This window comes from Leiobunum rupestre, chromosome 5 (genome assembly GCF_980474605.1).
Source record: "Leiobunum rupestre chromosome 5, qqLeiRupe1.1.hap1, whole genome shotgun sequence".
In the NCBI taxonomy this organism is placed as follows: Eukaryota; Metazoa; Arthropoda; class Arachnida; order Opiliones; family Sclerosomatidae; genus Leiobunum; species Leiobunum rupestre.
Window position 1 is genome coordinate 28,947,860 of NC_143388.1, and position 500,670 is coordinate 29,448,529.

Consider the following 500,670-nt stretch of genomic DNA (forward strand, 5'->3'; position numbering starts at 1 on the left):
AGAGAAAGTAAACCATGTAAACCAAGGAGAGGCGCGACCATTTCTTAGGCGGGCGGTAAACGTTATTCACGCGATTTCATACTTTAATTTAATTTCTAGCTCTGATTTTAATTTGGCAGAGCTTCAGGCGTCTTATTCCGTAACTAAGGTCGGCCTACATATTTAATAACGTTATTCATGGGATTTCATACTTTAATTTCGTTTCTAGCTTTGTTTTTAATTTGGCAGAGCTCGTTACGCAATATGGCAGAGCTCCGCCTATGACGCGCTTTCCCTGCATACCCCTATTATTCGGAAGTCTTATTCCGTAACTAAGTTCGGCCTACATATTTAATAACATAATTCATGGGATTTCATACTTTAATTTAATTTCTAATTCTGATTTTGATTTGGCAGAGCTCGTTACGCAATATGGCAGAGCTCCGCCTATGACGCGCTTTCCCTGCATACCCCTATTATTCGGGCGTCTTATTCCGCAACTAAGTTCGGCCTACATATTTAATAACGTTATTCATGGGATTTCATACTTTAATTTAGTTTCTAGCTTTGTTTTTAATTAGGCAGAGCTCTATTTCGAATATGGCAGATCTCCGCCTAAGTCGCGCTTTCCCTGCATACCCCTATTATTCGGGCGTCTTATTCCGTAACTAAGTTCGGCCTACATATTTAATAACGTTATTCATGGGATTTCATACTTTAATTTCGTTTCTAGCTTTGTTTTTAATTTGGCAGAGCTCGTTACGCAATATGGCAAAGCTCCGCCTAAGTCGCGCTTTCCCTGCATACCCCTATTATTCGGGCGTTTTATTCCGTAACTAAGTTCGGCCTACATATTTAATAACGTTATTCATGGGATTTCATGATTTAATTTCGTTTCTAGCTTTGTTTTTAATTTGGCAGATCTCGTTTCGAATATGGCAGAGCTCCGCCTAAGTCGCGCTTTCCCTGCATACCTCTATTATTCGGGCGTTTTATTCCGTAACTAAGTTCGGCCTACATATTTAATAACGTTATTCATGTGATTTCATACTTTAATTTCGTTTCTAGCTTTGTTTTTAATTGGGCAGAGCTCGTTACGCAATATGGCAAAGCTCCGCCTATGACGCGCTTTCCCTGCATACCCCTATTATTCGGGCGTCTTATTCCGTAATTAAGTTCGGCCTACATATTTAATAACGTTATTCATGGGATTTCATGATTTAATTTCGTTTCTAGCTTTGTTTTTAATTTGGCAGAGCTCGTTTCGAATATGGCAGAGCTCCGCCTAAGTCGCGCTTTCCCTGCATAACCCTATTATTCGGGCGTCTTATTCCGTAACTAAGTTCGGCCTACATATTTAATAAGGTTATTCATGAATTTTAATACTTTAATTTCGTTTCTAGCTTTGTTTTTAATTTGGCAGAGCTCGTTACGCAATATGGCAAAGCTCCGCCTAAGTCGCGCTTTCCCTGCTTACCCCTATTATTCGGGCGTTTTATTCCGTAACTAAGTTCGGCCTACATATTTAATAACGTTATTCATGGGATTTCATGATTTAATTTCGTTTCTAGCTTTGTTTTTAATTTGGCAGAGCTCGTTTAGAATATGGCAGAGCTCCGCCTAAGACGCGCTTTCCCTGCATACCCCTATTATTCGGGCGTTTTATTCCGTAACTAAGTTCGGCCTACATATTTAATAACGTTATTCATGGGATTTCATACTTTAATTTCGTTTCTAGCTTTGTTTTTAATTTGGCAGAGCTCGTTACGCAATATGGCAAAGCTCCGCCTAAGTCGCGCTTTCCCTGCATACCCCTATTATTCGGGCGTTTTATTCCGTAACTAAGTTCGGCCTACATATTTAATAACGTTATTCATGGGATTTCATGATTTAATTTCGTTTCTAGCTTTGTTTTTAATTTGGCAGAGCTCGTTACGCAATATGGCAAAGCTCCGCCTAAGTCGCGCTTTCCCTGCATACCCCTATTATTCGGGCGTTTTATTCCGTAACTAAGTTCGGCCTACATATTTAATAACGTTATTCATGGGATTTCATGATTTAATTTCGTTTCTAGCTTTGTTTTTAATTTGGCAGAGCTCGTTACGCAATATGGCAAAGCTCCGCCTATGACGCGCTTTCCCTGCATACCCCTATTATTCGGGCGTCTTATTCCGTAACTAAGTTCGGCCTACATATTTAATAACGTTATTCATGGGATTTCATGATTTAATTTCGTTTCTAGCTTTGTTTTTAATTTGGCAGAGCTCGTTTCGAATATGGCAGAGCTCCGCCTAAGTCGCGCTTTCCCTGCATAACCCTATTATTCGGGCGTCTTATTCCGTAACTAAGTTCGGCCTACATATTTAATAAGGTTATTCATGAAATTTAATACTTTAATTTCGTTTCTAGCTTTGTTTTTAATTTGGCAGAGCTCGTTACGCAATATGGCAAAGCTCCGCCTAAGTCGCGCTTTCCCTGCATACCCCTATTATTCGGGCGTTTTATTCCGTAACTAAGTTCGGCCTACATATTTAATAACGTTATTCATGGGATTTCATGATTTAATTTCGTTTCTAGCTTTGTTTTTAATTTGGCAGAGCTCGTTTAGAATATGGCAGAGCTCCGCCTAAGTCGCGCTTTCCCTGCATACCCCTATTATTCGGGCGTTTTATTCCGTAACTAAGTTCGGCCTACATATTTAATAACGTTATTCATGGGATTTCATACTTTAATTTCGTTTCTAGCTTTGTTTTTAATTTGGCAGAGCTCGTTACGCAATATGGCAAAGCTCCGCCTAAGTCGCGCTTTCCCTGCATACCCCTATTATTCGGGCGTTTTATTCCGTAACTAAGTTCGGCCTACATATTTAATAACGTTATTCATGGGATTTCATGATTTAATTTCGTTTCTAGCTTTGTTTTTAATTTGGCAGAGCTCGTTTCGAATATGGCAGAGCTCCGCCTAAGTCGCGCTTTCCCTGCATACCCCTATTATTCGGGCGTTTTATTCCGTAACTAAGTTCGGCCTACATATTTAATAACGTTATTCATGGGATTTCATACTTTAATTTCGTTTCTAGCTTTGTTTTTAATTGGGCAGAGCTCGTTTCGAATATGGCAGAGCTCCGCCTAAGTCGCGCTTTCCCTGCATAACCCTATTATTCGGGCGTCTTATTCCGTAACTAAGTTCGGCCTACATATTTAATAACGTTATTCATGGGATTTCATACTTTAATTTCGTTTCTAGCTTTGTTTTTAATTGGGCAGAGCTCGTTTCGAATATGGCAGAGCTCCGCCTAAGTCGCGCTTTCCCTGCATAACCCTATTATTCGGGCGTTTTATTCCGTAACTAAGTTCGGCCTACATATTTAATAACGTTATTCATGGGATTTCATACTTTAATTTCGTTTCTAGCTTTGTTTTTAATTGGGCAGAGCTCGTTACGCAATATGGCAAAGCTCCACCTATGACGCGCTTTCCCTGCATACCCCTATTATTCGGGCGTCTTATTCCGCAACTAAGTTCGGCCTACATATTTAATAACGTTATTCATGGGATTTCATACTTTAATTTAGTTTCTAGCTTTGTTTTTAATTAGGCAGAGCTCTATTTCGAATATGGCAGATCTCCGCCTAAGTCGCGCTTTCCCTGCATACCCCTATTATTCGGGCGTCTTATTCCGTAACTAAGTTCGGCCTACATATTTAATAACGTTATTCATGGGATTTTATGATTTAATTTCGTTTCTAGCTTTGTTTTTAATTTGGCAGAGCTCGTTACGCAATATGGCAAAGCTCCGCCTAAGTCGCACTTTCCCTGCATACCCCTATTATTCGGGCGTTTTATTCCGTAACTAAGTTCGGCCTACATATTTAATAACGTTATTCATGGGATTTTATGATTTAATTTCGTTTCTAGCTTTGTTTTTAATTTGGCAGAGCTCGTTACGCAATATGGCAAAGCTCCGCCTATGACGCGCTTTCCCTGCATACCCCTATTATTCGGGCGTCTTATTCCGTAATTAAGTTCGGCCTACATATTTAATAACGTTATTCATGGGATTTCATGATTTAATTTCGTTTCTAGCTTTGTTTTTAATTTGGCAGAGCTCGTTTCGAATATGGCAGAGCTCCGCCTAAGTCGCGCTTTCCCTGCATAACCCTATTATTCGGGCGTCTTATTCCGTAACTAAGTTCGGCCTACATATTTAATAAGGTTATTCATGAAATTTAATACTTTAATTTCGTTTCTAGCTTTGTTTTTAATTTGGCAGAGCTCGTTACGCAATATGGCAAAGCTCCGCCTAAGTCGCGCTTTCCCTGCATACCCCTATTATTCGGGCGTTTTATTCCGTAACTAAGTTCGGCCTACATATTTAATAACGTTATTCATGGGATTTCATGATTTAATTTCGTTTCTAGCTTTGTTTTTAATTTGGCAGAGCTCGTTTAGAATATGGCAGAGCTCCGCCTAAGTCGCGCTTTCCCTGCATACCCCTATTATTCGGGCGTTTTATTCCGTAACTAAGTTCGGCCTACATATTTAATAACGTTATTCATGGGATTTCATACTTTAATTTCGTTTCTAGCTTTGTTTTTAATTTGGCAGAGCTCGTTACGCAATATGGCAAAGCTCCGCCTAAGTCGCGCTTTCCCTGCATACCCCTATTATTCGGGCGTTTTATTCCGTAACTAAGTTCGGCCTACATATTTAATAACGTTATTCATGGGATTTCATGATTTAATTTCGTTTCTAGCTTTGTTTTTAATTTGGCAGAGCTCGTTTCGAATATGGCAGAGCTCCGCCTAAGTCGCGCTTTCCCTGCATACCCCTATTATTCGGGCGTTTTATTCCGTAACTAAGTTCGGCCTACATATTTAATAACGTTATTCATGGGATTTCATACTTTAATTTCGTTTCTAGCTTTGTTTTTAATCGGGCAGAGCTCGTTACGCAATATGGCAAAGCTCCGCCTATGACGCGCTTTCCCTGCATACCCCTATTATTCGGGCGTTTTATTCCGTAACTAAGTTCGGCCTACATATTTAATAACGTTATTCATGGGATTTCATGATTTAATTTCGTTTCTAGCTTTGTTTTTAATTTGGCAGAGCTCGTTTCGAATATGGCAGAGCTCCGCCTAAGTCGCGCTTTCCCTGCATACCCCTATTATTTGGGCGTTTTATTCCGTAACTAAGTTCGGCCTACATATTTAATAAGGTTATTCATGGGATTTCATACTTTAATTTCGTTTCTAGCTTTGTTTTTAATTTGGCAGAGCTCGTTACGCAATATGGCAAAGCTCCGCCTATGACGCGCTTTCCCTGCATACCCCTATTATCGGGCGTCTTATTCCGTAACTAAGTTCGGCCTACATATTTAATAACGTTATTCATGGGATTTCATGATTTAATTTCGTTTCTAGCTTTGTTTTTAATTTGGCAGAGCTCGTTTCGAATATGGTAGAGATCCGCCTAAGTCGCGCTTTCCCTGCTAACCCTATTATTCGGGCGTCTTATTCCGTAACTAAGTTCAGCCTACATATTTAATAACGTTATTCATGGGATTTCATACTTTAATTTCGTTTCTAGCTTTGTTTTTAATTTGGCAGAGCTCGTTACGCAATATGGCAAAGCTCCGCCTAAGTCGCGCTTTCCCTGCATACCCCTATTATTCGGGCGTTTTATTCCGTAACTAAGTTCGGCCTACATATTTAATAACGTTATTCATGGGATTTCATGATTTAATTTCGTTTCTAGCTTTGTTTTTAATTTGGCAGAGCTCGTTTCGAATATGGCAGAGCTCCGCCTAAGTCGCGCTTTCCCTGCATAACCCTATTATTCGGGCGTCTTATTCCGTAACTAAGTTCGGCCTACATATTTAATAACGTTATTCGTGGGATTTCATGATTTAATTTCGTTTCTAGCTTTGTTTTTAATTTGGCAGAGCTCGTTTCGAATATGGCAGAGCTCCGCCTATGTCGCGCTTTCCCTGCATACCCCTTTTATTCGGGCGTCTTATTCCGTAACTAAGTTCGGCCTACATATTTAATAACGTTATTCATGGGATTTCATACTTTAATTTCGTTTCTAGCTTTGTTTTTAATTTGGCAGAGCTCGGTTTCGAATATGGCAGAGCTCCGCCTAAGTCGCGCTTTCCCTGCATAACCCTATTATTCGGGCGTCTTATTCCGTAACTAAGTTCGGCCTACATATTTAATAACGTTATTCATGGGATTTCATGATTTAATTTCGTTTCTAGCTTTGTTTTTAATTTGGCAGAGCTCGTTACGCAATATGGCAGAGCTCCGCCTATGTCGCGCTTTCCCTGCATACCCCTTTTATTCGGGCGTCTTATTCCGTAACTAAGTTCAGCCTACATAATTAACAACTACATTAGTTAAATTTTATTATTTTTATTTTCAAATTTTACCAGTAACATTATCTGAATATGATTTTCTTTTATTGTTTAAAGGGAGCAATTTTTTTTAAATATCTTTGCGGATAATGATAATTTCAGATATTGATCTGTAATCTCCTTTATCTCTTTCATTGATGTTAATCGGACTGATCTGATTTCTGGTGGCAAACGAGGTAGGTTTATTTCCAGAAGTGCATTTCGTTAATTCTAACTACTTGTAAGCTTTTGTCATCAAAATGATGATGAATCTGGAATAGTCGATAATTTTTATTTTTCGTCCATCCAATGGGTAATTTTCTTAACTTTCGGGTTCATGTATTACAATGAATGTTTTCATCTTTGGGAGTGAAAGGCTCAATATTTTTAATTTTAAATACCCAGAAACAGAAATGATAGTAATGACACTTTTAATTTACGACATTTTTCAATACAGTATAATTATAATCATGTAACATCATTACATATGCGATATTACATATGCTATAATATAAACGTCTTACAAAAATATTCAAGAAACCATACAGGATCGAGCTCTTAACTGTGAAGTTCTAGATTATAAATGAATTGGCATGATTCCCACGTCTATAATAATAATTTTTTTTTCATTTCATTTCATTTTATATTAAATTTCTATTAAATAAAGCCTACCTTAGTCAATTTTGGGGTCATTTCACTAATGCAGTCTTCGCTGGATAAAATGTTAGTATAAGTGAAATGAAATAATCTAATATTAAAATAATAAATATAAATAATATAAATAATCTAAAATTATGGCATGCCTATTAGACTTCTTATAATTTACCTGGTTGAAAGTCCTAACACTCTCCTAACAACTCTCAAATGTAAACTTTCATTTTACATTTTACTTATGGACAGTGTGATGGGGTGACCAAGTTCTTCGGAGTGGGTTCACCTGCGATAGTTTTTCAGTGTCTGTGAGACTGTGGAAGAGGAAGATGGTGATAATTCGCTGTTGGCAAACTGGTAATTGTAATTAGATTGGAGAGAGGTTATTTCCTGTATTTAAGTACGCTTTGCTAATACTACCTACTTGTTAGCTTTTGGCTTCACAATGTTGATCAATCTTGAATAGTGGAACTGATTTCTTTGCGTCCATCAAATAAGTAATTAGAATAAGTAAAAGTAAATCTGCAATAGAATAAATATAATAGACGGTAAAATAAATGGGGGTGAAATTTTAAACCGTCATTGCCACTTAAAAACTGGACACTAGCCAGGGAGAGAACACCGGATTGGTTGGTATTGGAGCATGCGCAGAGACCAATTTTTAACTGTCTCTGAGTAACAAATATCTAAATCGTGATTCTTCGTAGAGCACGTGGCGCCATCTAAGTAAAATGACCGTTATACTTCGGGAATAAAAGCTAGACAAAATGGTTGTTTAACTGTAAATTTACCTATAACTTGAATTCTTTAAATTAAAATACAAATTTTTAATTGAGATCAATCGTAATAGACGTGAAAAACGGTTGAAATGACTTCAGTGACAATTAAAGTCGTGAAGCGGGGAGGCTGGCAGCCATGCTGTCACGTAACGTTTCCCCTTTTTTCGTACCCCCAAATTCAAAAACCCTTCAGAGGCTGGGAAGCCGTTGGAATTTATTTTACCGTCTATTGATATAATAAGATTATCACTAAAATTATGGCCTCCCGATTAGACTCTGAATATTTACCTGGTAGAGAGATCTCATTAGGGCTTCTAACTGTCATCTGTTATCTGTCGCTTTCAGAGATGAACTGGGTTATTTTTACTCCGATACCTTTGGCTTTTACGGATTATCTAATTTATATCTTTAATCCGCGATAACTGAAGATATCCTATTTTAGTGTAGTTTTATATTGACTTGGTTGAACAGAGCCAATTTTTCTTATCGTACTCACATATTTAAAATTATAAAAAACATTTAATTAGGTAATCATAAATATTTAATATTAATTAATATTAATTGTAAACCTGACGCCCGAAGAGGGGTTTCGACCCGAAAGCTAGCGTTTTTAAAATATTTACATAATAAAAATGTTTTAAACCATGAAGTATCCATCGTGTTTATCACTTTTTAATTGTAGCATTTAATTAGGTGTTTGAATTTTGTCAGTATAAAGACTTTCTATATCCGTGGCCACGTCAGTTACCGAAACCAGATAATCAAAACAGATAGCCGTAGGTCAGATAACAAAAGGAGGCAGGTTGCCAGATAAATCAGGTAGTTTATCGGGAATATATCTGATATGAGAAAGGTAACCAGTTTGCCTTATTCAGGTAGTCGTTAGTAGCCGTAGTTCTCATCCTACACTCTTCGGCGTTCAGCCTTCGACTACTGGTTTGATTATGTGCTTTCACCAATAGGCATTATACATTTAGTATTACCACCCTAAATGTTTTTGTACATTTTCTTTCATTTTGGTATTTTCTAAATCATAAGGCATATTTTTGTACACCGCCTTCGAGAGGCTAATTGATTCAACGCCTTCGAGAGGATAATTGATTCAACGCCTTCGAGGAGCTAATTCATTCACCGCCTTCGAGAGGCTAACTGATTCACCGCCTTCGAGAGGCTAATTGATTCACCGCCTTCGAGAGGCTAATTGATTCACCACCTTCGAGAGGCTAATTGATTCACCACCTTCGAGAGGCTAATTGGTTCACCGCCTTCGAGAGGCTAATTGATTCACCACCTTCGAGAGGCTAATTGATTCACCGCCTTCGAGAGGCTAATTGATTCACCGTCTTCGAGAGGCTAATTGATTCACCACCTTCGAGAGGCTAATTGATTCACCACCTTCGAGAGGCTAACTGATTCACCGCCTACGAGGGGCTAATTGGTTCACCGCCTTCGAGAGGCTAATTAATAATAATAATCAGCTAGGCTAATACCCAAGTTCATTGATTTCCATGTTTTAGGATCATTTTCAATAATAATATTATGGAATAACACGTATTGTCTATAACTTTCTGGAAGCTCTAATATTTCGTAAGCTTCTTTGCGTGATAAGTTAGGATTCCACCTCTGTTCTTGTTCAATCAAGTTGTTAACATGTAATTTTAGTCGTTTCTTATCTATTAATATTTCCTTCTCAAATTTATAGCGATTAATACGGCTCGATCTTTCATCATCAGTTTGCACGTTTCTGTAATGACATATTTCATTTCCTGTTGGGTTAGGCACCAAGGGACAGAATTCTCCAGTTGTTAACCAACGGTTGAATTGTTCTTGGGCCCACACGAAATCTACATGATTAGGACGTTCTACGAGATCTATCAATTCCCGTGGCAAATATTTCTTCCCCAGTTTTCTAAAAGCATTCCTAATACTTGATTTAAATTTAACCCAATAACTTCCATCATTTGCGAAACAATTTTTTTCCTCTTCTCGCTCGTGCAGTATAGTTCTATAATTGGTTGTTTCAGACCTTGGTCTTGTTTTTCGTCGGTAATATCTAGATTAGGTTGTTTCAAACCTAGGTCTAGTTTTTCGGTGGTTTCATTTAATTTACGATTTTTGTTGATTTCTTTGACTGAATTGAAGGAAGTTTTTGCGCTCTAAATCTGACAATTATTACAGTTGTAATAACTTTTTAACTTTTGGGCCTTTTTCCCCTCGCAGCTAGTGTGCACCCATTGGTGGCACCAAACACATTTTATTTGAGTTTCTCCTCCATCACATTTTTCACCATACGAGCAAATTGTGAGATTTTGTACGTCATAATTTTCCAGCCAAGTACTCGTTATGTCTTCTGTTGTAGTTTTTTGAACTTGGACGAATTTTAATTGGTCGATAAACTTAAAGAAATCAGCGACATTGCAGGGTGCCGGGAATGTACCTTTAATTGCCGGTTTTTCCTCCGGTTTGTGAGAATAAACAAATAGGCACCACTTTCTCCTAATGTCTTCGTCTGGAATAGATGTTCGCGCGCCATTTAATACTCCATAAAGGTAGTATACAACATAGGGCCCGTAGTCGAACCCGTTCTCTTGTTCGGGACAGTCAGTACTAATTTGAAATTTCCATCCTTCTAAATCGTAGGGTCGTTTCGCCACATCGAATGCCAATTTCACTATGGCCAAAAGGGGTTAGAAAAACTTTGAAAGCCTTTCCGGTACTACATGTAATGCGTCTAATATTAAGATACTCTTGGAAGAAAAATGAATCAATCCCAAAAGCCAATGATAGCCTTCGAATGGTCGCAGTGGTATTAATACCGAAATGACGTCTTTGTTTAGGGCGACCTCCATTTGGAGAAATTTCGATACTTTACTAATCAATAGGCGCTTAAATAAAACATCTTCCCAGAAATTGCCAAGAAGTAATATTTCCGACAGCCAGGACTCATAAGTTATTATTTATATAGTGCTTGTTGAAATATTCGAAAGCTGGAAACTTTCTCGAACGTAACATCGGTTTTTTGCTAAGCCTTAACATACCAAAAAAATTACCTGGTTAAAAGGAAACACTTGTTGCATACCGTACTGCAAAAGAAATACGTTTAGTTCTAAAGGAATTAGTTTTCATCCTTTTCCGAAAGATAATTTCATACGAAATGAATTAACTCTGCCTCCATGAGAAGCCTTAAAATTGCCCGGTAATATAAAAATATTACATATAATTTTAATTATTTATACCATAAGAGGATGATAATAATAATAATATTATCTTCTTATACTTAGTTTTAGTAACATTATATATTTTACCTTAAAATATATTATCGAAAATTAACATTAGTATGTTCCTTATACACGTGAGCCGACGCGTTTCTTATCTGACGTAAAATTCTCATGAGGGCAAAAACGCGTCTCCAATTGGCTTATATACGACTTTTTGGCTAGCCATTCTAAGCGTTTAACCGACCGAGCGGAAATAGCTCCTTCCCAGATGAATTTGGAGAGGGGAGTAGAAACCGAGTATCTTTTATTGAAGCGTCCATTCTTCACGACTAGGAGCATTTGGAAGAATGTTGTTGTGAACAGCGCGGTATATGTTTTCAAACATAGGCAGGTCGATATGAAGAACGTGCTCTGCTCTTAAGTAATGGATAAGTGCTTTGGCGCAACTATCTATTATTGAGCAGTCGACCCATTCCCCAGGTTTTAATGTGCTGGTTACCGCGAACCTTTCAAACTCATCGTTTTCGATATTTTTAACTAAATTATTATCGAAAGAAAAATAAGTCGAAGCTATGGTACCTTTCTTCAACTTACGATAAGGCTTCCACTTAAAAGTGGTTTCTCTGGTCCCTTTTACTTTACCTACAATAGTAACCTCTTCCAAATTGGATTGCGGTTGGAAATTACTAGTTTCTTTAATTACTTTCTGCGTCAAATTTTCTTTTTCAATTAACACTTGCGTGAGTAAACTTTCTGTTTCCGTTCCAGAAACTGATGGAGGATCATCAATATTTTCTTCCTCCTCCAATATGGAAGTAGTATTTAAAGGTAAAACTTCCGGACTGCTTCGGATCGAGATGACCTTAGGTCTTTTCGTTTCGTTATTTGCGCTTGGAATTGAAGTTGGTCGTTTTCTCTTTAAAGCATTGTGGCTTCTCGAAGATGGAGCAGCTGCGAACGTAAACTTTCTTTCGGATTTTTTCCTCATAAACTCTTTGGGAATTTTGGGACGCTTGGTTTGAAGCGTTTTCCCTTTTCTGCCGCTAGGTCACTTTCCTCTACTAGACTTCATTATTTCGGTAAGTCGGAAATGCTGAACCGACGGTACCTTTTGTTCAATCAGCAATCTGACAGCGAGCAAATGGTAGCACGTGCCAGCAGTAGCGGCGCTAAGGTTTTTTCACAGGTGGGCTAATTATTTTGTGGCCCCTAAGCAGAGTTGCCAGAATAATATTTTAGATCTCGCACAAACCAACTTTAAAACAAGCCCAAATTCCCGCACAAGCCAAAATCGGATTAAACCCCAAAAGAGCCCAAATTCCCGCCCAAGAAAAATTACCAATTTCTGCTATAGAACGGGAATTGGCGCGTTATTTGAAAATAATTTTGGAAAATTATTGAAAACATCACACTTTGCAAAGCTGGGTCCAGCTTATATTTTCAAGGAACTTTGATTCCCGTTAGGAAGGATGGGGTTGAAAGGGGGAAAACCGGTACCCCGTTACTTCGCCTCGAATTTTGGGAACCAGCCCAAAAAACCACCTCCCGCCCAAAGGTTTTTTCCCCGCAACAGCCTCCGCAAAGCAGCCCAATTTGGGCGGAAAACCGCCCATCTGGCAACTCTGCCCCTAAGAATTTTGTGGCCCTTAGCGGGAACCTTGGATTGACCATATTTCGCAAAAGTGGTGAAATCGAGAAAACACAAAATTTTCCAGGAAGCGAGAAGAGCAAGGTCGTTTTATTGTTGCGGCTCTCGTCGCGTTTTCTGGACCCCCTACTGACCTTGTATCTGACCTGGAGGGGACACGTGCATGCCTGGGATATTTGCCTAAATTCCCATAAGCCCCTTTCTTTTCAACTTTATCTCAATTTCCGCTACCTTCCTCCCGAATCTATATGTTTATGGTCTAGTACCGTTTTGAGTAAACAAATTGATTTTGAAAGATTTTTTCCAGAAAAACGTTTCTTCGCAATAAAACAAATTTCTAGAGATAATGAAAATTCATAAATTAAAATATGTGGCCTCTTAATTATGAATATGTGGCCCTTTTAATATAAATATGTGGCCCCTCTCAGAAATGCAGGGGGGCTAAAGCCCACTTCAGCCCACCCTTAGCGCCGCTACTGCGTGCCAGTGTTGCAAGAACAAGTTTTTTTCTTGTTTCTCACGTTGACGACGTGGTACTCTTCTTTCGCAAATGGGTTGCCTACGATGTAAACCTGCGCTTCATGTTGAAAGTAAACCATTTTATTCTTAAGGCATATATCAGCGACCGCGCGATTAGATCGCACCGTCACTTTATCTTCAATTTTTTCGGAGTTGGGATCGAAAAAGGCTCTACCCTCTCTAACACCTTTGACAATGTCTTCAATTTTACCAAACTTCATCTCGTTCAACTGTAGTTCTTTGGCAACGGTTCGAAATTGGGGCTTCACCGAGTAATTTCCCACCGTCCCTCTAAAAGCTCTATTGAACTCATTCAAAAAATAGCTTTGAACTAGCGTAAAAACCATTACAATTTCTTCCGCATTCAAGGGTTTTTTGTCGGTTTCATCTTGCAGGCTTCTGTTGAAACGCTCCCCTATATTATTCGTTGGTACTATGTTCTCGAAGGCGGAAAATTCCTTCGTTGTGCAAGCTATCGCGCGGGTCTTCAAATCTCCTTTAGATTTTTATCGAAGTAATCGGCAACACCTAAATCCCATTCATCAGAAAATTGAGAATACAATTCTTCAAATTCCTCTGGACTCTGGCAGTCAAATAATTTGTCTAGGAAAGCGCTGTATGCTTGAACCTGTGACGACCCCGCGTTTTTCTTTTGCAGCCATACCTTAAAATCTGATCTAATATGATTCCGACAAAAGCGTAAATTTTTCTTACAGATTACGGAGGACTTAGAAACGCCGTTGTACAAACCGTTTTCTCTATCCGTCATGATTGGAGAATTGTGACCCCACTGATCGATTTTCAGACAGCTGCGTATGGACTTCTTTTTTGTTGGTGTGCATAAGAATAATTAAGGGAAATGAAGGATCTCCAATAATTTCCGTATTTTTCATCATGATTACTGATATATAGCAATCGCCTAAATTGAAGGTAGGGTCATACGTAATACACTGGAAAAGAAGCTTTCAGAAGGCGATTAGCTAAGGTAAATGCTTCTGGATGAGCCCATACCACGTTCAATTCGGGGCAATAATCTGCCTTCGTTATTATTCCTTTTAAGGAAGTATGCCCTAAAGAAGCTACGTTAAGTACGCTATCGCTGCTTATAACGCTTTTCCGTCTATGAGCGGCTTTAAAATTCTCAACCTGCTTAGTATCGCGAACCCCAGTGTCTTCTAACTCAACAACAGTAGGCACCAGCCCGTTCGGATCGCTGACTCGCTGTTCGTCTACGGATTTCTCCGTTTCAGCTAGAGTATCTTTATAAACTTTCAAGGGCTCTACATTTTTAGTTACTTTATCTTTAATAACGTCCTTGACTGAGTCGCGGGTTCTTACATAAGGATAGCTTGGATTTTTCGCGTTTCCATGAGCCTGTGGAACCCACAATGCCTCGTTACCTAAATACTGAGCAATGATAGCAACTTTGCCGTCCTTGTTTACTTTACTTTCATTTTCAAATTTAAAAATTCGTCTTCTAAATCCATTGCCGCAGGCTCGTTTCCCATTTATAGTACCCTTACTCATACTGAAGTAAAATTTAACTACGCCATTCGAAGTTTCTTTTCGTTGAGCTCGCCAAATAACCCGATCACATTTAAAAAAATTTTCAATTACCTTAGGGACTAAATAAACATAAACATCACCTTCTCTTATATCCTTCGATGGATATTGAAAGGCTGGACCCTGATATCCTTCGGTGATGGCGTCGGTCAAAATATTTTGGGCTTCGATCAATGACAAGGTTTCATGACGGATAAATGAAATCATTCTATCTAAAGAATTGTCAGCATCCATATTTACTAAAACAAAAAATATATATCAAAATTCTATCGGAGTTATTCCAATAATAATCAAAACCATTTTTACAGTACAAAAGAAAGATTTTAAAAATTAAAAATTTAATTACAATGATTAACAAGTTGGCAAGCCAAAATATACCTCTCCTCGGTAGAGTTTTTAATTTTCAGTGAAGCGTAACTGTATCCGTTAAACGCTCACCTGTCGTTCAAGAGGGCTCGGGTTCAAATCCCGGCTGATTAAAAAATTATACTACACCCAATGACAAAAAGAGGGCGCTTTTGGAAAAATCTTTTCCCTGATTCTAAGAAACTGCGTACGCAGTGATTACCCTTTGCCCCGAAAATGCAAAAGCGTTCGCAGGCCTGACAGACAGACACGGTGGTTGTATAACCCCTCCTAGGGTATAAAGTCCCCTCGGAGAGGTAAAAACGACAATAGAACCGATTGTTAACTCGTTTAAATCAGTATAACCAAAAGTTAATTATGGAAAAGTATCTAACTCTCTATTCTGCCTATGTTTAAATCGTGAAACCAGGTTTGCTTCTGGTGGGACAATATTTTTAGCCTATATGTAATTGGACAGTACAATACGGAAGTAGCGAGTCTATAGTCAGTTGCAGGCTAAAATGGTCAAATTCAAATTTCGCACGGTCAACTGACCGGAAAAGATCTGAGGTATTCTTGCACCAACTGTACTATATATTTTGTCTTTCTTAGCCTGCAACTGATTATAATTAACCTTTGTCGGCTATAAAACAATTGGGAGAAAAACTAAACTAACTAAACCTAAATTATTATTTTATATAAATATTCTTTGTGTTTGCCCGTCAGTCGAAGTCACCTATCTTTAACTCTTAATAAATGGCTTCCATGTACAAAGCTACAGCTGGGGTGATAAAGCTTTTTAAATTACGATTATTGTAGTCTTAAATCAACCAATTTTTTCTATTTCATCTAAACGAAATGATGCTGTCAAAATAAGTCTTATTTGCGTCTGAAATTTACTCCCCAAAAAATAAATTTATTAGGTTAATATAAGTCTTGATTAAGTTATATTTAAACGTAACAAATAAATTTGGGTTACGATATTTTTTGCCGACTTATTTATTTGTTAAATGAGACGTAATCCAAATGCATCCTTATTTCATTCTTAAACAAGACTCTTATTTTGGTATGGGTATCAAGAGCTAACGATTACTAGGGCCCTTACCGACATGCCAGCGGGGGTGGGACAAGATATGTCGTTACGCCACTGAAAACAAGTAAGCCGGGCCAAAAATATCCGTAGGTGGTTGCTTTGTCTCTCTAATCTAAGAACGCGTGCTTCATTCAAAAGTATGATAAATTATGCACGTGTTCTGTTATCAAGAGCTAAAAATGTATTTTTAATTTTAAATATTATAAACTTTAAAAATAAAAAAATCTTTTTAACTGTAAGATCAAACAGTGCAAACTGTTATCTCTAATATCTCGGGATTTAAGTGAAATTTTAAAAGTCCGTCTTGATGGTAAGGTAAATTTTATTCAAATTAGCCAGTGTTTACTATGTCTACGGTGTCAGGGTGTGGCTAGAACATGGATTAATGTTTAATCCATAGCTAGAAACACTTCAGGGAAAAATATCTAGACAAGCTCACTTCGCTTCAAAAAAAATTTAAATTATCTAATTAATTTTAAAAAAATGTATAAAAATAAGCTTACCGTGAAGTTGATCATGACGGGTTATGAAATTAGGATACTATTTTCAAACAAATAATTAAATAACTTTGAAAATCTAAAGCTGAGAGCTTTAAAAAAAGACGACTTCGTTACGAAGTATTCAAGGAGAAAGAATGAGAGATAAAAGCATTTCGATATTTTCTAAAAGTTCCAGCGTTGAGCGGTTCACTTTTGCTATAGCCATGCGCGCGCTAAGGCTATTCTAAACCCCCGTGTAGTTCCAATTTCGGCCGCAAGAGGTCACCGTAGTGTCCTCTGAGAAAATATTTAGCATTTTCGCTTTCCCCACGTTCTTTACCACCTTTCAAGTTACAACGCGTTCTTTTGAGTTAGCGTCAATCTGCCAGATCTTCTAGAAACATGATTTCTGCTACACTCACCTTTGGTGAAGCTGCCGATCGTTAAATATTAACGACAATTTTTAGTTATAGAGACTGTTTATTAGAGAATTTTAAATTTAGTTTTTTTTACAAAAAAAAATAGTAATTTTCTTACAAAATAATTTTTCTAAACGTCATATTAATTCTGCCATTTCGCGTTGCTGATTTGAGAATAGATTTGTACCACATTTTATTCGTTGGATTTTTCATAAAAATTAACGACCCATGCTCTAGTCTTATTTTTTTGGCAGGAATATAGGATCTCCGCCCAAATTTTAAATTCCGGTGCCCCATTAAAAATTCCCTTTCTTCGCCTAGAGATCGAAAATCCTCGAAAAATCCTACAAAGATTTTTTACCAAATCCACAAAATACTCGGAAAAAACCACAAATCCGCAAAATCCAGGAGAAAAATCCACAAATCCACAGAAAAATCGAAAATCCACGAAAGATTTCTCTAATGATGTTGGATTTTTTAAAAATCCAGGATTTTTCAAAATTCCAAAAAATCCACAAATCCAAGGAAAAAATCCGCAAATACCAAAAATCCACAGGAAAATCCGGAAATCCACAAAATCCACAAATTCAGCAAAAATACAAATTCGAGAATTTTTCAAAAATTCACAAATCCACTGAAAAATCTAAAACATCCACTGGATTTGCAAATTCCGTACGTTTTTTAATGAATGTCCGACCCTTTGGTTTTATAATTATATTTCTGAAACTTATTTCATGTTTAACAGATTTAAGTTTCAGTTGTTTAAAATTTTATTTAAAAAACTCTATAGTAAACAGCATTCGGTTCGGATAATCTGAATGCCAAAAGCTGGCGCTCTGAAACATTGTCTCTGTGGAAGGCGGGCGTGATCTTCGTCGCTGATTGATTGTCAGTATTTCAAGTATTTCATCCTCAAACCATGTCGAACGGTTGCTGAGTATTGGCAGAAGAAAATAGGGGAAGTACGTATCTGTAGCTTTGAGCCGTAGAAGTCGTCGTGTGACCCACGAAAATGCCTTTTTACGCATAATAAACCAAACTGAAAAAGTAGTTCTAATTTTGTTTTGATTCAACACGGCTATAAACGACGAAAGCAAATACGCCTTAGCTCAATTAGCAGAGAATGAGAAGTACAATATGTCACAATTGTTCAATTTAAGAAAAATTGATTTTTTAAACGATGTAATCATCCGCGATTTCCCGCCAAACCGTTTTAGCGCGAAAATTCGTGAAAAGTGACGCCTTTCCAAAGCTGACTAGAAGCGTACTTCCCCCTATTTTCTTCTGGTATTGGGCATTGAAAATAATGCCAAAAATGGTAAAAATGGCTTTGGCCCCGAAAATAGTTCAGCTAATATCTTTTTAACATATAACGCCATTTATTAAGCTCAATTTAATTTAACGCCATTTGTTAGGTTCATGTTAATTTTAAAATTTAATTCTTCAATATTTACTTAACAATTTGTTAGCTTTATTTTAACTGCATATTTAATTCCTACGCATAGAAATAGTGAGAGTAGTTTAATTCTTTGAGGCCTGTCAAGTAATTTTCTTTCTGGTGATATTTAGGGTACGTTCAGCAGTGCTCATCGGAGTCACATCGGTTTCCTACTGTACGCTTTGTCGCGTTTCCGGTTTTGACGTCACGATAGTCATCGGTTACTCACCGAAGTCATCGGCTGGAAGAGTCGGTTTTTCCGATGACTGACGTCATTTCTGACGTAAAACTACTATAAAAGCTACGGCATTTTAAAAAACACCGATGACTGAATAAGAGCGTTCAGCAACTTACGACGTCATTATGACGAAAAAGCTCATCGGTGGAAAATATCAAATCCATCGGGTTTTTTCCCGTTGACTGTTACTGAACGTACCCATGGGTTTCCACGCACCGTACCGCACTTTTAGAAGTCGCCCTATTGCCGGGAACGAAAGCAATTTACCAGCTGGTCGGGGTTTTCACTCTCTAATACCTAGTTCGCACGGGGAAATCCTTCTCACCTGGGAGGGTCAAATCACCCCGCTGGGTGAGGTCCGTCATCATCCGAAGTGACATGATGCTCCGGCGCGATTTAGGAATGTACTTTCCACCAAAAATATATATAAAAACCATAAAGTGGACCTCTAAGGCCCTTACCGACAACATGAAAAATGATAAACCCCCTCAATCACCCCAGAGCTGCGTCCCCCATTCGGGGAGAAGAGGATGGGATGGTAGTTCGCCGCCGCGGAGGGTTAAATTCGCGCATTTTTACACAAGGTACATGCGTTAGTTGGCAAAATTTAAATAGTTCCAAAAAATCTCAAACGTTTTCGTTGTGAAATTTCCAAAGTGATAGATTCAAATTGATTTTTTAAACATGAGTGAAAATATTAACGGAAAACCATTAGATTTAGTGGCGTTAATAGAAAATTACGAAAATGAAGACTTTTTTATCATTGATAAATCCGGAACCTTAAAAAGACTCTGGAATGTTTTAAAAGGCAACTGCTCTTCTGTTCTTTTCCGTGGCATTTCAAACGCAAAAGAAAAATATCCCTAAATTGAAATGAATTAGATGATTACATTGATGAAATTTGATTTTATAACCTAATTGAAAATTAAATAAATAAAATTCAAAACAAACCTAGAAAACGATGTAGCTTATCGGGCCTTTGCATCAAAGGAAAATAAAGTATTTCCACGGGATCCCATAATCCGTAAACCGTGGTATTTCCAAAGCAGACGGTGCAGACGGTTTTTTTATATTTGTTCCCAGCAGAGCTGCTAGTATCGCGATTCTCGTGAAACTATTTTCCGACATCGCGTGACGTAGAACGATGACGTATGTAGCTCTAAGGCGATTGGTTTTGGAATAAAGAGGGAGAATGACACCCCCAGTCGTTTCTCATTTTACAAGGCTATTGTAGTGGAAGGTAGCGAAGGGCCGTAGAGGTCCACTTTATGGTTTTTATATATATTTTTGTTTCCACCTAGGTCAAAATGTACTTTTGGAGGATTAAATGTACTTTATGTTTATAAGCTGAGTTTTTTTACCAAAAAGCCCGGGAAATTTCAAAACGTTTCTAGTTTTTTAACTTTTTTTATTGCTATAATCATATGTAACATAATTACTTATAAGTATGCCATAAAAGCATTTTCGCTAATGAAACCTTGTTCACGGGATAAGACGTAAATTACCTCACTTACAATTCCGTGACGAAATACGCGTCATCAACTTTACTGATTGGAAACGGAAGTTAGTGAGAATTCCTCGCGCGTTTCTGGCTTTGTCCATGCCAAGTTTAGCTCGTGCCTCGCGATCACATGATTTCATTTCCATGGTAACCTTTTCAATAGCGCAAGGATTATAAGCATTTCTGCATTTTTGAGTCCGCTTAATGTATGTTCCGCGTGAAACAAGGTCTCGTTGAATTTTTTTCATTGGAAATGTTATGCAGAGGCATACTTATCAGTAATTCTGTTACATATGCTATAATAAAAGAACAAACTTTAATAACGCAGATGTTCCCAGGTAGAACTCAGATGTTACATTACACAAAATTAGATGATGCACGCGAAAATTGTAAATACAAGAAATGAGTGGAAACAAAAATGTGCTCAAATTTTAATATTTTGGACTTCAATTTTTTTGTATATTTTCAAAAACTTGTTTACAGTCTCCTTGATTTTGATAAGCCCAACTGTCCAAAGTTTTCTAAAACCCACCCCCTCTATTGTGTGGTGAAAATCCGAAAATAAACCGTAAAAGTAGTAAGTACACAAAATATTCCACAAAACAAATGTACACCTGTTACCCCGCGAGTGATTCAGAGCGGCCAAGTAGATTTCACTATTCGACCCATGTTGAAAGTTGGGGGGCCGAAAATTAACATTTTTACCTGGCAACTCAGCATTTGGACGGAACATCCGTTTCCTTACTTCCGCCTGTATATTTCAATGGCGGTCACGTGGTTCAAAACGTCACAAACAGGACGTTCCGTCCAGAGGTCTCACTTAAGCCTCGTCTGCGGCCCCTCTTTTGTTATGGGTCTCTTCATTTCCTGCATTTAAAGCTGCTCTATGTCTGCAAAAGGGGTTGACCCCCCTATTGATACTGATGAACGGACAAAAGAAGAAGTCCGAAATATTAACTGCCTTTAAAACGCAGCTGCCCTGGAAAACCAGTATTCCAGTAAGTCGGAGCTATGAGCGGAATTTCGCTATCTAAACTGCAAAGACTATCTATTAATAGATAGTCTTTGCTAAACAGGTGGGGAGGGTGGGAGAGCGGGGGTTTACAATGGAAATTCGGAGATAAGCAGAAAATTTGTGATGGTTAAATTTAAAACAATCCCCCAAATTAAAAAATGTACTAAATATATGTCAAAAATATAAAAATGTATTTTCGTTTCATATATTTTCAAAATGTACTAAATACGTATCTAAAAGTTTACTTTGGTATCATAAATTTACAAAATGTACTAAATACGTATTAAAAATCTCAAAATGTATTTTGGTACTTCAAAATCAAAAATGTATTAAAAAAGTACAAATGTACCGCCTGGAACAGCACTACTCCGAACGCTTGGCGAAAAGACGGACCAAAAAAACGGAAACGAACCTCTAATTGAATGATTAAATCGTGATTATTTTTATTAGATCTTGATCTTGATTGAATAATTGAATCGTGATTATCTTGATATTGATTGAATGATTAAATCGTGATTATTTTGATTAGATCTTGAACTTGATTGAATGATTAAATCGCGATTATCTTGATTTAATTAGTTTACTTTGATTATATAACGCATCCAAACAAGTAGTGACCTACCCGTTGTAATTATAATAAAATGGTAATAACTAATTATCTTTCAATGGTATTGATCAAGTAGAAATCAATGTAGACGAAGAAAAAGAACGTGCGAACGGTTTCCGGCAAAGACTATATATACGCTTCGCTTACTAGACAGGCGTGTTCCTAGGAAAAACCTGTTAACACCTCTGTAGCACTGTAAAAGCTGGGGTAATATTTTGACCCGCGGCTAGAGGTGCCACTAGTAACACAGCTCAAGCTAGGGGAAAATTTTGACCAGCGTCGAGATGGAGCCACAATCGGTATGCAAGTTGAGCCATAGAACACGCCTGTCTAGTAAGCGAAGCGTATATATAGTCTTTGGTTTCCGGAGTTACAAAATTCTAAGAAAACGGAGAGGAAAATTCCTCGTCCGAATTTGGTCCGACCAATCGCCACTATTCACCTGGGAGGGTGACCTCCCTAGCTTCTCCGTGCGAACAGTATTAAACCACGGACTGTAAATTTTAGAGGACGAGTAAAGCGTTGCCTTCCCCTGTAGAATTTTGGTTTCCCCGTGCATCAATCACTTCGAACTAGAGAGAGAGAGTCCGTCAAGGTCATTTGTACCAGGCATAGAGCTAGTCCCCCCCCCCCCCCTCACGCGTGTTATCTGGAAATCTGGCCGACCGAAATACAAGCGCTTTAGTTTATGACCTTGAGCGACTTCCGTCAGCCTGATCGGTGAGCGGGGCGTAAAATAACTCGGGAATACCGGTCCTCTAAAATTTACAGTCCGTGATTAAACCATCAGTTCCATTTTCAATATTTAATTTTTCGGACATGGCTCATGAGGTAGAAATTGAAACTATTATGAGTTCGTTTATAGCAATTCAGGCCATTTAAAATTTCTGGATAATTAATCAACGTTTGATAACCCATCTGATAAATGAAAAGAAATCTATAAACCGGAAAAGACAATTTATAATGAGTCAACAAAGACAACTCTATGCTAAACGGAAAATTTAAACTACATATAAATTAATTTCATAGAGGACAGCAGTACTGTGATTTCATTATTTTGTTTTTAATTTTGTTAAGTGGGTGTGGGGGGCTTCCCGTTCTGGTTTTCCCAAAGAAACTACAGAAAGCCGTTCGCACGTGCATATTTTCTCGAAACAGGACTTTCCATAATCCGTCAATTGTTCGCACGAAAGAAAATTTTTCGTATCTCACCCCCCTAGGTAACGAAAACGTCGGAGACGAACATCTTCGAGGTTCGTCTCCGATTTTTGGTTCCGTCTTTTCGAGTAGCGTTCGGACGACAACGGATCTCACCTAGGGGGGTGAATTGACCCTCCCAGGGTAGTCTCCGTGCGAACAAGGTTTTACCCAGTATCTATTTTTACGTCTACTGTCCCTGCAGGGTCACTCCCCCCCCCCCCACCTCATAACCCTACATATATAAACCCATCGTATCTGCAAGCTTCACTTCACAACTGCCGAAGAACTGCAAAAATGTCGAGGTAAATATACTTAATTTTCCTTGGTCGTAAATTTCTACCATATCAACTTTGGAATTTTCCTATATTTCAATGCTTTTCTTTATTTTCCTATAATTTAACTATGTTTTCTATATTTTCCTATAATTTAACTTTCCTATATTTTCCTAAAATTAGATTTTGTATTTCGCGCGATATTTTCGAATTTTCCTCGTACCTAGTTAATTCAATTCAATTACTTGTTTAAAAATAAGTAATTGAAAGTGTCTAACTTGTCCTTGATGCGCGAGTCTGGGATGTTTTTAAAGTATTATTAAAATAAGTTCCTTTTATATTATAACAAATTTAAATTTCATTTCTGCAAATTTTAATATTTGGTCCTATATAGAGTAAAGGCAGAGGGGAAATATGAAACGTCATAGGGGAACTAAAATAACGGGGGGGATAAAAATAGCGATCGTATCGCCATCTATGAAAGAGCTGGATAACTATTATCTATTTTTTCTCTCGTTTGTCAGCCATATTGGGCGCGTTTTCGTGATAGGAATTTTGGATCACCAATTTAGGTTTCCCCCCCCCCAACTGCCTGTACTCTATTATCAAAGAAAATACTCTAATATTTTATTTTCCTATAAATCGACTGTTGAATTTCCTATATTCCTATAAATTTCATGCTTTTTCCAAGAAATATCTCAATCGCCATACTTTTTGTTTAAAAAATCATATTTACTTAAAACTATATTTTGTTATATTTGAAGAAATTTCTTAAAAGTTAGGCGCTTTAGCAAGCAGTCTGAAAATCAAAGCAAGCTCAGGCTAAAACATATATATAAAATACGTAAAAGATAATAATTTGTGTTTAATTCTATGTAGAATCACAGATTTCAGCGTATTCATCAATGGTATGGACTATTATGTCGATTTCCGCGTGGCGAACCGTCTACCTGGAGGAGCTAAGACGCCGGCGAAATATCACGGACAATCAACTAAGCGGACACGTGGATATCACTGGTAAGTTTAAAAAAATATTCTTTATTTAAATCGACCCCGAAAACAGGATAACGGTGCTAAGAACAATTTTGATTTACCTTGTTTAAATCCGTGCCGTACGTTATGGTACCATTTTTTTTATTTATTTAATCTCATTCAGTCTTAAAATGCTTCCATGTTAATGTAATCCTAATAAAAGTTTAATATTATTTTCCATGTAGTCAGCCTAAGATCAAGCGGAAGTCCACGTGTACGATTGGAGGCGCAGGTGAGGGACATAACACCCGGAGAGCCCGAGATGCACTAAGGGATCTCCGGGTTAATTTCAATCGAAGAGGAAGTAGGATGGTCCTGGAGAGTTGGAGGTGTAGAAATTGTGGCCGTTTAGGTCACGGCCAATTCGAGTGTCGTGGGCGGAAGAGTAGACATTCCCCGTACTCCTCCGCTCAAAGAAGCGGCAATCACCTCCAATCGTCAGGAGGAACTCCCCCCGCTGCCACCAATAGCCCTCACCTGCAAACTTCTCCGCCGTCGACAACGTCGACAACACCATTGACGACGAAACTGAAAATGAACTAATAAAATAAATTAAAATTAAAATGTCTAAAATGTAAAATTTAAAATGTCTAAAATTTAAAATGTCTAAAATTTAAAATTTAAAATGTCTAAAATCTAAAATTATAAATGTCTAAAATAAAAAAATTAAAATGTCTAAAATATAAAATTGAAATTTATAATGTTAATAAATATTTAAATAAAAATGTAAAATGAAATTGAATAACATTCTAAATATGAAGGCCGAATAATAGGGGTATGCGGGGAAAGCGCGACTTAGGCGGAGATCTGCCATATTCGAAAACGAGCTCTGCCAAATTAAAAACAAAGCTAGAAACGAAATTAAAGTATGAAATCCCATGAATAACGTTATTAAATATGTAGGCCGAACTTAGTTACGGAATAAAACGCCCGAATAATAGGGGTATGCAGGGAAAGCGCGACTTAGGCGGAGCTCTGCCATATTCGAAACCGAGCTCTGCCAAATTAAAAACAAAGCTGGAAACGAAATTAAAGTATGAAATCCCATGAATAACGTTATTAAATATGTAGGCCGAACTTAGTTACGGAATAAGACGCCCGAATAATAGGGTTATGCAGGGAAAGCGCGACTTAGGCGGAGCTCTGCCATATTCGAAACCGAGCTCTGCCAAATTAAAAACAAAGCTAGAAACGAAATTAAAGTATGAAACCCCATGAATAACGTTATTAAATATGTAGGCCGAACTTAGTTACGGAATAAGACGCCCGAATAATAGGGTTATGCAGGGAAAGCGCGACTTAGGCGGAGCTCTGCCATATTCGAAACCGAGCTCTGCCAAATTAAAAACAAAGCTAGAAACGAAATTAAAGTATGAAACCCCATGAATAACGTTATTAAATATGTAGGCCGAACTTAGTTACGGAATAAGACGCCCGAATAATAGGGTTATGCAGGGAAAGCGCGTCATAGGCGGAGCTCTGCCATATTCGAAAACGAGCTCTGCGAAGCTGGAAATTATTTTAAAAGAGAAGGAAATTCCGTTAACAGTATTATTAAATATAATGGCCAACAGAAAGTATAAAATTTCGTTAATAACCCAACATAAACATTTAATTTTGTTAATAATACGGCCTAAACATTTTGTGAGCAATTATAGCAACGGCCAAAAACTCGGTTTTGAAATGCTCGCGCCTTACCTTGGTTTGCTTTCTCTCGAATATCTATAGTAGCTACTACCGCAGTAGGAAGAGGAGCTCTGCCGGAACTCTGAAACCTCTGCCAACTCTGCTTTTTAGGGACTATCACAAGTTCGCAAAGGCGATGAAATTTATCTGACGCTGTGAAGTGTGAACGTTGGGAACAGCGAAACATAGATATAGGAAATACAGGAAATACACAATTTAATATTCTAGATACCCTGTGCGCGAGTAGACCCTTCGAGAAAACACGCTAGCGATAGCTAGCGGATGACAGATATTTTACTGGGGAGGTCTGCGTAGCGCCATCTATCGATGACCATGAAGTACCGTGAAGAGCGCGCGAAATTGTTTTTTGCGTCCCCAAAATAAAAATAGCTTTGATAAAAATGGTTAAAAATTGCGCTTTTGCACATTGTCGAAATTATTCTGAAAGTAACAAAAATTTTCATTTCATAAGTATGACAATTAAGATAAAGACGAATTTCTGCGTAGTAAAATACAACTGAAAATGGGGAAGCGGAGACTTGTAACCAACGCAATTGCAACTGAGGATTAAAAAAAATAAAACAAACTTATCAATATATTAATTGTTTTATTTTAAATAAAGAAATTACAAGTTGGAACTGAAATAACTAGTGTTTACTTTACCATTTAATTTTGAGTAAGTCGAAGCATTGAGTCTTTGCATGAATATATCGCTAGATATATTCATGGTCTTTGCTATTAAGGAGCGGGATCTCCTCTGGATTTTTATCAGGTTATATATGATATCATATGTAACATTATAACTCATTAGTATGCCATAAAAGCATTTTCGTTAATGAAACCTTGTTCACGGGATATGACGTTAATTACGTCACTTACAATTCCGTGACGAAATAAGCGTCATCAACTTTACTGATTGGAAACGGAAGTTAGTGAGAATTCCTCGCGCTTTTCTGGCTTTGCCCATGTCAAGTTTAGCTCGTACCTCGTGATCACATGATTTTATTTCCATGGTAACCTTTTCAATAGCGCAAGGATTATAAGCATTTTTGCATTTTTGGTTCATCGTGAAACAAGGTCTCATGAATTTTTTTCAATGGAAATGTTATACAGAGGCATACTTATGACTAATTATGTTACATATGATGATATGGCTTGGAAATATTCATAAGGAAATGAAAAGGAATTTCGCTCCCTACAAATAAAAATCCAGTCTATACGTAGAGTGTGGTGGAAAATGCAAGATCTTCAAGCTCACGAAGATGATGAGATAAATGATTTTATATTCAGCCAAAGCATCCCACAATTATCCAAGAAAATTGTGTTTTTCTACATTGCTGGCTTCGTGGTTTCAAAAACTATGCAAAATATAAAAGTGTGAAAATAGTTTGAAAGTACTAGAAGATCAACCAAATGAGCACAATTACTTTTTCAACTGGCATTCAAGATTCACTCAACTCAAGAACAATGGTGGTTCCCTCGGAGAGATAAAAAAGTTTGCCATGGCCACCGAAAATGTTTTTGACAACACGATATGAAAATTTTCCCATTGACAATGACATGGGAATCTGACCGATTATAAGCCCCCCCCCCCCTTTGAAAATTTAGAACAAATTAAAAAAATTTAAAAATATTATAAAAATTGACGAAAAAAATATAATCAAATTTGATCAAAAGTTGATAAAAAATTTATATTTCTAATTAAAAACGAGCATTATAGCTATAGTTGGTAAAATATCTCATATTGGTTTTAAAATTTGATAAAAAAAAACAAATTTGATCAATTTTGATAAAGTTTAATTTTTTTTTACTATTTTGAAACTTGATTAATTAGTGTAAAATAAGGTAAAAATTAGTGAAATTGACGTATTTTATAAATTTTTGGTTAGTTTTGGTCAATTTGATCAAACCAAGTAAAATTTTATCAATGTAAGATAAACAAAAACGTAAACGGAAAAGGGTAAAAATTATTGTAATAGACGCTTAAATAAATCATCCTCCAAGGCAATCACCAAGAAGTAATATTTCCGAGAGCCAGGACTAGCAAGTTATTGTTTATAATATAGTGCTTGTTGAAATAATGCAAACGTTTAAACTGTAGACAGAACGTCGGGTTTTTGCCAAGCCGTAATATGTCAAAAAAGCTACCTGGTTAAAAGGGAACGTTTGTTGCTGCCGTAAAGGTGAAAAATTTACATTATTTTAACAAGCACTATATAAACTTTGACGTGCAGGTCCTGCGTCTCGGAAATATTACTTCTTGGCGATTTCCTTGGTGGATGATTTATTGCAGCGTCTTTTGGAAAAATAAAACAAATTTTAAGAAAACAAATTATTAAACGCTTAAAATTACAAAGATGATCCAAATTGATCAACCTTGAATCAGAATTAGTATATTTGATTTAAGAAATTTAATTAAAAAATGTTTTGACTTTCTTAATTGGTCAAGAATATTTCGTCGATTTTTACCTTCGCTCCCGTTGCAGCTCTAGGATAAGAACCTGACCCCTCCCCTTAAAATCAATCAATTCCAGGCGGCGCGGCGCATTATTGGCTCCCTAAAAATTACGTCCTCTTGACGCGATTGACGTAATATACGTATTTCCATAGTGATAGAAAAGAAATAGAGGCACTATTGTATCTGGCGAAGTTGACCGCGTGTGCCAACCCCCTTTTCGCCGATGTAGGAAGCAGGCTTGGAAATAAGCGGTGGTCACTGGGTCAAAGACCAGTTTATTAATTGCTCGGACCAGTTTTTTTATTCTAAAGCTAGGGGTTCACTGGTCCAGTGTCCAGTTTATTAATTCAAAATTATCTACCGTATTATTAACCAACTGGTCTACGTGACCACTTAAATAAATCAAGAGTTGGGAGTCACTGGCCAAATAGACCAGTTTAGAAATAAACCTTATTTCCAAGCCTGGTAGGAAGCCATGAGATGGGCAGATTACGTGGCGCCATCGACGCGCGGTGAAATGAAATACATTATGCCTTTTTGAAAATCAACTGTCTTTTGTTGTAAATAAAGGAAAGATAGATGGCGTTGCAAATTATGCCTATCTCCGCTTTCATACATGCGCGGGGGAGGGTTCATTTTCCCGGTCAAAAACAGGGGTGCCTTAACGCGGTAATCTTCCCTCTATTTCTTTTCTATCTCTATGCGTATATCCGCCGGTGAAAAATATTGGAAATAGACCCATGTTGAAAGTTGGGGGGCCGAAAATTAACATATTTACCTGGCAACACAGTATTTGGACGGAACATCCGTTTCCCTACTTCCGCCTGTATATTTCAATGGCGGTCACGTGGTTCAAAACGTCACAAATAGGATGTTCCGTCCAAAGGTCTCACTTAAGCCTCGTCTGCGGCCCCTCTTTTGTTATGGGTCTATTCGGAATAATGGCGGCGGAGAGCGAGCGCCGTGAATTGTTTGTTATTGCTATTAAGAAGTTCCTAAACGATTTCGATATAAGTCATGTTTTGGATTTAGATTTCATATCAATACGCGATAATAGTTCAGTCGTAATTTCTAAAAGAAATCATGCGTATTATCCTCCTGAATTTTCAAGCGAATTTCAAAAAATTGACCCAGGATTAATAAATGCTAAGGAATTTTGCGAATTGAATGTTACTTTGAAACCACTTAGAGTAATAATTTCACTCGACGCATTTAAAGCGTCACTTCAGCTTCACCATAAGGAACTAAAAAGTATTTCAAATTCATTCTGGTTCAATGACAATGACAAGCTGTGGCATTTATCTGAAGGTCTTTTGGAAATGCTTGAAAAAGTGAGAGAAGTAGATGATGGAAACTATCAAATTTGTTGTGGTTTAACGAAAGAAGAATTAGGATCACAAAGCCATTCAACCTATTTAAACTGTTTAGAGTATCCATATGTGAAATATGTGTCAAATAACTGTGAGGGAGTTTTCTTAAGGTGTATCAAGCTAAACTATACTAAGAGACCTTCACCCGCTAATCACAACCTTCCTCGCTGTCAAAAATGTAAACAGTGGATCTTCAGTTCCCATAATGCACAAAAACGAACAGCAAAAAACACATTGCAGAAAGGGTCAGCTAAGATTCCAAAAACTGATTGTCGTTCCCATTATGCTATTTCAAAATTAACACCTAAATGCAGAAAAAAGAGAATATCAAATCTTCGCATTAATCGCAATAATTTGTGCCGGAACTTAAAATTGTTGAAAAAAAAATATGCCAAATTAAGTATTAAAATAGATGATAACCAATCCAATGAACTGAAAGAAATGGTTGATTAAGTATCAACTAAATTGCCAGATAAACTTAATGATGTTATAAATAGTGCACCAGATATCACAACAAGAATAGCATTAAGACGAGCTTGGAAGAAAGATCGTAAAGCTCAACATGACTCGGACATGAATCAGTTTTTAAAAGATCAAGCTAAAAATGGTAAGTATTGATACTGATTTGTAACATGGGCCAATAAAAGATCTTTTATTGGCCCATGTTTGTAATAAATAAATAGATTGGGGATTTTTTAACAATAGGGAGTTAACAACTGACATTGGTTTGACGTCAGTTTCAAAAATCGGCGCGATTTACACGCCATCTCTCGAGGCATCCGCGAACTATATTTCATAATAAAGCTGTGAAATTATCTGTTTACAGACATAGAGTCGGAGCTCTAAAGATGGTTAAAAGTTGCGGTGTCAAGCGGTGTAAAAGTGTTTTTGGGGCGATAGATAATGAGAGTAAGATAGGATTTTTCAGGATCCCTCGCGTAGTAAAACACCAAGGTGAAAAAACCGAGGAACTTTCAAAAGAAAGAAATCGTAAATGGCTTAGATTTTTAAGCCTTGCACCTGAAGCCTACAGTGAACATATGAGGATATGCTCAAAACACTTTCTCTCTGGAGGTAAAGGTTAACAAATATTTTGGTTAATTAAATAAGTATTCTAAAATATATCCAACATATTACAGCACCATCGTCATTGTTTGACACTTCTAATCCAGACTGGCTCCCGTCTAGTTTCGTAAATGGCAATGAAAAATATGAAAGCGTCAACAGTTCAAAACTGCAACGTTTTGAAAGAAGACTTAAACGTGCGTGCCCAGAACAACTACCCAACGCTAAAAGGAGAAAAGTCAAAGCTTCACAATTAGATATTTCTAACATAAGCACCAACATCCTCGAAGATAGCGCACTTGGGTTATCATTACAAGAATCGGAGTTAGGAGTTGATACTTCTTTGGTTATGAATAGCACGTTTAATGAAATAAGCTTATCTAAAGTTTCGAAATCTCCTTTAAAAAACATTTACAATGATTTTGGAACGCAAACTTATATGGTACGGAAGGATTTCAGTGCCCAGGTAACGGTTGGAAAAGAAGTGTGAGACTTCAGCGGGCAAACAGATATCGCTCCAAAAGCAAGTTCTGATACTCAAACAATGAAAGTTGAAATTATGGAAAATGAAACCCAAACGCTCTTCAGGGTTATTCAAATGTTTGAATTTGAAGCAAGCAAGCTCAAAGTTGAAGAATCTTTCACCGAAGCTGAAAAATTGAAAGCATCAATTAAAGAGGCAGAAGATAAAATTAAAAATTTGTGTGAAGACAATGTTCAGCTAATTTGTAAATTATAGAAACTTCAAAATGAACTGAACTTAAGAAACTTCGTTCAATCAACATTTGTCAATGATGATTCCCGCACAAGGTTTTTTACCGGACTAGAAACCTACTCAACTCTCTTGACATTGTTTAACGGAATCAAAAGCTACTTGTTTCAAAATTCCAAACTGACCCCTTTCCAGCAGTTAATTTTGACTTTGATGAAACTCCGGCTTGGGTCCAGCAACAGAGACCTAGCGTATAGGTTCAACGTTTCCGAAATGACAATATCAAGATTATTTTATAACTGTTTGAATGCGTTATACAAACGTATGACAAAATTTATTCACTGGCCAGATAGAGACGAGCTACAAAAAACAATGCCTATGTGCTTCAGAGATAAATTTGGTCAAAAGGTTGCAGTTATCATCGACTGTTTTGAAGTTTTTATGGAAAAACCATCAAATATACTAACAAAAGCCGAAACATGGTCTAGTTACAAGCATCAAAACACAGTAAAATTCCTCATTGGAATAACCCCGCAAGGAACAGTTTGTTATCTTTCTAATCTTTGCCAATCAGTTGTGCCATTTGATTAAAATAATTTTCAAAATTAAAATCTTGCTCGTATAACCTGGAAAAATTTGTAAATAAATATCAAGTGATAGTTTTAAACAACTTCATTTTCTTTTATTTTTTACTATGGTTTTTTTACGCTTATTTGATCGATTAACTTTAACACAATCAGGGCAAAATCATTTCCCTTTGGGAACATCATTTATCTTTAAACACTCTAAATGAAACCACCGCAGTACACAATCTGCCTATCTGTTTCGATTGAACTTCATGGACAAACCCATTCTCAAAATTATTATAGGCTTAAAGGCTTTTTCGATTATTTAATTGGTCCTCAGTAAATGGTGAAATACCGTGAATTAAATAATGATAAAGATGCCCATATTCTGTAGGCGGCAAATGTTCAAAACCAAACCCTACACCTCTATGTTATCCATCCCCATGAACTTGTTTCAAATCGTCTGAATTCATTTTATATGGATCAATATTGTTGATTAATTTCATTTTTTCAAGGTACCTCTTTTTAACATGATCAGGGAGTTCATTAACATAATCTGAAGGAACATCTTCCTTTACTTTCTTAGTCCTACCCATGACTAGGTTATTCAACTTATTCTACGTTTCTACCCAATATGGCGGACACTATAGTTAATACAAATTCACGAGAGATGGCGCCAAAATTGCCAGCGAAAAAAAAAACCTCTACGTAATCTTTTTTTTTCCCCTCGGATGTTAACTCCCTATAGGTACTTTTGTTTTTATTGTGTGTTTTTTGTATTTTTTGGTTTGTTATTTGTCAAGGATTACAGTAATGCAAAAAGTTTTAACCGCAATTTATTATTTAAAAAGATATGATCAATGTAAAATTGTTACTTGCCAAGTTGCCAGCAATTTTTACAACGGAAAAATACGACATATTTCGAGATTTTAATACTTTTTGGATAACGTAGGACGTATGACGAAAAAGAAAAAGGCAGAAATGCAAAACAGTACTAACTTTTAAGAGTTGGGCATTTTCCCCGTATTTCAACGCATTTTAGGCTTTTTTTAACCATACTATGTCATATTATATGTCTTCTGTTTGATGTTGACTTATACAACGTCGAATGTATTCTAAGTATTGGCGCCTGACGGCGCCGCGCACTCACTTCGCTCGAGCGTTGGGGGCATAAAAAAAGCTATGGGCCATTTATACCGCAACCTAGTGGACAGCACCAAGCCTGACGCATCAAGTATCGTCAACCCGATTTTTTTTTTTGAAGCTCGTTATGAGCGATTGTAACGGGTGGGACAATTCAGTCCGCTCGTCCATTTGATTAATCAGGTGCGAGATATGTGTTACGGCCACGCCAACGAGGGGGATACTTAGGGATAGGGTTGGGACACCCGTGGCGGAAGTATGACAACCACCCGTTGGGGGATTAGTGGTCGTCCTCACACGGCCATCCACAAACTCTGCCTCCCGGACGCCTGGGATTACAGGAGTGAGCCACTACTCCCGGCAACCCGATATTAATCCAACTAACCTAATAATATAAATAACCTAACATAACCTAACCTATTTTCCCCGCCAAAACCCCTAAAATGCGTTGAAATACGGCGAAAATACCTAAAATAAAAAGTAAGTTAGTAATGTTTTGCATTTCCACATTTTTCTTTTTAGTCATCATACCCACGTTATCCAAAACACATTAAAATCTAGGAATTTAAAGAATCGTCCTAGGGAAAATTCACTGCAAAAGGCCAATGTTTAAAAATTCATACCTTTGTAAATATTCATTTCCGGCCAAAAAATTCTACAATTTACCCAAAATTGCTGTCAAGTAACAATTTTATATTTATCATATCTTTCTAAATAATAAATTGCGTTTAAAACATTTTGCATTATTGTAATCCTTGACAAATAATAAACCAAAAACAATAAACAAAACAAAAACAAAAAGTACCTATTGTTAAAAATAGTCATAGAGGGAGTTATTTTGATTTTGCGAAGAGAAATTTTAAGGCTTATCTGAATTTGAAAATCTACTGGCCGGAACAATAGTCCAATTAATAGCCAGTGTGGTAAATAGTGGATAACTTTTTTTCTGGAAATTAATCATTTAAACATAGCATAATAGCCTTATTGTGCTACTTTGACATAAATACTATCTTGAGTTGCCAGAAATTGGGCTCTTTTGGTGATAAAATAATTTCTAAGCCTTTTGTTTGGGCTATTTCTTTTACACCATTAAACTCTGACTCTACTTTGTTCTTCCTGGGTCTATCACGTTTCTTTTTCTGCGTTTCTATTGACTATTTGATATAAATAAATAAATTTATTTATTTCTCCAAATTGTAAAATTTTTAAACATTTTATCAAACATGATCAGAAATAATACTTTTGATCAAAATTGAGGAATATTATTATCAATTGATAAAACTTATATATATCGGCCTATTTTTCTAATATCGGTATCGGCCAATATCGGCTTAAGCGAAGTCGATATTGGCCGATACCGGTATTCGAAAAATATTTGCGGGAAACACATTTAAAATTAATAAAATACTCAATTAAGTACCTGATGAGAATATTTTATTGCCACAACCTTCCATTTCCCGTTAAAAAAGCAAGTTCTTCAACAAGGCTTGGCTTTAGTTTATTTCTTAATTCTGTAAGTAGCTTTCCGGTTGTACTTAACAGCCTATCACTATCAACACTGGATGCAGGTGCCGATGGATATATTCTAGCAAGGCTGGCAAGAATCGTTCTTTATTGGCGCGCCACCATTCGAAAACATTGATTGTCTTGGGGATTAGAGGTCTGAGAAGTTTTCGCCACTAAGCGCGTAAGACCAAAGAACGTTTTTAAAAGACCCAAAGAGTGATTGGCCGCGCCACGTACGCCAGACTTCAGAAGCTAGACCATTTTTCAGACAGGGGTTACGAGTGTAAACAAATAAAATCAACGATATTCGATTCGTGATAGATAATATATATCAAGTAAAATGAGAAGAAACATATTCGGACATGCTCTTGCAAACTTCTTTTAATGAAAAATTAGAATAAAATGATATGACAGTGCACTGAACCGTCTTTTACAATGATTTTATCATATTCACTACTGTTTTGATAGATGACTTTATTAATATTGGCCATGGATAGCCGATATATCGGCTGAACCGATATCGGTGCATCCATTCTACCCATTCTGATTAATTTTTACTTATTTTGATCAAATTGATCAAATTCATTTAAAATTTAAAAATATATCAAATTCATTCATTTAGGTCTGATTTCTATTAATTAATTAAGTTTTATAAATTAATAATAATATTCCTCAATTTTGATCAAAAGTATTACTTCTGATCATGTTTGATAAAATGTTTCAAAAATGTTCAATTTAGAGAAATCAATAATTTATATCAAATTTTCAATTACAGCCCTTTCTAACCATTTTCTTTTACATTTATGTTTATTTTTTTTTACCTTTTCTACTTGTTACGGAAAAATGCAAAAAAAACTAATTAAAAGTTGATAAAATATATCAAATTCATAAATTTTTATTAAATTTAACCAATTAATAAAGTCTAAACATTTTAAATTAAATTTCTTAAATTTTATCAAAAATATTAATTCTGATCAAGGTTGATAAATTTTGATCATCTTGGTAATTTTAAGCGTTTAATAATTTGTGTCATTTTTTCAATTACAAAACTGTTTACCCATATCAGTTACTTTTGAATTTTTATCTTATAGGGAGCTAACAGTTCTACTTCTCTCGTCACCCATGCTTTTTCCTATTGAAAAAAAAATTCTACCCAACATGGCGGCCAAAGCCAAAGCTACGGAGTGTTAGCTCCCTATTTTGATAAAATTTTACTTGTTTTGATTAAATTGACAAAAACCAACCAAAAATTGTTAAAATATGTCAATTTCACCAATTTTTACCTAATTTTACACTAACAAAGTTTCATAATTCTTTATTAAATTTTGTTCAAATACGGTAAATTTAATCAAAATTGATAAAACGTTTCTTATAAAATTTTAAAACAAATATGAGATTTTACCAACTATAGCACTATTGCTGCGTTTTTCCTTAGAAATATCAAATTTTAACAACTTTTGATCAAATTTTATCAAAATTTGACAAAATTTCGTCAATTTTGATAAACATTTTCTATTTTAATTTTTTTTTAAATTGGTTAAAAATTTTCAAAGGGGCCCTTATAATCGGTCAAACTCCCATGTTATTTTCAATGGGAAAAGTTTCATATCGTGTTGTCAAAAACATTTTCGGAAAGCCCAGCGTAACTTTTCCCTTGCAGGTTTTTCAAGTTTGAGGGGTACATGATACCCGAATTTGAACAAAATTTATTTTTCCTTTATTTGAAGAATTTTAAGTTTTTAACAACTCTCTCTGATGGTTGTATACTATTGGACCGAATCCCGTTTGACCGAATCCCATTGAACCGAAAAGTATTTTCGTTTATAGCCCAACATGGCGGGATTCAGTTGAATGGGAAATTTAAATCTGGTTCGTTTTCACTTCGGGTAGGTTAGTTCAGGTTAGGTTAGCTTAGGTTAGGTTAGGTTGGGTTGGGTTGGGTTAGATTAGTTCAGGTTGGGTTAGGTTAGATATGGTAGGCAACCATTTCACGTCGGGTCTTATCAAGGTTATTTTCCAAAATTAAACCCGGAAAATATCAAATTTCAAGGGAAAAAGGTCTAAAAATACACGTCGGTACGAAATAATAAATATTTAAGACATAGTTTAGTCCAAATTAGATATACTATCGTCACGTAACCTACGATATATAAATATGTATAACTAACGGTATATTGAATGAAAAACGCGGTTTTCGGTCGATTGGAATTCGGTTGAATGGTACATTCGGACGAATGGGATTTCGGTCCAATGGTCTACAATCTCTCAGATGGATAAATTAACCCTGCATGATTCCCTACGATTATTAAGCCTTTCGATGTTAAGCAATAATCATGTTGCCGATATTTATCCCTTCTTCCTGCACCCGCTCGAGCAACATTACCCATGACCAAAATATATCCTTAAATATAAGCTTAATTTATACATTTTCCATTTAATTTTTTTTTAAATTTTTTATAGTAAAAATTACTTCGCAATTTCGGCCATCAACTAGCATATTATGATGTTCCCACAAATTGCGTACAAGATCAACACATGGCAAACATTCAAAATGAAGACAACATTTATATATACAATTTCTTCTCTCAAGTTGTTAATTAGTCCATGGGGTTTGGGTCTAAATCCATAATTGCCTCTGGTAATTGGCGCTATAATCTGTATTTCCTATCTCCCAAAATTACCAATATTTTGAAATTAAAATTTCAAAAAGGGCAAGAATGTTTAAGGTACTAAATAATAATTAAAGAATTTATCAACGAACTCTACAAAAATTACCTTAATAAAATTTCAATATAAATTTTTAGTTCCTTTACTTTTTACAAATTCTTAAAATTCTTCCTCTATTTGACTACTGTTCCTCTATCTGGAGCCTGCGCTTAAAATCTGATAAACTCCAAAAAGCCGAAAATCGGTTCACAAAACTTACCACAGTAGAAGGAAAGTGAGGGCGAGACGCCACTCCCGGGTTCGGGTTTGGGTTCGGGATCGAAATCCGGGATTTAAGGGATGAAATGGGGGTAAAATCGTCAAAAAGTCAATGTATTTAGGGTATTTCTCGCGACGATTTGTTTTCTCATATATCAACATATTATGTCCAGGCCAACTTGTTCATTTATCTACGCTTATCTCGAAAGATACTTGAACGTATATCTTATCAAGTTTTATCGTACGGAATAAGTTGAAATGATGTAAAAATTGATAACCTAGGCGACGCGTGCGCAGATTACCCCGGGGGACGCGGTTAATTTGAATTTAGGAGTGTTTTGACGTCATGGAATATTCGTTGTTAAAGTAGAATGGAAATATTTTTAAACTTCATTTTAATATCATTGTAGTATGCTTGACACTTGAACCAATCTCACGAGTATTTCTTAAAACGAATATCTCGATCGCGTTTTATCGTACGAAATAAGTGGAAATTATGTAAGTTGTATGATTAATAACCTAGGCAGGAAGATAGCGCGCGCGTGCGCGGATTACCTGGGAGGCGCGGATTGCCCGGGTGCGCGGTTAATTGGAATTTAAAACATGGATTCCCTCTCCGAAATAATTCATGTACCCAAAATTGGACCGCAAGTTTTTTTCTTTTAGGGGAATCTCTATGGGAGTTTAACATTACAATAAAGCTAATAGGTCCAGTTTGGGGTACTTTTGGTCCGAAATGGGGTACATAGGGCCGAAAATGGTGACTTTGGTCGTTTTAAGGGTACTTTTGGTCTATTTTGGTCCATTTTTGGGTACATCAGAAAAGCAGTTGGAAAAACGAAGAGCCTTATTTTTTTTCCACCCATCTCCAAACTCCAAAAATTTATTGCTATAATTTATTTATCCCTTCCGTAGGTATAAAATAAGATAAAAACCACTTACCTATATTTTAATAACGGTAAATTAAAAATACTTAATTAGTGTACTAAGTTACGTTTAAAAGAACCTTTTGTAACAATTCCAATATGTAAATATAGGTATAAGGATTGAAAAATACTTAAAGTGGTTTTACTGATAAACTCTAAAGGAATTTAACTTTAAAGGGTATCTTAGATTATTGTTTTTAATTTTATTCAAGTTGAAAACGTATTAAGAGTCCTTCAAAGTACTATAAAAGGATTTTATTTACGAACTTAATTCATATTTTCTTCAAACTTTCAATTCGCTTTTATTACTATTTAAATACGGTAAAATATAATTCTTATACACAAATATAGGCAGAAAGATACTATAAAACACTAAAATTAAAATTAAATTAAATTTGTGTGGATAAGATTTGTAAATATCATTTTGAAACTAATAACTTTCACGCTTTATTTAAGTCAAGCCAATAAAAACAATTACCTATATTTTAAATACGGTAAAATATAAATACATTTCCGATATGTAAATAGGTAGAATAACACTATGAAAAGTTCCTTTTTCTTCTTTTAATACGACAACACACAACTCTGATACGCAAATATATAAAGAAAATATAAAAAAAAATTTACTCTACGTTCGATACGTTAAAATACATTTCCGATACACAAATATAGATAAAGAAATACTATAAAATGTAAAAAGGTAGAAAAATACTACACATTAACCATTATGAATTTAAGCTTACAACATCCTTCACGTATAGAGCATAACATATATGTTCAGAGTTAACTTGTTTCCTCGTTGTCTTTATCGCATGTGTTTTAAATAGCGTATGGAATAAGTTAAGAATGTACTGAAATGGTGTATGTTTAAACCTCGTAGAATAAAGAGTAAAACATATGTTCAGAGTCGGCTTGATTACTAAAGCGAATAACACAGAGACGTTTCCGGTGTAGTCACGTAGGAAGAAAAATACTACAACACTCTCTATACTCTACATTCAACACGTTAAAATATACTTCCGAAATGCCAATATAGGTAGTAAAATACTACAAAATCTCTATACTTTACCTTCAATACGTTAAATTACATTCCAATATGTAAATATAGGAGGAAAAATACTACAAAAGCCTCTTTTCTTGGCGTTCAATATGTTAAAATAGATTTCTGAAATGCAAATATAGGTAGTAAATACTACAAAAGCCTCTTTTCTTGGCGTTCAATATGTTAAAATAGATTTCTGAAATGCAAATGTAGGTAGTAAATACTACAAAATCTCTATACTCTACCTTCAATACGTTAAATTACATTCCAATATGTAAATATAGGTAGTAAATACTACAAAAGCCTCTTTTCTTGGCGTTCAATATATTTAATTTGGCAGAGCTCGGTTTCGAATATGGCAGAGCTCCGCCTAAGTCGCGCTTTCCCTGCATAACCCTATTATTCGGGCGTCTTATTCCGTAACTAAGTTCGGCCTACATATTTAATAACGTTATTCATGGGATTTCATGATTTAATTTCGTTTCTAGCTTTGTTTTTAATTTGGCAGAGCTCGTTACGCAATATGGCAGAGCTCCGCCTATGTCGCGCTTTCCCTGCATACCCCTTTTATTCGGGCGTCTTATTCCGTAACTAAGTTCAGCCTACATAATTAACAACTACATTAGTTAAATTTTATTATTTTTATTTTCAAATTTTACCAGTAACATTATCTGAATATGATTTTCTTTTATTGTTTAAAGGGAGCAATTTTTTTTAAATATCTTTGCGGATAATGATAATTTCAGATATTGATCTGTAATCTCCTTTATCTCTTTCATTGATGTTAATCGGACTGATCTGATTTCTGGTGGCAAACGAGGTAGGTTTATTTCCAGAAGTGCATTTCGTTAATTCTAACTACTTGTAAGCTTTTGTCATCAAAATGATGATGAATCTGGAATAGTCGATAATTTTTATTTTTCGTCCATCCAATGGGTAATTTTCTTAACTTTCGGGTTCATGTATTACAATGAATGTTTTCATCTTTGGGAGTGAAAGGCTCAATATTTTTAATTTTAAATACCCAGAAACAGAAATGATAGTAATGACACTTTTAATTTACGACATTTTTCAATACAGTATAATTATAATCATGTAACATCATTACATATGCGATATTACATATGCTATAATATAAACGTCTTACAAAAATATTCAAGAAACCATACAGGATCGAGCTCTTAACTGTGAAGTTCTAGATTATAAATGAATTGGCATGATTCCCACGTCTATAATAATAATTTTTTTTTCATTTCATTTCATTTTATATTAAATTTCTATTAAATAAAGCCTACCTTAGTCAATTTTGGGGTCATTTCACTAATGCAGTCTTCGCTGGATAAAATGTTAGTATAAGTGAAATGAAATAATCTAATATTAAAATAATAAATATAAATAATATAAATAATCTAAAATTATGGCATGCCTATTAGACTTCTTATAATTTACCTGGTTGAAAGTCCTAACACTCTCCTAACAACTCTCAAATGTAAACTTTCATTTTACATTTTACTTATGGACAGTGTGATGGGGTGACCAAGTTCTTCGGAGTGGGTTCACCTGCGATAGTTTTTCAGTGTCTGTGAGACTGTGGAAGAGGAAGATGGTGATAATTCGCTGTTGGCAAACTGGTAATTGTAATTAGATTGGAGAGAGGTTATTTCCTGTATTTAAGTACGCTTTGCTAATACTACCTACTTGTTAGCTTTTGGCTTCACAATGTTGATCAATCTTGAATAGTGGAACTGATTTCTTTGCGTCCATCAAATAAGTAATTAGAATAAGTAAAAGTAAATCTGCAATAGAATAAATATAATAGACGGTAAAATAAATGGGGGTGAAATTTTAAACCGTCATTGCCACTTAAAAACTGGACACTAGCCAGGGAGAGAACACCGGATTGGTTGGTATTGGAGCATGCGCAGAGACCAATTTTTAACTGTCTCTGAGTAACAAATATCTAAATCGTGATTCTTCGTAGAGCACGTGGCGCCATCTAAGTAAAATGACCGTTATACTTCGGGAATAAAAGCTAGACAAAATGGTTGTTTAACTGTAAATTTACCTATAACTTGAATTCTTTAAATTAAAATACAAATTTTTAATTGAGATCAATCGTAATAGACGTGAAAAACGGTTGAAATGACTTCAGTGACAATTAAAGTCGTGAAGCGGGGAGGCTGGCAGCCATGCTGTCACGTAACGTTTCCCCTTTTTTCGTACCCCCAAATTCAAAAACCCTTCAGAGGCTGGGAAGCCGTTGGAATTTATTTTACCGTCTATTGATATAATAAGATTATCACTAAAATTATGGCCTCCCGATTAGACTCTGAATATTTACCTGGTAGAGAGATCTCATTAGGGCTTCTAACTGTCATCTGTTATCTGTCGCTTTCAGAGATGAACTGGGTTATTTTTACTCCGATACCTTTGGCTTTTACGGATTATCTAATTTATATCTTTAATCCGCGATAACTGAAGATATCCTATTTTAGTGTAGTTTTATATTGACTTGGTTGAACAGAGCCAATTTTTCTTATCGTACTCACATATTTAAAATTATAAAAAACATTTAATTAGGTAATCATAAATATTTAATATTAATTAATATTAATTGTAAACCTGACGCCCGAAGAGGGGTTTCGACCCGAAAGCTAGCGTTTTTAAAATATTTACATAATAAAAATGTTTTAAACCATGAAGTATCCATCGTGTTTATCACTTTTTAATTGTAGCATTTAATTAGGTGTTTGAATTTTGTCAGTATAAAGACTTTCTATATCCGTGGCCACGTCAGTTACCGAAACCAGATAATCAAAACAGATAGCCGTAGGTCAGATAACAAAAGGAGGCAGGTTGCCAGATAAATCAGGTAGTTTATCGGGAATATATCTGATATGAGAAAGGTAACCAGTTTGCCTTATTCAGGTAGTCGTTAGTAGCCGTAGTTCTCATCCTACACTCTTCGGCGTTCAGCCTTCGACTACTGGTTTGATTATGTGCTTTCACCAATAGGCATTATACATTTAGTATTACCACCCTAAATGTTTTTGTACATTTTCTTTCATTTTGGTATTTTCTAAATCATAAGGCATATTTTTGTACACCGCCTTCGAGAGGCTAATTGATTCAACGCCTTCGAGAGGATAATTGATTCAACGCCTTCGAGGAGCTAATTCATTCACCGCCTTCGAGAGGCTAACTGATTCACCGCCTTCGAGAGGCTAATTGATTCACCGCCTTCGAGAGGCTAATTGATTCACCACCTTCGAGAGGCTAATTGATTCACCACCTTCGAGAGGCTAATTGGTTCACCGCCTTCGAGAGGCTAATTGATTCACCACCTTCGAGAGGCTAATTGATTCACCGCCTTCGAGAGGCTAATTGATTCACCGTCTTCGAGAGGCTAATTGATTCACCACCTTCGAGAGGCTAATTGATTCACCACCTTCGAGAGGCTAACTGATTCACCGCCTACGAGGGGCTAATTGGTTCACCGCCTTCGAGAGGCTAATTAATAATAATAATCAGCTAGGCTAATACCCAAGTTCATTGATTTCCATGTTTTAGGATCATTTTCAATAATAATATTATGGAATAACACGTATTGTCTATAACTTTCTGGAAGCTCTAATATTTCGTAAGCTTCTTTGCGTGATAAGTTAGGATTCCACCTCTGTTCTTGTTCAATCAAGTTGTTAACATGTAATTTTAGTCGTTTCTTATCTATTAATATTTCCTTCTCAAATTTATAGCGATTAATACGGCTCGATCTTTCATCATCAGTTTGCACGTTTCTGTAATGACATATTTCATTTCCTGTTGGGTTAGGCACCAAGGGACAGAATTCTCCAGTTGTTAACCAACGGTTGAATTGTTCTTGGGCCCACACGAAATCTACATGATTAGGACGTTCTACGAGATCTATCAATTCCCGTGGCAAATATTTCTTCCCCAGTTTTCTAAAAGCATTCCTAATACTTGATTTAAATTTAACCCAATAACTTCCATCATTTGCGAAACAATTTTTTTCCTCTTCTCGCTCGTGCAGTATAGTTCTATAATTGGTTGTTTCAGACCTTGGTCTTGTTTTTCGTCGGTAATATCTAGATTAGGTTGTTTCAAACCTAGGTCTAGTTTTTCGGTGGTTTCATTTAATTTACGATTTTTGTTGATTTCTTTGACTGAATTGAAGGAAGTTTTTGCGCTCTAAATCTGACAATTATTACAGTTGTAATAACTTTTTAACTTTTGGGCCTTTTTCCCCTCGCAGCTAGTGTGCACCCATTGGTGGCACCAAACACATTTTATTTGAGTTTCTCCTCCATCACATTTTTCACCATACGAGCAAATTGTGAGATTTTGTACGTCATAATTTTCCAGCCAAGTACTCGTTATGTCTTCTGTTGTAGTTTTTTGAACTTGGACGAATTTTAATTGGTCGATAAACTTAAAGAAATCAGCGACATTGCAGGGTGCCGGGAATGTACCTTTAATTGCCGGTTTTTCCTCCGGTTTGTGAGAATAAACAAATAGGCACCACTTTCTCCTAATGTCTTCGTCTGGAATAGATGTTCGCGCGCCATTTAATACTCCATAAAGGTAGTATACAACATAGGGCCCGTAGTCGAACCCGTTCTCTTGTTCGGGACAGTCAGTACTAATTTGAAATTTCCATCCTTCTAAATCGTAGGGTCGTTTCGCCACATCGAATGCCAATTTCACTATGGCCAAAAGGGGTTAGAAAAACTTTGAAAGCCTTTCCGGTACTACATGTAATGCGTCTAATATTAAGATACTCTTGGAAGAAAAATGAATCAATCCCAAAAGCCAATGATAGCCTTCGAATGGTCGCAGTGGTATTAATACCGAAATGACGTCTTTGTTTAGGGCGACCTCCATTTGGAGAAATTTCGATACTTTACTAATCAATAGGCGCTTAAATAAAACATCTTCCCAGAAATTGCCAAGAAGTAATATTTCCGACAGCCAGGACTCATAAGTTATTATTTATATAGTGCTTGTTGAAATATTCGAAAGCTGGAAACTTTCTCGAACGTAACATCGGTTTTTTGCTAAGCCTTAACATACCAAAAAAATTACCTGGTTAAAAGGAAACACTTGTTGCATACCGTACTGCAAAAGAAATACGTTTAGTTCTAAAGGAATTAGTTTTCATCCTTTTCCGAAAGATAATTTCATACGAAATGAATTAACTCTGCCTCCATGAGAAGCCTTAAAATTGCCCGGTAATATAAAAATATTACATATAATTTTAATTATTTATACCATAAGAGGATGATAATAATAATAATATTATCTTCTTATACTTAGTTTTAGTAACATTATATATTTTACCTTAAAATATATTATCGAAAATTAACATTAGTATGTTCCTTATACACGTGAGCCGACGCGTTTCTTATCTGACGTAAAATTCTCATGAGGGCAAAAACGCGTCTCCAATTGGCTTATATACGACTTTTTGGCTAGCCATTCTAAGCGTTTAACCGACCGAGCGGAAATAGCTCCTTCCCAGATGAATTTGGAGAGGGGAGTAGAAACCGAGTATCTTTTATTGAAGCGTCCATTCTTCACGACTAGGAGCATTTGGAAGAATGTTGTTGTGAACAGCGCGGTATATGTTTTCAAACATAGGCAGGTCGATATGAAGAACGTGCTCTGCTCTTAAGTAATGGATAAGTGCTTTGGCGCAACTATCTATTATTGAGCAGTCGACCCATTCCCCAGGTTTTAATGTGCTGGTTACCGCGAACCTTTCAAACTCATCGTTTTCGATATTTTTAACTAAATTATTATCGAAAGAAAAATAAGTCGAAGCTATGGTACCTTTCTTCAACTTACGATAAGGCTTCCACTTAAAAGTGGTTTCTCTGGTCCCTTTTACTTTACCTACAATAGTAACCTCTTCCAAATTGGATTGCGGTTGGAAATTACTAGTTTCTTTAATTACTTTCTGCGTCAAATTTTCTTTTTCAATTAACACTTGCGTGAGTAAACTTTCTGTTTCCGTTCCAGAAACTGATGGAGGATCATCAATATTTTCTTCCTCCTCCAATATGGAAGTAGTATTTAAAGGTAAAACTTCCGGACTGCTTCGGATCGAGATGACCTTAGGTCTTTTCGTTTCGTTATTTGCGCTTGGAATTGAAGTTGGTCGTTTTCTCTTTAAAGCATTGCGCCTTCTCGAAGATGGAGCAGCTGCGAACGTTAACTTTCTTTCGGATTTTTTCCTCATAAACTCTTTGGGAATTTTGGGACGCTTGGTTTGAAGCGTTTTCCCTTTTCTGCCGCTAGGTCACTTTCCTCTACTAGACTTCATTATTTCGGTAAGTCGGAAATGCTGAACCGACGGTACCTTTTGTTCAATCAGCAATCTGACAGCGAGCAAATGGTAGCACGTGCCAGCAGTAGCGGCGCTAAGGTTTTTTCACAGGTGGGCTAATTATTTTGTGGCCCCTAAGCAGAGTTGCCAGAATAATATTTTAGATCTCGCACAAACCAACTTTAAAACAAGCCCAAATTCCCGCACAAGCCAAAATCGGATTAAACCCCAAAAGAGCCCAAATTCCCGCCCAAGAAAAATTACCAATTTCTGCTATAGAACGGGAATTGGCGCGTTATTTGAAAATAATTTTGGAAAATTATTGAAAACATCACACTTTGCAAAGCTGGGTCCAGCTTATATTTTCAAGGAACTTTGATTCCCGTTAGGAAGGATGGGGTTGAAAGGGGGAAAACCGGTACCCCGTTACTTCGCCTCGAATTTTGGGAACCAGCCCAAAAAACCACCTCCCGCCCAAAGGTTTTTTCCCCGCAACAGCCTCCGCAAAGCAGCCCAATTTGGGCGGAAAACCGCCCATCTGGCAACTCTGCCCCTAAGAATTTTGTGGCCCTTAGCGGGAACCTTGGATTGACCATATTTCGCAAAAGTGGTGAAATCGAGAAAACACAAAATTTTCCAGGAAGCGAGAAGAGCAAGGTCGTTTTATTGTTGCGGCTCTCGTCGCGTTTTCTGGACCCCCTACTGACCTTGTATCTGACCTGGAGGGGACACGTGCATGCCTGGGATATTTGCCTAAATTCCCATAAGCCCCTTTCTTTTCAACTTTATCTCAATTTCCGCTACCTTCCTCCCGAATCTATATGTTTATGGTCTAGTACCGTTTTGAGTAAACAAATTGATTTTGAAAGATTTTTTCCAGAAAAACGTTTCTTCGCAATAAAACAAATTTCTAGAGATAATGAAAATTCATAAATTAAAATATGTGGCCTCTTAATTATGAATATGTGGCCCTTTTAATATAAATATGTGGCCCCTCTCAGAAATGCAGGGGGGCTAAAGCCCACTTCAGCCCACCCTTAGCGCCGCTACTGCGTGCCAGTGTTGCAAGAACAAGTTTTTTTCTTGTTTCTCACGTTGACGACGTGGTACTCTTCTTTCGCAAATGGGTTGCCTACGATGTAAACCTGCGCTTCATGTTGAAAGTAAACCATTTTATTCTTAAGGCATATATCAGCGACCGCGCGATTAGATCGCACCGTCACTTTATCTTCAATTTTTTCGGAGTTGGGATCGAAAAAGGCTCTACCCTCTCTAACACCTTTGACAATGTCTTCAATTTTACCAAACTTCATCTCGTTCAACTGTAGTTCTTTGGCAACGGTTCGAAATTGGGGCTTCACCGAGTAATTTCCCACCGTCCCTCTAAAAGCTCTATTGAACTCATTCAAAAAATAGCTTTGAACTAGCGTAAAAACCATTACAATTTCTTCCGCATTCAAGGGTTTTTTGTCGGTTTCATCTTGCAGGCTTCTGTTGAAACGCTCCCCTATATTATTCGTTGGTACTATGTTCTCGAAGGCGGAAAATTCCTTCGTTGTGCAAGCTATCGCGCGGGTCTTCAAATCTCCTTTAGATTTTTATCGAAGTAATCGGCAACACCTAAATCCCATTCATCAGAAAATTGAGAATACAATTCTTCAAATTCCTCTGGACTCTGGCAGTCAAATAATTTGTCTAGGAAAGCGCTGTATGCTTGAACCTGTGACGACCCCGCGTTTTTCTTTTGCAGCCATACCTTAAAATCTGATCTAATATGATTCCGACAAAAGCGTAAATTTTTCTTACAGATTACGGAGGACTTAGAAACGCCGTTGTACAAACCGTTTTCTCTATCCGTCATGATTGGAGAATTGTGACCCCACTGATCGATTTTCAGACAGCTGCGTATGGACTTCTTTTTTGTTGGTGTGCATAAGAATAATTAAGGGAAATGAAGGATCTCCAATAATTTCCGTATTTTTCATCATGATTACTGATATATAGCAATCGCCTAAATTGAAGGTAGGGTCATACGTAATACACTGGAAAAGAAGCTTTCAGAAGGCGATTAGCTAAGGTAAATGCTTCTGGATGAGCCCATACCACGTTCAATTCGGGGCAATAATCTGCCTTCGTTATTATTCCTTTTAAGGAAGTATGCCCTAAAGAAGCTACGTTAAGTACGCTATCGCTGCTTATAACGCTTTTCCGTCTATGAGCGGCTTTAAAATTCTCAACCTGCTTAGTATCGCGAACCCCAGTGTCTTCTAACTCAACAACAGTAGGCACCAGCCCGTTCGGATCGCTGACTCGCTGTTCGTCTACGGATTTCTCCGTTTCAGCTAGAGTATCTTTATAAACTTTCAAGGGCTCTACATTTTTAGTTACTTTATCTTTAATAACGTCCTTGACTGAGTCGCGGGTTCTTACATAAGGATAGCTTGGATTTTTCGCGTTTCCATGAGCCTGTGGAACCCACAATGCCTCGTTACCTAAATACTGAGCAATGATAGCAACTTTGCCGTCCTTGTTTACTTTACTTTCATTTTCAAATTTAAAAATTCGTCTTCTAAATCCATTGCCGCAGGCTCGTTTCCCATTTATAGTACCCTTACTCATACTGAAGTAAAATTTAACTACGCCATTCGAAGTTTCTTTTCGTTGAGCTCGCCAAATAACCCGATCACATTTAAAAAAATTTTCAATTACCTTAGGGACTAAATAAACATAAACATCACCTTCTCTTATATCCTTCGATGGATATTGAAAGGCTGGACCCTGATATCCTTCGGTGATGGCGTCGGTCAAAATATTTTGGGCTTCGATCAATGACAAGGTTTCATGACGGATAAATGAAATCATTCTATCTAAAGAATTGTCAGCATCCATATTTACTAAAACAAAAAATATATATCAAAATTCTATCGGAGTTATTCCAATAATAATCAAAACCATTTTTACAGTACAAAAGAAAGATTTTAAAAATTAAAAATTTAATTACAATGATTAACAAGTTGGCAAGCCAAAATATACCTCTCCTCGGTAGAGTTTTTAATTTTCAGTGAAGCGTAACTGTATCCGTTAAACGCTCACCTGTCGTTCAAGAGGGCTCGGGTTCAAATCCCGGCTGATTAAAAAATTATACTACACCCAATGACAAAAAGAGGGCGCTTTTGGAAAAATCTTTTCCCTGATTCTAAGAAACTGCGTACGCAGTGATTACCCTTTGCCCCGAAAATGCAAAAGCGTTCGCAGGCCTGACAGACAGACACGGTGGTTGTATAACCCCTCCTAGGGTATAAAGTCCCCTCGGAGAGGTAAAAACGACAATAGAACCGATTGTTAACTCGTTTAAATCAGTATAACCAAAAGTTAATTATGGAAAAGTATCTAACTCTCTATTCTGCCTATGTTTAAATCGTGAAACCAGGTTTGCTTCTGGTGGGACAATATTTTTAGCCTATATGTAATTGGACAGTACAATACGGAAGTAGCGAGTCTATAGTCAGTTGCAGGCTAAAATGGTCAAATTCAAATTTCGCACGGTCAACTGACCGGAAAAGATCTGAGGTATTCTTGCACCAACTGTACTATATATTTTGTCTTTCTTAGCCTGCAACTGATTATAATTAACCTTTGTCGGCTATAAAACAATTGGGAGAAAAACTAAACTAACTAAACCTAAATTATTATTTTATATAAATATTCTTTGTGTTTGCCCGTCAGTCGAAGTCACCTATCTTTAACTCTTAATAAATGGCTTCCATGTACAAAGCTACAGCTGGGGTGATAAAGCTTTTTAAATTACGATTATTGTAGTCTTAAATCAACCAATTTTTTCTATTTCATCTAAACGAAATGATGCTGTCAAAATAAGTCTTATTTGCGTCTGAAATTTACTCCCCAAAAAATAAATTTATTAGGTTAATATAAGTCTTGATTAAGTTATATTTAAACGTAACAAATAAATTTGGGTTACGATATTTTTTGCCGACTTATTTATTTGTTAAATGAGACGTAATCCAAATGCATCCTTATTTCATTCTTAAACAAGACTCTTATTTTGGTATGGGTATCAAGAGCTAACGATTACTAGGGCCCTTACCGACATGCCAGCGGGGGTGGGACAAGATATGTCGTTACGCCACTGAAAACAAGTAAGCCGGGCCAAAAATATCCGTAGGTGGTTGCTTTGTCTCTCTAATCTAAGAACGCGTGCTTCATTCAAAAGTATGATAAATTATGCACGTGTTCTGTTATCAAGAGCTAAAAATGTATTTTTAATTTTAAATATTATAAACTTTAAAAATAAAAAAATCTTTTTAACTGTAAGATCAAACAGTGCAAACTGTTATCTCTAATATCTCGGGATTTAAGTGAAATTTTAAAAGTCCGTCTTGATGGTAAGGTAAATTTTATTCAAATTAGCCAGTGTTTACTATGTCTACGGTGTCAGGGTGTGGCTAGAACATGGATTAATGTTTAATCCATAGCTAGAAACACTTCAGGGAAAAATATCTAGACAAGCTCACTTCGCTTCAAAAAAAATTTAAATTATCTAATTAATTTTAAAAAAATGTATAAAAATAAGCTTACCGTGAAGTTGATCATGACGGGTTATGAAATTAGGATACTATTTTCAAACAAATAATTAAATAACTTTGAAAATCTAAAGCTGAGAGCTTTAAAAAAAGACGACTTCGTTACGAAGTATTCAAGGAGAAAGAATGAGAGATAAAAGCATTTCGATATTTTCTAAAAGTTCCAGCGTTGAGCGGTTCACTTTTGCTATAGCCATGCGCGCGCTAAGGCTATTCTAAACCCCCGTGTAGTTCCAATTTCGGCCGCAAGAGGTCACCGTAGTGTCCTCTGAGAAAATATTTAGCATTTTCGCTTTCCCCACGTTCTTTACCACCTTTCAAGTTACAACGCGTTCTTTTGAGTTAGCGTCAATCTGCCAGATCTTCTAGAAACATGATTTCTGCTACACTCACCTTTGGTGAAGCTGCCGATCGTTAAATATTAACGACAATTTTTAGTTATAGAGACTGTTTATTAGAGAATTTTAAATTTAGTTTTTTTTACAAAAAAAAATAGTAATTTTCTTACAAAATAATTTTTCTAAACGTCATATTAATTCTGCCATTTCGCGTTGCTGATTTGAGAATAGATTTGTACCACATTTTATTCGTTGGATTTTTCATAAAAATTAACGACCCATGCTCTAGTCTTATTTTTTTGGCAGGAATATAGGATCTCCGCCCAAATTTTAAATTCCGGTGCCCCATTAAAAATTCCCTTTCTTCGCCTAGAGATCGAAAATCCTCGAAAAATCCTACAAAGATTTTTTACCAAATCCACAAAATACTCGGAAAAAACCACAAATCCGCAAAATCCAGGAGAAAAATCCACAAATCCACAGAAAAATCGAAAATCCACGAAAGATTTCTCTAATGATGTTGGATTTTTTAAAAATCCAGGATTTTTCAAAATTCCAAAAAATCCACAAATCCAAGGAAAAAATCCGCAAATACCAAAAATCCACAGGAAAATCCGGAAATCCACAAAATCCACAAATTCAGCAAAAATACAAATTCGAGAATTTTTCAAAAATTCACAAATCCACTGAAAAATCTAAAACATCCACTGGATTTGCAAATTCCGTACGTTTTTTAATGAATGTCCGACCCTTTGGTTTTATAATTATATTTCTGAAACTTATTTCATGTTTAACAGATTTAAGTTTCAGTTGTTTAAAATTTTATTTAAAAAACTCTATAGTAAACAGCATTCGGTTCGGATAATCTGAATGCCAAAAGCTGGCGCTCTGAAACATTGTCTCTGTGGAAGGCGGGCGTGATCTTCGTCGCTGATTGATTGTCAGTATTTCAAGTATTTCATCCTCAAACCATGTCGAACGGTTGCTGAGTATTGGCAGAAGAAAATAGGGGAAGTACGTATCTGTAGCTTTGAGCCGTAGAAGTCGTCGTGTGACCCACGAAAATGCCTTTTTACGCATAATAAACCAAACTGAAAAAGTAGTTCTAATTTTGTTTTGATTCAACACGGCTATAAACGACGAAAGCAAATACGCCTTAGCTCAATTAGCAGAGAATGAGAAGTACAATATGTCACAATTGTTCAATTTAAGAAAAATTGATTTTTTAAAAGATGTAATCATCCGCGATTTCCCGCCAAACCGTTTTAGCGCGAAAATTCGTGAAAAGTGACGCCTTTCCAAAGCTGACTAGAAGCGTACTTCCCCCTATTTTCTTCTGGTATTGGGCATTGAAAATAATGCCAAAAATGGTAAAAATGGCTTTGGCCCCGAAAATAGTTCAGCTAATATCTTTTTAACATATAACGCCATTTATTAAGCTCAATTTAATTTAACGCCATTTGTTAGGTTCATGTTAATTTTAAAATTTAATTCTTCAATATTTACTTAACAATTTGTTAGCTTTATTTTAACTGCATATTTAATTCCTACGCATAGAAATAGTGAGAGTAGTTTAATTCTTTGAGGCCTGTCAAGTAATTTTCTTTCTGGTGATATTTAGGGTACGTTCAGCAGTGCTCATCGGAGTCACATCGGTTTCCTACTGTACGCTTTGTCGCGTTTCCGGTTTTGACGTCACGATAGTCATCGGTTACTCACCGAAGTCATCGGCTGGAAGAGTCGGTTTTTCCGATGACTGACGTCATTTCTGACGTAAAACTACTATAAAAGCTACGGCATTTTAAAAAACACCGATGACTGAATAAGAGCGTTCAGCAACTTACGACGTCATTATGACGAAAAAGCTCATCGGTGGAAAATATCAAATCCATCGGGTTTTTTCCCGTTGACTGTTACTGAACGTACCCATGGGTTTCCACGCACCGTACCGCACTTTTAGAAGTCGCCCTATTGCCGGGAACGAAAGCAATTTACCAGCTGGTCGGGGTTTTCACTCTCTAATACCTAGTTCGCACGGGGAAATCCTTCTCACCTGGGAGGGTCAAATCACCCCGCTGGGTGAGGTCCGTCATCATCCGAAGTGACATGATGCTCCGGCGCGATTTAGGAATGTACTTTCCACCAAAAATATATATAAAAACCATAAAGTGGACCTCTAAGGCCCTTACCGACAACATGAAAAATGATAAACCCCCTCAATCACCCCAGAGCTGCGTCCCCCATTCGGGGAGAAGAGGATGGGATGGTAGTTCGCCGCCGCGGAGGGTTAAATTCGCGCATTTTTACACAAGGTACATGCGTTAGTTGGCAAAATTTAAATAGTTCCAAAAAATCTCAAACGTTTTCGTTGTGAAATTTCCAAAGTGATAGATTCAAATTGATTTTTTAAACATGAGTGAAAATATTAACGGAAAACCATTAGATTTAGTGGCGTTAATAGAAAATTACGAAAATGAAGACTTTTTTATCATTGATAAATCCGGAACCTTAAAAAGACTCTGGAATGTTTTAAAAGGCAACTGCTCTTCTGTTCTTTTCCGTGGCATTTCAAACGCAAAAGAAAAATATCCCTAAATTGAAATGAATTAGATGATTACATTGATGAAATTTGATTTTATAACCTAATTGAAAATTAAATAAATAAAATTCAAAACAAACCTAGAAAACGATGTAGCTTATCGGGCCTTTGCATCAAAGGAAAATAAAGTATTTCCACGGGATCCCATAATCCGTAAACCGTGGTATTTCCAAAGCAGACGGTGCAGACGGTTTTTTTATATTTGTTCCCAGCAGAGCTGCTAGTATCGCGATTCTCGTGAAACTATTTTCCGACATCGCGTGACGTAGAACGATGACGTATGTAGCTCTAAGGCGATTGGTTTTGGAATAAAGAGGGAGAATGACACCCCCAGTCGTTTCTCATTTTACAAGGCTATTGTAGTGGAAGGTAGCGAAGGGCCGTAGAGGTCCACTTTATGGTTTTTATATATATTTTTGTTTCCACCTAGGTCAAAATGTACTTTTGGAGGATTAAATGTACTTTATGTTTATAAGCTGAGTTTTTTTACCAAAAAGCCCGGGAAATTTCAAAACGTTTCTAGTTTTTTAACTTTTTTTATTGCTATAATCATATGTAACATAATTACTTATAAGTATGCCATAAAAGCATTTTCGCTAATGAAACCTTGTTCACGGGATAAGACGTAAATTACCTCACTTACAATTCCGTGACGAAATACGCGTCATCAACTTTACTGATTGGAAACGGAAGTTAGTGAGAATTCCTCGCGCGTTTCTGGCTTTGTCCATGCCAAGTTTAGCTCGTGCCTCGCGATCACATGATTTCATTTCCATGGTAACCTTTTCAATAGCGCAAGGATTATAAGCATTTCTGCATTTTTGAGTCCGCTTAATGTATGTTCCGCGTGAAACAAGGTCTCGTTGAATTTTTTTCATTGGAAATGTTATGCAGAGGCATACTTATCAGTAATTCTGTTACATATGCTATAATAAAAGAACAAACTTTAATAACGCAGATGTTCCCAGGTAGAACTCAGATGTTACATTACACAAAATTAGATGATGCACGCGAAAATTGTAAATACAAGAAATGAGTGGAAACAAAAATGTGCTCAAATTTTAATATTTTGGACTTCAATTTTTTTGTATATTTTCAAAAACTTGTTTACAGTCTCCTTGATTTTGATAAGCCCAACTGTCCAAAGTTTTCTAAAACCCACCCCCTCTATTGTGTGGTGAAAATCCGAAAATAAACCGTAAAAGTAGTAAGTACACAAAATATTCCACAAAACAAATGTACACCTGTTACCCCGCGAGTGATTCAGAGCGGCCAAGTAGATTTCACTATTCGACCCATGTTGAAAGTTGGGGGGCCGAAAATTAACATTTTTACCTGGCAACTCAGCATTTGGACGGAACATCCGTTTCCTTACTTCCGCCTGTATATTTCAATGGCGGTCACGTGGTTCAAAACGTCACAAACAGGACGTTCCGTCCAGAGGTCTCACTTAAGCCTCGTCTGCGGCCCCTCTTTTGTTATGGGTCTCTTCATTTCCTGCATTTAAAGCTGCTCTATGTCTGCAAAAGGGGTTGACCCCCCTATTGATACTGATGAACGGACAAAAGAAGAAGTCCGAAATATTAACTGCCTTTAAAACGCAGCTGCCCTGGAAAACCAGTATTCCAGTAAGTCGGAGCTATGAGCGGAATTTCGCTATCTAAACTGCAAAGACTATCTATTAATAGATAGTCTTTGCTAAACAGGTGGGGAGGGTGGGAGAGCGGGGGTTTACAATGGAAATTCGGAGATAAGCAGAAAATTTGTGATGGTTAAATTTAAAACAATCCCCCAAATTAAAAAATGTACTAAATATATGTCAAAAATATAAAAATGTATTTTCGTTTCATATATTTTCAAAATGTACTAAATACGTATCTAAAAGTTTACTTTGGTATCATAAATTTACAAAATGTACTAAATACGTATTAAAAATCTCAAAATGTATTTTGGTACTTCAAAATCAAAAATGTATTAAAAAAGTACAAATGTACCGCCTGGAACAGCACTACTCCGAACGCTTGGCGAAAAGACGGACCAAAAAAACGGAAACGAACCTCTAATTGAATGATTAAATCGTGATTATTTTTATTAGATCTTGATCTTGATTGAATAATTGAATCGTGATTATCTTGATATTGATTGAATGATTAAATCGTGATTATTTTGATTAGATCTTGAACTTGATTGAATGATTAAATCGCGATTATCTTGATTTAATTAGTTTACTTTGATTATATAACGCATCCAAACAAGTAGTGACCTACCCGTTGTAATTATAATAAAATGGTAATAACTAATTATCTTTCAATGGTATTGATCAAGTAGAAATCAATGTAGACGAAGAAAAAGAACGTGCGAACGGTTTCCGGCAAAGACTATATATACGCTTCGCTTACTAGACAGGCGTGTTCCTAGGAAAAACCTGTTAACACCTCTGTAGCACTGTAAAAGCTGGGGTAATATTTTGACCCGCGGCTAGAGGTGCCACTAGTAACACAGCTCAAGCTAGGGGAAAATTTTGACCAGCGTCGAGATGGAGCCACAATCGGTATGCAAGTTGAGCCATAGAACACGCCTGTCTAGTAAGCGAAGCGTATATATAGTCTTTGGTTTCCGGAGTTACAAAATTCTAAGAAAACGGAGAGGAAAATTCCTCGTCCGAATTTGGTCCGACCAATCGCCACTATTCACCTGGGAGGGTGACCTCCCTAGCTTCTCCGTGCGAACAGTATTAAACCACGGACTGTAAATTTTAGAGGACGAGTAAAGCGTTGCCTTCCCCTGTAGAATTTTGGTTTCCCCGTGCATCAATCACTTCGAACTAGAGAGAGAGAGTCCGTCAAGGTCATTTGTACCAGGCATAGAGCTAGTCCCCCCCCCCCCCTCACGCGTGTTATCTGGAAATCTGGCCGACCGAAATACAAGCGCTTTAGTTTATGACCTTGAGCGACTTCCGTCAGCCTGATCGGTGAGCGGGGCGTAAAATAACTCGGGAATACCGGTCCTCTAAAATTTACAGTCCGTGATTAAACCATCAGTTCCATTTTCAATATTTAATTTTTCGGACATGGCTCATGAGGTAGAAATTGAAACTATTATGAGTTCGTTTATAGCAATTCAGGCCATTTAAAATTTCTGGATAATTAATCAACGTTTGATAACCCATCTGATAAATGAAAAGAAATCTATAAACCGGAAAAGACAATTTATAATGAGTCAACAAAGACAACTCTATGCTAAACGGAAAATTTAAACTACATATAAATTAATTTCATAGAGGACAGCAGTACTGTGATTTCATTATTTTGTTTTTAATTTTGTTAAGTGGGTGTGGGGGGCTTCCCGTTCTGGTTTTCCCAAAGAAACTACAGAAAGCCGTTCGCACGTGCATATTTTCTCGAAACAGGACTTTCCATAATCCGTCAATTGTTCGCACGAAAGAAAATTTTTCGTATCTCACCCCCCTAGGTAACGAAAACGTCGGAGACGAACATCTTCGAGGTTCGTCTCCGATTTTTGGTTCCGTCTTTTCGAGTAGCGTTCGGACGACAACGGATCTCACCTAGGGGGGTGAATTGACCCTCCCAGGGTAGTCTCCGTGCGAACAAGGTTTTACCCAGTATCTATTTTTACGTCTACTGTCCCTGCAGGGTCACTCCCCCCCCCCCACCTCATAACCCTACATATATAAACCCATCGTATCTGCAAGCTTCACTTCACAACTGCCGAAGAACTGCAAAAATGTCGAGGTAAATATACTTAATTTTCCTTGGTCGTAAATTTCTACCATATCAACTTTGGAATTTTCCTATATTTCAATGCTTTTCTTTATTTTCCTATAATTTAACTATGTTTTCTATATTTTCCTATAATTTAACTTTCCTATATTTTCCTAAAATTAGATTTTGTATTTCGCGCGATATTTTCGAATTTTCCTCGTACCTAGTTAATTCAATTCAATTACTTGTTTAAAAATAAGTAATTGAAAGTGTCTAACTTGTCCTTGATGCGCGAGTCTGGGATGTTTTTAAAGTATTATTAAAATAAGTTCCTTTTATATTATAACAAATTTAAATTTCATTTCTGCAAATTTTAATATTTGGTCCTATATAGAGTAAAGGCAGAGGGGAAATATGAAACGTCATAGGGGAACTAAAATAACGGGGGGGATAAAAATAGCGATCGTATCGCCATCTATGAAAGAGCTGGATAACTATTATCTATTTTTTCTCTCGTTTGTCAGCCATATTGGGCGCGTTTTCGTGATAGGAATTTTGGATCACCAATTTAGGTTTCCCCCCCCCCAACTGCCTGTACTCTATTATCAAAGAAAATACTCTAATATTTTATTTTCCTATAAATCGACTGTTGAATTTCCTATATTCCTATAAATTTCATGCTTTTTCCAAGAAATATCTCAATCGCCATACTTTTTGTTTAAAAAATCATATTTACTTAAAACTATATTTTGTTATATTTGAAGAAATTTCTTAAAAGTTAGGCGCTTTAGCAAGCAGTCTGAAAATCAAAGCAAGCTCAGGCTAAAACATATATATAAAATACGTAAAAGATAATAATTTGTGTTTAATTCTATGTAGAATCACAGATTTCAGCGTATTCATCAATGGTATGGACTATTATGTCGATTTCCGCGTGGCGAACCGTCTACCTGGAGGAGCTAAGACGCCGGCGAAATATCACGGACAATCAACTAAGCGGACACGTGGATATCACTGGTAAGTTTAAAAAAATATTCTTTATTTAAATCGACCCCGAAAACAGGATAACGGTGCTAAGAACAATTTTGATTTACCTTGTTTAAATCCGTGCCGTACGTTATGGTACCATTTTTTTTATTTATTTAATCTCATTCAGTCTTAAAATGCTTCCATGTTAATGTAATCCTAATAAAAGTTTAATATTATTTTCCATGTAGTCAGCCTAAGATCAAGCGGAAGTCCACGTGTACGATTGGAGGCGCAGGTGAGGGACATAACACCCGGAGAGCCCGAGATGCACTAAGGGATCTCCGGGTTAATTTCAATCGAAGAGGAAGTAGGATGGTCCTGGAGAGTTGGAGGTGTAGAAATTGTGGCCGTTTAGGTCACGGCCAATTCGAGTGTCGTGGGCGGAAGAGTAGACATTCCCCGTACTCCTCCGCTCAAAGAAGCGGCAATCACCTCCAATCGTCAGGAGGAACTCCCCCCGCTGCCACCAATAGCCCTCACCTGCAAACTTCTCCGCCGTCGACAACGTCGACAACACCATTGACGACGAAACTGAAAATGAACTAATAAAATAAATTAAAATTAAAATGTCTAAAATGTAAAATTTAAAATGTCTAAAATTTAAAATGTCTAAAATTTAAAATTTAAAATGTCTAAAATCTAAAATTATAAATGTCTAAAATAAAAAAATTAAAATGTCTAAAATATAAAATTGAAATTTATAATGTTAATAAATATTTAAATAAAAATGTAAAATGAAATTGAATAACATTCTAAATATGAAGGCCGAATAATAGGGGTATGCGGGGAAAGCGCGACTTAGGCGGAGATCTGCCATATTCGAAAACGAGCTCTGCCAAATTAAAAACAAAGCTAGAAACGAAATTAAAGTATGAAATCCCATGAATAACGTTATTAAATATGTAGGCCGAACTTAGTTACGGAATAAAACGCCCGAATAATAGGGGTATGCAGGGAAAGCGCGACTTAGGCGGAGCTCTGCCATATTCGAAACCGAGCTCTGCCAAATTAAAAACAAAGCTGGAAACGAAATTAAAGTATGAAATCCCATGAATAACGTTATTAAATATGTAGGCCGAACTTAGTTACGGAATAAGACGCCCGAATAATAGGGTTATGCAGGGAAAGCGCGACTTAGGCGGAGCTCTGCCATATTCGAAACCGAGCTCTGCCAAATTAAAAACAAAGCTAGAAACGAAATTAAAGTATGAAACCCCATGAATAACGTTATTAAATATGTAGGCCGAACTTAGTTACGGAATAAGACGCCCGAATAATAGGGTTATGCAGGGAAAGCGCGACTTAGGCGGAGCTCTGCCATATTCGAAACCGAGCTCTGCCAAATTAAAAACAAAGCTAGAAACGAAATTAAAGTATGAAACCCCATGAATAACGTTATTAAATATGTAGGCCGAACTTAGTTACGGAATAAGACGCCCGAATAATAGGGTTATGCAGGGAAAGCGCGTCATAGGCGGAGCTCTGCCATATTCGAAAACGAGCTCTGCGAAGCTGGAAATTATTTTAAAAGAGAAGGAAATTCCGTTAACAGTATTATTAAATATAATGGCCAACAGAAAGTATAAAATTTCGTTAATAACCCAACATAAACATTTAATTTTGTTAATAATACGGCCTAAACATTTTGTGAGCAATTATAGCAACGGCCAAAAACTCGGTTTTGAAATGCTCGCGCCTTACCTTGGTTTGCTTTCTCTCGAATATCTATAGTAGCTACTACCGCAGTAGGAAGAGGAGCTCTGCCGGAACTCTGAAACCTCTGCCAACTCTGCTTTTTAGGGACTATCACAAGTTCGCAAAGGCGATGAAATTTATCTGACGCTGTGAAGTGTGAACGTTGGGAACAGCGAAACATAGATATAGGAAATACAGGAAATACACAATTTAATATTCTAGATACCCTGTGCGCGAGTAGACCCTTCGAGAAAACACGCTAGCGATAGCTAGCGGATGACAGATATTTTACTGGGGAGGTCTGCGTAGCGCCATCTATCGATGACCATGAAGTACCGTGAAGAGCGCGCGAAATTGTTTTTTGCGTCCCCAAAATAAAAATAGCTTTGATAAAAATGGTTAAAAATTGCGCTTTTGCACATTGTCGAAATTATTCTGAAAGTAACAAAAATTTTCATTTCATAAGTATGACAATTAAGATAAAGACGAATTTCTGCGTAGTAAAATACAACTGAAAATGGGGAAGCGGAGACTTGTAACCAACGCAATTGCAACTGAGGATTAAAAAAAATAAAACAAACTTATCAATATATTAATTGTTTTATTTTAAATAAAGAAATTACAAGTTGGAACTGAAATAACTAGTGTTTACTTTACCATTTAATTTTGAGTAAGTCGAAGCATTGAGTCTTTGCATGAATATATCGCTAGATATATTCATGGTCTTTGCTATTAAGGAGCGGGATCTCCTCTGGATTTTTATCAGGTTATATATGATATCATATGTAACATTATAACTCATTAGTATGCCATAAAAGCATTTTCGTTAATGAAACCTTGTTCACGGGATATGACGTTAATTACGTCACTTACAATTCCGTGACGAAATAAGCGTCATCAACTTTACTGATTGGAAACGGAAGTTAGTGAGAATTCCTCGCGCTTTTCTGGCTTTGCCCATGTCAAGTTTAGCTCGTACCTCGTGATCACATGATTTTATTTCCATGGTAACCTTTTCAATAGCGCAAGGATTATAAGCATTTTTGCATTTTTGGTTCATCGTGAAACAAGGTCTCATGAATTTTTTTCAATGGAAATGTTATACAGAGGCATACTTATGACTAATTATGTTACATATGATGATATGGCTTGGAAATATTCATAAGGAAATGAAAAGGAATTTCGCTCCCTACAAATAAAAATCCAGTCTATACGTAGAGTGTGGTGGAAAATGCAAGATCTTCAAGCTCACGAAGATGATGAGATAAATGATTTTATATTCAGCCAAAGCATCCCACAATTATCCAAGAAAATTGTGTTTTTCTACATTGCTGGCTTCGTGGTTTCAAAAACTATGCAAAATATAAAAGTGTGAAAATAGTTTGAAAGTACTAGAAGATCAACCAAATGAGCACAATTACTTTTTCAACTGGCATTCAAGATTCACTCAACTCAAGAACAATGGTGGTTCCCTCGGAGAGATAAAAAAGTTTGCCATGGCCACCGAAAATGTTTTTGACAACACGATATGAAAATTTTCCCATTGACAATGACATGGGAATCTGACCGATTATAAGCCCCCCCCCCCCCTTTGAAAATTTAGAACAAATTAAAAAAATTTAAAAATATTATAAAAATTGACGAAAAAAATATAATCAAATTTGATCAAAAGTTGATAAAAAATTTATATTTCTAATTAAAAACGAGCATTATAGCTATAGTTGGTAAAATATCTCATATTGGTTTTAAAATTTGATAAAAAAAAACAAATTTGATCAATTTTGATAAAGTTTAATTTTTTTTTACTATTTTGAAACTTGATTAATTAGTGTAAAATAAGGTAAAAATTAGTGAAATTGACGTATTTTATAAATTTTTGGTTAGTTTTGGTCAATTTGATCAAACCAAGTAAAATTTTATCAATGTAAGATAAACAAAAACGTAAACGGAAAAGGGTAAAAATTATTGTAATAGACGCTTAAATAAATCATCCTCCAAGGCAATCACCAAGAAGTAATATTTCCGAGAGCCAGGACTAGCAAGTTATTGTTTATAATATAGTGCTTGTTGAAATAATGCAAACGTTTAAACTGTAGACAGAACGTCGGGTTTTTGCCAAGCCGTAATATGTCAAAAAAGCTACCTGGTTAAAAGGGAACGTTTGTTGCTGCCGTAAAGGTGAAAAATTTACATTATTTTAACAAGCACTATATAAACTTTGACGTGCAGGTCCTGCGTCTCGGAAATATTACTTCTTGGCGATTTCCTTGGTGGATGATTTATTGCAGCGTCTTTTGGAAAAATAAAACAAATTTTAAGAAAACAAATTATTAAACGCTTAAAATTACAAAGATGATCCAAATTGATCAACCTTGAATCAGAATTAGTATATTTGATTTAAGAAATTTAATTAAAAAATGTTTTGACTTTCTTAATTGGTCAAGAATATTTCGTCGATTTTTACCTTCGCTCCCGTTGCAGCTCTAGGATAAGAACCTGACCCCTCCCCTTAAAATCAATCAATTCCAGGCGGCGCGGCGCATTATTGGCTCCCTAAAAATTACGTCCTCTTGACGCGATTGACGTAATATACGTATTTCCATAGTGATAGAAAAGAAATAGAGGCACTATTGTATCTGGCGAAGTTGACCGCGTGTGCCAACCCCCTTTTCGCCGATGTAGGAAGCAGGCTTGGAAATAAGCGGTGGTCACTGGGTCAAAGACCAGTTTATTAATTGCTCGGACCAGTTTTTTTATTCTAAAGCTAGGGGTTCACTGGTCCAGTGTCCAGTTTATTAATTCAAAATTATCTACCGTATTATTAACCAACTGGTCTACGTGACCACTTAAATAAATCAAGAGTTGGGAGTCACTGGCCAAATAGACCAGTTTAGAAATAAACCTTATTTCCAAGCCTGGTAGGAAGCCATGAGATGGGCAGATTACGTGGCGCCATCGACGCGCGGTGAAATGAAATACATTATGCCTTTTTGAAAATCAACTGTCTTTTGTTGTAAATAAAGGAAAGATAGATGGCGTTGCAAATTATGCCTATCTCCGCTTTCATACATGCGCGGGGGAGGGTTCATTTTCCCGGTCAAAAACAGGGGTGCCTTAACGCGGTAATCTTCCCTCTATTTCTTTTCTATCTCTATGCGTATATCCGCCGGTGAAAAATATTGGAAATAGACCCATGTTGAAAGTTGGGGGGCCGAAAATTAACATATTTACCTGGCAACACAGTATTTGGACGGAACATCCGTTTCCCTACTTCCGCCTGTATATTTCAATGGCGGTCACGTGGTTCAAAACGTCACAAATAGGATGTTCCGTCCAAAGGTCTCACTTAAGCCTCGTCTGCGGCCCCTCTTTTGTTATGGGTCTATTCGGAATAATGGCGGCGGAGAGCGAGCGCCGTGAATTGTTTGTTATTGCTATTAAGAAGTTCCTAAACGATTTCGATATAAGTCATGTTTTGGATTTAGATTTCATATCAATACGCGATAATAGTTCAGTCGTAATTTCTAAAAGAAATCATGCGTATTATCCTCCTGAATTTTCAAGCGAATTTCAAAAAATTGACCCAGGATTAATAAATGCTAAGGAATTTTGCGAATTGAATGTTACTTTGAAACCACTTAGAGTAATAATTTCACTCGACGCATTTAAAGCGTCACTTCAGCTTCACCATAAGGAACTAAAAAGTATTTCAAATTCATTCTGGTTCAATGACAATGACAAGCTGTGGCATTTATCTGAAGGTCTTTTGGAAATGCTTGAAAAAGTGAGAGAAGTAGATGATGGAAACTATCAAATTTGTTGTGGTTTAACGAAAGAAGAATTAGGATCACAAAGCCATTCAACCTATTTAAACTGTTTAGAGTATCCATATGTGAAATATGTGTCAAATAACTGTGAGGGAGTTTTCTTAAGGTGTATCAAGCTAAACTATACTAAGAGACCTTCACCCGCTAATCACAACCTTCCTCGCTGTCAAAAATGTAAACAGTGGATCTTCAGTTCCCATAATGCACAAAAACGAACAGCAAAAAACACATTGCAGAAAGGGTCAGCTAAGATTCCAAAAACTGATTGTCGTTCCCATTATGCTATTTCAAAATTAACACCTAAATGCAGAAAAAAGAGAATATCAAATCTTCGCATTAATCGCAATAATTTGTGCCGGAACTTAAAATTGTTGAAAAAAAAATATGCCAAATTAAGTATTAAAATAGATGATAACCAATCCAATGAACTGAAAGAAATGGTTGATTAAGTATCAACTAAATTGCCAGATAAACTTAATGATGTTATAAATAGTGCACCAGATATCACAACAAGAATAGCATTAAGACGAGCTTGGAAGAAAGATCGTAAAGCTCAACATGACTCGGACATGAATCAGTTTTTAAAAGATCAAGCTAAAAATGGTAAGTATTGATACTGATTTGTAACATGGGCCAATAAAAGATCTTTTATTGGCCCATGTTTGTAATAAATAAATAGATTGGGGATTTTTTAACAATAGGGAGTTAACAACTGACATTGGTTTGACGTCAGTTTCAAAAATCGGCGCGATTTACACGCCATCTCTCGAGGCATCCGCGAACTATATTTCATAATAAAGCTGTGAAATTATCTGTTTACAGACATAGAGTCGGAGCTCTAAAGATGGTTAAAAGTTGCGGTGTCAAGCGGTGTAAAAGTGTTTTTGGGGCGATAGATAATGAGAGTAAGATAGGATTTTTCAGGATCCCTCGCGTAGTAAAACACCAAGGTGAAAAAACCGAGGAACTTTCAAAAGAAAGAAATCGTAAATGGCTTAGATTTTTAAGCCTTGCACCTGAAGCCTACAGTGAACATATGAGGATATGCTCAAAACACTTTCTCTCTGGAGGTAAAGGTTAACAAATATTTTGGTTAATTAAATAAGTATTCTAAAATATATCCAACATATTACAGCACCATCGTCATTGTTTGACACTTCTAATCCAGACTGGCTCCCGTCTAGTTTCGTAAATGGCAATGAAAAATATGAAAGCGTCAACAGTTCAAAACTGCAACGTTTTGAAAGAAGACTTAAACGTGCGTGCCCAGAACAACTACCCAACGCTAAAAGGAGAAAAGTCAAAGCTTCACAATTAGATATTTCTAACATAAGCACCAACATCCTCGAAGATAGCGCACTTGGGTTATCATTACAAGAATCGGAGTTAGGAGTTGATACTTCTTTGGTTATGAATAGCACGTTTAATGAAATAAGCTTATCTAAAGTTTCGAAATCTCCTTTAAAAAACATTTACAATGATTTTGGAACGCAAACTTATATGGTACGGAAGGATTTCAGTGCCCAGGTAACGGTTGGAAAAGAAGTGTGAGACTTCAGCGGGCAAACAGATATCGCTCCAAAAGCAAGTTCTGATACTCAAACAATGAAAGTTGAAATTATGGAAAATGAAACCCAAACGCTCTTCAGGGTTATTCAAATGTTTGAATTTGAAGCAAGCAAGCTCAAAGTTGAAGAATCTTTCACCGAAGCTGAAAAATTGAAAGCATCAATTAAAGAGGCAGAAGATAAAATTAAAAATTTGTGTGAAGACAATGTTCAGCTAATTTGTAAATTATAGAAACTTCAAAATGAACTGAACTTAAGAAACTTCGTTCAATCAACATTTGTCAATGATGATTCCCGCACAAGGTTTTTTACCGGACTAGAAACCTACTCAACTCTCTTGACATTGTTTAACGGAATCAAAAGCTACTTGTTTCAAAATTCCAAACTGACCCCTTTCCAGCAGTTAATTTTGACTTTGATGAAACTCCGGCTTGGGTCCAGCAACAGAGACCTAGCGTATAGGTTCAACGTTTCCGAAATGACAATATCAAGATTATTTTATAACTGTTTGAATGCGTTATACAAACGTATGACAAAATTTATTCACTGGCCAGATAGAGACGAGCTACAAAAAACAATGCCTATGTGCTTCAGAGATAAATTTGGTCAAAAGGTTGCAGTTATCATCGACTGTTTTGAAGTTTTTATGGAAAAACCATCAAATATACTAACAAAAGCCGAAACATGGTCTAGTTACAAGCATCAAAACACAGTAAAATTCCTCATTGGAATAACCCCGCAAGGAACAGTTTGTTATCTTTCTAATCTTTGCCAATCAGTTGTGCCATTTGATTAAAATAATTTTCAAAATTAAAATCTTGCTCGTATAACCTGGAAAAATTTGTAAATAAATATCAAGTGATAGTTTTAAACAACTTCATTTTCTTTTATTTTTTACTATGGTTTTTTTACGCTTATTTGATCGATTAACTTTAACACAATCAGGGCAAAATCATTTCCCTTTGGGAACATCATTTATCTTTAAACACTCTAAATGAAACCACCGCAGTACACAATCTGCCTATCTGTTTCGATTGAACTTCATGGACAAACCCATTCTCAAAATTATTATAGGCTTAAAGGCTTTTTCGATTATTTAATTGGTCCTCAGTAAATGGTGAAATACCGTGAATTAAATAATGATAAAGATGCCCATATTCTGTAGGCGGCAAATGTTCAAAACCAAACCCTACACCTCTATGTTCTCCATCCCCATGAACTTGTTTCAAATCGTCTGAATTCATTTTATATGGATCAATATTGTTGATTAATTTCATTTTTTCAAGGTACCTCTTTTTAACATGATCAGGGAGTTCATTAACATAATCTGAAGGAACATCTTCCTTTACTTTCTTAGTCCTACCCATGACTAGGTTATTCAACTTATTCTACGTTTCTACCCAATATGGCGGACACTATAGTTAATACAAATTCACGAGAGATGGCGCCAAAATTGCCAGCGAAAAAAAAAACCTCTACGTAATCTTTTTTTTTCCCCTCGGATGTTAACTCCCTATAGGTACTTTTGTTTTTATTGTGTGTTTTTTGTATTTTTTGGTTTGTTATTTGTCAAGGATTACAGTAATGCAAAAAGTTTTAACCGCAATTTATTATTTAAAAAGATATGATCAATGTAAAATTGTTACTTGCCAAGTTGCCAGCAATTTTTACAACGGAAAAATACGACATATTTCGAGATTTTAATACTTTTTGGATAACGTAGGACGTATGACGAAAAAGAAAAAGGCAGAAATGCAAAACAGTACTAACTTTTAAGAGTTGGGCATTTTCCCCGTATTTCAACGCATTTTAGGCTTTTTTTAACCATACTATGTCATATTATATGTCTTCTGTTTGATGTTGACTTATACAACGTCGAATGTATTCTAAGTATTGGCGCCTGACGGCGCCGCGCACTCACTTCGCTCGAGCGTTGGGGGCATAAAAAAAGCTATGGGCCATTTATACCGCAACCTAGTGGACAGCACCAAGCCTGACGCATCAAGTATCGTCAACCCGATTTTTTTTTTTGAAGCTCGTTATGAGCGATTGTAACGGGTGGGACAATTCAGTCCGCTCGTCCATTTGATTAATCAGGTGCGAGATATGTGTTACGGCCACGCCAACGAGGGGGATACTTAGGGATAGGGTTGGGACACCCGTGGCGGAAGTATGACAACCACCCGTTGGGGGATTAGTGGTCGTCCTCACACGGCCATCCACAAACTCTGCCTCCCGGACGCCTGGGATTACAGGAGTGAGCCACTACTCCCGGCAACCCGATATTAATCCAACTAACCTAATAATATAAATAACCTAACATAACCTAACCTATTTTCCCCGCCAAAACCCCTAAAATGCGTTGAAATACGGCGAAAATACCTAAAATAAAAAGTAAGTTAGTAATGTTTTGCATTTCCACATTTTTCTTTTTAGTCATCATACCCACGTTATCCAAAACACATTAAAATCTAGGAATTTAAAGAATCGTCCTAGGGAAAATTCACTGCAAAAGGCCAATGTTTAAAAATTCATACCTTTGTAAATATTCATTTCCGGCCAAAAAATTCTACAATTTACCCAAAATTGCTGTCAAGTAACAATTTTATATTTATCATATCTTTCTAAATAATAAATTGCGTTTAAAACATTTTGCATTATTGTAATCCTTGACAAATAATAAACCAAAAACAATAAACAAAACAAAAACAAAAAGTACCTATTGTTAAAAATAGTCATAGAGGGAGTTATTTTGATTTTGCGAAGAGAAATTTTAAGGCTTATCTGAATTTGAAAATCTACTGGCCGGAACAATAGTCCAATTAATAGCCAGTGTGGTAAATAGTGGATAACTTTTTTTCTGGAAATTAATCATTTAAACATAGCATAATAGCCTTATTGTGCTACTTTGACATAAATACTATCTTGAGTTGCCAGAAATTGGGCTCTTTTGGTGATAAAATAATTTCTAAGCCTTTTGTTTGGGCTATTTCTTTTACACCATTAAACTCTGACTCTACTTTGTTCTTCCTGGGTCTATCACGTTTCTTTTTCTGCGTTTCTATTGACTATTTGATATAAATAAATAAATTTATTTATTTCTCCAAATTGTAAAATTTTTAAACATTTTATCAAACATGATCAGAAATAATACTTTTGATCAAAATTGAGGAATATTATTATCAATTGATAAAACTTATATATATCGGCCTATTTTTCTAATATCGGTATCGGCCAATATCGGCTTAAGCGAAGTCGATATTGGCCGATACCGGTATTCGAAAAATATTTGCGGGAAACACATTTAAAATTAATAAAATACTCAATTAAGTACCTGATGAGAATATTTTATTGCCACAACCTTCCATTTCCCGTTAAAAAAGCAAGTTCTTCAACAAGGCTTGGCTTTAGTTTATTTCTTAATTCTGTAAGTAGCTTTCCGGTTGTACTTAACAGCCTATCACTATCAACACTGGATGCAGGTGCCGATGGATATATTCTAGCAAGGCTGGCAAGAATCGTTCTTTATTGGCGCGCCACCATTCGAAAACATTGATTGTCTTGGGGATTAGAGGTCTGAGAAGTTTTCGCCACTAAGCGCGTAAGACCAAAGAACGTTTTTAAAAGACCCAAAGAGTGATTGGCCGCGCCACGTACGCCAGACTTCAGAAGCTAGACCATTTTTCAGACAGGGGTTACGAGTGTAAACAAATAAAATCAACGATATTCGATTCGTGATAGATAATATATATCAAGTAAAATGAGAAGAAACATATTCGGACATGCTCTTGCAAACTTCTTTTAATGAAAAATTAGAATAAAATGATATGACAGTGCACTGAACCGTCTTTTACAATGATTTTATCATATTCACTACTGTTTTGATAGATGACTTTATTAATATTGGCCATGGATAGCCGATATATCGGCTGAACCGATATCGGTGCATCCATTCTACCCATTCTGATTAATTTTTACTTATTTTGATCAAATTGATCAAATTCATTTAAAATTTAAAAATATATCAAATTCATTCATTTAGGTCTGATTTCTATTAATTAATTAAGTTTTATAAATTAATAATAATATTCCTCAATTTTGATCAAAAGTATTACTTCTGATCATGTTTGATAAAATGTTTCAAAAATGTTCAATTTAGAGAAATCAATAATTTATATCAAATTTTCAATTACAGCCCTTTCTAACCATTTTCTTTTACATTTATGTTTATTTTTTTTTTACCTTTTCTACTTGTTACGGAAAAATGCAAAAAAAACTAATTAAAAGTTGATAAAATATATCAAATTCATAAATTTTTATTAAATTTAACCAATTAATAAAGTCTAAACATTTTAAATTAAATTTCTTAAATTTTATCAAAAATATTAATTCTGATCAAGGTTGATAAATTTTGATCATCTTGGTAATTTTAAGCGTTTAATAATTTGTGTCATTTTTTCAATTACAAAACTGTTTACCCATATCAGTTACTTTTGAATTTTTATCTTATAGGGAGCTAACAGTTCTACTTCTCTCGTCACCCATGCTTTTTCCTATTGAAAAAAAAATTCTACCCAACATGGCGGCCAAAGCCAAAGCTACGGAGTGTTAGCTCCCTATTTTGATAAAATTTTACTTTTTTTGATTAAATTGACAAAAACCAACCAAAAATTGTTAAAATATGTCAATTTCACCAATTTTTACCTAATTTTACACTAACAAAGTTTCATAATTCTTTATTAAATTTTGTTCAAATACGGTAAATTTAATCAAAATTGATAAAACGTTTCTTATAAAATTTTAAAACAAATATGAGATTTTACCAACTATAGCACTATTGCTGCGTTTTTCCTTAGAAATATCAAATTTTTATCAACTTTTGATCAAATTTTATAAAAATTTGACAAAATTTCGTCAATTTTGATAAACATTTTCTATTTTAATTTTTTTTTAAATTGGTTAAAAATTTTCAAAGGGGCCCTTATAATCGGTCAAACTCCCATGTTATTTTCAATGGGAAAAGTTTCATATCGTGTTGTCAAAAACATTTTCGGAAAGCCCAGCGTAACTTTTCCCTTGCAGGTTTTTCAAGTTTGAGGGGTACATGATACCCGAATTTGAACAAAATTTATTTTTCCTTTATTTGAAGAATTTTAAGTTTTTAACAACTCTCTCTGATGGTTGTATACTATTGGACCGAATCCCGTTTGACCGAATCCCATTGAACCGAAAAGTATTTTCGTTTATAGCCCAACATGGCGGGATTCAGTTGAATGGGAAATTTAAATCTGGTTCGTTTTCACTTCGGGTAGGTTAGTTCAGGTTAGGTTAGCTTAGGTTAGGTTAGGTTGGGTTGGGTTGGGTTAGATTAGTTCAGGTTGGGTTAGGTTAGATATGGTAGGCAACCATTTCACGTCGGGTCTTATCAAGGTTATTTTCCAAAATTAAACCCGGAAAATATCAAATTTCAAGGGAAAAAGGTCTAAAAATACACGTCGGTACGAAATAATAAATATTTAAGACATAGTTTAGTCCAAATTAGATATACTATCGTCACGTAACCTACGATATATAAATATGTATAACTAACGGTATATTGAATGAAAAACGCGGTTTTCGGTCGATTGGAATTCGGTTGAATGGTACATTCGGACGAATGGGATTTCGGTCCAATGGTCTACAATCTCACAGATGGATAAATTAACCCTGCATGATTCCCTACGATTATTAAGCCTTTCGATGTTAAGCAATAATCATGTTGCCGATATTTATCCCTTCTTCCTGCACCCGCTCGAGCAACATTACCCATGACCAAAATATATCCTTAAATATAAGCTTAATTTATAAATTTTCCATTTAATTTTTTTTTAAATTTTTTATAGTAAAAATTACTTCGCAATTTCGGCCATCAACTAGCATATTATGATGTTCCCACAAATTGCGTACAAGATCAACACATGGCAAACATTCAAAATGAAGACAACATTTATATATACAATTTCTTCTCTCAAGTTGTTAATTAGTCCATGGGGTTTGGGTCTAAATCCATAATTGCCTCTGGTAATTGGCGCTATAATCTGTATTTCCTATCTCCCAAAATTACCAATATTTTGAAATTAAAATTTCAAAAAGGGCAAGAATGTTTAAGGTACTAAATAATAATTAAAGAATTTATCAACGAACTCTACAAAAATTACCTTAATAAAATTTCAATATAAATTTTTAGTTCCTTTACTTTTTACAAATTCTTAAAATTCTTCCTCTATTTGACTACTGTTCCTCTATCTGGAGCCTGCGCTTAAAATCTGATAAACTCCAAAAAGCCGAAAATCGGTTCACAAAACTTACCACTAAACTTAATAAACTTCCAGCCCCAGCCCGCCTAAAATTTCTTAATATTCAGTCTACTGGGACAGGTACTTGTTAATTCCCAGGTTTTGTTATTTGGTTTATATTCTAATTCTATTTGCGAATTCCTTTGCCCCGTACTTTACTATTTTTCTAAATCTACTATAAATTTTTTGTTGCAATTTTCACGTATCAACATTATTTTTCGTTCAGTTTGATTTCATTTATGAATGTATTATTATGTTGTATCTTCACTCTTATTTTCGCGTTTTCACGATAAGCAGACTGATCAAAATGAGCCCCGCAAATCGCGTCTTCCTGTTGTGGACTTGCCTTATAGCCCCAAGCCATTACTTTACTAAAGTCGGTCTTTTAACAGTTTTAAATTGTATTATAGTGCCATCTATGGCGGAGAGTGTTAACTACTGTTAAAATTAATTGTTAATTTAAATTACAAAAATTATATATTTTAATAAGAATTTAAAGTACTATAATTTAGTAATTAATTAATAACTTTTTAATAAGTTAATTTTTCATAAACTTTATAGTGTCGCCATCTACCTCAAACATTATTAAATAGGAAGGTACCTCGGGTGCACCTTGCCTCGGGTGGATTTCGCCCAAGGTTCGTAAAAGAAAAGCACTGATTTCGCCCATTTCTGCATATTTCCCTGTGAATGCGTCTATAGCGACCAACCCATTTACCCAAATTCCACGAACAAGGATTTTCCCGCTATAAACTATCAGCGTTCAGAAGCGACGCTCGTTTTTATATTGGCTTCAATGCAAAAACTATTTTAAAAATAATTTTCCGCTGATAGATATTTTTGTTCGTAGGTTAACATAGAAACTTCAACGAATGGGCTGGCCGCTATGGCGTGAGTGTCAAAGTGGGCCGTGGTCCAGCCTAATTCTCCATTTCAAATTTTGCGTCAATTTCGCGCGAAACAACGTCGCCTGAAAGTAAAATCAACGTAACTAAATACACCAAATTAGAATGATATATGTGGATTTGGCTAGAGATAGATGGCGACATCGTCGAGTGGTAACGTTTCAGATTTGAAGCAAATTTTTTCTCCCGCGACCAGCCTTGGAAATAACGGTGGTCAGGTGGTCCAAGACCAGTTTATAAATTGCTCCCTGAAGACCAGTTTATTTATTCAAAAGTTGGGGGGTCACTGGTCACTGTGTCCGGCCCTAAATGGGTTAGAGTGTTCAATAACTGGTGGCTTTACCCGGGAGTCGGGGTCCTGATCTTGTAACCCATAAGGGCGGTAGCGCACTGGGAGATGTTAGCTCTGATCAAATGGTCCTATCTCCACCTCCGACTTCGGTCAGGTTTGGGCTGGAAACTGAGCTTCGGCTCGGGCTAACGGAGAGGGTCCGTGCAAACTGGCCACCTCGTTGGACTGTATAGTCTGCTGTGGGGTGGTGGGTCTCCGTATGAGGCGCAGTGGTCCTGTTTCCCGGCCTTTTGGGTCAAACCGGGTGCCAACTGTACCCCTTTAGGAGCTTTGTCCAAAGGGTATGAATCTTTACCTACGCAGGTAGGGTGTCGGCTGGAGTTGCTACAGTATCCACTCTTAATCCCACTGCTGTGTGCGAAGTGGGGATTGGTCCACCCATTGCTGCACCTTCTGCTGGGTTGAGTGGCTTGCGTCAAAGGTGCGACCATCAGTAGAAGGGTGCTACTACCCATTCTGGATTTGTCACCTCACTCACCTGTCCGGGCTTGGGGACGCTGGCGTAAGGCACTATGATGATAGGCCTCCGGTGGTATGGCCCCAGTTGCTAGGTACACCGGGCTATAAATTCTGACACACTGGTCACCGGGTCCAGTTTATTAATTCGAAATGGCACTTTCGCCTTGCAGCAAGAGTAGCCGGAGTTCGATCCCGACTATACTCCGAAGCATTCCATAAAAACATGTGGTAAAAGTAAGGGTAGGGATATGTTGACTCGCGCGGCATGAAGGCCTTGCCACCACCATCATATGATAATTGATATTCCTACATAAGTGTGACACTTCCTATTCTTCACATGCAAAAGTTTTACTGACGACGTGAGAGCTATTCACAAGACAGACTGCATTGCGGGCTCCGTCACCGTTTTGCGTACATGAAGGTCATATGGACATCATTGCCGCTACCTGTGCTATCCTGCGACGTGCGGTACATTGAATTTCTGCTCCGTTTATTTATTTTTTGTTTTACTTTTTGTAATTCTACCATTTTTGTATTCTACCATTCACATTGCGCGCCTGTTGTGAATTCCCCCGCTATATACACCAAAAACTTGTAACCTTTATTTCGACCCCCTAAGCTTTAGTTATTTTTAAGTGTCGGCTCTATCGTTCCCCTCTGTATTTTTGATTAAGTCTATGTAACGAAGATGGCTATGATTGCTTAGATCGCCAGGAAGGTGCTTCCATCTATTATCGACTTTCAAAAACGTATTGTCATTTATTTGAAAGTCGACGATTACGTGATTGCAGAAAAGCCAATCCAAGTTAAGTTGACTGCGCACGTGATTGCAGAAAAGCCAATCCAAGTTAATTTGACTGCGCACGTGATTACGCAAAGCCAATCAAGGGAAGGGGTACGTCGAGGCACCTACTTTTGAGTGAATAATTTGCTCGCTCAACTTGTTTCAATTTCGACTAAACTCTACGTTAGTGACATCTCTCGCTCGCCAATGATACTCGATGATACTAACCTTAAAATAGGAGTCAACACTTGCTTTAAACTAAGCGACGTAACTAAGAATTGAACCTTTTAAAAAAATAAGAATTGGTACTTGTTGATAGGCTATTATTGACGGGAGTTAGGCTTCCAAAAACCCTCGTGAAAAATTTTGCTTTTATAAAATTATTTCGTATTCCATGTGTTAATTTTTCAATGAAAAAAAAACCGTAGTTTGAAAATAAATTTTAATGATTTTGGTCTACTTTTATAAAAATTCAAAAAAATAAAGCAATATTATTATTGTTCAAAATTGAACACATATGGAAATACCGCTATCGTGTACAAAAAAATTACCATTACTGAACTAGCCCGTGTTAGGCCATTCTGTAGCTCCATCAGTAAAAATAAAATGGCCGCCGACTGCTATGCACAAGCATGGGGCCCAAGCTTGATTTTAACTAAGCCTTAGTCAATCAATGAATAGTTTAAATGGAAATCAGAAAGGCCTCGCATTGTTCGCAAGGCACGCGTGGCCGAGTGGTTAAGCGCGCGTTAAATTGAAAGAAAATAGGAGCTAGGAAGATGAACACTGCGCATCCTGGAATAGAAAATTGTATCCCCCCAATACGGGCTCCCCGATCTCTCTAAGCCACTCAAACCTTAGGACACACGATTTTTAGCGCCATCCCATGACAGCCAGAGCAACTACTTTTTTTGGAATTTCGTCTGCTAGTTGCTTTGGAATTTTGAATTTCTCAGGCAGTATCCGATTTTAGTCGCGAAAGAACCCCGAACGGATTTTAATAGTGGAAACAAATTCAATATGAGTGTTTAAATAGTTTAAGTAGAATGCGTTTTTATAGGAGCTGAAAAACTGCTGCTTTGATAATTGTCGTAGTGATTATAAGAATATAACTTTTTACCCAGTTCCTAAACCTGGTAGGAATAAGAATTATTATCCGTTAAAAACAAATGAACATTCCCGTGTTCCAGAATTAAAAGAACCCATGCAGAAAATTTTTAAAAGTTGCACATTTTCTACGCTAGATGTCAGTTTTTAACTTATGTCCTAGAGTTTGAGGTTGGCATTCATGCTGCACTCAGATTTCCACTCCAGAAGACCACTTTCATCCTCCTAGATAGGAGTGAGTTTGAATCCGTTGTAAGAACCGAGGGGCAGTTCACTCTTTCGCAGAGTGCAGAAGTAATCAAGGTTAAAAATTTAATCGCATTAAATTTAATACAGCCAAAGCTACAGACATCAAATTTAATCAGATTTAATCAACCAAGAGTGAAGATTTAATTATGGGAGTGAACTGCCCCTCGGTAAGAACAAGACTTCATTACACTAACGATGAGACGTCCCGAGTTGGTTTTCACCGATTTTGTTCGAAGTTGGGGGATTGTTATTCCAAGATGTAACATGAAAATAGCTATTAAAGGGAGAAGTTACGCTGGACTTCCGTTTTGCCATGGCAACCAAAAATGTTTCTGACAACTTAAAATGAAAAACGTTTTTTTATAAAAATGAAAAAATTGTAAATTTTACATTTTTGAATTACTTTGCACTAATAATGGGGATATAAACTATTTTGGGTGAACTCTAGCTAAATTAAATAAATACGTCGTAATTTGAAGTACAATACGAAATATTTGTAAAAATTATGCTGTAATAGCTGCCATATATTATCGCCGATAAATCAGGAAATTTCTACATTACATCATTTGAACGACATAAACAGCCTTTTAGATTTCGATAAAAATACGATGCCATTTTGCAAAATGGCGGATATCAATAACACTCATGGTGCGATAAGTTCCGTAATTATTCGTCGATTAATCTGAAGTTTTATACGTTTCATTATCTGCCCGAGTGAATTAGCCCTATAGGTTTTCCGACACCATTTTGAAATATGGCGGATGTGAATATATCTTATGATTCGATAACTGCCGAATTATTCGTCGATTTATCTGAAATTTCCCACGTTATATAATCTGGCCGAGTGAATAAGTCCCTTATATTTTGAAAGAAATCGGACGCCATTTTGAAATATGGCGGATGTGAATATATCTTATGATTCGATAACTGCCGAATTATTCGTCGATTTATCTGAAATTTCCCACGTTATATAATCTGGCCGAGTGAATAAGTCCCTTATATTTTGAAAGAAATCGGACGCCATTTTATATCAATATCTCTTTCGAAATGGCGGATGGATCACTTACACCTCCTTTCAGAGGTGCTTGTAGGCTTCGGTAATGCCGGGTCGGATGTAAATCAGGTCAAATGGATTCTTGGGTTGTGGAAGAAGGCCAAGGACGCTATTTTTTTAATTATATGCTTATTTTGAATTGGGTTTTATTTCTGCTGTAAAATTCTGGATTGGGTTTTTGGTATTTCCTGGATTTTATTCGATGCTGGTTTTGTGTATGTATTTTTATTATTTTTTTCCGACTGCGCTCCTCGTTTGTGAGTGAGTCGCCCTGTTCCAAAAAAGGGTTGTCAATAAATAAGCCTATCAACCCTAAGTTTGAATCGAAAAGCAGTGTTGGTTCAAGCAAACGACTGTCCAAAGTACAGCGCTAAATCCACCCGGTGGCGGAAAAGAGAAACGTAACGCGTCCCGCAATGCATGATGCCAGCTGCTTTGGTAAGAGAGGGGTGCGTAGAGAGAGAAAGGGGGAAGGAAGAAGCTTCAATTTATCTCTACCAGGTGCCGATACTATCGTCTGATTTCTTCTTTTCACCCGTTCAGTGGTGGTACAAAGGGCACTATGCGCGTTTCAAACTTAGAGGTTATAGGCTTATGATAAATCTTAAATCTTAAATCTCATAATGCGATAACTGCCGAAAATATTCGCCGATTAATTTCAACTTTTCTTCTTTACATTATCTATTATTAATACAAATATTACAGGAACGTTCTTTCGGGAATGTTTTTTATATTAATTTGAATTAAAATTAGGCTCTAGAAGATAAATTTAAAAATATATTTTTAGTTACAGGTGACAATACCGCTATCCGGTGAAACTTAGATTACATGCCCACCTATTCCTGAAATTGGCTCAGTCGTAAAACAGTTGCCTACCATGCAATAGAACGGGGCTTGATTCCCGTTTGGTACTAATGAATTATTTTCCACCCAAAATTTATCAACTGAGTAATAAGCTTCAGTGGTTCATGGTTGAACACGCGCCTGCCTTGAAGGTGACCCGTCCTCGAATCCCAACCGATGCTATTGGCCTTGCGAATAAGATGTTTACCGTAAACAATTGGTGGAAGCCCTACTATTAGGATGTTGAGACGTTAATCATAACCCTCAGCACTCGGTCCGTTTTTAACGTTCAAAAACATAAATTATTAACAGCACCAACACCCCCAACACAACACAAACACACACTAATACAGCCCCCCCCAACACAGCACAAACACAAACACACACTAATACAAACATCCCCAACACAGCACAAACACACACTAATACAAACATCCCCAGCACAGCACAAACACACACTAATACAAACACCACCAACACAGCACAAACACAAACACACACTAATACAAACATCCCCAACACAGCACAAATACACACTAATACCAACATCCCCAGCACAGCACAAACACACACTAATACAAACACCACCAACACAACACAACACAACACAAACACACACTAATACAAACACCACCAACACAACACAACACAAACACACACTAATACAAACACCACCAACACAAACACACACTAATACAAACACCACCAACACAACACAACACAAACACACACTAATACAAACACCCCCAACACAACACAAACACACCACAACACAAACACACACTAATACAAACACCCCCAGCACAGCACAAACACACACTAATACAAACGCTACCAACACAACACAAACACACACTAATACAAACACCACCAACACAACACAACACAAACACACACTAATACAAACACCACCAACACAACACAACACAAACACACACTAATACAAACACCCCCAACACAACACAACACAAACACACACTAATACAAACACCCCCAGCACAGCACAAACACACACTAATACAAACACCACCAACACAACACAACACAAACACACACTAATACAGCCCCCCCCCAACACAGCACAAACACAAACACACACTAATACAAACATCCCCAACACAGCACAAATACACACTAATACAAACATCCCCAGCACAGCACAAACACACACTAATACAAACACCACCAACACAACACAACACAACACAAACACACACTAATACAAACACCACCAACACAACACAACACAAACACACACTAATACAAACACCACCAACACAAACACACACTAATACAAACACCACCAACACAACACAACACAAACACACACTAATACAAACACCCCCAACACAACACAAACACACCACAACACAAACACACACTAATACAAACACCCCCAGCACAGCACAAACACACACTAATACAAACGCTACCAACACAACACAAACACACACTAATACAAACACCACCAACACAACACAACACAAACACACACTAATACAAACACCCCCAACACAACACAACACAAACACACACTAATACAAACACCCCCAGCACAGCACAAACACACACTAATACAAACACTACCAACACAACACAAACACACACTAATACAAACACTACCAACACAACACAAACACACACTAATACAAACACCACCAACACAACACACTCACACGCGCAATACAAACACCCTCTTCACAACACAAACACACACACAATACAAATCTTATTATAACTGAAAATATTTGTTTATTTAAGTATTTTGCTTTATCGGAAGCATATTTAATAGAGTACGAAATTTTGGATTAATTGAAATAGAATTGAAATTGAAGTTATTGCATCTAAGAAATACTAATTTAGCGTTTTCTCTATTGATTCAAAACAAACGCGCCACCCAGGCCATTCGACTTGGCAGTCAAGCGCTCTACCACAGAACCACTGATAGCTGCTTAGCTTCTTGAAAATAAGACACTCATCGTAAGCATAATAGGTAATGGATGTGTTTGTGTTATGATGTTGGTGGATGTTGATGCTGTTGAGTTTGTATGGGCGTTTTCTCTCCACCTTCTTCTTAATGACTTTGAGACGGACCGAGTGTTGAGTGTAATGCTACCTCTCAACGTCCAATGGCAGCGTTTCCACCAGTTGTACACGGTATTCGTCTTAGTATCAACTTGTGATTTTTTGGCGCCGGCCGGGAATCGAACCCGGGTCTGCCTCGTGCAAGAGATGTACTCTAACCACTCAGCCACCAACGCTTGTTAAATTACGGTGTTTTTCTAAAAAACAGCTTTGGCGAATGTCCTTTACAAAGTTATAACGTTAGGTACTATAATTTATTCTACATCATTTTAAATATTTATAAATTATATTAATCTTATATTTAATTAAATATTTCTAAATTATATTAATCTTATATTTAATTAAATATTTCTAAATTATATTAATCTTATATTTAATTAAATATTTCTAAATTATATTAATCTTATATTTAATTAAATATTTCTAAATTATATTAATCTTATATTTAATTAAATATTTATAAATTATATTAATCTTATATTTAATTAAATATTTATAAATTATATTAATCTTATATTTAATTAAATATTTATAAATTATATTAATCTTATATTTAATTAAATATTTATAAATTATATTAATCTTATATTTAATTAAATATTTTAGTATTTTAATGTAAAATTTGATCGCGATCAGGAATTGAACTCGGGTCGCATTGTTACAATGCGGATAGTTCACCGCCGAGCCATTGACTTCCTTAGGGAAAATATTCAAGTAAAGGAACAATTATGACTATGAACTAAACGGATTAATACAATATCTGTATATATTGTTTATTGAATGATAATTATTCAAAACTCCCGCGGAAACTATATCAAAGTAATAATATAGCGCCACCGTGTGGAGAACTATCAATCAAACGGGGTAAAAAATATAATCTCTTCAATTTTTCGAACTTTAGTCAAATCTTGACGGGTCTAAAAAACGCCAAATAAACGTATATAAAGCCGTTGCCGTCAATAAAGAAGATTAAGTCTTTCTTAGTTCTTGGCTGTCAGACGAACTGCTACAGGACGGGGTCCTGGTGTCGGTCAAAAGTTATGAGGTAACTCTGCGGTTTTAATTAGTATGTTCGGTCTTCGGTCAAGAAAAGAGTTAAATTGTGTTTCGCGTTTGGAACGTGAGTGAATGGACTTAAGTGTATGAACAGTACGTGTTTAAGACTGAAAGTGTTAAAGTAATTGTGAACTAACTCAAGTCAGCCTTAAGATAAAATTGATGGTTTTTATTTTTTGAATTGGAGTAACCTAATTATACCCTTGAAATTATCAACTCAACCTGTGAGGCTATTTAAGTAGATTGGAAGTAATTAGTAGCGAACAGCTCTCAGCTGTTAATTAAGACAAGAGTTTATAGTAACGTAGTTTGAATTTAGTTAAAATTACTCAGTATAATTTATGATATTTACTTAAGTGTAAGTATGTTTTGGTTTATTTTTCAATCACGATGAACTAAAACAAATCTAGTCTTAGACACTTGAGTACCAGTTCTGTACAATTACGTAGAAGTGATATATATTGTTGGGTTATTGATGAAAGTTAAATCTAGAACGTTCCATAGACTGTTCTGAATAAAAATAAACATTTATAATTTTGCATAATTCTGGTTGCCATTTTATTTTCTAATCACTCGCCCACAACATTAAAGTTCTGGAAATCCCGAATCAACTAAATTTTCGATATAACGGCGACGGGAAATTATTATCGTAAATTTATCGCGCGGCCTTAGGGAATATTCTTTTAACAAAATTTCGATAAACTATAGTTTCATTAAAATCGGCCCGATTCCGTTAAAATTATAAACCAAAAAGCGAACGGTCGTTATAATACCCTCTGTAGATATTTCTTTCATTAAAATTTGCTTTGTATTATATTCAACTGACAAACTTGTACTGTAAAAAGTGTTTAATTCAATTGTGCATTGTTATAGTACGTCTAACTCACTGTTGTAACTACTTAACTTATGACATTCTGAATAAATTAAAATTGGTCGTTTCGTCTCAATTACTTTAATTATAATTAAAATTTTATACCGGGCGGGATAGAACTGGGATAACATTTTTAACAAATAACTCTAAATTGCGGAGATATATCTTTAAGGGTTATCTCGAGAAATTAATACCACTAGGGACAATTCTTCCGAGGAGAGGTATATTTTGGCTTGCCAACTTGTTTATGAATGAATTTATGAAGGCCTAATCTGTTTTTTTTTTACGAATGAAGTTATGTTGATTTAATCTTGTTATTAAATAGAACGAAATTTCGTGTTCCATTTAAATTATTGCATCGAAGTAATTATAATGTAGCGTATTTTCTGTTGATTAAAAATGATAGCGCCGCCCAGGTTTCGAACCCGAGCCCTTCTGCATGACAGGCGAATGTTCTACCACAGAACCACCGATAGATGTTACGTTTCTTTGAAAATTATAAACTCAGCTTAGCGGAAGAGTATATTAATGGTTTTTAAAGTCTAAATTTTTTACGTATGCAATTTTAAAGGTCAAATCTTGTTTTAGCGCAGTCAGCCGAGATAAGAGGGTTAAAGGGTAGACCCTGTGGGTGGTCCACTTTGTTAGTTTTTTGTTATTTATTTACGGGTTTTATTATCGACCTATATATAGTTGTGTTAATGCAAAGCCAATAATTTAACGTTTATTGCTTTAAGAGCTGTCGGTTAGTCAAGTGCCTCTCTGTGCTTTGTTGATGGTAAGGTTTTTGCTTCTTGTAAATATATTTGGTGTGGATATTTGGATATCTACGATTTCTAACGCAGTCAATGATTTCCTGGGTGCGCGAGTCATTATATGATATTGGAAATTGGATGGTATTGGTCTTTTTCATGCGGTATGTGTCACAACGTCAACTGGAAGTCTAAGAGTGTTGAAATAAAATGAGCGTTAAAGATGCGGCAAGTATTTCGTAAGCGAGAAAAATACAAATACCATTTATAGATATTTATTTCATTAAAATTTGCTTCGTATTATATTCAACTGATAAACTTGTACTGTAAAAAGGGGTTAAATTCAATTGTGCATTGTTTTAGTACGTCTAACTCACTGTTGTAACTACTTAATTTATAATATTCTGAATAAATTAAAATCGGTTGTTTCGTCTCAATTATTTTAATCATAATTACAATTTTCTACCAAGAGGGATAGTACCAGGATTACGTTTTTAGTAAATAACTCTGAAATGCGGAAATATATCTTTAATGGTCATCTCGAGAAATTAATACCACTAGGGACAATTCTTCCGAGGAGAGGTATATTTTGGCAAGCTTGCCAACTTGTTTAGTTCCACATCGAGATATATATATCAAAGTGGGACTATTGCTACGGACGGATTGTCGATAAGTGTTGTATGTTTGTTGGTTTGTTTGGCGTGGAAAAGCGACGACACGGTAGATGGAGCTGCGAAAACTAATTCATGAATATAATTTATATTAGTGGCCTCACCGAGACACGAACAAAGAGAGCTGCGAGCCGCGTAATCTCCAAAAACCGACGCCTCTACCTACCGAGCCACACCGTTCTGTACAAATTTTACTCGGAACTTCTAGTCTTTCTTTGCAACGCGGGGGGGGGGGGGGATTTGTCAAGTTTAGTTGTCGCAATTCCCGTTCCTTTTTCCGGGTTATTTTACGTATATTTACGGCGTTTTAGGGTCAAGTTAACTTCAATCTTGGCTTCCCCCCGCCCCAATTTCGACCCCCTTATCGAAACCGTGTGTGGTCAGAAGTAATAAATAAGTGTGGCACTTTCTTATCGAAACCGTGTATGGTCAGAAGTAACAAATAAGTGTGGCACTTTCTTATCGAAACCGTGTATGGTCAGAAGTAATAAATAAGTATGGCACTTTCTTATCGAAACCGTGTATGGTCAGAAGTAACAAATAAGTGTGGCACTTTCTTATCGAAACCGTGTATGGTCAGAAGTAATAAATAAGTGTGGCACTTTCTTATCGAAAACGTGTATGGTCAGAAGTAATAAATAAGTGTGGCACTTTCTTATCGAAACCGTGTATGGTCAGAAGTAATAAATAAGTGTGGCACTTTCTTATCGAAGTCGTTTATATGTGGCACAAAATAATATTATCGCCTTCTTGGAGAACTTGTATAGTTTGTATAGTTGGTCCAGAGATTTGGTCTCATTCGATAGAGCTCTTTGACGCGCACGCAGTGCCGTTAATTTCCGCCCCCTCCGAAGAACCCCCTTAAAGGGAAAGTGATCTAAAAAAACAATTTGGTCTCATAGAACAATAAAAGTAAAAGATTGGATCGTCTACGCTAGCGTCTACTTGAAAGAGTGAGACCAAAAAATCCAAAGCAGTCGAACTTAGGGCATGTTGCAAAAGTCTGCTTTGCTAGAATCAAACATGTTAAGTTCAATGGGCTAGCAATTTGGCTAGGGCTTTGGCAACAGGCCCTTAAGCTGAAAAGTATGCGACCATGGGGACAGAATCTCCGTCTTGCCATATTCTTAGTACATAAATACATTCTTGCAATAATATGATTTATGCAGTTGTTAATAATCCATATTAAATATCTGCTCTAAGAAAATACTAATTTAATCACCGAGATAATATAAAATCACATGGCCTGAACAGCTTTTGTATTGGTTTGCCCACCCGGGTATCCTGAGGATGGGCGGCACCCACTCTTTAACATAGGATGGCAATTTATATATCAAACGATAAGAAATCACGTAGCCTCAACAGTTTTTGTATTAGTTTGCCCACCCGCGTATCTTGAGGGTGGGCGGTGGCCACTCTTTAACATAGGATGGTAAATTATATATCAAACGATAGGAAATCACATGGCTTCAACAGCTTTTAAATTGGTTTGCCCACCCGGGTATCCTGAGGGTGGGCGGCACCCACTCTTTAACTTAGGATGGCAATTTATATATCAAACGATAAGAAATCACGTAGCCTCAACAGTTTTTGTATTAGTTTGCCTACCTGTGTCTACTAAGGGTGTATGGGTTTGCCCACTCAAATACACTGATGTGGAACTATTATTACGGCCTGGGCCGACTTGTTATTATTATTATTGTTCACCTGATCTTGCTTGTAAGGATCGTCACTTGTAATTGTCGTCACTAATGGTAAGGGTCGTCACTGTTAACTTTTTGTCATTTAGCTTATAATTTATATTGTTCTGAAACTAAAGCGCTGAAGAAAAGTGCTCTAGACGTTTTAACGACAACGTCGGGAAGACCTAGACGTTCACGGACATTTCCGATTTAATTTTAACGTCTTCACCTCGTTTTTAAAATTATACTAGACATTGAAATATATAACAATACAGTTATGAAGAATGGCTATATATTAAAAGAAAAAGCTCAGCTTCGCAGAAGAAAAATAGGATATACAGGGTGTCTTTTTTGCTCTGGCTAGGCATTTTTCTCAAAACCTACAATGGTTAGAGTTACGAAATTGTTTAAGGTATTATGCCAAGTATGGGAACGCTTAAAATTAAAATTTTCAGAAAAATTGGATCATTTTCCACTTTTTTGGAACATTTATTATTTAGCGGGAAGGTGCTAGACAGAAAATTGTAATAAGAAAGTTGTAGAACACGGTCCATATGGGGCAATGGCCAATTTTGTTCGCAAATTTAAAAAATGTCTTTTTCTTTGTACATTTTCGACAGTGTTCTACAACTTTCTCATTGGAATTTTTTGTCTAGCACCTTCCCACCAAAAAAAAATAAAAAAAGTTCCAACGTTTCTGAAAGTTTGGATTTTAAGCGTTCCCAACGTATTTTTTGAGAAAAATGCCAAGTCAGAGCAAAACAAACCACCCTGTATAGATAACCTTGCGTCAGTTTAATGTGGCCAAGGCATTTGAGAGGATAGTAAATAGTTTTAATAGGAAACATATTCCGATGTATTGGTTTTTTTTACACTCATATGCAATAGACGCTTCAATAAAACATCTTCAAGGAAATTGCCAAGAAGTAATACATCTGATAGCCAGGACGAAAAAAAGTTACCTGGTTAAAAAGAAACACCAAATTGTTGCATACCGTACGGATGAAAAGTTTCCATTATTCCAACAAGCACAATATAAACAGTATCTTGCAGATCTTGGTTCTTGAAAATATTATTTCTTGGCGTTTTCCTTGAAGATGTTTTATTGAAGCGTCTATTTACGAGGTTAATTTTTTTTTAAATTGTGTCGTTTTTTACTTTCGCCATCTAGTGACCGACGTGGAATGACATTGTATTACTGTCCATCTGTATCCAGGAGCTTTGCGATAAGTACCCGTATCCGGTTTCTCTCATCTGGTGTCCAGCACACGTGGGAGTTCCAGGAAACGAGACGGCCGATCGTGTCGCCTCGGTCACTGACTCAGTGGGCTCCAGCACCCTTCTATAGTGGACTTCCTCCTCTCGTCTACTCTTGTAGAAATAAAGAGTGCGTGTCGTCGGGCTCTCTCAGCTGAGTGGAGTACGGAAAGGCAGACCATTTGGGTAGTGCACTAGTGCGGCCTCTTCGTGAGGCAAAACCTTTTCCTGGCTCTAGTGCTAAACTTCATTTGAAACTCTCGCCCAAAGACTATACTCTTCTCTCGCAATTAGGTTGTGGCGAGGGGCAGGTCACTTCCTTGATTAACGACACACCCCTCGAAAGATTAAATCCGATTTAATCGTGAGTACTTTGATTTAATTCAATTTAATCACGATTATGTTGATTAAATCACGTTTAATCAATAATTATAATGTTTGAATCTGATTTAATCAACAATTATAATGTTTGAATCTGATTTAATCAATAATTATGTTTGAATCCGATTTAATCATGATTAAATGATTAAATCTTATTACAATTATTAAATCCTGATTGAAACATTTAAATCGCGATTAGAAATTAGAACGATAATCAGAATGATTATATTTTTGATTGGAATGATTATAATTGTGCGTGATTAGAACTAGCTGATTAGAATAATTTAATATGTGATTATAATTATTATTTCGTATTTACCGCGCTCGATAAAATATCGATTCCACCGATTTTATTGATTAAATTGTGATTAAAATGATTAAATATATTTAAAATGTTTAAATCTGATTAAAATGATTAAATCCTTATTAAAAAGATTAGATTATGATTAGAATAATTAAATATTATTTTATGTTCATTTTCAAATTGCGCGCCTGTTGTGAAGGCCCCCGCTATACAGGGTGTAGACTAAAAAACGATCCAGGGCGAATATCTCAGAAACCGTTTTCTATAGGAATTTTAAAAAAAATTAATAATGAAGACCATCTCATTTTCGGTGTTAAATTTTTGGCTCCAAATTGATTAAATTAAATCTTTTCAAATTTATTTGAACATAAAATTTGATGACGAGCAGCTTTTTAGTTCGAACCAAGTTTGTATCTCCAGCCGTTCTCGAGATGATTTTTGAATGACCTTGAAGATGTGGTTCAAGGTCAATAATTTTTTAAATTGCCCCAGAAAAATACCCTTAAGTTTCAAATTTCGTGAAAATAACATAAGTTCTGTCCGATTCATAAGAACTTTCCTATAGCCAGTTTAACATGATTACCAACCTGTTTTTAGCGTGAAATTTTAAGTCTCTCAAGGGATAAAATTAAGTTGGTTCAAAGTTATTTTGACATTAAATTTGATGAGGAACAACTTTCTTATTGGAACAAAGTTTCTAAATCTAATGGTTCTCGAGATGATTTTTGAATGACCTTGAAGATATGGTTCAAGGTCATCTAGGTTATCATTCTTCTTGGCCCCCTGCATGAGCTACGTAACATAAAAATTTTAAATTCGTAGATAAAACGGTTTCGGAGATATTCGCCCTCGATCGTTTTTTAGTGGACATCCTGTATGAACCAAAAACTTTTAAATCTTTATTTCGACCCCCCCCCCCCTACAGTTTTCCTTCTCAGCCTATATATATATCGGCCTGTCATACAAAATTAGTAGAAAACTAAAATTTCAAAATTTAGCACTATTACATTTATTTTATTGATTTAAAACTTACAAAAGTATATAATAAATGGTCAAATATGCCGAAATACTACGCGACCTTAGTGCTAACGTTTTTATCATAAATTTTCTATGCCACTGATAATTTTAAATTGGGGCAAGTAAAACCTTTTGTACAAATCAATTTTGGTTACAAAAAACGCTTTGTTTAAAAATGGTTTAATACAAATGATGGAAGAATTGTTCAATTATTCCTCATGCAAAATCCAACAAATAATTTACATTAACATTAAAAAAAAGAAAACAAATTTAAGATGGTTCAATGCAAATTGAAAGTCTAAATTGATAGGCCATTTCATAAACTACCAGTACAACCACGGTACTACATAAAATTAAGGGCCTATCGTATTTACCCGCTAAACAATTATACAACTTATATAGGAATGTGAACAAATGAGGAAATTTTAATAAAATAATAGTTATAATGAAAAAAAAAAACATTTTGATGAAATATCTTTGAAAAAACTCCTTTGTTAATTCAAACAATTAACTTTGTTTCGTATCAAATGTTAAAACTTTGGTATAGTAGGGGGAAAAGCTATTAATTATAACAGGGGATCCTATTATGGAACACTCTCAGAATTTATGTTTCTTATTTTTGAGCTGTGTAATGAGGTCAAATATTTTCAACGATGGCCCTACTTTCATCCCTGTTAAACTCATCACATCTTCTTTGCTCATATTTAGGAACTTCTGACCATCGATTCTCTGGGGATAAGTGAAATATTACGGCGTCAATAAATTTTGGGGAGTTAGAAAATACCAGAAGTAAATAATATATCTCATAGAGAAACATTTCAGGGTTGCCACACGTCAGGGAAAACAAGGAAAAGTTAGGGAATTTTAAAATGGGCCTAAAAAGTCAGGGAAATTTTAGGGAATTTTATACATTTGTAAAAGTCAGGGAATTCCATTTTATCTTGACACTTTTTGAAGGTAATTTTAGTCTAGTTATCTGACAAATTCTATGTTTATTATTTAGTTGTTTTAAAGTTTTGCTAATATTTTTAACCATGCAATAATACTTTTGTACTAAAATGTAGGTTGATTTCAATTTATAAACTTCTGATAAAAGTTAAACAAAAAGCTTAAAATCGTCTAATTTTGGTTTTAAAAAGTCACGGAACAGTCAGGGAATTTGAATCTAAAAATATAGGACTTTATACTTTATAGGACTATATATGCTATTTCATTTACTAACTTTATGCATTTAAAAACAAATTATTTATTTTGTTAAATAAATCTTTGATTTTCAGTCACTTAAAAAATATAAACTATTTAACCATTTTATCACAAAAATATAACAGTAGCTAACCATGTTACCAATAACAGAAGTATAGACTAGAATGACTTTGTATCAAAATTATAGGATTTTATAGGAAAAAATTTAAAAGATCTTACCTGTTGACTAAATACTTGGCAGTAAGCACCACATTCATTAATGCGCAAGAACTGTGCCACATCCAAAATGCTCCATTTTTCAGGGTTAACTTCATTATGAGCGGAACTCAGGGCCACCCCAGATTGGGTCTTTCTCAAGGGAACATTAGAGTCTCTGGACGGAGCTGACACGGGCCTAAAAATCAATTTTATACAAAATTAAAGATAGTGCAAATTATAATGATTAAATACAAACATTTAGGAAGGCAATACAACACGTTTAATTTTAAAATATTTTTTTGCAAAAATATATAGAAAGAAAAATAATAAATAACTGAAAAACTTTTTTTTAAATTTCTTTGAAACATCATGCATGGGGACATTTACTAGTGTAAAATTTAATGACCTTGAACCATGTCTTCAAGGTTATTCAAAAACTATCTCGAGAACCATTGGGTTTACGGATTTGCTTCCAATTAGAAAGTTGTTGCTCGCCATATTATTAGTTCAAATAACTTTAATTTTACCAAACTTGACCATTCAGAAGCTGAGAAATTGAAGGTTAATAAATTCATTGTTTGATAATAAAATAATCTGATTAGTTTTCTTGTGACTAAGTCAAATAAATACTGAATAGTTTCCAACGGTTCAATTATGCCACTGTCATCTACGATACATGCTTGAGCTTGTTGAACGACAGAGTTCATAGTGTTGTTCAACATTTCAATAGAAATGTCACGGAAGGCATTAATTCAGTTCCTCGGCCTCTGATTGGTCAAATCGAAGTTATTTTAACTAACAATATGGCGAGCAACAACTTTCTAATTGGAACCAAATCTGTAAACCCAAGGGCTCACAAGATAGTTTTTGAATGACCTTGAAGAGATGGTTCAAGGTCATTCAATTTGACACTAGTAAATGTACCCCTGTATAAGGAATGTTCCATAGCAATTTGAAATTTAAAAAAAAAAAAGTTTTTCAGTTATTTATAATTTTTAGTTTTTTAGTGGACACCCTGTATATCACCTTGAACTGGAAATTTCATTAACGAACGTAGCATTTTTTTTAGCAGTAATTGGACTCATAGAAAACGCTGAAATAAAAACAAATATTATATTTTCTATTAAAAATACAAGCTCTATGTAAAATACCTGTATTAGGATAACTTTGTTTGAAAAACGCATTATCCGTTGTACTAGGCATTTCTTCTTCAGTTTTAATTTGAATTTTCGGGTCTAATTTTTTTCCTGCACCAAGAAATCTTTTCTCTACAAACGAACGAAATTTTTATTGTATTTTGAGATAGAAAATGATAAAACTAATAAACAAATGTGCAATGACAACAACATGCGTGATGCAGTTATTTCCCCAATAAAAAGAAGGTCACGTTTAAAAGGCAACAACCAGCAAAGCTTTGATGCATTAAAAATTTAATGCATTGTATTCTAAGATCACGAAAAGGGACAACCTACGTTTTCCTCTCCTCCTATGTCCTTTGTACTTTGGTGGTTTATACTTTTTAACTTTCTTGAAATCTTCTAGATAAATAATGTATTAAAATTGTCAACACAATCCCCGTATAATCACTATTCCTTTAGATTTGTGAGCTATAAGTCAAAAGCTAAAAAATAAAGGAATACACCTTTCTGTAAGGTCCTACCTTGCACCCGAGGAGGCTCTAATCGGTAGCCAACCAATTGACACCAGCCAACAGGAAAAAGATCGGGGCTTCCACAATCGCACCATTGATCGTATGACGTGTCCCAGCCTTCAAAATGAACTCTTAACAAGCGACCAACGACACGAGTGACCTTGCCGACGCATATAAGGCGAGGTTCCATCAGATCAACCGCTTCTACATGCATACCTTCTTTAAAACCATGATTTGGAAGCTCCTAAAAATACCATTATTTTAGATTATGAAGTTCAATAAAAAATTATTATACACACTTTTTTGAAAAGGGCTACGGGTGCTGCACTTGATTTTGTTTTATTTAAATACTGAAACCAGTTGAATTCTCCTTCATGGCCTGAAATTAAATTTATACATAAAATAATGCAATTTAAGTATTAAGTTGGTTACCCCTAGTGCTTCTAACCGATTCTCAGATAACAGTTGCGTTACAAGAAAACAGAGTTAATCATTACAATAGATCAGATTATATACATTTATGCTCAGATTTCATCAAATCAGTTGATAGGGGCAAAATGCAAAGACAATAATTTAAACCAAAACCAATCTGAATTCATTTATTGATTTTGCATATTGCGCGATTAAATTTCTTTCAAAATTTTAATCATTTTTTATTATTTGCTTTCCAGGAGATTATATATATTCTAAACAAAGACGTCAGGTCATGGAATCTGATGAGATTAATTATGGCAGATCAGTTAAAATAAGTTACCTGTGATAAGAAATCAGATTGCTGGGTGAGGATATAATAAAAAGTTAACCTAATCTCACTAACTGATTACCTTTAGTTATCTGAAAACTAGAACCTGAATAACCTGATCAGTTGGCTGTTGGAAGCACTAGTTACCATAAATTACCTCTTGGTGGAGTTAAATGTATATTGTTCAATTCACAGAAGCCAACAGGAAAAATATGGGGAGAAGACGCGTGATAACAAAACCAGTCAGATCCGTTAGCTGCCATCATACCGTCAATCCCTATCATCAAATAATTGTTCCTAAGAACGCGAGTAACTGTTGCAACGCAAATTGTTGAAAGATTGAGAGGATCTATCGCTTCAAGTTTCATGCCTTCTTTGAATTTGAGCTCGCTAGATACATTTTTAACCTGATGATACAAAAGTCAATCACTAAAATATTTGGAAATAATGTGACAAAATTTTATCTCACAGGCAGAAACATTTCCCAAGTACAATCATTCAAGTCAAATTTCTTATGTAATGTTTTCTGAAGGGATTTTTTTGCATAATCTGATGCAAAATAAAAGTATTAATTTATTTAGCATTAAAATTGAGTAACTTAAGAAACTTGCGATATTTATTACCTAAACTAGCTCTGAGATCATGTCCTACAATTTGCGCCCATCCGACTGAATGAATTAAAGGTGAGCGTTCGTGACACCAAAACCCTTCATCCAAATCTTCGGCTTGTTCGTACGCAATATGAAGACGACCACCTATAATTTCCTGAACAGTAGCAACTCTAACACAACTGATACAGTTTTTGTCAACCACTTCTAGCTTCATTCCAACTCTAAACCGGCTTCCAAGGCTCTCCTGTACTTTTTGAGCAAAATTCGATGGCAGTGTTCGAGCACCAGTCAGTCTCTTGACTAAAAACCCTTTCCAATCGCTGTATTTATGTTCAATGGCTAAAATTTTCACATAGTAAGTTGAAAATGCTGCCAATTAACAAACTGTTTCTCAAAAAATACTTTTGGGTGGAATTAAAGGTTCTCCTTGGGAAGCACACCAGCCTATTGGATGTACGGTTTCAACGCATAAATTAATCCAAAAATCTTTGCTGTCATCCATGCCAAATCCTTCATAACGCAAACAAACCATGTATCCTACCATAAAAGTAATAATAATAATGAGTTACTTTGCACCAATATAACAAACAAGTTTACTTTCCAACCTGCAATTTTAGTAACTGTAGCAATCCAGTAAGAATTTGGGAATAAATTTCCAAAATTCTCACAATCTTTATTTTCAACCTCCAGTTTTATTCCTACAATTACATTATCCCACATATCTGATAAGGCAGCCTATAAATTAAAATAAACGAAAAATTTATAACAATCCTTTTACAACAGATAATATATATCATATGTACATGTTTAAAGCAAGATACAGGAGCAGCTTCAAAATCTGGCATTTTAAGGTATGGTTTCCACTCAAATGATGGAATAGGCTCATTGACAACTGTTACTGCTAGATATAATGATTCCATTTATTAAACTCAATTGCTTACATTTTCCAAAAAATTCATACCTTGCTTATTTTTCTTTTTAGGTTTTCCAGTTACTTGAGTACTTGAGCGCTTTATAGTTTTCAGTTGCGCTGATGTCTTTCAAATCAAGTATAAATTATAACCAAATATTGCAATAGATTGCATCTTATTTATACAGACCTTTCCCCCTGAAGAAACTGCAGTTTCTGTATTTTCTGCTTGAACAGCGCACGACAAACTACAAAAACGTTTGCTTTTCGAATAGAAGGAACTTTTAGCACCAACTGCTCCACAGCTCTGACACACGGCTAGGTATATAATTGATTAATGAAATTTTCAACGCCACGCATTAATTCATTGTTCTTGAACAAAATCAGACCTTTTTTAATAAATGCCTTGATTTTTACTGATCAGCACAAAATGCAATAATACATAAAGTACCAGTAAAAAGAATAGGCCTAATGTAGGAATTTGTAATAAACAAATTTTTACCTTTCTCCATTCCAACATCAAAACAGTAGTTTGAAGATTTTGATTTACCAGACCCATTGTTAAATGGTGATAAGCTGTGACAGCTTGATTCACTTTCACTTTCAGAAGACGAATCAGAACTTTCACTTGACGAGCTCAGTTCATTTTCAACTTCCCCAGAAGCCATAATTTATACATTAAATTTCTACAATAAATAAATTGGGAAAAATACTTCACTTCTTTCAGATAAAATCTGAGTAGTACTGCTACAGCCTTATTTCTTTTTCTTTAAATATGTTGCACCATTGTTTATATGTATTAATAATAAACCAACTTAATAATTTTAACATTGCAAACCAAAAATGAAAAATCACAAATAGAAAATCACGCTTAACGTTGTTTACATTAGGCCTTTGTTTTAAAGAAGTAAGTACTGTAAGTTCCTATTGGTCGTCAATTAAGCCATATTAAATGAATAAAGAATTTCTCACCTCAAACACTGCCTTATTATTTCCAATTTCCTACTTATTTCATTACGAAACTTATACCGTTACTTTTGAAAAGACCCTACTAAAAGTTTAGTCAAAAAAATATCAACGTCAATATTATTATTCTTTCCGATAATTTCGCGATAAAATTTCATAAAAACTGGATAAATTATTTTGGCCGTCCCTGACCCGCGGCCGACTTTGATATAAAGGAACTTTAATTAAGCTTCCCTTATAAGTTGGCCAAGTCTGCTCGTTAGAAATACCAAAGAGCATTAATATGCCAAAAGTAAAACCTCCACTCCTTAGTTCCCCCTTCTTCTTTTAAAATCCACCAAGGCGGCCATGAATCCACAAATAAATTTCATTAATAAATAATATAATTTATTTAATAACAGAAAAGTCTAAAGTTTATTTATTTTTATTTATGCCTTGTCCAGCCCAGATTGTCATGCGCACTTAAGTAGAAAATACGTGGCGTTGGATGTCGTGGACTTTTAGACGGAAATATTTTTAGGTGATGATGTTTTCTATGTGAATATCATGATTTTATTTTGTAAGTGAAAATATATTTCTTGAAGTATTATGAAATATTCATATAAATATTATAATTTCATAACATTTAGCTTCATAGCTATTATTATATGGTTCGGTTTTAATAGTATGCCATATCACGTAAGGAATTAGAATATCTGTTTTTACCAAGGCTTAATTTCTTCCATCTGATCATTTCTGATGATCTGATTATTATATGCTTAGTGTTAACCATTATATTTTCTGATTCTATTAGTCTTCAAAAAATTTAGTCGCCTTAAATATTAATTTCATAGTATTTTGCTTACCATTTTTGAGGAGACCATAATTGTCTGCTCTCTCCTAATAATATCTGATAGAAATATAATTCTTAATGCTTCTTAAAATTTTAGTAACACAGAGTTCTTAAGAAGTTAAAATGATGAATCCTTCACCATATGGAGCACCACTTCCTGCAATGCAACAACAGCCTTATGGAATGGGTCCTCAAATGAGACCACCTGGCCCCCAGGGGCCACCTATGCCTACTAACTTCGGGCCAAGTGGAGCTCCAAGATATTCAGGACCACCTCCCAATAATCACAATGGTGTAGAGAGTGTTCCTTCTAGTGGTATGAATGATATTTTAAATAACTATTAAATGTTTTTTTTTAGTTCGGTAACTTGACCTATTATCTTATTCTTAGGCTACTCTTTTCCAAAACCAGGTCCATCATTACAAAATGGACCTCCACCATCCATTAACCAAAATGGACCTCCGCCATCCACTAACCAAAATGGACCTCCACCATCCATTAACCAAAATGGATCTTTCATGAGGACTCCCTATCCAAACAATGAAATGAATTCTGGCCCTCCAAAATCTATGGCAGGACCTCCAATGGGCTCCCAAAACATGCCACCCAGAGGTCCTCCTGCACCTGGACTAGGGCCTGATCAAGTATAACACGTGCTTAGAATTAGAGTTGACAGTCAATGTTGAAATTTCTTCTTCATACTTTTAGATAAGCCAGCAAATGAGTGGAATGTCATTATCTCAACCTCGACTTTATGGTCCTCCCCCTCCTGGACAAGGATCAATGCCTCCCAGGCCCGTATGTCCACCTGGACCTGGCGTATATGGTCAACCACCTAGTGGTTCTCAATTTGCCCCTTCTCCCAATTCTGGTAGTGCTCCAAGGCTACCAACTCAACCTGGCCCGGCTAGTCAGTTCAATCAACAACAATATTCACCCATGCCAAATCAACCCCAACCGCCTAATCAAAATTCCATGCCTCCTCAAAATCAGTATGCAGCTTCTGGCTCTCCGATGATGCCTCAGGGTACACCAACTCCGCCGTTATCTAGTGTTAATGTAGGTGGTACACCAACGCAGGGTGGACACCCTTATCCTGGTGCTCCCCATCCTAGTAGCCAAATGTCGGGACCTCCCATGTCTACACCACAAATGAATGGCCCTGTAAGCTCTACTTCCCCATATGGACAATACCCGAGCCACCTTCAAAATCGCTATCCTCCCGGAGCTCCCGCTTCAAACAAATACGAACAATATGGGCAAATGCCACCGCAAGCACCTGGTGCTCAATCTTTTCAAGGAAGTGCACCAAATGCTCCGCAACAACCCAGAATGGGTGGACCAATGCAACAACCCCAACAAGCTAGAAGATTAGACCCAGATCAAATGCCCAGCCCTGTAAGACTTCTTCGCTTGTGAACCCTTGCCAGCAAATTCAAACATCTGTTAAATATATAATTTTTTTTCACTTGACCTTGTAGATACAAGTTATAGAAGATGACAGAAAAAACCGCTCGGGCGATTTTTATACAAATACCAAAGGCCAAGTTCCGCCTCTTGTAACAACAAATTTTAAAGTTCATGATGAAGGCATATGTAGTCCTCGATTTATGAGATCAACCATTTATAATGTCCCATGTGCTCCCGATATGCTGAAACAAACTGCAGTTCCTTTTGCTATAAACGTTTCTCCATTTGCTAAACTTGGTGAAGGAGAGGTTAGTTTTTTAAACTACTTATCAACATGTTTAGTTGAAAATGGAATTTTTTTTAATTATTATAAATTTTATAATTAGATGGCACCCCCTATTTCTAATTTGGGAGAAACGGGACCAGTTAGATGTAACCGTTGTAAAGCTTATATGTGTGCCTTTATGCAATTTATTGATGGTGGCCGAAGATTCCAGTGTGTTTTTTGCAAAGGAACCACAGAGGGTAATTTAAACTTATACCGTTATTAATGTCAGAGTCTAATAGTACAATATAACAGTGCCTCCTGAATACTTTGCTCATCTGGATCACACTGGGGCAAGAGTTGATAAGTTTCAAAGACCAGAACTGTGTTTAGGAGCATTTGATTATCTCGCAACGAAGGAATATTGCAGGGTAAGCCGTAACACTTGTTAAAGGATGAAAGTAATGTAAAATTTTGTAATATTTTTAATTTTTTTTAAGAACGGTGAATTTCCAAAACCTCCTGCTTTTATCTTTATGATTGAAGTTTCATTTTCTACGTTTAAGAATGGTTTAGTTAATTTATTGTGTCAAAATTTAAAAACAATATTAGCAAGTCTACCGAAGTAAGTATTTGCCCATTAGTAATAAGTGTATCTTTATCACAATTTTAATAAAAATGTCTTCTGTAGGGATGTTGGACAAGAAAAATCTGCTGTTAAAGTTGGTTTTGTTACATATAATAGCGTTATACATTTCTATAATGTGAAAGGAACGCTTGGGCAACCTCAAATGATGGTTGTACCAGATGTTATGGAGATGTTCGTACCCTTAGTCGATGGGTTTTTAGTAAATTTAGAAGAAGCAGATGCGGTAGTAGATAGGTAATTTACCACATTTGCTTTGTTTAACTTTTTGCCTAATTAGCTTCTTTTTAGTTTGCTAGAACAAATTCCTCTAATGTTTGCTGATACGAGAGAAACCGAAATTGTTTTAGGTCCGGTCATAACTGCTGGGCTCGAAGCTCTAAAAGTAAGGGTGTGTCTTCTTTGTGTGCTAGCTAATGATTTTAATGAATTGACTCATTTCAGGCTGCAGATTGTTCTGGAAAGCTATTCATTTTTCACTCTTCTTTGCCAAACGCCCAAGCTCCAGGTCAACTTAAAAATAGAGATGATCGCAAGCTTCTAGGAAGTGACAAAGAAAAAACGATTTTAAACCCACAAACGCAGTTCTACAATAATTTAGGTCAAGAATGTGTGACGGCCAGCTGTTGTGTTGATCTCTTTTTGTTTCCGAATGCTTACGTTGATGTAGCTTCACTTAGCCAGGTCTCAAAGCTAACTGGTGGGCAAATCTATAAATATGCCTATTTCCAGGTGATGTATTTTTAATAAAAAAAAATTGCTATGTCTATATTGCTAATCTTCCTTTTTTTGGTTAGGCTGATATTGATGGTGATCGCCTTTTAGAAGATTTGAGAAGAGATATTGATAAGCAAATAGCTTTTGAAGCAGTTTTAAGAGTGCGAACAAGCACTGGCATTCGTCCGACTGACTTTTACGGAAACTACTATATGGCTAACACGACAGATGTTGAATTAGCAGCCATTGATTGTGACAAAGCTTTGTCAGTTGAAATCAAATATGATGATAAATTAACGGAGGAAGATGGTGCTTACATCCAAACTGCGGTTTTGTATACAAGTTGCGGTGGTCAACGAAGACTTAGAATATTAAATTTGGCCCTCAACACGTGTAATCAAATGGCTGATCTATATCGAAATTGCGAATTAGACGTGGTTGTTAATTATTTCGCTAAAATGGGTATGTAATGTCGCTGTAGCCTTTTCACATCTACAATACTTATTACATGCTCTTTTAAAGGGTTGAGGCAATTAATGGAACAAAATCCTCGACACTTGAAAGATATGTATATTTCAAAAGCTGCTCAAATCCTAGCTACGTATCGAAAAAATTGCGCAAGTCCATCTTCAGTCGGACAACTTATTTTACCTGAATGTATGAAGTTGCTTCCACTGTACGTTAACTGCTTGCTGAAAAATGATGCGTTATTTGGAGGTACTTTTACTATAAGTTCATTTTTACCGTAATTATGAAAAGTGTTTGAACTAGTATTCTTTTTTTAGGAAGTGAAATGGCAGTGGATGACAGGAGTTACGCTATTAGTATTTTAAACAGCATGGATATTTATAATACAGTTGGATACTTCTATCCTAGATTAATACCTATAGTGAGTTAGAAATAATAATAATATCAGACATCTCGTACTAATTTCTCTTAATTTACAGCATGATTTAGAACCAGAGACGGACACTATACCTAACGCTCTTCGGTGCTCTGTTGAAAAAGTTAGAGAAAATGGCGCGTATATATTAGGTATGTTTTCTTAATATTTTTAGATTTTGGTTAAGAAGCAGTGGTTTTAACATTTGTTTCTTATGTAGAAAATGGTTTATACATGTTTATTTGGTTGGGTCACGCTCTCAGTTCTGAATGGCTTCAAGATGTATTCGCTGTACAGAACACAGCTGCTGTTAACAGTGAAAAGGTAGCTTTTCATTTATTTTGTTCAATTTTATAATTGTCTAATTCTATATATTTTATTTAAGCCTGTTTTATTGGAACTCAATACACCCATGTCTCAATGTGTCCGAAGCATTGTGAATAAAATTAAAAATGAACGAAATAGGAGTATGAAGGTAAGGAAGTTATATACTTTTTATTTATTATAATTATTCCACAATCGTTAAATTTCAACTAGAGGTGTGTTGGTGCTTACTGCGTAATATTAATGTTAAGCTAAAATGTTTTTTCAAAGTACTATATCGCAGAAAATAAGTAAACGTTTATTTTAGAATCAAATCTACTGTTTTATACAAGACACTGTGCCATTATCAAAGTTTTTATTTTTAAAATAAACGTTTACTTATGGAATAATATTGTGATTTAATTTATTTTAATAATTCGGCGCTGTACCAAACTAATTCTTAATAATTTTTATAACTCTTAACAGATGGTCATCCTGAAGCAAGGTGATAGATTAGAGTTGGTTTTCCGTCAGTTTTTGGTTGAAGATCGCTCCAGTGACAGCAGTGTGTCTTACGTAGACTTTCTGTGTCACCTTCACAAAGAAATTCGTAACATTCTCACTTGATGAAGGAAACTCTCTTTAATGTGAAAAAATATATAAATAACACGCGCCAGACATTAAATTAAAAACCAAATACGCAAAAATATTTTATCAGTCTCACGTAGGCTAAAACCCCTCCCTCATCAACCTCAGAGGTCCGCACCTCTATTCTCTATTCGTAAAACTTCAGAAAAAAGAAACCGCTTCGCAACGTGATGGAGAAACTTTGGTTTTATATGGAATTGTGAATAATGCATGATATTATTATATAGGCAAATATATGTTTAATTCTTTGAAAGATTTGAACCAAAACGCTCTCAAATCTCAAACATTTTTCTATCTATCGTCTAAATACTACAATTGATTAGGCACTGTTAAAAATACTTCATGAAATGTTTGGGGAGGTTGTAAAATTTTTTCCTTAGAATGTTTTTTATTTCAAAGAAAAAAATAAATATTACTATAACGGTATATTAAAAGTTTTGTTTTAGGTTTATGTAATAACAAATAATGGCAAAATATATCATATGTTTATGGTTTATAAACTTTCATTTATTTATTCAAACTGTTAAGCTACTGTTTTTACAATTATATTTTAATTAGCACCATTGAATCCGCTTGATTGAATAATTAGAACATAATGCTAGTACATTATTTATCCATAAGTAAAATCGTCTTAAAGGTCCACAAAATCATGTGAAAATTTTGGGCCAAATTTCAAGCATCTTCTCTCCTCCTGTCACGTGACTCAGGCATACCTTCCAACTTCTCAAATCAGGTAATTATGTTGTTCTACCCTCAAATCAGAAACTAATTTGTTTTAATTTGAGGGCCTTTGTGTTTAGCAATAAATATATATATATATTTATCTGAAGGGAGTGTGAAGTTTCGTATTTATTGCGAATCACCTAAGTTAATATTTCTATCACCTGTAGCTAATTACCTTAAAATCCAATTGCATCCCATGTTAGCAGGACATTTTCAATAATAATATATGGTAAAACACCGCCTTTGAAAAAAAACAGTTTCGACAAATATTCGAATTATTTACGGCTGGCTCATTACACTTCGTCAAAAAAGGGTTTATTTGTTATGGCGTAAGGAAATCGTCCTCTCTACCCACCCCTAAACAAGTATAATTTCCTTATTATGTTTGCCTAAAAAGGGGGGGAACTTATCTTTACTTTTAAAGCCATCATTAAATAAATTAACCATAAAGTGTGCTTTACACAGATTTTGATCCCCCAGAAAAAAGAGCGTGTTGCAGCTTCTTACAATTTTCCACAGCTCACGGCGGCGGCCAGCTGTGAAAGTGAAACGGTAGGGGCGCTGTAGTCGACTGGCTTTTTTTTACGGGACTGAGAGATAAGAGCGATGTGGAAAATAGCGGTACGCAAGAGGGTATTCGTAGTTCGAGTTTAACATCAACTGTCAACTTTTCAGGAAGCGCGACTCGGCGTAATTATTATTTTCATTTGGTTTTTTTCTCACTCATTTAAACTGGGCCTTTATAATTGCGAGTATTATGTATGAGTTTTCGGATTGCACCCTGCCAATAGTACGGATTTTCGCCCAAAAGTTTTACCACTGAGGTAAGAATTTTATATTTTATTTATCCTTCTTATTTTGGTTGGATAACGCTACCGTGTAAACGTGTGCTATTTATAGCTGTAATTTATATTTCAATGTTTTATTTTTATTAGAACTATTAATAAAAAAATTAGGCGTAATAGTAAAGTGGGCCTTTGTAAATCTCAATGTGGTTTCTATAATATTAATAAGGCTATACGAAAATATTGAGAGAATTTCAACCAAATAATCATCGACATCTAAAAATTAAGTAAATTACAAAATAAACAAAAATTTTTAACCAAGAGAGTTCTTTTAAATCCGGTTTTCTACACCTTTCCCGAAATATATATTTTTAAATCGTACAGCTATCCTTTTTCAATATATAATTAAGAATCTTTGTCGACGTTTATTTACTCATTAGATTTTCTCTCACGTCCTGAAAAATGATAAAACAGTTTAATTTCGAACCCCGCAAGTTATTTCGATGTAGGGATTTAAATCTTTTGAAGGACAAATCGTAACTAAACATTCTTTTCCTATCGATGAATTTTACATTTGTAATAGTTGCACGTAAAGATATTTAAGCATTCTGTATATTTAAGAATTGAGGGGGAAAACCCTACTGTTCATCAAAACGCGCGATTTAGAGCGTTGTATTTTATGCTGTTTATTGTTAAAATTCCATTATTTCTTTTATTTGTCATATCTTTTTATAAAGCAGTCATTGAAGCTTAGAAATATTAACAATATAACAAAAGATATAAAAATACACGGAAGAATAAAGCCTTTGATAACTTATGTTTTAGCGTTTCAAGGAGGGAAATTTATGATGCATTATCACGTCAAACGTGACTTTGATATATGCAAATTAATGATATAAGCGACCTTTTAATATGTCGAATGCAATTTATGCAAATTAGCGACTTATTAGAGGTAACCCTGTAAGAATTGTAATGAGCTAGGACTTAAGAACGCTTTGTCAGAATTGCCAAATTAGCTTGACGGAAACTTCGGCGGCGTGGGGTCTCCGTTGGTATTCGAGTAGGTATAACGTAAACAAGTTTTGTAAACAATTTCATGTTACTCGTACGCGGCAGCGTATTGATAAGAGGATTATTCTCGTGGCAAAACACGTGTTTTTATAAGTGGAAGGGCCAGATGTCGGTTGGCCTGTGAGTCACCACGTTTATATTTCATATATGCATTGTAGAGTACGGATTACATTTTGACGCATTACCAATACCTGTCGTTTAAAATTACAATACCACTGCGCGGGACAGTCGGAAACGTACTAATTAGTAGTGTTTCGTATTAATATGAAAGTTCCCAATCTTCCACATGGTAAATATTTTATTACAGACATTTAATATGTGGTCAAAAATCGATGCCGAATAAATCCGGTTGCGATTTTTCTGATAACCATCGTAACGGCAGTGTGCAGTGTGAGAAATAAGGCACTATCACAGGCCAATCGCCAGTTTAAAAATTAAATGCTTAGGGTGTTAGGGGCCCTAGTGACTCATGGTTGTCACGGTACCTGGAATTCCTGGAAAAGTCAGGGAATTTGAATATGGGTATAAAAATCAGGGAAAAGTCAGGAAATTTTAAAAATTAGTCTATAAATCAGGGAATTTTAAAAATTAAGCTAAAAATCAGGGAAATATCAGTGAATTTAATTTCGGTTGCAAATAGGAAACTTTTACTTATATATAGGTTAACGGTAATAGTTAGTGTAGGGAGCTGTTGGCTCGCGTGGCATGAAGGGCTTGCCACCACCCTCCTACGCATTGTAACCCGGCCACCCGAATTAAAGGCTTTAAAAGTCGCTTGATGACTTAGGCCTAAGGTGGTGCCTTGGGTATTAGCCTAGCTGATTATTATTATTATTATTATAAATACAAAATCTTGGCACCAAATAAGTTGGGGAAAATCTCCGGAGATGGTCAGGGAAAACCTGGAAAAGTCAGGGAATTTGATTGTGAAAAAACTGTGGCAACCCTGTGACTACTTAATTAATTCAAAGTTTTTCCCTTCAAGATTTTAGTTCATTAAATTATGAAAGCCTGATTTTGAAGGTTAAAAATGGTAAGTGGCCAGTGGCCAGTTTTTTAATTAAACTATCTAGGCTCTACTGGCCACAGGCCCAGTTTTAAAAAAAAATCCTTATTTATCACCCTGGCAGTGTCTATAGACGCTTCAATAAATCATCCTCCAAGGCAATCGCCAAGAAGTAATATTTCCGAGAGCCAGGACCTGTAAGTCACTGTTTATATAGTGTTTGTTAAAATAATGGAATTTTTTCACTTTTAAGACAGCAACAAGCGTTCCTTTTTTACCGGGTAGCTTTTTTTGACATATTAAGGCTTGGTAAAAAGTTCTGTTTATAGGTGAAACGTTGCCATTATTTCGACAAGCACTATATAAACAATAACTTGCGGGTCCTAGCTCTCGGAAATATTACTTCTTGGTGATTTCCTTGGAGGATGATTTATTTAAGCGCCTATTGTACCGATGAACATCGTGACGTCGGAAACTACTGTGCGTTCCTTTTTAAAATCGATGCCATCAAATCATAGCGACATCTATAAGTGATAGATGGTACTAACAAAATTTTAGTTATTGTACGCGTTTTTTTTTTAAAGGATTCCATCGATGAGCATTACAACAAAAACATCGATGGGCATCGGAAAAATCGACCGAAAACGCGAAAAGTCGTACAGTAGGATTTTTTTTCCGATGTGCATCGATGCCATTTTTTAAGAGCCACTGAACGTACCCAATGACCGCACATTTTGATAAACTTCAGACCACAGACCACCTACCCAAAAAGGACACGCATTAACCTCGAAAAAAAGTGTCTCAAAAGTGATGCGGCTTTTTTACAACAAAACTGTTTTCGTGAACCTTCTTTATTTTACAAAATTAAAATAAAAAAGTCGTGCGCTAGCCAGCTTTTACAAATACATTTTTTATTGACGCGTGTGCTCATCTTTGTACCTTTTAAAGCGCCTCTACTTGCCGTGAGATGGCGCGGTTTTAAGAAAGCCGCATCACATTCGAGACATAAATAGAAATTACTACCAGAGGTGCATGTCCTTCAAATTAAGTCATGATTCCTAGTCGCCATAGCGAACACGTGCCGAGGCGTAGGACCGGCGCCTGAAAAATTATTTGAAAGCTGCCTAATTTTATCGCTAGCGGCGCTCATCTTTTTTGGAATGTCGTCAATTCGACGTCACTCAACACAGGTATCGGTATTTATTTCGACTAATTGTCACACTTAAGGAATATAATTATATGTAATTATGGTAAAGGTTTCTGGATTGTCAGCTGCTAAATGAAGGTTCACCAACCAATCTTGAGATAGCGGTAGTTTAATTATGAAATTTCTAGATGGCGTAACGGCGCTAGCTTCTCCGAGGTAGCGCCTCTGACCTAGCGTCTGCTACAGACAATTTAGATGTCATAAGAACGTTTTTTCTTAAATAAACTTATTAAAATATAAGCAAACGATGCAAAAATTATATTAAAATGCAAGTATCATTATTTATAAAGTCAAATTTACAAACTAATAGCGTTTGCGTTAGCCACTACCTATCGAGCTTTCAATGGGGAACCAAAGGGGGCGTAGCGATAGTTTTCGGTCACGAATAGCATAGCAGCCTAGCAGGAATCTTATATTTTTACTAATTAAGGCTGGTCGCCAGTTTTTGTAACATTTTATTACTTTTATTCTACATAATAACGGTAATAGTTAGTGTAGGGAGCTGTTGGCTCGATCTCGTGGCGTGCAGGGCTTGCCACCACCCTCCTACGCATTGTAACCCGGCCACCTGAATTAAGGGCTTCAAAAGTAGCTTGATGACTTAGGCCTAAGGTGGTGCCTTGGGTATTAGCCAGCTGATTATTATAATATGCCTTATGAAATCTACGCGTAGGTATATAGAAATTTTGCTTATTTTAGTATAGCATCTGATGATTTTAAAAATTTAACTGCTAAATTAGTGACTGAAGTGGGTAGTTTCAATTAAAATATATTAATTTACCATTTAGAATTTCACAAAATTAACTTCCTTTGATAAAAAAAGTACAATATAAAATAAGTACAGACCTCGTTAAACGTTTTCATGGTATTATATTTTATGTATCCCAGCTGTGAACAAACTGAATAGACTACATGTATAATATGGAAACTACAAAAGAATTGTTTTGAGCTTTTATAACATTAATTCTAATTGTGGAAGATGAATATGAACTCTAGTTTTGACAAGGTTAAACAGTTTCATCTTGGACCAAGAATTTAAGGGGACTCATTGTTCGCGATATTTTGACGGTAGGCGCGGCCTAAATCGGAAGGCACCTATATCACTACAAGAGGGCTTAGGCGACAGTGAGAAAATTAGGTTAGGCTTGGTTCATTAAATTTAAGTATAGAAATGAAATTTATTCCAGTTAATTTGATTAGTAAACCTCAGTCAATGGCCTTATGTGGCTTGCTGATTTTGTTTACTTAACACAATGGTTAATTACCATTTAAACTTTTAAAGAACTAATGTCAAAAATGAAACTTTTAAAACTTACTAAACCTCATCATTTAACCGACAACAACTGTACCATTTTGTCAAAATTAAACGTGGGTCGTGAACGCTACGAAACTACGTCGGAAATCAACGTTAGCGACGCCCGTTTGTCCACATGGAACTAAAATTAACCGTGATTTTCCTATTCCCATTATTTACGCGTGCTTTTTAAAAGCCTGAACAGTGGGTCCCTTTCGATTCTTGGTCCATTTTCTAGGTCCTAAAGCTACTGTAGTAACTTAAATTTAGCTAGTGGTTTGCTTTCGGTTAATAAAGGGTTGCCAGAGGTCAGGGAATTTAATATTAGGTCTAAACGCTTTGGGAAAAGTGGGGATATTTTAGAGAAATATAAATTTTTCGTGAAAAGTTTGCGAAGGTGATCTAAAAGAATTGAATTAAATATTTTTGGTTAAAACATAAGAGTTTGCGTTATACCATAAGTCTATAATATTATTCTATAAGTTTGTACCTTTGCGGAATATTTTACCGAGAGCTAGTAACGGAGTGACGTCATCACAAGGAGAAAATCTCTCCCTAGCGAGGCGCTGTCAAAGGCTAGGTGCGACGCGTTAGCAAGCGGACGCAAAACGGCGACGAAGCCCGTAATGCGGTCTGTCTTGTTGTGAATAGCTCTCAGTAAAACTTTTGCATGTGAAGAATAGGAAGTGTCACACTTATGTTACAATATTATACACTTATGGTTATACTAATATGTAGTTGAGTACCGTAATTTAACTTCTGATAAAAGTAAAATATGTTGAAAATAATCTAATTTTGTCCTTAAATAACAGCCAAATATTTTTAAACTGAAACTATTGTGGTTACCCTGGAATCTAAATTTCAATAAACAAGGCTTAGTTAATCATAACATTACCAGAATTTAAATAGGCCTAAACCTAAATTCTGAGTTATTTTATATTGAATTTCGACACAGAATATAGGGGGTAAACTCAATTAAATATACATTAAAATGATCGATCGGTCGATTTTCCATTTTCAAATTCATTTAAGTCATTCGCTGAAAATTATTTGTTAGCTTCACGAAGCGAAAACGTTTATGAATAATACAAAAATAACCGTATAATAAAACGATTTATTATTGGGAACTAATTCGGTAACGATTAAAAGGGGTGGAAAACGTTTCGCGTGAATTGTTTCAATTAATGTTGAAGGCTCAAAGTACTATTTATTTCATTTGATCTTTTAGACCGTGCCACTAGAGCTTTCTCCAAACAGCGCTCTTGTGATGAAATTAAAAGCCCTTGAAAATAAAAATCACTTGAAAATTATAATTATAATTTACGTTACAAAATAATAGCGGCGCCAGGTATTTAAAATTAACGACTATCTAGGTCCAATCCAATTTAAAATATTAGCCGGGTCCGTTTCCGATTCAACCTATTAATTCACCCTTGCGTTATACATAAAGCTTACTCATCGCTACCTGAGACCAAAAGCGCAAGTCAAGCAAGTAGAGTTACGTTACTTTTGAAAGAAATTCGAAATAAGAATACTCCAGAGTATATTTTTACATTAATAATTTTTCTAGGTATTTTTTAACCTTCTTTTCACGTACTTTCATGTTTCGTTTATTGTAGTCATAATTCAGGGTTCGTACACGACCTGTAATACCTGGAAAACCTGGAAACGTCAGGGAATCTGAAAATGATTCCCAATGGTCAGGGAAATTTAAAATGGCCCAAAAAAAGTAAGGGAATTTTAAAATTGTCCAAAAAAGTAAGGGAATTTTAAAATTGTCCAAAAAAGTAAGGGAATTTTAAAATTGTCCAAAAAAAGTAAGGGAATTTTAAAATTGTCCAAAAAAAGTAAGGGAATTTTAAAATGGTCCAAAAAAAGTAAGGGAATTTTAAAATGGTCCAAAAAGAATCCGGCAAATAAATTTTTGAAAAATGTATTAAAAATACATAATTAACATTTTTCAAGATTTTACCTCAAAGCATAAATTTAATCTTCAAAAATGGACCGGGAAATTTGGCAATTTAGTCGAGGAAAACCTGGAAATGTCAGGGAATTTAATTCAGGAAAGTTTGTACGAACCCTGTAATTGCAGTTGTAAAGAAAACCTTATTTTCCTCACATAACTTGGTTTTTAGACTTACTTGACTTTTGCTCTCGGCTAGCGTCATCTTGCCTAACGTCGCCGCTGACTGAAGCGGTTTCGAAATTCGAGCGCTGATAAAGATTTAACGAAGAGCCGTCGGATAAAAATAGCGCTAATGTCGAAATGTCTCAGTGCCGAGAGCTTTGCTCCGGAACAATTATGGCAAGCGACGTCATAACGTACTTTTGGGCCTCCGTTTTAATTTTACTTTTTATTATGCCGATGATTTTGGGCCGTTTGTTGAGGTGCGAAACGGCTTAAATTATCAGAATTATTTAAATGTACAATTTACTATTAAACATCACAAACAGGGTTCTCCGATTTAATTTAATTTGGCTTAAATCTCGATTTAAATTAAATGATTTTTCAGAAATCAATTTATACTTATACAATGTATTCATGAAAATATACAGAAATAATTTCAATGACAATTTCCCATCAAACTAAATTACAAGTACCATAAGTAAGACCGAATTTTTACAAAACTTATTTTTTAATGATTTTCTGTTTCTCTACGCGATTGGTTACTACTGTAATATGGAACACTTTTAATAAATACTTAAATAACTTCCGTTTCAATAAAGCCAGAAATTTTATTATTCTTGCGATATGAAACATGACTCTTAAACCACATTTTCACCCCGGGTTTTAGCTTTTAAGTCCCTTTAGATATTGCACAATCAGTGTTCCGAAGTTATAAATACTGGCTAATATGCCAAATAGTGGAAAATAATAAATTTTAATAAAAATAAAAAACATACCCAATGAAAAATATATTTGTGCTATTTTAGTCAATATACTGGATTAGTTGCCAGGTTTTGGGCTAGAAACTCAATTATAGCCCAATCTAGTTATTTATTTTGGCTATTTTTCAACGATTTTTCCTGAGTTTTTGTGAAAAACTGAAACATTATCTCACATGTAAGTGATGCTACGGATCTGAAAGATATTATTTACATCATTTAAATGCATTTACTGATTATTTTCCACTAACATGGACTTTATTCTAAAAACAAAATGACATTTAGTTAACATTGTGCACAATCTTCATTTTCCCAAAGGCTTGGAACAGAGGATGGTAACTTGGAACGGCCTTACGCCAACTTTTGAACACTCACTGCTAACTTGGAACACCAATGATTATGATTGGCAAATAAGAATTTGGGGTAGGATGTGGCAACTCCGAACATACTTTACAAATCCTTGGGACCTTGGATAATTTAGTTATTTGTGTAGAATTTGGTAAAAAATATATAGTTTTAAAATTTAATAAAAATCTGCGAATAACTAGATAACGTAAAGTAAAAATAATAAAATTTGAACTTTGATAATATCCCGATTGATAAAAAAGTAACTTTGGAAATAACTTCGTGGATTTTAGCGAGTTGACGATTTGCCTCCGTGCGATAAATGTCAGAAAATATTAACTCCATATTCTTTTGTAAATAATTTTAGTTGTATATGTAAAATAAAGTAATAATAAGTTTTAATTCTACGAAGTCCCCGTCATTTGCGTACAACGAGTTTTTATAATTTGTAAGCATAAAGAAAATTAAAGGGGGGATATAAAGAAGTATTCTTAAAACATATTTTCCCAAATGTTCAACTTTCTAAATGAGTCAAATTTTAACTAAACACAATTTTGGCAAAGGTAGTTTTGCTGGCTAACTCCTAACAAAATAAGCTCACTCCGAAACCCACTTATACTTAGGTAGGTATAAAAATATTAGTTTTCGATAATTGTACCTATGACCTATGCCTAGGCATTGTTCCTATTTTTCCAGGGCTAGTACACGACATCGGAAACTTGGAAAAATGTTTTCAAAAGGTTCAGGGAAAAGTCGGGGAATTTGGAAATGATTTCCAAAGGTCAGGGAGAAGTCGGGGAATTTGAAAATATTCCATAAGTTCCGGGAATTTTAAAATGACCCAAAAAATCAGTCCAATACATTTTTTAAAGATTTATTAAAAATACATAATATTTTTCAAGATTTTACCTCAAACCATTTACTTATTCTATGAAGACGGTCAGGGGAAACCTGGAAATATCAGGTCAAAGCTTTAAAAGGCTATTTTAAAGGTTAAAAATTTATAAAACTTGAACTGCCGGTGTCCATCTTCAATCTGTATTTTCCCGCCGACGCAAAAACTCTCCGCTAGGCCTTAGCTATTGTTTTTGCATCCACGCTCGTTGCGTTTTTGCTTAAACGATAAACGGTTATAGGCATACAATCAAGCTACTATTTTGGCGAGGTTTGAAAGTACGTATGGCAAGCAATTTTTTAAAGGTGTCGGTGAAATATGTTAGATATTGTTGTGTTTATTATTATTTAAAATTAAGCGGGAAATATTAACATTACTAGAGTTACGAAATTCACATAATTTAAAAAAAAATATTTTTTGAATAAAATTTTGAAACAATTCGCAGTCTAAAGAGTTGGCTCTTTCTCGTGGTTACACGATTGTACCACGTGTATCTCGTGGTTCTATATCATTTGGGGAACCTTATTTACCAGGCCCTATGAAGTGAACGTGCACCAAAATTTGAATTATCTTAAGTCGATTAGTTGGGGGCTTGCCATATTTAAGCCCGTAACTTTTAAGATATTTATCTAAGACTTAAAGGTATTTTGTGGCAAATTCCTCGATATCTATGCTATTAAATGAGATGTTTCTTGGCGAGTTTGATCTATCCAATATTCGAATGTTTTTTTTAAAGAGAAAAGTGTTCGGAGTTACCCGTACCACGGCCAACTTTGATGACGCGATAGCGCGAACAGCGCGTCATCAAAGTTGGCCGTGCCCGTACTAGCCATAGTCTTTGGAATTGTTAAATAACGACCAGAAATCGCTGATGCCCAAACTCTTTTCACTCGTAAAAATTATCGCCATCAGCGATTGCTCTGTGTAAACTATCAGTCACATAAATCGTTCAGTGCCATACTTATAATATTGTTATTATCTTACTTATGATTTGGTTATTTTTGTAGAGGTGCAAAACAGTTTAAAATATTTGAATTACTAAAACATGGTTACCTAATATTGATCTGACCTTGCAGCTGTTAATAACAATACGAATGAATAATTCAGCAGTGAAATTTACAAATTGATATTCAACACCAGAAATATTATAAGTTGGATTTAGTTAAATATTTTATAAATTGTCTATGAATTAATTCAAATTTACAAAATAGTAATTAAAATAAATTAAAATTAATTTAAATTTTAGTTTACATCACCAATGCATACAAAATATTAATCAATAAAATACAAATAAATTAAAACAGAAAATCGATTTAAATGAAATAAAATCTGTTTTGTTTTTCGGAAATAAAAATAAACTAAAAAACCACTAAGCTCCAGCGAAAACATTTACTTATAAATTTAATTTAGGTCCAGCCCCAAAAATTCCCTTTTCGGTTAAAGTTCCGACTAAAATATTGTAACTCTTTTGAAAGACCTTGTAAAATAGTCCACAAAAATCAGATATTTAGATTTCGCAAAAAAAACCGGTGAAAACAGTTTTTAAAAAGTATATTTATAAAAGAAAGTCAAAGGAGCCAGTGATGCCATCCGTGGTAAATAGTTCAATAGTACGGTCGATAAAATTTGCGACTATTTGTATTACAATCCTCAGGGTGCTACCAATAACATATTTATATATACTTAGAGAGGGGGGGCAAACCTAGACCTTGAGACCATGTTGCCCACGGATTGATAAATAAATTCTTGGTTCTATTGCGCTAACGCAACGGAGAGTGTAAAAATACAGCGCACGTTATCGTATGCGTGGCTGTTTACAAGGACGAGTTGATCGGCGGCTAGGTAACGGGCGATTGGAACCCGTAATTGTATTATAATTACCGGTGTGGCGTACAACTGACGATAAAACTCCAATTAAATTGTTTTATTTTATCTCGGCTATACCGAAGACAAGCTATGTCACAAATCAGGGTCGTAAGTAATTTTTTTCGGCTAATACTCGTTTAGTTGGCTCCCACAGAGGGTCTTGTCTCGATTGAGAGGGTTCGTCCTTTATTAAAAAAACAGAATGAGTTAACAGAAAATATCTGGCGTGAGTTTATTTTGAGCTTAGAACGGGTTAGAGCCTTAGTACGAAGCAAGACGGGAAAAAACAGGAATTCGTTTCACCGTGTTTTTTATTTTTCTAAGGTGGATAACAACGGAATAAATTACGTAATTCGTTTTTACACGCAATCCCTGGGGATTTGTGTGTACTGGTTTTACGTACAGTGTAGCCGATTCCGAGGCCGCCGTGTCGTTTATATCTCTTTGACAGTTAGGTCTAGAAGGGTCAATGATATGTCAATTTATTAGGCAGAACATCTTCTTGATAACCTAATATTGATTTTGGGGACCGGGTGCCCAGAACTTGAATAACGTTTATTTCTGTAATTTTGGCAATCTACTGACGTTATAAATCGATATAAAATGCTCCCACCTTTTGGGAATTTACATAAATTTTTGCGTTTCGAGCCCAAAACTCGAGCAATGCCCATTTTTTAATTTTGTCCATGGCCTATTTTTTGATTTCTCATATTATTAACGTTGCCCGCGTATTGGAGCTTAAGGGGGTATTTTCACGTAGGCAGAACAAGTCTGAAATCAGATAATTTTAATCAGCACCGTTGAGTTACATTTTATGCTTTTATCAATGATCATGTTTATTGAGAAACGGTTGTAACGGATTTTTCACGGGTTGAGTAACACGTTGAATGGGATATTGTTCTTAAAGAAAGGGTAATAAAGATACAGTTCTTAAAGCGCTCTTTTTCGTACATTTTTCCTCTTAGATTGCTAAAAATGCGCTTATTAAGTTAGTGTACAGGGAGATAGTAAATTTGTTTTAAATTTAACTTTAATATACCAGACGTACTTAACGCATCAGGAGGATTGTGTGTACTCAAATGTCCGTGACTCTTGTTTGCCTTGTCAAGATTAAGCCTAAGTTTATATTTATTTACGATTGTAAGTGTTTCCTGTTATTTATTTGTTCTTGGAATTTTCCCGGTTAATTATATTTGTCTGAGAGATTTTTCGGTCATAAATTTAGGTGTACAGCGAGGGGCAGGTCACTTCCATTTTGGGTGCGTTTTAATCATAGTAAAATGATTAAATCAGGGTAATCGTGATTAAATCAGGGTAATCGTGATTAAATCAGGGTAATCGTGATTAAATCAGGGTAATCGTGATTAAATCAGGGTAATCGTGATTAAATCAGGGTAATCGTGATTAAATCAGGGTAATCGTGATTAAATCAGGGTAATCGTGATTAAATCAGGGTAATCGTGATTAAAAAATCTAATCACGATTTAAACGATATTTAATCATTCTAATCATGATCTAATCTTTTTAATCAGGATTTAATCATTTAAACGAGATTTAATCATTTTAATTAGATTTAATCATTTTAATTAGATTTAATCATTTTATTTAGATTTAATCATTTTATTTAGATTTAATCATTTTAATTAGATTTAATCATTTTAATTAGATTTAATCATTTTAATTAGATTTAATCATTTTAATTAGATTTAATCATTTTATTTAGATTTAATCATTTTATTTAGATTTAATCATTTTATTTAGATTTAATCATTTTATTTAGATTTAATCATTTTATTTAGATTTAATCATTTTATTTAGATTTAATCATTTTATTTAGATTTAATCATTTTATTTAGATTTAATCATTTTAATTAGATTTAATCATTTTAATCGGTCGAATAGAGAATTTATCATTAAAATCAAAACTAAAGTACGATTTAATCATACTAATCACAATATAATCATTTTAATCAGGATTTAATCATTTTAAACAGATTTAATCATTTTAATTAAATTTAATCATTTTAATTAAATTTAATCGATTTAATTAAATTTAATCGATTTAATTAAATTTAATCGATTTAATTAAATTTAATCGATTTAATTAAATTTGATCGATTTAATTAAATTTGATCGATTTAATTAAATTTGATCGATTTAATTAAATTTGATCGATTTAATTAAATTTGATCGATTTAATTAAATTTGATCGATTTAATTAAATTTGATCGATTTAATTAAATTTGATCGATTTAATTAAATTTGATCGATTTAATTAAATTTGATCGATTTAATTTAATTTAATCGGATTTAATTTAATTTAATCGGATATAATTTAATTTAATCGGATTTAATTTAATTTAATCGGAAATAATTTAATTTAATCGGAAATAATTTAATTTAATCGGATTTAATTTAATTTAATCGGATTTAATTTAATTTAATCGGATTTAATTAAATTTAATCGGATTTAATTAAATTTAATCGGAGTTAATTAAATTTAATCGGAGTTAATTAAATTTAATCGGAGTTAATTAAATTTAATCGGAGTTAATTAAATTTAATCGGAGTTAATTAAATTTAATCGGAGTTAATTAAATTTAATCGGAGTTAATTAAATTTAATCGGAGTTAATTAAATTTAATCGGAGTTAATTAAATTTAATCGGAGTTAATTAAATTTAATCGGAGTTAATTAAATTTAATCGGAGTTAATTAAATTTAATCGGAGTTAATTAAATTTAATCGGAGTTAATTAAATTTAATCGGAGTTAATTAAATTTAATCGGAGTTAATTAAATTTAATCGGAGTTAATTAAATTTAATCGGAGTTAATTAAATTTAATCGGAGTTAATTAAATTTAATCGGAGTTAATTAAATTTAATCGGAGTTAATTAAATTTAATCGGAGTTAATTAAATTTAATCGGAGTTAATTAAATTTAATCGGAGTTAATTAAATTTAATCGGAGTTAATTAAATTTAATCGGAGTTAATTAAATTTAATCGGAGTTAATTAAATTTAATCGGAGTTAATTAAATTTAATCGGAGTTAATTAAATTTAATCGGAGTTAATTAAATTTAATCGGAGTTAATTAAATTTAATCGGAGTTAATTAAATTTAATCGGAGTTAATTAAATTTAATCGGAGTTAATTAAATTTAATCGGAGTTAATTAAATTTAATCGGAGTTAATTAAATTTAATCGGAGTTAATTAAATTTAATCGGAGTTAATTAAATTTAATCGGAGTTAATTAAATTTAATCGGAGTTAATTAAATTTAATCGGAGTTAATTAAATTTAATCGGAGTTAATTAAATTTAATCGGAGTTAATTAAATTTAATCGGAGTTAATTAAATTTAATCGGAGTTAATTAAATTTAATCGGAGTTAATTAAATTTAATCGGAGTTAATTAAATTTAATCGGAGTTAATTAAATTTAATCGGAGTTAATTAAATTTAATCGGAGTTAATTAAATTTAATCGGAGTTAATTAAATTTAATCGGAGTTAATTAAATTTAATCGGAGTTAATTAAATTTAATCGGAGTTAATTAAATTTAATCGGAGTTAATTAAATTTAATCGGAGTTAATTAAATTTAATCGGAGTTAATTAAATTTAATCGGAGTTAATTAAATTTAATCGGAGTTAATTAAATTTAATCGGAGTTAATTAAATTTAATCGGAGTTAATTAAATTTAATCGGAGTTAATTAAATTTAATCGGAGTTAATTAAATTTAATCGGAGTTAATTAAATTTAATCGGAGTTAATTAAATTTAATCGGAGTTAATTAAATTTAATCGGAGTTAATTAAATTTAATCGGAGTTAATTAAATTTAATCGGAGTTAATTAAATTTAATCGGAGTTAATTAAATTTAATCGGAGTTAATTAAATTTAATCGGAGTTAATTAAATTTAATCGGAGTTAATTAAATTTAATCGGAGTTAATTAAATTTAATCGGAGTTAATTAAATTTAATCGGAGTTAATTAAATTTAATCGGAGTTAATTAAATTTAATCGGAGTTAATTAAATTTAATCGGAGTTAATTAAATTTAATCGGAGTTAATTAAATTTAATCGGAGTTAATTAAATTTAATCGGAGTTAATTAAATTTAATCGGAGTTAATTAAATTTAATCGGAGTTAATTAAATTTAATCGGAGTTAATTAAATTTAATCGGAGTTAATTAAATTTAATCGGAGTTAATTAAATTTAATCGGAGTTAATTAAATTTAATCGGAGTTAATTAAATTTAATCGGAGTTAATTAAATTTAATCGGAGTTAATTAAATTTAATCGGAGTTAATTAAATTTAATCGGAGTTAATTAAATTTAATCGGAGTTAATTAAATTTAATCGGAGTTAATTAAATTTAATCGGAGTTAATTAAATTTAATCGGAGTTAATTAAATTTAATCGGAGTTAATTAAATTTAATCGGAGTTAATTAAATTTAATCGGAGTTAATTAAATTTAATCGGAGTTAATTAAATTTAATCGGAGTTAATTAAATTTAATCGGAGTTAATTAAATTTAATCGGAGTTAATTAAATTTAATCGGAGTTAATTAAATTTAATCGGAGTTAATTAAATTTAATCGGAGTTAATTAAATTTAATCGGAGTTAATTAAATTTAATCGGAGTTAATTAAATTTAATCGGAGTTAATTAAATTTAATCGGAGTTAATTAAATTTAATCGGAGTTAATTAAATTTAATCGGAGTTAATTAAATTTAATCGGAGTTAATTAAATTTAATCGGAGTTAATTAAATTTAATCGGAGTTAATTAAATTTAATCGGAGTTAATTAAATTTAATCGGAGTTAATTAAATTTAATCGGAGTTAATTAAATTTAATCGGAGTTAATTAAATTTAATCGGAGTTAATTAAATTTAATCGGAGTTAATTAAATTTAATCGGAGTTAATTAAATTTAATCGGAGTTAATTAAATTTAATCGGAGTTAATTAAATTTAATCGGAGTTAATTAAATTTAATCGGAGTTAATTAAATTTAATCGGAGTTAATTAAATTTAATCGGAGTTAATTAAATTTAATCGGAGTTAATTAAATTTAATCGGAGTTAATTAAATTTAATCGGAGTTAATTAAATTTAATCGGAGTTAATTAAATTTAATCGGAGTTAATTAAATTTAATCGGAGTTAATTAAATTTAATCGGAGTTAATTAAATTTAATCGGAGTTAATTAAATTTAATCGGAGTTAATTAAATTTAATCGGAGTTAATTAAATTTAATCGGAGTTAATTAAATTTAATCGGAGTTAATTAAATTTAATCGGAGTTAATTAAATTTAATCGGAGTTAATTAAATTTAATCGGAGTTAATTAAATTTAATCGGAGTTAATTAAATTTAATCGGAGTTAATTAAATTTAATCGGAGTTAATTAAATTTAATCGGAGTTAATTAAATTTAATCGGAGTTAATTAAATTTAATCGGAGTTAATTAAATTTAATCGGAGTTAATTAAATTTAATCGGAGTTAATTAAATTTAATCGGAGTTAATTAAATTTAATCGGAGTTAATTAAATTTAATCGGAGTTAATTAAATTTAATCGGAGTTAATTAAATTTAATCGGAGTTAATTAAATTTAATCGGAGTTAATTAAATTTAATCGGAGTTAATTAAATTTAATCGGAGTTAATTAAATTTAATCGGAGTTAATTAAATTTAATCGGAGTTAATTAAATTTAATCGGAGTTAATTAAATTTAATCGGAGTTAATTAAATTTAATCGGAGTTAATTAAATTTAATCGGAGTTAATTAAATTTAATCGGAGTTAATTAAATTTAATCGGAGTTAATTAAATTTAATCGGAGTTAATTAAATTTAATCGGAGTTAATTAAATTTAATCGGAGTTAATTAAATTTAATCGGAGTTAATTAAATTTAATCGGAGTTAATTAAATTTAATCGGAGTTAATTAAATTTAATCGGAGTTAATTAAATTTAATCGGAGTTAATTAAATTTAATCGGAGTTAATTAAATTTAATCGGAGTTAATTAAATTTAATCGGAGTTAATTAAATTTAATCGGAGTTAATTAAATTTAATCGGAGTTAATTAAATTTAATCGGAGTTAATTAAATTTAATCGGAGTTAATTAAATTTAATCGGAGTTAATTAAATTTAATCGGAGTTAATTAAATTTAATCGGAGTTAATTAAATTTAATCGGAGTTAATTAAATTTAATCGGAGTTAATTAAATTTAATCGGAGTTAATTAAATTTAATCGGAGTTAATTAAATTTAATCGGAGTTAATTAAATTTAATCGGAGTTAATTAAATTTAATCGGAGTTAATTAAATTTAATCGGAGTTAATTAAATTTAATCGGAGTTAATTAAATTTAATCGGAGTTAATTAAATTTAATCGGAGTTAATTAAATTTAATCGGAGTTAATTAAATTTAATCGGAGTTAATTAAATTTAATCGGAGTTAATTAAATTTAATCGGAGTTAATTAAATTTAATCGGAGTTAATTAAATTTAATCGGAGTTAATTAAATTTAATCGGAGTTAATTAAATTTAATCGGAGTTAATTAAATTTAATCGGAGTTAATTAAATTTAATCGGAGTTAATTAAATTTAATCGGAGTTAATTAAATTTAATCGGAGTTAATTAAATTTAATCGGAGTTAATTAAATTTAATCGGAGTTAATTAAATTTAATCGGAGTTAATTAAATTTAATCGGAGTTAATTAAATTTAATCGGAGTTAATTAAATTTAATCGGAGTTAATTAAATTTAATCGGAGTTAATTAAATTTAATCGGAGTTAATTAAATTTAATCGGAGTTAATTAAATTTAATCGGAGTTAATTAAATTTAATCGGAGTTAATTAAATTTAATCGGAGTTAATTAAATTTAATCGGAGTTAATTAAATTTAATCGGAGTTAATTAAATTTAATCGGAGTTAATTAAATTTAATCGGAGTTAATTAAATTTAATCGGAGTTAATTAAATTTAATCGGAGTTAATTAAATTTAATCGGAGTTAATTAAATTTAATCGGAGTTAATTAAATTTAATCGGAGTTAATTAAATTTAATCGGAGTTAGTCTCTTGAGGGGTGCGTCGTTAATCAAGGAAGTGACCCGCCCATCGGTGTACAGGGATACAAAAACACGCGTGAAACTATAAAAAATCAATTAAAACCAAAATTTTATCATATAAATTGAAATTTGTGACTAGGGTGTACTTTAAATAAATTGAAATACGTTTTTAACACACGACTGATACTTCATGGTTTATTAATATTAAAAATATATTCGTTAAAATTGTAATTCGCGTTACATATTTTTTCTTTCCCGTTTGAACAGGTTGGGCAAGATCAAAATAACTTTATTCGCGACCGAAACGAGTCTAGGTGGCGTAACGGCGATAGCTTATGAGGTATCGCCTATGATCTAGCGTCTGCTACAGACAAATTCAAAAGTCATTAAAACGTTTTTCTTAAATAAACTTATTAAAATATAAGCAAACGATTCAAAAATTATATTAAAATGCAAGTATCATTATTTATCAAGTCAAATTTACGAATAACGATGAGGAAAAACTAATAGCGTCTGCTTTAGCCGCTACCTAACTAGGTTTCAATGGCGAACCAAAGGGGGCGTAGGGATAGTTTCCGGTCCTGTTAATTAGATTTACAAAATCTCAGCACGGTTACAATTTTTCCAAAGATAAATTCTAAAGTTACTGAACTATATAATATTTTAAGCGGCATTGAAAAGCTAGATTTACTGGCGGCTAACCAGAAATCATCTTCGCCAGCTAGTTTTAGCTTGAGGTCAAGGCTTATTCAAAATAAAGAAGTCATTCAAAAGTTGAAATAGCGCGTGATAATTAAATTAACTCTCGCTTCATTTCTGAAGATAATTATTTTGACATTGAAAAAAATCACCCTCAACGTTACTCTGTCAACAAAGAGAAGTTAAAGAGTAAGTTGCAAATAGATTTTCGGAATAGAAACTGAACTTCTATAAATTTTCTCGTTCATTTGATGATGGCTTTTCCGAAAATGTAACTCACTTGATGAAATACCGTCGTTAAATGTATTTAATATATAAAGGAAATTTATGTGCAGCGCCCCGCTGCGGCTGTTATTCCAGGGACCCCAGAGGTCCTATAATTCCTATAACATCCTATATTTTCAAAAATGTCCTATAACATCCTATATTTTCAAAAATGTCCTATAAAATCCTATATTTTCAAAAATGTCCTATAAAATCCTATATTTTCAAAAATGCCCTATAACATCCTATATTTTCAAAAATGCCCTATAACATCCTATATTTTCAAAAATGTCCTATAAAATCCTATATTTTCAAAAATGTCCTATAAAATCCTATATTTTCAAAAATGCCCTATAACATCCTATATTTTCAAAAATGTCCTATAACATCCTATTTTCAAAAATGTCCTATAACATCCTATTTTCAAAAATGTCCTATAAAATCCTATATTTTCAAAAATGTCCTATAAAATCCTATATTTTCAAAAATGTCCTATAAAATCCTATATTTTCAAAAATGTCCTATAAAATCCTATATTTTCAAAAATGCCCTATAAAATCCTATATTTTCAAAAATGCCCTATAACATCCTATATTTTCAAAAATGCCCTATAAAATCCTATATTTTCAAAAATGTCCTATAAAATCCTATATTTTCAAAAATGTCCTATAAAATCCTATATTTTCAAAAATGTCCTATAAAATCCTATATTTTCAAAAATGTCCTATAAAATCCTATATTTTCAAAAATGTCCTATAACATCCTATATTTTCAAAAATGTCCTATAACATCCTATATTTTCAAAAATGTCCTATAAAATCCTATATTTTCAAAAATGTCCTATAAAATCCTATATTTTCAAAAATGTCCTATAAAATCCTATATTTTCAAAAATGTCCTATAAAATCCTATATTTTCAAAAATGTCCTATAAAATCCTATATTTTCAAAAATGTCCTATAACATCCTATATTTTCAAAAATGTCCTATAACATCCTATATTTTCAAAAATGTCCTATAACATCCTATATTTTCAAAAATGTCCTATAACATCCTATATTTTTAGCAAAATCCCCCAAAAGTCCTATAAAATCCTATAATTTTGATATTTTGCTCATTTCAAATCCAGCCACTCAGTTAAATTGCTAGATTTAGCTATAGGATAAATTCCTATACAAAGTCATTCTAGTCTATTCATTTGTTATTGTTAATATGGTTAGCTACTAGTATATTTTTGTGATAAAATGGTTAAATAGTTTTTATAAGTGAAAATCAAAGATTTATTCCTGTAAATATAGATTTGATTTTTAAATGCATAAAGTTAGTAAATTAAATAGCATATATAGTCCTATGAAATCCTATAATTATGTAAAAATAGTCCTATAAAGTCCTATATTTTTAGAAAAATAATCCTATTTTTCCTATAAAAAAATTGAAGATTTGAGTGGGAGCCCTGTTATTCTGAACGATAATTTTATCGTACCTAGTCTGTGACGTCATGGACTATGGTACTCTCTGATTTTTCCCCCACTGCATCTGGTAGATACTATAGTCCCCACTATCCTACCAAATTGATTCTTTTAATATCATTGCTAGATAATTTGGCGATGCCAATTTAGCGCGCATTCTAAAGGATAAGAGTGAGCGCGTATTTTTAAAACCGTGTAAGTACCCGCGTACAAAATTCAGTAGTAGAATCCCGTGATTACGAGTGTAAACAATTAAAAAACAACGATGTTCGATTTGTGATAGAAAATATGTATCACGTAAAATGAAAATAAATATATTCGGATATGCTCTTGCAAACCTTTTTCGTGAAAAATTAGAATAAAATGGTATGACAGTGTACTGAACCGTCTTTTACAATGATTTTATCATATACACTACTGTTATGATAGATATATGGTCTGATATTACCGCCGATATATTGGGCAATATTATCGGCCACGAATAGCCGATATATCGGCTGTACCCATATCGGTGCATCCCCAGTAAAAACTTGGAATCATCTGGATTACAAATAAAAATCTTGTTCTTAAAAATATCGGCAGATAAAATAATTAATTTTTTTTAAAAATTCTTCGGAGATCCAAAGTTGAGTACAATAGAAGTGGGATACAATAAAACGATTTCTTGATTTGAAAATCGTGTAGTCGTATTGGCTAAAAGTTGTTATTTCGACCTTTTCGACCCTTACTCTACAAAATTGCTCATTTCGTAAATGTTTATATTCTTGAAGGTTATGTAAGAACGACTGTACACCCGTTTGTGAATCTATTTTCTCCCAATACGTCCCGTCATCGTCCGTTAATACAAACGGTAAACAGTACACTGGTACAGGATAATGAATCCATTTAACCGTAACCTATAAACCCATATCCATCTGAGGTCTTCTCAAGGTCGATTCTTCGCAGAAGCACGAAGGACGAGGAAATATTCTCATTTTTAGATTGAACATAAAAATATAATTCAGCTTCATTATATCTCTAATTATTTAGTCTTATGATGAAACTTTTATATACAAGATTAAATCATTAGTAACATAATATTATACATTTTAAATTTAACATAAAAAATATAATTAACTTTCGATTCGTCAATTAAATAACCAGTGCCGCATTATCCATAGCGCCAAGGCTGAGTAGACTGAAGCATAGGGGCACACCAAGAGCAGGGGCCCATGCATCACGGGGGGGGGGGGGGGATGTTGAGGTGCCCAAGAATTTCGAAGCCTTGGGGCACTGCCATGGGTTAATACTGCACTGTTAATAACATTTAAGTTGCGGAAACTACAGTGTTGTAAGTCGGAAAATTTTCCGTATTTTTCCGAAAAAAATAAAATGTTTTAATTCCATGATTAGTCTAATATTATTTGCAAAATTAAATAAAGCGGCATTTTCGCCTAATTTTTCGAATCTAAAAGTAAAACTAAACCTCTAGACTAGTTTAAACTGTTTAACAATGTAACACTATTAATGTTTTGTAGTATGTTTACTGATATTAGACATTTTATATCGATAAAAAGATAAAAACATTAAAAACCCTTAAAAAGTAATTTGTTTCAGTTTTTTATTTTTCCGATTTGCGGAAATTTTTTAGAAATTTTTCCGCATTTTATTTTTCTGGAAAATTAACGACACTAGTATTATAATACTACAATCGAAAGAAATTTTAATAATATCCCAGGTTATATCATAAGTAACATAATATTAACAAGTATTACATTGAGCGTTTTCGGTTAATGATAGTCGGTCGCGGAGTTTTTGCGCAAGGTAACTATTTTCTCTTATTTGGCAAAATAGGACTTTCCATAAAATAAACTATGCTTGCTGAACTTACGTTCAGTAACGCTCAACAAAAACATGGATGAGTAATCGATGCCAGTACAGTTTTTCGTGTTTCCGTTTCACGATGGGTCGGATTGAAATCCGATTATCATCCAAAAAACCCGCTTCCAAGATCTCGGTGAGAAGGTTTTTTTTTGATGTCTTGACGTCAAACGCGTCGGTGTTTACAGTTTAGCTGGCGGAGGAGTTAAAATTATATAACTGTAGTTTTAATCAACAATTCTACTGGTTTGCTTTACGAAACGATAGTTTCAATAAATGATCAAGACTAACTTTTAACTGGTTTGCTTATTTTTTTAAAAGTTGTTACCATTTAATTGAACTTCTCAGTAAAAAATGTTAAGCCTTGGTTAACTGTGGCTTTGGATCAATAATATTTTTCGCTTCCTCTGATTTTCGGGCCCCGTAACATTTATCGCCACCATCTTTAAAAACAGTGCCGACTAGAAATAACCCCGTTCAGTAACTTCCTACGTCACTATGACGACAAGCGCTCATCAAGCAAGCACTTTTTGTTCCTAGATTTGCGTTACTGAACCAAGGATCCTATATGTTAGAAGGATATGAGGCGAGGGACGAAAAATGTCGGTGGTCATGCGCGATAGAGAATCCGTCTTTAGATTCCTTCAAGGACAAAACATGGAGGAAGAACCGGCAAAATTTGTCCTCGAGGGAATAGAAACGAGACGTCCCACGTTTAGAAGCTCTCTTAATATCGACGGCGCTGCTGGCGTTTTGAAAACACGGAGGGCTACCTATCCTTCTAACATATAGGATCCTTGACTGAACGTACCCCTGGTTTTTATGTAGCTCATTCGTCACGAAAACGTAGAAGTTCAGTTCAGTCTGAGTTTATACTTATAAACAGGGTGCGTCGCCAAATTTACTCTTATGTCCAGGGCTTTTCGTAGTAAAACGTCATCGATACGTCACCCGTGACGCAGCAGCAACATCCAAACAATAAGTCCATAGTTACTTTATAACAAGGCCTATTGAGAGAAGCACTCATCGTTTGGTTTTTATCCATAACCGAAAATTATCCGAATGAAAATTTATTTTTGCATAATAAATCGCTTTATAACCGCGAATAATATCCATAAATAAACAGTTAATCGCAATTTTTATGAATAATCGATATTTTGTTGGTTAATTTATCTGTTCCGCCGAGCTCTACTCATCCTGCTGATGTTATTCGCCTGAAATGTGAACCTTCGCGGGCTTCTGTCGAGTTTTCAAAACGTTTTTTGGGAGAAAACATGGACTACGGTTACATGGGGCTCTGAACGTCGACGTAAGGGAACGTCGACGTTCCGAAAAAATATACTTTACTTGCGTTTTATTTGTATATAATTTTAAGTAAAGTTTCGATTTCTATTCAATTATAAAATAATACATTTTTAAATATAAATATATCAAGTATTTCATATAATAATAATATATCAAGAATGTATTTATTTATTATTAGGAAGAATGATTATGTTGCGACAATCGCCGGGCACGTTGAACGCCTTTCCCCCATCTCGCGCGGGGGGGAAGACAAAACGTCACCGGCGTTTGATTTCCATCGCGTTAGGTGACGTAAATTTTAAGCAGCCAATGAAATACCGGGACTATTCGTTTTATTTTAAGCGGAGGAGCGTACTGGGGGGACCAACGGGTGGATTGAGAGAAAGGCTATAAACCGTCTCAACATAGACATTCTCCCTAGGTATAAATAAATACATTCTTGAATATATCAAGTATTTCATATAATAATAATATATAAAATGACATCTTTCATACGTTGATTAATTTATTATATAAATTAATTATAAATTATGTTCATTATATTTTCAGTATAATTTAAAAAGTTTCAAAAATTATAAATTGCGATTTGTAGTTAGTAAATTGTTTCGAAATATTTTAAATTATTTATAAATTAATAGGAAATAAAATAAAGTATATAAAATAATATTTATATAATTATTATATAAATATAAATAGTAAATAATATAAAAAAACTCAAATTAAAACGAATTTATTTCGGAACAGTCGGATATGCGGTAGGAAAAATCCCTACTAGCCAAGGGAACGTCGTCGTTGAGGGGTTACACGCAGCGCCGGACGTCGACGTAAGGCGTTAAGTCGACCGTTCGAGGTATTTTTCGTTAAGTCGACGTATCTCCCCGCGGTTACATGAGAAAAATAAACGTCGACGTTCCCTTACGTTTTTCCCGAACGGGTTTTTTTTGGTAGGATATTAAATGCTATTTATATTTAAATATGCAAAAAAACAATAAATTATAGTTATACGTGTTAACAAAAAATAAGTATTTTAAAGGGGCTCCAAAGTTCGGTGGCCAAAAAAAAAGAAAATTGAGCATGCTTTTCATTCCCCCCCCCCCCCAACCCCCCCAACCCCTCACTCGGCCTTGGCAGAGGCGGGCAGAGTTAACCGTAAATTTCGCACTTTACACACATTTTGCCACCGAACTTTGGAGCCCCTTTAAGTTAAAACCGATATATTGTAAAATAGTAGAAAAGTTAAACTCTAATGCACCGTTATAATTTAAAAAAATTATGTATTACAGGGTTGCCACACGTCAGGGAAATTATGGAAAAATCAGGGAATTTCAAAATGGGCCTAAAATGTCAGGGAATTTTAAGAATTTGTAAAGATTCAGGGAAAAGTCATGGAATTCAATTTTGTCATGGCACTTTTTGAAGGTAATTTTACTATAGATCTATGATCAACTCTATGATTATCATTTATTTCCTTGGAAGTTTGGCAAATTTTTTCAACATTGCAATAACCTTTTTACTGGAATATAAGTCCATTTAAATTTATTAACTTCTGATAAAAGTAAAATATAAAAAAATTAGCCTTATGAAGTCAGGGAAAATCTCTTAACATGGTCAGGGGAAACAGGGAATAGTCAGGGAATTTGAATGTCAAAATTTTGTGGCAACCCTGTATTAGTTAAATAACTGTGAAAACAGTAATAACAGTAATAATAGTAATTAATAGTGACAATAATAATATTAGTAATTATTAGTGAAATTCGTATAATAAATAAAAACTACTTTTTAAATCGAAACTGATAAAAAATAGTCGGATCGTAGTAGAAAACCCTACTGGCCAAGGAAACGTCGTTGTAAAGAGGTTACATGCAGCGCCGAACGTCGACGTAAGGCGTTAAATCGACGGTTCGAGGTTGTTTTCGTTAAGTCGACGTATCTCTCCGAACGTCGACATTCGTGCGGTTACATGAGAAAAATAAACGTCGACGCTCCGAGCTCCATGTAACCGTTTCTAGAACTATTACATCATGAAAAAAATTTACTAATAGACGCTAGCATCTAGGGGCAACAAACACAGCACCCCACACAAGAAGAACGCAACCCGTCAAGTCGTGGATTTTCTTGCGTACATTTTTAATTGGTTAGACGCTTTAGCGCTTGCTGGCGTCGGAAGGGGAAAATTCGGAAATTGTTTTCCCCCTTTCCGTAAAACGTTCGGCGTAAAGGCTCGTCCAATGAAATGGTACACAACGCTGCGTTAGCGTGTTTAAAGGCCAGCTGCGTTCTTCTTGTGTTAGAATCTAAAGCCCAAAAACACCAACTGCGAACGTCGACACAAAATGTATTAGGCCTAACGGGAATTTTTACTTCAACGCTCGTTGTGTAATGTTTTTTCCTTAGTGAAAACCAGGTTTTATTGTAGGACAGTCGTTTCTATTACTCGTTAGCGTCGTAATCAATTCCTGATCGATTCCTAGGGCCCCCCTGTGAAAAAAATTTAACAAATTTCATAAATTCTAAAATGCCAAAAATAGAAAAAATAGATAAAAATTGACAAAGAAAACATCAAAACTGATCAACTTTTGATCAATTTGAGGTCAAAATCCCATGCTATTTTCAATGGGAAAATGTTTTGTGTTGTCAAAAACATTTTTCGTTGCCATGGCAAAACGGTTGCCCATTGAATAAATTCCCTTTAGGATTTTTCAAGTTACACGAAGGTCTACCAATCCCCCGAGTTTGAACAAAATCGGTGGGTTACACTTCGGGATGTCTCTTTGTTAGTGGACCTAAATTATATATCCCATATAAATATATTGTTAAAAATTAATAATAATTAAATTTATAGTCAATTTTCAAACGAGCCAATCAACGCGACATAGGTATCGTTTTCGTCGAAGGTAATGATAATTTCCCAAACTGAACTGTTTTAGATACCTGGTTTTGGAAGTAGGGTAAACAATAATAATAATTAGATAATTTAGATGAATCAATCAAAATTTAAACCGCTATTAGCAAAATAAAATAAATAATAGTTCGTAATTCTTAGGATAGATGGCGTTGCCGTTCTCGACAAAGTCACGTGACTACCATCTTTTCAGCCCCCCTGGACTTTATAGTTTCGCCTATTAACTCGAGTCATCGTCATCGCGGAAGAAGGTACAGTCATTCGTATTTAAAAGCGAAATTTATTTATTATTTGCAACGGTACTGTTTAGAGTTATATGTTCGCAGAATCATGTTGATACGAATCCCTCAAAAAGTTATGAAAGGTGTTGCAAAATTATGACATCTAACACCAACTACTACTACTACTACTATATACTACATTTCATCTACCACCAACTACCACTACTACTTCTACTACATTTCAGTCATATAATAGATGTGAAACTAAAAAGAGCTAATTCACGTCGAGCCGACACTTGCTTTAATACCAAGCTCCAAGATTGTTTTGACTTGATGGAAACCCATTTCAATATTTATAGCGTGAGTCCATAATTATTTTCCATAAGTGTATCTATTAGTAGAAAACAAGCTAACATATTCGTTAGTTTTCCCAGTAATTCTGATTTTGCATTACGAGAATGGTAATAATTTTGATTTTGCATAACGAGAATGGTAATAATTTTGATTTTGCACAACGAGAATGGTAATAATTTTGATTTTGCACAACGAGAATGGTAATAATTTTGATTTTGCACAACGAGAATGGTAATAATTCTGATTTTGCACAACGAGAATGGTAATAATTCTGATTTTGCACAACGAGAATGGTAATAATTCTGATTTTGCACAACGAGAATGGTAATAATTCTGATTTTGCACAACGAGAATGGTAATAATTCTGATTTTGCACAACGAGAATGGTAATAATTTTGATTTTGCACAACGAGAATGGTAATAATTCTGATTTTGCACAACGAGAATGGTAATAATTCTGATTTTGCACAACGAGAATGGTAATAATTCTGATTTTGCACAACGAGAATGGTAATAATTCTGATTTTGCACAACGAGAATGGTAATAATTCTGATTTTGCACAACGAGAATGGTAATAATTCTGATTTTGCACAACGAGAATGGTAATAATTCTGATTTTGCACAACGAGAATGGTAATAATTCTGATTTTGCACAACGAGAATGGTAATAATTCTGATTTTGCACAACGAGAATGGTAATAATTCTGATTTTGCACAACGAGAATGGTAATAATTCTGATTTTGCACAACGAGAATGGTAATAATTCTGATTTTGCACAACGAGAATGGTAATAATTCTGATTTTGCACAACGAGAATGGTAATTATCTCGATTTTACGTCGCGATAACGGTAATTATCTCGATTTTGCGTCGCGATAATGGTACTTACCCTACTACCAAAGTGTGGATCGATGTAGGAAGACGTCATACGTAAAAATATAAGCGCCTCTAGCGATAAAAATAAGCAAACTGAAATTCAAATTATCATGTGTCAGTTCTACGAACACGTTCACTGTGACGACGAGGCAAAGAGCACGTTTTAAGTAATTAACCCCAATGACTTAGTCTGAAGTCCATCTAAATTACGTGGTCATTCCAGAAATGGCACAAGATAAGTAAAAATGTAACTGACACACTTATGCGTAATATAATTATTAACTTAGTTCGTACAAGAATGTATTTATTTATACTCAGGGAGAATGAATATGTCGAGATAATTTTTAGCGTTTCTCCAATTCCACCCGTTGGGGGCCCCGGTATGCTCCTCCGCTCTAATAAAATCAAATAATACTGCAATCTCATTGGTTCTTAAAAATTACGTTTTTCGACGAGATTAACGCTGCTGCGAGGACGCAAAAAATAAGACCGCCTCCTTTTTCCTCCCCTCCCCCCCCCTTTAGCGTGACGGGGTTAGGGCCTCAACGTGTCCGTCGATAGTCTCGACATATTCATTCTCCCTGAGTATAAATAAATACATTCTTGGTTTGTAGTTTTATTTTAAAAATTCTTGATAACAAATTCTAAACGGTCTTTGTCATATTTTATTTCATTCGTTTTTAGTAAACATAATTTTAAATATTCTCGATAATTGGAATAGCGAGATTTTGGGGTAAGTTATTCTCGGTGGGCTATTGTACAAGGTGTTCAAACGAGAAAGGCTATTATTCGCGATTAAACCAAAGAGTGTTTTCCTAAAATACCACTTTCATAATATCACTGGTAAATATGGTAAATAATGCAAGTTCGAAAAATATTACGTTGTACCGAAATTATCCGCATCTCTGATGTGTACACTATTCTTCAACACAATTCTAGGGGATTTGTGTGTGTTAGTTTCACGTATGGTGTCCGCACGATTTCTGGCACATGATGAAATACATGCATCTTGCCCTCGTCGGCATTGTTAACATTTGTTACAGGTAACTCGAAAAATTCACTTCGTCTAAAATTTAATTTAAATTTACGTGTTCACCGAGGTGTTCACGTTGCGCTACTTTATTTCCAAAGCCAGTTAATTCGAAAAATTATTTTTCGATAAAATTGGTCTGGACTTTTTTTTAAGTTAATGTACAAGATGATTGGAAATTTATTTAATTTAAATTTAATATTTGAAATATACAGGGTGCGTATACGACCTGGAAAACTTGGAAAGGTCGGGGAATTTGAAAATGTTTTCAAAAGGTCGGGGAATTTGAAAATGTTTTCAAAAGGTCGGGGAATTTTAAAATGTTTTCAAAAGGTCGGGGAATTTTAAAATGTTTTCAAAAGGTCGGGGAATTTTAAAATGTTTTCAAAAGGTCGGGGAATTTTAAAATGTTTTCAAAAGGTCGGGGAATTTTAAAATGTTTTCAAAAGGTCGGGGAATTTTAAAATGTTTTCAAATGGTCGGGGAATTTTAAAATGTTTTCAAATGGTCGGGGAATTTTAAAATGTTTTCAAATGGTCGGGGAATTTTAAAATGTTTTCAAATGGTCGGGGAATTTTAAAATGTTTTCAAAAGGTCGGGGAATTTTAAAATGTTTTCAAAAGGTCGGGGAATTTTAAAATGTTTTCAAAAGGTCGGGGAATTTTAAAATGTTTTCAAAAGGTCGGGGAATTTTAAAATGTTTTCAAAAGGTCGGGGAATTTTAAAATGTTTTCAAAAGGTCGGGGAATTTTAAAATGTTTTCAAAAGGTCGGGGAATTTTAAAATGTTTTCAAAAGGTCGGGGAATTTTAAAATGTTTTCAAAAGGTCGGGGAATTTTAAAATGTTTTCAAAAGGTCGGGGAATTTTAAAATGTTTTCAAAAGGTCGGGGAATTTTAAAATGTTTTCAAAAGGTCGGGGAATTTTAAAATGTTTTCAAAAGGTCGGGGAATTTTAAAATGTTTTCAAAAGGTCGGGGAATTTGATTCCGGAAATTTTGTACGAACCCTGATATTGTTAATACATCGGGGGTATTGTGTGTACTTAAATGTCCGTAACATCTTGTTTTTTAGTAAAATCCACGAGAACTTGCTTAGGTATATGTTTCAAGCGAATAACCTTAGGAAGACCTGTAAATTAATACTGTATTATGAAATTCTGCTATTATTTACACTAAAAAGTACCATTTTTGGAATAAGGCAAATAGAGTGCTAGCAGTTAATGCGTTTTTAAAAGTTAGTGACGTCACAGCCGTAGCTTCCGTAGTGGTTGTCATGAAAACTCGCGTTTTTTCTCAATAGACGTTTAACATTGGTGACGTCGTAGGGTTTCAAGCTGCTGGCACTCTATTTAATGAACATTATCATCAGTCAGAGATTCAGAAAATAGGCCAGTTTCGCCCTTGTGGTGCTCATCAGAACTCTGAAACACTATTTCCTGAATTAATTTTATCTAAAAATTAAAAATAAATTAATTAATAAAATCGTGTACAAACGTGAACACGTTTTAAATTTAATAAGAAATATAGTTCCTCGGAGGCGACCGTACGCGGAAAAATGTAAATTATTTTATCTATTGCCCTTCATTTTAATCACCATTTGAACAATTGGAACGGTAATTTAATACGATAGATAAAATCGAGGTTGATCTTTTGCTTTGTCTGTATGAAAACCTTTTTAGAAGGTTAAGACAAAAAATACTTTAAATTTTTTTCTAAATTTCCCGAGGCGGTAGTTGCATCGAACGCGTTGAATAATAATCGCACACTTACATTTAACTTACTGTAGTTTTAACCGTACTACCATAAGTAACATAATGACAATAAGTATGATACTTCCTATTGCTTTAATGCTAATTTTCTAACCGAACCTTTTTTCGGCACTGATACTCTCTTAAAGCTGTGACTTGGACTCGCTACTTACCGTTTTGGATGACTACTTTTTGATAAAAATTTAAACCTAATATCGGAGAGCACGTTCTGGAGTCGCGAGGGGCTTTGGCTTTGTTTTGAAGCCCGCGTGCGAATCACGCGTGATAAAAAAACACGAGCTCGTGGCGCCGAGAAAAACTTTTTTTAATTTTTATCATTGTAGCCTAATATTCCGCCTATCTATCGGAAACCAGATATTTCGGCTTAGCGGAAGTCTCGCGTATTTTAGACACTAGAGGGCTCTGTGCTGAGAAAACATCTTGATTACGCAATAACTATGAAAATCAGTTTGGTTGTAAATAACGTTAATTGTCATACTTATTTTGTTACTTATGGTACTACGTATGTTTTTAGACATGAAATGTGTGTGTTTGAGTTTGAACGGGTTTGCGTAAAGGGAATATAACCTGCAAAGCAATCTTTACGGAAGACCCCTTCAATTTTTCAAATATCCCTGTACAGTGGCGCCAAACATTTCTAAAGCCGAAGGCAAGTGCGGCCAGAGCTGCAATCGTTGGTGTTCCACACCAAATACCTGAGGTTATATTCCCTTTAACTGCTGGTCTATATTTTTTTGGTTGTTTAAAATTTTATTTTACGCGTTATTTATGCTACTTTATCGGTTGCTTTGGTCTCGTTATTTACCTTTTTAATAAATTTCGTGTTTTATCATTTCAGTTGTCGGTGTTTGAAGGTTTGACGAAGTAACTGATGGATTTTCTTTCCAAACCGCCGAAATATGAAGACGTACGTAGATTTGTCATAACTAAAATAATATGACATTCCCTATTGTTTGCATGCTAATTTTCATTCCGAATTTGTTCCAACACTGACGCTTTAGTCTTTGGTAGTGGGCCGTTATCTCTCTATGGTTAGTGGGCCGTTATCTCTCTATGGTTAGTGGGCCGTTATCTCTCTATGGTTAGTGGGCCGTTATCTCTCTATGGTTAGTGGGCCGTTATCTCTCTATGATTAGTGGGCCGTTATCTCTCTATGATTAGTGGGCCGTTATCTCTCTATGATTAGTGGGCCGTTATCTCTCTATGATTAGTGGGCCGTTATCTCTCTATGATTAGTGGGCCGTTATCTCTCTATGATTAGTGGGCCGTTATCTATGGTTAGTGGGCCGTTAATCTATTTCTCCTTAGGCATATTTAAACCCTAGGGGCTCTATGTTGAGCTAAACCTTGATTGTGTAATAACTGAAAATCAATTCGATAAAACTTTTTACTAATTGTCATACTTAATTGGGCTATGTTACTTATGGTTTACTTTAAATATCATCCCTGTAATTATTGTGGCGCCATCTACGGCAGTGCTTCGAACGCAGAATACTATTAAGTTTTGCAGAAACTGACGAACGGAAATTCCATGTGTTTATATTTCCGTATACTAGATGGCGCTCCAATTGCTGCCCTTGCGCAGACCGTATCACTGAAGAAGTGTTTTGTTCTCATTTCACGGGGTTCCATATTTAAATTTTCACTTTTATACTGGTAGCACCCAGTCGGGATATTTTTGAGCTATTTATTTAATCTTGAATCAATAAGTTCTGCAAATAATAATTTTATGAAATATTTAAAGTCCGTCTTTACTTTGTGATATATAGAATTCTAATGTACCTAGACAGTTTAATATTAATTAAAGGAAAGTAGGACACAAACTGTATCAATAAATCAGCTAATTTAAAACTTTGATAATCTGCAGTTTCTTAATATCCTTAAATCTTTATTTTAACCAGGGTTGTCGGATTTAAAATGATTTCTTTAAATAGGTTCTCTAGCAATGTCAATTCAGTACAAAGTAAATTAAATTTAGTTCTTAATTAGTAATTGCATTTAATTAAGGTTAATTTAAATTTTAGTTTCCATGGTTATTTCACTCAAATTATTATTCAATTTGTCGAGAAAGGTATAAAATAAAAATATTAAAATCAATAAAATCCGATTTAAATAAAATTGATTTCTAATTTTTAAACAAAACAGCCGTGTTTTAAACTTAAATGTTTAAAGAGAGCGACTGTCTTTAATTCTTGTCGTAATATGAAACAAGATGTCACGGACATTTGAGTACACACAATCCCACTGATGTATTAACTTAATAAACCCAAGAGGAATGTTATCGGAAAAGAATTATTCGAGTTATAATTTGTATAAAAACCAAGCGTTTCGAGTTAACTGGTTTTGGAAATAAGGTGGCGAAACGCGAACACGTTCATTTAAATTAATTTGTATAAAAACCAAGCGTTTCGAGTTAACTGGTTTTGGAAATAAGGTGGCGAAACGCAAACACGTTCATTTAAATTAATTTTTATAAAAACCAAGTTTTCCGAGTTACCTGGTTTTGGAAATAAGGTGGCGAAACGCGAACACGTTCATTTAAATTAATTTGTATAAAAACCAAGCGTTTCGAGTTAACTGGTTTTGGAAATAAGGTGGCGAAACGCGAACACGTTCATTTAAATTAATTTGTATAAAAACCAAGCGTTTCGAGTTAACTGGTTTTGGAAATAAGGTGGCGAAACGCGAACACGTTCATTTAAATTAATTTTTATAAAAACCAAGTTTTCCGAGTTACCTGGTTTTGGAAATAAGGTGGCGAAACGCGAACACGTTCATTTAAATTAATTTGTATAAAAACCAAGCGTTTCGAGTTAACTGGTTTTGGAAATAAGGTGGCGAAACGCGAACACGTTCATTTAAATTAATTTGTATAAAAACCAAGCGTTTCGAGTTAACGTCCAAGTTTTTCGAGTTACCTGGTTTTGGAAATAAGGTGGCGAAACGCGAACACGTTCATTTAAATTAATTTGTATAAAAACCAAGCGTTTCGAGTTAACTGGTTTTGGAAATAAGGTGGCGAAACGCGAACACGTTCATTTAAATTAATTTGTATAAAAACCAAGCGTTTCGAGTTAACTGGTTTTGGAAATAAGGTGGCGAAACGCGAACACGTTCATTTAAATTAATTTTTATAAAAACCAAGTTTTCCGAGTTACCTGGTTTTGGAAATAAGGTGGCGAAACGCGAACACGTTCATTTAAATTAATTTGTATAAAAACCAAGCGTTTCGAGTTAACTAGTTTTGGAAATAAGGTGGCGAAACGCGAACACGTTCATTTAAATTAATTTGTATAAAAACCAAGCGTTTCGAGTTAACGTCCAAGTTTTTCGAGTTACCTGGTTTTGGAAATAAGGTGGCGAAACGCGAACACGTTCATTTAATTAATTTTTATAAAAACCAAGTTTTTCGAGTTATCTGGTTTTGGAAATAAGGTAGCGAAACGCGAACGAGTTAGATGGCACCTGTATCAATTGGCACGAAATTCAAATATGACAATCGACCAAAAACACTAAAAGGGGGCAAATGCCCCACTTCTCGGGCTCCGACCCCAAAAATTACGAAAATCCCGTCGAGGCTATAATAGTGCCTACCGATTGAGATATCAATCGCCTTTGTACCACTAACGTACCGCGAGCAATCGTGTGTACGGCAGCTGGTCAAAAAAATATTTAGTGGCACACTTATGCTTGACTTCTGGGCATAACAAATATTTAGGGTCACACTTATTTTTTACGCGCCTGTTCATACGTTATTGTTATTGCAGGCAGGCTTTCAATGGAATGCGAATATAGCTTCATCGCGTAAAGAATTCAGGTATGACGCGAAATGGCTAATTAACTCACTTAAAATTAACTTTTTCCAACGCGGCTGCAACCTAAGCTGGAATAGGCCTAGAAGTAACAAAACTGGTGATTTTTGATCAAATCTTACTTACCTACTTCCTGTCGTACGACGTGCGTAAAAAGGGCGTTAAACGTGCGTAAAACGTTGGGGGTCACACTTATTGTTACTTCTGGGAACACATTGAAAGCTCGGCGCGAACGGCCTTGAAAAATGCGAGAGGGAAACTGGCGTTTAGAACTCTATAGACACGCGGATTTACCATGTCGGAAGTTGCGGGGGTCCGCATACGCTGTCGAAAAAACCTCACTTAGAATTAAAATTAAGCAACGTAATTGCAAATCTAGGGTTAAGGGAAACCACAGCTATTCAAAAATATAACTCTCATGAAAATCGGACTTAAATTAAAGAACGTTATGTAGACTTTTAGGCGAAAATATAAAACCGCGAAAATTGGGGTCCCGTAAATTAACCAGGAAACTATACTTAAATTTAATATTTACTGATATAACTGAAGTTGTATATCCGCTGAATCCTAACCTTACCAAAAATATTTTTTTTAACGTTATCGGACTTAATTTTAAATAAAATATCAACCACACAAAGCGAAACCGCAAAAAATAGTAAATTGGGCATTTGCCCAACTTCTCGGGCTCCGATCCCAAAATTACGAAAATCCCGCCGAGGCTATAATAGTGCCTATCGATTGAGATATCAATCGCCTTTGTACCACTAACGTACCGCGAGCAATCGTGTGTACGGCAGCGGCGGCGGCGGCTACACAGTACGTGATCGTAATACACACAAATCCCTAAGGATTGTGTGTAAAAACGGTACTCTTTCAAAACTTTCAAAATTCAACATACAAGGGGACTACCCGAGGTGTTACACACCGATTTTGTTCAAACTTGGGGGATTGGTAGACCTTCATGTAACTTGAAAAATCCTAAAGGGATTTTATTCAATGGGCAACGGTTTTAACACAGTAAATTACCCTGGTAATTACCATTTTCGTAATTTACCTTATAAAATTGTAAATTACTGTTACCAGGTAATTTACCGATTCGTATCTCTAGCCAAAACGCTCATAACCCGTTTGAAACGAATCAATAAAAATGGCGGCAAGCAGAAATTTTTATGATACATATCAGCAAAACCTGCTCGTAGAACAGGTTAATTTGATAGGTTTCCGATACCTATCGTGACGTCACAACCGGAAGAAGCAAAAATCGTTGAACTGTTACGGTTTTTCTGTTACATCATCGGGAATGAATCAGAAGTTGTTGAACGCAGCCCAAGTGTTTGTCTATCTTTAAGCAAGATGGCGCCACTTATTCGAAATGAAGTGTAAAATTACATACTAAACAAGTTGGTCCCTCTGATATAACAATTACAATACCATTAAAACAAAGCAAAGAATCGTAAAGCAAGTAGCGGTTGCTGTGTAGTACCTCGATGGCTCAATATATGTCGTGGCTGGCACTTGGCAAGTTGGCAGGTGAGTCTGACCGAGGCTTGGCGACCAATTTTATTATTTTAAATAGTAATTAAAATCTTATCGGTTGAACTAAATATTGAAATGTCAAAGTTAACGCACCTTTATGTTTATAAACATAGATTTTAATAGCTTAACTATTTTTAAAGAATTACAAATTTTCTTTCTCCGATTGAACTGAGAAATCGCGAGAGCTTATCGTCGTTCGATTATTAAAATATTTTGCGATACTGAAACGATAGAGGCCGATACTTCAAGGGGTCTTTTTCGTGTATAAAAGGGGTTTAATTAGTCAGTTGCTTTAAAGGGACTATTAACTAAATCAAAAAATCGTGTGCTAACACGAGCTACGACTTGCTTTTAACGTAACTAGCGCCAATCGTCCCTGACAGAAATTCCACAATAAACATGGATATTCATACCTCTTCAACCAACATGATGTTAAAAAAATGCTACTTTATATGGTTCTATATGTACCCAAAACCCTAACCTAGCCCAAAACCCGCCCTTCTAAAAATAACGTCCGAGAAAATTAACTCCTTATTAGGTCACTTAATACTACTACCATTACCATTACCATTACCATTAATGTTACTACTACTACTACTACTACTACTATTACCATTACTACCACTACTACTATTACCATTACTACTACTACTACTACTACTACTATGACGACGACGACGACGACAACAAAGCAATAACTTAACTCTAAAATATTTCGATGTGAAACTAAAAAATCCATATTGCGGGTAGCTTTTATTCGTAAGGGACAACTTGTTTCTCTCAGCCACTCATCTCTGTAGTCTCCCAGTGATTCACTCCGCACTTAAATCGGGATGAGTGCTTTGGAATATAGCTGTGACTGATCAAAGAAATATTAAAGATAAAGTTACGTATAGATGGGCATTGATAGCGAAACACTCCAAAACTTCCGTGACATATCCCTCGAACCCGGAAAACATTTGATCGACACTCGTAAAAGCGAGTCTCCCTTATCAGAGAGCGAATAGAGTACCCATCGTTGACTCTACAAATCATCGCGTTCTCCTACGAAAACATCTACCCATCTTAAATATTTATCAACCCTTCTAACTCACCTTTGAACTCTGAATTGCCCCAAGGAGTGTATTCAATTGGAAAGCAATTCAAATTTTTAATGATATTAAAGCATGTGTCAGCTCGACCTGAAGTAACTCTTTTGTTTTCAACAGATGTCGCTAGCGTTGAAATCTAAACAAGATAGTTAAGCTACATTTTCACCCGAAAGGCGGGACATAAAAGTACCCCTCGCGTTGATTGGCTCGTTTGTAAATTTGTCAACTTAAATTATAGTAATTTTTTACAATTTATTTTATATGGAGTATATAATTAAGGTTATTACCGATTTTTTTCGAAGTTGGCCGTAATGTAGACCTATATGAGGTATGAAATTTCCCAAAAGGAGACGTTGCACTACTCATTTGAGTTGCCATGGCAACCGATAATGTTTTTGACTACTTAAAACAAAAATTTGAATTTTCCTTATTTTACCCAAAAATTGTTACAATTTTATCCCAAAAATGTTCCAATTTACCCAAACTTGATGAAATTTACTTAGTGGTCCAAATTACCCATTTCGTGAATTTCAAATTTAAAAAAAAATTCGTAGCTAGGACCCTGTGAAACCAAGAAAATCCCATGCTTTTTTAAATTGAGATTTTTTTGTTTTAAGTGGTTAAAAACACTTTCGTTTGCCTTGGCAAATCGAATGGGTAGTGAAACACCTCGGGTACTCTCATTGTAAGTAGAGTCTGTTGCGGCGTCTGCAGCTAGCCTTACTCCGTGCTGCGACGGTAAAACCTGCTCTTACAGCCGATGACTTCGTTGCTCAACGGACGGGCAACGTGACGGCAAAACCGGAAGTCAAAAAACCCATTCTGTAAAAAAACCGCTGACCGTTGAGTAGTATTATTGGGAGTAGTAGGTGACGCGACTTCGCAAGTTTGTTTGGACAATACTACATTGAAATATAAGTTAATATAATAACTCTGAATGTTATTACGAATGTATACCATTTCACTGGGTGCCATCTAGGAGCAACAAACACAAGGAGAACGCAGCTAGCCTTTAAACACGCTAACGAAGGGTTGTGTACGAATTTCATTGGACGATCGTCACGAGCCTTTACGATGAACGTTTTACGGGCGGAGGGAAGACAATTTCAGAATTTTCCCCTTCCGACGGCAGCCGGCGCAAAAGCGTCTAGCCAATGAAAAACGTACACAAGAAAATCCACGACTTTTGACGGGTTGCGTTCTCCTTGTGTGGGGTGCTGTGTTTGTTGCTCCTATCAGAATTTCCATCGTGATTAGCTAGAATCAAAATCCACCATAAATTGTAATGTAGTATTGTCCAGACAAAACTTTCGTCATCGGGTATCCTACTACACCCAATATTATAGAGGCAGAAGTAAAGAGCTTCCGCCTACTCAATACGTAAATATGTTAAAAGTACATAACATAGATAAAACAAAAACGCCGCATGAATATGACAGTTTGGTCAAAACGTCAACAACCGATCGCGTATCATCTACCTGGATAACGTGAATGTGTTTACCAAAATTATTTCCCCGGGGGGGGGTTAAAGGCGGTAGGCTGGCAATTCGCCATTTGTTTAATAAAAATATCGGAACAAACGGACTTGCGAAAAATGGAATAACACTTTAGACTAAACTTAAAATGCTAAATATATTAAATTTACATACGCGGTAATTGTAACGGGTTATAAACACGTTATATATTTGGTTATAAATCTGTTGAACAGCTTTCTAAACTCTACGAGGTTTAATAACAGTTATTGAAGGTAATATTTTTCTGTAAATTTTGCACGAACACTGAGGACTGCACTTTTAAAACGCGAAAACTCAGCACTTAGAAATTAGTATATATATAAATATAAAGCTTGAAAAAACTATTCATATCCACATCTTGAAAGTAATCTGAAATTTTCACATTTTATATTGCATATCAAATAAAGGATCTCAAAATAGGGAAATATTTGTTTTTATCATAATTAAGACCTTGAGCATTTTACCTCGCTCTAAAAGTCTAGACCTAATGCATTTCCTTAAAATATCTCCGGAAGAGCGTTCGTATTTCATTTTAGGTTTATCCCCCGAAGGACTACCGGAGTGGGCTTACGCGCGACGCACCGGTGCACTGCCATCGGAACACTTCTACAGGGGCTAGTAGGTGACAAATAGGTCAAACTTGGAGAAAGAATCGATATTGTTCGTAATTATTTTTCCCTTTAAGTCCTACATCAAACGGAACTAAGTACTTAAATAAAGTATTATCTTTAGATTGAAAACAATATACTTGGTCCTTTGTGTGTGTGAGAGAGAGAGAGAGAGAGCGGAGGGCAGAATCGGGATTGATTTTGAACTGTAGTGAATTTACACCGGGATAAAAGATACGCGTTGTTAAGCTTGGCGAAAGGCGTACTCGTGGAGGGAGGGGGGGTGGCGAGTGAGTAAGGGGGTGGATAGAGGGGAAGCCGCGTTGGGAGGCGCATTCACTCGGCGCGGGCGCTCGCGGGAAGAGCCGATCAATGAAGAGAGGCCTGGCGCAATATGGCCGCCGTTCTCGCCGCAGCTTAGCAAGCCTCGTTCTTTCTTCATGATAGGTGAGTTTACACTCGTTCCGAGTTTTACTAACAACGAACCATACATAACGGCTCTTATTTTGTAAATTAATTCGTATTAACTAAATACTGTATCGTTTAATAAAATGTAGTCTGCCACTTATACCTGATTTTGGCGTTATAAATTTCCTTCTAAAACGATAATTTTTTTACAATTACTTCCGAATATTATCCTTTCTACTTCCGTTTTGGTTGTTAGCTATAGTGGTTATTGTTGTCCGCCCTATATTCTGCATAGACCTTTCTTCAAATTTGGAATTTCTTGAAATATGTAAGTTTGTCTGCACTATATATTTACGCCTTAGTCTGTTATACGTCACGTTTGATATTTATTAATATTATAAAATATTATGGATATTTATTATTATTATAAAATATTATGGATATTTATTATTATTATAAAATATTATGGATATTTATTATTATTATAAAATATTATGGATATTTATTATTATTATAAAATATTATGGGTATTTTTTATTATTATAAAATATTATGGGTATTTTTTATTATTATAAAATATTATTTATACTTTTTATTATTATAAAATATTATTTATACTTTTTATTATTATAAAATATTATTTATACTTTTTATTATAAAATATTATTTATACTTTTTATTATATTGATACTTTTTATTATAAAATATTGTTGATACTTTTTATGGAATATTGTTGATACTTTTTATTATTATGAAATATTGTTGATATTTTTTATTATTATGAAATATTGTTGATATTTTTTATTATTATGAAATATTGTTGATATTTTTTATTATTTTGAAATATTGTTGATATTTTAAATTCATTTTCGTTATATACTCCAGAATCATTGGTGTGACAATTTCCTTAAAAAATTTTATAACATTTTATAATTTTATTTTATATATTTATAATGTATATATTTAAAAAAAATTATTGACATATTACCCAGTGGCGTAGTAGGGGGTACACAATTTTCTTCAACGGTTTATTAATTGTCTTTAAACCGTACATCCCCCTCTTGATTACGCCACTGCTATTAACAATAAATTTTCTGTATACGTATGTAATATTTTCTCTATACTCATAGAGAATCTGTAGAATTGTTTTGATGATTTGTTATGTAATTGTGTTGTTATGAAAAGGCATCTGTTATGAGTTTGTAATACCGCAACTTCGTAACGTTGCACCTTTTCTATTCGCTAGCGAAACGGGTATAGGTGGCGCTGCCGTCGCTACCCCTGCAGCTTGGTTTTCCAGCGTATAGTGGTGATCAAAATCAAAACAAATCCAAGAAATATGGCGGTTCACATTAACGCTAGAGGTGGGAGAAGTTGTGCGGTCCCTTTTTGCAATAATACTGCGCTTAAAAAACGTAAAACTGAAGAAAATAGAGAAGAACCAAAGCCAGGATTATCATTTCATAAATTTCCAAGTTGTAAGAAACTTTTAAATGTATGGTTAACAAAGATAAAGTCGGGGAAAAGGCCTAGTAAGTGGGCTCAGATTTGTAGCGCCCATTTTACAGATGATGACTTCTTGGAAAGAAATGGTGAGATGCAAATAATATTAATTATTTTAAAATAAATTAATCGAAAAACTCATCAATAGATGGTAGATCTGTAAGAAGACGTTTGAAATGTAACGCCATTCCCTCCCAAAAATGGCCATGTAAGCCAATTAAAGAATCAACCGAAGTTACAATAAAAGAACGAGCTCAACGACGTAAAGCGTTCTAAAGGTATTCTTATTTTATGGTAAACTTTTGTGAAATAATAAATAGAATAATAACATAAATTTAATTTGAAATCAAGCAGTTCTATGTTCAACATCACCAATAACAGATTCCATTGCTCCAAAAGTTGTTGAAAGCGCAAGTGAACCAGCTCCGGATGATAATGTTTTGTCATTATCAAACTTAGCTATGCTATCTGAAGTAACAAGTGAAGCTCAAGGAAAGGACCAATCTCACAAACCATCTAGAGTAACGAATGCGTCTATTGGTGTTCAAGTTTATTTGGACCATGGAAAGTATTTTGCTGGGTCAAGAGTTGGAATTTCAAGCAATGGAATGAAAACTGTTGATTTTGTGTCTCTTTCTGGCATTGGGAAAGAACTATTTGAAAGCCTTTGAAGTGAGGTTTTAGGGCTTGAAAACCAGAGCGAGCTCTCTAATTTTCTAATGCCTGTAAAAGATAGGGTGTTGTTAACCGTAATGAAGCTTAAGTCAAATTTGACATTTGACGCTTTGGCTTCATTATTTGTCATTTCAGTTTCAACATATTTCAAAAGAACCCTTTGTGCCCTTGCTGAAGTTTTGAAGAAATTTATCTTTTGGCTGGATATGGAAAATATCAGAAGTAACTGTCCTAAATGTTTTAAAGAGTTTAATAATACTCGCATTGTGTTGGACTGCTCAGAAGTACCTATGATGAAGCCTAACACATTTCACGACAGAGTGGCAACCTACAACCATTATAAAGGAACTCACACAATAAAAATTATCATTGGAATTTCACCTTCTGGCATGATCACGCTCGTTAGCGACCCCTGGGGTGGAAAAGTAAGCGACAAGGAAGTCACCCTTGAGAGTGGGGTCATAAATCTTTGTGAACAATTTATTGATGGAATTATGGTTGACAAAGGTATGCATAAAAGTGTAATATGTTAAAAAAATATTTTAAAACTCATTCAACTTAAATTTAGGCTTCCTTATTGAAGATGAATGTGCGGCCAATGGCATAGCTCTACACATCCCTCCATTTTTGAGAGAAAAAAACAGTTTAGTAAGGAAGAAAGTGTAAAAAATCAAAAAATTGCATCCGCTCGTGTTCACGTGGAGATAACCATTCAAAGAATCAAATTATTTAAAATTTTAAATGATAAATTTGACCTTGATTTAGTTCCCTACTGTGAAGAAATTCTGAAGGTCATATGTGGATTAGTAAATTTACTAAAACCAATTCTAGCAGATGATAAATTTGATGACTAAGTTTAAATCTTATTTAATGACGATGATGATTATTTTATTAATTTTTATCAAATAAGTTTAAAAATCTTTTATTATAAATAAGACTTCAAGTAAAAATTCATTTATAACATTAATTGATCAAATTCATTTTACTTTTTTTATATAATACTAATTGGCACAGTACAAAATAGGAACTTTTTTGTTTTAAAAATCACTTACTCTTGACTAGTAATGGTAAATATAATTTGAAATAAAAATTGCACAATTTGACTATGTTTTGTTTCAAATAATCTTAAGTCTCTTAGAATATCAATTAAAAGATAGCCCTTGGGAGAATACAAGAAAAATTAGCATGTTTATGTTTAACACAAGGCCACGCTGAATTTGTGCATAGTAGCCTCTACAATCGTTAGTTGGTAAATAAATTCCGTCTTTTCCCATTTTCAAGAAGTTTAATTTGTTTTGAGCGACAGCATCTTCAATTGATATTTTCTTTGCTACATAAGGACTCTTAATCTCGAGTAATTTTATCTCTCCATTTTCCATGTATAATCCATCTGGGCTAAAAGCTATAAATGGATTATTTAAGTTAATTAAGAGGCCATATTCCAATACTTGTACTTTTTTAAGCCACGAAAATTTGGCCCGAGCAACTTTCTCCAGTTTGTTCCCATTTTGATCCTTTTGGGCTTTCTCTAAACATCCGTTCTCCTTCTTCTAAGGCTCTTGGCTTTTCCCCAATGTATTTACAAATTTCAACCATGGTGAGATTCACTATTATGGAATAAATAAAGGTTAAAATAGGATAATATAATAGAATACCAATTCAATGTTAGCATACCTTTTTGAGATGTCATCTTTTATTTGAACAATATTGCTCCAAGGCCTACTCTAACAATGTTTTAAGTAAATCCAAAAGGACTTCAAATCTTAATGACAGTATATAATTAGAACCAAACATTGTCTTTAAACTTGACATTCAATCCTACTTACCAAGAAAACACTAATTCGCTGTTTAAACGTATATAATACCATCTCATCAGTAGCACACTACTATTTTCTGAATGCTGATCACCACTATACAGTTACGCGCAATGTGGATAGGGGGCGCTGCCGGAGTTTTCGTTAGCGAATTCTTATGCCGAAGCAGTACCGCTACTAAGTTTCGCTTACCTCGTGTCACTTGGCGAATATTTTGAATATTGAAACTAATGTTATATATACTTATCTTTACATATTTCGAAAAATGTGGATCTTAAGCCTTGGCTGTGTACGAATGTTACCTTATTTTTAACTACTACATTTCCTCGTATTTGGGTTAAAACGGAGTACTTGTAATTCAGACTACGGAATTCGTTTTTGGTCTGGCGTTTTTTGAAGAAAAAAAGAGGACGTGTTTGAGAGTACAGACACTCTTTCCATACTCGTGTTCTAGAACGGGCTTAGCCTCTAATATCCGAATCTCGGGGTTAAGGAGCACAACGCGAAAATCAAACAGCTCCTCCCCTTGAAAATAAAATTACAAATCGGCCATTTTTGATTTTTTTTATCATTTTTTTATCTTTTTTCAATCGATTTATTTTAGATTTTTCTTTCTATCGATTTTTTATTTGGTTTTTTAATTCTATGGATTTTTTATTTTAGTTTTAATATAATATATAAATCTATATTTTAATCAGTTTTATATAAATCTATATTTTAATTGTTTTTATATAAATCTATATTTTAATTGTTTTTTATATAAATCTATATTTTAATTGTTTTTTATATAAATCTATATTTTAATTGTTTTTATATATAAATCTATATTTTAATTGTTTTTATATAAATCTATTTTAGTATTTTTTATACAAATCTACATTTTAATAGTTTTTTATATAAATCTAAATTTTATAGTTTGTTATACAAATCTACATTTTATAGTTTTTTATACAAATCTAAATTTTATAGTTTTTTATACAAATCTACATTTTATAGTTTTTTATATAAATCTAGATTTTATTAGTTTTTTTATAGATCTACATTTTATTGTTTTTTATATAAATCTACATTTTAAGTTTATACAAATTTATATTTTAATAGTTTTTTATATAAATCTATTTAGATTTTTTATATAAATCTATATTTTATAGTTTTTTTTATTTAAATCGACTTTTTATTTTAATAATTTTCTATTTAAATCGACTTCTTATTTTAATAATTCTGTTTAAATCGACTTTTTTTATCGATATTTTATATAAATCTTATTTAAATCGACTTTTTGTATAAATCTTTTTTAAATCGATTTTTTATATAAATTGATTTTTTGATTTAAATATTGTTTCTTTTCCTGTCTAAGCGATTACTTTATTATATCCGTTTGGAAAACTAAAATTTAGTATAATTTTAATTAAGTATTAATTACTATTTAACAGTTTCGTTTATAGATGAGGTTAATGACTATGTTGAGACGAACATCACGGTCAATTTTTCCCCCGGCGCAAGAGGGGGGGGAATGGCACCGGAATGTGCATCAATAGATAAATGCATGTACATTTAGAAAAATGTGTAAATTAGGTAAATGCAAGTAAATTGACAAAATTTTAGTTATGGAAGCACATTAGATTAATGCAAGTAAATTGACAAAATTTTAGTTATGGAAGCACATTAAGTTAATGCAAGTAAATTGACAAAATTTGGGTAAACTCAAGTAAAATGGCTAAATTTAAGTAAATGCCATTAAATTGGGTAAAATTAACTTGAATTTACCAAAATTTTGCCATTTACTTGAGTTTACCCAAAAGTGACATAATTACCAAAAGTGTGTCAAACGGACCTATTTCTGAATGAATGTTACAAGCGAAATACAAGTTGGGAGGGGAGAAGGGAAAGTATGCCTTGGGGAGGGAAGGAAGTTAATACCCACAAATAACGCCTCGTTGTGAGGAACGGAGGAACTAAGTAGCACTGGTCAAAGGTAGTGTACTTTTTGATTTGTCGTCGTTCTGTGGAGATGCTAATACTTACCATAATGCTAATATAATACCATAATGCTAATATAATACCATAATGCTAATATAATACCATAATGCTAATATAATACCATAATGCTAATATAATACCATAATGCTAATATAATACCATAATGCTAATATAATACCATAATGCTAATATAATACCATAATGCTAATATAATACCATAATGCTAATATAATACCATAATGCTAATATAATACCATAATGCTAATATAATACCATAATGCTAATATAATACCATAATGCTAATATAATACCATAATGCTAATATAATACCATAATGCTAATATAATACCATAATGCTAATATAATACCATAATGCTAATATAATACCATAATGCTAATATAATACCATAATGCTAATATAATACCATAATGCTAATATAATACCATAATGCTAATATAATACCATAATGCTAATATAATACCATAATGCTAATATAATACCATAATGCTAATATAATACCATAATGCTAATATAATACCATAATGCTAATATAATACCATAATGCTAATATAATACCATAATGCTAATATAATACCATAATGCTAATATAATACCATAATGCTAATATAATACCATAATGCTAATATAATACCATAATGCTAATATAATACCATAATGCTAATATAATACCATAATGCTAATATAATACCATAATGCTAATATAATACCATAATGCTAATATAATACCATAATGCTAATATAATACCATAATGCTAATATAATACCATAATGCTAATATAATACCATAATGCTAATATAATACCATAATGCTAATATAATACCATAATGCTAATATAATACCATAATGCTAATATAATACCATAATGCTAATATAATACCATAATGCTAATATAATACCATAATGCTAATATAATACCATAATGCTAATATAATACCATAATGCTAATATAATACCATAATGCTAATATAATACCATAATGCTAATATAATACCATAATGCTAATATAATACCATAATGCTAATATAATACCATAATGCTAATATAATACCATAATGCTAATATAATACCATAATGCTAATATAATACCATAATGCTAATATAATACCATAATGCTAATATAATACCATAATGCTAATATAATACCATAATGCTAATATAATACCATAATGCTAATATAATACCATAATGCTAATATAATACCATAATGCTAATATAATACCATAATGCTAATATAATACCATAATGCTAATATAATACCATAATGCTAATATAATACCATAATGCTAATATAATACCATAATGCTAATATAATACCATAATGCTAATATAATACCATAATGCTAATATAATACCATAATGCTAATATAATACCATAATGCTAATATAATACCATAATGCTAATATAATACCATATATACTAATATAATACCATATATACTAATATAATACCATATATACTAATATAATACCATATATACTAATATAATACCATATATACTAATATAATACCATATATACTAATATAATACCATATATACTAATATAATACCATATATACTAATATAATACCATATATACTAATATAATACCATAATGCAAATATAATACCATATATGCAAATATAATACCATATATGCTAATATAATACCATATATGCTAATATAATACCATATATGCTAATATAATACCATAATGCTAATATAATACCATAATGCTAATATAATACCATATATGCTAATATAATACCATATATGCTAATATAATACCATATATGCTAATATAATACCATATATGCTAATATAATACCATATATGCTAATATAATACCATATATGCTAATATAATACCATATATGCTAATATAATACCATATATGCTAATATAATACCATATATGCTAATATAATACCATATATGCTAATATAATACCATATATGCTAATATAATACCATATATGCTAATATAATACCATATATGCTAATATAATACCATATATACTAATATAATACCATATATACTAATATAATACCATATATACTAATATAATACCATAATGCTAATATAATACCATAATGCTAATATAATACCATAATGCTAATATAATACCATATATACTAATATAATACCATATATACTAATATAATACCATATATACTAATATAATACCATATATACTAATATAATACCATATATACTAATATAATACCATATATACTAATATAATACCATAATGCAAATATAATACCATAATGCAAATATAATACCATATATGCAAATATAATACCATAATGCAAATATAATACCATAATGCAAATATAATACCATATATGCAAATATAATACCATATATGCTAATATAATACCATATATGCTAATATAATACCATAATGCTAATATAATACCATAATGCTAATATAATACCATATATGCTAATATAATACCATATATGCTAATATAATACCATATATGCTAATATAATACCATATATGCTAATATAATACCATATATGCTAATATAATACCATATATGCTAATATAATACCATATATGCTAATATAATACCATATATGCTAATATAATACCATATATGCTAATATAATACCATATATGCTAATATAATACCATATATACTAATATAATACCATATATACTAATATAATACCATATATACTAATATAATACCATAATGCTAATATAATACCATAATGCTAATATAATACCATAATGCTAATATAATACCATATATACTAATATAATACCATATATACTAATATAATACCATATATACTAATATAATACCATATATACTAATATAATACCATATATACTAATATAATACCATATATACTAATATAATACCATATATACTAATATAATACCATATATACTAATATAATACCATATATACTAATATAATACCATATATACTAATATAATACCATATATACTAATATAATACCATATATACTAATATAATACCATATATACTAAAAAAAGATCCAGAAAGGCGACAATAAATAGTCTTTTATGTGATCGATCTCGAGTTGAGCATTCATTAAACCTTTAGCATACGAAAGTACAGGGATTGTCACACTTTTGGTAATTATGTCCCTTTTGGTTTACCCAAATTGATCCAATTTAATGGCATTTATAAATTTTACTTCTATAAACAAAATTTAGTAAATTAAACTTGCATTTACCTAAGTTACACATTTTACTAATATTTACCGAAATGTACATTCATTTACCCATTTTTGCCATAAAGCCCGTCGAAACTTTTATCTGTGGGGAATTTCAAGTTACAAGTCTACTTATCCCCGGAATTTAAATAAAATCGACGAAAATCACCCCAGTGTGATCCCCAGCGTTGTTTGATTTAAAGGGAATATAACCTCAGGTATTTGGTGTGGAACACCAACGCTTGCAGCTTTGGCATTAGAAATGTTTGGCGCCACTGTACAGCGAAATTTGAAAAATTGAAGGAGTCTTCCATAAAGATTGCTTTGCAGGTTATATTCCCTTTAAATCAATATTTTTGAAAAAGTCACTTGATTTAAATAAGGATTTAAATCCGCCAACCCTGCATAATTTAAAAATTAGAGTACTGTTCTAAAAGTTCGTTGTTCAACATCAATTCATTCATAGCCTTTAACCGAATAATTAAGAACCAAACAGAAGTTTTGCGGGTCTAGCTGCGTTCCAATTTGAATATTTGAGTCAGTAGGAGGGTGTTTAGCGAAATCGGAAATAATACCTCGCTTCTGTTACGTTTTTACCCTCAAAATTCACCCCTGACATTAGTAAAATTTTCAAGTTGTTAAATTAAGCTTAGTTTCTATAGTAATAAGCTCAGTTCTATTATTATCGAACTTTCGGATTGTCTCTTATCAGAAGTATACAATATCTATCTAGAAATCAGTGGGAGCTGATACTTCAGTTATGTGCTTTGTTTTACTAAAATCAAAAGTGACATAATTACCAAAAGTGTGACAATCCCTGTACTTTCGTATGCTAAAGGTTTAATGAATGCTCGACTCGAGATCGACCACATAAAAGACTATTTATTGTCGCCTTCCTGGATTTTTTTTAGTCTATGGTATTATACCGTAGGTAGATGGTGATAGCAATAGCATCTCCATAGAACGACGAAAAATCAAAAAATACACTAACTTTGACCAGCGCTACTTAGTTCCTCCGTTCCTCACTACGAGGCGTTATTTGTTGGTTTTAACTTCCTTCCCTCCCCAAGACATACTTTCCCTTCTCCCCTCCCAACTTGTATTTCGCTCGTAACATTCATTCAGAAATTGGTCCATTTGACACACTTTTGGTAATTATGTCACTTTTGTTATAATGAAATGTATACGTGCAGGCTTTAGTCATCAGGGGCGCCGGAAAATCGGCGACGGTCGGACCAGCCAAGGCCTATTGAAAATCGAAATGCTTTCAAAAGTATAAATAACGCTTACTATTGGAAGATAATGATAAATTATTGAATCGGAAAATAAGAATTAACTATTATAAACACTGGATCCATTTCAGAAGTTAGTTCTTCTCGAATTTCGAACCTAAACGCGTGTACGCTCGTATTTCTCGCCATCAAACTAACCAACCATTTGGCCAACGGAAAGAGTAGGAAGGGACGAGTGTCCTGTTCGAAGACTTCCTATTTCAAAATCACTCCATGACAGACTATCATTAACCGAATTCGTTCTGGGCCATGCTTATGTTTATTATCCACTTATAGTTAAACCAATGCGGCTCAGCCCATTCCGTCTTCGACCTTCTCAGTACGCCCCTGTTTCCAGAGTTTTCTCATTTTAATCGAAAGTTCGACAACTTTTTTTGGAAGTTCTCAAACGTTCACACCCACACACCCCTCCTATCCTTGGCAAAAAGTTAATTTCATCCCAACCAAAAACTTGCGAAATTAGGTATTTTTATCGTAAGAGTTTATAAGTTTATAAACTCCAGTTACAACTTTTTTATGCCTTTTTTAAATGCCAAATTCGGGGAACCCATCTGATCTCTATTGCCGATTTTGCTCAAAGTCGGGCGTAATGTAGACCTATATGAGATATCAAATTTCCCAAAAGGAGACGTTGCACTACCCATTCGATTTACCATGGCAACCGAAAATGTTTTTGAACACTTAAAACAAAAATTAGATTTTTTCCTTATTTTACCCAAAAATTGTTGCTTTTTTAAATTGAGATTTTTTTTGTTTCCTGTGATCAAAAACATCTTCGGTTGCCATTTGATAAATTTCATATCTCCTTAAGGTCTATATTACGCAATTAAAAAACTGCCATAAACACCTTGGGGGCTCTCCTAGTTAGTGGCGCCATCTAAACTGTGGCTGCCCTTAAAAAAAAGCTAAATTAATAATTTAGTCGAAATAATATCATTTTCTTTAACGCTTCTTATTTTCAAACATTTGATACCACATTTTACCCCCTATTTTTACCGTGAAAGTCTTCAAGGCTTCAAAAGTCGCTTGATGACTTAGGCCTAAGGTGGTGCCTTGGGTATTAGCCTAGCTGATTATTATTTTTTATTTTTATTATGTTTTAAGTAATGAACTTCAGATTTTGATAAAAACTAAGTAAGCTTAATTGAAACTGAATTAATTCGTTTCCCAATTAGAAGCTCCGTAAATTGAAACACTAACTTGGATTAAACCAAGAATTTGCGAACTGTAATATCAGACATTGAAGTTTACCCCTTATTGTTTTCGAAATGTTTAGCTAGACTTTAGATCTGTCACCTTATCGGTCGTCAAGCATTTCTATCTATTTGATACAACAAGGAAGAAGAAAAATATTAAATTGTTGCGTCAAATATCAGTCAATATCAATGCATTTCTTCTATCTTTAGAGAAGTGACCTTCGTTAGCTGCTTAAAAGGATAATATTATAAAACAGAAAAATCGACTGCTATTCAGGGCTAGCACTTTTTTATTTTTAAGAATAATCAAATCAATTTTAAGATTTTTTAATTTACTTTTTATTGGTTCTATAATTTCTAATAAAATTAAACTTAATTAAATTTAATAAGAAAAGATCCATATGAAATGATGTCACGGTAATAGTTCATGTAAAATAAATTAAAATGAAATAAAATAAAACGAAGAACTTGTTTGCGAAGAAAGTCCCGTGAATAAATGCAATAAAAAGCTATTCATATAAATATTTTTATTGCATTTATTCGCAAACAAGTTTATTTTATTTTATTTTATTTTAGTTAATTTAACTTAAATTTAACTATCAAAAGTCAAAATTTCAGCCAGAGATTCAAACAGTAGACCGGTTTCGCCCTTTTGGGGCTCATCAGTACTGTGTAGGAACTCTGGCTATCCTCGGAAATCTGCCGATATCAGTAAAACTAATAAACAATCAGAGTGCCCTATATGTGAGCAGTCCAGTGCAATTTATAATTTTGACTTTTGATATAACTATCTTAACGTTGGATTTCAACGGAAGCCCGAGCGTAATAGATGTCTGCTGAATAGCGACCGCCATGCAATAATTGGTGAAGAATTTCACTATAAATTGCACTGGACTGCTCACATATAGGGCACTCTGATTGTTTATTAAATTTAACTAGTTTAGCAAGGTGGGGTTAGCGCTTTCGCCTCGCAGCAAGAGGAGCCAGGTTCGATCCCAACTTGTGGCACTTGGTTAAAACTCAGAACTACTCCTTCTGCGTTGAGTTTGCAAGTTTTCTCCCCACATGAAAAAAGGGGTTTCCCCCGAGTTCTTCGGTTTCCTCTTTCCATAAAAACGTGTGGAGGCTAACGGTAATAGTAAGTGTAGGGAGCTATTGCCTCGCGTGGCTTGAAGGGCTTTCCACCACCCTCCTACGCATTGTAACCCGGCCACCTGTTTAAAGGCATTATAAGTCGCTAGATGACTTGGGCCTAAGGGGGTGCCTTGGGTTTAGTCAGATTTGTTTGGTATTTTAATTATTTAACAACCTATTTTTTAATATTTTATTCATTCATTGAAAAATATTGATTTAAATCAATGTTTTAAAAAAAAATCAAATGAATGAAATCAGCCAACACTGCTGCTAACACGAACCAGGTATTAGGCCAATTAGGGCGAGGTGTACCACTAATTTTTAAACGGACCCCAAAATCCTACGAAAGGGTCGCCGAAAATTCTAAATTTGCGAGAACTTTCAGGAGATAAGTATTTAATTCCTTAAACATTCTACGGAAATTTATTTTAATTTCGTAAAATAAAGAATTTTCACGCGCTATTTTCTGTTTACTGTTTTTGAGGTTGATGCAAGTCCTTCTTGGGGTAGGTGGTCTGTGGCCCACCTTACCAAAAAAACTTGGCGCCACCACTGACTACAAGTGGTTTTTTACGTAATTAGGGCCAGTTTTGACAAACCTTGTGTCAAAAATGTGACATTTAGATGGTATACCTTAATTACGCAACTGGATCCTGTTTTTGAGAAAGTTACTGATATCAACACGTCTCAATGCTCTTCAAATCTATTTTCAAACGACGAACTTTGGATTTGTAACTACAGTACCTGTTGATACTGACAATGCTATCTCAATTTCATTCTTATAAGAAGAGCGATTACAGTTGACGGAACTTAAGTAGAGAAAGGTTGTTGCTATTGTCGTTGTACAGCTGTCAGATTTAGGGACCTACTCGTGTAAATTGAATTATCGAAAAGTACACCAAGGTAAATGTAAACTTATATTCTTTCATTTTTTAGTTTTGTTCTAGAAATATATATACCTGTAAACCTTATTTTTAACGAAATAACGCGAACCTTCCGTGAAAAATCATTTCGCGGTAATTCTGCTCTCGTAAACTATCTTGCGCGAAAATGACATCGTTTCCAAATTCGTTCTTACTGGTTTAAAAAAGTAAATAACTCGCTCGAAAATAGGCAAGTATACCGTGGCGGGGTAAGTACTTTGGTTCGAATTTCATTCGTCCGAACCGCCGAAATAACAAATGTTTCAATTGTTCGAATTGGACAACTTGTTTGTTTCATTCGTCCGAATCGGTAGCATCACTTGTCCGAATTCTGTCGCTAAATTAGTATTTCTTATTGCTGTTGGTCCGGTTTTTTTTAGTGCAAGAATTAAAAATTGTATAAATCGTTGTTTGTTCTTAATTGCTGCTATAGTAAGTGGGAATTGCGTTGAATGTTGTGGATATTTTAAGTTAGGTTCACGTTAATGTAACTATTTTCTTATATTAACAATATTTAAAAAAAAAACAACCAATTCCTAATGTTCGAAAAAACGGACAAACGATTATTCGAACAAATAGTAATGTTAAAGAGATAGTGTCAGAATTTTCTACGTATATGAAGTTTTTTCATCAATTATTGGAAAATATAGTTATAAAACATTTGGTATAAATATAAATATTCACGATTATTTTCCAATTTTAAAATAAAGATAGCGTAACTTTTTTTTATCACATACTGTCTACGTCATAGATAGGTTGATGTTTATTGGTTGCTACTAGAGCGAGCTGGCGATAGAATTTTTAGGGGATTACAGGAGGAAATTTTACTACCATCGCTTTCGCACGCTTTAAGACCCTCATTCGATTCAGGACTTAAAAATCTATCATAACGTGTAAGCCAAAGAACAAAATTTTAAATTATTCTGAGTTGGCACTATCTCTTTAACATAAATTGAACGACTAAATCACCAACAAAAGTTGTGATAAATTTTTCGGGCAAATGAAATAAGTTTTCGGACATGCGATCCTGTTTTCCGGCATTCGGACAAATGATCATTCGGACATTTGTACCACCGTTCGGACGAATGAAATTCGAACAAATGTACCCAAATCACCGTGGCGAATGATAGTTGAATATTCATGGCTTGTATAGATTAATGGTTATATCTGTTGAGAAAGGTAATTTTAATACCAACTTCCGTTTTCATATAAAAGTCGCGATTCGCTAAGTACCCTTTTAAGTAAATGTTTTGTTGCTTATTTAACAATTTACTGGTTCAGAATTTGCGTCGTCATTGTGATTAGTTTGGATTTTCTTAGAGGTCGGGGATGGTTAACTTTTATTCAATAGATAAAGCTCTCAAAATTATTCGTAAAACGTTTTGATCAAGTAATTTATATTTCTGTATTACCCGATAAATTTTGTAAAATTAATCGGAAAAACGACATTTTTGTTTCGATAAAAAGCTCAAATTTTACGAATAATACATGTTTATTAATCATTTTCCGAAATATTAACCGGTAAATTTCTTAGTTTACATTTTTTCCCCGAAAAAATCAATTTAAACATGGATAATGATTAACCCTCCCCGACCTCTAGGTTTTCTGCTAGTGTTAAAATTCCCATAGAAAATAGATAGGAATAGTAACATTATCTTTGTCAAGGTTTTAAAATGTATCTCTAGATACTTCCGGTTAATATTTTTTTTAATACATGAGCCTTAAAGGAAAAAGTTAAAAAAATAAAAGTAATAATCAGCTAGGTTAATACCCAAGGCACCACCTAATCCACATAACCATTGGAAAAATTCGGCCAGAATATCCTTTTGTAACCCTTTAAGGTATAACATTACCGGAAATTGCGAGGAAATGCTATTCCTCTTGTATATTTTCCCCATTTTCTCATAATATTTCAATTTTTTTTTTATATTCAATTTTTTTGCGCCCGTTTTTAGGGTGATAATGAAAGTTTGCTGGTTTGGGACAGCGATACGTTTGCATAGTTTTACCACCAGGGCCCTTGCATAGCATTTTAATATAATACATAATAAAAAGTAAAATGCTACTATTTAGCTTAATTTTTAAAGTTAAGCGAATCTAATTTTGAATGCGGGCCTAAAGCGAATTCATTTATTTAATTTTGTAATAAAATATTCCGTATTTTTCCGAAAAAATTATAAGTCAAATATATTGTTTCCAAATTTAAATGAAGCGAAATTTTCGCCTCATTTTTTCGAATCTAAAAGTAAAACTAAACCTCTAAACTAGTTTAAACTGATAAACAATGTAACACTATTAATGTTTTGTAGTATGTTTACTGTTATTAGACATTTTATATCGATAAAAAGTTAAAACATTCAAAACCCTTAAAAAGTAATTTATGTTTTCAATTTATTATTTTTCGGATTTGAGGAAAATTTTCTAGAAATTTTTCCGCATTTTATTTTTCCGGAAAATTAACAACACTGAAAATAAATAAATAAATATATTTTTTTGAATTATATCTTATTTTAATTTATTTGTTTATGGATTTTTTTCAAGAGTTTATGCCTGTTTTTCTTCACAAATTCATTAATGTGAACAAAAAAATTATTTAATATTCATTAAATTAAATTAAAAATTATTTTATTTGAGTTTGCTCTGAATTGAAATTACTTAAGTTTTCATAAATACGAAGTATAATATGTGATTTAAAATCAATGATTTATTTAAAAATCACTTGATTTAAATCTCAATTTAAATTTAAAGCTGTCAACTCAGTCTCCTAAAGTTGATAATTACTATACATAGTAATCTACTGACTAATAACAGCTGGAATACTACTACTCCTCAGTAAGAAGTGTAATTAAAGATAAATAAACCTGTTAAGTCTAAGGTTCGTACGGAACCTGGATATCCTTGATAACCTGGATATCCTTGATAACCTGGATAAGTCGGGGATTTAAGTAATATCGTGAAAATCGGGGATTTAAGCAATATCGTGAAAATCGGGGATTTAAGTAATATCGTGAAAATCGGGGATTTAAGCAATATCGTGAAAATCGGGGATTTAAGTAATATCGTGAAAATCGGGGATTTAAGTAATATCGTGAAAATCGGGGATTTAAGTAATATCGTGAAAATCGGGGATTTAAGTAATATCGTGAAAGTCGGGGATTTAAGCAATATCGTAAAAAGTCGGGGATTTAAGTAATATCGTAAAAATCGGGGATTTAAGTAATATCGTGAAAATCGGGGATTTAAGTAATATCGTGAAAGTCGGGGATTTAAGTAATATCGTAAAAATCGGGGATTTAAGTAACATCGTGAAAAGTCGGGGATTTAAGTAATATCGTGAAAAGTCGGGGATTTAAGTAATATCGTGAAAAGTCGGATTTAAATAATATCGTAAAAAGTCAGCGATTTATGTAACATCGTGAAAGTCGGGGATTTAAGTAATATCGTGAAAATCGGGGATTTAAGTAACATCGTGAAAATCGGGGATTTAAGCAATATCGTGAAAATCGGGGATTTAAGTAATATCGTGAAAAGTCGGGGATTTAAGTAATATCGTGAAAAGTCGGGGATTTAAGTAATATCGTAAAAAGTCGGATTTAAATAATATCGTAAAAAGTCAGCGATTTAAGTAATATCGTAAAAATCGGGGATTTATGTAACATCGTGAAAGTCGGGGATTTAAGCAATATCGTGAAAATCGGGGATTTAAGCAATATCGTGAAAATCGTGGATTTAAGTAATATCGTGAAAATCGGGGATTTAAGTAATATCGTGAAAATCGGGGATTTAAGTAACATCGTGAAAATCGGGGATTTAAGTAACATCGTGAAAATCGGGGATTTAAGTAATATCGTAAAAATCGGGGATTTAAGCAATATCGTGAAAATCGGGGATTTAAGTAATATCGTGAAAATCGGGGATTTAAGTAATATCGTGAAAATCGGGGATTTAAGCAATATCGTGAAAATCGGGGATTTAAGTAATATCGTGAAAATCGGGGATTTAAGTAATATCGTGAAAATCGGGGATTTAAGTAATATCGTGAAAATCGGGGATTTAAGTAATATCGTGAAAATCGGGGATTTAAGTAATATCGTGAAAATCGGGGATTTAAGTAATATCGTGAAAATCGGGGATTTAAGTAATATCGTGAAAGTCGGGGATTTAAGTAATATCGTGAAAGTCGGGGATTTAAGCAATATCGTAAAAAGTCGGGGATTTAAGCAATATCGTAAAAAGTCGGGGATTTAAGTAATATCGTAAAAATCGGGGATTTAAGTAACATCGTGAAAATCGGGGATTTAAGTAATATTGTGAAAATCGGGGATTTAAGTAATATCGTGAAAATCGGGGATTTAAGTAATAAATTGAAAATCGGGGATTTAAGTAATATCGTGAAAATCGGGGATTTAAGTAATATCGTGAAAATCGGGGATTTAAGTAATATCGTGAAAGTCGGGGATTTAAGTAATATCGTAAAAATCGGGGATTTAAGTAACATCGTGAAAAGTCGGGGATTTAAGTAATATCGTGAAAAGTCGGGGATTTAAGTAATATCGTAAAAAGTCGGATTTAAATAATATCGTAAAAAGTCAGCGATTTATGTAACATCGTGAAAGTCGGGGATTTAAGCAATATCGTGAAAATCGGGGATTTAAGCAATATCGTGAAAATCGGGGATTTAAGTAATATCGTGAAAATCGGGGATTTAAGTAATATCGTGAAAATCGGGGATTTATGTAATATCGTGAAAATCGGGGATTTAAGTAATATCGTGAAAATCGGGGATTTAAGTAATATCGTGAAAATCGGGGATTTAAGTAATATCGTGAAAATCGGGGATTTAAGTAATATCGTGAAAATCGGGGATTTAAGTAATATCGTGAAAATCGGGGATTTAAGTAATATCGTGAAAATCGGGGATTTAAGTAATATCGTGAAAATCGGGGATTTAAGTAATATCGTGAAAATCGGGGATTTAAGTAATATCGTGAAAATCGGGGATTTAAGTAATATCGTGAAAATCGGGGATTTAAGTAATATCGTGAAAATCGGGGATTTAAGTAATATCGTGAAAATCGGGGATTTAAGTAATATCGTGAAAATCGGGGATTTAAGTAATATCGTGAAAATCGGGGATTTAAGTAATATCGTGAAAATCGGGGATTTAAGTAATATCGTGAAAATCGGGGATTTAAGTAATATCGTGAAAATCGGGGATTTAAGTAATATCGTGAAAATCGGGGATTTAAGTAATATCGTGAAAATCGGGGATTTAAGTAATATCGTGAAAATCGGGGATTTAAGTAATATCGTGAAAATCGGGGATTTAAGTAATATCGTGAAAATCGGGGATTTAAGTAATATCGTGAAAATCGGGGATTTAAGTAATATCGTGAAAATCGGGGATTTAAGTAATATCGTGAAAATCGGGGATTTAAGTAATATCGTGAAAATCGGGGATTTAAGTAATATCGTGAAAATCGGGGATTTAAGTAATATCGTGAAAATCGGGGATTTAAGTAATATCGTGAAAATCGGGGATTTAAGTAATATCGTGAAAATCGGGGATTTAAGTAATATCGTGAAAATCGGGGATTTAAGTAATATCGTGAAAATCGGGGATTTAAGTAATATCGTGAAAATCGGGGATTTAAGTAATATCGTGAAAATCGGGGATTTAAGTAATATCGTGAAAATCGGGGATTTAAGTAATATCGTGAAAATCGGGGATTTAAGTAATATCGTGAAAATCGGGGATTTAAGTAATATCGTGAAAATCGGGGATTTAAGTAATATCGTGAAAATCGGGGATTTAAGTAATATCGTGAAAATCGGGGATTTAAGTAATATCGTGAAAATCGGGGATTTAAGTAATATCGTGAAAATCGGGGATTTAAGTAATATCGTGAAAATCGGGGATTTAAGTAATATCGTGAAAATCGGGGATTTAAGTAATATCGTGAAAATCGGGGATTTAAGTAATATCGTGAAAATCGGGGATTTAAGTAATATCGTGAAAATCGGGGATTTAAGTAATATCGTGAAAATCGGGGATTTAAGTAATATCGTGAAAATCGGGGATTTAAGTAATATCGTGAAAATCGGGGATTTAAGTAATATCGTGAAAATCGGGGATTTAAGTAATATCGTGAAAATCGGGGATTTAAGTAATATCGTGAAAATCGGGGATTTAAGTAATATCGTGAAAATCGGGGATTTAAGTAATATCGTGAAAATCGGGGATTTAAGTAATATCGTGAAAATCGGGGATTTAAGTAATATCGTGAAAATCGGGGATTTAAGTAATATCGTGAAAATCGGGGATTTAAGTAATATCGTGAAAATCGGGGATTTAAGTAATATCGTGAAAATCGGGGATTTAAGTAATATCGTGAAAATCGGGGATTTAAGTAATATCGTGAAAATCGGGGATTTAAGTAATATCGTGAAAATCGGGGATTTAAGTAATATCGTGAAAATCGGGGATTTAAGTAATATCGTGAAAATCGGGGATTTAAGTAATATCGTGAAAATCGGGGATTTAAGTAATATCGTGAAAATCGGGGATTTAAGTAATATCGTGAAAATCGGGGATTTAAGTAATATCGTGAAAATCGGGGATTTAAGTAATATCGTAAAAAGTCAGGGGTTAAGTCAGCCTGTCAGGGATTTTATTAGCCAACAAACTTTGCATCGCACAGAAAAATGAGGTATCTTCTCTTGAGCGCTCATGTCTGGCACCTTTTCCCGAGAGAGACGTTCTCAGTATGCTCTTATAAAATATAATTCAGTTTGTGATATTTAAAAAAAAATTGTTTCACTTTGTACTTTTACCTATGAAAAATTACCAGTAATATTACCAAAACGGTCAGGGATATTACCAAAAAATGGTCAGGGATAACCTGGATAAGTCAGGGATTTGAAATCCGAAAATTTCGTACGAACCCTGAAGTCAGTCAGGGCCTCCGAGCGCGGTCCCCGATACAATATTAATCTCGGGCCCCAAGTGAGCAGCGATTACAGGATAGGGCTCGGATAAGAAATTTTCCGTTCATTTCTTTTTTATCCATATCCGAAAATTATCCGACTAAAAACTTGTGTGTTGCATATTAAATCGTATAATAGTCGTAAATAATATCCAATATAATATAATAATAATATTTTCCGAATTTTCCCCTTCCGACGGCAGCAGGCGCTAAAGCGTCTAACCAATGAAAAATGTGCACAAGATAATGCACGACTTTCGACTGGTTGCGTTCTCCTTGTGTGGGGTGCCGTGTTAGTTGCTCATAGATCTAAGAGAGCTTACGTCAGCGTGAAAACATCATTTATTTACGTCAATCAGCTCGTTGGTATTAGATTTTTCCATAAAATATATCAATAAAAAAATTAAAGTAAAAACCATTTTTAACTGCGTCGCGAGCTTAAGGTTTTTAGTACTTAATTGCCACGCGCGTTTCCAAATTATTTATCGACTGCAGCGCGCGCTCTCTAGCGACATAGAAAAAAAAACATTTACACCTGACCTCTCGTATTTTATAGAAACACCTAAAAATTCAGGTTAAACCAGCTTTACCTCATAATGTAAAGGTAGTGTCACGCGCAAATACGTATGTATGAAATCGTCCAATTATTTTTCTTATAACCTCGCGTGTTATGAACTTTAACCTTGAATATCGCTCGTATCACGTGTAAAATCGGTTTTTTAAATTTTCGTACTGTCAAGAGTTCTACATAAATAAACTCGCGCTTTTGAGTGTAGTGCTTGATATAAAACACCTAAAACATTATCTGAAATAGGAAATAGTAAAAATATTTCGTATATTAAATCATAAATCCACGAATTCCAAACCGTACAGCTACCTAAGAATATGTAAGTATAATATTACCCTCTGCTACCATCAGTGTTACCTAAATGTCACTTTTTTAGAATAAAGTCCATGCCAGTGGAATAAAGTAGCAAATATGGCAAAATGTGAGTGACAAATAGTGACTAATAATCAGTATATGCATTTAAATGATGTAAATAATATCTTTCAGATATGTAGCATCACTTACATGCGAGATAATGTTTCAGTTTTTCACAAAAGAACCATTAAAAACTTACACCCTAAAGATATATAGCAGACGAATTCAAACTCAGGAAAAATCGTTGTAAAATAGCCAAAAGAAATAACTAGATTGGGCTACAATTGATATTCTAGCCCAAAACTGGCAACTAATCCAGTATATTTGTCTAAAATAGCACAAATATATTTTTCCTTTGGTATGTTTTTTTATTATTATTAAAATTTATTATTTGGCATATTAGCCAGTAAAAGTATTATTCGCCATGTCGGTATTTACCACTTTTTGCCACATTATTTGACACCTGTCATTTACCACTTCGGAACACAGGGTACCATCCGCTCATACTTCGGGCAGGAATTTAACCTACATTTAACCTATTGTTGTATCCCGTCAATAAAGCGAACCCAATCGGGTCATTCTTAAATTGGATGTCCGAGGCCTGTGTACTCGTGACCTCGGTTGTCCAATGGTAATGGCGTTGGGACGCTTACCCAAAGGTTGTAGGTTCAATTCCTGGCCGAGGTGATATGATTTTCTCAATCACTCTGATATGTAATCATGCGCAGAAGTATTGCTTGGTTTAAAAGAAACTTCTGTAATTCTATTATTTTCTGCGCATTTAAAATATATGTATATATCGTGCATTTTCTGGCGTACAATTTTCACGCCCGTAAAACTTTCAGCAACACTGCGTTAGCGTTCTCCTTGTGTTTGTTGCTCCTAGGTATATATAATTATCTCATTAAAGCAGCAGTCGGCTCTATCATTACCACCTGTATTACGATAAGACCCTTGTTATTAGAGACGGCAATGAATCTATCTATCTAACGACTTTACTGGAGATCGTGGTACCATCTATTAATGGAAAAGGAAGCTAAAATTCAAAAGAACGGAACGATAACATCGTCAGACAACCATTGTAGAGTATTATAATTAGACAACTTATACTCTACTTAGTGAACTTTAACCTAAATTATATATCCAATCATAAGCCTATCAACCCTAAGTTTGAATCGAAAGGCAGTGTTGGTTCAAGCAAATGACGCGAAAGTACAGCGCTAAATCCACCCGGTGGCGGAAAATAGAAACGTAACGCGTCCCGCAATGCATGATGCCAGCTGCTTTGGTAAGAGAGAGGCGCGTAGAGAGAGAAAGGGGGAAGGAAGAAGCTTCAATTTATCTCTACCAGGTGTCGATACTATCGCCTGATTTCTTCTTTTTCGCCCGTCCAGTGGTGGTACAAAGGGCGCTATGCGCGTTTCAAACTGCGAGGTTATGATCCAATATAAATTAATGTAATTTAAGCTATCGTCAAATTTACAATCGAGCCAATCAACGCGAGGGGTACTTTTATGTCCCGCCTTTAGGTCAAATGTAGCGTAAGCATCTTGTTTTGATTTCGACGCTAGCGACATCTGCTGAAAAAGAGCAACTTGACGTCGAGGCGACACTTGCTTTAATCTAGGAATATAATATAATTTACTTTAATCATTTATGAAATTTAAATGTCTTTGCAGGAGTTTTCATCGTCCCGCTCTGCAGTTCTGGGCCACTGTCCGTCCGTCCCGATGATGGATCGACGGCCCTCGACGACGACGCTGTCCGGATCTTCGTTCGGCCCTAACTCGGTCTTGACGCCGGTGCCCGGCGCGGGGGGGCTGGGGCCCAACCAGTTGGCCTTCCAGGCGTGCGCGGCCGCGATGATGGAGCGCGACATCTGCCGGATCTGTCACTGCGAGGCGGACGCCGACTACCCTCTGATTTCGCCCTGTTACTGCGCCGGCAGTCTGCGGTACGTGCACCAGGGTTGCTTGCAGCAGTGGATCAAGAGTTCCGACACCCGCTGCTGCGAACTCTGCAAATTCGAATTCATCATGCAGACCAAGATTAAACCCTTCAGAAAGGTAGCCTGCCACTTGTCAGAGTCAATTTTATCGAAGAAAATATTGAAGATGGATAGCGACTCTTTAAGATGTATCTCGGGGTTCTGAAGTTATGGCTGTCTAACTTACGGTTAAAGGGAATTTAACCTTTAGTATTTCGGTCGCATCCAAATTATTCTATTTAGCTTTTAGAAAACCTGGAAAGTCAAGGAATTTGAATATGGGTCTAAAAATCAGAAAAGTCGGGGAATTCAAAAAATTGGTCTACAAATCAGGGAAATGTCAAGGAAGCCTTTTGATAAAATATAGGTTAAGAAATACAACATTTTGTCTCAAAATAATTCAGGGAAAATCTGGTAAAATCAGGGAATTTTAAAAATTAACCTATAAATCAGGGAAAAGTCGGGGAATTTTAAAAATTAATCTAAAAATCAGAGAAAAGTCGGGGAATTTTGAAAAATAAGTCTATCAGGGAAATGTCATGGACGCCTTTATTAAAATACAGGTTAAAAAAAACTAAATTTTGGCTCAGAATAAGTCAGGGAAAATCTGGAAAAGTCAGGGAAATTTAAAAATTAGTTTACAAATCAGAAAAGTCAGGGAAATTTAAAAATTAGTTTACAAATCAGAAAAGTCAGGGAAATTTAAAAATTAGTTTACAAATCAGAAAAGTCAGGGAAATTTAAAAATTAGTTTACAAATCAGAAAAGTCAGGGAAATTTAAAAATTAAGTTTACAAATCAGAAAAGTCAGGGAAATTTAAAAATTAGTCTACAAATCAGGGAAATGTCATGGAAGCCTTTACTTAAATATAGGTTGAAAAATACAACATTTTGGCTCAAAATAAGTTGGGGGAAATCTGGAAAAATCGGGGAATTCGAATGTAAAAAAAATTGTGGCAACCCTGCTTTAATATATATATATTTAATATATGAGGCTCAAAGGGCCAACAGAATCAAGTGTTTTGAGTTTGCGGGCTATCTCCCCACTGGGCGAAGGGGTTCCTCTTTCTATAAAAACTTGTAGATGTTAACGGTAATAGTTAGTGTAGGTAGCTGTTGGCCTGCGTGGCATACAGGGCTTGCCACCCCCCTCCTACGCATTGTAACCCGGCCACCTGAATTAATGGCTTTAAAAGTCGCTTGATGACTTAGGCCTAAGGTGGTGCCCTGGATATTAGCCTAGCTGATTATTATTATTATTAGCTGGTAGATATACCAGAGTCACTTGATAGAAGGGGATGATGTTAAAAATATTCTGTGAGTCTTTAAGTCATAACATTACCGAAAGCTACTAGGCCTCAAGTACTGCGAGATAAAAAATCGAGTTGCTATTCCTCATCTATTTTCTATGGTTTTATCTGCTCGGTGTCCTTTGCGTTACATGGTGTATGCCTGTTTGGGGATTTATATTTCTGGCACGACCACTGACTTATCTTCAGGTTTTCATTTTTGCAGTACTTATCCTTCTAGCTAATTTAAACCCTGTAATAGGCTAAACTTGAATGCATGACGTATCTATTCCAATATATTGCTAGACCCTAAAAATAGACCTTTTTATAAAGTAATGTGGCCTTCTTGTTTAAATGTTGCTCTTACGTCATAGTCTCTTACTTTTACAAGCCTTCGAGTGCACGCTTTTTCTAGTGTTGTAAGTCAGTAAATTTTCCGGAAAATTTTCCGTATTTTTCCGAAAAAAATAAAAAAGTTTTAATTCCTTGATTAGTCTAATATTATTTGCAAATTTAAATAAAGCGGCATTTTCACCTCATTTTTTCGAATCTAAAAGTAAAACTAAACCTCTAGACTAGCTTTAAACTGATTAACAATGTGACACTATTAATGTTTTGTAGTATGTTTACTGTTATTAGACATTTTATATCGATAAAAAGATAAAAACATTCAAAACCCTTAAAAAGTAATTTGTTTCAACTTTTTATTTTTCCGATTTGCGGATCCGCATTTTATTTTTCCGGAAATTTAACAACTCTAGCTTTTTGTAGGGCGCGTGCAAAATCGCTCGTGCGAAGAATATACCAATAAAGCAGTGTCTTGTGACGTAAGAGCAACATTTGAACGAGTTGGGCCAGTCCACTCCGAAGGTTTATTCGGAGTTTCCTCCGCATGCCGCATGCTAGCCACGCTCGGTAGTGTTCAACCGTAGTCAATTCCTAATTTTAGCGCTTGATTTTTCTGTATTTCTTTAATCGTTCCCGCACACTGTATGTCCTCCTTGAAATCCACGAACGCACGCGCTGCATCTTTGTAACGTGCATCTTTGTCCCGATGTTGCCATGACTTGGAAATGACGTAACGGTAATACCTTTCACCAGGAATACATACCTCGAATTAGGAATGGCTATCCTGCCGTATTTCCGACGGGAAGATCTCGGGGACCGTTTTCAGTGACGCGTATGAGAAAAAATTCCCCTCTTTAGGAGTTTCAACCCCGCGCAACCTCCCGTTTTTACAACTGTAGTTTTGTTGTCAACTCAGTAGCGGCGCCAGCAACAGGCCGGGGTAGGCCTGGGCCTACTTGAAATTTTGATAGGGGCCTCCAAAATTTAATATATGGGCCTCCAAATTATTTAATATCAGAAAATTCTGTAATTTGTTTGAGAAATAACTTATTTATTTATTAATTTTTCATTATTCAATGCGAGTGATTCGCTTAACGACACTGCTGTTTATATTCCTTCCAAAGGTACGAGTATCTTTAACAGTAGTTTATTTTTTAGTTCTAATTTTTTCGTCGCGTACCAATTTTACCCAAAAGTTGCACCACTTGCTTCAAAAAAATTAAATAATCCACGTGGTCCGTGGACGGATTTGAAAAAATTGTGGTTGGGGGGCCTCCAAATGGTTGGCCTACCTCCCCAAAAATCCTGGCGCCGCTTCTGTGTCAACTATACTCGGTAACTCTGGGTAGTCCAGGATATTTTTGTTCGGAGATTTTTAAGCCAATGAAACTCGTAAGAAAAAACACGTATGCTCTGACGTCAAAATGCTCTAGATAGAGACGGAAATCGGCCGAGATAACCCTTCCAAGTTCGAGTTACGTATTCCTGACTTTTACCAATTTTATTTTTCCTTCGTCCGCGTCCTCCGTGTCCATTTGGTCTCTAACGCGTCTTTTCGCCCATCAAAGTGGGAGAAGCTGGAGATGAGTCCCGTGGAACAGCGTAAAGTCCTGTGCTCGATCACCTTCCACGTGGTGGCCATCACCTGCGTGGTGTGGTCGCTGTACGTCTTAATCGACCGCACCGCGGAAGAGATGCGCTCCGGGGTCCTGGAATGGCCCTTCTGGACCAAGTTGATCGTGGTAGCCATCGGCTTCACGGGGGGACTCGTCTTCATGTACGTGCAGTGCAAGATGTACGTCCAGCTCTTTCGCCGCTGGAGGGCCTTCAACCGCATCATCTACGTGCAAGACGCGCCCGAGAAGATGGCCATCAAACTGGCTGACCTCGGCCCGGCCACCGTCACGCCGCTCAACCCCAACCTGCAACGGATCAGCTCCGAGTACGAAGTCCCCGGGAACGTCGCCCGCTCCTACGAGAAGCAAGCCGGCTCCCCGGTCGAAGAGTTCCACAGTTGCCACAGCGGCAGCGTCGGCGCCGTCAGCGAATCGCGAGCCGCCTCTGACCCCTCCTCGGCCGCCCCGACCGGAAGAAACTCCAATTCTCCCAAAATTACCAAATCGCTGGACGATTTAACGTCCGCTAAACCGCGCCAGTCGCCTACCGATCCGACCAATCACTTTTACACCGTTGTCCTCCTGCCGGAGGAACCCGAAACTCTTTCTTCGGCCGGTAACGATTCGACAACGATCGTTTGCGTACGAGAGACTAACGACGTCGACAAAGTTGTCTGAAGACCATCACGAAATTCAAAATACATTAAATATAAAAACGAGCCCGACTACGTTACTAAATTCCGTATTGTGTACATAGCTCTAAATTCTGGTCGTTGGGTGGGGCACCCAAAACTGACTGGACTTATATAAATAGGTATTATATACGAAGCGTCAATTTCTCTAGTCACGAAGATAAAACGTCGAATTATATCTTCGGTAGTGTGTAAATATTTTAATTTTTACGATTTTTGTTTCCACGCGCAATCGCTTCCATTTTTAACGACGTGACACGATAAACCAAAAACGAAACGATAAAAAAGTAATATTTATAAGTATACCGATCTTTTGGCAATTTCGTCAAATTATACTGGGCGACTCTCATCTCTTAATCTTCAGAGTTCCGCAAAATATTTCTCGGCATTAAGTGGATCTAAACACCGGTTGTGGATAGCTCGAATCGCATCGTTACCTGATTTTTGTAAAAGGTATTCTGGTGATAACTGGTTTTGTTGCTGGTGTTTCGGGGCAACTACAGTCGCTGTCTAGCGAAGGTCATATCGAAGGATGGTTCGATCATGGATTAAATTTTAATCCGTGGTTCGATAGTTCTTCTATGATTTGCGAGCTCATTGCGTTAGCGCGTGTTGGGTACTTTTTTAAATGTATAACCATTTCGATTTGGCAGAATGACCAGATAAGGTTGCGTTGTACTTTTAATACGGTATTTTATCATAATTAACTGTTTCCGATTTATAATATTGGGGAGTTTCAAAATTGATAATTATCTGGTATTTTAATTGGTAACTAAACTTAGCAATGGTTGCCAATTTTCATTGGTCAAAAATAAAAGTAATTTTTAAAGCAAAATACCGAAATTATTTCATACAGTAACTTAATTTTAACTAACCCTAACCTTAATTCACTATAACCACTGCCTAGCCTAGCCATGGATTCGAAAAAGAAACAAGGTTACGTAAATTGGACACCGTTGCTATATTTAATCGCTTAAATACCATGAACTGTTTTTGACATATTTTGTAGTGTACGCTATGAGTAACTGGACTAGGTCTAATTTGGAAGAAGAAAGTGGTTCCAAAATTTTAAAAGATCTCTTTAAATCTCTAAAATAATAACTGAAACGAAAGAATGTTAAAAGAGTAATGGCACTGTGACGTCAAAGGATGTCAACCGTACCTTTTCGTATTGATAAAACATCTGCGCCCTCTAGTAATTAAGCTTCTTTTGTCATGACGAAACTTTCTAGTACACTTACCATTATTTTACGGGGACTAGGGACTTCCAAACAGAAGGGTAAACGTAACTTCAAAAGACAGACAGTATTCGTAGATTTCGGCTTAGGCACTGCACTTTTTTTGTTCCTACTTATAAGCCTTTCATCTCTTAGTTATATCATAAGTAACGTAATAAATATAAGTATTCCACTTCCTATTCTCACAACGCTAAATTCTTTAATGACAGTAATTTCCACAGCAAAGAGAGAAAGATTGGCCGAGTTTTCGGTTACGCAACTTCCGATTACTCAATCACTCTACGACAGACTATCTTTAACCGAAATCGTTCAATGTCTTACTTATGTTATTATGTTACTTATGGTAATATCAATAATGCATATATTTGTACTTCAGCACTAAAATTATGCTCTGAAATCTCAAAATTAGTTTCTGATCTCTGAAATAACTGAGATTCAAAATCCCGTTCGTAAACAAGCCCGATATCTCATTGGTTCCCTAAAACTGATGTCTTGATTGAGGCATTAACAATAGTAGTGCCTACCTGGATATATCACTTGGAAAAAACCTGACAAGCAAATGACTTTTGCGACAGTAGCGCCGCTTCGGCGAAGTTAACGGAGAATTTCCGAAACTCCCGTAACACGTAGCCTTCTACAAGGCAGAACCCGTAACAAACATTTAGGAAATGCACGCGGAACGCTAGAGTGGTATATCCAGGTAGGAACTACTATTGTTAATGCAAGATTAATCCTTCTCTCGAAGTATAAATAAATTAATTCTTGGTTATATAATAGCGATCTCAAATAAATGAATAATTTCTTAAAGCTTAACTTTATTGATTCGAAGCAAAAAATTGCTGTAAATGAAATAGAAAATACTTCAATATTGAAACAAAAGTTTTACATTGGACTAAACGCTATTTAAAAAAAACGCACAATATTGGTCGTAAACTGCATAATTTTAATTTTTAACATCTCTATACCCAATTTTAGCTTAATTTATATACTTAAGTACTTAAATTTTTTTAATTTAATTAAAATTAAAGGAAAATTTTGAAACAAGAAATGGTGTCTTCGAAATGTAGGTGCTGTTTTACAGGTGCATTAATTTCACTTTTAAAAAGAAATGGCGAGTGCTAAAAACCAAAACCTTTTTTCTTTGAGAATGCGTTTTGTCGAAATGAATGATGGGTAAATTAAAGAGTGACGTCACGCGGTGTTAACCGCCGCGACATAGCGTGACCATAGGCAAAAGATTATCCTTAAAAATTCCTTAAAAGTCTGACGTAATTTGTACCCAAAGTGACGTAATTCTGCGTTCGCGACATATTTTCAAAAGATGGCGCTACCAGTTGAGGATTACTTTTAAGAAGGCGTGTTATGACGAGGGTAACCCGTCACCTGAAAGCAAAATCCACGTAACTTTCTACACATCTGTAAAAGAAACGTGGATTTTGGTTCGTCCCATGGCAAAACCAAGTAAACGCCATTTTATTAAATTTGACAATTGTGAGATATTTAATTTTCTTTTATATTGATTAACACCAGCCGGTGTACATAAATTTACTACTGAACTCGAAATTTTCGAAAATGGCGTTTACTGGGTTTTGCTTTTGGACAGTCTAGTAATGCTAATCTGGAAAATATTTAGTCTACGGCTTGACGCGTTCGTAACTTCTACCCGTGATTAATTTCGGCACGAAATAATGATTTGATTGACAAATCGGAAAACCCCAATTATTTAGCTTAGCTGTTTATCCGTATTGTCATACAAGAATAGAAAAAAGTATTTAACAATGTTTCGCGTGCATAGTTGGTATTTTCCACTGGCCAAGAACATGTGTATCAATCCAGGCGCCTCGCTCGGTCGCCGTGGTAACGGATACGTCACCGTTGTCATAGCCACAAAAAGCGATGGTGAAGTCAATTTCCTGTCGTAAACTTCAAATTAAACCACGTTATTAGGGCGCCGATAATTCGGGATAGGGGCCCAAAATTAATGGTCCCTTTGGGAGCTAATCCCAAATTTCGTAACGTTCTCAGCTAAAACTTAAAAGTGGGCATTATAAGTCAATTTCCTGGAGTAAACTTTAAATTAAACCACGTTATTAGGGCTCGTGCGGCGATAATTCGGGATAGGTGCCCAAAATTAATGGTCCCTTTGGGAGCTAATCCCAAATTTCGTAACGTTCTCAGCTAAAACTTAAAGGTGGGCATTATAAGTCGCTCGATGACTTGGGCCTAAGGTGGTGCCTTGGGTATTAGCCTAGCTGATTATTTTGTCAAAGTTATAATGTTAATTTTCTTTTTTTTTAAACTATTATAATTGTATTTTGGTGGAATTTTAAAATAATGTGAATTCGAAATTTTAAGAAGAATTAATATTAACAGAAGTGTATTGGTTAGGAAGAAGTATCTAATGATGTTAATCGCTTGAAACATGTATTTTCGTAGGTTCCCGCTGATTTTAAAAATGCTTTTTGAAGAAAAAAAGAAAAGTGCGAACCAAAATTCATCACATAGTGAGTTTGTAAAAATATTACATCTGGTAAATAATTATTTGGTACATATTCTGACGCAATGTGATTTAAATACGTGCGGTTAAATTTGAGGTAAATGGGATAGAAGATACAAGTTTCATTTTTATGGCCTAAAATATAATATATACTTCTGATATTAAAAAGTTTCAGTTTCAATAACATTAAAAGAAAAATTCTAAATTAATATTTGAATACCGCCATTTATCGGTATCAAAAAATTTAGCACAGAATAAGGCAGAGCGTTCTTAAAATAAGTCTGGCGCCAAAGTACCATCTTGGCCAATTGCGATAAAATAAAAGCGCAAATCAAAACTATTGAATTTGGCTGTCCTTGTGGTATTTGAAAATACCTTTTAATTGTTATATTATGATTAAGGTCGAAAGTAATTGTAAAGTTATGCAATGGACGTTACGCAATTTGTGAATGATCTTGGCGGGCCCCGATTGTGTGGGGCCCCCTCTGCACGGGCCCTTACGAGTGGGGGGGATGGGGAATGTAATTACTAAAAATGTGACTATCAAACATTTCGTGAAAGGTGAAAAAAAATAAAGAACGCGTGTACAATTTTTTATATTCATGAAAATAAAAGGTGTTTTTACAGTTACAAATTTCTATTTATTTTAAGGAAATTATTTTAATCAGAAAACTAAATACATGTATATGTCTAAAGATCAATAGGTATTTACATAAAATAAAACCATAAGAAATTATAAATGTTTTTCTCCGCGTCACGAGCTTAAGCTTTTTAGTATTTTATCGGCACGCGCGTTTCGCACGTGGACTACAAATTTCAAAATCTTTATCGACTCGAGCGCGTGCGTCTATCTTCTGTAACTATAGCTAGTGACGTCGCAAAAACATTTACACGTGACCTCCCGTATTTTATAGAAACACCAGTCCTATAGGTAAGGTGCTAACATAAATTCTTGTTCGACTTGATAAAAAGATACACGCGCCCCTTAATATTTTAGCCTAAAGGGCTCGCGCATTTATTTTATTTCAGGGAGCTCGCGCAAAATTGAAAAAATTAGCGAATGAGTAGATAAGTCCATTATGAAAAGGGATAAAAAAGCTAAACCCTAAACAAATTCGAAGAAAATAAAAACTTACTAATAGCTCGTACCGATAGGTCTTCGAGCAAACCAAAAGACGCGAAACTCGGACCAAATAGATCTTCGAGTGCAAAACTAAATTAAATTCAATAAATTAGCCAGAAATTTCAACGGTAGACCGGTTTCGTCCTATTTGGGACTCGTCAGTACCGTGCGGGAAATCTGGCTTGCGACTATTAAACCGAAAAGAGAAACTAAGCCTAAACATAAAAAATTGCGTAGCAACGGAAAGCCGAAAAGGGGGAGAATGGTGGAGAATAGTATATACGAAATGTACCGTTTCATTGCAGTCCATAGGTGGTTCCTTTTAACGTTACATCGCGCAAAATTACGCTAAAATATCAAGACGCGCGTGTAACGTTTTTACTAGTTGAATAAGACATAGGCTGCGTTCTGTAACCCTCAACGAAATATCTGACAAATTATTTTCGTTGAGACCGTTGCTAAACATGACGTAGAATCTTTTTTATTATGATTATTCGTGATTGTAACGTCTGGGACAAATTCAGTCCGCTCGTCCACCTTATTAATCAGGGCGAGATATGTGTAACGGCCACGCCAACGGGGGATACGTGGGGACAGGGGTGGGGACACCCGTGGCGGAAGTAGACCGACCACCCGTTGGTGGATTGGTGCAAAGTTAGTAAATTTTAGGCTACAAAAGGTTGCCTCGATACGCTGTGGTTGCTAAGGGCTAAAGTTGGTAACGAACATCGTGACGTCACTGAGATGAGATCCTATTGAAAATCAATGGGATCTCATCTGGGTGACGTCAGCAACAGACGAATTTTGGAGGCAATCCCAAAATTCTTTCAAACCGTTTCTCGATCGAGACCCCGTTGGGATTGGTGGTCGTCCTCACACGGCCATCCACAAACTCAGCCTCCCAGACGCTTGGGATTACAGGAGTACGCCACTACTCGCGGTGACGTGGGATCTTGTTGAACGCTTTTTACGCTTGTTGTGAATTTTGTAAAATATCGTCTGTCACGGCGTCTGCAGCTAGCCTTCCTCCGTGCTGCGACGTCACGTGACCGTTGAGCAACCAAAAAACCTGCTCTTACAGCCGATGACTTCGTTGCTCAACGGACGGGTAATTTGACATCAAAACCGGAAATGCGAAAAAGTGTACAATACGAATCCGGACTAAACGTTTACTCAACGGTGAGGCCGTTGAGCGTTACTGAACGCAGCCATAGTTTATGCTAGTGTGTATGGCACCGTGCTACGAAAGTGGCTCAAGAAACAGGCGGGGCTTAAACTACTTCGAATGTATGACGTAACGCGTTTTACAATTTCATTGGCTGGCTGCTGTCGCTACGAAGCCCCGCCACTAGACACTCTCACTCGAAAAATAGCTTTTAAGATTAGTTCTCACATTGAAGATCTTGGAAAATTTGTCACGTTCTTGGGGAAACTGGTCTAGCTCCGCGTAAAAGAGTATTTAAATGCTTAAAGAGCAAAAGAGGTAAGTGAACTTCTATTCGAGACGAGGCTTAATGTTGACTAGGAGCCGAGTCTAGCTTAGCACGAAATCTCCGTTGTAAAAGTGCACGCCTGTTTCTAAGAGCGTCATCAGCGCCATCATTCGAAACGAGTCTAGGTGGCGTAACGGCGCTAGCTTCTCCCAGGTTGCGCCTATGATCTAGCGTCTGCTATATACAAATTCAAAAGTCATTGGAACTTTTTTTTTCTTAAACATCAAAATATAAGCCAACGATTCCAAAATTATATTAAAATGCAAGTATCATTATTTATTAAGTCAAATTTACGAATAACGATGAGGAAAAACTAATAGCGTCTGCTTTAGCCGCTACCTATCTACGTTTCAATGGCGAACCAAAGAGGGTGTAGCGATAGTTTTTGGTCGCGAATTATTATTAAATTATTCCTTGGGCCATTCCTAAGAGAAATTACGTTCTTTTAAGTATGTCTACGGTGGAAAAATATGGTTTATCAGTAATTTCACAGTTTAATTTCTACATTTTACAAATTTAGTCGTCAGTAAATATCTGCCTTAATAGATGTACACATTCAAGTTTGAATAGTTCAGTATATTTTGGTTTAGATCCGTATGGATGTATTTACGTGCATAGCACTCCAAGAAGAACATGCTGATAGGCTGCACCATAAGCCTTTAATATATAATGTTGTTCCATAAGTTTGTTACTTTGGGGAATATTTTACTGAGAGCTAGTAACGGAGTGACGTCATAACAAGAAGAAAATCTCCCCCTAGTGAGGCGCTGTCAAAGGCTACGTGTGACACGTTAGCAAGCGGACGCAAAACGGTGACGAAGCCCGTAATGCAGTCTGTCTTGTGAATTGCTCTCAGTAAAACTTTTGCATGTGAAGAATAGGAAGTGTCACACTTATGTAACAATATTATACACTTATGGCAGAACTTTACTAGAGCAAAAACGCCTCGTCGCCAAGCATAGACGCTAAAAACCAACGTTAACCCTAAAGGCTGGTTTTCATTAGGGCAAAAACGCCCCGACGGTGAACGTCGCGTCGACGCGAAAAATTCCTGTTAGGCCTAATGCAATATTTTTGCGTCGACTCTCACCGTTTTGGCGTTTTTGCCCTAGTGAAAACCAGGCTTAATGCCATTGTTTTCCGTCGACACTCGCAGTCACGTCGTTTTTACCCTAGTGAAAACAAGGCCTATTAGTTACGGATTTTCAGTCTTCATTTGATGCCGTTTCAGTTCGATTTTGCACAAGCGACGTAACATTCGGCAACTAAAGCAAAAATGGCCCAGCAGACAACGAAGAGAGAAATATATATGGTATCTTCGATATCTTTCCACGAGATGGCGGTAGGGTCTTGGCTGTCGAATGGATTTTTCAAGCATCTCAAGGACGCGTAAGTGATTCTTCTGAGAAGAGGACCTAATTGTAGCGTCGCTTCGTAGTAGGCTATCCTAAAAAATAATGTAAATAGATTTTCTTGGCTTAAGGTTAAGTTTTCGTAATCGACTAAACGAAGCAACGGTTCCCAGTTTCATTGACCGAGAATTACGTCATCTTGTTTCTATACCGGGGTCTGAAAATCGCGAATAGATTGATAGGCCTAGTTTTACGTCATCTTTTGGTTCATTTAGGTTAGGGTTAGGCATTGAGTTGGGAATAAATAGAGGTACAACCTTGGAGTAGAGAAGTTGACTTCTCTACTCCAAGGTACAACTAAATCTGGCTGACGCGGGACCAATTTCGTTCAATATGGAGACTTTTTCAACTATATCGTTCAATCGTGGCGGCATCTGTCTCTAGTGGTGGCAACTATATTGCAATTGAATTTTTGCGCGAATCATATAACTTAACAAAATAAAGATGACGCTACCGCCTAATTATAAAGATGAATTTCGTACAGTCTTCTCAGAACAGGTCCCGCGTAACCATGACAACCGAAATCGTAATTGTAATTCTAGCAGTATTATTCCCAATTCAATGGGGTTAGGCATAGTATTATTTTAAATTGGGTGAATACTAAGGTATTTTGATTGGTACAGAATTTTCGACCCATGAAATTTGGGAACCGTTGCTACGTTTACTTTTACACAAGTTTTCACTAGTTCGTGGAATGCGTCAATCTTTGTTACGAAGGAAAAAAACCCTGATAAGTGCATGCATAAGTTTATAATTATCGTACTTAAGTAGGTGGTTTTTTTTTCGCCTGTCCGAGGACAAAATGCGAAAATTTTTTACCCTAAAACGTTTTATTCGCCTGTTCTCGGGGTAAGATTTACCCTGTCCCGAATTTTGTTCGCTTGTTCCAGAGCTCTTAAGTCTTATGCTTGTTTTCCACTGGCGCGCGCAGCGACGCGTTTCTTAGTTTTGAAACGTTCAAACGTTTTTACGCGCGTAAAGAAATTTACATTATGACGCGTGCTAGTGGTAAACAAGCTTAAAAGGAGTCGAAGTTGCGTTATTAATAATCGCTTGATGCATTTTAGGTGTTTCCCAATTTCGACGAAAGTTTGTAAACGCGATAACTTCTCAACCGTTGGTTGTAGAGGGAAAATTTTTCCACTTTCTGAATATGAATCGACCATTGTGAATTCAAAAACGCGCGAGTCAGTGCCGTAGAACCAATATTTAAAAAGTTGTCAAAAATTAGTTTTGACGGTACCCGCCAAAACTATTAATTTTTGGCGGACGAAACCGATAAATAACGAAAGATATTAGAAAATAAATAATAGTTGCAATTGGTTTCATCGATCTATCTATTATAGTTTTCTAGCAGAATTAAAAAGAGGGCAACAATTTCACCTGTCGAAGACTTTTTAAACAGAGTGTACGATAATGGCGGCACCCAGTAAACGTTTCTAAAAAGAGTGTTATACGTTACAGTTTAACTCCGAAACGGCTATATCATCACATTTGGAATTGCAACCCGCTTCTAGCTTTATTTATATACTGATAATGAAATTGGGGGCCAAAGTCATCCAAGTTTTTATCTTTTTTTTAGTTGAAAAAAAAAGCCCACTAAATTGGGTGTAAATTTGAGTTTATTTTAGACGCTGAGCTTGCCACAATTTTAGGGCCAAGGTAATAAAAAGAGAGACGTGGTTATTTTGAGCTGACGCGAGCCCAATAACCCGGCGACTCCTAACGACCACGACATCTACGTGGTTACGCCGAATTTCCCGTCCTAAGACCTTTTATTTTACGAGTCCAAAGTACCGAGAACATTCGGCCCATTTGGGCTATCTCCAAATGAATTTTTTAACAGTTTCTAGTTTTTGATGAAAAAGAGAGAAAAGCTTTGCTAGAAATTGCTGTTTTTTACGTAAAAACTACTACGAATAATCATAAATAAAATGACTCTGAAACACGCCGAAAAACTCTCAATTTTTTGTCTATTAATAATATCCTAAGTCTATAAGCAAAGGTCTAGGCCAAATTTTTGACGATTACATACCCGTTACAAAGAGGTAGGTACTATACAGGGTGTTTTGAATTGCTCTGACTGGGCATTTGTTTTCAGAAACTGCAAGAGATAGAGTTGCGAAATTTTCAGGGTATTATTTCTAGAGTGGGATCGCTTTTAATTCTAAATTTAAGAAAAATCAGAAAAAAATTCGGGTTTTTGTAAAAAAAAATATTTTTCCACCGGTAAAATTGTGCTAGAAAAAACGTTTCAATGAGAAAGTTGTAGAGTGCTGTCGAAAATGTTCAAAGAAATTGGTTTCATTTGAAAAGAACACTTTTTCACGAAGATATGAGCTGATGAAAAAAAAACAAGCTGTCCATAGGGGCCTTCGCATTTTTGTACGTAAATGAAAGAAATGTCTGAAAGATTTAATTGAACATTTTATTCGAATAAACATTAGAATTGCACAAGTCTAGAAATAATACCCTAAAAATTTCGCAACTCTAACCCGGCCACCTGAATTAAGGGCTTCAAAAGTCGCATGATGACTTAGGCCTAAGGTGGTGCCTTGGGTATTAGCCTAGCTGATTATTATTATTATTATTATTATTAGAAGTGTTCTATCCGCGGAACGCCTGTGTTCGGGGTGAAGTCGACTACTAGTCTACCAGTATTCTGGATTTAATCTCTCATATGCCTTGTCCCGCAGTCTGACCAAGAACAGATTTACGCGAGAAAGAACCTGAGCTTGCAGCTTTTGACTCTGGTGTTTATTCATTTTGATTTTAGGTCAAGAGTGCCATCTCTTGAACGGAATACGAAACAATATTATTAAATATTAAAGTTTTTTGGAAATTTTTTATTTACAAATTCCGGAGCCACTGTTGGCGCTATCGCTCTTACGGCAGTAGTGGACATTTTTGAAGAAAAAAAAAGTTAGTACGCTTTTTTGAAAGAGAGACGCCTCTCATAATCTTTACACTCTCAGCCTCTACTTGGAATGCTTATCCTGCCGTATCGCGTATGGTTTGATCACTCCGTCGGCTTTGGCACCAGCTACGAGAGAAACAATCCCCTCTGTGCGCGCTCCCCTCTCACGTTGTTGTTAGTTAAGTTAACATAGTGACGTCAAAAAAACCGTCAGCCATATCGAGACGAAAATCTGCCGCATTAAGCATTCCAAGTAGAGGTATGGATTCCTGCCATATACTATTGTAATACAGTTTTCATATTTGATTTAGCATTTTGGTTACGATACTTTCCAAAAGTATATTTAGAACTAGTTAGAAGTTTTGGAATTTGTAAAAGTTGCCTTTATTAATACTTTCAATTTCGCTCAATAGATGGCGTCATCGTGGAAACGTTAATCGGTATTAAGAATAAGCTTTCGCTACTTACTGTCTGTTTAAGACTTCCAATACTTCTTTGCTGATATTTTTATTGAGACCCAAAGTGAGAGGTTGGCTGAAAAACTTCTCTTCAGCCATGTGAAGTAGCCCTTCGTATGGTTCACCGCCGCACAAATTGGCATTCAACACGTGCAGCAGGGAAAAATATTCCGAAATTAATACGGCTTTTCCCTCGTTCACGCTATGTAGCATTTTTGGACTTCTGAATGTTTCCAACGGCTCCAGGCCTCGAAGCCTTTTTATTTGCATCCATACTTGAACTAAGATGCTGTCTGAACTGTACTGAATTTTTTTTTATATTTATACCAAGAATCAAAAGTTACATAATTACCGAAAGTGTGTAAGTTCCTATACTAAAGATTTATTGAATCATCTGAACAGTGTTTCCACTCTGCGGTAGAGATTTTCGCCTATTTTAGGGGCAATTTTACCAGTTTTCGCCGGTTCTATAGTCGATTTTCGCCGCAATTTCCCCCCATACATTTTCCTTATTTTTTTTAGTGAGTGTCACTGCATATTTTACTTATCTTTATTTCCAATCTTAGATTTGTGCAATATTTTTTTATATAAAAAAAATACATTTTATTTCTTCAAATGTTATACATTTTTTATTGGTATATATAAAAATTGAATGGGTGGACATAGGGGGCAAAATAGAGGGACTACAGAGACGACGATTTTTTAGTTTTTCTGACTGAAAATATCGAAAAATATTTTCGCCGCAATTTGCGCCGTTTTCAATGGTTTTCGCCGCTTTTTCGCCTTTTCGCCGGTTTTAAAATTTATGGTGCCCACCGAGACAGTTTTCGCCGAAAACGCCCTTTTTCGCCGCAAAGTGGAAACACTGCATCTGAATGCCGCTATCGAGATGGACCACATAGAAGGCTAGGCTAGGCTAGGATGGACGATGCACTTTTTTCTGGTTTGCTCTTTCGTGTTTTGTATTAAAACGTAGATAGATGGCAGTAGCGTTTCCGTCTAATGGCAAAAAAATCAAAATGCTTCTCCAGCAGGGTTGGACATGAGGATATTTTTTTAGTAGTCAGCCTGACTAGGGGGGGTTTAAAAACAAGAAGAACAGTCAACATTTTGCTTAACCCGTCAGAATTAAAATAGGAGTTTTTTCTCACTTGAGTTAAATCATAAATGATGTGATTTTTTTAAGTAAAATGGGATTGATGAATGCTGAATTTATGATACGCCATATTCGCCATTATTTATGAATATTTAGGTAAATTTTTCACTAGTCAAATTGACTAGTGAGCCCCCGGATTTCGATTAATTTTAGTAGTCAGAGCATTTATTTTAGTAGTCAAATTCCGTGACTATAGTGCCTTATGTCCAACCCTGTTCTCCAGTGCTTCCTTAGTCCTCGAAGCCCTCACCAGGTGGCATCTAGGAGCAACAAACACAAGGGGTACGTTCAGCAGAGCTCATCGGACTCACCGATTAGTAATCGGTGACCTAGGTTTCCTACTGTACGCTTTGTCGCGTTTCCGGTTTTGACGTCACGATAGTCATCGGTTACTCACCGAAGTCATCGGCTGGAAGAGTCGGTTTTTCCGATGACTGACGTCATTACTGACGTAAAACTATTATAAAAGCTACGCCATTTTAAAAAAACACCGATGACTGAATAAAAGCGTTCAGCAACTTACGACGTCATTATGACGAAAAAGCTCATCGGTGGAAAATATCAAATCCATCGGTTTTTTTTTCGTTGACTGCTGCTGAACGTAGCCAAGGAGAACGCAACTAGCCTTTTAACACGCTAACGCAGTGCTGTGTACAAATTTCTTTGGACGAGCCTTTACGCTGAGCGTTTTACGGGCGGGGGGGAAACAATTTCCGAATTTTCCCCTTCCGACGGCAGCAGGCGCTAAAGCATCTAACCAATTAAAAATGTACATAAGAAAATGCACGATTTTGGACGTGTCGCGTTCTCCTTGTGCTGTGTTTGTTGCTCCTAGGTGGCATTATTTTTACTTTTTATCTTCTTTCCCTGCACAATGTATACCCTCCCCTCTCCACTACCCCTTTTATTTTGCTCGTAACATTCATTAAAAATAAGGTTCGATTGACACTTTTGGTAATTATGTCACTTTTGCAAGAATTTATGCAGTGCCGTCTTAACCTTTCCGAAGGCATTAGGCAAAATATCTCATTTACCGACTTTTCGGACCTTCGTAGGCCCTATTATATGGAATCGTAGGCCCTTATGTCTCCTAAACTTTTCGTAGGCCCTAGGAACTCTGCCTATTCTGCCTTATGGATCAGGCGGCCCTGTACTTAGGGATAATGACTATTCGCGACCGAAAACTATCGCTACGCCCCCTTTTAGTTCGCCATTGAAACCTAGATAGCTAGCGGCTAAAGCAGTTTTTTCATTGTTATTCGTAAATTTGACTTTATAATTAATGATACTTGCATTTTAATATAATTTTGGCATCATTGGCTGATATTTATTTAAGAAAAAACCGTTTTAATGACCTTTAATCATAGGCGCTACCTCGGTGTAGGCTTGCGCCCTTACGCCACCTAGACTCGATCCGGTCGCGCTTTGAGTTGATAGCTCCCCCTCGTGAAAGCGATTACCCACTTCCGGTTCGTGACCTCCAAAAAATTTTACCTTCATCCGTTGCTGTAGCGCGTTATCTATAGTGGGTTTCCATGGTAACTATCGAGCTAATGTTTTCAGAGTTCCGGCAGGAAGTGGGTAAACGCTATTGACTACGGGCGAGCATGGACCAAGAATCTAAGGGGACTCACTGTTGTGACTGTTCCCGATATTTTCACACGGTACGCGTGGCCTAATTCGGAAGGCTTACTAAGATACATCAGCCGTTTTGAAGCGCCTCTACAATTCTGTTCAACTATCACTACGAGAGGCTTAGTCGGGGCACGGCCAACTTTGATCACGCGCTGTTCGCGCTACTACGGCCAACACATTCGTCGAAATTCCGCGAGCAAGGATTTTCCCCCTATAAACTGTACTATAATGTGTAGGAGTTCAGCGCCACGCTCGGTGGTTATATTGTCTTCAATGTAAAAACTATACTAAAAATAATAATCCGCTAGGGGCGCTGACGTCATACACATCTTTTGCTCATAGGTTAACACAGAAACGTCAACGAATGAGATGGCCGCTGTAGCGCGAGAGATGCGCGAGAAATCAAAGTTGGCCGTGGTCGGGGCTTAGGCGACAGTAGGTGCGAGAAAGTTAGGCTTAGTTCATTAAATTTGTTAAATTTAGAAATGAAATGGATTCCAGTGAATTTGAGAGAAAAATCCTCGGCCATATGCGGTTTACTGGTTATTTTTACTTAATACAATGGTTAATTACCATTACTTAAACTTTTTAAGAACCAATTTCCAAAATAAAAGGTCTAAAACTTACTAAGCCTAATCATTTAACCACAACGGCGCCATTTTGTGACCGCTCCAGCTTCTCTACAAAACTACGCCGGAAATCGACTTCCGAGGGGCTGATCACTCCGAGTAATCGGTGTACAGAGCCGTACGTTTGACTGTACCAATGGGATTACGCGTAATCTTTGAAATCCCTGCCTTTGGCAGTGCTACTCTAACAAGGAGACTACCCGAGGTGGTTATCACCGATTTGGTTGAAACTCGGGGGTTAGGTAGACCTTATGGTAGTATGAAAATTGCCAAAGGGAAAAGTTGCAATGGGCTTTAGTTTTCCTATGGCAACCGAAAATGTTCTTGACCGCTCCATTTAAAAAAGCATGGGATTTTCTCGGTTACCCAAATTTTGATAAAATTTAACCAAAATTGATCAATTAAGCCAAAGTCATTGATCAATTTTACCGAAAATAGGTCAAATTCATCTTTAATTGAAAATTTAATTTTTTAAAATTTTTTAAGTAAGTACCCTGTTAAACCGAGAAAATCCCATGCTTTTTTAAATTGAGATTTTTTTGTTTTGAGAGATCAAAAACGTTTTGGGTTGCCATGGCAAAACTAAAGCCCATTGCAACTTTTCCCTTTGGCAATTTTCATACTACCATAAGGTCTACCTAACCCCCGAGTTTCAACCAAATCGGTGATAACCACCTCGGGTAGTCTCCTTGTAAGCGTAGTCCGGCGTAATCGGTGTACAGACTTTCTAAGAGTGGTTGGCCCCTCGTCGACTTCAGTGACGCCAAGTTTGTCCACAGTGAACTAAAACTACCCGTGATTTTTCGGGCTGTGCGAGTACTCGAACATCATCGAGTACTCGGCATTTTTTTGAGGTCGAGTTCTCGTCGATTACCGAGTACCAAAAAATTGCATATTCGAGTACCCGATTTCTCGAATAAGCTGCTCTCTAAACTCGCCGAGTATTTGTTTTTTCTATCCTCGTTGCTTCAAAGTTCAAAGAGCGGTTTTTACAACTTTTTTTGGGGGGGGGGGGGCAATAAACGGTACCTACAAAGTTGTGGAAACTGTGGTTCATTTTAATTAAAGGAATATTTTTCAGCATTGAAAGCCACTTTAAACTCCTTTTAAATTTTAATTTAATAATTTCTTGAATAAAACCAGCTCCTAATCAAGTACTCGATAACCCGACTCCGTTTAAACTATTACTCGATATTTTTTTTAGTTACCCGACTCGAATAAGAGGAAGTTTCCTCTTAATCAAGCACTCGATTACTCGACTCGACTTCAATATTACTCGACTCGAATACGCGATAAAAAAAAATTGATACTCGATAACCGACTTGATTGCCTAAACCCACTACTTGCACAACCCTTTTCCCAGTATTAACGCGTGCTTTTTAAAGCCTGAACAGTGAGTCCCCTTCGATTATTGGTCCATGGCGCGAGGCAGTAATTTCGAATCCAACTAAGACCACTAACCACTAACGAATTTGGTATGGATAAAAGAACTTCGCGATAATTGTTTATAGTTACTTGAAAATATTCCTGGAAGACTGTTGCTTTGGGCACGACCGGTCTCAGTTGAGGGTATTTAAGGATACTTCTTATGCTATCAATGTCCGCCGTGACCGAGATAGCAAAGGCAGCTTTTATTTGGCTATTCATGACCGTGTTCACCACCAATATCGCGAGGAACCACAAGATGAAAACGAGTCGTCCGCCGAATGTTACCGGCTCATACAACGCCGCTGAAATTATCAAAAAGTTAATTTCATTATTTCCATAAAAACCTCCCGAATGTTTTGCCACATTGCCGAACCATGCTGCCAGAACTTTGACGACACCTTGGGCAGTATAATGAATAACCTATTGTAAGTCCATTCACGGTAGCACAAACTCTATATCTGACTTTGACGGGGATTTTATGGAAACTAGGAGCAACAAACACAACACCCCACGCAAGGAGAACGCAACCCGTAAAAAGTCGTGCATTCTCTTGTGTACAGTTTTCATTGGTTATACGCTTTAGCGCCTGCTGCCGTCGGAAGGGGGAAATTCAGAAAAATTGTCTTCCCCCTCTTTCCGTAAAACGTTCAGCGTAAAGGCTCGTCCAATGAAATTTGTACACAACACTGCGTTAGCGTGTTTAAAGGCTAGCTGCGTTCTCCTTGTGTTTGTTGCTCCTAGATGGAAACATCTACAGACCGATACAACGATAGTTTCACAGGGGTAACGCCATTAGAGACCAATTTTCCTGGCTCTCGGAAATATTACTTATAATTCCGTAGTCGAACTTTTGCTTAGCGAAGAAAATATAATTATATTCATAAAGATATTTGTTATTAATATTATCATTCAGTTTTGTGTAATCAAAGGGATGTGTACGTAAATTATATAATATATTTGGAGCTAAGCCTTGGTCAGCAAAACCGACCTTTTTAAAGTTTTTGAAAAAGTTCAGCTAAAGCATTTTTGTAGCCAAAATATTGTATACATATTTTTTCTATTCACACGTAGGAACTCCGTTTGTTACTCGTATTTTGTGACAACGTTTTGCAACAAAATTTCTTTCGTGTTAATCGGAATTAAATCGACACCCAAGAGACCGAAAATATAAGGAACGCATCTATCATTTTTTGCGTCTCAGATGTTTGCGTGTTTTCTCCATTCGATATTATATTCTTAGTCTCTTACGAAAGGACATCTAATTGAATATCCGATTGGGAGTCAATAAACTCATTTTCGCTCTGATTAGTCTACCAGAAGTAACGTAATAAACAGAAGTATTACAGAAAACGATGTTGGTTAATGGCAGTTTTTCCTATGGCTATATGGCGTATTTATACGATTCTAAACTAGGGATGCCAGATTATCCACCAAAATCACGCCAAAATAAAAAAAAGCCCCAAGAAACCGCCAATCCTTATTTTGAAAAAACAAGCCAAAAAATTAACCCCGTAAATTTGAAATGGTTTTTATTTGAAAGTTTAAAACACATAATACCAACCCAATAATCCTAATTTATTTTAAAAAATTCAAAAAGTAAAATATAAATTAAAAGTGTGTGAATTGAAATTTATGTCTGAATAACTGTAACCCTATGCAAAATCCCATGATGCAAACCTTTCAAATTGGAACCATTTCTCTAAACCCATTAGTTTTATAGATACACTTTGAATGACCTTGAACCATGAGTTAAAGGTCATCCGAGTTTGAAAATTCTAAAGACCCCCTATGTCTAGCAAATTTTGATACTCAAGCGTGAATACTTTTTGAAGTGATTATTGATCAAATTAGGTGGGCCCAAAGCTATTTAGTCCTCAAATGTGAATGGGAACACGTTTCTAATTGAAACCAACTTTGTATCTCTAATGGTTCTAGAGATAATTTTTGAATGACCTTGAAGACATGGTTCAAGGTCATGGAAATTTCAAATTCCTAGCTAAAACATATTTTAAGTAATTGGCCCTGTATCGCATTTTAGTTAACACCCTGTATAGTGCTTGTTGAAATAATTTTCGGGTTTTAGAACTCGATTCGGAAACTATAGTGCTCATCAACAAAGTATCCCTAGTAGCACAAAATCACTGGCCCAACTGTTTCTTAAAAAAAACATTTTTATGACTTAAAAACATCATTTGGTTACTGTATAAATTAGTTAATCTGAATTTAAATAATCTGAAAAAATCAAATTTGAGGGTTGGCTTTCTTATGGCGTATGGAACTTTCCCTACTGTAAATTTCTCCCAACTGTGCGACTCAGTGCCAACTCAAAAACGGCGTTGGCAGTTGTTTGGCGCATTTCACTTTCCTAACTGCGACTCTATGCCAACTCAAAAACGGACTGCTTGTGCTACTAGGGATGTTTCGTGACCCATGTGAAACTTAAACGCATTTTCGACTCATATTTATCAACTTCGATCCCAGCTTGTGGCACTGGGTAAAAACTTGGAACCACTCCTTCCGCGTTGAATTTGCAAGTTCTCTCCCCACTGGTTTAAGGGGTTTTCCCCCGAGTTCTCCGGTTTCCCCTTCTACAAATACCTGTATAGGTTAACGGTAATAGTAAGTGTAGGGAGCTGTTGGCTCGCGTGGCATGAAGAGCTAGCCACCACCCTCCTACGCATTGTAACCCGGCCATCTGTTTAAAGGCATTATAAGTCGCTAGATGACTTGGGCCTAAGGTGGTGCCTAGCTGATTATTATAACTTCAAACTAACATTTCAGGAGGGCCGGATTAAGACCTTGAGGGGCCCTAGGCCCAGGTTAATCTTGGTGCCCACTTTCAGTGGCGAGCGAATCGAGCTAGGCGCTCCCGCAATTTATAATTGACAAATGGATGGAAAATACAATTTCAATGTAGACTTTGCGGACATTTTAGTGACGGTAATAAATTATTGATTTACATGGTATCGAAAAATGTGGACGCATTTTCTAAAATTACTACGGAAAAAAATGTAAATGATAAAATTTTTGTACTTTTAATTTTTTCGAAACGTCCTGGTGCCCCTTGTAGGCTTGGTGTTCTAGGCTAAGCACCGGCCTAGTCGTCCTATTGGGTAATCCGGCCCTGCATTTCAGAGTCGTTTGAACTTACGAAAACACGTGATTAGGAAGCCCCCACCATCAAAATTAAATCGACCTGCTTCTAACAGTCATTAACCAATGTCGTAATGTGTCAAACTTATTTATTTTGGTACTTAAGAGAATACCTACGTCGATTGAGCAAAGAACTGGCGTAGGCCCAGAGGTAATAAGTAGCTCCCTGGCGACGTTTCTTCCGCGGTTGCTTTTTATCCTTCCACAGATTCGTGATCCATACTAAAGCCAAGAAAGAGATTATCAACGCCAGCCATTCCTGCAGGATGAGAATATAGCATTACCATGGAGTAAAAGTAAGGAGTCGTGCTGTAACATATTTTCACACCATCACCATGCATGGAGTAAAAGTAAGGAGTCGTCTTGTAAAATATTTTCAAAGCGTCACCATGCAAAGAGTAAAAATTTTGATTCGTTTTGTAAAATAAAATAATTTCATCCGTCACCATGCATGTAGTAAAAGTAAGGAGTCGTCTTGTAAAATAATTTAAAGCGTCCACAAGCATGGAGTAAAAGTAAGGATCCGTGCTGTAAAATAAAATAATTTAAAACGTCACCATGCACGGAGAAAGAGTAAGGAGTCGTGCTGTAAAATAATTTAAAACGTCGCTTTCCATGGAGAGAAGGTAAGGAGTCGTGCTTTATAAACCCTTTTTTTAAGCCTGAGAATGGGGAGCTGACAATAAATGGGTTAAACAAAGGGTTCGTGCTGTAAAATAAAATAATTTCAACGCGTCACCATGCATGGAGAAAAGTAAGGAATCGTGTTGTAAAATAATTTAAAGCGTCGCTTTCCATGGAGGAAAGGTAAGGAGTCGTGCTGTAAAAACATTTGAATGTGAAGCCTGAGAATGGGGAGCTGACAATAAAGGAGTTAAACAATGGTCCTTCTACGAAGTTATCACGCCACTTCCCCTTTTTCGTCAGCAGCGAAGCTGACGTGTTAAAATTATCTTACAGCACGACTCCTTTACCTTGCTCCATAACATAACATTACATTGCATTTAGAGTTGTTAATTTTGCGGAAAAATAAAAAATTTAAACATATATTACTTTTTAAGGGTCTCTATTCTAGACTAGTCCACAGGTTTAGTTTTACTTTTGGATTCGACAAAATGAGGCGAAAATGCCGCGAAAATTAAATTTTCGAATAATACATAGTTTGCATCCCTACGTCATCAATGACGCAGTTCCAAGTATAGATATAAGAACCAAGAATAAATATTTAATTTGAGCAAGAATGAACGGTTCTTTGCCGCCATTTTTGTGGTGTAGATTTCTTAGTAAAACCGTAAACGGGAGGGTTAACAGTTTCAATCGTCTGTTTGCGGATTTTAATTATTTTCAAATGATTAAGAAATTATTTTCACGTTAAAAATGGTTATCTGCCTGGTTAAAAATTGTTCGAGTAGTTCAATTACCAAGGAAGAGCGAAAATTGTTTATTTTATTCGATAGCGAAGGTAATTGTAAAAAGGATGACCGCAAAGGCCTAACTTTGATAAGCTTTGTTAACTTCTTTTCGTAGATATTTCTGTCGTAATTTGATATTTTATTTAAATAACCCGGCCTTAGAATCTTATCTGGCTTTGTTTAGGGCCCATTTAAAATTTTAAAGCATAAATCTAATACGTTTTGTAGCTTTGACGAGATTACCAACAAAATGGCTACCTATTTAGTAGCTACGCGCGAAATGGTTTGAATTTTTGATCGCCCTCCCAGTTTCCTTGGAGACCATAGGCCCCTCCCTTTTTATTTATTTTTATTCGGAAAAGTACGGCAAATTTTCCGACTTACAACTCGAATCTCATTTATTTGCTAAACATTAGGATTTAAAAATTCTTACTTGATACCCAAGCAAGTCCAGATATGAGAACATTGGTCTGCGATTCAGTTTTGGTTTTCCGGAGAGAATTGACGAATGAGCATTCAAGAAAGGTTGTGAGAAAGCAATGACACTATCACGTTGAAAAGTAGGGGCGAACGGCAGTAGGCACAAATCTGCTTCCTTAATTTGTTCACGGTTAATTTTAATGTTAAAATTATTTCAGTTAAATTAAATTACATTATTTTGTAACATTCCAATGGCCCCACTCCATTTTCCGTTGGTACAATTTCCATGTTCCGGCTCTGGCGTTTCTATAATTTCATAGCTTTACAATAATAAACAAATAAATATTGTACTTTTTAAATTATAATTTTTTATAACAAACTAAGTGGGGTACCCAGTATTTCCAGGGGAAATATGCCTATTTGTATAACCAAGGATTAAGCGCCAGTGATAAAACTCCGACATATTGAAAATGAAAATTGAAGGCTGGAATAATTGTCTCCACGCATGGCACCGTACTCAATATAACCAATTGGTTAATGACAATTTTAACCAATTTTACGTTGATTACATAATAATTTGCCTTTTATTATACGGCCTAGTGTCTATAGAAGAAGGTTTCAAAAAATAGCAATAATTTAAGCTTTTCTCGTGTGTATGCCTAAAGAATTAAGAAAGTCAGTCTTTTGGCTAAGACCAAAGTGTATTATCTTGTATACAGCGGATATACCTAATTATTAAATTCAATTAATTAAAGTTGTGTTGGCGACCTTAACCGTTAAAAACCACAGTCAGGGTACCATGAAATAGTATACCAAATGTGGTCGACCTAAGTTGAAAACTGTAGTGGGCAAAAATATATACAAACAAACACTCATCTTTATATATTAAATGTGTACCTAAAATTGGTGCTTTGGTTCAAATATTTCAGTACGTTGATCATGAACCCAGTTTTTCCGTTTTGGGATATGTTGACCCATGGTGGATACTGCAATTAATTAAACAATTAAGAACTATCATAAGTAACATAATACCTCTAAGTATGACACCTGAATTGCCACCTATCGTTTTCTCTGTACAAGGGATCCATAAACTATTGACCGCTACAAAACCTCATAAGACTCCATGCAGGCCCGGACGGCATTAACCCGCTTGTCCTTAAGCGAGGCGCTACTGTCCTTGCGGATCCGTTGACCACTTGACTGCCTTGTTTCAGCTTTCCTACGATTCCGGCACTATCCCGGAGGACTGGAGTAAAGCAAATGTAAACCCCGTACCGAAAGGGGGTGATGCCTAGAGGTCGGCGTTTGAATAAGAAATTATACGATTGTTTATATTTATCCATAACCGATAATTATTTAGAAATATTTGAAAAAATGATCAATTTTGCATGTTAAATCGTTGTTTATTCGTATAATTTATTCGTATAAAACAAAAGTAGGGTCTTCGAGCGGGTCCCAGGGAGTATACAGTGGAAGGCCTCCACCCGTCCCCCCGTCCCGCCCGCACCGCCCGTCCCGCCCGCACCGCCCGCGAGTACAGTGGTGAAAGTACAAATGCAGGGTGGTGTCGGCGGTGAACAGCTAAAGGTAGGGGTGATGATGAAGGGTAAATACTTAGGTGGTGAACGTACAAAGGCAGGGAGAACTAGCAAAGCTATGTTTAACGAAAGAGTGACGCAATACTTAGGTGGTGAACGTGTAAAGGCAGCAGCCTTTTGTGTATTAATGGTTGACGCTCATCCCTTTACCCCCTCGTCGAAAAGAAGGGTTATAATCCTGACTGACAATCACCGCTTTCGTTGGACGGTGAACGTGTAACGCTATAGAGAGTGGTGCATAAGAAAACGTAAAGACTGTACCCCGCTAAAATGAAAGGTTTATAGAAGGTAGCAGCCTTTCTCTGTATTAATAATAATAATAATAATCAGCTAGGCTAATACCCAAGGCACCACCTTAGGCCTAAGTCATCAAGCGACTTTTGAAGCCTTTAATTCAGGTGGCCGGGTTACAATGCGTAGGAGGGTGGTGGCAAGCCCTGCATGCCACGAGATCGAGCCAACAGCTCCCTACACTAACTATTACCGTTAACCTCGACAAGTTTTTATGGAAGGGGAAACCGAAGAACTCGGGGGAAAACCCCTTAAACCAGTGGGGAGAGAACTTGCAAACTCAACGCAGAAGGAGTTGTTCCGGGTTTTCACCCAGTGCCACAAGCTGGGATCGAACCCGGCTCCTCTTGCTGCGAGGTGAAAGTGCTAACCACTCCGAAAAGAAGAGTTTTAATCCTGATTGACAGTCCCCGCTTTTCGTTGGGTGGAGAACTAGTAAAGATAAGACATCAGTGGGGGTGAACGTGTAAAGCTATAGAGAGTCCCAAAGTGTCCGGAAGAAACCCATTATCCTAACTGGACCCCTTAATTTGGAATACGTCACTTTCAGCCAATAGGGAAAAAGAGATATGCTCCTCAAAAATTGATCAATATTGTGTTTGGGGTAAACATAGAATTCACCGCACTCTCGGACACCGTTTAGGCATACGTCATTTTTAACCAATGGGAATCTTGGTGGCGAACTGGTGGTGAACGCGCAAAGGTGGGGTGAGGGTGAAGTTTTCAAATCTAAAAAGGGTATAAAAAGTCCTGGTACGAGGTGAAAAAGGTATATTCAAGATGTATTCGTGTAGTCTCTGTTCAACCATTTTCTCCCAAAAGGGTAAAATCAACCGTCATATGATATCAGTTCATGGTAATACCAGGTTAAAATGTCCCGTGTGTGATAAGTCATTTTCGAGACGAGGCGTTTTAAATCGTCATCAACGTAATTTTAATCACGGGGCGGTCCCCGTTACGGTACCGAATTCTCCGCATCCACCGCCGCCGATGACGTTTCTCCAACCCGGACCGTCTTCGAGGACCCAACCGTCCCCGAGATCCGAAACGTTTTCCCGGCTCGAGCCGCCCCCGAAGCTAGAGACGTTTTTACGGTCCGATCCGACACCTCGTATCGTTGCCAGCCCTTCATTCACTCGTTCAGGCGCACCACATGAATTACCACCACCAAACTCGCCTGTAAAAAGGGTCTCATCACCAGACTCTTTTATCGTAAACGAGTTAAAAATGGTAAGTTTCTTCAAGAAAATTTTATTATTTGTTACATAAAGTATTTTTTTTCTATAGATGGTCAAGAAGACAAAGTGATTCAACAATCGGATCCCTTAAACCATCTATTAGAGTCTCAAGCGGATGACGAGTGGCTTGGTGAGCATTGGGATAATATTCAAGCCCAACACCAACAACCAATCGCAGTTGGTTCAGCCGTTGTTGACCAGCAAGCCGTCGACGCTCCTAACCCACCCGCTAACCCGCCCGCTAACCCACCTACTAACTCACCCGCAAACCCACCCGTTAACCTACCCGTTGCCCTTCCAGTTGGTCAACAACCACCAGTGCTACCAGCTAATCCACCAGCAGTGCTACCAGCCATCCATCCATTTCAAATAGAGGAGGTTAACGCGCTTGGTGACGCAATTTTTTCAGCTAGGATAACGGCACCAGATGGGGTTACCGACCCTGTGTTATTTATAAATGAACACCATGCTAAGGTAGAAACGTATCTTCAAAACAAACTAAATACCAATTGTCCGCCAAAGGTGAGAAAAAGACTTGCAAGGGTGTGTGTAAACGTGTTGTGCAAAAGCGCGTCCGTCACGCGGAATATCGCGAGTGTCTTCTGAACCGTAAGTTAACTATCGCGGAGATGAAGCGCATAGTGAGTAATAAGCATATTGTGACGACTGTGCGACAAAACAAATTGTGTTTAAACCCGTGCGATGATAAACGTTATATTTTAGACGATGGTATATCAACGCTCGCGCACGGACATTATAAAACGAAACAATAAAATATTTTTATGACAAATTTATTGAGTATTTCTTATACGACGTTAGAGGTATTATGTTACATATGGAACTAATATAGCAACGCATGGTGCTAGACTAGAACCATATGTAACATAACTACACATAAATATGTTATAAAAGTATTTTCTTTAATGAAACCTTGTTCAGGGGATTACGTAAATTACGTCACTTCCGCAGACGAAAAATTATGAATCTGATTTTGAACACGCGCTGAATTCCTGGGCTGCGTCCATTTTATGAACCTTGGGCTGCGTCAACATTCTTAGAAGGAATTCTTCTCTTGAGAAGAGTTCTTCGTGAGACCTCGCTAAAAAGCGTCAAATGTAAAAAGATTCTTCTTTAGATGGCAGCTTACGAAAATCCCACGAACGCTGTAAACCATTGAATTGGGAATAATACTGCTAGAATTACAATTACGATTTCGGTTGCCATGGTTACGCGGGACCTGTTCTGATAAGACTGTACGAAATCCATCTTTATAATTAGGCGGTAGCGCCATCTATACTTTGTAAAGTTATATGTCTAAAAATAAATAATTATTAGCTAACTCACCGTAACTTGAGTGAAAAAGGATCGTGTTGACAGAATAAAATTATTTTTAAAAAACTTCAAAGGTTTGTTTGTTACGAGTAATCATACATTCAGGCTTGGCAAGAGCCAGCCAGACTGGATTAAACCACCCTGGTTTAAGCCGGTTTTAACCACCAAATAAAATCCATGGTTAAAACCACTTTTTTTTATAAAAAAATTGAGAAATTAATTAGAAACATTGACAAAACAAGCAGAAGAAAACCTAGGCCTTTAAAAAAAAGGAAAAACATCAAGTAAATATCTATTCTTCTTCGTCGTCAGATATCTCAAAATTCAATATTGGAACATTTTGGCAATTCTCAGCGCAAATACAGGCGTCTGTGCAATGCAGGTCATTTTTTCGACAAGAACAGTTGCCTTTACAGCCACTTGTACACCCGCATTTTATAAGCTCTAAGATAGCTTCGGGTGCCGGTAACTCGAAGCTTGTAACCGCCTCGTAGCTTCCCGGGTTGTTATCATTTAGTTTCCATCCTGAGCTTTCTGGAAGTGGTAAGCGCGGCTGATTTTCTCGCGAAGCAGCACAGGTAATGCGCTCTTAATATATGGGGTCTCATTGCACCCCTGGTAGGGGGAAGGTTTTCACCGTGAAAACTACGCGAAGAATAAAGCTGCCAACGTAGCATTTCGTGGGTCTCAGCATGGAACCAAAAGCGTTAGTTGGTTCCATGGTCTCAGCCTGCTTCTTCGGGCTGTACAGTGAGCATACATATTTCGAAAGATTGTCCTCCATTGCTTGGTTCGGTAGCGTAGGTAATCCACCTAGTTAGTTTTTTGTATTTTATTTGGTTTTTTCAGTCGTATATTTTTATCAATTGTGTGTGTAGCGTATTTAGTTTTCAAGCGTAATAGTTCATTTATGAAGAAAATTTCGAGTTTTATACATCGTGCTCTTACATTTATATTGGTCTGGTTTTTAACTGGGTCGTCATTACTTCGTAATTTATTTTAAACGTTTTCTCGACGGATTAAGATGTTTAATGCAGTTCATCAATTGAGTTCGTTTGTTTTTATTTATAAAGAGCCCTAACTATTCCGTCTATGGTCATTTATTGATATACGAGCTGTCGTTTAGTCAAGTGGCTTTCTGTGCTATGTGAATGGTAAGTTTTTCCCTTCTTGTTAATACATTTTTTATTGGTGTGGATATTTGGACATCTACGATTCCAAATGCAGTCATTGATTTCCTTGGTGTGCGAGTCATTATATGATATTGGAAATTGGACGGAATTGGTCTTTTTCATGCGGTTACTGTCACAACGTCAACAGGAAGTCTACGAGTCGTCCACTACCAGATGTCGAATATAGCTATTCTACGGTATCTTCATCAAGGGCGAGTGTTGAAATAAAATGAGCGTTAAAGATGCGGCAAGTATTTCGTAAGCGAGAAAAATACAAATACCATCTGTAGATATTTCTTTCATTAAAATTTGCTTCGTATTATATTTAACTGATAAACTTGTTCCGTACATAGGATTAAATTCAATTGTGCATTGTTTTAGTACTGTTGTAACTACTTAATTTATATTATTCTGAATAAATTAAACTCGGTTGTTTCGTCTCAATTGTTTTAATTAAAATTGAAATTTTATACCGAGCGGGATTGAACCGGGATTACGTTTTTAGTAAATAACTCTGAATTTCGGAGATATCTTTAAGTGTCATCTCGAGAAATTAATACCACTAGGGACAATTCTTCCGAGGAGAGGTATATTTTGGCTTCCCAACTTGGTATATTAGGCTTGGTTTTCATTCACGCGAAAATAACGACATTTGAACACGACGTCGAACGCCAAATTTTGGTTTTCGGATTTCGGTCGACGCAGAGTAATAGCATTTTCACTTAGCGTCAATAGATTCGAGCATTGCTATCTTGGCTATAGAGAGAGTCACTAATATAACCAAGGCTTATCGACATTTTAATTCCCTTTAAATTTAAATGTTGCTTGGTTTATCCCCCCTTTTCCTTCTTCCCCGGTTGACCCTAGTTTTCCGTTATTTCCTAACTCCGCCGCCAGAGCGCACATTTAACAATCGCCCGAAGCAAATATTCGGAAACGGGGCGTCCCTGTGTGAAGTACATTAATTAGTCCATGGAAGGACTAGTACGAGTTGGTATTTGCCCTTGCCCTTCTGGTCGCGTGTTTTTTAAACTGTCGCTACAAAAAATAGCCGCCGGTCGTTTTGGCCACGCCGAAGACGCCGCCGCCGCCAGTATATTTTGGGTCAAACGCCGCCGCCGACCCATATCAGATCGGCGCAGGCCTCTAGCTGTGCGATTGGTGGTTTTAGGCAATCGAATCGGTTATCGAGTATCTATTTTTTTTATAAAGTATTCGATTCGAATAATATTGAAGTCGAGTCGAGTAATCGAGTACTTTATTAAGGGGAAACTTTCTCCTATTCGAGTAGAGTAACTTAAAAAAAACCTCGAGTAATATTAGGAGCTGGTTTTATTCAAGAAATTATTAAATTAAATTTAAAAGGAGTTTAAAGTAACTTTCAATGTTGAAAAATATTTAAATGAACCACAGTTTCCACAACTTTGTAGGTACCGTTTATTTCCCCACAAAAAGTGGTAAAAACCCCCTAGGGCGTATCCAGGATTTTATTTCAGGGGGGGTTTTGAGGGAAAATTTCGAAGGGGGGTGCTGACGGAAATTTCACTGATTTTTATTAGGCACCCCCCTTTAAATACGCGGTTGACAACCCCTCTTTGAACTTTGAAGCAACGATATGCAATTTTTTGCTATTTGGCAATTGACGAGTATTTTCCAATTACTTATTCGAGAACGAGTTAGAGTACCCGGCCTCAAAAAAAACCAAGTACTCGATGATGTTCGAATACTCGCCCAGCCCTAACTATTAAGCAGGCTAGAGCATCGATCAGCCGATCCATTTGACTGCTCTCAAGCGCTCTAGATCACCCTGATCAACATTTTTTGTTCCATTTGCGCGCTTGGATCTGCTCCGATCAAGTTTCGTTTCTCATGTTCCATTTCCCGCTCTCGGAGATCGGCCAAAATAGATCTGCCGATTTCGACAGATCAACGGATTGAGATCGAGATCGGAGCAAATCTTTTAGATTTTTTGAAACATGGCAATCCAAGACGCGAAAATTCAAATTACTAGCAGACGAAAACCATCAAAGAGCAGGAATATGTTCGTGGAATGTTCCATTTGTGGTTTTACTCTAGTTGATTGGGGCGAGATCTATGACGTCAGAGACAGATTCAGAGCGAATCTTGAAGCAATCAAATGGAAAACGCTGTTAGTAACCTCCGAGATTTGTGATTTCAATTTGTCATGTTTTTGTGACTTAGCCTCGTTCCGCGTGATCAAGCTACGCTAGCGGCGGATATATATGCCCCCCCCCCACCCTTGACGTGGGTGGCCCAGCATCAGTGTGTCAGAATTTATAGCCCGGTGTTCCTAGTAACAAAGACCATCATAGTGCCCTACGTCAGCGTCCACAAGCCCGGACAGGTGACAAATCCAGCATGGGTAGTAGTACCCTACTACCATATGTAACATAATTACTCATAAGTATGCCTCTGTATAACATTTCCATTACAAAAAATTCAATGAGACCTTGTTTCACGCGGAACATAGATTAAGCGGACCCAAAAATGCAAAAATGCTTATAATCCTTGCGCTATTGAAAAGGTTACCATGGAAATGAAATCATGTGATCGCGAGGCACGAGCTAAACTTGACATGGGCAAAGCCAGAAACGCGCGAGGAATTCTCACTAACTTCCGTTTACAATCAGTAAAGTTGATGACGCGTATTTCGTCACGGAATTGTAAGTGACGTAATTTACGTCATATCCCGTGAACAAGGTTTCATTAACGAAAATGCTTTTATGGCATACTTATGAGTGATTATGTTACATATGCTATTAATGATGGTCGCACCTTCGACCCGAGCCACTCAACCCAGCAGAAGGTGCCGCAATGAGACGACCAATCCTCACTTCGCACACAACAGTGGGATTAAGAGTGGATTCTCTAGCCACTCCAGCCGACGTAGGTAAAGTGTTTTACCAACCTTGGGTAAAGAGTCAAACCCTTTGGAGAGAGCTCTTAAAGGGGAACGACGGGCACACAGCGGCCCACATAACATTATGTTACTTATGATACCACTCAATCACCACACGGGATCGTCTTGGGAATACGTTGTATTTCGCGGTACGCCGGAACTGGTGATTTTATTAACATTTCTTATTTTTATTGTCTCAGAAATAGGTTTAGCTTTTAGACAGACATAGGCGTCAGCATTGCGAATTTGATAAAACCGATGAACACTTGTTTGGACAATATTATTTAGCAACCATTCGAAAGTCAACTAATCTAAAATTCTACTGTTTATACGGAAAATGTTCATATTCTGCCACACATAATAAAGCGGGTTACAGGTCTACGAAAAACGTTTTTTGAATCTTTAGGAAAGTTTGTCTTCGTAATAAATAGTGAATTTGGCCTGATATTCGTGTTGACAAAGTTTAAATATTTGTTGTACAAAATGTTCTTAAAATGAGTTCTTTTATTTTCCATTTTAAATTGTTGTTTCTGTTTCGGCGTAAGGCGAATCTTTTTAAGGTTAAGCAATTTAATAAATATCGTATTTCGTAGTATTTCGTTTTGTTTGTAGATAAAAAATGACCAAGCATTTATCGGGTGCCATTCGTGATTTCGGATTAGTTGTGCTATAGACCAATGGCTATAAGATTAGCAAAATTCAAACGCATAATTTTGCTGATATGAAAAGTTGTATATTTTCGCTTTTGCACACCCAAGAAATGCTTGGACATATTTGTCTCAGAGACAAAACGAAAACCTACATAGCTGACTTGATATATTCAAATAGCAGATCCAGTACTTTATTGTGTCGTACTTTTTATTATTTTCACCCAGTGAATCCCCTTAATCAAATAATTGCACACTAGGGCTCACGAAAAGCTAGTTAAAATAGGGTATGGAAAACTTTCTTAACAAACCCTAGCTCCTAGCTTATACTGAAGTCCTTTCTTCGACAATTTCTTTGCAACTATGTATGTATAGGTTATCGGTAATGGTTAGTGTTTGGAGCGTGGGCTCGCGTGGCATGAATGGCTTGCCACCACCTACCTACGCGTTGTAACCCACGTCCCGGCCACCTGTTTAAAGGCATTAAATGTCGCTAGAGGACTTGGATCTAAGGTGGTGCCTAGCTGATTATTATTTATTTTAAATATACCTATGCAGTGTAATTTTTACATTTTACCACCGTGAACCACGTTACATTTTGAACGCGGGATAATCGTGCGATTTAAAATTTCCTTTGAGACCTTCTGGTAATACTAAGCCTAGGATCGCTTGTAGCTAAACATAATCCTGTTAACATTTTTACTTCGAAATCAAACTAATAATATTTCTTTTTAATTAATTTCAGCTTTAGATATTCTCTATCGTAACAAAACTAAGCGTTTAAAAGGGTTTCTGAGATCACATGTCTAACCGACGCTAATAATTTTGGTGATCGATTCATACATTCGAAAGATCGCTTTGTTTTGTTTGTTATTTTTTAACATGTTACCTTTAAAAACATGCAAAATATAAATGTACAGTACTTACGTGATAAGTGCAACAACGAATGACGTCCATGTTGTTTCCTTGTTCACCTGTAAACTTATCGATGTTTTTGGAAAAGTTAGAAGCATCGGTATTCTTTAAGCGGACACATGATGTACCTTTTCAATTTAACTCACGCTGTATATGTCAAATCTCTAGAGAATTTTTAATGAAAAAAAACATTCAGTCGATATTCAGGACAGTGTCGGGTACTAGAGCGGAGTTATTTCGTTGCACCTAAATAATTTTGTCAACAGAAGAAATTTCCCACGATATTATATTGCGTGGTAAAGTTGATGAAATATTAATGGTGTTTCCTAAATATTCAACGTTTCCAGAAAGTTATGATCTACATTTGGGTATTCTTGCTACAACGGTATGCTGTTCGAAATTAAGAATAAAATTGAAGAAATTTAGTTTTATTGATGTATAAGAAATGGAATCTTATTTAACATTATAGTTTCTTATGTTGCATAAAATATTTGTTGCTCTACAAAAACCACTAGTTCAAATTAAAAGGGCTTTAAGTTCAGTTTAAATAAAGTGGATTTTATGTTAAAATAGAGGCTTCAATAAAACCAGGACCTGAAAGTTACTGTTTATATAGTGTTTACTTTTAACCAGGTGGCTTTTTTGACATTAAAGCTCAGTAAATACACGACGTTCAGTTTACAGGTAAACGTTTCCATTATTTCCACAAGCAGTAACTTGCAGTTCTTGGCTCTCGGATATCTTATTTCGGCGACGTACATGATATTTTCACTTTTGAATACGTATTAATACCAGAGATCCTGGTAGTTATAGAGATGCGAAACTCCCTATACCCTAAGCAAACCAGTTTTTTTTTCAAATTTTTGCCGATCGCAGCGACGCCTGTACGTGGGGAGTAATCGCAGAGATCCTAGGATTGTTACCGTTGTTTATAATTTTTGTATGGCACGCCATCCTGGTCAAAATTAAGTTGAAATATAGGGTGATGGTTTCGAAATATAAGGTGATCTTTTGGAAACATAAGGTGATCCTTTGAAAATATAAGGTGATCTTTTGGATATATAGGGTGATGGTTTGGAAATATAGGGTGATCTTTTGGAAATATAGGGTGATCTTTTGGAAATATAAGGTGATCCTTTGAAAATATAAGGTGATCTTTTGGATATATAGGGTGATGGTTTGGAAATATAGGGTGATCTTTTGGAAATATAGGGTGATGATTTGGAAATATAGGGTGATGTTTTGGAAATATAAGGTGATCTTTTGGAAATATAGGGTTATGGTTTGGAAATATAAGGCGATCTTTTGGATATATAGGGTTATATTTTGGAAAAATAGACCCTCGTCCATTATTTAAATGAGGAAATCTGAGCTTCCGGGTTCCCACTGACGTCACCATCCCCAGCATCGGCTGCTTATGCAAGGTGATTTTAAAATAGCGACGCTATCGCCATCTCTCGCTTTTGCTTTAAAACTATTATTTGCAGTGCTACCGCTCACTTATCATGAAATCGGGGAATGTGACCCTCCTGGTGTTTCGAGAAAAGATAGGTCTATAATGGACGAGGGTCTATTTTTCCAAAAGAATCACCCTATATTTCCAAAAGATCGCCTTAAATTTCCAAACCATCACCCTATATTTCCAAAAGATCACCTTATATTTCCAAAACATCACCCTATATTTCCAAAACATCACCCTATATTTCCAAACCATCACCCTATATATCCAAAAGATCACCTTATATTTTCAAAGGATCACCTTATGTTTCCAAAAGATCACCTTATATTTTCAAAAGATCACCTTATATTTCCAAAAGATCACCTTATATTTCCAAACCATCACCCTATATTTAAAAAAGATCACCTTATATTTCCAAACCATCACCAGAGAGTGTAAAGTCGCTTCGCTACAGAGAGGCGCCTCTTCCTATCCCCGTAATGTTAAAATTTCGTGGTACGTTTTTTCCCCATGAGAGCGTTGAAGAAGCAGACGACGGTGTTTGCAATTCCCGGACACACGATGGCACTGTAAAATTGCTTATCAAAGAAAAATAAAATTTGCTCTCAGTAGGTTAAAGTTGAATTCAGCTCAGTCAGCTGTGATGTTGAATTATTTTAACTATTTAAGTAAAACAGTTGATTTCGTAAGAAATATAAAAGTAAGTACAAGAAAAATCCCTCCCTATTTCATTTCATTATTATCAACTGTACTTTTTTAATATATCAAAAGAAATTCGTGGAATCTAAAGTGGAATATTTTATGGGCTGGCCAAATCTTAATTAAATATAATCTTTGTCAGTGAATTGTCCTTTACCTTGCAAAACCCAATGGTTATCATATTTGGACAATTCTTCATCATGGTCCAGGAGCTGGTACTTTAAACGAGTCTGTTTAAAATAAAGTCATCCAAATTGTCAATTCAATATGAATCTGATGGTTTTAAGAGGCTATTGACTGATGCAGCTCTGTACGCTGCCTGGTATTGTTGAGGATTTGGAATATCTCAATTGTCTCCTTATTGGAAAATGGAACCAAAGTAGTTTTCTAAAAATCTTGACTAATTCTTCCAGTTACTAAGAACTTAAAACCAAAATTATCCTTTATATCATTCCATAGGAGTAGCAAAGACTGAATTGATAGTTTCCACCCTTCAATACAAGGTAAGGTTTTATACCTACAGTTCTGAAGCTACCATGTATTAAACCTTTCCAATTTTTCTTTCAGCATTGGTATGTGGATGGATTGATCAGTCATTGCTCTCTTACAGTGTGTTTCATTGTTTAATGTCCTGCTATTGCAGCAATCAAAAAGACCGTTCATGTGTAAGAGGAACTTTGCTGTGTATGTGCTTTCAATTGTTAAAACTCTCCTAATCCCATTGAACAGGCCATTTGAATTAGAAACACTTTGACTGCAAATTTGGGCAGCTAAACTGACTTTCATGTTAGAAAATGCTGGTAACTTGATATGTTTACGTTTCAGCATATGTGTGCTTTGAAACTTACCAATTTCTTGGTCTATTTTGAAAAAATGTTCTAGGACTGCCCAAGAAACTAGATTGCCTTCCACTATTATGGAAATTGTTCCTCACACTTTTCAAGAGATGTGGAGGATCAATTTCAATGAATGGCTTTTCCACTGATATCCCCATACTTTTGAACAAATTTTGATTGCCTGTTCCTTGGTCACAGACTACAGCTTTGACAATAAGGCCAATACGTTTTAGGTGAGTTACGCAATCATGAAGCAATATCTTCAAAGTCTGTTCTTGACAAGCATCTTTTGTGAGGAAGTAACCAATTGGTGGTTTGAATTTCAGTTTTATGTCATTCACCATGAACACTAGGGCCTGATTTGCGTACTATTTTGACCTTCCATATGGACCGAAGTCTACGAAACCCGAGGGGGTAGCCACTTAAGAAATATGGTGTACAAATAGCGAGAAATAAAAATAAACATTCCTAGAAATCCACAAGAAATATTGGAAATATTTGGAAATCTGGTGTACAATTTCTTTCCAAGTGCCTACCCCCTCGACGAAACCTTCAATGTTATCGTTTTCATTATTGTCAAAATGTTTAGTTGAATGGCTATAATTATGTTAAGTACAAATATATTTAAATGGAATAGAATTCAATATATAGTTCTGGGTTTAAATTCATAGGAATTGACTTCATCCAGTAAAAAAAAATTCATTTAAAGCTAGTGTTCATCATTGTGAATATTTTATATAAATTATCATTTTCTTCGTTGAATTGATTTTGGAGGGCATAATTTGGCATTTGTAGTGCTGCGTTTACCTTACACAAGATTGTAGTTGTAATATGATCTTCAGGTGCATTTATATTTGCTACTATTTGAATTAATTATAAATGAACATAAGGCAGTAAGAGACCATGGCGGGATATGTTTTTGCCTTCAGTTTACCTAGGGAAAACCGTGGTTTCATTGGAATTAGTAGGTGTAGCTAATGGTGTAAGCCGGTTTTTGGTTTTGATATTCATAAAACAATCGTCAGTGAAATGAAGACCGCAAAATACGTGGTTAAAGTGCAAGCAATTTGTAGTTTTATTTTGGAGCTTTTCACTGTTTACATTTTGCAGCCACTGCAGAACTATTAAGTTTTAAGAAATGTTAATGCTTATTAAATTAAAACGCGTATTCACCGGTCTTTATCCCTTGGAAACTTGAAAAAAAAAAAAAAAGACAGACGCGTGGTTACTTTTTTATTCGATTTACAATTTTTAGCCGAACAAGACATTTCAAAATAAATTAAACTTGCAAAAATACCTAAAACACTTCCTTTTTTGCGTCTTCTCAAACTCTAATCTAGCGCGCGCCGGAGATACTACTAGCGCCATCAAACGCCCGGGAATTGTGGACATTCTCGGCGAATAAAATCGTACCACGGATTTTTTAAAGAGAGGCGCCTCTCTGTAGCGAAGCGACTTTACACTCTCTGCCATCACCCTTTATTTCCAAAAGATCACCTTATATTTTCAAAAGATCACCCTATATTTCCAAAAGATCACCTTATATTTCCAAAACATCACCTTATATTTCCAAACCATCACCCTATATTTCCAAACCATCACCCTATATTTCCAAACCATCACCCTATATTTCAACTTAATTTTGACCAGGATGGCGTGCCATATTTTTGCGTCTCTCGGCTTGAAACGGGCGCTTCCTTCCGGCCGAAGGGCGGCGCTGATGCTTGCATATTTTTGTCAGATTTTCGACGGAGTTTCGCATCTCTATAACTGCCAGGATCTCTGTTAATACACTCTTTTTCGCACCTTTATTTTACCCATCTTACTCGCCTCCCGCTCGTCGGCCATTGCCTCTGCTCCCAGCGGGGAGTCTAGCATCCACTCATTGGGTTCCCGTAATGGAGGATGGGGCTGAAAGGGGAAAACCAAATATGGACGCGTTCATGAAAATACTGCGAACAAGAGTGTATAAGTTAACCGATCAAAGAGATTCACCAACGTCGTTACACAGCTCCAAGCTCGTTCATGGCGTTTGTTTGACCTTCTTTATCTGTCAGCAAGGTTTATAACTCTTTAAGTTATTTGTATTAGAGGAAATGAAAATGACAATACATTTCTCAATAAAATGTTTTAATTTTTAAAAGTATTTCTACACACCATAGCGTGTTTGTATCGCGTAATCGTGCACTTTAGTGGAGTCCGCTTCCTTCTTTCGTATCATTGTTTGGATGGCTTGGCTCAAGTCCAAGGCGTACCAGTAACTGTCCTCCCAACCTTGTTTGTACCATCTATGATAAATTTTATTGATTGTATAGATATATCACAGTAACTTAAATGAAAAATATTTATTTTACTCGTCATTTTGTGAGAAACTATCTTGGGTCCCAATAGAAACTTGTGGTTTCGGACAACCCATGTGATCCGAAGTGGCTATACGAGATGGTTGTGGTTCTCCCAGATTTTCAGCTTCAATTCGTTCGAGAAGGCGATCGCAGACGAAACATTCGAAGCCTTGAAAGAAATTGTTTTTGTACTCGTCATTAACTCCCCATTCCCGCCTATCGATAAGATTGATTAGCACATCGTTATCGATTCCAGTGTCTTTGTAGCTTAAGAACTTAAGATACGCCTCGTCGTTGGCATCTAGCTGCTTTAGATATCGCGCCAAATCTTCGGGTGAGTCGAAGTTGTCCACCATAACGATTGTATCGTTACGAGGACTCCATTTTGCAGCTGTGGGTGAACCGCGATAAACTGGGATCGAACCTACGTAAAAAGCGCGAAATAATTTCTCGGTGACGTAATCTTCGCAAATCGCATTCTCAAATGCCAAAATGAATTTATATTTAGCCAGGATGTCCAAAAATTCCTCGTCGTCGTACGTTTCGGAACTGTTCAGTTTTTCAGGAAGGACTTTGTTATTTAAACATTTTCCATACGAATCGATAGTTATGTATTGCGATAGATTTTGAATGTAACGATCGCGATCAGATGGAACTGCGCAGTGCGATTGGACGTAAACGATCGGCGCTAAGCCTTCTTTCCTTAACTGATTCTTCACGTCGATATTTACCGGTTTCTTCATCGTGAAGTACTTTAAATTCGGAATGAATTGGGTAGTTAATGGATAGTCCGATTGTAGGCGAAACGTCGCTGTATGATTGAATAAAGAAATTCCAGGCTGGTGGGAGAACAAGTAATTATTAAAGGGACTTTCTTCGTGGAACAGGGCCCATTCGTCTTGTCCCCTTCTTGGTAATGGCAGGTCCTCAACCTCCAAATCGGATCCGTAAAATATGAAAGCCCTCGTGTCGGGATCATCCTTATAATTCCGCAGATTAGTGGTGAAACACGTACCTCTGGAGCAGGTGACATTTACCTCTTCGGTTTCAAAGTGGGGGTACAATCGCCCGGTCCACCAAACCATTTTCGGTAGGCGAGTTTGAATTTGGCGGTCATTTGAGCTATCATCTATTCCCGTCCAATCGCTTTTCAAGAAGGCGAACAAAAGGACCCCTAGGAGAACGCCGGATGACGTAACTATAAATTCTCGACTACAAGCCACTTTGAGGCGATGTAAATACTTTTGACAACGACTTAAATATGAAAAATTAACTACAAAAAACTCGATTTCATTTATTCTAATAAGATTTTGGTTGATTTTATTCCAATAGTTTATAATAAATACCTAGATATCCATAATTTTATGAAACTTTAAAGGCTCTTACTAGTTCGGATGGTCATATACTTACCGCGGTGACGTATCTAATGTAGGCTTGGACCTTACTTCATGCAATTAGATTCTATGGTTTGCAATTTTTTAAAACAACTTTACAGGGGCACGAACGAGCAAGTGGGTTCTAAATTATTCACAACTCAATGGTTCTATGCTGACGCTGTTGCCCGTAGGTGTAAGGATGTTAAGAAATCATGGATGACAATCTATCATTAACAGTAATATTTATATTTATTGAAATAACATTTAAAATTTATATATTACTAAATAAATTATTAGCTTGGGTGTCAACGCGTACACAGCGCTGCTTTGAAATCCGAAAAAGTACTGAAGAAAGTATTAGGTCTAAATCCAACTTCCCAACAACTAGAAGAAAAGGATCGTCTTGGCCGAACACCCATTATTTATGCAGTGTTGGGTAATAATACTGAAAATTTGAACATTCTACTTGGAGCTGGTGCTCGCACAGACAATGGGGACAGCTTTGGACAGACAGCGTTACACTGGGCTGCATTCAAAGTCTCTTAATAATATTTTGTGTGTAAAAAAATCATAGTTACTTATGTACCTTGACTTTTAGGGCTATTACAATTGCTGCAAAATTCTTCTATCATACGGTGCTCAATGGAAATACACTGATGGAGACGGAGTCACTCCGATACACTTATCAGTTAGAAATAGCACTACAAAATGCTTACAGCTGTTCTTGCAAGAAACGACTCCCCAAAATTATGACTTAAGAGATATCAATAAGGTTTCTAATCAATCTGATTAAATATTTTTTCATTATATTCGCTTGTATTGAAAGTTTGTGCTAACAGAAAACACCTTTACATTGGGGTGCAGCTTATGGAAATGCGGAACACTTAACCTTTCTTTTAAAAAAGGTACATATCCAAGTACCCTGGAGCTTTTTTCCAATCTAATTGCTTTATTCTTAATGTGAAATTTTAGGACGCAAATGTAAATATACCTGACATTGAAGGGAAAACTCCGTTGCATTGGGCTGCAAGTTTGAACAGTCATAAAGCAGTTGATTGTGTCAAGGCCTTATTGGTAAATTTAAATTGTTTCTTTGTACTCCCTGCCGTAATTGAAGGTAAAATTTTCTCACTTTTAAAGGAAGCATCACCTAGCGTCATTGGATGGCAAGATTACGAGGGCAGGACAGCTTTACATCTTGCTGTCATAATGGGAACGACTGAAGTTCTTGATATCCTTGTGAGCATGTTATCACTTTCAAGCCAAATACACACTATGAAAACAGAAATTGCTAGGCATGCGGGAGCCTTGATTTTTAGGTTTCGAGCCAAGCTTTAAAATTTTATGGAGCTTTTAGGCTTAGCTTAAAAATAAGGTTTGAATACTTGAATAATTAAGCTTTTCTTAAAAAGGGAATTTTTAGCAACTTTCCCGCCTTTTAAAAGCTTGCTAAGAATAATAGTTTTGAGTACTCAAAAGTTAAGCCTTGGCCTTGATTTGAGGCTCAAACCATTTTTGAGCTTTTCAAATAAGGCTTTTAGAGCCTCGATCAAATACTCGCGTATGCCTAGAAATTGGCCAACTTACTTTGTGTTAACAAAATATCGAAATAGTCATGTCTTTTTCATTTCATAGACACAGTCCTCTAAGTCATTGGACTTGTTGGACAACATGTTTCGTAGCCCACTCCATTGGGCAGCTTTGTTAGGTTTGTGACATTAAGTGTTTTACACACACCATAATAGCCATAGCTGATGATTTATGTTGAAAATTTAGGTTTTACTGATAAAGTTAGCCTACTTTTGGATCGTCGAGGAAATTTTTTAACCCGAGATAGCAATGGGGCTACTGCTTTGCATTACGCTGTGCAAGGAAATAACATCGTAAGTTTATTTGTTTAATGGAGTTGTCCTAAATATGAATGTTAAATTTTGTTTTAGAAAACTGTGGCTGCATTTTTATCACGTAGTTTTGTATCGGATGAACCTGATAACAAGGGCAATACAGCTTTCCTGTGGGCGGCTGCCAGGGGCTCAAATGATATAATTAATATTATAATGGAACAGAGATCAGTTAGTTTGGCTGTAACTGATAAAAACAAAATGACAGGTAACAAATTCAGGTGACTTCTTCATTTTACATATTAATTCATTTCATTTGTAGCATTACACGCTGCGGCTTATTATGGGCATGAGTCAACGGTGGAGCTTCTATTGGCCATAGGCTCTGATACTGAATCTAGGAATGCTAATGAAATGACTCCTCTATTGACTGCTTGTGAAATGGGGAAGGCTAAAGTTGTTAAAACTCTTTTTCAACGTGGAGCTGATATTTCCGCAACTGATAGCAATGGACGTACTGCTCTTCATTGGTAATCATTTGATTTAGCTTAACTCTGTAAACCAAATAAAAGTATTGTACAATTCAAGCGCTTGCATCGGAGGTCACGCTTATATCTGCCAATATCTGATAAATAATGGTTTAAATTGCAACCTACAAGATAGTTTTGGGTATATATCTATATTGGAATTTTAGATTGGAAAATTAAGTATTTATGACTATAAATCTTACACTTAAGGTTTACACCCCTGCACTATTCCAGTCTAAAAGGATATGCAAATTGCACCTCTGTGTTGTTGGAAAATTATGCAAATGTTAAGATTGTGGATAATATAGTACTTAAATTATTTTTTAATTAATAATTTCAAACTTTTGTTATAAGAGTTTTTTTATGATTGTTTTAGGGTCAAACACCACTTCATTGGGCTTGTCTTAAAGGAAGACGTGAAATTGTGCGACTTTTGGTACAAAGCGGTGTAAATTTATCAATGCTTTCGTTGAATGAAGACAGGTAATGATGAACTTAACTATGGATGCATTCAGTAACACTCAACGGACTCGCCATTGAGTAGATGTTGAGTCCGGATTCGCACTGTACTGTTTTTTTGCGATTCCGGTTTTGACTTCACATTGCCCCTCCGTTGGGCAACAAAGTCATCAGCTTTAAGAGCAGGTTTTTTCTTGCTCAAGAGTCACGTCACATCTCAGAGGTGAAGAAGGCTAGTTGCAGACTCCGTGTCAGACTATATTTTACAAAATTAACAACAAGCGTAAAAACTAAAAAGCGTTTAACAAGATCCTACGTCACGTTTAGCTGCGGTTTCAACAAAAATAATTTTTCAGATATTTCGTTGAGCTTTACTGAAAGCAGCGTATGTCTGGTTGTATATCTACAAAATAACTGATTAATTGTTTTTTAGAAAAACGCCTTTAGATTTGGCTGTCAAGAAAGAACAGAAAGAAATAATTCGGTTTCTAATTTCAAAAGGTGCTCTCTTATCTGTTGATATTTTTCATATAGCTGCGAAAATTATTCAGGTAAACAAACACTTAACACAATTTAAATTCCCAACTATAAATCATGTTTTAATTAATTTTTTCTAACTTTAACTGCAGCAGTTTTTGAGGAAAGTTTTGAAAGCAAAGTTAAATTTTAGTCCATATAATTCCGAGATGTCTAAAGGTCATGAACCAATTAATAGAAGTGTAGTCAGTCATTCGTGTTTTGAAGATGGAAGTCAGCAGTATAATAGAAAAATGAATTTAGATACATTTACCTTTTCAAACTCTAAAAGAAGTGAAATCAGTCAAGATTCCTTATGCTCAATGTGTTTTCAAAAGGTGAACTATTCACCTAGCACACGTCCCATTGTGCGAGGATCAATTAAAAATTTAGCGGCCATAACAATTCAGAGAGCATGGAGAAAGTAATTTACTTAAATATACTTCACTGACCATATTTACTTAAATTGATGTCTTCTATTTCAGATATAAGAAGAGTTAACAAAAATCAAATATATTACATTAAATTATATAATGTACAGTTTCAATAATAAAAGTTTATTAAAAATAATTGTCCAAAGACACGTGAGTTTGTGATAGCCGTCAGTACAGTAACTCTTTTAAAATTGCGCGCCATTTCTGTGGAAAGGTTAGTATTTGGCTATTCTAGATGGCGCCAAATGCATTAAAAACAAATGTTGAAAAAAAAAGGAAATTCTAATGACGTCAGTAATTGCTCAGAGATAGAGCCGCTCATGGAGCCATTGTGGTTGGAAGAAAAATCGACGAGTTTGACAAGCCTACTTTGAGATTGACGTCTTCTCTTACTGTTTGTAGGATTTATTGAGGTATTGTGATTTATATGACCTAAATTATTGGTTTTAAGCTTATTCGATATCGATGGCTTTTCTTCAAAACGTCATTTTCGAACTCTTAAAGTTCAAAAATATTACGCCCATGTTTTTCTTCGGCATCATTTCTAAGGGGCTCTTTCAAACCAAGGCAAGCTGATTGGTGCCTTGCAAAATCCGCACAGCGACATTGGCTTCTATGGGCTCTCATTTAAGCCTTGGTATTTTATGAATATACCCTTTTTTAAAAACGTGTGGGATATTTCATAAATTCAAATATTTAACAAAAGAACGTTTTTATTGAAATGTGAGTTAATTGGGTCTATGACACAAATTTTTACACGCAAAGTTACAAAAAACCTTTGAATTGCATGCATTTGATAGTGCTGTAGTAGTCACTATTGGTGAGCTATCTCACCCTTAAAAAGATACTTGTATAGTATAGAAAATGTGCATAATTTTTAATGTCTAAACCTCACATTGAAATCTTGGTCGTTTACAATCTCCTTAACAACTGATATTCTTGGTAGAATTGTTTTTAAATCTAACCTTAAATCTTGGATCTAAAAAGGCTGTATGATATCAAATTAACGAGATCCTCAATTAACCGGTAATAGGTATTAGTTATCCAAAGTAGATTCTACAATTAGCAATATTCTCAAAAGTGTGACATTTGGCATTAGTAAAACGTCATCACAGTTGCTTTAGGAGTTGAGCACCATGAATGCGTGCAGGGCTGTGTTTATAAATTAATCAAGCCATGTTTGATACCATTCCCAGATAAAACCTGGGAAATTAACGTAATCCTCACAAGTGGTAAAGTTTCTAGTACTTGTTTAAAATTAAATGTAGAAAAATTATTTTGCTAAAATTTATTTCCAAACAAGACCAAAACGAAAATGCCTTTGCAATTTATAGCTTTCCATTTGACAAATCGTTGCTAGGCTTTTGTAGCTTCAGTTGCTTAGGGAAGCACATGCCATACCAGTTATAGTCTTATTTTATTATCATGGTAGGGTGTATATGAATAAATTCATGTAATTAAAAATAGAAGTTTTTACTAATGGAGTTCTTACTGATATTGTCCTCGGCCATGGAAACTTGTTTTGTAACGCGCTGTTGGGTGTAGTAGACATAGGAATACTGAACACCATAGTTGGAAAGAGCTGTTGTAATTTAAGTCAATACGTATGCACCAAAGACCTCAATCCATATTTCCTAGCCACCATATGTAAAACCTTCACATTATCAGAGTGAAATTTTAAAATGGAATGTTTCTGTCAATTGCTTAGCAACATACAACTGTCAATGAAATGTAAAATTTGCTTAAATCAGCTATGCTTTACTTCAAAAACTAAGGTTTTTTTGAAAGTTAGGAATTAGATGTCTACAGTCCAAGTAGCTCCAAAACCAGTTTTGAGCAAAATGCACTAGGTTTGACAAGGTGACAAACATTTGCCTTTTTGCTCTAAACAAGTTTGGAGCAAAATGTTTGACACGAGGTATCAAACTTTTGCTATTTTTATGTATAAAATTTTGGATTTCTAAAGAATCCAGAATTTTTTCAAGGTTTTCCATATAAAGTGTAAGGGAGAAATCTACAATTTTGAATTTTTAACCATTTTTGTATAGGACTTTGTTTAGTTGTTCATGGATTAGCAAATATATAAGGGAATAGTCAGGTTAAGACTGCCATAGGAAATGAGTAGGAACAATGTTGGGGAAGAGAAAACTTAGTGCTCAAAGGACTAAAGTCTTGCCCTTTACCTGTCCATTATTACCGCAGTCTTAAAAGTCTTCTTGCAAAAAGTAACAAAATGGCCCACTAGTTTAAAATAATTTAAATAAATGAATATGGCAATTTTTTTGATTGAAAGAAACTTAAATTACTGAAAGTACATCGCCAATATTTCCTAACTCCTATAGTTTATATTTTCTTTATTACACCTTTTCTTATGATATTGACAAATAATTCCACTTACAAAAATTCATAGATTAATAAGTAAAAATTGTTGCCTCGTTTCCTAATCCTTCTCTACCCGAATACTTGATTTAACAAACCTAGAATAGAAATCAACCACAAGTTTGGTTAACATGAAGTTAGAACTTTATTGCTTCAAGTATAACAGATTTAAATTTATTTTTGTCCAGGAAAACCCAACTTGCACTATTTACTTCTCACTTTGCACAGTGATTCACAGTGATATTCTAGTGATCAAGACCTAAAAACAAGGATAATTTTTAAATACTTCATTAAATTGAGGATTGATCACAAATATTAGCCTAGCTGATTATTATTATTATTATTAATTATATAAATGTGTTAAAATTTAAAGATAATCTAAACTATACTGTTTACGTTTTCAGCGTGATTGTTCATAAGTGATGGTTTGATACAGATGAAGTAATATAAGATTTTTCGTACTCCTAAATTTCTCTCCATCTTCCTACTTTGGAAGAGGAGGGGTGTTAGCAACATCTGCGGATGCTCGCTTGTTCCGACAGAGTAACTTCCACTCTTGTCTCCTCCATTGTCACTGCCACCAACGGCATTGCCACCTCCAAAACAAATTCGGGTGGCGCCACCATGAGCAGTAAACACTCTGCCCTATTCTACACCGTCGAGGTTGGCGACACCAAATTCACCATTCTTAAGCGCTATCAAAACCTGAAACCAATCGGATCAGGAGCTCAAGGCATTGTCTGGTGAGTGTTTGCATTTCTTGTCACATGCACTGTTTTTGTTTGTCTAATTTTCATCAGTGCTGTAGGTGTTAATATTAATTTCAATCAGCCTATATCATAATTCATAAACCATAAAAAAATTTACGCTTGTAGAGCCAAAAGTATATACATATAATTTACACATAAGTAAATTAATAGTTCTTAACTGAGCATGTTAGTGCAGAAAATAATGGTGGGATATAATAACAATTGCATATATTGAAATTAAATGAATCGCAACAGAAAAATCTTTTAGTAGTGATCCATCTTTTGCGTGGAAGAATTTTATCAGAAAGATTGTGGTCATTTAATTTATTTGTATTGGTCTCCTGCCGTCACGTATCCATAATTTGAAACTGAAGTACAAACTATATCCAAGTCAACATTGTTTTTGGAAATAAAATTTTATTGGCACTTTTTTGAGCTAACACAAAGCTATTTAACGAAACTCTTATCTGAAAAGCCTAATTGATATAGGTACAAACAAGAATGATTTAACGTTTACTGAGAATATGAAGGCCACACCCTTTTCACCTCTGGTTTTGTGGAAGAAAATCCACGCCTCTGAGCATTTCCCTGGGAAAGAGGGAAGAATACACCATTCGCGTTGTAGACACAGGCTCTTACTCTCCCCTTGTAGGCGGAGACTATCATCTGTAAATCATGAAAGCAGAGTTTATGGTTGCTCCTTCATATTCTTGATTAATGTGAATTCATTCTTTATTGTCATGCTTTTATGAGCAAGCTTTTCGAGTTGGAAAATAATGGAATTATTACTGACCAATATATTTTTTATTGGAAATAATATCAGGGCCCCCAGAGGTCCTATAATTCCTATAAAATCCTATATTTTCAAAAATGTCCTACAGCATCCTATATTTTTAGCAAAAAGCCCTATAAAATCCTGTAATTTTGATATTTTGCCCGTTTTAAATCCACTCACGAGTCAGTTAAATTGCTAGATTTAGCTATAGGATAAATTGCTATACAAAGTCATTCTAGTCTATACTTTTGTTATTGTTAACAAGGTTAGCTGTATATTTCTGTGTTAAATTGTTAAATAGTTTCCATTTTTAGGTGAAAATCAAAGATTTATATTTAACTAAATATAGATTTTGTTTTCAAGTGCATAAAGTTAGTAAATGAAATAACATATAACATTAATAAAATTTTGAAAACATAGACATATAGTTTTATATTTATAGAAATACAATCCTCTTTTTGCTATAACAAAATTGAAGATTTTGTTATAGTAAAAATTATATCACACTTTCAGATTTTATTTTTTCAAATTGAAATATAATGTTATTATTTTTACATATTATTACTAATATAATGTTATTACTCTAAAATAAATACTTTTAAAATTAGAAGTGGTTTTTAGCTTTTTAAATGAGTTTCCTTATCCACTTTTTAAATATTTTCCACTTTTTGACCTCTTGGTAAAATAAAACTATAAATCCATTAGAAATGCTCAGAAAATTAAATTACTAAATTTGCTTTGATGATAATGATATGTCATTATTTTATTTTTGATGCAGTGCTGCGTATGACACAGTAACAGGTCAAAATGTAGCCATAAAGAAACTAAGTCGACCTTTTCAAAATGTTACTCACGCGAAACGAGCATATAGAGAATTCAAATTAATGAAACTTGTAAACCACAAAAATGTAAGATAAATGCGTGTAACAATTCATGAACTAAAACCAAAAAGTTTGACTTGAACTTGTCCATTTTTAATAGATAATTGGTCTTCTAAATGCCTTTACTCCACAAAGAACTCTTGAAGATTTCCAAGATGTGTAAGTTACTATGCATTTAACTCTTAAATTAAATGAATTATTTTTATAATGTGGAAAACTGCATGAAATATTTCCAACAGGTACTTGGTGATGGAATTAATGGATGCAAATTTGTGCCAAGTGATTCAGATGGACCTGGACCACGAACGCATGTCCTATCTGCTTTACCAAATGCTCTGCGGAATCAAACACTTACATTCAGCAGGGATTATTCACAGGGACTTAAAGCCCAGCAATATTGTAGTCAAATCTGACTGCACACTAAAAATTCTGGACTTTGGGTTAGCCAGAACAGCGGGTACCACTTTCATGATGACGCCGTATGTGGTGACGCGCTACTATCGAGCACCCGAAGTTATTTTGGGGATGGGATACAAAGAAAATGGTGGTGCTTCTTGCCCATTTATATATTCTATTTATTCAATATATATTTTTAAGCTAAGATTATTTGGTTTGACACAATTATTTCTTGATATATAGTTGACATATGGTCTGTGGGATGTATTATGGGTGAGATGATTAGGGGAGCCGTCTTATTTCCGGGAACGGATCGTATCCTTTCTTAATCTTGTCAAAACTCGCTGAATTGCCTAAGTATAAGTAATATAACTGGGTGTGACACTGAACACACAGTATAGGATATGTAGCCAACCAAATATTATCAAGGAGTCACGATGATATGGAGGCTGTGGGTGCATCAGCCACCATAATGTAATGTACCAAAAATTGTCAAATTGTTTGGTTATAGTAGGTGAGTGTCTTAGCTAAATTATGAATCAATTTTCCATCTTCCTGGTGGCAAGGCTTCTTTAAAATCTGTGCTGCAGTATATATTATGTTACTTATACGAAAGAACTCTTAGCTCAAGTAAAATTCAGGCTGTAGTCTTCATAAATAATTGAATTTTTGCTACTAAAGATAGGTGCCAAAGTCAACAATCGTTTTCCTTAACAATACAATGATAAAGACATCGACCAATGGAATAAAATCATTGAACAATTAGGAACTCCTTCCCAGGAATTCATGAAACGGTTACAACCCACTGTACGAAATTATGTAGAGAACAGGCCTAAGTATGCTGGCTATTCCTTTGAAAAGCTTTTTCCAGACGTCCTATTTCCGGCTGACAGCTCAGAGCACAGCAAGCTCAAAGGTTGGCTGCAACTTATAATAACTTAAATTAGTCGCACTATTTGTTTAAATTGGTTTCACATTAGCGAGCCAAGCTAGGGATCTGCTCTCTAAGATGCTGGTCATCGATCCAGAGAGGAGAATATCGGTAGATGATGCTCTTATGCACTCGTATATCAATGTCTGGTATGACGAGAGTGAAGTCAATGCAGTGAGTAGAATTTTTATAAAACAAAATTTTCAAATATGTATAACTTTATAACATCTTTGAACAATGTTCATTCAGCCATCTCCGGCACCTTATGATCACTCAGTAGATGAGCGGGAGCATACTGTTGAACAATGGAAAGGTTAGTTTTTAGAGAACCGTATTAGTGGTTTTAGTATGTGTGAGGCGTTGCGAAAGTTCAAAGCATGTTTTTAAAAAAATTACAGATTCTTGACATTACTCTTTTTTTTCTTCCCCATAACCTCATGATATTTACAATCTGTTACATAGGCTTACAATGACTGTTAAGCATAAGAATCAGGAAATTATATGTGTACACTTGGAATGACTGGGAGACTGTGGTGACCCTGATAATTTTTGTAGGAACTGGCTTGGTTTACAGCCTAGATTTTGGCTTGTACCATATTTTAAACTGCGATGATTTTATATTAAATCTTGTCTATAAAATCAAAATTTACAATGCATCATTTGCTACAACCATAAGTGGATAATAAACATAAGTATGGCACAACGAATTTGGTTGATGATAGTCTGTTGTGGAGTGATTGCGAAATAGGTTTCCGAACAGGAAACACGTCCCTTCCTTCACTTGCCGTTGGCAAAATAGTTTGCTAGTTTGATGGCAAGAAATGTGAACGTACACTCATTTAGTTTTGAAATTTGAAAAAAAACTAGCTTCTGAAATGGAGCCAGTGTTTATAATAGTTACTTTTATCTTCCGATTCAATAATTCGTCATTATTTTCCAAAAGTTAGCGTTATTTACACTTTGAAAAGCATTTCAAGTTTCAATAGGCCTTGGCTGGTTCGTCAAAAATGACCGCCTGCAGTTTTCTGGGCTTCTTCCAAATATTAAGAGCAGTTAGCGATGAGTTGTCAGTCTGTTGGTACGTTGTTATTGGCGAAACAGACTATCATTAAAAACTTTGTATTGGGCGAATAGGAAGTGTCATACTTATGCTACAACTAAATCAATGATTTTTGCTAATTAGACTAGTTCCGTGAAGAACTTAAAAAATTCTCGAAGAACTTCACTGTGATTTGTGAAAACTAATATGGGGTTTCTTGAATGCATTTTCTAGTAAGTCTATTATCCCAGTGAGTGCCAACTATTACCAGCGTAACTTAAACCCCGCCAATTTCCAAGCTGCATTCGCTGCACGATGACCGACATTCCAAGTTTACGCAAACAATAATTTTCAAACTTGCACAATTTATGGAAATAATTTTTCCTTGATTATTCGTGTCTTAGATTTGATCTACCAAGAAGTTTTAGAGTATGAACAGACTCATAACACAACGGGGGTTCCGGGAGTAGGAACTGGAGGCCGTCCTATTGGAAGCCACTTGAACTCTCAGACGGGTGAGTTTGCTTTTTAGCTTACTCTTTTGGAGTTTTGCCTTTCATAGCGATGAATTTTCAAATTGCAGTTTCTGCTTTGTATTGCCAGAAATCGCTTGAAACTTTTTAATTGATTTTTTGTTTTCTGGTTTCTCAAATAATTACTGAATCTGCTCCTTCAAGGTCTAAAATGTTTTCAATATTTTGTTTGAAAGAAAATGTAGTTGTAAGGAAGCAACTGGTGTAATTGTTTAGAGAAACTGAAGTTTTATTTCATTTTGTATTGTTATTACTAGCCCTTCCTTATTTGGTTCTATTTCTCCTATTTTGGTTTTATTTACAATTGTATATCAATTTATAAAGTTTTCGATTAAGGCTGTTAGCTAAGTTTGAACAATCAAAGCTATTTTTTATAATTAGCGTAGGGACTGCACATTGAAAATACATGTACGGATAGAGCTACTTTTATTTATTGAATGACAAAGTTGAACAGTTTGCTTTTTTTATCTTTCTTTCCATCATTTTCCGTAAAAAAATATCCTCATAAAGAATGATTGGACAATCTTCCTTTTCCATTACGTTTGATATAATATTTTCACAAAACACTCAAAATTTGATTATGTATTCCGCTATAAAATTGGCATGCACGCCAATATAATCTGGAAATTATCGTTTTTTCCATTTGTTTTTACTCCTTCGCTGGAAACTATTAACATTCTAAAACCAAACTAAAAACAAAAACAAAACAAGCTGCAAACTGTATCAACAACTGACTGCATTTGGTGTTGTTGACTCTTGACTGTGTGTATCAGCAGATGGGGCTATTGACGAAGATGGGGACGATGGCCTATCATCCGATCACTCCTCAAATGGTGGTAATCCTTTTAATAGGAGATAAGAGTCATCTTCCCCTCCTTTTTCTCTCTGAATCCCCTCCACTGTTCCTTTGTTGACCGGTCTTTGCCCCGATGTTATTCGTTCCTCTTCCCTTTAAAACCCTTCACTTTCTCGAAAGGTTGGTCTCATTTATGATTGGTTACTCAAATTAACCAACTCATTCCCACTATATCTCTTCTTTTGTGTAAAAGAAAAGGAAGGATATATCAATATATCTCCTAATTCTAATTTTGCAATTTAATTTATTTGTACCCAATGGTCAGTAGTTTTTTTATTTATCCATATGGGAACATTTGTTTTATACAAAAAGTAAAAACTAAATATAAAAATCAAAGGGAAGACCGTATCAAAACTTAACTACAGAAAATGTACAGATTTTTTTAGGTTTAGTTCTTAAGAAACAAGTCTACTTAGGATAAAGATATTAATCTTAATTAAAAAAATTTAGTCCCAATCTAACGCTAATAATCACATTTATCGTAATTAGAACTATAAGCCAAAATTATTAAGAAAATAGAGGGGTACGTAATAGAAATATAATACTGGTACGCGTGTTGAGGAATACTGGTACGAAAATGTTATAAAATACCATACAATACATTTAAAAATGTACAAAACTAGTCCATATATTGCTCCAAAACTAAGATTTCTTTGAATCATTTTATCACTATTTTCTATATATTGAAAAATAGCTCATTCCTCTTACGATTTCCTAAGTAGAAGCGTGTTTTAAATTGTTTGCGCTGTAGATTCCCACCCTTGTACCCGACTGAATAAATTTTAGTTGGGTTTATAGATTTAGTAGGCGTGAATTTCCCTACATTGTAATTTTGTTGAATTATATTTATATATATCTTGTAAAATAATACATAAAAATAGTATCAAGAAAGGTCTGTTTTGATGATAATAAGAAAATGATTGGATATGAAATACGTTGCGTCCCTGTTTTTAGAGAGAATTTTTTTCCATATGAATATGAATAATAAATATATAACCAGTATTTCGGCCATATATCGGTGCTTTTAAATAACGTGTAACAGCTGGTTTTGCTCGAGCATTTTATTTGCGACTACGCAAGTTCTAAGGAGGAAACTTTGAAGCCTGATTTAAAAATAAAACATTGGGAAAAAAATTCGAGGTTTTTAGACTAGTTAAGAGTCTGGTTATAAATATTAAAAGAGGTGTTGTGTTATTTTTTTTAATTTTAACAATATTGATCGTGTGCAATGACATGACTGGCTAGTCTGTAAGGTGTTTGACTGTAAAGTTAGTCTCGTTGGTATGGTGCTGTTCTGCGAAGTTTTATTTTTTAATCCCACCCCATTATGTTGTACATTGTACAGAGGTTTTATATAAGTTATATCAGTAAAAGAAAGCGTTTTTAAATTACTAATTATGTTAATTTTACGCAATTGTCAGTTTTATAAAAAGGGGGAGTTTTGAAATTATAAACTGTGGTGGGAGTTAGTGGAAACCATTTGAAATTCGCGAATGTATATTAACATAACACATTTAGTTTAATACAAATATAATAAATTGTGAGGAAAAAGTTGTGAAAGTTGTAAATCTTCCTTTGTTCATTGTCATTGCGTTCCCACTACCCTTATTCATTATATAAAACATTTTTTCTTAGAAAAAGAAAATGGTACTTAAGCGTACCAATCATGTGTACAAAAGGTGTCCAAAAAAAACTGCGTGTTGTCCTTAAGTTTTTGTGCCATGACTCTTCTAATCCCTCTTTATAGAAGAAAAATGAGTTAACAATTAAATGAAATTGCTGTATCTCTGATGATAAGTACTGATATTTATAGACTTTTGAAGAATCTAACGAATAGTAAGGCTTTAAAAAAAACTTAAAAAAAGCGTTTGTGGTTGTTTATGTTAACCCATTAATTCCTCCCACTCCTTGATAAAACATTCTTACCCACTTGGAAAAAGCATACCACCTAATATGAAACAAAAATATTAACTTTAATAACCTCGAATGAAATACCATTTACCATTTTTGGCAGCTTAAACACTAAGTCATTGTTAAAGTTGTCTATAATATCATATATTTTAAATTCTGTACAGTCGTTTTTTGTGGTACTATGCAGTAAGCTGCTGGTGGTCTATTTAGAAAATGAAATTTTTATTTATTTCTCAGCGCACGAGTGTTATGTTACGTGTCATGTGGTGAGAATATTGTAAACTGAGAGAAAGAGAGATTTGGTTTTTCAAAAATACTACCAAAGATTTTGGCTTTGTAAAAAAAATACAAAATGATTGTAAATTTTTGGAGAGATTTTGAGCAGTTTTTTCTGTTAAAAAATGATGTGCAATTATTAGATTTAGAATTATCCTATGAAAAAAGTTTTTAATAAACAATTTTTCTCCCTTACATTCTTCTTGCATTTTTGAACAAAAGAAATTCGTAGTAACTATTTCAAGACTTGTTTCCGCAGATCATTTTTTAATTAAACTGTTCGCAATTTGTGGTAATTTTCAAGCATTTGTCACTGAATATAATCAATTAACTTTCAAGCTATCTCTTTCTCAAAGCGAATTAATCTATCTTCCAAACAAAATCAACCTCTAACTCTTCACTTCCAGACTACAGAAATATAAAAAGAAAACATATTCAGTGACAAGATGTTTAGTGTAAATGTTGCTGAAAACTCATGTAAAACAAAATTGAAACCACCAACATAGGCCGCACTAGTAACTCATTTAGGGTGCTGCTTAACTTATTTGATCAAAATATCACTTTGTTTTGAATCAAATTCCATTTATTAACTACTTTTCAGCTTAAAAAAATAAATGCCACATGACACAAAAGTTGGGTTTTTGTAAAAGGATTTAAACCAAAATTGTAGTGACTGTGATGTGGTTTTTTTGACGCCATTGTACTTAGAAAATAGATTTAATAGAAAAATGTTTGATTTCAAAATTAGTTAAAAGAAAATTAATATTAAGTATTCGTATTTGAAAAAAGCAATTTTTGGTAGATGGAAAATGCTGGTTTTATTCACTCTGAATAACTGCTTAACTGGAAAGTTTTTTGAAACCACATTCTTTTGTTTCTCTTGCAATAATATTAAAAAAATGTGTAAGAAGTAAAAAATTTTAATTAATTTTTTTGTTAATTTGACTTTTTTTTATTGACTATTAGGCTTAGATCTCATTTCATTTTATGTGATAAGTTTTATTGAATTTGTTGTTTTTTTGAAGGTTATAAATTAAAAATTTCCACAGTTAGAAACTTTATAATTTTATTTTTAATAATTTTTCACTTATAGCCTTTTCCATTTTGACTGATCGTGTTTTGCTCCGAATGAGTCTTCAATGTCATTACTCTCACACTGATAATGGAACTGGTTTTGAAGTGTTGAATTCTTTTATAACCGAGCTGTAAAGATATGGAAAAAAATTTGTCCCGAGCTCGTTGGAACGTGCAAAAAAACTTTCGATCAAGGATTGAAAATAGTTGAGCTGTCCGAGAGCAGTCAATTGGAACATGCTATAAAACTACAAATTTATCATACTACTCTCGGCAATATTGTTTAAAGAAGTAATTTTTTCAGCGAATGATAACAGTAGGCTATAGTCTCCTTTAACTTGAACTGTTCCTTCAGAATAAGCTTGGTATGGGGTTTCCACACCATCAATTAAATTGTTTAACGATTCCATTGATAGGCCAATAGAAACATCAGGGTCATCATAACAGGATTCAATAACTTCCCCTTGTCCTAAAAATTATAAAATATTAATTTAACTTAAGTGGAATTTAATTGGCACCATCTTGGAGCACTTTTTTTTTTGAAGTTTCAGCTCTATAGGATCTTGAAAATTCACAAATGAACAACTCTTGAAAAAGTAAGTAGTCTCGAAGTGCTCCAAGTATACTAGAAATGAGTCTGGCCGACTATTTTTTATGCCCAACCCGGCCCAAAAATAAATTAAAAAAATTTTGCACGACCTGACCCAAAAAAAATAAAATTAATTTTACCTGGCCCAACCGAAAAAAATTGTAGAACCAGTAAATGTTTACTATGTTGTTAATGCCTATGCCACTGCTAAATTATACAAACCAACAAAACTTCCTGCCTGACCCAAAACGAGCATAACCCGACCCGGTCCCTATTTCTTCCAAAAAAAATATCCAACCCAACTCTATTTAAAATTGAGCCCAACCCAACCCAGTCCTGACTTGACCCGCAAAAAATTAAATAATTTTAGGCCTAGCCCCGCCCAAAACTGGTTCCGGTTGTGTTGGGCCTAAAAAGCCAGACTCGTCTCTAAAGTATACCAATGAAATTTTAAATCAAATTTAAAGCAATACCATCTTCAATAACTATAAAGAGATTTCCAAAATCTTCAATTGAGAGTTTTAAAATGCCTTTCACATCATTTAACAGTCTATGAGAGGATGTTTCCTTAACTCTTTGGAGCAGTTTTAAAACGGTTGGATTCTTCATCGGGATAACTACGTATGATATTAAAAGTATGATTACATTTCGTCCAAAAGTCAGTCATTGATTATAAGCTACCAGAATGTCTATCTCCATAACTGGTAATCAAATTACTGGTACTTGGCTGTCTATCGGGTACTTTTTCAACATCATCTGAAAGACCCATTGCTGATTTTAAGGTGGAGACTAAAGAGGACATGGCTGTATTTGATTCAGCCGCTTTGATTACAAAAATGGACCCCCTAAAAGAAAGTATATAATGTGAAAAGGGTAGCAGAAATCTATCGATATTTAAACCCACATGTCAACTTTGGTAATTTCAAAACCCCAGGATATGGTTGATTTATTCATTAATTCCTGCAAATGTGGGAAATACTTGGTTTTAATTTGATTGTGCATTTTTAGGTTATGTTTACTGTGAAAACTTAACTCTAATTTCGTAATCAAATAGTGTGGGGTCTTTTTCAAAATCTTCTTGATCTTTACTACTGATGGAGTTGGTCAAGCATTGTTTAGCTAGTGATCTGACCACTTCATTGAGATTGTTGACTTGCAAAACTGACTGGATTATGTCAACTATCTGATAAGAAAACCTGACTTCTAGTTCCAATATAGCTCCATCTCGAGTTAAAAACTGTTTTTAGAAATGAATAGTTACTTTGCAACCCAATTTAAAGATGTATATTACACTTTGCCTGGTTTTTAGGGATTATAAAGAATTGAGGTCGCAAATCAACGCGTATAAAATGGTCCACGCAAGGCAGGACTATAACATAGCCAGGTCCTTTAACTTTCTGAATTTTTCCTAATCTGAAAATTACCAATCTTTCTAAAGCTGGTACTTTCTGTATAAAAAGGTGCCATTAATTAATAAGATCAATTGACATATCAATATTGAAAATACAAAATTGAATATTGCCTTTAAGCAAAAAATGAATGATATGGGAAAAGTTGATATTGCTATAATATAGCATAGCAGTGAGATTATATATCTAATTACTCTAGAAGAATAAGGTTCTTCGGAATCCTTATCTGTGAAGTATGGAAAAAATATTAATTTATGAAACCAACACCCATGGTAATCATGCATTTTATTATCTTACAGTTTAGATGCGTATAATTATTATTGTAAGTAAAAATTGAGCCGTATTTGGAGTGATCAGAAGAAGGTCGACTATATGTTGTACAAGAAGAATAATCAAAGGTGAAATTTTTATCAAATAAATTATGTGAATCGTTATTTTCCATAACTCCTTTCTTCAGCATTAATTTCGTTACATTCCCCAAATTTCTTAAGCCTTTGAATGTCAAATGGAAATAAACAATTCTCGGTTGTCATGAGAACGAAGACGTCATTTTTCACTATATATTCTGACATTAGGCTTCTGAAAGCATTTGAAAGAGCCTGGTAAGTTGGCTTGTAGGTTGTGAGACGGAGGTATATAGTGTATAAAGCGCCATCTCACAATGACAATGGAATGGCGGAATGGCGGATGGATCACGAACACCTCCCTACAGACTACAGAGGTGCTTGTAGGCTTCGGTAATACTATTTCAGATCTACATCAGGTCAAATGGATTCTTGGGTTGTGGAAGAAGGCCAAGGACGCTTGGTGTCGTTTGATTAATAATTAATTGGTTTCCTTCGCTCTTATCTTATTATATATATGTATTTTTTATTTATATGCTTATTTTGAATTGGGTTTTTGGCGGGTTTTATTTCTGCTGTAAAATTCTGGATTGGGTTTTTGGTACTTCCTGGATTTTATTCGATGCTGGTTTTGTGTATTTATTTTTATTTTTTTTCGACTGTGCTCCTCGTTTGTGAGTGAGCCGCCCTGTTCCAAAAGGGTTGTCAGTAAATAAATCTTAATCTTAAATCTTAAACAACTAAAAAACTCATTTTATTTAATGGTATGTGACAGTGACAGCGCTATTTGCTATAGTGTATTTTTATCGACTATCGTTGCCGTTCGCCTGCTCTAAAGTGTCTGGAGCTACAGTCTCATTAAAATGTTTTTTTCGGTTCTGGAACTGTCGAAGGTATTGCCCCAATAGATAGCTCTGCCCATTCTTAGCCATCAAAAGCGTGTATGTTTTCCAAAAATCATGACTCTACATCTAGATAAGTTTGGTGCTCTTAGGTCTCCTCGAGGCTCAAGCTAATAAAATATTTTGCTTTCAAAGTGAAGTTTATTCTCTTCTGAGTTTTCCCAACCCAATTTTGTCTATTTCTTCTCATTGTACAAAGTTGTTTTTATTTTCTACAAACGTTAAGTGTAAAATAACCCCTTAAGTTCAAACCTTTAGCTGTTTGAAAATTGAAACATTATAATGTCGCGATTTTGAAAGCTTTGCATTGAAAAGTTAAACTTTGACCTTAGGCCTAGGTCACTCATTGTTAAAAGTATTCACTGTAAACTTGCTGTGCAGTAACGTCCGTCTTGTCATGTAAAGAAAATGTCGAAAACTAGAGGAACAAACTTCGACATTTTTGTGGGAAATGTACCACCTTCAGGAGAAGAGGTAGGAACTATTCTAACTTTTATATGATATAAAGGTATTCAATTGGTTTTGACAACAATGAGGTATTAAAAATGAACTTCTGTTGAGGAAATTTCAAACCTTTATTCATGAAACGTCTGTTATACTATGTAAAAAGTAAAAGTTGGGCTTAACTTTGGTTTTTATATTTTTCGCGTACCTTAAGATATCAGGAGAACTACCCGAGTTTCCTTGTTTGTTAAAAAAAAACTCAATTCGCGACTGAAAACTATCGCTACGCCCCCTTTGGTTTACCATTGAAAGCTAGATAGGTAAAGAGGCTGAAGCAGACACTAATAGTTTTTCCTCATCATTATTCGTAAATTTTACTTTATAAATATTGATACTTCCATTTTAATATAATTTTTGGATAGTTTGCTTATATTTTGATAAGATTATTTAAGAAAAAATGTTCTTATGACTTCTTAATTGGGCGCAAGCTCGGAGAAGCTAACACAGTTATGCCATCTAGACTTGTTTCGGTCGGGAATAGTATTAGGTGGTTGCTCGAATATTTTAAATAAAATGAAAACTCAAAAGATTTTTTCATCTTCTTCAAAAGAGTATGTAACAAAGAACCTCTTCAAAATTGACTGAAATTACTAAGTTAGACAGGAAATTTTCACTTCGTCTTTTGCTGTAAAATTAACTATTGGGGTTGTGCACAAAATAATATTTAAGCTATAAAATAAGCATTAGCTTCATCTCGTTATTTTTAGTGGTTCACTGTGGTGTAACTAGGTCAATGCGGGCAAATTAGCTCTGCCATCCTCCACAACTGGTGAACTGTTGGTGTGCTTAGCTTAAGTTTCCAGGCCCCCACTGCGAAACATTATTTGGGATGGCATGACTGACCAAACTAGTAGTCGTTAACTGTCTAGAAAAAAACCCGGGCTGCAAAATTTTTTAAAAACATAATTTTATTTAATTTCAGTACAATTTCAAGGTGTCAAGGTGGGAATATAAATCATTATAATTTTTTCGGGGCTGATAAATGTAATGATATTTGGTTTAGGGACAGGGGTGCCAAAGAAGTTAATCGACCTCTGCACTAACCCTTCAAAAACAGAATTTTCTTTGAGCAAAAGTCACAGATCTCCCAAACTTGCCAAGAACTCACAAACCGCTAAACCCATTCGAGCAGCCTAACAATTTAAAACTGCCAAACCTGCGAAAAAGTCCCTAATCGCCAAAGTCTTCCCAAAACCCACCCTTAAGTCAAAACTGCCAAACCTGCGAAAAAGTCCCTAATCGCCAAAGTCTTTCCAAAACCGACCCTAAAGTCAAAACTGCCAAACCTGCGAAAAAGTCCCTAATCACCAAAGTCTTCAGAAAACCCACCCTAAAGTCAAAACTGCCAAACCTGCGAAAAAGTCCCTAATCACCAAAGTCTTCCCAAAACCCACCCTTAAGTCAAAACTGCCAAACTTGCAAAAAAATTGTAATGGACTATATGTGTGGGTCTAATTTAACACTGTGACGCCCTTGCCCCCGGGGTAGAAAGTGGTTGAAAGCCAATAGCTAAGAATGACTGGAGGCAGTCTGACCCGAGGAGTGGGTATTGATACATAATAATAATAATTGGTTCCTTAGTTATAAGGTGTTTTTTCTTACTGTTATTAAGCAAGGGAGAGAGTACCAATTTTTAACTGAGACTCGCAAAAAAGTCACAAACCACCAATGCTACTGAACAACCAAACTTTGCAAACCAACAGGCCAGCACAAAAATCACCAACTGCTAAACCCACTCAAAATTTAAAAAATGCAAAGTGGCCTCAAATTCTGTTTAACCCTCCAAAACTCAGCGGAAATTCAAAACAAAAAAACTTGTTCAATTTCACATAGACAAACCCAAAAAGATGGTCAAAAATCACAAAACAACTACCCTGCCCAAAAACCACAAAACCAACTTAAGGTGCACAGAAATCTCAAACCAGCGACTATGCTCAAATAACACAAACTTACTATCCTTCCCAAAAACACAAACTTAAGAAACACACAAAAACCCAAATTCGCCCCATTCACAAACTTCCAAAGCCATCCAAAAGTTACGTATAATAGTGCAAATAAAGTTACACAACGGATAAAGGAAAATGACAAACCAAGCATCTAACATCTAAAATCACACAGTGCAAAACCGGGCCAAAAATCAATAACCCCCCCAGACCCACTGATGTGTTCAAAAGTCAGAAACTGCCACAGCCACTCAAGCCACACCATCCATTCTTTCCAAAAATCAAAAGCGCAAAACACAAGCCCCAAAACTTGACCACTTAAAAGACCCATATATATTAACACTCCCAAATTTTAAAAATATTTAATTTATTACGGAGGACTCATGAGGCATATGTTTTTAAAAAATTAAAATAATTAAAATCATATGCCTCATGAGTCCTCCATAATAAATTAAATATTTTTATTGCAACACCATGAAAAAAATTAGTGCCTCTATTACTCCCAAATTTTACTGAAAATAAAACTGTTTCCTTGTATTTGTATTGGTTTACTTTTCAATAATTTGTAATAATGTATTATATTTGTTGTAGAAATCAGTTCGAGATTTATTTTCTCAATATGGAGAAATAAAGGATATTTTTATGCCAGAATCAAAGAAACCATCACCCACAGGTGCAAAAATAGCGTATGTGCCTTTCGTTTTTGTCCGCCTGAGCTTGTACCTAACTTTGTTGAATAGAGCTAATAACTATTTTTGAAAAATGCAGCTTTGTCCATTACACGTGTGAAGAAGATGCAAATAACGCTATCGAGGGTAAGAATGGTTTCTCTTGGAATGGCAATGTTCTTCTGGTCAGAAAGTCGGACAAATGGCTCAAAAGGTTGTTATGAATCTAATTTATACCCTAATTTGGTTTATGCATTTTCATTTCTGATTCAATGATGGTATTATTAGAATTAAAGACGCTGGTGGTAATGCCAATCCTTCGGCTTTTGTTCCTAAAACTATTAAATCCTCACACCAGCTTAAAAAAGAAAAATATGAGCAAGCTAATTACAATGCTAGTAATGGAACTAGTAAAAATATGCCATCTAGCTCAAGTTACGGTGCTTACCCTGGAGACTCATCATGTTATGGGGAATCTACAAAGTCTTTCCACTCTTCTGGAGATGAAAGGGTACATAAAGTATAACTTGCTGAGAGTCAGGTTTTTAAACATAAAATTTTTATTCTTCCAGCAATTATATTCCATGAAACTATGCTTGTCTCATCTTGTCGATCCAATCTGTTTTTTTGCGCATGTTCAAAATGATTACGATGATAATCAATTAATGGAGCTACAAGCGGAACTTCAAATGGTTTGCAACAATGCTCCACCCGTATCAGATAAATTAAGCTACAATAAAGTATGATGGAAAGATCTTTTCCCTGGTGCAAAGTTAAATAATGAATTTTTATTAGATTTACGCAACAAAATTCAGTGAAGATGATACTTGGTATCGTTGCACTGTTGAATCAGTTGACAATTACCTGGCAACTGCCAAAGTCAATTATATTGATTTTGGAAATTTCGAACAAGTACCTTGTAACAGTATTGTAGATCTACCCCATCACCTTACTGCTATTCCGGTCTTGGCTTTCCAGTGCAAATTATGCGATGTAAACATAGCAGAGGGCTTATACCAACAGGTTTTCATATCTTTTTTACTTCTTAACATAGGGGTTGGAAAAAATCATAAAATCTCTTTAAAAGCACAATTTATCTGTCTTTACTTAGTTGAACGATGGTTTTTCATTTCTATTTATTGCATTTCTGCTTCCAGCCACAAAAATTTATGAGCTATTGTTTTCTAAAATCATATAGCGTTTTCCATTTGACTTCTCAAGATTTGTTTTTCCAAATCAGTCTATAATTCATCTCAATTAGATCGAAATAGAATTGGAACATATTTTGAAGATTTGAGCAGTTTTATTATCATTCTAAGAGAGCTATCTTGATCTGTTAATCTATTTAAAACGTTAGATCGGTTTCCAAAGATCTCAGAGCACTTGAGAAAAATAATTTGAACACACAAAAATTGATTGAAGCAGATCTGAGTATGCAAATGGAACATAGTAAGTTTATCATGTCAATCTTGAGCGCTCTGGAGCAGTTAAATGGAAAATGCTACTAGTTTAGGGCTGTGTGAGTAGTGGTTTTATGCAATCGAGTCAGGTGTCGAGTATTAATAAATTTTTCATCAGGTAGTTGAGTTGTGTAATATTTTGATCGAGTCGTGTTGTCGAGTATTTGATTATTTCAAAATTTTCGTTGTTCGAGTAGTCAAGTATTCAGAAAAATCCACTCGAGTACTCTAGTAGTTAGAAAAATCATTTGGATACTTGATTAATCGAAGAGTTCTATTCGAGTAGTCAAGTAATTAAGAAAACTATAAAATAGCCTACTAGTTACTACTTAAATGGATGTTAGGTAGCAACTAACAAGTTAAAAAAGAGGAAAATAATTAACAAAATGCTCAACTAAAGAACATTACTTGGGCACTTACGGCAGAGAGAATTCCGGGCTATCTCGAAACCAAAACCAAAACTAAAAATCTTATATTCGAATCCAGCCAGCCAATCACTCTAGGTCATTGAAAGAGATGTTCGCTTGGATTTATTTCCCCCATTTCTCTACCCGGGCACATTTCGGTGAGTACCCGATTAAGCAAATTTCTGATACTCTATAATAGGTGCTAGCATAAATTGCTCTGTCTTGTTCAACTTGTTAAAATGTTCCACGCGCTCTTTAATATTTTAGCGTAAAAGGCCACGCATTTTTATTATTTCAGGGAGCTCGCGCGAAATCGCTCAAGCACGTTTACACTAAAATATCACGACGCGCGTGGAACTTTTTAACAAGTTGAACAAGACATAAATAGAGTTTATGATAGCGTCTATTGATGAGTTTTTAAAATTTTCTCATTCGAGTAACAAGTTCGAGTATCTGACCTCAAAAATTGTCGGAAACTCGATGTTGAACGAGTATATGCATAGCCCTATACTAGTTTGTTAAAATTTAACATACTTAAACCCATAAATTTTAATTAAAGTTAGAAAAATTTGGGCAAACTTGGCCCGAATTGGCAAATTAAGTCGATCTTTTAAAATATTTCCAACGTATTCAAGACGAAAGGTGGTTTTAATCCAGTTGTATTAAATAGACTGAATGGTTCATTGCCAACCCTTGCTACTAGTTTGTTTGTTTGCTTTTCTCAATGAATATTTTTAATCTAGGCAATGGACGAATTCCAAGAAATTATCAAAGGAAAACTTTTGCATGCATCTGGTTTTCGCTCTAATAATGGACACTCGGAATACTATATGGTTGTAAACTTAGAGTTCGAGGGCTTTAACATTATCGCCCACTTGATTGATAGTGGCTATCTCATTCGATGTAAAACCCCTTTGGATCCATCCCCCATCTACGAAAAACGCGGGTAAATTAAAAGTGTTGGAAATTTAATTTAGAGGTGGTGTCTCAAATTAAATATTTCTAGGGTCAAAGATAGAAAACGTGATCCGTGTTCTGAAAAGATGGAGAAATCTCAAGTGGCTTATAATGTGGGAAACCGTTTGAATCAAAAAATGGGCAACAATTTTAAAGGCTTGGGCAAAAAGAACAACTACACCTTTGGTAGTAACAGTTCAATTAGTGAATACAGCATTGGCCCCTCTGTGCTTATGTCGCAAATAGATAATTTGAAAATAGAATTGTCAAGAGAAAAGGGGAAGTCTGAGGTATGAGTTAAACCACGTTTTTGTGGTATAATGTGTAACTGAAATAACGTGATTTTTTTAAGGCTCTTGAAAGCAGATGTAGAAAACTCCAGGCACAACAACAAAAGCCAGATATCTTGTCACAATGTGATGTTTTTTCACAAATAACTTCACTGTTTAATGATATTCCACGGATAACTCTTATGAGACAACAGTTACCCATTGGACCTGGTATGGGCATCTCCCAAGATTGTGTGGAAACGGCGATTCTCCTCTTATGGAAAGGCAAAGAACAGCCTACGCCTACAATTGATGAGCAATTGCTTAAAAGCGTTAATGATGAAAACCAATTGTATTATCAAGTTCAGAATGAAATTTTTGAATGCAAGGATAAAATTCTGTTGACAGATCTCATACGTAAAAGAAACGAGTTACGTTTAGAACTCCATTCACAACTGAAATCTTTTTGCGAGTTAGTTGAAGGTATGCCTCTTCAGGAAAGAGTTAACCAACTTGAAGTAAGTTCCACCATGGCCAACTTTGATCTCGCAATATAGCAGCCAACCCATTCGCTGAATTTCCGTGAGCAAGGCTATAACGAGCGTGGCGCTGCACTTGTACAATTTTTTTGACTTCAATGCAAAAACTATTCTAGAAATAATATTCCGCTAGGGGGGGCTGAAACCATACAGATATCTTTTGCTTGTAGGTTAACATAAAAACCTCAACAAATAGGTTGGCTGCAATAGCGTGAGATCACAGTTGGCAGTGGTTCCACAAACTGAAATTTAATCTCCAAAAGTTAGTTAATTCTAATTGGTTTTATTACATATTTAGGCAGTATTAATTGAATTAGAAAAAACGTATCAACCTTTTTTAAAAATGAGAACCACAGCTGAAGATATTCCTATTCAACTACAAGATTTAGTATTATTCTATCGCAAAATAAGGGTATATTTAATTTTTAACCTTGGTTTAGAAATTAGATCTAATTCAAGTTATCGCTATCATAGGAAGAATGTAAGCCTAAATTTCGGGAAATTCAGTTACACACAAATCAAGCTCATTCAGCCCTAATGGAAAGTCTCACCTCTTTGAGCAAGGTAAGAGCCATTTAAATTTGATAGAATGCAGACTGATAGTGTTTTCCCTTGGGCTGCTCCGAGTGATCTCAGATCGCCCTGAAAAACGAAACTTATTCCATTGGGGAAAAGGAGCAGCGTTTTCCATTGACCCTGTTGCTCCCTCGTGGAGTGATGCGATCGCTCTGAAAATTTTGCTTTGTATCGAGAGACTAGGCAGCTTGGATCAATCTACGAGGGAGCAACAGGGTCAATGGAAAATGAACTTCATACACTTTTGCTTGACCTTTGAAAGAGAGCAGACTCTACGCCACTCTCTTAAATATTTGTATTTCATTGGGAGCAATTTAGATCGATCCTCTGATCTAGAGGGATGATATCTGTGAGACAAAATCGGCTCACTCTCGGAGTGGTTTCTATTGGAAACGCTATAAATCGACCTTTTCAACTAGGGAACTTATATTAATAGTTTTTTGTTTCTGTGCAATTCAGGGTCTGCGTTTAACAGTTCATAAAAACATATTGTCACGGAAAGAAGTCCCAAGGCATGAATTCTCAGAACAACAGCTTCACAAAGCAGTGAGAGAGTTGAAAAAATGCTTGAATCAAGAATTCACAGAATGCAATTTGGTAAATATATTAACTCCTATAGCATAATAAACTAACTTGCTTAATGAATTAAAAATAATTTTAGGAACATAGTAATCATGCGAGTGTCGTAGCGATATTAACTCAACAACTCTACAAAGAGTTAAGCATTGAATTGAATAAAGTGAAGCAATTGAGCATCTCTGAAGAACTGTACAGACAAAAATATGAAGAAATTACACCTTGGCTCAATGCAGAACCCGATATGCAACGAATTGTTGAACTCAGAAAGGAGACTAAAAAAATTCGTTCAAAGTTCAGACATAAGTTAGCCGACAAAAGTGATTTAGAGGAGAGTGAAGAAAAAGATGAATCAGAAATTCAGGCTAATATCTCAGATTTGAACTCTCTGAGGTTCGAGTTGCAGAAGAAATTCAACGAAGACAATATGGAAATGGTACTAGATTTCTACATTTATTGAAAATAATAAAATTTTAAACTTTTTCATCCATTCCATAGCAACAAATAGTGACCTATTACCATTCTGTATTTCCTGAGCTAAATCTTCTCTTCCCAGATCTCAAACTTGAACAGTATTATGTAAGTAGGTATGCAAACATATTTATAGATATTTACCTTTATTTAATTTAATAGAGATATGGAGGTTTAGTGAAATACATCAGACAAATTGAGTATTACAATGTTGAGAGAGTTAACAACAAAATGGGGATCGATTGTTACATTTCCACCTTCTTAAACATGCCAATAACACTTAAAGTAAGTCTCAATAAACGCTTTAGTGTCCTGCTATTTCATCGGTTTTAATATTAACTCTATTCAGCAATATCTTACTGATGGCGATCAAATTCAGGAAGCGCTTCTTATGAAAGCCAAAGATTATGGCAGTCTTCAAAGTGAAAATTTGTTAAAAATTGATGCTATTTTTTTTTCAAGTGTAAGTTTTTTTAATTTTAAAAAGCCTATGGTAACAAAACCCCATTGTTTAAAATAGGGATAGAACCACCCACTTATGAAACGAATATACCTGTGCATATTTTTGTACAGCTTTTACCATGTGCTGTTACTATAATTATGTATTTAAAGTTTCATTTCATACGTTCTTTATTAATGTTTGTCCAGAATTGTCGTTTGGCTTACGTTCAGCAAGAAAGGTACGATTCGTGGCTGGACAGAACTAAAACTCAAACAATTTCGCTTGAAGAGAAATTGCTTGTTTTGTCTGGGATTCTGCAAGGGCTGAGGACTTTGCATTCGGCAAATCTAATTCATGGATGTTTACATCCAGACACAGTTTTCACTTACGGTCAAACATACGCAATTCTCGACAGCATTCCATTACTGGAAAGTAAACTTCAAAATTTAACTTTGCCGATAATCAATGGTATCAGTTTTCAATGCCCCAGGCTTCCCAGGCCATGTGCTGCTAATGATATTTATGCATTTTTCTGCATTGCATTATGGGTGAGTTATAATGTTTTATTATTGAAACGTTAGAGGATAATTTTTTTTTCAACCCTTTTTCCCAGTTTTTCTTCCCAGATACCCATTTCACTGTAAATGATTTCGGTGTACCTGATCTGACATTGCTCGATGTGGTAATTTCTTTTCGTATAAATTTTGATGTTCCGTTTTTATATGATAATCTTGGATGTTTTTCACAGCCACCCGAGTTGGTTGAGTATTTTCCTCCCATTTACAAGTTCTTGAACTCCGTCCCAGCTGAGTACCCAACAGTCAGTGAATTGTTAACCAATTATTGTCTCTTTGGATCTCAAAACAACAATTTTGTGGATGATGGTAACAATCAGGATGTTTTAGCTGGCAATATTCCCGAACAACTTGTTCGTTTTGAAGAACCAGATGCAGTTCCGACAGTTCAAGAACATGTGAGTGAAGAAAGTTTAGCCGCTTCGAGTCACCCCAATGGAAGTATTAGGGCCAGTTTGCCATGTGGCGAAAATGACGATTCAGAATCTAGTGATGATGTGGAAAAAGATGATGAAACAGATGACGAAGAAGAAGAATCTCAGGAAGACAGTTTCAGCGTCAATGGTTATAATACTTATCGAGAAACTAGTGTTTGCACAATGGGTGAAACTAGCCTGAAATTTTCTTCTTCCGACAATAACGATTTTGATTAAATGTTGTTGTTGGCAACTTAAAAAGAAATCATGATAAAACAGCTGTCATACTTAACGAACTCTTATATATCTCTATCTTCAGTATACAAAAACCTGCCTTATAAGGCATAATTATCGTAATTCAAAGTAACGGTAAAGTAAAAATTAGAGGGAGAAGTTTAGTATAACTTCCTTTTTGAATATATAATAATAATAATAACCATAATCACATTCCATTTTAATGCCAATATGAATTGCGCTAAATAGACGAGATAGTGGCATTCGAGTTTAAAACGAAAAAGTTTGAGAAATTTTTTGGCACTTAAGCCCAGTGGCCCTTGCGTCTTTTCTAAGTGGCGCAATTTGTTATCTACACTATAAGATTATCGAAGAATAAAGTAGTTTTTCGAGTATCATCGCACTAATTAATCTTCATAATGAGTAGTGTTATTCTTAACGGGAATTTCTCTCTCCCGTAATTTTATTTTACTCTGCCGTTCCTTTTAGAGGGTAAAAGACAACCCCTTTGTTAAAGTTGCTTAAATCTCTTTAAAAAACATAATTAAAACTTCCCTCGGAATGACTTTGAAAAAAAGGGTTTGACCTTTAAGAATCTTTAACATTTTTCAACTTCAAATCGCGATTATCTTGTCAAAACATACCTTACTATTTTGGCAGCTGTTTTGTCTTTTGATAGATATTTTATTTTGTTTTTATTAACCAAAGATGGTTTTATCGCACAAATGCGAAAAGTGCCAATAACAACGCATATTTGTTTATATTTGTTGTTATAAGTTCCTTTATTCAGTTGTTCTGAAACTTCACAATCTAATTTGTGATACACTTTTTAATCTTCCTAACTGTATAAGAGGTAGCTTTTATAATTCATGAAGTTTATAGAAGCTGCTTCTTAACAAGTGAAATTTAATCAAGTCAACCCAATTTCTTTTATTAATTACGTATGTTTGGCTAATATGCCCGTTTGACAGTACAAATTGTTAAATAAATGATCATTATGTTGAGAGAATAAATTTATTTTTTCTTTGAAAGTGCAACTAATATAAACTAATTTTCCAACAAAAAGAAATAACCAACTGCCATGGCTGTTGCCAAAACCGCAGCACTGACTGCTGGCACTGCAATAAGTTTTAAAATCATTTAGACAATGATAAAAATCCAATTAAAAGGTCACTGAATATTACAAATAACATTTCTCCTGCTACTTATGGCTTCTATGACCTGTTCTCCTGCCTCAGATAATCTTTCTTCCATATCTGGTTCTGAAAACTCTTTGCTGGCTGTAAATTAATATAAAGGTGAGTTATATTCTTAGATTCTTCTTTATGTTTTGTTACATACAACGAGCATGTTCAAAGGAAGTGTCTATATCTTCTTCCTTTAGCTGTAGGTTCAGTAATTCTTGAAATGCCTCTAATGAATCCTTGGCTGAATCACCATGGTAGACATAATCAGAAACTGCGATCTCAGTTCCTGGTAACTGGGTAAAAACCCTTCTTGGAAGTTCGTGAACTAAAGTTGGATCTGAAAAGAAGCCCATGCTGTCATTTACTAAAAACGTGTAAAATAAGAGTTTAAATCTAGCATTCAATATTTTCTGTGTTTTTATTGGTTAAACATTTAGGCGATTTGTAGTTTTTTTTTCTGAACTTGAGCGCCACGTTTAACATTTTCATAAAGATGTTTTTACCAGGTCTAGTCTACTTGAGAAACAGCAATCATTGCACAATAAATCATCATTCATTTAATCTAACGTTATGTACTGTGCATGCCTTATTGTGTTGTTGTTCAATTAATTATCCCCAAACCCACAGAAAAATATACAAGAGGAATAGTAGATGGGGGGGGGGGGGTTGTTAGGCAGAGTCACGTTTCCACTGGGTATAAATAGTTGGACCAACTAAGAACACCCCTCGAGTAAGACTAAACATTTTGAGGAGGGACTAGGCATCCTTGTTTTAATACGTATTAAGCGGAATTACCCCGTGCTAAGCCTCAAGATACAGTTGAAAGACTTGTAATAGCTAATAGTTGCTATTCCTTTGCTATATTTTCTGTGCAAAACCTGGACTATGACGCAATGACCATTAAGACGCGGCGCGCAGGGTGGGGTGCATTTGGCCGACTGCTCATAATGTCCGAATGCCCATTAGGCCGACAGCTCATTTGGTCGACTTTTCAGTCGGTCAAATGAGCAGAACATATGGCCGACTGTTGTACTATAGCCTGTCCTATACTATGTCTTTAGTGTTAGGTTGACTTATAGAACGGGAATAAGTATTGGCGCCGCGCACTCACTTCCCAGCCCCGTTCTTTATAGCTGGGCCTTCTAAAACGCGACCTAGAGGACAGTACCTCGCCAAACGCACCTAGGATCGTCCAACCGCCAAACGAGCGGTCAGCCGAATGAACAGTCAGCAAAATGCACTGTCCATTTGGCCGGCTTCTCAGTCGGCGCGCACACCCCTCGAGAAAGCTTCTAAAAATTTGGGGAGGGACTAGGCGTCCTTGGTTTAATACGTATTAAGCGGAAGTACTCCGTGTTAAGCCTCAAGCATAGAAATCTTAGAAATACAGTTGAAAGCCTTGTCATAGCTAATAGTTGCTATTCCTCTGCTATATTTTCTATGCAAAACCACCTTGACTAAACCGCGAGTTACAAAAACCATGAGGGTGAATTGGCTTTGACTTAACTTCAAGTACCTAAGAAAACCTTGCTTCACTTGAGTAAAAACGTTGTGTTGGCATTCTATTTCTAAGGTTTTCGGTTTTTTTTACTATAAATTGGGAAAATATTTTAAGCCTTTGAAGCTTTGGGTAAAAGCCTACCTTGTTGCTCTTCATTAATGAACAACATATCTTCACAATGAATTTCACAGCGAGATGTTAGGCTTCGGATTACGTCTTGTTTTATAGCCTTTATTGAGAAAACTTAAAATTAATAGTTAATTCAATATCATAAAACTACTAGAGATCTTACCATAATGGCCTCTTCAATTGTTGACTTACTGGGAATGTAAGCCCTGCAATGGAATGTCCCTTTCACCTCCATAGCTGCCCCGCAGTTAACCAATTCTGGGTCTTTCATTGAGTTATTGTTTAAATTCTGAGAATAATACTTTTTGTTACTTTCCAGTGTTACAGTTTAAAACGTATATCTTTTTACCATGAGTAGGAAAACGTCTACACTGTGTTGTAACTTTTGTATGTTATTCTTATCTTTCTGCTTGCCCTTCTTTCCACCTTCAGAATTTTGTGGGGATAAAATATCACTTCCTTCTCTAATTTTGCCATCAATTGAGACAATGGCTTCAGCGACTGAAGTATAAAACGGCTCTAATCCAGTTTGGATTTGTTTGAGCAAACTTTGTTTGCTTTTATCACTGCCAATAGGAATCCACTGATCTATATTATATTCAGTATTTAATTGACTCCACTGTATTGGGGAGTTTAACACTTTCCATTCTGCTGGTCGAGCAGTGCTTTTGTAGTCTGCCACATTAAACGTTTTACAAGTAGCTCTAAAAAAGATTAGACAATTTTAATATCCCATTGAAATTTAAAACTAATGGCTTCGGGTTAAGCATAAGGGATCTACTTCAAAATTATTTAAAATTTCATTTGAAATATAAAGTGATGGCTGTCCTGTGCCTCTAAATTATTATAAGAATTTATCTAAAACAAACTTTACAATTAATTATAGTCACATTAAAAGCTTAGACTATATAAATTTAAGGACATTTCTGTGCACCTGGATTTCTCCAGAAATTGTGAAAAACTCTTCTCATTCCTCTATCAGAAAAATAGATGCAACAGAAAGCGCAAGTTTGAAGGAATCACAAGGACCAACCATGTTTAAAATCTTTAGAGACTAAAAGGGTTTTGGTCGCTCCTTGTTATACCTTTGCAATTGCACAGACTGGGTTTACGCATCATTTAGTCAGGAGAGGGATTAGAAGTGTGGTTTACATTTTAGGAGAGCATAAATGTCTCTATAAGAGGAACAACAAACAAATCTCCTGACTGCCATTGTTATATAATAGTTTATTAGTAGCAGGCTCTGAATAAAAAAAAACTTAAAAATAAATTATCTGGTTCATTTTCTAGATATCACTTTCACTTGGTTATTATTTTATCATTGTAATGAAGTATTTGAAATTTCATATAATTTCCACTGAGATCTCCACATTGGCTTAACCTTAGTAACTGACTTATTTGTGACTGAACATAACTGCAGTTGAATTCGGTCATTATTCTGATGGCAAAAGCCTAATTGTTGATCTTTCGATATGGCTTTATATATGGCAAACAATATTTGCCTCAAATTAGGAGTGAACGTGGTTAAAATTTCTGGAGGACCATAAATATAAATTCCTAAAACGTCTAATCCTCCTGGTAACATCCTTGTAACCTTTAACAAATATTCAATTTTATTAACAAGTCTTTACCAAAATATATTTGGGTTACACACTAGACCAGGTCTGAAATTCACATCCCACTTTACAAGAATGAGCAATAAAATTATGTAATAAGTTTTAAATGTGTTAAGAGGGTTGTGAATTCTTTCAAGGGCTTTGCTTCATTACTCTACCTGTCTAGTATGTTGGCAGATCCATGCTTCATCCAAGTCAAATTCTTTCACACTTTTGCTTTTCTTTACTTTATTATCACCATCTTCCGCAATTTCAGGATTTTCCCCTTCTTCCTTGCAAGGTGTAGGGGTTGCGTGAACTATTATATCCCTTTGAGCAGTACTCTAATTTGATAGTAAATTACATTCAGTTATTTGTTAACCAGGATTGAAAATGAAACATACGGATCCTATTAATAAACCACAATGAGGTTTCTTTGATTTAGCACAATTTATTAAAAAGTTGCTAAGTAACTCATCATACACCACAGTTCTACCCATTTTATATTTAAATTAATAGTATTTAATTGAACACTTGAAATTGGGACAGAAAAATATCAGTAACAGATGTCAAACTCTTATAGGAAATGGTCTGTGGTTAGAACAAAATACGTCATGAAATCGTACTATAAGGCCCTTTAAAGTATCAGCCAATGACAGTCTTCAGGATAAATCACAGCCAACTTAGATCCACTCGCGAGTTGGCCGTGGATAAATAAAGCGGGAAATTTAAATGTTTTTAATTTTACCTAAAAAAGGATAACAATTAGGCTTTTCAGTTTTTGCATAGAGCTACGTAGTGGCAAATGCAAGAAGCTCATAAACTGCTGGATTTTCGTCTGCTAGCAGACGCTTAATTGAAAAATCGTCGACGAAAATCCAGCAGTTCATGAGCTTCTGGCATTTGCCACTACGTGGCTCTATGTAAACTGAGAAGGTTAATTGGCCTAGTAATTTTCATGAAACTCCAACAAATGATTTCAAAAACGTGTTTATAATATATTTTATTTAAGACAATGGTCCCAAAAATATCAAACTTTAAAAAAATTTACAATTTTGGAAATATGGCATTTACCCAATCACAGTATAGTTAGCTTTACAATGAACTGCAAAATAGTTTTCAGTTATATATAAATTAAATTAAGTGTTGAATAAAATGAACTCACCAATAAATTCTGAAACTGGGTCATTGGTTTCATTTTCAGACCTCATTCCTCCTGTTATGTCTTCATTTTCAACCAATGGTAAAAACATTTGTACAAATTCAGGTGTATATGGTGGTGCGATCACATCTAAGACCTTTTCAAATTATAATCATATTGAAATACTGGTAGTGGTAAAATTTAATTTTGCATATTGTCTTACTTCAGTTACAAAATACCGGATCAGGGAAATATCAGTATCTTGCCTTTGCCAACAAGATTTAATGTAGTTAACAACTGGTATAACACACCCACGACTTAGCAAATGAACCATTCGGTCAAGTAACATTTTTTTTAGTTCCAACTGAAACGTGATGTATTATATTAACAATTATATTTAATATTTCAATGTATTATAATTACCTGCACTAGCACGTCAAGATCATCTTGCGTTGACTCGAAAAGTCTAATAAGCAAATCCAAAACCTTTTGATGCAAAGTTGTATGGCACGTTGTCACCTGTTAATTTTCATACTTATATTTTTTAAGTAATTACTTAAAAAATATATTTCAATTAGCTGATAACTGGCTGCGTTCAGTAACGCTCAATGAAATATCTGACAACTTATTTTCATAGAGACTGTTGCTAAACATGAGGTAGGATCTTGTTGAACGCTTTTTAATTTTGTTAATATCGTCTGTCTCGACGTATGCAGCTAGCCTTCCTCCGTGCTGCGACGTCACGTAAACGTTGAGCAACGATAAAACCTACTCTTACAGCCGATGACTTCGTTGTTCAACGCGAAAAAGCGTACAGTCCGAATCCGGACTCAACGGTGAGTCTATTGAGCGTTACTGAAGTGTCTTTTGAGTTTATTGTGCTGGTTGCTACGTGGCTCTAAGCAAACTGAAAAGACTAATTACACCTACTTCATCAAGTAAGGCTAAATGAAGAGGTGTATGTTCTGTTGATAATTTGAAATAGCTTTGCTCCGAAACCACATAGCTGACCCATCGCACTACCCCTAGAGCTACCACTGGAAATCTTCAAAATAGAATGATCATAAAATTATAGCTTTTCATTAATACAAAACTAATGGCATTCTAGGAACAAACCTAATGCATTGATATAGCGAATTTAATTCTGCAATAAGTTCAGTGCTGCCACGTTTCTCATTACAGATCATATTAACTTTTTCAATAGCTTGCGTAGTACTTTTCAATTCGTCTTTATTTAGACTTTTTCTGACATTCTGAATAATATAATTAAAACAATATTAACCAAATGAACTATATAATAAAACAACAAAGCTTACTTTTTTGAACGTTTCATAAACACTGGCGCCATACGCTAGTAAATAAATGTATTTAGGTTTGTGTTCCGGATTTATTTTCGTATTTGGTTTAAATAAACTGTCCATCAAAAGATCTAAAAATTGTGGTACACGAAGTAATTCCACTGGTGGGGGGTCCGTGTTTTGGTACATTTTGAATAACTGAAAAGTTAAAATAATTCAAAAATTGAAGAATTATGGTTATGGGTGATTTAGAGAGGTTTAGAGAATTCTAATATACCGCATACTAGTGTACAGAGTAACTGAGAGCAGTGCTAGAAATAGACCGGAACGATATTCCGTTTCGTAAAGGCTTTTCCTCATATCGTTCTGGTTCGTAATGCACAGCTCCCGTTTTTCAGAATAATCGGAAGCTTTGAAAGGAAACACGTTCCGGTTCGTTAATAAATCCATTTCAAGCACTGACTGAGAGTATATATTGCTACCTAAGAGCAAAAGTTGAGATACGTGACTTTTAAAGAATTTGAAATAAGAATCATGTTTCCACATTAAGCTAAATTATTTTTTAGTATTGCTGTTCTTAGATTATTGCGATTATTCTAGATGTAAAAAATAAGTGTCTCAAAATGGGATTTTTATCTTGCTCTGAGGTAAAAATATCCGTACAGACTATGCAACAATTTAAAAAAAAATTTAAACCTCTCCTAATTCGCCAGTTTCAATAATGTAAAGGTATTTCAAATATCACAAGTAGAGCCAACTCCAATAGTTTTGACACGCTTTTATTTTATTGCAAATCGAAATTGGCCGAGATAATAATTTTGCGTGCGACTCATTTTAAGAGCTCACTGCCTTTTTCAGTGCTAAATTTTGTAAACGGATACATGGCGGTAATGTTATTGAAACTGACAAATTGCATATGAACTTTACCACTGTAATATCAGCTGGATTTAGTGCATTTTTAGACAACATAGCGGATAGAGCCTGACAAGCTCGTGGATAGGCTGCGGCTCCATTAAGCGCCATTGTAATTGGAGTTGCATCATGTCCTCTTAAATTATAAGAAATTTTAATTGAAAGTATTTAAATAAGAATAAAATTTGAAAAATCACGTTGTTTGAGCGTATTTGCTGATTTCTTGAGATAATCGTTTAATATTGCACCCACCCCGAGGTTCTTGCGCTAATATGTGGAGTAGAGCTTGACTGTACAGATAAGTGTGTTCTCCGTGGCAAACCATTTTCTATAAAACATTTGATATTTAAATTTAGTATTTTTTGCTTTATACACATCTAAATTAAAAAGCCAGCATATTACAGTGAATTCGGATAAATTTTTTTCCATATCTTCTTCTCCGCCTTCTAAAAAGTTACTAACAGATGTTTTAAGAATACGAGAGAATACTTCCAGTTGTTGGGAAGCGGTCGAAATACTTGTGATTTCTCCTTGAAATCCAGCATCTGAGATAAGCTACAATTTGTATAAATAAAATGACAATATTTATTGTGATTTAAAAGCTAATTCTCACAGACCACCTCAAAGCGGCCCAAATGAAATTTAAAAACATACTTTTATTGTAAAGTTTAACATTAAACAATCGGGGTAATCTTCAGCTAATTTATAAATGAGTGACCGCCATGTTGGATGTTCGATCATTTCTGTTAGCCAGGCAGGTGTCTAAAGGGTTCAATTATTCAGATTAGACTCTTGACATCAACTTTAAAAAAATTTAGGCTGTTTACTTCTCCCTCATCTGTGAAAATTGTATCAGCTTTTTTGGGGTCGAAATGTTTAATTATCATATCTTTCAAATGATCCTCTACTAGACCTTGTACTTCCGATATTTTCATGCCTGAAGGGGCAATCTAAATTAATTTATTTCCAAAAACATATTTATATTCCTCATAAACTATACCTGCCATAATTAACCATTCTGCCATTAAATTTGCTGTTTGAGCAATTGCGTTATAGTTTTCTGAAAGTAAATCTACAACCTGCTCCGGGTTTCCACCCACTTGAAAATATCTAGTTTAAATGCAATTGATTAAAAATTTGATGCATAATTCCTATTAGCTTTTTGTCACTTTTTACCTTTTTAACTGACTGAAAATTCCCGGTTCCATTATAAAATCCTGACTGCTAAATTTTTCTACGCATTCCTGCATAATTTGTACATTCATCGCTTCGCTTTCTTCCGGGGTTGATGACTAAAAAATTATAATTAGCATTTATACATAAATTTGTCAATTGGCCCATTGAAAAATTTATAACAAACGTATTATTTACGCTTATTTTTTATTAATTCAAGTTTTTATCATGAGCTGAGCTGAATCAATTTTAGGGCAAAGGCCCTGTACCTACCCTGTCATTGTCATCCCAATTTGCCTCCATTTCGTCTTCGAAATCCTCATCCATTTTCCTTCAGTATCTTTTATTTAAAAATATTAAAAGAGTTTGCACTGTTATATTAAATTTAACTATCAAACTTAATCTTTTAATGACACGCTCCCCACCACGACCTTAAGCCCACTGTGCCCACAACAAGTCAAGCCCGTAAATATTTAATCCAGAATGCAACAACCCTGTAACTGACGTCTCAACAAACGCCCTCTCGTGATACATTTTGAAAGCTCAAATGTAAACAATCTCGGTAAAGTGGTGTGGAGCAACCAAGGAGGATTAATCCTCCCCTTGGAGCAACTCTCATGGAGTAGTCAGAAAGGTAAATGACCTTATAAAATTTGCATATAAAGTCTTTCAAAATTATTTATTAATGCTACAAATAAATTAAAATTCCTCAAATTTGAGAAAAGAATATCATTTGGATTTTTTGATACATATAAAAACACTTTCACACAAAGTATAAAAATATTGGTTTATAAACTAAATAATAATGACTAGCAAGTTTATAACTATTTAACTATGTCATCACTTGTATTTTCGTAATATAAGTAAATTTTTTTTGGCAAAGACACATTATGTGCCTAAGAGAAATCAACTAATGTGTTTTCCCGGTTTTAATAAACGACCAGGAGTAATTTGATAAATTAGAATTTGCACCATAATCGATAAATCCATCATTATTTGCAATAACCCACATATCCAAAACTGTTGTGGAACATTTTTTAAAATGAAATAAGTTGTTTTAAAGATATCTCCAGCAGTCCATAAAAACACCATTTTCTTACTGAAAATTAGAAAGTGTTATAAAAAAATATATATAGATTAACAAAAAAAAATTTTGTACCTCATTCCTAGAGTAGATTTACTTTTGAAATTTTTATAAAACTGTGGAACTCCTAACATGGCTTCGGTTAATAATGCCAAAAGCCCAATCCCTTCAATAACTATAGGCACTTCTATAAATAAGTAAACAATCGCACCCACTGCGATTGAAAATGTTGCGATGCACTCAATGTAACTGAGAAAATCAGTCCAAGCCCAAAAATGCTTGATGTTAAAATCTAGACAAAATTTCATTTTAGTAAATTTTGGTTTCAAATAATTAATATCGCCATCAAGCGTTAAACAATTCTTAGTGTAAAAAGTTTGTTCAAAGAAATGAACATGAAGCCCCAGTGCAAATAGTTAATAAAAATTGAGAGCATTCCACAATTCCAAAGTGAAAACATACCCAAAAATACCCTAGATAATTGTATCTTTTCATGCTCAAGTGTGTTGGATTTTTCCGCCAAATCTTCATCCTTCTTTTTAGTGTCTAACATCATTAGTTAGATTTAATATAAATTATGAAACCCCATTTGTTTAGTTTCAAGGAAGAGAAATAGAATTCTGTACTTTTAATGGCAAGCAAAATTCAAAACTATTTTTACCTGTAAATACTTGGGACTGGGCTGGAACTATTTGAGTGCGACGTTTTATACCAATGCATAAATTAATCATAGCAAACATCGCAGAGTTCATTACTATACTTTGTAGTAAAAGAGGCAGCTCAAAAGGGTGGCCAAACCTTTAAGTGATAAGTATATTTTGTTACAAATATATTGCTGGTAGATTTATGAAAAAGTAATTTACCAGAATAAGATTCTCATAGTGTTTGCTAGAAGCAATGCCAAACATACAAACAAAGAAAACCCATCAGCATTTTCTGTGCGTTTAATTTCGCGATATTGTGGTATGTAAGGAACTAGACCACCGAATATCATAGTGAATGATCCAAAATAAGATATCACAGTAGTTAGTAACTCCATGTTCAAACTAGAAAAGCTCACGCCTAAACCACCACTTTCTATACTTCCTAATACATCTTCTTCCATTAGAATTTAAAGAAAAGTTGCTACGTAACAGTAAGGAAATTCAGATTGTATTGTTAAACATTCTTCTATAGACTTGTACTAATAACCGGAGCTAACTATTAAGAGTTCGTTTATGTAAATTAATGCAGGGTAATTATAGTAGGGTAGGAGCCTATGGACACGGCCAACTTCGATCACGCGTACCGCGCTTTAGCGGCCCCATAAATCGCCTCGTAGATAGAAACTCCATGCTCGTATGATACGAGCATGGAGTTTCTATCTACTCGGAGTCGTATCTAATGTTAATTTGCGTGTATGAATAATCCCGATAGGGGCGCTACATACGACCAAAAACCTACTATCGCCAAAGGCGGGGAATACAAGCGAATCCGCGGAAAAATGTTTTTTCTTCGGTTTTCCACTTTCCTTTTTAGAAAAAACAAGGTATAGCAAGTTAAACTATCTTTCGCAATATATTTATGTATAATTTATAGTTTAAAAAAAATATTACCTTTTAAAAATTAAATGAAGAAAAAGAGACGCGTCTTTTACGGAAAGGCGCCATATTAGAACACATAGTTTTGAAGGCTGTAGAGGTGTTTATAGCGTTTTGATACGTAAATAATGTCTCTATTAAACATAATAAATCTTTAATAATAACAAATCTTTATTTATAGTATCAAAAGTGAGATAATTACCAAAAGTGTGAGAATCTCTGTACTTTCGTACGCTAAAGGTTTAATGAATGCTCGACTCGAGATTTACCACATAAAAGACTATTTATTGTCGCCTTTCTGGATCTTTTTTTAGTCTATGGTATTATACCGTAGGTATGTGGCGATCATAGAAATCTCATAGGTAACTAGAATGCTGCCGTGTAACTGGCAAATGGCCCAAACGCCGTGGCAGACGACGCCAGATCTCAGCCAATCAGAGCTCAAAGAGCGGTTCTGCCAAGAATTTAATGTCACCGGAGAGAATGACGTCACCTATCTCCCGCTATAGTAACGGAACCAAGGAGGATTATTATCCTCCTTGGCGGAACCACTCTACGGCCTCTCATTGGCTGAAGGTTCAAGGCGAACTGGTGTCAAGCTCGGCCGTAGGCGGCAGCATTCTAGTTACCTATGAGATTTCTATGGTGGCGATAGCAATAGCATCTCCACAGAATGACGAAAAATCAAAAAATACACTAACTTTGACCAGTGCTACTTAATTCCTCCGTTCCTCACTACGAGGCGTTATTTGTTGGTTTTAACTTCCTTCCCTCCCCAAGGCATACTTCCCCTTCTCCCTTCCCAACTTGTATTTCGCTCGTAACATTCATTATGAAATAGGTCCGTTTGACATACTTTTGGTAATTATGTCACTTTTGATAGTATATATATATATAGCAAATTCACGAGTTTATAACCGTTCTTAGGTAACATTTTCTGTAAATCTAATCAGTTTTAAGAGTAAGAATCTTAAATCTAATATAATTGAAGATAAAAGATGTTTAGGTACATCTTTGGAACTAAATAGGTAAAAGCAAGACACTATAGAGGTCATAGAAATCTCATATGTAACTAGAATGCTGCCGTGTAACTGGCAAATGGCCCAAACGCCGTGGCAGACGAAGCCAGATCTCAGCCAATCAGAGCTCAAAGAGCGGTTCTCCCAAGAATTTAATGTCACCGGAGAGAATGACGTCACCTATCTCCCGCTATAGTAACGGAACCAAGGAGGATTATTATCCTCCTTGGCGGAACCACTCTACGGCCTCTCATTGGCTGAAGGTTCAAGGCGAACTGGCGTCAAGCTCGGCCGTAGGCGGCAGCATTCTAGCGCGTCGAGAAAAAGGCGGGGCTTAACTACGTCAAGTGTAAGACGTAACACGACATTTCAAATTCATTGGCTCAAGGTTTGACGCGATAAGAATGCGTCGTCATGGTAACAAAAAGGCGATCTTCCCGCGTAAAAAAAAGGCTTATAAAACAATAGACTTAAAAACCTCAATTTGTTATCGTACTTAATATTTTGAAGTAATTATAATGTTCTTCGCGAAAGAAGTGTAGTGATACCTAATTTCAGGTATTTGTATGGTTATAAAAGAGATAATCAGGTAAGCTAATAATATAATAACCATGACTAGGCTTAATGACGAGTTTTCGTCGAATTAGGGTAGCGAGGCGCGAGAGTTTTTCTCGTGAGTTTTCCCGCTTTAAGACTCGCCCATTTCTACGAGCTTCATCACGGCCGTAACAATCTTCCTTAGACATTCCAAGTGTATACCTATATAGTTTTCTGGTTTAAGAGACACATTATTTACACATCAAAACGCTCTAAACACCACTACAGCCTTCAAAACGTTTTTTCGAATATGGCGCCTTCGCGTAAAAATCGCGTCTCTTTATTTAATTTTTATAAGGTAATATTTTTTTAAACTATGAATTATACATAAATATATTGATAAAAGATAGGTTAACTTAATAAACATTGTTTTTTCTAAAAAGGAAAGTGGAAAACCGAAGAAAAAACATTTTTCCGCGATTTCACAAATGTCATGATTGTATTCACCGCCTTTGGCGATAGTAGGTTTTTGGTCGTATGTAGCGCTCCTAGCGGGATAATTAACACATTCAAATTTAACATTAGATGCGCGTTCGAAGTTTCCTGTGCCCAAGCTAGGATTTGATCCGTTTGTCGCGCAAACGCCTTAAAACATATCCGTTTTCTTCCCGATTTTTATTGATAGAGGGATAATGACCATTTTCTATGCCAAAAAATGACATTTTCAACGGATGTGGTGTATCCCTGTCTTTGAAAGTCTCATGTCTCTACCCTTATTAAATTTACCTGCCCAAACAGACAGTACAGACTACAGACCTGAGAACGCAACGTTATTTTCTTTGTTAAACAAAATCGTAGTATTAAAAAGCTCATTGTTGTTATCAGTAAACAACTGGTAAGAAATTAGCACATTATAAATACCATTCAATTAACATAAAGTTATTTCTTTATTCATATAATGTCATGTAAAATAATTGCAGAAGAACTCTTTTATGAGTCTCGTTTTTAAGCCTTTGCTTGCAAAAATTTATAAACCAAAGGCAGAAAATAACTTAAATAAGGGGTGGGAAAATATAGCTTCGAATGTAACCCATTTCATTAATTCTAATTCCAGGACTAAACATTTATAACGCACTATGTCAGCCATGGATATGGATAACAATACTAACTTGACCAATAATACTCATGCAAATGGCGATACCATTGATGCTCGCAGCTTATTCGAGTCAGTTTTTAAGTCTTCTAAAATTTCAATATTGTAATTAGGGGTTTGACATTTCCGCTAGGAACGTATGGCATTTTAAAATAAATTAGATTTTTTTAAATTTGTTTTGGAGATGGTTTCTCTCAAATGTTACAAGCTATAGTGATTTTATGAATAATAAATTCAACTTTTGTAGAGAAATCCCATGTCAAAACTTACTGTGATTTTATGTAGATATAGAGTGAAACCTTAGGTTTATGTGATTTTGTTGAAATTGAATGTAATTCATCCAAATTAATCTTTTAGAAATCACATTTAAGTCATGTTTGATTAAATTAAGGTGTTTTTTAGAAGCCTCATGAAATTAATCTATTGTTTATTTTTTACATAGTTCCAATTTGCACGGTATTTTGTGTACGTCTCTCCCCTCGCATTACAGTTGTTAATGAAATGACTAACCAATTAATATTAACAACCTCATTACGTAGGAGGACTTTTGGTAAGAGTCATAGAACCATAACTTCCAGCCCAATTTCTAAAGACAGCAATGTTTATTATATGAGACACAGAAATCGGGGAAAATGCCTTATATTTAATCATAAAGTAAATATTATCATTTTTAAATTCCATGTGATATTTAATGATGGAAAAATGAATTTTAGGATTTTGATAGACATACTGGCCTTAACGTAAGGAATGGAACTGATGTTGATGCGGAAAAGCTGTATCATCGTTTTAGAGAGTTAGATTTTGATGTTCGTATACATCCAAATTTAAAAGCAGTCCAAATATTGGATATTATTAAAGACAGTACGTCATACTGGATCAGTCTTATGAATGAAAAACCTATAATAGGTTTTTACTTGTAGCTGCTGAAGAGGATCACTCCAGCAACGATTGTTTTGCCTTATGCTTCCTTTCACATGGCGAAGAGGGTGTAGTTTATGCCAGAGACACCAAAATTATGACGGAACTACTTTTTGCTCCTTTCCGCGCTGATGTTTGCCCTTCTTTAGCCGGAAAACCAAAGTTGTTCTTTTTTCAGGTTTGAATTTAATTTACACTTACACCACCCTAAAGTACCATTCACTCTAATGTCACATTTTGTGTTATTATATTTAAGTTATCATATTTGCATAATTATTTAAAATTATACCGGTATAGCATTTCCATAGAAAAAAATTCATTTAACAAGGACCGAAAAATAAAATATAATGGTTGCGCTATTGAAGAGGTTATCATAGTAACAATTTCGCGATCGCTTGGAATCTGGTAAACTTGAGATTTTAAAAGCCAGAAATTCTGCACATTTGGAAAATTCGCTTCATTCACTTCCGTTTCCCATCTATAAAGTTGACAGGTCTCTGTATTGTAAATAACAGAATTAACGTCATATACTGTGAACAGGGTTTCATCAGTGGAAATACTATTATTGCATACATATTGGTGATTATGTTAAGTATGATATCATGGTCAGCAAAGCAATTTTTTCTATAACTATCCAAACCTATTCAGTTGTTTAGCTTTTTTGTTGATCATTGTATGATCAGAAACATTTTCACAAAATAATGGTTTGTTTTTTTTTTAGGCTTGCCAGGGGGACAAATTAGACAGTGGTGCTTTAATAAAACATGGAGAGCGTGTGGTTGCTGATTCAGTGTGCAAAATTCCCACTCACGCAGACTTCTTCATGGCCTTTTCAACAGTACCTGGTAAATACTGATTTTTATCTCTATAATGACTGTAGCATTTTTAAATCAAGTTTTAATTGGTTTTGAGTTGGCATGTGTGAGCCTTGATTTTTGAGATTCGAGCCGAGCTCAGAGTATGAAAAATTTCACTTTGAGAGTATCGCGCCAAGCTTTAAAATTTTATCGAGCTTTCAAGCTTTTAGGCTTTGCTTAAAAAGTGGTTTAGATTACTCTAATAATAATAATATAAAAATAATATTAAACCCCTCTTTGAAATGGCTGCCATGACAAAATTTCATGTCTTATATTATAAGGCAAAAACTATACAATCCTGTTAATATTGTCTTAATATTGATATACGAGCAAGAAATACATGGGCTAATTTTAATAGTTTTTATATACATAGAAAATTTAGGCCATTGGTCGTTTATGCTACCCTCTATCTAGCTAGGTGGCTCCTATATATACAGGAAATGATTGGCGCCAAGCCAAGTGCCTTCTACGTCACTTTGACTAGTGCCCCCTACACCTGTTAACACTTTCGAAACACGGGAGAAGCCTTTGACCAGCCATTAAGAAGCGCCACTAGTAGCACTGCTGAAACACTGGGAAATTTTGACCAGCGTCTGCTATCGTATGCAAGTTAGCCATTGAACACGCCAGTCTATTTAGCGAAGCGTATATATAGTCTTTGGTGCCCATCACTTTGACTTTAATGAGCAACTCACCCTGCCCACTGTTATAAATTTAAGTTAGAAGGACCCATGACAACAGCTCCCTACACTAACTATTACCATTAACCTCAACAAGTAAAACCAATTAAACCAGTGGGGAGAGAACTTGCAAACTCAAAGCAGAAGGAGTTGTTCCGAGTTTTCACATAGTGTCACAAGCTGGGATCGAACTCTGCTCCTCTTGCTGCGAGGCGAAAGTGCTAACCACCCCGCCACCCCACCTTTCACAGCTCTGAGATTGGAGTGTCATTTCATTATGTGATTGACCTACTAATATATATGCATAATTTGCCATCTGGTCTCCAAATGAAACATTTTTATTTTAGACGTGTTAAAACCGCGACTATAAGTAACATAGTAAATGGAAGTATGACACTTTCTAGTGTCACAACGCTAAATTCTTTAATGAATCATTCGCCAATGACAATTTAAAACATTATATGGCTAATAACTGACAAAGCAATTGACTATTGAATTTATGATTATGTTAGCTATTTTCAAATTTGAGACTTCAACGCGTTGTCGCTTGTATAAATAGCCATCAAACTAATTTGACAGAAATTTCGCCAGCAAAGAGAAAGAAGGGGCAATTCCGATTACGCAATCACTCTACGACAGACTATCATTAACCAAAATCGTTGTGTCATAACTATTTATATTACTATGTTATTTATGCTGCAACTGAGTACAAAATTTTATAATACCGCAGTTTTGTAGATATATTGTTTTCTCACTACTAGTTTTCTAGTATAGACTTAACTTGTAATAATTATGTAATGGTTAATTCAAACTATTCTTTCGAAATTCACAATCTAAATTTAGCTAGGTTTCTAAAGAACGCTTGAAAACACATAAAAGCGGGGATTGGGCAACTCACTGAACCTAATTTATTTTTAATTTGGTTTTGTGTTTACGCCACACAGCCACAAAAGATTGTTTTTTATTCGTATCTTAAGGGTCTTTAGAAATTTAGCTTAGGGGTCTCTTTAAAAGTCTTCAAAAATATTTCATAAATTAAATATCTTCTATTTTTAACAAAATTATACAAAATTGTTTTAGGTTTTTATTCTTGGAGAAATACAACCAATGGATCTTGGTTTATTCAAGCGCTTTGTACCGCATTGGAACAGTGTGGCACTGTTTGCGATTTATTAGAAATTATGACAGTTGTTAACCGTATAGTTTCGTACGGTTTCGAGTCTAACGTCCCTTCCGATGCCATAATGGATAAAAAGAAACAAGTGCCTTACATTACCTACACTCTGACAAGGAAAGTCTACTTTCCACCCAAGCTATGAGCGGAACTTAAGCTCAACTTAAGCCTGTATCTGGTCAATTTGTTCCTTTTTATGCGAGGAAACACTATTTTTGTAACTTAAAAATATTTTTGTAGCACACAAAAATTCTTAATTCTTAATTGTTGATTACTGATAAGACAAATATAATTTGGCTAAATTTTGTTTATTTTTATATTAACGCAAGGAAATGCTATTTTTTGTAACTTAAGAAAAATTCTTAATTTATAATTAGACAATTTGGCTCAATTTTGTATCAACATTGGCTAAACTTGAGCCATTTTTAAAGTGCATTAAAAAGTATTTTATTACTGTAATTTATATCGAATGTTTTAAAAAATAAAACACGTTGTATTCACCACTTGAAAATTTTTTTTTGACAAATTTTTATTGATTTTACCTATTAAAACTTCAGGAACTAGACTGGATAGCGAAATACAAAATGGGATATAAGGGCGACGCAATCGTTTGAATTTCACTAGTTTCCCGGGTGAGCTCTGGAAATAAGGCTGGAAAAAGAAATATCAAAAAGCTATGGATGGATTTATCAAACGCGAAGTTCGATACAAAATCATGTGTTTTTGTAAAAAAATAAAACTACTACGTTATAGACTGTCGTGCGACGAGTTATTTTTGACGGAAGCTTGTACTTAAGACGTTTCTAGCAATAGTGTGACTGTGGATAAACTAATCAATAAATAATTCTTCTTCCTTCCTAGATCCGTTTTTGATCGATAGAAAGATGTGTTTTTACTTCTGTTAGATATCCCAGTGTTTGCAATTTATTCAAGATCGATACGATCTCGACAGTTGTTTCTATAAAATAAAATGAATAAAAAATACATATAGGATTCTAGCTTAGGAAATATAGCGCCATCTGCCTTAATATCCGTCAACTAAAGATGTGAAGAAATAGTAGACAAATTTTGAATTTTTTTCTTGTGCAGAGATAATTTTGAACGAGGAGACAGCTTTCATACGTTCAATTTAAAACTTAAGGTGGTTGCAAACATGAGACGCGAAGCGATATTGTAAAAAATCCTAGCTTCGCTTGCTCGTGCGCTCAAAATTCGTTTGCGAGCTTTATTTGTGTACCCGCCTTTACAGTAAAAGTGAGAGACGGTGACATGAGAGCAACATTTAAACCAGGGAGGCTATTCACTAATTTATCTCGATCTCACTCTCGATGTCGACTCGAAGTCGATCTCGAAGGCAATCACTTCGATCGAGAAGTCATTTCTCGATAAACGCTATTCTATACTTCATCGAAATCGACTTCGAAGTGATACATCTCGACTCTCGACAAGCGAGTAGACCACGTGGGTTCTACATATTTCCGGTTGTAATCGCGCATAGTCTCTCTATTTTCCGACCAATAAGAATACACCATCACAAAAACAGCTGATTACAAACGCCCATGTTTTATAGTTTAGAGAAAGGATATATATATATATATATATATATATATATATATTTAAAGTCCAAATAGAGCTCGGCGAAACAGCTAAATTAACCGCTAAAGTTTTGATTAACCATAAAAATTACGATTAACTGTTTATCCATGGATATTATCCACGGCTATATAGCAATTTAACATGTAAAATAATCGGGTTTTTTTCGGATAATTTTCGTTTGTGGATAAAAATGAATAAAGTTTTTATTTCTTATCCAAACGCCGAGCTCTAAGTCCAAAGGATTTATTGTTTGGTCTCTTATAACTCTTTATCTTTGAAAATTACATCTATTATCGATTTCTAAGGCTATATTTTACAATACAAGCCGAGCTATAGCAAGCGCTATTGCTTTTTTCCCTAAGAAAGACGGTTTGGGTAGTGGTAGCTTTTTGGCAACACGGGAGAAGGGGGGGGGGGGGGAGGTAGTTAAAAAGAACTACTAGCTCGATGATTGGTTGAAACCTCTGTCGAAAGCGATCTCGTAAGCTTCGGACACGACGAGATCGACTTCGAGAAGTCCATCGAATTCGAGTAGCATTTTTCGACAAATATTTTATAGAATAGCGTTTTTCGACATCTCGTGAGAGCGATTCGAGATCGAGAGAGATCTCGATCGAGAAGTGCTTACAGAATAGGGTCCCAGAAGGCCACGTTTCTTTATAAAAAGAACTATTCGAGATCAGTCATATAAATAACGCTACTAGGTTTCCTCAATTTCCCATTGTTCCACTTTTGTTTCCATTGCATGTAAGAACCTTGCATTGCATGAATATTGAAAGCAGGCTTGGAAATAAGGTTTATTTCTAAACTGGTCTATTTGACCAGTGACTCCCAACTCTTGAATTATTTAAGTGGTCACGTAGACCAGTTGGTTAATAATACAGTAGATAATTTTGAATTAATAAACTGGACACTGCTGGACCAGTGAACCCCTAGCTTTTGAATAAAAAAACTGGTCCGAGCAATTAATAAACTGGTCTTTGACCCAGTGACCACCGCTTATTTCCAAGCCTGATTGATAGGTGCATTTATAAAAACTCGATCAGACCAGGCTTGGAAATAAGGTTTATTTCTTAACTGGTCTATTTGGCCAGTGACTCCCAACTCTAGAATTATGTAAGTGGTCACGTAGACCAGTTGGTTAATAATACGGTAGATAATTTTGAATTAATAAACTGGACATTGGACCAGTGAACCCCTAGCTTTTGAATAAAAAAACTGGTCCGAGCAATTAATAAACTGGTCTTTGACCCAGTGACCACCGCTTATTTCCAAGCCTGGATCAGACGATATTGGAAATGGTATGCTAGCGCCATCTATCCGTGTTGCGAATATATTTTACTGTGCTGCGTTGCGGATATTTCAATTCATTTTTACGTCTTACTGTTTATTTCTCAATGTTGCGCTCCTTTCGTAAGAAAGTAATCGAATCCTAACCCCCCCCCCCCCCCTTATATACGTCCTTGACCGCTACGTCTGAAAAAGCTCGTTGTTATGAGTGATATATTGTAGAAATGTCATCGCCAAACCAAGAATGTATTTATTTCTACCCAGGGAGAATGAATATGTCGAGACTATCGACGGACACGTTGAGCCCCTAACCCCGTCACGCTAAGGGGGGGGGGGAGGGGAAAAGGAGGGGGTCTTATTTTTTGCGTCCTCGCAGCAACGTTCATCGCGTCGAAAAACGTAATTTTTAAGAACCAATGAGATTGCAGTATTATTTGATTTTATTAAAGCGGAGGATCATACCGGGGGGGGCCAACGGGTGGAATTGGAGAAACGCTAAAAATAATCTCGACATATTCATTCTCCCTGAGTAAAAATAAATACATTCTTGGCCAAACCATATGACAAAAATAAAAAATCGCGTTTTAATTTATTCAGAGTCGTAAAAATTTAGATATAGGGATACTAAAAGAAATTCAATAAGATGGTTAATTGCAAAACAAAATTGGTCATATTTTTAAATATAAATACTCATAGCTTAAAATAAGTTTCATATCTAACGGATTTTTGTCCAATCTACATTTTAAATATTAACACCTAGGCCCATCTCTACCATTGGGCTCCGTTTGGTCATTTATATTTTTTTCTAATTTAATTGAAAATTATTCAATAAAAACCCAGCCATATTAAAAAGGGCGCACAATATTATTAGACCAGGGGCGCCTGAAAGAAAGTTTCGAATATGACATGCTAACTTATCTTCATATTTAATATATCCAAATCTCCTCACCCTTAACGCAATGTTGTCGTGGAAAAAATTATTCACTCTCGCTTGTCAGTGATGGAAGGCCACCACTGGTAGTCCATGGTGGACTAACAATGTAAGAATTTAGAGGGACTTACAGCTGTAATTTTTATCCACACGGGAAGAACTGCAGCTCGTGTACGTTACGTCACAACGCTGTTGTCCTCGACACCAATGCCAGTACCGCAATTTGTTTTTAAATAAACCACAATCTGCTTGAATAAATAACGTCGTTTGAAAGTAAAAATCATGTATCTTTATGGTGGGCATTTCAAAAATATTAATTTATATATTTGAGTTGAACCAAAGAAAATATAGAAGAGGAATAGCAACTGTTACTTTGACAGGACTATAAAGTTTATCTCAAGGTTCTTAAACTAGGGTTTGCCTAGGTTAGCAGGCGCGTAGGAACGTTTTGGATTAAAGGGGGTACAGCTTGGATGCTAAATTTGGCACCCCCTCATCAGCATCCTTTTTGCGCCCCTTCTAAAACAATTTGGCGCCCTTTTCGTACCACTTTGGCGTCCCTTTCCAATTTCAAGGGGTGTACATTGTATTCCTGTACCCCCCCCGTTCCTACGCCACTGTAGGTTACTTCCGGTTATTATATATTTCATTGTTGCTACTATTCCTCCATTATATTTTATAGATGTGTAATCTTATTATATTTTCGCCTTTGGTATTAATATTAATAATGCAATTTAAGTAATTCTTTTAAGTGAAAACCACGTAATTAATGTTACGCGGATTTTTGTTTTCAGGCAAATCTGAGAAAAGTTACGAGACGCTTTGCAGGGTTTCCACAAGTCAGGAAAAAGTCGGGAAATTTTAAAATTGGTCTAAAAGGTTAGGGAATTTTAAGAATTTGAAAATTCAGAAATTTTAAATTTATATTGAAAATAATATTTCGTTTTTTATTTAAAACATAGCCTGAAGAGTCACCTTCATAAGCTTATGTAAATTAATTATACAAAGTTTCAAATTGCCTTATTTCTATCTTAAAAAGACCAAGGAAAATTCATAAAAAATGGTCAGGGAATTTCAATCTGTAAATATTATGGCAACCCTGCTTTGATGCTTGCTTAAATCTAGCTTATAAACTATTTTATAAGTAAAAAATAAAAAATAAAACCATATATTCATGATAAAACTTATTACGTAACTAAAGCGGATTTTAATTTTTATTTATTACCAAATACGTAAGAAGTCATCCATTTTAAAAATATATACTATTTTGTTCTATTATATAAGCTGCAGTTAAGTAATTAGCATCTGATAAAAGTTAAATGTTAAGTTGACAATTGTCTAATTCTGACCTTAAAAGGGAAATTTTCTTAAGACTGCCAGTGAATTTGAATATGAAAGTGTGGTGGAAAACCTGCTATGGATGCTTGCCTAAAATTATATTATATAATTCAATTTTGTTCTAACATATAAGCGGATAGAAATACATTAACTTCTGATAAAAGTAAAATGATAAGTTAAAAATTTACCAATTGTGACATCAAAATAGATCAGGAAAAGTTTCTAAAAACTGTCAGGGAATTTTAATCGGGAACTATAGTGGTAACCCTGCTTTGGATGATTGCTTCAAATATCTCGCGTGCAAAAAAAAACTGGATATCCCCGAAGCAGAGAATTGAATCGACACTAGAGGGGGGTTTGTTCGTTGTCATTTCTGAGTAGAACGGCGAGAGGACCACCACCATGTTTAAATTACTCAGGTGTGGGGCCCCCCGCTATGCTTTCGACTTTTGAGGCTACACCTGACGAGAGAGACACATCTAATTTAGGAAAACACGTGTCCGGCTATAGCGTGAACTATCTGTCATTGGACCACGCTCCCTCTCAATTCCATCCTAGCCACTCCTTTCCTGTCGAGACGCCAGAGACTGCTTGGCGCCAAAGATAGAAATCTCCGTGTCGCTCGACAGTGAGCTCGAACTTTATCTCGCTCCCAATAAACTTGCATTTCTTCTGAGTTTTTGGACAGCCATTATAGTGCCCTAGTGTAGGTCAGTAAAAGACGTCAATAGTAATACATTTCTACAAATATTATCGTGCCAAAAGCTCGTACCTTTTCCAGTCATCTTATGCCTTTGTTACCACTTCCAATTGACCAGAAAACTAGCGCAAGTAAATCGAGCTTGCTAAACGACTTATATAACTTAGATTTTGGCATTAATTACCAGTTATTAAACAGATTGACCTTAAGAAAGCATTAGATTATTTTTACTTCTAGATTATTTGTGTTGTTTTTTGACAAAAGAGTGAAAGCATTTCGTAGCTTTAGCCATGGTGACTTGGTGTAAAATTTTTATCTACAAGAAAAAGCATAACGTCAAATACCAAATGCATGGATTCAGCTTTTATGGGCTTAACTCCTGGACCATAATGTAAGTTAATAATATTTTCCATAATATGATAAATATTTTACTGACAGAGTGATATCAACGAAAGAAAATTGCTCGGTCAAAGGTTACGTCATAAGTTTATAATTATATTTGATAAGTGTATCATTGATTCGTAATAATTACACCGAATTTACGTCATACCAGATAAGATCAATGTTTCTAAAGAGAAAAATGCTCGTCTTACAAATAAATTAAAAGGCACTGGTCCTACGCCTTGGCAACGAAAATGCGTAGTCAGTTCAGAAATAGCTCTCAGTAAACCTTTAATATAGAGTAATATCGGCGTGACGTATGTCGACGTCACCCATGCTTTTTCCTATAGATAAAAAACTGCCCTCAAAATGGCGGCCATAACCCAAAGCTACAGAGCTATTAAAAGGTGGGTAAAAATGCCGACCCACCCAGCATAAAAATGCCGACCCACCCAGCATAAAAATGCCGACCCACCCAGCAAAATTTGAATTTATATGAAAGACCAATAGGAAACTGCTATTTCGTTACTCGTCGTCTGAAACGCAGACGATTTTAAACCGAAAACACGAAACTACGCAAGACAGGAAATTCGTCTTCATATAAATTCAAATTTCGTAGGGTGGCGGTGGGTCGACATTTTTACCCACCTTTAAATATAAGCGTGTAGTGTATTATCGTCCTTGGTAGTAGTATATTTCGCCTTGGAGAATGGAGATATTTAGACACTAGGGGGCTCTGTGCTGATAACTAAACCATGATTGCGCAATAACTCTGAAAATTAGTTCGGTGTTAATTTTTCAAAATTGCCATACTTCTAGTTATTTTGTTACTTATGCTATTAGTAATAATGGGGAAAATGTAGTAGTATTGGGATTTTTTTTTAGAAATGGTAAGTGTCATACTTATGGAATAATATTATATAAACTTATGATTACAAACGGGTAGGAACCAATTCTTACAATTATTTCGATAAATGTTATTCACACCGCACCTCCAAATACGGCTATACTTTCAGTTGCAAAGATGACCTCTAATTTGGTAATGTCCCTGACGTATTTCAGCTGTATATCTTTAAGGTATCTCTTGTTGAGCACGTGCAACGTCTTTAGGTTCCTCTCAGGAGTTCTGCAGGAATGTCGTTTGGTGCGCAAAAAAGGGCCGCTTTGTTTGCGAAATTTTTGTTGTAGCTGGAAAAATTTTGCTGGGCTTCTCTTCCGTGATAATCCGACAATTCACTTTTTCACCATTTGTCTTTTTTACTTTGTGGGCATTCTTCGAACATCACTCTTCCTTGTGTATACACGTTGTTGTACTTTGGTTTTTGCAGATGTTTAAAACAAACTAATGGTCTTGCTTTAAAAAACCCTCGAAAACGCCAGTAAAATGTTTGCTTCCAACAAAACGTTTTTTTTTTGCGTCCACAGTTGAAATTCCCTAAAGTTGAGGTAATTTTTAAATATTTTGGAATCACGGCATTCAATATCTCGTTATCTGTTTAGTCGATGTTGAAAATTTCATCCTTTTAGGTATGTCAGAAATATATATTATATAACTTACGTAATGCAATTTGCTTGAAACATGTCTCTTTGCAAGCTCCAGTTGATTTTTCAGAATAATTTTGGAAGAAAAAATTGTGCGTTTTTATTCGAAATCCCTAAGGGAGTTGTGCGTACTGGGCCCACGTACAGTGTACCCGATGCCACCGTATAGTAATAATAATCCGCTAGGCTAATACCCAAGGCACCACCTTAGGCCCAAGTCATCTAGCGACTTATAATGGCTTTTAAACAGGTGGCCGGGCTACAATGCGTAGGATGCCACGCGAGCCAACAGCTCACTACACTCTCAGATAATTCGGCTTAGAAGGGCCAGGGATATCTCAATCGAAAGGAAATATCATGCCCTCGGTAGCCCGCTATGAATTTTGGAGATCGGGGGCCCACAAGTTCGTCATTTGCCCATTTTAGTATGGCGATATTCGACTTTAAATTTACATACTTTTTTTTAAATTAGGACCGACTTGTTTGAAAAATATATTTTTAGATAGTACTGATCATTTCTGAACTACGTTTTCGGTTGCATTAAGAAATTTTAATTTGAAGTGAGATTTCTGGGAAATTCGCGGGACCTCATAGCCCGCGTACGCACTATAATGATATTTGAATTTCGTACCAATTGATATAGGCGTCATCTAACTCCAAAAAATATTTGCGTTTCGCTACTTTATTTCCAAAACCAGGTAACTTGAAAAATTGGGTTTGTCTAAAAATTAATTTAAATTAACATGTTCGCGTTTCTCTTTTGTATTTCCAAAAACCAGGTAACTCGAAAAATTGGGTTTGTCTAAAAATTAATTTAAATTAACATGTTCGCGTTTCTCTTTTGTATTTCCAAAAACCAGGTAACTCGATGGTTTGTCTAAAAATTAATTTAAATTAACGTGTTCGCTACCAGGTAAAATTCCTCTTGGGTTTATTAAGTTAATGTACAAGATGATTGGAAATTTGTTAAAATTTAAATTTAATACTTAAAATATGGTTATTAAATCACCACTGAAATCAAGATAGGTAGCGGCTGAAGCAGACGCTATTAGTTTTTCCTCATCGTTAATATAATTTTTGCGTCATTGGCTCATATTTTGATAAGTTTATTTAAGAAAAAAGCGCTTATGAATTTTTAATTTGTTTGTAGCAGACGCTAGATCATAGGCGCTACCTCGGAGCCGTTACGCCACCTAGACTCGTTTCGGTCATCATGTTCAACTTCGACCCCCTGCGGTGTGGGAGGGGTAGCAAATACGTCACCGGTGAGCCATTCAATAGCCTCGGAAGCGTCATAAGTGTGGGGATCAATGAGATTAAAATTTTGTTATGGGGGAAAGAGCAGGAGGGGGATTATGGACTGGTTTCTTTTCGCCTGTTCTCGGACTAAAAGTGTACTCTTTTTACGTTTAAACGTTTTATTCGCCTGTTCTGGGGATGTGAATTACACCCAATACACCGCCCCTTAAACTATTCGCTTGTTCCTGAATATTATTGCTACTCTTCTTACTCCTTCTGAAAATGAGGTGTCAGGGAGTAAATCGGATTTTGTCGTCTGCTAGCCAAAATTTATCTGCTAAAAAGGCCACAGGCAGACATTTTTGAAAAACGTTTTTACTCCGACTCAAACTATAGAGTAATATCGGCGTGACGTATGTCGACGTCACCCATGCTTTTTCCTATAGATAAAAAACTGCCCTCGAAATGGCGGCCATAGCCTAAAGCTACAGAGGGATACTACTCTATTCGCCAACACAGAATCGGAGTAAAATGGCGTTATAGCCTTACTCTTCTTACCCTACGCCGAAATCCCGGAACAAGCGAAAAGAAACCACCTATAGTGTGTATTCACGAGGCGGGGCTTAGTACCAATTTCGAATTTCCAGCGTAAATAACGGTTTTAAAAAACGTTGGGCGGCCATATTGTTAGTGATATCTCCTAGTCGCTAATCGTGGTGCTATTTATGTTAATGATTTTAAATAACGAGAAGGATAAATTTTGTGCTGGATATGGCGAAGGCATTTCTGGGAGTGATAAAATTAGGTATTTGCGAAAAATATTTCTATTACAACAACCTTGTATTGCTCATTTAGACATTTTCACCAGTTATCTGCCAAGGCTTAGAAACACAGCTAAACTTCCAAACTTGTGTTAGACAAAATGGCCACCGGCACAACCCGCGATAAAAAAATTCGCTCGTTCATCGTCATCAAACGTCATTCATATAAGGCGTGGAATACACACTATAGTCATTTTCCCTAAGTGGAAATAAATACATTGTTGATTATACCTAGGAGCAACAAACGCAAGGAGAACACAGCTAGCCTTTAAACGCTAATGCAGTGTTGTGTACAAATTTCATTGGACGAACGTTTTACGGAAAGGGGGAAGACAATTTCCGAAATTTACCCCTTCCGACGGCAGCCGGCGATAAAGCGTCTAACCAATAAAATGACTTTTGACGGGTTGCGTTCACTTTGTGTGAGGTGTTGTGTTTGTTGCTCCTAGATTATACTGAACCAAAATGTGTAAAATTTGGCGGGACGATCCATACACGATTAAACAGTCCTTGAATATTTGGGAATTGTGAAAGCGTTCGTTCTAGTTTGTGTCAAATTCAATTCTACGGTTTACTCAACCCTGGTCATTCGATCCGAACGAAGATACGTCGATCGTAACCCGACACCGTCTTGTGGCGTATTTTCGTGCTGACAGTTCGATATTAAGCGCAAAATTCTTTTCATTGACACGCTATCTTTGTCCCCTTTAAGCGATCAAATCTATCTCGAGACGACCTTCCTATTTGAGGAGTCATTATGTAACTCAACACTAGTTTCGCCACCATTCCTTTCGAGGCAAGATTACTTCTTCATTACCGAATTTTACCACTTTGCTTGGCGCTAATAGGATCTCACTCAACACGAAAAACCGTGCTTTATTAAAGTTTTCATAAATATTTGGGCCCTATTCAGTGCCAATGTCAGGAATTCTTAGGAAGGTATAGGACAAATAGATGGAGCCCCTATTTTTTATGGGCTCCCTTAGAAGAATTTTGGGGCTCTATTTAGTGCCAATGTCAGGAATTTTTAGGAAGGTATAGGACAAATAGATGGAGCCCCTATTTTTTATGGGCTCCCTTAGAAGAATTTTGGGGCCCTATTCAGTGCCAATGTCAGGAATTTTTAGGAAGGTATAGGACAAATAGATGGAGCCCCTATTTTTTATGGGGCACCTTAAAATAATTTTGGGGCCCTATTCAGTGCCAATGTCAGGAATTCTTAGGAAGGTATAGGACAAATAGATGGAGCCCCTATTTTTTATGGGCTCCCTTAGAAGAATTTTGGGGCTCTATTTAGTGCCAATGTCAGGAATTTTTAGGAAGGTATAGGACAAATAGATGGAGCCCCTATTTTTTATGGGGCACCTTAAAATAATTTTGGGGCCCTATTCAGTGCCAATGTCAGGAATTCTTAGGAAGGTATAGGACAAATAGATGGAGCCCCTATTTTTTATTGGCTCCCTTAGAAGAATTTTGGGGCTCTATTTAGTGTCAATGTCAGGAATTTTTACTAAGGTATAGGACAAATAGATGGAGCCCCTATTTTTTATGGGCTCCCTTAGAAGAATTTTGGGGCCCTATTCAGTGCCAATGTCAGGAATTTTTAGGAAGGTATAGGACAAATAGATGGAGCCCCTATTTTTTATGGGGCACCTTAAAATAATTTTGGGGCCCTATTCAGTGCCAATGTCAGGAATTCTTAGGAAGGTATAGGACAAATAGATGGAGCCCCTATTTTTTATTGGCTCCCTTAGAAGAATTTTGGGGCTCTATTTAGTGCCAATGTCAGGAATTTTTAGGAAGGTATAGGACAAATAGAATGATGGAGTCCCTATTTTTTATGGGTCACCTTAGATGCGTTTTGGGGCCCTATTCAGTGCCAATGTCAGAAATGATTAGGAAGGTAGGACAAATAGATAGAACCCCTATTTTTTATGGGCCACCTTAGATGAGTTTTGGGGCCCTATTCAGTGGCAATGTCAGGAATTTTTAGGAAGGTAGGACAAATAGGTGAAGCCCCTATTTTTATGGGCCACCTTAAAATAATTTTGGGGCCCTATGCAGTGTTAATGTCCGGAATTTTTAGGAAGGTATAGGACAAATAGATGGAGTCCCTATTTTTTATGGGCTCCCTTAGAAGAATTTTGGGGCCCTATTCAGTGCCAATGTCAGGAATTTTTAGGAAGGTATAGGACAAATAGATGGAGCCCCTATTTTTTATGGGCTCCCTTAGAAGAATTTTGGGGCTCTATTTAGTGTCAATGTCAGGAATTTTTAGGAAGGTATAGGACAAATAGATGGAGCCCCTTTTTTTATGGGCTCCCTTAGAAGAATTTTTGGGCCCTATTCAGTGCCAATGTCAGGAATGTTTAGGAAGGTATAGGACAAATAGATGGAGCCCCTATTTTTATGGGCCACCTTAAAATAATTTTGGGGCCCTATTCAGTGCCAATGTCAGGAATTCTTAGGAAGGTATAAGACAAATAGATGGAGCCCCTATTTTTTATTGGCTCCCTTAGAAGAATTTTGGGGCTCTATTCAGTGCCAATGTCAGGAATTCTTAGGAAGGTATAAGACAAATAGATGGAGCCCCTATTTTTTATTGGCTCCCTTAGAAGAATTTTGGGGCTCTATTTAGTGCCAATGTCAGGAATTTTTAGGAAGGTATAGGACAAATAGATGGAGCCCCTATTTTTTATGGGCTCCCTTAGAAGAATTTTGGGGCTCTATTTAGTGTCAATGTCAGGAATTTTTAGGAAGGTATAGGACAAATAGATGGAGCCCCTATTTTTATGGGCTCCCTTAGAAGAATTTTTGGGCCCTATTCAGTGCCAATGTCAGGAATTTTTAGGAAGGTATAGGACAAATAGATGGATCCCCTATTTTTTATGGGCCACCTTAAAATAATTTTGGGGCCCTATTCAGTGCCAATGTCAGGAATTCTTAGGAAGGTATAGGACAAATAGATGGAGCCCCTATTTTTTATTGGCTCCCTTAGAAGAATTTTGGGGCTCTATTTAGTGCCAATGTCAGGAATTTTTAGGAAGGTATAGGACAAATAGAATGATGCAGTCCCTATTTTTTATGGGCTCCCTTAGAAGAATTTTGGGGCTCTATTTAGTGTCAATGTCAAGAATTTTTAGGAAGGTATAGGACAAATAGATGGAGCCCCTATTTTTTATGGGCTCCCGTAGAAGAATTTTTGGGCCCTATTCAGTGCCAATGTCAGGAATTTTTAGGAAGGTATAGGACAAATAGATGGAGCCCCTATTTTTTATTGGCTCCCTTAGAAGAATTTTTGGGCCCTATTCAGTGCCAATGTCAGGAATTCTTAGGAAGGTATAGGACAAATAGATGGAGCCCCTATTTTTTATTGGCTCCCTTAGAAGAATTTTGGGGCCCTATTCAGTGCCAATGTCAGGAATTCTTAGGAAGGTATAGGACAAATAGATGGAGCCCCTATTTTTTATGGGCTCCCTTAGAAGAATTTTGGGGCTCTATTTAGTGTCAATGTCAGGAATTTTTAGGAAGGTATAGGACAAATAGATGGAGCCCCTATTTTTTATGGGCTCCCTTAGAAGAATTTTGGGGCCCTATTCAGTGCCAATGTCAGGAATTTTTAGGAAGGTATAGGACAAATAGATGGAGCCCCTATTTTTTATGGGGCACCTTAAAATAATTTTGGGGCCCTATTCAGTGCCAATGTCAGGAATTCTTAGGAAGGTATAGGACATATAGATGGAGCCCCTATTTTTTATTGGCTCCCTTAGAAGAATTTTGGGGCTCTATTTAGTGCCAATGTCAGGAATTTGTAGGAAGGTATAGGACAAATAGAATGATGGAGTCCCTATTTTTTATGGGTCACCTTAGATGCGTTTTGGGGCCCTATTCAGTGCCAATGTCAGAAATGATTAGGAAGGTAGGACAAATAGATAGAACCCCTATTTTTTATGGGCCACCTTAGATGAGTTTTGGGGCCCTATTCAGTGCCAATGTCAGGAATTTTTAGGAAGGTAGGACAAATAGATGGAGCTCCTATTTTTTATGGGCCACCTTAGATGAGGTTTGGGGCCCTATTCAGTGGCAATGTCAGGAAGTTTTAGGAAGGTAGGACAAATAGGTGAAGCCCCTATTTTTATGGGCCACCTTAAAATAACTTTGGGGCCCTATTCAGTGTTAATGTCAGGAATTTTTAGGAAGGTATAGGACAAATAGATGGAGTCCCTATTTTTTATGGGCTCCCTTAGAAGAATTTTGGGGCCCTATTCAGTGCCAATGTCAGGAATTTTTAGGAAGGTATAGGACAAATAGATGGAGCCCCTATTTTTTATGGGCTCCCTTAGAAGAATTTTGGGGCTCTATTTAGTGTCAATGTCAGGAATTTTTAGGAAGGTATAGGACAAATAGATGGAGCCCCTTTTTTTATGGGCTCCCTTAGAAGAATTTTTGGGCCCTATTCAGTGCCAATGTCAGGAATGTTTAGGAAGGTATAGGACAAATAGATGGAGCCCCTATTTTTTATGGGCCACCTTAAAATAATTTTGGGGCCCTATTCAGTGCCAATGTCAGGAATTCTTAGGAAGGTATAAGACAAATAGATGGAGCCCCTATTTTTTATTGGCTCCCTTAGAAGAATTTTGGGGCTCTATTCAGTGCCAATGTCAGGAATTCTTAGGAAGGTATAAGACAAATAGATGGAGCCCCTATTTTTTATTGGCTCCCTTAGAAGAATTTTGGGGCTCTATTTAGTGTCAATGTCAGGAATTTTTAGGAAGGTATAGGACAAATAGATGGAGCCCCTATTTTTTATGGGCTCCCATAGAAGAATTTTGGGGCCCTATTCAGTGCCAATGTCAGGAATTTTTAGGAAGGTATAGGACAAATAGATGGAGCCCCTATTTTTTATGGGGCACCTTAAAATAATTTTGGGGCCCTATTCAGTGCCAATGTCAGGAATTCTTAGGAAGGTATAGGACAAATAGATGGAGCCCCTATTTTTTATGGGCTCCCTTAGAAGAATTTTGGAGCTCTATTTAGTGCCAATGTCAGGAATTTTTAGGAAGGTATAGGACAAATAGATGGAGCCCCTATTTTTTATGGGGCACCTTAAAATAATTTTGGGGCCCTATTCAGTGCCAATGTCAGGAATTCTTAGGAAGGTATAGGACAAATAGATGGAGCCCCTATTTTTTATTGGCTCCCTTAGAAGAATTTTGGGGCTCTATTTAGTGCCAATGTCAGGAATTTTTAGGAAGGTATAGGACAAATAGAATGATGCAGTCCCTATTTTTTATGGGCTCCCTTAGAAGAATTTTGGGGCTCTATTTAGTGTCAATGTCAAGAATTTTTAGGAAGGTATAGGACAAATAGATGGAGCCCCTATTTTTTATGGGCTCCCGTAGAAGAATTTTTGGGCCCTATTCAGTGCCAATGTCAGGAATTTTTAGGAAGGTATAGGACAAATAGATGGAGCCCCTATTTTTTATTGGCTCCCTTAGAAGAATTTTTGGGCCCTATTCAGTGCCAATGTCAGGAATTCTTAGGAAGGTATAGGACAAATAGATGGAGCCCCTATTTTTTATTGGCTCCCTTAGAAGAATTTTGGGGCCCTATTCAGTGCCAATGTCAGGAATTCTTAGGAAGGTATAGGACAAATAGATGGAGCCCCTATTTTTTATGGGCTCCCTTAGAAGAATTTTGGGGCCCTATTCAGTGCCAATGTCAGGAATTTTTAGGAAGGTATAGGACAAATAGATGGAGCCCCTATTTTTTATGGGGCACCTTAAAATAATTTTGGGGCCCTATTCAGTGCCAATGTCAGGAATTCTTAGGAAGGTATAGGACAAATAGATGGAGCCCCTATTTTTTATTGGCTCCCTTAGAAGAATTTTGGGGCTCTATTCAGTGCCAATGTCAGGAATTCTTAGGAAGGTATAAGACAAATAGATGGAGCCCCTATTTTTTATGGGCTCCCTTAGAAGAATTTTGGGGCTCTATTTAGTGTCAATGTCAGGAATTTTTAGGAAGGTATAGGACAAATAGATGGATCCCCTATTTTTTATGGGCCACCTTAAAATAATTTTGGGGCCCTATTCAGTGCCAATGTCAGGAATTCTTAGGAAGGTATAAGACAAATAGATGGAGCCCCTATTTTTTATTGGCTCCCTTAGAAGAATTTTGGGGCTCTATTCAGTGCCAATGTCAGGAATTCTTAGGAAGGTATAAGACAAATAGATGGAGCCCCTATTTTTTATTGGCTCCCTTAGAAGAATTTTGGGGCTCTATTTAGTGCCAATGTCAGGAATTTTTAGGAAGGTATAGGACAAATAGATGGAGCCCCTATTTTTTATGGGCTCCCTTAGAAGAATTTTTGGGCCCTATTCAGTGCCAATGTCAGGAATTTTTAGGAAGGTATAGGACAAATAGATGGATCCCCTATTTTTTATGGGCCACCTTAAAATAATTTTGGGGCCCTATTCAGTGCCAATGTCAGGAATTCTTAGGAAGGTATAGGACAAATAGATGGAGCCCCTATTTTTTATTGGCTCCCTTAGAAGAATTTTGGGGCTCTATTTAGTGCCAATGTCAGGAATTTTTAGGAAGGTATAGGACAAATAGAATGATGCAGTCCCTATTTTTTATGGGCTCCCTTAGAAGAATTTTGGGGCTCTATTTAGTGTCAATGTCAAGAATTTTTAGGAAGGTATAGGACAAATAGATGGAGCCCCTATTTTTTATGCGCTCCCGTAGAAGAATTTTTGGGCCCTATTCAGTGCCAATGTCAGGAATTTTTAGGAAGGTATAGGACAAATAGATGGAGCCCCTATTTTTTATTGGCTCCCTTAGAAGAATTTTTGGGCCCTATTCAGTGCCAATGTCAGGAATTCTTAGGAAGGTATAGGACAAATAGATGGAGCCCCTATTTTTTATGGGCTCCCGTAGAAGAATTTTGGGGCCCTATTCAGTGCCAATGTCAGGAATTCTTAGGAAGGTATAGGACAAATAGATGGAGCCCCTATTTTTTATGGGCTCCCGTAGAAGAATTTTTGGGCCCTATTCAGTGCCAATGTCAGGAATTTTTAGGAAGGTATAGGACAAATAGATGGAGCCCCTATTTTTTATTGGCTCCCTTAGAAGAATTTTGGGGCACTATTTAGTGCCAATGTCAGGAATTTTTAGGAAGGTATAGGACAAATAGAATGATGGAGTCCCTATTTTTTATGGGTCACCTTAGATGCGTTTTGGGGCCCTATTCAGTGCCAATGTCAGAAATGATTAGGAAGGTAGGACAAATAGATAGAACCCCTATTTTTTATGGGCCACCTTAGATGAGTTTTGGGGCCCTATTCAGTGCCAATGTCAGGAATTTTTAGGAAGGTAGGACAAATAGATGGAGCTCCTATTTTTTATGGGCCACCTTAGATGAGGTTTGGGGCCCTATTCAGTGGCAATGTCAGGAATTTTTAGGAAGGTAGGACAAATAGGTGAAGCCCCTATTTTTTATGGGCCACCTTAAAATAATTTTGGGGCCCTATTCAGTGCCAATGTAAGGAATTATTAGGAAGGTAGGACAAATAGGTGGAGTCCCTTTCTATTATTTCTGGGTGTCCCATTTCAAATTTAAAAGTAGGTAATTGCATAACTATAACCTATCCCTAGGCACCATTATTGGTCCTATTCTGCAAACGATATTTCGATTTCGAAATTTGCGAAATCGGTAAATTAAATTCTGAAAAAATGCTTTTACTATTTGGCCAAAACGGTGGAGTCCACGTCGAAACCCGTAACCTCCTTGGACCCGAGAATAGTAGCTACGCCCCTGGTTATATTTAGATATTGGTTTAATTTTCTTATGAACTATATAGTACGGTGCATAAACGTTTAGAAAACCATCACGGTAATATTTCCGATTTAATTCTTAATGTCTTTAATTGAAATGAGGTCTAAAACATGTTTATATCAAACGTCACTGTGGGAAACATAAAGAACCAAACTTCTAGGATTCTTTTGTAGACTCAAGGAATTTTGGTTCCTTCAACCATAAGTGTATAATATTGTTACATAAGTGTGACACTTCCTATTCTTCACATGCAAAAGTTTTTCTGAGAGCTATTCACAAAACAGACTGCATTACGGGCTTCGTCGCCGTTTTGCGTCCGCTTGCTAACTCGTCACACGTAGCCGTTGACCGCGCCTCGCTATGGGGAGATTTTATTCTTGTGATGACGGCACTAGCGCTCAGTAAAATATTCACGAAAGTGACAAACTTATGGAACATTATTATAGACTTATGCTTCAACTAATTGCATAGTGCAAAAACGAAAATAGCACACCTTTTGGTCGCTAATGATTTGGAAAACACTGTCCCGGCGCAAAATGGATGTACACGACCACGGTGGTCATTTAGTAAGGAATTTTATAGATACACCTGTTTTGGCGCGATTAATCTTTATGGCGACACCTCAATAGGAGCCTCGATGGGGGCACGTGGCCCTGGGGGAACGATTTCGGGGCGGCTCAATCCGTAAACGCCCCTCCAAATCGGATGGAGGACTCGTCACTGCTCCTCCCTCGCGGCCAGGGCCTCGAAGACAGCCCGTCAGAGCTGAAATACAGATTCCTCGTCTTCATCGAAGAGAAAGCAACAGTTTCCGAAGGATCCTCTCGTCCCGGAGCTGTAGTCGAAGTGACCCGTGTCGCTCGTACCCCGCTAATACTACTTCAAAGCTCAAAATGAGTTCATACGGATTAGCGACGGTCGTATTGTGTTTGGTGCTGCTCAATTTAAGCGCCTGTCAAGCTAGAAGAACTCGTCATAGACACAGGAACAGAGAGGTTAGTTTACATTTGTTTGTACCTTTGCATAGATAATTACGCAGGAGTGCTTTCCTATATTATTATTTGGGCGCGTAAATTTTACGTTCCGTTATAAGAGACGATTAAATAATATTCTGGTAGTAAGTTAAGGTAGTTCTGTTTGGGAAATATTCGCCAAGATTGCAAATACACGATGTTATTTTTTGGCTCGTATTAGAAATTTTATTATATTAGTCTTGAAGAAATTTTTGTTATTTAGTTTGTTAGAAATTTTATTATTTGGGTCTGTTAATAATTTTATTATTTTAATTTGTTAGAAATTTTATTATTTGGGTCTGTTAATAATTTTATTATTTTAGTTTGTTATACATTTTTTATTTTACTCTGTTATAAATTTTTTATATACTTGTGTTTTACATAATTTAATATGATAATATTAATTTTAATTAATTAAAGATAGTTTTTTTAATAATAATAATAATATCTTGTTCTTGTTTGATTTTAAATAGTAAACATTTAAATCTTTAAATTTTGTGAAGACTACAGTTTTTCCATGTAATTAAATTGATACACTAAAATGCTTAAGAAATAATGGAATTTTAAAGCAGAATAATATAATGTTCAGTTGGTCCTCAAATAGTTTCCAAGTATGTTATTGAAACATATTGATATTGGCCTTTCTTGAGGCCCCACAAGTTAACTCCAGAGCCCCTTAAAACGACTTGTGGGCCTCGAGTAAAATGAAAAGTAGGTTAAAGCCCGCGTAGTCAACCCCTGGACCTGCCACTGGCTACCAAGTCGTGAATTATCTTATTCGAAAATTGAAAGAAACTATATTCAGAAATCAGCGAAATTTACTTAAAACATGTTAATTTCTGGGAATATTTTTCTGTTAAATCATTCTGGATTCCCATTTCTAGGTTATACATTTTTGGAGACAAAATTGTGGTTTCTTGACGCGTTTTCTGGATTGTATCTTCCTTAACAATCTCCGCTCTGGAAGATGACACTTTTAAATTTTTATCAGATAATCTCCCCGCGTCTAGGGCAGCCGCGGGGTCGTGAACTTTTTGCAGAACGCTCATCTAGAGGTTTATCCATCAGATGTCCTCCCTCCCAACCGTGTCCCCGAAGCTGCTGTCACATTCCCTTGGCAACTGCGACAACAGATCGACTTTTCTTATCTCCGCAAAAAAAACCGTTAGACGGAATAGCAAGCTTGTGTGACATATAAGACGAAAACCACGACCAGACTCTGAAGTTTTTAAAAGAATTTTATTTCGTTTTTCAAGGCACTGATTTAAACGATTGGTCAAGAAAAAATTATTATGATTTTTTTATCTCGAAAAATGTTATTAGTATAAAATAACATTTTTTACGTTTAAATATTTAATATTAGTGGCGCTGTTTTGTGAAATTTCATTTCTGAATTTAAGACGTGTTTATATTTGGGATAATTTTTAATGATACATCAATAAACACATTCATTGAAATGTAGTCGAAGTGGGCCGTGGACGTTAAAATAATTTGGATACTTTACTTAATACCAATTTAATGCATATTTTTTAATATAATAATTGCGCTTAACTTGTATAAGAAAATATTTCATTCGAAAATAGACTTATAAGTAAATTATATTTTATGTTGTTATAGATTTCAAAGACTAAAGATGGCGTTAACCTCGTTAGCAAAATGGAATATCCCGCGACAGAATCAGTGCAATATGACTCCATTTACGGTGAATGGTCCGCCTGGGGTCGCTGCACTCGACGTTGCAAAGAGGTCAGATGGCGCCCTTGCGTTTCCGACGAGGCCTGCGCGGACAACATTCTGCGAGAAGAACGGCACTGCACCGGCGGACGGTGCCCGAATATCGGCGGCACCAACGGTCCCATCATCATCCCCAACACTGGCACCGTCATTCAAAAGGGACGGTCCAACACCGATGTCCAAAGTCTTTACAAGATGAGAGAGATGGTGTACAGCGTGTGGTCGGAGTGGACCCCTTGCAACCGCAATTGCCGCACCAAAAGACGCCGGGTTTGCGAAGTGGAGTATCTCTGCGGTGACAGTGTGGTCGAAGAAAATTACATCTGCATCGACAAAATCGGCGGAGCTTGTGATAAACTTCACCGCGAAAAGAAATTAACCGCGAGTGATATGCTCACTCATTACTTCAACGTTTTTGGTACCGGTAAGTTGGAAACATAAGACCCGTTGGTCGCGTACTTAATTAGTTCGTTAATTTTTTCTTATTGTTGCTTAGAAATTGAAGAAAGTACCACTGTTGATAGAGTTGGTGAAGAAAACCCCCTGGAAAAGTACGAATCTCAGTGTGGTATTTCAGCCGTCCCTGATACCGAAATGGCCCTGAGGATAATTGGAGGACGGGAAACTGTTAAGGGTCGCTGGCCTTGGCAAGTAAGTAACCCACCTGACGATAGCTCGTGTAAATCGTGTAAAGTAGGAACCCTACCAAAAATATCTTTGACCTTCAAGTCCCTCTGAACAGTTTTAGCGTTAAGTTTAAATGTTGACTCTGCAATGATCCTATCAACCCATTCGCTCATTTGCTTATAATTTGAAAATAAACAAAGTTGTCTTGAGTGACCCAATACGGAAGCGAACGAACGAATATCAGTTTCAGATTTAAGAAATCTATTTTTAACGCGATACGACTGATAATAAAATTAATTTATCTATTTATTTCACTCGGTGTCATAAGGTTGCCATAAACAAGTTACAGTGTATAAACTTTAAAATCGAATATCTCGAAATTCGAAATTTCGTCTCCGTTACGAAACAGCTGCTCAGTAGATTTAGCTACGTTCCATAGGCGAAATATATGGTTGTATCTAGGAGCAACAAACACAACACCCCACACAAGAAGAACGCAACCCGTCAAAAGTCGTGCATTTTCTTGCGTACATTTTTCATTGGTTAGACGCTTTAGCGCCTGCTGCCGTCGGATGGGGAAAATTCGGAAATTGTCTTCCCCCTTTCCATAAAACGTTCAGCGTAAAGGTTCGACCAATGAAATTTGTACACAACACTGCGTAAGCGTGTTTAAGGCTAGCTGCGTTCTCCTTGTGTTTGCTGCTCCTAGGTTGTATGTACAATGGTTTTTTTTATTTGTACGCCCATCCCCGAAACCAAATGCTGGCTACGCCTCTGTTAGTTCAAATTTGCATTGGAATCGATTAATTGTTACTACATATATGCGAAGGAAGATGCTAAACATTTTGCCATTTGAGTTACTTCAGTTAGAGATATACATACATACATTATTTCCATCTGGTAGCTAACGACCAATATTTATCTTTGAATAGGTGATAATCCTAAACCGTCATAAAGAACCATTTTGCGGCGGAACTATTATCGCTCCGAATTGGATCGTCACCGCGGCCCATTGCGTTCGCAAACGACTCTATATCCGCGCGGGAGAACACGATCTGGTCGAGAAGGAAGGCAGTGAGCAGGAAGTCCGCGTCGAGGAATCCGTTTTGCATCCCAACTACGACAGCGAAACCGTCGACAACGACATGGCGCTATTGAAACTACGCAATCCCTTAATCTTCGACGACAACGTGAAACCGGCCTGCTTGCCTCAACCGGAAGAAAACTTGCCCTTGCAAGCCCGGGCCCACATTCTGGGTTGGGGTAAAAGACGCAACACTGCCCTGTACGGAACGGACGTCCTCCACGAAGCCGAAGTTCCCGTTGTCGACTTGGAGGACTGCAAGGCGGTCTACCAGGACTATCATATTAGCCAGAACATGTTATGCGCCGGATACAAACGTGGTCGAGTTGACTCTTGCGCCGGGGACAGCGGCGGACCCCTCTTGTACCGGAATGACAAACGGTGGGCCATATACGGGGTCACCAGCTTCGGAGAAGGTTGCGGGCGGAAAGGTAAATACGGTATCTATGCCAAAGTGTCCAATTTTATTGGTTGGATCAGGAAAACGATTGCCAGCAAGTAGGGCTAAACGTGACTGTTGCGCTAACTTAAAATGGTGACCTTGCCAAAGTGAAAGATCAATGTCAATCGTTCTTTGTACGCCGTGCGTGCGACTGACTTAGAGTCACTAAATGCTCGATCGTTGAGGTTTTAAATGGTTTTATTTGTGACAAAAGAGCCTGCATGTCACGTATCGGTTCTGTTTGCGAACCCAAGTCTTGGCCCTTCACCTTTGAACTCGATGAACATAATCCGTACATTACGCGTCACAACAATGGGTGATGCTGTCCATGGAGCTTTAGATTTACGACGAGAGATACGCTTTGATAAATCGAGTTTCTGTTAAAGTCAAGTGAAGTAACCTGAACTGAACTGAAATGAGCCAACCTGTGCTTGTACTCCGTGCAAATTATTCATATCCTAGTCCATGTAACAAAGAAACGTTTGACCTAACGTAACTTCACCTGATCTAAGATGTGTAATGTTGACAAGAATGTTTTAAGTAGTCTTTCCGAAAAAATACTTCCATGAGGACACAATTATAATGCATTTTATTTGATTTGATGAAACATCGCTAATTTCAGTAAAAAACTAAGTACATACGTAAGTTTATAACTATATTTCACATAAGTGTTAGCTACCTTACGTATGTAAACGTTTTACTGACACTTGTGAGAGTCATTTCTAGAATGGACACACGTTTTGGTTAACTTCATACTAAGTCACTAGCCCTAGCTAGTACGTGCTCTTTGCTTGTAGCAAACTATGCGTTATAATTTGTCCTGCTAATCTTCTTGGATATGGCGTCAATTCTACGTCACTTCACACGTAGCTGTCAGTAATTATTTCGACTAACTGACACGGTTTTTTAGTGTAATTATTCACTTATGGTAAATACAGTGCGTTATGTGTTACTCAACAATTTTTGTGATCATTATTTTACCTGGAAAACTCTCTTACAAATCTATAACTTACTATCTGTTTCCGGTTTGAAATAGCGTCAAGTTGCTTAGAAGGAACGAAATATCGCTATTCTCCCAAGAACTCATATCAGTTGGTAATTACCCATTATACCCTAATTTCCCGTCGGTGTAGCGTAGCTTACATTATTTACCTCTATCTTGTAAACTAATTGAACGCATTAAGAGACCAAGTTTTTTAAATATTGTTATTTATTATGTATCAAATATTGAAGTTTAAAAAAATGTTTAGAAATATATCAAATCATGTATATATTTTTCTATAAAATATTTTTATATAAAAAAAGAATGTCTTCATTGTCTTTTAAATTCCACTTAACCTTTCACGTAACAACTTAATACAAAACAACAACCCATAAATATAAAGGTAGAACACGTGTTTAGCTTTGAGCTGATGTTCAGTGTTCTCAACATTTTGTCACGGATAAAAAAAATTCTTGGGTTTAACGAAAGAAAACGAATTTTTGTAAAAGTACCATTTGAACGATAAGATGTTGATCTACAAAACTAGAAGTATTTACTTCTGGCGTATGTTAATAGGTAGTTATTTTATGTACTGATCTTCCATAATACACGTTATAATCCTCGTTGTTTGTTATTAAAGGGTAGATGTACATTTAAGCTGACGCGGGGGCTTAACGTAGCAAAATGTATATAGTAATCCAAAGTATTTTTTCAAGTAAAAACGAATGATCTAACCTTATTTAAAAAAAACCCCTAAGACCACTGTTGCGTAGTGAACAGTGTTATTTTCAAGTTTGAGGAGAGGTTATTTCTTAACTCGGAAACTATTTAGGCCTTATGCATTTTTTCCCACGAAGATTTCTTCTTATCACGAATGAGTCCCTTATGTTAAATATGATATTGTTGTCTAATTTACCAATATTTGTTTTGTCTAAAATAAGGGAGTACTTTAATTATTTGGTAAAAATTTCCTGGATAAATAAATAAATGAGACTAACCAATAAGCCATTTAGGTTACCATAGAGCCTTCTACCGGCGAACGCGAGAAGTTCGCCAAACTACTGGATTTCTGTCTGCTAATTCGTCTACTCACAGCCTAGAGTAGAGGCTAGACTGTGAGTAGACGAATTAGCAGACGGAAATCCAGTAGTTTACTGCTCAGCCATAGCCGAACATTTAAGGAAAAATTCATTTTTTGGGTTCACTTGTAACCTTAAGTCTCCAAACTTCGAAATCACACCTTATAATGAGACCATTGGGTTTAGAAACCTTTACATTTCACCATGATTCTATTCATATTCAACCATCATGTTCAAAAAAGTCTGAGCTTTTAAACCCCGCCCGCAGTGGCGTCACCGGATACAGTCGTCCGTCTAAAATTTCGCGTCCATAACTATTTTGACTCCGTTTGATAATAGCAATTATGGGTAAGAAGAACGTGAAAGTTGCGCGTGAAACTAGTTTTAGTTTATCTAAAATAAATTTAGCGAGTGAAGAATTAAACCAAAAGGTTATTGCTAGGTTAGCCCTTGACAAGGAGGAAGGAATTTTAAAACCACAAAGGTTCAAACATCTAGACCATTTTGATTTATGTTTGTTAACAGAAGCGAATGAGAAACCCAGTCTTGACTGTGTTACTTATCAATCAAGTGTTTTGACTGAATTGAAAATGATATTTCCAAAATTCAAACAGAATTCCTAGCTGTAGCCAAAGATTTTAAAATTATTCAACCTGACTTCAAATGATGCTAAGCTTATAGGTCCGATAAGTTACGTAAATCAAGCGTAAATGAACTAACGATAGATTGTTCAAATAATCACAAGTGGTGGAAAGAATGGCTTTCAAAAGATTCACTTTTGAACTAATCATAATGGTAGAAATGGACATTTTAAAAGCACCTTTTAAACCATAATTAATGTAAAACTTAGGGAGTCTAAGAACGAAACGCAAACATAGACCCAAAACTAGGCCTACTGTTCTATATTCATAGATGAATATGAGTAAATTCATGATTTCACACGCAATACTTTTGTTCTATTTATTTTGTATAGTATATGACGAAGGTTTAATCATCTTATTTTAAATTAGTATTAAACCTAACATTAACCAAAACAGTGCTAAAAACTAGGCCTAGCAATAGGTTCAGAGACCACGGGAAAGAAATGCGAAGACGTAATCAGCAGCTAACTAAATGGGAACGGTTGCTTCGTTCAGTCGCTTCTCAGTAACGTACGAGGCCACCGTACCCGTACTTGTACTTGTACGTGCTACAGCGTGTCTGGTTTTCCGTTTATTATTATCTCAATAAAGTGTAAATTCAACTACCCTTGGAATACGTAAGTCTACCGTATTAATATTCTTCCACGCTACGATAATATGTGAAACACATACCAAGGAGGGAGGTTTAAAATTCGTATTAGTTCAAATTGAAAGTATTTAAGCACCCTAAAAAAACGTCATTTGCTATCTGCAATAGAGATGCACCTTGTATTTACAGTCTCGGCGTTGCGTTACTTAGGGACCAAAAAGCCCTACTAACAACACCAATACGAATGTTTTTAACGCGTAATAAATAACTGTAGTTTATTTTGAACAAAGGCTTCAATGTTTACATTATCATGAAAATGTAACCAAGAGCCAGTTGATCGTCGCGTCCTGGTCCGTCTTGTTCTCAGGAATCGGACAAGGCGTGCCACTGCGCAGCCGTGCTTTTCAAACTGGCGAGCATGTCCTGCCAGTGCAGTTTTCCGGACTCTTTGGTGCAGTCGGCACCGACTTGGGTGCGCCCTAGAACGCGTTTTCCTCCGACGCCGCGTGCCGTGGTCTTTCCGCATAAGGTCACCACTAAGTCCACGTCGGGAAGTGCCGAAGAAGGCAGGACAATGTTAAAGGAATCGCCGAATTCAACCTCAGTCGGGAGGTATTTCTTGGGACCAGTTTTTCTAGTTCGGACCAGTCTTTTACGAACGTACAGGGATACTTTGACGTACAGATCTAGAAACGAAAGGAAACGGTGGTTGTTAGTTCAAGACTAGCTACAGACAGTACCGGATTTACTGAAGAACGGACCCCAGGCATATTTTGGTGGGAGCCTATGTAAGGAAAGCATAAAAACGCAAAACGTGTCCGGAAGCTGAGCTTATGTCACGACAATAATGATTTTTCAAATAATAAAGCAACAAGCTTGATATGTTTTTCTCTTAAACCGAATCAGTGAAATATCCATTGATTTCATCAGTGATGGGGGCTTTCGGTTGGTGGGGGCTTTCGGTTGGTGGGGGCCCATAGGCCTGTTCCTAATAGGCCTAGTCCTTAATCCGGCAATGGCTAAAGATTTTCTAATAGACTGAAAATGTATGAAACTTACTGTTAATTTTCTCTCCAATTTCTTCAACGTTCTTTGCCTTGAGGACCACGATGGTCAAAGTCGAATTCTCGGTATTGTAACAAAGTGAAAACATCAGTTCTCCTTGTCCGTTTCTCTCCTTTTAAGTGAAATAAAAGTGTATGGTTACTATTAACATCTTCATTGTAAAAATGAAGACAAATAATATTCCTCAAAAACATAACGGTATCTTCTCAATATTAGGATGTTCAAACCGACGAAATTGTCAATTATTGGTACATAAAGTCGAATTTAGTGACTTAAAGGGGCACAGAATCATTTGAAAAACTTGGACTTAATTATAGGTAGCTCCTCCTCTTCCATACCTCATGCTAGAAGATCCAACGAATGATAATTAGGCATTTTTCAAGCCATATTTCCCCATTTTAAACATATTACATTTTCACCTCACCGAGGGGACTATGTCCTCTAGGAGGGATTTAACAATCACCGTGTCTGTCTGTCTGGGCTGCGAACGCATTTTCGGGCAAAGTGTAATCACTGCGTTCACAGTTTCTTGGAATTAGGGAAAAGCTACATTGGGTGTAGTATATTTCTTTTCAATTTGCGTTTGTATCGGGCGGGATTCGAACCCGAGCCCTCCTGCCTGACAGGTGAGCGTTCTACCACCGAACCAGGGATATTTGTATATAAAGGGTGTTTCAGAAGTCAGTGCAATAAGTTTGAGGTGTTATATGGGTTGAGTAAAGATGTTTGACTGTCTTTGTTTTAAAAGGGTAGTAGGAAATTTTACTATTACCCCTTTAAAACCGGTTTTCTATCTGGGTTCTTATGTTCGTTGAAAGCTTACATTTAGGCGTTTTTAGGCCAAACTTTAACGCTCTCTAGCGCTTTTCCTATTCGTCGCAGAGGATCGCGACAAAGACAGTCAAACATCTTTACTCAACCCCTAAAACACCTCAAATTTATTGCACTGACTTCTAAAACACCCTGTATATACGTAAGTTGGATATTTTTGCGCTTAATAGTGATTAGTGATTGTAAATTTCTGGATTTCGTAAGTCGATCGATTGCAATATGTTACAGTTAGGAAATATACAATCAGATATCTTTAGTACATGTGTGTGTGTGTACATTTCAGAAACCAGACGTCTTTTTAACAAACAAATGGTTTCCATTGGGAAGAACGTGCCAAATCCACGTGATAAGCGCTGAAAACGCTAACGCTATAGTGTTCCTTATTGACAAATCATGCGATGTTGAAGCAAGGACAGTATCTACTGTCCTTGGTTGAAGTAATAACATGTGTGGAATAGTATAGACTCTTAAACGCACCTCACAATCGACCGCCACTACCTTACAGTCTACGGGGTGGGTGATGAAAAAACCGGTTTTGGGGGGATGAAATTTCTGCGGTAGAGCGCTTGCTCGTCGGTTGCCTGTACGATAATGGCGGCGCCCAGAAAACCTTTTCGAAAAAGAGTGTATATGTTTGTACGGCAGTTGTACGCGTTAGACATATAAATAAGGAAAAACCCAAACGCTTACGTTCAAAGCATAGGGTACAATTATAAAGGTATAGTAACGGGACTACGAACCAATCCATCAACTTAATCTAATATAACCAATTATTTGATCTCTTCTGATTCTTCATTCATTATTCATGGGCACGTTCAGTTACGCTCATCAAAAACATGGATGAGTAATCGATGCCAACATTTTGTACGATTTTTCGCGTTTCCGATTTGACGTCACGATGGGCATCCGATGAGAAGGGTTTTTTTGATGCCTTGACTCTTGACGTCAAACGCGTCGGTGTTTACAGTTTAGCTGGCGGAGGAGTTAAAATTATATAACTGTAGTTTTAATCAACAATTCTATTGGTTTGGTGAAAGGCCTATCATTTAATTGGAATGTCTCAGCTACTGCGATGGCCGTTTTCGCTTTTTTAATAAAAGACTCATCGTTGCAACAATAAAGAATGTGGTCGTCAACAATTTCGTCATTTACCCCTTCATTAATTATAGTAATATTTTTCGCTTCCTCTGATTTTCGGGCCTCGTAACATTATTCTTTTTAGTCGATTGTTACGTGTGGGACAATTCAGTCCTCTCGTCCAATTTATTAATCAGGGCGAGATAAGTGTAACGGCCACGCCAACGGGGGGATACGTGGGGACATGCATGCATCAGATTTATAGCCCGGTGTACCGGTAAGATTGAAACCACACCACCGGAGGTCCGTCATCATAATGCCCTACGCCAGCGTCCGCAAGCCCGGACAGGTGACAAAACCAGCATGGGTAGCAGAACCCTACTACTGACGGTCGCACCCTCGACGCAAGCCACTCAACCCAGCAGAAGGTGCAGCAATGGGTCGACCAGCCTCCACTTCGCACACAGCAGTGGGAATAAGAGCGGATGCTCTGGCAACGCCGGCCGACACCCCACCTAGAAAGGTAGAGAGCCAAGCCCTTTGGAAAGAGCGCCTAAAGGGGAACGGCGGGCACACAGCAGCCCACATAACCCGGCACAGCTGGCACCAGATATCCCGGTGGATCCCCAAAAGGCCGGGAGATGGGTCCGCCGTGCCCTCATACGGAGGCCCGCAACCCCACAGCAGGCAACTCAATCCGCCGAGACGGCCAGTTTGCCCGGCCCCTCTCTGTTAGCCTGGGCCGAAGCTCAGTTACCAGCCCACACCGGACCGAAGTCGGAGGTGGAGATAGGACCATTTGGACGGAGCTAACATCTCCCAGCTGGGTTACAAGAGCCGGACCCCGTCTCCCCGGTAAAGCCACCAGTTATTGCACACTCCGACCCCTCGTGGGCCGGTACGTGGGGACAGGGGTGGGGACACCCGTGGTGGAAATATTCCGACCACCCGTTGGGGGATTTGTGGTCGTCCTCAAACGGCCATCCACAAACTCTGCCTCCCAGACGCTTGGGATTACAGGAGTACGCCACTACTCCCGGCCTCGTAACATTTATAGCTGTCTTCTTTAAAAACAGCGTTGACTAGAAATAACCGAGGGGTTGGTCACTCCGCGAACTCGGTGTACACTGTCGTACCTCTGACTGTGCTAATAAGAGTTCGTGAACTTTTAAAAATCCGTACCTTTAACAGTACTAAGTACGCGAACTCGGTGTACAAGTCATCCGAGGGTGTCTTACCCCTCGGAAATAACACCGTCCGGTAACTTCCTACGCCACTATGACGAAAAGCGCTCATCAAGCAAACATCAAGTAAAAACCGATTTTTTCCAGATTTGCGTTAATGAACGTATCCCATATTTCACAATTGACTGACGTCATTTGAGTTTAAGCTCGTATAATAAAAACTTGTAGGCATAACGCTACTCGAAATTAATATTAATTCCTTTCTTAACATACATTATGATCTAATTTAAAATGTTTATGGTGGATCAATTCATTTAACAATTCTGCAACTAGGGTTAACAAAAGCTACGGGTGATTGGCGCTAATTGTGTTGAGGACAAGTTGAAACGCTTGTTAGCAGACGACTTTTCCATTTAGTTCCTATTAGATTCATTTAAGGATATTTGAACAGAATAAACATTAGAATCACAACGTCGCTGTCTACTAATACGTTCCAATATGTGTTATAAGGTTTGTCCCGTATTGCATTGTATGTTTTGACAAATTTCAAAGTATTGAATAAAAGACCGGTTTGTGTTTGAATTGTCGTTACAATCTGTAAAAGTTTACTGTACAGGTAGAAAGTCCTGCCATATACAATCGTATTTATTGTATTTTTTGAACCCGGAAACTGCGGAGCAATAATTTGGAGCTACAAGCCTAGAGCATTCAACCGCGCGGGGAGGGATAATCTAGGCCGAAATAATATTGCAAAATTAGAGCAGATTTACCGAGTTACATGTAGTTCCATTTTCGCGTTATCATTTCGTAGTTCATACACCAGCTTAACTATGGATTACTAATTCTTAATCCCTGAAACGGCTTATCACTACGACTATATTTAAACCCTATCCAATTAGATAAGACAAGACGGCGAATATCACATCCGTAACACTTTTTCCCAAGGCATACGACTAAATGGCGCTGTTTCAAACATGGCGGGAGAGGTTCTACGCCATTTAAAATGACCCCGATTTTTGATCACGTACATATAGAGATTTCGAATAACAAAAAGTGACTTACATCTTCCATTTCCAAGCTCAGGTCCGTCCAAATGTCTCCGGTGTTAACGTCCTCGAAAGTCTTGGGGTTGATACCGGCGTCTTTGAGTTGGTAGCGTACGTGTCCGATGAGGACCTTACGGTTGAATTTGTCTTGGTCAAAAACGCTGATTTTGATTTCCTTGCCATTCACCGTGTCCTTCTTGAGCGAGAAGGCGAATACCTCGTTGAAAGTGGGATTGACCGTGTGTCGCTGCACTTTGGTCAAGAATTTAGGGTTCTTTTCAGGCAAAATGACGACTTTCGCGAAAGGGTTGGCCGAATCCTTGGCGAATGCGCATGGTAATTGGGTGGCTCCTAAAATACGGACGCAAAGTAATTGTCTTTGTACATTGTAGTGAACGGAGAATCCGACCCGTCCCAAGCCGGCGAGTAACGACCTTTTCTTCGCGGGTTTCTCTTCCTCGGGATACATTCCTTTTTCGATTTCGTCTGGACTGATGAAGAAGTTAACGGAACTGCGTTTACGGAACCTGGCTTCCCGGTCCGAAGCCGTTCCCGTGTTGGAACGATAAAGATTGTCCGATTCGGACACCGAATCCTCGGTCGTATCGGCGCAGGACGCGTTATTGGGAACCACGAATTGAATCGGTTGTTCGGCGAAGACTCCGGTCAACCACGGATCGGTCGTCTTGGAGCTCATGCTGGTCTTTTTAACCAACGCGTCCTGTTGTCTGCGACGTCTTCGAGCCAGACAGGTACAGAGGATGACCATACACAAACTCATGATGGCTAGAACGACGGCGAGACTAACTGACAAGATAACAGTACCCGTCGTACTGGAGATCCAACTGGTAGCCGACGAATTGTTAAACGCGATTCTCGATTCTTCACTCATTAGGTACCTGTCCAATCATAATTATATTAAAAACGCAGTATATGCTAACGGTACCCGTAACGTTTACAAACCGATGACAAACACCGAATCGAATGTAGGACGTACACCGTAACAGCAAATCGAAGCTGACTGTTTTGTATTTCGATTTTCAATGGATAAAACGCGAAACTTGTCCGGATATTTATATTACCGTAAATTGTTCTTCGGGAAAGTCTGGAGTCGAAGCCGCGTTGCGGGGGAAAGGGGGGCTGATTGTAATTGAGACTTCACGCGGCGTACAGACGCGTTCCGCGCTAAGGACGTTGCTGACGCGCGAATCTCACCTGTTACTGTTTCTATACTTTAGTGTTTATCTGCGCTGTTAATCGCGCATGCGCTCTTCCTAAAGGTACGCTTTCCCCTCGTTTGAGGTAAACTCGCGAAACGTTTTGTTGGTTGCCTCGCTAATCTCCGTGACTGAACCAAATTGACTTCACCTCGGATGCTCTCTTAGAGAGTGATGAACCAGGCCGACAAATTATATTTTAATGAGGCATGTGACAGGTTGAAGGCCCACCCATCCTTATTGTTTAATTCAAACGTAATTGCTGTACGTTTTAAATTCACTTGGAAGCCTTTGCATTGTGATAGCACTATATTAATTTATATTAAAACAAATATTTCGTTTTCCGCAGGTTCCCATTAATTTATTTTAATAAAGAAAATTAAAGTTTGATATGTTGATTTTCTATAACTTCAAACTAAATGATGAAGTAACAAAGACCAATAACTTTGGTCATAACAACTTTATAATCTAAAAGATAATCTTCAATGCAGTGTAGTTTTCCTACTTTTTACTTTTCGGGTAGTTTAAATTTAGCCCACTACCAACTCTGATTATTATTAATTTTCTAAAACTATTTCATTAGAAAAATATGGTTTGTAAATAAATATTTCAACGTAATGTTTACATTCTATATCGTCAAATGGAGTAATATACGCGGAACATTTTCAGCGGTTTGGAGGGGATAACGGTAAACAAAACTGTACATTGAAAACTGCCTTAAAATGAATATATGTTCGATTTTTAAATCACTCGCAAGATATATACTATATACTTCTGCTTAAATTAGTTCAAATTGATTGGTTTCTTGTACCAACAAGCACATTATATAAAGTTTTATGATTTTGGATTTTTAAGGTGTACCGTATTACCGATATTTTTTTTGTAATTTACCAGATAATTCATGTTAAAAGCATAATCTAAATCGAAAAATCGTTTGCTAGGGCCAATTACCCTGTAACTTATGTTAAACCTGGCGGCAGAAATTTGAAACTGGTTGATCCACCCGAAATATGTAAGTTTATACTCCCTTTAACCAAAGTAAATATTATGGAAATATTATAATGAAAATCTAATTTAGCTGAAAACGAATCTTTTTTTTATTTAATATTCAAAAATATTTCGCTGTATTCGAAAGATTAATAAGTCATTAATATTTTAGAAAAGAAAATTAGAAATATGCGTTATCGTTCTGATAATGCAATGTAGAGGTTAATGGTAATAGTGAGTGTAGGGAGCTGTTGGCTCGCGTGGCATGAAGGGCTTGCCACCACCCTCCTATACGCATTGTAACCCGGCCACCTGAAGTAAACGCTTTAAAAGTCGCTTGATGACGTAGGCCCAAGGTGGTGCCTAATTGGTTATTAGCCTAGCTGATTATTATTATTTATTTTTATGTCGGAATTATTTAAATGTGACTAATCTATTTTATTTAATTAAGCATAAATATTTAAATTTAAATTTTGCCGCTATTTTCTTGAGAAGACGTCATTTTCCAAAGAGACATCGATGGAGATGGTTTATAATGGAGAAGACCATTTGTGCAGTCTCTCAAGTTGGGGTGGTAGTTAAATATTGCAGTTATTATTAATTGCAGTTAATTGAAGTGAAGCTTCCTCATAATTGGATGAAATGTGTGACGAAATGAAGAGTTTTAAGACTAACATATTTTCTCAAAAGTTGACCCCATTTTAAACTTTTAAAAAATTTACAGAAAGTAAAATGTCTATATCCTTGGGGCTACAGAAATTAGCTAGAGGTTATTTAAATTTATTCGTGGGACCCCAAGGAAAGGGAAAAGTAGTCTATAGCCTGCTTAGCCTATACCCTCTGTTCGTAGGCAAGGGCGTATCCAGGATTTTATTTCAGGGGGGGTTTTGAGGGAAAATTTTAAGGGGGGGGGTGCTGACGGAAGTTTCACTAATTTTTATTAGGCACCCCCCCAGTCATCAGCATTTAGGGGGGGGGTTTGAACCCCCAAAACCCCCCCTTAAATACGCCCTTGTTCGTAAGCATAGTAAAAGTTAAAGGGAATATAACCTCAGGTATTTGGTGTGGAATCCCAAAGCTTGCAGCTCTGGTCACTCTGGCCTTTGGCTTTAAAAATGTTTGGCGCCACTGTACAGGGTAATTTGAAAAATTGAAGAGGTCTTCCATAAAGATTGCTTTGCAGGTTATATTCCCTTTAACCGTGTTCAATGAAATGTTGAACGTAATTAACTAGATCTACCTGTATTGTAATAATTCCCGAATTTTAAATTTAAATTCCTTATATTAAAGGTTAAAATTTATAACACACAAGGGTATGTTATCAGTAGCATCACGTTAAAAATAGGTTTCATGGTTGGGAAGCTATTGACAGCCTAGTACAATTTATAAATCAACAAATTGTGTACATTTGTAACAGGGTTGGCACAATTTTGCCAAGGGTGAAAAAAACCGGGTGGAAAAGCTCGATATTTCCGCGGTTTTTCCACCTATTGTTTTCCTGTTAAAAATCATACTTCCATGGTTTTTAACACCTGTAGTGGCAAAATTCAATAAAAAAATAAATAATAAAAGCAGTATATTCTTCTATTCTATTCACTCTTCTTCTGGCTTTTCTTCATCTATCCTATTTGCAATGACCAAATTAGTCACTTAATAGATGTATCAATGATTAATTTAGCATGAAAAGATCTCTTCCGGTTATTACCAGTTTTTCCCACATGTCGCGGCAAAAACCTGTTTTTGCCGGGTTTTTGCCATCCCTGATTTGTAATATTTATTTTAAGAGTTTAGTGGCAAAAATTATTGATAACATTGTGTGTCAATCGATCCGCCGACTTCATGATTTATGCTTCTCCAGGAGATCGTGTTCATCATCACTACGGAAGACGCAAGATTAATGAGATTTGATTTTGTTTAGGAGGAAGGAGTCATAGAAACTACAAGAGGTATAGAAAGAGTCGATGAAAAGTGTTACGGGCTCGGTACGGGCAAAAGGTTATCCCTTCATTTCCGCTTGAATCTAATAGGCGCTTAAATAAAACATCTTCCCAGAAATTGCCAAGAAGTAATATATCCGACAGCCAGGACTCATAAGTTATTATTTATATAGTGCTTGTTGAAATATTCGAAAGCTAGAAACTTTCTCGAACGTAACATCGGTTTTTTGCTAAGCCTTAACATGCCGAAAAAGTTACCTGGTTAAAAGGAAACACTTGTTGCATACCGTACTGCAAAAGTAATATGTTTAGTTCTAAAGGAATGAGTTTTCATCTTTTTCCAAAAGATAATTTTATACGAAATGAATTAACTCTGCCTCCATGAGAAGCTTTAAAATTACACGGTATTATAAAAATAATACATATAATTTTAATTCTTTATACCATAAGAGGACGATAATAATAATAATATTATCTTCTTATACTTAGTTTTAGTAACATTATATATTTTACCTTAAAATATATTATCGAAAATTAACATTAGTATGTTCCTTATACACGTGAGCCGACGCGTTTCTTATCTGACGCAAAATTCTCATTAGGGCAAAAACCCGTCTCCAATTGGCTTAAATATGACATTTTGGCTAGTCATTCTAACCGTTTAACCGACCGACCGGAAATAGCTCCTTCCCAGATGAATTTGGAGAGGGGAGTAGAAACCGAGTATCTTTTATTGAAGCGTCCATTGGCCGTCATTTCCAAAGCTTTTTTTGATTGGACCAGACATAACCGGAAATGAAGGGAGAACCTTTTGCCCGTGTCATCTTAGTAAAGCACGTACAATGGCAGGGCCTTCTATTCCTGTGGTAGTTTCTATGAAGGAGTTAACTCTTGCAGCATGAGAGGGTTATTGGGAGCAAACCGAAAAATTGTCTAAACAAAGTCTCGAAAGAGAATATTGCATTATCATTTTCTTAGTAAACCTTATTTAACAAAACATAAACTCAAGATTTCATCATTCATATAATCCAAAATCGTCTTCGTGAATCGTGTATCGTCGCCGTTAAAACCAAGGACAGTAGATACAGGGACGAGAAAGCAGGGAAAAAATTTCGATTTTGAACGTCTTCATATTCACGGGGAGTTAGATGTAAACAAACCGCGGCCATTGTTAAGACGTGGTTCACCATGGACAGTATTATGGTAGTTAGTTTTTACCATTTTGATGTTAAATTAAAAATAAAACTACGAGCGTAAATAATAAAATGCCCATTTGTTTTGAACACTTAAGCCTCGTTAAGAACCGCTAAAATTAGGTGACCGCCATTTTTTTTGTTTACAACTAACTCTCCTTGCGTTTAGGTCGTTTTAGGTGATATATTCCAACAGAGGCCGCCAATACACTTTCTCGTCCCTGTATCTACTGTCCTTGTTAAAACAAAACCACGTATCTTTTCGGTGGCCTTTTTGAGAAAAATGGATTTTTTAATTTTGTAGGGACTTGTGAAATCGCGTGTTAGGTTTTTGCACGCGAGTTAAATTTATAGTTAAATAATTTCGTTTCAATATTGAATTTATGAGGATTTTAATTTAAAAAATATTTTGCTAAAGGGGAATTTTTAGAAATAAATCCAATTGCAACCTATTAATGTTTTTAATGTTATATACGTAAATTGGGGTGTAGAATCAAAATATGTCAATTTTGACAAAACCACGTATCTCAAGTTACGTGGTTTTGTTTTAACGGCGACGGTATAACGAATGAGGTCTAACCAAAGCTAATTCCTACAGCTTCGCGTTTAGCATAAAGGGGAAGTTGACGCTATTAGAGTCATTTATCGAAAATTTGCTCAGCTGAATTGTTTTCCATTGTTCAATGGGAGATACGAAGAGCATTGCTCCATTTTTATCATCAATTGGAATAATGCACTTCTTTTATTATATTTGTGTATTTCTAAGCGGCAGGTGCGCACTCGATACAATAATAGTGAGAGGAAGAGATGTTCGTTTTGGGGGATATCCAGACCATTAAAATTCCATTTCTTTTTTCTTTCAATATGACAATTCCGAATCAAAATAATGCCACTTGATGTTATGGCTAATTTATAACAATAATATATTTATTTATATTAAGAATGTATTTATTTATATTCAGAATGCATTTATTTATATTAGGAATGTATTTATTTATATTAAGAATGTATTTATTTATATTAAGAATATATTTATTTATATTAAGAATGTAATTATTTATATTGGGAATGCATTTATTTATATTAAGACTATTTATTTATGTTACTAATATATTTATTTATATTCAGAATGTATTTAATTATATTATTAATGTATTTATTTATAATAAGAATGTATTTATTTATAATAAGAATGTATTTATTTATATTCAGAATGTATTTATTTATATTCAGAATGTATTTAATTATATTATTAATGTATTTATTTATAATAAGAATGTATTTATTTATATTCAGAATGTATTTATTTATAATCAGAATCTATTTATTTATATTCAGAATCTATTTATTTATATTAAAAATATATTTATTGATATTAAGAATGTAATTATTTATATTAGGAATGTATTTATTTATATTAAGAATGTATTTATTTATATTAAAAATGTAATTATTTATATTAAGAATGTTTTATTTATATTAAGAATGTTTTATTTATATTAAGAATGTTTTATTTATATTAAGAATGTTTTATTTATATTAAGAATGTTTTATTTATATTAAGAATGTTTTATTTATATTAAGAATGTTTTATTTATATTAAGAATGTTTTATTTATATTAAGAATGTATTTTGTTATAAGACGAATGTATTTATTTATATTAAGAATGTATTTTTTTATTATAAGAATGTATTTATTTATATTAAGAATGTATTTATTTATATTAAGAATGTATTTATTTATATTAAGAATGTATTTATTTATATTAAGAATGCATTTATTTATATTAAGAATTTATTTATTTATATTAAAAATGCATTTATTTATATTAAGAATGCATTTATTTATATTCAGAATGTATTTATTTATATTAAGAATGCATTTATTTATATTCAGAATGTATTTATATTCAGAATGTATTTATTTATATTCAGAATGTATTTATTTATATTCAGAATGTATTTATTTATATTCAGAATGTATTTATTTATATTCAGAATGTATTTATTTATATTCAGAATGTATTTATTTATACCCGAGGGGAAGGTCACTATCAGTCTATCATTATTATTAGGACAGTCTCAAAAGATTAAATCAGATGAAATCATGATTAAAATGCTAAATATGTTTTAGGACTAACTTATTTTCCATTGGATTTTTTCCGTTTTAAGTTGTCAAAAACATTTTTGGTTGCCATGGCAAAACGGAAGCCCAGCGTAACTTTTCCCTGTAGCTGTTTTCATCTTACATATAGGTCTTACTATAACCCAAGTTTGAACAAAATCGGTGAGAACCACCTCGGGTCGTCTCCTCGTGAGTGTTTCGCGAGCGTGTAAAAAATGTTTGCCGCCCCCTGTAGAAAAACGATTTCTAGGCCTTCTCTTAATCCAGGGGGCAATGCCCCTATACAGACCTTTTGAAACGTCTTGGATTCCAATCGCTAGCAACACGTCGTCTTCGCTCTGATTTAGTTGATACGTTTAGGCTTGTTGACGGACTTCATGACGTACAAGCGGATAGGTTCTTCCAGTGGTGTGGAGTGCTCCGAAGATATTTATAAGACTCGGTGTTCGACCAAAGCGAAACTTACTTTATTTACCCAGCGAGTGGTAAACTACTTGAACTCCCTCCCTTGCACTGGTAAACTACTACAGGACTAGTATCACTATATTAAGCCCCCATAGAGGATCTATTTTTTAACTGTCGCGCTATTCGACTGCAAGATGGCGAATACTGCTGTGGTGTAATTTTAAGAGTTGGTAATTAATTTTTAGTGGTGGCACCGAAAAAGTGTTATTGCGGTTCGTTACGGTTTATTGAGATTCTTTGAATCGAAATTTTTTGGACTGAAACCTATTTTGAAGAATACTTTACTGGGCTATTTTCTTCTTTTAAAATTGAAACTACGTTTCCATGGAGGCTGCCATCTTGTACCGAATTTTTAAATTCCAAAAACTACACTGGGTAGCGCTGAGAGTTGTCATAAATTTTTGCCGCGACAGTAGTAGGACCAAAATTTATAGGCTTACATTACTATTAAAGTTCGCTCCTCCGCCAAAGCTTTTAGGCTGGGCAAGTACAACCCTCAGAAGGAGTTGTAAGGCAAGCATACAAATGTTGGCCCGTTTTCGTCTAACTTATCAAACAGCGCGCCCTCTAGCGCTTCTCTCTGCAGTAGGAAATTCACCACATTATCACATAAATATGGCTGCGTCCAAAAGAGTAAACAAGGTGTCATTTATTTATTTTATTTATTTATTTATGACAAAAAGAATTGCTCAATAAGCATCGCTACAGAAAGACGCAAAAATTCAATCTTTCAAAATAATTTAGTGACTGTGACCAATCATGCTAATAATGTACAACCGTAGAGATTAGAAGACAATGGTTGGTAAATATACATTTTAATGATTTTTCAGCTATCACATATGTAACATAATTACTCATAAGTGTGCCAGAAAGAACTTTTTCACAATGAGACCTTGTTGCAAGTTTATGACGTAATTTACGTCACTTTCCAGTCGATGTCGGTTTTATCGTCATCAAAACTAGTTCTGGTGGGGAGGGAACGAAGTTAAAACCAATTTTACGCGACGTTAGTCCGTATTTTCTTTGGTGGCTGTGAAACAAGGTCTCATTTAAATTATGTTAATATGTATATTATGTTACATATGCTATTATAAAAAAATGTTAGCATACATACTTATATATTAAGTAAGATGGTTAAAAATAAATGTAACTTCTTTGTTAAGTTTTTTAAAGTTATAGTTTTTAACTTTTAAGCCTTTGCCGAAGTTATTTATAATTTGTAGATATTTTTGAAACCCAATTTCAAAGAATAATTATCAAATATATTAAGCAGATAAGTGACATTTCAAGCAGCCCTTTAGATTCTAAAACATACAAAGTGATAAGTTTAACAAAATATGCAGGATTTTCTGCTGAATATACTAATGTCAAATTAACCCGACGTCGGTAGCCAACCATATTAAGGGATTATTATTAAAAATTAATAATTTTCCTAATTTTTCGATTCCGCTAATTGTCGTTAGTTAGGAACTTTTGCTTGCCTTAATAGTCCTTCTGGGGGTTATTTGCCATGGTTGGTATACCCTTAACTCTGTCCTAGCTACCTAGATATTTGTCAAACGTAATACTTTGAATCACTTTTGTATGTTATGTATGTTCATAATATTTCACCCAATGTAATGTAAAAGTTGTGTATGAGAAGCTGATCCTATATTCTATTCAGTTCAATAAGCTTAGCCGATGATGCCCGCGGATCGGAATAGGCGTCGATTTCCGCTCAATTTTGAGAGCCGGAATAGGCGCTCGTAAATTTACGCTCATCTTTGAGAGCCGCAATAGGCACTCGTAAATTTATGCTCAATTTTGAGAGCCGGAATAGGCGCTCCTCGATTTCCGCTCAATTTTGAGAGCTGGAATAAATGCTCGCCGATTTCCGCTCAATTTTGAGAGCCGGAATAGGCGCTCGTAAATTTACGCTCATCTTTGAGAGCCGCAATAGGCACTCGTAAATTTATGCTCAATTTTGAGAGCCGGAATAGGCGCTCCTCGATTTCCGCTCAATTTTGAGAGCTGGAATAAATGCTCGCCGATTTCCGCTCAATTTTGAGAGCCAGAATAGGCGCTCGCGGATTTCCGTTCAATTTTGAGAGCCAGAATAGGTGCTCGTAAATTTCCGCTTAATTTTGAGAGATGGAATAAACGCTCGCGGATTTCCGCTCAATTTTGAGAGCCGGAATAGGCGCTCGTAAATTTACGCTCATCTTTGAGAGCCACAATAGGCACTCGTAAATTTATGCTCAATTTTGAGAGCCGGAATAGGCGCTCCTCGATTTCCGCTCAATTTTGAGAGCTGGAATAAATGCTCGCCGATTTCCGCTCAATTTTGAGAGCCAGAATAGGCGCTCGCGGATTTCCGTTCAATTTTGAGAGCCAGAATAGGTGCTCGTAAATTTCCGCTTAATTTTGAGAGCTGGAATAAACGCTCGCGGATTTCCGCTCAATTTTGAGAGCTGGAATAGGTGCTCGTAAATTAACGCTCGTTTTTGAGGGCCGGAATAGGCGCTCGTAAATTAACGCTCATTTTTGAGAGCTGGAATAAACGCTCGTGGATTTCCGTTCAATTTTGAGAGCCAGAATAGGTGCTCGTAAATTTCCGCTTAATTTTGAGAGCTGGAATAAACGCTCGCGGATTTCCGCTCAATTTTGAGAGCTGGAATAGGTGCTCGTAAATTTACGCTCATCTTTGAGAGCCGCAATAGGCGCTCGTCAATTTCCGCTCATTTTTTAGAGCCGTAACAGGCGCTCGTCAATTTCAACTCAATATTTTGGAGATGGAGTAGGTGGTCGTGATTTCCGCTGAAAATATATTTTACCGCTCAGTTTCGCTCAAAGTTACAAAAATTATCTCAAACGAGATGAGGGGTGCCCATCACTGGTCTCAGTATTCTTCCTGAGTGTAAACATAAGTAACATAATACCTCTAAGAATGACACTTGAAGCCTTGCTCGTGCATTTTTTCTTACTACATCCATTCTTCACCAACGATAAATCAGTAAAACGACTAGCAACTCAGCTTAACACTATTTGCGATTTGAATTTTTCTATTGGTCATCTAAAAGGTGTCAGCGTTCAAATTCAGCCAATCATGAAGTACTCCAAAAAATTTCGTCTGTTGGGTAACCACAGATTTGTCTACGAGCACGCGGTGAAAACGAAATTAGTGTGAATAAACCATATATATTTATGAAATAGCAGCTAGCAGAAGACTCTTATTTTCGTAATAGTGCCATCTATCGGTGTTCAAAATTAGTATTTGGAAAAACGAACGCGGTAGCTTAGGCCTAATAATGTTGATAGCCCCAGAGTAACGTGGAGTTGAAATCAATAGACATTTTTTGCTTTTGATGGATGGATGGCGCTATAACGTAGCGCATCCAGAAAATACACGTTGTCTGCTAGTTGTCGCTTCCGTATCACTCCATCGTAGAATTGTGGATTTATAATATTTCATATATCTATGGGATAAATTCTCATTATGCCTAAAATGGCGGTATTCAAAATCGCGCGCCAAATTCCCGGAATATCACAGAAATTGGGTTAGATTAGTTCACGGCACCGCTACCGAGTGGCGCTATTTCAAAAAATATTTCCCAATGTCATTCAGGGGCGTAGGAACGTTCTAGAAGTTGGAGGGGGCAAAGAGAAACCAAAAGGGGTCTGGAGAACGGTTTTGAATTTTTAATCGAGTGTAGCTTCTCCGAATGCATGTGTACTTTTTACTACTATGCAAATTGGCGGGAAAAGACTGAAATTTAAACACAGTTGTGGTTCTATAAGCTTTTTATGCTTTTAAAATGAGAATTTGAGAATTGTGAAGATTTCAACTGACCATAAAGTTGGAGGGGGCAATAACGTTAGTTGCCCCTCCCAGCCAATTTTTAGGGAGGGGCATTGCCCCCCCCCCCTTGCCCCCCCTGGTTCCTACGCCCCTGATGTTATTCTTAGCGGTATATGCGAGGGGCTAACCACTCTTAGAAAGTCTGTACACCGGATTACGCTAAGATTACCACTGCCTAAGGCAGGGACTTCAAAGATTACGCGTAATCCCATTAGTACAGTCAAAGGTACGGCTCTGTACACCGATTACGCGGAGTGATCAGCCCCTCGGGTATATGTTGCTTTTGGTGTAAATAAACTAATAAAATTTCCTACTAATAGTCAAAAACCACCAAACCCTGCCATCACTATCATAACCTAAAATATGAAAATTGTCAAAAACTTTTAAATCGCCAAAATAATAGCTGATAAAAACCAGCCATATGTAAAGAACAATCAGAGTCTGCCATACGTCACAAACCGCCTACACCGAAAAAAAAATTAAACCCTCAAAACATTGCTTTCCACTCAGTAACTGGGAAAACCTCACACCTGTGACATATCGAACAAAATTCGATTAAATACCAAAATTTGTGAGCTGCTCATCAAAGCTATAGATCTACTGACGAGTATCCGGTATTATATTTCTAATTTTACTGTAACATTTATGTTATTCCATAAATAAATGAAATATAGTTATTTGTTACCATCATATCAATAGCCCACATTTTTCTAAAAAATTATTTTTGAAAACTTAAAATACTTTTTGAAACCTTAAAATACTTTTAGCAAACTTAAAATACTTTTTGAAACCTTAAAATACTATTTGAAACCTTAAAATACTATTTGAAACCTTAAAATACTATTTGAAGCCTTAAAATACTATTTGAAACCTTAAAATACTTTTTGAAACCTTAAAATACTATTTGAAACCTTAAAATACTTTTAGGAACCTTAAAGTACTTTTTGAAAACTTGAAATACTTTTTGAAACCATAAAATACTTGTTGAAACCATAAAATACTTGTTGAAACCTTAAAATCCTTTTTGAAAAGTTGAAATACTTTTTGAAACCTTAAAATACTTTTTGAAACCATAAAATACTTTTTGAAACCATAAAATACTTTTTGAAACCTTAAAATAGTTTTTGAAAATGAAAATTGGTTATTAAATTTCATATAGGCCTATACTAATTTTTTAAATACATTTTTTTATTCCCCTTCCCCTTGCAGTTAAATTGAATCCTTTTATTAAAAATGTTGCTTATATTTGACCAAATATTTTAAGTAGTATCACAAGTCTATAATTATTTTTCTTAAGTATGTCACTTTGGCGAAACAATAAGTGAGTTTCAATAATATTTGACACACGCGTAGTTTGACGAAAAAATAGACCAGGATGGTACTTTGACGTCATACCTCAGCGTGACATCGGTGACCTAACACGTCAGCTTAGCTCTCTTTGTTATGAAAAAGTACCATTGTAATAGTTATTTTTAAACCAATAGATGGCGGTACGTTTATTAAAACTCGCTTATTACTTAGAGTCTTTAAAGTGTAGAATTGCCGTCATACTAAAAAAATCAGCGCCTCTAGCGAGAAAAATACGCAACTTAAAAACCAATTTTCATATGGCCGTTCTACACGCCATGCACGCACCAGCGCTCACTATGACGACCAAGCAAAGACCACATATTAGGCCTAATGACTTAGTGTGAAGTCCATCAAAATTGTGTGGTCATTCTAGAAATGGCTTCGTAAACATTTAACACGCTGAAGACATGGAACTGACACACTTATGCGAAACATAATTATAAACTTATGGTAGTATCGTTTGTTTGATGGTGTATCAGGTCCTTCACACCATGGATGTTCAGGAAATGCAATAATGTTTAAAATGAAAACCACAATGACTCGATCATTCAACTCTTAAAAGTAATTTAATTTTGGTACATCATTATCATTGTAAAGCCCCCTTTTTGAATTCCCCTTCAATATTTGTCTGCTTGAAATAGTAGATGAACACAAATTATACATATTAATTTTTCTTCTGAAACGTAGATGGCGCCAGCTCATTTGATCGGTTTAAAGCGACATTCGCGTCCTTGATTGTTCGAGATACGCGGTTTATTTGAACGATCGCTTATTTCACTCTAATTACTTAATTAATTACTCTAAATAATTAACCCTGACTTATTTTCTAAGCATTTGTTAATAACAAAACGTAATTACAAAGATATAATTTTATCCCGTTACTAATTCCTGAGTTTAAAATCTTTTATAGTAATCTTATCAATTTATTTAGCCTCAATATTTTTGAAGCTAGGCAAATATACGTTGTTCCTATCATAACCCATTTAATTAGAGTATGTCATGTCAAAAATGGAATTTTTTTTTTAACTACAACTAACAGTAACTCGCCCTTCAATTTAAGTCAATTGGACCACCCCACACCATAGTACGTACGTCATTGCTTTTATTTAATCATACTGTGATTTTGCCAACATTGTCCTTGTAGAATAAACTTAAGTAAATAAGAATAAGGAATTACGATATTTATTCGTAAAAATTACGTATACTTTTAATGGAATTTTGAGCGTAAAGGTATACATTGGGGAAAAATTTTGATCCGAGCACGGGGGAAACTTAAACAGGTGTCTTTTATATAGTTGGTATTGGTGGGAGTTAGATTACGCCTAGACAGCTCTCCGTCAGATTATTACAAATGACTTGGCGCCATAAATACCATATCTCCTTTACGGCGCATGCGTCAAGTTCATGTGGCAGAACCGAAATGTATCGTCTCCCGGTCCTTGCCGAAGTTTCGTCCATGTTTTACCATATTAATATTGTAAATTACGCGTATTTTATGTCGCGATAATATCATATTAAGTCTGCGACGTTGGCTTATCTTTTTGACAAGTTCAGTGGTAAGCCGGTGTTGCGATAAAGATTTTATTATCTGCTAAATTATCATATTTGATACTGTACTCGAGAATTGTTTGTTGTAAAATTCTAATTCCTCTAATTCAATTGATCCTCACTGAAATATCAACTGAAATCCGCGCACCAATATCTGTCAAAGACTTAGTTTATGGAACTAGGGCTTTCAACTCGTAAAACCTCGTAAATCTTCTAAACCGATTGTCTAGTTTTAATCCGCAGAAATATCTAGGCCTCGGCCTAGGTCACCTCTACATAAATCTCAGATTTTGTTTTGTTTTAAACCGATTTTGCCATTAATTTCAAAAATATAATAGAAATGTATCGCGTTACGCATTTCGGGGTTAGTATTGACGCAGTTTATAAAGGAAATAGAAAGTATTTTCACCATGAACGTTAAGGTAACACGTGTTATTTGATTCTACTGCGCCGTTAGAGCAATTTACGTCAATGCACTTACGCAATATCAAACTAAAACCTTGATTTGCCTACTAAAATTCGTTATGGAAAATCAAACCTCGCTGATCGTTTGACGTAGCTGGTGGTTTACGACTTCTGCAGTTGTAATTGAATGAATTTTGCGAATTGTTTGTGCCCGTAACTTTTGGTAAAGACAGGTTAGCCTTCTTGACGTATTACGTATATAAGGTCGAATGACCATGTGGTGCTGTAGTTGTTGTTGCAAGAATTGTCCATCTGACAAAACACCGCTGACGTGGACTGAGATGAATGAAAGGGGTAAACGTAAAGGTAGACTGTCTGAAGATATACAGATTCGAGAGTTCATCGTACCGAAGTCCAGAAGACCTTCTTTCAAAACGCAAAGTACAATGGGATTGGGTTTCATTTATGTTGAAATGTTTTTAAATTGATTTCTATGATCTGTTTAAGATTCTCTGGATACTGAGGAATTTTTTACCGAAGAAAGGAAAGCTTCCAATTCATCTATCGTCTCTGATGGGTCTTCGAACTACGGGTATCACATGTTTGGCGACGTTGCTAGTGTCTTGGAGACCTTACAGGAAGGGGACACTAGCCAGGAAGAAATGATCGACGCCATCCCCGAGGATAACGGAACGAATTTCGTCGAGAGGGAACCGACATCCGGACAATTACTTTTCACCATTTCACTTGACGAAAAAGATTGCAAGTAATAAAACGTTGGAATATAATTACTCAAAAGATGTTTCTATAAAATAAAATGAATAAAAAGTAAAAAATAGAATATGTGGCTTCTTACGTCACAGCCTCTTACTTTTGCAAGTCTACGAGCGCGCGTTACAGTCGCCAGAGGAATATAGGTTTTTTTAGCGCCAGTGCAAATCACGCGTGCGAAGAATATACTAATGAAGCCGTGCTTTCAGTGGTGTAGCTGAGAACTCGGAGGCCCCCTGCAAAAATCTCAATGGGGCCCCCCTTTTTTTTTATGGTGAGCAGGGCCCCCCGAAGCTCGCTCCCCACGCCGCGGGCCCTGCGGACCATCAGCTACGCCAGCGGTTCACAATTTTATTTTGCTATGGAACCCTAAATTATCCACCTAATTTTGGCGGAACCCCAACTCATTTTTTTTACTCATTTTAAACCCTTGACACAAACAAAGATGGCCGCGCTGCGAATTCTCGGAACCCCTGTGACCCTTTTACGGAACCCCAGGGTTCCGCGGAACACCTTTTGGGAACCGCTGAGCTACGCTACTGCGTCCTTTGTGACGTAAGAGCAACATATTCTATTTTTTGTACTTTTTATTAACTTTATATTATAGAAACATCTATTAGACTAGCACGAGTACTTTTGTCCGGTGTCTGGTGTCCCATGATGTTTAGTCATAAATGTTTGCTTATCAGGTTACAGACGTCTGCCTGTATTCTGGTTATATTACAACGGCGAAAGTACTCTATAGAAGTACACAAACTAAATAAATATTTTCACAGATTGATTGTCTTCTTGGAGCGTGCGATGGACCTTCCTGTTAGGAAGAACAAGAAATCTTTCGACAGTTTCGTCAAAGTTTGTCTTCTACCGTCCAAAACGAATCGACTGTCTCGGACGATTAAGAACGCCAGCTGTCCCAATTTCCAAGAAGAGTTTAGCTTCCAAGTTCAACGAAAGAAACTATTGTCCAAGCGAGTTTTGCGTCTTTCCCTCCTTGATTATGAGCGACAAGGACGACATGATGCCGTTGGACACGTTCTCTTACCCTTGGCCGAGGCCAAATGGTCCGAGAAGAAACGCTATACGCTTCCGCTTCAACCCATGTCTTTGGTAAAATTGGTTAGAGTCCTGAACATAATCGTGTGAATAACATTCTATCATATTTTTGAAGCCAATTTCAAACTTGGGTCGAATTTTGCTGTCTCTGTTTTACCTCCCTGAGCGGGACAGACTGACTATAACTCTCTATAGAGCTACTAACCTTAGGTTGGATCAAACCGCCTTGAATCCTCTGAAACTTCCTATGGCTGTTAAAACTGGTAAGACCTTTCTTGCGCAATTAACGATTCTTAATTGAAAAGTTATAAGAGAGACACGAATGAGGCAATGTATTAAACACTATATTAGGATGTAGAAAGACCTACAATAATTTGAGCTTTCAAGACGAATTAATACATTGTCCATGAATGTCTCGCTGTTATAAATTTAAAACAATGGTGCCATCTTGAAGATCGAGAGCACCATTTTGAAAGTGACACGATCGAAGTAGCCTTGTTTATAGTAGGTATTTTAGTATTTTTTCGAGATAAACATTTTGAAGGTCGAGATCGTCATTTTGAAGGTCGGAATCTCCATTAACTAAAGATCGCCCATTTGGGTACCGCTTTGTTAAATTGATTAATTATTAAAGGTTCAATATTTAAATATTCTAAGAATTGGTTTTCCACATTGAGATACAAAATTACACGATTATATTGATATCATCTTACTTTTGAAAACAGAAAATTACCAGACGTACGTCAAGATAACCCTGATGTGCAGCGGCGAGAAGGTGAAGACCGAGAGGACGGCGACGGTGTCTCATAGCCCAATTCCCGTCTACAATCAGTCGTACCATTTCATCGTTCCTCAACAGTATTTGGAAGACACCAGCGTCGTAGTAACTGTTCTGGCCAAGGGACATTTGAAACAGGACGCCGTCATCGGGAGGGTGGTTTCGGGACCTTACAGCGGCTCTCAAGGTCAGGAGCAATTGACTCACTGGGGTGAAATGGTGAACGAAAGAAAGCCGGCTCTGAAGTGGAGGACACTTTATCTTTAACGTGCATTTCGGGATTTTATTGAATCCAAGACATTCAACAACATTTGTTCTAGGAGGATTCAAGCTAACCTGGAGTGGTCGTCTCCCGTTTTAGGCGGGGCAGTAAAAAATTCACGGACATAACAAGTATCGCCATCTATCGTAGAACTTTTACACTTTTAATCGGCTTTTCGTCTGCTAGTTTTTCTGTTCGCGTATTTCTAGTCTCGTGTTTTTAGTAGGAATAGACAAGGAACATTTAGTTTATTTCCTTAACAAAATAGGTGCAATATGCAAATTGAAAAGCAAGCAAGGAAAATTCTGCAACCTTCAAAGCAACGGAATTTTTATATTCGAAAACTAGCAGACGAATTTTTTTAAACATGTAGAAAAGGTAGCGCTAAACTCGTATGTCCGCGAATCTGGCTCACACTGCGTTGCCGTAGAGAGAGAGAGGAGCCCGTAGTGGGGGCATACACTTTTCTATTCCAGGGTACCAAGTTTTCATATTCCTAGATTTGTTAAACTAATCTTACGTATACTACCAAGTAAACGCCAGATTAATTTACTGTCCAATTCTGAAACAAATTTTAACTCGCGTGGTGCGTAACTGAACGGTTCTATTTGGTTAGTAAATCAGAGTAAGATCTCAACCATAGACTTTAAAGATTTTACTATTTAGGGGAAGCACTGTTTAAATATCTCTTAAATATCGTGCGATTCGTCGAAGGTCGTAACTGAACGGTTCTATTTGGTTAGTAAATCAGAGTAAGATCTCACCATAGACTTTATAAAGATTTTAATATTTAGGGTAAGCACCGTTTAAATATCTCTTGAAGCTAATTTATATAAGTCAAAATCTTGCCCAATCTTGTTGGTGAATGCAGTTTTTGACTGGCATTTCCAAAAAAAAATGCATTTAAGTTGACACGCTTTTATTTAATAACGGCGCGCGACGCACGCTCGCTGCCACGTGTTGATAGAAGCGAGCGAGCTCCCTAATGTTGCGTAGCGCTATCTTCAGAATAGTTGGAGTAATATTATTTATCATTGAATTATTATGAAATCACATGGTAATTGAAAAAGACCTATCTTGATATATAAGTGTGAAATTATCGTCTAATTTTACTGAACATTTCAACAGAGTAGGAGTAGTACCTGCTGTGTCGAAATGTTAACTATTAAAATAAAATATTGGTATTTAAAACCATTCTTTATTCTAATTTATTGCTATCTTTAACCTGATATTGTTAAATTGTATATAATTATGTAAATATACTTTTCAAATTAGTCAAAATTCAACTGTGAACATTTATTATATTTACAATCCATGTTCTTCCGGTACATGACAATGTTTGTTCCTTTGACTTGCTTCGCGAAAAAAATCATACAATGTGATAATTTTCAGTGGGAATGTTTTTTCGACTGGAGGTCTGAGAAGTAATTTCCCAATATTTTATATAATATTCTGGAATTTTTCCAGCCCTAGTGCGGGAAACTAGTTAAATTCAAATGTGCAGGGGTGCACCGTTAACTTTGCAGACCCTAGACTAACACTGTTTGGGGCCTATCCAAGCTTACATGTATCAGATGCATTTTGCAGGGTAAATGAAAAAAAATTATTAAATTTTTAATTTAAATGGTTGTATTTATTTTTTGACTGCCCTACGCTGTAGTCCATAAAAACCATGACTAAATCTGGCCATGTACCAGTGGTCCTTTATATAATCAGTTGTTCAAATCAATGGATCTCATGGGAATTAATAGAAATCACCGAAAAATATGGTAATTTACTTCAATCTCAAAATAACTACGCCATCGATCAAGTGCCAAATATTCATTTAAATTTCCCAGTCTCTGGAAAATAGGTTGAAAATGCAAAATTTTATTGGATCAATTCCGATATCATCAGGGCTGGATTAACTTTATTGGGGACCCTGTGCAAAGTAGAATTTGGGGCCCCTAAAAAAATTCAGACCTTACTTTTTGACTTGAAATAATGTTTAAAAAAAAATAAAAAACACTTAATTCGACAGTGTAGAGGAGGGGGGGGGCGGTAAATGTCATGATACCAATTGCAAAATCTCATTTTCTTCTCTGAAAATACTTTTATCAACAAATACACAGTCGTTTTAAAACTATCGCTGTTCTTTCGCCGCAGTGGTGACATCTCACGTAGCAAATTGTAATAAATATTACAACTAGAGAAAAAATGAAATTTTAAATTCCGTTATAATATGCAGAATTCTAATTATAATTTTTTGCATCACCAAAATTTTTCATTATAGACTTTTAATGAAACATTTTACTTCTGACCTAATTTTTTTAAACAAATAAATTTCAATTACTGTCACACGGGGGCGTTAAATATATGAAAGGTGGTGTAGGTGTAGACGTTTTTCGTGCCAAAAGATGGGCGCCACCATTGCCACTCACTATATTCAGGTTCACCTAGCAGCGGTTGTAGGTGGTGATTTTGTAAAATACTCACATTCTACAAGATTCTGTATTCGAAGGTTTGTGAAATTTTGGCCCCACCATGTTAGTAGTAACTTTGGACTAATAAGTGAGTTTCAATAACCGCACCGCCATCAATCGACTTTAAAAATAACTATTAGGGTGGTACTTTTCAAAGAACCATACTCGTCTGATTTTTCGTCAAACTGCGCATGTGTCAGATATTATTGCAACTCGCTTATTAATACAGAAACGTTTCTGCTCCCCTAAAACATAGACAATCTATTACCGGGACGGGAAAATTATTTGAGTCGCCCAAGTTAAAATATTTCTCCTTATTTGTACCAAAATCTGGCAGCTCTGTAATTATTATAATGCTGAACTTACTGGGGAGTCAATGTAAACAAACAAAATGGCGGAGCCAAGGGTTAAATAGGAGCGCTAACACTCTTTTATTTGAGGAATCAATCTTAAATCCTAATTCAACTATAAATTCGCATTTGATTTTCCCTAAATAGTGAGACGTTTACCATGTAGGTACGATCTAATGCTCATTTTCCTAATTTCCAAACGTCGCGGTTTGCTTACATCGACTCCCTTTGGCTCTGAATGCGCAATAAATGATGCGGAGAAAACTAAGACATTTAAGGCGCCATTTGTTCGAGACAGTCTCTCGTCCTGGTAATAAAATGTCCGTGCCTAAAATAACTTCTTCTCGACTAGAAAATGTGTCACTCACTCCGTGCATGCGCGAAGGTATCACAAAGAGCGACAATTTAACAAAAAAACGGTATTTCGTATATTTTGCATCTACAGATTTTTAAAAAAGGCCGAAACTTGTGATACCTTAATTGGCATTTGCTCAGAGTGAATTACGCCTATTGTTTCCAATAACATTTCGCGTTTGCTAAAGAAATTCTGGGGCACCGAAACGTCTCTATATTGATTAGTTCAAAATTCTACTGAGGGATTTGTAACGGTTCCTAGACACAAAAACGTCCCTGCAACTCTGATCTGCTTTTAATACCGACTTCAGTTGACTAACACGATTTAACTTGGGTGGTAAAACCCTAGGGCGATGGGATTTGTAACTAAAAGGCAAAATTGCTAGGTAGAGAAGATTCTAACTATAGTTTTATTGGATCTAAAACATGTACTATCAGATACTAACTTTCTAAATGGTGACTTCCTATTTTTTACCAACAAATCATCCACTCACTCGATGTATGGACTATAATAAAATACCGGGAATCAGAAGTTTATTTCAAACAAACTTGGTGTCGCTGCAGTCGATTTCTGACTGAAGGGAATGGACGTTATTCCTATTTCCGTTGAGCGGTGGTTTTTGGAAGCTTATAAAGGGACAAGTCACAATGGCGTTTTAATTTATAATATTTCTACTGAAAATTGTGTGGCAACACTGTTTTTGAGTAAATTAAATAAAGATAAGTTACAACAATTATTCAAAAGATAATCTATCATCTCGTAAAATAACAAAGAAATGCTGTATTTACCTTTCGAAAAATATTAATCCGAAAACTACATCTTGGTTTGTACTTACAGCTAAAACCGTTAAAGAAAGTGGAAAAGACCACTAATGTTTAACAACACCTCTAAATGGTTATTTGCATCAGTGCCTACGTTATTTACATAGTAGACCTGATCACTAGTTAAAAAAAGCTTCGTGCGCGCGGTGTAGATGGTGTTACTGTCGTTTTAGCCAAGAATCTAATCGGTGGTCTGCCAGCCATTCGATTAAGCGTTCTAGTTTGTTATCCGATTTCTATGGTGTTACCATACATTTTCGAGGAAAAATAAATAAGTTTGAAGGAAAACTGCGTGGCAACCCTGTTGAAATAGCGTCTGCTCCAGCTTTGTCCTTTCACAAGCTTTCAATTGGTGGATCTTAAAATTAATTTTGCGCGTGAAAATACGCTGCCATGTTAGGGAATAAAAGCAGGGAAATAAACCTGCTATACTTCACAATGTAAAGGTCCTGTCACGTGCAAAAACGTCATTTTGAAATCGGTTAATACCACCGCTTGAGGGAAATAGGAATAATGTCCATTGTTAAAGCCCTTTTTGACTTGATCTGAATGTTTCTAAGATACAAAAGCAATTCTTTTGATTTGACCCGAGCCTACAGAGTCGAAAAACAATTCTTTATCGATCTCCGAGGTTGAACATATCTTAAATTACGTTTACAAATCTTCTAAACTAGTTTCAAACTAACAACGTAAGTTAAGCCCGATACCTGGGAAAAATAAAATTAATCGGGCTATTTTGTGATTTATTTATATTTTTACAGCTATCTATGATAATATAACATTTGCTTTTACGCTAATTGTAAAACCCTAATGATAAGGGAACATCAAAGTGATACCTCTACTACAGTGGTAGAGACTAATAACGTTTATCATGAAAATGAAAATAAAATGGCTAAAAATATTCGTATTGCAATATGACATTTCTTTTTTAAAAGTTCGAGATTTCTTTTCTCCTAGCTGCAGGGATCCTTATTTCGTGGACCGCCGTTGCAACAGTCGCGCCATCTTTCGTTCGCTTTAAAACTTTTACCTCGATTTTTGACAGGATATTTTTACCGCGAATTTCTGTTTATCGAAACGTTTCAATTATTTCGGTTTAGGTTTTACAAGAATCGTTTCGAGGGCCTAATTCGAACCCGTATGTTAATTTATAACTACGCATTTTTACACATTTTGCATTTGTTGGCCCGAAGTTCGAAATTATATTCGGTCCAAGAATTAGAAACCAATTTGCGGTTGTTTCAAGCTCCGGTTTTGTTTTCGCGCGTGCGTCGAAGTAAGTGACTTCCGTTTTATTACGAGGACAGTTTGTGCCAATGACGAATTTGTCGATGTCCGGCTGACACGACTTCGTTCCAGTGGTCCTTCGCTTTGCCTCGGGCGAACATGTAGGAGCCCAGCACCAGTCTACCCAGGACTTTGTCTGCGATAATTAAAAAGGTACGTTTTTTAGTTATCATTAATAATTAATGATAAACAGGTTCTACCATTGAGTTGGGAATATAGTACTTCTAGTACTTTTATTTGATGGCTGGGGGCATTTTCTTGAAAACACATACGAACCGAAACAGTTTTATTAGTCGGTGGCGTCATCTACCGCAAGTCAGCGGTTAGAATAATTTAAGCTAGTGGCGCAATCTACCATTAGCGTGAACAGAGTATAAGCAGAAGATATTTAAAAATATATATTGTCTTTGAAGGATAGGTGACGCCACCGACTAATGATAGATGTGACGGTCAATACCATTGAATTGGGAATAGACGCTAAAATAAATTCCAACGGCTTCCCAGCCTCTGAGGGGTTTTTGAATTTGGGGGTAGGAAAAAAGGGGAAAAGTTTCGTGACAGCATGGCTGCCAGTCTCCCCGCTTCGCGACTTTAATAGTCACTGAAGTCATTTCAACCGTTTTTCACGTCTATTACGATTGATCTCAATTAATAATTTGTATTTTAATTTAAAGAATTAAAGTTATAGGTAAATTTACAGTTAAACACACATTTTGTCTAGCTTTTATTCCCGAAATAGAACGGTCAGTTTACTTAGATGGCGCCACGTGCTCTACGAAGAATCACGATTTAGATATTTTTTATTCGGCGACAGTTAAAAATTGGCCTCTGCGCATGCTCCAATACCAACCAATCCGGTGTTCCCTCCCTGGCTAGTGTCCAGTTTTTAAGTGGCAATGACGGTTTAAAATTCCACCCCCATTTATTTTACCGTCTATAGTACCGCTAGAATGACATGATGGTTTCGCGAAACAAATTCTTTCATTAAACAGTGGCGCCATCTATCACTTTCAAGGTGGAATATTGGAAAAAGTTATTGTCAATTTTTATCATAGGATATAGTTCCCGCCGCTAACAGCGGATGACGCCACCAACAAATGATTATGATAGAGTGCTCAATTTGAAAAATTTGTTTCGCGGAAGGCAGATTGAAACTGTAATTCTATCGGTACTATTCCCAATTCAATGGTTGATACATGATTTCAAGAAAGTGTTTTTCGACACCCCAGCCACAGCAGATAAAAATTGTGGCTCTAGAAGCACGGTCAAGTACCGGGTGCCCGACGACGAAAATATCGTGTTTGGACAGTACTATTACCCTAATGCATTTGGTATTACAGTAATTAAGAAGTAAAAATAAACGATTTATATTTTTTATTTATTTTGTAGGCTTTACCCGCTTAGCCCATCTGGAGAGACCCTGGTTTACGTAATGAAATCGTGACCATCGTCCGGTACTCGGTTTCGTACAATATTGCGTTAAAAAGAGTATTGTCTAAACATATCGAAACAATAAACCATTTCGTCGTCGGGTACCCGGTTATACATTGAGGAAGAAGTATAGAACGGTTGACGTTATTATGTAACTTGCTGACCTTTTCCGTTAGCCTTGACGACCATGACTTGCAAAATGGCGCTGGCTGAGTTGATTCCGTCCGGAGTGACACGGAAATTGAAGGACTCGTTGTATTTGGGGTCGACCCGTCTCTTCGTCACCGCAGTCTTCTTGCTCTTCACCGCTTTGTTCTCCAGCATGAAGGTCACCTTCACGTATGTGTCTAGAAGTGGAAGTTTTGCATTTTATTAAGGGACGTTCAGACCAGCTAGGGTTGGATATTTTTTTAAGTAGTCAGCCTGACTAGTGAGCTGACCGAATTATTGTACAAAGGCTAAAACATTATAGTACAACAATATAAATTATGGTACCATTATAAAAAAAGTATAAATTACTTTAATTTAAAGTGTTTGTTGCAAAACATGCAGAAAACTGTTCTCGTGTGCAGTTTCTTTATGGGGAGTGGATGTAGTCAGTATCGACCATAGAAATCGGAATAAATAATTAGAACGATTTTTGACATTTTGCCGCGCGCGCCGATTAGAAATTCTGATTTCTATAGTATGGACTATCGAGTGATCTGGCAACACTTGAACGTGGACTTAATAATTTCGTCGCCTGAAAGCAAAAGCTACGTAACTTAAACTATACTTTTAATTAGTATAGAGTTACGTGGTTTTGCCTTTCAGGCGACGATCTTATGTCTAGTTAATAAGAAATTCTTATTATTTTAGTAGTAGAAACAACGTAAATATAAAAATAGTACCATTATAGTACAATAGGTTGGAAATATGGTACATTTTGGTACGATATAGTACGCTCTCAAAATAATAGTATAATTTATAATATGATGCAAAATTATGGTATTTGTACCATAATAGTACGTATGGCAACGCTGCTAGTGAGCATCCTATCTAAATTTTTTTCGTAGTCACTCTGACTATTGGTGGTAAAAATGGGGGTATAAAAACAATAAGGACAGCCAACATTTTGCTTTATCCGTCAGAATTAAAATATTAGTTTATTATCACTTGAGTTACATGACTTTGACCGATCACATTTTTTTAAAAATAAAATAGGATTGATGAATGATGAATTTAATTTTAGTAGTCAAATGCCGTGACTAGTGCCTTATGTCCAACCCTGGTTCAGACTCCAACTTTTAAAGGTCAATTAGTTTGGACACTAAATTTGTACAACTAATTGAAAGTAAACGTTGGTACACTTTTGGGGGGACTAGGACCACACGAGTGACACGAAACGTTTTTCGGATGTACAATCAATGAAATTACGCTATTCCATAACGTCACTGGCGCGGGGATTTTTAATCCTTTGAGCTTTGACCCGTCGTCTGCTTGTTATATAATGTTTCTATTACCAGGCTTGGAAATAAGGTTTATTTTTAAACTGGTCTATTTGGCCAGTGACTCCCAACTCTTGAATTATTTAAGTGGTCACGTAGACCAGTTGGTTAATAATACGGTAGATAATTTTGAATTAATAAACTGGACACTGGACTAATGAACCCCTAGCTTTTGAATAAAAAAACTGGTCCGAGCAATTAATAAACTGGTCTTTGACCCAGTGACTACCGCTTATTTCCAAGCCTGTCTATTACCGAAAGAGCAGACCTTGGCTGCGTTCAGTGACTCTAAAAAAGCTCAGCACTGAGCTCAACGGTCAGCGGTTTTTTTACTGAACGGGTTTTTTGACTTCCAGTTTGGACGTCACGTTGAGCAACAAAGTCATCGTTTTTCGAGCAGGTTTTTCCGTTACTTAACAGTCACGTGACGTCGCAGCACGGAGTAAGGCTAGTTGCAGACGCCGCAACAGACGATATTTTACAAAATTTATAACAATCGTAAAAAGCGCCCAACAAGATCCTACCAGTGTTGGAAATAAGCTTTTTAAAAGTACTGGTCAATATGACCACAATACCCCCTACTGAAAAAAATAATTTACTGGTCATGACCTCTCTTTTCTGCCCCACTTATCTCGGGTGGGGTGCATTTGGCCGACTCCGCATTTGGCCGACTCCTCATTTCACTGACTCTTATACTATAGCCTGTCCTTATCTATGTATTTAGTGTTAGGTTGACTTATAGAACGGGCAATGTATTCTAAGTATTGGCGCCGGACCGGCGCCCCCCCAGCCCCGCTCTTTATAACCAAGCTGGGCTTTCTAAAACGCGACCTAGAGGACAGTACCTAGCCAAACGCACCTAGTATCGTCTAAATGACATATGAGCAGTCGGCGAAATGAGTAGTCGGCCAAACGAGTAGTCGGCCAAACGAGTAGTCGGCCAAACGAGTAGTCGGCCAAACGAGTAGTCGGCCAAACGAGTAGTCGGCCAAACGAGCAGTCGGCCAAACGAGCAGTCGGCCAAACGAGCAGTCGGCTAAATGAGTAGTCGGAAAAATGAGCAGTCGGTCTAATGCACTGTCCATTTGGCCGAATTCTCAGTCGGCCAAATGGACAGTCGGACAAATGTTCAGTCGGTCAAATGAGTAGTCCATTTGGCCGACTGTCCATATGACCGACTTCTCAGTCGGACAAATGTGCAGTCGGCCAAATGGACAGTCGGCGTAACGTGTATTTTGTGGTCGGCCAAACGAAACTCTCCCCTTATCTCCCCCCTTTTATTTTACCTTTGAAAGTGAATTGTTAATAGCGATTAGGAACCATAATGAGTTTTATATATCACAAACCAAAGAGCTTTGATATTTATTACATTTCTTAAGGAACTTTTAAAAATATTTCATTATATTCTTGTTCTTCGAATAAAAACTTTTCCGTATTTACAGTTTTACATCACCTTCTAGTCCTTCAAATAAAAACTTATCCGTATTTACAGTTTTACATCATTTTCTAGTCCTTCGAATAAAAACAGTTTTACTCCTTTCTGACTTTCTTTTTGTTTCTAAAAGCCGTAAAGAAATTGCAGGATAGGCATAAATGTCTTCTCTGCTTATGTTTCTTAAACATTTTCTTAATGGTTGATCTAGATGTTTCGCAGTTAGCTCGACGAATCTGACTGATTGTAGCTGCAGAAGAACGTCGAATTGCATTACTGCCAGATGCCAGGAAATACGTTCGATTTAGGAGTAGAAATAAGTCAAAATCCGCAATTTCATTGGCTGTGAGAAGCTGAGAGCGCAACGCTTTATCATTTTCTCTTTTCGGTATATAATTATACTTTAAATTAAAAATAAACTGGCCATTATGACCAGTGAGCCCCCCAGATTCCATTTAATTTACTGGTCATAGCCCAAAATAAACTGGTCTTTGACCGACGCCACCGCCTTATTTCCAACACTGGATCCTACCGTTCCTACGTCACGTTAACAACGGTCTCAACGAAAATAATTTTTCAGATACTTCGTTGAGAGTTACTGACCGTAGCCATAAATTATTTTTAAAGGCTAAAAATAAATTTCAAAATTGCACGCAGAAACCGTATAGCCGACGATAATAAAAGTTTATTGTAATAAAACGGTGAGTAGGTATTCTCTTCAAAAGGTTTAAATGGCCTCCAATATAAATAAAGCTCTACAATCTAAGGGCTTCGCTTTGTGAATTGGTTTAGAGATCTGAATCTACCCCGGTTAGAGGACTGTTAAAACTGTCAGTGTAAATATCGTGCTTTAGCCAGCTATGATGAAATTGATTGAATAAGAAAATGAGTGTGTGATTACCAAGCGGGGGCGTATTGTCAGGGAATCGGAAGTGTTTTCCTTCGAACACGGTGACGGTCAGCCTTTCCAGGTTTTGATTGTAGCACAAACTGACCAGTATCTCTCCAACATCAGAAGTGGTCTAGAATGATAAAATCATATCAGCAAAGAGATATCAGTCAATGATGTATAGTTAACGATATAAGAGATCTATGTGAAGTATATTGGTAATGAGATGCACCGATATGGGTACAGCCAAAAGTAGCATAAGACCCAAAAGTGTGTCAGAACGGTATAGTAGTTAATGAGAGTTTGTCGCAAAGTAAAACAGGCAAACGAAGAGGGGGTCGGAAAATACGTCATCAAAATCGAGGTACTCCAGCGCCGCCGAGTGAGGCGTTTTAGAACGTATGTCTACGGGCGAGTAAATCGAAGAGAGATAATCGCGCCAGACTATAGACTTAATATAATGTTGCTAGTACTATTCCAACTAGTAGGTTATGTAGTCTATAGTGTGACTAGGTCTCACTAGAAATTTTAAAGGCGCGAAGGTACAGCTGACACACTTTTAGGTCTTTTGCTACTTTTGGTACAGCCGATACATGGGCTATTCGTGGCCGATAATATCGGCCAATATTCACAAAGTTATCTATCATAACAGTAGTGTATATGATAAAATCATTGTAAAAGACGGTTCAGTACACTGTCATACCATTTTATTATAATTTTGAATGAAAAAAGTTTGAAGTAACATATCCCACTATGTTTCTTTTCATTTTACGTGATACATATTTTCTTTCACAAATCGAATTTCGTTGTTTTTTATTTCTTTACACTCGTAACCCCCCTGTCTAAAAAAAGGTATGATCTAGCTTCTGAAGTCTGGCGTCCGTGGCGTGGCAATCAAATAAAATATTATCATTAGTTAATCGATAATTTTCTTATTTTTAAATGATTTCCGGAAAATGTTTTTCTAATACCGGTATCGGCGAATATCGGCTTTGCTTTAAGCCGATATTGGCCGATACCGATATTAGAAAAATAATTCGATATTAGTACCAGCCTCACACATCGATGTAAACGTTAATCCGCTTTTTCATCACAAAACATAAACATTAAATATTTTGTGGAGTGTACTGGAGTTTTAAAGCAACTGTCGGCTCTATCACTGCCACCTGTATTATAATAAGGCCTTTGTTATTAGAGATGGCAATTAATCTATCGGATTCTTCGAAAAAACCGACTTAACTGGAGAGCGTGGTGCCATCTATTAATGGCAAAGGAAGCTAAAATTAAAAATAGCGAAACGATAAAGTCTTCAGAGAACTATTGTAGAGTATTTTAATTAGACAACATATACTCTATTTAGTGGACTTTAATCTAAATTATATATCCCATATAAAATATTGTTAAAAATTACTAGTTATTTTCAAATTTACAAACGAGCCAATCAACGTGAGGGGTACTTTTATGTCCCGCCTTTCGGGTCAAAATGTAGCTTAGGGCCTTAGGCATCTTGTTTTGATTTCGACGCTAGCGACATCTGTTGAAAAAATAGCTACTTCACGTCCAGCCGACACTTGCTTTAAATATGGCAGGTGACATTTTATTGATAAGGGTGCTCAATTTCAAAACTATTATCTGTGTATGGCCATACAAAGGTTGTACTCACAATTATCAGTTTCATATACGTGTAATCTATTGCTACCCTTGTCGGCGATATACCTGGAAAACGTTTTTTTTTTAAATATTTGTGTGATTTTTCTAATTACCGATAAATGGTATTTTTCATAAACTATAGTCTCGATATTACGCAGAAACTGAACAAAATATAAAAGCGTAGGAAGTGGCTAACGCCTCGTATGGCATATTTCCAAACGCGCATAGATCCCTTATTTTCGTAGTGAAGTTTACTTCTTGCACTTCTGATTCCAAATCCCTCCAGATCTCGATACTTTCGTTGGAGGTCAAGTCCAGGTCTTTGAGGGTGAAGAGGGCGTGTCCGATAATGTTGTGTCGCTTTCCGCGGTCGTTGTCGTACACCGAAAACTTCAAGGTGCGCTCCTCCATCGCTTTCACTGGGATCTAGCAAGACACAAATTTCGAGAATTTAAAGGTGTTCTTTTCACTCTAAAGGCATATTCACACGAGCCAACTAAACGTTGACATTTCACGCGTTAACCGGCGAAGAAAATTGCTGGTATTATAATAATAATAATAATATGAGCTTATTGTACAGGAAATACAAAACTCATGCAATTATTGGACCCTGTGTCTTGGGAAATTACCAAATCAAATTAAAAACAAAAAAGTTAAGAGATAATTACATTGGAATTCTGAAAATAACTCCATCTAATATTTGAAAGAACTGCATATCTTTAAAAATTAATTTCTACTACAAAATATATCAAATCAATGTTAATTTATTATTATATTTTATTAATATTATTATCGTTATCATCATTTTTGCGTAATCAAAAGGATGATACGAAAATGATTAATTTAAATATTTGGAGCTAAGTCTAGGTCAAAATTTTTCAAAACTGGTCCAACAAAATCCTTAGTGTAGCCAACAATTTTGTTGAAATCTTTTCTCCATTCTCAGGGATTTTGACCAACAATGTTTTGCCAAAATGGTAGCTCTTAGGTTGGCTGTTTTCGTAACACATGTGCCATGCAGGAAGCCCACTTCCAGTGAAGACCCAGAGTAAACTACGCCGTTAAATAGTAAATTTCTTCTCTGAGATTCACGCGTACCTGAAAAACAAACGTTTCGTCGAATCTTGGGTTGCAATTTTTCTTCTTAGTCTTGGACTGTAAGTAACGTCTTTCGTCTGGAATCAGGGACAGTCTAGAATATAAAAAATGAGAGGGAAAGCCATTAGCGAAGGGGTATACGCAAAATAAACTAGCGTTCTCCACCGTAAAACGATTTCAAACTTCCAATCGATCAATTCTGGGGTCGGGGAATTCCAATTTTTAAATAACCTGAGCTTAAATGCCTCCAGGTTTTTACATTTCGTTAACCCTTGATATTCTAGGAAAATATTTAAATCGAACTAGCCGTTGCCGTAGTAGAATTACATAATATATCTCTTACTAGTTCAGTATTCATTTTGACGTTAGAATTAATTTACACTAATCCAAAGAAATATAAGACCATACTTTTAGCAAAAGTAACATAAGACCCAAAAGTGTGTCAGAACGGTATAGTAGTTAATGAGAGTTTGTCGCAAAGTAAAACAGGGAAACGAAGGGGGGTCGGAAAAAGCGTCATCAAAATCGAGGTACTACAGCGCCGCCGAGTGAGGCGTTTTAGAACGTATGTCTACGGGCGAGTAAATCGAAGAGAGATAATCGCACCAGACTATAGACTAAATATAATGTTGCTAGTACTATTCCAACTAGTAGGTTATGTAGTCTATAGTGTGACTAGGTCTCACTAGACATTTTAATAGGCGCGAAGGTACAGCTGACACACTTTTGGGTCTTATGCTACTTTTGCTTTTAGTAATATTTATCTAAGACCAATAACCATAAATGCACGACCTACTTTATATTGGCTTCAATGCAACAACTATTTTAAAAATAATATTCCGCTAGGGGCGCTCAACTCATACAGATATCTTTGCTCGTAGGTTAACATAGAAACTTCAACGAATGGGTTGACCGCTTTAGCGCGAGACCAAAGTTGGCCGTGATAAATGAAACATGTTTCTTCTCAGATTCGTTACAGTGTTAGAGAGCCTCTCACTAGTTGATTTTTCATATCGTATTTTGCAAAATCAATGGGAACCTGGGTAGATACATGATTCAAGCGAATAACATTTGAATTATAGGGATATGAATACTATTTCAAATATAAATACTTCTGTTTGTAGTGATATTTAATAAGAAATTTTCGATTGTTTCTTCTCTAAACAAACCAAATATATATATATATATATATTTGTGTAAGCTTAGCCGAAATTCATCAATTATTATAAGTAAATACGTTAGACATCTCAAATACAGTTTAAATATTAATTTAGCTATTAGCGTACCGTCTTCCGACGTTAAATATAATTAATTTAAAATAATTAAATAATTATTAAATTAAATATTGGAGTTTTTAAATCAACCAAATTGTTTTTCAATTTTCTGAATAGTGGGGGAATTTTAATTACATCGTACGTTAAAGAAATAATATTTGTGAAATTTCCAAGCACTCTGGGTAACCGTTGTGAAACTGTGTTGTCACCGTTGGTGTCCTCGTTTTGAGCTACAACCATTTCTGCTCCTAATGATTTGAAGGAGTAAGAACCAACATACTCTCGAGCTGGGGTGAGTCCCTGTAGGGTTGCTAATGACTTTCCATTTTTATTGCCCGAAAAACAGTCGTGTCTCTTGATATAAGTACGTTGTTTTCTATTTTTTGCACACAATCCCTAGGGAACTTGTGTGTACTAAGATCAGGTACCGTATAGCCGCCGAATATTACACGACTTTTTAAAAATTAGGTATAAGAAAGGTTAATGATATAGCCCCAATATTAGTTTTGGCGTTAGGGGGCCCACAAGTTGGTAATTTGCCCATTTTAGTATTTTTTGTCGCTTTTCGACTTTAAATCTACATAAGTTTTTAAAATTAAGACAGTCTTTGTTGAAAATTATATTTCCGAACTACATTTACGGTTGCATTAAGAAATTTTAATTTTAAATAAGATTTCTGGCCAATTCGCACTATTGCGATATTTGAATTTCGTACCAATCAAAATTTAGAATACGAGTGCCATCTGTCTCCTAATATTTTAACTTGGACCTCAACGAATTGTGTACATTGTCTTCTATTTGGATACTACGCGTTTGTTATAATTCGTGCTCACGGGACTTACTCTTTGGTTGTTAATGCTTAGTGGGTTAGTTATGTTAAACGACTGGGTGATTAATATAAGGTTTTTAAAATACAGGGTGGTTGAGAAAACGCTCATTTTCCACCAAATTCCTCTTGGGTTATTATAGTGAGCTTTTTAGGTTAATGTACAAGATGATTGAAAATTGGTTCAAATTTAAACTTAACATTCAAAACATATTTAATACATTTGGGGGACTGTGTTTACTCCAATGTCCGTGATATGTTGTTTTTCAAAGTGAACACGGTGGTTCCCAGTGATCCTATAATTTATATATTTTCCTATAATTCTGAAATGGTTCTATCAGTTCCTATAATTATATTTTTTATTATGTATTTCCTACATTGGTTTAAATCTGACAGATTAAGTTCTAACAAGGAGACATCCCGAAGTGTAACCCACCGATTTTGTTCAAACTCGGGGGATTGGTAGACCTTCATGTATCATGAAAAATCCTAAAGGGAATTTATTCAATGGGCAACCGTTTTGCCATGGCAACGAAAAATGTTTTTGACAACAACATGGCAAAACGGTTGCCCATTGAATAAATTCCCTTTAGGATTTTTCATCATACATGAACGTCTACCAATCCCCCGAGTTTGAACAAAATCGGTGGGTTACACTTCGGGATGTCTCCTTGTATGTTACACGCCGCGCTTTCTCAAATTTTTGCCGCTTCATTCTTTTGGCGCTGCACGTAGGTACTAAGCCGTTTGATGTAGGTTGCGGAAAAAGTAGCGTAACTTTTTAAATACTTTTCCAATAACTATAAAATTTCAGGGACATAATTATTAATATATTTTCTATCTTTCTTTAAAAAAAACCTCTTAAATTTTGGTTTTGGTGACAGTTCTCCTTTAAATATTTTGTATCAGTCGACAGGGCCGTGCAGAGGGGGGGGGGCAGGGGGGGGAAATCGAAGGGGCCCGCGAGTAAGTTTGCCCCGGGCCTCAGGATACCTCTGCACGGCCCTGTCAGTCGAAGCTATTTTGGTACGACCTGGAACTTTGAATACATTCGTAAATAAAACGTAAGACGGTCCAAATTGAATAGATGGGACCTCTGAGATATCGAGTCGAAGTTCGTCGGGGGTCCGTCCCCGGGGAAACGGGTCTCTCAGGTAGATCCAGCGCCCACGCAAATTTACCGCCGTTCCGTAGCGCTTATGTTTTCACGGTAGGGCTTAAATGAAACCCAGCGTTATAGAGTAACTCTCTCGTAGGCGCGTGAGTGGTCATCTTAGACGGTCCAAAGAAAGCTTATCCGCCATGCCACGCCTGGCTAAACTCGCCCGCTGCGAAATGGACGATATATAACCTGGCCCCCCAATCCGCGCCGGTAAGGGCTCTTTGATAGGTTTGCCTTTACTTTCGCTCAAAGATCGATAGAGCTAGCCACGGTCGAAGATGAATTTGTCAATGCTACTGCATTTATAAACCTGTAATATTTGAGACTTAAAATAACCAATTTCATATGTATAGATCGATTTACAATTTTTAACTGGAAAAGACGACTTTAAAGGGGTAATATTCATCCGAGGTAACGTGGTGATGGCGTTATTTTTTAGTAGATGGCGCTCTGATAGCAGCATGACGTCATAATTTTGATTTTCAACGATTGGTTGATAGTTTTCAGTTTTTAGTGGATAACGGTTTTGTCGAGATTTAAAATACAAAATTATCTTCCCTGATTAGATAGTTTAAAATCGTATTATAGTGCCATCTATGGCGGACAGTGTTAAAAATTAATTGTTAATTTAAATTACAAAAAGTATATATTTTTAATAAGAATTTAAAGGACTATAATTTAGTAATTAATTAATAACTTTTTAAAAAAAGTTTATTTTTCATAAACTTTATAGTGTCGCCATCTACCTCAAACATTATTAAATAGGAAGGTACCTCGGGTGGATTTCGCTCCTTTTGCAATGCGCCTATTGATGTATTATTTACATATTTCTAACTCTTAACGGTTTCACGTGTTCAGTAACTCTAAAAAGTTTAGCACTGACTCAATGGGTTTTTACTGAACGCGTTTTTTGACTTCCGGTTTTGACATCACGTTGTTCGTCCGTTGAGCAAACGAAGTCATCGGCTGAAAGGCAGGTTTTTTCGCTGCTCAACGTTCACATGACCTAGGAATATAATACTCCTAGACATGAAGTCGCAGCAAGCTGCAGACGCCGCAACAGACGATATTTTACAAAATGTACAACAAGAATAATTTTTCAGATACTTCGTTGAGAGATACTGAACACAGCCTAATTTTTAGGGACCACAAAATTTTGTCCAAATTGTTATTGCTACAGTAAGGGTTGGATCTATGGTTGGTATCATTTCAGAGATATCTAATGCCCAATTTTCTGTGCCAATAATTGCCCAAAATTGCTACAGCGAGGTTTTGATATTGCCCATCGTTTAACATTACGAAATCTCTGAAATCGATAGAGCGAGTATGTCCAATGTTTGGGCCAGAACCCCTACACAGTACGGATGAGCCCCTAACCGGTAGAAACAGGTCAGCTATTGGAATTTCTGTTCGAAAAAAATCACCTAAATTTACGCCTCGCTAATGTTATTCGCTTGAAATGATACATCAAACGATAAGCCCTTAAGTTAATACAAGCAGAAGTTTATAATATAAGTATCAATCTTGGACATTAAAATGAAACCTGTACCTACGCCGGATCCCGTTTTCTTAACGTTTGGAAAGAAAAAGCAGGGCGAGATGAAGACGGTCATATATTGATTTTCCAATACTATTTCATCGGAAAATATACTTTATCATAAGCCTATCATAAGGTCCCCATAAGCAAAGGTCACATACCCGTTATTAAAAGGTAGGTATTCAAAATCTGCACGTCCTAGTGGCTACGTCCTCAACTATGCATTTCTGAAATAAGTTTCGCGAAATGCATGATGAATGCGCGCAAGCCGTGCGCGAACGTTTTTAAACTTAGAACCACGCGGGATAAATCTCCGCCGCGAGCCCTTAGCACCGTAGCCAAGGCTTATTTACAATTTTATCGCTTTAAAACTTAAAATCAACCCTTATCTTTGGAAAATTATTCATCAGAACCTAAAACTGGCTATTAGAAATAAGAATTTTGTTTCTGAAGTTAATTATTTTTCAAATTCGAGATTTAGCCACGTTTTGTGTGACATTTATCAATCCGAGCGTGGCTGCTCTACCAAGTAAAATAATATTTTAGTAAATAAACATTCAGAGTGCCCTATACAGTACTGATGAGCCCCAAAAGGGCGAAACCGGTCTACTGTTGGAATCTATGGCCTAAATTTTGACTTTTGAAATATTTTAGTTGTAGAAATTTTGAAAAAGATGTCGCTACTGCCTTATCGTCGTACGTGAATTTTCTTATCTCCAGGACAATTACCATGGGCCACTAAGGTAGACCTTTACTTATGGGGACCTTATGATAGGCTTATGACTTTATTAATTAATATCTATATGCAGTGTATTTGTTAGGGAAGTAATTAGAGTCGAAATCCTGGCTGCCAATTTACCCAAAAGAGGGCGTTGAATAGTCTAACGAGAAATATATTTCGATGTGAAAGTAAAAAAGTTATATTTTGGGAATTTTAGATCAAAGGCGATATTTATACCAAATATGAAATCAAAGCTTTGCGAAGAATTTTCTCAAAATAAACCAAATGTACGAATAAATAAGAATATTTTGCTTAAAGGAGTGAAGATGTTTCAACGTCACTTTGATATTTTCCATAATTTACAAATTTCCGTGTTCAAAGTACATCCTTTTCCCTTTTAATTAAGTCAGGGTTTGTGGAGAGATGGTTGATAGACTCCGATTTTTCCCCATAGTATAGCTTTGATGACGCCATTGGAAAATATAGATGGCGCTGTCATCGCTATGTAGCCCCTTTGAAATGTCGACCACTTCTCTGCAGCACATAGAAGTATAGCGGTGAAGCTCATTCGCTATCTTATTTCCAAAACCACGTATCTTTGCACATTTTTTTTTAAAGATACGTGGTTTTGGAAATAAAGTAGCGCACTGATGTTTTGTAGCTATAATTGCGAGTTTACAGATTATATTTTTAAAGTTAAATTAGAATATTGATTTGAATTTATGGAAAAATGTTATGTAAGAAAACTTAAAAAAAACTTATTTGAAATTTCCGATGTCATTTTACCACTATTTAAAGACAACTAAATTAAAAAACGAAAGCACAGCACCGATAAAAATCATTGTTCATAAAACTATATTTACCGCCCGCAAATTCGTAAAATTTATAAAAAGTATCGCCTACTGATACAATGGAGTAGAGTCGAAGACGCAAAAAATCTTTCTTGATATGACGAAAGCAGAGAGCTGATGACGAGCCCCTAAACATAGCGCTCGCTGCGCCTTCTGGCGCAGACTAAGACTATTAAAGAGTACAAAAATCGGAGTCTATCAACCATCTCTCCACAAACCCTGATTAAGTTAACGGCTAATACTAATCAGCTAGGCTAATACCCTAGGCACCTCCTTAGGCCTAAGTCATCAAGCGACTTTTGAAGCCATTAATTCAGGTGGCCGGGTTACAACGCGTAGGAGGGTGGTGGCAAGCCCTTCGTTTGAGCCAAGCCAACAGCTCCCTACACTAACTATTACCGTTAACCTCTACAAGTTTTTATGAAGGGGAAACCGAAGAGCTCGGGGGAAAACCCCTTAAACCAGTGGCATACTAAATCTTGATTCGTTTATTTTGAAGTTTCGAGAGATTTTTCATTAAAAACTAATTTTGCCGATTAATTTAGCTTAAAAATCGATGTTTTTATACGAATTTAAAAAGTACTTAATTTAAATTGAACAAAGTCTAAAACTATAAACATTTGGTTTTAATGAAAACAATTTGTTTACACTTTGGTACAAGTCTTAACTTTTCCTGACCTCTAGGTGGATTCTTTTCGTTCGTTCCGGTCAAACCTTTCATGTTAAATCTAAAACGATAACTGATAACTCCTGGACATGACTGCGAATAGGCGAAGATGTTCGTCTTCTGTCCATACTACTCTAACGCCGCCAACGGCAATAAGAGGAACTTACCTCTCCCCCAAAATATCTCAGAATGAACAAGACGTACGACGGTCAGAATACACACAATCCTTCTAATGTGTTAAGTTTGTCATGCAAGTTTGTCATGAAAGTCGGACTTAAATTAAGGAACGTTATGTAGATTTTTAGGCGAAAATATAAACACACGAAAATTGGGGTCCCGTAAATTACCCTGAAAACTATACTTAAATTTAATATTTACTGATATAACCGAAGTTGTAGGTCCGCTGAATCCTTACCTATCTAATAATATTTTTTTAACGTTATCGGACTTAATTTTAAATAAAATATCTACCACATAAAGCGAAACCACCGAAAATAGTAAATTGGGCAAATGCCCAACTTCTCGGGCTCCGATTTGAAAAATTTAAGAAGGCTATCAATGGAGATGTATGTACATTCGAAGGAAATATCATTGACTCTTCTAGCCCTAACCGTTGAAGAGGTATGCGCGACACGGCGGAATCGGCATCGGCTACACTGTACGTGAGACTAATACACACAAATCCTTAGGATTGTGTTTAAAATCGGTGTTCATTTCTCTCTCTCGGAAAAATTATTTTCGCGGCAGAGAGCACGAAAAACCAAGTCCTCGGAAAGGGGGTACATGTGGATGGGAAGTTCGGTTTTTCTCCGTTTGGTGGTGTTCATGCGCGGACACTCTGTAAACGTAGCTATAGCGTTGGGACGCTTGTCCAGGAGTTATCGTTCTATTAGCTTGTTCTGGTCGAAAGAATGACCTTCACAAATAGATCACGGTGTAAAGCGTGATTTAAGAGAGCAGGGAGCACTAAACCCCTGGAGAGGTCCTGTGGGGTAGAAGTTAGCCGCTGCGATAGTTCTATAATTTCCCCCAAATTCCTCCCCCCTCCTAGTTTTGAGGAACGGAGTTGGAAACTGCGCATGTGCCGCAGAATATTAGGGACGAGGTCTTTTTACAATGATGACGTTACAAGCATGCGCATTGCAGACTTCCGTCCCTATACCAGGAGAATGGGGGAAGATAATTTGGGGCTGCAAGAGATACTTCCGGTTTCACAGCAATTCTACCCCACATGACCTCTCCAGGGGTTTAGTGCTCCCTGAAGAGAGTAAATTAAGGGCGTAGAAACCGAGGGGGGGCAGGGGTGAAATGCACCCCCAAACCATTTACTAAGGGGGCAACTAATTTTATTGCCCCCCCCCCAACGTTATGTTCGATTGAAAATGAAAATTTATGAAATAGAAACGGCTAAATAGAGCAAATATTAAATTAGGCTCCTTAATTTTCTTAATAATTATTAGTTTTGTATCAAAATAAACTTGAACTTTACTAAAATCTCTTCTATTTTTCTGTTAATTATCAATTTAAATTCATCTAAAAAAATTGACTTGAAACTTACTAAAATATCTCTTATTTTTTTGTTACTTATCAATTTAAATTCATCTACATGTATGAAATTTCCAAATGCAAAAATTATTAAATCTGGTTTCTACACCACTGTATTAAATTGATAAAATCGTCTGCTTATCCAGAATTTATCCGCTAAAGTGGCGACAGGCAGGCATTTTGGATAAAACGTTTTTAATCTGACTCTCACTATTGCCACCACAAAATCTTCTTTACCCTACTACGAAATCCCAGAACAAGTGATAAATACCCGCCTGCTTACGCCAGTTGCAAAATATTTGAATAGTGTTGTAACTTGTAAGTCGGAAAATTTTCCGCGGAAAATGACCGAGGCCTCTTTTCCGGATAATTTTCCGTATTTTTCCGAAAAAAATAAAAAAAGTTTTCATTCCATGATTAGTCTATTATATTGTTTACAAATTTAAATAAAGCGGTATTTTCGCATAACTGTTTCAAATAATAAAGTAAAACTAAACCTCTAGACTAGTTTAAACTGATTAACAATGTAACACTATTAATGTTTCGTAGTATGTTTACCGATATTAGACATTTCATATCGATAAAAAGTTAAAAACATTAAAAACCTTTAAAAAGTAATTGGTGTTTAAATTTTTTATTTTCCCGATTTGCGGAAAAGTAACAACACTATGTTTGAAAGTAACTTTTATTTTGTTAAACTTGGGGAACAGAAATAGGAAATGACATGGTGATATTTGATATAATTAATGGTATTATTTTGGTAAATTACCATTCTCATTACGTTCAACTTTTAATTTAAAGTTTTAATTCTATTATTTTCTAATCAGCGTAAACTTTGAACTATAAATGTCAACGACCTTTGCCCCAAAATGGCAACTTGTCTGCCAACCGTTATTTGGACCCAGCATCGTAATTGGCCATCTAATAGGCGGGGACATTAAATATCCTGGCCATCTGTTATCATAGAGGAGGGAGGGTGGTGACCCATTGCCCCCCCCCCCCCCGATCTGCTGCTTTATAATTGGATCACACGATATTATAAGCCCTTCCTAATGAGAATAATTTTATTGATGGTCTTATGGAACCATATTTTCTTGGTAGAAATGTCCTAGAAATTTTTTTATCCCCATTTTCCAGAAACTCTTAAGAGTCATAAATCATAAATGTCGCGGCCATCTTTTCATCCCTTCCAATTTCAGGGCTGGTACCGAAATGTTTTTCTTAATATTCGGGGTGTGAGGGTCAACGGAGCTGTTAAATGAGACGAGGATAAATATTCGCGTTAATTAACGTAAGCCTCCCGAGAATAATTAGGAAATTATTGCGCTCTTAGAAGGCTCAGACTAATCCATTTTTAATTTGTTGATTTCCGGTGGAAGATGATTTAAACCTAAATTTAAAGCGCTTCTAAAGGATTAAATTGCGAGCTTACCCAACCTCAAACAATATTATTTTTAAAATTACCGTTTTATTTTTAAAAATCTAAAAATATTTCTTTAGACAAAGAACGTTAAATTTTTGTTTAAGGCAATTTTTAAAATTGATTAAGTAACCCATTAGTTATCTCGGTGTTAGCTCAAAAAGCATTTAGTGTCTTTACTTCGAGAATATCGTATTGCTTAGGGTAGCTCTATAAAGAACTCCCTTTAGTTCCCTAACTGTTGGAAATTGGATATCCTAGGTCCCACCCAACTCAATGTCATTCGATCTATTCGAACAAAGAATATAAAATTCCAAAGAAAAGAGGTCAGTTCCGATTTTACGGAACTTTCCAAAAATTCGTCAGAGCCATTTTTCAAAAGTGCGTTACCTTAAAGCAAAAGTCTTGTAAGTCTGAAAACCATTATTTGAGACAAACCCGTTTTGGTTTTAATGGTAATCTAAAAATTAAAGTACAAGAAGGCTGGAATTTCTTTCAAAAGTCACGTATCTCGACTTGCTTAATATTTGCTCTCAGGTGGTGCGTGATAAATGCATGTGGCATATATCATCATTGAAAAGAAATTTTTTTTTTCAAAAGTCACGTATCTCGACTTGCTTCATATTTTCTCTCAGGTGGCGCGTGGTATATGCATGTGGCAAATATCGACATGACAAAGAATGCATTTTTGGTACAATTTAAATTTTAATAAAAACAATTTTAAAAATAATGTTTTAGTATGTAGAGGTAAAATCTTTGGCAAGTTGATAGAATTGGGTGTCATTTTTAAAATTATTTGATGGATTTAAAAAAAGATCGTTAACAAAAAAGTTAAATTATAGGAAAAGCAAAACATTTAAAATATATTGTAGCGTACCGTCTAGAAGATAATGTTCATTAACTTCTGGTACCGCTATTTTCACGAATCTGTATCATGTGTGATGATTATGCTTAAAATATTTGACTTCAATCTGATCAATTAGTTTGAACTTAATTAATTTAAATTATTGTTCCAGTATTTTTCGAACTACAACAAATCTTTTTTTGGGAGGCATAATTTGTGATTAATAATTTCATTAAAGATAATGATAATTTAATTATCATTATAATTTAAAATTAAATTGACATTGAAATACAGTTTATTTAATCGTTTGACTAGCGGCGCATAATTTAAGTAACATCATAAGTATATGATATTTCTTAGCAAGAAGTGCTGCTGATGTTATTTCAGAAACATGTATTTCGCAGACTCCTATTGATTTAAAAGAAAACATTTCAGGAAAAAAGTGTGGGGCGAAATTTATGGTTATAGTGATTTTCTTTATATACAGGGTGTTTCAAAGGGTTATGCACAAATTTGAAGGAGTTGTAGGGGGTGAGTTGAGAAGTATGCCGGTTTTTCCCCCATAAGAGCGCCAGAGAGCTTCAAAGTGTGGCCTACTAGCCCCTGGAAGTAGGCTGCAACAAGTTCCAAACCAAGCAGCGGGGACTTTAAATACTGTTTAAGTTTACTTTCTTACTTGGTTACTTCGATTTGTTTACAAAGTCCTTTTTTACCTATCACATCATAGACGAACCCCAAACCATAATGTTCGCATTTCCCGCTGCTTGGTTTTGCACTCGTTGCAGCCTACTTCCAGGGGCTAGTAGGCCACACTTCGAAGCTCTCTGGTGCTCTTTTAACTCATCGTAGGAAAATGGGTATAAACAGGCATACTTCTCTACTCACCCCCTAAAACTTCTTAAAATTTTTGCATAACATTTCGAAACACCGTGTATAATATTTTTAAAATACGTTTAAAAATCCTAGTTAATTCTTATATTTTACGTTAGTAGGAATGAAAGTAACCAATAATTAAACAAATGGAGAAGTAATCTCCTAGTTTTCACTATTATTTAATGGAGTAGAAACTATGATAAAAATATTTAAAACCGTATTAAAAGGAGTATAAAATATGATAAAAATATTTAAAACTGTATTAAAAGGAGTATAAAATATGATAAAAAATAATTAAAACCGTATTAAAGGGAGTATAAAATATGATAAAAATATTTAAAACCGTATTAAAGGGAGTATAAAATATGATAAAAAATAATTAAAACCGTATTAAAGGGAGTAAAAAATATGATAAAAATATTTAAAACTGTATTAAAAGGAGTATAAAATATGATAAAAAATAATTAAAACCGTATTAAAGGGAGTATAAAATATGATAAAAATATTTAAAACCGTATTAAAGGGAGTATAAAATATGATAAAAAATAATTAAAACCGTATTAAAGGGAGTATAAAATATGATAAAAATATTTAAAACCGTATTAAAGGGAGTATAAAATATGATAAAAAATTATTAAAACTGTATTAAAAGGAGTATAAAATATGATAAAAAATAATTAAAACCGTATTAAAGGGAGTATAAAATATGATAAAAATAATTAAAACCGTATTAAAGGGAGTAAAAAATATGATAAAAATAATTAAAACTGTATTAAAAGGAGTATAAAATATGATAAAAAATAATTAAAACCGTATTAAAGGGAGTATAAAATATGATAAAAATAATTAAAACCGTATTAAAGGGAGTAAAAAATATGATAAAAATAATTAAAACTGTATTAAAAGGAGTATAAAATATGATAAAAATAATTAAAACCGTATTAAAGGGAGTAAAAAATATGATAAAAATAATTAAAACCGTATTAAAAGGAGTATAAAATATGATAAAAAATAATTAAAACCGTATTAAAGGGAGTATAAAATATGATAAAAATAATTAAAACCGTATTAAAGGGAGTAAAAAATATGATAAAAATAATTAAAACCGTATTAAAAGGAGTATAAAATATGATAAAAAATAATTAAAACCGTATTAAAGGGAGTATAAAATATGATAAAAATATTTAAAACCGTATTAAAGGGAGTATAAAATATGATAAAAAATAATTAAAACCGTATTAAAGGGAGTATAAAATATGATAAAAAATAATTAAAACCGTATTAAAGGGAGTAAAAAATATGATAAAAATATTTAAAACTGTATTAAAAGGAGTATAAAATATGATAAAAATATTTAAAACTGTATTAAAAGGAGTATAAAATATGATAAAAAATAATTAAAACCGTATTAAAGGGAGTAAAAAATATGATAAAAATATTTAAAACTGTATTAAAAGGAGTATAAAATATGATAAAAAATTATTAAAACTGTATTAAAAGGAGTATAAAATATGATAAAAAATAATTAAAACCGTATTAAAGGGAGTATAAAATATGATAAAAATAATTAAAACCGTATTAAAGGGAGTAAAAAATATGATAAAAATAATTAAAACTGTATTAAAAGGAGTATAAAATATGATAAAAAATTATTAAAACCGTATTAAAGGGAGTATAAAATATGATAAAAATAATAAAAACCGTATTAAAGGGAGTAAAAAATATGATAAAAATAATTAAAACTGTATTAAAAGGAGTATAAAATATGATAAAAATAATTAAAACCGTATTAAAGGGAGTAAAAAATATGATAAAAATAATTAAAACCGTATTAAAAGGAGTATAAAATATGATAAAAATAATTAAAACCGTATTAAAGGGAGTATAAAATATGATAAAAATAATTAAAACCGTATTAAAGGGAGTAAAAAATATGATAAAAATAATTAAAACCGTATTAAAAGGAGTATAAAATATGATAAAAAAGAATTAAAACCGTATTAAAGGGAGTATAAAATATGATAAAAATATTTAAAACCGTATTAAAGGGAGTATAAAATATGATAAAAATAATTAAAACCGTATTAAAGGGAGTAAAAAATATGATAAAAATAATTAAAACTGTATTAAAAGGAGTATAAAATATGATAAAAAATAATTAAAACCGTATTAAAGGGAGTATAAAATATGATAAAAATAATTAAAACCGTATTAAAGGGAGTAAAAAATATGATAAAAATAATTAAAACTGTATTAAAAGGAGTATAAAATATGATAAAAAATAATTAAAACCGTATTAAAGGGAGTATAAAATATGATAAAAATAATTAAAACCGTATTAAAGGGAGTAAAAAATATGATAAAAATAATTAAAACCGTATTAAAGGGAGTAAAAAATATGATAAAAATAATTAAAACTGTATTAAAAGGAGTATAAAATATGATAAAAAATAATTAAAACCGTATTAAAGGGAGTATAAAATATGATAAAAAATAATTAAAACCGTATTAAAGGGAGTATAAAATATGATAAAAATAATTAAAACCGTATTAAAGGGAGTAAAAAATATGATAAAAATAATTAAAACTGTATAAAATATGATAAAAAATAATTAAAACCGTATTAAAGGGAGTATAAAATATGATAAAAAATAATTAAAACCGTATTAAAAGGAGTATAAAATATGATAAAAATATTTAAAACCGTATTAAAGGGAGTATAAAATATGATAAAAAATAATTAAAACCGTATTTAAGGGAGTATAAAATATGATAAAAAAATAATTAAAACCTTATTTAAGGGAGTATAAAATATGATAAAACATAATTTAAACTGTATTTAAGGTAGTATAAAATATGAAGTTCAATGGTGGTTCATATTTTTGCCGCTAGGAGCTGCATTTATTTACTTTTAGGCTGGTTTATCAACTTAATATTTTAGATTCCCTTCACAGAGCAATATAATATCTAATTGCAACTGATTCATTATCCCATTATGAGCTGATCTGGTATTATACCTTGGGGACTCGCCGGCAGGAAATATTGTCTAGTGCAAAGTAAAATGAAGAAAAATTATAGCCCCGAAAGAAGTTAAATCAGGAAACTTGTAAATTCGATAACTCTGAGCCATCTGAAATCTTTCAATATGTCGGTTTACGATGAATTCGGATTGGTTTGCATTTTGACCCGTATCAACTGATCTGATACAGGGTTGCCACTAGTGTTGTTAATTTTCCGGAAAAATAAAATGTGGAAAAATTTCCGCAAATCGGAAAAATAAAAAATTGAAACAAATTACTTTTTAAGGGTTTTAAATGTATTTACCTTTTTATCGATGTAAAATGTCTAATATCAGTAAACATACTACAAAACATTAAAAGTGTTACACTGTTAATCAGTTTAAACTAGTCTAGAGGTTTAGTTTTACTTTTAGATTCGAAAAAATGAGACAAAAATTCCGCTTTATTTAAATTTGCAAACAATATATTAGACTAATCATCAAATGAAAACTTTTTTTTTTTTCGGAAAAATACGGAAAATTTTCCGGAAAAAAGGCCTCGGTAATTTCCCGACTTACAACACTAGTTGCCACGGTATCTGGAAAACCTGGAATTCCAGGAAAAGTCAGGGAATTTGAATATGGGTATAAAAGTCAGGGAATTTAAAAATTTGTCTAAAAATCAGGGAAATGTCAGGGAATTTAATTTCGATGACAAAGGGGAAACTTTTACTAAAATATTGGTTAAAAAGTAAAAAATCTTGACACAAAATAAGTCAGGGAAAATCTCCGGAGATGGTCAGGGAAAACCTGGAAAAGTCTGGCAATTTGTTTGTGAAAAACCTGTGGCAACCCTGTCATAATACCTGAACCTAAATAAAGATTATCTGATATCTAATTTAACATATTTGGTTTTACCTCGAGTTAGGTAACGCAACTGTTATCTGAAAATCGGTTAGAAGCACTACGTAGGTATACTTCTCTCGGGGGAGTGAGATGATATACTTCTGGTATGAAATAAAAGCGTACCTGACGAAGGGGTCGCAGTTATTGACGGATCCGCAAGTCCTAGAAGGGAGGTTTCTGGCTTTGTAGACCTTGACTGAAAGCCTCTCGGACGCCGGGTCGTAATGGAGTCCCAGCCATAAGCGCCCCTTGTGGCCGTCCGGGAAACTAGTCTCTTCCTCTTCGGCTTCGTCCAGGCCCACTCGATACAGCTCCGGGTTAATGCCTCCCAGAACGGAAAGACCTGACAAAAATATAATGAAAATGCGGAAATGTAGATGGTCCTTTCAACTTTAAATTTATTTCAAATTTTAAATTTCCACTTGCCCCGTATTAAGTAAACTAATTGACGCTTCAATAGACGTCATTTTTTTTCTTGAAGGCTTGTTTTAATTTGACACAGGGTCAAAACCCCTTTGGACGGTGAGCGTTGAGGCGAAATATTATCGTTAGGCCTAACGCAATTAGTTTTGCGTCGACTCGGAAATTCTCCGTTAGGCTTAGTACTTTTGGTGCGGACGTGAATAATCTCCGTTAAGCCTGATACCATATTTTATTGCGTCGATGCGAAAAATTTTCGTTAGGCCTACAATTTTTTTTTGAGCGACGTGAAAAATCCCCGTTAGCCATGGTTTACTAGCTCGCCTCGTCACTCAATTTTGGGACGTACAAAAATTTTGAAGCGCGTAAATAAAAAATGCCTTATGACGTGCACTAGTGCAAAACCAAGTATATTGCCTAAAACTTTGTTGCGCCGACCCAAAAAATTGCCGTTAGGCCTAATAAATTTTTTTTGCGTCCACGCGAAAAATCCCCGTTAGGCCTAATATAATTAGTTTTTTTTTGCGTCCAGTCGAAAAATCCCCGTTAAGCCTAATATAATTAGTTTTTTTTGCGTCCAGTCGAAAAATCCCCGTTAAGCCTAATATAATTAGTTTTTTTTGCGTCCAGTCGAAAAATCCCCGTTAGCCCTAATATAATTAGTTTTTTTTTGCGTCCAGTCGAAAAATCCCCGTTAAGCCTAATATAATTAGTTTTTTTTTGCGTCCAGTCGAAAATTCCGAGTTAGGCCTAATATAATTAGTTTTTTTTTGCGTCCAGTCGAAAAATCCCCGTTAGGCCTAATATAATTAGTTTTTTGCGTTCACGCTCGCAGTCGTAGCATTTTGCCCTAGTAAAAACCCAGAACTTAGTCTTAGTTGCCTCAGTAAAGTTTTTACCTCTCCGAGGGGACAAAGTCCCCTAGGAGGGGTTATACAACGACCGTGTCTGTCTGTGGGTGGGTCTGTGGGTGTGTCTGTCTGTCAGGACTGCGAACGCGTTCGCATTTTCGGTGCAAAGTGTAATCACTGCGTACGCAGTTTCTCAAAGGGTTGGCAAAACCACCGTGTGACGGTGAGCGTTAACGGATGCATTTGCGGTTTGTTTGGATGGTGTTTTTTCGCTCACCGTCGTGACGGTTTGGTGTATTACGGTTTTTGTAATGTTTATGCGTAGGTTGTGAGTGTTGAATTTGTTGTGTTTGTGTTCTGATGGATGTGCATGTTGAGTCTGTTGTGTTTATATGGGCGTTTTCTCTCCAACTTCTTCTTAATGACTTTGGGACGGACCGAGTGCTGAGTGTAATGCTACCTCTCAACGTTAAATGGCAGGGTTTCCACCAGTTGTACACGGTATTCGTCTTATTATCAATTTGCGATCGCATCGGGCGGGATTTGAACCCGAGACCTCCTGATTGACAGGCGGACGTTCTACCACAGAACCACCGACACTTGTTACGCCTTATTGAAAATTAGACCTTCAGCTTTATCGGAAGCGTATTTAATAGAGTAGGAAATTTTGGTTTAATTGAAATAGAATTGAAATTGAAATTATTGCATCGAAGAAATTCTAATTTAGCGTTTCTCTATTGATTAAAAACAAATGCGCCACCCAGGTTTCGAACCCAGACCATTCGGCTTGGCAGTCGAGCGCTCTACCGCAGAACCACCGATAGCTGCTTAGATTCACTGAAATTAAGACAGGCATCGTAAGCATAATAGGTAATAAAGTCTTTTTTTATTAATGAATTTATGAAGGCCTAATCTGGTATTTTTTAAAGGTTAAATCTTGTTTTAGCGCAGTCAGCCGAGATTAGAGGGTTAAAGGGTAGACCCTGTGGGTGGTCCCCTTTCTTAACGACCTATATATAGTTCTGTTAATTCAAAGGAGATAATTTAACGTTAATTGCTTTAAGAGCTGGCGGTTTGTCAAGTGGCTCTCTGTGCTTTGTTGATGGTAAGGTTTTTGCTTCTTGTAAATACATTTGGTGTGGATATTTGGATATCTACGATTTCTAACGCAGTCAATGACTTCTTGGGTGTGCGAGTCATTATATGATATTGGAAATTGGACGGCATTGGTCTTTTTCATGTGGTATGCGTCACAACGTCAACAGGAAGTGAACGAGTCGTCCACTACCAGATATCTACGGTATCTTCATCAAGGGCGAGTGTTGAAATAAAATGAGCGTTAAAGATGCGGCAAGTATTTCGTAAGCGAGTAATTCCAAAAAGCCTCTGTAGATATTTCTTTCATTAAAATTTGCTTCGTATTATATTTAACTGATAAACTTGTTCTGTAAAAGGGTTTAATTCAATTGTGCATTGTTATAGTACGTCTAACTTACTGTTGTAACTACTTAACTTATGATATTCTGAATAAATTAAAATTGGTCGTTTCGTCTCAATTATTTTAATTATAATTAAAATTTTATACCGGGCGGGATAGAAATGGGTTAATATTTTTAACAAATAACTCTAAATTGCGGAGATATATCTTTAAGGGTTATCTCGAGAAATTAATACCACTAGGGACAATTCTTCCGAGGAGAGGTATATTTTGGCTTGCCAACTTGTTATACGCGCAAAGCCTGTCTAGAACATAAAAATGTCACGGAAAAGTATTCAAAACCGTAAACGAATAATACAATTATTTTACGTTTTCTTTTCGGTTTCATGTTTTGACGCCGTTTGAAATTCTATCGCAGTGCCATCTCAAAGTCAAATGTCAAATGAAAGAATATTTATAGAGACCAATAAAAAATGGCGGTTAAAAACAGTGGGGTGTCACTCAAATGCATTTAAATATATAAATTCTTAATTTATTTGATAATATATTTCTTGTTTTTATTTATATATTTTTTTAAATAAAAATACTTCTTATCTTATAGAAACAAAATTGTAATTTCTAATTGATGTCGTCTTTGTGACTACCCTGAATTGCATTTGCGTCGGTGCAGTTATTATAGTCCAAGAGCCCATGACAAAATAAGCATGTGATAAGGTACACGATGGGTCAAGGTATTTTTAATTAGGTTAGTGATTTTTAACAAAGAACTGTTTGTCTTACGGGTCAAAGTTGGGGCTTTCCGGAAATACGAACCACGTGACGTCACTTCCGGTGACCTTGAAAATTGATATGACCTGATATTGGTATCATTCGATTGGTCTCAACGTGCTCTTCCCAAATATCGCTAAATTAACGTTCAAATCTGAACCAAACGGCGTATAAGACTAAAAAAGTAATTATGCCAAGAAGTAATATTTCCGAGAGCCAGGACCTGCAAGTAACTGTTTATATAGTGCTTTTTGAAATAATGGAAACTTTTCACCTGTACCATATGCAACAAGTGTTGAAATCCTTTTAACAAGGTAGCTTTTTTGACATATTAAAGTGATAGTTGCAAGTAGATTTGAAGATTAGAAAATAATCTACTTTATATTTTTCTTTTTAATTTAAAGATGGGCTTTCCGAAAATGTAAATAGCTTGAAATAACGTTACCGTTAAGTTGATCTTAAGTTTTTTTTTTAAAGAGCTAATACCCAAGGCACCACCTTCGACCACATAAGCAATGCTGCTTGTGCGTGATCAAGTAACAGGTGGCCGGGTTACAATGCGTAGGAGGGTGGTGGCAAGCCCTTCATGCCACGCGAGCCAACAGCTCCCTACACTAACTATTACCGTTACCCTCAGCAAGTTTTTATGGGAAGGGGAAACCGAAGATCTCGGTTAAAGTAAAATTTACGTGCAGCGCCCCGCAGCGGCTTTATTTTGAACAGGATAGTTATCGCGCGTTTTTCCACACGCCACCGACGCTGGTAGGTGCGGTATTTTTACCACTGTTTTTCTAGTTACCCCAGAATCCTCCTATCTTACCAAGAACGGTTCCCCTCCTTTTTTTGGGTTTTATTGTGATTCATCTACATTAATCTTAGCAAAAACACGACGTTCTGTTTGCGCGTGAAAAGTTTCCATTATTTTGTAACGGGGAGCCGTATCGGGAAGCCTCGGTGGGTTTGTTTACGTTTATAGTACCCTCGGGAGTGGAGAGATGGCGCCACCAGTCCAGCGGCGGTCGGCCGTATCTGGAGTTCAAGGGTCGACAACGGCGGGCTTTCGGATGGATATAAAGAACGTGCTGGAGAGTCCGAGGTCATTGCGAATCCTGGGACCGATCAACGATCGACTTACCTCCTGTATTAAAGTTTAATTTGTAATCGGTTGGTCTAATAAAGAGTTTTTAAGAATGAATCCTGTGGTTTTAATTCGGTTGGACAACAAATAACTCAGTGGCCAAACCTTGGTCTCCCGTACCCCTACAATTTCAACCATTGAGTTGGGAATATTAATCTAGAGGTCCAATCAAAACGTCAGATTTCAGTATTTCGCGAAACAAGTTTTTAAAAATAAGAATACTGCCGTCTGCTCCCAAATGACGAGAAAACTTTATCATTATACCAGTGGCTCCGTCTATCTTTCAATGGTTCGTTCAAATAAGACGCGTTTTCCGGCAAAAATATTTGTTTTTCAAAAATAATGGATGGCGCCACGGGTCATATGATAACGTTTCTCGTCATTTAATAGACGTATTCACATAAGGCCTACAGGGAAATATGCAAAAAGGGGCGATATCCACCCGAGGTACCTTCCTATTTAATAATGTTTGAGGTAGATGGCGACACTATAAAGTTTATGAAAAATAAACTGTTTTAAAAAGTTATTAATTAAATACTAAATTATAGTACTTTAAATTCTTATTAAAAATATATAATTTTTGTAATTTAAATTAACAATTAATTTTGACAGTAGTTAACACTCTCCGCCATAGATGGCGCTATAATACAATTTTAAACTATCCAATCAGGGAAGATAATTTTGTATTTAAAAATCTCGACAAAACCGTTCTCCATTAAAAACTGAAAACTTTCAACCAACTGTTGAAAATCAAAATTATGACGTCATGTTGCTATCAGAGCGCCATCTACTAACAAATAACGCCATCACCACGTTACCTCGGTTGAAGTTTACCCCTTTAAAGTCGTCTTTGACCCTTAAAAATTGTAAATCGATCTATTACCACCAACAAGTATAATTTGTGTGCTCAGTCCAAGAATTCCATTTTTCCGGAAGAAAGGGTCCAACTTTATATTTTGCCAAACTATTCGGCATTCACCATTCTTGAATGGGTCTGCTTTGAACTATCTTCGGGGTGCCCCGCCGTTTTCGCCGCTTCGACTATATATATTTATTTTCTTCGATTCTATAGAGCTTTCTTTGAATGTAGAAGGGGCCGTTCCAAATATAGGTCGTGTAGGATTTCCTATCGCCGCGTTATTGTTGACCACCTCTTTCATGGCAGAATCCTGCTGAGGACAGCTTATTTAATTTCCAAGTTCTATGGACATGGGCTTGTGTCGTAATCGATAGGCCGTTTGCCATTTACTTTAGTTAACTTTAGCGAGAATAATTTTAATAGGATTCTACGCCCGAATTCTGGACTTTAAAGCGTTCTTTAAGAATTTTAAAAGAGCTCTGTCAAAGCGGATATTTTATTTCCTGTATTTGGAAATTTTTAAATCTCGTGTTTGAAGCGGTAATGATTTAATGGATTTTTTGAATAGTTAGTGTAGGAAGCTGTTGGCTCGCGTGGCATGAAGGGCTTTCCACCACCCTCCTACGCCATTTACCCGGCCACCTGTTTAAATGCATTAAAAGTCGCTCGATGACTTGGGCTTAAGGTAGTGCCTTGGGTATTAGTCTAGCTGATTATTAATATTATTATTAATCTTTGAAATTAAATATTCAGAATGTATTTTTCGGTATTTTTATCGTTGTATAAGTAATGGAAAATTTATAACATTCGGTAGAAAAATTGCGCACTTTTTTAAAAGTAAAATTTTTATCGTGTATAATTTATTCGTTTATTCCCATTCGACCGAATCCCATTCGTCCGAAAGAATTTTAAAATGTAGCCCAATTGGCGGGGTGATTTGGTATTTTATTTATAAGGTATGTACTATCGAAGATCCATGTTTAGGTTAGGTTAGGTTAGGTTAGATTAGGTTAGGTTAGGTTAGGTTAGGTTAGGTTAGAGTTGGTTAAGTTTACTATTTCAGTTTTGGTTCAGTTACTTTTCTTGACTAGGTGAAGATAAAAATATAATTCATGCTCATTCCAAAAGCCAATTTATATAGCAGCGTTCGGTCGAATGGGACACATAAAAACCGCACGTTTCGGCGGAATTCGGTCGAATGGGACACCTCAAAAACCGCCTTCGGTCGAATGGGATTTCGGTCGAATGGGACTAAAGCAATTTATTTACACTCTAACAGTAAACTTCTTCCCCTAAGAAATCAAATTAGCCCGGTATCTAATTTTATCATCTTATATCTAAGTTAAATGTAATTTCGTACTATACCTAAATTTGTGCACTCTTAATATTTCGTCATGAAAACTGGGACAAAAATGACAATGCGCGTGTGCGGAAGAGGCTGCTATCGAATTATCAAACTATGGATGGTATTGGTCAAATTCACAATCGTGGCGGTCCGTAATGCCGACGTCAGTGATTTTAATGAAATGCGTCGACATACGGTCGATGGTGCCAATTTAAGTCTTGGACACCAAAAATAAACAGGTATTTTACGTCCGCTTAAACATTTAGTTTATGATTCAATTCAAATACCTGATATAGCGTAACAAACTGCCACAAAATTGAACTTACACAATCGATAGTTTGATATTTGGATATCCGCCCCCTTCTGCACATGCGCATTGCCATTTTTGACGGATCGAGATTTTTTTGTCAATTTTGATTTTTGCAGAATAGCCTTCCAGGGTTGTTGATTTATTTGATTTAAATCGGATTTTTATTGCTTTATGATTTTTTTTCTGACAAATAGATAAATAATTTTAGTGCAGCGATAACGTAAACTATATTTTAAATTAATTTTTATTAAATTTAATTATTAAATAATAATCAAAGGACATCGCACTTCTTCTATGGGATTTGGCTTTCGACAGATTTTTCTGAAATTGAAACATGTTGTTAAGCTTGATCAAAGGAGCAAAATTGTTCGTTGCCATTTTTGCCTAGCTCCTATAGTTTGTCCAGTATCAGCGGTCAAAAGTGGACAAAATATAGTATAGTCTATTTGTTAAAAGAAGTCACGGCCGATCGGTTAGCGTTCTACCTTCGCTAGTCCGGGCTCACTATCAATAGAGTTTTCTTGCCAAGATTCGCCGTGCTTCCCAAAACAGAGCGTCGGATTTGGTTACTTTCTGAACGCACGATGAACGAACTCAGTAAATAAATAATTAAATATTGAGTTTTAAATGTCGTTTGACCGTGACTAAAATCGATAAATAAGTGTTTGATATGTTGTGGTGTGACTGTTTCTTTCCTATCAGCGAGTGTTGAATGGGGGATTCAACGAAACGGTTAATCATATATATTCTGATTTCTTAAGAATTTATTTTTGTTGTTTTCTTTATTATTGCTCATAAAATATTGAACAATAAATTATTCCACGTACGAAAATTCATCGAATAATAATTTGCGAGAAATGAAATAATGAATAATGAAGTAGAGGTGTAAAAATATTGGCAAGAAAAATTTATTTATGGTGAGCTCGGACTAGCGACGCGCGAACGTAGAACGCTAACCGATGGGCGCTGACTTCTTTTAACAAATAGACTATACTAAGTTTTGTCCACTTTTGACCGCTGATACTGGACAAACTATAGGAGCTAGGGAAAATTGGCAACGGACAATTTTGCTCCTTTGATCAAGCTTAACAACATGTTTCAATTTGAAAAAAATCTGTCGAAAGCCAAATCCCGTAGAAGAAGTGCTTTTTTTTCTGAATTGAGTTTCTAAAGAACCTACTTTTGTACATTTTCATAAATACATTGAAGTATTTATACTAGTATTAATACCCAAGGCACCACCTTAGGCCCAAGTCATCTTGCGACTTTCAATGCCTTAAACAAGTGGCCAGGTTACAATGCGTAGGAGGGGCATGGTGGCCAGCCCTTCATGCCACGCGAACCAACAGCTCCCTACACCTAAGAGCAACAAACACAACACCCCACACGAGGAGAACGCAACCCGTCAAAAGTCATGGATTTTCTCGCGTACATTTCTCATTGGTTAGACGCTTTAGCGCCTGCTGCCGTCGGAAGGGGAAAATTCGGAAATTGTCTTCCCCCTTTCCATAAAACGTTCAGCGTAGAAGCTCGTCCAATGAAATTTGTACGCAACACTCCGTTAGCGTTATCATGGGCCAAGTAATGATAAACACTAACTATAATCGTTAACTTTTACAAGTTTTTCTGAGGTATCATGATTAAGACAATTTGTGATTTCGAATATTCCACGTTGACAAGTTTGATGTTTAAGTAAGTAATGGACACTTACCGGGTAGAACGAGTGAAGACTGGCTTGTGTTGTCGAGGAGGGCGAGTTTGGCCCAGAGGGGAATGTCCGTCGATGAGCCGGAAGAGAGAGACAGCGAGTCGGCGGCGACTGGGCTCGAAATTGGCGCCATCGCCGTCTGGATGTTCGGCACCACGAAATCAATCACTCTGTTCTGCCTGAGAGACACACCAAACAACAAAATCAGACGCCAAACCTTTATCGTTGCTATAAATAAACACTTTATCCCGCTAAACTAAAATCAATGGCCAGAATTTCTCTATTTTAACAGCGAGTACACTGACCCAGGAACCAGTGATACTTTCCATCAGGGTCCACTTAACCGGTACAAATCGAGAGTGGCTCACATGGGGCCTGAACAGGGCCAAGCAGAGACATTAAGGGGGGAAGACTACTGTGGCCATTGTCTAATTTCGCGCTATTTCAAGCTGAACTCTTTTAATTTTGTATTTTAACTTATAAAATTAATATTTAAGTTTAGTGCCTAAAATAATATTTACAATTTTAAATTTAAAAGTAATGAAGTTATTACGTTTTAATTCGAGCCCCCGGAGCTAAACAAGTTGGGCAAGCGCCCAAACTACCCTTTAGTTAGGACCTTATATCTCGTTAACTATTAATATTAGAATTATCAAAATTATTTTAAGCGCTAGAGGAAGGTTCAGCCTAATAAGAAAAATATAATTCAATTATGTGATTGTTAAAACAGAAACTTTCAGCTTGAACGAAAAAGAGGCTTTTACTGTATTATTCCCCCTTAAGGGCAAATTATGTCAACGCGAACCCTAAAAAGCAAATGCAGGGCCGACCAGATTACCGGGGACCATGCAACCTAGGGGCCCGTGTTTGAACAAACGAGGTGTACTTCTCGCGGGTTTCTCTCTGAAAAAGTATAGCTTTCTTAGGGCCCAGAACTTATATTTTATCGGAGCCCGGGCCCGCTCTCGGTGGCCCTGATCATATGCATCTGGGCCCCTTTTCGACTAGCTTATACAGGATGTTTCAAAAGGTTATGCAAAAATTTTAAGGAGTTGTAGGGGGTGAGTTGAGTAGTAACTACCCCCTCGATAATAGTTCTTTTTATAAAATAACCTTGGCCATCTTGTTGAAATGTTGCCTCCCCGCTTCAGCTGTGGATCCGTTTTCTCTCCCACTAAAGAGCTTATGAACTCATTCTTAGGCATTGGTTGAACTATTCCAGGGCAACATTTCAACAAGTTGGGCAAGCGTAAAGACATATTATAAAATCAACTATTCAAAACTTTTTCCGGAGCTCACGCGAGAAGCTACCAAAATTTCAAACGCCGGCATGTTCCTTTAAGCTGCGTTCAGACTATGTGAAAATATTACGTTTGCGTCGATCGTGTCGGTTCTTTCGATTTCTTACACCGTTCAGACTTCTCAACAGAGACTTTAAATTTTCGCGCGTGTCGTTTACATTTTTTCATTTCGTTCCGCTCAAAAAGTTCATAGCAGGCATATAGCCTTATGCCTCATCAGCGCTGACTCTAGGTAGTGGCGACCTTTAGAACCATCGAAATACTATAACCAATCAGAGGTGGATAAAAATTATTTCAATTTTTCCGCCGTTATTACTGAGCTCTGGTTGGATGAACAATCACTTTTTATGTTAATCTCCGTGCAAGGTTGGTTCCTTTCTGAACGGTGAAATGAACGAACCGACGCGACCAACAAAACCGAAACGACACGACCGATGCTAACGTAATATTTTCACAGTCTGAACGCTGCTTTAAACTGACATTGTGAGGCAGAAATACGTCTCTCTGATTTAATTAAAATAAATATCTAAGAATTAGCAATTCTGAAAGTAAAGTTTGCTAATAAAATTCCAAGAAAAATTCTTCCCTCGTCGTGCTAGTCAGTAGCGGCGCTAAGGTTTTTTCACAGGTGGGCTAATTATTTTGTGGCCCCTAAGAAATTTGTGGCCCCTAAGAATTTTGTGGTCCTTACAACTACACTCCATTTTACAAATTAAGTGACCCCTTATATATTTTCCTGGAAGGCGAGCAAGGTCGTTTTCTTGGTGCGGCTCTCGTTGCGTTTACTGGACCCCCTATGACCTTGTATCCGACCTGGAGGGGACACGCGCATGCCCGGGGTATGTCCCTAAATTCCCTTTCTTTTCTTTCTATTGTCCATTCAACTTTCTCGCAATTTCCGCTCCCTTCCTCCCGAATCTATCTGTTTATGGTGTACTATCTTATTGAGTAAACAAATTGATTTTGAAAGTTTTTTTCCAGAAAAATTTTTCATGGCAATAAAACAAATTTCTAGAGATAAAGAAAATTCATAAATTAAAATATGTGGCCTCTTAATTATAAATATGTGGCCCTTTTAATATAAATATGTGGCCCCTCTCAGAAATGCAGGGGGGCTAAAGCCCACTTCAGCCCACCCTTAGCGCCGCTACTGGTGCTAGTTTCGAGCAAAAGATTTCCTAGTATTTCTCACTGTACGAAAACGGCCGTAGAGAAGACGTTTTGAAAAGGCTTTGGTCTGCAAAGTTCCCTTTCTGAGAGATAAGGTGTCCGGTATATCATCTCAGCGAGGGCTTCTTTCCGGGCGCCCTTTTGCTCGAGCTCGTGCAATGGCTTACGCCCTCTCGTAATAATCCCCGAAGGTATATCACCACTGGTCGAAGTGAAAGCGGAGGTTTTTAATGGAAAAGGGATGTCGGGGACGTCGCGGCACGCTGAATGGATTTTCCGAACAACCTTGGGGCCTTTTAGACCCCAAAATATGGTCTTCAAAAGTATCTTTATTATCTACTGTAGCGGCAAAAATCAGCGAAAAAGCTCCAAATATGAGCTAGTCTCTCTTTTCCCGGGTTTCATTGAAGTTGAAAAGATCATTGCTCGGGAACTTTTACGAGGGAGAAGCTTTTTGAAAGACTTAAGTACCGCTCTGAATGAGAGAAATTCAACGCGAAATCTTTGGCCCTGATCTAAAGTGAGAGAGGATATTCGGCTTAAATTGATCTATCTGATCGGGCCAATAATATTCCGTATTTCTTATTGAATTTTATGGATTTCCGCGTAACTAGGTTTTAGAATACGTATAAAACACTTTAAATTGGCTGAAATTGTGATATTTTATCTTCCCTAAATAGCAGTAGCATTTGCTCTTCGAATTTCTCGTTCTTTAGCTGGTAGTATTTTTGCTGCATGGAGAAAAAGTAAGGAGTTGTAAGGTGTTGCGCGTCACCGACGTAATGCCAGGGTTGTAGAGAAATGGTTCGATCACTTAGCAATTCTACCATAGGAGAGTTTGGCTAGAGAAAAAGTGGTAAATAGATGGCGCGCCCGACACTGTGTAGCCCCTTCAGATACTTATGGGTGTTTCCCCAATGCATAAAAGTACTGAGGTGCAACCTAATTTATAGGCGATAGCGGGAAATTTAAATTAACTGCGATCGCTTTAATTTCAGTTCCGTTTTTACACGTGCGAATTTTAAAGAAATTTTTAGTATATATAATTAATTAGCGAACATTTAATTGTAGTTTATCACATATTTATTTCAACTGAAATACAAAATTTGTACTAGAATTGAAAAGGAATATAGGTGACCGTAGTTTTGCCTTTTGGCTCTCACAATGTCAGTGGCGTAGACAAGGTAGGTTTACGGGTCCAGACCCTTGGGGCCTAACTTAAACAGTACTAAATTTCCACCCCTTCTCGACCCCCCTCTTAAAATTCACATAGTTTGAACCCCCACTTGACGAATTTCTGACTACGAAGCTGTTGGCTCTTTTTTTAGTTTACGTTGGCTTAGATGGTTTGCAATTTTCAAAAATTGAATTTTAAATCAGTTAATAAAAAAGCGACAATTAATCAATTTAGAGATCATAAAGAACCGAGATCGATCGACACGAAAACTTGGCAGTTTTCCCTTTCCTTAGGTACTCCAGTGTAATTAGGTAAAGCCCACCAAATATCTGTAGGGGCTACTTAGCGTCACTACCGCCATCCGTGGTAGAAACATATTTCGCCAAATAAAAAAATTAAGTGATCGAACCATCATCTCTCTACAACCCTGGTAATGCCAGAGGGAAAAGGAGTGGACAAATAAGGGGGTTGACAGCTGATAGATTTTGTTAGTGAAGCAGAGTTGATGACGTCAAAAAATTCACCTCCCTCTTTGGCCGTCGTCAAGATGTAACACGCCAAAAAAATAGAGCATCTGTTGACCCCAATGAGGTAGAACAAATAGAGATCCAAATCCGTCTTCCAGGACTTACCGTTTCGCGGGACAGTATTTGCTGAGTGTTAGGCTAGTAAATGAATTTAATCAAATCGTGTTGGCGCCATCTATCGTGTTATTGGAAAACTAAACCTTAACATATTTTGCAAGAGTGTCTGCTTATAGAAACAGATGGCGCCAAAGATTTGATAAAGTTGAAACTTAAGCCTAATTCTCCTACTCAAATAAAACGGGTCCCGCGAATCCCAGATTTGATTGTATCTCTAGTTCATATTCTACCTCATTGGTTGTTCCCTTTTACTGTCAGCCCCCATTCTCCCGTTGGTATCCTGGTTGTGTATTTCTCCTAATTCCCTTCATGGTCGAAGATTTAAAACTGGTTCACACGGGCAGTGTTTTCCTGGTTTTCTCTATTTTCTAGTTTTGCCGCCTTTTGCCGTTGTTCTGGCGCACAGGAAAACGATTGCACACACGGACATAGTTTGCCGGATTTAACGCCGCGAGCGCTACCGGTAAACGATAAAATGGAGGACCTTTTTTTGAGGCACACTGGGCTCGAAAAGTCAGCGAGCGTTATGCCGTCACGTGATAGACGCAAAAATTCGTAAGCTTACTTTTAAAGACTTTAAAAATCACTTCTTATATCACGTGATAGCGTAAAGCTCGCTGATTGGTCGAGCTCAAAATGCTTAAAAAAACCGGGAACATAATGTGGAGATATTTCAACATTTTTTACTCCCGTTTTCCCGTTTACCGGCAGCGCAAATCCGGCAAATTTTGTCCGTGCGCCAGAAACTAGAAAATAGAGAAAACCAGGAAAACACGGCCCGTGTGAAACAGCCTTAAAGGGGAACGGCCAAGCTTTTCCAAATATCGCCTTATTTGCATATTAAAAGATGAACAAGACGTACAATATACTTACACGTACCTTATTTTGTCTTGAAAAATAGTTTTTGGCCTAAAAAGTTGAAACGCAAAATAACGCCAAGTATTTGGGTTTGAATTTTCGCCGCCATCTTAAGGTGTATCGCCAGCGCCAGCAGGACCTTAGATTTGCGACATATCCTAACTTTTAAAATCGCGCAATTTAGGCTTAGGTCTCGTATAACTGGAACGCGCCGCGCGTGCAAAACATAACTTTCGCGTCTTCAGCAGCGCGCGCTTTTATGTGGTTTTTCTGTCTCACCGATTTCTCACCAGGTGTCGCGGCGGACGCACGCTTTTCAATTTCCCGAAATTTCTTCATTTTATTAAAAATTAACCACTATATATACACTATATTTTATCGTGCTGTTGCCCTCACAAGACTCGAGGTCATTATTGTAACATTGCCTGACGAAGGCGCTAGTTTTGGCGCCGAAACGGCTGTAGTATTTTAAATAAAAAAATTATTGTACAATAGTGGGTTACGTTCATTTCATAGTATATTATGTACAAGAGGGTCCATTCTCACATATAGTAAAAATTAACCACTTAATATTTATTGATGCGGTTTTCGCCATAAATTTTAGTTTTTAACGGGCTATAGGGCTATCTAATTGGTTAAAGCTTGACCGTTCCCCTTTAAGCTTCTCATTGGTTCCCTAAAACTGAAGAGAACGCCTGTGACGTATTTCATCCCCCATCTCGTGCCATCATGGTCTAGTTCCCCCCCGGGTCGTCTCAACCTAGACACGCTGCCTAAATATAAATAAATACATTCTATACATTTTCTCAAAGTCTGCTGTTACATAGGGACGAAATATCTTTAAAAAGAAGGAATATTCTTTCGACACCAGATGGCGCAACACGCGAGGCGGCGAAGTAGATTGCACAACATCAACTCCACATCCAATTACGTTTTTCTAAAGTCCTCCAGGCTCGTCCCTGAAGTAAATAAGTCGCAGTTTCCGCAACTGAAAAACTAACATCGCGAAGGATCAGATATATGTCAGCCCATCTTTATACATCGTAAACCACGAGCGAGAAAGGAAAAGGCTCTCCCCCTGGTGGAGGTTTGAGATATCTTCCCAATATTTCCTTTTTGGCCAGAGCGCGGCAAATACATTGTATAGGAGTTAAATATACTTTCTTTGTTTTGATGTTATTTCTGTGTGAAAGCTTTTTGAAAGTGAATTTTAAAGCCTCCGGTGGGTTGAAATTTTTTCAACCATGTAAAGTTGCGTTCACACTAACGTCATTGTGATTGTAGGTCTACTGCTTCCAACTGATAACTGCCAACTGCTCAGATTATTCAGAGCGTAATTTTGCGGCCGAGAACAGAGATTCCATTTTCTCGTGCGCGAATTTTGACCCCCGCAAAATTGAGTGACAGCATGGACAGCTTGACCGACGGCTCTGACTGTTTTTGAATAGAATATATACAATGAGCACCAAAAAAAGAGGTAAGCTACAATACATGGAATTGTCCAGGGGGTCACTCAAGCTGTCAGAGCTGACAATCAAGTTGTCAGAGATGTCATTCAGTTGGCACTCGTCAAAAAATTAAGTACAGGATACGAGGGGTGGAAATTCGCTCTGTTCTCGGTCTTTAAGACATTAGTTCGTCAGATCAGGTTTACCTTTTATATTCCACTTAACCTGCAATCTAATTTCATATTGTATCTGATTCCTTATCAAAAGTAACCGATCTGAATTGATCTGCTATAGTTAATTTCATCAGATTTAGTTAGCTGAACAGTTATCTAACCTGTACGTTTAGTAAATATGTAATCTTGTGGAAAACAAATAAAAATAAACTTAAGTTAAAATTTCTTTGATGTATCTGAAATATGCTCAAATTATATCTGTTGGTTTACAGATTTCTGGTATACACTTTTCCAAGATCAGATAAATCTGAGCGTGAATGTAAGGTAACTTGATATCTGATCTATCATAATTATTAGAGTTGTTAACTTTCGGGAAAAATAAATTTCGAAAAAAATTTCCAGAAAATTTTCCGCAAATCGGAAAAATAATAAATTGAAACATAAATTACGTTTTAAGGGTTTTTAATGTTTTTAACTTTATATCGATATAAAATGTCTAATAACAGTAAACATACTACAAAACATTAATAGTGTTACATTGTTAATCAGTTTAAACTAATCTAGAGGTTTAGTTTTACTTTTAGATTCGAAAAAGTGAGGTGAAAATTCCGCTTTATTTAAATTTGCAACCAATATTAAACTAAGCATGGAATGAAAACTTTTTTAAATATTTTCGGAAAAATACGGAAAATTTTACGGAAAAAAATGCCGCGGTCATTTTCCGACTGACAACTCTAATAATTATTAACTCGGTTTAGATAAACAAATTTTATCGGATATTTAGTTAACTATAACTCAAGCTAGAGGTAGGCATGTGGTTAACAAGTAGGTGAAAACTATTCGCCTGCTCTAAGCTGTCCGGAGCTACACCCTTACCATCATTTTTCATTCAGTACTAGCAAAGGTGTTGCTCGTAATTGACGGTAAACTGCTAGGAGACAGACCCAAAGAATTCGCCTCATTAATAAAGCTCAAAGAAATAGCAAGGATAAAAATTGTTCGGATGTATAAAAATGTAAAAAATATATCGATATTGTGTGTTAAATCTGAATGATATTCAGTTAATTTAATATTTTATTAAAATTTTAAATTGATAAATTTTGTAAAAATTAATTAAATAACTGAATTGTTGAAATATTATTGCGATTAGATTTGATCAAGTCTATCGTACTCCTTCTTATCCGTAAATAAAATTAATTAAAAAAACTGACCCCTTAATAATGCTTACTTAAATAAATTTAAGAAATTGCCAAAAGGTTAAATGTTTTCGTGTTTCTTTTTAAGAATAATTTTTCTAGAGTTGAACTTTACGTAATACGTGTTTTTCTACTAAATCTGTGTTTTAAAAAAGCCGTTTTTTTATAAAAAAAACAGACCTATCGGGTTTTATTGAGTTTTTTTGGGTTTTATTAAAATTTAGGCTAACAAGTTAACCAAAATAGACGTATTTCGACTCGCGATTTTAATAAAATTTAAGACATTTCTAGTATAATCTATGAACCATATATTTAAATTTTTTTAATAAACAAGTGTTAAAACTAAAATAAGTGTGAACTAAGTCTTTCTAATATAAAAAACAACCCACTTTTTTTTTAAGTTGGTCTTACCCAAAAAAACCCGGGTTTTTTATTTCGAAATCAGTATGTATTTATTCCCTTTCCGCCATAAATAAATAAAAACATTATAATTGAATCTCTAAGGGCTTCGTTCTAAGTGTTTGTTTCCCTGTAAGCAATTTGTGAATCGATTTATTGGACTTCTGGGAAATTGAAAAAGAAAATGTCCAATGATTTTACTCGTGTAAAATGCTTTATGAATGTATTTATTTATTCTTAATCGGGATGACTCTGTTGGGGTTGGGGCATGGAAGAAGAAAGCTTTCTTCTTCCATGGTTGGGGCTATCCATGGGAATCATGGTCTAGGTTTCACCATGGACTAAATAATGTATACATTATTTAGTCCATGGTTTCACCTAGGTTTCACCGCCATGAGAGGGGGGCGAAAAACGTCACAAGTTTGCGCTTGAATCGCGTCAGAGGACGTACGTTTTAGGGAACCAATGAGATACCGCGCTGATTTTGTTTAATTATGGGAGAAGGAGCTTATGGTTAGAGCATGGGCCAAGAAATCATAAATCAAGGACATGCCTTTCGTACCTTCACGCGAACTACGCTAAAATCCACCTGAAGAAACGGGAGGAAATTTCCGAAGGGGAAGAAAATAAACTTGGGGACAAATTCTCGCGCCACCTATCGTTTCGAAAAGCTTTTACAAAGGGCGGATATTAAAATGGGTAAAGTTAAAAGAATCTATGGAAATTAACCATAGTAAAACCAGAGTAAAGGCTCATTCACACTATCCAACTTTAGTCAGCTGACAAGCTGCCCGATTTTTGTCTGACCGAAAAGTCCGGTAATGTGAATGCTTCACCTGATAAGATTTTTGTCGGGGAAGCTTCCGACTAGCTAGTCAGGTGGCAGCAGCCAATAGAAACCGAGAAAAAGTGACGTCAATGCGATCACGTGTGAAATCGCAGTGAGCGGACGACGTTAAATTTAGGCTTTTTTTTATAAACTTTTCGACGTATTGATCCTTGAGTGGAGAAAGTTTGATAGTAAAAGAAACCGTAAGTTTTATAACTATTTCTTTCCCTTTTTAATTATAACAGAATTAATCTAATTGTGAAATGTTTTATTGCCAAGGAATACTGAAAAGCATATTGAAGCCTGTGTGTGTTTAGCTAGGCTTGAGACAATAATGCCTCCTAAACAAAAAGAGCCTGTATCAAAACAATACCTCATAAAGCAATTTTCTTTTTGTCATCAGACTCCATATTTACTATCACTCAAAACAATAAATTTAACCAGCCACAATATTGAACCAAAGGCAACATTCCCAAATCAGAAAAACAAGCAGACAGCTTCTACCTAAATTTCCATTCTCTGATTGGTTAATGAGATATAAACGACCTCATGCGTCTAACGTTCGAACTAAACTACCCGACAAAACGCATCCAACACTAAGCTGACGAGTTGGATAGTATGAACGTGAAAGCTGACCTGACTAGTCGGGCTGACTAGTCAGACAGACATAGTCAGGTGACTAAAGTTGGATAGTGTGAATGCGGCTTAATTTGAACAAAAATGAACCGTTCAATGCCGCCATTTTGCTGGTGTAGATTTTTTAGTAATACGCGAGGGTTACCAGTTTCAATCGTCTGTTTGCGGATTTTAATTATTTGCAAGTGATTAAGAATTTAGTTAAAAATGGTTAACTGCCTGGTTAAAAATTGTTCGAGTAGTTCAATTAGAAAGTATACCGAAAATTGTCATTTTATTCGATACCGAAGGTGATTGTAAAAGGAACCAAACAAAGGCCTAATTTGATCAACTTTGAAAACTTCTTTTCGTAGATATTCCTGTCGTTAAAAATCTTATCTGGTTTTGTTTAGGGCCCATAACGATGTTCATTAAAAAATTTAAAAGCATAAATCTAATTTTCGTACGATGAGATTACCAACAAAATGGCTACCTATCCTACATAGTAGCTACGCGCGAAATTGTTTGAATTTTTGACCCACCCTCCCGGTTTCCATGGAGGTACGAACTATGTATACAACTCAGTTCGGTTGCAAATCTAAATCGGAGCTTTGTGAGAGTGTCAGTATCGAATAAAGGTTCTGTTATACTTATTTTTATTATGTTACTTATGCTAGTACTAAAAATCTAATTGTTGAATACCCAATTCAAAGAAAAAATGGTTAGTTTTTATAAGTTAAAATCGTTATAATTTTTGTACAATAGACGTTTTAAGCCCGTTGGACTGTAGATGTAGCTTTATTGTACACAGACTGTTCACAAGTTCCACCATATTTTACATTAGTGTGAAACTTCCTATTCTTCACATGCAAACGTTTTACTGACTTGTGAGAGCTATTCACAAGACAGACAGTCACAGTCTACATTTCGAGCTTTGTCGCCGTTTTGCGTCCGCTTGCTAACGCGTCACACGTAGCCTTTGACAGCGCCTCTCTAGGGTGATATTTTCTTCTTGTGATGACGTCAGTCCGTTACTAGCTCTCAGTAAAATATTCCCCATAGTGACAAACTTATGGAACAATATTATAGACTTATGGTTACACCTACGTGATTTCTAGCCGTGAAATTAACCGGTCTAAAGGCTGGTTTTCACTAGGACTAAAATGCCACGACGCAAAAATATTGTATAAAGGCTGGTTCACACGGGCAGTGTTTTCCTGGATTATTCTTTTTTCTCTTTTTACCGCCTTTCCCGTTGTTCACGGACAAAATTCGCCGGATTTTACCGCCACCAGCGCTGCCGGTAAACCAGAAAACGGATAAAAAAATGTTGAAATATCTCTACTTTATTTTCCCGCTTTTTTTAAGCACTTTGAGGTCGACCAATCAGCGAGCGATTCGCTGTCACGTGATATAAGGAGCGATTTTGAAAGTCTTTAAAAGTAGGCTTACGAATTTTTGCGTCTATCACGTGACGGCATAACGCTCGCTGATTGGTCGAGCCCAACGCGCCTCAATAAAAGGTCCTCCATTTTCTCGTTTACCGGCAGCGCTCGCGGTGATAAATTCCGGCAAATTTTGTGCACAGTCGTTTTCCTGTGCGTCAGCCGTCAGAACAATGGGAAAACTAGAAAATAGAGACAGCCAGGAAACACTTCCCGTGTGAACCATAGAAATAGAAATGAGACTAGAAGCACGATTAGATTGTGGTGATATTTACGAGATAGAAGGCTTCCATGAGAGTGGAATAGCCAGTATTCTTTGTGGGAGAACGCAATATATTTTAAAAAATTTAAAGTTTCAATTTTTTTTAATAGATGGCGCACTCCTACGTGGATTAGAAGCGATTCCACTCTCATGGCAGCCTTCTAGCTTGCCCGTTTTCCTTTAGATTACCGGATAGCACAGTGGTTCTAGTCTCATTTCTATGGTGTGAATAGTGCTCGGAATTGTTTATTCATTATCCACAAATATTCCGATTTATTTAAAAAACGTTGGTAAAAAGAATACCATTTTAACTTATTTAATTATGTTTTCTTACGCAACCAAGTATTTATTTGAATAAAAGTGGCATATATTGTTTTATTTAAATAATAGGCTTATTCACTTTCGATTATTTAAACATTTTACAATTTTTATTCAACTATTGGTTATTTAAATAAATATTATTTAAATATCGCCGAGCTTATTTTATTCATGGATAAAAATTAATCGAAATCCGAGCACTAGGTGTGAACCAGCCTTTAGGCCTAACGGCAATTTTTCGCGTCGACGATCAGCGTCAAGGTGTTTCGGCCTTAGTGAAAACTAGCCTTAATTCAGAATTTATTACCAACCAAAAAAGCGATTTCGGTCCTCGGAAATTCTCTCGAGATGAGTTCCCCAAAATTTTCCATACAAAAAACGCAACAAAACGAAGATTGAATGCTTACGCGTAGAGTGTGGGGTCGTTGGGCTTCATGCTGGACTTCCGGCTGCGGTTTCCGTCTTCCGGTACTTCTTCGTAGAGTTTCTTCCGTTTGCCATTGCGGCGATAGGCCACGAAGGCCACCGAGACGACTGCCAAGAAAAGCACCCCGAGAGACACGCCAGCGATCACAGTCTCCCCTGCGGAAACAAAAATCACAAATTCAATTTTCCGTACATTTTCCGTATAACGTAAATATTGTACGCTAAAGGTCATTTTCCCTCGCTTCATTTATTTATCATTTTTACCCATTACCCACTTTCGCGCTAATGGCTCCCGCGATTAGCGGCCTCTAGTGGCGATAAAAGTGTTTTCACTCTGCTTTTCTTAAAGGTGCCCTTTGACTTTTGCTGGCGGTGTTGTAAATATTATGATTATTAAATAAATTATTCTAATAATTATTCTAATAATTATTCTAATAATTATTAGAATAATTATTCTAATAACTATTCTAATAATTATTATTATTCCTTTATGTTGTGAAAAAGTAAAAATCCTTATTAATAATTACTATTGACTCCGGTTGTAAAAAAGTAAAAACGCTTTTTAATATTTATTATTAACTTCTGTTGTAAAAGAGTAAAAATCATTTTTTATAATTATTATTAACTTTTGCCTTAAAAAGTAATAACGCTTTTTAATATTTATTATTAACTCCTGTTGTTAAAGAGTAAAAACACTTTTTAATAATTATTATTAAGTTCTGTTGTAAAAGAGTAAAAATCATTTTTTATAATTATTATTAACTTTTGCCTTAAAAAAGTAATAACGCTTTTTAATATTTATTATTAACTCCTGTTGTTAAAGAGTAAAAACACTTTTTAATAATTATTATTAAGTTCTGTTGTAAAAGAGTAAAAATCATTTTTTATAATTATTATTAACTTCTGCCTTAAAAAAGTAATAACGCTTTTTAATATTTATTATTAACTCCTGTTGTTAAAGAGTAAAAACACTTTTTAATAATTATTATTAACTTCTGTTGTAAAAGAGTAAAAATCATTTTATAATTATTATTAACTTTTGCCTTAAAAAAGTAATAACGCTTTTTAATATTTATTATTAACTCCTGTTGTTAAAGAGTAAAAACACTTTTTAATAATTATTATTAAGTTCTGTTGTAAAAGAGTAAAAATCATTTTTTATAATTATTATTAACTTCTGCCTTAAAAAAGTAATAACGCTTTTTAATATTTATTATTAAGTTCTGTTGTAAAAGAGTAAAAATCATTTTTTATAATTATTATTAACTTCTGCTGTAAAAAAGTAAAAACGCTTTTTAATGATTATTATTAACTCCTGTTGTTAAAGAGTAAAAACACTTTTTAATAATTAATATTACACCTGTTGTAAATTAAAAATTAACCAATAAATAAGTAAGGTTTCGCACTCAAACCTTTATATTTAACCGAGCAACTAGGTTGGCAGGCTCGCTTGATAAGTGAGGGCAAAACTAAGCGTAGAGGAATTGAAAGCATGTTCTCTTGAAACAGGGTCACGGTTCATTGCGAAATATACGATTGTCGGTTACCTAAGGTCAGATTTTACATACTAACAAGGAGAGTACCCGAGGTGTTTATTGCCGATTTTGTTCAAAGTCGGCCGTAATGTAGACCTATATGTGAGATGAAATTTTCCAAAAGGAGACGTTGCACTACCTATTCAATTTGCCATGACAACCGAAAATGTAACGCAATTTATTATAACGTAATCTCAGTAATTATTTCAGTTGATATGGCCTTAGTCTTATAATAACCTAACCTAACCTAGATATAAACTTGACCTTAATAACCCTATCTTCACCTTATCCTAACCTAACCCTATCTTAACCTTAACCTTACCTATAACCTAGATATAAACCTGACCTTAATAACCCTATCTTCACCTTATCCTAACCTAACCCTATCTTAACCTAGATATAAACCTGACCTTACGTGACCTAGACTTAACCTCACCTAACCCGATCCCTATATTAACAATAACCTAACCTAACATAAATTACCCTATCTTAACCTTAACCTAACTTATCCTATCACTATCTTTACAATAACGTAACCCCGTAACCCGATATTTACAATAACCTAACTATATCTTGACCGTAGCCTAACGTAACCTTTTCTTAACCTATCTTAAAGCACTACGAAAAATCCGGCTTAGCAATAACCAATTTCAGAAACCCAGAAAAACAAACAGGCAGACAACGTAATGAACAGTCACTGAAATTAGGAGCCGTTGCTAGGTTTAGAAGCTTTTGTAATTTGGGCCTTGGCAACGCCATTTTCTAGTTCTGTGTTAGTGTGTTAGCGGCATCTATTTTTTATCATAGGTGATATTGCATCGCGTAGAAGGCTCTTCATTTTGTTAGTTCCTAATTGAGTAGAGAAACGAATGAATTATCGCGCGATCCCATTTTCATTTAGTCCAAGCACTCATCAGCTTCCATTTAATTAGGAGCAAACTTCATTTGGACGCTCGACTCCAAATGGCCCTTGCTAAATTCGATCTCATTCACGGCCGGGCGTTAACGCGGCCCGGGAATCCTTTTCCGTTTAATCTTTAATCGCAATTATTTCGCCGTTGGGATAATTTATGCGCGTCGGAGAATTTCGCTTGCTCCAATTCGCGTTCCTTTTAAGTCGCGCGAACCCGACAATATAGTAACGGCTCTTTCCGAGAAACTTTTCCGGTCGTTCTGACCGAGACCCATTTCGAAGAATGCCCTCGTTTAATTTGTGGATGCAAGCGCCACTGCTGGCGACGGTTATTAGTGTCCGGAGGAGACTAAACTTCAACCTCTTCCAATCGCCGCTTGCTATTTTCCTAGTTTATTACTGCAGTTTTCTCTAATAGTCAGTGGGGCTTTAAGATCTCATATTAATATTCTATTTATAACTTAATATTATTAAAATATTATAATATAATCCATAGAGGATTGTTTATTCGCTTTTCGCTAAAAAACTGTAACATGGTAAATCTGAATAAAGATACGAAATATAATAAGTTAATATTAATAATATAATATACTAATATATGATACTATAATATACTAATACATGATAATATAATACTATAATATATATTATAACATATGATAATATAATATTATATTATATTATAATATATGATAATATAAGAATAATAATAATAATAATAATCAGCTAGGCTAATACCCAAGGCACCACCCTAGGCCTAAGTCATCGAGCGACTTTTAAAGCCTTTAATTCAGGTGGCCGGGTTACAATGCGTAGGAGGGTGGTGGCAAGCCCTGCAAGCCACGCGAGCCAACAGCTCCCTACACTAACTATTACCGTTAACCTCAACAAGTTTTTATGGAAAGGGTAAACTGAAGAACTCGCGGGAAAGCCCCCTTTAACCAGTGGATAATATAGGATAATATAATACTATAATATAGGATAATATAATTTACTAATACATGATAATATAATTTACTAATACATGATAATATAATTTACTAATACATGATAATATAATTTACTAATACATAATATAATTTACTAATACATGATAATATAATTTACTAATACATAATATAATTTACTAATACATGATAATATAATTTACTAATACATAATATAATTTACTAATACATAATATAATTTACTAATACATAATATAATTTACTAATACATAATATACTTTACTAATACATAATATAATTTACTAATACATAATATAATTTACTAATACATAATATAATTTACTAATACATAATATAATTTACTAATACATAATATAATTTACTAATACATAATATAATTTACTAATACATAATATAATTTACTAATACATAATATAATTTACTAATACATAATATAATTTACTAATACATAATATAATTTACTAATACATAATATAATTTACTAATACATAATATAATTTACTAATACATAATATAATTTACTAATACATAATATAATTTACTAATACATAATATAATTTACTAATACATAATATAATTTACTAATATATAATATAATTTACTAATATATAATATAATTTACTAATACATAATATAATTTACTAATACATAATATAATTTACTAATACATAATATAATTTACTAATACATAATATAATTTACTAATATATAATATAATTTACTAATACATAATATAATTTACTAATACATAATATAATTTACTAATACATGATAATAAAATACTATAATATAGGATAATATAATACTATAATATAGGATAATATAATACTATAATGTACTAATACATGATAATATAATACTATAATGTACTAATACATGATAATATAATACTATAATGTACTAATACATGATAATATAATACTATAATGTACTAATACATGATAATATAATACTATAATGTACTAATACATGATAATATAATACTATAATATAGGATAATATAGGATAATATAATACTATAATATAGGATAATATAGGATAATATAATACTATAATATAGGATAATATAGGATAATATAATACTATAATATAGGATAATATATGATAATATAATACTATAATATAGGATAATATAATACTATAATGTACTAATACATGATAATATAATACTATAATGTACTAATACATGATAATATAATACTATAATGTACTAATACATGATAATATAATACTATAATGTACTAATACATGATAATATAATACTATAATATAGGATAATATAATACTATAATATAGGATAATATAGGATAATATAATACTATAATATAGGATAATATAATACTATAATATAGGATAATATAGGATAATATAATACTATAATATAGGATAATATAGGATAATATAATACTATAATATAGGATAATACATGATAATATAATACTATAATGTACTAATACATGATAATATAATACTATAATATAGGATAATATAATACTATAATATAGGATAATATAGGATAATATAATACTATAATATAGGATAATATAGGATAATATAATACTATAATATAGGATAATATAGGATAATATAATACTATAATATAGGATAATATAATACTATAATATAGGATAATATAATACTATAATATAGGATAATATAGGATAATATAATACTATAATATAGGATAATATAGGATAATATAATACTATAATATAGGATAATATAGGATAATATAATACTATAATATAGGATAATATAATACTATAATATAGGATAATATAATACTATAATATAATACTATAATATAGGATAATATAGGATAATATAATACTATAATATAGGATAATATAGGATAATATAATACTATAATATAGGATAATATAGGATAATATAATACTATAATATAGGATAATATAGGATAATATAATACTAAAATGTACTAATACATGATAATGTAATACTATAATTCCAAAGTCAGCCGTTACAAATGAAATTTAACCTCCCAAAATCTAGAAAAAGTTCATAGAAAATCTGTGTTTTTTTTTAATAAATCTTTATGCGTTTTGCCATACGATCCAAAAACCATTTGCGTGAAGGAAATTGTACGATCTCTTATAGCTTATACACTCTTTTATATCCTTATTTGTGAGAGCTGCCAGTTTATTACAGGTCTGATTTCAAATAGTGCATGCAAGGCTGCTTCACGCAGTGAAGTGCACGCGACGTCTCGAGCTGATGAGCACGTGCAGGCGCCCTTGCCTGTACTATTTTAAATTAGGCCTGTAATGAAATGGATGATAAAATACGCGAAAAAGTAGATTAGTCCATAATTAAAAGGGATAATATATCTAAATCCTAAACAAATTTGAAGAAATTAAAAAACTTACTAATAACTCGTACCGATAGGTCTTCGAGCGAATCTCGGATCAAATAGATCTTCGAGTAATAAACTACATAAAAACTAAATAAAATAGCCAGAAATTCCAACGGTAGACCGGTTTCGTTCTATTTGGAACTCATCAATACCGTGTGGGAAATCTGGCTGGCGACTGTTATATCGAAAAGAAAAACAGCCTAAACATTAAAAATTTCAAAACGCGTTGCATAGGATTTAGATATATTATCCCTTTTAATTATGGACTAATCTACTTTTTCGCGTATTTTATCATCCTTCTCACAGTCCATAGGTGGTCTCTTCTAACTTAACTTACTGTAATGAAATGGCCGACTTCGTAAAAGAGTGTATAGAGCGCCTAATTTTGTTTCAGTTAACTGCGATTCACTAAACGGAGTGTAAATCCAGTTTTATAAGCCTTGTTTGAAAAGGGTACAACCCGGAAGCGCCTTGAGCGGTAGATGCCTCTTTAAGTTGTAAATTTAAAGCTCCGTTTGTACGACCAATAATTAAGTACTTCGTAGGAAATTTAAATAAAATTCTATAAAGTCTCTAGTCCATTAATATGATTTTCGCTGAGTGAAAGTTCAGGAAACTGTATACGGTTTAGAGACCCTTTCATTGACGTCATTGGCATCGTGAGAGGTGGAACATTGACTACTTCGAAAGAACAATAGCCGGAAATGCTTTTAAGGCTCAGTTCTTCTCTAACGAAGCCAATGAAAAAGCGTCTAAATTGGGCTTTTATGATTTGGCCATTGAGAAAAGGAAATCCTAGATGATTGGGGTGCGACCGCGCTGGGGCCCCGCGACTCCGAGAGTCCTTCCAATCAACGTAATTGAGACCAAAACCTCGATATTGTTCTCCCTTCTTTATTCGCCGCCGCACGCGGAAGCGATAAGAAGGGTTTTTGATTTAGCCGCCTGCCGTCCATTGTCACTAAACGACAGATATGAATAGGGAAACGCCTACGAATTCACTACTTTTCATATAAAAGCCGGAATATATTTAGGTCAACAGAGAATACGTGGACAGCAGGAATATAAGTCTCGTGATACCCTGAAAAAAAAACGCCCCCCTCCGCCTTTGCCCGTGTAATATTTCCCCTAACCTAACCTAATCTAACCTAACCCAACCTCTTTCTGCCAGCTAAGAACAACAAACACAAGGAGAACGCAGCTAACCTTTAAACACGCTAACGCGGTGTTGTGTACAAATTTCATTGGACGAGCCTTTACGCGGAACGTTTTTATTTTCCCCTTCCGACGGCAGCAGGCACTAAAGCGTCTAACCAATGAAAAATATACCGAAGATAATGCGCGACTTTTGACGGGTTGCGTTCTCCTTGTGTGGGGTGCTGTGTTTGTTGCTCCTAGGTGCCAGTAAGGATGAAAGACATTCCTGTATAGGTGGAGAATGTTTACCGGGAATCATGGAAGCTAGGACCAACAAACACAAGGAGAACGCAGCTAGCCTTTAACCACGCTAACGCAGTGATGTGTACAAATTTCATTGGACGAGCCTTTACGCTGAACGTTTTACGGAAAGAGGGGGAAGACAATTTCCGAATTCTCCCCTGCCGGCGGTGGCAGGCGCTAAAGCGTCTAACCAATGAAAAATGTACCCAAGAAAATGCACGACTTTTGACGGGTCGCGTTCTCCTTGTGTGGGATGCTGTGTTTGTTGCTCCTATGATGGAAGCATAGGCTATAGCTGAAGTTTCACATTCTCTGTCATACCAAATACATTCTTGATATAAAATATAGATACCATAACAGTATATCCCCTAAATTTCAGGAGATGACCTTTTAAAGGTTTCTAGTGGATCAGCTCTGTTATCTTTTTAGTTGGTTAACGTCGAACGAAAGCATACCTATCTCTAGATAAATTTTCATCTTCAGGTAATAATTAACAGATTATTTAATAATGGATGGATGACTAAAAAGGAGACGACCCGAGGTGATTTTCACCGATTTTTTTCAAACTCGGGGATTAGGTAGACCTTCATTTACCTTGAAAGCTCCTGAAGGGAAAAGTTTCAATGGCCATTATCCCTGTAGCACATGAAGTCGTTTAAGGGTCGGGGTACGGTCGAAAAGTCGCTTTATAGTCGACGACCAAATGCCGATCTAAAAACGTCCGAACGTTTTTCGACACTAAAACCGTAAATCCTTTTTTGGGACTATTTATGGTCGATATGCCGACCATTATCCGACTTAAAATAGACCTTACATTTAATTATTACCCATGTGGCACAAAGAGTCGATTTAAGGTCGCGCTTTGCCAATTAATCGCTCAAAACTGTGAAACTTTGGCGATTTAATAAAACAAATTGAAATTTTTTTAAAATAACTTCCTTTCTGTATTATATTTTTTCGAAAAAGATTATATATTCCATCTGAGAATATTTCCTTATTAAAAATCTCTCAGCTCAAGTAGGTTACATTCGTATAGCTAAATATGTTAGGCTAAGATATTATTAATAAAGATTTATTCGTTCCTTTTACCAAGCCCCAAGAAACTCTAGAACTCTGTACTCTAGATTCAAGAGCTTTCCGATTGACGGAAATAAACTCGTTGTTTCACTCCCGTTCATGGGACTTGACCAACTACATAAATGTATATATATACGGTTTATATGGTCATTTTCAGTCACTTAAAATATCAAAAAGTGAGTCGTTTCGACGTAATTATACAGTACATTTTAAGTCGGGATGACGTCCTTTCGGAGTCGTTTCTTATGTCTATTAAAAGGTAGTAAAGAGTCGACGTTTTGTAGGCGGCCGACCCTTTTACCCCTAGGACATTTGGACCCTAAATCCAAAGGTCGGCCGACCGTTGGCCGACTTTAGTGTTTAGTACCTTTTGCCGACGTCGGCCCGACTCTAATTTGCTACAGGGGATATAGTTTTTCCATTGCTAGCAAAAATGTTTTTCACAACTCAAATGTAAACTTTCTCTAAGTAAAATGGCAAACCGTGATTTTGCCATGCTATTTTACGCAGAGAAAGTTTAAACTTGAGTTGTGAAAAACATTTTTGGTTTGCCATGGAAAAACGAATGGGCTTTGAAACCTTTCCCTTCAGGAGCTTTCAAGGTACATAAAGGTCTACTTAAGACCTCAAGATGTCTAATTGTAAGTGTAGACTCCAAGTCGTTTTTTGTATTTTGCGCAGACGCGATAGCTAATTCTAAATTTCTCCAAAACTCGTAAATAAATAAATAATAATCAGCTAGGATAATACCCAAGTCATCTAGCGACTTATAATGCCTTTAAACAGGTGGCCGGGTTACAATGCGTAGGAGGGTGGTGGCAAGCCCTTCATGCCACGTGAGCCCACAGCTCCCTACACTAACTATTACCGTTGTATTAAAGTAATACATCTATTAGCCTTTTCAGTTTGCATAGAGACACTTAGCGACCAACTCGAGAAGTTCATAAACTTCTGGATTTTCGTCTGTTAAGCAGATGATCTGTTATTATAAAATAGCAAAGCTTCTGTTTAGCAGACGGAAATTCAGCAGTTTTTGAGATTACCATGCTGGCCGCTAGTCCTGCTACTTGTCTAAAAGTCTAATTAATACCTTTCTTTGCTGTACAGTTTCTTAAATGTAAATAAAACATGTATGTGTAAATAGCCACATGTAAAATATTTGGTTTTCTACAAAATAAATCTTTGAAATTAAATTATAATAGATCGATTTACAATTTTCAAAGTGCAAAGACGACTTTCAAGGGGTAATAGTCATCCGAGGTAACGTGGTGAGGGCGTTAGTTGTTAGTAGATGGGGCTCTGATAGCATCATGATGTCATAACTTTGATTTTCAACGATTGGTTGAAAGTTTTCCGTTTTTAGTGGAGAACGGTTTTGTCGAGATTTAAAATACAAAATTATCTTCCCTGATTGGATAGTTTAAAATCGTATTATAGTGCCATCTATGGCGGAGAGTGTTAACTTCTGTTAAAATTAATTGTTAATTTAAATTAAAAAAATTATGTATTTTTAATAAGAATTTAAAGTATTATAATTTAGTAATTAATTAATAACTTTTTAAAAACGTTTATTTTTCATAAACTATATAGTGTCGCCATCTACCTCAAACATTATTAAATAGGAAGGTACCTCGGGTGCATTTCGCCCCTTTTTGCATATTTTCCTGTAGGCAATATGTGAATGCGTCTATAAGCTTCTTCGTCTTTTCGATAATATTAAAGTGTAGTATCTGTTGGCATCAGATACATATCTCGTCCAATCAACAAAGGTTAAATATTTTTGTAGCGTTGAAGTGTGTTAAAATATTTTTCATGGTTTAATTTAAGAATTGTAATATTTATTGAAATAATTACGCATGGAAGTTTTGATTTAGCTAAAAATGTTTATTTAGAAATAAAAGTTTCAATAAATATTACAATTTTTAAATTAAACTTCAACGTTATAGCTAAAATCTAAAGTTGAAGTTATTTTTATTTCAAGGTTTTAATTTTTTTTAAACGCAAAACAAATCTCAATCCATTTCCTTATTACAGAAATAGTTAATTGTATTTTAATTATTTCCTTATTACAGAAATAATTAATTGTAATTTAATTATTTCCTTATTACAGAAATAATTAATTGTAATTTAATTAATTTTATGTAATCGGTGTTCTAATTAATTGGCAAAAACATAATAAGTTTTGTGGTTTCAGATTTACAAAATTAATCGACGAAGATTTTGATAAACGACTGTTCATTAGAGTTATTTACATTATTAATTCCAATTATTAATTTCATTTTCGGTAGGTGTCTGTTATAATTAGCAAACCTAATTTTGAACGCAACTAATTAACCGGCAAAATAAAAATCTCCCCTGTCGTCTTAGAAACGTCCTTTTCTCTGACGTCATTCCCGGGACCTCACCTGTCCCTTCCGAAATAAAGATGCAGCCATTGAAGGAGGACTACGCAATCTCGGTCCTCTAGAGATCCTCGAGAATCGACTGGGCCCATCGAAGGTAACAGGCTTAAACCTAGGAATATAATACTGCGTACCTGTAACAGAAATTTGTATTCCCCCATCACGGACTCGCTGTTTTAGCTTCGGCAACGCGAGAGCTATACAATTTCGGACATACGAGCGTAGCGCCATCGTAAAAATAGGCGGAATTTTTTGTCTCTATAAATTTAGCCTACTTTTCATGCTATTCACAAGGATTTTTTGTACAAGTTGAAACACGAATATTCTACCTGGATTCTACAAAACTAATTTCGGAGACGTTTATTTAATTTGAAGACAAAATAAATAAATCTTCAACACGATTTTAAAACCGGCACGCATTTCTAACGAAATTTTGACTACGGTGTCCGCTAGGGGTCTCTAGTACCTTATGTCCGAATTCCCCACATTTCCAGGCCTATGAATCCCATATTTCCATCCTCCTAGCGTAAACCGTCGCTCGATAGATTTCTCCATAAGTTAATGATACCTCTAAGTAGACAAATAAGCCCTTTCAAGGGGGAATCTTTGTCCAGAAAGTGTGATGTCAAATCTTGTCTCTCCGATTCCCGTGAAAATGAAAGATTTGAAAAATATCTCGGACCCAGCGCCGCTGTGCGGTCGAGAATGAAACTATATTGGGCTGAGAGAAATAAACCAATAGCAAAAAAACGCTCTTTTGCCTCTGTGGGGGGAACGAATTTTCTAAGGGAATTCCGAAATGTATCTCTTTTGGGGAAGTTCAAGCTAGCCTTGCACCAAACGGGATTAAAGAAACGTCAGCTTCGGCAGTTCCAAGTGTTTGTAAAGGCTACTTTGATACGCAGTACGGAGAGACATAGGTCGATTTGGACAAGCATATCCGCCATAGGCAGCATAGCCATTTGTCTACTTAGAGGTATCATTAACTTATGATTTCTCATATTCCATATTTCAAATGGACTTCCCTCCACAATGAGGCGGAACTACACTAAGCGCAACTCCAGAACGGATCTAATTCCATAATGGCTGAGATAAGGTTTTACGAAATATCGAAGCCGCAGGCGTTCTGGAGTTGCGGTTAAACTCCGTTTATTTAGTGGAAATATTTAATTTCCTTCGGGCCATACATTCTCTGATCAATTTATGTCCAAATTGAAACCTCAGGCTAACGCCGTAACAGATAGTACGATTCTTACCCAAATAGATCCTATATTTGAAAAGGGGTAGCATCATGCGGTGAATTCGATATTGTATTAAATATCAAAGAATCTCTTTCGTTAGCTCAGGAGGACTATATTTGAAACGGTGTGATATATATATTAATTATAACAACAACAGTTCTTCGAACTGAAAAAAACAGTTTAGATCTCGTTAAATGTGCAGCCTTAAAGGGACATATATTATTTTTATTGTTGATTAATATGTCAAATTCATTTAAAGTATTAAAAAATATTCCTGTGAACAACACGGCTGCCCCATGGCAAAAACTTTTAACCAACAAATTTTTGAAAAATTAGATTTTTACGCATAAGTATTACTAAGGCATGTACAAAAGTACTGTAAAAGTTTCAGGTAAAAGTCATAAATATTTAACTATTTATGACTTAAAAAATGGGTTTTGGATATTCTAATTTTCGCATTTAAAACCACGTTAAAATCTTATAACATAGGTTTTGAAAAAGTCAAATATCTCAAAATTACGATCGTGTTGCTTAAAAGGTTTTGCCATGGGACAGCCGAACAGAATGACGTCATTCCGCCTTTCAAATCACAGTCCACTGCTCCTCCAATTTTTAACACAAAATCTTTGATCCAATTTTGCCCACAAAAGTATCCATATTTATATTTATTTTCTTCCCTACACATTTAACATAAAAATTTTAAAATTTATTATTATTATTATCAGAAGAAAATAGGGGAAGTACGTATCTGTAGCTTTGAGCTGTAGAAGGCGTCGTGTGACCCACGAAAACACCTTTTTACGCATAAATAACCAAAATGAAAAAGTAGTTCCACTTTTGTTTTGTTTCAACACGGCGATAAACGACGAGAGTAAAGACGCCTTAGCTCATTTAGCAGATAATGAAAAGGACAATATGTTACGATTGTTCAATTTGATAAAAATTTATTATTTAAACGATGTATTCATCCGCGATTTCCCGCCAAACCGTTCTGGCGCGAAAATTCGTGAAAAGTGACGCCTTTCCAATGCTGACTAGAAGCGTACTTCCCCCTATTTTCTTCTGTTATTATGTATTATTTATTTACTGCAGTAATCTGCGCGGAGTATAATATCTTTCGTATTTAAAGGGTCCAAATTCTCGGGTATGTTTCCCTGTTGCCAATAAATCAATAATTTTGCGCGACTCTCAAAGATGCCTCAACATCATTTCAGTTTTAATTAAGAGCGTCTTCATCAAAAGAGGGCTTTCCCCTGATCTCGGCCTGTAGCGCCACTGCGGATTATCTACCGGTCGGGATCGGAGAGTAAAATAGAAATTTTATAATTGGAGGAGCTCGGCTATACGTAATACACCATGGGGACAGGTTTTTGATTACCTATCGAGGACTTCACTGCCCTACGTTTCAGAAACGCATTATCGACCATTTTTGACTTTTTGAGTTTGAATGCTCCTCATACTAATCTTAAGGTGCTGATTCTAAATTTGAAGTCTGTTTTTTTTTTCTATCGGTTCTATTTCCCAGATTTGAAAATGCACAGGGTTCGTACACGACCTGGAATACCTGGAAAACCTGGGAATAGTCAGGGAATTTTAAAATGGTCCAAAAAAGTAAGGGAATTTTATAATGACCCCAAAAAATCCGGCAAATAAATTTTTGAAAGATGTATTGAAGATACATAATAAATATTTTTCAAGATTTTACCTCAAAACATTAATTTATTCTACAAAAATGGTCAGGGAAATTTAGCAATTTGGTCAGGGAAAACCTGGAAAAGTCAGGGAATTTAATTCCGGAAATTTTGTACGAACCCTGATGCAAAAACGCATTAAAATCGAAAAGTTTCGAAAATACTCCGCAGAAACGCATTATGTCGTATAATTTGGTCTGCTCTAATTTCTTCCGTGTTATTTTTTTCATATTTAGATTGCAGACTAAAAGAAACCCCTAAATACGGTAGTTTTGTTAGTTTTCATAAGAATTACAAAAAACGATTTATCTCGAAATGCCATTTTTGGAGATAATGCGTTTTTGAAACATAGTGCAGTTCACTCGCTACCGCCTTTTGGTGAAGCCGCTATTTTATACATAATGTTGAGTTACATATTTCTACTCAATTTAATTTTGAAAGGATTTGTTGGATTAGTTGGGAAAATATTGAAGTAAGGTTGGTGGTAATTTTTGCTTAAGGTTAGGGGTTACGGGTTATACAGCTTTTTTAAATGAAATAATAGAGTATCAAGAATTAATTGATTTCTATGTTTTTGTTGAGAATATTTTAAAGATGACTCCCTATCTCCCTTATGCTCGAAAAGTAAGCTCCCACCCTTAAAAATCAAATCAGAGTGGTCTCTCATTGGTTCCCCCCCCCCCCCTCTCTCGTGGCGGATGAAAATATGGGTCAGTGATACCAAGTCGATAAAAATCTCCCAGATCTAAGGAAATTTTCACCCCTAAAAATGCAAAAAGGGAAATCAGATCAAAAATTTGCAAAATCTATGGAAATTCGACTTAGGGTGATTTCGAAGCGAAGCTACTAATCTAAATAATCACAGTATTTAAAATAATTTATTTAATTTGGTGAAATTTTGACCTGGCACCCCTGCAATATTGCTTTCGAACTCTCCGTCTACAAAATATTCCGGAGTTAAATTATTAACGGAGATGTGATAATTATTCCCGGTGCTGAATACGATGTTAGTTTTGGTGTTTAAGGTCTTTGGCCAACAGCATAAGTTGTTTAAAAAAAATACGATGTTGGCTTTGGTGTTTAAGGTCTTTGGCCAACAACATAAGTTGTTTTAAAAAAATACGATGTTGGTTTTGGTGTTTACGGTCTTTGGCCAACACCATAAGTTGTTTTAAAAAAATACGATGTTGGTTTAACCATTTTGGAAAATCAAGGGTATATTTGGGTCGAAAGGGGAAATTTTAAGACCCTGTGAGGGAAATTTTAAGACCCTGTGAGGGAAATTTCATTTTGGCGACTTGGCATCACTGATATGGGCATGATTCACGTGGATTTTCTCATCATCAGGCATTTCACTACTAAAATAAATACTCTGACTATTAAAATTAATCGAAATCTGGGGCTCACTAGTCAATTTACCTAAATATTCATAATGGCGAATATGGCGTATCATAAATTCATCATTCATCAATCCCATTTTATTTAATAAAATCGCAACATTCTTGCAGAGTTTGTAGAAAATCAAAAGTCCAGAGAGTCCACCGCACCTCATACAAGTTCTGATTCAGAATCTCCATTTCAAATTAATGCGTCATTTGATATAATCAATGAAAATATTTTAAACTAGTCGTGAAGAAATTGTGATAAACTATTTTAATTGTGACGGTTAAAGCAAAATGTTGGCTGTCCTTCTTGTTTTTATACCCCCATTTTTACCACCCTAGTCAGTGACTTCTAAAATAAATTCAGAGAGGAGGCTCACTAGTCAGGCCAAAGATAATTTAAACTCGTACCCTAGATTCGAAATCACTCTCTCGCGCGTTGCCGAAAGCGTTTACCCACTTCCCGCTGGAACTCAGAAAAAATTCGCTCCATTGTTTGCGCCTTACCGCAACCGATGGAGCCCGATTTTTCTGAGGTCACGTGCCGGAAAAGGGTAAACGCTTCGTAACAAAACCGTCAATGGGAAAGCTCTCAGTATTCGAATCTAAGGTACGAGTTTAATTTATCTTTGGTCAGGCTGGCTACTAAAAAAAATCATTATCCCTAAGAATAAATAAATGCATGGATACTAGGTTGTATCAAATGTAAATAGGGGCTCGACTGCCTGTTTACAGTGATTTTATCACAACGCAGTTCTTTTTGAGGCTAAGGCTTTAATAAGGGAAAACTAAACTAGTAAGTGTTTAAAAAATTACATTTTATTTTAATGAGCAGATATTTCTTTATATTAAAAAAATGAATTAAAACTTATCAGTAATAATTTTTTTTGGAATTATCAAATAGGCCTCAAATTGTCTAGAAAAGCACAATTAGATCTTTGTTATCGAGTATGATAAAATATGCCAAGCACAGTGTAATCTATACAGGGTGTTACGGATAAGAGTACCGAAACTTTCAATATGGATTCTATGGGTCTATATGAGTAAAAAAGGTCTAATAAACAGGGGTCCTAAAGTGCTTCGTTTTAGAGATATGGGCTCCCAAAAAACTACCCCAAAACACCGGACACAGCCTTAAATCTGGCAAACAATATTATTCTTTGAACCAAATTGTTTTCATTAAACTATCAATTGTTTTTTATCCGTGAGGCGAGAAACTTTAATAACAAGTGGCAAAAGTTCATTAATGTCCTTTTAGAAGTAAAATGAGTTTGAAGACAAATACAAGCCATTTTAATTTATTGATACGATTTTAATTATTAAATTTAAAGATACAAATAGCTTGTATTTCTTTTAGCCGTCTATCTACAAACTCAAACGCCAGTCGATCTGACACCAGTCTTTTGGGAATCTACTGCTGGTTGAATCTTTGAGCTTTTAACCCATTTTTCTTGAGCCCGTCCGTGCAATAAGCGTTCCTGGACCAATGTGCCATATTAGCTACAATATTAGACAATTTTAAAACCATTCCTTTAGAATTTTTATGACTTTTGTATCTTTAGATTAAATAATTAAAATCGTATCAATAAATTAAAATGGCTTGTATTTGTCTTCAAACTCATTTTACTTCTAAAAGGACATTAATGAACTTTTGCCACTTGTTATTAAAGTTTCTCGCCTCACGGATAAAAAACAATTGATAGTTTAATGAAAACAATTTGGTTCAAGGGAGAATATTGTTTGCCAGATTTAAGGCTGTGTCCGGATTTTGGGGTTGTTTTTTGGGAGCCCATATCTCTGAAACGAAGCACTTTAGGACTCCTGTTTACTGGACATTTTTTACTCATAGAGACCCATAGAATGCATATAAAAAGTGCCGGTACTCTTATCCGTAACACCCTGTATAGTTGTAAGTAGGAAACTTTTACGGAAAGAAAGTTACCGAGGCGTTTTCCCCGTGAAAATGATGAGAAAATCGAGTCAAATAAAAGCTAATTTCCATCCCCGTCTTTTGACGCGATAAATTGCACTTGGAAATGGTGGGTATAGCTATTTATGTGAATAAAGAATGGTTTCATAAAAACGTTTTTTTTCGGCCTAGAAGCGCGCAAAATTTCAAATTCGAGGTCAAAATGTAACTTCATAAGGAAAACCCCTCCAACATGGGGAATATAGCAGTGTGATAACTTCGGTTCATTTACTTCTGGCTATACGTTATCGGAGAGAAACCCGGAAGAAGTAAACCAGGTTTGTTCAAACACGGGCACCGGAAATTTGTACCGTCTTCCCCTCTTTTGTCAGGCCTGTATGGGAGCAGTTATTTATCTCCCCTTATTTACTTTTGGTTGTGTTGAAACTCAAGTCTATATCTACACTAGCCTCCTATAACTTTACGAAAATACAGACGATAGCTCGGAATTAATTAACGTGATCAAGAAAGTCGTGCAATAGCATTCTAATTTAGACTTTGGTGGACACTGAATCCTTTAAAGACTTTCGTGTATATTGATACACTTTAAACGTCTAAGAAAGACTGTATTGGCTCTGATGATTCTAGCTCGCTACGTGCTAAGATAGACTAGGCTCATAGTCGAGAATTAAGCCTTGTTTCGAATTTAAGTTCACTTACCGGTATATACTTTGCTCTTTTTTAACCATCTAAAAACGTGATTTTACGTGGAACTAGACCAGTGACAAATTCTTAAAGATATTCAGTGTGTCAACTAATCGGGATTTCGCGTCGCATCGTCTTTACGACGGTAGGCAACTAATGAATTTGAAAACACGCATTACGTCTTAAATTCTACGTAGTTTCTCGAGTTGCTTTGGCAGCACGATGGCAATGAAACCTTAGACATTCCTAGTGTATACATATATAGTTTACTGGTAATACTGTTCATACAGAAAGCGCATAAATAACGAAGACATTTCAAGATGTTAATCCGCAAAGCTCGTCACAGACCCCCGTAGTCCGTAAAATTAAGCTCTTATAAATTCCAGCCATCTCCCTGACAACTTCAAAAATGCTACTCCCAAAATAGGAAACGTCATAAAGATTTTGGGCTCTCTGCAGACACGCGGAAAATCCATGTTACTAATTTTGACGACATTAAATTGGGAGTCGCTCGATGACTTAGGCCTAAGGTGGTGCCTTGGGTATTAGCCTAGCTGATTATTATTATTATTATTACCTTTCAATACATACATTTAAAGTAATTTTCCATTTATAGTAATTATCCATTTAAAGTAATTATCCATTTAAAGTAATTATCCATTTAAAGTAATTATCCTTTTTAAGTAATTATCCTTTTTAAGTAATTATCCTTTTTAAGTAATTATCCTTTTTAAGTAATTATCCATTTAAAGTAATTATAAATTTAAAGTAATTTTCCATTTATAGTAAATATCCATTAAAAGTAATTATAAATTTAAAGTAATTTTCCATTTAAAGTAATTATCCTTTTTAAGTAATTATCCTTTTTAAGTAATTATCCTTTTTAAGTAATTATCCTTTTTAAGTAATTTTCCATTTAAAGTAATTTTCCATTTAAAGTAATTTTCCATTTAAAGTAATTATCCATTTAAAGTAATTATCCATTTAAAGTAATTATCCATTTAAAGTAATTATCCTTTTTAAGTAATTTTCCATTTAAAGTAATTATCCATTTAAAGTAATTATCCATTTAAAGTAATTATCCATTTAAAGTAATTATCCATTTAAAGTAATTTTTCATTTAAAGTAATTATCCATTTTAAGTAATTATCCATTTTAAGTAATTATCCTTTTTAAGTAATTATCCTTTTTAAGTAATTATCCTTTTAAAGTAATTTTCCATTTAAAGTAATTATCCATTTAAAGTAATTATCCATTTCAAGTAATTATCCTTTTTAAGTAATTTTACATTTAAAGTAATTATCCTTTTTAAGTAATTTTACATTTAAAGTAATTATCCTTTTTAAGTAATTTTACATTTAAAGTAATTATCCTTTTTAAGTAATTTTCCATTTAAAGTAATTATCCTTTTTAAGTAATTTTCCATTTAAAGTAATTATCCATTTAAAATAATTATTTTAAGTAAAAAATTTAAAATTATTTCTATATTTTATATTGTACGATTTTTTAATTTAATTTTTTGTGTACGAATAATTATGGTTTAATAATAATCTTGAAGATTAACTAATTTGAATCCAAACCGCAATTTAGCCCTTAACTTTTATATATTGTTAAAATAATTTAACTTACAGCAGCTCCAAAACTCCTTGGATGTTTTTCTGTAATACATCCAAAGACCCCGTAAACTATCGCCCCCTAATTTTATCACCCAACGAGAAGCTCCGGCGATTTCTCAGTTTAACTCGTTATTCTTTAAAAATTACTTAATACACTACAATATTTCTTGAAAAATAAACAATGTAGGTGTGTATTTTAAATTATATTTGTTCACTCAAAAAGATATTAATTATAATTTACGTATAAACTTTGATGCTAAGCCTCGGTCATAAGACGGTGCACGTTTTAAAGCAAGTGTCGGCTCAACGGGAAGTAGCTCTTTCTCAACAGATGTCTCTAGCGTCGAAATCAAAACAAGGCGGGACATAAAAGTACCCCTCGCGTTGATTGGCTCGTTTGCAAATGGGACGATAACTTAAATTAGAGTAATTTTTTCACAACAAATTTTATATTGGATGTATAATTTAGGTTAGTCGTCTAATTATAATAGGCAACTATTTTAACCTGGCCACCGGGAATTGGCTTCACAAGTCACTAGTTGACTTAAGCCTGTGTGGTTCCTTGAGTTTTAGTTTAGCTGATTATTATTACTCTACAATGGTTCTCTGACGACGTTATTGTTTCGCTATTTTGAATTTTAGCTTCCTTTGCCATTAATAGATGGCACCACGATCTTTAGTAAAGTCCTGTTTTCGAAGAATTGGAGAGATTCATTGCCATCTCTAATAACAAAGGCCTTATCATAATACAGGTGGCCATTGAGTTGGGAATATTAATCTAGAGATCCAATCAAATCTGCTCCCCGCGAAACAAGTTTTTGAAAATTACGAATGTGCCGTCTCCTCTAAAATGACGAGAAAACGTTATCATATGACCCGTGGCGCCATCCATTATTTTTGAAAAAATAATCTTTTTGCCGAAAAACGCGTCTTATTTGAGCCTTGGATTAAGAATAGTAGTGCCTACTATTGTTAATCCAAGTTTGAACGAACCATTGAGAGATAGACGGCGCCACGGGTAGAATGATAAAGTTTTCTCGTCATTTGGGAGCAGACGGCAGTATTCTTATTTTTTAAAAACTTGTTTCGCGAAATACTGAAATCCGACGTTTTGATTGGACCTCTAGATTAATATCCCCAACTCAATGACAGGTGGCAATGATAGAGCTTTAAATCATTGCTTTAAATTCGAGAGACTAGGAATCGTTGCAAATATACTGCAATTATTTGGTCCCCATTTGTAAACCTTAGAAATCTCAACCAATCAGCCCTACTGGACTTGGTCGAAGGAGTTGCCGAAAACGCCCTCTATCGGTACCATCGAGGTACTAAAATAGAGCCGCCATTTGGTATAAATCTGTTTAAATTTATCTTCACTTCGAATTAAAACTGCATAGATCATACGGTGTTGGTCCATTTGATCGAAAAATATGTGATCGACAGTCGATCATTATACGTTGTAATTGATCGAAATTCCATTTGATCGAATCCCATTTGTCATTTGTTCCATAAGACCGAACCTTCAAATGATCGAATACTATTTGATCGAATTCAAAAGTATTTATAGTACCAGTTGGTATGTTTTTATTTTACCGAATGTCAATATGAAGTGCCGAAGGAATAATGATGGAATAATTCATTGCTTAAGTGCAGAAGGAATAATGATGGAATAATTAATTGCTTTAACTGTATTAAGCCACAAAGATGAAGAGATTTTTACTCTATACACTATATGATGGAATTTTTTAGGACATCGTTGATAACGGCCCGTTGTTTTTGATATATATAAATAGGGTCAGGTTAGGTTAGGTTAGGTTAGGTTGATGTACGCGCGCCGTAGGCGCGTATGCACCGGTGCCTTTTCGATTTACTCCCAAAAACTAGTAGTTTTACCCTACAGTAGCTTTTGATCAAATTTCGTTCGATCAAATTTCGTTCGATCAAATGCCATTCGATCAAATGCAATTCGATCAAATGGAAATTCGATCAAATGGGACACGTTCGATCATTTGGGAATCGATCAAATAGACTCAAACCGATCATACATGTATGTAAAACATTTACCGCATATCGTTATGCTTAAAAAAATTAAATTTTAAGAATTGTATTTTTAGCGTTTTTACATTTTCCCAAAAACTTCATTTTTAGTTTTCTGTCTCGTAAAAATTAACGAACCGCTTTTAGGCCGTAAAATGCGCTGCAAACTTTCAAAGGGCGCGAATGCTCTCAGTTCCGTTTTAAATTGCATCCGAGATAAATCGTAAATCTGAGAAGGAAAGCTGTAGGTAGATGCATCCCAAAGGTCGCGCTTTCGGGCCAGACTGGTAAAGCCGTTATTCGTTCAATAATTTCCATTCTCAGAGATTATGTAAAACATTAAACAAGGCGCTCGTTAAAAGAGCAACCATCAAGTTGCTACTCTTTTGAAAAATTTACTATTAATAGCGTACCGTGCAATCTTCGCTTTCAACCATTAAATACGCAAAGTCTGAACTGTTTCGGTAATGACAAGAATTTATAACTAAGGAAAATGACTATGTCGAGACCATTTTAAGCGGTTCTCCCAAATCCCAATCCACCTAGCGCTTAAACTAGTCTTGTTAATTTTCCGGGAAAATAAAATGCGGAAAAATTTCCAGAAAATTTTCCGCAAATCGGAAAAATAAAAAATTTGAAACATTTATTACTTTTTAAGCGTTTTTAATATTTTTAACTTTTTATCGATATGAAATGTCTAATATCAGTAAACATACTACAAAACATTAATAGTGTTACATTGTTAATCAGTTTAAACTAGTCTAGAGGTTTAATTTTACTTTCAGATTCGAAAAATGAGGCGAAAATGCCGCTTTATTTAAATTTACAAACAATATATTAGACTAATCATGGAATGAATCTTTTTTTTATTTTTTTCGGAAAAATACGGAAAATATTTCGGAAAAGAGGCCTCGATCATTTTCCGACTTACAACACTAGCTTAAACTGAAAACATTAATATTCTTACGAAATTTTAAACATTTTATAATGTAAAATATCTTTATAAAAATATACATCGTGCTGAAATATAATAATAATAATAATCAGCTAGACTAATTAATACCTAAAGCACCAGCAAGTGGCGGCTGCTGTCTAGTTGCATTCTCTCCCACTAGATGTCGTTGGCGTATTAATCAAAACAAGTTGAGAAAGCATCAAAATCTAGCCTAAAAAGTGTGGCATATTGGGAACTTCTCGCATTGATTGGCTTTTCGGAATCACGTGGTTATTAACTTATTAAACAAGTGGTTTCGTTAAGCCAATAGATGGCCGACAACTCGCCTTTCGTTTAAGTCTCCGGAAGGTGCTGCCACCTAGAAGCGCTTTTAGAAATATTTTTGTAAATTTTTTATACTTTTTTTGATAGAGCCACCACTTGCTTCTGGGCTGGGTTATACCATGGTTTATAGAATTTACAAAAATATTTTTTTTTATTTTACCCAAAAATACTTAAAATTTTACGAAATTTTTTAAAAAAATTGAAAATCACGAAATGGGTAATTTGGACCACATTTAGGTAAACTTCATCAAGTTTGGGTAAATAGGAACATTTTTGGGTAAAATAAGGAAAAAAATCTTATTTTGGTTTTAAGTGGTCAAAAACATTTTCGGTTGCCATGGCAAATCGAATGGGTAGTGCAACGTCTCCTTTTGGGAAATTTCATATCTCATATAGGTCTACCTTACGCCCGACTTAGAACAAGATCGGCCACAAACACCTCGTGTTACTCTCCTTGTAAGCAGGGAGCACTAAACCCCTGGAGAGGTCCAGTGGGGTAGAAGCTAGCGGCTGGGATAGTTCTATAATTTCCCCCAAATTCCTCCCCCCTCCTAGTTTTGAGGAACGGAGTTGGAAACTGCGCATGTGCCGCAGAATATTAGGGACGAGGTCTTTTTACAATGATGACGTTACAAGCATGCGCATTTCAGACTTCCGTCTCTATACCAGGAGAATGGGGGAAGATAATTTGGGGCTGCATGAGATACTTCCTAAAGCCGGTTTCACAGCAATTCTACCCCACAGGACCTCTCCAGGGGTTTAGTGCTCCCTGTTGTAAGTTAACAACACCGAGTTCCATTTTCTCGCAATGCAAAATATTCGGTATTTTAAATATCCAGTAAATAACGAAGTCTAATTAATATATTTTAAGTTATGGTAACTGAATTCTGAAAATATCCTTCTTAGGAAAGTTCACCAAAATCTGATACACTCAAGTATGTAAAGGTTGACATTTATCTCTAGCTATTCTTTGGCAAGTGACTAAACATCCTTTTGGGAAATTGCATATCTCATATAGGTCTTCATTACGCCCGATTTTGAACAAAAATTGGCAATAAACACCTCGGGTACTGTCCTTGTTGGTAATACCGTTAACCTCTACAAGTTTTTATTGAAGGGGAAACCGAAGAACTGGTTTAATAAACCCCTAGATAATATCATCATACTAAAAATGTCTTTATTTATAATTATGAAGAATAACTTTGACAATTTTTAGCGTGGCCTCCAATCCCCTCATCAGGGCCGTGCAGAGGGGGGGCAGGGGGGGCGAAATCAACGGGGCCCGGGTGAATAGGGCCCACAAGGGGGGCCCGTAGTTGTAGGGCCCATCGAAGAAGCTCAAGAGGGGGGGGGGTTGCCAATCAAGATAACTTGGGATAAGTTTTCAGGGCTCAAGGGGGGGGGTGCAAATCGAAGGGGCCCGCGAGTAAGTTTGCACTGGGCCCCAGGATACCTCAGCACGGCCCTGCCCCTCATGCTCGAAGAATAAGCTCTTTCCCCCGAACACAAATCCAATCAGTCAGGTATCTCACGTTTTTCATTTCCCCATCTCGTACCTGGGAAAAACTAGACCATAACGGCTGCCCCATGGCAAAACCATAACCACCAAATTATTGAAAAATTAGATTTTCACGCATCAGTTTTACTAAGGCATGTACAAAAGTATTGTAAATGTTTCAGGTAAAAGTCATAAATATTTAACTATTTATGACTTAAAAATGGTTTTGGATTTTATAATTTTTGCATTAAAAACCACGTTAAAATCTTATAACTTAGGTTTTGAAAAAGTCAAATATCTCAAAATTACGATCGTGGTGGTTAAAAGGTTTTGCCATGGGACAGCCGATAATATCCCCGGATAGTTCCAACATAGCTATTCTAAGAAGTTATAAATGATAGAGTAGCATATTATTTTCTGGTACAGTGGCGTAACGACAACGTTTGGGTCTCCCGCGCAGGATATCAAAATGGCTTTTTCAAAAAAAAAAAACTTTTATATTGGTTATCAAGCATTAGTACAATTTTCGTAGCAAAAAATTAATTCTTAAGACGAAAGGGCCCCTATTTTGTGAAAATGTCATGGCCCCCCCGCGGTCGTGGGCTCTGCGTGTCCCTAGTTACGTAACTGTTCTGGTTACCAATAGTCTATAGCAGCGGTTCCCAAAAGGTGTTCCGCGGAACCCTGGGGTTCCGTAAAAGGGTCACAGGGGTTCCGAGAATTCGCAGCGTGGCCATCTTTGTTTGTGTCAAGAGTTTAAGATGAGTAAAAAAAAATGAGTTGGGGTTCCGCCAAAATTAGGTGGATAATTTAGGGTTCCATAGCAAAATAAAATTGGGAACCGCTGGTCTATAGACTGCTTTTCCCAAGATTAAACCAGAACTAGAAAACGCATAGGGCGAACGTGCAGGAGAGTAGACGTAGCTTTAATATGCACAGGCTGTTTACCCGACCCGTTTCACACCACTGCAAGGTTTCTGATTTATTTAATTTACTTAATTAATTTAAATTTAATTTAATTTTTAATTAGGAATTAAATTTAATTCCTAATTAACAATTAAATTTAATTTCTAATTAACAATTAAATTTAATTCCTAATTAACAATTAAATTTAATTCCTAATTAACCATTAAATTTAATTTCTAATTAACAATTAAATTTAATTCCTAATTAACAATTAAATTTAATTTATAATTAACAATTAAAATTAATTCCTAATTAACAATTAAAATTAATTCCTAATTAACAATTAAATTTAATTCCTAATTAACAATTAAATTTAAGTTCATTAACTCTGAATTGACATTGTCGTATAATAGGCGATTTAAATCAATATTTTTTTAAAAACCAACAGTTGATTTAAATATGACAAGGATGATAAAGTTAGCGAATAAGTAGATTAGTCCATTAAGAAAAGGGATAATAATATAGTCGCGAGTCAGATTTCCCGCACGGTACTGACGAGTCCCAAATAGGACGAAACCGATCTACCGTTGGAACTTCTGGCTATTTTATTTAATTTAATTTAGTTTTTCACTCGAAGATCAATTTGGTCCGAGTTTCGCGCCTTTTTGTTCGCTCGAATACCTATCCAGTGGCGGACTGGGTCTAATATTTTGGCCTGTCAGAAGACAAAGGGCCCCAGCTTTAACAACTATTACGCTATCATGTTTGAGGGGCCCACTTCATGAACGGTCCGTGGGGCCCACCTGCCATCGGGCAGGTTCACTCTATGGCCAGTCCGCCACTGGACCTATCGGTACGAGCTATTAGTAAGTTTTTATATTTCTTCAAATTTGTTTTAGGTTTAGCTTTATTATCCCTTTTCTTAATGGACTAATCTACTTATTCGCCAATTTTATCATCCTTTACAATGCAGTCCATAGGTGGTTCCTTTTAACTTAAATATGACAACACTTGATTTATTTTTTTTGTTAATTTATTGTCACTTGATCACCTACGAAGCCGTGAACGACTGTGTAGTTATCAAGATATGTACAGGTATTCAATGCGTAGTAAAGAATATATTACAGGACTGGGATAACGTGGGATTTAATTGTGGCTTATGCACCACTAGTTTTAATTATAATATTTATAACTAATATCTGAAGCAGATCGGCATAGATTAACCAGTTTTTAAAAACGAATAATTTCATTGTTTAATCTCTTAAAATGGGAGGCAGATGGGAATTAATTTTTCCGTGGTGCAACGACGAAACTTCAAGAAAAAAAGTAATTTAATTTTCGAAATTTAACTAGTTTAAAGGTGATTCAAATTCATCTTTATTTTTTCGCGGGGATTTTTCTACGCCACAATCGAAACGAACCACCTTGATTTGACCATTCCCAGTCCATATTCAGTTGTTTCTGAATTAATTTAGTCCTAACGAATCGAAATATACAGGGGGCTGCATTTTCTGTCTAAAAACGTAATTAAAATTTAATATTTTATTAGATTATGTATAGTTGTCAACACTGTCAAAATTTCATATTAAAATATTAATTATTTTACAAGTTATTCCAAATAGAAAATGCGAATTTTAGCAGACAAACTTCCGCTTTCAATTGACCCGAAAACACGAAATCTTGAATGTATGACGTAGAAGAAGCCAAACAAAATATATTTTACTCAAACTGCCAAATTGCCTAGATCATGATTACACGTATGGCAACGTTTGGCTACACCCTAGAAATTAAAAAGCCAAATTTCCAGGACCAGTTATGTCGCGTTCATTGAATTGGGAATAATACTGCTAGAATTACAATTACGATTTCGGTTGCCATGGTTACGCGGGACCTGTTCTGATAAGACTGTACGAAATTCATCTTTATAATTAGGCGGTAGCGCCATCTATATATAGTTATATGGCAAAACAAAACAATTATTATTAGCTAACTCACCGTAACTTGAGTTAAAAAGGATCGTGTTGACAGAATAAAATTATTTTTAAACAACTGCAAAGGTTTGTTTGTTACGAGTAATCTTACATTTCAATTTCGCATCAGATTCGCGAAAAAATTCAATTGGAATATAGTTTCCACCACTAGAGACAGATGCCGCCACGGTAGAACGATAAAGTTGATAAAAGTCTCCTTTTGAAAGAAATTGGTCCCGCGCCAGCCAGATTTAGTTGTACCTCTATTTATTCCCAACTCAATGGTCGCGTTCTACGATGAAAAAATACTAAACATTAAGAAATAGAGGGCTCTGATTACCGTATCATACATGGTTTTAAATACCAGTGGAGGAAACTATCTTTACCCCATCTGTATGAAAGAAACATTTCTTCCAAGGAATAATTATTTCACGGTTGGCGCTGCTGTAGTCTAAATGAGTAAATTAGCAAACAATTAAATCTTATTTACATTCAAGCCCGCCAAATTAACTAGCATATGACGTCAGTGATGCTATAAATTAAGTCACGCGCACTTTTAAAAACGGAATTAATTTCTAAAGAAGGTGCTATAAGGAGATGCACCGAGAAAATAGGCGAGGGGCAGGTCACTTCCATTTTGGGTGCGTCTTAATCATAGTAAAATTATTAAATCAGGGTAATTGTGATTAAATCAGGGTAATCAAGATTAAAAATCTAATCAAAATTAGAAAATTTAATCACGATTTAATCACTCTAATCACGATTTAAACGAGATTTAATTATTCTAATCATGATCTAATCTTTTTAATCACGATTTAAACGAGATTTAATTATTCTAATCATGATCTAATCTTTTTAATCACGATTTAAACGAGATTTAATTATTCTAATCATGATCTAATCTTTTTAATCAGGATTTAATCATTTTAATCAGATTTAATGAATATAATCGGTCAAATCGAGATTTTATCGAGCGCGGTAAATACGAAATAATAATTCTAATCACATATTAAATTATTCTAATCAGCTCGTTCTAATCACGCACAATTATAATCATTCCAACCACCAATTGAATCATTCTGATTCTCGTTCTAATTTCTAATCGCGATTTGTTTATACTAATCACGATTTAATCGTTTCAATCAGGAATTAATCATTTAATCATAATTAAACATGATTTAAACATTCTATTAATTGATTAAACATGATTTAATCAACATAATCGTGATTAAATTGGATTTAATCAAAATAATCACGAATAAATCAGGTTTAATATGATAGCATCGCTTGACGATTGAAAGTAGTAGTGACCATAAATTGTTTCTCTACACGAACTACACTAGGAACTAGAATTTCATTAGCTTCACTTTCATCAGTTATGACGTAATTGGGTATCGAATTTCAAATTCTGCGCTCTAAAATGGAATAACTCGAGAAATTTTTTTTTCTTTTAAAGAGAGTATAACCTTAGCAGTTAAGGTCAAGCTGCCTTCATAACTCATTCGTGGCACGACAGTCTGAAACGTTGCTGGAAATAGTTATATCAGCCAACGATACTTCTATACACCTCGCTTCAAAATGGAAAATTTGAATTATCTACTACGTTCTAGACTGTCGCGCCACTAGTGAGTAATGATGGAAGCTTGACCTTTCCTGATAGGGACATCAGGTTTTAAGTTACAGAATGACGTATGCCAATTTTTTTAAAGAATGGTTGACTGTACAAGCCTGTAGCTTTGACTGTACAATCCTGTAGATTTGACTGTACAAGCCTGTAGATTTGACTGAACAAGCCTATAGATTTGACTGTACAAGCCTGTAGCTTTGACTGTACAAGCCGGTAGCTTTGACTGTACAAGCCTGTAGCTTTGACTGTACAAGCCTGTAGCTTTGACTGTACAAGCCTGTAGATTTGACTGTACGAACCTGTAGATTTGACTGAACAAGCCTGTAGATTTGACTGAACAAGCCTGTAGATTTGACTGTACAAGCCTGTAGATTTGACTGTACAAGCCTGTAGATTTGACTGTACAAGCCTGTACCTTTGACTGAACAAGCCTGTAGATTTGACTGTACAAGCCTGTAGATTTGACTGTACAAGCCTGTACCTTTGACTGAACAAGTCTGTAGATTTGACTGTACAAGCCTGTACCTTTGACTGTACAAGCTTGTAGATTTGACTGAACAAGCCTGTAGCTTTGACTGTACAAGCCTGTAGCTTTGACTGTACAAGCCTGTAGCTTTGACTGTACAATCCTGTAGATTTGACTGTACAATCCTGTAGATTTGACTGTACAAGCCTGTAGATTTGACTGTACAAGCCTGTAGCTTTGACTGTACAAGCCTGTAGATTTGACTGAACAAGCCTATAGATTTGACTGTACAAGCCTGTAGATTTGACTGTACAAGCCTGTAGCTTTGACTGTACAAGCCTGTAGCTTTGACTGTACAAGCCTGTAGATTTGACTGTACGAGCCTGTAGATTTGACTGTACAAGCCTGTAGATTTGACTGTACAAGCCTGTAGATTTGACTGTACAAGCCTGTAGATTTGACTGTACAAGCCTGTAGATTTGACTGTACAACCCTGTAGATTTGACTGTACTAAAAGGATTATGAAACGGATTTAAGATTTACTCAAGGGACTGAGCACTAACCGTAATCGGTGTACAAGCCTGTAGCTTTGAGTGTACTAAAGCGATTACGTAATCGATTACAGATTTAGCACTACCAAAGGCTGTACTCGCTGTAATCGGTGTACAGAATTTGAAGAAGTAGTTAGCCCCTCGGATTTACTATTACCAAAGGCTGTACACAATTTCATATTACTGTAATAGTTGTACAGATTTTTATGATAACCCATGGTAACATAAGTGGTTGAAACTCCATGGACTGACCCAGTTGCGAATCAATTGATGTTTGTATGTCCCCCAATAGACGTTTATATAAAACCTGTTCAGTGATTTGCCTAGAAGTAGTAATACTAAGAGCCAGGACATACTTGTAATCGTTATATTTTAAAGCGCGTGCTGCTTAATATTTCAATATAGAAGGGCTCGTTCAATTTCGCACGCGCCTCCTGAAATAAAAAAATTCGCGTGCGCTATCAAATTTAGTCTTACAAATAAAACTAATATGAACACGCGACTATTTAATTCAGTAACTCGCGCATGCGCGTAGGGGAGGAAAGAGAAAGAGAGCGGCATTTATTGAAGCGCCTATTAAAGCAACGTAACCAAACAAAAAAACTTCCATAAATTGAGGTAAACTTCTTCATAGCGCTCCGTACGCCTTATTTCGAAACACCCTGTATAGCTCTGAGAAATAAATTGCTTCGAAAGCGATTTCGGCCTCAAGTCGTTCGCGTTTATTGATTTGACCGCGTCTTCGGCTCCCCTTAACTCCGCATCCAAGAACGCGCACTAGCCTCGACTGTTGCGGATTCCAACAGTTTTCTACTCTGAGCTCCAGCCAAAGAAATTATCGTTTAAATTCAGCGCGGTCCTACTCGACTGTGAAAAATAGCACCGTAGTAGTAGACACTTTAAATGTCCGCCCAAAGTTACTAGCTTCCTACTCGCTGGCAACGGGAAGTAGCTATGGCGGAGAAATGTTAACAACTTTGAAGCTACGAAAATTTGATTTTCGCTAGACGCTTGTCGCGATTCCATTCTAAGCGCGTCTTCTACGTCTTTCCCGTATACGGATTTTCGGTAAACGTGAGCCAAAATCACTTCGCGCGGTTCTGCCTCTCGTTCATTTCGCGTTGGCTACAAGTTTCCACTCCGAACTTCATTGAGCGCTTCACATTTTTTACGCCGAAGATTCTCTCATTACGCGTTCGAGACGTTCCGTATAAAAAATAGTGACTTTTCCGCGTGACTGAAGCATAGACGGTACACAACCCTAAGGGGACTAGAACACTCGCGACGTTGTAGCTTTTGCGGCCAACTCTAAGAGCTGGGGCCGATGCTAGCCCCAGTATGGAATTTAGTCGACCGTTCTTTCTAATAAGGGATATCTAAATATACCGTCGAAGCGCTTGTTTTTTTAGTGCTACCAAACGATTCTCAGATAACAATTACGTAGGCCTAACCTGCACCGATAAAGTATTTGCGATAAATCAGATATAAGATTATCCATATTATCAGATCAATAGGCGATTCTATAAAATACTACTTATGTGGTTATTTACTTTTGTGTATAGAGAGGCTGAATGTTTGGCCCGAATTTTCATGAACCAGGGCGGCTCATTATTATATTTTATTTGGAAAACATGCCACCCCGGCTCATTATTATATTTTATTGGGCAAACATGCCACCCCGGCTCATTATAATATTTTATTTGGCAAACATGCCACCCCGGCTCATTATTATATTTTATTGGGCAAACATGCCACCCCGGCTCATTATTATATTTTATTTGGCAAACATGCCACCCCGGCTCATTATTATATTTTATTGGGCAAACATGCCACCCCGGCTCATTATTATATTTTATTTGGCAAACATTCCACCCCGGCTCATTATTATATTTTATTTGGCAAACATGCAACCCTGGTTGGCTGGTCAATATAATATAAAACTAAATAAATGTAATATGTCTAGCCCGAATAAGGAAGGAACATAAGCCAAATTCTTAAATCCAAGGAATAATTAAAGTTGCCAATCCTACAGCAATTGTTTTAAAGTCTTTGCCAAGGGTTTGGTTTGTTTAGCTCGGATTTTATTGAATGGTCTAATGATATCGGTCCAAATGCAAACCAGATAGTTTAATCCGGAACTAATTTGAATTCCCTGTAAGCCGACAGACCGAATTTGAGCAGATTGCGGATGTCAAGCAGTTATCGATTTTACAAGTTTCCTGATTAAATTCTTTTCGGAACTAAAATTACTGTTTATTTTACTTTGCAGTAGACATTTTTTCTTTCTAAACGCTTAGCAACTGAATCTGGTTATATGAATTATAACAGGTCAATTTAGATCGGTTACTTGGGATAATGAATCAGTTACATAATATATTGCTGGGTGAAGCTAGTATAAAAGTTCAACTTGATTAACCAGCCTAATAATAAATAAACAGCGCTCCCGGTGGCAAAATTATGAACCACCATTGAACTTCATATTTTATACGCCCTTTAATACTGTGGAAACTAGGAGATTTCTCGTTCCCTGAGAGATGTCTACCGTTTATGGGGCTACCTAAGAGCAACAAACACAAGGAGAATGCAGCTAGCCCCTTTAAACACGCTAACGCAGTGTTGCGTACAAATTTCATTGGACGAGCCTTTACGCTGAATGTTTTACGGGCGGGGGGAAGACAATTTCCGTATTTTCCCCTTCCGACGGCAGCAGGCGATAAAGCGTCTAGCCAATGAAAACTGTACACAAGAAAATGCATGACTTTTGACGGGTTGCGTTCTCCTTTTGTGGTGTGTTGTGTTGGGTGCTCCAGATGCTACCGCGACTGGACATACAAAGGGTTTGTCTATCTTCCAAAGCTGCTAGTTTTAATGGTCTGTAGAAAAATGTTTCGGAAATCACTTAATAATAATCCGCTAGGCTAATACCCTTGGCACCACCTTAGGCCTAAGTCATCGAGAGACTTTTAAAGCCTTTAATTGAAGTGGCCGGGCTGTTATTGTCAATTCTCTTCTGCGACAATATGGACCAAGACATCCTTAATGAGGTTTACGACATTGGGAAATTTTGAATTATCTAAGAGCCGCGAAAAATACTAAGGGCCGGTCCGAGGGGTCGGACATTTGCCTGTTTTGTGTACGGGATTTTGGATTTTTAAAAAATCCAGGATTTTTTATTGTGGATTTGTCATACAAAGTCTATAGGAGCAAAATTGGTGGATTTTGGATTTGTGGATTTTTTTCCAAATTTTGTACGGGATTTCGCCAAATGTCCGACCCCTCGGGCCGGTCACTGTCATGATTACTAGGACATCAAAAAATGAAATCTTAATTAAATGGTTTAAAGCTTGATAAAAATGGATTGAATCATTAAATTACTATTAAGTAATAAAAAAAAAAATAATAATCAGCTAGGCTAATACCCAAGGCACCACCTTAGGCCTAAGTCATCATGCGACTTTTGAAGCCCTTAATTCAGGTGGCTGGGTTACAATGCATTAAATTGCGATGAAGTGAATTAAATTACTATTAAATGGATTAAATTGCGATTAAATGAAGTAAATTACCATTAAATGGGTTAAATTACGATTACATCAAGGATCCTATATGTTAGAAGGATATGAGGCGAGGGACGAAAAATGTCGGTGGTCATGCGCGATAGTGAATCCGTCTTTAGATTTCGTCAAGGACAAAACATGGAGGAAGCACCGCCAAAATTTGTCCTTGAGGGAATAGAAACAAGACGTCCCACGTTTAGAGGCTCTCTTAATATCGACGGCGCGGCCGGCGTTTTGAAAACACGGGCTGGCCGGAGGGCTACCTATCCTTCTAACATATAGGATCCTTGATTACATGGATTAAATCACGATTACATGGATTAAATCACGATTACATGGATTAAATCACGATTACATGGATTAAATGACGATTAAATGGATTAAATCACGATTACATGGATTAAATCACGATTACATGGATTAAATCACGATTACATGGATTAAATTATTATTAAATGGATGAAATCACGATTACATGGATAAATTATCATTAAATGGATTAAATTATTATTAAATGGATTAAATCATAATGAAATGGTTTAAACATGATTAATTGTATAAATAATGATTAACTGATTAAAGCATCATAATTAAATGTTTAAAAAAATTGCATCGTGATTAAAACCATTAAATCGAGATGAAATGATTTAATCGTGATTAAATATAAACATTTTAACATGATCTTTTCAATTCTCATTAAGGGGAAATTTTCCTGAGTGGAGCTTTTGTTTATAGTTTTTAAGTAGTCTTAGAAATTATTTATTGTAATAAATCAATACGTTTTATTCCAAAACGTGTAAATTAGCGCGATCTAGTATACATAATAGCATTAAATCGAAACAAGGAAAATTAAAATTGAAACTATTAAAGTTTAAATTGAAACAATTAAAGTTTAAATTGAAACAATTAAAGTTTAAATTGAAACAATTAAAGTTTAAATTGAAACAATTAAAGTTTAAATTGAAACAATTAAAGTTTAAATTGAAACAATTAAAGTTTAAATTGAAACAATTAAAGTTTAAATTGAAACAATTAGAGTTTAAATTGAAACAATTAAAGTTTAAATTGAACCAATTAAAGTTTAAATTGAACCAATTAAAGTTTAAATTGAACCAATTAAAGTTTAAATTGAACCAATTAAAGTTTAAATTGAACCAATTAAAGTTTAAATTGAACCAATTAAAGTTTAAATTGAACCAATTAAAGTTTAAATTGAACCAATTAAAGTTTAAATTGAACCAATTAAAGTTTAAATTGAACCAATTAAAGTTTAAATTGAAACAATTAAAGTTTAAATTGAAACAATTAAAGTTTAAATTGAACCAATTAAAGTTTAAATTGAAACAATTAAAGTTTAAATTGAAACAATTAAAGTTTAAATTGAAACAATTAAAGTTTAAATTGAAACAATTAAAGTTTAAATTGAAACAATTAAAGTTTAAATTGAAACAATTAAAGTTTAAATTGAAACAATTAAAGTTTAAATTGAAACAATTAAAGTTTAAATTGAAACAATTAAAGTTTAAATTGAAACAATTAAAGTTTAAATTGAAACAATTAAAGTTTAAATTGAAACAATTAAAGTTTAAATTGAAACAATTAAAGTTTAAATTGAAACAATTAAAGTTTAAATTGAAACAATTAAAGTTTAAATTGAAACAATTAAAGTTTAAATTGAAACAATTAAAGTTTAAATTGAAACAATTAAAGTTTAAATTGAAACAATTAAAGTTTAAATTGAAACAATTAAAGTTTAAATTGAAACAATAAAAATAAAAATCGAAACAAATAAAATTAAAATTGAAACAATTAAAGTTTGAATCGAAATTAAAATTAAAACAAATAAATTTAAAACCATTTAAATTAAAACAAATAAATTTAAAACCATTTAAATTAAAACAAATAAATTTAAAACCATTTAAATTAAAACAAATAAATTTAAAACCATTTAAATTAAAACAATAAAAATTAAAACAATAAAAATTAAATCAATAAAAATTAAAACAATTAAAACTAAATCAATAAAAATTAAAACAATAAAAATTAAAACAATTAAAACTAAATCAATAAAAATTAAAACAATTAAAACTAAATCAATAAAAATTAAAATAATAAAAATTAAAACAATTAAAATTAAAATCGAAACAATAAAAATTAAAACAATTAAAATTAAAATCGAAACAATAAATTTATTTAGTTATATTTACGTCTTAAGAAGAATTATTTTATGTATACTTAGGGAGAATGACTATGTGCTGAAGATCACGATGGTCTAGTTTTCCCTCGTCACGAGAGGGGGACGGAAATACGTCACCAACATGTGTTTCAATCGCTTCCTGGACCATATTGGATACTGGGCTAATTACATTTTTTTTAAAGGGAGGTGGCATGCTGACAGCTAGGAGCAACAAACACAAGGAGAACGCAGCTAGCCTTTAAACACGCTAACGAAGGGTTGTGTACGAATTTCATTGGACGAGCGTCACGAGCCTTTACGCTGAACGTTTTACGGGCGGGGGGAAGACAATTTCCGAATTTTCCCCTTCCGACGGCAGCAGGCGCTAAAGCGTCTAGCCAATGAATAATGTACGCGAGAAAATCTATGACTTTTGGCGGGTTGCGTTCTCCTTGTGTGGGGTGTTGTGTTTGTTGCTCCTAGCTGACAGATTGTCAGCTGGATTGGTTGAAAAGTTATAAATAATCTCACCATTATCAATAATTCAATATCTTTAATTAAGAATAAATACATTCTTGGGTTTAAATAAGACGCAAAAGAATCCTCGAAGATTCCATTTAGTTTCCGATTACAAAATTTATTTTATTTATGGTCCGGGGATTTCGTCGTTTAACTTTTATCTCTGACAATTTAATCCCCGAAAAGGAAGCAAATGAAAGCAGTTAAGCCTTTGGTTTCAAAGACGTAACTGATAAATGAGTAAAAGTCCTCCACTACCGGTTAAAAATTTAACCCATTTAAAATATTAAGGCTCTGTTCAAATAAACAATGATCCTTGAAAAATCTCTTAAACAAACTTTAAACCCTACAAAAGATTCAAATTTCAATGCGGTTGTTTTGACTTCGTAATAACTGTAATTTAAACTTATGCCGAGTATATAATTATTGCAATTTATTAGTCTTAAAGAACTGCCTTTTCCTGCCATTCTAGTATATTAGACCGGGGAAATCTTGCAAAAAAACTGAATATATTTCCGTTTCAATTGCCGGGTGTGCCCATTGAGTTGGGAATATTAATCTAGAGGTCCAATCAAAACGTCGGATTTCAGTATTTCGCGAAACAAGTTTTTTTTAAAATAAGAATACTGACGTCTGCTCCCAAATGACGAGAAAACTTTATCATTCTACCCGTGGCGCCGTCTATCTCTCAATGGTTCGTTCAAATAAGACGCGTTTTCCGGCAAAAATAATGGATGGCGCCACGGGTCATATGATAACGTTTTCTCGTCATTTTAGAGGAGACGGCACATTCGTGATTTTCAAAAACTTGTTTCGTGGGGAGCAGATTTGATTGGATCTCTAGATTAATATACCCAACTCAATGGGTGTGCCTACGTCACGGTCTTGTAGGCGTTTTTAGGCCTTGGTCAATTTATGATGGTTATTTTAAAGGCTCTCTCTCTATCTGCCTGGTCACAAGATCGATTTGGTTGGTTTCTTGAATCCAATTATGAGCGTTTTCTTCGGCATTGATTCTCTTTTGTGAAACCTTGACCTTTGACTTTTACGTTTATTAGCGGGCCCCGAGATTTGTTGACTTTATCGAATCTTATTGTTAGGGCCGTACCGAAGGACGATATTGCTAATTGCATTGCTTTATGCATTTTTTTAGTGGAAAATTTGTTTTCTTTTGCGTGTCTAAGTAAAGTAATTTAACAAGGAAGAATTTCATAATAATAGAGCAAATTTATCGGAATTTTGGGTTCTTATTCTTATTCTGTTATTTCGTAATACGTTTACGGTATCGATACCGATTTAATACGGTGCATTGTTTTAAATGTTTCAAATATGAATTTTAAAATTCTATTTTATTTTTTTCACTTTATTTTAAAATACTGTTTTATTTTTTTCACTTTATTTTATTTTATTTTAAAATATTATTTTATTTCACTTTATTTTATTTTAAAATATTATTTTATTTCACTTTATTTTATTTTAAAATATTATTTTATTTCACTTTATTTTATTTTAAAATATTATTTTATTCCACTTTATTGTATTTTAAAATATTATTTTATTTCACTTTATTTTTTATTTTAAAATATTATTTTATTTCACTTTATTTTATTTTAAAATATTATTTTATTCCACTTTATTGTATTTTAAAATATTATTTTATTTCACTTTATTTTATTTTAAAATATTATTTTATTCCACTTTATTTTATTTTAAAATATTATTTTATTCCACTTTATTTTATTTTAAAATATTATTTCAATTTATTTCACTTTATTTTATTTTAAAATATTATTTCAATTTATTTCTTATCATTTTAAAATATTATTTGCTATTAATTTCTTATCATTTTATAATTTTACTGTGCATGCATTCGTACCATTAATAATTTTGAAATTGGTTTATAATAATGCTTTTTTACGAATTGCATTTTAAAAAATAAGGGCTTTTTATTGATATTTTATACTACCGTATAACAAGAATGTAATTATTTCAACTGTTAAGACGATTTTTAGCCTTGCAACCAATCCCCCTCATGTTCCAACAGCAAGCTCCTTTCCTCTACACAAAATCAATCAAGCCCTGTATCTCATCAGTTCCGTAAAACTGACGTCTTTCGACGCGATTGAAGCACGAGTCGGTGACGTATTCCCCCCCCCCCCCTCGTGCGAGCGGAAAATTCGCCCGCAGACTGACTCAACATAGAGTAAAGGCAGTGCTACGTCACACGACGTCACCCATGCTTTTTCCTATTAATAAAAAATTCGCGCCCACAATGGCGGCCATGGCCAAAGCTACAGAATGCTACTACTCTATAGTCCTTATCCCTAAGTATAAATAATTGCATTCGTACTAATAGCTTTGAGTTCGAAGGATACCTGATTATAAACTCGATTTATAAAAGCCATTTATTTTAAGACCTCATAATACTACAGAGTTCCTAAGATCAATTTTGATATTTAATTATTAATCTCCATTTAATTATTATATCTTCCGGTCTGAGCTTCAAATAGTAATTAATTTCGGTTGCAATAAAGATGATTCAGTCCCTATAGCTAGTTCAGCATTTGTTACTTGCTTTCCCATAATATAAACCTTAGCGGGAATTCAAAACGTGCCTAAAATCTCGCGAAATGTATGTTAATATATGTGGATTACCATATACTCGCGTCTCATAAATATTAACCTAGAATATCTTAGAGCACAGATGTAAAGTTGAAATTTGGGCTCCTGCGCGACATTGTAACTTTGGTATATATAATTACGTCCGAAATTTGATTCAAATCGGGAAACATTTATAACACGTACGACGATGACCAACATTTCTCCATTTCAGTCGGTGATAATGAAGCTTGAATTGCGTCTAAGATGCTAATTGTTTCACAAAATTAATGAACAATTAGGATCAAAAGTGGCAGCAGGCCGTAAAGATCAATTAGACTGCCAGATAGGTATCATACGGATTAATTGATATTCAAATTAGGCAAAAGAAACCAATGAGATGCCTGGCTGATTTTATTCTATTTACGGGGAAGAAGCTTAATGTTGTTGTGTGAGTTGGATTGAAAGCAATGCTAAATATCGTCTCAAAGAGTGTGGTAAGGGGTTTTCCCCCGAGCTCTTCGGTTTCCCTTCCATAAAAACGTGTTGAGGTTAACGGTAATAGTTAGTGTAGGGAGCTGTTGGCTCGCGTGGCTTGCAGGGCTTACCACCACCCTCCCACGCATTGTAACTCGGTCACCTGAATTAATGGCTTCAAAAGTCGCTCGATGACTTAGGCCTTGGGTATTATTATTATTATTATTATAAAAATTCGCGAATAGGTAGAATAGTCCATACTAGGTGGTTTCTTTTCGCCTGTTCTCGGACTAAAAGTGTACTCTATTTACCCTAAAACGTTTTATTCATCTGTTCCGGGGATGATAATTACTCTGCACCATAAACTATTCGCTTGTCCCGGAGTATTAGGGCTACTCTTCTTACTCCTTCTGAAAATGAGGTGTAAGGGAGTAAATCGGATTTTGTCGTTTGCTAGCCAGAATTTATCTGCTAAAAAGGCCACAGGCTGCCATTTTAGAATAACGTTTTTACCCCGACTTGCACTATTCGCCACCACAGAATCGGAGTAAAACGACGTCATAGCCAACAAGCGAAAAGAAAACACCTAATGAAAAAGGATAATAAAGCTAAACACTAAACAAATTTGAAGAAATTAAAATGCTTACAAATAACTCGTACCTTGCTCGTACCGATAGGTCTTCGAGCAAACATACAGACGAGAATCTCGGACCAAATAGATCTTCGAGTCAAAAACTAAATTAAGTTAAATAAGATAGCCAGAAATTCCAACGGTATACCGGTTTCGTCCTATTTGGGACTCATCAGTAGAGTTCTTAAATTACGGTAATTTAGGAAATCAGTAAATTACACGGTAATTTACCGCGTAATTTACCGTGATTTTTTTACAATTAAAACAAGGAATAAGAAGAAGAAACCGTTTGTTGCTCAAAATATTTCTGAATAACTAGGTCTACTTACTTTTTTTTACCCATTTTTACCAAATAAAACTTTAATTACTTATTTAAATGATATGAAATTATAGAAATAATACTATATTCTTTCGCTAGACTACTTCGAAGTAACGCTAAACCAACGCAGATTCTCGGAATAACCAAGTGAAAATAAAACTAACATTTTAGCAGACGACAGATGAATAATGAATGTGATTTTTCTTAAACAGGGCTAGACATAAGTATTCTTCCTATTAAACGTATCAAACTATTCTAACACGGCCTTCAACTCCTGGGAAATTCGCAACCAAAACGAATCTAGGTGGCGCAGCGGTGCCTAGCTCTTCGAGTTATAGTGCGTTACGCCTATGACCTAGTGTTTGCTGGAGTGAAATTACATTATTTAAACGATGCAAAAATACACTAAAACGCGAATAACGTTAGGTTTTGAGTTTTGTAATCTTGCGCGACGTATTTTAGGTACATTTTAGCCCGAAAGATCAAAGAAAATTGAGAAAGTGAAACACGAGTACGATGGTAAATTACCATGGTAATTTACCACAGTAAATTACCCTGGTAATTTACCTGAGAAAATTACCCTGGTAATTTACCTGAGAAAATTGTAAATTACTGTTACCAGGGTAATTTACCGCGTAAATTACCAGGGTAAATTACCGATTAGTATCTCTGCTCATCAGTACCGTGCGGGAAATCTGGCTCGCAAATATTTCACCGAAAAGATAAAACTAAGCCTAAACAATAAACATTACAAAACGCATTGCGTAGCAACGGAAAGCTGAATAGTGGTCTCAACAAAGTCATTCTGTAAATAAATGCTTTCTTGTTTCACCTGAAGATTTTTCAATATCTGTTTCTTATGGAAATATAACTATACATATCAACCATAAAATAATATTTTCCATTTCAATATTAAGTAATATGACTCGGTCTAGTTTTTTATTATTGAAACCCTCTCTACAAAGGAAATTTTTTGTTTCAATAATAGTAAAACCTTTCGTATAATCAATGTCGAGATTCGGAAGAAAAATAAAGAAATAAGTAATGAATCATATTTTTAAAAATTGGGACTATGGTGGTGCCTTGAGTATTAGCCTAGCTGATTATTATTATTATTATTATTATTATAATTAATTAATTATTATTATAACCAAAAGAAACCGTTAAAAGGCCCCACCCCAAACTACGACCTAAATTATCTATCTCCCAAATATATTATGACCATAAACCTTAAAATTATTACATTAAATCTTTCAATACTAAGCATATTTATTTATTGTTTTACAACTAGAAAACTAATCATATAGCTTGTTCCACTGGCTGATCCGAGATCGCTCGATTTTTGATTTGAAGTTCCACTGGGAAATCGAGAGTGGGTCTCGCCGAGATTCGCGTGTTCCACTGGCGATCGCCATCTAGCAGCGAGCGCTCGAAGTTGATCCGAAAATTTGGCAGATCAACAAATAGGTGTTTCTATAAAATACGGTAGGTCATGTGACCTAGGAGCAACAAACACAAGGAGAACGCAGCTAGCCTTTAAACACGCTAACGAAGGGTTGTGTACGAATTTCATTGGACGAGCGTCATGAGCCTTTACGCTGAACGTTTTACGGGCGGGGGGAAGACAATTTTCGTATTTTCCCCTTCCGACGGCAGCAGGCGCTAAAGCGTCTAGCCAATGATAAACGTACACAAGAAAATCCACGACTTTTGACGGGTTGCGTTCTCCTTGTGTGGGGTGTTGTGTTTGTTGCTCCTAGATGTGACAATGTTTTGTCTAGCTCTTGAAGGTAGAAAGCACGCTCGGCAGTCGCGAGACCCTTCGCAATCTGAAACCCGCGTGCACTTAAATAACTGGCGCTCGTGACGCCGATAAAAACATTTTATACTTCTAATTTTTATTGTTTTATTTTAAATAAACACCTATTGCGAGCATTTTTTCGCGCGAAATGTCTCGATGTTATTGGGATCATCTTCTAACAGCTCTGATGAAGAATTGGAAGCTCTAGCATTAAAATATTATGCTCCGAACATAACTAGACCCAAAATGATTAATTATGTAATTGATGTGGTTATGAATTATGATGATAACGAGGCCAGTACTACCGCCCTTTCAACTTCACAGGAAGGTTGATTAACATTTCCACGCGTTTTCCACTGGAAAATATATCAGTGGCGCTCCAACAAAATTGGAGGCAGATCTATGACGTCAGATACCAATTTTAGAGCGTTCTGAGGTCTTACCAGTGGAACGCGCTAGTTCTGTTATAATTGAGAAAGTATTAAATTGCTATACTGCACCTTAAAATTATTCATCTTTAGGTTCTGCTCCATGTTTTATCCCAAACCATTTGTAATAGATATATACTTCTGTTAACGCTTATACAATCCCTTCTTATAGCTCTATGTAATTTGTAAATAATTCTTGGTATGGTCTTACCACACAAATTACGAAATTTCCGGCTCACAGCCGCAAAATTAATTATCCCTACCTCGAAGCCCCTTACCCTGTAAGAGGAGCAGCAGCTTGTGACCTGTCGAGCTTAGACCAGAAACCTCTCAACATTTCTCGCCCTTTATTTGATAATCTTCGCGACAGAGTTGAGTGGAAGGTAACTTGTAAGTTCGGGGACTCGCTATTTTTTATTCCCAGTTTATAGAGCGGGCTTTTACTAGATTGGACTTTTTCGTTCGTTATTTAAGCTCAATCGCCTCCCATGGACTCTTTTTTTAGTGCTGTGCCGAGCTCCATCTAGGCAGTGGCGGCGCTAGGGGGTAGGCCAGGTAGGCCACTGCCTACCTTAAAATTTTGAGGGGCCCCAAAATCACCTTATAAGGGGCCCCAAATTGATCTAGAAAGGGTCTCAAAATTGTCCCAAGAGATAAAATAATTTATAAATAACAATGAAACAATTGTCGATAATGTATTTAGAAATTTTTCAGGTATCTTCTAGTAAATAAACCCAGTTATGTTATATTTGGACTCGTTTTACTGTTGTTAGAACTTTTTTGTTCGTCATGTACATCGCTACTTTATTTTATTGAAGCATTTCGTTGAGAAAAGGGGGGTACCGGGTCAGGGGCCCATTTATTTGGTTTGCCTACCCTCGCGAAAATTCCTGGCGCCGCCACTGCATCTAGGAGTGCTACCGTGCTACCGGACTTATAAATGAAGGTAAAAAAATTCCGATTTCAGTGTAATTCTGATATCGAGACAATAAGTGCTAAACGAGGCAAGCCTACCTTTACATTCAGGTGGGCCTTGTACAAAATTACCTGTGTGCGTGCAGTTTGGGGGCCCGCTAGAAAACTATCTGGATCCGTGCGGTTTGGGAGGCCTGGTACAAAACTATCTGGGTGCGTGCAGTTTGGGAGGCCTATCACAAAATTACCTGGGTATGTGCAGTTTGGTGGGCCCAGTACAAAATTACCTGGGTCCGTGCAGTTAGGGGCCGGTACCAAATTACCTGGGTCCGTGCAATATGGGAGGCCTGGTACAAAATTACCCGGGTCCGTGCAATATGGGAGGCCTGGTACAAAATTACCCAGGTCCGTGCAATATGGGAGGCCTGGTACAAAATTACCTGGGTCCGTGCAGTTTGTGAGGCCTGGTACATAACTACCTGAGTTCGTGCAGTTTGGTCTAAACCCTTCTCCTTCTATACTTATCTTCAGTACATAGACTGATGGACGTTTGACAAGAAAGAAGAACCTTCGACTGTGGTAAAGCCATTAGAGGCTGATTTTTAAATACATTTAGTCTTAGCAGATGGCGCCAAGAGTCTAAAACCGCTAAAATTTTCGTGTTTCTTTTTCTGCTGAATTTTTTATGGGTGGATTTTCGTTCATAACTTTTACAAAAAACAATAGCGTTAGAAAATGTTTTTGTTATAAATCAATAATTAAATAAATGGGGATCAGGCTATTTCGGTGCGGGATGTTTCGATGCGGTCATTTCGGTGCCGGCCATTTCGGTGTGTAGGCCATTTCGGTGCGTAGACCATTTCGGTGCGTAAAAATAAATAACGTAGGCTATTAAAATAAAATGAAAAATTAAAAAGTAAACATTTTTGCGTTATGTAAATATCGAGATAGCGTAGGCTATTAAAATAAAATAAGTAAATAGTAAATTTAAAAAAATAAGTAAATAGTAGAATATATATATATGTCCTATTTAAAAGGGGTTGCTCATAATTTTGATTTTTAAATGTATACAATAAATTTTTATATTTTCATTCATTATTATGCATTTTTATTTATTATAATTATTATTTATTTATTTGCACCGAAACGACCTACGCACCGAAACAGCCGGCACCGAAACGACCAACGCACCGTAACAGCTACACCGAAATAGCCGGCAGCGAAAGTGCCCACACCGAAATAGCCTAGACCCAAATAAATGTATTCCTTTTCCGCCAATAAGTTTAAAGTGGTGCCATCTAGTCGCTAATGGATTAACTCTTAAAGTCAGCCAACTTCCTCAATACACACTACTTCAGCAAACGCCGTTACTGACGCGCCACCTACAATGTAATATCCTTATCTCTCGTTTCTATAAAACTTAAATAGTGCTTTCGAAACCCTGCCGTAGATGTCGCCACTACAAATACTGAAATGGCGTTTAAAGGGAATCAAACCTGCAAAGCAATCTTTAGGGAAGACCTCTTCAATTTTTCAAATTTCCCTGTACGGTGGCGCCAAACATTTTTAAAACCAAAGGCAAGAGCGACCAGTGCTGTAAACGTTGGAGTTCCACACCAAATACCTGAGGTTATATTCCCTTTAATACGTTTTTTATAATGGAATATATTCGTAATTTGCCCGTTAATTCAATGGTTTTAGCCGTATACTAATAGAAATTAACGTAAGCCCAATTGTAAGCGCCGCACTATATTGTGCATTTTGCCAGCTTGTTTTCCCTTATTTCAGTCTGCAACTGTTTCTGCAATTTTTTTTTCAAGGAAGGGAATACTTTCTTTCATTCTGTACCCCCGTTTAAGTAAGATCGCAATACACTCGTGCGCTTCCTGGGAATAAGAAGGAGAGACTTTGAATATCTTAAAGAGTTCCTGGTTTTTTTTAACCTTAGAAAAAAATATTTCTTCTTTTCAAAAACCCACGTCGATATTCTACACGTATAGAAAGATTTATCACGAAATTTTTGTACTATACGCAGATGCAGGTTAAGAAAGGAAAAATATCTAGTACAGTTGGTGGAAGGATACTAGCACGACTTTCCGGTAAATCGGCGGCGGGAATTTCGAATTTGGCCTATTTACGGTTGAATTTCTAAATATACCCGCGTGCGTTATATAATTTTGGAAAATCCTGCCTATAGCGTTATATTTCAAAGTGATAATTAATTAATTAACATAGATAAGATTTAAAAAAACAGTTGTCGTAATTTATTTTTAGTATTACCAGTGAGGCATACCTACAAAAATTCGATTTGGCGAGTCCAGGGTAAGTATAGAACGGGTAATACCGAGATTACCCCGTTGACGTATATAAACACGCGATTTGATGATGGTTTAGGAGCGTAATACTAAAACTACGCTATAATTAAGCTTAAAAATAATAATCTACATTAAATTTTTATTGATCACTTTGAAATTTACGAAATAGACATTTCTAATATGGATTAATATAACTCGCGTAAGAACTTTGTGGGAATTCAACAGAAAATAGGCGAAGTTCTAAATTCCCGCCGCCGATTTACCGGAAATTAGTGCTGGTATATCTCCGCCAAATGTACTAGATATTTTGCCTTTCTTAAGCTGCAACTGATTATAGAACGAACGTAACCCTGAGTCATTTCCACACGGTACACCGTTCCCGTTCAGACGCGTGATGCTTACACTCTCTAATATTGAGCCACTAAGCCTTTTTACCAATATTGCTTTTTTATTTAATTTAGGCTTACGCAAAAATGTATCTTTCAATTTATCCTGGTACATATTTTTAGTCTCCGCCTTAGGTTTCCCATTTATTGTAATATTTATAAGCCTTTGCTATTTTACGTTATGCATATTGATGAGGAAAGTTTCGCTAATAATAGAAAGACTTTTGAAAAATCTATAAAAGTGACGTCCATATTTAGATCAGTTTTTTCTCAGCTGATGAAACACTCAAGGGGTGTTCAGACTATATAACTTTTAAAGATTAATTAGTTTGGCTACCAAATTGGTCCAACTAATTGTCGGTGAATTAAAGGACCACTCAGGCGTTTGAAATAATTCGGCCCGCATTTACCACTTGGTAGCAGATACGACCAATCATATTCTGGAAACAAGCGCGTGAAACTGGTTAAATTCAAACGTCGGTATGTCCCTTTAAGTAGTGTGAACGTTGGTATAGTTTTTAGGAAACCAACAGGCAAATGTCTTCGGGTAGGTCATAGGTGACCAATTTCTGGATGTACAATTGGTTGCAGATAAACAACTATTTGAAATTGAAATTAAACAAATGATATAAAGCTATTAGGTAACGTCACTGACGCGTGAACTTTGAAACCTTTGACCCATCGTCTGCTTACTATGTAACATTGCTGTTATCGAAAAAGCAGTCCTAAATAATTTCAAAATTTCATGCAGAAAGAAGTCATTGAAGTCTTAGTAGGCGATAATAAGTAATACGGATGATTGGAGGAATCCAAATTGTAAGCACTCTTGTGGACAATTGTCGTACTATTGCAACTCACAAAAATTTCATTTAAACCCATTTTTGGTAGAAAAGCTTGAATCGCGTATAAGATGGCCAATTAATTGGTACGATACAAATTTGACAGCAATTCAATTGCATAGTCTGGATTCTACTTTAGTCTATTAACGACCCAATACTAGTAGAAATTCTGAGTAGAACCAGAAGTATATATATCCTATATAGGAAGTGTCCATCTTCATATACTGCTAACGTTATACGATTAGAAATAAATTTATTGGTACATAATATACTAACTTTATAAATTATAAACTATCTTAACATTTTTCATTATAATTACAGTAATTCCGGGCTCCTCGAGTGTAGTTATTATCCTAAAGTAACCAATAGGGGTCCTTATTTGGTTTATTTCTTAACTGTTGCAGTCTTACCCTCTAAATTTGTTCCAGTGTATGAAAAAATAATCAGAAATTTGGGATAAATTGAGCAAAATTTGGAGGTAGCTCAATAACCTTGAAAATTCCCTATATCTTAACATTAGAATAAACGGCGATTTTTTAATTGGTATCCATATTTTTCCAGTTAGTTACGGATTATGCTTACTCTATCTAAAAATCAACCACTCTGTGTTGTTTAATATGCCTTTAATAATCTGGTTTCCAACTGCCTAACAGAAAGTGTTAAGTTATCACCATACGTAAACAAAGCAGTTTGGAAATTATCTTTATTTAGCAATCGAACAAACGTTAATTTTTAATATAATAATTAGCTAGGCTAATACCCAAGGCACCACCTTAGGCCTAAGTCATCGAGCTACTTTTAAAGCCTTTAATTTAGGTGGCCGGGTTACAATGCGTAGGAGGGTGGTGGCAAGCCCTGCAAGCCACGCGAGCCAACAGCTCCCTACACTAACTATTACCGTTAACCTTAACAAGTTTTTAATATTTAGCGACTTAGTTACGGGTTATGGCTACTTTATCAAAAACTGAAAATACAACAATTTTATCAAATTACTTTGTTTACGCAATGGATCCAATAGACTTGCCATTTTCAGTAATAGTACACAAAGCAAATGGAATCCAGATAATCTAACGACATATTCAACAACAGAGAGGTTGATTTTGAGATGGAGTAGCCGTAATCCGTAACCAACTCGAAAAATATGGATAAAAATGTATTATTTCTTATGAATTATGTTTTCAAACATTGGAACAAATTTAGAGGGTAAGACTGCAACATTTAAACCATACAATTTCAGGTTAAAAATTTTGAAAACCCCATAAAATAATACCACTCTGCTCCAAAGCCGCGAGCCCCAAAGCTACATGGGCCCGGTAATTTGCACCGTTTTCCACTCTCTCATCGGGTCAGGTAAGGCAATAGGCGCTTAAATAAAACATCTTCCCAGAAATTGCCAAGAAGTAATATTTCCGACTCATAAGTTACTATTTATATAGCGCTTGTTGAAATATTAAAAGCTGGAAACTTTTCTCGAACATAACATCGGTTTTTTGCTAAGCCTTATCATGCCAAAAAAGTTACCTGGTTAATGGCCGACTACATATTTATTCGGTTTACTCTGTCGTGCAGCGAGCCAGCTTCCAGTGAAACACAGAGTAAACCGAATAACTATGTAGTGGGCAGTGCCGTCTTTCCCATTGGGCAAATAGGGCACTGCCCTAGGGCCCCAAGATTCTGGAGGGCCCCATTTTCAACTTTTGTAAGGTGAAGAAGATGAATCTCACAAATATTGTTTTTCACATTTTTTAAATTGTAGTATTGTCTATTTACATTTTACAAATTTTTAAACTATCTAAAACATGTCTTTTCGTGATATAGACGGTGTATACCATCGCATTTTTTTATTTGAACCAATATTTGAAGATTAGGGCGACGATGGACTTTGCATTGGAGGTTAAAAGCCTAGTTTTTCTTCTGCCTGCCCCCCTTTAAATTAGGCCAACATGTTCAGCGGTTGGCCTACCACCGGTTTATTTGTGCTCCAATAAGTTAATTTAAAGGGGGACCAGCAGAAAAAAACCTAGGCCTTTAAGAAATTGACTGGAATTATTAGGGGCCCCGCGTATCGCTTTGCCCAGGGGCCCCCAATCACGTAAAGACGGCCCTGGTAGTGGGCCTTTAAAAGGAAACACTTGTTGTATACCGTACTGCAAAAGTAATACATTTAGCTCTAAAGGAATTAGTTTTCATCTGTTTCTGAAAGATAGTTTTATACGAAATGAATTAACTCTGCCTCCATGAGAAGCCTTAAAATTGCCCGGTAATATAAAAATATTCCGTATAATTTTAATTATTTATACCATAAGAGGATGATAATAATAAAAACATTATATATTTTACCTCAAAATATATTATCGAAAATTAACATTAATATGTTCCTTATACACGTGAGCCGACGATTTCTTATCTGACGCTAAATTCTCATGAGGGCAAAAACGAGTCTCCAATTGGCTTAAATATGACTTTTTGGCTAGCCATTCTAACCGTTTAACCGACCGACCGGAAATAGTTCCTTCCCAGATGAATTTGGAGAGGGGAGTAAAAACCGAGCATCTTTTAATGAAGCGTCCATTGTCAAGCTAAAAAGGCAATAAGAAACGATTTATAATTACGACTCGGTATAACCGGAGAAATCTAAGGTGTGTAAAAATCAATAATTTTATTATTTCTTATACTCACTTCAGATAAGGCTTAGAAAATACACGTTAATTTTTAAACAATGGCTCGTACCTGTAAGTCAGTTTATTTTTTAGTCGCCTGAAAAGGCGTTAAAACTTATTTAAATAAAATTGAGTTATACGCTGGACCGCGAAAAGGTTCACTAACCCCTTCACATAGATCAATGTTTTGGGAGCTATACACCTCCTGATACAATATTTCGATTTTTCTTTTGGGGAGGGGGGAGACTAGTTTGTCCTTGCAACCCCCCCACACAGCTGAGTTTGCGCGACGAAGGGATCGCCGGTGGCCCATCGATCTACGATCACCTGATCAATGTTCGGCTGCTTCACACGGAAGCGATTGTATTTTTGCTTTCTTTGTTTGTTTAAACGATTTTTTTCTCATTACCTAATTCAAATAGAAGTTGTAACAACGTTTTCAAACGAGGTCTATAAAACTGGGCTTAGACTCCGTTTAGTCAAAAGCCACATAAGACCCAAAAGTGTGTCAATTCTACCTTCGCACCTGCTAAAACATCTAGCGAGAGCTAGTCTCAATATGGACTACATAACCTACTAGTTGGAATAGTACTAGCTAGGAGCAACAAACACAACACCCCACACAAGGAGAACGCAACCCGTCAAAAGTCGTGGAATTTCTTGCGTACATTTTTCATTGGCGCCTGCTGCCGTCGGAAGGGGAAAATTCGGAAATTGTCTCTCCCCCCGCCAATGAAATTCGTACACAACCCTTCGTTAGCGTGTTTAAAGGCTAGCTGCGTTCTCCTTGTGTTTGTTGCTCCTAGGTACTAGCAACCTTATATTTAGTCTTCGATTTTCTCGCCCGTAGACATACGTTCTAAAACGCCTCACTCGGTGGCGCTGGAGTGAAGATAATTAAAAATTTTGATGACGTAGCTCGCACGTCACTCTTATCCCCCAGATCCCAGTTCATTCCCATCTGTGCAACAAGCAGGGTTGGACATAAGGCTCTAGTCACGGCATTTGACTACTGCTCTGACTACTAAAATTAATCGAAATCTGGGGGATCACCAGTCAATTTGACTAGTGAAAAATTATTATTTAATGGCGAATATGGCGTATCATAAATTCATCATTCATCAATCCCATTTTATTTAAAAAAATTGCGATCGACCAAGTAATGTAACTCAAGTGATAATAAATTTCTATTTTAATTCTGATGGGTAAAGCAAATTGTTGGCTGTCCTTCTTGTTTTTATTATTATACCCCCATTTTTACCCCCACCCCTGTAGCACATGAAGTCGTTTTAGGGTCGGGGTACGGTCGAAAAGTCGCTTTATAGTCGACGACCAAATGCCGACCTAAAAACGTCCGAACGTTTTTCGACACTAAAACCGTAAATCCTTTTTTGGGACTATTTATGGTCGGTATGCCGACCATTATCCGACTTAAAATAGACCTTACATTTAATTATTACCCATGTGGCACAAAGAGTCGATTTAAGGTCGCGCTTTGCCAATTAATCGCTCAAAACTGTGAAACTTGGGCGATTTAATAAAACAAATTGAAATATTTTTCAAATAACTTCCTTTCTGTATTATATTTTTTCGAAAAAGATAATATAATCAATCTGAGAATGTTTCCGTATTAAAAATATCTCAGCTCAAGTAGGTTACATTCGTATAGCTAAATATGTTAGGTTAAGATATTATTAATGAAGATTTATTCGTTACTTTTACTATGCCCTAAGAAACTCTAGAACTCTGTACTCTAGATTCAAGAGCTTTCCGATTGACGGAAATAAACTCATTGTTTCACTCCCGTTCATGGGACTTGACCAACTACATACATGTATATAGCTATTTATACAGCTATATTTACGGTTTTATTTGGTCATTTTCAGTCACTTAAAATATCAAAAAGTAAGTCGTTTCGACGTAATGATACAGTACATTCTAAGTCGGGATGACGTCGTTTCGGAGTCGGTTCTTAGGTCTATTAAAAGGCGGTAAAGAGTCGACGTTTTGTAGGCGGCCGACGGTCGGCCGACCCTTTTACCCCTAGGACATTTGAACCCTAAATCCAAAGGTCGGCCGACCGTTGTCCGACTTTAGTGTTTAGTACCTTTTGCCGACGTCGGCCCGACTCTAATTTGCTACAGGGGCAATAGTCAGTGACTACTAAAATAAATTAAGATAGGAGGCTCACTAGTAGTCAGACTGACAACTTAAAAAAAATTTCACGCCCTCACGAGCCAACTAAAGCGCTCGGCATTTAACATTAATAAACATTCGAGTAACTTCATTATGTTAGTCCTCTTCTGGGCCCACGTGCAGTGTAGCCGATGCCACATAACTCTCCAAGAATTAGGCTTAGAAGGACCTGGGATGTCGTAATCGAAAGGAAATATCATGCCCTCTGTAGCCCGTTATGAATTTTTGAAATCGGAGCCCAAAAAGTTAATCATTTTTCCATTTAAGTGGTTTTTCGCGATTTTCGACTTTAAATCTACATACTTTTTTTTAAAATTAAGACCGACTTGGTTGAAAATAATATTTTAGTTAGTATTGATCATTTCTGAACTACGTTTTCGGTTGCATTGAGAAATTTTAATTTTAGGTGAGATTTCTGGCCAATTCGCAGGACTTCATAACCCGCGTACGCACTATTGTGATATTGGAATTTCGTACCAATTGAAACAGGCGCCATCTTTACTCCAAAAAACATGGCTACCTCATTTCCAACTCGGAAAATTCGGTTTGTCTAAAAATTAATTTAAATTAACGCCTTCGCGTTTCGCTACCTTATTTCCAAAACTAGGTAACTCGAAAATTTAATTTTAGATAAAATTTCTCTTGGGTTTAATAAGTTACAAGATGATTGAAAAAAATTTCAAATTTAACTTAAATATTCAAACTATAGTTAGTCCTTAGTTGTAAAATCTTTTAAAACCGGGTTGCCATGTTCTTTTTCATGTAGAAGCGGATGATATTACGAATGACAGTGCGGTTGAGGTACTTATGTCACGGTGTTAAATTTTTAAGAAGGAAAATATTTTTATGAAAATACTATTTTTTTACAATCCCTTTCAAGGGTTTTTTTATATGGCAGAAAATAAATATAACCTAACTAATCTAATAATATTTCATGTAAATAACTTTATTTAGTGGACTGTATTTCCAGCGGAGGCTGAAAAGTCCGCGCCTTTGGTAGTGGTCGAAATTAAAATTGACTTTAAGTATAAGTATAAATTAGTTAATTCTGGATTGAAATATATATGTAAAATAAACTTTGTTTTACAAAAACGTATTAGCGAACACGTTTATTATTAACCCTATTTGTTGTACCTAAAGTTAATAATTATTTTTTTTATTATTTTACCACGCGCATTTTTACAATTCATCATTTTAAAATTGGTTTATAATGATGCTTTTTTTTAGGTATTGTATTTTAAAACATAACGGCCTTTTATTAATATTGTCTACTAACTTATAACAAGAACTTATTTATCTGTACTTATATAGAAGGACTATGGTGAGATGATTTTGAACGTTGCTCCTAAATTAGTAATTTTCTTTAGGGATAGCTAAAATATTATTTATTTATACTTAACGAGAATGTCTATGCCTAACGGATTATCAATTCTTAATAAATTCGTTTTATTCCTAGGGAACTAAAAGTCATAAATGTCATGGCACTTAAGAGTTTCCCATCTGGGTACGTAGAGGTGGCCGGTTTCAGGCAAGAGAGGAACAACAACTTAAATGTATTAAATCGTGCTAATCGCGATTACAGTTTTATTATGATTTAATCATAATTTAATCTTTTTAATCTGATTTAATCGTTTTAATCTTGATTTAATCGTTTTAATCTTGATTTAATCTTTAATCTTTTTTTAATCTTTAATCTTTTTTTATCTTTTTAATCTTGATTTAATCGTTTTAATCTTTTTAATCTTGATTTAATCTTTTTAATCTTTTTAACCTTGATTTAATCTTTAATCTTTTTTAATCTTGATTTTAATCTTTTTAATCTTTTTAATCATGATTTAATCATCATTGGTGGAAACGTAATCATCAGTATGAAGAACTGCAGGAGATTCAAGAAGACTACGAACAAAACGAGAAGTCGCGTGCGTTTTGCTCGAGTCCGTAAAATTCCCTTTCAATAAAAGGGTATTTGGCACGCTCTTAAAGGTCAGAACCTTGATATGTTCAGGGCAAACGAGGGATCGAGGCTTGAGGCGTCTCACGCGATCCTTGCCACCAGCTCCAAGAGTTTGAGTAATTGTTAAGGATTTTATATTAGGCTTATAAATACTAAATCACCGTATAGCAGTATTTATATCTATTTCGAATTTGGGTTGAAATATTTATTTTTAGAAAGTCAAGTCCAGAAGACGCAAGCTTTAGGGAACCAATGGTTTTATACTTTTTTAGGGGGAAGGAGCTTAGAGGATTATGGGTATTAAGAGCCAGGCTAAAACTATACTCAACATAGTAATTATCCCCTAGAATAAATAAATACGTTGTTGTTTATAGTTAATAATAATAATCAGCTAGGCTAATACCCAAGGCACCACCTTAGGCCTAAGTCAACAAGCGAATTTTAAAGCCATTAGTTCAGGTGGCCGGGTTATAACGCGTAGGAGAGTGGTGGCAAGCCCTTCATGCCCCGTGAGCCAACAGCTCCCTGCACTCACTTTTACTGTTAACCTCAACAAGTTTTTGCGGAAGGGGAAACCGAAGGACTCGGGGGAAAACCCCTTTATCCAGTGGGGAGCGAACTTGCAAACTCAACGCAGAAGGAGTTGTTCTGAGTTTTCACCCAGTGCCACAAGCTGGGGTCAGTGGCGTAACTAGGAAGTCCGCCCCCCCCGCGATAAACGACTCGGAGCCCTTTTAAATAGCACCGATTTTAATCATAAACGTTTGGGGGCCCCCTACTTGTCGGGGGCCCAACCACGCCACGGGGTCTACGGGGGTGCTATTTACGCCACTGGCTGGGATCGAACCCGGCTTCTATTGGCGAAAGTACTTACCACTCCGCCACCCCACTCTAGAAATTTGTCATTAAAAAACCATTATGTTTCAAAATGCAATATTTAAAGTAAGTAACATATTACCCATGACTCTGAGTATCAAACTACTTCGTAATGCACCTTTTATTTTGTACTAACAAAAAGCCGAAGGATTAGGATATCGGTAATCCGGAAGCTAAGTTGTGTTTATGGTTTATTTTTCTATTGGTTAGACAAGTTCAAATTAGGCCATCCGATAATTCTCGGAATTTGAAAATTGTTATTTTATGTGTTTGATTTAATAATTCGCAATTATTTTGCTTGAAGTAATCGTCATTTTTAATTAAGTAACCCTTTAAACCTTTGCTGAAATATAAAAATTCTTGTAGGTATATATAAAATAAATACATAAATATTTAATTTATTGTTGTTAGTCGGAAAATTTTCCAGAAAATTACCGAGGCCTTTTTTTCCCGGAAATATTCCGTATTTTTCCGAAAAAAGAGTTTTCATTCCATGATTAGTCTAATATATTGTTTGTAAATTTAAATAAAGCGGGATTTTCGCCTCATTTTTCGAATCTGAAAGTAAAACTAAACCTCTAGACTAGTTTAAACTGATTAACAATGTAACACTATTACTGTTTTGTCGTATGTTTACTGATATTAGACATTTTATATCGATAAAAAGTTAAAAACATTAAAAATCGTTAAATGGTATAATGTTTCAATTTTTTATTTTTCTGGAAAATTTTCCGCATTTTGTTTTCCGGAAAATTAACAACACTAATTTTATTTAAAAAATTTCTTGTTGTAAAATTATTTTAACTTATTTAAATTCCCTCTGTTCAAAGTAAAATTAATAATTTATTTTTTAACGGTCTGACTGATTTAAAACTTAAATACTTATGCAGGAAATACAAATATTAAAGTAATATTAATAATAATAAAATATATTTGACAAAGAAAACACCGGGTGGCGCTTTAAAAGTCTGGTGTAGTATCCAATTATCTCTCGTTATGTTCGCTCAGTCTTGATGAAAATTTGATAATACACTAGTTTCTAATATCGCGTCAACAAAATATTAGGTACTTTTTTGTGTACTGTTTACTCTGATAACAAAACTATCAGCGAAACTATAATATCATTACAAATTATTGATAAAAAAACCGAAAAAGTGAAACTCAGCGAGTGGCGGAAAGAATTTTAAACATGGCAACAACGACTTATGTTCAAATCTATATCGGAACGTAAGATGTCGGCTAGTGGAAATTAGTTTTAAAAAGAGTGGAAGAAGCCGCGAATATTTATCTGATTTCGAAAAAGGCTTTAAATTTTGGCTTGGGACTGTATAAAAATAAAATGTATTTCTTTTTATTTGAAGGTAGGTACAATGGCGAATCTAATTTCTAAAACTTTCCCGTTCTTTTCCTTCATCCCCCGGGAGATCCTTTTTGATATACAGCGGATGAAAAAGAGAAGGTAGCGCGAAAAGGATAAGGAAAATGCTTTCGAAATTAAAGTAGGTTTATGAAAAATTCATCGAGTTCCTTTTTTGCATACCTCGCGAGAAAATGAAAAAGCGATTTTTGGGTACGGTGTAGTCGGTGTTCCTGCTTGGAATCCGAAATCCGTCTACGAAAGGAAATTTTACTGGTCTTCCTTGTTCCAGTCAGACTAGAGGTGAGAGCCCGCTGTCGAAACAAGAGGTAACCCGATGGTACCCGAGGATGGGTATCGATTTTAGACGGTTTTCCCAGATGGGGTATTTTTATTGACGTATCGTGTGGGAATTTTCTAACGGGAAATGACCATTATTTGGTACTAGGAGTTCCCAATTCTAAATCTGACACCGATGTTAAAAGCAACGGTTTATAAGAGTAATAAATTTAGCTGACTGTCACTATCGAACAATGGTTCTTTTTATAAAATAACCTTGGCCATCTTGTTGAAATGTTGCCTCCCCGCTTCAGCTGTGGATCCGTTTTCTCTCCCACTAAAGAGTTTATGAACTCATTCTTAGGCATTGGCTGAACTATTCCAGGGCAACATTTCAATAAGTTGGGCAAGCGTAAAGACATTTTATAAAATCAACTATTGAATATTTATGATATTTCTCAGCGCCCCCAAATGAGTACTTGAGCATCCCCAATTATATTAAAAAGTAATAAAAACTGATATAACATAACATCTGTTACATGCATTTTTGTATGTAAAATGTATTTAAATATTTTTAATAAAATATTATGTTTTCAAAGAAATCGAAATTTATAGTTTAAAAAATAACACAATAAACCATGTGTTGGTATATTTACTAATTTCATAGGTGGGGAGATAAAAATGACTCAAGGTATTGGCACCCCCAAAAAGAATTTGAGCGCCCCCGAGTTTTGGCGGCTGTGTACGGGCCTGGATGTTAACCAGTGAAATATAATAATATATATAATATATATAATATTCATGTGTCTTTTATGTTACCACCTGCCGAGGGCAGGGCCGGATTAAGACTTTATGGGGCCCTAGGCCCAAGTTAATTTTGGTGCCCCCTTTCAATAGCGAGCGAAGCGAGCTAGGCGCTTCCTTCCATTTCTCAATTATAAATTGAGGAAAATTCATTTTTCTGCCAGATTTAGTATGTCGTCAGGGTCTAGACGGCAGTCCGTCAGAGAATGTGACAATCAAACGTTTTTGGTTCATAGGGGTGGACGCATTTACTAAAATTACTCCGGAAAATATTTTGTGAAAAGCAAATGATTAAAGTTTTCCACTTTTATTTTTTTTTTCGAACCCTCTTGGTGCCCCTTGTAGGCTTAGTGCCCTAGGCCCAGGCCTATTCGGCCTATTGGTTAATCTGGCCCTGGCCGAGGGGCTAACCACTTCCTTAAATTCTGTACACCGATTACAGCGAGTACAGTCTTTGGTAGTGCTAAATCCGTAATCGATTACGTAATCACTTTAGTACAGTTAAAGCTACTGGCTTGTACACCGATTACGGATAGTGGTCAGCCCCTCGCCACCTGCAGATTTTACTTTGCGGAGAGGGAGAACGATAAATTTCCCACTACAAAAAACACCAAACAACAAATTCAACAGGTTATTTTTTGCATTTACTATGGCCAGTGAAAAAACTTTGAATACTTTAAAACAAAGTCGGCACGGTTCCAACAAGTGAAACGAAGAAAAATTATCCCTGAGGCGGTACTCGTGACTGCCGTTAAAATGATCTACCCCACTAGAGGAGAAGATTCTCTGATTTCTTTAGAAGAAAACTTCTACTCATTTTCGCGAAGACAAATGGAAAACACTCCCGCAGCGTTCGAGAACATATCAAAAATGGCGTTTTTCCTAGAATCTCTCGGAGGTCAAACAATGTCCATTCAATTCTTTGGTCCGATATCCCGGCCTTTTGAGTCGTGATTTATGTTTGACTTCCAGCAGTGTTTCCCTTTTTTGTCCAAGGTTAACGTCACAATCAATGGGTTCCCGAGGCGCCCATTTTCTTCCGCTGAAAAAACTTGGAAAAATCCAGCCAACGAAAAGGGAAAAATTAATTGGCCTTAGCGGCGGGGAACTGTACAGTTGCCTGGAAGCCTCACCCGCCAGTACACGCCTTGTTCACCCTTTAACGTTTGATTTTCCTAATATTTCATTACGAGCGAACTCTGGGTAAACATTTTGGAAGGCGGGTGGGGAATCCGAGGACGAGCGGCGTCGAATGGGCGACCTTACAATGACTAATTAGAGCCGACGTTCCATCTCGTTTAAACGAAGAGCCGAAAACTCTCCAAAACATCGTACTTCCGTATTACGATGATGAAGTCCTTAACAGTATAAACTTGAAAGTTAATGGAGTTAGGCTTCTTTGTAGTGCTTTTGCCAGGGAATTAATAACAGCGGTAACGTCCTATCTTTCATCCCCTTCAAATTATTATTTCTTATACGATACTTGTTAACGGCAGCTAGGAGCAACAAACACAAGGAGAACGCGGCTAGCCTTTAATCACGCTAACGCCGTGTTGCGTACGAATTTCATTGGGTGAACCTTTACGCTGAACGTTTTACGGAAAGGGGGAAGTCAATTTCCGAATTTTCCCCTTCCGACGGCAGCAGGCATTTAAGCGTCTAACCAATGAAAAATGTACACAAGAAAATGCACGACCTTTGACGGGTTGCGTTCTCCTTGTGTGGGGTGCTGTGTTTGTTGCTCCTAGGTGGTCACGTGATAAATTTTACGTGGTTAAGAATGCGCTAACGACCGGCTTTGGAATATTCTGTTATGTTTGGACGTATTACTTTCAATCATAATTTACCATATCGTACAAGATACGAGGGATATTTACGGAACGCGACATTTTTGGTTGGCGTGGCAAAACGAATGGCCATTGAAACTTTTCCCTTTAGGAGCTTTCAAGGTACAGGAAGGTCTACTTAATCCCAGACTCGGGATGTCTCCTTGCGAGTTACTATCTCAGGCTCTCTCTCTCAGTCATGAACAAGGAAGGTATTGTACCGACTAGTGCTTCTAGAGCCACGTTCACACTTACCCCTAGAATCGCTTCGTTTAGATAACTAGTTTCCAAAACCAGCGTGAGAAATCGCTTCGTGTTGGTTCGGGAAGCAATTCGTCCAAGTCGGTTCACTTAGAATCGCTTTCAGAACGATAAGGCGGGCCAGTAAAATTGCTCGTATATAAGTGTGAACGTAGCTCAAGTCAGTTCGCTTAGAATCGCTTTGAAAACAACAAGGCGGGGAAGTAAAATTGCTCGTATTTTCAAAAATAATGGGAACAAAATTTTAAATAATGTCAAATAATATTACTGTATGTATAGTAAACATGATTAACTAATTGTTTTGGGATACATTTTAGTATTTTCAAAATTCTGGTAATAATATGAAATTACGTTAAGCCTTGGCTATAAGCGAACCGGGGTGAAGCGATTTTGCACATGTGAACCAAGAATTATCGTCGGCGGTCAAAACTGGCATTCAAACTGACCTAAACTGGGTTTTAGGCTCAAGTGTGACCGTGGCTTAACTGATTCTCAAATAACATCTACGTTATCTGAACAACTAAAATAATTATGGTAGATCAGATATCAGATAATTCGCATTTAAGTTCTGATATTATCCAAAATAAATAATATTACATACAAGTATTTCGTCCTTTTTAGGCTTACTAGATAATAGGTGGTTGCTTTTCATCTGTTCTCGGACTAAAAGTGTACTCTTTTTACCCTAAAACGTTTTATTCGCCTGTTCCGTGGATGAGAATTACTCCGCCCCAAAAACCTATTCGCTTGTTCCGGAGTATTAGGGCTACTCTTTTTACTCCTTCCGAAAATGAGGTTTAAAGAGAGGAAATCATATTTGCTCGTCTGCTAGCCAGAATTTATCGGCTAAAAATGCCACAGGAAGCCATTTTGGAAAAATGTTTTTACTCTGACTCGAACTATTCGCCACCACAGAATCGGGGTAAAATGACGTCATAGCCTTACTCTTCTTACCATACTCTGAAATCCCGGAACAAGCGAAAAGAAACCACCTTATATCAAATCCTTTTGAAACAGAAATGTTCAATTCGCGTGCTCTAGGAATCTTCACGCGTGATTTACAACATTTAAATAGAACTATATTTCAGGGTGTAGCGATACAAAGAACATTATTATGTATATTTCAAATTATATCACTTGATCCCAGACTTTTTGTGTGTCATATTTATTTTTGATATTATCAGATAACAATGGTAGTGGCGTTGGGACGGTAACCTAAAGGTCGTAGGTTCGATTTCTACCCGAGGTGATATGATTTTTCTCAGTCACTCTGGTATGGAACAATACGCAGAGGTATTCCTTGATTTAAATGAAACTTCTAATTATCAGATCGGTTGATACGGACCAAATTTCAAACCAGATAATTTAAACCCGAAACTTATCGATTTAACATAAATTCCTTTGTAAATTTCAATTACTGTTTGTTTGATTTGCTTCAGCAAACTGATTATCTTCAGATATCGGGAAATTACCACATAGACTGATAACCTGAACAGTTCGACGTTGGAACTTGAAGCAGTAGTTGTGGTCTTGCGGCTCTGTTAATCTAAATACATTATTGCAAGTAGAGCGCTACTTGAAAGTATAAAAGGGTTTTTGTGACCAGTAGGCAATGATAGGGCATCGAGGATTCGAGGATGCTTGTTCAGTGAAAACAGACGACCTCCTTCAAATGTTCATTAAAAAGAAATTAAATTGACAGTTTAATAAGTGTCAAGTTCCTGACTATCAGCGTTAGAGCTCTGACATTTCCACTAAGTTACAAAGAAAACAATTTTGAAGGATACAATATTTTTATTTCAGTCATGCAGTGTGATTGATTTTTAATTTTATCACAATATTTAAGCAGAGCTGCGCAAATCTGCCATCTTTACTAAGCCTTCCAAATGTTTGCCTCTAAAATATGTTAAAATATTATAATAAAAATAACTAGTATAAACAAGGCGATTCAGATCATCAAAATGGCGCACTTTTAAATTGGAAATTTGACTTAAAGAAACATGCAAAACTTAATAGGCCAAATATTATTAATAATAATAATAAGCTATGCTAATACCCAAGGCACTACGTTAGGCTCAAGTCATCGGGCTATTTTTAATGCCTTTAATTCAGGTGTCCGAGTTACAATGCGAGGTGGAAAGCCCTTAATGCAACGTGAGCCAACAGATCCCTACACTCACTATTACCGTTATCCTCAGAAAGTTTTTATGGAAAGGGGTAACCCTTTTAACCAGAGGAGAGAGAACTTGGGAACTCAACGCAGAAGGAGTTGTTCCGAGTTTTGCCCCCAGTGCCGCAAGCTTGGATCGAACCCGGCTCCTCTTGCCGCGATATACTATAATAATTACTATCAATAAATAATTCGGAATGAAAAACGTAAACTAAAGACATGCTTGCAACTTTAATCAAGTGTTTCTCACTTTTCGCTTTCATTAAAGAAGCAAAAGTGTTTCTCACTTTACGCTTATTTATCAGCGCTTTTAGTGAGCTTCTAATTTAGATGAATTTTATCATTATTTGGAACAATGGCGTACCTAAAAGGTTTTAAGGTTCAAACTCCCACCCGAAAGCTATAACATTGATTTTTGATTCTAAAGGGGGGACGCAAAACCCTTAACTTGGTCAGTGCATAGTTCGTACTCAGGGCACTTACTATGCTCTGAGAACATTCTTCACGGTAGTGACCACGATGCGAAATGAAATAGAAACTGAAAGTGACCGTAAATAGGGGCGCAAAAATATTTGCACCTGATTATAGACGGCGTGTACTCACAAGGAGACTACTCGAGGTGTTACACACCGATTATATTCAAACTCGGGGGATTGGTAGACCTTCATGTAACTTGAAAAATCCTAAAGGGATTTTATTCAATGGGCAACGGTTTTGCCATGGCAACGAAAAATGTTTTGACAACATAAAATTTAAATTTTCCCATTGAAAATAGCATGGGATTTTGACCGAATATTTTAGAACTTTTAGAACCAAAACAACTACGGATATAGATTGGAAATTAATGCGGTTTTTGATCGAAACTACTGATTTTTTTAAATTTTTTATACTTTTTTTTACAAAATTAAAAAATTTTGCTAATTTTGATCTATTATTTTCCAAATTTTGAAAATAATTAAAAAAAAGCAATTTATCTATGTAAATAAATTCCCATCAATTAATATCAATTTGGATCGTTTTGGATCGAAACTATTGATTTTGATATTTTTTTTTAGTGTTATTAACATTTTTCAATTTTGAAAAAAAAAAATATATATCAAACAATTTCGAGATAGTGGGTCGAATTTAGTTTATTTTATATAATTTTTACAAAACTTTAAAATTGTGCTAATTTAGATCTATTATTTGGTCAAGTTTGATCAAATTGACCAAAATAAATACATTGTTTTTCAAAAAATCGCAATTTATCTATACATTAATCCAATTTTACACAACTTATAAATTTACATCAATGAATGAATTTTGATTAAAACTACTGTTTTTGATCAATATTTTTTCAATTTTTAATTTTTTTTTAAATTTTGAAAAAAAATTATTTTAATAAATTTTGAAATATTTTTTTCAATGTTTGTTTTTTTCTATTTTTTTCTCACATTTTTTCCAATTTTAGCCATATCGGTTCATTTTCACCCAATGGTTTCAAATTGATCAAAATGTGATCAATTTTGATTTTTTTTCGTCAATTTTATAATTTTTTTATAATTTTGGTATTTTAAAATGTTTTAAATTTTTTAAATTTTTCACAGGGATCGGTCAAAATCTCATGCTATTTTCAATGGGAAAATTTCCATTTTATGTTGTCAAAAGCATTTTTCGTTGCCATGGCAAAACCGTTGCCCATTGAATAAAATCCCTTTAGGATTTTTCAAGTTACATGAACGTCTACCAATCCCCCGAGTTTGAACACAATCGGTGTGTAACACCTCGGGTAGTCTCCTTGTCAGTGATGTATTTTCTATAGATAAATTATACAGAGGCACTTTTGAGTGTATATGTTACATATGATACAACTCATAACCTGAATTTTGCTATTTTTAATACCTTAACCACGGCCAACTTTGACACTCGCGCAATAGCTGAAATTCCATGAACAAGGATTTTCCCGCTTTAAACCATGCTATAAACTATCGCCGTTCAGCGCCACGCTCGTTTTTATATTGGCTTCAATGCAAAAACTATTCTAAAAATAATTTTCCGCTAGGGGCGCTCAGAGCCGAGATATATATTTGTTCGTAGGTTAACATAGAAACTTCTACAAATGGGTTGGCCGCTATTGCGCGAGTGTCAAAGTTGGCCGTGCCTTAAAGTAAAGTTAATTAGATATTTAAATTTTAACAAAATATCCTGGTTTCGCTCGGATAAATACGTTGACGAGCTTACTAATGTTATGGCCGCTATTATATCCTTCATATTTGGTCAACGAATAGTCATTAGTAATTGAGAGCGGATTATACGACCTTCGGTGGCCAAATAATGCCATTAAATATCTCGCGAGGATTGTCATCATTAAGCGAACTAATACGGACACCTTTAGTTGATCCTGGCGGCTCTTTGATCTTCTCAGGGTACTGGTTGAATCTTTTCATAATTCCCCCGAGCGTGTTTTGGCTCGTCTCGATCTGGTTAACATCCAGCCCTTAACGACCGAGCCCCTCTGTTTAGTGTTACTATACAACTGTGTCATAGAAACGCGGGTACGCTAAGTATATCTTTACGTTGTTCTTACATTTAACACCCGTGACTGTCCGGTCCAGTTCGTCGCTTCTTGGTCTGCAGGGACTTCGGAACAAACAAATTAATGAGAGTATAAGTTTTATGTTGTTCAGCTTAAGCTTTTCCTAATCCCTCTTCGAATTGGGCTAAATTTCGAAGATAACATAAACATGACCTCGATTAAGTTTTAAAAAGTTGTCTGCACAATGGTGTAGTTTCCCTCTTCACGAGAGGCGGGGAAGAACAAATCCACGTCGAATTTCGAAAGACGTTAGTTTGAGGGAACCAATCATATCCTGGGTGGATTTGATTGACTGTTAAGGGGAATATAACCTGCAAAGCAATCTTTATTTAAGACCCCTTACTTTTTTCCCTGTACGGTGGCGCCAAACATTTTTAAAGCCAAAGGTGAGAGTAGCCAGAGCTGCAACCGTTATGTTCCCTTTAATGGTCGGAGCATAATCATAATGGCGGACCAGGAGGTGGATTTAGTGAAACGATAAAAATTGTCTTATAATATTAATTATCCCTAAGTATAAATACATTAATTATTATTATTATTATTATTATGACATAGGTTTCATAACAGTGTTTAATTATTTTATGAAAAATATCACACCATATATTTGGTATGTGAAAATTTTTAAAGTTAAAGGGAATATTGTAACACCAACGTTTGCAGCTCTGTCCGCTCTTGCCTTTGGCTTTAATAATGTTTGGCGCCACTGTACAGGGTAATTTGAAAAATTGAAGGGATCTTCCATAAATTAACGATTGCTTTGAAGGTTATATTCCCGTTAAAGTTAAGTAAAAGTATTAACTAATTAGAAATAATATTATTAACGTAATTAGAATTTCGATAATATACACGTTCGGCATAACGTGATTTCCTCGTTCACATCTCTTGAACAGAAACGTGTTCCTAATACAAAGACACTCCTAATCGATACTCAAAAGCCAGGTTCACACTTTCCCCTAAAATCACTTCTTTTAGATAGCTAGTTTTCAAAACCAGCGCGAGAAATCGCTACGTGTTGGTTCGGGAAGCAACTCGTCCAAGGCGGGGAAGTAAAATTGCTCGTATTTTCAAAAATAATGGGAAAAAATTCTAAAAAATGTCAAATAATATTACTGTATGTATAGTAAACATGATTAACTAATTGTTTTGGGATACATTTTAGTATTTTCAAAATTCTGGTCATAATTTGAAATGACGTTAAGCCTTGGCTATAAGCGAACCGGAGTGAAGCGATTTCGCGAGTGTGAACCAGGAATTATCGTCGGCGGTCAAAACTGGCATTCAAACCGACCTAAACTGGGTTTTAAGCTCAAGTGTGACAGTGGCTAAAGTAAGCTAAGTAAGTAAAAAGCTTGTAAGATTTTCCCTTAACTATTTCCATTACTCCGTAAATAAATGGACATCATTACCGTATTTCGATTAGTTTTGTTCCGGGAGGTGGATAATCTTTACAATATACATTTATACCGTATATGAATTCCCAACAGTCAATTACATTCCAGTCCGTACGACAGACGTCATAACTATTGGTTTCTAGGCAATACGAAAGCCATTCCTACGTACGAGCCGAGCTCAAGCGGAGAAAATGTTTTGCCAGTAATAACGTCGAGAAACGAAGGAATGGGTTGTATTAGATCGATTTGGTCCGAGGGAATCCGTGTGTATAAATTGTCGGCGGGCCTTACGGGATCAGTCTCTCTCCATTCTCCCGACGGGGTTCCGTTGAAAGAAAACACACTCTCGGATTGGGAAATAAATTTCTGTTCCGAGGAATCTGGCGTATCCCAAAAACGCACGCCCGAAATGAGAAATGCCAATAGAACCGCCGTTCAGTGACCGTAGTGGAAAAACAACAGTACCTTGCACGCTAGTCAGGCCAATCTAATACAAACCACTCTCCTTAATCAACGTCCATTTTATCCAACTGGACAACTAGGCTTAGACACGGTCAAGCACGTAGATATAGAAAGTTTAAGGGGGGTACGGGTTATAACACAACCAGATGAAATCGCGAGCGCGAAATTTTTCGTTAGCAATAACGCATATTTAAAGTACTGGCTAGACTCGGGACGAGTGACAATGACATTTCCGCACGTGTATCAAACGAAGATTTTTAATACATTTGCGAGAAAATGATAATATTTATGATCCTATTAATATATTTAATATATTAATATATTTTACTGTGCTGCGTTGCGGATATTTCAATTAATTTTTACGTCTTACGGTTTATTTCTTAATGTTGCGCTCCTTTCGTAAGAAATGAATCGAGTCCTAAGGGGGGGTTGAACCCCCTAAACCCCCCTTATATACGTCCTTGGGTCACTCGGTCATACCCATAGATATAGGAAACGTATGTAAAGGTCTAGATAAAATATTTCAAAGGGAGTGAATACGGAGGTGACAGCTAGCAGAAACGCGTAATTTCTGCAGGCTATCCTTATAAGACGCTATCTATCGGTAAGAAAGCTCGTGCTATCGTCGCGAGAGCCATTGTCTCCTGCTTAAAAATTATACTAAAAGTCACCAACAGATGGTGTCTAAAGTCTACGGACTGCGGAAAGGTCAAGCACTTAGTACTAAAATGCTAAGAGCAGGGCCGGATTAAGACATTATGGGGCCCTAGGCCAAAGTTAATTTTGGTGCCCGCTTTCCCAATTTATAATTGAAAAATGGAAGGAAAATTCATTTTGCTGCCAGATTTAGTATGTCGTCAGACGTTAAGGGCTAGACGGCAGTCCGTCAGAGAATGTGACAATCAAACGTTTTTGGTTCATTTACTTAAATTACTCCGGGAAATATTTTGTGAAAAGAAAATGATTAAAGTTTTGTACTTTTATTTTTTTTCCGAACCCTCTTGGTGCCCCTTGTAGGCTTGGTGCACTAGGCCCAGGCCTTTTCGGCCTATTGGTTAATCCGGCCCTGGCTAAGAGAGCTCGCGCTCTTGGTCACGTGCCTTCCTCGGTGTCTGCTAGGTGTTAATTCCGTATTTTATGTTAGGTTTAGACGCCCCGAAATTTATCTAGACCTTTGTATACATTTCTTATATCTATGGTCAGACCCAGGGTTGGACAATGATAAGGCAATTTACTACTAAAATTTGACTTGGGAAAAATGTACCTAAATATTGTGCGAATATGGCGTATCATAAATTCATCATTCATCAATCCCATTTTATTTAAAAAAATCACAACATGCTTGTAGATCTTGTAGCAAAATCAAGAGCCCAGAGAGTCCACTCCACCTCGTACCTGATTCCGAATCTCGATCTCAAATTAATGCGTCTTTGATGATATTATCAATGAAAGTACTTTAAACTAGTCAAAGACTAGTCGTGGAAAAATTGTGATCGATCAAAGTCATGTAACTCAAGTGATAATAAATTCCTATTTTAATTCTAATGGGTAAAGCAAAATGTAGGCTGTCCTTTTTGTTTTTATACCATAATTTTTTCCCGCACTAGTCAGTGACTAGTAAAATAAATTAAGATAGGAGCCTCACTAGTGAGGCTGACTACTAAAAAAATATCCTTATGTCCAACCCTGGTCATGCCACAGCTAACACCCACTAACTATTTGGGTAGTTATGACTGATAAACCAGGATACACTAAGAAGAAAAATGATTGGACGATACTACAGCAATGGTAAAAGCACCATATGACTTCAGTCCGCGCTTACTATTTCGTCGTTGTGTATCTTGCTGTAGTGTAGGGTTGGCAGGAACTAGCCAGACTGGTTTAATCCACCCTTGTTTAAACTGGTTTCAACCAACGAAAAAAATACATGGATAAAACCACTATTTTTTATTAAAAAAATATTGAGAAATGAATTAGAAATATTGAAAAAACTTTTTGTCGTATAAGCAAATAGGGGATGTTAAAGTTCATTTTGCGCTTGAAAATACGCCGCCATGTTAGGGTATAAAAGCAGGTAAATAAGTCAGCTATACCTCACAATGTAAAGGTACTGTCACGCGCAAAAACGTAATTTTGAAATCGGGAAATCTGAGCATTTTCGAAGTAATGAGAGCTAGATATAAGCAATTTGAGCATTTTTTTATTAATGGTTTTAACGGGCTTAAAACATACAGGATTTTTTAATTTAAAAAAAGCCGGTTTTTTGCCGACCCTGCTGTATTGTAAAATACTACAAGACCATCTTGAAAAATACTATTTAATTTCTACTCGGAGAGATTTACTAGATGTTGAGACGATATCTAGTGTTGTTCGAAAAGTAAACTCATCCCCCCCCCCCCAAAATCAAATCTCGGTGTCTCATTGGTTCCCTAAAACTGACGTAAGCTAGTGACGTTTTTCCTTCATCGGGGACGCCCGAGGATCATCTCATTTCCCCCAAGTATAAATAAATACATTATTTTTTGAAGCGTAGGACAGTCACTCATATAGGCTCTATTGTGTTGGTTTAACCCATCTCAAATAACATTCTAGAAAAATGATATAATGGGGCAGGAAAGCGCACGAAATTAAGCTTCAAAATCATAAATATTCCTAAAAAAGGGCTCGGGAACTTTGGGTTTTGGCCAAAAATCGCCATATGTTTCTTTAAAATAACGGACAACAGCCATATGAATTTCCATAAGAATTGCGTGTAGTTTAGAACGCTGCAAAATGAAAATTCAAAGTATCATAGACTTATAACAGCCCAAAACCATTCCGCTGTTTTCAAAAACGCTTGAAAATTATTCAACCCCTGGGCCTTGGATAAACAAATTTGTACATTCTAATAGCCTAGGTTTTATATTTTCCGCTAGAAAAATAAAACTTTATTAGGGTTATATTTTAAAACATCCATATTTTCTGGTTCCCGTATAAAAAAAAAACAATACTATACGTACAATTGTAAATACAAATTATGGATTTTTGGTTAGAATAAAATAAGGGAATTTTCGGTTGTTATTTATTAGGGCGGATCAAGGCAGATGTACCCCTCTCTTCTCTTTGAATCTTATTTTAAGAAGAACGTCCAGACATCCCAATTTTCTTGCGCTTAATCCAATTCCGAAAAAGAAAATTACTGAGTGCTCGTGAAACTTGGCTTATGTCTGGACGAAAATGACTTTTGACAATATCTTTAGTAAGTTAGCAAACACGTGAACCAACACTTGGTCAAAATGAAAACAATTTTGAAAGGAAGAAGAAACTGAATCGAAAAAACGTCTGCTAAAGGTCATACTTAAGCTTCTTAGAAATCTATAATTTATTTCTTATTTTTAGAAAAGTGGACCTTTTTTGTCTGAATCCATTAGCTACGGAACCATACAAAAATTAATTAATCTAAATGAAAATTTAAACAGAGAACAAAACAGATCAATTGCTAGGTTTAGTGCGGTTAGACTAGCTGGATTAAATAAAATTATTCCACCCAAATTAATATGACAACTTTTAAATATCGAAATTATTATTATTATTAGTTTTAAGCTGATTTAGCCTTTATATTTAATTTTTAGTAACTTGTAAATATAGTCCCCAATAAAGATTAGTTTTTTCCCCACTTCTTGGTCTCTTTACTTGTTCGCGTTTTTACTCCTCACTCTCTAGACCATTGGTGGTTCTCGTGTTTTTGCTCTAGTCCACAGACCACCTACCCCAAGAGGGACATGTATCACTGGAAGTAATATAATTTTTTTATGTCTCGAATGTGATGTGGCTTTTTTAAGGCGCGCGCCATCTCAGTAGAAGCACTTTAAAAGGTACTTCTTGGGGTAGGTGGTCTGTGCATAGACTAAATAACAATGCTGACCATTTTAGGTAAAATCGATTTCGAGTATATGCAATACCGAAACTACTCTAGCTAATGCCTTCATCCTATACAAATTTTAATAGATAAAAAGGGAATTGAATTACTGTTCCAAGTAAACCTCAGATTTTGAGATAATTATCCAATTGAAACTCTACACAGAATTCGCGACCGAAAGCTATCGCTACGCCCCCTTTGGTTCGCCATTGAAACCTAGATAGGTAGCGGCTACAGCAGACGTTATTAGTTTTTTCCTCGTCGTTATTCGTAAATTTGACTTTATAAATAATGAAATTTGCATTTTAATATAATTTTTGTTGGCTTATATTTTGATAAGTTTATTGAAGAAAAAACAATTTTTATGAATTTGTAATTTGTCTGTAGCAGATGCTAGATAGGCTACCTCGGAGAAGTTAAGCTCGTTTCGCTTCTTAGACTCGTTTCGGTCGCGCTCGTTGCAGCCTACTTCCAGGGGCTAGTAGGCCACACTTTGAAGCTCTCTGGCGCTCTTTTAACTCATCATAGGAAAACGAAAAAAAACAGGCATACTTCTCAACTCACCCCCTACAACTCCTTCAAATTTTTGCACGACCTTTTGAAATAGCCTGTATAACAATAGATTTGGTTACATTAGTTGAAATTTCATTCGGAAAACAGGATTGTATGCCCGAAAACGTATTTCATTTGCCCGAAAAATTTATCACAAATTTTGTTGGTGATTTAGTCGTTCAATTTATGTTAACTTTACTGGCAAATTTCATTTGTTTGAACATTAGGAATTGGTTGTTTTTTTTAAAAATAATGTTAATATAAGAAAATAGTAACATTTACGTGAACCTAACCTAACCGAACCTAACCTAACCTAAAATATCCACAACATTCAACGCAATTCCCACTTACTATATCGGACCAAAAAAAGCAATAAGAAATACTAATTTAGCGACAGAATTCGGACAAGTGATGCTACCGATTCGGACGAATGAAACAAACAAGTTGTCCAATTCGAACAATTGAATCATTTTTTATTTCAAATGTACCTACCCCTAACAATACCCATCTAATGTTTCGGTCATGGCGAAGCCTTATTTTTTAAATTCGTCTTGTGTCCAGTGACATTTCGGGCCAAAGTCTATCGGGCTAAGTCAATGGGGGTTAAATTTTATACACAGAAAAACATTTTGTTACATTTTGGGTAACGTTAATTTTGACGTAAGTGTCCCCAGCATCCACATTTGTTGAGCAGGCTATTTCTGGAGCTACTTCCGCAACTAATAAATACGTTAGCGTAACCTCAATGGAAATTTCTATAGCAGAGTCTCAGGCCGGGTGATAAAAGGTTATTTTACGCGAAGGCAAGATAAAGATGCAATTTATCACAACCTGGGTCTTATACGGGTTCTAGGACAGAACTAGCTTCTGGCTCGCTGTTTGGCGGCTTATATTCCGTTCGTAACCCCATATTTCTTGACAGGTAACGTGATCCTCGCTGGCAGTATACAGGCGTATGGTAGCGTACAGCTATTGTTAGTTACGCCAAGCTGATCTAAAAATAAATGCCTGACCAGCGGGTACGCTGTAACCATTTTTCCATTCAAGAATAACGGACAAAAAAGTGTTCTATATCTTGCGCAGGAAATGAGTTTACTACGCGCCTTATCTTCTGGGACCTTTCTTTTCTAAGTTTTTGCGTCTTACGCGGCCATCTGAAATATTCAGGATATTTTGTCAGGTATTATATAAAACTTTTATGTAGTACATTGTTATTTTTATGTACATTTTTAGGGTTATTGGTTTGAAAATAACATTTTTTCTAAGACATATAACTGTAATCATGTTTTAGAATGTCTGAGAAATGATACAATCTAAATTTCAACTGTTTGATAAAAATAACTCGGTATAAAAATCTGTTAAGTAAGAAATTTTATAAAAACAATTTAGTTTTTAACAAATGGATTATTAAACAATTTTTTTATATTTTATCTAGAAACATTCTACGTAAATTTTGGCGAAAATCTCAAACTGTTTAGTAAAATATCTCGACCGGTACAAAATTGTGGTAATTCTAAAATGTTTGAAAATAATACCGTGGATTTTAACATTTTATCTATCGAGAGTATTAAAATGGATTTTAATTAAATATTTTTGTATTTTAAAAGGTTTAAATAAATACCACATCACTTACGTTTTATAATTATAAATTTACATTAAAGTAAAACTTATATTATTTAATACCTTTTAACGAAATCTCCATATTAAGAGCATTTTCTTATCAACAATAACCGACGCTTATATCAATTTTGCCCAAATATGGCGTTCCATTAAGATTCTATATAGTTATTTGCTGGTAGCTAGGAAAACATTGCGTGAATCTAGTGCATCTATTTATTCTGTCGAATCAATCATATGACATTGATATATCAAACTTCGCCTAACATTGACACGCAAAACTACAACCCTAATCGAAGTAAATATTAATATTGGAGTTTATTTGAGAAAGTGCCGATCAGCATAATAAAGGCGCAAAATACTGCACAGAACATTATGGTACAGACATAAAAGAGTCAACAATATATTTATTTCGATATTTCTTTGAATTTTTTTTTCCTGGACTTAGGAATTTTTTGATAAAATTAGCGAATAAGTAGATTAGTTCATTATGAAAAGGGATACAAAAGCTAAACCCTAAACAAATTTGAAGAAATTTAAAAACTTACTTATCATCCTTTGGATTGTAGTCCATAGGTGATTCGTTTTAACTTAACATTTCGTATATACTAATAGTACGGGTAAAAGAGGGTAGCTCACCGGCAAAATTCGTCCCAACTTGCAATGTGGCCTAAAAATTCTATTTTGGTGTCTACTTTGAGGATCCGATGAGTCCGCAGCGATGGGGGGTGGACAACACAGTTTTTGGGGGGGCAAGGGGGCAGGAGGGGGCAGTTGCCCCCGAAATTTGCTTTCACTGAATTGAGTCGTGTTTGGTGTGGTTCCCGGTGGTACATTTCACCCTGAGTCGAATGCGACCAACCACATGCCCGTAGGATGAACCGTTTCGGAGTTATGGCCGAATTTGTACTGAATCGCGTGGTTTTTTCTCTAATATGAAAAAAAAATCTCCAAATGTTAAATTTAGCAATCGAGTCAAGCTGGGTATCGTTTCCGTAGTATGTTTTGACGCTCAGTCGAACGAGACCCACCGCGGATCGCTGGGACTAATAGTTTCGGAGTTATGACCAAAAGTACACTAAATAAAGTGTTTTTTTTCGCAATTTCATTAAATGATGAAAAGGTATATCAACCATTTGGCCAGGACCAACCATACTTTTGGATCATACGTAATATTCTGTGTCGAATCGAATGAGACCAACCGCAATTCCGTAGGATTAATCGTTTTCGAGTTATAACGAAATATGTGCGAACCATAAATGATGTTTTTTTTCAGAATGTTCTACTACTAACAACATAAGTGCTTAATAGAATGAGACCAACCGTAGCGCCGTGGAACGAATAGATAACGAGTGATGACGGAATTTACATTAGATAATTGACATTTAATCCTCCAACAGGTTCTGTAAATGTTTTTTCTTATTTTTTAATATATTTTTTAATATCATTGTATTCGATTAATGTTTACTACCAAAAGCATGTGTGACGTTGCAAGACGTCACACTGATATTCTATAGTCGCGCCATCTTCGTTTTAAACGTTTCTACTTGAATTTTCTTCTCTTACGACCAAAAATGCCATAGAAACACGTCTAGGCCTCAAATACAAAAATAACAACCTCCAACATCATAACAAATGACTGATTCAAAACTTTATCTCTATTTATAGAGATAAATATTACATTTAACTTTGAAATCATTAATAAATTAAAAAAAAAACATTTACAGAACCTGTTTGAGGATTAAAGTCAATTATCTAATGTATATTCCGTCATCACTCGTTATCTATTCGTTCCACGGCGCTACGGTTGGTGTCATTCTATTCAGCACTTATGTTGTTAGTAGTAGAACATTCTGAAAAAAACACCATTTATGGTTCGCACATATTTCGTTATAACTCGGAAACGGTTTATCCTACGGAATTGCGGTTGGTCTCATTCAATTCGGCACAGAATAATACTTACGATCCAAAAGTATGGTTGGTCCTGGCCAAATGGTTGATATACCTTTTCATCATTTAATGAAATTGCGAAAAAAAACACTTTATTTAGTGTACTTTTGGTCATAACTCCGAAACTATTAGTCCCAGCGATCCGCGGTGGGTCTCGTTCGACTGAGCGTCAAAACATACTACGGAAACGATACCCAGCTTGACTCGATTGCTAAATTTAACATTTGGAGATTTTTTTTTCATATTAGAGAAAAAACCACGCGATTCAGTACAAATTCGGCCATAACTCCGAAACGGTTCATCCTACGGGCATGTGGTTGGTCGCATTCGACTCAGGGTGAAATGTACCACCGGGAACCACACCAAACACGACTCAATTCAGTGAAAGCAAATTTCGGGGGCAACTGCCCCCTCCTGCCCCCTTGCCCCCCCAAAAACTGTGTTGTCCTCAAAGTAGACAACAAAATATAATTTTTAGGCCACATTGCAAGTTGGGACGAATTTTGCCGCTGGAGAGCCCGTTTTGGGCCTCTTTTACCCGTGATATAATCTCCACCACTCTCCCCCTATTCGGCTTTCCGTTGCTATGCAACTCGTTTTGAAATTTTTAATGTTTAGGCTTAGTTTCTCTTTTCGGTGTAATTGACGGATTTTGAAATGACGTTTTAGCGCGCGACACTACCGGTACATGTCTTGGGCACACAGCCTTCTTTGCGTGCTTTTTTGACCATAACGTGTAGAGGTATGAATTTTAAAAGCCGTCAATAGTCGCGAGCCAGATTTTCCGCACGGTACTGACGAGTCCCAAATAGGACGAAACCGGTCTACCGTTGGAATTTCTGGCTAATTTATTTAATTTAATTTAGTTTTTCACTCGAAGATCTATTTGATCCGAGTTTCGCGTCTTTTGGTTTGTTTCAAGACCTATCGGTACGAGTTATTTGTAAGTATTTTAATTTCTTCAAATTAGTTTAGCTTTTTTATCCCTTTTCTTAATGGAATAATCTACTTATTCGCTAATTTTATCATCCTTGGCATTGCAGTCCATAGGTGCTTCCTTTTAACGTTAGGAATTTAATCTTCGATTTCAGAAATTTTTCCTGGATTTCTGATTTAGTTTAAAATTTGGCAGTTTATTTTTTATTTTTTTGTGTGCATTATTTCAATAGATTATTTAGATTGTTTCAATAATCCATCATAGTTATTTTTAACTTCGTGAATTTATCCTTGCATTTATGTTTTTTTTAAATCCAAATAAAATGTTAATTTTTGAATATTTTCGATCATTTACGGATTTGTATTTTTATAATAAAGCAACGTGTACACTTCCAACCTCAGTTGGATTTTGCTGACGGGTCTGACATTCGTATACTGAAGGTCCCCTACACTCTGGAGAAAACTTATTTTAGAAGTTTGGTAATCAACTTGAAAATACCAAAATTGGGAAAAACTCAGTTCTAAAATCTCGAAATCAGCCTAAAAACCTGAAATCAACAATAAAACCTCGAAATCAACATTAAAATCCCAAAATCAACATTAAAACCTCGAAATAAACATTAAAATCCCGAAATCAACATTAAAATCCCGAAATCAACATTAAAACCCCGAAATCAACAATAAAACCCCGAAATCAACATTAAAACCTCTAAATAAACATTAAAATCCCGAAATCAACATTTAAACCCAGAAACCAGCATTAAAATCCCGAAATAAACATTAAAATCCGGAAATAAATCAACATTAAAATCCCGAAATCAACATTAAAATCCGGAAATAAATCAACATTAAAATCCCGAAATCAACATTAAAATCCGGAAATAAATCAACATTAAAATGCCGAAATCAACATTAAAATCGGGAAATAAATCAACATTAAAATGCCGAAATCAACATTAAAATCGGGAAATAAATCAACATTAAAATCCCGAAATCAACATTAAAATCCCGAAATCAACATTAAAATCGGGAAATAAATCAACATTAAAATGCCGAAATCAACATTAAAATCGGGGAATAAATCAACATTAAAATCGGGGAATAAATCAACATTAAAATCGGGGAATAAATCAACATTAAAATTCCGAAATCAACAATTAACCCCGAAATAAACATTGAAACTCAGAAATCAACATTAATATCTCGAAATCAACCTAAAATACCAGAACCAACATGAAAATGGTGCCCAGAAATCCCAAAATTACCTTGAGGTTCAAAATCTCGTAAGCAAAATTTGCCAATGTCCAACCCATCGGATTTTGTAAAAACAAAATCTCACATGTACAAAATAATTACCTAGAGCTCGGGGAATCGAATAAATTAACCGCCAAAATTTCAATTAATCATAAAAAATTCGATTAACTGTTTATTTATTCACGACTATTATACGATTTAATACGCAACAAATAAATTTTTATTCGGAAAATTTTCGGATATGGATAAAAAAGAAATGAACGGAAAATTTCTTATCCGAACATCGAGTCCTATTTAAATTACCGCCTTTTTTCGTGTTTTTTATATTTTTCTGTGACTTTTTCGGTGACCATACTGTTCCTTATGTTGCGTTGTCACAAAAACAATGTGGCTCCGCAGATGCCCAGGGGATTATCCTGGCCGGCGGCTATATATTGACGCTTAGGTTAGCGACATCCGAGACTTCTGGAGTTTCCGGATGTTGTCTCGAGCCAGAAAATAAACCCAAAGGGGATCTCCGACTAGAGTTACGACTACGGCGATTTGCCAAACACCTTAGATCTTCCTCGCCGTCTCTCTGTATTGATCTTATAAGTTATAGAAAGCGGAGTTAGGATTATTGGAATACGATCGACTTCCCACGCGTTGATATTATCATAAAACGAACTCTCAGAGTTCTACATTCGCTCTGAGGAATTCTGGAAAGTGTCTAGTCTGGCACTAAGTCTGGGGGGTGTTCATTAAGCTATGGTTGCGGAGTGGTTAGCACATTCGCCTCGCAGCAAGAGGAGCCGGGTTCGATCCCATCTTGTGGCAATCGGTGAGGACTCGGAACAACTCCTTCCGCGTTGAGTTTTCAAGTTCTCTCCCCACTGGTTTAAGGGGTTTTTCCTCGAGCTCTTCGGTTTCCCCTTCCATAAAAACTTGTTGAGGTTAACGGTAATAGTTAGTGTTGGGAGCTGTTGGCGTTACATGAAAGGCTTGCCACGACCCTCCTACGCGTTGTAACCCTGCCACCTGAATTAATGGCTTTAAAAAGCCAAGTTCACACTAACTCCTAAAATCGCTTCGTTTTAGATAACTAGTTTTTCGAAGCCAGCGTGAGAAATCGCTTCGTGTTGGTTCAGGCTTAACGCCATTTCAAATTATGACAAGAATTTTGAAAATACTAAAATGTATCCCAAAACTATTAGTTAATCATATTTACTATACATACAGTAATATTATTTGACATTATTTAAAATTTTGTTCCCATTATTTTTGAAAATACGAGCAATTTTACTTCCCCGCCTTGTTGTTTTCAAAGCGATTCTAAGCGAACTGACTTGAGCTACGTTCACACTTACCCCTAAATTCGCTTCGTTTAAATAACTGGTTTTATCAAACAATATTACTTTATGTATAGTAAACATGAATAATTAATGGTTTTGGGATATATTTTAGTATTTTAAAAATTCTGGTCATAATGTGAAATGACGTTAAGCCTTGGCTATAAGCGAACCGGGGTGAAGCGATTTTGCACATGTGAACCATGGATTAAATAACCTTTACAAACATTTTACCCGAGAGAACTATCCCTGTAAGGTTATTTAATCCATGTGTGAACCAAGAATTATCGTCGGTGGTCTAAACTGGGTTTTAAGCTCTAGTGTGACCCTGGCTAAGGTCGCTGGATGACTTAGCCTAGCTGATTATTATTATAGCTGATTATGGCGAATATTTCCCAGAAAAATTAATATAAAAATTGATAATAAGACTCTTAGAGAGAAAAAATTATCTTCCTATATTGCTAATGTTATATAACCGAATCGTGTACAGGCCCAATTGATTTTGCAAAATAAATTTCGAAAGAAAAATAGTGTGGGAAACTCGTTATTTTGTTTTATTAATCCTTAACATTCCCACGGGGAATAATTTTTAAATTTTACATCGACAGGTGGAATAATACACGAGGTATATTTTGCGCCTAATGGTTTGGCCAGAAAATGCCTCCCATTGGAAACTGCCTCAAACCTGCGAAGGAACGGGTCACATTTATTCGTCTTAGATTGATACTTATAACCTAATGTTGGAAGTCGGAAAATTTGCCGCGGAAAATGACCAAGGCGATTTTCCGTATTTTTCCGGAAAAAATAACAAAAAGTTTTCATTCCATGATTAGTCTAATATTGTTTGCAAATTTAAATCAAGCGGCATTTTCGCCTCATTTTTTCGAATCTGAAAGTAAAACTAAACCTCTAGACTAGTTTAAACTGATTAACAATGTAACACTATTAATGTTTTGTAGTATGTTTACTGATATTAGACATTTCATATCGATAAAAAGTTAAAAATATTAAAAACCCTTAAAAAGTAATTTATGTTTCAATTTGCCAAAAAGCTTCCAATATTGGCCGCTGCCTCTAATTGTTGGGTTTGAATTTCGAAAAATATTCGGTGATTTTAACTAATATATCACAATTTATCAGTTGTTTCTCACAATTTATCAGTTATTTCTCACAATTTATTAGTGATTTATCATAATTTATCGGTTATTCCTAGTGATTTATAACAAATTATCGGTGATGTCCAGTGATTTCCAGTGATTTATCACAAGTTATCGGTGATTTCCAGTGATTTTATCATAATTTATCGGTGATTGCCTATGATTTCTCACAAATTACCAGTGATCTCCAGTCATTTATCACAATATATCGGTGATTGCCAATGATTTATCGCAAATTACCAGTGCTCTCCAGTGATTTATCACAATATATCGGTGATTGCCAATGATTTATCGCAAATTAAAGGTGATTTCCCGTGATTTCTCACAATTTATCAGCAGTGGCGTAGTGAGGTTATTTGGCGTCCAGGGCCAAACTCCTAAATTTAGCCCCCCCCCCCTACGCCGGCCCCAATTTCCGCCATAAAATTCTTTGTTTTTAAACGAAACCTAATCATTATCAATAACAAAATTAATATTAATCTATTACAATTTAATTGATATATTAAAAGAAATTCAAGTTTAGGCGCCTCTTTGGCGCTTCCCTGACCATCGGCGCCCGGGGCGTATGCCCCCCTGCCCTCCCTCACTACGCCTCTGTTTATCAGTGATTTCCTGTAATTTCTCGGTGATTTCTAGTGATTTTATAAAGCAATTTCCCATGAATATCTACGATTTGAAGACGATTCTACCCCCTCGCAATGTACGTGGAATACTCCATTTATGAAACTGTGTCAATTAAAAAGCTACATGTACTTTATACGTGTTCATAATTTCCCACATTTATATATTTTCATGACCAAGTTTTCTTTATTTATTTGTCAGTTGAATTTTGGTAAACATCATCTGAACTAGGTCATGAACGTTCACATTTGATAGCTTAACCATCAGGGTTTAAAAAAACCGGGTTTTTTTAAAAACACCCAGCCCATTGGGTTTAATTGGGTTTTTTTGGGTTTTATTGGGTTTTTTACCTAAAATGATACCCTAAATCGATGATTTACTTCATTTTTATTTTTTATTTTCAATTTAGCACTACTTATTTATCGCTCTTATTCTTATCTTTCGTAGACGTAAAGTATCGTCTGCTGCATGTTCTGCTAAATATTTATTGAAAGTTGCAGAAGTTTAAAACTTACTGTTTAGTTAACACTGTTAACTTGCTACTGTTAGATTAGTGTTTACCAAAACACTGGTAATGTATTTTGTGTAAATACGTATTATAAAAAAGCAATATTTTTGTATTATTATAGAATTTAAAGAATTAAAGTTTAATTTTTTAAATTCTTTAATATAGTTTAATTATTAAACAATAAATTTAAACTTTTTTCGTCATTTTTGAAACTATTTAAGGTGGGTTTTTTTAAGTGGGCTTTATTGTGGGTTTTTTAAGGTGGGTCCAACCCAAAATAACCCGTGGGTTTTTTTGGGTGGGTTTTATAAATTCGAACCCTGTTAACCGTCTAGAGGTTTCAACGATCAGAGGCGCGTTTTTCCTACCTTCATCACCATTTATATAGGCTAAATGAGACCCTAAAAAATAGGGATCCTAGGCGTAAAATCATTTATTCATATAAAGATACTTGCACAAAAGGACGTATTTGAAATAAAAGTACAACAAGTTTAAAAGTGCACAAGAAAATTTTATTTTTATTAAAAATATCAATATCAATAATTAAAATAAAATTTTATCGTGCACTTTTAAATTCATTGTACTTTTATTTCAAGTCGTTTATTAATTTTTTACAAAAAAATACGAGTTAAACAATACTAAAACACCTTAAACACGTCTTTTGTAATAATTAAACGAAATTTTTGTACAGTTATCGATTTGGACTTAAGTACACAATGGTTAGGCCAATTTTAATTTAATCAATTATGAACATTTTAATTTTTAATTATATTTCGTTTTCTTTAGCTGAAAAATTATAATATTCAGTATTTTAATTTAAATATATTAGAGTATTCGACTGTGAAATATAAATGTGACACAGCGCTGCCAGTTCCAATCACATTATTCGCGACCGAAAACTACCGCTACGCCCCCTTTCTTTCGCCAATGAAACCAAGATAGGTAGCGGCTAAAGCAGACGCTATTAGTTTTTCCTCATCGTTTTTCGTAAATGTGACTTTATAAATAATGATAGTTGCTTTTTAATATAATTTTTGCCTCGTTTGATTATATTTTCATAAGTTTATTTAAGAAAAAACATTCTTATGACTTTTTAATTTCTCTGTAGCAGACGCTAGATCATAGGTGCTACCTCGGAGAAGCTAGCACCGCTACGCCATCTATACTCGTTTCGGTCGCGAATAGTGTCACGGTTAGAAAAAAAATCAATTAAAAAAAATTAATAACTCTTAAATGAAAGATTTTTTTAATATTAAAGGAACTAATTATAAAAATACTACTTACTAGTGCATTAGTATAGTTAAAAATTAAATAAAATCAACGTATTTCAGTGCACTATTAAAGCTTTAATTTTAAAAACCAAAATTAAAATTCACTCTACCAGTTTCGGCGTTGCGTCTTACGCTGCCATCATCAGGAATATAAACCAAATCAAAAGGTCGTCTGCTATTAGCCGCTACGACCGGTTTTAATCACCCCATAGCTTCTGTTAAATCTGAGAAATTAATTAATCTATATTAATTATGGAAGCTCATTCTATCTTAAATAGCTTTAACTGGATTTAATTTACTATAGTACACCATTGAAATCTTAGTAGAAACTAAAAATTTTCGAAGGGTCTAGAAAAGCGTTAGATATCCGTAGACATCATCACGTGACTCTCGAGGTTGCCGTTCAAACTTGTAGAACGCTCTGCTTAAACATTGGTTTAAATTTGGCGTACTCAAGGTTTGCGCAATAGTATTACGCGAGTTTTATTTGGTTCAGACCTATTTCAGGTCATCGTAGCGATCCATACCGAGATAAGGTCATGGCACAACGCGTCCCGCAATTGTCGTGACAAGGACTCTTGGAGGTTAATCTGCAGTTCGTCGACATGAGCAAGGTTGCGCTATTTACAATAACATTCAGGCAAAATAAATTAAGTTTCAATAGAGGGGTTGAAAATGTCACACAATGCACCGAAAAGAATCGCATTGATTTTTTTTGATATTCTGTATTTTTAAAAACAAATTCTGTAATGAATCGGTATTTGTAAAATCCTGTAATGAATCGGTATTTGTAAAATCCTGTAATGAATCGGTATTTTTAAAATCCTGTAACGAATCGGTATTTTTAAAACCCTGTAATGAATCGGGATTTTTAAAATCCTGTAATGAATCGGGATTTTTAAAACCCTGTAACGAATCGGTATTTTTAAAACCCTGTAATGAATCGGGATTTTTAAAACCAAGTAATGAATCGGGATTTTTAAAATCCTGTAATTATTTAAATTTTTTAAAATCCTGTAATGATTGAATATTTTTACAATCCTGTAATGATTTAATATTTTTACAATCCTGTAATGATTGAATATTTTTAAAATCCTGTAATGATTGAATATTTTTAAAATCCTGTAATGATTTCATATTTTTAAAATCCTGTAATGATTTCATATTTTTAAAATCCTGTAATGATTTAATATGTTTAAAATCCTGTAATGATTGAATATGTTTAAAATCCTGTAATGATTTAATATTTTTACAATCCTGTAATGATTGAATATTTTTACAATCCTGTAATGATTTAATATTTTTACAATCCTGTAATGATTGAATATTTTTAAAATCCTGTAATTATTTAATATGTTTAAAATCCTGTAATGATTGAATATTTTTAAAATCCTGTAATGATTGAATATTTTTACAATCCTGTAATGATTGAATATTTTAAAAATGCTGTAATGATTAAATATATTTAAAATGCTGTAATTATTGAATATTTTTAAAATCCTGTAATGATTGAATATTTTTAAAATCCTGTAATAATTTAATATTTTTACAATCCTGTAATGATTGAATATTTTTACAATCTTGTAATGATTTAATATTTTTACAATCCTGTAATGATTTAATATTTTTACAATCCTGTAATGATTTAATATGTTTAAAATCCTGTAATGATTGAATATTTTTACAATCCTGTAATGATTGACTATTTTTAAAATGCTGTAATGATTGAATATATTTAAAATGCTGTAATGATTGAATATTTTTAAAATCCTGTAATAATTTAATATTTTTAAAATCCTGTAATGATTGAATATTTTTAAAATCCTGTAATGATTTAATATTTTTACAATCCTGTAATGATTTAATATTTTTAAAATTATGTAATGATTTAATAGTTTTGAAGTCCAAAGGGCGTGCTGGTTTAATATTTCAAACTCAAAAGTCGTCGAAATTTCATTTTCGCCAACTCTAGCACAGCTTGTCAACTCTGAAAAAAAAGGTCATGGAGATCACGCCCAAGTTGGTAATTTACAATAGCACACTATAATATTAATTTATCTATGGATAAATTGTTTGTACAACTTGAACCATGTAATATATCTTATGAAGGGTTCTGCCATTAGGCAAATGTATATTCCATAAGCGCAATATACACTTCTATCTGAAACGAGGAAGATTTTAATTCGAGCGGCGCACGACGCACGCTCTGTTGTCACGCGTTAATTGGAACGTGCGTCGCGCACCGTTATTAAACCCTAAATGTTGTGTAAAAATCTTCCAAATGCAGTTCACCCTATCCTATAGGCAATTCACAAGAGTCAAAATTTTTTTAAAACGTTTTTGGATAACACGTTTCGCTACTGGACGTGTGAATTGATAAAATATTTGCACAACGCGTTGACAACACAAAGGCTTTTGTTGGCAGAGTTTTTGGTCGGTTTTTATGCCCGAGGCTTATTGTGTATATTGACATTAAGCCCCTAATGTTGTGTAGCGCCATCTTCAGTATAGTTGCGGTAACAAATAAATATATATAATCGAAATTATAATCTAGCAGCTTGCGGAAAAATTACTAATAAAAAATAAAAACAACGATTTTTTCTAGTACACAAAATTTAATTAAAACTAAAAATATTTAATTACACAACCCGACTAGTTGGATGGTAGGATGTTCTACCGAAACTAGTCGGGTTGTGTAGTTAAATAAATGTTTTTATTTTTTATTGGTAAATATATATATTTATTTAGCCCATACTTATAGAACGAATATTATGAACTTTCGTTTCAACTTTTTACAACCTTGTTCTATTTTCAGTGTAAACTTTATTAAGTTGAAATCGTACTTCAAACCGTGTGAGTACTGTCAGAATCACCATTCTTTGTTTAATGAACATCGGCAGAAAGTGTGTCATGTTTGTGAAGTCGCGTTTCTCTATCGTTGTCAAATTGGAAAATCGCGTGTTTTTTTAACGATAGACCTCAATTTAATTGGAAGAATATTTGGTGACTATCTCGTATAACAAAACGTCTTGTCTCCGAGCTCAAACAATAATGCTTTCATCGAGGTCTCACTTCGCAATTTAATTCAGCTGCGTTTGACGTGGAAAGTGCCGCTAAACACGCGAAGGTTTTGGATTGCGCTCCAATTTCGTTAAATTATTCCATCGCTTTCTCAGCTCATTAATATGGAAATTATTCAAGCATCATAATTGCTTCGTTAAAATTATTCGAGAAACACTTTTACTCTTCCTGTATTTTCTACGAAATTTTTCCATTTTTCTCGTGTTAAGCCTACCGCGTTGCTTTCTCATTTTTCTGCATAAATTTACGCTTATGAAAATTTTCGTAAACTAATTTAATTAAAGACCAGATGCTGAACTTATTTTAAACATAATTAAAATCTACTGAGCTGAAGTGTAAATATTGCTGAACTGATAGTCTTATCACGCGTAACCTTTTTAATTATGTATATGCGAAAGAAAATACTTTTCAAAGAATATGACCAAGAAATCCAGTTTATTCAAATGGTGAACTAGGTGTTTAGCCACCGTCACCTGCCAACTAACACCCGTCCACTAACTAGTTTTTAGTCGGTAGGTAATTATGACGGATAAAACAGAATGCACAAAGAAGAAAAGGGTGATCATACTCTATTTTAGCGATGGTAAAAGGACCATATGATTCCAGTTAACGATTACTATTTCGTTACTAGCAGTGGCGTAGCCAGAAATTCGTCAAGGGGGGGGTCGAATTATGTGATTGTTAAGAAGGGGTCGAGAAGGGGTGTAAATTTAGTACAGTCAAAGGTGGGCCCGAGTGGGGGTCTGGACCCTGAAACCCCCCTTGTATACGCCACTGGTTACTAGCCTGTTGTAACAAAAACCATACAAAATCAAATCAGTCCTGGTGCCATCAAACTGACGTATTATCTCCACATAGTCATTCTTCCGAAGTAAAAATAAATTATTCTTGGCCAAACGTTTATAATATACCAACCGAAAGTTTATAATATACCGACCGAAAAATTATAATATACCGACCAAAAGTTTAAAATAAACCGACCAAACGTTTGTAACATACCGACCAAACGTTTGTGATGTCTCGACCACAAGTTTATAATATAACGTCCAAAAGTATATAATATACCAACAAAAATTTTATAATATAACGACTAAACGTTTATAACCTACCGACCAAAATTTATTACTTACCGACCGAAAGTGTATAACATACTTGCCAAACGTTTATGATATATCGACCAAAAGTGTATAACATACTGGCCAAACGTTTATGATATATCGACCAAAGGTTGTTGATATAAAGACCAAAAGTTATTACTTACCGACCAAAAGTGTATAACATACCGACCAAAAGTTATTACTTACCTACCAAAGGTTATTATTACTTACCTACCAAAGGTTATTATTACTTACCGACCAAAAGTGTATAACATACTGACCAAAAGTGTATAGCATACCGACCTAAGGTTTAAGATATATCGACCACAAGTGTTTAAAAGTAGCTTGATGACTTAGGCCTAGGGTGGTGCCTTGGGTATTAGCCTAGCTGATTATTATTATTATTATTATTACCAAAAGAACCAACCATCCATGTTGGCCATAAAATGAATCATGAACCTTCTCAGAATCGTGGAAGTGTTCAATGGGGTGATAATTTACTGTCAAATCCGGGAAACGTACACTATAATCAAAGCTAAATATTTACCGAGTCTAACCATGAAAAATGTGAAATTTTCGTTACCTAATTATTTATAAATCTGTAATAGTTATTGAAAATCTTCATGATAGCTTTTTCTTGCAAAAGGTATTTTTGAAAATCATTTCATATTGATAGAAATTAATATTAAAAGTAAACATCGTGCTATGACAAAGGTATTATTTTTTTATTATATTTGAAGGAGGAATTCAATTCGAAAATCAGTACCCCGTCACAAACCTTTAAAAAAAATCATTATTTCAATTATACTAATGAAATTGGGGTTTGTTATGTTTAAAATGTCTTTCAGTTTCTTAGACTATTATATTCGGAAGGGAAAAATCTTTAGAATTAAAAATAAATATCAATTTACTTCAAGCTGAATTCGCAAGGAATTAACCAATTTGAAAAGCCCAATTTTTATTTAAAAATACTCGTTTAAATTTGTTCAGCTAATCACTAATATGTCTAAAATTATGGTTCATTAACTTTTAATTACACATAACGATTCAATCGTAGAATATTTAAATATCTTCATTAAGTCCACTAAGAAAAAAATCTAATTAAAGCTGTATAAATTTATTCCATTGAAGAGATACAGAGGAAAAATGGGATATTTCATTGAATAATTTCTCGCAACTCTAAATAGATATTGCGTGTACTACCTGAATTTATTTACAAGCAGTTAGATCAGAAGTGCATAATATAACTCTTACGAGATAAGTTATCTTGCTAATGTTATTCGCTTGGAACATGTACCTAAGCAGGCGTTGAGTTTTCGATAAATGTTTCGGAAGGAAAAATAATGCGGGTTGTAATACCTCCTATACAGATTTTCTAATATTATTTCATCTGTATAATATAGTTTATCACTAGGTAAAATACGGTTTATCACTAGGTAAAATATGGTTTATCACTAGGTAAAATACGGTTTATCACTAGGTAAAATATAGTTTATCGCTAGACAAAATATGGTTTAACACTAGGTAAAATATAGTTTATCACTAGACAAAATATGGTTTATCACAAGGTAAAATATGGTTTATCACTAGGAAAACATGGTTTTTCAGTAGGTAAAATATGGTTTATCACTAGCCAAAAGTGGTTTATCACTAGGTAAAATATGGTTTACAAGTAGGTAAAATATGGCTTATCACTAGGAAAAATAAGGCTTATCACTAGGAAAACTATGATTTATCAGTAGGTAAAATATGGTTTATCAGTTGGTAAAATATGGTTTATCAGTAGGTAAAATATGGTTTATCACTAGGTAAAATATGGTTTATCATTAGACAAAATATGGTTTATCACTAGGTAAAATATGGTTTATCATTAGACCAAATATGGTTTAACACTAGGTGAAATATAGTTTATCACTAGACAAAATATGGTTTAACACTAGGTAAAATATAGTTTATCACTAGACAAAATATGGTTTAACACTAGGTACAATATAGTTTATCACTAGACAAAATATGGTTTATCACTAGGTAAAATATGGTTTATCACTAGGTAAAATATGGTTTATCACTAGGAAAACATGGTTTTTCAGTAGGCAAAATATGGTTTATCACTAGGCAAAAGTGGTTTATCACTAGGTAAAATATGGTTTATCAGTAGGTAAAATATGGTTTATCACTAGGTAAAATATGGTTAATCATTAGACAAAATATGGTTTATCACTAGGTAAAAATGGTTTATCAGTAGGCAAAGTATGGTTCATCACATCACTAGGTAAATATCCCTACACAGTGTAATTTTAACATTTTCAATCTTTAATCGAAGTATTATAGAGTTGGTAAATTTTGGGTCGTGATGCGGTGTACAGATCTGCGTTTGACGGAAATTCGCGCCAACACTACGTCGAGCCTGCGAAGATACACGTTTCATTTTAATGACCTTAGCGGATGCTCCTCTCGTAAAAGATAAACTTATGCTTCAATTTCGAGCAAATTTTGTGTTAAACCTGGTTTCATTACCATTAGAAGCTTAAATGAACAGATGAAATACGAACAGGATTGATAGAAAATCCAGTCGACATGTTTAAATTTAGTGGCATCTAGGAGCAACAAACACAACACCCCACACAAGGAGAACGCAACCCGTCAAAAGTCGTGCATTTTCTTGTGTACATTATTCATTGGCTAGACGCTTTAGCGCCTGCTGCCGTCGGAAGGGGGAAATTCGGAAATTGTCTCCCCCCCCCGCCCGTAAAGCGTTCCCGTAAAGGCTCGTGACGCTCGTCCAATGAAATTCGTACACAACCCTTCGTTAGCGTGTTTAAAGGCTAGCTGCGTTCTCCTTGTGTTTGTTGCTCCTAGATGGCATAAATGGATACTTCTCTGGTAAGAGATATATTATTAACTTCTGGTTAGATACATTTGATAACATCTATTCGTAAAATGTGTCGGTTAAATCTCTTGATCCGTAGTGAAGGGTGTGAAGCGTGGACGTGGGTATCGCGAACTGAGACAGAACAGGCTGGAAATTTCTGTGTTGACACGGTCCGTCTCCTCTTTCGCGTCGTTTTCCCTTAATTACTTTACTTTGCGCCTGAATGGAACTACCATTCCTGTTCCTGGCCTTACAATACGATCAGTCGGGCCTTCGGGGCCCCTGCCTGCTTCCCATGACCCCATTAGAATTTCTTGTTTTCTAATCCTCGCTTCTGCCGCTCGAGCAGAAGTCGGGATTCTTACGCCAAGTTAACCAACTAAAAAGAACTGTTCTCGGAAGGTTTAATTACAAAACGTATTCTTTTCGGTTTGACTTGGTTTGAAGCCCCGTTCTTTTGCACTCAAATTGGCACGTGAAAAACGAACGTCTTAAGTCTGGTCTTAGAAGGTAACATGTCACTCCAGACCTCGAAATTAACTTTCTGTTTCGGAACTTCCTCGTGACTCAGTTCTTTTTTGAAAGTTGTTTTTTTTAATTTCTAACTTATTACGAGGTAGATCTTTTGGTTTTAAATAGTTTGGCGGACTAAATGGCAAACTATCGTGTACATTATTTAAGTGTTTCACGAATTTAGAATGTTAAATACTTTTTTGTTCCAAGAATTAGCCAGAGGTTTTAAAATTTACAATTTAAGGGGGAAGAATACAGTAAAAGCCTCTTTTTCGTTCAAGCTGAACGTTTCTGTTTTAACAATTACATAATTGAATTATATTTTTATTATTAGGTTGAACCTCGCTCTAGCGCTTAAAATAAGTTTGATAATTCTAATATTAATAGTTAACGCGATATAAGGTCCTAACTAAAGGGTAGTTTGGGAGCTTGTCCAACCTGTTCAGCTACGGGGGTCCGAATTGAAACGTTATAACTTAATTGCTTTTAAATTTAAAATTGTCAAAATTATTTTAGTCACTAAACAAGAGGCTGTTATACACTTAAATATTAATTATATAAGTTAAAATACTAAATTAAAAGAGTTCAGCTTGATATAGCGCGAAAGTAGACAATGACCACTGTAATCTTTCCCCTTAAAAGAGTGCCATTTTGAGTATCGAGATCACCCTGTTTAAATTTATCATGATAATCCTTTCCTGTGTTTACTAAAGATTTATTTGGACACCATTGGTTTAATTTATTGTAATATAAAAGCTAATAAATTTAACCCCAGAATAACAAAATAACTCAAACAAATTAGTAAACATAAAACCAGGAGTTAATTATGATTGGAGTATTCAACTGTCGTTTCGTCGTAGTTGAATCCATGCTTGTAGACGTGCTCTGGGCAGTGATGGATGCGGTTAAATATCCTTTTAAAAGAGCGAAAAACGGAATTGAGTAGAGCGGAAATTTCCCCGCTCAAAAAAGAGCGAACAGAGAGGAGAAAAAATTTCCCTCATTAAAAAGAAAAGAGAGGGGTGAAAGAGCTAAAAAGGATAAGCGAATATTTCCCTCTCAAAAAAGAGCGAACAGAGAGGAACGAAAATTTCCCAGCTCAAAAAAAGAGTGAGAACGACCGCCCAGTGAGCGAGCTAAACTTTTATTTTTACGAAATTGCCCAACACTGGTTATAGTATGTTAATTGTAGCGCTCGAAGCGAAATCTGTTGCATTTTCTGTGAAATTAAAAATTAATTGAAAAACCACCCTTTACCACGACGCCACCTATCTTGCAAAGGCAAAACTAAATGAGCACAAATGAAAATTAAGGTTGATATAAAAATAAACAAATCAGATGGTCTATTACATTCTAAACATTTCATCAGTTACTAACTTGACAAAAACAAAACCATTTGGTCATCCCCTTATTTACATATTTTAATTTTTTTACGATAACGCTCACCTTTCGTGATAAACTTCTGGTACAACAGTTTAAAATTAACTATCACATTTTATTTTAATGTTTTGATTTGAAACCGTTATTATTATTTCAAATACCAACTTATAAGGAGACATCCCGAAGTGTAACCCACCGATTTTGTTCAAACTCGGTGGATTGGTAGACCTTCGTGTATCATGAAAAATCCTAAAGGGAATTTATTCAATGGGCAACCGTTTTGCCATGGCAACGAAAAATGTTTTTGACAACACAAAATATTAAATTTTCCCATTGAAAATAACATGGGATTTTGACCTCAAATTGATCAAAAGTTGATCAGTTTTTTTTCTTGTCAATTTATAACTATTTTTTCTATTTTTGTCATTTTCGAAATTTTGAAATTTGTTAAAATTTTTCACAGGGGGGGCCCTAGGAATCGTTCAGAATCCCATGTTATTTTCAATGGGAAAATTTAAATTTGTTGTTGTCAAAAACATTTTTCGTTGCCATGGCAAAACGGTTGCCCATTGAATAAATTCCCTTTAGGATTTTTCAAGTTAAATGAAGGTCTACCAATCTCCCGAGTTTGAACAAAATCTGTGGGTTACACTTCGGGATGTCTCCTTGTTAGTGGTGAATACCACAGCAAAGCCAATCTAAAAAACCATTTCCATTACTAACTACAGACGGTCACCCATTTAATTTAAAAACCCTTTGGTGATATTCGCCGCGGGGGGTCACTCTAAAATTACCTTTTTCAGGTTAAAATTTATCTCGAACTTAACAAGGAATTTTCCGCTAGAGATAAATTTAATTAATTCTTAGCTCCTTTTTTCCATTTTTAAATTACAAATTATTCAACCAGGTATAAATTCCTAAAACATATACATTGGGGAGAGGTCCGTCGTACAAATTCGAGTGTTTGAGGGTTCATTACAGTCGCCGCCAGCCCGACATAATACATTTTTAAAGATCTTCACTAAAGTTCCTTAAAATGAATTAAATATTTGGTGACAATGAATTAATAACGCGAGTTAAATCGTTGCCGACAAATGTAATAAATTGGCTACCGAAACGTAATCAGGTGACATTTTCTACACACTCTTTTTTGATCGGCCATTGCGGTACTACATGATACTAGATATTTCCTTACATGGCCACCCGGTGCGGAGTAAATTGGGGTAGTATTTTAAAGAAGTTATCTACCGCCATCTTTCGAAACGTAACTGAACCATTCGTTTTTAAAGCTGTCGTGAAATAATTTGGTAATTTTGGCATTAGGGACAAATTTAATTTTGAAAGTCAAGAGTGTATTTATTTAGTTAGTTATTTATTTATGTATTTAGTTATTTAGTTATTTAGTTATTTAGTTATTTAGTTATTTATTTATTTAGTTATTTATTTATTTAGTTATTTAGTTATTTATTTAGTTATTTATTTAGTTATTTATTTAGTTATTTATTTATTTATTTATTTAGTTATTTATTTAGTTATTTATTCAGTTATTTATTTCGTTATTTATTTAGTTATATATTTAGTTATTTATTTATTTAGTTATATATTTAGTTATTTATTTATTTAGTTATTTATTTATTTATTTAGTTTTTAGTTTTTTTTAAGCCTACCCAACAATTAGGTAAGCGTTTATTAGAAAACAACAATGGTGACACAAAGTTTACACACATCGTTTTCTCTATAACTTTAAAAGCATAACAATTTTTTCATTTTCGAGACTACATATTCCGGTACTTAAAAATTCACAAAACATTGAAACGTCATCTTTTCTATGAAATTCAAATTCGGTAAGGATACATAAGTACATTTTTTGTTAAAGTAGTTTTTTAACATTAATAACGGACTTTCTGTTTTTATTTATTTATTTATTTATTTATTTATTTATTTAGTTTTTAGTTTTTAATTTATTTAGTTATTTATTTAGTTATTTATTTAGTTATTTATTTAGTTAGATATTTATTTACTTATTTATTTATTTATTTATTTATCTATCAATCTAATGTATCTATGTTGTCTCGTATATCCGTTGGTAACATGGTTGAATTTTCCTACAGCACGAGAGATGGGGGAAGGAAATACGTCACCAACGTGTGCTGCAATCGCGTCAGAAGACGTCAGATTAAGGGAACCAATGATACACCGTGTCGATTTGATTGTAAGGGGAGGATCATACTGGCAGATTGTGAGGTATTATAAATCGTATCAAAATTGTCCTTAAATATAAACAATCATGTATTTATTTATATTTAGGAAGAAATACTAATTTTAGACTATTTTTAGTGTTGTTCTCAATAGGCGAAACTATAAAGTAAATTTGGTCTTAACCAACTTGTTAAAATGGGAAAATAAAATCACGTGACTACCATTTCACAGCCAACTTCGATTGGTAACTCATGTTCATAGTTGGCCGTGCGACGGTAAAGAAAAAATTATTCCTTCCAAATACACTAAACACTACAGGCAGCTAATTAACTTACACCTTTCTTTTACAAAATGGTTTAAATAATAATTTTAATTTGATAATTTAGATGAATCGATCAAAATTTAAACCACCATTAGTAAAATAAAATGAATAATAGTTCGTATTTCTTAGGATAGATGACGCTGCAGTTCTCCAGAAAGTCACGTGACTACCATTATTTCAGCCCCCCCTGGACTTCATAGTTTTGCCTATTAACCTCATACACCATGGAATCACACGAAGTTTTAATTAAATAAAATTGGAATTTAATTGATAAAAATATTGTATAATTTTCGTAAAATTTTGACATAAGAAATCAATAGAATTAGGTAATAATAATAATCAGCTTGGCTAATACAATTGGCACCACCTTACGTCATCTAGCGAGCAAAAAGCTCCCTACACTAACTATTACCGTTAACCTCAACAAGTTTTTATGGAAGGGAGCTCGGAGGAAACCCCTTAAACCAGTGGGGAGAGAACTTGCAAACTCAAGGAGTTGTTCCGAGTTTCCACCCAGTGCCACAAGCTGGAATCGAACCCGGCTGCTCTTAACTTATGGGTGAAACAAATTCTTGGCATAGTTATTCCCCTTAAGCACATATAAATAAATTCTGGGTATAAATGAAAATATTTTCAATGTAGCGCAGTGTAATATTTCATAGTTTGAAAAATTGATCTTTTCGCGCGCGACTTAAACCTTTTTCATTCTTTCTGGAAAGTTTGAAGTTGAGCGAACTACTTTCTATTTGAGGTTTCATACGCGGCATAAAACACAAATAATGGGGAAGGATTCCCTATTTACAAATCCCGGAAATATAAAAACCCCGCGTCTTTTCACGAAATGTAGAGCGTCTAACAAAAGTTTACGATTGTTGCGCAAAGTACTTCGCTCAAAGAAAAGAGGGTCGTTATCCAACCTTTCTTCGATAGAAATCTTTACTGTCCACAAATAAAACTTTTGCGGCGGCGATTTCGGTCGAATTTCTGCTCTTTCATCTTAAAATAGTTCGCTTTTTGCTAATCTTATTAGTATTTATTATACGGACGAAATGGTTCTTCAAGGGTTTTGGCTTGAAGAAAACGGAGTCATTGAACCCTTTCACTTATAATTTCTGGACACTAGATCTATTTTGGATGTCACATTAATCATAATGGAAGTACAGAAAATATTCCATCTAGGCTACAAAAAATGAAACATGGTATCTTTGAATCCGTCCGTTTCTAACCCGTATTATAAAGAACTTGAGCTAAATAAATAATAGCTTAGCTTTCATACGCTTAAATCCGGCCATGTTATTAATTTCAATGATAAAAAAAATCGTATATTCCGAAAAACAATCCTTTAAACGTAAAATATCAGAAAAAATATTTATAAACCAAATTGGTAAACTTAACTTAGATAAAGAATTAGTTGAACTTTCATCTATTTGGAATATAGAGAACTGTCTGTTTTTTCGCCGACATAGTTATCTTTATTTTTATTTTTAGATATTGCTTAATGTTAATTTTTGAAAAAATTTGTAATAATTTTTCCAAATAAACTCATGAGTTTTAAAAGGAACTTTTTTTCGCTCTAATTAGCGGAAGCATACACCGAATCACGGCTTAAAATATAAGACGTGTATTATTCCGCTTTGACGTACAATGTAAAAATTGTACAGGGTAGGGATAAATAATATTTTCCCGATATCATAGTCTTAGAAAATCACTATAGACGCAGAAAAAAATTATTTATTATAATAAATAATTTTTTCTGCTTCGGTACAGGTTTTGAGCTAATAGCAATAACTGTTTCAACTCATATCCGACTAAATCTTGTGACCTCTTCGATTAAATCTTAATTTAAGGTATTAATCATAGTTCCAACTCACCCATCTTTGAGGTCCTACGGATTGTAGTAAGCTATTTCCCCAAAAAAAACCAAACCAACACGGTATTTCATTGGTTCAAAAGTCAGGGAATTTAATTTCAGTGGCAGATAAAAAACTTATTAAAATAAAATTTTAAAAATGCCCAATTATGGCTTAAAATCAGGGGAAACCTGGAAAAGTCAGGGGATTTTAGGAACTAGTAAAAACGACCGCGATTTTAATTTCAGTTGCCAATAGAAAACGTTTATTAAAATATAGTTTAAAAATTGTCAAATGATGGCTTAAAATAAGTCTGGAAATAGTCAGGGGAATTTGAATCTGAAAAAGTGTGGTAGTTTTCTGAAACGTGTTTTAGAAAATCATAAGTAGCCTTTGATGGTACATGTTTGTAGCGAATAACGTTAGTCTCAATGGCACAGGGATACTAATAGAGGAAATGGGTCGGGAAGAGTTTGGGTTGAAGAAAATGAGACCAGTGAACTTTTAATGTATATCTCATTCATCATCACGTATGGGCATTTTGTAAGCCACCCCTCGTTTGAAAATACACCCTTCATAAAGTGTCAGCGAGGAGCAGGCACGTTGTTGCGGGTGGCAGTGCTACGTCTCCTCTTTTTAACAGGGATACTGTAGTGTGGGCTGAGGACTTGGAAGTGTCCAAACGTCACTCGTTGACGGTCCCTATAGATAGGCGGGATGTGGGAATATAGGTGAGGGGACGCGTCTACGCTGAGGATGTGGACGGTTACTTCACAGACATTTCACCGAAGGGGAGACACTTCAACGAAAGAATATATTTAAAAATGACAAGAGTTTGGGAACTTTTAATAGGGCTAAATAGGAATATAACGGATTTAAAATGCAAAATTCTTGTGAACTACGAATGTCCGTGTTAAGATTTACAAAAAGTGAAGTTCTCGTGAACTACGAATGTCTGTGATAAGATTTACAAAAAGTGAAGTTCTCGTGAACTACGAATGTCTGTGATAAGATTTACAAAAAGTGAAGTTCTCGTGAACTACGAATGTCTGTGATAAGATTTACAAAAAGTGAAGTTCTCGTGAACTACGAATGTCTGTGATAAGATTTACAAAAAGTGAAGTTCTCGTGAACTACGAATGTATGTGATAAGATTTATAAAACGTTAAGTTCTCGTGAACTACGAGTGTCCGTGATAAGATTTCCAAAAACGGAAGTTCTCGTAAACTACGAATGTCCGTGTTAAGATTTACAAAAAGCGAAGTTCTCGTAAACTACGAATGTCCGTGTTAAGATTTACATAAAGTGAAGTTCTCGTGAACTACGAATGTCCGTGTTAAGATTTACAAAAAGCGAAGTTCTCGTGAACTACGAATGGCCGTGATAATATTTACAAAAAGGGAAGTTCTCGTGAACCTACGAAACTGCATGTTTCAAAGTAATAACATTATCAATATAGGAAGGTGAGAAACATGATACATTTCTGTTATCAGTCATTACATTTGTCCTTTCGCTAATGAAATTAAATTAACAGATATTCAACTAAAATATTAAATATTATTTTTCAAATCCACCGAAAATGAATATTGAAACGGTCTTTATTTCCAAAATTAAGTAAATCGACATTATTTTGCATTTTGGGGCAATTCAACCGAATTCAACCTTCATTTACAAAAAAAAATATGTAAAGGTGTCTAAGTAAAATTGGGCCAGTTCAACCTAAGGGCCCAGATGGTTTTTAATTCGCCATGATTCTAAGATCATTTAAAACTTGAAACAGGAATCCATACCTCTACTTGGAATGTTTATCCTGGCGTATCGCGTATGGTAAGATCACTCTGACGGCTTTGGCCCCGCCTACGAGAGAAAAAATCCCCTCTGCGCGCGCTCCCCTTTCACGTTTGTTAAGTTAACATATAGTGACGTCAAAAAAACCGTCAGCCACATCGAGACGAAAATCTGCCGCGATAATCATTCCAAGTAAAGGTATGGACTCCTGTTTGAAAATATATTAAGATCATTAAAAAAAAATTCCAGGGCAGTGGTGGTACCAACGGTAGATCTAGAAGACTATAGCGGCTATAGTCTTCTAGATCTACCGTTGGTACCACCACTGAACTGGAATTTATTTTAAATGTAAGTAGGCTATAGTATAGCCTACTTTCATTTTACTCGGGGCCCCACAAATCGATTTCAAAGGGCCCTCAAGATAATAAACGGGGCCCCAAACAAGGTCATTAAACTTCTGTAAAATTAGTAAATGCATAAAAGAGGGCACACTTTTGCCAAATAATATTAGCCTACGCCTTTTGAACTCCAGCACTCGTGTAGTGGTAGCCTTATTGAGCACAGTTCAAACATGTTTTCCCTGCTCGTTCTTCTCTGCAACGCGTGATTAGTTTGGCTAGGTGCATTACAAATTATGATTTACTCACCTCAAAAATAGTTGTATCATCTCTACTCCGTGATTTCATCCCTGCTAACCGGGTTTCGCACTGATATCGTATTGACACACTTTTAGGCCTGGCACGCGAATGCAATCACAGCTTTGTACCCTAGTTTATGCTTTGGATATTTCTACCATCTATACTAATAATTTTAAGTACTTAAACGTGAAAATTCGTCGGGCTGGTATAGTTCAATTAATATTATTCAACTAGTTTAAAAATTACTTAGTAATTAGTAATCTAAATATTCCTGTCGTGATTATTGCCGTAATTGTTAGCCAATTGGACTGATATTTTGGTGGGTGGTCACACCAAGTAGATAAGACCTAAGATTTTTGGTTGAAATGAGACGCCATCTTGGAAAATGGCTGAAACCATAATCTACAAGTATAATTCCCGTAAATGTTAACCGATTATTCTGAAATTTTCTGGGTTGGTTGATCACATAAAGTAGATGATACTTATTGTTTTTGGACGACATCTTGGAAAATGTCGGATACCGTAATTAAGCGATAACTACAACAATGTTTAACCGAGTTTGTTTAAATCCTAGAAATGTAAAACGAACTTCCTTATTTGTTGAAATTTAAAGTTAGAAATAAAATTTAAATCCTTCTGTACAAAGTTTATCGAAAAGCGATTCTCAAAAAAAATGGCTTTGAAAATTAAAAATAACAGATTTTTTACTTAAAATAATATTTATTTTTACCCCAAACAATCTCAATTAGATTCACCAAAATAATAAAGTGGGATTTTTCATCTGGTTGGAGAAACTTTCTGTATAAATATCTAGTAATATTTAACACTTTAAAAATACTCGTTTACAAGTTCTAAAAATGATTTAAACCGAGCTGAAAGAAAGTATTTATATTCTGTGAGCTGAATTCATTAGATTAACGCATATCGTTTATGTCAAATGTGTTTTGCTGTTATGCTGTTATGGAGGCCGATATAACATAAATAGAAATGCATTTATTATCTGTTTATTCAAAGCAATTATTTTTCTGACCCTATAGACCAAGGTTTCCTTTAACAATTTATTTTCCTAATGGAAAACCAACATTACCGGCAATACAACCTTCAATTCGCTATCTGAGAGTAAACTAAAAAATTAATGTGCACTATAAGAAGGTAAAAGATTCTTGGAAAAATTAAGTAATGGGGCAGTCGGGGTAGGTACACTTGTTCGAATTTCAATCGTCCGAACGGTGAAGCAAATGTTCGAATTTTAACGTCCGAACCGCCGAAATAACAAATGTTTCAATTGTTCGAATTGGACAACTTGTTTGTTTCATTCTTCCGAATCGGTAGCATCACTTGTCCGAATTCTGTCGCTAAATTAGTATTTCTTATTGCTGTTTTTTGGTTAAATTAAAAAAAAAATGAAATGTAAAATATTTCCATAATAAACGGATATAAGCATTATAATGTCTAATCATTTTATCCTATTATGTCCATTTTTCCTTTGGCCGATATAGTGGGAATTGCGTTGAATGTTGTGGATATTTTAGGTTAGGTTAGGTTCGGTTAGGTTAGGTTAGGTTCACGTTAATGTTACTATTTTCTTATATTAACAATATTTAAAAAAAAACAATTCCTAATGTTCGAAAAAACGGACAAACGATTATTCGAACAAATGAAATTCGCCAGTCATGTTAACATAAATTGAACGACTAAATCACCAACAAAAGTTGTGATAAATTTTTCGGGCAAATGAATTACGTTTTCGGACATACGATCCTGTTTTCCGGCATTCGGACAAATGATCATTCGGACATTTGTACCACCGTTCGGACGAATGAAATTCGAACAAATGTACCTAAATCGGGCAGTCTTATGTTAAAACACTCGAGTATTCGTATTTCGAATTTCCTTCAACAGTCAAGTACTTCGACTTGATTGACTCTTACTCCGCAACAAACCACTATGCAGCGCCTAAAATTTTTAAAGATATAGGGGGGAAGCGGACAATTTTGGAACCATTTGGGGTGTGAGACAGAAATACTAGAGGTTATTTTCCCTTTAAGGCTATAAGGTATTGAGCTGCAACTGTGTGTTGTTGTTGCTTAAAAGAATAAATGTAAAAAAAAACCTACAGTTATAGAATTTATCAATTACTCCCTTTGAGTGGTGATCGCCTTCTTAACAACATTAGTCATTTAGTAAAACCCAGCCACTCACAACACATGGTTTAAAAAAGATTTATATCATAAGTTATAATTATAATTATATTTCATATAAGTGTGTCAGTTTTCGATTTACGGCACTGTTAATTTTTACGAAAAACCCTTAAATTATGATCACACATTTTTCAGAGACTTCAAACTTAGTCTAATACGTGGTCTTTGCCTGGTCGTCAAATTGAGTCACGCTGATGAGTAGGAATATTTCGTCGACGTCAGTTCTACGACACTCCACACTTACGGAACTAATAATAATAGGCTTATGTTAATACTATATAACTTAAAGGGTGTATGAAATATTTATGACGGATGAACGAATTTTGCATTTCTGCCAATAGGTTTAACGGAGGTGTTAGTTACGTTAAACCATAAGTGTATAATATTTTTACATAAGTGTGACACTTCCTATTTTTAACTTGCAAAGGTTTTACTGAGAGCTATTCACAAGACAGAATGCATTACGGGCTTCGTCGCCGTTTTGCGTTCACTTGGTCACACGTAGCCTTTGACAGCGCCTCGTAAGGGGGAGATTTTCTTCTTGCCATGACGTCAGTCCGTTACTTGCTCTCAGTAAAATATTCCCCAAAGTGAAAAACTTATAGAATTATATTATAGACTTATGGTTAAACTAGTCCTAACGATTTTTAACAGACGATTTTTCAATTTAGTTCATAATCCCTTTAATGTAAAAATTATAAATAAAATTATAAATATTTTATAAACCTTTTTAGAACTTTATATTTGAGAATTTACGCATCAATAAAGCGTGTATGTGTTTGGAATATCGTCGGAAATGATGAATTAAAGCTCGCTGCAAAAGCTCTCGAATGTCGGTCATATTTTCATCGCGAAATTCAACCTAATTTTCGCTGTACATTCATACAATACGCTATCCGTGTAGGTCTGTCGGTAAACGTAAATAATTGGGGTGGATATTCGAATATAACAGCGCACAAGTTGGATTTCAACATTAAAAATACTTCAATTTATTACAACTAAATCCAAATAAAATAAAACATTTTACAACTCAAATTAAATATGCAACTAAATTTAATTAATTACCGGAATATAAGTTAGATATTTTGTAATATATTATTTTATATTATATTATATTAATTTATGAATTTACTATTAAACGACTTAAATTAAAATTTTTCTTATTAATTTATAAATTAGTCTTACTTGAAAAAGTTGATAACGGCGTCGCTTGCGCATCTACTGTGTCCGAAGCGATCATTTGACCAGCGACCGGAGCTCTCTTGTTGCTGGTTCCTTTCGTGTCCAAATAGTTCGAATCTTGACCAGGGGTCTGCATTTTCGAATGCTAATGTAATCTAAGAGTTCTTAAATCTTTTTAACGTTAGATTCCATTTCTTAGACGGAAAATGTAATTAATATTGTCACACGCATGGTATTTCTCGAACAGCGGAACGGAAGAAGAGTTAGTTTAAACGACAGAGAGACTACGTACCGACCGTTAGCTCCGACCTCTCATTCGCATCTGGTCCTGGCTATCCGGATCGAAGCGTTTTTCCTCTCTCTTTCCGCTCTCGCTCTCTTCGTAACTATACGAACTGGGATCATCCGAAACTGATATTTCTTTCTCTAAGATAAAAGTCTACTCAGTCGTATGATATTAATGGAATTAATATGTTATTTAAAATATTAATCTTCATTATACTTTTAAATAGTCATCGGCAATTTTAGTATGAAATAATAGTTATAGTTGTCGCTAGCTCATTTAACGAGATAGGATTGTTTCAGATCTTTATATGTAAGTGAATTAATAGGTTAGACCATAAGTGTATGATATTGTAACATAAGTGTGACACTTCCTATTCTTCACATGCAAAAGTTTTACTGAGAGCTATTCATAAGACAGACTGCATTACGGGCTTCGTCGCCGTTTTGCGTCCGCTTGCTAACTCGTCACACGTAGCCTTTGGCAGAGCCTCGCTAGGGGGGATTTTCTTCTTGCCATGACGTCATTTCGTTACTAGCTCTCAGTAAAATATTCCCCAAAGTGACAAACTTATAGTAAAATATTATAGACTTATGGTTAGACATATTATAGCTTAATTATAGTTTTCGGTTAGTTTAGTATGAAATTATATTTATAGGTGTCGCTAGCTCATTTATCGAGATTTGATTGTTAAGTGAATTAATATGTTATACATATTGTAACTTAATTATAGTTTGAGATAGTTTCGGTTTATTTTAGTATGTAACAATAGTTATAGATGTCGCTAGTTCATTTATCGAGGTATGATTGTTCCAGAGCTTTCTATATAAGTGAATTAAATTAATAAGATACAAATATTACAGCTTAATTATAGTTTTCGGTTATTTTAGTATGAAATTATAGGTATAGATGTCGCTACCTCATTTATCGAGGTATAATTGTTCCAGATCTTTATATATAAGTGAATTAATAGGATATACCATATTATAACTTCATTATAGTTTGAGATAGTTTCCGTTTATTTTAGTATGAAAGAATAGTTATAGGTGACGCTAACTGATTTGTTATAGGTGACGCTAACTGATTTATCGAAATGTGATTGTTCCAGATCTTTCTATATAAAAATAGATACTTGTACCTCAATGGATATACGTAGGTAAAACAAGCTTATCAAAATAGATTTTAAAGCAACGACTTATCATACAAAAAAGAGTACAATTGATAAACAACGCATTCAGATACAAGGATCTATGTATGGAGAGGTTAGCGCACTCCTGGTTTTTTTGCAACTCGTTCGTCAGTTTCAAGCGGGGAAAATATTATCCACACGTGCTGTTTTGCGCCAGCTATACTGATACCCCAAACTACATTATATTATATTATATTATATTATATTACATTACATTACATTATATTAAAAAATAGCTTTATTTAATTAAGGGCCACAGAATCGTTTGAATTTCGGAAAAAGTGGCTGGAAAAATGGCAAATTATAATTCCTTGGATCTGATATCATGGGATACGCAAAGGGAGGAGTTATATGAAATTTGGGTAAAGCTTTAGTTACTTCAAATAAAATCCTAATATTTAAATCTAATATATATACTACATGTACAAAAAATTTATATATATAATTAATTCTATAATTTTCGTACTTAAATTAATCTTAGTTCCATTAGCGGTCTTTAGGTGGCGCGGCGAGTCTCTGATATTATCCCAGAAGAATTACACTTTCATGTAGACTACCGCCATCTAGGCTTACTTTTTTGATTAAAATCGAACTTATTTCAGGAAGTAAGCCGAGGTTAATCGTATACACCCACATTTTTTAACAGTTAAATTATCTCAAAAAGTATAAAAAGTGTCAAATTTTGAACATAATTAAAACACTATTTAAATTCAAATCCAGATCTGTCGTAGGCCTTCTTGGAAAATGGGGGAAGCCATAATCTATAATTCCCGTAATTGTTAACCGATGTTTCAGACATTTTCGGGGTCGCTCGGTCATCCGAAGTTGATGAGGTTTTTCGGTTGAAATGCGGCGCCATCTTGGAAAATGGTGGTAAACATAATTTATAACTCCCATAATTGTTAACTTAATAATAATAAGTACGACATTTTATATTATTTTAATATTAATATTCTTACCGAACGTTTTTTCAACACTGACACTCACATGGACTGAGTAGTATATTATCACAATTAGACACTAGGGGGCTCTGTGCTGACTAAACCTTGATTGCCGAATAAATTAGAAAATCGGGGTTGTTATAACTTTTTTTAATTGCCATACTTATCACTGTCATGTTGCTTATTGGAGCATCAAAGTTTCTAAAATTCAACGTTACTTGACACTAAGAGCAATGAAGTACGAGGGCATTCTAGCCTTAAGTTGTAGTAACAGGTGTTGTAATAGACGCGATATAAAAACTCGATAGTGAATCACGTACCACGTGTTTGTTTTAAACAAAAAATATCATTTCTATAATTTTTTTATTGATGATTTATTTATTTCATATTATCAAAAGCGAAATAAGTTACAAAAGTGTGTCAAGGAAACGTTTTTGAAATGAATGTTACTCTCGAAGTAAAAGTTGGGAAGGGAGGAAGTTCAAAAGTAGAAATAGTGTCGCCTGGTGAGAGCTTCGAGAACTTAGGCGGCGCTGGAGAAGGCTAGCTGCAGGCTTATTGATTTTTTGCTACTCGACGGAAACGCTACCGCCATCTATCAACGTTTTAAAGCAAAACTATCTTTCTACAGGCATCTCCCAATAAATTTTTAGCATTTTTAATAATGTCCCTTTTGATATTATTTATTTTACGAACTATTCATACTATACTAACTCTCTACCACAGAACTTCAGTAAAATTAAAGGGAAACCATACGATTATTTTCTGCCACCAGATGGGGTAAGAATTGTCTCAGCATTGCGCTAAATTGATTAGAGTAAGGGCAGGCCGGCTCAAGACATTTTTCTCACCCGGGAAAGGGGGATTTGTGGCGCCCCTCTTATTTTGAGACTAAATAAAACTACCCCGCCCCCCGTAAAAACATTACCATGTCCATGTTCTAAATTTACCGTTTTCATAACAATCAATAATCCCTATAATCACTATAAATACTTTGTGTAAACATATTTAATACCTTCTTTCTGGTACATGGTCATTTAACATGGAGCTTGAAACGCTAGGTAAGGTGGCAAGACTAGTATACCTAAAGTACATTAATTGTAATGTCCATACTGAATAGAATCACGGTTAATATGTGAAATAAAAGAATTAAGTTTACGAAGAACCCGTAAGTTAAAGATAAAAATAATGGATATTTTTATTTTTAACTCACGGGTTGTTCTTAGGAAACTTAATTCTTTTATTCCTTTCAATTAAGTTGTTAAAGCAATTAATGTAACACTTTTTGCGGGATTTTTTAAGGCCTACACCATATGTAACATAATAACTCATAAGTATGCCATAAAAGCAATTTCACTAATGAAACCTTGTTCACGGGATATGACGTTAATTACGTTACTTACAATTCCGTGACGAAATACGCGTCATCAACTTTACTGATTGGAAACGGAAGTTAGTGAGAATTCCTCGCGCGTTTCTGGCTTTGCCCACGTCAAGTTTAGCTCGTGCCTCGCGATCACGTGATTTCATTTCCATGGTAACCTTTTCAATCGCTCAAGGATTATAAGCATTTTTGCATTTTAGGGTTCGCTTTATGTATGTTCCGCGTGAAACAAGGTCTCATTGAATTTTTTATTTATACAGAGGCATACATATGAGTAATTATGTTGCATATGCCTACACGTATGAACATTTTTAAAGCTGTTGCTTGCTTTTCTGCTTCAATGACTTCTCTTCATTTCCTTTTTTATATAAAGAACCAGAATGCTTCTTTTTCTCGGACATCTTAATTCAATTCAACGTGACTCTAATTAATATCTATTTAACTGAAACTAATAAATGGCTTTCTGCACGTGTGCGTAAAATAGATGAGACTAACTGAAACAACGGCCATCGAAAACGATTTAAATGTATTTTAGAATATTAAATGCAGGTTCATAATAGCCTGAGAAACAAAAAAAATTCTTGAAGATGGCTAGTTTATTTATCATAAAGCTGGATAAGCGACAACGAAATAGCAAGCAAGTACATTGAAGTACTGTATTACTTTGGGCTTCCTTCTATTATTGTGGCCCTAAATGGGTGTGCAATAACTGGTGACTTTACCGGGGAGTTGGGGTCCGGCTCTTGTATACCCCATAAGGGCGGTGGCGCACTGGGAGATGTTAGCTCTGATCAAATGGTCCTACCTCCACCTCCGACTTCAGTCAGGTTTGGGCTGGAAACTGAGCCTCGGCTCAGGCTAACGGAGAGGGCCCGTGCAAACTGGCCACCTCGGCGGATTGGGTAGCCTGCTGTGGGGTGGCGGGCCTCCGTATGAGAACACGGTGGTCTTGTTTCCCGGCTTTTTGGAGCACACCGGGATCTACGGTGCCAGCTGTGCCGGGCTATGTGGACCGCTGTGTTCCCATCGTTCCAATTAAGGAGCTCTCTCCAAAGGGTATGGCTCTTTACCTACGTAGGTAGGGTGTCGGCTGGAGTTGCACAAGCATCTATTCTTAATCCCACCGCTGTGTGCGAAGTTAGAATTGGTCCACCCATTGCTGGGTTGAGGGGTTTGCGTCAAAGGTGCGACCCAGTAGCGGCCCCAGCAAGTTATTCTGGTGGTGCGAGATCCCATTGTGGCGGCCCCCCCCCCCTATGCGGTCGTATATTCGTGATTTTTTTAATTTATTTTCACTGTGGAGCCTCATTTGGTGGCTGTGTATTTAGAAAATTTATTTTCTCAATTTACTTCGCCTCCTAGCGATTTCACTCATCTTGACTTCCGTTTGACGTACAGTCACGTACTCCACTGTTAGACGCTAGCTACAACGGCTATCGGTTGATAAATCTCCGGGTCCAGATAATGTTCACCCTCGGCTGCTACGCGAGGGCGCTTCGATTTTAGCCTCACCTTTACACTCGCTTTATACGCGCTCTATCTCACTAGGTAGACTTCCTGGGTTGTGGAGACACGCGAACATCCGTGCTATCCGTAAAACCCCTGGCGCCTGTGCCTATGATAATTTTAGAGGCATTAGTCTCACCTGTATCCCTTGTAAGCATTTGGAGACAAATGTTCGAGATACTTTGGTGTCTTTCCTCGAGGGTCGATCGTTCTTCTCTAAAGATCAACATGGTTTCCTGTTACGGCGATCTTGTTTCACTAATATGTTGTCCACTCTTGCGGCGGTCACTCGATGTCTTGATGGTGGTGACTCGTTTTATTTAATTTATTTGGACCTGCGGAAAGCTTTCGACACGGTGCCACATTCTCTACTTATTCGTAAACTGGAGCTTTTAGAGGTCCCCTCTACGATTGTACATTGGATTTCTGAATTCTTCACTGGTTGCACTCAGCGGGTTGTTTTGGGAGGTGCACGTTCTTCTTGGTGTGAGGTGACCAGCGGTGGCCCCAGGGTTCGGTTTTGGGTCCAACTCTCTTTGTCATCTTCATCAATGACATGCCCCAGGTTGTCAAGGAGTCTTTTCTGAAACTATTTGCAGACGACAACAAAATAGGCCGAAAAATTTCGTCACTGGGTGACTCGACGTGCCTACAGAATGGCATCCAAGCTCTTGAGCAATGGGTGTCTTCCAAAAGCATGGGTTTCAACGCCTCTAAGTCAATGGAACTGCATTGTGGGGATAAAAACCCCTCTTTCGGGTACCGTTTGGGTGGTAGGCTGATTGAGGCTCGAACTGTAGTCCGTGATCTTGGGGTTATGCTCAGTGGCCGTATGTTTGGAGCTGCTCGTGTTATGCGCGCTCTCTGTTTACTACACCGTTCCTTTTCGCATTTCAGTGTTAAGTCGTTTACAATATTTAACAACATTTGTATATATTCGCCCTCAACTCGAATACTGCTCGAGTATTTGGTCACCCAATCTAGTCAAAGATATTGAGCATTTCGAGAGAGTACACAAAAAGCCACGAAATTGGTTAATGGTATGCGTACTCTTTCTTACGAAGAGCGCCTTAAACGCTTAAATTTAATGTCCCTTAAGGACAAGCAAGAAATGATCTCTTGGAGACGTTCAAAATTATTCATGGTCTCTACAATGTCCAATATAATGAGTTTTTTTAGGTCAAATGGTCTGGGCCCAAAGCCCCCACAATTGTCAAAAAGCGCTGTAATAGCGCGAAACGCCGTGTGTTTTTCACTCAACGGGTTGTAAATGATTGGAATCAGCTCCCGACATTTGTGAAAGTTAAATCCTCAGCCCCAGCGTTCAAGACCCGCCTTAATAAGTTTTGTGGCTGGTAAAAAAATAAATACAAAAAAATGTATATATATATCTATATAATCTGCTGTATACCCATATTGGCCCTTAACGGGTCGGAGTGTGCAATAACTGGTGGCTTTCCCGGGGAGTCAGGGTCCGAATCTTGTAACCCATAAGGGTGGTGGCGTACTGGGAGATGTTAGCTCCGATCAAATGGTCCTATCTCCACCTCCGACTTCGGACAGGTTTGGGCTGGATTCTGAGCTTCGGCTCAGGCTAACGGAGAGGGTCCGTGCAAACTGGCCGCCTCGGCGGATTGGGTAGCCTGCTGTGGGGCGGCGGGCCTTCGTATGAGGGCACGGCGGTCCTGTTTCCCGGCCTTTTGGGGTCACACCGGTATCTCCGGTGCCAGCTGTGCCGGGTTACTTGGACTGCTGTGTGCTCGTCGTTCCCCTTTAGGAGCTCTCTCCAAAGGGTTTGACTACTTACTGCCGTAGGTAGGGTGTTGGCTGGAGTTGCTACAGCATCCACTCTTAATACCACTGCTGTGTGCGAAGTGGGAATTGGTCCACCCATTGCTGTACCTTCTGCTGGGTTGAGTGGCTTGCGTCAAAGGTGCTACAGATGCTGGATTTGTCACCTGTCCGGGCTAGGTGGACGCTGGCGTAGGGCACTATGATGATAGACCTCCGGTGGTATAGTCTTTGTTACTAGGTACGCCGGGCTATAAATTCTGACACACTGTATACCCATATTGTATGTAACTTTCGTTCATATTGCTTTCTTATGTTTGTATATTTCGTGTTTCAGGGCTCAATAAGTGCATTTCACTTTCTTTTCCTGACTAATAAAATTATTATTATCATAGTAATAGTCCTGTTTTATAAACAGGATTACAGGACTATTATTGTTCCTAACTATTACCTTTCGTTATATAATATAACTTATATTTTGGCAAAACTAACGTTAAAAGTTTAGTATTTATTTCATTACTAATTACTAATAAGTTAGATACTGACACATAGTACCTGAAATTGTCTTCTGCTGAAAACTTGACTGCTTCTGTGAAAGTTTGTTACACAACTAGAAACTTTCATAAGGGCCTTTCGTCTAGAGTTCTAGACTACCGTTCTAAATTGACAATTTTAACTAATTTCACAACAAATAATTTGCTTCAAATACAACGAATTCCGGTTTATTCTTATTTACTACGTCGTTGGTTCTGCTTTATCGAGAATTTGATATTATATACCGATTAATTTCCCAACGAAATCGAATCGAGATTACTTCGTGCACGTGGAACTTGGAAGAGAAATAATATAGTAAAGCAAAATACACGAATGGAAATAATATAGTTTGTATAGTTGGGCATGGCTAAATATAATATGTTAATAGAATATATTTTATTGATTTTGTTTACTTACTTTGATATTTTCTTAGGGTGCAAAATTATATTTTTAGGCGGCAGCGCGAGGTCAGGCATTTCGGTCTTGCGGTCAAAAGGTATTGGTCCCGTCGTCCCGATCCCGTTTCGGCGCCCCCACCTATGACGGCGCCTGGTGCGACCATCAGTAGTAGGATACTACTACCCTTGCTGGATTTGTCACCTGTCCGGGCTTGGGGACGCTGGCGTAGGGCACTATGATGATAGGCCCCCGGTGGTATGGCCCCTGTTGCTAGGTACACCGGGCTAAAAATTCTGGCACACTTCTATTCTTGTAGTATCGCCCCACTACTTTTTCTTCTTGATATTATATACCCTGGTTTAAAATGAAAATACCAGGATAATGCTTTATCCGTCAGACCTATCCACTGTAATTTTATTTTTTTATTTACTATTGTAAAATAAATAGTCGCAAAAAAACGTTCGTCGACGATGTTGGACATTTTCGTTGGGAAAACGATTTGTATTTCTAATTAGCTAAAGATTTTATAAACAAATCCAATTCTTGGTAAACCAAAAAGGCACACAACTCAATTTCAGCGCCCCTCTCAAACCGGCGCCCTGGGCAGTTGCCCGGGTTGTCCGGCCCTTGAGCCGCCCCTGAGTAAGGCTAAATAAATAGAGGCGAGTAAGAACTTGCACCATTGTAAACGTTGTCTTTTTTAAATAAGCAAATTAAAAAATAAGAGTAGTTACATCTAGCTAGAGGAACAAACACAGCACCCCACACAAGGAGAACGCAACCCGTCAGAAGTCGTGCATTTTCTGGTGTACATTTTTCATTGGTTAGACCCTTGGTTAGACGCTTTAGCGCCTGCTGCCGTCGGAAGGGGAAAATTCGGAAATTGTCTTCCCCCTTTCCGTAAAACGTTCAGCGTAAAGGTTCGTTAGCGTGTTTAAAGGCTAGCTGCGTTCTCCTTGTGTTTGTTGCTCCAAGGTTACACGGAGTTGTTACATGTTTAAAATTGTTGAAACCTAGGAGCAACAAACACAAGGAGAACGCAGCTAGCCTTTAAACACGCTAACGAACCTTTACTCTGAACGTTTTACGGGGGGGGGGGAGACAATTTCCGAATTTTCCCCTTCCGACGGCAGCAGGCGCTAAAGCGTCTAGCCAATGAAAAATGTTCGCAAGAAAATCCACGACTTTTGATGGGTTGCGTTCTTCTTGTGTGGGGGGTTGTGTTTGTTGCTTCTAGTTGAAACTATTAAATTTAATATGATAAAAAAAATCTATTAGGCAGTAATGATGGCTAAAGAGTTACTAAATACGATTATTTTAAATAATTTTTATAAAATATTTAATGGTCTAAAATAGAACAGATCTTAAACCCTCGCCATTATTACCTATTTAACTAAATAAAACAAAAATGAATTAAGAAATAGGCGCTTAAATAAATCATCCTCCCAGGAAATCGCCAAGAAGTAATATTTCCGAGAGCCAGGACCCGCAAGGTATTGTTTATAGAGTGCTTGTCGAAATAATGGCAACTTTTCACCTGTAAACAGAATGTCGTGTTTTTTCCAAGTCTTAATATGTCAAAAAAGCGACCTGCTTAAAGGGCAACGCGAGTGGTCATGCAGGGGGGGGGGGTGGAATATGTTTTCTTCAACAAGCCGTAAGTAGGTTTTCCAAGGATGATTTTATACAGCGCGAAAGCCTTATTCTCCTTTGGTGTAGCCACGTGGCGCAATTTCGCTCTCATTCACGAATTCGTGAGTTAGCTCGCAATCAACGAACCCAGGAATTTAGGATTAGCATAATTTATTTATTATGAAGAAAAGAACTGGGTTAGTTTCCGAGAGTTGGACTTTGATATTTTCGATTTAACAATGTTTTGGAATAAAATTATTTGTGAATTGAATATTTTTAATAATCGAAGTTGAAACATTAGGCCTTGGACGCGGTAAATCTCTGTCGCTAGCCTCACATTGGATAAAGAAAATTCAACACCACACACACTCCTATATCCCGTCTCCCTTAACAATTTCCCTATCATTATACCCCGACATAATATTTATCTTTTTTTATTACATTTATTTTGTAGAAGTTTAGGATCCGATTTGTTGGTAAGCAAGGAGACTTCACTTTCCTCGGCCATTTTCGCGACTAAAGAATGCATGGATTTTGCGTAAAAACCGCGAGAGGCGCATTTATACAAAATAAATTCGGCAAATATGGTTATGGTTTTTTTTACAGAGGGAAAGGCTATGGCAGATAGCGCATGCGCAGTCGTTTTTTTTATCTATAAGATAATTTTCCCCCCTGCATGGTCACTTGCGTTGCCCTTTAAAAGGGAACGCCATGGGGAACGCTTGTTGCTACGGTAATGGTGAAAATTTTCCATTACTTTAACAAGCACTATATAAACAGTGACTTGCAGGTCCTGGCTCTCGGAAATATTACTTCTTGCGTATGTTTTTGAGATGGTTCGTTAAGTTTAAGATTTATTAAAACAATACCTAAAGGTTTAATCATAGTTATAACTTCAAAAAATTACTATTCTGGCACAAACCAAATTACAGGTAAACTCGTCTTATAATAACACATTTTCAAATTCATTTCCTTTAAATTTCTACAACACATGTGCAATGTTAATAGGAGTATATACTCTTTAAAGATAATTCTCCGTGAGAATTTTTCTCCCCGTGAGAACTTGCTAAAAAGCGTCAAAAATAAATAGATTCTTCTAAAGATGGCGGTTTACGAGAATGCCACGAACGTTGTAATCTAAGCCTTTGACAATAAATATTATTTTTACACGATTTCACGACAATATATGAAGGAACAAGGAAGAAATTATTTTATTTATTATTTAAAAGCAAATATTTCATTATAAATTAATTTAACATTCGGTTTTCTCTGAAATTCCTTTTCATCCACAAAGATATCATAATTTTTATTTTTTCAGCATCAAGTAGACTGATTAGAATATTAGCTGTGAGAAAGACCGTTAAAATTTTGAGGTGATAATTCTCACTATCAAGGGAAGAATTACTAGAATTTTGACGCGCCCCATGCCTAACTTTTCTAGGCTTGATATGGGTTTTAACCAAAGTGACATAATTACCAAAAGTGGGTCAATCGGACCTATTTCATAATGAATTTTACGAGCCAAATACAAGTTGGGAGTGGAGAAGGGAAAGTATGCCTTGGGGAGGGAAGGAAGTTAAAACCAACAAATAATAGTGAGGAACGGAGGAACTAACAAGGATACTGTATCAGTATCCTTGGTAGCACTGGTCAAAGCGAGGGGTCGGACATTTGTACAAAATCCCGTACACTTCGCAAGAAATCTCCGACGAAATCGCGAAATCCCTGACGAAATCGCAAAATCTCTGACCAAATTAAAAAATCTCTGACGAAATCGCAAAATCTTATGAAATCCCGAAATCTTTGACGAAATCGCGAAATCTCTGACGAAATCGCGAAATCTTTGACCAAATTCGCAAAATCTTATGAAATCCCGAAATCTTTGACGAAATCGCGAAATCTCTGACGAAATCGCGAAATCTTTGACCAAATTCGCAAAATCTTATGAAATCCCGAAATCTTTGACGAAATCGCGAAATCTCTGACGAAATCGCGAAATCTCTGACGAAATCGCGAAATCTCTGACGAAATCGCGAAATCTTTGACGAAATCGCGAAATCTTTGACGAAATCGCGAAATCTCTGACGAAATCGCGAAATCTTTGACCAAATTCGCAAAATCTTATGAAATCCCGAAATCTTTGACGAAATCGCGAAATCTCTGACGAAATCGCGAAATCTCTGACGAAATCGCGAAATCTCTGACGAAATCGCGAAATCTTTGACGAAATCGCGAAATCTTATGAAATCCCGAAATCTTAGACGAAATCGCGAAATCTTTGACGAAATCGCGAAATCTCTGACGAAATCGCGAAATCTCTGACGAAATCCCGAAATCTTATGAAATCCCGAAATCTTTGACGAAATCGCGAAATCTCTGACGAAATCGCGAAATCTTTGACCAAATTCGCAAAATCTTATGAAATCCCGAAATCTTTGACGAAATCGCGAAATCTCTGACGAAATCGCGAAATCTCTGACGAAATCGCGAAATCTCTGACGAAATCGCGAAATCTTTGACGAAATCGCGAAATCTTATGAAATCCCGAAATCTTTGACGAAATCGCGAAATCTCTGACGAAATCGCGAAATCTTTGACCAAATTCGCAAAATCTTATGAAATCCCGAAATCTTTGACGAAATCGCGAAATCTCTGACGAAATCGCGAAATCTCCGACGAAATCGCGAAATCTTTGACGAAATCACGAAATCTTCGACGAAATCGCGAAAAATCTTCGACGAAATCGCGAAATTTTTGACGAAATCGCGAAATCTTCGACGAAATCACGAAATCTTTGACGAAACCGCGAAATCTTTGACGAAATCGCGAAATCTTTGACGAAATCGCGAAATCTTTGACGAAATCGCGAAATCTTTGACGAAACCGCGAAATCTTTGACGAAATCGCGAAATCTCTGACGAAATCGCGAAATCTCTGACGAAATCGCGAAATCTTTGACCAAATTCGCAAAATCTTATGAAATCCCGAAATCTTTGACGAAATCGCGAAATCTCTGACGAAATCGCGAAATCTTATGAAATCCCGAAATCTTTGACGAAATCGCGAAATCTCTGACGAAATCCCGAAATCTTATGAAATCCCGAAATCTTTGACGAAATCGCGAAATCTCTGACGAAATCGCGAAATCTTTGACCAAATTCGCAAAATCTTATGAAATCCCGAAATCTTTGACGAAATCGCGAAATCTCTGACGAAATCGCGAAATCTCTGACGAAATCGCGAAATCTCTGACGAAATCGCGAAATCTTTGACGAAATCGCGAAATCTTATGAAATCCCGAAATCTTTGACGAAATCGCGAAATCTTTGACGAAATCGCGAAATCTCTGACGAAATCGCGAAATCTCTGACGAAATCGCGAAATCTCTGACGAAATCGCGAAATCTTTGACCAAATTCGCAAAATCTTATGAAATCCCGAAATCTTTGACGAAATCGCGAAATCTCTGACGAAATCGCGAAATCTCTGACGAAATCGCGAAATCTCTGACGAAATCGCGAAATCTTTGACGAAATCGCGAAATCTTATGAAATCCCGAAATCTTTGACGAAATCGCGAAATCTCTGACGAAATCGCGAAATCTTTGACCAAATTCGCAAAATCTTATGAAATCGCGAAATCTCTGACGAAATCGCGAAATCTTATGAAATCCCGAAATCTTTGACGAAATCGCGAAATCTCTGACGAAATCGCGAAATCTTATGAAATCCCGAAATCTTTGACGAAATCGCGAAATCTCTGACGAAATCGCGAAATCTTATGAAATCCCGAAATCTTTGACGAAATCGCGAAATCTCTGACGAAATCGCGAAATCTTATGAAATCCCGAAATCTTTGACGAAATCGCGAAATCTCTGACGAAATCGCGAAATCTTATGAAATCCCGAAATCTTTGACGAAATCGCGAAATCTCTGACGAAATCGCGAAATCTTATGAAATCCCGAAATCTTTGACGAAATCGCGAAATCTCTGACGAAATCGCGAAATCTCTGACGAAATCGCGAAATCTTTGACGAAATCGCGAAATCTTATGAAATCCCGAAATCTTTGACGAAATCGCGAAATCTCTGACGAAATCGCGAAATCTTTGACCAAATTCGCAAAATCTTATGAAATCCCGAAATCTTTGACGAAATCGCGAAATCTCTGACGAAATCGCGAAATCTCTGACGAAATCGCGAAATCTCTGACGAAATCGCGAAATCTTTGACGAAATCGCGAAATCTTATGAAATCCCGAAATCTTTGACGAAATCGCGAAATCTCTGACGAAATCGCGAAATCTTTGACCAAATTCGCAAAATCTTATGAAATCCCGAAATCTTTGACGAAATCGCGAAATCTCTGACGAAATCGCGAAATCTCTGACGAAATCGCGAAATCTCTGACGAAATCGCGAAATCTTTGACGAAATCGCGAAATCTTATGAAATCCCGAAATCTTAGACGAAATCGCGAAATCTTTGACGAAATCGCGAAATCTCTGACGAAATCGCGAAATCTCTGACGAAATCGCGAAATCTCTGACGAAATCGCGAAATCTTTGACCAAATTCGCAAAATCTTATGAAATCCCGAAATCTTTGACGAAATCGCGAAATCTCTGACGAAATCCCGAAATCTTATGAAATCCCGAAATCTTTGACGAAATCGCGAAATCTCTGACGAAATCGCGAAATCTTTGACCAAATTCGCAAAATCTTATGAAATCCCGAAATCTTTGACGAAATCGCGAAATCTCTGACGAAATCGCGAAATCTCTGACGAAATCGCGAAATCTCTGACGAAATCGCGAAATCTTTGACGAAATCGCGAAATCTTATGAAATCCCGAAATCTTTGACGAAATCGCGAAATCTCTGACGAAATCGCGAAATCTTTGACCAAATTCGCAAAATCTTATGAAATCCCGAAATCTTTGACGAAATCGCGAAATCTCTGACGAAATCGCGAAATCTTATGAAATCCCGAAATCTTTGACGAAATCGCGAAATCTCTGACGAAATCGCGAAATCTTATGAAATCCCGAAATCTTTGACGAAATCGCGAAATCTCTGACGAAATCGCGAAATCTCTGACGAAATCGCGAAATCTCTGACGAAATCGCGAAATCTTTGACGAAATCGCGAAATCTTATGAAATCCCGAAATCTTTGACGAAATCGCGAAATCTCTGACGAAATCGCGAAATCTTTGACCAAATTCGCAAAATCTTATGAAATCCCGAAATCTTTGACGAAATCGCGAAATCTCTGACGAAATCGCGAAATCTCCGACGAAATCGCGAAATCTTTGACGAAATCACGAAATCTTCGACGAAATCGCGAAAAATCTTCGACGAAATCGCGAAATTTTTGACGAAATCACGAAATCTTTGACGAAACCGCGAAATCTTTGACGAAATCGCGAAATCTTTGACGAAATCGCGAAATCTTTGACGAAACCGCGAAATCTTTGACGAAATCGCGAAATCTCTGACGAAATCGCGAAATCTCTGACGAAATCGCGAAATCTCTGACGAAATCGCGAAATCTTTGACCAAATTCGCAAAATCTTATGAAATCCCGAAATCTTTGACGAAATCGCGAAATCTCTGACGAAATCGCGAAATCTTATGAAATCCCGAAATCTTTGACGAAATCGCGAAATCTCTGACGAAATCCCGAAATCTTATGAAATCCCGAAATCTTTGACGAAATCGCGAAATCTCTGACGAAATCGCGAAATCTTTGACCAAATTCGCAAAATCTTATGAAATCCCGAAATCTTTGACGAAATCGCGAAATCTCTGACGAAATCGCGAAATCTCTGACGAAATCGCGAAATCTCTGACGAAATCGCGAAATCTTTGACGAAATCGCGAAATCTTATGAAATCCCGAAATCTTTGACGAAATCGCGAAATCTTTGACGAAATCGCGAAATCTCTGACGAAATCGCGAAATCTCTGACGAAATCGCGAAATCTCTGACGAAATCGCGAAATCTTTGACCAAATTCGCAAAATCTTATGAAATCCCGAAATCTTTGACGAAATCGCGAAATCTCTGACGAAATCCCGAAATCTTATGAAATCCCGAAATCTTTGACGAAATCGCGAAATCTTTGACGAAATCGCGAAATCTTTGACCAAATTCGCAAAATCTTATGAAATCCCGAAATCTTTGACGAAATCGCGAAATCTCTGACGAAATCGCGAAATCTCTGACGAAATCGCGAAATCTCTGACGAAATCGCGAAATCTTTGACGAAATCGCGAAATCTTATGAAATCCCGAAATCTTTGACGAAATCGCGAAATCTCTGACGAAATCGCGAAATCTTTGACCAAATTCGCAAAATCTTATGAAATCGCGAAATCTCTGACGAAATCGCGAAATCTTATGAAATCCCGAAATCTTTGACGAAATCGCGAAATCTCTGACGAAATCGCGAAATCTTATGAAATCCCGAAATCTTTGACGAAATCGCGAAATCTCTGACGAAATCGCGAAATCTTATGAAATCCCGAAATCTTTGACGAAATCGCGAAATCTCTGACGAAATCGCGAAATCTTATGAAATCCCGAAATCTTTGACGAAATCGCGAAATCTCTGACGAAATCGCGAAATCTTATGAAATCCCGAAATCTTTGACGAAATCGCGAAATCTCTGACGAAATCGCGAAATCTCTGACGAATTCGCGAAATCTCTGACGAAATCGCGAAATCTTTGACGAAATCGCGAAATCTTATGAAATCCCGAAATCTTTGACGAAATCGCGAAATCTCTGACGAAATCGCGAAATCTTTGACCAAATTCGCAAAATCTTACGAAATCCCGAAATCTAGGGGGCTCTGTGCTGACTAAACCTTGATTGCCGAATAAATTAGAAAATCGGGGTTGTTATAACTTTTTTTAATTGCCATACTTATCACTGTCATGTTGCTTATTGGAGCATCAAAGTTTCTAAAATTCAACGTTACTTGACACTAAGAGCAATGAAGTACGAGGGCATTCTAGCCTTAAGTTGTAGTAACAGGTGTTGTAATAGACGCGATATAAAAACTCGATAGTGAATCACGTACCACGTGTTTGTTTTAAACAAAAAATATCATTTCTATAATTTTTTTATTGATGATTTATTTATTTCATATTATCAAAAGCGAAATAAGTTACAAAAGTGTGTCAAGGAAACGTTTTTGAAATGAATGTTACTCTCGAAGTAAAAGTTGGGAAGGGAGGAAGTTGAAAAGTAGAAATAGTGTCGCCTGGTGAGAGCTTCGAGAACTTAGGCGGCGCTGGAGAAGGCTAGCTGCAGGCTTATTGATTTTTTGCTACTCGACGGAAACGCTACCGCCATCTATCAACGTTTTAAAGCAAAACTATCTTTCTACAGGCATCTCCCAATAAATTTTTAGCATTTTTAATAATGTCCCTTTTGATATTATTTATTTTACGAACTATTCATACTATACTAACTCTCTCCCACAGAACTTCAGTAAAATTAAAGGGAAACCATACGATTATTTTCTGCCACCAGATGGGGTAAGAATTGTCTCAGCATTGGGCTAAATTGATTAGAGTAAGGGCAGGCCGGCTCAAGACATTTTTCTCACCCGGGAAAGGGGGATTTGTGGCGCCCCTCTTATTTTGAGACTAAATAAAACTACCCCGCCCCCCGTAAAAACATTACCATGTCCATGTTCTAAATTTACCGTTTTCATAACAATCAATAATCCCTATAATGACTATAAATACTTTGTGTAAACATATTTAATACCTTCTTTCTGGTACATGGTCATTTAACATGGAGCTTGAAACGCTAGGTAAGGTGGCAAGACTAGTATACCTAAAGTACATTAATTGTAATGTCCATACTGAATAGAATCACGGTTAATATGTGAAATAAAAGAATTAAGTTTACGAAGAACCCGTAAGTTAAAGATAAAAATAATGGATATTTTTATTTTTAACTCACGGGTTGTTCTTAGGAAACTTAATTCTTTTATTCCTTTCAATTAAGTTGTTAAAGCAATTAATGTAACACTTTTTGCGGGATTTTTTAAGGCCTACACCATATGTAACATAATAACTCATAAGTATGCCATAAAAGCAATTTCACTAATGAAACCTTGTTCACGGGATATGACGTTAATTACGTCACTTACAATTCCGTGACGAAATACGCGTCATCAACTTTACTGATTGGAAACGGAAGTTAGTGAGAATTCCTCGCGCGTTTCTGGCTTTGCCCACGTCAAGTTTAGCTCGTACCTCGCGATCACGTGATTTCATTTCCATGGTAACCTTTTCAATAGCGCAAGGATTATAAGCATTTTTGCATTTTAGGGTTCGCTTTATGTATGTTCCGCGTGAAACAAGGTCTCATTGAATTTTTTATTTATACAGAGGCATACTTATGAGTAATTATGTTGCATATGCCTACACGTATGAACATTTTTAAAGCTGTCGCTTGCTTTTCTGCTTCAATGACTTATCTTCATTTCCTTTTTTTATATAAAGAACCAGAATGCTTCTTTTTCTCGGACATCTTAATTCAATTCAACGTGACTCTAATTAATATCTATTTAACTGAAACTAATAAATGGCTTTATGCACGTGTGCGTATAATAGATGAGACTAACTGAAACAACGGCCATCGAAAACGATTTAAATGTATTTTAGAATATTAAATGCAGGTTCATAATAGCCTGAGAAACAAAAAAAATTCTTGAAGATGGCTAGTTTATTTATCATAAAGCTGGATAAACGACAACGAAATAGCAAGCAAGTACATTGAAGTACTGTATTACTTTGGGCTTCCTTCTATTATTGTGGCCCTAAATGGGTGTGCAATAACTGGTGACTTTACCGGGGAGTTGGGGTCTGATCAAATGGTCCTACCTCCACCTCCGACTTCAGTCAGGTTTGGGCTGGAAACTGAGCTTCGGCTCAGGCTAACGGAGAGGGCCCGTGCAAACTGGCCACCTCGGCGGATTGGGTAGCCTGCTGTGGGGCGGCGGGCCTTCGTATGAGAACACGGTGGTCTTGTTTCCCGGCTTTTTGGAGCACACCGGGATCTACGGTGCCAGCTGTGCCGGGCTATGTGGACCGCTATGTTCCCATCGTTCCAATTAAGGAGCTCTCTCCAAAGGGTATGGCTCTTTACCTACGTAGGTAGGGTGTCGGCTGGAGTTGCACAAGCATCTACTCTTAATCCCACCGCTGTGTGCGATGTGAGAATTGGTCCACCCATTGCTGCACCATTTGCTGGGTTGAGGGGTTTGCGTCAAAGGTGCGACCCAGTAGCGGCCCCAGCAAGTTATTCTGGTGGTGCGAAATCCCATTGTGGCGCCCCCCCCCCCTATGCGGTCGTATATTCGTGATTTTTTTAATTTATTTTCACTGTGGAGCCTCATTTGGTGGCTGTGTATTTAGAAAATTTATTTTCTCAATTTACTTCGCCTCCTAGCGATTTCACTCCTCTTGACTTCCGTTTGACGTACAGTCACGTACTCCACTGTTAGACGCTAGCTACAACGGCTATCGGTTGCTAAATCTCCGGGTCCAGATAATGTTCACCCTCGGCTGCTACGCGAGGGCGCTTCGATTTTAGCCTCACCTTTACACTCGCTTTATACGCGCTCTATCTCACTAGGTAGACTTCCTGGGTTGTGGAGACACGCGAACATCCGTGCTATCCGTAAAACCCCTGGCGCCTGTGCCTATGATAATTTTAGAGGCATTAGTCTCACCTGTATCCCTTGTAAGCATTTGGAGACAAATGTTCGAGATACTTTGGTGTCTTTCCTCGAGGGTCGATCGTTCTTCTCTAAAGATCAACATGGTTTCCTGTTACGGCGATCTTGTTTCACTAATATGTTGTCCACTCTTGCGGCGGTCACTCGATGTCTTGATGGTGGTGACTCGTTTTATTTAATTTATTTGGACCTGCGGAAAGCTTTCGACACGGTGCCACATTCTCTACTTATTCGTAAACTGGAGCTTTTAGAGGTCCCCTCTACGATTGTACATTGGATTTCTGAATTCTTGACTGGTTGCACTCAGCGGGTTGTTTTGGGAGGTGCACGTTCTTCTTGGTGTGAGGTGACCAGCGGTGGCCCCAGGGTTCGGTTTTGGGTCCAACTCTCTTTGTCATCTTCATCAATGACATGCCCCAGGTTGTCAAGGAGTCTTTTCTGAAACTATTTGCAGACGACAACAAAATAGGCCGAAAAATTTCGTCACTGGGTGACTCGACGTGCCTACAGAATGGCATCCAAGCTCTTGAGCAATGGGTGTCTTCCAAAAGCATGTATTTCAACGCCTCTAAGTCAATGGAACTGCATTGTGGGGATAAAAACCCCTCTTTCGGGTACCGTTTGAGTGGTAGGCTGATTGAGGCTCGAACTGTAGTCCGTGATCTTGGGGTTATGCTCAGTGGCCGTATGTTTGGAGCTGCTCGTGTTATGCGCGCTCTCTGTTTACTACACCGTTCCTTTTCGCATTTCAGTGTTAAGTCGTTTACAATATTTAACAACATTTGTATATATTCGCCCTCAACTCGAATACTGCTCGAGTATTTGGTCACCCAATCTAGTCAAAGATATTGAGCATTTCGAGAGAGTACACAAAAAGCCACGAAATTGGTTAATGGTATGCGTACTCTTTCTTACGAAGAGCGCCTTAAACGCTTAAATTTAATGTCCCTTAAGGACAAGCAAGAAATGATCTCTTGGAGACGTTCAAAATTATTCATGGTCTCTACAATGTCCAATATAATGAGTTTTTTAGGTCAAATGGTCTGGGCCCAAAGCCCCCACAATTGTCAAAAAGCGCTGTAATAGCGCGAAACGCCGTGTGTTTTTCACTCAACGGGTTGTAAATGATTGGAATCAGCTCCCGACATTTGTGAAAGTTAAATCCTCAGCCCCAGCGTTCAAGACCCGCCTTAATAAGTTTTGTGGCTGGTAAAAAAATAAATACAAAAAAAATGTATATATATATCTATATAATCTGCTGTATACCCATATTGGCCCTTAACGGGTCGGAGTGTGCAATAACTGGTGGCTTTCCCGGGGAGTCAGGGTCCGAATCTTGTAACCCATAAGGGTGGTGGCGTACTGGGAGATGTTAGCTCCGATCAAATGGTCCTATCTCCACCTCCGACTTCGGACAGGTTTGGGCTGGATTCTGAGCTTCGGCTCAGGCTAACGGAGAGGGTCCGTGCAAACTGGCCGCCTCGGCGGATTGGGTAGCCTGCTGTGGGGCGGCGGGCCTTCGTATGAGGGCACGGCGGTCCTGTTTCCCGGCCTTTTGGGGTCACACCGGTATCTCCGGTGCCAGCTGTGCCGGGTTACTTGGACTGCTGTGTGCTCGTCGTTCCCCTTTAGGAGCTCTCTCCAAAGGGTTTGACTACTTACTGCCGTAGGTAGGGTGTTGGCTGGAGTTGCTACAGCATCCACTCTTAATCCCACTGCTGTGTGCGAAGTGGGAATTGGTCCACCCATTGCTGTACCTTCTGCTGGGTTGAGTGGCTTGCGTCAAAGGTGCTACAGATGCTGGATTTGTCACCTGTCCGGGCTAGGTGGACGCTGGCGTAGGCCACTATGATGATAGACCTCCGGTGGTATGGTCTTTGTTACTAGGTACGCCGGGCTATAAATTCTGGCACACTGTATACCCATATTGTATGTAACTTTCGTTCATATTGCTTTCTTATGTTTGTATATTTCGTGTTTCAGGGCTCAATAAGTGCATTTCACTTTCTTTTCCTGACTAATAAAATTATTATTATCATAGTAATAGTCCTGTTTTATAAACAGGATTACAGGACTATTATTGTTCCTAACTATTACCTTTCGTTATATAATATAACTTATATTTTGGCAAAACTAACGTTAAAAGTTTAGTATTTATTTCATTACTAATTACTAATAAGTTAGATACTGACACATAGTACCTGAAATTGTCTTCTGCTGAAAACTTGACTGCTTCTGTGAAAGTTTGTAAGTGTTTGTTACACAACTAGAAACTTTCATAAGGGCCTTTCGTCTAGAGTTCTAGACTACCGTTCTAAATTGACAATTTTAACTAATTTCACAACAAATAATTTGCTTCAAATACAACGAATTCCGGTTTATTCTTATTTACTACGTCGTTGGTTCTGCTTTATCGAGAATTTGATATTATATACCGATTAATTTCCCAACGAAATCGAATCGAGATTACTTCGTGCACGTGGAACTTGGAAGGGAAATAATATAGTAAAGCAAAATACACGAATGGAAATAATATAGTTTGTATAGTTGGGCATGGCTAAATATATATAATATGTTAATAGAATATATTTTATTGATTTTGTTTACTTACTTTGATATTTTCTTAGGGTGCAAAATTATATTTTTAGGCGGCAGCGCGAGGTCAGGCATTTCGGTCTTGCGGTCAAAAGGTATTGGTCCCGTCGTCCCGATCCCGTTTCGGCGCCCCCACCTATGACGGCGCCCGGTGCGGTCGCACCGTTCGCACCGCCCTAGGGCCGGCGCTGGTGCGACCATCAGTAGTAGGATACTACTACCCATGCTGGATTTGTCACCTGTCCGGGCTTGGGGACGCTGGCGTAGGGCACTATGATGATAGGCCCCCGGTGGTATGGCCCCTGTTGCTAGGTACACCGGGCTAAAAATTCTGGCACACTTCTATTCTTGTAGTATCGCCCCACTACTTTTTCTTCTTGATATTATATACCCTGGTTTAAAATGAAAATACCAGGATAATGCTTTATCCGTCAGACCTATCCACTGTAATTTTATTTTTTTATTTACTATTGTAAAATAAATAGTCGCAAAAAAACGTTCGTCGACGATGTTGGACATTTTCGTTGGGAAAACGATTTGTATTTCTAATTAGCTAAAGATTTTATAAACAAATCCAATTCTTGGTAAACCAAAAAGGCACACAACTCAATTTCGGCGCCCCTCTCAAACCGGCGCCCTGGGCAGTTGCCCGGGTTGCCCGGCCCTTGAGCCGCCCCTGAGTAAGGCTAAATAAATAGAGGCGAGTAAGAACTTGCACCATTGTAAACGTTGTCTTTTTTAAATAAGGAAATTAAAAAATAAGAGTAGTTACATCTAGCTAGAGGAACAAACACAGCACCCCACACAAGGAGAACGCAACCCGTCAGAAGTCGTGCATTTTCTGGTGTACATTTTTCATTGGTTAGACCCTTGGTTAGACGCTTTAGCGCCTGCTGCCGTCGGAAGGGGAAAATTCGGAAATTGTCTTCCCCCTTTCCGTAAAACGTTCAGCGTAAAGGTTCGTTAGCGTGTTTAAAGGCTAGCTGCGTTCTCCTTGTATTTGTTGCTCCAAGGTTACTCGGAGTTGTTACATGTTTAAAATTGTTGAAATCTAGGAGCAACAAACACAAGGAGAACGCAGCTAGCCTTTAAACACGCTAACGAACCTTTACTCTGAACGTTTTACGGGGGGGGAGAGACAATTTCCGAATTTTCCCCTTCCGACGGCAGCAGGCGCTAAAGCGTCTAGCCAATGAAAAATGTACGCAAGAAAATCCACGACTTTTGATGGGTTGTGTCGTTGCCCAGGGAAACCGTGCGATTTCGGAAGCTAATCTCGACGTTGTTGCAAGAGCAGAATTCCAGTCCCAACAGCAGTTCGTGATGGAAGTTGTCGATGACAAGGGCGTCAATTTGAAAAGAAGATTCGCCGATCCCCAGTGTGAGGCTAGTTGAACCGACTGGAGTAATGAGGCTGCCATCGGCTACTCGTAGCATTATTGAGCCGGCTGGGCGGATGAGAAGACCAGTAGATCGGCAAATTGTGAGGTTAATGACGTTTTTAGTACTTCCAGAGTCAAGAATAACGTTAATGATGTTGTCATTTAAAAGTCCAGGGAGAGAGATAAGTTTATCGGGAGAACTGAGGAGGAAAGGTTCGTGGGTAGCAGACGGCAGGGTCCCTCCTAGTACCGCCGTCGGTCCCCGTTTCCCGGATGGGCGTTAAACCGGCCGTTAGGATGAGGTGAGTTATTGCGTCCACGCCACGGTGATGGGCTCCGACCACGAAACGGGGACTGGGACCGTCGATCTCTAGACTGGGATCGGAAACGGTCTTGAGACCGAGCCCCGTTCTGCTCTCGACAATAGGAAGAGCGGTGGTCGTCTCGTCCACAGATATTGCAGCGGTGTGAAGGGCTAGACTCTCTGCGGCGCTTGAGATCGTTTACGTCTTTTTGCAGACCTTCGAGCAGACGACGAAGGGATTGGATTTCGTCTTGTATCGGTGTCTGGTAGAGCAGAGGAGAGGTGTGTCGATCCTCAACCGTGGAAGATTTACTGGCTAGAGCGGTTGTCAAGAGCTCAAGAATCTTCCCATTGGCAGTGGTGTCCTCCGCGGGAGCGGGCTGAAGCGTCGCGAGTAGGTGTAATTTGTCAAGAAACTCGGCTGACGTGGACGGGCTCATTAGAACCATTTTCTCCCGTAGTTGCGGGTTCAACCCTTTGAGTAAGAAGTTGACTTTTTCGGCTTCCGGCATAGAATGATTGGCCAAAGAGCAAAGTGCCAAGACGTCGCGGTAATATTTGATAGGGTCTTCGTTGGTTTTTTGTTGGCGAGAGAGAAGCTCGTTAAAAATGGAGCCCAAATTCGGATTTGATAGCTGCCTCCCAATCAGTCCATGAGTATTGGGAAGTTGTATTGCCCCGCAGCAACCGAGAATACCAATCGAGGGCTTTGCCCTGGAGTACCGTGGTAAAGAACGAGATCTTCTCCTCATCAGTGCGCCCCAAGGTACTCTGATTGAATAAGGCGAGCCAACCGGTTGCTTCCTGAGTGCCGGGGTCATATTTGGGAAGGTGTTGGCGTAGGTTGACTGCGCCCATAAGTTGGGCCAGGAGCGCTGGCAATTCCGCAGCGTTGGCCATGTGGACGGTGTCTGCGTTCGCCGCAGAGGGACAGTCGGATAGCGGTAAATGAGAGTTACGCGAAATGGCGGGCCGTATTCAGGTTGAAGACGGAGAATACGACGTGATTGCCGGTTGAAAAAAACGCTGGTAGGCGGACGTTCGAATGAATGGAAAGCCGGATCGACAGGATCGGCGAGTCCCGAAGCGTTGGAGTTGGGGAAAATGGAGGCCCAGTCGACGTGGTGGGCGAGGGCGTCCGTGAAAAGGTCGGTATCCGAGTAAATCTCAGTATCAGACGAAGTGCTCATGCGATGGAGGGATGGGAAAGACTCGGCGCCCTCCACCAGTTGTTACGGTAGGATGAGACGACAACAAGTTATTCAATACGAAATATACTTTATTTATAAATATACAAAAATAGTGTAAACGCGAACTGGTAGACGGGCCGACCGACGAAGGGCCAGCCGAGGGAGTTCGATTCCCCGCCGTAGGAGGATTTTCACGAGAGGCTGCGCTTGTTCAGCGTTAGTCCTCTCGCTATTACCTAGACGTCTGGGGCGAGCTTTTGCAGCAGGCGGTCCAGTGGTCCCGTCAGAGAAGGCTCAGCCTATTCGGCTTATGTCTCTTCTCTTCGGCCTACACCGAGAAACATCGCCCTGACTTCGGAAAGACCCGGCCTTTTATAGTGGCCGGTGACCTTCGGCCCCTTTGTTATAACGGAATACAAAGTGTACGTCTTATAGATGATGCTTGGTCGGTCCGTCTAACTATCCTTAGTTACGCGTGACAGTTGCGTTCTTCTTGTGTGGGGGGTTGTGTTTGTTGCTTCTAGTTGAAACTATTAAATTTAATATGATAAAAAAAATCTATTAGGCAGTAATGATGGCTAAAGAGTTACTAAATACGATTATTTTAAATAATTTTTATAAAATATTTAATGGTCTAAAATAGAACAGATCTTAAACCCTCGCCATTATTACCTATTTAACCAAATAAAACAAAAATGAATTAAGAAATAGGCGCTTAAATAAATCATCCTCCCAGGAAATCGCCAAGAAGTAATATTTCCGAGAGCCAGGACCCGCAAGGTATTGTTTATAGAGTGCTTGTCGAAATAATGGCAACTTTTCACCTGTAAACAGAATGTCGTGTTTTTTCCAAGTCTTAATATGCCAAAAAAGCGACCTGCTTAAAGGGCAACGCGAGTGGTCATGCAGGGGGGGGGGGAACTATGTTTTCTTCAACAAGCCGTAAGTAGGTTTTCCAAGGCTGATTTTATACAGCGCGAAAGCCTTATTCTCCTTTGGTGTAGCCACGTGGCGCAATTTCGCTCTCATTCACGAATTCGTGAGTTAGCTCGCAATCAACGAACCCAGGAATTTAGGATTAGCATAATTTATTTATTATGAAGAAAAGAACTGGGTTAGTTTCCGAGAGTTGGACTTTGATATTTTCGATTTAACAATGTTTTGGAATAAAATTATTTGTGAATTGAATATTTTTAATAATCGAAGTTGAAACATTAGGCCTTGGACGCGGTAAATCTCTGTCGCTAGCCTCACATTGGATAAAGAAAATTCAACACCACACACACTCCTATATCCCGTCTCCCTTAACAATTTCCCTATCATTATACCCCGACATAATATTTATCTTTTTTTATTACATTTATTTTGTAGAAGTTTAGGATCCGATTTGTTGGTAAGCAAGGAGACTTCACTTTCCTCGGCCATTTTCGCGACTAAAGAATGCGTGGATTTTGCGTAAAAACCGCGAGAGGCGCATTTATACAAAATAAATTCGGCAAATATGGTTATGGTTTTTTTTACAGAGGGAAAGGCTATGGCAGATAGCGCATGCGCAGTCGTTTTTTTTATCTATAAGATAATTTACCCCCCTGCATGGTCACTTGCGTTGCCCTTTAAAAGGGAACGCCATGGGGAACGCTTGTTGCTACGGTAAAGGTGAAAATTTTCCATTACTTTAACAAGCACTATATAAACAGTGACTTGCAGGTCCTGGCTCTCGGAAATATTACTTCTTGCGTATGTTTTTGAGATGGTTCGTTAAGTTTAAGATTTATTAAAACAATACCTAAAGGTTTAATCATAGTTATAACTTCAAAAAATTACTATTCTGGCACAAACCAAATTACAGATAAACTCGTCTTATAATAACACATTTTCAAATTCATTTCCTTTAAATTTCTACAACACATGTGCAATGTTAATAGGAGTATATACTCTTTAAAGATAATTCTTCGTGAGAATTTTTCTCCCCGTGAGAACTTGCTAAAAAGCGTCAAAAATAAATAGATTCTTCTAAAGATGGCGGTTTACGAGAATGCCACGAACGTTGTAATCTAAGCCTTTGACAATAAATATTATTTTTACACGATTTCACGACAATATATGAAGGAACAAGGAAGAAATTATTTTATTTATTATTTAAAAGCAAATATTTCATTATAAATTAATTTAACATTCGGTTTTCTCTGAAATTCCTTTTCATCCACAAATATATCATAATTTTTATTTTTTTCAGCATCAAGTAGACTGATTAGAATATTAGCTGTGAGAAAGACCGTTAAAATTTTGAGGTGATAATTCTCACTATCAAGGGAAGAATTCCTAGAATTTTGACGCGCCCCATGCCTAACTTTTCTAGGCTTGATATGGGTTTTAACCAAAGTGACATAATTACCAAAAGTGGGTCAATCGGACCTATTTCATAATGAATTTTACGAGCCAAATACAAGTTGGGAGGGGAGAAGGGAAAGTATGCCTTGGGGAGGGAAGGAAGTTAAAACCAACAAATAATAGTGAGGAACGGAGGAACTAACAAGGATACTGTATCAGTATCCTTGGTAGCACTGGTCAAAGCGAGGGGTCGGACATTTGTACAAAATCCCGTACACTTCGCAAGAAATCTCCGACGAAATCGCGAAATCCCTGACGAAATCGCAAAATCTCTGACCAAATTAAAAAATCTCTGACGAAATCGCAAAATCTTATGAAATCCCGAAATCTTTGACGAAATCGCGAAATCTCTGACGAAATCGCGAAATCTTTGACGAAATCGCAAAATCTTATGAAATCCCGAAATCTTTGACGAAATCGCGAAATCTCTGACGAAATCGCGAAATCTTTGACGAAATCGCAAAATCTTATGAAATCCCGAAATCTTTGACGAAATCGCGAAATCTTTGACGAAATCACGAAATCTTCGACGAAATCGCGAAAAATCTTCGACGAAATCGCGAAATCTTTGACGAAATCGCGAAATCTTTGACGAAATCGCGAAATCTTTGACGAAATCGCGAAATCTGACGAAATCACGAAATCTTTGACGAAATCACGAAATCTTTGACGAAATCGCGAAATCTTTGACGAAATCGCGAAATCACAGAGATTTCGAAATCCCGTACGCTTTTTTTGGGAATGTCCGACCATGGACTAATCAATACAGGGACGGAAGGCAGAGTAAGAGTTCCCATAGAAAGCCGCGGCGAACACTTGTTAAATGTTTGGCCCTATTTTACCCCCTTTCACTGTAGTTTTTGTCTCAGAGAAGTTTTTGCTGAGTCAAAAAGGAAATAGTATTGCCGTTTGTCGTCTGCTATATAGCCTGGCTGTTGAAAGGCCCAAACTCTGCTCTAACGGTTTCTAGTTGACTTTAATTACAGAATTACGGCGGAAATATTATATTTTAATAGTTTGATTGAACATTATTACGTAAAATTCTCGTTTAAAATATGAGGAAAAAGTTATGTGTCTACCCGTTTTGCAAAAGTGATTCAAGGTATAAACAAGAATGTATTTATTTATACCTAGGTGGGGGAAAGACAAAACGTCACCGGCGTTTGATTACAATCGCGTTAGGTGACGTAAATTTTAAGCAGCCAATGAAATACCGGGACTATTCGTTTTATTTTAAGCGGAGGAGCGTAATGGAGGGGACCAACGGGTGGATTGAGAGAAAGGCTAACAAGTCGGCCCAGGCCGTAATATTAGTTCCACATCAGTGTATTAGAGTGGACAAATATATACACCCTTAGTAGACACAGGTAGGCAAACTAATACAAAAGCTAATGAGGCTACGTGATTTATTATCTTTTTATAAATAAATTGCCACCCTAAGTTAAAGAGTGGATGCCGCCCACCATCAGCTGACCCGGGTGGGCAAACTAATAAAAAATCTGTTGGGCCCATGTGATTTCCTATTGTTTGAAATAAAATTCACCATCCTATGTTAAAGAGTGGCCACCGCCCACCCTCATGAAATCAACATTTTTTCCGGTAACTCTCCCTTTAAGGGGGTTGGTCGGAGGGGGCGGAAATTAACGGCACTGCGTGCGCGTTAAAGAGTTCTATCGAATGAGACCAACTGTTTTTTTTCGGTCACTCTCCCTTTAATAAGAAAGTGCCACACTTATTTATTACTTCTGACCATACACGGTTTCGATAAGAAAGTGCCACACTTATTTATTACTTCTGACCATACACTGTTTCGATAAGAAAGTGCCACACTTATTTATTACTTCTGACCATACACGGTTTCGATAAGAAAGTGCCACACTTATTTATTACTTCTGACCATACACGGTTTCGATAAGAAAGTGCCACACTTATTTATTACTTCTGACCATACACGGTTTCCATAAGAAAGTGCCCCACTTATTTATTACTTCTGACCATACACGGTTTCGATAAGAAAGTGCCACACTTATTTATTACTTCTGACCATACACGGTTTCGATAAGAAAGTGCCACACTTATTTATTACTTGTGACCATACACGGTTTCCATAAGAAAGTGCCACACTTATTACTTCTGACCATACACGGTTTCGATAAGAAAGTGACACACTTATTTATTACTTCTGACCATACACGGTTTGCATAAGAAAGTGCCACACTTATTTATTACTTCTGACCATACACGGTTTCGATAAGAAAGTGCCACACTTATTTATTACTTCTGACCATACACGGTTTCGATAAGAAAGTGCCACACTTATTTATTACTTCTGACCATACACGGTTTCGATAAGAAAGTGACACACTTATTTTATACTTCTGACCATACACGGTTTCGATAAGAAAGTGCCACATTTATTACTTCTGACCAAACACGGTTTCGATAAGAAAGTGCCACACTTATTACTTCTGACCAAACACGGTTTCGATAAGAAAGTGCCACACTTATTTATTACTTCTGACCATACACGGTTTCGATAAGAAAGTGCCACACTTATTTATTACTTCTGACCATACACGGTTTCGATAAGAAAGTGCCACACTTATTTATTACTTCTGACCATACACGGTTTCCATAAGAAAGTGCCACACTTATTACTTCTGACCATACACGGTTTCGATAAGAAAGTGACACACTTATTACTTCTGACCATACACGGTTTCGATAAGAAAGTGCCCCACTTATTTATTACTTCTGACCATACACGGTTTCGATAAGAAAGTGCCACACTTATTTATTACTTCTGACCATACACGGTTTCGATAAGAAAGTGCCACATTTATTTATTTCTTCTGACCATACACGGTTTCCATAAGAAAGTGCCACACTTATTTATTACTTCTGACCATACACGGTTTCGATAAGAAAGTGCCACACTTATTTATTACTTCTGACCATACACGGTTTCCATAAGAAAGTGCCACACTTATTACTTCTGACCATACACGGTTTCGATAAGAAAGTGCCACATTTATTACTTCTGACCAAACACGGTTTCGATAAGAAAGTGCCACACTTATTACTTCTGACCAAACACGGTTTCGATAAGAAAGTGCCACACTTATTATTATTATATAATATTATATGCTCTCTGCTGCAATGTCTAACTGATCTATCTCTCCTGCCTTTACGGGCACTACTAGTTAACAATCTACTTGTACCGCTATAGAAAGTGCCACACTTATTTATTATTTCTGACCATACACGGTTTCGATAAGAAAGTGCCTCACTTCTTACTTTTGACCAAACACGGTTTCGATAAGAAAGTGCCACACTTATTACTTCTGACCATACACGGTTTCGATAAGAAAGTGACACACTTATTTATTACTTCTGACCAAACACGGTTTCCATAAGAAAGTGCCACACTTATTTATTACTTCTGACCATACACGGTTTCCATAAGAAAGTGCCACACTTATTACTTCTGACCATACACGGTTTCGATAAGAAAGTGTCCCACTTATTTATTACTTCTGACCATACACGGTTTCGATAAGAAAGTGCCACACTTATTTATTACTTCTGACCATACACGGTTTCGATAAGAAAGTGCCACACTTATTTATTACTTCTGACCATACACGGTTTCCATAAGAAAGTGCCACACTTATTTATTACTTCTGACCATACACGGTTTCCATACGAAAGTGCCACACTTATTTATTACTTCTGACCATACACGGTTTCGATAAGAAAGTGACACACTTATTTATTACTTCTGACCATACACGGTTTCGATAAGAAAGTGCCACACTTATTTATTACTTCTGACCATACACGGTTTCGATAAGAAAGTGCCACACTTATTTATTACTTCTGACCATACATGGTTTCCTTAAGAAAGTGCCACACTTATTACTTCTGACCATACACGGTTTCGATAAGAAAGTGACACACTTATTACTTCTGACCATACACGGTTTCGATAAGAAAGTGCCCCACTTATTTATTACTTCTGACCATACACGGTTTCGATAAGAAAGTGCCACACTTATTTATTACTTCTGACCATACACGGTTTCGATAAGAAAGTGCCACACTTATTTATTTCTTCTGACCATACACGGTTTCCATAAGAAAGTGCCACACTTATTTATTACTTCTGACCATACACGGTTTCGATAAGAAAGTGCCACACTTATTTATTACTTCTGACCATACACGGTTTCCATAAGAAAGTGCCACACTTATTACTTCTGACCATACACGGTTTCGATAAGAAAGTGCCACATTTATTACTTCTGACCAAACACGGTTTCGATAAGAAAGTGCCACACTTATTTATTACTTCTGACCATACACGGTTTCGATAAGAAAGTGCCACACTTATTTATTACTTCTGACCATACACGGTTTCGATAAGAAAGTGCCACACTTATTTATTACTTCTGACCATACACGGTTTCGATAAGAAAGTGACACACTTATTTATTACTTCTAACCATACACGGTTTCGATAAGAAAGTGCCACATTTATTACTTCTGACCAAACACGGTTTCGATAAGAAAGTGCCACACTTATTACTTCTGACCAAACACGGTTTCGATAAGAAAGTGCCACACTTATTTATTACTTCTGACCATACACGGTTTCGATAAGAAAGTGCCACACTTATTTATTACTTCTGACCATAAACGGTTTCCATAAGAAAGTGCCACATTTATTACTTCTGACCATACACGGTTTCGATAAGAAAGTGACACACTTATTTATTACTTCTGACCATACACGGTTTCCATAAGAAAGTGCCACACTTATTTATTACTTCTGACCATACACGGTTTCGATAAGAAAGTGACACACTTATTTATTACTTCTGACCATACACGGTTTCGATAAGAAAAGCCACACTTATTTATTACTTCTGACCATAAACGGTTTCCATAAGAAAGTGCCACATTTATTACTTCTGACCATACACGGTTTCGATAAGAAAGTGCCACACTTATTTATTACTTCTGACCATATACGGTTTCCATAAGAAAGTGCCACACTTATTTATTACTTCTGACCATACACGGTTTCGATAAGAAAGTGACACACTTATTTATTACTTCTAACCATACACGGTTTCGATAAGAAAGTGCCACATTTATTACTTCTGACCAAACACGGTTTCGATAAGAAAGTGCCACACTTATTACTTCTGACCAAACACGGTTTCGATAAGAAAGTGCCACACTTATTTATTACTTCTGACCATACACGGTTTCGATAAGAAAGTGCCACACTTATTTATTACTTCTGACCATACACGGTTTCCATAAGAAAGTGCCACACTTATTTATTACTTCTGACCATACACGGTTTCGATAAGAAAGTGCCACACTTATTTATTACTTCTGACCATACACGGTTTCGATAAGAAAGTGCCACACTTATTTATTACTTCTGACCATACACGGTTTCCATAAGAAAGTGCCACACTTATTTATTACTTCTGACCATACACGGTTTCGATAAGAAAGTGCCACACTTATTTATTACTTCTGACCATACACGGTTTCGATAAGAAAGTGCCACACTTATTTATTACTTCTGACCATACACGGTTTCGATAAGAAAGTGCCACACTTATTTATTACTTCTGACCATACACGGTTTCCATAAGAAAGTGCCACACTTATTTATTACTTCTGACCATACACGGTTTCGATAAGAAAGTGACACACTTATTTATTACTTCTAACCATACACGGTTTCGATAAGAAAGTGCCACATTTATTACTTCTGACCAAACACGGTTTCGATAAGAAAGTGCCACACTTATTACTTCTGACCAAACACGGTTTCGATAAGAAAGTGCCACACTTATTTATTACTTCTGACCATACACGGTTTCGATAAGAAAGTGCCACACTTATTTATTACTTCTGACCATACACGGTTTCGATAAGAAAGTGCCACACTTATTTATTACTTCTGACCATAAACGGTTTCCATAAGAAAGTGCCTCATTTATTACTTCTGACCATACACGGTTTCGATAAGAAAGTGACACACTTATTTATTACTTCTGACCATACACGGTTTCGATAAGAAAGTGCCACATTTATTACTTCTGACCAAACACGGTTTCCATAAGAAAGTGCCACATTTATTACTTCTGACCATACACGGTTTCGATAAGAAAGTGCCACACTTATTTATTACTTCTGACCATACACGGTTTCGATAAGAAAGTGCCACACTTATTTATTACTTCTGACCATACACGGTTTCCATAAGAAAGTGCCACACTTATTACTTCTGACCATACACGGTTTCGATAAGAAAGTGCCACATTTATTACTTCTGACCAAACACGGTTTCGATAAGAAAGTGCCACACTTATTACTTCTGACCAAACACGGTTTCGATAAGAAAGTGCCACACTTATTATTATTATATAATATTATATGCTCTCTGCTGCAATGTCTAACTGATCTATCTCTCCTGCCTTTACGGGCACTACTAGTTAACAATCTACTTGTACCGCTATAGAAAGTGCCACACTTATTTATTATTTCTGACCATACACGGTTTCGATAAGAAAGTGCCTCACTTCTTACTTTTGACCAAACACGGTTTCGATAAGAAAGTGCCACACTTATTACTTCTGACCATACACGGTTTCGATAAGAAAGTGACACACTTATTTATTACTTCTGACCAAACACGGTTTCCATAAGAAAGTGCCACACTTATTTATTACTTCTGACCATACACGGTTTCCATAAGAAAGTGCCACACTTATTACTTCTGACCATACACGGTTTCGATAAGAAAGTGTCCCACTTATTTATTACTTCTGACCATACACGGTTTCGATAAGAAAGTGCCACACTTATTTATTACTTCTGACCATACACGGTTTCGATAAGAAAGTGCCACACTTATTTATTACTTCTGACCATACACGGTTTCCATAAGAAAGTGCCACACTTATTTATTACTTCTGACCATACACGGTTTCCATACGAAAGTGCCACACTTATTTATTACTTCTGACCATACACGGTTTCGATAAGAAAGTGACACACTTATTTATTACTTCTGACCATACACGGTTTCGATAAGAAAGTGCCACACTTATTTATTACTTCTGACCATACACGGTTTCGATAAGAAAGTGCCACACTTATTTATTACTTCTGACCATACATGGTTTCCTTAAGAAAGTGCCACACTTATTACTTCTGACCATACACGGTTTCGATAAGAAAGTGACACACTTATTACTTCTGACCATACACGGTTTCGATAAGAAAGTGCCCCACTTATTTATTACTTCTGACCATACACGGTTTCGATAAGAAAGTGCCACACTTATTTATTACTTCTGACCATACACGGTTTCGATAAGAAAGTGCCACACTTATTTATTTCTTCTGACCATACACGGTTTCCATAAGAAAGTGCCACACTTATTTATTACTTCTGACCATACACGGTTTCGATAAGAAAGTGCCACACTTATTTATTACTTCTGACCATACACGGTTTCCATAAGAAAGTGCCACACTTATTACTTCTGACCATACACGGTTTCGATAAGAAAGTGCCACACTTATTACTTCTGACCATACACGGTTTCGATAAGAAAGTGACACACTTATTTATTACTTCTGACCATAAACGGTTTCCATAAGAAAGTGCCACACTTATTTATTACTTCTGACCATACACGGTTTCGATAAGAAAGTGCCACACTTATTTATTACTTCTGACCATACACGGTTTCGATAAGAAAGTGCCACACTTATTTATTACTTCTGACCATACACGGTTTCGATAAGAAAGTGACACACTTATTTTATACTTCTGACCATACACGGTTTCGATAAGAAAGTGCCACATTTATTACTTCTGACCAAACACGGTTTCGATAAGAAAGTGCCACACTTATTACTTCTGACCAAACACGGTTTCGATAAGAAAGTGCCACACTTATTTATTACTTCTGACCATACACGGTTTCGATAAGAAAGTGCCACACTTATTTATTACTTCTGACCATACACGGTTTCGATAAGAAAGTGCCACACTTATTTATTACTTCTGACCATACACGGTTTCCATAAGAAAGTGCCACACTTATTACTTCTGACCATACACGGTTTCGATAAGAAAGTGACACACTTATTACTTCTGACCATACACGGTTTCGATAAGAAAGTGCCCCACTTATTTATTACTTCTGACCATACACGGTTTCGATAAGAAAGTGCCACACTTATTTATTACTTCTGACCATACACGGTTTCGATAAGAAAGTGCCACATTTATTTATTTCTTCTGACCATACACGGTTTCCATAAGAAAGTGCCACACTTATTTATTACTTCTGACCATACACGGTTTCGATAAGAAAGTGCCACACTTATTTATTACTTCTGACCATACACGGTTTCCATAAGAAAGTGCCACACTTATTACTTCTGACCATACACGGTTTCGATAAGAAAGTGCCACATTTATTACTTCTGACCAAACACGGTTTCGATAAGAAAGTGCCACACTTATTACTTCTGACCAAACACGGTTTCGATAAGAAAGTGCCACACTTATTATTATTATATAATATTATATGCTCTCTGCTGCAATGTCTAACTGATCTATCTCTCCTGCCTTTACGGGCACTACTAGTTAACAATCTACTTGTACCGCTATAGAAAGTGCCACACTTATTTATTATTTCTGACCATACACGGTTTCGATAAGAAAGTGCCTCACTTCTTACTTTTGACCAAACACGGTTTCGATAAGAAAGTGCCACACTTATTACTTCTGACCATACACGGTTTCGATAAGAAAGTGACACACTTATTTATTACTTCTGACCAAACACGGTTTCCATAAGAAAGTGCCACACTTATTTATTACTTCTGACCATACACGGTTTCCATAAGAAAGTGCCACACTTATTACTTCTGACCATACACGGTTTCGATAAGAAAGTGTCCCACTTATTTATTACTTCTGACCATACACGGTTTCGATAAGAAAGTGCCACACTTATTTATTACTTCTGACCATACACGGTTTCGATAAGAAAGTGCCACACTTATTTATTACTTCTGACCATACACGGTTTCCATAAGAAAGTGCCACACTTATTTATTACTTCTGACCATACACGGTTTCCATACGAAAGTGCCACACTTATTTATTACTTCTGACCATACACGGTTTCGATAAGAAAGTGACACACTTATTTATTACTTCTGACCATACACGGTTTCGATAAGAAAGTGCCACACTTATTTATTACTTCTGACCATACACGGTTTCGATAAGAAAGTGCCACACTTATTTATTACTTCTGACCATACATGGTTTCCTTAAGAAAGTGCCACACTTATTACTTCTGACCATACACGGTTTCGATAAGAAAGTGACACACTTATTACTTCTGACCATACACGGTTTCGATAAGAAAGTGCCCCACTTATTTATTACTTCTGACCATACACGGTTTCGATAAGAAAGTGCCACACTTATTTATTACTTCTGACCATACACGGTTTCGATAAGAAAGTGCCACACTTATTTATTTCTTCTGACCATACACGGTTTCCATAAGAAAGTGCCACACTTATTTATTACTTCTGACCATACACGGTTTCGATAAGAAAGTGCCACACTTATTTATTACTTCTGACCATACACGGTTTCCATAAGAAAGTGCCACACTTATTACTTCTGACCATACACGGTTTCGATAAGAAAGTGCCACATTTATTACTTCTGACCAAACACGGTTTCGATAAGAAAGTGCCACACTTATTTATTACTTCTGACCATACACGGTTTCGATAAGAAAGTGCCACACTTATTTATTACTTCTGACCATACACGGTTTCGATAAGAAAGTGCCACACTTATTTATTACTTCTGACCATACACGGTTTCGATAAGAAAGTGACACACTTATTTATTACTTCTAACCATACACGGTTTCGATAAGAAAGTGCCACATTTATTACTTCTGACCAAACACGGTTTCGATAAGAAAGTGCCACACTTATTACTTCTGACCAAACACGGTTTCGATAAGAAAGTGCCACACTTATTTATTACTTCTGACCATACACGGTTTCGATAAGAAAGTGCCACACTTATTTATTACTTCTGACCATAAACGGTTTCCATAAGAAAGTGCCACATTTATTACTTCTGACCATACACGGTTTCGATAAGAAAGTGACACACTTATTTATTACTTCTGACCATACACGGTTTCCATAAGAAAGTGCCACACTTATTTATTACTTCTGACCATACACGGTTTCGATAAGAAAGTGACACACTTATTTATTACTTCTGACCATACACGGTTTCGATAAGAAAAGCCACACTTATTTATTACTTCTGACCATAAACGGTTTCCATAAGAAAGTGCCACATTTATTACTTCTGACCATACACGGTTTCGATAAGAAAGTGCCACACTTATTTATTACTTCTGACCATATACGGTTTCCATAAGAAAGTGCCACACTTATTTATTACTTCTGACCATACACGGTTTCGATAAGAAAGTGACACACTTATTTATTACTTCTAACCATACACGGTTTCGATAAGAAAGTGCCACATTTATTACTTCTGACCAAACACGGTTTCGATAAGAAAGTGCCACACTTATTACTTCTGACCAAACACGGTTTCGATAAGAAAGTGCCACACTTATTTATTACTTCTGACCATACACGGTTTCGATAAGAAAGTGCCACACTTATTTATTACTTCTGACCATACACGGTTTCCATAAGAAAGTGCCACACTTATTTATTACTTCTGACCATACACGGTTTCGATAAGAAAGTGCCACACTTATTTATTTTTTCTGACCATACACGGTTTCGATAAGAAAGTGCCACACTTATTTATTACTTCTGACCATACACGGTTTCCATAAGAAAGTGCCACACTTATTTATTACTTCTGACCATACACGGTTTCGATAAGAAAGTGCCACACTTATTTATTACTTCTGACCATACACGGTTTCGATAAGAAAGTGCCACACTTATTTATTACTTCTGACCATACACGGTTTCGATAAGAAAGTGCCACACTTATTTATTACTTCTGACCATACACGGTTTCCATAAGAAAGTGCCACACTTATTTATTACTTCTGACCATACACGGTTTCGATAAGAAAGTGACACACTTATTTATTACTTCTAACCATACACGGTTTCGATAAGAAAGTGCCACATTTATTACTTCTGACCAAACACGGTTTCGATAAGAAAGTGCCACACTTATTACTTCTGACCAAACACGGTTTCGATAAGAAAGTGCCACACTTATTTATTACTTCTGACCATACACGGTTTCGATAAGAAAGTGCCACACTTATTTATTACTTCTGACCATACACGGTTTCGATAAGAAAGTGCCACACTTATTTATTACTTCTGACCATAAACGGTTTCCATAAGAAAGTGCCTCATTTATTACTTCTGACCATACACGGTTTCGATAAGAAAGTGACACACTTATTTATTACTTCTGACCATACACGGTTTCGATAAGAAAGTGCCACATTTATTACTTCTGACCAAACACGGTTTCCATAAGAAAGTGCCACATTTATTACTTCTGACCATACACGGTTTCGATAAGAAAGTGCCACACTTATTTATTACTTCTGACCATACACGGTTTCGATAAGAAAGTGCCACACTTATTTATTACTTCTGACCATACACGGTTTCCATAAGAAAGTGCCACACTTATTACTTCTGACCATACACGGTTTCGATAAGAAAGTGCCACATTTATTACTTCTGACCAAACACGGTTTCGATAAGAAAGTGCCACACTTATTACTTCTGACCAAACACGGTTTCGATAAGAAAGTGCCACACTTATTATTATTATATAATATTATATGCTCTCTGCTGCAATGTCTAACTGATCTATCTCTCCTGCCTTTACGGGCACTACTAGTTAACAATCTACTTGTACCGCTATAGAAAGTGCCACACTTATTTATTATTTCTGACCATACACGGTTTCGATAAGAAAGTGCCTCACTTCTTACTTTTGACCAAACACGGTTTCGATAAGAAAGTGCCACACTTATTACTTCTGACCATACACGGTTTCGATAAGAAAGTGACACACTTATTTATTACTTCTGACCAAACACGGTTTCCATAAGAAAGTGCCACACTTATTTATTACTTCTGACCATACACGGTTTCCATAAGAAAGTGCCACACTTATTACTTCTGACCATACACGGTTTCGATAAGAAAGTGTCCCACTTATTTATTACTTCTGACCATACACGGTTTCGATAAGAAAGTGCCACACTTATTTATTACTTCTGACCATACACGGTTTCGATAAGAAAGTGCCACACTTATTTATTACTTCTGACCATACACGGTTTCCATAAGAAAGTGCCACACTTATTTATTACTTCTGACCATACACGGTTTCCATACGAAAGTGCCACACTTATTTATTACTTCTGACCATACACGGTTTCGATAAGAAAGTGACACACTTATTTATTACTTCTGACCATACACGGTTTCGATAAGAAAGTGCCACACTTATTTATTACTTCTGACCATACACGGTTTCGATAAGAAAGTGCCACACTTATTTATTACTTCTGACCATACATGGTTTCCTTAAGAAAGTGCCACACTTATTACTTCTGACCATACACGGTTTCGATAAGAAAGTGACACACTTATTACTTCTGACCATACACGGTTTCGATAAGAAAGTGCCCCACTTATTTATTACTTCTGACCATACACGGTTTCGATAAGAAAGTGCCACACTTATTTATTTCTTCTGACCATACACGGTTTCCATAAGAAAGTGCCACACTTATTTATTACTTCTGACCATACACGGTTTCGATAAGAAAGTGCCACACTTATTTATTACTTCTGACCATACACGGTTTCCATAAGAAAGTGCCACACTTATTACTTCTGACCATACACGGTTTCGATAAGAAAGTGCCACATTTATTACTTCTGACCAAACACGGTTTCGATAAGAAAGTGCCACACTTATTTATTACTTCTGACCATACACGGTTTCGATAAGAAAGTGCCACACTTATTTATTACTTCTGACCATACACGGTTTCGATAAGAAAGTGCCACACTTATTTATTACTTCTGACCATACACGGTTTCGATAAGAAAGTGACACACTTATTTATTACTTCTAACCATACACGGTTTCGATAAGAAAGTGCCACATTTATTACTTCTGACCAAACACGGTTTCGATAAGAAAGTGCCACACTTATTACTTCTGACCAAACACGGTTTCGATAAGAAAGTGCCACACTTATTTATTACTTCTGACCATACACGGTTTCGATAAGAAAGTGCCACACTTATTTATTACTTCTGACCATAAACGGTTTCCATAAGAAAGTGCCACATTTATTACTTCTGACCATACACGGTTTCGATAAGAAAGTGACACACTTATTTATTACTTCTGACCATACACGGTTTCCATAAGAAAGTGCCACACTTATTTATTACTTCTGACCATACACGGTTTCGATAAGAAAGTGACACACTTATTTATTACTTCTGACCATACACGGTTTCGATAAGAAAAGCAACACTTATTTATTACTTCTGACCATAAACGGTTTCCATAAGAAAGTGCCACATTTATTACTTCTGACCATACACGGTTTCGATAAGAAAGTGCCACACTTATTTATTACTTCTGACCATATACGGTTTCCATAAGAAAGTGCCACACTTATTTATTACTTCTGACCATACACGGTTTCGATAAGAAAGTGACACACTTATTTATTACTTCTAACCATACACGGTTTCGATAAGAAAGTGCCACATTTATTACTTCTGACCAAACACGGTTTCGATAAGAAAGTGCCACACTTATTACTTCTGACCAAACACGGTTTCGATAAGAAAGTGCCACACTTATTTATTACTTCTGACCATACACGGTTTCGATAAGAAAGTGCCACACTTATTTATTACTTCTGACCATACACGGTTTCCATAAGAAAGTGCCACACTTATTTATTACTTCTGACCATACACGGTTTCGATAAGAAAGTGCCACACTTATTTATTACTTCTGACCATACACGGTTTCGATAAGAAAGTGCCACACTTATTTATTACTTCTGACCATACACGGTTTCCATAAGAAAGTGCCACACTTATTTATTACTTCTGACCATACACGGTTTCGATAAGAAAGTGCCACACTTATTACTTCTGACCATACACGGTTTCGATAAGAAAGTGCCACACTTATTTATTACTTCTGACCATACACGGTTTCGATAAGAAAGTGCCACACTTATTTATTACTTCTGACCATACACGGTTTCCATAAGAAAGTGCCACACTTATTTATTACTTCTGACCATACACGGTTTCGATAAGAAAGTGACACACTTATTTATTACTTCTAACCATACACGGTTTCGATAAGAAAGTGCCACATTTATTACTTCTGACCAAACACGGTTTCGATAAGAAAGTGCCACACTTATTACTTCTGACCAAACACGGTTTCGATAAGAAAGTGCCACACTTATTTATTACTTCTGACCATACACGGTTTTGATAAGAAAGTGCCACACTTATTTATTACTTCTGACCATACACGGTTTCGATAAGAAAGTGCCACACTTATTTATTACTTCTGACCATAAACGGTTTCCATAAGAAAGTGCCTCATTTATTACTTCTGACCATACACGGTTTCGATAAGAAAGTGACACACTTATTTATTACTTCTGACCATACACGGTTTCGATAAGAAAGTGCCACATTTATTACTTCTGACCAAACACGGTTTCCATAAGAAAGTGCCACATTTATTACTTCTGACCATACACGGTTTCGATAAGAAAGTGCCACACTTATTTATTACTTCTGACCATACACGGTTTCGATAAGAAAGTGCCACACTTATTTATTACTTCTGACCATACACGGTTTCGATATGAAAGTGCCACACTTATTTATAACTTCTGACCATACACGGTTTCCATAAGAAAGTGCCACACTTATTACTTCTGACCATACACGGTTTCGATAAGAAAGTGACACACTTATTTATTACTTCTGACCAAACACGGTTTCCATAAGAAAGTGCCACACTTATTTATTACTTCTGACCATACACGGTTTCCATAAGAAAGTGCCACACTTATTACTTCTGACCATACACGGTTTCGATAAGAAAGTGTCCCACTTATTTATTACTTCTGACCATACACGGTTTCGATAAGAAAGTGCCACACTTATTTATTACTTCTGACCATACACGGTTTCGATAAGAAAGTGCCACACTTATTTATTACTTCTGACCATACACGGTTTCCATAAGAAAGTGCCACACTTATTACTTCTGACCATACACGGTTTCGATAAGAAAGTGCCACACTTATTTATTACTTCTGACCATACACGGTTTCCATAAGAAAGTGCCACACTTATTTATTACTTCTGACCATACACGGTTTCCATAAGAAAGTGCCACACTTATTTATTACTTCTGACCATACACGGTTTCGATAAGAAAGTGCCACACTTATTTATTACTTCTGACCATACACGGTTTCCATAAGAAAGTGCCACACTTATTTATTACTTCTGACCATACACGGTTTCGATAAGAAAGTGCCACACTTATTTATTACTTCTGACCATACACGGTTTCGATAAGAAAGTGCCACACTTATTTATTACTTCTGACCATACACGGTTTCGATAAGAAAGTGCCACACTTATTTATTACTTCTGACCATACACGGTTTCCATAAGAAAGTGCCACACTTATTTATTACTTCTGACCATACACGGTTTCGATAAGAAAGTGACACACTTATTTATTACTTCTGACCATACACGGTTTCGATAAGAAAGTGCCACATTTATTACTTCTGACCAAACACGGTTTCGATAAGAAAGTGCCACACTTATTACTTCTGACCAAACACGGTTTCGATAAGAAAGTGCCACACTTATTTATTACTTCTGACCATACACGGTTTCGATAAGAAAGTGCCACACTTATTTATTACTTCTGACCATAAACGGTTTCCATAAGAAAGTGCCACATTTATTACTTCTGACCATACACGGTTTCGATAAGAAAGTGACACACTTATTTATTACTTCTGACCATACACGGTTTCGATAAGAAAGTGCCACATTTATTACTTCTGACCAAACACGGTTTCCATAAGAAAGTGCCACATTTATTACTTCTGACCATACACGGTTTCGATAAGAAAGTGCCACACTTATTTATTACTTCTGACCATACACGGTTTCCATAAGAAAGTGCCACACTTATTACTTCTGACCATACACGGTTTCGATAAGAAAGTGACACACTTATTTATTACTTCTGACCATACACGGTTTCCATAAGAAAGTGCCACACTTATTTATTACTTCTGACCATACACGGTTTCCATAAGAAAGTGCCACACTTATTTATTACTTCTGACCATACACGGTTTCGATAAGAAAGTGCCACACTTATTTATTACTTCTGACCATACACGGTTTCCATAAGAAAGTGCCACACTTATTTATTACTTCTGACCATACACGGTTTCGATAAGAAAGTGCCACACTTATTTATTACTTCTGACCATACACGGTTTCAATAAGAAAGTGCCACACTTATTTATTACTTCTGACCATACACGGTTTCGATAAGAAAGTGCCACACTTATTTATTACTTCTGACCATACACGGTTTCCATAAGAAAGTGCCACACTTATTTATTACTTCTGACCATACACGGTTTCGATAAGAAAGTGACACACTTATTTATTACTTCTAACCATACACGGTTTCGATAAGAAAGTGCCACATTTATTTATTTCTTCTGACCATACACGGTTTCCATAAGAAAGTGCCACACTTATTTATTACTTCTGACCATACACGGTTTCGATAAGAAAGTGCCACACTTATTTATTACTTCTGACCATACACGGTTTCCATAAGAAAGTGCCACACTTATTACTTCTGACCATACACGGTTTCGATAAGAAAGTGCCACATTTATTACTTCTGACCAAACACGGTTTCGATAAGAAAGTGCCACACTTATTACTTCTGACCAAACACGGTTTCGATAAGAAAGTGCCACACTTATTATTATTATATAATATTATATGCTCTCTGCTGCAATGTCTAACTGATCTATCTCTCCTGCCTTTACGGGCACTACTAGTTAACAATCTACTTGTACCGCTATAGAAAGTGCCACACTTATTTATTATTTCTGACCATACACGGTTTCGATAAGAAAGTGCCTCACTTCTTACTTTTGACCAAACACGGTTTCGATAAGAAAGTGCCACACTTATTACTTCTGACCATACACGGTTTCGATAAGAAAGTGACACACTTATTTATTACTTCTGACCAAACACGGTTTCCATAAGAAAGTGCCACACTTATTTATTACTTCTGACCATACACGGTTTCCATAAGAAAGTGCCACACTTATTACTTCTGACCATACACGGTTTCGATAAGAAAGTGTCCCACTTATTTATTACTTCTGACCATACACGGTTTCGATAAGAAAGTGTCCCACTTATTTATTACTTCTGACCATACACGGTTTCGATAAGAAAGTGCCACACTTATTTATTACTTCTGACCATACACGGTTTCGATAAGAAAGTGCCACACTTATTTATTACTTCTGACCATACACGGTTTCCATAAGAAAGTGCCACACTTATTTATTACTTCTGACCATACACGGTTTCCATACGAAAGTGCCACACTTATTTATTACTTCTGACCATACACGGTTTCGATAAGAAAGTGCCACACTTATTTATTATTTCTGACCATACACGGTTTCGATAAGAAAGTGCCACACTTATTTATTACTTCTGACCATACACGGTTTCGATAAGAAAGTGCCACACTTATTTATTACTTCTGACCATACATGGTTTCCTTAAGAAAGTGCCACACTTATTACTTCTGACCATACACGGTTTCGATAAGAAAGTGACACACTTATTACTTCTGACCATACACGGTTTCGATAAGAAAGTGCCCCACTTATTTATTACTTCTGACCATACACGGTTTCGATAAGAAAGTGCCACACTTATTTATTACTTCTGACCATACACGGTTTCGATAAGAAAGTGCCACACTTATTTATTACTTCTGACCATACACGGTTTCGATAAGAAAGTGCCACACTTATTTATTACTTCTGACCATACACGGTTTCCATAAGAAAGTGCCACACTTATTTATTACTTCTGACCATACACGGTTTCCATAAGAAAGTGCCACACTTATTTATTACTTCTGACCATACACGGTTTCGATAAGAAAGTGCCACACTTATTTATTACTTCTGACCATACACGGTTTCCATAAGAAAGTGCCACACTTATTACTTCTGACCATACACGGTTTCGATAAGAAAGTGCCACATTTATTACTTCTGACCAAACACGGTTTCGATAAGAAAGTGCCACACTTATTACTTCTGACCAAACACGGTTTCGATAAGAAAGTGCCACACTTATTATTATTATATAATATTATATGCTCTCTGCTGCAATGTCTAACTGATCTATCTCTCCTGCCTTTACGGGCACTACTAGTTAACAATCTACTTGTACCGCTATAGAAAGTGCCACACTTATTTAATATTTCTGACCATACACGGTTTCGATAAGAAAGTGCCTCACTTCTTACTTTTGACCAACACGGTTTCGATAAGAAAGTGCCACACTTATTATCCCCAGTCCGACCCGCAGACCGCACCGTCAGCGGGGGCTCGCGATTCAGGGGCGAGGGAGAAAATTGACGGGCGAAAAAGCCTATGTGATACGAAAAGAGAACGGAATATGGTTGTCCGCAAATCCCCAGTCCGACCCGCAGACCGCACCGTCAGCGGGGCTTCGCGATTCAGGGGCGAGAGAGAAAATTGACGGGCGAAAAAGCCTATGTGATACGAAAAGAGAACGGAATATGGTTGTCCGCAAATCCCCAGCCCGACCCGCAGACCGCACCGTCAGCATGGCTTCGCGATTCAGGGGCGAGGGAGAAAATTGACCGGCGAAAAAGCCTATGTGATACGAAAAGAGAACGGAATATGGCTGTCCGCAAATCCTCAGTCCGATCCGCAGACTGCACCGTCAGCGGCGCGCTCTCCTGCCTTTACGGGCACTACTAATTAACAATCTACTTGTCCCGCTTTTGAGTAAACGCAAAATTTCGTCCCGCCCCCAATGGAAGAAAAAAACTGTTCAACCGTAAAATTTCAAGCCAATGTTATTGAAGACGGCGTGGCTAGGTTGGTAGGCCGTGGGGTTTTTTAGAGACCAGGCCAGCAATGTAAATTATATTAATAAATTATTTTTCGCAGCTCCATCTACCGTGTCGTCGCTTTTCCACAACAAACACACAAACACACAAACAGCAACACTTAACGACAATCCGTCCATAGCAATAGTCCCACTTCGATATATATATCTCGATGTGGAACTAAAAACCGTCTGGACGAGGGAAAGGCGTTCAACGTCCCCGGCGATTGTCGCAACATAATTTTTCTTCCTAAATATAAATAAATACATTCTTGGTATAAATCTGTTTTATTTCTCTTTTATTCGGGTGAAATAGAGAAAAAAGTTTCGTATGTATATGAAGAAAAATTCATATTTCTAAATATACGACTTAATCTACATTAAATTAAAAAAATCAACCTTACACATCGCGCCGAGCTTGCTTTTCAAGTTGACTAGAATTCCCCTACCCCCTTTCGTTTCATCCCCTTGACTCATTTTATCGTTAGTTCCGGAAAACGCCACATTTAACAATCGCTGTCCACGAAAATGTATCAGCCTTCCGTCCCTGTATTGATTAGTCCATGGTCCGACCCCTCAGGTCAAAGTTAGTGTATTTTTGGATTTTTCGTCGTTCTGTGGAGATGCTATCGCCATCTACCTACCATACAATACCATAGATTAAAAAAAGATCCAGAAAGGCGACAATAAGGCTTTTGACTCTTTTATGTGGTCGAACTCGAGTCGAGCATTCATTAAAGGGGAACGGCCAAGCTTTTCCAAATATCGCATTATTTGCATATCAATAGATCAACGAGACCTTATTTTGTCTTGAAAAAACAGTTTTGGCCTAATAAGTTGAAACGCAAAATAACGTCAAGTATTTGGATTGGAATTTTCGCCGCCATCTTAAGGTATATCGCCAGCGTCAGCAGCACCTTAGTGAGCGATTTACGAACTATTTAACTTTTAAAATCGCACAATTTAGGTGTCGTATAACTGGAGCGCGCCGCTCGTGCAAAACCAATTTTTCGCGTCTTCAGCAGCGCGCGCTTTTATGTTGTTTTTCTGTCTCGCCGATTTCTCGTGTCGCAGCGGACGCGCGCTTTTCAATTTCCCGAAATTTCTTTATTTTATTAAAAATTAACCACTTAATATTTTTTTATACTATCAATTTTAATTTTTAACGGGCTATCTAACTGGTTAAAGCTTGACCGTTCCCCTTTAAACCTTTAGCGTACGAAAGTACAGGGATTGTCACACTTTTGGTAATTTTGTAACTTTTGGTTTTAATAATAACGCTGGTGGAATATCCAACTTCAACGACTTTTTCCATTTTCGGAAAGCGATCACTGAACCGAACCGTATTGGTCAATTTCCCCGACCTTTTCTTTTTCTAAACTACTCATTATTTAACTTTATCCATACAAACACAGCGAGTTTATAAATTTAAATAAAGCTACATTGGGCTGACTAAAATTCCGACACAAAAAATTCCTTCTCAATTTAGAGGTTTTCCGTTGGCTGAAATAAATATGTTAGTAGCCAATAGTGTGACTCCCAAAATTACCAAAATGAAAAAAAGGTTAAAATCTAACGTAGCCCACCTTTTTACTGGTTCGTGGTGAAACTAGCCCTTAGTGAAGATTTTTGAATGGAATAAATATAGTGCTTGTTGAAATAATGTTATATTTTAACCTGTAAATAGAACGTTTTGGTTTTGCTAAGCCTTAAAGATACTTTCAAGCTGTGGACAGTGGGAGTTGAAATCCATTTAAAATACGTCATTTGGTCGCCGTTCGTCGGATTTACAAAGTACCACTCTGATGACGTTCCAGTGACGTTTTTTTGAATCGACATCCGACCCCTAATTAATACCCTCCTTGAAAGTACCTCTAATGCTTAAAAGAAAAGCTACCTGGTGAAAAGGAAACACATTTTGCATACCGTAAAAGTGAAAAGTACAGGTGAAAAGTTTCCATTATTTCAACAAGCATTATATAAACAGTCTCTTGCAAGTCCTTGTTCTAGAATTATTACTTCTTGGCGATTTACTTGAAGATGTTTATTTAAACACCATCAGCAGGGTCGCATGAGGCATGGGCCAGATTCCTTGCATGGGCAAACTACATGGGATAATAGAGAGGGAATGAAATATATAAACTAAAAAAACTAAGTAACGCCATCTAGGTCTATTTTAACTTGTCACTATGTAATTTCGTATAATATATAATTTTAAATTTATTAGTTTGGAGAAAATTACTCAAATCAGCTCCATCGTCTTGTATTTTTGTAATTATCGTTACTTATTTTATAGAAAGTATAAGGTCCTACTTAGACCTCCAAATAGTAAAATTAGTCTTTTTTGTGGGTCTGGTAGCTGGGAGCGTTGGCGTGCTCCTGTAATCCCACGTCTGGGAAGCTAAGGTTACGTGGATTGCGTTGGTTTAAATTTAACGGATTTCCTTGAACGCACACTCTCACGTCCGCGAAAACACGAATAATTGAGAAAGTGAAACTTTGATTAAACTGGTAAAAATAGCCAAGCGTCATAAGTAACCTTGGGCCAAAACTAATAAAGTGGATCCAGATTATGTCGTAGGGGCCGGAAGAAGCGGGCATTCCATGATGCCCCGTTGAATGGTCACTTGGACGTTGGGCGTCGAACTCCTCGGAAAAGCGTTTACCAATGTAGACACTAACCTTTTGCTATTATTTTTAAAAATACAAATTAAACCCGCGCTAGAAA

General features: G+C 35.8%; 20 protein-coding genes across 41 annotated transcripts; 12 read left to right on the forward strand and 8 right to left on the reverse strand.

The window, feature by feature from the left end:
• Positions 1-30,728: 30,728 nt before the first annotated feature.
• Positions 30,729-32,308, forward strand: LOC149944052 (uncharacterized). Its single transcript, XM_090175565.1, has 2 exons — positions 30,729-30,979; positions 31,045-32,308. Exons 1-2 carry the CDS (start codon positions 30,754-30,756, stop codon positions 31,458-31,460), a joined length of 642 nt encoding a protein of 213 aa, XP_090031691.1. The 5' UTR covers positions 30,729-30,753; the 3' UTR covers positions 31,461-32,308.
• Positions 32,309-64,766: 32,458 nt separating this feature from the next.
• On the forward strand, positions 64,767-66,346 carry LOC149944053 (uncharacterized). The gene is made up of 2 exons (XM_090175564.1): positions 64,767-65,017; positions 65,083-66,346. Exons 1-2 carry the CDS (start codon positions 64,792-64,794, stop codon positions 65,496-65,498), a joined length of 642 nt encoding a protein of 213 aa, XP_090031690.1. The 5' UTR covers positions 64,767-64,791; the 3' UTR covers positions 65,499-66,346.
• A 21,349-nt stretch (positions 66,347-87,695) lies between these two features.
• Positions 87,696-94,233, reverse strand: LOC149944054 (MBT domain-containing protein 1-like). 4 transcript variants are annotated; one of them, XM_090175019.1, is made up of 17 exons: positions 93,967-94,233; positions 93,497-93,680; positions 93,185-93,312; positions 93,046-93,121; positions 92,888-92,982; positions 92,690-92,819; positions 92,487-92,621; positions 92,097-92,423; positions 91,943-92,022; positions 91,631-91,880; positions 91,031-91,110; positions 90,741-90,975; positions 90,553-90,618; positions 90,232-90,348; positions 90,107-90,173; positions 89,102-89,276; positions 87,696-88,408 (listed from the first exon to the last, which is right to left on the reverse strand). In XM_090175019.1, exons 2-17 carry the CDS (start codon positions 93,660-93,662, stop codon positions 88,277-88,279), a joined length of 2,259 nt encoding a protein of 752 aa, XP_090031145.1. In that variant the 5' UTR covers positions 93,663-93,680; positions 93,967-94,233; the 3' UTR covers positions 87,696-88,276. The 4 variants fall into 4 exon arrangements, with proteins under 4 accessions (XP_090031145.1, XP_090031144.1, XP_090031143.1 ...); XM_090175018.1 differs by having other exon boundaries at positions 90,553-90,615; positions 92,888-92,985; XM_090175017.1 differs by having other exon boundaries at positions 87,697-88,408; positions 92,888-92,985; positions 93,967-94,230.
• A 147-nt stretch (positions 94,234-94,380) lies between these two features.
• Positions 94,381-99,714, forward strand: Sec24CD (COPII coat complex component secretory 24CD). The gene is made up of 18 exons (XM_090174382.1): positions 94,381-94,519; positions 94,890-95,108; positions 95,184-95,437; positions 95,502-96,191; positions 96,275-96,511; positions 96,590-96,728; positions 96,784-96,899; positions 96,969-97,093; positions 97,160-97,351; positions 97,406-97,499; positions 97,559-97,846; positions 97,912-98,293; positions 98,354-98,548; positions 98,617-98,720; positions 98,779-98,866; positions 98,935-99,038; positions 99,100-99,189; positions 99,504-99,714. The coding sequence occupies exons 2-18, from the start codon at positions 94,916-94,918 to the stop codon at positions 99,642-99,644; spliced, it is 3,432 nt and encodes a 1,143-aa protein (XP_090030508.1). The 5' UTR covers positions 94,381-94,519; positions 94,890-94,915; the 3' UTR covers positions 99,645-99,714.
• A 1,270-nt stretch (positions 99,715-100,984) lies between these two features.
• Positions 100,985-172,472, forward strand: LOC149944056 (E3 ubiquitin-protein ligase MARCHF8-like). 4 transcript variants are annotated; one of them, XM_090174718.1, is made up of 4 exons: positions 100,985-101,212; positions 132,419-132,487; positions 163,851-164,237; positions 167,364-172,472. In XM_090174718.1, the coding sequence occupies exons 2-4, from the start codon at positions 132,452-132,454 to the stop codon at positions 168,087-168,089; spliced, it is 1,149 nt and encodes a 382-aa protein (XP_090030844.1). In that variant the 5' UTR covers positions 100,985-101,212; positions 132,419-132,451; the 3' UTR covers positions 168,090-172,472. The 4 variants fall into 4 exon arrangements, with proteins under 4 accessions (XP_090030844.1, XP_090030845.1, XP_090030848.1 ...); XM_090174719.1 differs by having other exon boundaries at positions 167,373-172,472; XM_090174722.1 differs by lacking the exons at positions 100,985-101,212; positions 132,419-132,487 and adding an exon at positions 140,505-140,588.
• On the forward strand, positions 141,792-143,766 carry LOC149944057 (uncharacterized). 3 transcript variants are annotated; one of them, XM_090175187.1, is made up of 5 exons: positions 141,792-142,141; positions 142,201-142,330; positions 142,404-142,724; positions 142,863-143,234; positions 143,296-143,764. In XM_090175187.1, the coding sequence occupies exons 4-5, from the start codon at positions 142,934-142,936 to the stop codon at positions 143,391-143,393; spliced, it is 399 nt and encodes a 132-aa protein (XP_090031313.1). In that variant the 5' UTR covers positions 141,792-142,141; positions 142,201-142,330; positions 142,404-142,724; positions 142,863-142,933; the 3' UTR covers positions 143,394-143,764. The 3 variants fall into 3 exon arrangements, with proteins under 3 accessions (XP_090031313.1, XP_090031311.1, XP_090031312.1); XM_090175185.1 differs by having other exon boundaries at positions 142,404-143,234; positions 143,296-143,766; XM_090175186.1 differs by having other exon boundaries at positions 142,407-143,234; positions 143,296-143,766.
• A 31,837-nt stretch (positions 172,473-204,309) lies between the features above and the next one.
• On the reverse strand, positions 204,310-205,954 carry FucTB (alpha-(1,3)-fucosyltransferase 10). Its single transcript, XM_090175460.1, has 3 exons — positions 205,934-205,954; positions 204,536-205,697; positions 204,310-204,469 (listed from the first exon to the last, which is right to left on the reverse strand). Exons 2-3 carry the CDS (start codon positions 205,606-205,608, stop codon positions 204,331-204,333), a joined length of 1,212 nt encoding a protein of 403 aa, XP_090031586.1. The 5' UTR covers positions 205,609-205,697; positions 205,934-205,954; the 3' UTR covers positions 204,310-204,330.
• On the forward strand, positions 205,437-209,785 carry LOC149944059 (uncharacterized). 2 transcript variants are annotated; one of them, XM_090175459.1, is made up of 18 exons: positions 205,437-205,757; positions 205,856-205,951; positions 206,019-206,135; positions 206,197-206,436; positions 206,498-206,671; positions 206,739-206,804; positions 206,872-206,973; positions 207,040-207,138; positions 207,535-207,607; positions 207,676-207,782; positions 207,840-208,008; positions 208,063-208,270; positions 208,329-208,409; positions 208,478-208,574; positions 208,644-208,750; positions 209,160-209,277; positions 209,356-209,666; positions 209,728-209,785. In XM_090175459.1, exons 3-18 carry the CDS (start codon positions 206,112-206,114, stop codon positions 209,741-209,743), a joined length of 1,992 nt encoding a protein of 663 aa, XP_090031585.1. In that variant the 5' UTR covers positions 205,437-205,757; positions 205,856-205,951; positions 206,019-206,111; the 3' UTR covers positions 209,744-209,785. The 2 variants fall into 2 exon arrangements, with proteins under 2 accessions (XP_090031585.1, XP_090031584.1); XM_090175458.1 differs by having other exon boundaries at positions 205,437-205,951.
• Positions 209,786-209,955: 170 nt separating this feature from the next.
• Positions 209,956-221,626, forward strand: bsk (mitogen-activated protein kinase dJNK). 10 transcript variants are annotated; one of them, XM_090175462.1, is made up of 11 exons: positions 209,956-210,089; positions 212,460-212,798; positions 214,358-214,487; positions 214,561-214,619; positions 214,700-215,004; positions 215,100-215,171; positions 215,587-215,772; positions 215,837-215,961; positions 216,037-216,100; positions 217,231-217,341; positions 221,496-221,626. In XM_090175462.1, exons 2-11 carry the CDS (start codon positions 212,578-212,580, stop codon positions 221,609-221,611), a joined length of 1,389 nt encoding a protein of 462 aa, XP_090031588.1. In that variant the 5' UTR covers positions 209,956-210,089; positions 212,460-212,577; the 3' UTR covers positions 221,612-221,626. The 10 variants fall into 10 exon arrangements, with proteins under 10 accessions (XP_090031588.1, XP_090031587.1, XP_090031592.1 ...); XM_090175461.1 differs by having other exon boundaries at positions 209,957-210,089; positions 214,700-215,007; XM_090175466.1 differs by lacking the exon at positions 221,496-221,626 and adding an exon at positions 220,810-221,382 and having other exon boundaries at positions 209,957-210,089; positions 214,700-215,007.
• LOC149944061 (stomatin-like protein 1) lies at positions 221,363-223,986 on the reverse strand. Its single transcript, XM_090175472.1, has 8 exons — positions 223,772-223,986; positions 223,588-223,700; positions 223,364-223,513; positions 223,099-223,302; positions 222,970-223,025; positions 222,747-222,910; positions 222,539-222,682; positions 221,363-221,945 (listed from the first exon to the last, which is right to left on the reverse strand). The coding sequence occupies exons 1-8, from the start codon at positions 223,932-223,934 to the stop codon at positions 221,725-221,727; spliced, it is 1,215 nt and encodes a 404-aa protein (XP_090031598.1). The 5' UTR covers positions 223,935-223,986; the 3' UTR covers positions 221,363-221,724.
• A 742-nt stretch (positions 223,987-224,728) lies between these two features.
• Positions 224,729-235,875, forward strand: LOC149944062 (serine/threonine-protein kinase 31-like). Of its 2 annotated transcripts, none has more exons than XM_090174312.1 (19): positions 224,729-225,194; positions 227,759-227,840; positions 227,908-228,049; positions 228,124-228,346; positions 228,408-228,575; positions 228,631-228,858; positions 230,446-230,648; positions 230,709-230,949; positions 231,012-231,446; positions 231,766-231,879; positions 231,942-232,031; positions 232,503-232,640; positions 232,705-233,055; positions 233,118-233,198; positions 233,253-233,375; positions 233,440-233,553; positions 233,739-234,080; positions 234,146-234,214; positions 234,281-235,875. In XM_090174312.1, the coding sequence occupies exons 1-19, from the start codon at positions 225,129-225,131 to the stop codon at positions 234,758-234,760; spliced, it is 3,690 nt and encodes a 1,229-aa protein (XP_090030438.1). In that variant the 5' UTR covers positions 224,729-225,128; the 3' UTR covers positions 234,761-235,875. The 2 variants fall into 2 exon arrangements, with proteins under 2 accessions (XP_090030438.1, XP_090030439.1); XM_090174313.1 differs by having other exon boundaries at positions 224,730-225,194; positions 227,759-227,853; positions 227,936-228,049.
• Positions 235,743-239,750, reverse strand: LOC149944063 (protein odr-4 homolog). Its single transcript, XM_090174314.1, has 9 exons — positions 239,574-239,750; positions 239,349-239,513; positions 238,969-239,168; positions 237,924-238,278; positions 237,738-237,863; positions 237,587-237,674; positions 236,099-236,281; positions 235,942-236,037; positions 235,743-235,875 (listed from the first exon to the last, which is right to left on the reverse strand). The coding sequence occupies exons 1-9, from the start codon at positions 239,667-239,669 to the stop codon at positions 235,805-235,807; spliced, it is 1,380 nt and encodes a 459-aa protein (XP_090030440.1). The 5' UTR covers positions 239,670-239,750; the 3' UTR covers positions 235,743-235,804.
• A 410-nt stretch (positions 239,751-240,160) lies between these two features.
• TH1 (negative elongation factor complex member TH1) lies at positions 240,161-244,185 on the reverse strand. The gene is made up of 15 exons (XM_090176232.1): positions 243,967-244,185; positions 243,697-243,812; positions 243,521-243,630; positions 243,348-243,457; positions 243,175-243,282; positions 242,923-243,075; positions 242,718-242,848; positions 242,536-242,656; positions 241,627-241,806; positions 241,427-241,563; positions 241,241-241,355; positions 240,734-240,829; positions 240,534-240,674; positions 240,335-240,467; positions 240,161-240,274 (listed from the first exon to the last, which is right to left on the reverse strand). The coding sequence occupies exons 1-15, from the start codon at positions 244,018-244,020 to the stop codon at positions 240,240-240,242; spliced, it is 1,740 nt and encodes a 579-aa protein (XP_090032358.1). The 5' UTR covers positions 244,021-244,185; the 3' UTR covers positions 240,161-240,239.
• A 176-nt stretch (positions 244,186-244,361) lies between these two features.
• On the reverse strand, positions 244,362-246,036 carry LOC149944065 (solute carrier family 66 member 2). 3 transcript variants are annotated; one of them, XM_090176234.1, is made up of 5 exons: positions 245,641-246,036; positions 245,439-245,575; positions 245,240-245,323; positions 244,853-245,069; positions 244,362-244,792 (listed from the first exon to the last, which is right to left on the reverse strand). In XM_090176234.1, the coding sequence occupies exons 1-5, from the start codon at positions 245,880-245,882 to the stop codon at positions 244,600-244,602; spliced, it is 873 nt and encodes a 290-aa protein (XP_090032360.1). In that variant the 5' UTR covers positions 245,883-246,036; the 3' UTR covers positions 244,362-244,599. The 3 variants fall into 3 exon arrangements, with proteins under 3 accessions (XP_090032360.1, XP_090032361.1, XP_090032363.1); XM_090176237.1 differs by having other exon boundaries at positions 244,594-244,792; positions 244,875-245,069; XM_090176235.1 differs by lacking the exon at positions 245,240-245,323 and having other exon boundaries at positions 244,370-244,792.
• A 2,683-nt stretch (positions 246,037-248,719) lies between these two features.
• On the forward strand, positions 248,720-253,160 carry LOC149944066 (caspase-1-like). The gene is made up of 7 exons (XM_090176233.1): positions 248,720-248,808; positions 249,028-249,138; positions 249,606-249,720; positions 249,780-249,927; positions 249,987-250,162; positions 250,706-250,829; positions 252,602-253,160. Exons 2-7 carry the CDS (start codon positions 249,050-249,052, stop codon positions 252,838-252,840), a joined length of 891 nt encoding a protein of 296 aa, XP_090032359.1. The 5' UTR covers positions 248,720-248,808; positions 249,028-249,049; the 3' UTR covers positions 252,841-253,160.
• Positions 253,161-270,942: 17,782 nt separating this feature from the next.
• Positions 270,943-276,247, forward strand: LOC149944067 (coagulation factor X). Its single transcript, XM_090175952.1, has 4 exons — positions 270,943-271,368; positions 273,004-273,544; positions 273,617-273,771; positions 274,680-276,247. The coding sequence occupies exons 1-4, from the start codon at positions 271,267-271,269 to the stop codon at positions 275,331-275,333; spliced, it is 1,452 nt and encodes a 483-aa protein (XP_090032078.1). The 5' UTR covers positions 270,943-271,266; the 3' UTR covers positions 275,334-276,247.
• A 338-nt stretch (positions 276,248-276,585) lies between these two features.
• Positions 276,586-284,959, reverse strand: LOC149944068 (synaptotagmin-1-like). The gene is made up of 3 exons (XM_090174801.1): positions 283,784-284,959; positions 279,624-279,741; positions 276,586-279,250 (listed from the first exon to the last, which is right to left on the reverse strand). The coding sequence occupies exons 1-3, from the start codon at positions 284,657-284,659 to the stop codon at positions 278,928-278,930; spliced, it is 1,317 nt and encodes a 438-aa protein (XP_090030927.1). The 5' UTR covers positions 284,660-284,959; the 3' UTR covers positions 276,586-278,927.
• A 13,677-nt stretch (positions 284,960-298,636) lies between these two features.
• LOC149944069 (synaptotagmin-7-like) lies at positions 298,637-303,320 on the forward strand. The gene is made up of 5 exons (XM_090175613.1): positions 298,637-299,273; positions 299,340-299,598; positions 300,380-300,710; positions 300,772-300,919; positions 301,382-303,320. The coding sequence occupies exons 1-5, from the start codon at positions 299,102-299,104 to the stop codon at positions 301,699-301,701; spliced, it is 1,230 nt and encodes a 409-aa protein (XP_090031739.1). The 5' UTR covers positions 298,637-299,101; the 3' UTR covers positions 301,702-303,320.
• Positions 303,321-306,410: 3,090 nt separating this feature from the next.
• Positions 306,411-451,559, reverse strand: LOC149944070 (synaptotagmin-15-like). The gene is made up of 9 exons (XM_090175984.1): positions 451,255-451,559; positions 351,662-351,836; positions 339,423-339,598; positions 330,706-330,925; positions 314,959-315,052; positions 314,116-314,286; positions 312,223-312,343; positions 308,567-308,749; positions 306,411-307,107 (listed from the first exon to the last, which is right to left on the reverse strand). Exons 1-9 carry the CDS (start codon positions 451,385-451,387, stop codon positions 306,980-306,982), a joined length of 1,401 nt encoding a protein of 466 aa, XP_090032110.1. The 5' UTR covers positions 451,388-451,559; the 3' UTR covers positions 306,411-306,979.
• Positions 451,560-457,110: 5,551 nt separating this feature from the next.
• LOC149944071 (uncharacterized) lies at positions 457,111-474,657 on the forward strand. Its single transcript, XM_090176281.1, has 5 exons — positions 457,111-457,384; positions 470,565-471,034; positions 471,088-471,352; positions 471,420-471,562; positions 474,511-474,657. The coding sequence occupies exons 1-5, from the start codon at positions 457,111-457,113 to the stop codon at positions 474,655-474,657; spliced, it is 1,299 nt and encodes a 432-aa protein (XP_090032407.1).
• The last annotated feature ends 26,013 nt before the right edge of the window (positions 474,658-500,670 follow it).

What these genes read in the sequence shown, in the direction of transcription:
- LOC149944066 (XM_090176233.1), top strand. Translation starts at nt 249,050, where the DNA reads ATGTCAGCCATGGATATGGATAACAATACTAACTTGACCAATAATACT. An exon ending in CAAAGTTGTTCTTTTTTCAG is followed by an intron (nt 250,163 to 250,705) that starts GTTTGAATTTAA and finishes TTTTTTTTTTAG; the next exon opens with GCTTGCCAGGGGGACAAATT. An exon ending in GGCCTTTTCAACAGTACCTG is followed by an intron (nt 250,830 to 252,601) that starts GTAAATACTGAT and finishes AAATTGTTTTAG; the next exon opens with GTTTTTATTCTTGGAGAAAT.
- LOC149944070 (XM_090175984.1), bottom strand. Translation starts at nt 451,387, where the DNA reads ATGCAGACCCCTGGTCAAGATTCGAACTATTTGGACACGAAAGGAACC. An exon ending in GTCTTCACTCGTTCTACCCG is followed by an intron (nt 330,926 to 339,422) that starts GTAAGTGTCCAT and finishes TATTTTTGTCAG; the next exon opens with GTCTTTCCGTTCTGGGAGGC. An exon ending in TGACAATACGCCCCCGCTTG is followed by an intron (nt 308,750 to 312,222) that starts GTAATCACACAC and finishes TTCCACTTCTAG; the next exon opens with ACACATACGTGAAGGTGACC.
- LOC149944057 (XM_090175185.1), top strand. Translation starts at nt 142,772, where the DNA reads ATGCCTGTAAAAGATAGGGTGTTGTTAACCGTAATGAAGCTTAAGTCA. An exon ending in TGGAATTATGGTTGACAAAG is followed by an intron (nt 143,235 to 143,295) that starts GTATGCATAAAA and finishes ACTTAAATTTAG; the next exon opens with GCTTCCTTATTGAAGATGAA.
- LOC149944056 (XM_090174718.1), top strand. Translation starts at nt 132,452, where the DNA reads ATGGATTTTCTTTCCAAACCGCCGAAATATGAAGAC. An exon ending in AACCGCCGAAATATGAAGAC is followed by an intron (nt 132,488 to 163,850) that starts GTACGTAGATTT and finishes ATGTCTTTGCAG; the next exon opens with GAGTTTTCATCGTCCCGCTC. An exon ending in AGATTAAACCCTTCAGAAAG is followed by an intron (nt 164,238 to 167,363) that starts GTAGCCTGCCAC and finishes CGCCCATCAAAG; the next exon opens with TGGGAGAAGCTGGAGATGAG.
- LOC149944069 (XM_090175613.1), top strand. Translation starts at nt 299,102, where the DNA reads ATGACCATGTGGTGCTGTAGTTGTTGTTGCAAGAATTGTCCATCTGAC. An exon ending in ACCTTCTTTCAAAACGCAAA is followed by an intron (nt 299,274 to 299,339) that starts GTACAATGGGAT and finishes GATCTGTTTAAG; the next exon opens with ATTCTCTGGATACTGAGGAA. An exon ending in CGCTTCAACCCATGTCTTTG is followed by an intron (nt 300,711 to 300,771) that starts GTAAAATTGGTT and finishes ATATTTTTGAAG; the next exon opens with CCAATTTCAAACTTGGGTCG.
- TH1 (XM_090176232.1), bottom strand. Translation starts at nt 244,020, where the DNA reads ATGGATGAGGATTTCGAAGACGAAATGGAGGCAAATTGGGATGACAAT. An exon ending in TTTTCACAGATGAGGGAGAA is followed by an intron (nt 243,283 to 243,347) that starts GTAAACAGCCTA and finishes TGAACCCTTTAG; the next exon opens with ACACCTGCCTGGCTAACAGA. An exon ending in CCCAGTTTCAGAATTTATTG is followed by an intron (nt 240,275 to 240,334) that starts GTGAGTTCATTT and finishes ACTATTTTGCAG; the next exon opens with TTCATTGTAAAGCTAACTAT.
- LOC149944067 (XM_090175952.1), top strand. Translation starts at nt 271,267, where the DNA reads ATGAGTTCATACGGATTAGCGACGGTCGTATTGTGTTTGGTGCTGCTC. An exon ending in CTTCAACGTTTTTGGTACCG is followed by an intron (nt 273,545 to 273,616) that starts GTAAGTTGGAAA and finishes ATTGTTGCTTAG; the next exon opens with AAATTGAAGAAAGTACCACT. An exon ending in AGGGTCGCTGGCCTTGGCAA is followed by an intron (nt 273,772 to 274,679) that starts GTAAGTAACCCA and finishes ATCTTTGAATAG; the next exon opens with GTGATAATCCTAAACCGTCA.
- LOC149944059 (XM_090175458.1), top strand. Translation starts at nt 206,112, where the DNA reads ATGGATGACAATCTATCATTAACA. An exon ending in ACTTAAGAGATATCAATAAG is followed by an intron (nt 206,672 to 206,738) that starts GTTTCTAATCAA and finishes TTGTGCTAACAG; the next exon opens with AAAACACCTTTACATTGGGG. An exon ending in TGATAAAAACAAAATGACAG is followed by an intron (nt 208,009 to 208,062) that starts GTAACAAATTCA and finishes TTTCATTTGTAG; the next exon opens with CATTACACGCTGCGGCTTAT.
- LOC149944065 (XM_090176234.1), bottom strand. Translation starts at nt 245,882, where the DNA reads ATGGAAGAAGATGTATTAGGAAGTATAGAAAGTGGTGGTTTAGGCGTG. An exon ending in CCAGTCCCAAGTATTTACAG is followed by an intron (nt 245,324 to 245,438) that starts GTAAAAATAGTT and finishes TAATGATGTTAG; the next exon opens with ACACTAAAAAGAAGGATGAA. An exon ending in AAATCTACTCTAGGAATGAG is followed by an intron (nt 244,793 to 244,852) that starts GTACAAAATTTT and finishes TCTAATTTTCAG; the next exon opens with TAAGAAAATGGTGTTTTTAT.
- bsk (XM_090175461.1), top strand. Translation starts at nt 212,578, where the DNA reads ATGCTCGCTTGTTCCGACAGAGTAACTTCCACTCTTGTCTCCTCCATT. An exon ending in GGAGCTCAAGGCATTGTCTG is followed by an intron (nt 212,799 to 214,357) that starts GTGAGTGTTTGC and finishes TTTTTGATGCAG; the next exon opens with TGCTGCGTATGACACAGTAA. An exon ending in AACTTGTAAACCACAAAAAT is followed by an intron (nt 214,488 to 214,560) that starts GTAAGATAAATG and finishes CATTTTTAATAG; the next exon opens with ATAATTGGTCTTCTAAATGC.
- LOC149944061 (XM_090175472.1), bottom strand. Translation starts at nt 223,934, where the DNA reads ATGCTGAAGAAAGGAGTTATGGAAAATAACGATTCACATAATTTATTT. An exon ending in CATTCATTTTTTGCTTAAAG is followed by an intron (nt 223,514 to 223,587) that starts GCAATATTCAAT and finishes CTTTTTATACAG; the next exon opens with AAAGTACCAGCTTTAGAAAG. An exon ending in GAAATTACCAAAGTTGACAT is followed by an intron (nt 222,911 to 222,969) that starts GTGGGTTTAAAT and finishes ACTTTCTTTTAG; the next exon opens with GGGGTCCATTTTTGTAATCA.
- LOC149944052 (XM_090175565.1), top strand. Translation starts at nt 30,754, where the DNA reads ATGGTTAAAAGTTGCGGTGTCAAGCGGTGTAAAAGTGTTTTTGGGGCG. An exon ending in AAAACACTTTCTCTCTGGAG is followed by an intron (nt 30,980 to 31,044) that starts GTAAAGGTTAAC and finishes AACATATTACAG; the next exon opens with CACCATCGTCATTGTTTGAC.
- FucTB (XM_090175460.1), bottom strand. Translation starts at nt 205,608, where the DNA reads ATGGTTTGGTGGACCGGGCGATTGTACCCCCACTTTGAAACCGAAGAG. An exon ending in AGTTTCTCACAAAATGACGA is followed by an intron (nt 204,470 to 204,535) that starts GTAAAATAAATA and finishes AATTTATCATAG; the next exon opens with ATGGTACAAACAAGGTTGGG.
- LOC149944062 (XM_090174312.1), top strand. Translation starts at nt 225,129, where the DNA reads ATGTCGAAAACTAGAGGAACAAACTTCGACATTTTTGTGGGAAATGTA. An exon ending in ATAAATTAAGCTACAATAAA is followed by an intron (nt 228,576 to 228,630) that starts GTATGATGGAAA and finishes AATTTTTATTAG; the next exon opens with ATTTACGCAACAAAATTCAG. An exon ending in CCCATCTACGAAAAACGCGG is followed by an intron (nt 230,649 to 230,708) that starts GTAAATTAAAAG and finishes AAATATTTCTAG; the next exon opens with GGTCAAAGATAGAAAACGTG.
- LOC149944071 (XM_090176281.1), top strand. Translation starts at nt 457,111, where the DNA reads ATGCCCCAGGTTGTCAAGGAGTCTTTTCTGAAACTATTTGCAGACGAC. An exon ending in TGGGGTTATGCTCAGTGGCC is followed by an intron (nt 457,385 to 470,564) that starts GTATGTTTGGAG and finishes CTATCTCACTAG; the next exon opens with GTAGACTTCCTGGGTTGTGG. An exon ending in TGGGGTTATGCTCAGTGGCC is followed by an intron (nt 471,353 to 471,419) that starts GTATGTTTGGAG and finishes TTCGCATTTCAG; the next exon opens with TGTTAAGTCGTTTACAATAT.
- LOC149944053 (XM_090175564.1), top strand. Translation starts at nt 64,792, where the DNA reads ATGGTTAAAAGTTGCGGTGTCAAGCGGTGTAAAAGTGTTTTTGGGGCG. An exon ending in AAAACACTTTCTCTCTGGAG is followed by an intron (nt 65,018 to 65,082) that starts GTAAAGGTTAAC and finishes AACATATTACAG; the next exon opens with CACCATCGTCATTGTTTGAC.
- LOC149944068 (XM_090174801.1), bottom strand. Translation starts at nt 284,659, where the DNA reads ATGAGTGAAGAATCGAGAATCGCGTTTAACAATTCGTCGGCTACCAGT. An exon ending in TGAGCTTGGAAATGGAAGAT is followed by an intron (nt 279,742 to 283,783) that starts GTAAGTCACTTT and finishes TTCACTTAAAAG; the next exon opens with GAGAGAAACGGACAAGGAGA. An exon ending in AATTGGAGAGAAAATTAACA is followed by an intron (nt 279,251 to 279,623) that starts GTAAGTTTCATA and finishes TTTCGTTTCTAG; the next exon opens with ATCTGTACGTCAAAGTATCC.
- LOC149944054 (XM_090175017.1), bottom strand. Translation starts at nt 93,662, where the DNA reads ATGGCTTCTGGGGAAGTTGAAAATGAACTGAGCTCGTCAAGTGAAAGT. An exon ending in CAGTTTCTTCAGGGGGAAAG is followed by an intron (nt 93,122 to 93,184) that starts GTCTGTATAAAT and finishes TTGATTTGAAAG; the next exon opens with ACATCAGCGCAACTGAAAAC. An exon ending in GCCAAGTATTTAGTCAACAG is followed by an intron (nt 88,409 to 89,101) that starts GTAAGATCTTTT and finishes ACTTATCCCCAG; the next exon opens with AGAATCGATGGTCAGAAGTT.
- LOC149944063 (XM_090174314.1), bottom strand. Translation starts at nt 239,669, where the DNA reads ATGGGTAGAACTGTGGTGTATGATGAGTTACTTAGCAACTTTTTAATA. An exon ending in TAGACGTTTTCCTACTCATG is followed by an intron (nt 237,864 to 237,923) that starts GTAAAAAGATAT and finishes TATTATTCTCAG; the next exon opens with AATTTAAACAATAACTCAAT. An exon ending in TAGCAGGAGAAATGTTATTT is followed by an intron (nt 235,876 to 235,941) that starts GTAATATTCAGT and finishes AACTTATTGCAG; the next exon opens with TGCCAGCAGTCAGTGCTGCG.
- Sec24CD (XM_090174382.1), top strand. Translation starts at nt 94,916, where the DNA reads ATGATGAATCCTTCACCATATGGAGCACCACTTCCTGCAATGCAACAA. An exon ending in CTGGACTAGGGCCTGATCAA is followed by an intron (nt 95,438 to 95,501) that starts GTATAACACGTG and finishes TCATACTTTTAG; the next exon opens with ATAAGCCAGCAAATGAGTGG. An exon ending in TTGCAAAGGAACCACAGAGG is followed by an intron (nt 96,729 to 96,783) that starts GTAATTTAAACT and finishes ACAATATAACAG; the next exon opens with TGCCTCCTGAATACTTTGCT.